The 576716-nt window shown below is 41.1% G+C and overlaps 1 protein-coding gene and 1 non-coding gene across 2 annotated transcripts; one reads left to right on the forward strand and one right to left on the reverse strand.

The window, feature by feature from the left end:
• Window positions 1-22517: 22517 nt before the first annotated feature.
• On the reverse strand, window positions 22518-451477 carry DCC (DCC netrin 1 receptor). Its single transcript, XM_034072648.1, has 30 exons — window positions 451388-451477; window positions 447546-447699; window positions 400932-401252; window positions 342696-342980; window positions 327027-327177; window positions 326320-326456; window positions 254771-254925; window positions 252924-253044; window positions 203276-203432; window positions 192634-192788; window positions 174212-174360; window positions 172838-172976; window positions 164330-164379; window positions 117619-117760; window positions 116373-116483; window positions 111176-111370; window positions 94137-94232; window positions 89860-90098; window positions 84955-85093; window positions 81389-81496; window positions 78968-79162; window positions 73423-73455; window positions 62895-62960; window positions 59746-59908; window positions 53034-53260; window positions 50544-50660; window positions 45872-46027; window positions 36639-36851; window positions 24503-24645; window positions 22518-22607 (listed from the first exon to the last, which is right to left on the reverse strand). Exons 1-30 carry the CDS (start codon window positions 451475-451477, stop codon window positions 22518-22520), a joined length of 4497 nt encoding a protein of 1498 aa, XP_033928539.1.
• Window positions 451478-546731: 95254 nt separating this feature from the next.
• On the forward strand, window positions 546732-546856 carry LOC115945894 (U6atac minor spliceosomal RNA). Its single transcript, XR_004080083.2, has one exon. It is a non-coding gene; the product is annotated as a U6atac minor spliceosomal RNA (small nuclear RNA).
• The last annotated feature ends 29860 nt before the right edge of the window (window positions 546857-576716 follow it).

Raw genomic sequence — 576716 nt, forward strand, 5'->3', positions numbered from 1 at the left:
TCAGATACTAATGACAAACACCATGCAACTGTTAGAAATAGCAAGAAAAATAATAACATATACAATACAGATGGCTGTGGTAACTGCATATTCAGAACAAGAATTGAGCCCTGGGAACTCAGTTATGTCTAAATACATAATAAAATATTTATTTAACATCTATTCCTTTGCCTCCTCAGAGATACTTGCTGCAAGTAACATTTGCTATCATAATTCTCCACTTGCTTCTGTATCCTCTCCTCACCCCAATGTTATTCGTCCTGTCTAGTTAGATTTTCATTTTAAAATGTGCAAAACGTAGTGCAAGACACTACTTTTCCATTATTTTTTTTCCTCTTAGCAGTCAATTGGGCAGTAATATAGAAATGTAATTCTGTAAATGAGAGTGCTCCAAAGAGATTGCTTCATTATTGGGAGTGCTGTGCAACCACAGCTTCTGTTAGCACTAATAAAAGCTAAAGATCCACGTCTACTTAGTTGCTTAAATATCTTCACACTGCAAAGGGATTGGGTGAGAATCATAGATTCTGGAATGGTTGTTTTGAAGGGACATCTTCCACTGGAGCAGCTGCTCCAAGTCCCTGTGTCCAACCTGGCCTTGAGCACTGCCAGGGATGGGGCAGCCACAGCTTCTCTGGTCAGCTTCCAGCACCTCACTTCCTTCACAGGGATAGAGCTTCTGCCTAAGAGCTCATCTCAGTTTCCACTGATGAAGTTTGAACCCATTACCCATTGTTCTATCACTGCAGTCCCTGATGAATTGCAGTGGCAGATCCCCTGACTTGCTTTGGAGCTTACCATGGAGCATAATAAATACACAAAAATCTATATATAAACATTGTATCACTTTTTCCACCCAAACAATACTCTCATAACTATACATAGTGGCCAGTTAAGTGTTAGAGAAGGAATGTCAGAGTTGTCTCTTACAATAAGCATCTACTTGTTCTCTTCCTTGTTGGATCCTTCTGCAGCTGTGCTGTCATTCCATATCTTTCAACCTCATGGTATTTCCAGGATTTCTTTCCCTTCAAATCAAAAATCTTCCACAATTACTACTTGGCCTGCCCAAAAGTTGAGTGTTTTTTGGATACCGTGTGCCTTTGAGCTGCAATGGAGCCACAGGAACACAGACAATGGTGGTTGCATTCCTCCCTGTGCTGTTTCAACCTCTTTCTCCTGGTTAATTTAATAAGTCCCTTTTCAACTGAGGTTGTCACCCACCTCCGTTTTGACCCTAGGAAGCAAATTGTGTGCATATCTACTTTGCATGTTGTAGGAGTGTCTTCACTTCAATGTCAAACACATCAACAAGCTGTTTGTTGGATCAAGGTCTGTGTTTACCTTATCTTATTCTGTTGGGCCATTTCCACAACTGCTGTGGTTCCTCATTTACCTTCAGAAAGCATTCATGAAAGGTTTTTACAGCTGCAGCCTCTCCTAAACAGAGTTAATGGGAAAGCTGATCCGAGCTTTGGCAGAAGCAGGATCAAGACTTCTCATCCAAACCTTGAAACAGGAACGTCTGGTTTGGATCAATTTTATTTCCTCATTGAACTGTTTACTTGAGCCATTAGCCAACTACACTGGGAATTCATCAGATTGCCCTCTCAGGCAAGATGCTTAGCAAACATGAAACTCAGCACCTGACTGGGGAGTTAATCACACAGTCCTTTGAGTCTAAACTCCCTCCTTTCCTTCAATCTACTAAATACCTGCACCCAGATCGTTATTTTTGGGCTTCTCAAGCTATGAGTGCTTGTTTTTCCATTTTCCATATTTCATCACCCACTTCCCATCCGCAGAGCAATCAGTCATGCAGTTCCTCACCTCCAGGAACATTTCAACGTGATAACGTGTGGTTAGGGGCTTGGAGATGGTTGTTAAAGCTTAAAGCAAGGGTATCTGATTTATTTCAGCTGTGGACCTCAGCAATGAGCTGCTGCTGGCTCCTCTCTTTTGCTGTCTTCACCCCTTTCACATCCTAAAAGCAACTCGTGGGGTACCCCTGACCGAGGCCGTTCCAAAGTTTCTCACTGCAAAGCCCCACATTTTGCTGCTTTTTCTGCTGAAAGGGCCTCAAAAGAGGCAGTCAAAGGTTATGTGACCTTGGAGGACACCAACAACATGGAACATGCCCTGAGTGGGGAGCTCTGATGGGACATGGGATAGAGACATGGGTATGTGGCGCTTCCAAACAGAGGGGCTAAGTTTCAGTCAGGTACAAGGGCATGAAGTCCTGTCTTTATGTTGCCCACTGGGAAAAGATATAGGTTGAGTGTCTTGACCCTGGGACACAGACAGGGAAGACAGCCTCAAATCTTAAAGTCTTTGGGTTACAGTATTATTTTGGGTGAAAAAATATCAGTGAGAGACAAGTGCTGTGACGTTAGACAAGGAACAAAAGTGAGAAGCGTGGGGCTTCTTATAAGCCTGGTCTCAAGGGTTGTTTCTGCCCATGTTTCCTTCCATACCTGCCCAAAAATCAACCTAGTTGAGAATGTAGGCTCTATGACTAGGCTGAGAGAGTTGGGGCTGCTCAGCCTGGAGAAGAGAAGCTGCATGGAGACCTCAGAGCAGCCTTCCAGTGTCTGAAGGGGGCCTATAAGGATGATTGGGATGGACTCTTCATTAGGGACTGTAGTGGTAGGACAAGGGGTAATGGGTTGAAACTTAAACAGGGGAAATTTAGATTGGATATAAAGAAGAAATTCTTTGCTGTGAGGGTGCTGAGGCACTGGAATGGGTTGCCCATGGAGGTTGTGAATGCTCCATCCCTGGCAGTGTTCAAGGCCAGGTTGGATGAAGCCTTGGGTGATATGGTTTAGTGTGAGGTGTCCCTGCCCATGGCAGGGGGTTGGAACTGGATGATCTTAACGTCCTTTCCAACCATAACTGTTCTATGATTCTATGACTCTATGACTCCCACCTCTGCCATGTCTCTCAACACAGTAAAACTATCCCCTCCAAAACAAATATTTGCTTGACACGTAACTCTCCACAATGCAATACCTGCCCTCCTGTACCTACAACAGGCACCTCCTGGCCACAGTCCTTCCTCTCTGAGGAGAACACCAATGAGGGAATAGACGGAAAAGCAGGTGATTGTGTCCTCTGCAACCCAAACCATGTGCTTGCCCCATGTTTGCAAGGTGCTTAAGGTAGAAGAAAACCCTAATCATGTTTGAGCAAGCTGGAAGAGAGCTGATGTGTGAGCAACGGGGAGAGCTGCGCTGTGCTGCTGATGAAAGGAGGGGATGGCAGGTTGTGATATACAGAGAAAGAGCAGATCACTGAGGACTTTGCAGCATGGGCTGGTAGACACATCCACTAACCCGCGAGAAAAACCCTTTCATTCCAGTTCTGCCACTGAAAGTATGGAAAAATATCCCTTGTTTCTGCCAACACACACTTTGTTCCTGAAAATCACAGGATCACGGAATGAGTTGGAAGGGACCTTAAAACTCATCCAGCTCCAACCCCTGCCACAGGCAGGGACCCCTTCCACTGGAGCAGCTGCTCCAAGCCCCTGTGTCCAACCTGGCCTTGAGCACTGCCAGGGATGGGGCAGCCACAGCTTCTCTGGGCACCCTGTGCCAGCGCCTCAGCACCCTCACAGGGAAGAGCTTCTGCCTAAGAGCTCAGCTCAGTCTCCCCTGTTCTGGCAGGTTCAAGCCATTCCCCTTGGCCTGTCCCTACATCCCTTGTCCCAAGCCCCTCTCCAGTTTTCCTGCAGCCCCTTTAGGCACTGGAGCTGCTCTCAGGTGTCCCCTTCAGGAGCCTTCTGTTGTCCAGGCTGCCCCAGCCCAGCTCTCTCAGCCTGGCTCCAGAGCAGAGCTGCTCCAGCCCTCGCAGCAGCTCCATGGCCTCCTCTGGGCTCACTCCAACAGCTCCAGGTCCCTCTTGTGCTGCTGCCCCAGAGCTGGATCAGGGCTGCAGAGCACAGCAGAGGGGCAGGATCCCCTCCCTTCACCCTTGTCCTATCACAAAATACATAAAAAAAGGAAATCCATCCTTTCATTTGCATGGAAAAGGTCTGGAAATCGGAAAACAGATGGTTTATATCCGAGGCTGTCCTAAGATTCCAAGAGAAATGAAAGAATTTTCACACCTGCAGGTGCTGGAGGCACATCCCTTGTGCGCCCATGGCAGGGAAGGACTTGTGACAGCCCCTTGGCTTCTGCACTAAGACATCCCTGGAGTCACAGTGGGAATGAATCAGGATACACAGTGGTAATGAGCCAACCCCTCGAGGCATCCACAGGAGGGTGACATGGAAAACCAGGCTCAAAACTATTGCTGGGTCCCCACTGCTACACAGCATTTGACAGGGGAAGATGGTCATGGTGTTGAAAAGGGGAATAGGTCTGCCCTGGAAAACAACTGGTGTCTTACATCTACCAGGGCTGTTGGCAAAGGTCGAAAAGGAAGTAAAATGGTTAAAGCATTTGAAAAGCAAAGAACTGACAAAGGTATTCTTGTGAACGATACCCTTTGTGCTTGTCGTCATTACCTGCTGGGTGTTTAAGAGGAGAAGAAATCCTGTTTGACAGCCTCTTGCATGGCACTACAGTTCCCAAAACAAGCTGGAGCGCTTGTTACTGTGGCTGTTTTCAGCGTCCTCCTCTGCATAACAACCAACATTAATGAAGGTGTAAGAGGGGAAGGGAATAAACAGCAACACTATAAATGTGGTTTTGTATTTCTGGACCTGACTCTGCAAGAACCTTTGCCACTGGAGAGCAAAGCCATGGGCCATGCTTGTCAACCATCCCAAACCTTGCAGCAGCTTTAGGGTCTCTTGTGCCTGGATGTCTTGTTTGGTTTCAGGCTTGAGTAAGCTTTTAAATGGGCCTTTGTTTTACAGAAGTGACCTTGGGTGAACAAACCAGATCCTCTTTGTATGGGATGAGGGTGACAAGAAAGGAAAACCAGACACCAGAGTGACTAAAGAGAGAAAGAAATCAGGAAAGAAACACTCACATTATGTGTTTTGTATTATAGAAGTCATATGGGACTTAGGCAAAGCCAGAGAAAGAAGAAGAAAGTCACATTTTCCCCAGTCTCTGCTTTTGTGTCATTAAAAACCAGGAAAACCCAAATAATGCAGGCTCATTGAGGCTGTCTCAGGATGTGGTTTGGCTTTCATTTCAAGGTGATGCTGACTGCATAAGTTGCTCTGCCCTCCTCTCCTGCCTCTTCATCACATCCCACTCCATGGTCTCCAAGACTTGCTTGAACCACTGGCTGTGGTTCACTGCTTTTGGGTGCCACATCACCTCTACTTAGATGACCTGAATGTAATCACAGAAGGTCTTGATGGTGATCTATTTGCTTGTAATAATCATTGTTTCTGCCTTTAACTCTGTTGCTCCCTTTGTATATGCTCCTCTAGGAGATGCTGAGCAGAGCTTATGTGGCCTTTGCAGCAATGAGTAAGAGAGCAGCATCTCCTCTCTATTGCAGTGCATGGTCCAGCAGCAAACCATTGCTGCACACTGTGATGCTTACAGAAGGAATCAAGCTGTAGGAAGGGACTCAACCCCAGTCTGATGCTTCTGTGAGATTGCCAAATGCGTTGGGAAGATTCCCCTGCCAGATTGCAACTTCCGTTCTTCCCTATAAATTAACTTGCCTTCCAGAGAGCTGTCTGCAAACAAAATTGCCTCTAATGAGTTTATTCCAGAGCATGTTAAGGAAGAGCATCCTTCCCCTCTGGCAGCACCTCCTACTCCTCATAAGCAATGTTTTTACGCAGATCAGTTTGCTGTGGAGGCTCGAGGGGCACAAAAATAAGGACTTTTAGTTGGGCAATCTGTGCTGTATCAGTGCCTTGGGATAAGGTGAATACAGGAGCACTGGAAGCGGAGACAAGGACTTTATCCACCCTGCATCCCCTCTATACCTGAGAGAGGCAGCTTTACACAGGCAAAATGGCTCTTTGTATTTTGTGCAAAGGGAACCAAAATCCAAATCCAACACAAAATTCCTGCAGTGCTGGGCAGGCACATCCTGGGGCAAGAACTAATCCTGTGGGGTAGGTATCGATTGGAATTTGGTGATATTATAACGTGCAGAGGCAGCCTCATTCTGCACTTTCCTCATTATTTCAGTTGTGCCTGAATGGAAATGTTTCCTTTGGGAAACACGTGCACCAAACCCCTGACCTATGTGCTGGGATGGGGAGGCACGGAGCCTGGTCAGTGCTGCTAACCCATGGGATCACAGCTGGTCCATCTCCTTTCCAACTCCCATCACTTCCAATTTCTACTGAATGGGATCTTTTTATTAATAGAAGAGTTTCTGAGCACTTAAATCACATCATTTTCTACCCAGATTCTCAGAAAAAGAATGAAGTGGCTTAAATCCTTTAAGATTCCTACACTCAAGTGCCTTTGAAAATCCTGGTTTTATTTAACAGCATTGTGAGTTTTCTAATCTTCTCAGTCTACTCTGACTCACACGGTAGCACACAGGAATACCTATCAGAAAGGGGGCCTGTCCATTTACTTAACAGTGAAAGCCATCAGCTTTTGCCCAAAGACTAGAAGTTTACAGCGCTTATGAAATCACTATGTGTTTTGTTGCATTTGAATGTTGAAGTTATGAAGGCAAAACCCACAAAGTCACAAACAGCCACATCCTTTGCTTGTGGCTAAAAACGAGCAGTCTCACTGAGTGAATTAGTCTTCAAACACGTTCCTGGGCATCTGGACTACCTGAAGTGCAGGGTGAAGGCTGGATACCTGCTCCCCTGGCGCAAAGCAAAGGCGTCTGATGTGCACCAAATGCTTTGGTTGGAACTGGTTTAAACTGGTTTAAACTTTGTTTTAAACCACCTCTGTTTTCTGCTGCCCATGGCTTGCAGGTTGCCATAGTTGTGATGAGCTTCAAAACCTGTCAGTTCTTCTGGAAGGAGGGAGCAAATGTGCTTTTATCCCTCGCACACCTTTAGTCTTCCTACTTCAAAACACATCGTCACCACCATCCACGTAATGAAACTGACCCATGAACCATTGCAGAAGGGCAATATAGGAAGTCATACTGCATGTATAGAATAATCCCTTTACCACTTGAACCTGTGTGAAATCCCTCCTTGGATAGAGATTCCTCTCTAGAACTGTGACAGATTTTCTGGCTCTTTTGCTTTAAATGGAGATGTCTTCAGAGATGATTCCCTAAGGTTGAAGAGGGGCTGGAAAAAGTCAGTAAAGACGGAGAATCAAAGACCCAGCGTATAATACTGCAAAGACCTGTTATCCATATGGCTCTGAGTTGCAGTCAATTTTCTTCTTTAACAGGATTATTTCTTTGTCAGATATTTATATTCTTCTCCATGGAAAGTTTATAGAACAAGTAGCATTGATACATTAGTGCCAAGCTGATTTATTCGTTTAGCTGCTCAAACACTCATTGTAGCCCTGCTGGGAAGGGAAGATTTTCACAACTTAATAGTCTTGTTCCTTATCAGATATTCATTTAAATGGTTTGCCTATAAATACAGGACATGTTGAGACATGTATGCTATAAATATTGCAGAAGATTTATGCTTGCATTAGGCATTCCTTTGGCTGGACATGGTTTTATTGCAGCTGCTACAGCCAATTTAAAACAAAAACAACAACTCTAGTTACTACTAATAAAAAGTTCACGTGGTTTCAGGGAAGTACAGCCCTTCTCCCTCCTGTCGAAGGAGGGTTATGTGTCATTATAGCTATAATAGCTATAGCCCATTTTGCCCTGTGAGTCTCGAGGATAGAAAAGGCATGGACATGTTCTGAGCTGCTGTGAGATGTGCAGATGTTACCTTCTGTATAGTGCCTGTTGTGGAGCCCTTGCAACTGAAGGACAAGGAGACTTGGGGACCATAAAAGTGCAGGTTGGCATCAAGTTTTACTTCCCAGGCTGCAGGGCCTGGCATGTGGATAAAGGCAAAAGCAAGGCTTCGATATCACACCATACTTTTGTCCTCTGTGTGGTCAGTATCTCTCTGCTTCATCTTCTTGTTGGATGATGTTTTGCCTCCACCTTCCTGTTGAAGGACTCCATGTCACAGTGTGGCCAAGAGACAAAATGTCAGTGTTAAATGGTCAAGCCTCCTCTGGACAGTGGTGGGTTGATTTTGAGGGAATCTTGTGGAATCAGAAAATAGTTTATATTGGAAAAGACCTTTAAGACCATTGGATCCAACTGTTAGCCCAGCACTACCAAGACTATCACTAAACCATGCCCACAAGCACCACATCTACACCATCCAGGTGCCTGCAGCCCTGCCCTGGGCAGCCTGTTTCAATGCCTGAGCACCCTGTGGGGCAGGAATTGTTCCTCAGCTCCATCTAAACCTGCCCTGGTGCAGCTTGAGGCCATTTCCTCCTGTCCCATCCCTTGTTCCTTGGGAGCAGAGCCCAGCCCCTCCTGGCTCCATCCTCCTGCAGGCACTTGGAGGGAGCCATCAGGTCCCCCCTGAGCCTTCTCTTCTCCATCTGAACCCCCCAGCTCCCTCAGCTGTTCCCCATCTCTCTTGTGCTCCAGGTCCTGCATCATCCCCATTGCCCTTCTCTGTCCCCACTCCAACACCTCAATATCTCTCTTGTAGTGAGGGGCTCAGAACTGAGCACAGGATTCAGGTGCAGCCTCAGCATTGCCCAGTGCAGGGACACAATCACTGCCCTGGCCCTGAGGCCACACTGGTGCTGTTACATGCTAGGATGCTGATGGCTTCTTGGCTATGGGGTCACGCTGATGGGCCCTATTCAGCTGCTATCAACCAACAGGTCTCCAGGTACAGCCTCATCTTTGGCTTTGCTGGAACATTTTCAGCTGTAAAACACTTGTCTACTGAATGACTCTGGGCTAATCACCAAGTACTGGCTGCTGAACAAGTCTAATTTCATCCCTCGTGTTGACAGAGCTCTAACAAATGCCTGCAGCTCTCCCCTTCCTCTTTTCCTGCATCTTTCTCCCCAGAAATGGTTTCCTTTACAAATGCATATAGATCTTTTACTGCTGTTATGGGCTTCTCAGCAAATTTGAGGGAAAAAAAAAGTATTGCACTGTATCACCATTATTATTTGCCTGAAGATCCTCAGTGGCAGGTATGGAGTTAGGTTAGGTGTATGGAGTTGGGTGCATTCCCACACATCAACAGAAAGATGCAGGTTTCTTCAGAGGACAGTTAAAATGGGATTCATCCACCCCATGAAGAAGCCTACCTATATTTATTTGAGCCTACACGACCTGCTACACAAGGTGTGACAAACTGAACTCTCAGGTAGCAGAATGAATAAACCAGAAGAAGAAACAGAATAAGATAGAATAATATAACTAGAACAAGACCCCAAAACAATACAGTAGGACAAGACCCTCATGTAATCTCATTATCTGCACCACGGTATTTCAGAGCTCTGAAACCCTCCACACGTTACTCAGCACCCTTTTAATCTGCATGTCTTTTTAGATTGGCCATGATATGTACAGCTGCTTCCAAACACTGCAGAAACCAAACAGGAGGAAACACAACCAAAGCCCAAAGGAAACCATTTCAAGAAGAGCCTAAGGTTAAATCTTTACAGCGGGAAGTTGAGGACAGGTAGGAAATTGAAAAGACAAGGTGACAAGCAGCATGCTTTTAAGTAAAGCAAAATCATTACGGACACCTTGCTCTAATTGTAAAGCAGTAACATGTCTGATCATTTTGAATGTGTGTTTCAAAGCAGCTGTGAGCACTGTTTCCTTTGGTTTAAGTCATGGAGATAAAGGTTAACTGATCCCCTCAGGTGCACAGCAGAAAGGCTTTTCATCCTGACAGCCTGCAGGTTCTGGAGGTATAGGTACTTCTTGCTTTTATTGTGTGTGTTTGTCTTTGTTCTAAACTTCCTTCGTTCACAAATACCAATCACACATCCTACCTGAAGTACCAAGGGTTGGTTTGGTTCCTTGGACATTGCCATACATATGGTGTGGTGCTGAGTATCTAGAAACTCACACAAAACAGATTTCAACTGACACAAAGTCATGACAGATTAAGGTTCAAAGATTGCCATTGATAGTACACAAACTGCAATAACAGGTGTGAAATAATACATACAAAAGCCATCTGGAGTTAATCATTAAGTGTATATAGAGTACAGTTCTCACCCAATAGACATCCCTATAGGGGAAAAGAAACGTTTGGCTCCTTCACTAATCCCAGTAGTTAAAAGATCGTTAAGATTGGAAGGGACCCTTGGAAGTCATCCAGTCCAACCACCCTGCCAAGGCAGGGCCACCTAGAGCAGGTTACACAGGAACATGTCCAACACATCCAATGAAGTCCAATGCAGTCCATTGTAATGTGTCCAACAGTTTCTGTGGACCCTTCTCTAACTTCTTCCTACTTCAGTTCTATATTATTGCTTTACTTTTAGGTGGAGCTTGAGTAACTCTAGTCATACGTACTTTTGTTACTGATGGGTAGGTAATTCTATCACTTTGCTTTTAAAGATCCAATTAGCAAAGCACATGCTAAGTGAGGCATGGTTGTACCTCGGGGATGGAGAGCTTTGAGATAGAGGTGTGCTTTGGTATTACAATTAGGTTATTATGAGCCAAGTTCATCCAAGGAAAACCATCTCACCATAGCTGCTGGTTCAAAAACCATCTTCCCTTATCTTCTTTGATAGCTGTTAGGTGGTTTGTCAGAATGCAGTACCTTCAAGTTCCCACTCATGCAGGATGCACAACAAAGCCTGGTTGTTGTGTCTTCAGCCCACCCTGTTTAGCTCCTCTTAGCCCATGCTAAGGATTCAGGTTGTGTTGCCTGGGGACCTATTGTAGGGTAGATTCCATACATGCCAACAGCATCCCACCCTGGAAGAAGCAGATATATTTTACCTTAACCTTTTCTTTAATGTTATAACTTTGGGAAACTGGGAGAGTTTTCTCTAATTTCCCTCATTTTCCTTCACAGTCTATAGAAACTGAGACATGTTTCCATCATTATGGCTGAACTTAGACACCTTACACTGATGCTGCACTTGGTACTTTAGCTGTGACTAAAAGGAGTTTCTTGGTTTCCAGGGAGCCATTCTGTTACCTTTAATTAGGAATTCAATCACTTAACTTCCCCTAAGGTCTTCCCGATGACAATAGGGGTAACAGCATGAGATTGTACCTGACTTCCACTAAGCCTTCATGATCCTGCACCTGATCCCAGGCTAGGGGAAGCTATTAGTGTGGTTTTACCTGGACAGCTTTACCCTTGCAGCCAGTGATTTAGAGAGGTATTGACAGACACATCCACCCACCCCTCCAGGGACACGTTTCTTAGGGTAAAAACAAACTAAAAAGGCATTCACATCCCACCATAGGCTACACTGTCTCCATCAGGTCTGTTAACGTGTTCTTTGGAGCCAACCAGTATAAACTGGAGGCTGGTTTGCCTTGACTGGTGTTGGGACACTAACCTTCCATAAGGAGTTGGTTTCAGGGGTTGATTACACTTGCTGATAAAGGCATAGGAGTAATTTCTGATTTTAGGGCTTTTTGGCTTCAAGTTCCAGGCATGGTCCTTCCACCCATTCTCTGCTAGGTTTAACAGCCATTAGGATGCAGTACTAAGGTGCCGTAATCAAATAGCCTTGTCAATCTCTTTTTTGAGAAGTTAACAAAACAGAGAATTTTGAGGCCCAGAAAAGAAGCTTCCATCTCCCCTCCCCCCTTTTATCCCCCTCTCCCCATTTATTTCTGTGGTGCTGGTGTTTCTCAGCCTCTTCCATCTTTCAGCAAGGGAAGAAGCTGTGGCTGCCCCATCCCTGGCAGTGCTCAAGATCAGGTTGGACACAGGGCCATGGGATCAAGCTGCTCCAGTGGAAGGTGTCCTTGCCCATGGTAGGGGCTGGAACTAGATGAGCTTTAAGGTTCATTCCAACACAAACAGTTCCATGGTTCTATGATTCTACAAAGAGGCAGCAGGTCTCGAGTCAGAGCTCTTCCTCTTGAAGATGGTTGATACGAGCACTCCCATGTGCCTGTCAAGTTTCACTGTGTCTGCTTTAGATGGCAAGATACAAGAAAAAGCTGTTTCTAGACCCAAGAAATCTATTTTCCCAAGTGTATCTTGTAACTGCCAAGTATAAAGGAAAACAATTTTTATAATAAGAAAATATCTCTCTTTGTAACAAGCTTTATTTTCTTTTCAATGCTAAGGTTGTGTCTGTTGCCCTCTTTTTTAATGAATATGGCAAATATGCAGAGTTTTGAATAATGAATTTGTGAAAAAGGAGATGCAGATGGAACGTGTAATGGTTCAGACAAGACCTTATTATCTTAGTCCAATTTCATTAGCAGCAATATAAATTTGTTTCCACTTACTCAGGCTTTCTGTTTTAATGAAACTTGGTGATCTGGAAAGTTAAATGTTTGTGTTTACAAACACTGATCAGAGGCATCTAATTCTGGAGATCATCTCATGACCTGATCCCACAAGCTGGGGAATTTTTGGGCTTCTGTTCAGCGTGTGCTTAGCTCCCAGCACCAAAGACACAGGAAGGAGAAATGTCTCACCTGGTATTGGGTCCCCTCCTTGGTCTCTGCTCTTGGTGGCTTTGAACAGAGCAGGGGACAACTGATTGAGTATTAGGAAAGTATTCTCCACTATGAGGGTGATGAAGCACTGAAGCAGCTGCTCCAAGCCCCTGTGTCCAACCTGGCCTTGAGCACTGCCAGGGATGGGGCAGCCACAGCTTCTCTGGGCACCCTGTGCCAGCGCCTCAGCACCCTCACAGGGAACAGCTTCTGCCTAAGAGCTCAGCTCAGTCTCCCCTGTTCTGGCAGGTTCAAGCCATTCCCCTTGGCCTGTCCCTACATCCCTTGTCCCAAGCCCCTCTCCAGCTTTCCTGCAGCCCCTTTAGGCACTGGAGCTGCTCTGGGGTCTCCCCTTCAGGAGCCTTCTCTTGTCCAGGCTGCCCCAGCCCAGCTCTCTCAGCCTGGCTCCAGAGCAGAGCTGCTCCAGCCCTTGCAGCAGCTCCATGGCCTCCTCTGGCCTCGCTCCAACAGCTCCACGTCCCTCTGACATTGGAGATCCCCGATGAAAAATGGATAAACGGAAATGGATGAATTCTGTTGGTACAGCAAAAACCTTGTTCCACTTGGCCCAAAGTTGGTTTGCAGCTCGTGAGATAAAATCTCTGCTATAGCTCACTGTGGTCTGATGGATCTGATCAAAGCCAGGTCTGCTGGATGTCCATAGCAGGGAGAATGCAGAAGCTACCCAAGAGTAAAGAAACTCAATCTGCCATTCTCCTTGTAGCTTCACCCCCAGCCAGGGCACAGCATCTTCTGTCCAGGTGATGTTTGGGGATTCAGGATGAAGCCCAAGTATCTGCAGGTGTCTCAAACAGAAGAACATGACACCAAGCCAGGGGTAGCGCGACACACGAGGAAGGATGTTTGGTTTTCATTTGGTTGGTACAGATGAACTGTCTTGCTGCAGTGCCAGCAACAGCAGACGCGGAGGAGCACATAGGTTTAAGACTGCTATCAAACTGAATTGCTATTCAACAGAGCCAAAACCTGGGTTTGTCCTAAATCAGGGTGAAAAATTAATAATTCATAGATTTCTTCGAAATGAAATATGGTGAAGGCGTTTGATTTACTCACGTTATCTTTCAGCAAAGTCAGAAAGTCTTCTTCTGACTTTTACATCTGGACTTCTGCATTATAATATCAGGCGGAACATATGCAGCTTTAAAGTATGATCTACCAAAGAATGTCATAATATTTATAGTGCAGCCAACTACTCTGCCACATTGAAACAAGACTGAAATAAAATATAGGAAATATTTCCTGAGCATATTCCATAAAATACAATATGTTTCAGTGACATATTTGGAAAGCCCCAAATCAACAGTTTCTGACATTTTAAAGGAAAAAAGTAAAAAAAGACCTTTCTTTAAAATAATGCACTTTGTAAGAAGCACCGTGGCTTGGGACTTCAGCAGAAAGCAGTTGGAGCCTGGTGCAACCATGAGGATTTTGCCTTCTAACTGCCTTTAAAATAGGATAACTTCCCTAGAGAGGTGCAGTTAACGCATCAAAGTCCTCCCTGCTCCTAGAGAGGACTTTGGTAAGGCAGTGCCTGTTGATGGGTAATGTCTAAGTTAATTCCTTTTCTTTCTTTGCCAGATGAGGCTCTGCAGATCCCAGATCCCAGACAATCCTGGTGCTTACAAGCTTATGTGTGTGGAGCCCTGCCCTCAAAGCCACCCCCAAGGAACAGAATTATCTTTGTTGAAGAGATTTAGCTGCTCCCATGGAGTTGAGATGGCAAAGCCAGGAGAACTCTATGGAGTTCTATGAAGATCAGACATTCCCGCGTGTGAACCTCAGGTGCCTTGGTTAAAGTTTGCTTATATATTCCTGCAAGGATGTCATCTGCTCTTGCAAATATCTCAGCTCCCAAAGCTTCCACCTGCTTGAAACCAGCTGGAAATGACAGCACAAGAAATGCTCCATGCCCAGGAGCAACTGCAGCAACGATGCTGGGTTGGATCCCAAACCTTCCCTATTTCAATGCAGCCTCTCCTGTGCTACTGCCATAACAAATAATCCCCATGAGATGCTTTTGCACACAGCAGATTTGCTTCCTTGCGCTTCTCAGGTTTGCTTCTTTTATGGACCAAGACAATGGAAGTCTTTACACACGCACAAAATGTGTAAGTGGTCCTGAGCTGCTTCCCATGCTTGTCTGGGCTGTGATTTTTACCTACAGGCTTAGTACCTCCTTTCAAACCCTCATCTCTTACTGTTTGACTTCATTTTGTAGCCACGTGCTCCTGCATCCTCCTGTGGAGTGATCATGAAATCATAGCTGGGGAATCTGTAAGGGAAAAGCCATTGGAACCTTCCCACGGATCAGTCATACTTGGTAAACAGCATCACAGCCACAAGCACTCATTTATCACAATGGGTTAATGCTTCCAGGTTGGTTGAAACCTCTTCTTCTACACACAGGGAAAATCAAGTGATGGACATGTAAATCTTCCCCCCAAAACTGATCCTATGACTGCAGACACTGAAGGCAAAGGTCTTCAGACCAAAACATAGTGATTGGGCAGTCAGTTTGACTTAGTTAAGGTTAAAACAACATTTTCTTCTAAACCATCCACAGATTCATTTCCTGCACTAGCATTATTCTGCTACATGAAAAGCTCATATAGGTTTAATTTACTGGCTCCAAGAGAGGTCAACATCTTCCTGTGCATGAAACAATATATTCCCTCCTGACCAATAAAATCCTGAACCATGATAAATTTATTACAATGCCAACATTTTAAATTCAAACTGAAGCCTCAACGCATGCAATTCATCAGGAGCTGGTTTACCCTACAGTCGTATTTCTCTGTGCTTAAACATGGCTCAATAGAAAGGGTTTCCATTAATCCCCATTGACAATCCCAAATAGGGTTTTCCAAGGACTCCAGCATAAAAACAAAAGCAGTGGTTTAGGGCATGTCCCCTGATTCCTTTTCCTGGATCTTCCTTTGGGACAATGGCCCATCTTTGCTTTCATCAGGATGCACCACTCCTGCCTTCAGCCTGGGAAACCAAACACAGCTAACTCATGCTCTTCTTCTTTGGAGGAGAGTCCCACTGTACTGTCAATGTGTAGTGTCTTTATTAAGGTATTTGAAGAGCTTTTCCTTCCTACAGAGGAGAATCTAACGTTGACAAAGTGGAGGAAGGCAAAAGCCCACAGAGTTTATGTTTGTGGTCTTGGAAGGAAGAGTTTTATGAGCTTTCACTTTGTTTTCGATGTGTATTTTGCAGCATGTTCTACTATGCAGTAATCACTCCTAGAATTACATGGAATCATAGAATGGTTGTGGTTGGAAGGGACCTCAAAGCTCATCCAGTTCCCAGCCTCTGCCATAGGCAGGGACACCTTCCACTGGAGCAGGTGCTGAACACAAGGAGTGGTTCTGCTGGGAAGGATGGGGTGTGATGGGCACCAGGTCCTTGGGTCTCACACAGGTCCAAAGAGTCGCTCTAATTGTGTGTGTTATCCAGAATACGGACTTAGCTCTGTTTCTGATCAGATGAGAAGCCACCTGCTCTCAGCACCCACATGGGAAAGGAGGCACAGGAAGGTTTTAGTCTGGTGCTGGGTAGATTCATAGGATAGCTGTGAAAAGTCCACGTGTTGCGTGCTCAGAACTAAACATTAATATGTTTTGAGGTCGTTCACATCGTTGCTGTGATGTGATAATGCTACTTTGAGTGATTTTTCTACTAACCCGTGGTGCCTGTGGAAGGCAGGGTCAGAATGCTCAGCAGTCACTGAGAAACAACAGCAGTGTTTCAAGGTGCAATGGGATGATGTGGGAGCAGAAACAAATACAAACCCCAGCTCCTCACTACAGAGGGACAGAAAATACTCTGTGAAGCGTAATAGCTGGAGGAGCACCTTGGAAACCTCTTGTGCCCAACGTGGGGACATGGAAAGTGATGGATGGTAAAGCTCTGGGTGTGCAGCACAGGCTTTAGCATGCTGCTGGCCCCAAAGCCAAGGCCAGCATGACTTTATCAACATGGGATGATTCCCAAGCAATTGAAATTGCCCTCCTGCACAAATGCTTGCAGAACAGCATCATGTATTTCTACACCAGAAACCTTATTCTGTTCCAATGCCTTCCCCAACTCAGCACCGCTCCTGCAGCACCCAGGATGTCCCCTGATATTCACCTTGAATTCACACCCAAATTGCAAATCATATTTATATAGGGCTTGGGAGGGAGGAGCAATGCAGTGGGATGGAGACAGGAGATGCTGTGGAGCCAGGTGGGATATGCTGGGAGCTGTGGGGCTGCGTTGGGATCATAGCATCATGGAATAGCTTGGGTTTGAAGGGACCTTCAAAGCTCATCTAGTCCAACCCCCCTGCAATGAGCAGGGACAACTTCAACTAGAGCAATGCCCAGTGACTGTCGTACAACATGTCAGACAAAGAGGATTTGTATCAAAACTTTATTTGTTAAACAAAAAAATGCACCATTGGAATAACATTTCTATAAAAAATGAATATGAGACTGTTCTACAGTGCATTACAAAAAACCCCCTTTTTCATCATGTAGCAGTATACAAGATTGTGTGTAGAAACAGTCATTTATTTTTTAAACTGTAAGCAAGTTTCCTTTCTCATAGAACAAGATTTACACTTAAATATTGCAATCACTATTCTAATTTGGTTAACAATGCTAGAGTCCGACAATTTAAAGAAACTGTTTAAAGGCTCAAAATGCCATCTTTTAGGCCTTCTGTAACAACAAGTTTTTTTTTTCCTTTTCTTTTTTCCACTAAGGCTAGTTAAAGCTGTAGTATAACCCATTTCTATCCGAAAAACGTATCACTAGTATGCTAAGAACCTCTGAATTACCTGGCAAAGCCCTTTAAATGGCATCAACTCACCAGTGCCAGGGTGTTGAATTAGCAGGCTGGAGCCAGCGCTTCACAGCAGCAGTGGGGTGTGTGGGTGACAGTTGTGTGACGGTGACATGGTGGCACTGTCCCACTGCCCGACCCCCCCAAATCCTCACCCCGGGCTGGAGCCCAGCACAGGGGGACATGGGCACACTGCAGCTTTAACAGCCTGCTCTATGTTTCCAGCCAGGTACCCCTTGTATCATAAATTATCCGAAAGAAAACACTCTAAATAATAAATTAAATATTACTTATAAAAAGTACACCCTCCCCCCCAACCGCCCCGTCCCAAACATGGTGGCAATTCACAAAGGTAAGGAATTGCCAAGTCTATTTTACAAGAATAAAAACAGCATCGTTCCTTCTCCTACTGGTGTTGCTTCCTTGCACTTGGAAATGCGTATACAAGCATGCAGAGAAGCACGCCTGTAGGTGCTGTACCATGTTCTCCAGCCAGCCAAGACCAGAATGAGGATGCATTCAATGCCTTTTTGCTGAGTACCTTGAAAAAAACCCTTCTTCCATCCAAATTCCAGGTATCCAGCTCAGAAGTGGAGACAAAGGGTTGCAAATTCACCACCTTCTGCTTCCCACTGGTGTTGACCACAGAGTGCTTCCCTTACCTACCTAAATCTCATTAGGGTTTTAATGAGCAACTTGATAGCACTGCCAGCTCTCATCCTGCAAACGTTTGTGCCTGTTTTTACCACTGCTAATGCTAAAGGTGGTTCATTCCTGATCACAGCAGCATGTGCAAGCATCTGATGGATATGCAGGATTCAGCATTAGGCACTAGCTAGGAGGGCATCCTGGGAAAAGGCCCTTGTGAGCTACAGCAGGAATTATACCATCAGCTCTGACCACATGAAAAATGCCTATTGATGCCCAGGGTAGGGAAGGACACAGGGATAACCTCAATATTAACTCACCCCATCCTTCTGTGTATGAACAAGTGCTGCCGTTGTTTTGCTTGGTGTTTTCTGGGTTGCACTGTGTGTTTTGGCAGATGTCAGAGCAGGGAGCATGCACTGCAAACATGCTCTGGAGAACACGTCAAAAACTCATCAAGTTATCTGTTATTTAGAAATGTCAGGGAAGGAATCGGGCCAGATGTGCAGCACTCCTACCTAAAACAGCTTCTAAATGTGCTGGCTTTGGGAAGCAGTTGGTAAAATGATGCTCCCATGAACAAACAATAGCAAGGCAACTAAAAGAAGAGACTTAAGGAGTGCTGATGCAAAGAACAGCCACTTTGTGGCAGAATCTCATTGCAGCATCCGACATGTGATGTCCCAAACCACACAGGATCCTCGTGGATGAGATTTCCTAGACCATACTGGGATGTGCTGGTTGGGTGTCATGGGGGGAGCAAGGACCAGCCTTTGAAGCATTGCAAACCTGTTGGGAAACTCCAGAATGGGGAGTCCTGCCCAGAGCTACACAATTATATCTGTGCTCCCCCAGTTTCTGGCTGCCTTTTAACTGGGAATGACCAGTTCCCATACACAAAGGTGTACAGCCACACCAGTATAGGGGATATAGAACTTCTCGCTCCCTGACAAACAACATTGCAAACCCTACAGCAAAATTTTGGCTGTGTCGATGTCCGGATCCAAATTTGGACATGATCAAGATGATGTGCAAGAACAAGCAGATTATTTGCCCCTCTTTCATAAAACTAAACAGCTTCAGTGAATGACTGAACGTTTCACCAGAAGTAAGTACCTAAGACAAAAATACAGAGCTAGGGAATGCTCAATCTTTCGAACCATTGATATTTCTCCATTGTAAGGTCTTGGAGAAAAAAAATAAATAAAAAAGGAGTGGAGAATTAAAATAAACTATAATAAATACATCCTTTTTTGGTCGTTGTTTTTATTTTCCCACCTATTTATGGCAGCCCTGTGGTACTGATTAGCTGATGATCTTCCATGGTAACATCGAGCTTCACAAGCCCGTCACGCACTGATGGATTTCTCACTGCATTTTTTCTGGGAGTGTCCATGGCTGACACAGTCATGGGCTATAAATATTCTGGCAGTTGAGGAATTTGTCAAAATACAAAGAAAATCTCAGCCAAGCTCACTGCCAATAAATAGAGCATCGGCAAAATACAACATGGGAGTTTTGTGCTAAAACATTGGAATTTTGCAAGTTATATAATTCAAACATAAGATGAAATTTTACAAGAAATGTCTGGTTAGTAATTAGGTAGGTGTTGTGCTAAAATCACGCTCAAATGAAGGCTGGGAATGTCTCCAATGCTCCTTAGGACTACAACACCAAAAGTCAGTGTTGGGTGGCTCAGAGGAGGTGAAGGGTAAATCCCTTTCCTTGTTGTCAAGTGGAGGTCTGAAGGAAAATAAATAAAAATAATAGAAATCCCCCAAATCAGTGTTTTAATAATTGAATAATTGAGTTTTGCTGACAAATGCTGAACTTAAATTGAAAAGGAATTTCTTACTCATTTATTAAAGGGGAAGGGGAGCTGCTGTGTCTTGCTTGAGCTGAGACAATGGAGTTGTTCCTTCCTGCGGGCAGAGTACATGAGCTCTTGTTTTGGTGTTGACCTTGGCCTTGGTCTGTGATTGGTACAGAATTAAATAGGGTGAGCCTGAAAACAGATGGGTTTCATACAGCACAAGAAAGGCCGTGCTCACACAAGGGCCAGATCAACCTGCAGAATTCAGGGGCTTCGTGTTGAGTCGAAGAATGACACCTCAACAAAGCAATGGGGCTGATCAATGCCAAAGCTCTTGGACACTGCAGCACTCGTGTCCAAACCAAACCAAAACCAACTTGCAAACCTCTTTGTGGCTCATCTTACTGTAGGCAATTTGGGATTGGTTTACACTTGTTCCTGGATTAATATTGAGTGACTTAGAAAGGTGCAGTGATGCTCTCTAAAGTCATTGAGGCAGTTTCTGTTCTCAGCTCTCTTGCTGCCAATCAAGTTATTTCATGAGTGATAACTGAGAAACAGATTTGACCTTATGTTCTTATTTAAAAAACGTCAATCTCTGCAAATACAGAAGAGGAGATATTAAAAAGTGGCATAAAGTCTCCTTTTTTTAAGTCAAGAGAGAGGTAGTGATTTTATAGAGCCTGGTTTTTCGTTAGGAAAGATTTGTGCATTTTACTTCTAGTATAGGCTATTGGTTACAAATCTTTCCAAACTGGAAAGCTCAGCCTTCCATGCAAACAATATTTTCTCACTCCTGAGAAATATTTCATTAAAATTTTAGCAAATTGAATAACTGGGCATTTTTAAAGGAGTGTTTTCACAAACACACTGGAGTTCCTAACTAAGCGTTTGAATTCCCCCTTGACATCTGATTTCCTTTCCAACAAGGGGCCATAGAAAATAATCTGAATTATTACTTCTGTTGCAGTGCCATTTTACTCAAAATATTTTATTCGGAGATTCAGATATAATTACCCACCTAATAAAAGGAGCTATTAGGTTGTAAAGATCCTATCCTTTCCATGCTCTTTTAAAATTATGACCCACTCAAGCTTGAAATCAAAGGCAGAGCTGAATGGAATAATTCATCTGAAACTCTCTTATTGGGTTTTGCAGCCTCCTAACTGATAAATATGCAAATTAGTTCCCTTTTGGTGATTCAGCTGCATAAACAGAGATTAATGCTGAATGCAGCCGAAAATTTAGCAATAAAATGTATGCACACAAAATCTAGCCAATTCAACCAGTTATGGTTGTCAATAAACAACGTAATGTGCAGCTAAAGCCCTAGGACAAGGAGAGGGAATCCCTAAGGATGGTTCCCGGTATCCTGCTGCTCTCTACTCTTGTTGTTCTCATGGAATACTGTTGATCTCAGCCAGGAAATACCACACTTGCAGGAAAAAACTCCTAAATAATGTATCAGGTATTTACTGGCCTCTGTGGTTCTTCCTCCAGGCTCACGTCCTGCCCATGGGAAGCACCACACCAATGGCCTCTTCATCCCCTACTCGTCATCATCCAAGGTGGATAGGTCATCACATCAGAGACATCCTGGGATGCAGGGTGGATGAGAAAGGCAAGGAAGGCAAGGAAGGCAAGGGAGGCAAATTCAGCTCTGTCTTCCATTCTACTCCATCTTATGGTGGCCCCAGCAGTGCTTCCCAATGTCATCATGGTCTGGCACAAAGGCCACTCATCCGCAGACATGTTTTATTACAAGCTTAAGCATGTAATGACTGCGTGTCAGAGAAGATTGCTTATCACATCCTCCTTTCACAAGTGCACACCGGCTGGCTGGCAGCAGGCCGCCAATGCAAACTGAGACTTCTATTTTTCCCCTTTTTTCCTTTTTTTTTTTTTTTTTTTTAATTTTTACATTCCTGGTTCTCTGTTTTTTCCGTACATAAAACATTAACTACGAGAGGAAATGCTGAAGTGGCTGAATTTTACAGCCACTCACTAATCCCCACCTCTCGTGAGAGATAACTGACAGAGACAACAAAAGAAATTAGTAATTTGTCTTTTCATTTTGTGCTGTTGGGAAAGCTTCCAAATTTTTGGTGTTGTGGTGTGATCATCTGCTATGGGTGTTTTTGTAGTCAGTAATTATATATTTAAAAAAACCCAAAACCAAACGAGTGACCTACAACACTGTCTCATTAATGGCACAGTCTATGTTTAAAAACATACTTGCATGAGGTAAGACTAGATCTACACAAAGAGCTACGAACCTCTACGGAGTAAAACATGAGTTAGTCATGACAACTTCAGCTCTACAAATACTAGTAGATCAAAATGAGCAATCTGGTAGCATCAGTAATGACCCCCATGGTGACAACGTCATTTGCCTTCATGCTTTCATCGCTTTAGATGCCAGATCTGAAGTTCTGTAGCATCTCCATTATTATTCTTCACTTCTTCTTTGTTTTTTGTTTTAATCATTCCTTTTAGGAATTTGCAGGCATCTTCCTTGCGCTGAAGGAGTGATACCGGCAACAAGATGATTTGTGATGGGGTTGTGTAAGTGGGCAGTATGAGAGAAATCCTGGTATGTTGCAATGCTCCGGGATAATTATCACCTCATCAAGAGCTGTTAGAAGGCTGAGCCTGTGATAGCATTGAGTTGCTTCATTAGCCCCTCCAAACTGGCCATCTGTTCACTCAGATCATCCTGCTCATAAACCTGCAAGTGAACAAACACACATATCAGCAGCAGCGGGACAGGAACCAAGACCCCTGGACAGAGCCAAGGACACGGCCCCATAGCAGGGACCTCCCAGGACCCCCAACCAGGATGTCCTCCTCAGGGACCTGCAGCATCCAACCATGGCTTGATGCTTACAGGTTGACTAGCAAAGCCCCTTTGGGATCAACACAGGAGCTGAAAACCAGGGGTGGCCATGCTAGAACAATGTGAAATGTTAACTGGCATCCTCTGAGTCCCCATCTCCTCAGCTCCCTCCCTTCCATGTTTGGGGTGGGGGGGACACAACAAAACCTGTTTTAGCACCTGAAAGAGAAGTTAAATATTCATCTAAACATGTTCCTCCTGTCTCAGAGGAGGTTGCAACAGTTGATCCAGCAATTAGCTGCATTTCTCTTCACTTGCTCATGGTTGGGAATTTCTACCATAGCCTTCAGTGAGAGTTGAGGAATGGGAACAGTCTTCAGAAGTACCTAACTGGGCTGCAGGAAAGCAGTCCTTTGGGGTATGATCAACTGGGAATCTGCAGCAAACCCCACAACTAGCAGCAAAACTGCACCTATTCTTGGGAACCACTGACCTCAGACATGACCGAGAGCAAGAGGAGTGATCCCCTGCTTTCAGACATGGAGAGAGCTCCAATATCATTTACTTCATTACTACTTATTCATTTTGCCCAATAGAAGGTCTGGCACTGCTGTATAAGCCCTGCAGCCCCTGAGGTGAGATGGAGCAGGCACCTTAAGAAAGCACCTGCAGAGTCAAGCTTAAAAGAAAACTAATCTCCAAATTTTAGCCTTTCACCCCAAATTCTGACCACCTGATGAGCTTGTTGCCTGCACTCTTGTTGCCTGTAACTGCCTTCACACTTGTGGAGCTTGAGGAGTCTCTTCTGAGAGCTAAATCGTGCTGCTTTGATAAGGTATTGAAAGCCAAAATTGTGCTTCATGCTACTAAATGTCCTGTGTTAAATTACTCCTTATGCCAGAAGTTGTACCATGGAGGGGATTTTCTTTCCCGTTCCTATTCCAGTAAGAGATTCCATGTCTCTTAATCATCCTACATCCCTTTTCCCAGCAAAACACTAGAATCCTACTGTGACTATATGCAGGATATACCTATGCAACAAGCAGGAATCAAACACTGCTGTCCTGCATTAATCAAGCAGCAGACCCAAACCCTGCATGCATATCTGAAGAGAATATTTTGTCTTCAGCCAGGTTGAATCATCAAAGGATTCAGTAACAAAATGTTGGACAAATCGCTGCAATAGTGTCCTGTGCAAGGAGATGGAAAGACGTGGTACACAACACATTTAATACATTTCTTTTTTCCCTTATTCATTTTCTTTTGCACAGTTTCATCTTCGGGGTCATGTAAGTCCCTTCTCTAACAGAGTCTTAATAGGAGTGAAAAGATTATTCTAATTACTCCATCTTTTTGGTTTCACTTACCTCCCCTTTCAGTGTTACTTTTCTCATCATTATCTGGTATTACTCGATACTAAATTTTCCTGCCAAAGTTATTTTCTTCCCTTATTGCACTTATTGCCCCTTTTTCTCTTCTCCTGCTATCTCAACGTGCTGAGAAGAGCCTGTGAGAGCTGTCACATGGATAATATTAACACAGAATTGAAGGACGCACCTCTCCTCCATACCACAAAGTCCATTAAAGCCAACAGCAAAGTTTTACTGGCTACCAAAACTCTTTTACTGGTGTTCTAACAGCTACCAGTGTAATGTATGCAGTGTAATACCCTAGGTAAGGAGGGATGGACTGTTATCTAAAAACTGATGTGTAGGTTGAGGGTTAGAGAATAGAACTCAATGGTGATGAGCCTTGCAAGCAGGTTGGCTCTGACAGATGGTTCTTACATTTGCGGAGTCCTCAGTCTGCTTGTGTCCCTCTTCTGCAACCTCCGGGGCTGTGGGCACTGAGACAGGCAACAGAGGTGACCTGGCTTTTCCTGCCAAGCCAAGGGATGCAGTTTTGACTTGAGCCTTGGGGAGGTTAGGCCCTGGAAAAAGAAACAGGAGTCACACTGAGAACCTGTTGGCATGAAAACTGGTATTGCAGTGAAATTTGGGGTGTTGTAGGCAAAATGCAGGTGGTTTTACTATTGCGTTTACTATTGGTTTTACCATACATCTTTAGTTAGTATATGGTTTTACCATACATCTTTAGACTAAACTAAAGAGAGAGTTTAGTCTCTCTTAGGAGACTAAGGTAGAAGTCTTCTTAAAGGTCTTTTCCAACCTTGATTCTATGATTCCCAGACAGACTTACACTACTTCTTCTAGGCCAGGTTGGATGGGGCTTGGAACCACCTACTCTAGGGAAAGGTGTCCCTGCCCTAAGGGGTTGGAACTGGATGAGCTTTAAGGTCCCTTCCAACACAAATCCAGCCTGGAATTGTATCATTCCAGGAGAAACACCAGAACCATCACAGACACTTTCTAAACCCTCTTCAGTTCTATTTCAAACATTGCAGGTCTACACCCCACCACTGCACCCAACAGAAATGATGCCCAAGGCTGTTGGGTGAGACTGCAACAGGTTTGCAGTTTTCCATTGACATTAATTTTCCATGAAGAATGCTCTTCTGAAGAAACATTTTTTTTTGCATGGAAACTGAAGTTTTCCTGGGAAAACACCCCAAAACCTGTCATTCCAGGAAAATGATGGAATATCTGGCAGGGAAGTGCCAAATTGATGTTGGGTTTGAGGGAGAAAATGAGACTGAAGAGTTCCTCCTGCCCACCCCATTGAGGGGCAGCACTGCTGCTTGGCAAAAGGGGTGTCAGCTGCAGCACTGCTCCAAGCACTGCCCTTTACAGATGCATCAGTTGGGATGCCTCAGCTCTTTTCCAGAGGGAATTAAAAATGTTTTGTCTTTTAAAATCATTTAAAGCATCAAAGAGTAAAACCTGTGTCCTGGACACTGCTTCAGATGAGCGCAAGGTGCCTGGTTCTATGCAAGACACTGCTGGAGACCCAGTGGCTGCCAGATGAAATGGGGGCACACAAGACGTTGGTTTTAAGTACATGGGGATAGCTTTAACATCCAAAGCTGCCACTCAAACCCTGGCTGAGGTCGTGCATCTCATGCATCACAGATCCAAGGCCAAAAATGGGGACAGGAGTTTCCAATTTGCTCACTGCCAGTGTAGTCTTCTTCCTCCGAAGCTATGCCTTGAACATTCCCACTACCTGCACAGGGCCAAGTGCATTCCAGCGAGTGTCTTTGGCACTTGTGTCACCCACTTAGGTCTCCAAAGTTTATTCTTCCTGCTTTCTCTATTAACATTAATCCACTTTGATGCCTACTTGTGCTCTAAGGCAAGTTTCATGTTCATGTCTTTAAAATGCAATCTCCAGGCTAATACTTGCTTGGCTGGATGCATCACGTACCAGGGACAGGCAAATCCCACCGGCTATCCCCACCAGGTAACATCATATCCTTCCTGGCACAGGGCAGATTCCATGTGGGAGATTTTAATCTCTCACAGGAATTGGGCACAATTCATATTCTGCTCATTTAAGACCAATCGAAATCATGGAGATGAATCACAAATTGATTTTTCTTATGTATTTCCTCAACTATAACCTTCAGCAAGTTCTCTGCCCTTTTTCTGTTACAAAAATGAGCAACATAATAAGGAAGGCATCAGCTTTAGTAAGTCAAGTTGGCATCAACTGCATCAGAACGGGATCACAGAGAGAAAAACATGACTTGAGACACTCAAGCCATAAAATGTTGATAGAGGAAGGGGTGTTCCAGGAACAAGACACAGGACAGGATTGTATGAGGCCATCCTTGGCTCTGGAGGTGAGACCAGGGACCAGGAGCATGGTAGATGTCTCCATCCATGTGGGACATGCACAGGCTCACACCAAAACCCGCCTCTGATCAGAAATCCAGCCAGTTGCCATGAAAACTCAGATGGTCTTTTTATGAATCTTAAGGATAATTACTCATTTGATTCCTTCATCACTAGATTTCCATGTGATGACCTCTCTTTTCATACAGAACCTTATCACAGGTTCATAGAATCACAGCATGGTTGTGGTTGGAAGGGACCTCAAAGCTCCTCCAGCTCCAACCCCTGCCATGGCAGGGACACCTTCCACTGGAGCAGCTGCTCCAAGCCCCTGTGTCCAGCCTGGCTTTGAGCACTGCCAGGGATGGGGCAGCCACAGCTTCTCTGGGCACCCTGTGCCAGTGCCTCAGCACCCTCCCAGGGAACAGCTTCTGCCTAAGAGCTCAGCTCAGTCTCCCCTGTTCTGGCAGGTTCAAGCCATTCCCCTTGGCCTGTCCCTACAGGCCCTTGTCCCAAGCCCCTCTCCAGCTTTCCTGCAGCCCCTTTAGGCACTGGAGCTGCTCTCAGGTCTCCCCTTCAGGAGCCTTCTCTTGTCCAGGCTGCCCCAGCCCAGCTCTCTCAGCCTGGCTCCAGAGCAGAGCTGCTCCAGCCCTCGCAGCAGCTCCATGGCCTCCTCTGGCCTCTCTCCAACAGCTCCAGGTCCCTCTTGAGCTGAGACATCCTTCCTATATTATATCATTAAAACATGAAAACAATGCTCCTAAGCCAAGAGCAGCACTGCCTGAGGAATAACTCCAGCATAGGACAGGCAGATGCTGCACATGGAGCTACTGCCACTCTCGCTCCCCAGAATCCCACCAAATCCATGCAGTGGTGACAGGTCTCCGTATTCTTACAGCTCCAGCAGTAGCCAGGAGACAAGAGCTGCAGATTCATTTTCCTGTATTTCAAAGAACTGTCTTTACATTTTTAATTAGTTACACAAAGGAACAGAAGAGAGAATGAAATCCCTCTTGAGATGGAGTTGCCAGCAAAAGCCTTTCAGTGTCTGAAGGGGGCTACAGGGATGCTGTGGAGGGACTGTTCATTAGGGATTGTAGTGATAGGACAAGGGGTAACGGGATCAAACTTAAACAGGGGAGGTTTAGATTGGATATAAGGAAGAAATTCTTTACTGTGAGGGTGCTGAGGTACTGGAATGGGTTGCCCACGGAGGTTGTGAATGCTCCATCCCTGGCAGTGTTCAAGACCAGGTTGGATGAAGCCTTGGGTGATATGGTTTAGTGTGAGGTGTCCCTGCCCATGGCAGGGGGTTGGAACTGGATGATCTTAAGGTCCTTTCCAACCCTAACTATTCTATGATTCTATGCCTTCACTCTTCCAGCTCCTGTTTAACAGCTAAAAGTCTTCTTTAATAACTGGCCCTTCAGACTTCCCTGCACCTCAGAGTGAGAGGATACAGATATCCCCAGAGGTTCGTTCTTCAACATTCAAATCAGTTATTTGAAATAGGAAATGTTTTTTCCTCCACTTCTTAATAAAAAGAGCTTATTTCCAAAGAAGTGTGTATGTGATCGTGCACACACTGACACCCAAAATATGCGCTGAATGTATTTTACTATGTATTTCACACACTGAGAAACACCAGAGCCTGATTTAAAAAACATAAAGAGAAGGAGGTAGTACCAGCACAGCCAAATTAACTCTAAGTGGCCTGGTGCATAGACTGTGGATTCTCAGTGTTTCTTTCCCCAGTGCTTTGGAAACACCTGCAGTGCTCAGCAAACAGCTACAGCTGCAATTCTATAATGTTATAGCACTGATTCTATTCTAGTAGTGCCTGTGTGCCCTGCAAAAGAGGGATTTATCTTATTCCAGTTGCGGGGAATCTGGATTGCATCCTGGGATATCACTGCAATGTGAAGAATAAATAATAAGATACAGCCACTGTAGAAAATTGCATCGATGTTGTTTATGGGTTAGATAATGGACCCAAATAGTTTTTCTTTACACAAGTGACTTCTTACTGTGACTTGCTGAGTTTTCATGGGGTGGTGGAAACGCAAATATTTGATGTGGTGGTGAGGATCTCATGTGAAATGCAGAGTATGTTGCTCTTGTAATCCTCTAAATCCCGTGGTAAAACTCATGTTTCTCATATGTAACTCATTAATTGTAGTAATTGGACTTAAAGACACACTTTTCTGCATAAAGACAGATGTTTCCTCATGGATATTGTTAATGAGAAGGCATAATGATGATTAGTAAGTTCAGTTTGTGCATCTTTTTGCCCTTTAGCTCTCAAAAGCAACAGGTAAACTGTAATACTCATAACTAAAATGGAGCTGAGATTTTCGTTAAGCTGAGTGGTGTTATTTCCAGTTCTTCAGCAAATGCTTTACAGCAGTGACTGTTTCCCATGATATTGCCTATAATACATAATTAGTACAAGAGTTGAGCCCTCTTCCCCCAAAGGATGCTAAAAAGACCAAGCAGGCCTCTCCAAGAGAGTTCTAGACACAGGAGGCTGACATGCAAAGTAACCTACTTTATGCAAATGAGCAGCTAATTAAATTAAAACGGCTTTGGTTTCTAATGTTCTCCAGCTCAGCAGGACCCTCACGAGTTAACAACAGAGGATACCTTGGCAGTGGGGCCGCAAGAGGCAGAAGATGACAATACCTGTCAGGTGGAGCTCTGAGCGGCCCCAGGGTGGATTTACCCTGTTTAAAGGTTTCATTTCCTCAGCAGGGTGATTAAACACTTCACTGGCTCATTAACTAGATAATATATGGCGACCAGGTGCAAATCCCAGCTATTGCTGCTCCCCCAAGGCTCACGCTGAATGCGCTGCTGTGCCACCCTGGGTATTCCCGAAGCACTGCACATCACCGCGATCCTGTGTCAAGCCAAAAAGCAGCAGTTTTTATAAATCTATACACATTTGTGCCTATCAGGACATATGTTATCATGATGGACAGCGAGTAAAACCAGTAGAGCATCCATCCTCTTGATAGCAGTACTTTGGGAGAGCTACTTGGCATTATTTTATTTTGAGATATGTCAAATGGAACGTGAGATGATGTACTCAGCCAAGTGAGAACAGCTCATTTCAGGGAGAGGGCTCAGGGTTTCTTCTGTTCACATTGCAGGTTTTTCAAAGGCCCATCTCTAGAAGCAGGGATGATAGTGAGCTGGAAACTCAGCGCCAAGAAGTGCTGTGTTCCCATTCAGTGCATCTGGGGTCTGTATCCAGCTTGAAGACCAAGAACTCCTGTGTCGCTCATGTGTAATAGGCGCTCTGGGTGACGATGCAAAAATGTGATATGGAAAAATAAATAGACTTAAAGTGAAGAAAATGGAGATGAATGTAAGAAATTGAAGGAGTTAGTTTATGGAGAGAGAGCATGGAATGATGCTCAGTGGATAATACTGAAGTAGAAGGCAGAGCTCCTTGAGACGCGGATCTAGGACTGATTCTCAATGTTTTGATACATAGAATAAGTGTGTGATTATGGAATCTATTACTTGGCAAAGCTTGGAAATACAGCTGGAGCTGGGATAACACTCCAAGAGAACTGCAGGGACCTGTCTGCCTATCTGCTGCTCATGCAGACTTTCACACTTTCACAGCAAAGAGGTTAGACTACATATCACCCCTTCAGCTGAATTTCACTTTGTAACAGCTGTTTAAAAGCTGTTTAGAAGTGAGGGATGAGTCTCTGCTGGCTCCTTCATCTCCCTCAAGCACCTATGGAAGGAAGCACCCTTCAAAGTTTGAAGGGAAGTTGGACAAATTGTGTCTCTGAAGATCCAAATTCTTTACTGTGTCAGCACAGGGAGCGTCTGTGACTGGCACAGAGCAGACACCCAATAATCAGGAGTCTAGAGTTACCTAGGAATGAATCACATCTCTCAAAGAAGGAACATGAAGTTTTGCCATAAATTCTGTTGGGTCTAACAGAAGGAAATGAAGGAAGAGGAAAACCTGCGTGCTTCTAATTCCAAGCCTACAAGTGGGTATGTGCCTCAGAGAAATAAACTATGACTTTCAGATGTACAAAGAAAGCGATTTTTGGCAGAAACAAGGCAAATAGAAATGCCATTTTTCAAACCAATGGGAAGATCCCATCTAGAAATCTCTGTACAAGCCTGAGGACTTGCATGCAGGAAAAGGGAACCCTTCAAAGTGTTGAGAGGGGTTTACTAACTGCCAGTTGCAAAGAGGAAGAGTCTATGTGACCATCTATATATGGAACAGAAAACGTGATTGGGTCAGCTTTGCCTGCAATTCCTGCCCTTCTCATAAGGACTGTGGTGATTTGGTTTTAGTAGATGGGACTACAGAACTCAAAGGCAACAAGAGTCTTTCCCTTAAGCTCAGTGAGATATGGATCAGGCTCAAAATGCCAAAATGCTCTTCACCAACAGCTGAGTTTTTCAATTATTTCACTGAAATAGATCTTGAAATAGATCATTTGTATCATAGAGGAATCAGTGCATTTATCCAGGCAAGCACCTGAACCCACACTTCACTTTACACCTTCCAGTAGTCCTGTCAATTTTAATGAGACATCTCAGGTGTCTCCAGTTATCTGCATGCTAATTAAAATGTACTGGACTGGGACCAGCTTTCTCTAATGGACAGGACTGACCCTTTCCTGGCACTGCTGTGTCAATGCATCTCCCACCTGAATGGAGAAAGTGTGCTTTCATACAAAAGAAATGTGGAATTAAAAATACATTTAAAAATTGAAGGGGAAGGGTCGTAGGTAAAGGATTATGAAATAAAAGAATAATTTTCCTTTGAGTCAGGGAGTTCTAGTGCAAAAAGCCAGGATTTTGGAATAAAAGGTTCAAGAAGTGAATAATTTTCATATTTTCAGTGGATTTATAGACCTTGCTTACTGTAGACTGTGATAGAGAAGTCTGTAATCCCATTTACATTCATCATGTAAATTCAAACCAAAACACCCCAAACTCTTAAGCCACAAAGGTTTTTATACTCTCTTAACAAAAGAGCTCTTAGTTGCCTTTAAATTCAATGACAGAATTCAAATTAGAAGCAACAAATTTAGGTTTTTGTTTGTATTTCTTATTGGCACTGGGATTTCCTTACTGTGAATGGTAAACTTCCAACTCCTCCCTCCCCAAAGGACCCAGAATTTGGTTATATAGCTACTTAATTAGAGCTAATTGATTGTTCAGAATAAATGCACTCACACCGCTCGCAAATTAGCTCCCCACTTTGCAAGAGAGGGCATTAAGCACTTAAAAAAACAGATAGCCATTAAGTGCGCAAGTCTTACACCAGAGGGTTCTAAGTTTATGTCTCCAAAATTTGCCTAATTTGCAGCCAAAAGTTTTATTCTTGGAATTTCTGTCTCTAAACACTCCACCTGAGATCTGATAATGAAGGCACTTGTGTAGCAGTGATTCTACTAGCGCTCCTGTGAGGAGCAGTCTATTGTCAGCATGAGTGAAAATTAGTCTTTATTTCCTCTATATTCACTCTTCTAAAGATCACTGTAATTTCAGCAACTGCTGAGGCTCCAGACCCTTGCTATTTGAGATTATTATGGCTCAGGAGTCACTGCTTAATACCCATATTCCCTTTCTTCCTCTTCATTTCATCCCTTATTTATTTGATTGTTAGCTTGTGGTTTTAACACAGGCTTGGCAGACCTTCAGCCTTATCTTGTTTATCTGGTTCTTTTCTTACAAATGATTTAGAAGTAATAATAATAATAGAAACACCTCAAGGAGTTCATTTTCTTACCAGGCTTTCTTATCCCATTTGGTAATGAAAACAGTGTGTGCGCCAGCCGGGGTAAGGAAGGGTTTGTGCTGATGTTCAGGTAATACTCAGCTACCGCTATTTACACAGGGTTGTTTACTGACAGATTTCTTCATCTCACTCTTCTCTTTTTTGCCCCCAAACACCCAATATTGAAAATACAGGATTTTTTATATTCTTTTCTTTCTTTTTTTCCCCTCAAAGCAGCAAAGAAATAAACTTGAGCCCTTCACCTGCAGTGCAACCCTTCCTCTCCAATCCCTGCCCAGAGCCAGTCTGGGACATACCTTACCACTCAGCAGGGGGAAGGAAAATCAAGTTCAGTTTTGCTGTAAAATAAAGTGGTTTTAGGTCTGTGGTTTCACTGAGTGATTCTAGGAACACCTAAACCTAGACAATTTGTATTTCCAACTACACTGTTTTGGGGAAGAACCAAAACATGCAGCATTCTTACAGCCTCACAAAAGAGCCTGAAAAAGCTGAAGTTCTAGAGCTGTGACATGATATAAACCCTATCACTTCACAGGCAGCATTTTCTATCACCGCACACTTGCTTCTGCAGAAGAAAAATGATCTCCTAATTCAGGTTCATTTAAAGTGCAGCTGATCATTAAGACCTAAAAGGAATTTTCATTTGTGAGAGGGAAAAAAAATGTCTTCCCTGTCCATTTGTGGAATTTATGTCAGATCTATAACGCAGTAAGCTCAACACTCCATCAAACATTTTCTATTTAGCCTGAAAGGGGGCTAAGTCAAATCACTTATATGCCTATGTGTATGATTTGCAAAGGGGAGCAAGTACAGCCACGGTGGGGATTGGATTCTAACGCCTTAAGAATAAGTATTAGGAGACTCAAGTACTCGATCATGAAGCAGTGATGAAAAAGTGAGATCTCCTATAAAATATCAATGGGAAGGGCTTAATGTGAAAAACATAAATTTATTGGGCTCAAGGAAGAAAAAAAAAGGAAAAGAAAAAGAAGAAAAATGGCAGATTTAACTCTGAATTAGGCTGCTGTCATGACCCAAAACCAGGAGGACAGCCTTTTAAATATTTATTCATATTCTCATGGCAGTATCTCCCACAACTGAATAATGATCTCTGTATGTCTTCTTTATGAAGCATATGATAGAGTTTAACAGCTAATTACAATGGCACTGCACAGATATAGTGAATAGATAAAATATTAGAGGAGATACATCCTTTTAGCATCAGGTCAATCAAAGAGGCAAGAAAAAGCCCTGTGCTCATTTATTCACTGGGCAAGATCCAAATACTAGTATTGCAGGAGGGACAGTGTTAGATATTAGCTCCAGGACTATAATCTAAATACATAAGTAGCTCTAGAACTTCAGCATGTGGTTGGCTGTGGGGCAGGCAATGGGGCTGGCTGAGGACCAGAGGATGCTGCCTGGCATCTTCATACAGGCTATTATTTAAAAGGAGATGTAAAATGCATAGGACTGGAGGAAGAAGAGTCTGCAAACCAGCAGTGGAGGGATTTCAGGGGAAATCACTGAATTTCAGGTTCCTGCTTTTTAAAGTCTTTGCTGGAAATCTCTGTATCAATCTCTATGGTTCTCTGCTGCTTCCTGCCCTTCTAAATGCTGCAGTATTGTTTCATTAGTTATGTATTGTCTGAAGGGATAAGACACCTGCATAACATGACTTTTAAAAGTAGGATAGCAAAGTAAAGAGTGGTTTAATTGGTTTAAGTGTTAATGAGTCCATTACTTACTGCCCTACTACTTTATTACATAGGACATGTAATAATGTCTTGAGTTTAAGAAAAATATGATGAAAAATTAATTAATTCTGTCTCACAGGTTAAGGAAAGTAACAGTTATTTCAATGTGGGAATTTGCTAAGAGCTTTTTAAACCTGAGATGTCCCTAAGTAGGGTATAATTAGCAGAGATGGTCCATGAGGGAATTGTCTCATTTGGGCTGCAGATAGCTGGACCACCCTTGCTCTGCCAGAGGGAAATAGGGAGGAGTGACTGTGCAGGGATGTGTCAGTCGTCTTTCTAGGTTTGTTCTAATAGAGAAATACATCAGAAACTTTGTAAAGTCATTGAATGGTTTGGGTTGGAAGGGACCTTAAAGCTCATCCAGTTCCAACCCCCTGTCATTGACAGGGACACCTTCCACTAGAGCAGGTTGCTCCAATCCCTGTCCAACCGAGTCTTGAACACTGCAAGTGATGCGGCATCCAGATGCCTTCAAAATCTCCCTTTAATGGTTACCTAACTATGGTTGAGATTCCATACTCATGGGTCATAATAAATACTCAGTATTGCTGGTGAAATGAAGTGTTCTTTCTTGACATCTTTTTCAATGCCTTTTGTCTCCACTCCCATTTTCAGTGAAAAGAAGAGAGATCTGGATTCCAAAGGAGTGGGATTCAGGAGTGGGTAGTAGAAGAGCAACCTGGTTTTGAGGGATCCTTTGCAGGACAGGGATCAGTTCTGCACACCCCACTCACTGCCCAGAGCAACAAAGATTTATGAAGGAAAACATTCTACAAGGACTTGGGAAAAGGAGACATCAGTCTGGGTAATGACTCTGAGGACAAGTACATTGAGACAAGCAACAGAAACCAGACATAGAGGGAAGTAAATAGCTCCCAACACCACAAAATAGCCAGGAGCAGATCAGAAATGAAGCTATAAGCAATCCTAAAAAGTGAACATTGTGGTTTCAGTGTAATAATAAATACAATAGTTTGAAAGCCATATAAAACCCAACAACATGTTTTTGTCTATGTGACAGAGTCCAGAAAAACAGATTTTTTCATTGCTTTACCATTCACTTTGTTTATTTCCATTGCTTTATGGCAGATCATGCCATAAACTTTCAGTTCTCAATTTTACCTAACAGCAAAGTTCTACACACTGTTGTAGGAAACACTGCATCTGCTTACTTGAGATTACTTGTTCAAAAAAAGGCAGTTTTATTCTTCAGGATGATAGGATTCTTTATGAAGATAAGTAACACGCCGTGACTTCCTCTCTATTTACCACACCTCCCAGTTATAATGGTTAAACCGTAAACTCTGGTTGACTTGGAGAACAAATAGTCATTTTGAAGTAATCAGGTTTACTAGAGTAAGGCAAGTAGAATTGGATCCCCATAAAGTAAAATGTAGTACTACACAGAGATGAATAGGCTCTGTTATATATAAAAAATAATTCAGCAACGCTATTTGGCAAAAGCAGTTCTCCAGTAAATAAGGATTTATCTACTTCTGTCTGCTGTCAGAAACTGGATTACTTGCTGATGGATAGCAGGTGCTTCCAGTAAAAATGCAGAGAAGTTTTGGTAGCTTGCTCGTTGCAGACATCGACCTAACATATGTTGTATGGCAAGAAAGCTGTGCTCAGAAAGCACTATTAGAATAGAAAAGAGTGAAACTGAAATCTCAAAGGTTCTCTGAGATAAACTGGAGATTATCAAAGCTAAAGGAGCAGAGACCAGCATGCAGACCCTTTTATTCCCTTCTTAATAACTGGAGTAGTTAAGGATACTAAAGCAGGTAGTGCTACTCCTATTATACCAGCTCACACGAAGAGCAATTCTGGCACTGCACCTATCTGATGGACAAAGCAGATACCAGATACATTACACAGATGCACTCACTGGATCCGAGAGTGAGTTTTTAAACCAGCTCTCTAGAAATGATGCTGCTCTGGAAACAAACTGATAATTGAGGTGGAAAAGCACCATTCCCTCTTGCTCTGCCATGACCCTACCCGTGAACAAATGTTCCACTACAGCTGTTTAATCTAACCCTACCACCAGCCCACAGCCTCATTCAACAGTGTCACTATTCTAAAGCCTTTTTAAGAAACAGATAGTAATTTTCTTCCTGTTCCTTGCACGCTTGCTATTTAATTTTTGAGTAGTTTGCACACTAGAGTGGGTTGCAGTCAGTTCTTTTCCAGCATACATAAATAGTTCTTTCATTATCCAAAAGGCAAGGCTTGAAACAAGAGTCAAGCATTTGGCACTGTTTCAAGTCACTGCAGCGTAACAGGAGACTGGAAACAAGACCAAGTGATTAATTTGGCATCTCATTTAATTCATTTTTATCACTTACTTGTTAACTCTGATTTTCAGCTATTGCCTTGCCCTGAATTTTTATTCTGGATTGTCAGAATAAAATACCTGCTTATTATCATGTAATTCTATGATGATTCTATGTCACTGTACATAGAATCATAGAATGGTTTGTGTTGGAAGGAACCTTAAAGGTCATCTAGTTTCAACTCTGTCAGCACTTACAGTCATTTCTTCAAGGTATGGGACTGTCTTGTGCTCTATTTTGTCACAGATTGAAAGTCAATGGTTCAGACAAGGGGTACCGGAGCCTTTCCCCCCAATCACTCTTACCTGTTTGAGACAGAAGTGGTGTGTAAGGGACTTTCGGTTCTATTGCACTCATGGGTGGAGGTAGCAAGGGGTTGGCGAAGCTGCGGAGAGGATGTGTAGGGCGGACACAAGCAGTGGGGATGGTTCTACTCGGGGCATCCTCATTGCTGGAGTGCTCAGGCTGTGTCTGCGGCAGCAAAGGCGGCTGCTGTGGTGCTGGTCCTTCGTTAACAGCTGCAAAAGAACAGTCAGAAAACCCCCAAAGGACTGTTATTGATGTATATTTTATGTCCCATTTCCCACTTTTATGGTCATTTCCAACAGAAGGGACAGCATCAGCCTCTGTCCTCATGAAGGTGCAGGAAATGTGTAAACAGTTCCATCAAAAGTTATTGTCAGATAAATTAAAACCAGATGTTCTTCAGAGTGGCCGTGTGCCATCTGAAGCTCAAAACATCTTCTTTAAAAAACCCCAAAACATAAAAACCTGTAGCATATTTTTATCCCCTTCTATCTTTCATCAATATGTGCTTTTAAGTATTAAAAATCAATAAATACATAAATACATGTGGAGATTGAAACAAGCTGTGACAATGGAAATTCATTATGTTCAGCATCATGGTACTGTTCTAGTTATAGTGGAGAAAAGCTCGAGACAAAGAAAGGACTTCATTAATTTCTACATAACCAATCACCAATATTGTTTTTCCTTGAGACAGCTGTAACATTTAGTGTGCCAGAGCAGTAGGTTGCTGTTTTATTAGCCTATATTCACAGTCAGTTTTTCAGAGATTTAAATGTTCCATGTCAACCTTCTAATATAAAAGACAGCTTCCTTATGTTCTTCAGAGTTTCTTAAAACAAACTTTAGGTGTCAGCCTCTGTCACAGACTTTCCATGCCACAAAACAGAAGAAAAACAAAGAAAACAGAAGAAAAACAAAGATAACAAAAGAGAACAAAAGTTGAGACAAAGAGAAAAACACTTTATTTCTGCAGCCCTCAAGATCTTGTGCCCAAACTATACATAACAGGATGTGTATGGTCCACAGTGTTGCCTAACATCACCAGCACCATAAACACAGAGAAAGGTGATTTGTGAACAGTTATCTTGAAATGTATTACATGCAAAATCCTCTAATCTTGCAGTCTAAAATCAGAGTGTATTTTATGGATAGTGTAGTACAGTGGAGATGATGCTTCCAATGGGATATAAGATGACAACAAGACGCAGGATGAGCACTCACACACCCAGATGGCACTGCCCTTATTTATGGTACTGCTGTTCACCCAGTGTTGACTCTTCCTCATGAAGAGAAATTCACTGCTGCTGTTTATACCAGGAAACAATCCTGTACCAAGTTATTCAGACTTTTCCCAATAAAGATGGAAAAAATAATTCCAAAGAAACGGATTATTTTGTTCTTGTAAGAGAACTGCAACTGGAACAAACCAATCATTAAAATCTCTTGCTGACCACTACACCTACCATGAACTAGTTAAGAATTACAGGGAGAACAGATTGCAAGTCTGATGTGCTGCTTTACGGATGGCAGCAAGAAGTTAAAAGAGATCCATCAGCCATTGGAATAATCTCCTCAGGGAAGCTGTGACTCCCCAGCATTGGACACTGTTAGGATTCCTCTGGACAGGGTAATGGGACATCAAGTCTAGGTCATGCTTTGGCTAGAAAGGTTGGACCAGATGATCATTGAGGTCCCTTCCAACTTGGTATTCTATGATTCCATGATTCTGTGATTCCGCATGACACAGAAAAGGACTTGCCATTTCTGTTTTGCTCCTGCTGCAGGAGAAGACAAGGCAAACTGATCTGGAATCACCACCTCTTACCTTCTTTCCCACACGAACCATTCTATGCTTCTGTGATTCTATGATTCTATGATTCTTTTCCACATCCTACATCCCAAGTGCTGTTGAGACTTTCCTGGCCCTCAGGTCAGGGACATTTCCTGGTCCTTTTACCAGCCCCATGGCCTTAAGTAACAGCACTGGAGAAAGTTCACAGCATCATAGAATGGTTTGCTTTGGCAGGAGCTTAAATCACATCCAGCTCCAAACCCCTGCCACAGGCAGGGACACCTTCCACTAGAGCAGCTGCTCCAAGCCCTTTCCAATGTAAATTCTTCTCTTTGTGAGAGTTCCTGGAAGACCTGACATTATTTGCAAGCAGAACAGGGGAAAGAATCAAACTGGTTACTGAAGAGACTGATCACAACAGGAACCTATTTAATTTGAGCATGTCGGTGCTGTCCAATGGCTCTAAAGTATTAGCACCAGGCAGAATGGCTCACAGCACAACCGTTAATCATGCAGCCTGTGGCACGAAACAGAAATCTAGGAAAAGCTCAACCTCGTATTGAAGAAAACAACCTTCATGATACATAGCTATCAGAATTAGTTATTATACTGGGACCCAAAATACTCCAGAGGATCTGGTTTCTTTCAGAGCCTTCTGAAACAACCAGAACTCATTGTGTAAATAACATGCAATTACACAGCCAAGTCAAATCTCAAGGCATTTTATAATAATTAATGTCAAAGTATAGAAGTAATTACAACCTACTAAGAGGCAAAACAATTTTGAAAAATGGAAATGAGGATTTTGCCTCATTTCCACAACCCCATTTCTTGTTCCTGCGGCAATATCACAGAGATGCGTGGCCAAATCAAACACCATGGATAGAAAGCCAATTACAGGATCAGACCAAAGTCAAAATCATCTGCAGTTTGTTAAAGTTTGCTTTTCTGTGTCTCATTTTCCTTGTTTTAACTTTGAGGCTCATTGCATTACCATGCTATTGCTCTGGTTTTCCATTTCCTTCCTTGTCCGGCAGACCTCTCCTTTCTCTGAGGACTAAAATTCTTCTTAAGGAAGCCAGAGGTACTAAGGTTATTTGTAACAGAATAAAGCAGGCATAATAGTTGAGATCATTCTACCCTTATTCGCTGCTCACACCTTCAAGAAGGTGCCACAGTGCTGCTGCTCTAGGTACCATGGGCATTGGTTTCTTCTCTCCCTTCACTCTTATGCAAGATACAAAATAGTATGTGAGTCTCAAAGAAGTAAACATCTGAGGTTACAATGTTTTCTGGAGTAAAACCTTGGCAAGGTCTTTGCTTAAAGTAAAAATAAAGCTTTTGTCTATGCTCTTAGCCTCAAAATGTCTTCTGATATGTTTATCAAAGTCTGAACTTCCTATGGAGCCCAGCATTTTTCATGTTGTCTTTAAGGACAGGTCTTTTGGAAGGCTCTTGACCTGTTTGGAGGAAGAAGTAAACCAGAGACTTACTGCTACTCACCATCAGATACCTTCTTGGTACTATCCACAGTGGTACTCTCAGATAACAAAGCTTTATCAGCTTTACCAGCTAGCATCAGCATAATGGGCCCTGCATTAAAAAGCTATTAAATTACTGTATTACAGTATGGATATGTTTTATCTTAAAGATTTACTTGTAAAAGCTGGAGACCTACATAACCATTATTACACAAAGGATTTCAGGTTATCCTCCAGCTATGACTGAAGAGAAAGGTGTGATGACTCTATTAAAATTAGAAGCTAGTGCTGGGATTTAAAATATTGAAGGTAAGTGGTCTAATGAAGGTGTGCTTCATGCTTGAGAAGACATTTTTCTAAAGCAAGATGTGCATGCTTGCAGACATAATGAGAACCATCAATTTGCAATTCACTCAAGTCCCTGCAGGAAGAGAGGATAGATTGTTTATTTGAAGGATGGATGAAGATGAGCACATTGCTACTGCTGCCTGCATTCCCTACCTCAATTCCCTGCCTCGCAGCCAGATATTTGCCTTCATACACCTCAACAAAACCGCCCAGGAATTCTGATTATTTCCACTGATCCAATTATTGCTTTTTTTTTGTTGTTTGTTTGTTTTTACAGAAAATAGACTCCCAATTGGCCTTTTGGATGGAGCAGATAATAACATGCTGCATTCCAATTGTGATCTTTTGCTCTTGAATTTAGTAAAATATTTTGGCCAAGTAAAGAAAATACTATGCTATACATGAAGATGTGTTCTAAAGCCCAGTAAAACCAATTAGGGTTTCATTCCTTCGAGGAAACTTTGGATAAAGCCCTACTTGCATTCTTTTTTAGGCAACGAACACTGAGAACACGTTTTCTTTGAACCCAGTAGCCATGAACACTGCTCACCAAGCAGAAGAATAAATATCTGATGTAAACACTTTGATCTTCCCTTTGCTTTTGTATAGTTGTTAGTTGGCACAGTGCTCTTAAACTTTAATTTAATGTTTAATGAATTTAAGTTTCTGAACATATTTTTACATTGTGTATCTTTATTAAGTAGCATTGGAAAAATTCACACTCAGATTTCTATCTATTTGCAGTCTGTGGTAATGAAAAAATCAATATGGATTGAAAAAAAGGCAGTAACAATTCAAAGTATATGATGGTAGATGGGTCTTAAAATGACTGAATTTTATGCTGCACCTGCTAATGATTTTCTGTGTGTTTTTGAACTTACAACAGATTGTAAATATTATGTGACCAAGACTATATACCTGTGTAATGATGACAAACCAGGGCCTCATTCCTGTTGGGATTTTTGGATGTTGTAGCACAAGCAGGAATGTGGGTTTTTTTTTAGCATTCCTGTTGTCAAGTTACTATTATTGTGCAATTTCAGATGCATCCCAAAGAATATGTTTGGGGAAAACTAAAAATTGTTAATCTAAAGCTGAATCATGGCAAAATAGCAGAACAACCTTTAAATGACAGGTGTTAAACCCAAAAATAATGTAATGAAAAAACCCAAATTACTATGCTGTTGATTCTGTTTCTAAAGGAAAACAGAGGAAGAGAGGGACTAAACAGGACCTACAGATCCACTACATCTCTTACTACACTTCTGTGAGATGATGCAACCCAAAACAGACTGTTGAATAAAAACCACTATTTCCATTCAATCCCTAATGCAGCTCCTATGGTAGAAGGGATTTAAGCTTTCCAACTGGATAAGCTCAGTGCAGAGCTGACAGGAAGCCAGCTCCAAGAGGAAATGTGCTCAGAAAATATTTGCTTTAGTGCATCTCACTTTAACAGATTAATGATACATAAAGTTATCTCTGTTCCAGAAATCTTTTTATGGCTATCTCAAGCTATTCATGTTATTGTTCTGGGTTACACAATTTTCAGCTTTTCTTTTTAATATTAGCAAATAATTAGTCTTTATTTAAAAAAAAAACCACCATATTTTCTGGACATCTCCAAGTTTTCATCCCATGGATTATTAAGGCAATGCACTGATGAAGAATTTCTTCCCTTAAGGGTGCTCAGGCATTGGAACTGGCTGCCCAGGGCAGTGGTGGAATCACCATCCTGGAAGTGTTCACAAACCATACAGATGAGGTAGTGACATGGTTTAGTGGTGGACTTGGCAGTCCTGGGGTAAAGCTTGGACCTGATGATCTTCAAGGTCTTTTCCAACCTGGTTGATTCGACGGTTCTATGAATGGCTCCCTCTAAAAATGGTGCCGTTAGACCAGTTGTGGTCTTTAGGGTTACCCATAAGACAAGTACTCTGCCTTTTGTAACAGTGTGATCAGGATGGGACCAGAACACAGCCTGCTTATGCTGACCAGTGTGTGTGGATGGAGACAGGGCAGGACAGGCATGGGGCTCCTTCAGTACCTCCCAAGTGGGAGATGGTTTTCTCCAGCTCTCTTCCTACTGGAGACCATCATGACTCAGCACCTCTAGTAGTCATGGTAGAGTTAAGAAAGAGCATCTTCTTCGTTCTCTAAGTCATGGCAAACAAGGCATGTCACCATCTCCTCCTACCTGCCATGCTAACATTGTGAATAGTGGGTGCAACCAGGGTTTGGAGAAGGCTGAAATAGAAGAGTAGCAGTGGGAAGGATTGCTGACTGGACAACAGTCACTTTATTATGGCTCCGAGATATTTTCTCATTTATATTTATATTATTTGTATTTATTTTATATATTTATATTATTTAACAGTTGTACTTTACGGCTGGTTGGGTCAACAGCAGTAGTCAAACAGGAAAGACAGCTTATTGTCCAGTCTATAGCTGTGGCCTGACTCTCCTTGCCTTGCTATTTTAGTTTCCTCTTCAGTGGAACATTTGTCCTAACGATAAGTTTGAGCACTCACATCTTTGGGTCAATAAAAAAAGCCTTCAGAAATAGGTGTTCAAGCATGGTCTGTGAGGCAGGATGCCAAGCATCACCTTCACTAATGGCACGGCATATGATTTATTCAAGGATTGCTACATCTTGATCAATAGGGTGCTCGGTCACGCAGTACCACAGGTAGGGTCTACCTCAGAGGAATTATTGCCAAGTATTCCTTTTTCAGACACAGCTGCTATTGGTCAAGTATCATGTGAATTTTTCACCCAGAAAAAGCATATGAATTGGTTCTATAATCTCTTCAACTCCTGGTCGCTCTCAATAGCATAATCATACTAAGAAAGCAGCCAAAAATCAACAAAGTCAAAGAGTTGAGAGGAATTTTGTGGCTCTACCCTCATTTTCTGCTGCAGCGAGGTGGGAGGTGAGGCAGTGGGAGGCAAGCCATAAACAAAGCAGATGCTTTCGAGTTGGATGCGCTGGACGTTGACTGCTCTTCCAGATGGGCTGGCATTCAGCAGTAACAGCACTGGTGCTCTGAACAGCTTCAGGCACCGTTTTAGAAATACACTTTTATATCCCTTCATCCCTTCTTGGACTGGAAAGTAATGAACACTGACATGATATAAACCTAGGGAACTGCTTGGATGGTTCTGATAGTGTCAAGTGTCACTAGAAAACAAACACTATCTCCATGTCCTTGTCTGTGCCTTCACTTCATTGCCATAGGGCTGAAAATGTAAGGCGCAGTGAGGGAAGAGAATATTCATTTGGAGGTATTTTGTATGGTCCATGAGCTTTGAAACTCAATAGCCTTCACCAGAGAGCGCAAAGGCAATACCTCTAACAGGTTGTCATTGCGCATAGTAACTGGCTTATATAATTCATAAATACCATGCAGCCTTGATTACACAGACCTCAATGATCTGAAATAGCCATTACCCAAACAAGGCTGTCTACTGCTTTTGAATTATTTCATGGGAAACTGACCAAATGATCTGAAATCTTCACTGCTTGAGCTTTTTCAAGGCCCATCAGGTCTTCTGAATAATTAAAGCTGTTTTGTATTCAAGCTTCTTGCAGAAACCTTTTGTGTGTTAGCAACCTTCTGTTAAACTCTCAAGCGTGCAGTGCTTGAAAGATTTGGTTAAAGCCACACTTTCCTATACAGACCTTCTCCCAGGAACTACCACTGGACCCAAAGAGGGTTTCCTCTCCTTGAAAATATCACTTCCAGCCTACTACACGTGTAAATCTATTGGTTGGTTCAGGTCGAAGCTGGATGTGCCAAGGATGTGTGATTTTGGGGGCTGTGCCCAATGCATTTCTCATCAATCACGTCCCAGCCACCATTCCTCATGGTATTTACCAGGAGAGCTGCCTCCATCCCCGAAACCTCAGCAGAACTTTAGAAACCTTCCCCAGTTCAGCAGCTGGATTTTGGATCTGGGTACAAGAGAAGCTCAGGTTCTTCCATGAGCAGGTCAAGATGACAATAGCTGAGCAAATAGTTCAGTTATGTTTTTTCCATCTCCATGATCATCTGATCAGGGTAGTTAACTCTATTTTTATTCCCCAACATGTAATGTTTGTCAAGCAAGGAAGTGAATCTACTTTGTTTGTGCATGTCATTTGTGGTGGCTTTGGTATTAATTTAAGCAGCAGATATAAACCTGATGAGGCCAGTGAGGCACTCCAAAGAAATTGCCATTTAGCTTTGGCAAGACCTCCACAACCACACTGAAAAAAGCAGCAATCACAGATTCATGGAATGGTTTGGGATGAAGGGACCTTTATGCTCATCCAGTTTCAACCCCTGCCATGGGCAGGGGCACCTTCCATTGGAGCAGCTGCTCCAAGCCCCTGTGTCCAACCTGGCCTTGAGCACTGCCAGGGATGGGGCAGCCACAGCTTCTCTGGGCACCCTGTGCCAGCGCCTCAGCACCCTCACAGGGAAGAGATTCTGCCTCAGTCATTGTATTTAGGCATTATGGATGGCATTAGAGTTACACATAGTACACCTAAACCCAGCTTTTACCTACAATCCCACCATTGGATTTCAATCACCCGTCCCCCAGGACCTGTCAGAACTGACGGAAAGCAACAATCAAATGTCAGGAAAAATATCAGTCATTTCAAGAAGAGTTCCCCATGGACCCGCAGCGCAGATTCTATGTGATGTGAACAAAGTATGTGTAACAGATTGACATTAATCTGTCAATAATTCAGGCTCGATACGCACTAGAGTTAAGGGAGGATTGTAAGAAAATACAAGCCTGTATAAGTAATATACTATAAGTAATATGCCAGAGTACACTACTTAGGCTTGAACAAAGAGCAGAGAGCTGTCAGTGTGGAAGGGTATTATCAGTCAACTGGGAAGGTGAGTCTCCAAACATACACCCTCCCTAGATCATGGTAAGGTGGAGAATAGGTATGGGAGCACACAGACCACATATCTATAGCTCCAGAGGAGTAAATATGAATGCTGAGCTCAGTCTAGAGAAGAGATAAGTGAAGCGAGGACAATAGTATTCATATGGATAAAAGGATCTGCTACAGGTAGAAAATAAACTGTTCTCGATGCCTGCTATGGCTGAATCAAGAAACAGCTGGCTTACATGTTAGCAAGCTAGATATGATAAGCCGTGAGGGCAGCTCAGCCTGGTAAGGCAGTGTGTGGAAGGGTCATGAAAGTGCTATCATGGATGGTTTTAATGAGTGATGGTACCAGATTCTGCGTCGGAATGAAGAAGAGCTTTTGAAGCCTGCATTTTTCTGGAACATCCTTATGAATAAAGCAAAGGAAAATGGAACACAGTGAAATGACTGAAATACCTGCAGAAAAGACAAATTTGGACTGGGGAGACAGTGATTTTTAACTTAAAGGTGTTCAGTACAGACTGAATACCAGCTGCTGCCTCTTCTCCACTTGGGATTTATGGACTTACTGTGGCTGCCTCTTGGGACTTATTGTGGCTCTCAAAAAGCACAGCAGCATGATTTGCATTGGCTAGAGCTTATGCATTCTAATGATAGCAAGCAACTTGTTTCAAAGCACTTTAATAGCAAAGAGAAGAAGAAAAGCACGGTACTGACTTCTTCCTGGTCCAAAGGTCCTGTCCATGGAGAGGGTTGGGAATGGCACTGGACGAAGGGTGAATTGCGGGTGTGGGTATCCACAGGTTGGGGATGGCAGGATTCCAGGGTACTGGGCACTTTCTAGTGTTGGCACCGGAATGGCACTGACCACAGCTAAAAGGGAAGAAAGAGAGCGAGGTTAAATGAGTGCTTTCAGAAAATTAAGACAAAAAAATCCTTAGAGGGTCAGTAGGGAACCAGAAACAACCACAAAGTACCCAAAATGTTTGGTATAAAACAAATCTCTGCCCACAGAAGCTACCTTTGTATACAGAAATATTTGGTGTACTTTGGAGAACTGCAAGTGCAGCCTGCAATTAGTTATCTGTAAAATTAAATAGCTTTCTCTCTGTGTTCCAGCTATCCAGCCACATTTGGGGGAGCACTTCAGATCCCTTGACAAGTAAGTGAGAAGGAATGGGCCAGGCAATTCAGGGGCTTGTTTCAGTTGTCTAAGCACAGGTCCCTCGTTCAGTTTTGGATGCCTTAGGAGAGCTTCTTGTCTTCACCTTCTGCTCTGAGGAGCATGGGCTCCTGTGACTCTTCTATTACATCTGACAGCTTCACAACCAGTGTCCCTGATTTAGGACATCCCCAATGGCACAATATCCCCATGTTTACCCACCACTTGAGGCTGCCCAAGCATCATTCCCCACTGTAAGGAAGAGGGATGAAAGGTACAAGGTAGAAGTCTGAAACTGAAGTTGAATGAAACACTTTGATTTGAAAACTGGGATCAAGTTTGATGAATCCAGGCTTTTCTGTGAGTCATCTCCCCCATTTTCAACCATTGCTTGAAGAGTGGGTGATAATAATGTTGTGCAAATCATAAATTTCTTTACCTCTTTTAGGAATTATTGAAACTCCTATTGAAGTTTCTCCCAGCTAAACAATACACAGAGTTTTCTGGCTCATTGGTGATAAGGTTTGTCTTATCTAGCATCTTTCACACATGAATTACAAACAGTGCTGTAGACTTTAAGATAGTCATTACAATTACTTCTAGCTCCTACTATATCCATTGCAGAGGGTGGCAAACTGGGCTACCTGCTCAAGGTCACACAGGAAGCCAACATGGTGCCAAGGGTATTTTTAAGTGCTGGGCTTTTAGCAAGAAAGTGCTGTATTTCGAGGAGTAATGGGCAAGTGATGAAGAAAACTCATGAGGAAATGCTAATATGGGTGATTTGAGTTGTCTGGATTCAGTCTATCCACTTGTAGAAGAGAATTTCTACTATTCAGGCATTTCATTTTGTCTGTATAAGACATTTTTATTGACAATATTTATAGCATTGCTGCTACAGTGACAAATATCACTTTTTATTGGATCGTATTAAAGAGCAGCTTGCTTTTCCAAGTTCATTCCTTCATTTGTTTTTAGTGTGTAGCTACCTAGCACTTCCATTTTTAAAATAAGACAGGATTACTATTCATTGCAGTACTCTATTGCAGAGAAGCCAGAGTAAAGCTAACATCAAACATTTTCAATAAATCATTGCGATTCAAGCAGATATGACAACAAATCTGTTCTGTCATAGCTTGTCAGCAATTGAATTTACACTTAATATTGATATACTAAGACACTGAAAACAGAAATTCCCTGACCAAATCATGGAGCTCCCTAAACACTGGTCTGCATTTAAAATGTACTGTATCATGTAAGAAAGCAGCACCCAAGAACAGCTTACAGGAATGACAAAGTAGGACAGCTTGAATTGTATTCAAGCACCCCAGAGGCTCCCAAAGCAACTGAGTCGACATGTTCATATTTCCTTGAGAAAAAGAATTGTTGTGATTTTCTGTCATTTTAAGGAGGGGGATAAACAGAAAAAAACCTCTCCTCAAAACATAGCTGAAATCTCTTTCTAAACTGATTTACTCTGTAAGAATTTCATTTTCATCTTTCATAAGTAAAGATTAGACATAAAACGATACAACACTTGAATATATTCCCAATTAATTTTCATTAAATCATAGAATAAACTAGGCTGGAAAAGACATTTAAGATCATCAGATCCAACCAGTCTCTATGAATAGTTTATTATGATGCTTTGACTGCCGCAGTATACCAAAAAGCATGTGCTTCTGCACCTGCAGTATTGCATAATCCCACCATCAACATTAGAAATGGACTTTTCCCATTTTCTTTCATTTTCTTGTACCAAATTTTTTTGCCACCCTCTGTGCAAGGACTGATTTGGGATTAGAGATATATAGAGATATATAGATATATATAGAGAGATATATACCTTGAAATGCCAGAGAAGGGAGCTGACCCTCAGAAGAATATGGTGTTGACAGGGATTAACTAAACAGTAGGGAAGGGAAGGACTGGTAGTGGGAAGCTTGAGGGTCTCCTCATCCCTGATGTCTTTTCCTCTCCATACAACAGCCTTGGTATTTGTGATTCCCTGTATTTCAGTTGCATTAGAGCTGTCAAAGATATCACTAAAACCTCATCAAATTTATCTGGTTTATGCTCCTTTCACTTCAGTGAGCAAAAGCACTGTATGGAGTGTATTTGTTCTCAAAGACTGCAAATAATGATTATTGAAACAAGCATGAGTACTTCCAGATTTGGTACTTAACAATTAAAAATATGCATTTTTTACTTTGGAATTACACTGTTGCTTCTTTAATCTATTTAATCACCCACTGCTGACAATTTCAGCATCAGGCAAACAGAGAGAAATTAATTAAAGTATCTAATCTGACAAAGCTTCAGTTTTATCTTCTGGAAAAAAAAAACCCAACCATATTCAGCATAACCCAGCCTGCACAAATGCACAAATAAGACTTTCATAAATCAGAGTTTAATTATTTGCAAACAATTGTAATATGCTGTTGCTGTAGGTTAGATTGATATTGTTGTAAATATAAATAAAAAGATCCTTCCTCAAAATGCGTTATGTGACAGAAAAAACTAAATATGTTTAAGAGCAGTTTTAGCTATAAGCTATGGAACAGCTTTCTGTTGACTGGACATAACGAACACTGCTATTGACACACTGTAATTAAGATTGATTTGTTTCTGATTTTGCTTACACGACTCCAAGTCTATTCATTTTCTTGGACTGCTGCTCTCTTTCAACCAAGGGGGAACCCCACTGGAAAAAGGGCAAATTGTCTGACTGTGAAATTAGTGGGAATATGTCCCAGGACATGGCCAGGTAGCGTAAGAGGTTTCTTTGCCTCATCCTACAGGTCTGCCTTCCACATCATGAAGAGTGTGGAGGTTGAAATGTGGCGATATGTCCAGCTCAAGATGTGAAGAACTGGAATTCATTCTCTCCCTGGGCACCTGGGTACTGAAGCTGAGCAGCATGACCTGAAATGCACCCGTGGCAAACACAAATTAAGGGAACCAAACTAGCTCCTAGTAAGTAATGTCCTGAACAAAGGCATGGTAGGTTGTTCTCTCTCCTTCATTCAGTTCCTTCTATTATTACTATTTTTTTAATATATCATTTGTGATGTGCTCTTCCACAAACCTACAAATAGGTACTTACATTTAACCATCAGGGCTAGAGAGAAATCCTGTGATGAAATGGATTTCTGTCAGTATATGTTCATTTTTCTTAACCCAGACTATTCACACAAATGTACCAATTTCTGTAGATTTTTGATCAGATCTATTTTGTGAGGTCAAAGGTAGAACTTCCAGCTCAAAGCTGAGAGCTATCGAGACATTGATCACAGGGCTGCTCAGAGGAAAGGTGGAGACCCAAAGCCTCATACTCCATCGGGAACTTGATGAGTGCCAAACCAGTGCGTGTAGGGTCTCACTTCTATCATTTTTGTGCTCAGATGTGAAACAAGGTCCTATCAGATATTTAGTAAGTAAGGTCTGCATGGTGGGAGAACCTATCTAACGCTCTCCAGCCTTTTTGGTTTTGTCATGCACTTTGTTGCTTTGAAAAGCATTCACATAATCTATGGAAGTTGTTCAATGAGAAAAGCTCTGTGGCCGCTAAAATTTAACACCTATCAAAACCATTTTTTTCATAATTTATTTGGTTTTGTAAGAGAGCTGCTCCATATTAAAAAGCATATAGTGTGTGGGCAGCTAGTAGAGACAAAAATATAGCAGAAATTGCAACAGTGTCCAATTGATTATAATTCTTGATAATGATAATATTAATGATAGTAATGGAAATAGTAATAGCAATAGGAATAAAAACACTAACATAATAATAGTAATAGTAATAATAATAATATCACAATTCACATCTGTGTATTGCAAAGCCTTCACTTCTGTCAGCTTTAAACTTTTACCCCAGTTTTTAAAGTTTTATAGTAGGGATACAAAGGGATTTACCCATCACTATCTTCCTGGTAAAATAGGAACAATGACTGTTTAGGCTTAGCCAAGGCTGAGTCTAGCAGAAATATGATTAATGAATTCTCTTTATAGTTTTTCCACTGATATGTTGTGAAGCTCTGGCAAGCTTCCAGGCCTTTTATATATTTCTCTACTTCTTCTTTTTTAAGATGATGAAAACATTGCTAATGCTGTTTAACTTTATGAGGCATAACTAGATCATATTTGCAAGATTGTCTGAGGTCTTCAGATGGGTGAGCACAGCTTGCGGGGTGCGGAATGGGGCTGGGGGAAGGTTCTGGAACTCACAAGGGTTGTTTGGTTGTGAATCCATGGGGATCATGAGCTTGGCACGGGTGGCTCTGCGGGCAGCAAGTGAGCGCTCCAACGTGGACATGCTACTTCCAACTTCTTCTGTCTCAGGGCCTACAGGAAAACAACACAATAGCTCAGCTGAAAAGGCTGTAAATTAATGTTTCTCTTCTCCCTGTATCTATCAAAAAGATAAATAGCCTGGTTTTGGGTTTTTTTTTTTAGAATTCAGTTATTTTAACCGATCATTAAGCACCACCTGCAAAGAGCTGCACGGACTATTGTGGCTGCCTTATCTGAATAGAATTTGTGCTTATATTTTTCTGTAAGAGAATTAAGATATCATGTCCCTTTTTTCTTTGTCTCCAAAATTGTCTTGAATACCCCATTCTCTTGCTAAAAATAAGACATTTTCTTATAGCTTCCCAGTTACAAACGTCTTTAAAAATTCAAGTATTAAGACCAGAAAAGGCTGTGTAAATTCGGGTACGTAAAAAGCCTTGGAGTGAAGAACCAGTCTTTCAAATACATCTGAAGCATGGAAATGACCTTGCTTGTGAGTTGCCATGAAGTCCCATGTTCTGACTGTCCAGTAGTTCATGGTGTCTTTTCCAAACCATGCATTTCATTTTTCCACAGAAACCAGGGCATATGAGTGATGTGCCTGGATCTGCCCTTTATATTTGGTCCTGGATCACAGCTAGCACATCTAGATCAGAGAACTGAGCTACGCTGCCTAATGTCCAAATCAACTCTTCTAGTACCTATATAAATTAGATATTCTGTTTAAGTATTGAGATAAGGATGTTCTAACTTAGTCACATCAGTATAGGGTACTTTAAGTATCCAAAAACTATAGAGAATACACTTGTCAGAAAGAAAGAGTGCTTGGGACTGAATGCTAGGTGGAGTAATTCACAAGTGTTTCTGTCTTCCATATGTATGAGCAACATATATGTTCATGTTCACATCATATATGAACCTGATAATTGGATATATGAACCTGATAATTGGTCAGTTTAATAATGTCATACAGTTATACTTAATATTCACACAGTATTCAGCTCTTATGTACCAAAGCAAACACCTATTCCTTAAAAAAACAGCAAAAAACTGATTTGCCTCTTTTTCTGACTATTTTTTTCCCCCAAATCATTCTTCTCTGAATTGCAGGACTAAAATGCCAAGTCTTCTATTGATGGACATTCGAAGAGCTAATTGCTAGTGAAAAGCCAGTATTTCAGATGGGAAGAAACATAAAGGCATTTATTTATGGTCCAAGGCATTTACACATAAAATATCTAGCCCAGCCTTTGTCATTAACTTGCTCATATGCTGTGATGACTTCCTGCTATGCACTCGATTGCAAGTGTATTGCAATCGATGGAGCTCTTGTATTGATCTTTCTGGGCCCTGGATAAGCTTTCCTTGTCATCAACAGTATCTGTTTAGGCAGAGGGAATCTTCTGGTTATGCTTCCTCAATGTCTAACACAATAAGGACTTTTGTATTAAAAAAAATGGAAATCATTGTCACAATTATCTTCATAAATAGCGAACTATCAACCCAAAACACGATGTCAGAAAATGAGATCCATTTAGAAATTTGAAAACTGCTTCTTTTCAACTTTTCTTTCCTTGTGAGAATAAGGGGTATGGAAAAGAGATAAAAACATCAGAGAAAAGTCACCTTCATTACTTACAGCCCCAACCAGTATTCTGGAATTATTTCACTCTGCCTTCCACAGATGATGAACTCAAGACAAATATGTTTCTGTTTTCAACTTCTGTGCTGTGTTTTGCCCCCATCCCTCTCCATATGTATCACCAAGATTTTCTATTATCATCATGAAAAGAATGTTATCAGCTAAAGTGAAATCTGTGATGTGCTGTGTGCACTAAGGTTCAAAAAATGAGGAGGAAACCTCCCTGAAACCACATTTTTCTTACAGAATTTCCTTCTTCATATCTGTAAGTTTTCTCAGTCTCCCTGGACCAAATTCAGCTTCTGACCTTCTTGTGAGTCATGTTCTCCCTCTTCTCCCACTTATTTCTCTATGTCCCCTTTTTCCTCCCTGTTTTTCTTAGCATGGTATGCAAATTTAATAACATTTGACTTTCAGCTCAATTCCTGAGCTTAGTAAGTTCGAGTAAAAATAAAAACCAATGGGATTCCCCCTTGTCTGAGACCACAGCAAAAATCACATAGAAATGTCTCTCCTGGCACCCATAGCTGTTAATTTTTCCAGTCTCCTCCTGGATCTTGCCAGGTTTATCCCTCTGTTAGAAACTCCACATGCTGGGCTAAGGCCACTAACCACCAATATCAGTTTAAACAAAAGTGATATGTTGGTGGTGAAGAATAAACCAAGTCAGAGTACATAGGATGGGGTTGGATTAGGTGACCTTTAAGGTTTCCTTCCAACCCAAACAGTCTATGGGTGATGTCCAACCACTTTCTGCCCTTCCTGCCCCTGGATCCCCTCACCAGGCTGTGTTGTGTTCTTGTTTCCCAGTTGTGTTTCCGACTGGCTGTGGCTAACAGGGGTGATGTCCTGGCAGCTCTGCATTGGTGAGTCCCTTCCTGCAGGGTCTGAGCCCGCTGGCTTCTCGATGTTCTTCATTTCCATCTCCTCGTGGTGTATCCACAGATCTGGGGGTCTCAGGTCCTTCTGGCTGCCCTTCCTCTTACCAGCACTGTGGGTTGCACGTTTCCTGCAGCCAAGAAAGATCAAAATTGTCACATAAGAAAGTTTTTCTCCTTCATAAGACCAAAAGGATGATGTCTCCTCCTTTAATGTCTTTCTAAGGAACCCCTCTGGTTGTGTCCGTCAAAGAACAGCAGTTACCTCAGTATGGTCCTCTGCTTCCTGCAGTTTACTCCAGGAAGTGGGCCTGGAGCTCAGCAGGGTGGGTCATTTTGGGGTAGAAATTAGGGAAAACCACAATTCTTGGATCAGAAGTGGCCAGATTCATCTTGGGATGAACAGCAAGCAGCACTTATGGAATGCCTGCAGCTAAATACAGTGACTGAAAACTGCTGAGCCCACTCCTGCCTTCTACACCTTCTATAAATGCACACAGCATATGTTGTATTCATTTAAATATAAACCACTGTTTTTCATAGACTCACATCAAAGAATGATTTGAGTTGGAAGGGACCTTAAAGCTCATCCAGTTCCAACCTCCTTCCATGGGCAGGGACACTGTCCACTAGAGCAGGTTGCTCCAAGCCCTGTCCAACCTGGCCTTGATTGAACACTTCCAGGAATGAAGCATCCATTTTATTATGTATTTATTACTAGGACATAAGCCCTTTATTTGGCAAATTTCAAAATAATAATAATATTAATAATAATAACAGCAACAACAGCAGCAAAAACAACTCAGAAATCCAGGGTAGTATTTCTCAGAGCAATATTAACTCTGCTTTCTTTATGCCTAAGTATTACTCTTGCACCAGTGGGTCATCTCCTTTGGAGACCACATTGTGCCATGAGGGGATGGCACTGCTGCACTGCTTTCCAACTTCCCCTCAACTATACGGCCTATTTATAACAAAACACGGGTGATTTTCTATTCCAAAGAAAAAATATATGCACTTTAAATATGGAGCACAAAGCCTAATTTACAGCTGTAGAGAAAGCCTTGTCAGAAATCTATCAAATTAAATAACTCTGAAAGAACAGTTTTTCTGGCTTATTGTTATGTATTTTGCTCAATAATCCAAATGTTCTCTTACCAGTGTTTTTTCCCTTTGTATATCTCAAAGTTCTTTGTGAAAGGAAAGTAATGTAACTGTCCCAAATGGAATATTGGAAATACTTGTGAAACACAAAAAAATCCAGTCAAATATTTTCAAGTTCATGTGCACTTTTAGGTAACAAAAAATGACAACCTTGATTTCCAGGAGCACTTTTCTGAGTTACTCATTACCTCTGTTATATGTTTAGCCCAAAACACCACTGTGCACCTCCTGAAAGGAAGATATTTTTCCCCCAAATCCATAGAAAGCAATGCAAAACCTCTTGCTGGCATTCCTAGGACTCACACCTTGGGTATCATCTGTGTAGGTGTACTTGGGTAACTGACCTTCCTGCTATGGCAGGCATTGGGGAAGATGCTATGGGATTATTTTGCCAGAAAAAAAGCTTGAGGAAATTTTAAACTTTAAGAAACTTAAATTATTTTTAATCAATTTCTGTTCTTTGCTAGGTTTTCTCAGCCTGGCCCAGAGAGCAAGACATACATGTTATAACTACATGCATTACCAAACATTTTGCTTTCAAGAGAAGGGACAACCCATCCTGTAATGTAAAACATCACTGAGGATACAGCCCTGTCCCAATCCCAAAAGCTGACGGCAATGACATTTTATATCAGCAGAAATATCCCAGTCCTCAAACTGCCTCCTTTAATGGCATAGATTGGTTTAGGTCCTTTGACTGGTCAGTACCACAACATCTCTTCAAGGGGCAAAAGATTAACTTTAAAATGTGATCTGGAAAGTTAGATCTGGAGACTGGGGTTGTTCAGAGATTTTCATTTATAGCCTGTGGAAAACAAAGAGTGTTGGCTTATGGTCATAATTATTTCCTATGTTTAGTCTGGTACTTGCTAATTTTCAAGACTTGTAACTCAAAATGTGTTTCAAAGAATAGGAATAAAGAACATGGAACAAAGTTCTTTAATACCTTCTTGCACAAACCCTAGTACACCTGGCACAGACCCTAAGTCATGATAAGTTGATGTATAAAGTTGCTCTTGCTGTCATGTTCAAGAAAAGACCATAATTTTGGTCTTACTTTCCTCACTTCTGGATACAGCAGCTTTTTTGTCACTTTCAATTGAAGGGAATTCATTTTTCCAGGCTTTAGCTAGGCAAGAGAAATTTCAGCCCCAAAGTAATTTTATGCAGAACTCAAAATAGGGGGTTATAATGAATGTGCCATTTCAACCATAACTACAAAACTGCTGCAGCAATAATACCATTTAAAAATATATGCAGTGATCTAGCTTGGTTTGCATTGTTTTTTTCTCACAAATTATTGATGTTCTGACAGCCTGTGATTAGCAAATTGAATCAGAGCCAGGAGTGCATAAGAAAATGGCATCAATAACAAATGAAAATAAATCCTCCCCTGGAATATTTTGTTTATGCAGTGCAGAAGTTGAGTTTCAGCTTCTGAAAATGCATCTACCTTCCATTTCAGGTGGAGGCAGGATCCTGGAATAATGGAATAAATGATGCACTAGAGAGCACACTATATCTATATAATAATATATCTTTAGAATGTAGAAAGTCATAAAAGATTCAACATGATTTTTGAACCTCAGCTGCAGAAAAGGAAAAGGATACTTTGGAAATTCATGTTGAGATTTACGGTGGGATTCCATTTTATTGTTGGAGAAGGGATTGGGAAGAAAAGAAGTTCTGAATTGAAAAAATAAAATATCAAATAACAGTGTTTCTGTTGTTGTTCAATGATTTTGCTGCATGAAATGCATCCTTGCATACCATAATTATATATATATGTATTTATTCTTTTTTCCTAAGGATAGAACTAAAAATAGAACTAAACTTCAGTTCTGCCCTTAAAATAATATTATGATCATGCAGTTTTGGTTAATGATGTACTTTTGAAATAAACAAAGCCTCTGGAGAGGAAACTCTCGTCATCTATTTCTGCATTTGCCAGCACAACTGCAGCTGGGCAGTGACTCCAGCCATTACGCAGCATACCCACATAGCTCCTAACAATATACACATGCTAGGATAATTGTTCAAATACTCCAGAGTAGGATTACTCTTCACTGCCTTCATTTTGCCTTTACATTACTCCAGAGGAAACAGTTAAGTTTATAGCAACTCAGCCTAGTTTATTTGTTTAACAACCCCTGAAGACGTCTTTATCTGAAGAGCTCAGAAATAAACTGTTCTCCTGGGCAAAACAAGGTTTTGCTTGTAAAAGACCACCATGGGTAACAGCGTAGTCCTGGTCTGATCAGGTATCTTCAGGAGCAGGGGCACTTTTGAAGGCAGAACACAGAAGCAATAGTCCCATAAGCAATAACCACACTGAGCTCCTCCACTGCTGTTTGAAGAGTGCTTTACAGATACCCAACGGTAAATAAGAACATTACTTAACCTTAATCATCCTTCTAATGCATGAGTGTCTGTTTTAAGTTCTCTTTACTCTTAACCTGGCAAAAATGTGCACTTTGTCTTTTGGGATGTGTTAAGGGAAATTCTACTGGTGTAGAGGTCCTGGACAAAACCCAAAGGATACAAAACAATTCTTTCCCTAGAGAATCTCCCCAGTGTTTACAGATGGAAAAGTTAATTTTGACCTCTTTATTTCCTGCCAACCATCCTATAAAGCTGAAACCAGTACCTGACTCTGCTATCATTTGGCTTCATGGTCGTTTACCCTGAGGTCAGATCCTGCTCATGCCACCGTGCAAGACATGGGGCAGAGGGCACTGCTAATGAGCTACCCTAGGATGGAGCTAATGAGCTCCCCCAGCATGGATTTAACAAGGCATCCCAGCATGGAGGGTACACAGAAACCCAGGAGCACCTCTAGAACACAGAAGTGAAATATGGCAGCTCTTTAGTGGCTGCCAACTCACTCCCAGTTCATTTGAGTTTGATCACACTTTCCTTAACACCTCCTCCAAGCCTTCCTAAATGTATACTGACACATCCCTGGTACTTATACGGGACTTAAACTAGTCTCAGCTTGTTTTTTGCAGCCTCTTTTTACACCACACCCCTGTCCAGCATACTAATTGGTTGGGTGATATATTCAAGACTATGTTTCATTTTTAACAGCTTAAATACACACTATTTACCTACCAGTCTTGAACTAAATGTCTACCCTCAGCTTACCTCCTGTGCAGTCATGACCTCGTGTTACCAGTCCACAGGTTAATTCTTCTGGCACATTACAAATACTTATTATACCCTAAAGCTTTAAAACAATCCCTGTATAAGAAGCAGGTCCTGCACTTTGGGTGTGTGTTCCATGAGTGATATTTTCCCTTGTTTTAAGATTCAACTGGGATTCATCTTCTCTAAGCCCAGACTCTGAAGGATGAAGCTGATGGGTGGCCCCATTGTCCATGCTCCCTGGCACCACATAACCAGGCACTGCCAGTGCAAGGCAGCGAGTGTCTCGTGCTGTGGAAGATGCAGTTACTGTGAAGGTATAAATCTCAATTACTGCAGGACCCATACGTTCTCTTTATGCACAACTTGGTAAGTTATTGCACCTGAATCTTTGCATACATTTTTCTCCCCTGTTTTTTTCGTCACAGGGTTTTTATGGATATTTCAGTCATTTTTATGATATTTCAGTCTTCACCAGATGGTGGAGACAGAAAATCCCTGCTAAGCCACCTAGGTCAGTACCAGGTTGTTCTGTATAATATGCTTTATTTCACTTTGTTCAGTCAAGTTTTTGTTAAGAAACACGACTTTCCTCCACCCAAGGCTTGCAGATTGTTCCATCACCTGCAAGGTTTTGCTCTGGGGAAGGACACATGCATTATCCATTGAGACTTGGCCTTTACCCTCACTGCAGTCCTTTTGTCCAGCAGTTCATTGGTGACTAAACTAAGAACCTGCTGCCAATAAAAACTGGAATCTAAACCCTGTGTGTCACAATATGCATCTCTCATTATTTATGCACTATTTAATATTTATTGCCCTACTATTTTCTCCACTTTCAATCATCTGGGGGAGATTTACCCACCTACAGCATAGACATTTACAACTTACACAGCAAATCCAAATCTACCAGCTTCACACATTTTTAATCAGTGGACATCAATAAGCATCTTAAAATGGCAAGTCTTCTGATGTCTTATGATAAGATGGACGATTCTTTGAATGCTGCTATTCTTCCCCAGGGGCTACAGAGGAGGTCAAGGTTGATTACCTCAAACTTAGACATTTAATTTTCGACACCTAATTCTGTATAGATGAATCTCTTTCTGTTGTAATTGCCTTTTCTCTGTTAGAAACTCGAGAAAGCTTTAACTTGGATTCACCAAACTCCATTCAGCAGAAGAATTTTCATGGCTGTTAGACGACGGCCTGATTTTCAGGTGCTAAGACTCACAATAGAAGCAGATTTTCAAATCAGTCCATCATTCAACTACCCCAGCACTTATAAAAGCACAGACCCTCACTTTCTGCCTAAATGAGAGCTTTCTTATTTAAAAAAATCTACCCCCAACCATCTATCTTTAGAGAAAGCACTTGCCTCAGTGACTGTAGAACACTCCAAGCTGCCATCTGCCCACACTCAACCAGCCTGAAGCTGATTTTGGCAAACAGGGAGCAGTTCAGTTTCCTGACCATCCTGTCCTCCATTGTGCCAAAATCCGTGTAATAATGTCTGGCTCATGCAAGCAATTATCATTCTTGTGGGCATACTAGGATTAAACTTTAGTTTCTCATGTCCAGTCTTTCACAACAGTATAATAATCAGTGAATTGATAGAAAAATAATAGTATAATTTTCAGTGCATTAAATGCATCAAACCAGCTGTTTTAAAACCCACTGACCCACTTCTCATTTGTATGAAACCTGAAAAAAGCTTTGTGCTTTACACTACTGCCCTTTTATAGCCTTTCAGAGCAATCCTAAAAATTTTTTTCCTACAATTTTCTATAGACTGTTTTGAAGGGTCTTTTTTTGATGGTTATCTGGAGAAACAGTTCTGAATGCTTTTACTGGAAGACTGTCAGAGACAGGTTGTCTGGAGAGGACAACATCCTCCCAAAGCAAGTGAGCAGGACTGTCTGTGCTTCTCTGCTGTGCAGGTGCATGGCTTGCAGAGTCAGGAAGTCTGATATCACCAGGCACAGACAAATACTCTTTTTTTTTCCCTTTAAATCAATTGAATTGATTCTTTCCTGTGTCTGAATTATACTTGGCAATAAGAACAATGGAGAGCTGGGCACGGCAGGTATGTTTTGAAGCTCACCACATGAGGGGTACTTGCTCCCCATGGTTTACCCTGGTGACGGGATATTCTTCACTCACCAGCAATGAGTGACACCTCAAAAAATAGAAGGTTGAGCCCCAAAATGCATTCCAGTCCCAGAACCCACATTTCCACAGTAGAAATGCTGTGTTTTGAACACGAGCATCTGCCTTTCCCTTTCCACTATGTGGTTTGAGAACATACTTCCTCTGCTGTGCTGAAGAGCGCCTGGTGCAGATGACAGCCACCACCACCACCACCACCACTGTGATGACGCCGACGGTGACGACAATGATGACAAGGAGGTTGCTGTTCTTCTGGGGTGTGACGCTGCCGTGGGGAGGGTGCATCTGCCCGATGGGGGGCTCTGAAAGAAGATGGATAATGAGGGGATGATCAGTGCTGGGTTTGCTATATTCCCTCTTTAGGGGTCACCATAAAGTAAAACACATAAAGCCTGTCAATGGTATGAATCCCTCTGAGAAAGCTGATAGAGGGAGAAAAAGGGTGTCATAAAGAGCTGAAATTAACGTGTCTCTGCCTTTCAGTGGTACAGCAAACAGGAAAATATTGAAGCAGTAACGACTGTGCATTTTCTGGATGTTAATAACCTGATATTGGGAGTCAATAGCGTTCAGCTCATTTTTGCTGCTATCAGCTGAAAATGGAAATATAGGGACTATGGATTTTTTTCTTTATGGCCTGTATGGTCTTTTTTGGTATTTACAGACAAGAACATAACTTGTGTGTCAGCCAATCTAAATGCCTCATTCATTCAGCAGTACTATGTTCACCCCACAGACAGTCCCATATCACATTACATTGTTGATTGCTATGCTGACCAGCTCCCTGCGCAACACATGAGCAGGTTACAGGCTTGATCTTCAGAAGTGATGAGCTTCTTAGTTTCAATGCAGCAGCAAGACAGTGACTGAAAAGTTAATTTCCTATGTCAAGTCCCAGTCAAACTGGTCCTTTGTTTTCAACAGTATTTCCCCCATTGCATTGGGAATAACACATTTTATACTTTTAAAATCTTACAGTCCCAGACTGGTTTAGATTGGAAGGGACTTTAAAGCTCATCCAGTTCCAAGCCCCTGTCATGGGTAGGGACATCTTCCTCTAGAGCTGGTTGCTCCAAGCCCCTTCCAACCTGGCCTTGAACACTGCTAGGGATGGGGCAGCCACAGCTTCTCTGGGCACCCTGTTCCAATCCCTTTGGACATTTTATTGGATAATGCCTCTAAAATTACACTTCATTGGACCACTGGTTATGGGCATGTGCACAAATCAGGGAGTAATGCTTTTGCTCTGCCTGCTAAGGCAATCTTTCTGGAATCCTGTAAGATGACAAACTCAGAAACCCCAAAGTATCTTTCTACTTAAGCTTGGAGAAAAACTAAATATTTGGTGCAATGGGACAGAAAGGGTTGATCTTGTCAAAGATTTCATAAGAAAAGTAACTCAAGAGCTTTCATATGGCATCAAGCCCACAATCTCTCATGTATAAACGAAATAATACTCGCCGGGGATCTCATTTGGCCTTTATTACAACTGAATAGAAAAGAAAAAAAGGAGAAATCTTTCAAAATAACAGTTTTAGTTAGCAGTAGATGTAATTTAATTGTAATATTCTGCCTTGATTTTCTGCCCTAATAATCCTTTCTTTACTTCACTAATTATTCTATTTAAATAATTTGCCCTTTTCACATAGCCTTTTTTTCAGGCAACAAATTAGAGAAGCAGCTGTGAGTGCAATCCTTCTGGAATTAAAACGGTTGAGTAGAGGAATCCTGAAGATTTTGGGATTTAGTTTCTCTTTTTCATCTTCATGTTGAGTAAGAGGCATTGAAGGAATACACCCCATGAAATACAGTGACTATCAAGAAAAACAACTCTCTCTACCCATTATTGCAGACCCCGGAAGCTCTTTTTACTTCTTAAAAGTCCATTTTTCTATATTTATGATGAATTACTATGAAGAGCCGGAGAGAAGCTTAAAACAGTGATGTGTTGGTTGCAGGAGAGGAGGACAGAAAAAGTAACACAATTTTGCATTCCCTCCTTGTCTTGTCTGAGGAAAATAATCAGAGTTAATCAGCTATGTGCCTTGTAATTAATTTGTACTTTCAACCCTCACTTGATAACGCATTTGAGGGAATCTTGTCTGTTGTTCCACTCAATAATGTCAGATGACAATGTTACATTAGGTAACGAAGATGGGGTCAGGAATAAGAAGTTATTGATACATATCTGCATCCCATCTGACATTGATTATGTTCAGTTAATTTTTGTCAATCAATGGGGTTTCCTGCCACATCTTTGTATTTTAGGACAGGATAAATTAATTAAAAAAGGCATTTTCTGCAGAAATTTTAAATCATAAAATCATGGAACAGTTAGGGTTGGAAAGGACCTTAAGATCATCCAGTTCCAACCTCCCTACCATGGTCAGGGACACCTCACACTAAACCATGCTGCTCAAGGCTCTGTCCAACCTGACCTTGAACACTGCCAGAGATGGAGCATTCACAACTTCTCTGGGTAACCCATTCCAGTGCCTCAGCACCCTCACAGGGAATAACTTCTGCCTTAGGTCTAACCTGAACTTCCCCTGTTCCAGTCTGAACCCATCACCCCTTGTCCTACAGTCCCTGATGAACAGTTCCTCTCCAGCATCCTTGTAGCCCCCTTCAGACACTGGAAGCTGCTATGAGGTCTTCACACAGCTTCTCTTCTCCAGGCTGAACAGCACCTATGTTCTCAGCCTGGCTCCATACGGGAGGTGCTCCAGCCTCTGATTATCCTGATGGCCTCTGGACTTGCTCCAGCATTTCCATGTCCTTCTCATGTTGAGAACACCAGAACTGCACCTAGTGCTGTGGGGTCTCATGAATCCAGAGACTGAAATAAAATGATGTAAAATGCATTTTGCAATTCTTTCCAAGACATTATTTTTTCAAAGGTGTTTCTGTGGCCTGAGATATATCTAGAACTTCTTTTTTGATGGGATTTTCATCCCCAGCGACATAATTTTGGGAGTTCTGCTTCAGCTGAAAATCTGATGGGAAATCTGGGGACCAGCTTTAAGAAAACCAGAACAGAATACATGGTATTCTGACCCTATTTTTCTGTTAGCATTTCTGGTTTGCAGCTTGTGTTTTGCACATGGGTGGAATTTTCAACAGCTGAGATAACTCCCCTTATAAAACAGTGAATGTGCCACCTGTGGGTGTGTTAGGTGGCTTCCAAGCCGTAAGAGAGAGGAACAAGAGAGCAATAAAGAGAAGCAGAAGGTTATCACCAAAACAGCACTTAATTATTAAGCATGCTTGGATGGAGCCTGTATTTACCATTCAGACTGCTCCGATCAATCAGGTTGGTGTCCACTGGCCAATAGGAACCATCCCCATGACGACCTGTTGGCAGAAAAGATGCATCAGACACGGTGTAACAGGTAAGCCAGCAAATCAAAAGTGCTGCTTGAGACAGCACCTGTCTGGCAGTGTTTAAACAATGAAACAGTGCAGGAAAAGTCATCCCATATGTGCTGGGGAAAATCTGTCACCAAAGCAGTCTATGGAAAGCATGCAGAATTCCAGCCCTTTGAGCAGCTGGTCTTGTTCTGTTGGTTCTTCCCCTCGTCCAGATGTTCTTGTTAGAGTGACAAACTGAGGTGCGATGGCAGCATCCATCTGAGCCCCCTCCATGGGTAACGGGAATAACTCAGCTGCTTTTGTGGCTGGAACTGCAGCACAGGGACAGTGCTGAACAGAGGATCAAGGGCACGGTCTCCACCTGCCAGGTGGCTTTCCACTGCTATTGAGCAACCTTTCTTTAATGTATTTTCCAGTGAAATGCACTTAGGGAAATAGAACTCTGTGACTGCTTGGATTTTACAGAAAATTATTGCCTCTTTTCTAACCCCAACGTAAAAAAGCACCCCAAAAGGAAAGTGAAAAAGAAAATATATGATTACTACTCTAAAAAATGCTTTGGCTGTCGAGGCCATACTCGTGCTGCAAATTAATATAAAGAAAAGATATGAGGTGTTCATCTTTTCCCTGCTTTATTTTGTCTTATTTATCAGCTTTGGGCTAAATAGCTGTGATGGGCTAAATAACCCATGTTTCCGCCAAGGCCAGAATCTCTACTATCTCTTTTCTCCTAGGAGAAACGCAAAGGTTGGTAAAGTTCTACCAAACTCCTCTTTGTCTCTGCCTGCATGGGAGAAAGCAAAGTCCACAGCAGAAGTGGTTTGGGGTAAAAGCCGCTCTTCTGGCAAAGACCAAGCTTATGCAACAGCATGCTTTTGGTACAGGCATAGTGGACTATAGCCAAGTGCAATACGCTGCCATCTCATTCCTCCAAAACTAATTGTTTATTAAGTCAATGAGCCTTCCCAGGTGACAGAGTCTCAGCTGATGAAGTAGTGCTCTGTGGGGATATGGCTTCAGGCAAAAGACATCTTCCCTGAGATGGGCAGAGGCTGCTGGAGCACCACATCAATAACAACTCCATAGGACCCTCAGGCACTATCTGTTTTGGCTCTGTCATCCCTTAGACCAAATAGTGTAATTTCAGTAGGGTGAGTTTTGTTGGTGAAGGAATTAAGTAAGAATTATGAAACCTTAGTGTAGGGCAGGGAATTAACAGGGATTATTACAGATAACTTATACATTAAGCAGACACCATCTACATGAGATATCTTGGTAGTCTGAGCTAAACCCCCCTTGTTTTCTCACTTCACTTCCGTTGTTTGTTGATGCTGTGCACTTAAACAACTGCCATACGCCTCTCCAGAGGTACTTGTATTTCTGTGGATTGTGAAGAAATACACGTGCATAACTTTGTCTACCAATTTGAGAAACATTTTGTGATGAATGGCCCTAAATGAATGAAAGATCATTATCATCAGAAGAGACTTCAACGTAATCATCTTTTCAATCAGCGTAACTGCACAGCTACAACAACTTGATCCCAAGAAAACAAGGTTGCAAAATGTTTATCTGTAAAAGCAGACAAAATAGAGCTAAATATAAGGGATGTAGTGAAGATGACACTCCTAAAGCAGTCCTATTCATAGGACTACATTGCAGCATGCAAATACGTTGTGACCTCGGGTTTATATTGTGCTTGGGAAACTGGGTAACTCCATGGGAGTTTGCTAAATGTTACTGGTTTTTGTATTTAGTCTATCTTAGCAGGAGCTTATCACACTGGACAACTCAGTCAGGATTTTGGAGACTTAGAAAACCTAATCCTGAGTGCCTGACACTGAAGTTTAGTACTTTCTGCATTGACATGAAAACACTTTTCAAGGCATTATACATGACATTTTAATCGTAAAAATATTTGTGTGAACAACTGCTCATTTCATTCCTGGCTCTAATGGGGTGACTGGAGCCTGAGGATGTCATCATTTTGGAGTGGCTGTAACTCAGATGTAGCAAGACAGCAACCAGGGGAAAGGTTCAGGCAATGCATCCACCTTGGGGGCATCTTGGGCTAAAAGAGTTTCTGAAATGCTCTGTTTTAAAACCAGTCCAAGACAACAGAATCTTCCAGTTTTATTCACTGAGGGTAACTCTTTCAAAGGCTCAACTTCTAATCAGAGGCAATTTCCCTGATGAGAAACAGGAACTCAAATAATTTCCAAACAAATAAAAGTACTTCAACAATGCTTTTGTCAAGGATAGCCAAGACTGAATTTATAGCAATTCAGCTCTGTTCTCCTCTTAAGACATGTAAACATTATTCAATATTTAGATAAACAAGGAGATCTAAGCACTTACAAAATGGGAGATAAATCCTTGATCCATTGTAAGCTTTCGTGTGTTAAAGAGTAGGTAGGGCTTAAACCGCTGAGTATTATCCATGCTTTGTTCCAACAGACCTCCATGAATCATTTCTACCTCTAGCTATCACTCAGCAACAGTTTTATTTCCCTTTAAAAATCAAATGATGTGCAAGAACATTGCTATTTTGAGGCCATTTCTTCATTCAGTTTTGAGGCCTCAGGTTTTGACTACCTTTAAAATAACCTAATGGAAAAAAGGAAGCTTAACCTGTGTGCTTCCACTTAAACTTCAACATCCTCACTACATTTGTTTGTTAGCACTGCACTGGTCTGTTAGTACTGTGCTTACTATTGCTGTTGCTCTGCAATTTCTTCCTAAATCCATCGGTGTGTTTGTCTTACAGAAAACAAGTACAAAACTCCCAAACCACTGAGTTCAGATGTAAACCTTGACTGTCAGCCAGAAAGTCCATAAAAGTGGAGCATAACTCAACAGACATCTAGAATTCATTTGTGTCTTTTAAAGTCAAACAGTAGACTCTCTCTTCAGCTTCCAACATTTTCCTGTGGATCTTTTTTCCTTTGTATCATTCCATCTTTTGGGACAAAACATAATAAAATTTTGACTCATCAGCTGTTTCTTTTAGAGCTGCTTTTTTCTCATAGAATCCCAGACTGGTTTGGGTTAAAGGGACCTTAAAGCTCATCCAGCTCCAACCCCTTCCACTGGAGCAGCTGTTCCAAGCCCCTGTGTCCAACCTGGCCTTGAGCACTGCCAGGGATGGGGCAGCCACAGCTTCTCTGGGCACCCTGTGCCAGCGCCTCAGCACCCTCACAGGGAACAGCTTCTGCCTAAGAGCTCAGCTCAGTCTCCCCTGTTCTGTCCGGTTCAAGCCATTCCCCTTGGCCTGTCCCTACAGGCCCTTGTCCCAAGCCCCTCTCCAGCTTTCCTGCAGCCCCTTTAGGCACTGGAGCTGCTCTCAGGTGTCCCCTTCAGGAGCCTTCTCTTGTCCAGGCTGCCCCAGCCCAGCTCTCTCAGCCTGGCTCCAGAGCAGAGCTGCTCCAGCCCTCGCAGCAGCTCCCTCATGGCCCTACTCAGGACTCACTTCAACAGGTCTACAACCTTTAACTGAGGTTTAACAGTCCTGAGTCTTGATTCTCCTGCTTGTTTAATGAGTTGTATTAAAGGTGGTAGCATGCTTTCAGAGGCAGCAAAACCTGCAGCCATACGAACATATGTTTCATATCTCACCTCTTCTCTATTTAACTTCTGCTTTGCCCCAACTCTATCTCTGAAATGTTTCAGCAACTTGAGTCTTTTTCTGAAAAAAACATATCCTTTTCCCACAACTCTATCTCAGGTGCCATTATATGAAGTAAACATTTCAACTTGGTCTTGTCAAGGCAAAATAAAATCAAGTTGTTGGTGACAGCAACAGTTCTTCATCCTCTCACGTCTCCAGGACTCGGAAACTGGCCAAGAATTCTGCTGTCATTTTGCTGTAAATCTCTTTCCTTTTTCATGCTTTACTCGAGCAGGTTCCTTGTTCACAGACTTCAGGTATCCCCACACAGCAGGAGCAGATGAGCAGACGTTGAGGGAATGATCTCTCCCTGCAAAATGCTCACTGTAAGGCAACTCCATGATCTGGAGAGATGGATGGGGAATGACGTGTGCTGTTGCATTGTCTGGCTCCTCTGAACCAGGCATGGGCCTGCACTGCTGCTGTGTTTTGCTTGAAACAGTCAAAATTATAGAGAAAATCAAATGAGCAATATTCTCACATGAGACAGCAGAGCCTGCAAGTGATATTTCCTGCCCCACGGGTGGCCCCAGGGAGGTTCAAGCATGCCAACTAAGTCATTGGGAGGTTTAAGAATGCAAACCAAGTAATTTGCTCTCACAAACAGCCAACACAAGCTGTCAGGCATACTGTGCCATCAGAAAACCCGCTCCCCTGTTTCCAGGCAAAAGCTGAGCTCCTGAAGTTAGTTATGGCACTGAGCACTTGGAAACCTGTTCCAGGATAGAGCAGAAGATACCAGAAGATAGTAAGTTGTCTTGGGGGGCAGCTCTAGCTCACTGCTGACCTGCAGCCATACTTGAAAGCTGGTGGCATAACGAAGCTCAGACGGTAAATGCAGAGTAAAGAGGACAGCCGAAAAGGGCAATGAAAGATTCTGCCCAAATCAGACACACAGATCTGAGAAAAAAGGAAACTTTCCCCTAGCAACTTGTTCTAATTTGGTATCATCTTCTGGGAAGGTAGAAATGCAAGTCAGAAGAGAGGAAATACATGCTGAGCAGTTCGGTATCACTCCAGAGGCTTCTCTTCATCCAGTGCAGCCTGGAATGTCTAATGCTGTGCAGGCACATCACATACTTGCACAAACAGTGAGAGGAGGAGCAGTGGGTCACACTGACTTCAGAGAGCACTGAGGTGAGGATCCACCTCCATGCATATGGCCGCTCACAACTTCCCTCTTTGGCCAGTGTTAGGAGAAGGAAACTCAAAACCAGGATTAAACCTGCTTGTCTTGGATGGGAGAAGCTGCTTGTTGAAGAACTGACCTCTGCCAGGTGACTGCACCGTAAGACTTTGAGATACGCAACACTAGCGCTCCGTGCAGAAGTTCTGCACCATTAGCATTTAAACAAGTCAGAGCATGCCGTGTCTTCTTCCCATCCATGGTCAGCACCTGCTAACAAGGGAGACATTGTCCTGGTGACAGTGGAAGAGCCTGGTGAAGGCAGGGGTGTTGGCAGGAATGTTTGCAGATTTGCTTATAAACAATCATAAACCACCAGACTTCTGGGAGAGATGCTGGGGCTTGGGGCAGAAAAGGGAGATCATTCAGACAGATACCACATCACCTGTTGACTTTCTAGTCCTCCTTTTTGAAGTGCATCCGCAGGCAGTCGGCTCAGCTGTGTCTCAACGTAGCAGGAAACAAAATCCATATGCAGAAATAACCATTCTTTAAATTTCAAGCATGTCTTCAGAGATGCTTTCAAGTTTTGGGGCCTTAAGAAAGAGTTCCTACACCTGCTTCGTAAACACAGCCAGACAGCAGAGTTTAAAAGACACTACTATTATTGTTGTTGTTGTTATTATTATTAAATATTATTATTATAATAATTATTATTATTATTTCCCCATAATGGGTTATTCCAATAAATGGCATACTTGTTTCTTTCCTCTAGCAAAGAGCATTACAGACCACTGTGTTATTGTTCGGGAGGCAGATCTTTAAAAAAGATCTGAACTGCTCAGCCTTTCACTGCTGCTATGCTCAGAGTTTGCAAAACAGCTTCAGAACAGAGTGCCTGGAGCCACCTTTAACAGAAATAAAGAGGCAAACTTGCTGCCTTCTGCAGTCACAGTGTGATGTGACTGTCTGGGACTGGTATCAGCCTCTAGCTGTACCAGCAGCTGTTTCAAACATGAAATCATATGCAAAAAAGCAAGGACAAGAAGATTTCAAATGGGAAAAGGACGACATGCCTGCAATAATCCAACATGGAAGAGGTTGAACTGCACAGTCTGAGCATGACCAGACTGTGCTTCAAACCCTCTTGTTGTGAAAGCTGAAGCAAGCAGTGTGCTGTTAACTCGTGAGATGCAGAGTACCAAGGTATGAAATAGCAAATCCCCCAGCATAACTTTGAAACCCTTCCACGTGCCTTCCTATGGATGTAAAACAATGCAGAACACCATCTTCCTCAGGGTTTGTTGTCGATGCCTGTCTCAGGTGATCCTTTGCTGAGCCTGGGTATGGTCACTGGTCCTTCTCCAGGTGTGGGGCTTCTCATTGGCCTCACCATGGCAGTAAACATTGAGGCTAAACTTGGAAATACTGAGTTTGTGTTTTTTCATGGTCATATTTCAGTTTATCTGGACAGTTTATATGACCCATTCCACAGGAGGTGTGTTTTCAGAAAACAACAGAAGAATTAAAATACATTGAAATTTCCTAAGATAAGAAAAAACATTTGCTCAAAACTGTGTTTCTTTTTATCAAAATGTACATGGATATTATAAAACATTTGTAGTCCAAAGGCAGAAATAATCTTTTTTTTTTTTTCTCTTGCAATGATATAATTCTGATGTCAACAGAAAACTGTTGACAAGTCCTATATTGACAAAATACAGACTAAGGAACTTAATATTGTTTTATCAAAGGAAAACTGGACCAAGATAAACCACAATTAATTAATCTCTCCTTTGCCCAGTTTGCCTCTATAAATTTCAGATGAAAGTCATAAATACGAGTTTTTTAGACTCCACCAAGTCTCTATCACAGCTCTTCTGAAAGCCCTGCCCCACATACATAATGTTTGTGACAAAAATTCTCTCTTGAGCATCTGAAACTGTAATTTAATTCTTACTTTTACATTACCAGTTTTACTGTCTTTGCATATGCCCTGCTCTACCGATTGCATACTGGCAAAGTAGAAATCTGAAAGGAAGCTGACACATTTACGGGATAGGGACCCACTTCTGGTTTAAGGGCTCTCTTTGGAAAGTGGTTTGATTCTTTAGATGCTGATGCTTCTTTTCTTTGCCTTCCAGATAACAGTTTTTGCACCCTGGAAGCATTATTTGCATTTCACTGAAGGATTTCTCATTGTCTATCAGACACTGTAGGACCAAAGCCTCATTGGATGGGGTGGGCTCAATGCTATCCCTCACTCATGGACAAGAATGAAGTAACTGAGGTGGGGTATCTCTTGCCTTCTTCCTCTTGAAAGTGGTAGCTCCTTCTTGCAGCATCTGGTCTCAGATCTCCCAGGGACTTGCAGCAATAGGGAGCGTGTTTACCCTGACATGTGAAGTTCTCCCTAAATTCTCCTCTCCTAGGGATGGTAGCAGTTGTACCACCACTTCCAGATGAACACACATCTGGGATTTGCAAAGCTCCATCTCATCGTGCTCTGAAACCTTGGGGTCTCTGCCCATGCCCCCTCCAACAATGCTTTGCTGCCAAGTAGTTAATATTGCTTCCTGACCTCAGGAACCATGAGCCAGCATTAGAGACAGATGACCTACCACAGTTAATTCATGTCACTCAATAAGAATTGCATTTGTGGCAGAAATGGCCCTGAGGGCCTTGTCCAAAGCACAGAGTAATTTAAAAGGCTCCCATTGACTTCAGTAGACATTGGTTCAGGATGATTAAAGAAGTAGCTTTGATGATTTCTAAGGCAAATGAGCCTTTAGAAACTTTAACTTTGTTTGTCTTAACGCTTATGCATAGAGTACAGTGAGACCTGGCACCATCCACTTATTTTTAACAGAGTTGTCTAGAGATCAAGGAAATGCAGGTGATGACCTCAGACTTCATCATTAGAATTCATCATTGAGGTCAAATGGAAACTGAATTCAGATATGAACAAGCCTTTGTAAGATATAACAAAAGGCTGAGAATTTATCCTCCTTAGATACTACATTCCTAGAGAACAAAACCGCAGTGTATTTCAGCTACCCAGGCAAAAGACTATTTATGTACCAGGAGTGACTGTGTTTAACTCCAGCTGTACATACCTCCTGTCTGCTAAAAACACACTACCCTAATTTCATTTTTGTGTACATTATTTAACTTAAATCAAACCAAAAACCCTCACCACACCTAAAGCAATTGCGAATCACAGGCTGTGCCTGTAATCACAGCACAGTTATCACCCTGGGGACATGCTTTAGCAAGACATCATGCTGCAAGTAGTTGCATGAGAATTGTTGAAATCTTTCCTGCTTAAAGTCTATAAGGGGATCACTCATTAAATACATTGCAAACACTGTTTGGGCTGTTCAAGAACAATGAATCATTTGGTGATGGTTTTCCCATAGTGAGGAGCACAGCATTCCCAGAACAACTGCACAAACAAAACAACTCAGAGCTCTTTTTTCTGTGGTAGTTTGAGGAATATGTATTCACATCCCATATACAGAACAACTGCTCTTAATCTGTCATGCTTATTTACATTTTCCCATTAACTAAACACAAGGTGGGATACGCTGGTCCTTCTGCAGAGGATTTGATTCTTTATGTCTGTCTGATGGGCATGAGTTCACCACTCTATGGAGCATAAAACCACTTTTCCACATTTCTTACTCTTTTTTTTTTTCTCCCATAAAACATCACAAAACTGTAGAGCATCCAACAAATTCTGGATTTTCTGCCACTTTACATGAACAAAAGCAAGCAGAAATCCATGAACAAGCCTGACACTGCTTACACAGATACTTGCTTCATGGGCAGAAGATCAGAAGCAAGTATTCATACAATCACAGACTGGTTTGGGTGTGAAGTAAATTTAAAGCTCATCCAGTTCCAACCCCTGCCACGGGCAGGGACACCTTCCACTGGAGCAGCTGCTCCAAGCCCCTGTGTCCAACCTGGCCTTGAGCACTGCCAGGGATGGGGCAGCCACAGCTTCTCTGGGCACCCTGTGCCAGCGCCTCAGCACCCTCACAGGGAACAGCTTCTGCCTAAGAGCTCAGCTCAGTCTCCCCTCTGGCAGTATTCTAAAAGGATGGACCATATCTATAGGAGTGGTTGTCCTACAATGGCTATAGCAGGTCATGCCTGCTGGGATGCTGGTCCTGGCTTTGCCATTGGAAATCACAATCATCACAGAAGGCAGATGTTCCACGTTCTGAGATCGTTCAATGAGATCCATTAAATATCACTACAGTACAGACATGCAGCTATGCAGTTACGTTGAAGCAGAGCAGCACACTGGGTGAAGAACTAAAACACACACTCTGTTTTCCATCCAACCTTCCTTTTTTTCTTTCTTTCTTTTTTTATTGTTTTTTCATTTTTTTTATTGAACTTGACACTTTTCCTGTTCTGCTTAACCAGGTGATTTTGTGCTGAAGCCTCTCCTAGATTTTCCAAACCTGCCTGAAAACATCTTAAATGCAAATTTGAAAAAGACATGCAGACAATTTACTTTTGGGCTTCTTTGTAACCTAACAATTTGAGAATAGTTTTTATCTATTCAAACCTGACATTTTCAATTTGAGTCATACCAAGAAAACCAGCTGGTTTATTTTATAATTTGTATATTTCTATTTCTTTTAGCAAATCACACGGTGAAATCAGAGGGTGAATTTCCAATGTGCTACCTTGCTGTGAGACTATATGTGTTACCTGCTACAAAGTCAAATCCTAGTGATGAAATATGCTGTGGGTATCCTCCAGGGATGCTCCAGGTTGAAGTAAAGCCAATGAAAGAGTCTAGTGTTGACTTTGATCTTCTATATAACTCTATCTTGTCTTTCTCCAGGAATTATTTATTGCAGGTTAGTTCAACTCCCTAAGCTGGAGTAAGATGGCACCTACTGTTAAGCCAGGGATTTGAGGTTTACACCTTGCTTTGCCTTGTAAACTAGTGGAAAATGAGAGTACAAATCCAAATAAACTTTCCAAGCTCAGGCCTGAACTTTCCTGATGTGACTGTTGCTGTTCCCTTGGACAGATGTCACATAAATGTATAGTGCTCTAACTCTAATTGAAAGAACTAAATGGAAAAAAATACCCTAGCAACAGATTTCATAAGTAATGAAAGGTAGGAGAAGAGAAATTGTGAGTAATCAAACATATATTCATATTTGGAAAATGTAATGATAATGCCTTGAAAAGTTGACTAGATTTTGTTACTATTAAATAGGAGCTGCTGGTTTGAAAGGAAAGATGATATATCATTTATCACTGTAAGGCTTTTGAACTCTAATCTATAACCCACGAAAGGGTGCAAGAAGAGCCTGGAAATTATGCTGAGCTTAATTATACTTAATGTGAATTATTCAGAAGTGCAGTAGAGACTAAAAATTTATTTCATACAAAGAAGCCTGACATTTTAATTGGTCCTTCAGAAAAGAGACAAAACAATTTCCTCTCCTGAAAATTTACATCTTCCCCATCAAAGCAGCAGCCTCAGCCAAGCAGAACTTCATTAACAAGATTAATTATCGCTCCAGCGTCTGCCTCATCAGGTGTGCAGTGCAGGTGAGAAGCACAGCCCCCTCCCCAGCGTGGCCCTGAGGAAAGGGGAGAGATTGAGGGCTCCATACCTTGGTCATTAGCCATTTTGTCAGGGTGTTCCACTGCAAGAAAGAGACAATGTCATTAGAGGCTGACAGCTCCTCGCAGGCAAGTGGACACATCACATCAACCATTAGTGTTAGCATGCTGGTGCTGCCTTCCCACACCGGGAACGGATGGTGCGGGAGGACAGGGTGAGTTTTACCCTTCCATTTTTTCCAAGAGATCCTGGAGAACTGAGAGGACAAACACAGGATCATAGAATCACAGTCTCTTGAGTTGGAAGGGACCCAAAAGGATTGTTGATTCGAGCTTCTTGGTCCCCACAGGGCTACCTAAAGCTAAACCATATGGCTAAGGAGAAACATTCAAATGCTCCTGGAATATTGACCCAAGGTTGCACCATGAGTTATAGCAGACATTGAATCATAGAATCAATAGTTAGGGTTGGAAAGGACCTTAAGATCATCCAGTTCCAACCCCCCTGCCATGGGCAGGGATACCTCACACTAAACCATGTCACCCAAGGCTCTGTCCAACCTGGCCTTGAACACTGCCAGGGATGGAACATTCACAGCCTCCCTGGGCAACCCATTCCAGTGCCTCAGCACCCTAACAGTAAAGAATTTCTTCCTTATATCCAATCTAAACTTCCCCTGTTTTAAGTTCGAGCCCATTACCCCTTGTCCTATCACTATAGTCCCTAATGAAGAGTCCCTCCCCAGTATTCTTATAGGTCCAATGTTTATAGAGTAATAGAATGGTTTGGGTTGGAAGAGACTTTAAAGCTCATCCAGTTCCAACTCCCCTGCCATAGGCTGGGACTTCTTCCACTAGACCAGGATGCTCCAAGAACCAGTTCAAACTGACTGTTTTCACCAAGTTCTTCCACATGTGAATCCTTTACTATATATTTTTTTTAATTCTTTCTCTTTTTTTTTGGTATAATCTGGAAAGTTTAATCAAGCAAGAAAGAAAAGGGAGAGAGATACTGCCTCTTTAAATAATTACAGTCAAACCACCTACAACCTAAAAGCTTGCTCTGACTTACATTATTATTCTTTCAGCTTTTTACAAAGCGGTTTAAAACTATTTACATGTTTTTGCATAATAACCATAAAAGATAGCGTGAAGTGCACCAGACAAGACTTCAAAATTCAATAGATATATTAAAAGCTTTTCTGTACAGCTACAACTTCTGACTATTCATGATATGGCTGAGGGAATTAAACTTCCCTCTGATTCATAAGTAGCTACTATCGTAGAGCATTAACCAGTCCTCTGCTTAATAAATTATGCAAGAATCTTAAGTACAGGAAATTGGGGGAAAAGAAGTGATTTGGTACATGAATCTGGAAGTCAAATAACCACTGCCTGCAGGTGCAGGGCATGCTGCTCCCCTCGCTGCTAAAATCACTGCAAAACCTCCCCTAGACCATGGCATCATGCTAGGAACAAATGGAGGTACTGAAGTAGGAGTAATTTACATTTAAAGATACATCTAGGAGCTCTGTGCATGTGGTAGAGAGGGAATAGCTCCTTTGATGACCCCCAAAACCTCAAGTCATTTTTAATTAATTAATTAAATTAATTTAATTTAATTAATCCTGTCTCAGGGGTGCAGAGAAGTGGGTATATGGAGCATATTGACTCCAGCGTTCTAGAAACCTGTGTGCCTGCCCTTCCCCACTGAGCCATATCTGGGTTATCACCTTTCCCTTAGGACAAATACACATGAAAACATGAAACCTTGCTTGTGAGTGTGGTTACCTCTGTCTGAGCATGGATGCCCCTTAGATGCTGCCCTGGCTCCTCTAAGTGATAGAGGAGGTGAAACCCGTGACACCTCTAGTGCCACATGTAGCCCTGATGGCTAAGACTGGCTTCCAGCAGGTCCTAGGGGCTCAAGTTTTGGAGCTGTTATGAACTGGGAAGTGCTGTTGGACTACGATGCTGAGGCAGCATTAGAGGGCACTGCAGTGCTAGAAATGCTGCCCCACACCATCCTTTCCAAAAAGAGGAGTAAAGCAGCGGGATCGGCATCACTTGCCATTTCAGGGCTCTACTAGAAATGCAGCGGCAAGTTAAAGTCTGGTGTCCTGTAGAAAGCCAGGGAATACGGATTTCCTGGTTGATCTTAGCACAATGGGAATATCTGAGACTACTGTGAGCTCTTAACTACTTCGTCTCTCTCCCTTTTCCAACCACATCTAATTCAGTGCTTTGTCCATGCTTGATGTTATGTCTATTAGTGCATTAACAGGCAACTTTTTAAATTTTATATGTATTTATATATAAATATATATATATGTATTTATATATATTTATATGCTTTGTCAGATTCTGATAACCACTCCCTCATTGTCATCTATTAAAGGAGTCAGCACACAAATAAGGTCTGTTTGTAAATGCTGGCCGAAATTCCGAATAGGTACAGCTGAGCCAAATAAGCATAAGCACATTAGGAAGTTTAGCTCTAAAACTTGCTGGTTTCTGTAGCAGATGAAAAAGCAAGTTGCTGACAAGTTATTTAAAAGATTGAGGAAATCCTCATCCCCCTCTGTCTGTCACCAGTTCATTCACTCACTCTTTAGTTGCCGTGTTTCATTGGGCAGTTGCAATAACATTTCAGACTGTTTATTTACTTCTGCACATTAATGACTTTCTGAAAATCATTCATATATATGCCATATAATTAATATAACGTGGAGACTTGGGCTTTAACATCAGGGCAGTCTGGGAAAATACCCTGCGTTGCACAAAATGCACATACTATTTGGGAGCTGTCTGCTTCTCTTCCTTAAATACATATAAATATATATGCATACATAATATTTACTGAAGTCATCTATACTCAGGAAACACTAAGAAAAATCCTAGTAACAATCTCAAATTCTGGTCCAAACTATATAACAATAAAAAGGTGAGATGTTCAATCACATTTCAGCCTTCTATTCCTGGTCCCTAAGAATGTATCATATTCTCTATGCTTTAAGTGATAAATTTAACCAGCCAGAGCATAAAACCAGCAGATTCCCAACTGATGAAAACTGTCAGAGATTGATTGAAGTACACAGTGTAACAATGATTTACATAACCTCAGGATTTGCCCATTTTTGTCTATATTATCATCAGTGAAGCTGAGGTGGAAGAATATAAACTTATTGCTCCATGGGAGTGTTATTTACTAGTAAACACATCTCTTTCTCACAGATCACTACATCTTCATTAGTAAAGGAAAGTCACTACAAATACTCCCATTGCAATTACAACACAAGTAATAGCTTGGTTCCCTTGCAGAGCTTTAAGTGCTGTAATGTATGAAACGAGACAGTGGGTGACTTAGTGGATCTTTGATGCCTGTTTAGCTCCTCATGATTTAAAACTTCCTCTGATCAGGACATAGATTTGCCATCAGAACACACATAACCATATGGCTCATACATATCTTCTGTTAATAATCATTATGGGTAGGAAACCAACATTTCTGCATAATTCAGAATGCACTCAAGACTTCAGAAAGTCTTTTCACCTCAAGTGTAGGGATAAATTTGTCAAAAAAACAGTTGAATAGTATTGAACATGACATATTTAGGGTGGATATCATTAAGTATTCATGGCAGGGTATTAGACATAGTCCTTGTAGGCTATTACAAGATGTAACAAATGTATAAATTCATCTTTTCAGTATCTGTTGATGCTGTCTGATCCAGAATTCATTTCCCAAATGAGTTTCATGGTACTTTGTGTAAACATTACAAAGCAGGTGATATCAAGTGCATTAATCTTTCGGTTTAGTTAGATATCCGGGTCTCTGTATCTTTTCATATCTCATTAGTCTGTGGTTATTATATTTTGATGCCTTGTCTCATTTTAAGCTCAGACTAATAGACTTCTGCTTGGCACAAATTGTGAGCATGAAATTAAGTTGGCACCATCCTCTTGATAGAGACGAAGCACCCGCAAAGTGCTATCTCTTCGCATTTCTTGGCAGTAGGGAATCAATAATCAGGATCTTACCAATAATTCATTCAGAGTGAAAAATGACTTGGACAAGTAAGTCCTGCAAACCTGGGCAGGCGATGATAAGCTCAGAACAAATTGACACAATTTTTCTTTCTCTTTTCTGATTCTCTACTGACTGCACGGAAACTGTTGTATGAGGCTTTTCACTCCTATTCAATGGTCAATAACATGCTTTACAGATACTGATATCACTGATAGTGAAGGAAAAAGGGCAAGCTCTCTGCCCGTGTGGCTGTGGACACTGGCTCATTCATCAAAAGCCTTTCTTAAATGCTGAAAAATGGAGTTTCCCCTCCTTTCCTCACAAGCAGGGCAAAAATCTGCTATTCACATGAAGGTTTGCTGACAGAGAATTCAAATACAAGCTTCCACTAATCAAACAACAAATCCCCTAATGGGAATGATACAGGGATGGTGTGGCACCCCTTTCTCTGCAGTCACTTTGCTTAGCAGAGCTCACGTTAAATGAAGTCATTTATGACTAATTAAAAAGAGGCCTGAGTGTGAGCACTAATTCCAAGCCTCTCCAGCAAGGTTTAAATCTGGATTTCCTTAATTGCCCTCCAGTTATGACTTCTCAGGCCCAGTCTGTGTCCTGTTTCAATTGCCTTCTGCTATGTTGTTATTTTTACAAACAAATCCCAGGATTTTCTCCAGAGAAGGCACAGAAATAACGTGCTTCTTTCCTGGAACAGGTTTGCTGTTTGTGTCATTTGCGTTTTTCATTAATTACACATCTTTTTAAGAAGTAATTTCATACCTTTGTGCAAATGATTGAGTGACAGTTAAAATAGAAGGAGCTGAGCTGCCTCAAGCACCCTGCTTCCCACTAACAGTAATATTGCTTACATCTTCATAACTAATAATTATTGGGTAGATCATGTCAGGGCTTCACACAGACAGACAGTGGGGAAGAGAGCAAAGGAATCTCTCTCTGTGTTGGTTTCATATTGAATCTGATGTAAGTACAGTCCTTTGCTCTCGTGAACATGTGGGCACTGGAATACCAGGAAAATAAAGGGTGCCCCTGTTTTGCCTTCTCATCCTCACTGGTCTCTTACAGAGAAGGGTAAAGCACTAATTAGTCTGTTGCTAATAAAATCTCCTGCAAAATATGTGGAAGAACTTTCCCCATGCAAAGGCAAGGTGCATCTCAGCTTGCTGAGATTTCTAATCAAGATTTTGCGTGCCTGCTCTGTTGATAGGAGTGAGTCATTACAGGTTCCTACAGTCAGCAGAGGATCCAAAATGAAGAGGGACCTCCCTAGAGAAATTCAGTCAAATCCAATTAGTTTTGTTATTGCTGGTGGAAAGTGAGGTGGTGTCAGAGTGCTTTCCCCCAGCTGACTGAATCTAGAAATATAGTTACCACCTCATTATATGGTTTACTTTCGTCAAGTACTGTACCCAGCATTTTGCTTTTATCTCTCACCAACAGTTTCAAGAAGTAGGATCACTTCTGGCTGAAATGGAATTAATTGCAAAGCTCCCACAGAAGCATAAGAACATTCTGTGTGTTATTACTATCCCAATGACACAGATCCAAACCTTTCAGCGTCCGGAAGAAAGTGGGATCAGAGAGGGGCCCCACTCCCTTGGCGTTGCGAGCTTGGATTCTGAAGTAGTACACGGTGTCCAGGTTGAGATCCATGATCTGGTGGGTGAGCCGGTCACCGCTGATGGACTCCATAATCCAGTCATCAATGGGAGCGTTCTTGTCCAAAGTATAGAAGAGGATGTAAGCTGAAGAAACACAACCTCTCAGTTAGCACTTTAACAAATTTTAATGTGCTTCTCTTGCAAAATACAGGTAAAATTCAGATTTCTTAGAAATCCGGCTTTTTTATTTAAAAGCAGGGATTTCAGGCCTCCAGTTTATTTTGCTTTGAGCAAAGTTACAAAAAACACACACTTTGTTTATTTTTGGAACAAAACCACGATTACGGTATTCACTGTAAGAAATACAGATTTAGCAAACATAAAAATAGGTAACACTCATTAAAAGGCTGTTATGAGCTCATTTCTCAAATTCAGGTGAAATTTGAGATATCATTCAGTCTGATAGCTTCCATAAGCCATACAATATAAGTCTTTAGTGTTTCCATCCTGAAATAAAATCATATGGCATTAATGACACACATTAAATGACAGGGTGCTTATGGGAAGCCATGCAATATTTCTTTTCAGATACAGGTGAAAGTATTTTGGGAAAAACATGGAGAATTAAAATTTTTGGTAGCTCAGAATTTTGGTAACTTAAAGTAGCACAATAACTACTTTCCACTGAATAAAACTTAGAAGTTTTAGAACTTAGAGACCACAAGCACCAGCATTAGGATATTGTTATATCCTATATATATATATATAATATTGTTATATCCTATATATAATCCTATATATATATATACTGTTTATAGGAATTACTTTGCCTGCAAATGAACTTCTGGGAATTAAAAAAGGAGTGTAATCAGGGCTGAGAGGTGTAGAACACCCTCTAACTAGTTTGCAACCCTGCTTCATATGCTTAAGAAACATTTGTCCACACACTCAGCAAAAAGTTCCCTTGAGAGACATTCTGCATCCTAGTGCCAGAAGAAATAAGTTCATGCATAGATGCCAGGGATTCCAGTTTGGTCCCAGGTCTAAATGCTGCTGCTGATGGAAAAAGCTCTATAAAAGTTGCTACCATGGAGTGATTTCATGCTTTGGAAATCAGGAAAGCTTTTATTTTGTCTTTTACTCACTGGGGAATCAGGACTATTAGCACTCATTTGGGTGTGCTGCCCATCAGAATGGTCATGTTTTATCTCTAATGGCTAGATTAGGTTAGTGTAAACAGGGGCATTTCATCAAAACATCCTCTTTTTGGACATGGTCACGGATTGTAAAGTCCTGATGATAATGTAGAGTGAAATTATACAGTTATGCAAGTCTGGCCTAGGAATTGTTATTGCTGGGGGATGTCCACATGGAAATATATCCTTTCTTTTACTGATAACATAAAGTGGTTTACTTTCCTGGTGTAACTCACAACAGCCCATCTGATGCTAGTAAGGCCCTGCTGAGTTACAACTGTTAAAAGCTTACCCAGGGCTCTTCACTGCTAATGGCTCACACGGGACATTGTTGTGAAGTGTTCCTCCTCTTACGTTTATATTCCTCAATGCTTCAGCAGTGTGTTACTGGGATTATGAGCAGTAACAGTGACATTTTCATTCTCCCACACAAAAATACGCTGTAGAACAGGTCCAACCCAGCTGTTTGTAGTAACGTGACCATAATGTGCACGTTACTGAAGGTGGGAAATAATTCCCCTAATAACTATACGGCTCTGAGATGTCTGTTAACAGCCCAAAATGATCAGTTACAAGCAAAATCTCAGATAGAACTCTACTGTATTTTTCAAACTAAATTAACATTAAAGGTTTATAATGAATATCTTAATTAGACACTAAGGTTACATGAAGTGTTTTGGAAAACAAAATCTGTCATTGTGAAGCATCCGTTCAGCTCAGTTCTTGTCAGTCAATATTAGGGTTTTTCCTGATCATCATTGCCTTAAACACTTACTGTAAAATTAAATATCTACCAATAAATTCTGTCATGATGTGCTGCACTGAGCAACCTATTATTACATGTATTATGCATTGCACTCTTGCCAAACAAAATACTAATTATTAGTCATTTCTAATTATCACTGAGCAGCATGAACCACAAAACCTTCACTTCAGGTGCTCCATTTTTTAACTTACTGCTCTTAACGTTTAAAAATATAGATTTACATCCCAAGTTCTAGATCTTACAGTATTCCTAACATTGCCTTGAATCCTAAACCAAATTGGCTGATAAAAGTAAAAGAAAATAAATCATCAGATCAAATAACACCCAAGAAAAAAGAGTTAATGAGTGAAAGCATCAAACGCTCAGAATGGTAAATAAATGGAGAAGATAGATAATTTAAATATTTACCAGTGATTTTTCCATTGGCTTCCAACGGTGGCTGCCAGCTGACAATGACAGTCCGTGGTTTCCCTTCCCGTGTAATGACTGTCAAATCCTTGGGAGCAGAGGTTGGAGCTGAAAATAATGGAAATAATAGAAAATAAAAGTTATTTGCCTTCTTCTGAATTCCTTACACACCATAGCAGTCATGAACTATAGGTCATCTACTATAGGCGTCTACTGCTTTCTTAGATCCTTTCAAATGCCTCAGCACCCTCCCAGGGAAGAGCTTCTGCCTAAGAGCTCAGCTCAGTCTCCCCTGTTCTGGCAAGCTCAAGCCATTCCCCTTGGCCTGTCCCTACAGGCCCTTGTCCCAAGCCCCTCTCCAGCTTTCCTGCAGCCCCTTTAGGCACTGGAGCTGCTCTCAGGTCTCCCCTTAAGAAGCCTTCTCCATCTTGCATGGCCCTGCTTTTTCAGGAAACTGCAAGAAATAACCATTTTCATAAATGAATCTCAGTCGATTTTTAAAGCAAAATTTCCCTTGTCTATTTTTTCCAAGACTATCCTGTGATATTATTTACCTTCACAGGAATTCCTATGGAAGTGCATCCATCTCTTTGTAGGCAAGCAGCATTTTTATCTTGAATGCTGTTTTCCTTTCTCTGATATTAACCCTTCTGACATGTTTTAATGAACTAATTAACCCTTTACTTTGCTAGATTTTCTCTTTTTGAGCTTAAATTAGCAAAGCTTGTAAACCCCTCCAGTAACACAACATTTCTGTGCTGGTGAGTAAAACATGAACTCTGCTGAGCAGCTGAAGTTGAGCTCTGCTTTCAGCAGATTGTGAACATAAGATATCATGAGAAAAATCAAAGCTTTAGATGTTTCCCTTAACACTTATTAACATCCTTCATATTCGCAAGACGTGTGTAGGCTGATCTGGGGATGGAACTTGGCTCTGAGAGTTGCTTTTGAATATTGGGCATAACAACTCTCCCTAGCCATGGTGATAATCTTGAGTGAATTCTTTATCGGTGCTGATATGTATGTTCTTTAATATCATTACAGGAAATTCAACATGCAGAATGGGTACAAAATAGGCAATAAAGATCAGCAGTGCAGGATGCCCTTAATAAACAGAGCTGCTCTATCAAGCTCAGATAATTGCATTGCAATCACATGGGAAAATATAAGGACACATATTTTCCCTCTTGTTTTCCCTTTGTTATTTAAGTGGCGTATACTGTGGCTTTCATTAAAAAAAAAGGCCAACAAATCAATATTTATCGGCAGACCTCATTTGGTATCTGCTGGTAGAAACCAGTTTGTAAAGGCAGAGTGTTTTCAAGATACCAGCCCCCCTTAGGAAACGCAGTACGTACTTAACTCGGTGTCCAAATGTACATGCTGCTGTCTACAACAGATGAAGAAGAAAAATACCCTCAGCAAAACCACAGCCATTCTTATCTATGGACAGGGGACTATAGAGAGATATATAGGCAATCATAGAGAATGTGGAAAAATCTAGTGGTTCTGCAGTATATAACCTCATTCAGCTCAGTGATGTGAAAGCTTTACTCAGTGCTTGTCAGGCCACATATGGAACACACTGTTCAGTTTTTCCCTGCTATACAGAAAAGGTGTAGACAGGCTGGACTGGGTCCAGAGAAGGGCCACAAAGATGATCCAAGGACTGGGAAGCTGTGGAAAAGCTGGGAGAGGTGGTTCTGTTCAGCCTGGAGAAAAGAAGGCTTAGGGGGACCTTATGCCATGTGCCAGTACTTAACAGGTGGCTCCAAAGAAGACAAAGACTTCCCTTTTACAAGAAGTCCCATGGAAAAGATGAGGGGTGATGGGCACAAGTTACTCTTGGGGAGATTCTAGCTGAACAAAGAAGGACATTTTTCACATGGAGAACAACCAGCCATTGGAATAGTCTCCCTAGGAGAGTACTGAACTCCTCAACACTGGATGCTGTTAAGTTAGGGCTGGGCAGGGTGCTGGGGCTCTTCACTAGGGCCTGTAGTGACAGAACAAGGGGTAATGGGTTGAAACTTAAACAGCAGAGGTTTAGATTGTATCTAAGGAGGAAGTTCTTTACTGTTAGGGTGGTGAGGTACTGGAACGGGTTGCCCAGGGAAGTTGTGAATGCTCCATCCCTGGCAGTGTTCAAGGCCAGGTTGAACAAAGCCTTGGGTGCCATGGTTTAGTGTGAAGTGTCCCTGGCCATGGCAGGGGGGTTGGAACTGGGTGATCTTAAGGTCCTTTCCTACCCTAACTATTCTATGATTCTATGATCCTATGATCCTATTAAATGTACTCAGGCGTTTCAAAACAGGGGTTCAATAGCTTATTCTCAAAGAAATGAAAATTTAATGGTAGACCCCTACCCTTGTTTAAAGACAGCTTAGGGATCACGATATGTATCTCCATTAACACCTGCATGATAACTAGAAGTAAAGCCCAGGCATACTATTTTGCTAGTGTGGGTAAGGGAAAGCACATGAAAGATAAAGAAGGAATTATGTTTTAGAGAGGATGTTATCTACAGAGATCACTACATCTTCATCCCTTTTCAAATATTTTTATCCTACTGAATTAGGGCTACATATAATATGTACTGGTGTCTTTCATCAAAACTGCATTCATTCCCCTTCAGCATCTGAAGTACCTTTCATACTTCAAGCAGGATGTATCATAGCTTCTTGCTTGGAAAATACCACTCAAACGCTTGAGAAGAGCAGCTAAATTAAGCCTTCGAAGTGTGTTTGCTTATTATGAGAATATTGTTAACATTGAGAATGGCTTCTTGGTGAAAATAAAATACAGATATATAAACACTCTGAGGATAGAAGAGATGCATAACAAACTGCTAGCTGGGAATTTATATAAGAACAATTTGCACAGGCTAGATAATTGTGTCTTTATAGTAAATAATGTGCAAGCTGAAAAAGCTGCTCAATTGAGTAGGTTTTGGGTATTTTTTTCCTGGTTTCTGTCTCTAATTTCAGGCACACAGATTTAGTCACTGTAAGTGACAAAAGGTTTTGCTTGGGCTGAAGCATCAGCGACCAGCACGGCACACAACAAACACTAGAATGGGTCCATGTAGTGTTATGAACAGACCTGTGAGTCAGGACCTTTGATCAAGAAGGATGTGTAGTAGATGGAAGCAGTTACTGAGTCCTTTCTACTAAGTGGGAGTTACAAACTGGAGACAAAATAATGCAGAACTTTGTAAGTAAACATTTTAAAGTAGCAATTATCATTACCTAATGATAACAGAATAATTGTTGTCACCCAATCTTGGGTTTCTTTGAAAACTCTTTTAAATCATTAGTATCAGAAGCCACAGCTACTTGTTATACTATGGGTCAGGGTACTACCATCTCCTAACTTCTTGCAGTGACATCAGAGCTCAGTAGAATGACTGTTCTGCCTCACTACCCATGAAAAGTGATGAAAACCAGTTAAATTTGCACATACAGTGCCAGTTCACATTGAACTTCTTCAAGTTGAACTTGAACAAGCCTTTTGATGGCAAATATGAAGAAAACCAAAGAAATCCATCCCACCAGCTCTTGCCATACCTGCTTCGTAGGTGGTGGCGTGTGCTGTCATGCTCCAGGTGCTGGACCGCCGGCCTTTGGTGACCATGACAGAGAACTCGTACATGGTGTTCGGCTTCAGGCCGATCACAGTGTGACTCAGAGCAGTCGTATCTGCCGACTGCAAAGAGAGAGCGGAGAACATCTTTAAAGACACTCTTTCTGCTAGTAGCTAAGCAAAACATGGTTACAGAGGATTCCCTTTTCAAGCAAAATAGCTCTATTGCTACTGCATAACTAAATGGGAATATTTTTAGTACCATAAGCAGTTCAATAAATTATTGTGATGCTTTCTCCTTGCCTATTCCCACATAGAGCAATTTTCCGTGCCTTGTTTAACGCATGTAAATTGGAAGCTAACCCTGTGTCTTACATCTGTGTCTGTAGGAGGACAAAAAATTGCAATATTAACACCCATTTGCAGCCTCTTCGAGAGGTTCCTGCTAAAAAGTTTTTAATTGCTGATTTTGCTGGTTTTTGCTGATTTTTAGTGGAGGTTCAGAAAACATTCTTGTAACAAGAATGATCCTTACTAAGGCTTCCCTGTTTCTGATGTTAACATGCATTTATGATAAAGATCGAAATATGACCGGAATTGCTGCATAAAGTTTCAGTTTTGTACTCACAAAACACACTTTTTCTTGGTTAAATACAATATGTTTATACATTATATTATATCTGAAACATACTATTGATCTGTCTCTCTGTGATATGTTATGAACAACTAAATGTATCAATGTTGATGTGAATATTAAATTGCTCGTTTATTCTTAGCTGATTTAGCTTTCTACCTCAGTCTGCAGTAAAGAACAATTTGAGCTCAAACTAGTGTCAGAGAAGACAAGTGAGAAGAAAATTATCAGAGAAATTGGTGTCAATTGGGTAAAATCAATTTCCATGCTCTTCCGTTACAGAGCCTGGTGTGCAATCCTCCGGCATCCACAACTTATAGAAGAGTGAGTAAATGTGGAGCACATTTTTACATGTTTATATACCTATAGACTAAAGTCAGCTGAGTAAGGACAAGATACATGTGACTTTCGATCAGAAGAATACCTTGATGTTCACATTGCAAAGCGGTTCACAACAAGGCACTTTCTGGCATGCACCAGTAAGGCCATTTTGATGCTAATCATCAGACAATTCAAAAATCAATCAACCTTTACTGAAACTGGGACACCAACTTTCCAACACACCACAGAAAAAAGCAGCAATATTCAAGCAAGGTGTGTGGAGGGGAGAAATTTACTTTGCAGAGACATTAATTCAGAGGAGCCCAAGGAGAAGGACTTGGGGGTGTTGATCGATGAGAAACTTAACATGAGCTGGCTTCAGTGTGTGCTTGCAGCCCAGGAAGCCAACTGTATTCTGAGCTGCATCAAAAGGAGCGTGACCAGCAGGTCAAAGGAGGTGATCCTGCCCTTCTGCTGTGCTCTCGTGAGACCTCACTTGAAGTATTGTGTGCAGTTCTGGTGTCCTCAACATAAAAAGGACATGGAGCTGTTGGAACAAGTCCAGAGGAGGCCACGAGGATGATCAGGGACTGGAGCAGCTCCTGTATGAAGGCAGGCTGAGAAAGTTGGGGCTGTTCAGCCTGGAGAAGAGAAGGGCGTGTGGAGACCTAAGAGCAGACTTCCAGTGTCTGAAGGGGGCTACAGGGATGCTGCGGAGGGACTGTTCATTAGGGACTGTAGTGATAGGACAAGGCGTAACGGGTTCAAACTTAAAAAACAGGGGTTTAGACTGGATATAAGGAAGAAATTCTTTACTGTGAGGGTGGTGAGGTACTGGAATGGGTTGCCCAGGGAGGTTGTGAATGCTCCATCCCTGGCAGTGTTCAAGGCCAGGTTGGATGAAGCCTTGGGTGATATGGTTTAGTGTGAGGTGTCCCTGCCCATGGCAGGTGGTTGGAACTGCATGATATTAAGGTCCTTTCTAGCCCTATCTGTTCTATGAGTCAGTGATTCTATGAGTAATGGCTATATTTGCCTACATGGTAAGCTGTTTTACCACAAGTGCTCTCACATGTTTTGCACAGTACTTGATAGGAAGACTTAATGCAGCACCAAATTTTATCATCTTTATACTCAATTAAGACTCGTAGTTCTCGGAAATTAGCAAGTTTGCAACTTATCTGTACTAAGCATTTACTCCAGCAGAGAATTTCCCTCTGTTAAAAGTCTTATTGAAGCAAAGACATCATTTAAGAGTGTTCATAGACTATTCAGCTAAACTACTTGGCCACTTGCCAGAGATGGCAAAGTGTACTTGCTGGAGTTTATACAAATTATTATTTGAATAAAGCTAGATTTAAAATAGAGAAAAATAATTTTCTCCCCTAGAAAATATTTTGCAAGAAAGAAAATGATTTACAGCATAAAATACTCCTTAGCATGACTGAGTGTAACTAAAACTGATAACTATCACTGTAGAAGTCCTTAGACACTACAGTCAGGAAAAATTCACATGGAAAGAAACAACATGGTTTGAACCTATTCCTGAACAAAACGGCCTTTAGTGGAACATAAAGACATTGTGTTCTTTTTTGTAAAAAGAATATTATTTGTGTCCAGCTGAGTGTTTTTCTTGGCTCTTTTGCTCGGTACTAAATATTAGCATTTCAACAGTAGAAACATCCTTGAAGTTAGTATCACACTGAGATGAAGGGGATGTAACTGTAGCAAGTACCTTTAGTAATACCACTGGATAGCTGTTTGGGACAGTTTGCACAAAGTAAAGTTGGCAGGGCAAAGTTAAATTCATAAACTTCCCACTTCCATGAGAAAGGCTGAACCCTTCATTGTGTTTAGATACATGGTTCTGAAGTGGCAGGAGACTTTAATGAGAAAATCTCAAAAGACTTGGAAATTCAATGCCAAAGCACAGTCAAGTGCTTTGGGAACGTAATGGGGAGACTCATCCAAACTCCTCTAAAGAAGAGAAGTTTTCTTCACATTTTTCAAAGAACAACATAATAGGTTTCTATCAGTTTCCTTGAAAAAATGCAGTTATTTCAAGAAAACAGACCCTCTTGAAAGATTTTTTACTGTTTCTGCTTTTGAGTGATAGAACTGGAATAAAGGAATCAGACTGGCTCTTTACACATTAAGCACAGAGTGGCCAAACTAGAGAGGGTGGCAAAAAATGGTGACTTCAGTCTTGGTCCTCTTTAGTCTCCTGCATCTGAATGTCTTCCAGAGCCCTGTGTATGGCTTAGTGAGAGATGTCCACCTACTTGATTAGCAGAAGACCATTGAGCTTGACACCTCCAAACAAGACATGCTTCTCCTGAACACTGGATTAAATAGGTTATTTCTGATCATTTTTATTTGTCACCCATCATTTTCCCCTGCATGCAGCTCACTACATGCACTGGGAAACTAGAGAAAATGTTATGACTGACTGTGAGTGGAAAAATACAATGTTGTGTTTTATGGAGCTTTAAGTTCATCACTAGAGCTGCAAACTGGGACTCACTGTGCTTCCTCTATTTGCTGGGCATGGAAATCCATCTCTAAATAAGAGATGAAGCAAAGCAGGGCATTCAAAACATTGCAATGCATCATTTTGGCACCCTTAATTACTTATGAGGTTGTTACAACTGCATGAGCATACAAAATTTGTGTCTAGTATCGCAGGTCACCATGTCAACGTCTGAAGTTGCCCTAAGTATGGCAGTAGATAGAAAAGCAAGGTATGGACTTTTATACCTTGTAAAGGTGTACTATTATTTAAAAGCTTTACAGGGGTCAGCACCTTCAGCAAAAATCCAGCTGGCCTGAGTTGGCTTTTCAGCTGGCGTGAGGGCAAATCATATGTAATGAAATTGAAATGAACTGTTTGTGGCAGCACACGGACTCAGCCGAGCACCAGTGAGCCAGATTCCGATGGAGACGTATCCTGGGAGAGCTGAAAAAAATCACACTCAGAAAAGGGATTGAAGGCAAAAGCTTCTCCATCATCAATCCCACATCTTCCAATCTCTATTGATCTCAAGATCAACCTGTAGGACAGGTGTACCCCAAAACTGCAAAAGGTGGAGAGTCATTCTCTGGGGTTTAGAAAGACCAGCCTATATTCAGACACATCACTCAGCCTGTAATCAGAGCAGCCTTAGTGCTGGATAGAGCATGTCCTGTTCCGTAATCCTTGTAAAGATGACTTGTATGAGGCTGCTTTTTTTTAGGACAGAGAACAGTGAAAGATAAGCCATCCACCTGCAGTATAAAAATACATCCATAGCAAACAACTCACTATGGATCAATATGGTCCTTTAGGCAAGGGAAAACAACTATTATGGTAGGGCAAGGGGGGAACTACACACTTATCATGGGGAAGGTGGGTGCTAAAAAGCCTGAAGTCTCTGCTTGCTCCTTTCCATTCCCTGTCCTACCACATCTCTTTGCTGTGTTTGGTGCTGCTTTCTGTGCTGCTTTCATTAGGACTTGAAAAGAAATTACCATACAGTAGCACGCTCCTGCCAATCCATTCAAATTGTGTTTTCTCATAAACTAACCTTCCTTTTCTGTTACTTGTAATATGCAATATGGGTGGGTGGAATTGTCATACAGTGTGGGTGGTTTGCAGTTGGTATTTCTTGCTGTTCACGCTACACTATTGTGCTCCTAAATCTGTGACTAATTTATGTCTGATTGGTAAAGATTAAAGATCAAAACTTTCAACAATTGGCATGTGGAATTAAACTATGGCGTTCATCCAACTAAACACATGGGTTTCTAGGGAGCAGTACTGACTCAGGCAAGTTTCCTTTTAATTGAAATGGGAAATTTGGTTGAGGAAAGTTCATAAAAGCCAATTCAGAGTCTTTGCAAATAAAACACGAACAGATGAAATAGCTCATAGATTTGTAACGTGTTAAAATTTCACCTTATACTTAGCATTTGTTGAATAGCTTGTTCTCCATCGGACCGTGTAGAAGCGAACCTCCGTTGTCTTTTGATTCTTTGGGACAGAGTTATCTGCCCAGATGACCCTCACTGCATCATGCGTAAGTACAACAGCCTGGACACCTACTGGTGGGAGCATGGGGGTGGAGATATCTGGGACTGAGGTAGGGAAATCATCAAGCAAAGGATAAAAATCAACTTCTAATGGATCAATGGGGTCTGGGTCCATACATCAGCAAATGAGCATTCCAAATTAAATGAATAGGTAAGTTAAACAAAGAAAAAAACCAAATGAAAACAAAAATCAAACAGCCACCAAGGGGCACACATCACAATGGGTTAAATGCATGGCATTAATGAGGAGGAGGAACATGAGGAGAACAGAAAGAAAGGCATTAATGCAAAATGAGAACGCATCAGCAACATTTCAGTCATATCACTACAACAAAACTAAGCAGTGCTAAGTGCTATTTTCCATGACTTTTTTAAATACTTCGAGGTATGCTGTGTTTTCTTTGCACAAGATGAAGTCAATGCACAATGTCTCTCCTACATTTTCTTAAAATAATCAAATCATGTAAACAGCACATTATTGGAAACACTACAAAATGGGGAGTGTGTCAACTTCCAACCTGATCTATAGACATGACATACCCTCACATGTTTAGAAGTTACCCATGCTTTTCTCTATTGGCAGCCTCTTTTGGGCTCTTCTGTTGATTTAACTTTTTGAAAGGAACATATTCTGCATCTGCTTAAACACTTTTAGGCAAAAAAGAACATGAAAATTTCACTGCTAAAAGTGCTTAAGTGAAAACCTTGCAGTTGTTTGTTTAATACTGTCAGTGTGTTTAATGCGCACATAACAGGCATGAAGACATGGATTAACTTCAAGTAGGCTTCCTCCTTAAGGAAGAAGCACATTTCCTCTCCGATGTGCCTGTGACGCAGTGGTCTTTGGGGAGCAAGATGCTGAGCACTAAGCACATGCCTCAGTGGTGCATTATGCAGTGTCAGGAGAAATTTCTGGCTTAATTATGGAGACAGTGCCACATTTAGTTTCACTTCTGAAAGTTCAGGCCTTTTGAGTGGCGTGCTGACACATTCCATTAACTGAGGCTGTCGAGATCACTGTGGCCATACTTCTCTTTTTACTTCATTGCAAAGGAGGTTACTCTGAGTCTGAGTTATGAAGGTGTGAGAAAGGAAACAGATATTGCTTCAGCAGAAGGTTGCTGCTGTTACAGTCAGCAGATAACAACCACCAACCGGTGTAGAAGATTTTTCTTCTGATCAGTGTTCAGTTTGGTCCCAGTGACATTCATGTCTTGGCTTTTCCAGGGATCTGTCTCTGCCCTTTGGAGCTGCATGGTGATGGCACCCATGTGGGAACCAGAGACCGTTTAAATCATAGAATCATATAATAGAATGGTTTGGGTTGGAAGGGACCTTAAAGCTCATCCAGTTGCAGCATCATGCCACAGGAAGAGACACCTTCCACTAGACCAGGTTACTCAAAGCCCCATCCAACCTGGCCTTCAGCACTCCTTTGAAATACCTCTGTCCTTGTGGAAATACTCAGCCATCTTCTGGCTTACCTTTAAACCCATACTTACTCATTATTTACCAGCAGTGGTTTTTCTAAATGCAATTTCAGAATGCTGTGGTAAAGTACAGCAAAAGCACTCCAAAAGGTTGCTTGGTTTGGTTTTGGATTTGTTTATTTTTATTATTTTTTTTCAGTCTAAAATAATGTGCTAATTAATCAAAGCACAAACCAATCTAATGTTTTCTCATCTACAGTTGCTACATTTTTTCTGCTCTGTGTGCAGTTGCAGCCCCTGACACGCTTTGATCACCCCTTTTTATGGTTTTGTGATTTTTATTCAGAACTTTGGGAGGTTACAGCCTTTGAAAGGAAAAACAAGGAGATAAGGATCGCTAAAATTTATAATAAGCCATTTAAACAATCACGTTGCTTCTCTCATTGAAAGCTGCTTTATAGGAAGCTTGAATGCGAGTGTTGATAGAAATGAAGCAACTTTGTTGTTGTAGTGATTCAGAACACAAAGATGCGATCCATGTGGTGTGGAGTGGGCAGCTGAATCTCTTTTTTACCCCAACCTAGAGAATCGAGCTTCTGCAAGTTGAGTTAACAGCTTCTTTTCCTGAAGTCTTCAAGAAGAATTGGTGGTAACTTTGGAAGGTGAGCAACACCTGTTTCTGTTTGGTTTATCTACAAACTCAGAAGCTGATGTGAGTGGAGCTCAGTTGGTATTTTAACAAATATCACACTTCCTTTTTCTTTTTCTTTCCCATACTGACAAATGCAGTCCTGCTGTAGAGAAGATTATGAAGACAGGCTGCGTTTAGCCACATAAAATGGTCAGACCCAATCAATCAAGATAATTCACTTTTTGAAGCACATCACCACTGACTTGAGGAAGAGGGAAATACAATGTCTATAATCCAAGGGTGGCTAAAAATAGGCCCCTAAATACTACCTCAATTTTCCACCAAAGTTTCATTTGTTATTATTTATGCGTAGGCATCTGTCATTTGGTAATTGCAATCTCTTGACAGAAAATAGTTTTTTGCTCTCTTTGGCGTTCTTTTGTGAATATTGCATGTTACGTAACTGTAGTTTGCACATCATATCCACATCAGCAGGGATTAAAGTATGTCTGTGTATTTGTTAAATGGACACAGTGTTTTGTTTTCTTTAGTGCACAGGATGCATCAGCTCATTTGCTTCTTGGGGAACAGAGTTCCTTGTCTTTTCTTGCTTTGCTAAAAGCCTTTTTTGACTCGTTCCCCCGTGACCAACCCTATTTGGTTTCTCCTTTTAGAGGCTTCATCCTTTGGGTGGGAGGTGGTGGGGATCTCCAGGCACAGACATGTCCCAGCAATAAGAAAGAAGCACCGAGGTGGACTGCTCACAGATGATCATTGGGTCCATTCATCAAAACAGAACCAAATCCTGAGTTACCTTTTTCACATCTGAGTATCATTTCATTTGCTAGAGGTTATATACAGACATGAAATGAAATCCTGATTTTTAAATAGATTCAACAACCAAAATCTTAAAAAACAGAAGTTCATACAGATCCTAAGACAAACTCACTGGAAAAAGGTTTACATATTCAGCAAGAATGACCTCTGCATATTCCAGACAAGTTTAATAATTTTCAGCCAGAAATTCCCTGACACTTATTACATCTAATGTGGCTTGTTACGGTTGCCTTTGATTGTGTAATTAATCTGTTTTGGTTTTTTTTTCTCCTTCTGACTTTCCAAGATTTCTTATGGGAATACTTCACAAATATGGATAAAAGCTGTTTTTCCTTGTAGAGACACCGAAGCACCATTTGGTTGATTTATTCCTCGTGGTCCACCCAAGCCAGCGTCAGTGATCGTGTTTGCTCTCAGTGACACAGCTCCCCTTCCAGGCAGCTCTGAACACCATGGGTGAAACACTGGAAAAAACCTTCACCAAATGATGGTGCCAATCAGAGGAAAAACACGTGTTTTGATCCACCCCCCCTCTGTTTTTCTGTTTTTCCCTCTCAGTTCTGCTCTTTTAATCCCTTGTCAGTCCCATCAACCTGCCACTGATGGCAGAAAAATGACATGGCAGACTGGAAGACAGTACTACACAAGAATAAGTCTGATTTTACAGTTTTGTCAGCATCCCAAACATGCATCTGTGAAAAACAGCTGCTTGAAAGCAACCTGCTCTGCTGCTGCTGGGTAATCCCTTCTGTTAGCCTTATCCTGCCAGGGAAGTCCCATCAGTATGTTCCTCTGCCTTCTGCAGCCCCTCTACATGCTTTTCTAGTTGTGCATGATGACAGTGAGCTCTTAACTAGTTAGTTTTAATTTAAACTGCTTTAAAAATGAAGGGTACAAAAATTATTTCGTCTGGGCTTAATTCAGCGAAGCTGTTGACCAGAATTCTGCCCTGAACTTTAAATATTTAAATTGTTTGGGAGTCATGCTCCTCACAAGCCAACTCGCACTAAAAAGCAAGCACATGTGAGCAACCCATTAAATTTACACAGCCAGTTCCTGGAAAGGATAATTAATTCCTTCTATTTATGTAGGTACAATTAAGTGGAAAGCGAAGCTGATTTATTCTAGCAAGACATTGTGGTTGCTGAACTCATTTCTTCCATTCCTTGACCAAAATATTTTGCCCAGTGTGCACCTTTGTAAGGCTGATGTTCACTGATGGGGAGCAGATTATCTGCAACTCACCTGTCATTGACCTGGTGGTCGCACTTTCATACAGAGGCACCCCTTCTCCTGCATTGTTAAAGGCCTTCAAGGAAATCACATAGTGGGAACTTGGCTCTGCAGGAGAAAACAAATAAGGCAAAACAGATCACAAAATGTTGAAGTCAGATTTGGGATGCAGACCAGACAAGTGGTTTCCTGAAAACCAAGAATAAAGGAAATGAAGTTAAGCAAACACGGTGCAAAGTAAAAAATGAGCACAATGGCTGTTCATCATTTTTGTTTTCTTTCCAAAGGCTTTATTTATCTCAATATTCTTGTTTTATCTTCATCAATAGCAAGGTAAAGCTCTCCTTTAAATCACCTGCAGCTTTGCCTGTGCAAGAAAACTGGAACCAACTTTGGGCATCAGCTGTAAGTCCAGAGGAAGCCTCAGATATGTGCAGTTACATGGAGGTGACGGATGCTGTGGGTTGCCAATGCCTTCCTCTGGATGGACCTGGGATATCCAGGGTTGTGCCTGGTGCTGAAATCCAACTGGCAGGGAGGCATCCAGCTTTGTGCAGCCCCTCATGAGGACGTGCTGTTGTCTGGAAGCGACGTGGGAAGAGATGGGTGATCGTCACCAGTGATGCATTGCCTTGGAATGCTGAAATTCTGCAGTGAAGCACAAACATGCGGCTCTCCAGTGCTGCTCGCTGGAACTCGTGCTTCTGAAGCCATCCCAGAATAGTTCATGTGACCCTGCAGTCACTTTCTGGATGTTGAGCAAGAGCCTCCCTCCCTAATTTCATGATGCTGGAATTACAATGGTAATAGCCATTTTACCCCTTTTTACCTCAAGGACAGCTCCTCATGCTATGTTAGAATCACAGAACCACAGAATGGTTTGGGTTGGAAGGGACCCTAAAGCTCATCCAGCTCCAACCCCTGCTATGGGCAGGGACCCCTTCCACTTGGAACAGCTGCTCTGAGCCCCTGTGTCCAACCTGGCCTTGAGCACTGCCAGGGATGGGGCAGCCACAGCTTCTCTGGGCACCCTGTGCCAGCGCCTCAGCACCCTCACAGGGAACAGCTTCTGCCTCAGAGCTCAGCTCAGTCTCCCCTGTTCTGGCAGGTTCAAGCCATTCCCCTTGGCCTGTCCCTACAGGCCCTTGTCCCAAGCCCCTCTCCAGCTTTCCTGCAGCCCCTTTAGGCACTGGAGCTTCTCTCAGGTGTCCCCTTCAGGAGCCTTCTCTTGTCCAGGCTGTCCCAGCCCAGCTCTCCCAGCTGGAGCACCTCTCTGAAGAATGAGGTGGCAGGAAACAACACACAGGAATTAACTTCTGGGATCATGGATATGCTGTGCTGGTTTGTGTGTCCTAGTTTATCATGGGACTACTTTTAATGTATCCCTAAATGAAAACAGTGAAATCTGCACGTCAGTGCCACACTGTTTTTTTTTTCTACTGTTTTCTGAGAAAAAAAGGCAATCCATTTTCTTGTCTTTATTCATGTAATTCACTTCATCCCCCCAGTTTCTTTTTAAGCTGTTAATTCTATTTGTACAGAAGAAAATTGCAGCCGAATACACAGGGCGCTCATACACCTGCCAAAGATGAGAACTGCCTCTTCAAAGTTCTTTACCGAAAAATAACAAATGTTTGTATGCGAGGAGGCATTTATTAATATGACATTCCAAAAGACCTGCCGCAAAATTACATATTTTATCTACATTAACACCAAATCAGCCCAGCATGATTAATACTGTTACAGTGAATCTGAAATGAGTAAATAATCTTTAAGTACTTATTGCGTATTGTTACTAATATCCTTTCTACCCATGCATTTTGTATTTCATTTTATGTTCAGAAGAAACAGTGACATATTTGTTTAATATTCAGATGGCTTCTGTGCTTCTGTTGCAAAAAACAGCTAAACTTTAAAAATTGCCAAATAAAGGACCAGTACATTAATAACTCCCCATGCTAAGTGCAGTATGGTTATTAATTCAGCTGTTACTCACTGTAATATCATTAGTCATAAAGAAATTATTTTGTATTCACAGAGATGTAGTATACATTTTCATCTGATTTCCACTTGGTATTAGCATACTACTTTTAATTTCTAATTTAACTAAGTGTTGTAACTCCCCAGATTCCACATGAAGATTTATTTATTGAGTCACAAAGTCATGATTTAGCTGAGTTTAATAGCAACACATTCAGTAGTTTCTGAAGAAGAAATAGGCTTTCATATGCACAATCTTGACTGACTCCATCTCTTCCTTCTACCCAGCTGTTGTGCCTATTTACGAGTTTTGAAAGGTGTGACAGAGCGATGCAAGGTGTTAATACAGACCACTCACTAAGGTTCCCTGTGAGAAATGCAGAGAATACAGAAAAAAAAGAAAAGAAATTTTAGGGCTTTTAGATGTGCCACCTATTTACTATTACCAGCAGTGAGCTAAGTGACTATACTGAAAAAGACATCTAGGGAGAGAGAGCAGTTCAATGTTAGTGTTTTCTGTAAGTTAGACACATAGTTTAGTTAATAAGGGCTGTCTCTATAGCAGTTGAAGGGACAAGTACTTCTGTAGAACAGTTTATCCCATGCTAAGATAGATATTTAAGAAATAGAAGATGAATCATCCTCTAAGGGTTGGTACATATCTCCATTGATAACGATCAGACCATGAGTGTCTGGACTTCACTTGGCTTAAATCTGAATAATGAGACATTAGCCAGAGAAGAATGTTACCCTGAACACTGACTTCTTAAATGTGAAAGATTACTCAAGAAACCTGATCCTAGAAATTACTGTCAAAATCCCCAAAGCCCCATAGGACTGTCATGTCTAATCAAAATACATTGTGAATTCCCCAGTAATGAATAACCAAAATGAGTGATTTACTATTAATTTGATCATGAAAAAGATACTCACAGAAACTGATAAATTAGGTGGAAAAATGTGATGAGTTCATGGAAAATTTAAAAATGGAGACTATATGGCACACACTTCATTGTAACTGCCCATATAGCACAATATATAGTTCATCTAATTTTATAAATCTAACAGACTGACGTATGATATATGTTTATAACTAGGTTGGGTAAGGTTACATTTGCAAAAATGAGCTAAGATGGGGATGAGGATGTGATCTGTTGCTTTCTGTTAAAATCATAGAAATTTCAGGTGCTCAATTTGGGCTGCTGCTAACTGGAGCAATAAATAATTGCTTGAGTCCCTCTTAGATAGTACTGAAAAAGGCAATTGGCCATGGTACAGTGTTTGAACACGGTATTGGAGTTGCTTATAGTCCAATAGTCCAATACAATGAAAAAGTGAGAAAAACATTAATTTTATAATGTGGCAGTTACTTTTTGAACTGTATTGTATATTAATAGTACTTACAAGGTCAATCTGGACTGGAGTGGGAGTCTGAATCAAGGAAAGCTTTTTATGGTAAACCTATTAATAAATGCAGCAGCTAACGGAACAGGAAGCTCATTAACACTCCTGGCAGAAACAATGCAAAGAAACAAAGAATCAGGGTTTTGAGCTAAAAATATCATAGAATCTCAGACTGGTTTGTGTTGGAAGGGACCTTAAAGCTCATCCAGTTCCAATCCCTGCCATGGACAGGGACCCCTTCCACTGGAGCAGCTGCTCCAAGCCCCTGTGTCCAACCTGGCCTTGAATACTTCCAGGGATGAAGCATCTACAACTTCTTTGTGCAACCTGTTGCTGTCTCTCACCACCCTCATGCAGATGAATCTTTTCCTAATGTGTAACTTAAATCTCCCCTCTGTCAGCCTCAACTCATTCTTCCAGTTAACAACATTTCCATTTGCAAGAATTCAGAGGTAGGTCCTGATTTTTTCTCCACTCATCACAGATTGGAACTCAATTCTATAATAAGGATATTACCATTTGTGTTTGCTATTCTGGGCAGAAATAGATACTTTTTTTTTAATTCTTTTTTTTTTTTTCCTGACAGAAGACATCTCTTCTTGCCTTTGGAAAAGCTGAGCAAAGAATTCACATTAGCCAAGAATTGACATGTCAGTGTTGGTGTGGAAAATGCTCCAGAAATCAAGTTGTATTCCGCAGTTCAACTTAAAAAAACCCAAAGGACAAGAAGTTCAAACTAAGCATGAACAAAATCAATTTTTTCTACTGACAAGTGTTACTGGAAGGAAAATAATCAACAAATACCAACTTATTTAAGATACCACAGTTATTCTTGAACAAGGTAAAATTGTGACATCTCTACAGCCATTACATGGTGTCTTCTGACAAACGTTGAGTTTTCATGCATAATTTAGATTTCTTTTTAAATATAAATATGAAATAAAAGCTTGACAACTAGATGTGAACTCCAGTTCAAGGAAATCTCCTTGCCTTAACATGCAGTTTTGGAAAGAGGGTAGCATACTCAGCTGATTTGGCAGACCAGATCATTTCTCTCTCAGACAAAAAATCATTCTCAGGTCCTCTTCTCACTTCCCAGTATAACAATTATAACCCAGTATAACTCAGTATAACAAGGGACCTGCAGAGTGCTCGACAAATTGGTACCCTGGGAATGCTGAATGTAAGCTGAGCTCTCCTGCACCAGGAAAACATTCAAGCCCATCTCACCACTAAGCACAACTGTCTTAAACTTAAAAACATCTGTATTTCTTCAGATGCAAAGTAGCTAATAAAACAGCAATAAAAATAAGTTCTTTGTCCAATAATCCCCTCCTAATGCCTTTGTCAGGACCTTTCCTGATCATAAGCAAAAGTGAAGTAGCAGTTTGCTGATATCTGATCACTTCTACTCTGCTCGAGCATTAGTGTGAATCTCTGAATACAATATAGGAATGTGCTCATGCTGCCACAGATTCCTGGGGAGTAAAGCTGCCATTGTTACCCTTTTTTTTACCTTTTCCTATTACTAAGATGTTTTTAACCGTAGGCTACGGAAATGTACCCTTGGGATGGCAGAGACAGTAATAAGGTATCCATCATGAGGAGCAATACCATCCCTGTAGACAATGTCAAAACAAGGATACCTTGTCAAAACAGATGGGGTCTGACAAGCAAAAGAAATTCCATTAGCTATTAGTTCAACCAGGCCAAGGGCAAGGTCCTGCCACTGGGTCAGGGCAATCCCCAACACAAACACATGCTGAAGGGGACAAGGGCCTGTAGGGACAGGCCAAAGGGAATGGCTTGAACCTGCCAGAACAGGGGAGACTGAGCTGAGCTCTTAGGCAAAGCTCTTTGCTGTGAGGGTGCTGAGGCGCTGGCACAGGCTGCCCAGAGAAGCTGTGTGACTTGGAACTCAATGATCTTTGAGATCCCTTCCAATCCAAACCATTCTGTGATTCTGAAAGTAAATATGGGGGTGTCAAGCACTGAGGAAGCAGCTCAGCACTGAGGAAGAGGACGTGGAACACTCATCTTAGAGCTCAGCTGCAGATCACAGCTGTGACCCAGAGCCAGCTTCGAAGCTGGCCCTGCTTGAGGAAATAATTGGACCCTACAACTTGAGGGATCCCTTCCAGCCGAAGTCAGACTGTGATAATTCGTACCTGCTCACACAAGCAGGGTGAGGGCAGGGACCTGGCTTTGATGCCAAGCTGAGGAGGAAGCTGGAATCCAGCTGTTGACCCAGGACCTTTCTTTCTTCTGTGCTGGTCTCTCTCTTTGCTGCACGACAAGTATATTGACTCCCCTTTATTGTTATAGCAATAAAAGGATGGAAACAGAAATGCTAGATTTTGTTGTAAACAGTGTAACACCTGCAGGGAATGCCCTGTTCAGAGAGAAAAGGTCTTCAGGATAATTATGTCTACGCCCTGTGTGTCCTGCCATTGCCACTGATGTTAGAAGGCCCTCTAAAAGGCAAAAACCCCATCACTCACAATTATCTCAAAAAGCAACTTGGGAACAGCCTCATTTACTCCTGTCTAGGTTTGTGAAAACATTACACCTTGTAATCAATAGCACCAGTATTGGTTCCTAGATCTAGTAACATTAGTTTACTGCCAGAAAAGATAATCTATCTATAGGGCAAATGGCAAACTGAAGTATAAACTCTGCACACAAGGGTTATTGAATTCTGAGAAATCAACAGAGAAAAGCTCTTCCAACATCACAGTTGGATGTGCTTCTGTACAACCTGAAATGGAGGGGTTGCATCCATGGTGGTGGTTGTCCACACTCCCAGGAAAAGAGAAACCACCCTAAATGCATTAAAGAGCCCAAGCACCGTTTAGAATAACGTTCTCATTGAGCAGTACCACAACAAACAAGCACAAAGCAGATGGATACCCTGCTGTGAGAGACAGCTCTGACAGAACTGGAGGGTTTTCTCTGGAAATTCATAAGGAATCTCTTCACAAGAGAGGGTGCCTGGGCCAGACCTTGGAGGAGACAGTCTGCATTCAGTAGAATACTAACAGATTTGTGCTTTGAGAGTTGCAATGTCAGATATCCAGGCAGGATAAACTGTGCCACATATGACATTAGAGCATCCAGTGGTGTCCTGCCAGGGGGTCAAAAGCCCAGGGCTTGATTTGGCCTCCTCTGTGCAGAAATTACCCTCAAGCAATGGACCAACACCCCAAAATAAAGGCACCCTGACTCTGATTTTACAAATATCCACTGGTCACGTAACTGCCAGCAGATTAAACTCCATTAAAATAAACTACAAACAATGGATTCCGCTTCTTGGACAACATACACTTGCCCTAAAAAGTAAAGATTTTAGCACAGTTGAGGGAAATCATAGCTACACTACAAAAAAAAATTAAAAAAATTAAACATCTTTTAAACATATTAACAAATTTAATCATAAATACTCCACAAGAATAGGCTACCATGATGAAACTCTCCAATGAGTTCCTCCTATGTTATCAGCTACACAAAAGCAGGTTTATTTTATTCCTTCTGGGTACTTTGTGCATCAGCAATGGCTGCAATCCAGAGGTGGATGAGACAATATTATTTCATCATAAGATGTGAAGTTATTTCATCAAATGTATTAGGTAATTTGCAGAGGAGTCACTATCAGAAAGGCTAAAATGTGTAATCAAGAGCTCATGAATTGCTTTAATAAAATAAGAGACCTACCAGTGTATTATCCTTTCTCTAACACAACAGCATTAGCATGTATTTACATCTTCCGGTAAGCCAAACAACCCGTAACAAGCAAAAAGAAGTTTGTTCAATAAAGCTAAACTTACAAAATGCTGTAAAATTCAAGAGTTTTCCAAGGTTACAGGGGATGGGCCTAATATTTTCTTAGTGAATGGAAATGCATATTTTAGAAATCTGGCGTGTTTTCTTCCATGCCAAAAAGTTTAATCTCATTTTTAAACAAAACCAGCTAACCACCGTGTTTTCTTAAGCATCAGCAGTACTTGCATCTCCTGAAAAGCAATTCCTTCTGCTTAGGACCCAAAAGAACAAATGGAGATTGCCTGATTGAGGCATCAAAATCTGAAACTTTTGGCTTGGGTAAATTCCCACCTAAGTGTTAAAGACCTCTTAGGACAATGATGTGCCTCACTACTTTAGGGGTGCCTGTATGTGTTAAGATAACTCAACATGTAACTTCTAAGACACTAGGGAAAGTGTTTAACAGAGCAAAGAGAATTTATAATGAGAATCAGTTAAGTGCATTTATTTTAATGTAGTTCAGGAGATGAACAGCGGATCCCTATTTGCAGTTGTTTTTAAGATGTCATCCCATCATATATTACGCCTGTTTGCTGATTTCTCTTGTGAGCTGTGTCCTATGTGCATCATAACAAAATGTGCAGGACTGTTTTTTTAAGCTAAGACTGTAATTTGAACATGCTTCGAAAGAGGTCTTGTCTCCTGTGGAGATATGAACCTTTACAACTCCCGTGGTGCATCACAAGCTCAGTGCACTCCGCATCAGCGGGGATGTGAAACAACAAGAAAATCCCTATGTGTATCACATACATTTGTTATTGATGTTACAAATGCACCGAATTCAGGAAGCCTGAAGTACTGTAGCAGAAAATGAAGTGTAAGACATATGGACAAATGAATAAAAAATGAATAGCCATGACTCAAGATGATCCCTGGCATCAGAGGGAACACCATTAATGTACCAGGAGGATAAACGTGTGTGGGCAAGGCTTTATCAGGTACTCATACACAAAAAATAACAATGAAAATTGCACCAGCAGGAGAGGTTGTGCTTTCCTTTGCAAAAAGTAAGTCTTTCATCTGAGCAATTGTGCACCTAAAAGACTGGGTCACTTCGCTGCTTTGATGTCCTTGGCATCCCTGACTGAGAGATTGGTGCCACTCCTGAAGGCAAAGTATAGTGTTGTATCTGCCCTTTTCCCTGAAAACTAATGCTTGCAACAGAATTTGCTTCACAACTTCCAAAGTTGCAAAACATGCTTGTTTCTGTTATACTGAATGATCTTAAGGTCCTTTCCAGACTTCTATGATTCTGTGATTCTTGGCTATCTGTATTATTTATATTTAATTTGGGATTCAGAGTTATTCTTAGGTGTTGGACAGAGCCTTGGGTGATGTGGTCTAGGCTGAAGTGTTCCTGCCCATGGCAGGGGGTTGGGACTGGATGATCTTAAGGTCCTTTCCAACCCTAACTATTCTATGATTCTATGATTCTGTTCTTTACCAGCAAAGAAGGGAAATATTCAGCTCTTCCCTTCTATCTGCTGTCCACAGATCACAGAATCATAGAATAGTTGAGGTTGGAAATGTCCTTAAGATCCTAAACATTTCTTAAGGAAGCCTGTTTAGCAATTGTTTACAGCTGAAGAAATGAGCCATAAACAAACTAAAATGCTTTACAGAAAGTCAGCCAGAGTGAAGTGCATGAGCGAATTCATACATGTAAGTATATGGGCAGGCTAAAATCCACTTTAACATGAGAACAAACTTAAAATCCACACAATATCTCGTTTGGGGGAGTTACGCAAGATCTGTTTGTAATGTAAATAATTCATGGATCACAAACTGACCCTTTCTTTGGGAGCTATTTCTCTGCACTCTAGAAGAAAGTAAAGTCAGGGAGAAATGAAAGAAAGTTGTTGCATGAAGTATTCGCAGAAATGACAGCATTCTTTAAATGACAGTCAGTTTTCAAAGGCAAGGAAGAAAATGAACAGTCCCTGGAGTTTCAGAGTGCCTTACTTGTTAGCGTTGTGCTTTAATGTGATCTATGAGGGAAACAGTGAGATGCATAAAATTTAACATATTTTTGTTTGATTTTCGTTGCTCCATTTTGTATTAAAAGTGCAAAGGGAAGGAAACAACTCAAAAGTACATTAAAAAGCTTTTTTGTTTCCTTTAATGTCTTTGCTATAATCCACAACTCTCATCTACAATGATTAAAGAAAATAAAGAACGTCCTTTGCCTCCCTTCACAATAAAACAAAATGTTTTTTTGCCTCATTTATGCAGAAGGGTCAAATTTAATCTGATCTGCAGTTAAGATGAAGGTGAATTTGATGGAACCCTTTATATTCCTACTGTTGTGTTTGTTAAATACAAATTCGGATGTAAAAGCTTTATCTCCATTTATTGTCACTTATAATTGTCAAATTTTCTTTATATTCTTACTGCTTGAATAACACAGGTATCTGTAAAGTTTAACACCTGTTCCATCCAAAACTCTGGGGCATCACCTGAACAGCAACACCTGCATCAAGGTGCACAAAGGCAAGAACACCACAGCTGTCAATCTCCCACCATGTTGTATGGAGCAACTTGCACAGTTCCGTATAGACCAAGGAGACCATCCAGCGCACTCCATCATTATTAAAAAGACCTACTGCTGTGAGTTGTTAATACATTCTTATTATTCATATGGTAGCTGTAATTCTCCAAACTACTAATTAAGCAGAAATAGCTCACATCCATTAAATTTTCTTTTTGCAACTTACGATTTTCAGATGTGGGTAGCTTCAGGCTTTATGGGAGAAGAGAGAGTAAGTTTGCAAAGTCTTTGCTAGGTTTTGCTGCATATTATGCACTTTGCTTTCATTGCTGGGCCAGGAGGATCAAAGGTTCAAGTTAAAAAAGAGACATGAAAATAATATTTCGAGATGTGCACTCCAGCTTCCCAGCCAAACTCTTTTAAGAAGGTGCATACGAATTTCTGCACACTCAGGGAGATGAATGTAGCTTTTTCTTAGGTCACATCAAGGCAACTGTACTTAAAAGCTCTTTCTAAAACTATGCCTTATTCTGTTCTCACATACGTAAGTGGGGAGGAAGAGCCGTGCTCTGAAGAGGAAAGTCCATGTTTCTGTAAGGCTCTGGAATTTGGTGAAGCTCTCCCATCATATTCAGTCTTGTAACAGTTTGAATATCCATAAAATAGTAATTTTTATACACATTTTCTCATAGAAAGACTTCGGGTGCTTCACAGATGGAAGTGTTACTATGGATGCCAGAGGACTTAACTTTTCTGATCACCTTAAAACTGAGACTTGGATTTCCAAATCTGCATCTTTCTGCTTTATCTCATATGATGCAACCACCCTGTCATCCAATGCAGGATTATTCTATTGTTGCTATTCAAATGCTTTTTAAAAGCATTTTTGCTGTTGGGATGTCACTAACATTGAACAGAGGCTGTGCTGTGATACATTGAGGCCAGATTGGATGGGGCCTGGAGCAACCTGCTCTAGTGGGAGATGTTCCTGCCCATGGTAGAGGGTCTGAACTGAATTAGCTTTAATGTCAGAGCTGAATGAGCTTTAATGTCCTTTCCGACCTAACGGTCACCCTCCAGGTCTCATTGAGCCCAGGCTACCACGATTCTCATGCCAGCCTCCTACCCATTTCCCTTCTTCTAGTAAATGATTAAAATATCTCAGAATCAGTTGTCAAAATATCCCAGAATAGTAATGTTGTTAACATATTGTAACACACTATCTTAAAGTTACCACACTTAATTTCTCCAATAATTTAATTAAAAATACAGGTTTATCAGCTACTGAAATTTTAATGTGAATTATTGCAGCCAATGTGGTGTATCAGGTATTTTGGTGTTTATGTTTGCATAATCAGTAAACAGAAATCTCCTTGCCACATTTTCCCCCTTTCTTTTATATTTCTATTTCATGAGTAAATGTTAATAAAAAGCTCATTGGAGATGAGCTCAATCACTTCATTCCCACACTAAATGTCTTTTGAGTTTGATCAGTACAGAATTCATTACTTCTTATGTGTAACCAGAATTAGCATATGTGACTTTTCCACTATTGTTAAAATTACCACTAATCAGGCAATAACCTTGCTGTTTGCAATCAAAAGTAAATAATTAAAATAATATATTAAAAAAAACACCCACAACAAAACAGAAAAAACAATGAGTTGTCTCATTTGAAGTGTTTCCTTGTTAGAACTACTCATTTGAGAGTCAGTCAAACACTAATTTCTCTCTCACAGGAAAGGCTGAATGAGAGCAAGGGATGCTTGCTCCTTAAATTTATGAGACTGACATCAAATATCTTTCATACACTGCAAAAAGAATGTACACCAAATACTTCACTGACAAAGCTGAACTCTCTGGATATTCATATATCATTCTGCACCTGTGCTGAGTGTCTCCAAGGCAATATGACCATTCAATCATGAGAAAATCATAGAATCATAGAATAGTTAGGATTGGAAAGGACCTTAAGATCATCCAGTTCCAACCCCCCTGACATGGGCAGGGACACCTCACACTAAACCATATCACCCAAGGCTTCATCCAACCTGGTCTTGAACAGTGCCAGGGATGGAGCATTCACAACCTCCATGGGCAACCCATTCCAGTGCCTCACCACCCTCACAGTAAAGAATTTCTTCCTTATATCCAATCTAAACCTCTGCTGTTTAAGTTTCAACCCGTTACCCCTTGTCCTATCACTACAGTCCCTAATGAATAGTCCCTCTCCAGCATCCCTGTAGGCCCCCGTCAGATACTGGAAGGCTGCTGTGAGGTCTCCACGCAGCCTTCTCTTCTCCAGGCTGAACAGCCCCAACTTTCTCAGCCTGTCTTCATACAGGAGGTGCTCCAGTCCCCTGATCATCCTCGTGGCCTCCTATGGTCTTGTTCTAACAGCTCCATGTCCTTTTTATGTTGAGGACACCAGAACTGCACACAATGCTCCAGGTGAGGTCTCGCGAGAGCAGAGCAGAGGGGCAGGATCACCTCCTTTGACCTGCTGGTCACGCTTCTTTTGATGCAGCCCAGAATACAGTTGCTTTCTGGGCTCCAAGCGCACACTGAAGCCAGCTCATGTTCAGTTTCTCATCGAAAAATCACTGTATTTAATTCATTCTAGAATAAAAGTGTTACCTCTATATAGTTGCATTCAAGATGATCACACAGAATAAAGTCCTCAATCACCGTTATGAAAGACTGAGTTGTTCTTCTCATGTTTTTGGAAGTGATTTATTCAGCTCCTGAAGTGTACTACTCAGACAAGTGCTTTAACAGCTTGGGTACAGGCTGATGCAGGTATTAAAGAAGCTTTGCTTGAAGAGACAAATCAATTAAGTAGCAGAAATGTGATGCAAAGCTGCCATGTGACTTGTGCATATTGGTGTTAAACTTATATTATCAAGAGGAAAGGAATTAAAAAGCAAGGCCAATCTCTAAGCATGTAGGTCTCCAACCTTCCCGTATGTGTGATCTGCTTAAGGCGATCCTCCGCCACTTCCAAGCCTTGTACTTTCAAGCAGAGTTTTTAAAGTATTTAGGATTATGAAGGTGCAGTGAAGTGTCTAATAGGATTTCTAAAGAGATTTCGAAATCTGACTCCAATCCAAAAACCAGCAGGTCCTGCACAGAAAACCCTTTCAGTCAATCACTAGCAGCAGATTGAAGGTTCAGAAATCTTTGGAATCTCATTATCAGCTCTAGAAGAGTGAATCCTGATGCATAAGAACGCCCACCATGGCTAAGTTACCATTAAGGACAGTGGTCAACAGTGTAGAAAATTATCCACAGTGATCAACAGGTAGAAGAAATCAGCTGTCGAATGGGCTGAACTATCCTTGCTGTCGTCTTTTCCTGCTTGAAGGATTAGAGAAGTAACATGGGCTGATAAGGCTCAAACTCAATGTCTAAAGCTGGGTAAATTAAATAGCCTAGAGACTAGGCCAGAGAGTTTATCATTGCTTCTGTCTTATCACAAAGGGTTTACCACCGAACACTGGCTTACCATGGCCACAAGTGAAACTACAGACTGCCTACAGAGAAGATCAACAGTCCTCAGCTTAAAGCATGGGTTACATTTTGTTTCTGAGTCTGCCTCAGCTTTATTTTATGATAGTAGGAAGGGTTAGACTTTATAATTTGAGAATTTCACATAAAAAGACAAACTGCAATACATGACTCTATCTCAAGACATTTATAACAATGGTACCCAGCCATCCACACTCATAGAATGTGTGTGCAGGTACCCAATAATGACTCACAGCTGCACAAAGAAGTCAGGGAAGGAGGTACAAAACCCAGACAAATATCAGCACAAGGATCTGCAGCCTTACATATCCAACAAGCAGGAATTGCTACAGCAACCTTATCCTATGTCTACAGCAGGAGCAGCCAGACAAAGGGGGATCAAGAAGGCAGGAATTTCCAGGGCAACCCTATTGCAGATGCTGGGAAGGGAATAAAGCAAGTAGGGGCTGTTAGCTTCAACTTTCAATACCTGTATGTGTCCGTCTTCTCAACCCCTCAACCATAAGGTCTTTGGAAAGGAGGTGCTTTTGTACAGGTCTGAACACAGAAAGAAGAAAACTGTTCCCTGGGAGAAGATCGGGCATGTATGTATGCACACACATATAGTTTCAGGGTGTTTTGCATCCCTGTTCAACTGGCACAGCACTAGTTTTAATACAGATTTCTTCATTTCCCTCAGGACTACAGCATGAGCTTATAGAGGTAAAATAATGCTTAACACGATCTGGATTATTGCATTTCAGTATCTATGTGCAAAAACAGTGACTGCAAATGAGAGTCAGGCAGGATTTCTGAAAGGCATCTGATGTCGAGCAAATCTGACTGCTCTTTAATGAAAGTATCTACCATTACAGAATCTAAATGATACACAGTCTTGCAGTGTGCTTCAAGCTAGCATACAAAGGAACAATAAAAAGAACTACAGTGGACCTCAGGAAGCTGCAAAAAGCCAATTTTTCAGCTAGAAACATCACAGATGGGATCGAGGAGCAGTGGGGTGACCTTTCTGCAGTCTCTGTGTAACAAGACAAAGGAGAGCTGGGGAGCCAAGAAGCAGCAGTTGCTAAAAGCCAGGAGGATGAAAAGAGATGAGGTCTTCAGAGGGGAGAGGAAAAACTCACTGAAGTTCATGATTTATTTAGATACCAGACTTCATTGTTGCTTTTGCTTATTACGCTTAAGATAATGTATACCTCTCATGCATGTGTTTCATAGGAATTTTTGCAACAGGTGGAATGAGCTCATGTAACACCTTGGAAATGTTTTTTCCCCTCATTCCTGAGAGCAGCACATTTTGATTTATAGCCTTATTGAAACAGTGGTTTTATTATGAGAAAATTTACCTCGTCATTTTGCGTAGTTTTCTTGTCATTTTGCGTAGTTTTCTTGTAATGGTTTCTAATAAAGTGTGTGAATAATCTAGGAAGTGTGGCTACTGTTCTAATTTTTTAAAAGCTTTCTCTGGGGCTCAGTCACATACCTCTGGGGTTCATTTTCGGTAGATATTTAAATGATGGGATTTAATTACTGCAATTATTCATGGAAATTGATTTTCAAAGTTGTACAGGTGAATGTTCACAAAAGTCAGATTTGAAACATGCACATCGGTATTTATGATCAAAATCCTTAACCAGTTAGAGACCAGATGCACATGCTTACCTGTTCAATGACAGTTAAGTTACACTGCTCACCTTCTGAGTATTTGCAATCAAACAAAAAAGGAACCCCAAACAACACAACGAAAAGATTCTTTCCTTTTGAACAATGAATAACTCTCAATGAAACTTCAGTCTGTTGAAGGATGTTCAACAAAAAAAAACCCCACAACCTTGATTTTCCTGTTTTCAGTGACCAAATTATTTGTAACTAAATGTTTGGTACACTCGAGAAACTTTCCTTACATTTTCTAGATGTCCAAGTGTTATTTCTGTAATTAAAGTGTATTGGTGAAACACCTTCTCTCACTTTCTGCACTTTCTGTGTACTTCTGCCTGCCAGCACAGTCAACAATATAGGAGAACCTTTTTGATCCATTAAAACAGTTCTAATAGGTTAAATATACTACCAGCTTTCCACACACACCAATTTAGTTACCATGAGAGAAGGCTTTTGTATCTACAAGTTATTTCTAGCCCATCTTCCTCTTGATGGAAGGACAAGAGGAAATGGCCTCAGGCTCCACTAGGGGAGGTTTAGATGGAGATTAGGAACAATTCCTTCTCCAAAGGGTGATCAGGCATTGGAACAGGCTGCCCAGGGCACTGCTGGAGTCACCATCCCTGAAAGTGTTCACTAAACATGTAGTGTCATGGGTTAGTGGTGGCTTTGGCAGTGGTGGTGTAAGAGTTGGACTTAAGGATCTTAAAGGTCTTTTCCAATCTTACCAATTCGGTGATTCTGTGATGGTAGTGGCTATTAGAGGTCTCAGGAGCAAATATATTCACTGGTCATTTAATACATAAGGGAAAAGAAACACTGAGGCTTCACAAGCCCCAAAACATTTATCCTGCTGTTAATCAATTCATTTCTAGTGAGAGCTGACCATTTGGAACTCTATAAATCTGAGCTGTGTAGGCATCTCCTTAGCTTTTGCCAAAGCCAAAGAACATTGGCTTTGACAGCTCTGAAGATCCAATTTCCTTTTCTAGTACTTCTGGGACAACAGTGGTTACAGATTGAACTGAAAACTCATTAAGGTTATGAAACAACTTAAAATAGGCTTTGGAGAATTTAAATCCATTTGGAATACATAAAAAAAATATTTTGCATTTAATACTGACTGAGAGTTATTAGACACACAAGTCCATTAGTAATAGCTTTGATCTTTATATTCCACCAAATTTCTTCCGTAGTCAGAGATCGTTCCATTTTGCAAAATAACTTTGCACTTGCATAAAACATTATCAAATCTGTCTTTTTATGAAGACCCACTAAATATTTGGAGTGTTTATGCATGAATGTTTGCAAAAAGCTCCATTATGAAATTCACACCTGAACATAGAGAAGCTGTTTGATGAAGTAACAGTAAAAATGGTTTATTTGTCTCTCCAGGTTTCCCTAAGGAAAAAGCGAAAATGTTGGATGATGTAGTTTCATGGTGCTATAAAACACGAATTCCAAAGAAAACTGTCCCCAGGTATTAGAGAGTTTTGGCCCTATAGAGCTGAGATAACTAGTCTAGCTGTGCACCTAATGCATGTTAAAGCATCTTCCTGTAATATCTGATCGTTCCCAGATTGCTAAGCAGAAAACTTACCATTTTTACCTGGAATTAAATTGTTAAAGAAGAAATGGCACAAAACCATTAAACTTTCTGACTTCCTTTAAACTCTGAATTGCTTTACCAGTGTTAGGAGAATGGTCCATCACCAGTGGAAGGATGCAGGTCCCTGCGTAACATGCTGAGAATTCAGATGAACTATCAGAAAGGCAGTGCCATGAATAATGAATAATCATCTCTCTCTCGGCACCACTTTGACAGACACAAAATAGGAGTTTTGCAATTGCCATTAATTCAGACATGGCGGGGGGCAGCCCAGGGAATAACATCTTTAGGTCCAGCTCTTTGCACAAGTGGGAGTCAGCATTAGGAGCACACGACTTAATAAGATCTCCTGAATAAAATGAGGATTTGATCAAAGAGGTTTGACATGCTTGAGAGTATCCAGAGCTTTGAAGGTGAGACCAAACGTAAAATGGAATGCAGAAGCAGTCTAAGAAAGCAACATACAAAGGAAGCACCATTGACAGCCCGAAAATAAACCTACAAAACCAGCATAATCTCAAAGCAACATCTTTTAATGAAATGAAATGAATGAAAGCAATTACTTACCCAAGTTTTCAATGGAATAATACCGCTGTTTACTGTCCACCCGCACAGTCTCAGCATACGGACTGCCTACACCATAGCCAATGATGTACCCACGGACGACAATGTTCGGGTTCAATGGCGGAGTCCAACTCATGACAATACTGGTTGTCAGGGGCCTGACATGAAGAGAACTTGGCTGGTCAGGAACCTGAGATTCTGGGATTCAGAAAAGAAGAAAAAAGATAAAAGAATAAGTTCATATTCTACTCAAGGTTTGAGTTCAAATTAAAATATTTGCACAAACCCCCAACCAGGTGCCCCAGAGTTACATGCAGAGCTCATGCAATTTAATTTCTGAGCTGCATCTTCCCCTTCCAAGGCCACCAATATACCTCAGCCTGTTTAGCCACAGTACCTCTTACTACCTTTCGCATTTAGCATAAGGCTACAAGCAAGATTTAAAGTGCTGCAGGAAAATGAAAGATGACTTGCAAAAGAGTTTCCAGGAGGATTAACTTTTCCCTGTTCTATTTGCAAGTTCAGCAGGATCCTGACAGCTGATTGCACGAATTGCTCACAAATTATTTAACAAAAAGTTTTACTTTGCTAGTGATGGTATAGTATATTCTGGAAATCGTTTCTTTCCTATGAAAACAAGAAGTGACTTGCACTCTTAGACATGCAACTCTTGCTTTGAAGCGGCTTTAAATAATACACCAACATTTCAATAATGAAATAATAGAAACAGATATTTTATTTACAGGTATTCCCAGGTAAAATTCAGTACCTTAAGTAGTAATTAATCACTTGGATTCTATTAGCCTCTTGCAAGCCTGATTTTACTGGTAAGGGTAAATGATGAGTAAATGCCTTTTGTTTGAGTTTACCCGAGAACTACCATATCACAAGTCTCTTCAGAGGAGCTGCACAGTAGCTTGTCTTTTTGAGAGCAGAAAGAGACAAGTTACTATTTTTCTCCAACAAAAAGGCTTGCAATATAATAGATGAAAGCTTACATGGAAGGCAACAAGGACAGGGTAGGAAAAAAAGCAATACTATAAAATGATGTAAACTCCAACAAAAGACACCTCACAGTTGTGAAGCATTCCCACTATAAACCTTGGAAAAGGTAATATAAAGAAGAATTAACTCTTTTGAGTAAGAAGTGCCATACATGCATTCTTGGTATTTTATATGCTTTCAGGTGAATTCTTATGAACACATTAGAGTACTCAGAAAAACTGCTGCACCTTCAGAGATGTCTGATTAGTACATTACCAGTCTGAAACACTTAAGCAACTTTAGAAGCCTTTTGCGTTCAACTCCTTAAAATTGCAATGCATTGGTCTTGTTTAAAGGATGAAGAAAATTCACTGAAGAGGAGCTACTCACAAAAAGAAACAGATTGCGCCAGCAGTGCCACTGTAAGTCAGGTGAAGTTGCCATTTACCCCCACCCCAGTCCCAAACTTTCTTTTAATGCAAAAGAGCAGCTATTTCTGAGCAATGCTGTTTGAAAAACAAATTGCAGAAGCATTTCTTACGAGCCCCAAAGATAAAATAACAACTTGATGCATTGTAATGAGAAGCTGGGTAACGCAGCGACGCTGCAATTCCTCAAACTTCCTAAAAGTAGCAATTCTCAGGCAGCAAAGGAGATCAGAGCATTCAAAAAACCGATTGCCTTCAAATGATAATCTTTACATCTGACACAACACAGAGGTTTCTATTGCAGTACAGATACCTCTAGGCAGACGTTTAGGTTAAAACTACTTTATTCAAACATTTCATACTCTTTATTTCAAACAATTCAAATATGAGATTCAGGCATTTCGGAGCTAAAACATGACTTCTTTCAAAAGGCAAAATGCAGTGTAACTTTTTGTATCCTTTTGAATTAACCTTCTAAAATGAAGCTAGGGTGAACAATAATTTTGACCTGTTTTTTGAATGTTGATGTTTCATAAATGCAGCTATTATTTAAAGATGCATTTTTTGGTTCAGCTTTCTGTGTAAAGCAACTTAATTACATTTTCATTTGCCGTACTTTAAAAATTGGTGGAAAAAATGTTCTTAGTGTGAAACAGCTCTGAGTTTTAGAGTTTGTGTCATGTAGTTCACTTCCCATTGCACATAGTCAAATGTCAGAATCAACTCTTTTTTCCCCTCAACCAATTTCTTTTCAGTTCTTTTTATGACAAAGTATGTTTCAGAGTATAAGGACTTCTGCCAAACGTATCATGCAGCCAAACATCCAAACCCATCCATTCTTCAGGAAATCGGACCCTCCAGCCTCTGCGTGGGTCTGCTGATTTCCAGTGTCCCAGCACCCAGGTATCCAGGAGTAAAACTCTTATTGAAACATGTATCTCACATTTCCACTTTCTTGTCAGGCCATTGCCTTGCAGTTCTAGATCAATATGTTTCTTATTTCATATGTTTCTTCTGGGCTTGAACATGATGCCAGAACTATTTCTAAGAACCAACCTTGAGATCCCATTCTCCTACAAGAACTACCAAACAAGTTCTTCATCTTAGGTCCTAAATGAGCCACATTTATAGTCCCTCTCTTAACTGCACCAAGAGTTTATCACTTGCTGTCCTGTAGGGAAATCTTTGGGTACTTGTAATCAAAGGCAGTGCTCGGACACACAAGCTGTAGATGTCATCCAGCCCCACAGCCCAACATCCAGCACTCAGGAGGAGAGTTCCTTGGTAGATCTGCCAATGAAGTCAGATTTCTTGGTGCTGCTTTCCTTACTCTCTTCCCTTATGAACAATTAGATTCCAAGGAAATGGAAGCTGAAGTTCAGTGTGCCTGCCTGTGGTGACTTTTCTTCCTGGAATGCCACATCTCCTCACACATGCCTCTGAGTCCTTCACTGGGTTTCAACATGATGGCTTGAGCAGCCACGTTTTCATCCAGGGAATACTGCACTTAGTACTGCTTAAAGACCAGTAATTCCACTCTCTAGCTTGAAAAATGCTTAACATTTGGGTCACTTCAGTAATTTTCTGAGATGTTCACAGATCTGTGTTTTATGTCAGGGTACTTTTTACTCATCCCATTTTGTTAATCTATTTCCTACATTGCTTTTCAGTATAAATGACAATATGATAGTAGTCTGACTTGTTATGCTCTTAAAGCACTGTATCACTATCTAACATATATAGCAGCTTCCACCTGTTCAATGCAGTAATCAGAAACCAAGCATCCTGAACCTCTTTTCCTGGAGGGTACCTGTGTTAAGCTGATCAGCGATTCTCTTGCATCCTTGCTCAAGCTATTTAAAACACACTCTTTGGGGAAAGCACTGCTTTCAATTTCTTATATTTTTCTTTTTAGAGTTCAAAATTTGAGGCTTAAAATAAATATTTTAGACCTCAACTGTCAGTAAAGGCACACGACCTTTCTAGGGAATCTTGAAGAAACAGCCTTATTTTTTGATTTTTCAGCACTTTTTAAAAAGATACTCATTAAAATGAATAGCCATTCAGATTTGAGAGTGTTCTCTGGGACACTGGTCATCTTCATGTTGCTGATGCCAAGCAGGCTTCCAGTGAAAGCAAGAGAAACTGTATCAGCTGTGGCAGCAGGTAAGGAAGGGAAACTGCAGTTACCAGACTCTGCTCCGGGCTTTCCCTGGTTAGCTGATGCTTGCAGGACTCTGCATAACAACAGTAAAGAGTAGATTCTTCCCTAGGGTTTATCACAGCATTTGTAACTGATCTATAACACAGTGCTCTCCCAGCATCAGGCTGTGGCAGCTTCAGGAGGATAATCCATCACTACTGCAAATGCAAATGTATGTAAATACAAAACATGAACAAAATGGCTTTGCTTGAGTTTATTCACATGCACTCACTTCCATGGTGTGCCTCCTGTGAGGACTTGATTAACATCTTTGCATGCACATGTGTACTGAGGCACAAAACTTCAAAGGAGTATATGTAGTGTGTACTAAATGCAAGTGAAAACGGATGTGCTCCAATGTGTTACGTCCTTTTTGCATACTGCAGTGTGTTCAGAATTTATCTTTCACCCTCACCAGTGAAAAGTCAGCTCATTATACCTTAACAGCATAGCTTCTTAAATTGCTGCCTAGCCAAAACATAATTAGAAAGATATCATCATGCACTGTGCATGTCATGATCCGTTGGTATAGCTACAATGCGTCTAGCAGCGTCACCTCTTCTGTACAACCCTGATGAGAAACCACAGCCATTGGGTTGTCCCATTTTGCGTGCCATGCACTGCAGTCATTCCTGGTCTGCTGGAAAATTGCATTTAGACATAGGGAAAGGCAGAGATTCTTCAATTTACAAGGGCTGATTTTGAGAGCATAACGAAATCCAGCCAGTCAAAAGAAAGGCAACAAGTACTATGGTGCATTTAAACTGAGTATTTATTTACTCTTTCATCCAGTTTGCCTTTGATCCTTTTTAGGTGACTTCTTTTGTTTTAAAAATCCTAGCAATTTTCATCACTTTCCTTTTGTTTTCTGTTCATCTCCTTTCTGCTACATACTTCCTTCTTAGGGATTGTCTGTAGTTTTCCGTGACTTCCATCTGTCAAATTCTTTGTTCCATTTGATTTGCACTCTGTTTAATTTTATGTAGACTTTTTCATTACTCTCCTTTTATTCCTTTACTACTTCAAATATTCCAGTCATTTTATCTAACCCTTTCATTTCAGTGTTTTTCTTCCCTTTTGTGTTAGCATCTGCAGTGATTTACACAGCCCACAGTTTCCAGGTATCTGCATCCCGTCATCTTTCACTAATTATTCAGCTTCATTGCCAACCTGCATTTATAACATCTGCAAATGAAGGCTGGGAAACAGGATTTGACCTATTTGAATATTTGCTTCATGAATTGTTAGGATTGTTGGCATCATTCTTATTGTTTCTTTGATTATGTTTAGCATTTATGAAGGTACAGGTTCACTTCACTGTATTATTGCAAATGACCATGATGCTCAGGAGCTAAATTCTAGCACAGGATTATTTTAACAAAGGTTTCTGACTCCTTAGTCCTGTTAACAACAGAGAAACACAACCTAAGATGCATGGGACCTGGGATTATAAGAAAATATCTATTGGTGCATGTTCAGAAGGTCTAAACATCTCACCTTAACTTCAGCCTGGGTGACAACCGCAGTGACACCCCTCAGCTAGCTGGCTTTAGGAAGTAACAGGTTTTAAAAGAGATGCATTTACCATCGAGATCGTTTTCGGGTGTTTCTGCTGTGTACCAGTCTGAGGAGGGACCTGTCCCATTCACTGTCATTGCAGCCACCTGGAAACTGTACTGGCTTCCTTTCTCAAGTCCTGTTTAAAAAAACCCAAAAAAAACCCCCCAAAACCACATAAATATCATAATAAAAGAAGAAGATTAAGAAAATAAATTAAGGACAATACCAAAATCTCTAGTAATAGTCCACTGGATTTGCCATATTTTTGGAAATATGGAGAAACGCATATATATTTTGTAGACTTACAGAATGGTTTGGCTTGGAAGAAACCTTAAACTTAACTTGCTGAAGATGCTGAAGATGCTGTGTAGCCCCCAGCAAGTACTTGTTTGCTGTGCAGCCATTAGTTATACAGCCTTCACAAGAGGTCCCACAGGGACTTTAGTCTAGGGTCTAGGTTAGATTACCAAGTTGATATTTCACTGTTAAAGGTCTTCTTTATAACAGTGCTCTACTTCTGTTTTTATTTAATTTTGAAATAAAATACTGTTTTCCCTCCCAATGAAAATTATTTTGTTTATTCTGAAATACATGATTCAGAATTATTTCTAATTCTCACAAATTACACTTTACATGTGAAAATAAACATAACACAGGTCATTTGAGGTGAAATCATGGTTATGCTAAATTCAGTGGCAAAGGTGCCACTGACCTTGTTAGAGTTTAATTTTCTCCCTTGATGCTTTGCTGCTTTCTTAGTTATGTCTTGGATGTAATACATGAACCCTGGTGAAAATCACTTTCACCTACCAGAATTCACTGTTACCCTTATGATACTCGTTTGGCTACTTTCATTCATCACAAATATAGTTTTGCTATGATCTACTGTTGCACTTTTTATTCTGTGGGGAGATATTTTCCATTGAAAATCTTGGAAAAGAAACTAAGGAAGTCAATATTTTTGCACCCATGATAAAATGGGGATGTTGACTGAGTGATCTAAAAAATACCAACTGAGGCTTAAGATACCAAACACAAGAAATTCAGCTTCAAATTCATTAATGTTAAGGTCCAGCACACAAACATATGATAAAAACATTAAGGAAAAAATTGGTTTTGAAAAAAAGCACTATAAAGATTGTCTTTGTACAACACAATAAATGTTACCTGCCAGCAAAGAAATCAATGCTTCCTTGAAGTGAAAGTATATTTTATTCCCAAAGCATTTAATTCATCAAAACCTTGCAAGGCTGTACCATGTGAAAACTGACCTGTGAACAAGTACCAGAGGTTGTTTGGCTCCAGTGTTTCAATCTCACCCCTGCGGGTAGTCTTTCTATGCCGGATTTTATAGCCCGTAATAAATCCATTTTGAGTACCTGGTGGTGGAGGCAACCAGCTAACTTTGATGCTCTGTAAAAGAAGAGATATTATTGTTGCTTTATTCACTTGAAAGATGTGACAGAAGTAAAACATAAAATGAATGGGGAAAAAAAAGGAAGAGGAAAAAGGGTATGTTTTTGTAATAGCAATATGCATTCAACTAAATTATTACTTTAAGACGAAAACCAAATCAAAAGAGTCACACTGGCGTAAAGAAAACCGTACATTCTATAGCAGTGGATGGCTATATAAACAATCAATTTGAAGAGTAAATTTTATGCCTTTTGAGGAATTTTTCATTTCAACAGACCACTAGGACACATATGGTACTAGAACAATCAGCTTTGGGATTGAGTAGACACTGCAACTCATTTCCGTCTCCAGCCCAAAGTTCCAAAGTCACCTCTTTTTGACCATAGGATACAAATATCCACCTGAGCAGTGCTAGCAATTCTGTGCATTTTAGTTCCACAGACATTCAAGGGATGCTACCCTTGGTATATCAATATAAAAACTCAAACCTCTTGGGCATAAACTCTTTGCCAATCCCAACGTGTAAGAGAAATTTCACTGAGCTGTTCTTCAGACAGCAGCAATGCAATTAACCAAGACCAATCACTTGTTTGTTTTCTAAATGTGCTTGGCTAGACAGGATGGGAGATTTCATCTCAGCCTAATTGCCCAAACAGAAACTATCCCTTCTTTGTGAGTCCTGGCTCACCCCTGCATGGCCAGACACTAGTCTCTGCCACCTCTCCCTTTGGAGAAAGACCTGAAGGAATTTTGTCCCTGTGATACATAAGCCAATCCATGTGCTTGGCATTCCTGCCACTATCTCTTGTACCGTTTCTTCCTTCTTGTGTTAGGTGGAGGGAGCACAGCAGGTCTATGTGCTGCTGCAACGATCTTATCCTTCTCAATCGTGTTCATTTACCAATCAATCCCAACACTCAGTGGTGCTTTTACCACTACAGATCACTGTGCTTCCAGACTTTTAACAGCAAGACCTTCTTCCCAAGCAGCAGCAGCAGCTAATTCAGGGCTTAGCAGTGCGTGCTCGTGTTTTTACTGCATCACTTTCTATTTAAACGCATGGAATTTCCTCTTCTCTTTTATCTGCCATTCACTCAACATTATATGGATTTTTAGCAACCAGCTTTCACTTACGGTACACTAAATTGCTAAACCTTGTTTCCTCCCCCTCCATCCTGTGCGCTAGCCAGTGTGGATCCCAGCACACATCATTGATGACTCCATGCAAGCACTTCTCAGCCAAGCCAACACCTCCCTCCATCCTTTGCTCTTTATCACATTTGTTGTTTATCACAAAGGGATCTTTTTACTTACACTGCAGCAACTACATTTCTGCAGGAGCCTTTTGTGAGTGATTTTATCAAATGGCTTTAGGAAACCCAAGCCAGTGCTATCAACTGGATCTCCTTGCCCATGTGCTGAATGATTCCTTCAAAGGGCTTTAATAGGCATGTGAAGCAGGACTTCCTTCCACAAAAGCTTTATTGATCCCTGCTCATCATATCATGTTCATCCATATGCCTATTCAGTCTAGTCTTTATTACAGTTTCTATCATCTTGTCCAGGAAAAACCACCAGATTTATTGGGCTGGACTGATAAGAGAACTGATACTGTACATCAGCATTTGTGTGCTGAAACAATCTGGGCACCAGCTGTTCCTTGAAAGTCTCTAGTCCTCTGAGTGTTTTTCCTTAGCATGATAAAGTTATTCAGGGCATTAAGAGTTTCTCATGGAGCAAAGCTTACCATTGTGCCTATAGCCTACCATAGCCTACTTGTGCCTATCTTATCTCTTACAGCACTGTATTACAAATTTTTAGACAAAGGGAAAAGTCAACCACATCACAGTGGATAGTGTTTGACCAAATACAATTTATTGCCATCATTGAGTTGCTTAGTCCCTGCATAAATATGTTATAGCACATATCCAATTAATTATTGCAATAGAAAAATCAATTTTGCACATATACTGCCCAGTGATTTATTGTTACAATCAATTATACATTTCAAAATCAATACTTCAGTGTTTCATTGCTGAGTGGAATAATGCTGAGGTTTTTGCATTAGGGCAGAACAAACTCCATTTTTCAAACCAAAGAGTGATTGCTTTAGAAAGAGATTTGGTCACTTTGCATATTGAGATTGCCTACATATAAAATGTTTATGGGAGGCTGCAAGCAGAGAATAGCTTTAAAACATCTTAGTATGGCAGCTCTGAGGACATCTACAGGTAACTCACTGGTTGATACTGGTGCATACCCAATTCTTCTGGTGTCTGCATGACATAGAGCCACACTGTCATCATGGACACCTCAACGTCACTCTGTACTCCAGCCCAGTTATGAAGAGAAGACACACTGACTGCCCCATTACACAGATAGAGAAAGACATTTCCTACAGATAGGAGAAAGCAGGGCATTTGGATAACTTTCTCAGAGGAGGGAAAGAAACAACTCCATCCTTCACCTGCCCCTTCCCATGGCTGATTTTTCTCATTGAGAAAAATTTTCTTCTTGTGTTCAATTGGAATCTCCCCAGGAGTAACTTGTGCCTGCCACCCCTCATCTTTTCTATGTGCCTCCTTGTTAAAAGAGTTTCTATCTATCTTCTTTGTAGCCACCCTTTAAATACTGGAACAATAGTAAAACAATAGACTGGGTGGCTCAACCCCTCCATGGGCCAGCCAGCAACCATTTAACACACCAAAAGATGGCATAACCATTTTGGAACTGGAGCAGGAGTGGCTCCAGCCTCTCTCAAACCATTTCATCATCAGGTTACACAAGCCTGGGCTGCTCAATGCAGGACCCTGACCAGGAAGCATTGGTCCTACCCTTCCAAGCAGAGAAAATCCTGAAGGCTTCCAAAGGAAGGGCACACTAGTGTAAGTATCACAGTGTCCAATCATGTTCTCCACGAGTGTCCAAATATGTGCCCAAACACAGCAGAGTAGAAAGCCTGTTGCACACAGGCATACAATTACATGTGAGATTTATACATGTGTAGCTTTTAGGGATATGATGAACTATCGCAGCCATACTATCTGAAGCCTGAACTTGACACTAATTTGATTTAAAAGAAGGTAATGAGTTCCAGCTGAAGCATCAAAGCACTTGAAGCTGCAACAACTTGAGCAGGTTTTTCAAGACCCCATATATCCCTTCTTCTGCTTTGAAGACAAGAGTGACCGCACCGTCCTGCACAGCAGGCCTCACAGAAGCAATGGGTTTGATCTAACACTCCAGGTAGCATAAATAGGATCTTTCTTATGTTAGAGGAAAAGCCTGGCTCTTTGCAGATCCACCTAAAGCTGTCACTGTAGCGGTAACAGTTCACTTTCACCTTAACCTGGTCTCCATGGACACCACAACGAGCTTTTTATCAATAGTGCTTAATATATGACTCGTTGCTCCATAAAAATCAATAACTAAGGCTCTGACAGGGTTCTTGTTCTTTCTTCTGCTGAAAGAGAGCAGTAATGACTACTGCTCTATTCCTTCACACTTCATCCGAGAGGTAACCAACAGAAAGATAACATTTCCTTTCTGTTATACCAGAATTCTTTAGGAAACCATAAAATGAAAACAGCTTCAAGAGGATTGTAGGAATCTGTTGTTCCTGCTTGGAATGCAATGTAGAAAAGTACTGTAAAAGGCTGCTGGCGACCTCTGTTTGGTGAAATGAGCCTTCTTCAAGAGGAGTATGGTCCTTTCCTTGTGCCATTAGGAAATCACCCTGAGCAGCTCGGCTTCAGCTTGGACATCTAACATTGCCCTCACTCAGAGCTCCCAACGCCCTGGACATTGCAAATGGCCTGTTATAGACTGCAAAATACATGGCATAATCCCTCCTAGTTTAACTGTATTTGATAATTTTTTCCAGGGAGAGCAGATGTTGGCCCAATAGAACTTACTAAACCTGCATTGAAACTTTAACATCTTCCCTGTAGTTTCCAAATCCATAGGTTATTTCCATTCTCTCATTTTCATGATTATTGAGTACAATAAGAAAAAGACGATATATTATCTGTAAATTGATTGGATATGTGGAGCATCAGAAATCCCATGAATCTTATCAAATCAAAGTTTCTGGATGTACAAAGACCATCTGTCAGTTTGTTTTATCAATAGTCTTCTGGGCATAAATATTCATTAGCAGATATTTGCAAACATTCATTCAGTTATCCTAGCAAAGGACTAGTACTTGTTTCATGAAGTCTTTCTGTTGCACTTTGTCTCTGCACATATGCTTTTCTTCTGATTTTTTTCTTTATTAAGTCACTCTGCACATTTCTTTCCTTTCTTTTTTTTCCCCCTCCAATGGAAGTTCAATTATCTACAATCAAAGCAGCTAGACACACAAATCAAGAATCTGATACAATTATAGAATCACAGAATCACAGGCTGGTTCGGGTTGGAAAGGACCTTAAAATTATGCAGTTCCAACCCCCTGCCATGCTGGAGAAAGACTCCAAAACTCAACAAGATTTTAAGTAGAGGTAATCATGTGCCTTAAGGGTGTGGGGTATTCTGCCTGAAAAGTGAAGCTAAACTAAATCAATCTGGGAATAACATCTGTGTAAATACACTGGGACGTATCGTGAGCTGCCAAAGAGCACAGGGATGCAATGGGATGCAAGGCATCTCAGAAAGCAACTAGTAACTTTAAAGGGTTTGACAGGCGTACCCAGGATAAAAGTCCACTGGAGAGTTCACATTTTTGGAAGAAATTTGTGGCTGACATTTCCTATCTAGCATCTGATAGGGTTCTATATACTGGGTGCTTGGCTCAGCACACATTAACTTGGTTTAAAAAGCAAAGCCTGAACACTGCAAAGCATGGGAAGGGAAATAAAACTGGAATAAGAATCTGTTGTTAATTTATGTTGATTAAACACCTAGAAAACACCTCATCTGTAAAAAGTTGGAAAAAGTTCTAAAATTGTATAGCTTATTATTTCATGCAACGACAAAATGGGCTGCTGTTCTCGCTATATGTCAAGAAACAGCACATTTCTCATCCCAAATATGACCCATACATGAACTGGGATTTGAAACTAATTTTCAGAGTAAAATGGTATATTTGGGAGTCAGGTCATTGGGCAACCACCCCACAGAAACACTTGACACTCCTTCTACATGAAAACTAGGAATAATTTGTAGATACTTTCCTAAAGTGTTCTGAATTTTTGCAGAGCTATTTTAAACCTCAGACACTGCTACTGCCTTTGTTTAGCTTTTATGAGTGATAGCAAAGGGCACTGAAGATACCCAAGGACTGTCAAATGTTGCAGTGACACATTAAAGACTAAGAATGACAATAAAAGCAAACAAACAAACAAAACCTCCCACAGTCCCTCTGAAGTATCAATGGTTTCAATACACCCAGAGGGCAAAAGTACAGTTGTGAGCTGAAATAGTAGAAGCTTGAAGAAATGAAAATTTGAATACTAGCATAAATAAGCCAAACCTGTCAGAAGCAAGTCTTATATCCGAAATCACAATAATCCACCCAGGACACTATTGTAAATAATTGTAATCCCTCAGCACATTGAGTAGAAAGTTTCTCAACCAGTTTGACTCATCTTTCATCCTTAAAAGCCCCTTGGGATTTGGGTATGTATGTAAGACCAGCCACCACTGAACACAGTGACACATCCCAAAGAAAGGCTGCTAGAGATCTAATAGGAGCACTCAGAAGCTGTCCTGTGCCTCTGATGAAAAGCCTTTCTGTGCTTGCCAAAATTCATGGGAATGTCTGTGTTTTTTTTAACTGCTACTAATTAATCTTGGCCTCAATAATCTCCTCTGGGTGAACTGCACATTCAGAAGCATTCAAGCACCATTTCTGCTAAACAATTAAATCAAAACTACCTGAACAGCTTGTGGAAAAAGAATGTATTATCTCCCAAATTAGGTACATTTAAAAAACAGGCAAGACTCAAGAAGAAACTCAAAACCCCCCAGTATTTAAAATAAATATGTCTAATCCTCAGATGTACTTTAAAGCAGGCTAGTGCTTGAGAGAACATGAAAATAATTGTGTTATTTTAGCAGTAAGATGCACTAAGACTGGCATAGCTGCAAAATAATAGATTTCACCAAGAAATTCAGCATCCTGAGGCAGCACATGGGGTACTGTACAGGTTTTTTTTGCTTTGTGTGAGTTCTATTTGGAAGAAGAGAGAAATTCCCAGGAAATACTTATTCTATACTATGTATCTGGCACAGAAGTTTATTACCCAAACACTGTAAGGAAAGTCAAAACTATTTAAAAATCAGACATATGGAGCCTAAAGAGATCCTGTGTGGTGTTTTTAATGAAATGATGTTTTCAATAGAATGAATTTTAATGAAAAACCTTACTTTGAAAGACATTATGTCATTATTTCCAGTGCTGTGGCAGAGCAATCAAACCTGCTACAGGCCAAATTTTGTTAATTTTTTGTCACCGGTAAGAAATAAAAAAAAATATTGGGAGATTTGTTCAGGTATGAACTTTGTTCAGGTATGAATCTGAATAAACACCTTTTCAGTCGGTATTAGCTACTCAAGGTATTTCTCTTCTGAAATACATTTCCAAACAGCTCTTACATTAGAATTGCATGATCAAATACTTCAGCCATTTGATCACCACAGTCTTACAAAAAAAAAGGAAGAAAAAAAGAAAGAAAGTGATAATAATGATATGCTGTGGAAAAACTTAAGGCTAAAAACACCTCAGGGTGTCTTCACTAATTTGAAAAGAAGAGAGGATGAAACAAACAAGTACAAGGCTTAGAAGAGTCATGAACCTCAGGCAAATATTTGGTTATGGTGGCAAGGAACAAAACAAACAGAAAATAGTGAGGTTTGAAAGCAAGCAATGAAAAAAACATAATTTTCTCTCTGTGCAAATGTAGGAGATCCTAAGGCACAACTGCTTCCAAAATATTGTTGCATTTTTGTGGTTGGACTAGGCTACCTTTGAAGATCCTTCCCATGGTTCTATGATTCTATTTTATAGTTGCAGTGAGAAAGAGGAATGCCCAAAGAAATTAATCACCAGTGCCTGCCTTTGGAATTGCCCAGTTTCTCCTGACTGCATGGGACAGCTGGCCCAGCCATGGATATCTTTCAGATCTCAGAGTTAGGATACGTGAACCTTACTTTCTATTTCTCATTTTATTAAGCAGAAAAAATTGTTTTGAAGCATTTTAGATACTTTGGGGCACTTCTAGACATTTCATTTTACAATTATAACTAACATACTAATTTTGTAAGTATATTTTAAAACCTTTTGAACTAACAAAGAGGTACCATTAATTTGAAATGCTCTTTATTTTTAAAGATCAGCATATTCATGGACATTTTCAAAGCTTTGACTTCTCATTCAGAGAAATTTTTCATTAAGAAAATAATCCCTCTATTAGAAAAACCATCTACAACATATTTCCATAGCTGTAGTGTTCTATTTCTTTTCATTTTAACTCGTTGTTATGTCAATGACACAATTATTCACAATGAGTGCTTGCTCTCAGCTCCTCCTTGCTCCTCTGATTATGATTTAATTTCAAGTGGCCAGGGGACATGAAATTATGAAGCCCCATTAGGCCAAACAGCAAACAGACATGGGTGCTGCTATTACCCATACTGCAGGCAACGTTGCTTGCGTGGCAATCTAGGATGCCTCACCCCTGGCAGTGTTCAAGGCCAAGTTAGATTGGCTTGGAGCAACCTGGTCTAGCAGAAGGGGGGGATTGGAATTAGAAGGTCTGTAACATGCTTTGCAAGCACAAACCATTCTACAATTCTAGATTCTAGAATCTATTCTATGATTTTATGATTCTATTCAATGTTTTGCCATCTTCAGATGTACAGAGGCAGCAAACCCATCTGCACACAGCTGCCTCTCAACATGCATACAAACTCCTTAAAGTCATTCAACAACCACCAAAACCTCTTCCGATCCACAGTACAGTTTTCATTCATATCAGGCAGGGAAATGTGGAATTTTACCTTCCTGGTTAACAATGCCTGCAAAATATCGTTAACTTGTCAAGGGCTTCAGTCAACTGCAAGAAAATGAACTGGAACTTTCCAGGTCCAGGGATCAAAGCAACTATCAATACCTCAATCAAGTTTTCAATTACAAATGCATTTAATTGTTAGCACTTAGCAGCACCTGTAGTTGGCTATCACTTTAATTACTGATTATGCTGATACTGATTGCTTAAACAATATCTGTCTGAGAGCCTCATGATTAGGAGTTTATAAAGCAAGGGGACAACAATTTCAGAATAATTAGGTTATTAAGATTCAGATCAAAATCAAAATCTTGAGAATATTTGAAAGAAAATATTCCATTTTAGATAATGTTTATGCATGTGCCCTTACTATGCTGTGTTGATACCAGGAGCTGCCCAGATACCCCTCAAAGGGAGCTAACTCCCCTTTTCTCTGGAGGAGGAAGGTGTTAGATGCCCATCAGCACAAATAACCGAACACCATCACTGGCACAGAAAACGAAAAGAGGAAATCAAAAAAGCACAGTCAAATAATTAATCCCTAAACCTCTCTACTAAATATTTATGTGCCTGCAGCAGTGAAGGAAGTTCCCCCTGTTAGAACATATGCCACAGAGTGGTGCACGTTCCGTTTGAAGACTGATGGAGCTCCTGTGTCCATGAACCCGTCTTTGCTTTGACATTAATTCTCTGTATGGTTTATTTATAAAGTCACCCATGTTCTCTTTGCAAACTACACGTCTTCATAACTCTACTACTGAAATAAAAACTGCACCAGAAGCTTGCAAGTCTTAATGTGTATGAAGGTTATTGCAATAAAGAAGGAAGAAACGCAAAGCAGACCTGCTCCTCATGATGTACAGCTCATCTGGAGATCATCTCTTTGGGCCACTTCGGTAAAAAGCTTAAAAGTTGTTCCTCAGAAGAAAGGTACAGAGCTGAAGGCATAATTTGGTAGCAGATAAGGTGTTATTTTGGGTATAGGGGTTTGCTAGTGAGCTTCTGAAGAGAAAGGAACCATCTGGTCCTATTCACTATGCATCATGTGCTGGAACAGCTCCCTGAGTCTGATCGCTGGCATTGAGGGCTGGGAATGGATTTGGGCAGGATCATGAGCAGGAAGCTAAAAAGAGGTAAATTCTACAAATGGTTACAAAGCTTTTATCGAGCTTCTCAAAGATGGAAGATGATACAGAATATTCCTATTAAAATGGCCAGGGAAACAAGGAAGTATTGAAACATCTGCAGAAGGAAGTGAAAAACTGCCAGATGTTGCTGGAGTTGAAAATACTTATATCTAAAGGGGAATATTCTGGATTACACATTTTACAGCCAGGGTCCAAACTAATTTATTCCTAACTAAGCCTGCATTGAGATTTTCCTAGTGGTGTCAATGTAGAGCACACAAACAGGTCATCCATGATACAGCCTCATGAATGCATATGGGAAAGTTAGAGAGCTAGCCAGTTTGGGGCTACTACTGCATGCCTGGATGTCCAAGCAAACCTGTAACAACTGTACAGAGAAAGAGGAGATGTGAGATTTGGGGAGCTTCTCCTTATAAGAAGCAGACCCAGTGGACCAGACAACCCACTACCCACCAAATGCTCCTCATCTTCGTGACAATCACCTCTCTTCTGATAGAATAGTGTTTCCAGAAAACATTAGAGGTTTTCTGACCTGAGTAGGGTCTGCCAAGCCCTGAGGTGCAGTAAATCCTGAGCAACTCCACTGCAGCATCACCTACCTGGCTCTTATCTATTGCCAGCTGACCTTGGCTGGTATTTAAGGGAAAAAATCTGCAGCGGTCTGCATGTCCTAGTCCTCTTGCAAACCAGAAAGAATATACCACTTGGGTGCAAACTCTAGAAAGAGACTGCACCCCTAACAGTGGGAGAACTAGTACTCCTTTCCCCATTACTGGGACCACATAGGTTTTTGGGTGCACTGGCCCCAGGTCTAGGGAGCAAGCAGTGACATTGCCTTCGGGCTTGCTGAGTGCCAAAGGAGACCTCCCTCTCTCCGTCACCCCTCCTGTGTGTGCTCTGACAGTGGGCACCACATGCACCTTCCATAGGGACTTCCAAAAACAAGCAAGGAAAGCTGTAGAGCCATCTGAGAGAAGCAGAACTTGGGGTTTTTCTAATGTTTTGCAATCTAAACCAGTTACAAGTCTTCAGCTTGGTAAATCCTCCTTAGTCCCTCCAACTGATGGCAGTTGCTCATTCTTGCTCCTTTCCATGACCAGCTCCTTGGCTTAATTAAATAAAAGAATTTTACATTTCAGTTTCATGAGAATAAACAATATGAAAGGCAGAAGAAAGACTGATGCATTAGGGGTGATGGAATAGAAAGATCTGTGTCAGATTGTTGTGCCAGTGCTGAAGCACATAGAGCGCTCTACTCATTACAGACGTGCTGCAGAATTAGACACTTCCTCTGACTTTGTAACTTGCTATGTGCCACGCATCAACACTGTCCATGAAGAACATTAATACTTACAACTGATATTGGGAGGATTATAATTGTACTGTGGAGTAACAGGCCAGGGAAGACATTAGTCCAGCAGTGTGTTACTTCTAGATTTTACTCAAAACCAATATTCACGCTTTTTTAAAGCTCAACATGTGAATGTGAGATGATGCTGTCCCACTAATGGTGATGATGCAGGGAATTTTTAACCTTCCAGTGCAGAACTTCAAGTGCATTTATTGTGGCTTCTCTGCTTGGGAGATGGAGGCAAGACCTAGTGCACCCAGTGGTGCTTCCAACACACACAAGACATCACAAGATGTATGGACAATTAACCAGGCTGTGGATATTAAAGATAAACACTTTTGTCTCTGTAAATTTTCAGGTTCATCTAGGACACATCCCAGTCTGCTTCTCAGGACTGCAGAGCATTACAGAACTGTATGAAGGGGAAGGAAATCCTCCTTTCGAGAAATGAACATACTAGGTATGAAAGGTGACATGACTACATGCCTGCTTTTCTTGCTGTAATAAAAAACATACCCTGTGAAATACCTCCTTAAGCTTTGCTGAAGAAACTTTATTTCTTCAATTTCTTTGACAACATCCCTGAATTGCATGCATTTTCTGTGCTCTATTGAAATCTGGCACTTTGAAGTACTTCTAAGCCTTGTTACATCCAGTTGTTCAGAGAAGCGCGTTACTTTCCCTTTTGATTATACAAATACATCTCCCATCGCTAAGTTTCAGGCTGAATGCTAATAAAATGTGGTGTTATAAAACTGTGTTTTAATGATCACGTAGTGGTGATCATTATGGCTATGGCATATACTTATGACAAACCTGAAGTACAAATGCAAACTGATCTTGTCTTCAATCCAGTCCCTGGGAGAAGGTCAAATGAAATGAGAAGGGAAGTTTCTGGCCCTGTTCCTAAGTCAGTTATCAAAGAAGTGGCTGGGTGCGGGTCATTGTAAAGCTTTATTGAAAACAGAAATGGAGCATGAAGGCCCACAGGTAGATTTTCAAATCCAAATAAATATTCATCAGAACTAATTTGTGATGCTCTGCTCTCACCTCTTGCGTGCTGCGACTGCATGCTGGTCTTGGACTGCTAATACATAGTTCTGCAACAGATATAAAACTACTTTATTTCACTGTTTATTTGGCATAATATATTCAGAAATTACACCTTACAGGGTGGTGACTCTTCCAATGTTGCAGGCAGGCACTAGTGGAAGGCTCAGATGCAGCCCCAAAATAAGGGACTTCTCACAGATATGGCTAGGTTACCTAAATGGACACAGAACCACATCTTATGGCTTACATCTCTGATGAAAAACCAAATTTGACAGTTCATGAGAAATGAAGGTGTTCTGGCATTTTCTCAGAATACTTAATCCATCCCCAAGACCAAGGGCAAATCCACTCCAGGGCCCCTATCCTAAGATTATTATCTTAGCATTTTTAAAACCTGCCCACTGCTTAATTCCTTCCCATTCCCAGGTCTTACTCATTAATTCTGATTGAACATTATCTGTGCTTCTGCTTTCAGCTTTCCATGTCTCTAAAACACTGGTTGAAATACAAGGGTAGTTCAGATATCACACATTGCCTTAAGTAAGTCCAGCTTCAGCCAGCTGTGAAAATACACAATCTTCAGTAAATATTTCTGGGTTTATATCCAGAATTTTTCATTTAATTGTGTTTTTCTTTAAAATTTGAAGCACCTGGGGTCTGTCCAATTATCATGGGGTATAGATGACAAATTCATCAGGGAAAGGTAAATGACTGGAAGTCACTAGACAACCAAACACATATTAGTGATTTTCAGGATTAATGACAAGGGTCATTCAGGATATGCCTTTAAATTATGTACCCATTGGCATCTGCTTAATTAAAGGCTTTTCATTCTCTTTGTACTTTCAATAACATTAAGTGGGGCTCCACAAACCATCCACTCAGACATAATAATTTGTTTTCTATTTTCTAGTCCTTCTAAAAAGCACTTTTACTTTAGGGACCTGCAGGTAGACATTTTGAATCACCATCACAGCTGCTGTTGGGAAACTTCTGGTGTAATATGTCTCCACTCCCCTAAATCTACCTGAATTCACGGAATTCAATGAATTTGCCTAATTTTCTGCACACCCAGAAAATATACCAGTCAGTGATAAGCTTCAGGGAGATCATTATAGCTTAGAAGTCTTGTTCTGAAGACCTCGTAGTAGTTGTGTTTTTAATTGACACATTAGGTGATATATAGACCTGCAGAAGGATACCTTCCTATAGTGAAGGACACTGGATCTAGTCCAAGCTCAACTGCTGTTTACTACTAGAAAAGTTCAACTTCATTCTAAATCTGCTGCTGAACTTTCAAGGTTGGGTTCATCTCACTTAATTTATGTAACTTGCTGAAGCAACCCAGTGCTTGGACAGAGAAGGAGGTATTGTCTCTTTGAACCACCCTTGAGGAGCTGACTGCACTGCATCACTGAAAGAACCATTACTGGAGAAACCTTTGATGTAGACTGCATCTGAGCCATGTTGGAAGAGAGTGACCCCCAGGCCAAGGGAGGGGATCCTGCCCCTCTGCTGTGCTCTGGGGAGACCCCCTCTGCAGCCCTGATCCAGCTCTGGGGCAGCAGCACAAGAGGGACCTGGAGCTGTTGGAGTGAGGCCAGAGGAGGCCATGGAGCTGCTGCGAGGGCTGGAGCAGCTCTGCTCTGGAGCCAGGCTGAGAGCTGGGCTGGGGCAGCCTGGACAAGAGAAGGCTCCTGAAGGGGACACCTGAGAGCAGCTCCAGTGCCTAAAGGGGCTGCAGGAAAGCTGGAGAGGGGCTTGGGACAAGGGCCTGTAGGGACAGGCCAAGGGGAATGGCTTGAACCTGCCAGAACAGGGGAGACTGAGCTGAGCTCTTAGGCAGAAGCTGTTCCCTGTGAGGGTGCTGAGGCGCTGGCACAGGGTGCCCAGAGAAGCTGTGGCTGCCCCATCCCTGGCAGTGCTCAAGGCCAGGTTGGACACAGGGGTTTGGAGCAAGGTGCTCTAGTGGAAGGTGTTTCTGCCTATGTCAGGGGGTTGGAACTGGATGAGCTTTAAGCTCCCTCCCAGCTCAAACCATTCCATGATTCTATGATTCTATGAGAATTTATTATCAAAACAGCAATAGAAAGCAACAGAAATATTAAAGTATGGAGTGGTGTAGGTTGGAAGAGACCTCTGAGGGTTATTTATTCCAACCCCCAATCATTTATTTAATGCTTGTTCAGAGACAACCAGTCATAGTCAACATTTCAAAAGGCAACCTGCACCGCTGACATTTCCCCATGTCTTGTGGAGACCCTGTCTGACTTGTCCTACTACAGATGGGTAGGGGGTTGCTTCCCGATATGGGAGACTGCAGCCCACACTGCACATTAGAGAATGCCAGTCCTCATTGGCAGCTTATTTAACTTAAATTAAGACCATGAAATGAATTATTCAGTTTTCTGAGGGCATTGCAGCCCTCCCATCTGGCAGCTCCTGTCCTTAGGCTCAGCGCTGGGCATCCCATTTCTGCAACTGTCTCCTTTGTCCCCTACCAGTGTAGCAGAATCTCTGAGACTCTGGATTAGTTCTTGTTGGAATGAGATAAAAGAGAAATCTGGTTTTGCCTGACCTTGGGAGAAGAGGGGACAGCTCCGTGCAGTTAAACACACGAAATTATCTTCTTTTGGGATATTTTGGAAGTTTTATCCTATTTTCAAGGAAGAGATTGACTTGCACCAAGTCATCAGAGTGAGTGAATGGCCAAACTTTGATTACAGCCTTTGCTGCCCAGTGCCACTGCATTAAAAAAGTTATTTTCCTTTCAGAAGATTTAATGCCATAATGTTACCAATAAAGGAAAGCACAATAGAGTTGTCAAGAAAAATGAGAAATAATCCCAGCTGCAGTCCTGAACAAAGCCCTCTGAAATAAAGCATGCAGTGATCAAAATAGCCTAGCGCCTGGCTGTTATTCTTTGACTAGGTAATAAACACAGCAACCTTTAAAGATGGAGTTTAGAAAATAACCCCTTACATTAGTGATGGGGTGGATTCCTACCTGATGATCACAATTAACCACCCCGGTTGGGGAGATTGCTAAAAAGAAATGTGTTAGAATAGCGTTTCTGACAGTTTTGACCCTCAGGGCTATATCCCTTTCAAAGAAAAAGTTGTAGTGTGAGAATTATAAGACATTCATCCACTTGAGTTCTGCCTGTTCTCATTATCATGGGCACAACATTTAGGCCCTTGAGGGAGAAGAACTGTCAAAATACTAAAAAATTCAAAGTTTTTAGCATTCACCAATTCACTTTCAGGTTCTCTGCACAGCACAGTTGTTCACCAGGTAAATTAAGAGACTGGATTCAAAGCAGGTACTTTTCTTATTACATAAGACTGCCATGACATCCTCCTTTCACAGGAGGAGATCCCTGAGGAGGCTGGTCTGCATCTCTATTCATGGCATTTAAGAGCTTAAATGGCATAGGGTAGTGGAAAGCCATTGCAGCAGTGGGCCTGGAGCCTGCCTTCATTGGTGTTACATTCACTTATGTTTGTCTGAATGGAGGGAAGGATCAAGCACCTTCCAGAAAAATACCTGTTCAGAGAAATGGTGCACAGTGAGTCATATTTGTCTGTTTTCAGCTCTACTCAACAAGGCATCACTCCATAAAAGCTACCATCCTATTGTGTGCAACTCAAAACACAAGTCCGCAACACAGATACAAGACCAGCTCCTGCATATTCTGACCTCTGGTAGTTTTACTAATAGCAGAGCAAAGAAGCAGATATTTCAGTCATGATAAATAAAAACCACATTTGATGTGCCTTCTTTTCAGTGAGCATGAGTGTTCCTTTTTCTTCTTTTCTTTACCATGTCATTTTATTTGCAAGCAGCACATAATTTCCTAGGTACCATCCCATAGATAAAGAGGTAAATGTTCACTTTGCAATACCATATCACATTGCTAATTTATCTTAACTCTGCAGGAAGAAGAAAGCAACCATTAAAAAATTAGAAACCTTTGTTGCACATGCTTGTGGAAGAATAATTTCAGAGATTTTACAGTTTGAGTCAATTACACCAGATGTCAACTCTCAGAAATCCCAGGCTGTCATTGCTACGTCATAATAAGTATTTTGGTCTTGTCTTTCTCTGTCATGAAAACAAGCTATACAGCAATGAAAAACAGTAAAAATTATAAAAAAAAATATATCCTGCCCCAAAATCCTTCAAATTCCACTCAAGAGCACAGCTCAGTCTTGTCATGCAGGTGAAGTCTTTCACACCCAACAGATTAACCAACAGAGATGCAACAAGAGCAGCTGGGATTAAACAGGACTTTACAAACACAGATTTCAACAGTTCATAGCCTCATCAACTGGCAAAAGCATCTGAAGGACATAGAGATCCAAATGGCAAAATCTGTAGCTGTATTTTGTCTCCTTGGTGTTCATAAGTGCTTGGGTCAGGACCAAACCTTAACTTCACGTACGTGAAACCACAGTGTAATCTACGGCATGTTCCAGTTCTGCCAAAGGCTGGTAATTCAGGTTAAATTGCTGGTTTATCTGTTTTATCTCCTGTTCACAGCTTTTGGACACTACTGAGAGTAAATATTGCTAAATCCAACCATATATTACACCAGCCTGCATTTATTTTGTAATGAAGAAAAGGTTATGAAAATAGCATGCATTTAATATAATTAATGCATACATACCTGGAAAAACACTGCTGAAAACTGAGCCAAATAGATACCAACCCCCTAATAACACCTACCAAAGAGTAATCTTTGTGTAGGGTAAACATTTTTGCCGGATGCTGCAAGAGTTTTCCTTCTAAAATACGCATATGATCCATCATCACAAAATTCACACTCCTTATCATTGTGCCTCTGGCATGTCCAAGATGCCAATGTTTACTATGGAAACACTCAAGATTTACATGAGGATGTGCAGCATATGCCCTGCTTCACAGAAATGCTATTTCTCCTGCTGAGTGCTCTATGAACTCCTACTTCAATAAATAAGTTGGACAAAAGAAGCAAGATGAAGAGTACTGCTGCATGTAAATGAAAGCCTTATTGAAGAGAAAATAAAAAGGCAGCAAAGGAAGAACACAGGAGACTAAGCACTCACAGAAAAGATCAGAAGTAAATGTATTAGGGTGTACACAGAAATATAGGAAACAGTTTAATAAATCAATACAAAGGATGTGAGCAGATTTGGAGATATTTATTTAGCCAAACTGTATTTAATACACAGGTCAGAAGGGACCAACTGAATCGAAGTGCTTCAACTGTTGCTGTAGGTGGTGATGAAATCTCCTTCCTCTATGTGAGAAAGGAGATGTCCTGCATCATTTGCCTTCACTATTCAAATAACAATAGGGTATTGATCTCTATATTTAGTAAATTTTCTGATTCCTGAAAACTATTACAGGTTTGAAAAAGTGGTTTTATGTAAGTATCAGATTTTACATACCACATTTTCATCCACACCATCTAAGGAAAACCCACAGTTAATAAACACTACACAGTACTCTGCTTTACATCTCCTGGACCCAAGCTCCCTAAAGCAGAGACATGTTTTTTCTTTTTAGTTTCAATGGATGCCGGATCGGGCCCATAAAGTGTATAATTAGGCACACAATCAGCATCATTTATTCTCCCATCAAATCTATGCTTGTGTACAGATGCAGTCATCAGCACCTCAAAGATCACTCGGAAGGCAGGTGACAAATCTGTTCCTTACAGGTTTTATGAGATAATCTACTCAGTGGAGACTACTCAGAGGAAGGCTTATCAATGCAGATATTGGTACAAAAACTTCAGTCCCAGTGAATGGAAGAAAAAAAAACAAATATAATCTAATTCCCTCCTACTGCCACCTGTTTAAAAAAAACAAAGCAAAACACCAGAAACCAAAAACCAACAAGGAGCAAAACCAACTGTACAAAATCCACCACCAAAATAATCTAAAGGGCACTGGAGAATATTATTATGCCATAAATAGAGATTTTCATCACACAGTTTCCACATTCTCTGTGAAAGATAACATTAAGCTAGTGTAAAGAGTTAATTCTGCACTAAAAGGGCACTCTGGGAGTTAAGGCTACTTTTAATATTCTGAAGCAAAGCTAATTCTGGCATGAATAATTCTATAAATATCAAGTAATTCAAGCCCAGAAATAGGCTAGTTTATAATTGTTTCATTCTCTAGAGACTGCTCTGTTGATTTTAAAGATGGGAACACATATCCTGTTGGCTTTAGCTGAGCTCTGGGAACCTAACTTTGCTTTTAGGGAGCCAATTCTGGTCTTAGGTTTTTATTTCCAGTCAACCCTTACCCCCTATAAAACAATCTCATCTGACAAGACTGTTTTTATAACAGAAGTATTTTATGGTTTCCTTTTTCATTGGTTGTGAAACATAAATAAACAAATAACATCATTCCCAGTGCTATATACACATTAACATCAAGGAATACGAAAAACACCAACAGAAAAGAAACCCCAAGCCCTTAAGCTGTATGTAATTAAGGCAAAAAGTTGTAAAAGTCATTAAACACAAAAAGAAAGCCCCCTCTGGTCCTGATTTTCTTTTAGACTGAGAAATCTTCCAACCATTCTGCTCATGCAAAAAGACCTCAGTGAGGCAAGAGTAAATTTACAACTCTTTTCAAGTAACTTCCTCCTCCCAGAATGGCATAAACGGTGGTTGCATAAATAGAAACCAGGTAATAAATCTACTGAAACAGTTTTATTATACTCTCAAAGTGTTTGGAAGTCTTGTAGGACCCTCCAGCAATACTACAAAGGAGTCCGCATGACACAGGAGGTGCTGAGATGCTTTTGCTCCTCATTCTTTAGGTGCTGGATGTGGACCCCCACGCGCCTTCTATATAGCAGGCACAGGCCATCCCATTTCCCACCCTTGCTCCAAAAGCAAGGGCCTCTCCAGCTCAGGGGTTTTATTTGCTCTTTAAGTTGTTTAGAGCTTTACCAGAAACCCAAGTTGGTCTGGGGGAAGATGCAAGAATGAAACCATGATACTGTATTTGGATTTACAGGCTCACTGAAAAACCCAAACAAAACTTCTTCCATGTCTATCAAGATGGCTAAACCCATATTTAAAAGTCTGCCCTACAGCTCTTGAATGCACTCAAGATCCAAGCCAAAATTCATAATTATGTGTTAAATGTGTGATGCTTTTTCTTCATTTCATTAATTCATGTAATTCCTACCGAACCAAATGAAGTGTGATGAACCCAGCAGGTCCTGCCAGTAAAAGGAGATGCCAGCAGCATCCCCAGGCTGCATGGGGTGAAGTGGGGTTGCAGGAGAAATGGAGCTATGAAAGAATGAGATGATGGATCTCTTCTTGCTTTGGCTTATCATCAAAATGAGCCAAATCCAATGATCAGGCCAAGCCACATGAATGGAAAATGTCTTAACAGTGGTATTGACAGTCACACTAATACCAAATCATAGCATCTCTGAATACATGGTTGGAAAGGACTTCAAGGATCATCTTGTCCTACGTTTCTAGGCAAAGCATGACTTAGACTAGATGCCCCAGCACCTTGTCTAGCTGAATCTTAACAGTGTCCAGCATTGGGAAGTCACCACTTCTGTGGGGATATTATTTTCTTTCTAATAAGTTCTAGCTTCTTTTTAATTTCTATTTTGATTTCTAATATATTCTTTTTGTATTCTCTTTCTAATGCTTTCTCCATCTGGGAGATAATTATGTTATTTTAATGCTGTGACCACTGAGACAAATCCATAAATCTTTTAGGCACCTAAAAGGGAATTTTAGAAAAAACTTAGGGAAAATGTCATACAATGAATCACAGAATCTCATCCTAGCTTGGGTTGGAAGGAACCTTAAGGCTCATCCAGTTCCAACTCCCTTCCATGTGCAGGGCTACTTTCTATTAGACCAGGTTGCTCCAAGCCACCTTGTCCTGTCCCTTGTCCCAAGCCCCTCTCCAGGTTTCCTGCAGCCCCTTTAGGGACTGGAGCTGCTCACAGGTCTCCCCAGAGCACAGCAGAGGGGCAGGAACCGCTCCCTGAGCTGCTGCTCACGCTCACTGGGGGGTTCTGGGCTCAAGCACTCACTGAAGCTGGGTCATGGGGAGCTTCTCCTCACCCAACACACCAAGTCCTTCTCCTCAGGGTTGCTCCATCCCTTCCCCCCAGTCTGTGTTTGTGCTGGAGATTGCCCTGACCCAGTGGCAGGACCTTGCTCTTGGCCTGGTTGAACTCCATAGGGTTCACACTGTTCCACCTGTGCAGCCTATACAGGTCCCTCTGGTTGGCTTTTCATCCAGATTTTCATTTAGACTTAGAAGTCTTCCAACCATTCTGCCTGTGCAAGAAGACCTCAATGAGACAAGAGTAAATTCACAACTCTTTCCAGGTACCTTCATCCTCCCTGAATGGCATAAACAGTGTTTGCTTCTTATGAAGCAGTATCATCTTTCTTTCTTCCACCTTCCCAACCTGGCTGAAGCCTGTCCTGCAGATGACATTCCTGCTGAGACCAACTGTTCATTAACGTAGTCTAGTTCTTTATATTTTGCCTCAATGAAATGCATTTCTAGTGGAAATTACTTGAAGAACAGTCCATAAAGCCTAATTGCTCTTTGTTTTCTGCATGTGACCCACACAGCCTGCTCATCCTCATTCACTGGGGTCTTCAAACCAGGGAAATGGTCTGCTTTATTTTCACAGCTGTACAATGTCCGCTAATGCTGCTGGTAGGATTCCTGAGAATGTAATTTTAAAGCCTCTGTGATAACACAGGAAGAACTGTGCATCCTAAATTGAAGTGACTGCCCCTAGCTCCTCGGCAGTGATGCTCCTTTTTGCTATTCCAGTGACAGAAGCAGTGCCCAGACATGAACATTGCTGCATTTTATAGAAAGCAAGGAGGAAGTTTTGTAAGCGAAAATGGTGAAGGACAGAAGAAGAGGATGAATGTGATAAAGCGTGATAACAAGGGAAAAAAAGCCCATCTGACTCCTGTAACTGGAAGCACGTAGCACATTGTTAGGCCAACAATTATATTTCTTTCTATTTATACAGAATAGACATAAGCTGATTTTTTTATTAAAAAAATCAAATAAATGCTGCTATTGAAACACTAAATCTGCACAGATAAGATCTCACAGAAGAAGGAAAAGCAAAAATTAAGTTCCTGAGAGCAATCACAAACCCTTTCTACTCTGCAGCACAAAGTCTTTTTTTCCCAGCTAATTTATTTATGCCTTAAATGCTTCTTTTAAAGAGTACATTATATGCAGTTTAGCCAAGCTAACATTTTATTGAAGTCTTAAACACACTTGCCTTTCCCCTTCTGTGACTTTGACAGCACATGTTTAACAATGTAATCATGCAGGTTTTGGCACTTAATGGTTTTACTTTTAATAAGAAAGGTTTGTTTTGTTTTGTTTTTTACTTCTTTTTTAAGGACTGGTTTAGTATGTGTGTATAATGACTTAGTGACAAACACAGGGAAAATTGAAAAAACTATTAGTGTTCACCTATACTCTTTTAAAAACTTTATATTCTCTAACATGTGGGAAAACTGATACCTTGTCCTTACGATCTGACTGGCTGCTAGATAAGATGTGATGGGAAGGACAGACAAGACCTCAATATTTATAGCTGGAAAGCAATCCCAGGCACAGCTACAGGTTGGGCAGAGAAGAGATTCAGAGCAGCCCAAGGAGAAGGACTTGGGGGTGTTGGTCCATGAGAAAATGAACATGAGCCAGCTTCAGTGTGCGCTTACAGCCCAGAAAGCAACCGTATTCTGAGCTGCATCAAAAGAAGCGTGACCAGCAGGTCAAAGGAGGTGATCCTGCCCCTCTACTCTGCTCTTGTGAGACCTCACTTGGAGCATTGTGTGCAGTTCTGGTGTCCTCAGCATAAAAAGGACATGGAACTGTTGGAACAAGTCCAGAGGAGGCCACGAGGATGCTCAGGGGCTGCAGCACCTCCTGTATGGAACCAGGCTGAGAAAGTTGGGGCTGTTCAGTCTGGAGAAGAGAAGCTGTGTGGAGACCTCATAGCAGCCTTCCAGTATCTGAAGGGGGCCTACAGGGATGCTGGAGATGAGGAATTCTCTTCTCTTCTCTTCTCTTCTCTTCTCTTCTCTTCTCTTCTCTTCTCTTCTCTTCTCTTCTCTTCTCTTCTCTTCTCTTCTCTTCTCTTCTCTTCTCTTCTCTTCTCTTCTCTTCTCTTCTCTTTCTCTACTTTGGAATCAGGGGGAAGCCCCATTGCCCCCAAGGTGTAGAGAAGTCACACCAAGGTTGCCTCTGCACTCTCTGCATGGGGATCTGTTTGTCCATCCATCCATCCATCCATCCATCTATCCATCCATCCATCCATCCATCCATCCATCCATCCATCCATCCATCGCTCAGTTTGAGTATAAACCTGTTTTTCCTTTTAAAAAGGAACTCTATGAATCTTGCCTCTGTGTTCCAAACTTAAAGTATGAATAAAGTTGCATTTTTAACTTTCCCCCAAAAACCTTCTTGAAGAAGGCTGCAGGCAATTCTAGACATAAATCTTGTTCCTGGGTAAATTTGCCCTAAGAGACCTTTCAGGTACTTATTTTAGTTGCCTGTGTTCAAGGAGAAATCAGGTACAGCAGGAGCACTCAGGCAGGGCAGAACAACAAGGCTGCTATAGCACTTCCTTCCTGTGGCTGAAACAAAAAGGAGTCTTCTGCAAATAAGACAAATCTTCTTAAGGTTCAAGCACCTCTAAGAGAGGTGCTGTTAAGAGTGTTGTCTCTGGAAACATTGCCAAGCAAGGATGGAAAGACCTCAATTTGCATGTCATTGGATCTGACAAGCCAAGACACATTGGGCAACATCAGCTTCCTATGTGTTTCCAGGGGTTCCTTCCCCACAGCTGGAGGATGTGCTCTAAGACAGAAGTCAAGGTGAAATCAGATTTTAGAAAGCAGAAATCCAACTGATGATGCTTATTTTAAGCCGGATGGATACTATCCCGAGATGTGTAACATAGTACAAAGAGCGACTGTCCACACCAATGACCTTTGCAGCCTATCTTCTCATCATGGCACCAATGAGCTGTCCTGCTTTAAGTGAAGAGCAGCAATGCTCTGAGAAAATACTGTATCCAAGGCACATGCTGTGAGCACTGATATGGAGAAAGCTACACTCCTGTCCAGAGATGCTGTGCATCAGCTGTAGGATCATGAATCACAGCTCCTGAACACAGATCTGTGTTTGAGCTGTTGGCTCTCAAGCTACTTCAGCATCAGCAGAAAACAGTGGGGTTTTGTTGTATCTAAAACCTTGGGCAGAATCTGTGATTAGCACTCAAAAAGAGGTTTACCTTCAACAACTTGGATTCAACTCCTGGTGTCTAAGAGGCACAAATGTCTTTTTGATCAATCTCTCTGCCACCAAAATCATAGTGGCTTCATCAGGAAGCTGCATGTGCCCCATCATGTTTCCACTTCCATGCTCTCTTCCAGCATGCCTGTTAAACTCAAGCTGAACTTTGCTACCTGTGCTGCTCTGAAAGTGCTAGACACTCTGTGAGTTTATCAGTAAAATTAACTCCCTGGCCAACTTGTTCATTAACTGGAGACTTTGAGTAAAGTTCAAGCACTGGTGATGCTCTTTATGGAGCTATATAAAAGGAGAAAGTGTATAATACAGTTGGAGGAAGTCCAGAGGAAGGCCACAAAGACCTCTCCTATGGAGCCAGGCTGAGAGAGCTGGGCTGGGTCAGCCTGGACAAGAGAAGGTTCCTGAAGGGGAGACCCCAGAGCAGCTCCAGTGCCTAAAGGGGCTGCAGGAAAGCTGGAGAGGGGCTTGGGACAAGGGCCTGTAGGGACAGGCCAAGGGGAATGGCTTGAACCTGCCAGAACAGGGGAGACTGAGCTGAGCTCTTAGGCAGAAGCTGTTCCCTGTGAGGGTGCTGAGGCGCTGGCACAGGGTGCCCAGAGAAGCTGTGGCTGCCCCATCCCTGGCAGTGCTCAAGGCCAGGTTGGACACAGGGGCTTGGAGCATCCTGCTCTAATGGAAGGGAGTAGAACTGAACCAGCTTTAAGGTCCCTTCCAACCACAACCATGTTGTGATTCTATGATATAGAAAGGCTGGGAGGTAACAATTTGACAGAAGACAGAGAATGGCTATGGCAGTAATTATTATTGAATTAAAATGTATGCTTATTTTGAAATACCTTAAAAGCAGCCATGCAGAAAGGTATTCTGAACTACCAGAAATCCCTTTCACACTAATTTTGGGGGCAAAGGCTGTTATTTTTGTTGTTTTGTCATGTTGTCTAGCACAAAGAGGTCTTGAGCCTGTGTTAGCACATGGCAGAGAGCATATACAGCATATTAATAGTCATAATAATAACAGAAACTGCAGTAATATGTGCAGTAATGTGAGTTTGGGTTTTTTCCCATTTTAATGAAAACCTGGCACACAAGCATTGAGGGGAAGTGAAGAGTATGCAGTATACAAACTACAAATGTCAATGGTAAGGCATCGTTCATGATGGCACCCAGGGCATAACTAGAAGCACCAGAATAACATTAAGAAAGGGAAAATTTAGAGTGTTTCAGGAAAGGCAAACAGTGTTACCTATTGAGATGTGTGGCAGTGGCACTTGAGCAATCCCACAGCAAATGTGGTAGGTAAACACCAGCACTTAAATGCTTTACCAATACATTGGGGAAGTGGGGAAGAGAGGTAGAGGTAAATAGACATGCCAAATCCATCCAGCTGCCTTTTGGGACTAGAGATGCATTAGCAGTGGTACCAGAGGACACGAGCAGCTCCTTCCAAATCTCATTTCAGTCATTTTGTAGGGAAAATTTGACATTGGTGAAAACAACCTTCCCACATGCACTCAGTTAACCTCAGATACAAGTTACCTCTGTTACGGCCAGGTTCAGATGAGCCTATAATTTCACCCTCAAAATGACAACTAAAAATCTCCCTGCTAAGTTTATTCCCATTTTCCTATTTTTGTGTTGCTACAGACTATGATTTTCTTCTTTTAAAGGCCAATATAAATGGAAAAATTATCTCGAACACTAGCAATTAAAATGCTACAGTGAAAATACATGAAGACAATAAACCAATACGGCTGCATTTTCACTGACACTGCCCAATCTTTTGCAATTGTTTTGAGTATGAGAAATGTTCCTGTTTCCTCAACTGTCCTGGGCACATATTACACTGCAGGATGTGGTCATTTAATTTCTGGCCTTCTGGTCCACGCTGAAAAACTAATACAATTATTGAGCTGATAGGCAGAGCCAGCAGACAATTAGTTTTATTACCAAAGGGGCACAGGGATAACGTGCCTCTTCCACCCCAGTCCAACACAGTGGCTATCACCATCTCTCTTAAATTAATAGCAGCAGCTGAGTCAGGTCACCACTGACCCCAGCTATGAGGTGGGAACACGCACCATTCATTACAGTTACATGCGCAGCCAAGGGTGAATGAGAGGATATTTTCACTCGGTGTTTTCTACTGTACCAGCAGAACAAAGCTGTAACTTTTAATCATGGGCACAGAATGTGACAGAGGAACCGGGCTGGAATAGAGACATAAACCATGCAAAATGCAGCTTCTGCAAGTGGATGGAAGATCTGTGCCTCTGCATAGAGCCTCTTCATAATTACAGTTCTTTTCTTTGAATGCAAAATCTATATGGAGTTAATGATGTTGTGATACTGCCCATCCTCCCATTTTGTCCACCCAAGGGGAAGCCAAGGCAGGCGAGACACAAAGTGGGGAACGGAGAGCATTGCATGAGCTGCCCCTCTGGCAGGACACTGCCATGGGTATGGAGGTTTGTCTTGCACTAATCTGTAATTTTTCAACCTTTGCACCAATTTTTCACTCCCTTCTTACTATTTTACTTGAATTTGTTATCAGATATCTGAAAGTCTTTGTACAGATTCTACTAACATTTCTTACCAAAGGTCATAATTTGATCATTTCTGACTGACGGTACAAATATACATAAGAGAATAATAATACTTCAGTCATCAAGGCCAATATTACCAGAAAATGCAATAAGAACATCTCAACTTCAGTCCAAATGGCAACACCAGTAAACAGAACAGCTATGAAAGAGCTCAGCTCACCTTGCAACACTCAGCTGCATTTAGGCATCTATATTCTATGTGATATATTAAAATTCTGCTAAATATTAAACATTCCTAAACTTGATCAGCTTATAAATTAAAGAAAAATAACGTATAAGCCAACAAGGAACAAATCTTTGCCAACACAGATTTGGTTTTCAAGAATTATTCACTTTTAACCATTTAGTCAGATGGTTTTGTGTGGGAAACTGTGCTGTGCCTCAGAGATCAATGGAAAACGTGAGGGGATGGAAAGAATTCAAAGGTATTTGTAAAAAAAAGAGGATAGTTAAACTGGAATATTTGTAATATCCAGAGTTCTGATGTTCATTTGACCACAGCCTGTCAGTATGTATGTTGCTATAGGCCAAGAGTAAGTTATTTAATGCAACCACTTGTTACCACTTCAACATTTGAAACATCTTTAGGAAACGCTCTGCCAGGGATTAAGCAGAGAACCGGAGCTACAGAAGAAGTCAATACAACCAATAAATTGGAATTTCTTATTTATTTTCTTTTTTTATTGCAATTTCAGTTTTATTTTGTAGAAGCCATTTCTAATGCCAAGCACTGAGGAAGCATTGGAGTGTGCAGAAGGCATCCAAGGCCACCTCAAACCTTGGATTAGCAAGCTATCTCTTAGGACTGTACCTTTTTTGTTCCCTTAATTATGTTTCTATTAAAAAAAGTCAGTTTTAACAGTTTTTTTACAAACAGGCTTCCATCAGTCTTTCCTGCAGGAGGAAGGAACATACGAATAAGCAAAACTAGCAAACAAAGCAGGTGACTCCCACTTTTACACAGACACTTGCAGCTCGTTTTTCCCTACCAGCCTGGATGCTGCAGTTTGCTCCTAGGTGCTTAATGAATTGCTGCAATTCCTGCCCTGAATTTCAGGCCTTGCCTACACATAACTTGAATCTGTGAATCCATAGCTTTCTGAGCCCAGCGGTTATTTGTGACTCAAGCAGACACTCTGCAGTCATGCAATCTCGTATGAGATGCCTGCCAAAACTCACAGCTTCCCAGATCATTCTCTTTTCAAAGACATGACAAATATTTCTCAGGAAGGGTATAGAAAACAATTTTCATTGAATGTTATGAAGCACTCAGCCATTCTCTGCTGTAATTTAGCAACGCAGATAAGCAGAGATTTGCTTGGTACATCCACCGTCTTTAGGGAAAACAAGTAGTAACAGAGGGGTTTCAACTGTCTTACCTGTTCAGGGTTGCTGACATTAATGACACACTGCATTCACCTATCCCTCCCCAATAGCTTATCACTAAAATAATGTTGTCTGTTTCCATGAGCATCCAAGACTTTGAGAAATGAAAACTCAGATCAATGAATATGCCTGTCCATCGCTGGGAAGGTGTGCATGACACACATAATGTCCTGCCTAACTGCTCTTTACAGACTGGTACCTTTTGTTCTGTGGTTTGTTGTATATGGTATTTCAAGAACATTCAGTGTTCACAAGAGATGAGGAGTGCCAGCATTCAAGCCATTTCTGAAGTAATTTTCTCTTATGCTACCATGCCATTTGGTGTTCATTGCTGATTATATAGGCAAGAACACAAAATAGTTTGGAATTATATCATGAGCTTGTACCATAAACACTTTAAAACAAACTACATGTAAGGAGCTGGAGACACAACAGAGCATGGAGGGGAAATGGTATGAAAGACTCCAATGTGCCTCTAACAACGATACTCCCATTCTGAAGAACAGGAGAAATTTCATCAGTTTGTTATTTTGTTTGGTTTGGTTTTTTTTCAATTTTTCATCCATTCTCCTTTACAATAATAAAAAATAATGACGGAAAATGTTAAAAATCGTATAAATTTCTACACTGTACTAACTGCAGAAGAGAAATTTTCTCTTGTAAATGGCACCAGGCCAATATATTTGAGGATGATAAAAGAACATATTGCCAGTGTGTATCTCTGCATAAAAGGCAATTAAAATATGATGTTAAAAAATGCTAAAGAAAATGAGGGAAGCACAGGCACTTGCTGTCTCTTTCCTTTATATACTAAATAATACAATAAAAATAGAATCCAATTAAAAAGTCTGCCAATGCTGCAGGAATCTTATGACTCATTACAAGCTATTGGAAATCAAAGGAAGACAGACACTCAAATTATCTCAAATCTTGAACCACAAGTACTCAGACCAACAACTGGCATGAATTCCTTCCACATTAATTCGATCATCAAGAGAATCCTGACTTTGCAAACTTTAATGACAAACCGTTCCAAGATTTCTGGTGGCTGATTTTAATTGTGTTTTGGTGGAAGAAAGGATACTTGTCCTAAGGAGTGAAGAAATAGCTTAATAATAGCATAATAAACACTCAGGTGGCAGGATGCAGCCAGTTATTTGGCTGGGCTTGTACCATATGCAACATGGAGACATACAAAATTTCAGATGGAGCTTCCCCCATATGCAATACAATTTTTGTGTCTATTTCTGTAAGCATTTTGGGTTTTTTTAGTATCTTAAATAGTTCTTTATTGTAAGTCAATCAAACCACCCTCACTTTGACAGTCTGGAGGCAAAAATAATAAAATATTTAACTCAGTCAAAAGAAATTAATTGATATTTTCCACTGAATATCAGCACCTAACCTGCTTTGCACTGGGCAGAGTGCTTGCCAGCGTGATTAAATCACAGATCCTCAGGAGCATTGCGCCTGCCAGTCTTCATTAAATTTGGCTGTATTAATGCAGTTTTACTTCTTCAATGAAATTAGCAACAAATTCAATAAGAAGCTTAGATAACATCTTTCAAAATAAACAGGAAATGAGAAAATGCTGGGAGGAATAATCCAGCACAGTCTTTATAAACTCCACTTGCAGCTCCTTGTATGCTGAGCTGATGATGTAGAGCATCTGTTGGAGCCAAACCCCACAGAGCTGGTGGTGAAGTGCAGGAGGAAATCACAACCATCCAGTAGCCTGCACTAAGCTTTTCATTTGTTTTAAGACAAAAAGGATTAAAAAAAAATAATAAGATGTTTATTATTATAAAAGCCAAGCACATTCTTTCCCAAAAAGTCCTTTATTTTAACTCCTTCAGGCAAATCAGTGCATGAGCTCTGGTTGTCTTGTGTGTCTTGAAATCCAGGCTCCCACTAGTCACTAAAGGCTGCCGGAGACAGCCTTCCACCTCAGCCCTTGGAAACACAAACCTATAGAATAGCCTGCAACTAACCTTTTACTCAGAGGCATAATGTTTTACACCAAATGCTGGCTACCTTTGAGCATGCAAAAGTAAAGGATTTCTATTAAGTACCTGTCACCAAAGTGATATTCCTGGAAGACGCCATTCTAGAAACAATAATCTTTGCTTCAACAAGACTGGCAATCTTCCATAGCAAAAATATCACAATTTCCAAAACTTCCCAAATTTTTAGGTCCACACAAGTATTGTTCTACCTTGGTAGCCAAGAAAGAGCATTTACAATGAAATACTGAAACCAGGAGCAATCCATGGGGATTGCAATCATGCAGTGATCCATGGGGAGCAAGTGGTGATTGCTGAAGCCAGAGAAGCTCTTCCAATGCCCTGGGAGGACTTTGGAGAAGATCTAAAGGAACAAAGTACCATAGAATAACAGAGTCACAGAACGGTTTCAGTTGGAAGGGACCTTAAAGCTCATCCATTTCCAACTCCGGCCATGGGCAGGGACACTTTCCACTAGAGCAGGTTGCTCCAAGCTCTGTCCAACCTGGCCTTGGCTGAACACTTCCAGGAATTAGGCATAATCTGTGGGGCATTATCTAACCTATACATCAGCTTCAGACCAATCTAGGGGTTACAGATCCCCATATTTGACTGAGTTAACTCAATTCTCTTGTGCCTGAAAGAAAACATTCTCCCAGCATCCAAGAGATTTGCTTCCTGAAACTAATCTTGATTCTCAATTAATTCTAAAAACTTACCAAGCTCCGAAGATGAGCAGGGTAAAAGCTGTCTGGTACCACCAGCTGTCTGTGGGGTATTCCTACCCCCTGCCTTAGCACGACGCAGAGGGTCATGGAGTGGAAAACGAAGCATCCTTTTACTGCATCCAGCATGCTCTATTACAGCAAACTCATCTCAAAAAATAAATAGGAACAAAAGATGTGGCATGCCTATTCATTTTCAGGCAGTGTTAATCTTTACCTGGGACGTAGAGATAGCCCTGACCAATAACTCAGAAAATAACATTTTTCTAATACATTTTTTCAGCACAGCAGCTGCTCTGGCAAGCTCTTTTTTTTTTTTCTTTTAATTTGCTGTTTTCTCACTCTGGTTTGGGTTCTGCTCCTCTTTATGGCAAACAACAAACAGGAAATGTTATGTTGGTATTTCAGTGCAATGATGTTTTGACTCTTTTTTTACAACACTGAAAGCATATTTAGGTTCTGCACTCAACTGTGGAGCATAGTAACTCTGACAAGGTTTTTAAACAGCTGGAAACTTCTGAGAACTTCTATAGGGATGCTGAATATAATTAACACGTAAGACAAGCTGCAGAACGTCCGTGCTGAAAATAAGCTTGTGAATATGCATGAGACTTACAGAAGTTTGTTCCAGGATATTAAAGAGGAGCAGTAATGTTGAAATGGAAGGTAAAGAAAGAGATGGCAAGCAGAAAAATGTGACTTTTTAGATTAAAATGGCTCCATTAGACAAGGCAGTGAAAACTCTGCAACAGCAAATTTTGAAGCTGGTGAAACCTGTAGGACTGAATTCCTCTATTACTGGTGAAGATCATTGCCTCGGGCTGAACTGCTCCAGAAAATTTCAGTTAAAAAATTCAACTGCTTCTATGAGCAAAGTACAGAAAATATAACTTTGTCCTAGTTAAAAATATATGTTTATTCTGGTATGAGGGTTTTTTCTCCCCACCTGAAGGTCCTGTGAGTAGCACCTAGAAACGCTGTAGGAGATTGGGTTTGTAGTGGGGATGTGTCTTTATTGTTCCCCCTCAGCTTCGTAGACACTGGATGGAAAGCCATACAGCATTTTTGCCAACGTAGAAGTCTCCAAAAGCAACCCAACCCACTCATAGGTGGCAATTACAACCCTATATATATATGCACATATTTATTTTCCATGATATTTTATCCAGACTGATTGCCTTCATCCCTGACATCTTCTATGGACCATCACAAGAAGGATTTTAGGCACACACCACAGAGAAGGTTGGACAGCGATTGCATCAGAGATGACTTCTGCTCTAATCAACATGGTTGTTATTAGCTTAAAGGGCACAGATCTGCAGAATGGGCTAAAAATTTTCATCCTGCTGTAGAACACAGATTCTGTTGCATGGTATCCACATGGAGTTATTTTCTTCCCCACTTACTTTCTTAACAAACTAAGAAACCTAAAAACTATTCTATGATTCTAAAAACCATATTGAAATGTCATCCTGCAAAGTCAAGATGTAGCAGTTAGGAAATGCTGGGCAGCCTGTCCCGTGCCCAATTCACTGTACAGAATATGATCTAACTATAAGATACTCTTTCATTTACTAACTGCTCACAAGGCTTACTTTTCACTCCTGTTAAGGAGATAGAGTTACTAAGCTCCTCCTGGGATTTCTATAGCATAAGCACTTTGCAAAGACTAATGAATTTAGCTTATTACTTGTTCATAAGTTTATTTTCACATCACTCCTGTGGAAAGGATGACATTATCCCCTTCTTCACTTGGAAAGATTAAACTTCACTACTTTAGGATGTTTTATGATGCTTACTATGCAATTCTTTAGCAATCTTGCTCTGATATTAGTAGCATGAAGTCCTCTGTTTATTCCAACCACCACTTCTACTGCCTTTGCAATTTTCAAAACTTGAAAGTGAGAGCTCCCAGCCCAACCAGAAAATAAAGACAGCAACTACGGTGGTCACGGTTGAATGACTGACCATGAACAAAACCAGCTCTTAACCACAGAGTGAAACTGCATCAGTCGCTGCTATTTAGAAGTAGAGCTCTAAGTGATCATCCACCTACACACAAGCTGACCTCAGCCTTGCGAGCTGTGGATGGAACTTCTAGCTCACTCTTATACTGATATGCCTCCAGAAGCTGTGGCAGCAGGAGTAAAAGTCTAAGCCATTGCATCTGAGATGAAAGATTTGACTTTTTAAGGTGTTACCGCATGATTCCACCTCCACCTATTTATGCACGTTACTGAGCAACAAGAATATTTGATGGTTGCTGGCAAACATGGGTACATGGTTTCCAAATCCTGACAGCATGTTCTGCACCAAGCACAGGTCAGGCATCCATGAGAAAACATGTGAACAGGCATAGCGCTGAACCACTGTGCCCTAAGACCTGCAAAGAGAATCAATTATAGTTTCACCATAAACTGTTAGGGTGGTGAGGTACTGGAATGGGTTGCCCAGGGAGGTTGTGAATGCTCCATCCCTGGCAGTGTTCAAGGCCAGGTTGGATGAAGCCTTGGGTGATATGGTTTAGTGTGGGGTGTCCCTGCCCATGGCAGGGGGGTTGGAACTGGATGATCTTAAGGTCATTTCCAACCCTAACTATTCTATGATTCTATGATTCTACACAGATTGCTATACAGAAGCATATATAGTACATATATGAACAGTGCAGTATATTTATATTGAGGGGGTGCTCAGGATCATAAGGAGCTTTGAGCTATTGAAGCAAACCAACATTTTTTATGCTCTTTCTTAAATCAGCCCCCTGAGATCAGCAGCAGGATGGCAGTCATTGGCCACCACCTTGTTAGACCTCAGCTGGTGCCTGCAGAAGAAGATAGCATCAACTTAACAAAGTTCACTGTTGAGGCAGCACTTTTCCAAGCTAATTGCTTCCCATGCATGATACCATGCTAACATCCCATGAGGGAATTGTGGGGATTAATTAGTTCATATTTGTTAAGCACTTTGAAGATGAAAAACACTTTCTGAAAGTCAGTTGTGCTACTGCTCAGCCATTTTTCCACGCCAGGTGAGTGTGTTTTCCAAGTAGAGCTTTGCCTCATTGCACTGCAACTATCACACTGCTTCATTATACACATGGATACATCTGAGAAGGAACTTGTTTCATACCTGCGGAAAATCTCTCCTTTTGTTCCCATTTTTGCAGATTATCACCTGCAGAAGTCATACTGTAGACTCAAGAAGCTGCTTTGACAGCATCTCTTTCCATACCATCCCAAGCAGGACCATCATAGCATTTTTTCCCGTTTCATATTCCAGTCATCCCAGAAATAGAGTGGCAAACTGTGCCAATTTGTTTCACTGTGTTTGCTATCTGCCTAGGGAAACTATGTGTGTGACTGTGACCATGGCAGAAAGCTGAAATGGTACCTGGAGCGTAGAGGGGCTGGAAAAATGCCTTCGTTCCAGATTTACCACAGTTATCAGCCAAATGTCACGCAGCCCATCATTGCACTGCTTGGACCTATTTGGTTCAATCTGGTCTCCTGGTTGCTGTGTGCTGCCCTTGGAAAGGCAAATGCAGTCCCTACGCTCCGAGAATCATAGAATGGTTTGGGTTGAAATGGAGCCTAAAGTTCATCCAGTTTCAACCCCCTGCCATGGGCAGGGACACCTTCCACTAGAACAGGTTGCTCCAAGCCCTGTCCAAACTGGCCAGGGATGGGGCAGCCACAGTTTCTCTGGGCACCCTGTGCCTAACAACCCTCACAGTAAACGATTTCTTCATTCTATCTTGTCTAAATCTACCCTCTTCTAGTTTAAAACCATCACCCCTCATCCTATCACTGTCCTATCACCACAGGCCCTACTAAAAGTAAATCCCCATCTTTCCTACAAACCCCTTTAAATACTGAAAGATTGCCCCTGAGGTTCTGAACACTGCCAAGCCTGATCCTCTCAGTAATGAACTCCTTTGCCCCAGTCATACAGCATTGACTCACAGGCTTATTGTTACCTATTTATCAATTAGATAAGGTAGAAACCTTAAGTCTAATGCAACAGGAGATTTCCTTGTTTCCCCTCGTTGTTTCTCTTTCTCCACTAAAACCCACCAATGCTGTAGTTCAAACAGCATCCTTTCACCCAAGCTACAGGTGCTCACTACTGCAGGGGGAGAACAGTGTTGATGCAGGGACCAGCTCATTCCTGAGGTGTCCCTTGGTAGAGATGCCCACCTTCTGCACACCTATTTGAAGGGAGATGCTGAGTCTCAGATGGGAAACCTGGCCCTTTTATGTGTGTTCATCAAAGGCTGGCAGCCAGATTGCATAATCAGACTGAAATAATGCAAGATTCCTTCCTATGAATAACAATTTTAGAAGATTATAATAATTTCCCACACAAACCAGCCACATTGAATAAGAGACTGCATTTTTTTTGGTTTTTAATAAGGTCATTCAGGGCCACCAATTTTACTCACTGGACTTTAGCCAAAGAAATCTACATAAATCTATGTAATTATAAAAAAATTACATTAATTTGCAAGTTATGTGTTCCCCTTTCAAAAATTCCCAGAGGGCCAAATATGAAAGTGGCATATGAAGGTAGGGCAAGTTAGCCCTGGCTGGCTGGTAAAAGGAAATATGCAGAAGAGGTGCTTAAGGACATGTGGATGAAAGGGAATTGCACCCTAAGTCAGCTTAAGACAATCTGTATTACATCTGGAATATTATTAATTTCTTCCTATGTTTATTTGTGCACAGTGATTGACTGAACTAACACATGACTGAGCAGAGGGTAATATCCGCGATGCTAGGAATGCATCATGCTCTCAAGCTCTGCTGACATTCAGTGCTAAAAAGCTGCTCTTGTCAGTCTTTAGGGTGGTGGTAGCTGCAGAGTGAGATGCTGAAGACAGGCAGCAGCACCCAGGGACCCTCTAACATGGAAACAATAATAAAAGTGACAATGTACAGAGACGAATGCAGACTTATTGCCTGTCAGCTGGTAGGGGACAGGAAGAGTGTGGAGGTGAGGGGAAGCAATGGTCCTACCTCATGGGTCTGAACGTCATCATGAAATATATGTCATTGCCCATTCTACTGCCTGGGAGATGAAAATCTGTTTATGAAAGGGGAGACCACTTCAGTAACTATCATCTGACTTCCTATGGCTTGACAACAGAAGACTCAATCATGGAATCATAGAATCCCAGGTTCATCTGGTTCAGCCTTTCCAGGATGATTAAGACAAGATATCCAGCCAAATCTTAACGGTGTCTGATGTTGAGGAGTACACCAATACCCTGGGGAGATTATATCATGGCTGGTTGTTCTCCTGGTGAAATTTTTCCTCCTGTATCCAGTTGGAAATCCCCCCCAGAAGTAACTTGTGCTTATCACCCCTCATCCAGAAAGTCAAAGGAATTGTTTTAAAGGAAGTTTACACCTGTAAATTAAAGGGCATCAAACTCTGGTGTGGATACCCTCCTCCAAAAATAAGCTGTCTTTTATTTGCAGTGTTTCAAGAAAGCTCATGCTTGACTGAAAACACAACTTTACATCAGACTGAGAGAATCTGCATGGGGTTTTAATGCTCTTTAACTTATGTTCATTAACCTTACTGCTGTCATTAATGTCTCTTTGCTACCTAAGTGTACAATACCTTTGATTCACTTAAAAAAGGAGCAAATCATGTTGCAGTGGGTGGGACCATCTCCAGGTTAGCAAGAGTCAGCTCTTGGGGCTGTGTCTGTACCAGGGCTCTGGGATTATGCCAACCTTCTCCTGATATCTCAAAGTCTCCAGCAAAGCCGATTGGACCTTTAAATCCATAACCCCGCAGTGCTCTTAATTTGCTGTCAGGAGGTTGCAGTAGCACAGAATGCTAAAAGTGAGCTTGTCACAGTTGTGTTCTGGTATGTTGTTTCCATTTTGCCTTGCCTGTGTTAGGATGCTCAGTCTTATTTGTCTCTTCAGCTGTAATAGTAGCATTCCTCTCTTTTACAACCCTTCTGTTCTTTTATTTTTTTCTTTTTTAATTGCAAGATGTTCTCCAGTCAAAACAATTACAGAAAAGGCATTAGAACACAGAGGACTAAATAACAAAGAAACCAGAGAAAGCAATGTGGAATAAAATCTGGCGGTATTGCAAAACTGAAATAGCACAAACCAGAATTAGAGATGAGTGAATTATTTACAATAAGTAATTTGTCTTCCTGTCTGCTTGCAAATGAGGAAAAGTTTGATATATCCTCCAGCTCATTCAAGAAATCTGAAGAAAATATGTTTCTTCATAATTCCCTCACGTGAAATACAAAGGTGACAGACATTTTATCTATTGGTCATATAGCATCATGTCTGCTTTTTATAGGGCAAGCATGGAAGCATTTTGACAGCAACAATTTGGATGGCTACATTAGAGCCTGAATTCTACCAGATAATGTCTGGGCTCAAATGCTGCAGCCCCGACACAGCACACCATACAGAGGTACTGGAAGAGCCAACCCACTCACCAGATCATGGTAAATAATATAAATAACATTTTGCTCTAAGACAGAATGAACACTTTTAAAGTTCAGTGCAATTCTGGAAAGCACTTAAATCCTTAATTCAAGGCCAAATTGTAACAGGGATTGCAATGCTAAGACAAAAATACTTCGAAGATCCTTACAGAACTTCCAAATGCAAGAGGACTTTATCAAGCTCCAAATTTTGGAAAGAGAAAGTAGGGCACTGCCAGAGAGAGATGAAAGCAACCAACAGAATTAAACCTTTTCTCCTAAGCCAGCTGGGATTAAAACACAGACCTACAAACTCCCAGTTATCAACTAAAAGCATCGCTTCTTTATTATACAAATTTTGTTGGGAAGATAACAGCTCCGCTAAGTTCAGTTGCTTTATCTGATTTTAAAAACAATATCACGTTTATCAGGACTAATGTTTTGCCGGTAATTTTCAAGGAACATATTTATAAATGAATAAACTGTTTACCACAACACATCAAATTAAGAAGAAGTATATTTAGGAACCGATTTGCACTGCTTTGGTTGTTATCATTATAAATTATTTTGTCAGCCTAACTGCCTAATTGGAAATGGATAAGGATCTCTTAAGGGAGCAAAAGTAAATATTAGAACAACTGAATGATGTGCAGCATCCAAGCATGCTTCCTGGCAGAGATGGAGGCATTTGTGCCAACCTGCTTATGGGTTTTGAAGAGCTTCTGACAACAGAAAAACCCTCATAAAGTCAAGGTTTTCTTTGGGAAGATCTGAATCCTCCTGTGTTTGGATGAAGCAGAGCCAGAGCTAACAATGGCATGCTCATGGTAGAGCACAGGACAAACAGATCACCACGGGGCTAAAACAATATTCTGCAGTTTCCCCTAGGTATCCTTTTTCTTTCATGCCCAAGCAGTAATTGCCTGAGTGGAGCTGGAGGCTTTCACAATGACAACAAATGGGAGAGCCCTGCTCAAGGTTGGATTTTTACTGACCATGGATATATTGGCTGTTGAAGAAAACCATAATTCAGTTGCTCAAAGGAAATGCTGCAGGTCAAAACCATTTTTTGTTTTGTGGAGAGAAACACAAAGAGCTTTCCAGCTCAATGGGCATTAGACACCCTCTCTGCTTTCACTTTGCACAGACCCTGTGATGGGCAAGCTCATGGTCGTGGTCCTTCAGTGCTCACTGGACAAAATTACTGTTTGGAGGCATCTTAAACCAAATATAAACTTTTTACCTCATTCATATTAGAAATCTCATAATTGAAATAAGCTACTAAATACAACTCAAGCAAAACTCCAGATCCACTCTGACTGAAAACCTTGCCTGGGGTAAATCATATGGCAAAGGGAATTTTCAACCAGACAAGCTGCATTAACATTAGGTACAATTGCACAGAGCATTGTCAATAGCTGTCTTCAGTCCCTTTCTACACTGTGCCAAAAAAAAAATCCCAAACCAACAAGCCAGCTCTTATTTTTTTCTTTTTTTTTTTCCTTTTTTTTAATGATTTAGGAAGAACATTACATTTGTTTCTGTTTCTGTTAACGTCTTGAAACTTATTTTATACTCAGAATCTATTAGTGAAGTATAATATTTGTCATATATTTCTTTGTTCAGGGCTTCATAGATTAATAACATCACAGACTGGTCTGTGTTGGAGGGGACCTTAAAGCTTATGCAGTTCCAACCTCCTGCCATGGACAGGAACACCTTCCACTAGAGCAGGTTGCTCTAGGTCTCATCCATACTGGCCTTGAACACTGCCAGGGATGGGGCAGCCACAGCTTCTCTGGGCACCCTGTGCCAGCGCCTCAGCACCCTCTTAACTACATTTAATCCATAGACATAAAATAAAAATATAAAACCATAAATGCAATACAAAGGTATTGTGCACTTTTAGAATATATGGAGCGTACCAAAACAGCCTTCTCCGAGAGGAGAGGAACAGGCTCAAAATCTGCACATAAGGAAGTGCAAAGAATTGCCAAAATAACACAGGAATTGTGATGGCTGAATTCCAGATAGAAACACCAGAATCCGTCAAAGTGCTGGTTCAACATCAAACGGATGCCTCTGGCTGAGCCAGGGTACAGCCCACTGCTGCGCCAAGGGACAACCGTCCAGAAGCATGATAGATCACATTTTAATCATTTTTTATGATACCAAGCTTGTAGGCACGGCAGTTATAACTGTTTCCAGGGGTCAGTGAGCTGAACATTTTCGCTATCATTAAAATCCCTTTGAGATCAGTAAAGTTTGACTTGGAATGTCGATGTTGCTCACATTAGAAAGGATATTGGTACTTTAACCTGGCATGTTTGTTTATTTCCAAAGACATGCAGAAATCATCTTGTCTTGAGGATGGAAAATAAAATACCAGCATTTAGCCCAGCATCTCCTTCCTCTCGGCTCTGGGAGAGGGGCAGAGCAGCACCTGCTGTCTTCTACCTATCCCATTCCTCCTGACCTTGCCTTTCTCCTTCCCTAGGCTTTTTATCGTTTCTCTCAGAGATACCCAGGAACATATAGGCTCTACTAATCAGTGTCATAGCTCATTAATTTGCTTTATTGGTCTCTGGGTAAACCTCTCTTGCTACACTGTTCAGAAACTACTGAGTCTTTATCATTAAGAAATAACTGCCCAGAGCTCCTACTCTGTGTGTTGCCTAGGTACATTAAGTGGCTTAATAGTATCTCTAAATTTATCTTAAATAGAAAGGTGGCCAGAACATTCATCACCTTGAACAAGGTTTAATCAAATCCCATAACATAATGAATCTGTCCCATTTTAACACCATAACCTTTGAGTCTTTATATGTACTCAGCAGTGAGGTGCTGGAAGTGGACAATACCCTTAAAGTGCAGCAAAAATTACGGTACTATACAAGGTATATAGCTCATCACTTGTGTGATGCACTTTGAAGTGCACAATTATAATGCTTTCTTGATTACGATACATCTTCCAGCAGCGAATTCAAGGGATATTTTCTAAGATGACCCACAAGCAGTTTTGGTCTCAGAAATGTGTATAATTAAAAGCAAGAATCAGAAGGTATTGATCTACAAGTTTCAGCAAATTTTCTCCTTTTAAAGGTTAAGCTCAGTACTCATTACTATCCCTTCCTATATGTAGCAGATTTAAAGGTTAAAGAGCTCTTTTTGTGAGGTCCTCTCCATACTAATACTTCTAAAGGTTACATACATTGTTTCTAGAGGACACATCTCTAAATAGTGGTGACAGTAATTCTGATTTTACTTTTGTGTTCTTTAAAACTACTTACTTGATGTCGATTCCTTTATGAGGAATCCAATCTTAATTTCCAATTCACAGCTCACCTTTTCATAAAGCCACATTCATGTGCATCTGAAAGCTTCAGTTTCCTCAGTGCTTTATGAATACTAGCTAATTAAATAAATTACTTCGCTTTTCACACTTTGCAAATAATTTGCTAAAATCCAGATAACTACCTATTGTTTCCTCACCCTTGCCGTGTGCACAGGGTTAGCCCAGGCACTTAAATTTATTGCTTGGCTGACTGCTGCTGAGCTTTGTTACTTTTTCCACTTCTTGATTCCCCATCCCTTCTGGAAGGTGTATTTTGGTGAATGGCACTGAAAGTGCAGTTTGTTTGACAGTATAACCAACCAGTTATTTTCTGTTTCTCAGTTTTCCCCCAAATGAACTGTACTGCCAGAATAACCATTCCATTATGTCCAAGTATCTTACCACTTAGCAATTCTGTTAGTATTTCACACTTTGAAAGAGTTTTTCAGGCCTCAGTCCTTCTGCTTGTAAAATGGGATGAGTGCTGGACAACTGCTGTGCTTTGGGTCCAGAATGGGCTCTGCTCCTGGCCAGACTGTATCTGTGAAATTCAGCATTCAATACAACTGGAGATGAAGGATGGATCAGTGTTTCATGATCCTCACACACAGGGGGTGGGGTAAGAATGGAAGGGCTCCCCATCAGTCCCATCAGTTGGATGGGAGACAGCTCTTCTACCCCAGGTCATCTCATTGCACATCCTGCTGCTTTCTTAGGCAGTTTTAAACTTCATTAGCAAGATAAAAGAATATAATAGAATAGATTTGGAAGTGGAATTAGAATTGAAACTAGAAATGGAATTGAAATAGAATTAGAAGTGGAATTAAAATAGAACAGACTAGAAAAGACTAGAACAGAACAGAATAGGATGGAACAGAATAGAACAGAATAGAATGATGATAGTATTTTCAGTAGGAAGGGTCCTAAACCAACCATCTAGCTCAACTGCCTGACCTCCTCAGTGCTGACCAAAAGTTGAATCACGCTGTTATAGGCATTGACCAAATGCCTCTTAAACATTGCTAGGCTTAGGGCGTTATTCACCTCTCCAGGAAGCCTGCATCAGTGTTTGACCACTCTCTTGGAAAAGAAATGCTTCCTCATGTCTAGTCTAAGCATTATAAATAGTGCTTTTTTGGGGGAAAAACACTTTCCACGCCAACCAAGTGTTTCACATGTGATAAAAGACACTAAACAGGATATATCACACCTACTTCAAGCAGTCTGTCCAGACTTAAAAGACACATTCTTTCTTGATATTGCTTTGTCATAAAGGGCCCAATCCATCCTTGTCCTCCGGTGAGCCAGTGGCCCTACACGGGGATGATGTACAGCTCAGCAACAATTCCTCTGAAGGTTTAGGATGCATTTATAGCACATTTTAATGCACATTTAGTAGCAGAGCAATTTTAAGCAGCTGAGCTAAATGCAATTTGACAGAATGGTTGATCTCTTCGGCTGTGTTGGAGTATATTGCTTGCTGTCAGTGCAAAGCAGGCTCCAGACCCAGATGCCAGGCAATGAAAGAAAAGGACTTTTTCAGTGACAACATCTGGCTCCTGTGTGCCTCACGTCTGTCACAGAGCACCCCAAGGCACATCTCCTCTTATCTGCATCCTTCTCAACCACAGAAATCAACATTGGGACCAAATTCGTAAGGGGAGGAGGAGAAAGTTGATCATGTTTTGACAGCTTTAAAATGGTGAAAGCTTTGTTCCATGGACTGTCAAAGATAGTTTGATGATAACTTTAATTTGGAGACCACTAAGCATTTTCCAGCTGAGTGGCAGACCTAAGTGTGTATGATGAAAAACTCCTGATGAGGCTTGTTTCCGTTAGATCACATCCACAGATCTTAGTGGATCTAGTCCACAGACTAGTAAATATGGGTTAAAGTAAAATGTTCCATAGGAAAGTGCCTATGACATCAGGCAGCCAGATGCCTGACTGTAAGTGCTTAAATCTTTTGGACAAAATAATTTAGAAAAGATAGAGAAACAACAAAAAAATATCAATGTGATTTAAAAAAGTATAGCTAGCTCCAAAGTACTTATCTGCCCTATGATACCCTGCAGCATTTATCACTTTAGGCACTGTTCTTCATTACAAAACATTAAGACGGTTGAACATAATTAAAAGCAGAGTTAGATGATGGGTCCCTGACCACAATCTGCCCTTGTCTGGGCTGATCCCAAAGTCATCCTTATGCCAGCCAGCTGTGATTAAAACCCCAGTACACCAGGCTACGGCTTGATTTGCTGCTATCACTGCTCTACCTCCCACCAAGGTCACAGCCTCATGTTAAACTCATTCAACACTCCAAAATTGTGGTCCAATCAGCAGAAACACTTTGCAGCCCTGAGGGGTTAAAGTTACCATGAATATGGAGCATCCTTGGAATATGGATACCTGTGTATATGAGCAGTGTGAAATTAAGTGATTTGTTAGGGGTGGAGGTCCTGATACCTACTAACCTAACCTTTCAGACAGTAAAATATGTTTTCCACAACTGCAGAGATTTTGCTTGGAATAATTGACCACATGAGGTAAAAAGAAGGGGAGAGTTTTACTCAGTGAATGTTAAACAATACAATTATTCATACCAGAAAGAGCTGCAGATAGTACTCAGCTAAATATTATACATGTGGAATTCAAGTCTGTGATCCACAGCTAGCTTAAGCCACCTTTTCCTCTGCTGAATTTAATACAACCACCTACATTTTATTGATCTGAACTAAAGAATAAGGCAACTCTTCTTGCAGTTTATTTTAAAATATATAAATATATATATATTTCATAAACACATATATATATATTTTATAAACAGCACCAATTTTATTTGTGGTATGTTTCTGCAAACATGAATCATGGTGACTGTGAAGTCTCTTTAGGTATAGATACAAACACTAAACACAAAAGAAATGAGAAATAAACATTTCATGTCTTTTGTCTTTCCTCGGGAGATTGTTGCTGGTTATGTTCTCAGGGCCCTAACTACCATATGAAAAATCTTACCCCAGAAGCAATCCCTATTCATTGAACTGGAACTACATCCCAGGATTAAACTGCTACTTAAATACGACCAAACCAATTCTGCTTCTACAGTTAGTTCTAATTATTTCTTCACTTTTCTCCATATTTTAAAATGAGAAGAAGAAATAAAGTTACATACAGTTTTAATTAAATAAATCTATAGCTATTTCTGCACTTTAAATTTGTTAATTAGTAACTAGCATTAAAAAAATTACAGAAAGTGAAAACCAACAATATTTAAAGCAAGGATGTAAAGAAATAAACAAACACATAAACAGCCACACATAGTTGCCTTCACACTGGTTCTTGAAAATGGGTGGGGGAAGCAAGCTCAAAGGAAGAAACAGATCTCAAATCAAAGACAAAAGGAGCAAACTTTCAGCTTTCTAGCTCATGGCCTCCAGCTAAATCAACAGCTGGGCAGAAGTAGCAGAAATGGTATGCCAGCTCAAAGGAGTCCAGACCTGCCAGATCTCCCCCAGAGTAAGAATACCATTTTCTTGCTTTGTTCCCCCATGTACAGCAAAATTCATGTCCTCTTGTTCTTTTTAAAATTTCTAAATTAAAAAAATATATATCTTTCAAAAGATGCAACTTTCAGTAATAGGTTTAGCTTAGAGTCTACTCTTACACATTTTATATTTCCTAAAAGCCTGGTATAATTTTTTCCCCCTTTTTTGATCTCTGCTGGTCAAAATTTGGCAATTGCCACATTCTTTCTGCCAGAAGAAGCTGTTGATCCAGATATTTCTTGGTCAAAACTCTATTCAAAAATTAAATATTATACATGTCTTTTTGCTTTAAACGAAGGAGGGTATTTTCAAACAAAAGAAATAAGGAATAAATCTCTTATTATATCACCTATCTCTAATAAAAATATCTGTGGAAACACCCTACGCACTTCTGATATTGAATTGTCTCCTTACTTGTCTCCACCATGTCTATGTTGCATTTTACAGTGAAATCTCTTTCTAGCATTGAACTGTATTTCTGTCGTAGTCCTCACCATTATCAATTTTGATCTGATCAAGCTCACCAGTCACAGAATACCATCAATATTAAGCAATAATCATGATAATAGGAATTCATATCAAGCATCTTCCATTTGCTTGGCCATCTCCGTTATGTTATTAAATTAATAGATCTGCCACCACTGAAGAAAAATAGCACAAAGAGAGAAATCTTATTAAATTAGAAATAAAATTTTAAACAATTCTGGGAACTGCCGAGGCCAGCCTCTGGGCTCTTCTGTACACCATTCCAGTTAGCAAACTCAAAGGGTTATTTAGTTATTTGTTTAGATTTAATCAGTTTGTGAATTTTAAGTCTTTAATTAAATTAATTCTGACTGCTGCCAAGAGAAGAAAAAAAGAGAACACAGTAAAAAAAAGGACTGCAGAAATACTATATTCATAGTTATTGCAGTCTTTTATAAGAAAGGGGGACTCTTTTCAGCATTAGCTTAGTTATGCCTCAACCACCAATGCCATAGAAATTGTACTGCAAAAGAACAGACAAAGTGATTTTTTGGGAATGGTCTTTCAAGCTAATTCTTCAATTTGAAAAGCCTTTTCATTCCTTAAGATTTAGCAAGTTCAGTTCATTTCTGTGTTTGTTGTTTCAAATTACTTAGATATAAACATTTAAATTCTATTCAAGCTTATCAAGATTTGTTGGAATTCATTGGGTCTTTCTTATGTCTGCATTACCCGTAGGATACAGCCCAAAAGAGTCTCAAATATTTCCATGTATCTTTTACTCTCTGATAAAGATCCCCATTTCATACATACACACCCAAGTATACCTTTCTATGCAGTTACTATGTCACACGCATAGTGCCAGCTTACCAGCTTAGAAATTGATGCCCTGCGATGCCAGCGATGTCATAATCATAGACTGATTTGTGTTGGAAGGGAGCTTAAATCTTCCACTTTCCACTGGAGCAGCTGCTCCAAGCCCCTGTGTCCAACCTGGCCTTGAGCACTGCCAGGGATGGGGCAGCCACAGCTTCTCTGGGCACCCTGTGCCAGCGCCTCAGCACCCTCACAGGGAACAGCTTCTGCCTAAGAGCTCAGCTCAGTCTCCCCTGTTCTGTCCGGTTCAAGCCATTCCCCTTGGCCTGTCCCTACAGGCCCTTGTCCCAAGCCCCTCTCCAGCTTTCCTGCAGCCCCTTTAGGCACTGGAGCTGCTCTGGGGTCTCCCCTTCAGGAGCCTTCTCTTGTCCAGGCTGCCCCAGCCCAGCTCTCTCAGCCTGGCTCCAGAGCAGAGCTGCTCCAGCACTCGCAGCAGCTCCATGGCCTCCTCTACATTCTTTCCATCAGGTCCACATTCTTCTTACTTTGAGGGCCCCAGGGATGCTTTGGAAGGTCTCAGATCTGTGCAGGAGATGTGATTTGCAGAGCAGGTAAAGGCAGACTCCTACTGCCCACAGCAACCCTTGCCTCAATCTACAGGTGATGGAGAAGTCCTCCTGTTACCACTAGTGCAGCTCGCCAGCACTCACATTTGGTCACATAGAGGAGGACTGAGACCTGTTTCTATTGCTTATCCAAAACCAGCAGCCATGTATGATATGCCTATGGCAGGGTGGTTGGAACTAGATGATCTTAAGGTCCTTTCCTACCCTAAATATTCTATGATTCTGTGATTCTATGGTTTAGCGAGACACTCATATTTTCATTTAAAATCCATGTAAAATACAGCTGCAAATTAATAATCCATTAAGGATTACAATATTATATACTCTGCGACTGGAAACATACCAAGACCCCTGATGATGGTGGATAAAGGCACAATTTATGCGCAGTCCATCCTGTCTTACCCCATCTGTATAAACTATCTCCACCTGCGAGTACCAATAATGCAATAAAACATCTTAGGATAGGAGCATTCACATGCCATCCAATGAAGCACTGTACCCTGCAGCTTGTTTTCTATTTTTGTTCTACGTACTTCAAATGTAAATGATCACCACAAAAGGTCACAAAATGTGATCAATTGCTCTCTGACATTTTACCTTGAGAATAAGCAAGAAAAAGTAAACATAAAGGTTTGGAACAAGATGTGCCAAGACATCAATGCCCTTTGGGCACTACATGTAAGAGGAATTTAAAAGGAATGGGAGCTGGGTGCATTATAAAACAAAATATAATCATAATATATGTTTGACGTCCTGAAAATGAGCAGTGTAAGAGAAAGACCAAACTGACAGGTACTCAGTGCTCCCAGCAAATCAAAGATACATAAATGTTCCCTAAACAGCAGCTTAACCTCGTCCGTGAGCCTGGGGCTCCTACTCCTTGGTAGCTGTGCAAATGGAAGCCTCCAATGATCATGTCCAAAGGGACACCTTGACAAGACACAACAGGTTTCGTGCTTTAAAGTGTGAGCTCTTCCATGTTCCAAATGAAACACTGAACTTAGGTGTGGAATAAAAGCTTAAGTAGTTCCAGTAAATGGAAGGAATGAATAAAAAGAAAAGGAATAATCTCAAACACTTTTCAAAATATATTAAGACAGCACTCAACAAGTAGTAAGCATAATTAGCACCTATTATGTACAATACGATATTATGAAATGACATCACCACCATTCATTTGTGATATGGAAATGTTGGACTTTTTAGTGGAGGAAAGTAATGGACTTAAGAGAAAGAGATACACCTTTCAGAAAACAAACATATTTGTTGGAATAAGCAAGATCTCTAATAACAGACCTACCTGCATGTGGTGTTTATAAATATTTCTCTCCCACACCAGCTTTTCCCAAGAATCAGCTCTGCTTCTCATTATTCCCCTAGATTGCTCCATTTAATCAAAGCACAGCTATGTTTATTGCAGGTGTTGCTCTGCAATCAGAGAACAGCTTCTGCTGTTCACCTAAGTTTAATTGACAGTGCTGCTGCTGAATCTCCTCTGGAAAAATCACTGCTCCTCTCTGAAACTGGGTGTTTCAGTTCTTGTTTTAACAACATCTAATAGACAAGTCCGGGGAACCTTCTGCGAGGGTCAGGGTGGCTTTTGTTGTATATGAAAAAGCTACAGAAAGCAGGAATACATCCACAAACACCTGTGATCACAGGCCATGAGGTGCTGAGCACATGGCAAGACTTACCCTGGAGTTCACCACTTCCAAGGAAACGTTCTGAGGCATCGCACTGGGCACTGAAAGTGAAGAAAAGCACAAAGAAATGGGAAGTGTTATCATTAGTATCTAAGTCAGGTTACACAGAATATTTCTCCTGGGGGAAAGAAAAGAGTGCAGCTTTTACACCTAGTTTATAATCCAGTCATAACCGTGCAGCTAATCCACGTGGCACTTCAGTGGTCCCCTAGGGAGAAGAAAAACAAATGCATCTGTTCATTTTTTCCTATTTTTGATAGACCTGTTTGTAAGCCCTTTAAACAGCCAGTCAGAAGGCTCCCTGCAGTGAAGCCAGCTACTTGAACTCAGTTATTTGTAACAAACTTGGTCAGAAATAAATACGAACATGCTGCAATTTCTCTGGCTTCTGTGTATTAAAGTGCATTTCAGAGCATATACAGATGGAGCAGGATATTTTTTTTCTCAATGCACCACTTTTTAAGAGGATGCCTAAGAAAGAAAGGTAAAAGAAACTTTGTCTTTAGGTGTTATTTAAAAAACAGTGGTTTACATTGAGGCTTTGCTTGTCATACACAATATAATCCATACTGGGTGTTATACAACTAATCATAGAATCATAGAATCAGGTAGGTAGGAGAAGATGTTTAGGATCATCAAGTCCAACTAACTTCATTATATTAATTCTTATAGATATACTTTAATTCTTAAATGGGGTGAATAGCTATACAAAATATGGTCTTACAAAGGTGCTTCACGAGGTATTAATGAGAGTTTGGCACCTGTAGCCTTAAATAATACAAGTGTTTCTGACACAAGGATGATTTTTTTCCCCATCTTTTAAGTTCCTTTAATTTCATGCTCTCTTTAACTACATTTATAGGAAAGAATAGAGCAGTGCAGATCTATTTATCCCATCCTGGCAAAGGATAAGGCTCTCACCACCAAGGCGCGGTGAATTCTCTGCATGGTTGGACAAACTGTTATCACCTAAATATTTCCTGACACGTTTCTGCCTGTTTTCCACTCCATATCTATGTATTTGTTTCCGACACGCTTGTGCAACAATGGCTCAAATTCCTCCAGCTGATGGCATACATTAATTCAACCATTGAGGAGCAAAGAGCTTTAAAAATAAATTCATAGCTGGTGATGCATCAACTGCCTGACGTGAACCTCAAGTTTTATTTTCCTTTCAGACAAATAATACCTGCTTGCTAACCTGTGCTGCTGAAGAGCTGAAAAGCAGATATGCAGTTTATTCTCACAGGAAGGTGGTCCTCGATTTGGAAAGAAAAAGCTGAAAAATCATCGTGGTGAGTGAACTACTGAATTTAAGAATAGTTTGCATTGCTATATACTACAGTATATTATTTTTTCAGTGTATAAGTATGAATATATCAAGTCAAAGAGTTGTTTAACATATATGATACTAACAAGAACTCAGGCAAAATCATTCTCGTTGCAGTTCTCCACACATATAGATTGGTTCAACAAAGATCTACAGGAATGATCGGAAACCTGGAACATCTTAGAGATCAAATAATTTTATTTAAATAACTGTAGTGTTAAGAAGTGCTTGGATTATTATCAGCTGTTATCTGAAGGAGGAAGGACTTCTGGCCATGAAAGAATAATTTAGTAGGTGAAGAGTTAGGAGCTGGAATCCATCTCACTACAAATCAGGCATACCTTCCTTTTCACCTCCTTCATCTTCACTGAAAATTGCTGTCTGGGGGTGTGGGACATATATCACCAAGCAAAATGTAGCCATAAGTATTTCTGTAAGTCACTTTGGCCAAAAACTTTCACCAGAATGAACGGGTGACATTTGATGTACTGTATAGAGATGGACATGGGGGGGTTACTGTCTATATTGTCTCTTTATATTGTTTCTGTGTATACTCTAAATTGTCCATGTAATCTGCCAGCTGTGGCAGATGGAGATGATCAGTGCACACTGGTTTAACCTCAGCACTCTGGAAGAGGCAGGCTGCATCCACAGCGAGGAGTCACCCCTAGCCCAAACACCTCTGAATCTCCAAATAGTTTAATGGGCACTAATATGACAATAAACACCCCTGTGCAGTTATTAAAGGAAAGGAAATGGCTGCAGCAAGCCAGATAGATGCTGCTTTGCTCAGTTTATTTCCAGCTCCTCTTCTGAACTCTGCCTGGTCACATCTATGTTCAATAAACAAATCCCTGAAGTACATCCTCAATGTAGCATCCTCAATGCATGCAGCTGTTTAAGATTTAAGTCAGACAGAAATAAGTCATTTGTCAGTGCTAATAAGAAAATTATATTTTAAATAAGGGCTACAAAAGAGCAGAAGTAACAACAGGTAACACCAGGAGGGACTCACTGGCAGCAAATTCCCACATTAACACCCTGTCCTTCATGAAGGCTCCATGGAAAAAGAAACTTCCTCAGCTCAGGGATCCCAAGTCACAGAGAATGGAAAACGTGCAAGGTAACAAAAACCTGTAGCCTGAGTCTGTTAGGAGCTCCTGCAACCCAGAGCTCTGGACCATTTTGCTTATCCTGCCTTACGTGATTTGAAAGTAGGCGTTTAAGGAATATACAAAACCAACTTGACATCGTGCACTTTAACATCCCAGACCTCTCCATCACAGCAGATGGCCCAGGCTGGGGCACGCAAGCATACTTGGCTGCAGGAGCTGAATGCCTGTCTCAGCTCTGCCCTGACCTCCCAGGGCTCTGCACGCAAAGAGTTTCCCTGTTCAGTTGCTTTTGTATCTCTCCAGATTAGCAGCTTTAGAAATGAGTTGATTTCTCCAATGCAGCGGCTCTTGTTTGTTTGTTTCCATACTGCCCATGACAGCGCAAAGTTGATCTGAGGCATTGCTGCTGCAGCAGAAAACAGGACATGGAACACTTCACCTCCCATAACACAGAGGAGATGTCACTGACCACACTCCCTTCATCTGGAAAAATGCCAGATGGAAAACTGTCTCTATGATGTACTTTGCATTGCATTGAATAAGAAAATGGAGATGTTTTCGGACATTTCTGAATTAGCTGGATCTGATGAACGCTGGTAACTCCCAGAAAAGCCTGTTTTCATTGGAGGATATTTGCACTTGTTTGTGAGCAAGGCAGAATTGCTCAGAGCCCCAGATTCTCAAATGTGATTCTTCTCTCCCCTCACTCATGGGCCACAAATGCTCATCACAGCATTTCACCATTGCCACCTTAAATCTTCCCTTCACGTTACTCACTAAAATCTTGTTGCTACTGCACATAATTCCCCTACCAGAAAAACTTCTCTTCAGCTTTCTTTTTTATTTTTCCCCACTGTTTTTCTTTCCATTACTTTGATTATTTCTCTTCTACGAACGCTTGTCACATTTCCCAATTTTGTTGCGTACATGAACATAACTGATGCACTCTTCATCTTCAATCAAAACAAGAAATAAATCCAGACCTGACCCAGCATCGAACTCAATCACAGCAATACTGGATGTCTTTATTCCTTGCTCAGTGCTCAGTCAAGGAGATGTTTTGAATTACCAAATCAGAGACCCAGATTTAATATCTCGGGTTGCATAACAATCAAGAGAGCTCCCCGGCAAACCCAGTGCCTGTAAGATTACAATTACCTCCTCCAGCTTTATATCTTGATCAAATAAAGAAATTGGATGCGCCTGGTAAAATTTGTTTTTTGTTTATTATTCACAGTTTAATTATACTGTTAGGAATTAGATAAGAACTCATTTTACCTAGTGTTAGCTATGCAACAAGAAATGAACAGAGACAGACACATCCAGCCTCTTTGTCTCAGCATGGGGTGACTCAGGGTTAGAAGAAGCCTTGAATATGCTTGAAGGAGCCTTGCTGCCTGCCTTGGGCCAGGTATATAAACATAGGGAAGTAAACCTCACTGCTGGATACTTACTGATGGGAAGGATCGTATGCAAGGCATTCAGACTCGTTGTGTTTGTTTGCTTTGTCTTTTTTCATAAAATCCCACACTGTTTTGTGTTGGAAGGGACCTTAAAGCTCCTTCAGCTCCAACCCCTGCCATGGGCAGAGACACCTTCCACTGGAGCAGCTGCTCCAAGCCCCTGTGTCCAACCTGGCCTTGAACACTGCCAGGGATGGGGCAGCCACAGCTTCTCTGCGCACCCTGTGCCAGCGCCTCAGCACCCTCACAGGGAAGAGCTTCTGCCTAAGAGCTCAGCTCAGTCTCCCCTCTCTTGGGCAGGTTCAAGCCATTCCCCTTGGCCTGTCCCTACAGGCCCTTGTCCCAAGCCCCTCTCCAGCTTTCCTGCAGCCCCTTTAGGCACTGGAGCTGCTCTCAGGTCTCCCCAGAGCACAGCAGAGGGGCAGGATCCCCTCCCTGAGCTGCTGCTCAAGCTCTGGGGGTGCAGCCCAGCACAGGGGGGGTTCTGGGCTCAAGCGCTCACTGAAGCTGGGTCATGGGGAGCTTCTCATTGACCAACACCTCAAGTCCTTCTTCTCGGGGCTGCTCTCAATTTCTATCTGGTGAAATAGTGACTGAAAGAAGTGCTCCAGGTAACAGAGTCTTGCTGGTGCAGGCACAAACTGCAGCCACCAAACAAAGAATGGGTTGCATCAGGAAACTCCTGTGCAATTCTTGCAGGGGAAGAGCAATAGGAGAGAAACAGTCTGGTGCTTCTTCCAAACAGATAAGGTGAGACTGGATAATCTGGAGTGAATTCACTGTCCTAGGAGACCTGTTTAATGGAGTGCTACAGTAAGGGACTCGGTTCCCAAAAAGGGTCACAGCCATGACACCATTCACCTCCAGTATATTTATGCTTGTAGGTCTGAGCACTGGGTTCTGTTCATGCTCCCGTAAGTGTTCTCACAGCCTCCTTCTCCTCACCCTGCTTTCAAATCCCATGCAAACACAGTAACCACCATCTAAAAAACTCCATGGGCCATCTCCTGTGTCAGCATGAACTTCAATCTTCAAATTTCACTCAACCCCCTCCCCAACATTCATATTATAATTATGGACATAAATTATATTTAGATCACATACTCATGAAGCATGAAATAATATCGTCTGCCAATTGCTGGGATTAAATGCATCTTGATAAATTCATAAGCATGATAGCTCAAAGCATTTCTGAAATGGCACACAGCTTGGCCAAATATTATCTGAGCTCTATTTTAAACTGAAAATTAAGCATTAGAGAAACAGTATGTTCCTTGGTCTGTGAATTCTGCCTGGGATCTGTAATCTGCACCTGGAGATGCTAACAAAATTCCTTTGATTCGAGGGCATTTCTCAGACTATAGATTACATCCCAGAGCTTCATGCAATGTTTTTGCCTACAGACCTACAGGAATGAATAGTACAAGCTTTTGTTTGTTTGTTTGTTTTCTTAATACAACTATATACCCTATTGTATGCTGTACAGCAAAGGATTGGTGTGGAAAGAATAACGAGCTTAAATATGCTCTCGCGAGGAAGGCAGACTTAGAAATGGCGCTGTCATTTCCACAATAGGAAAGGAAAGGCAGGCTGATCTTTGGAATCTTCTCCCATTTTTGACATTTACTGCTATTTCAAACCAGCTTCAGAAAAGCAGCATAGGGACATCCCAGCTCCTTGCCCAGGGGCTGCCCTCTGGGTTTGCCTGCCATGCAAAAACAAACTAACAGAGACTACATGGACTGTGATGCGAATGCAGCATGAAGCAGAGACCAAAGGGAGCTGGCTGTGACAGCAAGGTGCTCTATGTTATGGTGTTGTCCCTCCAGCACTGGTGCTTGCTGCCTGATGATGTTGCTAAATCTAAGTTCAGCTGGAGGATGGGTTGCAATCTAAATAGCATAGCAGGGCAGCCTGGGGAGCTGCTCTCCTCCATGGGGAGGATGGTAACAAGGATGCAGGAACAAAACCTGCCCAAATCCACATGTGTGTGCAGGCAACTACAGACTTTTCCTTTTCTCTTATCTTTCCTTTATCTCCCACCTATAAAATAGGACAGATTGAATGTCTTTCCCCCTGCTCTATGTAGGCTGTTAGCTCACCGAGGCAGGAATTATTTCTTGCTGTTTTATTGTGGATCCTTCTAGCAGAAGTTGACCTTAACCCTGGGAAAGGTCTGCACGGTGCCATAAAAGAGGAAACTGCAGAAAGTTTTAGTGCTGCAGACTTGCTTTCTCCATTTCCTCCTTTCTTCCCTGGGCCAACTAGAACCAGAACTACCACCTTCACCCAGGCTTGGCCAATGCCAGGCTCTGACATTTCTGCTGCTATTCTTCATACAAGAGACCAAAGTGCTTTCACTACAGGCCCTTGTAAAAAATCGTTAAAGGATTTTCTCTTTTACCTGCTCCAAAAAAGGGGAATACTGGGAAGTTACAACCAAATGACTTCTTTGCACATCAGGCTTCTGCTTAAACACAGAGTAAAATAAACACCATCTCTTTCCAGATTCCTGAAACAAGGGCACCTACCTACATTACTGTTTTCTGGATTAGTCTCATGCACACCTTCTCGTTAGCACTGATTTTTATTCACAGACAGGTAAAGCGTTTTAAACACTTGGGGGAGATAATTTTTCAGACTCATGAATAAGAATCTTTCCCTTTCTCATTTATGGTGGTGACATTTAAAACCAAAGTGGAGCACAGGGCTGCAGTTTTACACTTCACAGTGTGAATTAAATCTACATACATTATGCAAAATATTCATTTTCACTTGTTTTCCTTTTGTTTTTATAATTATAAGTGTGAAGTAATTTATTCTGCCAAGATCCAGCCTCTATTACAAGGGAAAACTGAATTTGCTGGATAGACATAAGTAGCAGTTGAAAAAAATATTGAAGAGGTGTCAAACGTACAATAACAGTGCCAGCCGAGGTGTGGGTCGTGGAGATGAATCCCATTGAAGTTACAGCCCAGGACAACATAGATTAAAACAAGACTGAGGTTCTCCAGCTCCCTCATGGGATCAGTACGGCTTCTACTAACCCTGCCCAGAAACTGGTATTTTTAGTTGATCAGATGTACCATTCAGAAGTAACTGGGTTACAGACAGAAAATTGCCATTCTTAACCTCGTACAAATCTTCAGCTTTTCAACTTTTTGGGTAGAATAACAAGGGAAAGTTATTAAATTTCTAACAAAATTAGATAAATATTTGCAAATACAAAGGATAAATATGAGTCACCCTGGTTCTCTGTCCAGTTTGTTGGGTTTATTTTCTTCCTCTGTCATGGAATGAAGGATGTCTTTAATGTACAAGGCCAGGTTAGACAGGACTTTGAACAACCTGGTCTAGTGAGAGGTGTTCCTGCCCATGGCAGGGGGTTGGAACTGGATGAGCTTCAAGGTCTCTTCCAACACAAACCAGCCTGGGATTCAACGATTCTGTGATTAACAGTGAATTTTTTATGTGACTGAGGTGCACACCAGGCTCTGTTTCTGGCTGTGCTCATTAGCACAGGTTATCAGCTGCACTTCTGAGGACAGAAAAGCCCAGTAAGCTCAACATGCCCAGCTGTAGCCTGCAGCATCATATTTCTTGCCTACTCCCTGACTTTATACTCTCATTTAAAAGTAAACATTTTTTTTCTCCATGAAAATGGACCTTAAATTAGTGATCCAAATCCAAGGCAGGACCACTGAAAATCCAAACCTTGCTTTATAAGTATGAATGAAAATAGCTTGTTTGATATTTTTATCAGAAGGAAAATCAGCTGTTTATAAACCTCACTTTAAAAGCTTACTGCCCACCTCATGTCACCTTTAAAGAAAGTATTGTTATGGAAAAATCCCCTCTGGCTGTGGAGCTTTGTCAGGAGCTGGCACATCCCTGAAGCCTCTGGAGCCTGTCTCCGATCTAGCTTCTGCTTTGTGACCTCCAACCAACCCTTCTGAAAGAACTTTCCCTCTGTTTGTGTAGTTTTTATACTTATGTAGCTCAAGTGACTCCAATGAAGTTATTCCTGTTTTAGCCAGGTGTGGGGATCAGGCTCAGTGACTTCAAGAGGAGTCAGGCATGATAGTAAATGTTAACTAAGTGCTTCTGACTGCAAGGTACAAGTCAATTTGTCTCCTGGAGCCTGGAAGCCACAGGAGCACAGCATGAGCTCGGGAAGGATGCTGGTGCAGTCAGTGTGACGAGCAGAGATTGAAGCCCTGGCACATTTGCTACCCTTGTGTTTAAAGCACAAGGAAAATGCAGGCAGTTGGCTCTTCAGATGCAGCTGTAGTAAAATAGCATCTGTTGAAATGCTCAGAGGATATACCTGTGCCTAGGTTAAAGAGAAAATAGAGAAGTAGACCGTCCTTATCATTAGACATAGAAATAATGAAATGAGCCAATTATCCTTGGAGATGAACACCAGCTCAGAGGGTACCACTCCAGGAACACACTGAATCTCCTATTTCTGTCCTGCATATTCAATAACCTCCTTGCTTCACTGTTGCTTCTTCCAAGATATGGTGGCAAAAGAAGAAGTCTGATAACTGCAACCAACGGACACAAACCTTCCCCTTCTATCCCCACTCACCATCTGAAAGCGTGGTGACTGTCACATCCTCAGTGGAGACACCGGGACCATAGCGGTTGTAGGCAAGGAAGCGTAGGGTGTACTCAGTGAACTTCTTCAGCCCCTCCAGCCGGTATGAGAGCCCATCCACTTCCACGTGCTAGCACACAGAGACAATAAACCAAGGGGAAACATGTCAGCCAGTGCTGCAGCCATGCCAGGGGATGAGAGGATTAGAGGCAAGCTTTTCACTCTTTGACAAGTGCAGTGAAATCCTTATTTAAGTGGATATAAAAGGCAATTTGTAACAGAGTGGCTCATTACAGCTCGGTTCTCGGCACTCATACACAGTCCTGCCCACAGCTTTGGCACTGAGGGGGTTTTTGCACCTAATTCTTGTGTTTAGTTACATAGGGTGCAGCAGAAAAGTTTGGGTTCTTTTTTTCTAGTTAAGCCCGTTGTTGTTATTCCGCAGGTACATGATAGGGAAAGAGGAAAACAAACACAAAGAGTCAAATGGGAATTTTGGAGCAAAGGAGGAAGTAAAATAAAGCACAGAAAAAGTGGGAATGGTATGAAAGTTCCCGTAGGAATACTGAAGCATGTGCCACAAGACTACTGATGCCTGTGATTATCATGTACTATCAGGCCAGAAAAAAGACATCTCCACTTTCTTCCCTGCTGTACTTTTTGCTAACAACCTTTTAAGGCCATACTCTACCCATCATCTCCACTGTTTCCTCCACAGCAGCTCATCTCCACTGCTGCTATATGGTTATTAAATGGTCAATGGGAACTGTCTGAGCAGTTTCTCAGAAAGCCAGGTTGCTTGTTTGCCCCTCAAAAGCATGTGCTCATAGTAGAGTTAAGAGTGCAATTAAGTGCACAACATCAACAGCAATTTTTACTGTAAGCATCTGCCAGTCTGGAGAGAAAACACATAATTTCTAGCCTGGATTCATATCATTTTACCCTCCTACTAGAAGAAAGTTACAAACAGCAACTAAAAAGCTATATTCTACAAAGATCACATGTGCAAACTGCCATCAATGCGGTGATGGCTTTGCACAATGTACAGGGGAGTCTAAGGGGTCTTTAGATGCTCTTCAGCATTATTCTGAAATTTCAGTGTAAAACTGAGGGTGATTGATATATAACAGGGTGCCTCTTACACTTTCTGAACCCATTTTGTTCTGGTGGACATTTTTATTTTGCTTGATTTGCTCTTTTATCACTGCTCCATGAAAAGCTTACCTATCATGGAGGATTTATCTGTAAAACCCCTTGTTCTGAGCCTTTCTAAAGACCTGCAGATGCCAACCAAACATCTCCTTTTCACAAATATCTCCTCTTCCTTTTCATAGCGGGAGAAGAACCACTCTGGTCATTGCTCACCTGCTCTCTTCCAGTCGCTGTCTCCGTACAGAAGAGTCTGTAGCCTTGGACAGGGCCATTGGCATAGGCAGGAGGATCCCAGGAGACGAGAATCGAGGTTGGTGAAGTAGACACAGCCCGCAGGTTTTCCACCGGGCCGGGAACTTGCACTACACAGAAAGGAAAGGACAGTGTCAAAGAACCATTCCCACATCACCCACCACTGCATCCGGACCCCAGTGCATGGCACAAGCCAGCCCAGGATACACCTCCAAGGGTGCCCACAACAGCAAAGCTTCAGCTCCTCAGACAGAACACAAAAGAGACCCATGGAAAACCCATGGATAAACCCATGGAAAATACACTGCAAAAAGCCTTGTTGCAGATTTAGCAGCATGAATGCATCAAATTGATTCTGTGAAATACTGAAAAAGGCTTGTTCCAGCTATGCTACAACTTTGTGCCTTTGGCTCAGAGGATGAACTTCATCTTTAAATTGAATTTCTGGGAACTAGTTGGCACAAATACTTAAAACACTCAATAGATGAATTTATTTTGTGGTAGTAGGAAACCAGAAACTTGCAAACCTGATCATCCAAGACCAGCTGCAGCAAAGAACTGCCATTAGAAAAACTCACAGGCAAGCATCAACACACTACAATCATCTCATAAACACACCAACTGAGAGCTTAGAGTGCCTTTCCAGTTAGCTATGTGTATTTCTGTCCCAGCTCTGTATGTACCAGCTTGGTGCTCTTAAATTATAAATTGATCTGGTGCACCGCAGCAGGGTTTGGTTTCTTTCAGCAAGCAATTGTCTTCAAGATCCCTCTGTTAGCTTTTACTTGGCATATTTGCTCATGTTGTGCACATGAAGCTGTTTGTGCTATCTGTTTAAACTCCTTTATGCGTTGCTCACTCTATTTTAGCTGCCTGAGTGATCACAGATGATGGCTGAGATGAAGCGTTAAGGGCAGTTTCCTTGGCATGCTCTAATGAGCAAGGGAGCTCACAAAGGCTGGGCTCTAGGCTGGTATCACCACATCTAGCAGGGGCATGAAACTGCTCCTGCAAGGCCTCAGAAACCTGGTAGCATGATGGATTTGGTCAGAAGACATCCCCAGAGCTCTTCACATCAAGCCCTGATGACCGGGTTGATACTGGAGCTGACTTGCTTTGCATAGGGGCTGAGCCAGAGATCTCTTATCATCTGCAACCCGTAACTTGCCCTCAAAAGTTTGGCCTCACTGGCCAGAAGCTTCAACATTAATAAGTAATCCCAGTTCTGCTCTTCAATAATATTCCTGTGTTTGCAAGCTGCCCAGCACTTACAGAAACTACAGGGCTATAACAAGCTCATTTTACAAACTAATAACATCAATAGAAGTGCTAAAATATCCCATCCTTGAAACTATTAACTGGTTTGATTAGTTCTGAAACCAGAGGCTTGCATAGTTTTAGCCTTCAGTAGAGATCATTTGAAATGCAAAATTTAGATCGGCCTTAACACTAGGTCATGCTGCTGGGTGAATAACTCTTAACTCCTCAAATGACAACACAAACCAATCACAGAATAGCAGTATGGGTTGGGTTGGAAGGGACCTTAAAGCTCATCGAGTTCCAAACTGCTGTCATGGGCAAGAACACGGTCCAAGCCCTGTCCAATCTGGCCTTGAACACTGCCAGGGATGGGGCATTTCCATTATTTATTATTATGAAATAAATCCTTTATTTGGTTTATTTGGTAAAACAATCCCTGGTAAGTGCTAAGGGAGTTATTCTAGGTCACCTATTGTTATAACAGTCACAGAATTGCTAGGGTGGGAAGGGACATCTGGAGATCATGTAGTCCAAATCCCCTGCCAACGACTGTGTCTTAAAATGCACCAATTTCAGCCTGGATGCAAATTATCACACATCAGCCACATCACACTTTTGGATGTCAGCTTGAATCACTTACAAAAACAAAAGAGCTAAAAAAGCTTAATAAACTCCTGTAACTACCAGCCTTATTTCCCCACAAAATCACTCCCTGCATGTCTCTGCTGGACCTAAGCCCCATAACACCTGATGTTTGGAGATAAGGGTATCTACAGCTAGTCTGTGCCTCCATCTGAAACTTGAGCAAAACTGGAAGAGAAAAAAATGAGTAACTATGACAAATTTAAAAGTCAATCAGAAAATCTTCATCACCAAATATACCTTTTCACTTCCCATAAGGAGCGTCCTGTGGCATAAAACAAACTCACAAGCTGTTTCATGCATGGCGGATAGCAGAATTACAGCTCCTAGAATGGGCTTTCTGCACAGTTACATCCCCATTACCAGGCTTCACACCAACAGCTCTGTTTTGTAACCTGTGTGTGTGTGGTGAGCAGCAATAGCAGACCCTGTGTTCCTTGGATCCAACTCTCTCCCACAGAGCATGGGTTGCAGGGCTGAGCATTGAAGAAAAGTGCCCAGACATGGTGTCAGCAACACACAGATACCAATTGATCACAAGTAATTTCAGGTATAGATGCAGCGTAGATGCATTTAATATATTTTTCTTTCCTTTGCCCAGTTTCCCTTTTCATTCTATTTCAATATTTCTGACAGGCACTCTAATGTGCTTAAGGTCTCAGTATTTTCAGCACACACAAAGCATTTAATAATCTCTCCTGATCCCTTCTGTCAAATAATAATCTCATGAAAATTGGCATTAGGTTTTAAATCTTTTCCTAAATTTTTCTTTTTCTAAATAGCACGCAGGCCCTAGAACTGCTTTACATTCCATTAAAATAAGACATTAAATCATGTTTCTCCCAAAGTCAGTCTTTTGCAACTAACAGCATCCTTTCTCTAAGAAAAAAAGGGTAAAGGAAAGAGGGCAGGCAGATGACTGATGCTTTTTCTCTTACTAGGGGCTCCACATAATGCTTCAATATATTCGAAGTCACCCTTCCCTCTGAGAATGCCCTTCCACTCCCACAAAGGATCGGTTTGGCACTTCAGACTGTTGCTGAAATAGGAGCTACAACAATTGCTTGCAAAGAGTTCGATGCTGCTCTCACAACTGCCAAGCCTGGGGTTATTTGGTGGAATCTCTTCTATTCAACAGCAGTAAAAGCAATCAGGTCCAAAGCCAGAAATGGTAGAACGCTTTGGGTTTTTTGAATCCAATACTGATTTTAGAAATACGCATGAACTTCTTATCTGCTGTTGCTAATGTTAGCTGTCAGTGTGGCTGATCTTGTGTCACCAGGGTGAATAGCTGTATTCAACTTGTGCTGTCAGAATATGCCTCACACTGCCCCAAAAGCCAACGGTCCTGGGGCTCAGAGATGATACACACCATAGGCATAAGATATATACCTTGATTTTAGGTATATACTATTGCAGAAATGACTACTTGTGTTCCTAACATACTCGTTGCTGAATGGTACTGCTGTTTCCAATATAAGCTGGCACAAGCCAAGAGGGCTTTCTGCTATGGTAACGTTATGTCTTGCTTTTAATCTTCCAGCAGTTCACAAATTCAACAGACCTTGGGCTAGTTTGGAGCTCATCTGCCAGCAGTCTGTATGATACCAAAAAGGTCATGTGCAGCTGGCAATAGGTGAAGCGCCTCCAGACAACACCCACAACTCATTCCCTCTCTCCATCTTACAGAGCAGTGCTGCACATAGAATCATAAATCACAGAATGGTTTTGGTTGGAAGGGAGCTTAAAACACATCCCATTCCAACCCCTGCCATGGGCAGGGACAACTTCCACTGGAGCAGCTGCTCCAAGCCCCTGTGTCCAACCTGGCCTTGAGCACTGCCAGGGATGGGGCAGCCACAGCTTCTCTGGGCACCCTGTGCCAGCGCCTCAGCACCCTCACAGACCTCTAGAAATCCCACAAGTTTGATGTAGTGTAGGAGCAGAAAGGATAGGTATCTCTGTATGCCAGTAAAAGCATCTCCGCATTGAGAGACGCTGGTATTGACCCTGCTCAATTTTAGTTGCTCAAAACCAGATGCCCACAAAATCAACTGCTCTTTAAAACCGTCAGGAACACAATATCTACTCTCATGAGCTTCACTGTTCTCACACCCTCATTTCCTCTTTGGTATTGTTTAGTCAAATTTCTGATAATAATAGCTAATAAGATATAAGCAAGACAGAAGTGCCTGAAATAGGAATGTAGGCAACTACGTCAGAAATTGCTTGGCAACTGCCTAAACATGACAAGCGTATCTCTCAAATCTGACATCTTTATTAGTTTCTGAAGCTCTGCCTTCTGCACCTCAGGCCACCCAGCCTGTGATGGTGGGAATATGGCTCATACCAAAGCTCCAATGGAGACCAGAGAGAGAAGAACCTGAACTCCTTGAACACACACAGCTCTGGCATGTAAAGAGTCAGTTACCCTAAGACTGTCACATCAAGCTTGTATCACAAGATAACGGCCTTTTTTCAGAGCTATTGATGGGCTCCAGTCTTGGGCTCTAAGGTGTATTGATGCCAAATTACACTTGACAGCCTATGGACAAGAAGGCAGAGTCCTAAAGATGACTTTGAAGTTGTCTTGAAGTTGAATGCCTAAAAATGAGGTGAAAAGATCACAGTCCTACTTGTTTTCTCTCTCCTTCTGGTCCCAGGGGCCTTGAGTTTTACTGCCCCTAGTCCAAACCAATCTCCCACCTAATGGCCATGGGTCTCCTGGACTAAGTGTGCCATTCATGCTGTGAACCCTTTCAAGTATAAGAAAACATTAAACTTTCCCGAGAGGATGTACCAGCACCATGCTTTTATAAGGAATATAAAACCACTTATCTCAACCCAATTCATTTAAAGGAATATGCCTGTCAAACTTGAGTTAGGTTTCCTTGGTCTCCAGCTCTGTCAGGCTAGCCATCTCCATCTGCTAAAAAAACCCCTGCTTTTTAAAACATTTTTCCTGGTGATTCATTCTTCTCTATAATGAAATGCAATGATTAAAATGTTCTTGTTATTACATTTCACTTCGATTAAACAGCTGGTTCTGTGCTGATCTGCCCTGAAAACATTTATAACATAAAACATTTATGAAGCCACTTGCAGTTATTGATAATAGAGTGCATGCTTTGATTGTGCCTTTGATTTCTTCCCTCCCTTCTTTCTCTGTAGTTAACAGCTTTAACGATATTTCATTAAAATCTGGTTCAATGCTGCACAGAAAGATGCAATGCTAGAGAACAGTGTAATTATTAACTCAGCAAAACCTGCTTACTCACACTGGACACGCTCTGAAGACATAAGAGTTATTTGGCAGGACTGCCATGGATGACTCCAGTGTTATCCAAAAGAGCTGGTGGTGAAGACAGCTTTTGGAAGTAGGTGTCATATATGTTTTCACAGGGTCTTCTGGTTTTCATTAGGTTGCCCTCTAAGTCTTCACATGATGCTCAGCTGTGCTCCACAAATGGATGCATGAATCTAGTATTCTTTGATTTGTTAAGGAATGTGGGACCAGGGATAGTACCACCAAGTGATGCGATGGGGATGGCTCAGATCTGAACTCTACAGTGAAGGGAAAATGCGTCTTTGGGGCTGCCTCTACCAGAGGAGGTTTGGAAATATGTCCTCCTCCACACTCCTGCTGTGGAGAAGCAGGGGCCTGGGGAGAAAAGGGAGCTCAGGGGACATGTACATCACCAGAGACCATGAATGTATCAGTGATCGGAATCTGGACCAAGAGGCAAGATGGGAATATGGTGTTACGTTCTCACCTCGTAATGCAGTAACAGGGTGACAGTGATCAGAAGGTCGAGGCAGGTTTCTTCTACAAAGAAACCCCCCTGCAGTCCTGATCCAGCTCTGGGGCAGCAGCACAAGAGGGTCATGGAGCTGTTGGAGCGAGGCCAGAGGAGGCCATGGAGATGCTGCGAGGGCTGGAGCAGCTCTGCTCTGGAGCCAGGCTGAGAGAGCTGGGCTGGCCCAGCCTGGACAAGAGAAGGCTCCTGAAGGGGACACCTGAGAGCAGCTCCAGTGCCTAAAGGGGCTGCAGGAAAGCTGGAGAGGGGCTTGGGACAAGGGCCTGTAGGGACAGGCCAAGGGGAATGGCTTGAACCGGACAGAACAGGGGAGACTGAGCTGAGCTCTTAGGCAGAAGCTGTTCCCTGTGAGGGTGCTGAGGCGCTGGCACAGGGTGCCCAGAGAAGCTGTGGCTGCCCCATCCCTGGCAGTGCTCAAGGCCAGGTTGGACACAGGGGTTTGGAGCAGCTGCTCCAGTGGAAGGTGTCCCTGCCTGTGGCAGGGGTTGGAAATGGGTGAGCTTTAAGGTCCCTTTCAACCTAAACAATTCTATGATTCTATAACACATGGGACTGGTTCAAAGCTGCACCAGCAGAGGTTTAGACTGCACATGAGGAAGCAGTTCATTATAGAGAGTATGGTTAGAGCCTGGAACAGGCTTCTTGGTAAAGCATTTGATGCCCCAAGCCTGTCAGTGCTCAAAAGACATTTGAATAATGCCCATAACAACATGCTTGTACTTTTGGTCAGCAATGAAGGGGTCAGGCAGTTGGGCTAGATGATTGTTGTAGGTTTCTTCCAACTGAAAATACACTTGCTAAACAAGTCCTTGGCCAGAAATGTGCAGCAGAAGCCTCTCAACACCTTTACAGGCATCTCATTAATGGATGAACGTTAAAAAGTACCTTTATTACCCACATTTTCACACCCATCCTTGTTTTGCCTGACATTCGCACATTTCAGGTCCTTTCCAACCCTAACTATTCTATGATTCTATCTCAGTGCACACTTGTAGGAGTTGAACCGCTGTAACCAACCTGTCAGCCCTGCTACTGAACTCAGAAAGAGAACACTTTTTGTCCTCCTATTATTTTCATGCTGTGCTGATGGGCTGTGTTTGTGGCAGGATTGCGGATGGAGGAGGAAGTCTATTGTGCTAGTTTGCACTGGGGAGAAGATCTCTCTGAGAATCAAAATTTATTAAGATTTCATTAATGTTGATAAGCTGTTTGAGAGCAAATACAGGGTGCAAACATGAACACTAAAATAATACCGTCAACAAAGACGTATTCTGCAGTCAGTGAGATAAATTCAGTCAGAAAACAGGCTTTTGTTACAAAATCCATCTGCTTCTGGGTGTTGAAACATGCCCTGCATTTGTTTGAGGTCTGAAAAATGGAAGGAAAACCTCTCTGAATAGAAGGGCATTTACAAGAACTAGAGGCCCCGCTATGCACTTAGGTGAAATGATAACATCCACAGAACTAAAAAGCAACTCTTATTGACTTCAGCAGGGACAGAAATTCAACCTTTTATTCTGAGAAACACTGTGCAGAAACACAGGGTACAGCAATCCTGGCTCTGCTCCGACTTCCAGAGGGAGCTTGGATAAATAATTTAATGCTTTTATGCTTCAATTTCCTTCCCATAAAATGGCATAATAATATATCTCCTACCCATTCTTTATCTTACCTATTTATACTTCAAGTTTTCTAGGCTAGGAAGAAAGGTCCAGATGAAACAAAGATGAATTCATTTCAGACAGAACTGAAACAGAATTTCAATTCCTATATCCAAAGCTATTTTAGAAACTCTTGGCAGCAGCTCATTTTATAGAACATCTTCCCTTCGACCTTCTTCTCCTGGTGCTGTATTACTGCAGGGGACCAGAATGGTTGTGGCTGAGCACCTCGTACCCTGCCAACTCCTGATGAGACAGGACTGGTGACTGCAGCACCCATCTTCCTGATGGGAGCTCAGCAGATGGTTAGTCAAACACCTCCATGGGCTTGTATGTACCACAGATACAACAGGTGTGAAAGGGACCAATGGACCTACGTGAATTAAGTGATTTGTCACTCCCCAGGACTAGTAGGCTGGAGTGCTTCCCTTGATAAGCTGCAGAGGTTTAAACAGTCTGCTTCTGTCTCAGCTCTCATCCAGCCCTTATATTTGTAGAAATCATGGCACAAAAGACCTCAAGCCTAAGTGAGGTCTCTAGACACAGCTGTCCTACAAATAAAACCTGTCTCCTTATAGAGGTAGCCTTGTTTCTGATGAAAAGGTTTCAGAAGAGATTTGTACCACTATTCAATCAGATTTAGTGGCATTGGATCAGCTGGAGGCACTGAGCTGGTCACTTCCCTGTGCCCAAAAGAGGCTTGGTGAACTTATTTCGTTTCCAGCTCATTACCGGTGCCACAATTGCCATTGTTCTAAGAAAGCTGAAGGGAGACAAATGCATCCCTGCAGGTCAGCAGAGATTTCAGGATGAATCTCAGCAAAATGACACGCCAGCGCTCCTGTCCAGAGGGAGATCAGATAGTGCCAAAGGTACTTGCCAAATCCGGCTGGTGAAACACTGTCCTACATCTCACCAGCAGCGAGTGGAAAGGACAACCATGCTGCTCAAGGACTGCAGCATCAAAACACTTCCGTGGGGGATGTAAGGATGAAGAAAATGGATGCTAGTGTGAAAGAGCTTCCAACTGTGACATATTTCACACAGGTGTGGTGATATCTTCATCATTGTCAAGTGCCTCTCATAGAATCCCAAACTGGTTTGTGTTGGAACGGACCTTAAAGCCCATCCAGCTCCAACCCCTGCCATGGGCAGGGAGACCTTCCACTGGAGCAGCTGCTCCAAGCCCCTGTGTCCAACCTGGCCTTGAGCACTGCCAGGGATGGGGCAGCCACAGCTTCTCTGGGCACCCTGTGCCAGCGCCTCAGCACCCTCACAGGGAACAGCTTCTGCCTCAGAGCTCAGCTCAGTCTCCCCTGTTCTGGCAGGTTCAAGCCATTCCCCTTGGCCTGTCCCTACAGGCCCTTGTCCCAAGCCCCTCTCCAGGTTTCCTGCAGCCCCTTTAGGCACTGGAGCTGCTCTCAAGGTGTCCCCTTCAGGAGCCTTCTCTTGTCCAGGCTGGGCCAGCCCAGCTCTCTCAGCCTGGCTCCAGAGCAGAGCTGCTCCAGCCCTCGCAGCAGCTCCATGGCCTCCTCTGGCCTCGTTCAAGCAGGTTCATACTTACCCACATCCCCAAACTGACATCTCATCTGCATGCAGGGTAAACCCTGGCACAGCGAAGGGTGCTGAAGGTGGTCTGTCTGCCCTACACTGCTCCTGGATGAGGGGATCCAGTCACAGCGATTGCTCCTCTGCCTCTGCATCACTGTTTACATCAAGGACCTATCAATATGGAGATTTCATGCAAATGGTGAAATTCCTTTATTTGCATACTTGATTAACATATGCTAATCTCTTCTCTTTTTTTTTCTTTTCAGATAAGAGTGGCTATAATTTTCTGTTCCTTCTTGTCAAGTCAGTCAAAGCAAAGTATTTTGTTCACATAATGTTGCTTTTGCATCTCAGCAAACCTGGACCAGAATTAGACATACTTCCAGCCACTGAAGCTTATTATTTATAAAAGCAATAATTAGGTGGCAAGCACTGACTTCTTGTATCTACAGATACTCCAGGAGCCACTAAAAGGCAGGAGTGTGAGGCACAGGAAAACCTCAGAAATGGAAAATCCCTTTTCTCATTTAGAGTATTTGGAGTATTTTCACTGAAAGAGGTTATTTCTGGTGAATATGGTCTTCACAGACAGCAAGACATTTGGAAAAAAGGGTGACAATTTTTTCTTAGCAAGAAAAATGAAGCAAAGTAGTTCCATTACTGAAACACCCATTACTTACATATTCAAACAAAAATATTTATTTTCTAGATTTTTATATTTTTTTACTCGCACCAATTTTGGTATAAGCTTTTCAAAACTTTTGCATACTGGATGACAGAATAAACCACATTGTTTCACTAATTAAAGAAAGAGGAAAACAATTAAGAATTGTTTTTCCTGTTCTTCAAAACACAAGATCCTCCAGCACCACAATTTCTGGTGATCCCCAAAACTCTGGTCCTTTCCCTTAACTTGCTGTCCTCAACCTATATTTAAAAAGTCTGATGAAAAAACACAGAACAATTTTAAAGAAGCACAAAGAAAAAGTTTTTAAATATAGAAAACCCCTCACTATTCTTTCACAAGTGAATTTCAAATCAATGAAAATGGGCAGAAGAGAAAATCTGTTAAAAACAATTGGAAAAAAGTTTGTAATTTAGCAGTATTTAAAACCCCTTGGACATACGTGTAAGAGCCCTCACCAACAATCAGACTGTGAAGGATCAGCAGACTGGGAGGAGAGGAAGTTCTTCCTATTCACTTTAACACTGCAGACTGCTGCTAGGTCGAAAGGTGTGTGAAAATCCCACCTCTGGTGAACCAGTACTTTTATAACATCCTAGTAAGGCCACTTTTTGCTGCTGTTGTGAACAGTGACTCCTTAGGCGGTATAAATGATTACACACGTAACCCTTGAGATGTAAACAGCTGAACAAGTCTGGAACTAAGATTTGGACCTAGCTGCACCAAAACTCCATCAGGAGTTTAGAAAGCAAGAGGGTCGAGTCTTAACCTTGTAACTCAGCAGGAGGGTCTCCCTTACCTTTCTGCATCTTTGGTCTCTGTGTAAACCATTCTAAATCAGTTCTAACTAACTCCTTTGCATGTTTCATGAATTCCTATTAAAACTACCCTTGCTAATGCCTTTGATGGTGATTCTTTAAGTGACTCTCAACCATCATGACAGTGTCTTAGAAGAGAAAGTTTTCCTGGTATGGTGAATGTGTCAGTAATCAGAAGGAAAACAACCCTTGAGACCGTCACTGATTCACATCATATTGAACGCACCAGTAATTCTGTCCTAAATGTGAAGCTGTGGAGGTACCTGCTCATGAGTGCAATAATTATGTTTCAGTGTACATCTAATATAAAATTCGATATATATTAATACACACCTGATATAATACATACTCGTTGTTTACTGCATTTCTTGCTCTGTAGAAATCATAGCACAATCACGGGACACCAAGACTTATGAAAGTCTCATAAAGGGAATGCAAAGGCATTTAAATTCACTTTTAATTACAATTATTTCATATAACAATGCAACTTTCTAATGAGATTTACACTTTTCAAAGGAGGTAGAAGAGCTGGTCAGAAAAAAAATAGACTAAACAAAACCTCCAAAAGAAAAGATTTTTACTTCATTATTTCAGTTAACTAAGATGAATGATGAGCAGCAAGCAATTTGTGGTACTTTAAATTGAATCAGAATTTGAAAAGGAATAATCTTATTTTCTGGGATTGATTCGGTTTTCACTTTAACTCATAGTGTACCAAGATGGTAACAAATACTCCCACTATTAGTAACCTGAATCTGCCTTCACAGAAAAGAAGGGCTTGCATGATATTGTCAAAGGATTAAGATTCCAGTATATCTTCACCATTGTGGCCATTTTAGAATCAAAGGGATGATGATATACAGGAACAGAAAACTTTGCTCAGTGCCACTGCATGAGCCAGCTGGAACTTCAGCTTCAGAGAGCTTCTGCAGCCAGCACTATGGGTCAATTGGAACTAAATGAGTATTTCACCAGCACATGGCTGCAGGGGGGATATAGTAGGGGCAGAAAGGTAACAGGTAACATGACCACTGCAAGATTTGGGATGGAAATACCCTCAGTGTTGGAGACTATTTCAAAAGTTGGAAAAATTTAGCAGAATAAATGTTTTTATGAATTTGATCATCCTAAGATTTACGGAACTGCTGAAGAACTGACCATGTGTTCACCTGCCCCTATTTTTACTGCTCTAAATGCAAGGCCAAAATCAATCTGAGCTCCAAAAAAGATGTGCAGAACATTTTCTTCTCCTCCTTTGCTACATTTTTCTGAAGTTTCTACAAAGCAGGACAGCATAAATAGTATTTTTTCTCTTCTTTAAACCCTCCTTGTTGTAAATGGCCTTTTACAAAACTCTCAATCAGCCTCCCCATGACACACAATGAACCACATCTTCAGCAGGTAAGTGCAGATGGAGTAACTGAATCTAGCTTAAGGTACTGCATTTTGTTCCACAAGTACAACTAGAAATTCAATGGGAATTGAAAAAGAAATAAAAGATGGAGAAAAAGACCGCAGCACTAAAGGTAGCCAGAGTCTGAAGAATAAAACAACATGAGGTGTTTTTTAATCTCAATCATCAATGCTAACAGCCTCTATTAACCAGACCTGACACAAGTTTAAAGGTATCTAAGAAGCAGAAGCTGGCCTGACTGCCCCCAACACATACAGACCCAGGCACAGTGCGGCAGAGGTGTCTGGATAGCATAGGAAGTGTCAGCAGGAGCTAGCAGTTGGTTTTCCATAAGAAACCAGCTCAGATCCCCCCCAAGATGAAATTAATTTCTACTTTATTTGAAATTCAACCTGATGGAAATAAACACAAAAGAAGCAGAAGATAAAATTCATACCGCAGATATGTGCGAGGCATCTGAATTAATATATTCCATTGCAGAAAGCAGCACTAATAACACCAGTGCCAGGGCAGGAGCATTACCTGGACTGTGCTGGGGACATCACTAGGAAGTTAAAGGTAGACATCATCCTGCTCCTGCATCAACCTTCTGCAAAGTGAAGATCCTTTCTGTGAGGGTGCTGAGGCGCTGGCACAGGGTGCCCAGAGAAGCTGTGGCTGCCCCATCCCTGGCAGTGCTCAAGGCCAGGTTGGACACAGGGGCTTGGAGCAGCTGCTCCAGTGGAAGAGGTCCCTGGTCCATGGCAGGGGGTTGGAAATGGAGGAGCTTTAAGGTCCCTTCCAAGCCAAACCAGTTTGGGACTCTATGAAGCAACTTAAAAGAGTTGAGATTAAAGCAACTCTACTCTCTCAAAAAGAGAGATAAGAAGACAAAAAAACCCCACAAAACCCCAACAAAACAGCAGAGGGAAAAAAGTGGATGAGAAGCCAAAAGCAGGATTCTAAGACAGAGAGAACGAGACACCTCCACCTTTTCCTTCATGTCTACCCAACTTTTAGAAAGATATGTTTCATTTAAAGCAATTGAAACCTCCTCCCCCCTACAATGCTCCACATAAATTACTCATAAAATTAAAGAACCATGCAGGAATGGCATAAAGTTACCCCAGGGTGTATTTTACTGAGCCATTATGGAAAAATACATACAAATGAGGAGGATATTAATGACTCCACAGAAAACATTTTTCAGTATTGCTTCACCCTTTCATCAAAATGTAAGAAAAATTCACTCTCAAGGCACTACACTGGAGATGCTTAGGTTTCTGCCCACCTCAGCTCTTTTATATATTCATAAACATATGAAATATATTAAATATATATACAAATATAGAAATAACCCTATAGCTTGCAAAATGGACACTGAGCGAAAGCAAAGCAAACAATTCATTATTCTGGGGACCTTTCTGTACACACAAATTTTGTCAGGGTGAGAATGAAGAATCATGCAGACTTTTTTTAAATTTTAAAATAATATATGCAATATTGTAAGAGGATTGATGGGTGGGTGGATGATTGGATGGATGGATGGATGGATGGAGTGCCATGTCCTCTGTTCGTCACTTTGACAGCTGATGCAGGATGGGCTGCAGCAGGGAACGCTGCTGATGGACTAGCTATAGGTCTGTTAAAAACTATTGATTTTTGTTACAGCAGCACATGATGAACAGGGAAATCCCTGTTGTGAAGATATTTTCCCAGCAGCTTGTATAGATCTTTACCTGGGAATGAGCAAGGAAAGAAAAAAAGTCATGGACCTAATTAATAGCCCAGGTTACAATGGCTCTGGAAAGATCATCAAGCTGAGAGAGCTGGGCTTGTTCAGACTGGAAAAGAGAAGGCTCCTTAAAGAAAGACCTTAGAGCAGCTCCAGTTACTAAAGGGGCTACAAGAAACCTGGAGAGGGGCTTGGGAAAAAGGTTTGTAGGGACAGGACAAGGGAAATGGCTTGAACTTGACAGAGAGGAGACTGAGCTGAGCTCTTAGGCAGAAGCTGTTCCCTGTGAGGGTGCTGAGGCGCTGGCACAGGGTGCCCAGAGAAGCTGTGGCTGCCCCATCCCTGGCAGTGCTCAAGGCCAGGTTGGACACAGGGGCTTGGAGCAAGCTGGGCTAGTGCAAGGTGAGACCATTTAGCACCATTTATAGCATCAATATTATCATTGTGACTGAAACTGGTACCCAAAACAGCTGAGTAGGGTGCAAATGTGACATTAGAGCTCTTTGAAATAGTCAACATCCAACACTGGCAGGGTGCAGCCCTGCTTGAGGACCCTTACCAGCCCTCAGAAGTGAACAATCTGGCACCATCTCTGAACTGTTGTCTAAAAGGGATGGGTACGATAGAAGTCTTTAGAAAATTCAATTACTCCAGCACATGTCTATTCTGTAAACTTAAGTTGCCCAGATTAGCATATATGGAACAGTTTATTGTTTGAAAAAATTGTCATCTATGTGGGTTTTAAAGATATCCCGTTCTTTCCTTGCTTTTTCATGTGAAATTTCATTGCATTAATTTTAATGGCCTTTTAATTTTCTATGCGGGTTTGACGTTTGTATAAGAGATGTATGTCAAAAGAGATTGCTGTAGCAACTTTCTCTATGCCTTTTAAACGTTTGCTGTGCAGCGGCTTCAAATAATAATGTCTCCACTGAAATACCTGTAGGAAAAAAAACCCAACCCACCATGAAACCAAAAACTTGTATAGCTCCTGGTGTGATTCCTCTAATGCAGTAGTGATTCCACTAATGTACTTCTTGCTGCTAGTTGTTTTAGCAAGAAAATTCAGGTGCAGCCAGTGAGTGATAAGGAAAAAAAAAAGGAAAAGAATAAAGTGACTGACTTCTGAGGTTTGAGGTAGCATCCTCTAATGGGAATTGAAAGTGCATCTAGGCAGGCATGGATCTCAGTGGCCAAAGTCACACAAGTCTCCTGTGCAAGTGATATCACCTTCTAGCCACTGCAAAATGCTTCGCTCACTGCATAAATTCATCCTAAATCATAGAATCATAGAATCACAGAATAATTAGGGTTGGAAAGCACCTTAAGATCACCCAGTTCCAACCCACCTGCCATGGGCAGGGACACGTCTCACTAAACCATGTCACACAAGACTCCACCCAACCTGGCCTTAAACACTGCCAGGGATGGAGCATTCACAGCCTCCCTGGGCAACCCATTCCAGTGCCTCACCACCCTCGCAGTAAATAATTCCTTCCTTATATCTAACCTAGACTTATCCTGTTTAAGTCTGAACAATCTATTTCTGTTTCAGAATTCCCATTTTCAGGATATTGGGGTGGGAAGCCCAGTTCCTCCCTGCTGCTCCCTCCCTCAGGGGGTCAGAGATTTGCTCCTCAGTGTAGTACAGGAGGGGGTAGCCATATGGGGACACAGCTGGGCTTCTCTTAAGTAGGTATAATACCAATTCCTTACCTCAGAAAGATACAGTAATTAATTATAAAGCCCTTAAAGATGGTTGGGTAGAAGTTGAGATGTCAGTGCACACTGCACTGATTTCACTGGAATGGCAATGATAAGAGGAGACTTTATGAGACTGAAGCGAGACCATAGTCTTCTTCAGGGCACACAAACATGCCTTCCTATTCATGTTATCTATCTTTCACCAACTAATACACACATCAGGGAGACAGAGATCTATTAGGAAACTGGTTTTAATTCATGAGGGCTGTGAAAGGAGGTGAACTGGTCCCACAGCAGGAAACCGCTTTCAAAGCTGGGGTGGACAATTTCAATCTGCCTTGTGAGTGTAGATGCTTTCTTTATTCTCTACTACCAAGCTGCTTTAACAGCATCTTGAGGAGCCAAAATAATAACTCACAAAGTCTCCACATGTGGTATGAAAAGATTAGACGTAGCTTAAGCAGTCAGGGATTTAAATCTGGACTGATAATACTGTAGTGAAATTATATACCATAAAAGCAGAGAAAAAGGGGTCGTAGTTTACTAAAAAAAAAAAAAGGAAGGAGGGGTTGTTAATCTGGGGACAAAAACCTTCATATAAATCCAGCCCATACATTCCAGATGATTATTTCAAAAAGCTGGAACTTGTTCTGTTGATCTTTTAAACTGATTACTGAGCAAATGTATGCACTTTTAGAAACAGGCACTGACAGACATGAATTTCAGATGTCCTTTTTCATCAGCTTTTTCTTCTTTAACAATGCCAGATTGCATAATACTTCTGATACTTTCAAATAATGTGAAAATTCAATTTATGTGCAGCCATGTAATTTATTGTACAATAGTTACAGCATGTTCTTAAAGACAGCCACATAGAGGCTGACTGCCTCTCAGGACCAGCGAGAGTTGTTTCAAAATGATAACATAATTTGGTCAACAGTAAAAAAGCACAAAGAAAAATGGAATGCAATATTTTCTACATGCTCAAACCTGACACTTCAGAGAAATCTTGAAGTTATTAAATAGGAAAGATATTCCAAATGTCTATGCCACACATAAAACAGAGCTGGTAACTGCGATGCGGCACCTTCAGATGGTATCAGTAGGGGGTAGCGGTGCCTGATTTTCATGTGGGCTTTGCCAGGGGGAAGGTATTTTCCTAACTGAAATGTTATTTTGCTTGTGTAAATATATATACACAATATATATATAGACCGCAAACACATACCGAGATGTGTATATGCACATTTGTGAGTGTGTCTAAGCAGTGATAAATTGCTAACAGATAAATGATGTTAATGGTTACTTAATACCTTATTTTCAATAAGCTCAGATTCATAAACTGCCTTTGAGTGGGTCAGAGTCATAGAATAGTTTGGGTTGACTTTAAAACTCATTTGGTTCCACAGGCCACCGGCAGGGACACCTTCCACTAGAGCAGGTTGTTCCAAGCCCTGTCCAACCTGGCCTTGAACACTGCCAGGGATGGGGAGGCCACAGTTTCCTTTTCAAGAATCATTTCCCCCAAAAGGGCTGCGGTACAACCTTGCTTCTGTTTGCACATGGCAGTAACTGCAAATAAAGGCAGGCATTGTAGACGTATCTAAAATTCAAGGCCATTGAGAGAAATAGAAATCGATGTATCTTGGGTGATTTTTCACTAACATGGCCACTCTTGGGGGTTTGGGAAGTGATAACAGGGAGTAAAATTCATGTTTTGTGATAAGCAAAGCTAAAGACACAAGAATCACAGAATAATGGGAGTTGAAAGGCCCCTTTTCTGCTTGTTCACTGCATACCTTGCCTGGCCAGGCGATATCACAGATGTTCTCACTAGCTGTAATAGACACCTTTCCTGGGGCTCTGATTAGCTGTAAAGGGAACAGAACAGTTCAAAAGCCACCTAAATCTACCCCACAAGGCTTGCCTTATCACCGGGTTTGCTTCCAAGAGCTTCTCCCTCTCCACCCCTGTGGAGAGCTATTCCCACCTCCTCTACCTAGCTCCCAGTGATTCACTTGCAGCAATGAATCAAGAAAACACATTTCAGGGTTTACAGCACAGCTGTTACCTTCACACAACGAGGGGTTTTCAGACAAATATTGCCTTTCTGTAAATTTCTGATCATAGCAGGGTGTGACGATGTAAAACAGCTTCTGTGCTTTTGTGCAGCGTTAGTTTTTCCACCTTACTACAGAGGGTGAGTGCAATCTGGCAGGGACTTTTGTGCTGAGCACAAAAGCAGCTCAGCATCACACCGTTTCCCCTACAGTTCACCAAAGCAGGCTAATGACCATCCGTATCACACACAGCACTCATCCTGATGCTGAGAACTAGATGCCAATCCCATTTTCACTGTCTACTCTTCAGAATAATTAATTTTGCCATGAAAGGGTTCCAAAAATGTTTCAGTCCTCTCTCTACAGCAGCCCTTCTTGGACCTTCCAAGGGAGAAAAACTGCAATAGAACAAACACAACCAGAAGGAATTTCTTTCTTTCTGGAGACTAGACATATGCAAATATGTACAATAAAATCAGACATAGAGAAAAAGTGTTTACTGAAAGATTCCACCTGCTCCAAGGAAATATAAAACACACTTTCTGTTAACATTAACTAATAGAAAAATATTTGCTTTCAAAACCGATAAGCCAAAATGTTTTCTCCAGTAGAAAGTTTCTGTATCTTTCAGCAAGTTTATCTATCATGTTTCTTTGTAAAAAACCAACTCCTTATGTATGTTTTGTGTTATCTTCCATCCAGTTTATCATATTTCCTTGTAGAAAACCAAAGTGTTATGTACCATAGCACTGCTTTTTGTATCACTCATGCTGTCGCATAATAGAAGATGGGATGTGTGATCATCAAAGTCATGACACAAACAAGCAATACGCTGCTGTTAAGTTCTTGTAATAGCTGTAATAGTTGTCTAACTCTGAGAACCATTATGAACTGAAGAAAGGTTTTATTTATCGTGCATAAGGACTGGGTCATGTTTTCTAAGAGCAGCTCTATGAAAACCTTAACCCGTTGCACTATAAGTGCTGCAAGGCTGCATCTCATCCATCCAGCTCTTGCTGCTACCTGTACTGAGACCCCACTGTTATGCACACTCACACTCTGGCTGCGTGGCGACCTTGATGGGCTGCGAGCTCTCTCCAGGTCCCCACTCGTTGTATGCCACCACTCGGAAGGTGTAGGTTTCCTCTGGTTTCAGGTTGCCCACAGTGAGTTGAAGTGTTCCAGGCTGAGACGTGTTGACTGCCCGTTCCCTACAAAAAACAACCCCCAGAAACCACTTTAAACCACATTTGGATCTCAAAGCATTATTTATTTACACAGTTGGTAGCCTGCAAGGCACAATTGCTTATCAAACTTCGTTTTGAGGCTTGTTTGTCTATGGGGTTTAGATATTTATTTTTACTTTAAAAAGCTTAATTGAAGTAATAGGGCCCACTGGGAGCAATGCCAGCACTACAAAGACGACATGTATTTTAACACTTCATAAAGCATAGAGGTCCTTGTTTCTTTGCCTTTCTTAACAGAAGAACAAAGCAAAACAGATGAAGGAAATGGCTATTCAATAAAGGAACACATCTCTGATACAGGAGGTGAGGTGCATATTGGACTCTAAGTGTCCAGCTAATGAAAACTGTGTTTGGATTGTGCTGTAAATTGAGCCCTTGTTGGTGCTCTTGGTATAATTGTACCTGTAAAACCACCATCATTCCCCGCTGTTTCACAGGCAAAGGGACCACATGGGATTTTTAATAAGGTGGGGTCACCACTCACCATTTCAGAGGTCTAAAATGAAAATCCATTAGTGGAGTTGCACTATGCTCCCCACTGGTAAAACAAGCACCCAGGCAGTTCAGGAGCAGTTTTCTCCTGATATCATAGAATTACAGAATAGTTTAGGTTAGAAGGGACCTTAAACCTCATCCAGTTCCAACCCCTGCTACAGGAAGGGACCCCTTCCACTAGTGCAGCTTGCTCCAAGTCCCTGTGTCCAACCTAGTCTTGAGCACTGCCAGGGATGGGGCAGCCACAGCTTCTCTGGGAAGAGCTTCTGCCTAAGAGCTCATCTCAATCTCCCCTCTGTCAGGTTAAAGCCATTACCCCTCTTTCTATCCCATCTTCTTGGCTTCCTCTGGACTCACTGTAATAGCATTATGTCCCTCTTGTGTTGGGGGCAATGCTGAAAGATGTTCAGACACAACTAGTGTAAACTTGACCATCAGCTGCTGGGAAAACTGCATAGGGACAGCAGGTACCCCTTCTCTTGAGCACTGACTGTGAGCCTGCCTAGTGCCCAGCACAAAAGGTGTTTCAAGAAACACTCACTACAGCTCACTATTGCCTGCATCAGCTGGGTTTATATTTCTTCTAGCCCAACTTGGCCAGCAGTTTGCTATCACTGACCCATCACAAGTAACACGATTGAACTTCCTCCATCAACTGCTTCCAGTGATGAGTCCTGGTGTAACTGGCTGGTGGGTGTCTCCAGAGCAAAGGTACAGCCTGGACACTAAGAGATGGCAGCTCCTTAACCAGGGAGTCGTACAAGACATCATCCCCTGATCACGGAAAGAGCCATGTAATTTTTCCTGGCAGCATAATCACTCAGAGCTAAAGGGTTGTCTGCATCCTTGCACTGGTTTCTCTACCCCAGCATAAGCAAAGCTTGTCCTAGTTCATGCTGCTCAGCAGAAAAACAACTGGAGAGAACCACACAGAGTCATTAACATGGGATTATCCGGGAAAAACACAATCTCTAAACAGTGAAGCAGGGCTTAAATTGGATGAAATCACAGTCATTTCATGGACAATCTGCAAACAGAAGTAGGTAAAATTGCTTTTGTAACTGATTTATTATGGGTGGCATTCTTCCCTCCTCTCTGTCACTAGAAGACCTCTGCAAAGATAACAACATGAAGAAAAAAAGACTTTGCTGCAGAAAAAAAAGTCATTTAAGACCGAATCAACTAATTGACAGACTTTGTGTAGTGCTGCTGTGGTCCTCTGGGCTGCAATAGGCATAGCAGCAATTCAGGGAATTAGATTATTGCTCCTTTGGGGAATGTTTCCTCAAAATTAAATTCCTCAAACCAGAGAATGGTCCTGTCCTCCAAGAGCCAGGCTCCACCGTTGCTCCAGCCCACCAAGGAGGGACTGAGCAAAGCATGGGTGAATGTTTGCTGGGGGCGAACAGTCGGATCATCCCTGGGCAGAAACAAAGGGAGTCTCATGCCTCTATTCCAGCACAAAAGTTTTCTGTTGCACTTGATAACTCAGAGCTGTGGATGGCTGCTGCTCCCTGATGAGAGCACTGGCAGACAGAGCTTTGCTCTTTCTAACTGTGCAAGCTGAGCTGTGCTTGACCAACTTGGCTAATTTTATTCTCTTGCCTCTTATCTCTGCTTTCTACTTTCAAGATGTAGAAGCAGGAGTCCAGATGCATTGAAAATGACTCCAGTATATTTGTAACCCACAGAACGACTCTGAAAGCAGCGGTACTGCAGGGGGGTCAAATGGCCCCTAACATCTGAACCGAACAGATATTTTCCTGAACTCTTTAAGATGCAGGAAACTACAGCAGTAAGAAAGAAACACAAATATGCTCAGTGTCTTCCTACCTGCAGGACAATGGTATTGTCAGCGAATGTATCTCATTGTATATATCTTTTTGTTAACAGCAAGGAAGTAAAAAGACCACTTTTCGATCCCAAAAAAGCAGTAAAGCAGCAAGAGAGGAAAAAGGACGATGTGATAAAAGAAAACTCCAGTCAGGTCTCTGTTTTGACACTTCTCTGTGACAGCAGTACTGGTGGTGATACATATGTATGTAAGTCCGGAAAGGTGGAATGGTTTGCAGTGTTCTTTCAGTAAGTCTTTTCCTATTGTCTAGTAAGAAAAAACCCAAACAACCCCATAGACCTACCCAGTGCCCTCAGCACTCACACTGCTGTTGAGTGACTTCCTGAGCAGAATCAAGCCATCATTTAAGACTAACGCAAAATCAAGCCATCATTTAAGACTAACGAGGCTGAACCAGCATGACTCTCTCAGTTTGTGTAGCTTGGGATGTAGGTGTGAAGTGTGATGATGAGGAATGAAATTCTGGCACAGCCCTTTTTGTATCTGATGATGAGTTTCAAGAGCAGTGGAATTATATCCCGGCCCTGTCACAGAGGCACAAAGAGACCCAGGGCTGCTGTTCCTCTTCTCAGACCTGTGTTTGCTGGTTCACATCCCAGCCTTGGATGCAAAAACATCCAAGGAAATGTTTTGACTGGACTCTAATGCACTCATTTCCAAAAGCATCAGCACCTTCAGTATTCATCTTCCATGGGATTTCAATGGTGTTGCTAAAGTCTATGTCCCAGGACACTTCTATGTGCAAACTAGGAGCTATAAAACCACCCAGGCCCATCAGAGCTCTCAAGCTGGTGAACCCAAGAAGCTCATCATCTGCAAAGATGGGCCAGTACATTCCTAGATAAATGCAAGTCCAAGTAAAATGTTGCTGGTCCCAACAGCAGGTCACACAGGATAGCAGTGGCTGGAGGTGTCTGCAGCACATTCCATCTCATAGTATTCACACATCACTTCCAAGGATAATTAGCTTGAGTACAGCCCTGTTCTCTGGCAATTTGATGGTTTCCAGTTTGGGAGCAGCACTGAACCGCAGAAGCTTTGGGCTGCCCCCAGCCCATGATGAAATATCAAAGCAAGAAGTTACGCATTCTTGGCCAGCCAGTGTGTTCCCTTCATGCCCCACAGCAAAGCACTGAGCAAGTTAAACCTCTATATGTTTTACTTCCTATAGTTTGGGTTTTGAAGCTATCTGATCTAAAGCATCAACCAAATGCAACACTGCCTATAGGGCAATGAAGGATATTGTATCCTGGGCTGCATCAAAAGAAGCGTGACCAGCAGGTCAAAGGAGGTGATCCTGCCCCTCTACTCTGCTCTCGTGAGACCTCACTTGGAGCATTGTGTGCAGTTCTGGTGTCCTCAACATAAAAAGGACATGGAGCTGTTAGAACGAGTCCAGAGGAGGCCACAGGGATGATCAGGGACTGGAGCAGCTCCTGTATGAAGACAGGCTGAGAAAGTTGGGGCTGTTCATCCTGGAGAAGAGAAGGCTGCATGGAGACCTCATAGCAGCCTTCAAGTATCTGAAGGGGGCCTACAGGGATGCTAGGGAGGGACTCTTCATTAGGGACTGTAGTGATAGGACAAGGGTAACAGGTTGAAACTTAAACAGCAGAGGTTTAGATTGGATATAAGGAAGAAATTCTTTACTGTTAGGGTGCTGAGGCACTGGAATGGGTTGCCCAGGGAGGTTGTGAATGCTCCATCCCTGGCAGTGTTCAAGGCCAGGTTGGATGAAGCCTTGGGTGACATGGTTTAGTGTGAGGTGTCTCTGCCCATGGCAGGGGGGTTGGAACTGGATGATCTTAAGGTCCTTTCCAACCCTAACTATTCTATGATTCTATGTTTCACATCCACTGCTGACTACCTTTAACTCTAGGGGCAGCACATAAGATGTCATTAAGCAAATATAAATGAGCTCAGACTGAGACTGAAAGTACCGCTTGCAGAGGGTGTGATGCTAAATTATAATCAGACTGGATGATCTTTCCAACCCTAACTATTCTATGATTCTATGATTCTATAATTGTAACCTAATATATAAGAAAAGGCTGTATAAAAATATAGTTACAGATTTTCCTAAGACTGAATAATAACCAAACACACACCCCAGGACTGAGACCAAGAGGAATAAAGCAGAAGAAAGGGCTGAGATGCAAAAGAGCCAGCAGCCCAGTCAGCCCCACCTCATAACCTGGCAGCAGACAAATAACAGAAACTGAAAGAAATAAGTGAACTAGGACAGAAGTACCTTGTTATTCTCCTGGCACAGGACAGAAATACCTGGTTATTCTGCTGGCATGTTTCTCCTTTCACAGGTTTTTGAAATTTTGGCACCCAGGTGATCACAGACACCCAAATGGGTCCATCACTTTCAAACTGTCAAACCTCTAACTCCTCTGTTTCTGTGATATCCCATGGCAATGTATTTACATCGTGAGAAATGATGATTCCTTTTGTTTAAACAAGCTGCCTGCCAATGTCAAAGCTGGTAGTGATTTCTTCTGTGACACCATGGACACTCCAGCTAGCAAGGAGAAAAACTTCTGAATATAACACCTATTTTATGAAGATAAGTGTAAGATTATCTAAAGCACATCATATGGATGTGGCTGCCTTTATCCAAGCAGCCTGTCCCACTGACATGCACTTGGGCTGAAGTTAGGTGATATGAGCACCCAAAAGTCCATCACCTGCTCCTGCTTGCCAGCGAGGGGTTAATGCACTACAGATGTTACAGAAATGTAGGAATCAACTAAAAAGCACCAAACGTCCTCGAACTGGGCACCTTTACATTTGGGGTTTTCTTTTTAAAACCCATCTAGGCCATAAATTACAGTCTAAAAATAAAAGACCTTGACTAAGGTCATCCACTTTCTTGTAAAATGGAGGTTTCGACATGTAATTTCCAGTGAGTGAAGATCATGTTACATTATAATATCAGCATGTAAAAAAAGTTAATTACAGTTCCCATACATCTCCTAGGTGTGTAACAAATGCTTTTATAATGTTTCAAACACCTAATTAGTTACTTCAAGTAAGACAAGTCATGTTCATGCTCCTTGCTGTGAAATGAATGCTATTATAATGGATGAACTTTTACTACCCTGAGTTCTTTTTTTATGTCCCATTATCACTCTTCCCCAAAATAACATAAAGTCCTTGATTATATTAAGTAAACCTCAAAACTAATGTAAATATATCATCTGGGAATGATATTTTAGCACTTCAGCTGAATTCGAAAGATAGGCCTTAATCAAATATGAGGTTTGGTATTCAATTAAACAGTCCCTTGATTCATTTCTTCAGTCTGCAACATGTAGGAATCTGAACTGGGACATCTATTAGCTTGTTGTGACTATTGATGCATTTATTATTTGGTTGCTGAAAACAAGTTCTAGAGAATGTTTATCTGAAAATAAAACTGGTCCCAATCTTGCAAGAGAGTCTTTGATCAAAGCAGTTTATGTTCAGCTGCAATGCTGATTTCCAGGGTAATTTTATTATCTTTTTTCTTTTTTTTTTCCCCTTTTATGTTCTGAGCATTTAATTTCATTTATTGGAAAAAATGGTTGCCAACAGTCAGTTAAAACAGGCTAGCTGCAAACCAGAACCAACTATTTAAGCCAACTTGATATTTCAAAGGTTGCAATCAAAAACTGAACAGTATTTTGTGGCTTTGTGTCTCATCTAAAATGCTAAACAGAAAAATATCACCACATAAATATTTATCATTCTTTAGAAACAAATACAGTGATTTTTTATTGCAAATTAAATTTTAAATTTTATGTACGTTGATGTAAATTCTCACTGGGAAAGCAGAATTCGTTTAAAAATATGCACAGGTAATTAAATGTGTCTTGGTATTACCTTTGAGGAGTTATTTTTTGGTTTAGAAATGGATCAAGAGCAAATCAGGAAAAATAAACAATGTGGTGACTAGTACACTACCAGATAAATATCAAATGCCTGAGTGAATCAATGCTTGCTCAATGAGGAGCCAACCAGCAGAGACAGATGAAAAGGGGGAACAAACATCGAGGCCAAGAGCAAATCTCATCATTGAAAGCAGATCAAAATTTGGACCTCTCTGTGGATTTAAATATTGAATCTGGCCCATTTTGCAAATGCTTAGAGCAAAAGAAAAAAAAGGCTATTCCGAATCAGTTTGTAACTAAAATTAGGAAACACCGGATACAAATGCTGTTGGTTTAGAAGGGCCTTAAGGATGGAGATGGATCAAGTGCTTTCCACCCAAAGACCAGATTTAGCTAAAAAATAATGTAATTTAATTATTTACAATTAAAGTTTCAACAGCATGTGGATGTCAGAGATGCTGGAGATGAAGCATCATCTCCACCTTCCCAACACCAAAGGACACACCATGCTCCAGATATCACCATCTGGGCAGCACCCCAGCACAAAATGGGAAATAAATCAAAAAAGGCAGAGATTTACTCATTACATCAGTAAATTATGTATTTATAAACTTTTGGATGATCTTATTACTTGCATACAAAATAGTGGTATTTTGTTTGTTTTTCCTAGTGAGCTTATAACATCAAACAAAACCTAAACTCTTTTCTCTTCTGGAATGCTTCTCCAGCAAGACAGGATGGATTTTATGTTTTTTTATGTGTGTTTGTACATATCTATACCTTGGAGACTGATATGCACTGAAATGCATGCATTATATTCTGCTATTTTATATTCCTCTATATTTTAACAGAAAATAAGCACAATCAGATGTATACTAAGAGTTACATATCTACTGGCAGATTCTATCCATTAAATCTTCCATTTCTGAAGGATCTCAGTTTTTCATCAACAGTCTGCTATTATCAGCAGAAGTTATAGAATATCTCAATTTTAAATCTGAACTTTCATCTCAGCCAGAAACTTCTTTGAGTGCAGGTGTATTGGTTGGCTGTTTATTTATTTCTTCACAGATTTAAGGTTTGTTTTATCCTTTTCTGAGAAGCTTGCCTTTCACCTTTAAGTGCTGTTTCCAATCATCCTTATCAGAAAGCAAAACTGTTTGATCCCACGCAGGATGCCTAGCTGAGCATGAAGATTAAAGAGCCTCCCATCAGAAGGGCTCTGATGATTATGCTACGACAGTAAGTGCAATCACTTCCAAAAGGGGTTACTTTGAAAGGGCTGTGCTGAAAAACCCTTATGAGAGGAGTTCAAAATGCAGGAGGCTATTTTTCCGGATGCTTCCCTAAATGTCTGAGTGCCCCATGTGTTGTGCTGGCCTCAGTGATGCTGCCAGCTGCCACATGAATCCTCACTGCTCTCAAACTCAGCAAGATCGTCTTGTTGCAGCCTTACACTAATTTCTCTGACAATTCCTTTGCATCCCTGAGGTTAATGTCAAATCCAATATTTATTTTTGCAAAATGGAAAAATCTGCTTTTTTGCAAAAATAATGTGCAAAACAATGAACAACTCCAAAAATCCGTAGAAGCTTTTTCCCTTAAGGAAAACTACATTATCTCAAAGTTTTTCTGAGAGTTTGCAAGACTACAGGTACATATTCAAAAGTTATAAACTAGAAGTAGTATTCTGAAACTCTTGCTGGAGGGAGCATAGTGTAATTTTCATTTCACTTATTTATTTGTTTAGTTATCCTAACACAGAGCCCATCATCTTCTTTAGGAGACTTTGTGAAGGTGTGCATATAGTTGGACTAAGGCATACATCTGGTACACATAGTATGCCTTAGTCCAATCGCCCATTCTATGTCTGGTACACACCGTGAGCAGCATGATGGAAATTCTGGAAGAAGAATTCTTTTGAAGTCTAAGGGAATCCAGGGTGAGCTCTTTTTCTACCTTGTTTGACCTCAGAAACACCACTACTTAGAGGCCTCATAGAAGAGTGTATTTTCTCCTCCACTGATAAACTGAGTTAGAATATGACTCAATCTAGTTGTGTGTGGCAGCTCTGATGTTTTTTAAGACAGTTAAAATAAATGAGATACCACTATAAGAGCACTCTCCAGTATTGCTACTTCATGGGAACTTCATGCTCAGCAACAAATCTCAAAGCGCATTCTCAAGGTAAGGTGATGAAATCCCCATGCACAGCAAGCACGCTGTTCTGTCATTTCTGGTTGTGATGGTTGCAGACAAACATTAGGACATGTATGTGCAAAAATATCTGATTCAGCCATGTGAACCCCAGTTTGGTACCCAAACTGGGAGAGACAAGGGAGCCGCTAAGCTTCCTCACTTCCCACTGAGCTCATTCATTGTTCTCTTTGCATCAGTTGCTTTGCTAGGGCCAATTCCTACCTTCCCTGAGTCCTTTCAACCTCCAGTATACCCCCTTCCCAAAGCCCCACTGAACTGTAATTCTTGTGTCATATAAACTAGTCACACCTGGAGACTCGATTAGATGTATGGTGGAGATCAGAGCTCTGAACCTGTGCCCCATCTGTCTCACTTTGCTCCCATCTACCCCTTTCTGCTCACAGTCTGATTCGGAAGGATTTGTGGAAGCAGAGATACCCGTGTCTGACCTTTGAACCAAACACAACAAAACTGGCTCCTAACCCATGTTTTCACCCCCTGCCTACATGCTGCTTATCTCACAAGTGACACCCTGCTGCAGAAGATGCCTCCAGCACTGGCCCCAGGAATGCAAACTTGAATTGAAGAGCTCTCTTTTATAGAGGCAGGGTGTTTCACACCCTCATTCCAAGTACTTTGACTGTTGTGCCCTTTCAGGCTGCTCAGCCAGGCCAGATGGATAGACATCTCTATTTAGGAGTGTCAGCCTCTTGCAGCAGGTACCACTGCTGTACCTGTCAATGTCTACAACTTCTATATATAAAATTTGATATAAATAATAATATACAGAATTAGGTTGTAAAGGACTTTTAAGGTTATCAGGTCCAACCATTAACCCAGCACTGCCAAGCCCACCACTAAACTATGTCCCTAAGCACCACATCTACATGTCTGTTAAATAGCTACAGGAATGGGGACTCCACCACTTCTGTAGGCAGCCTGTTCCAGTGCTTTACAACCCTTTAGGTGAATAAATGACTATATGGCTATAAAGGAAAGCTGGACCTTGTTGGAGATTAAGATGAGAAGCTTCAGAATGTCCAGACAGGGGCAGGAAATTTTGCCTGTAACACTAAGCTCTTTCAGATGAGCTCGTGTTATGGTCTGCCACATTGATAGCTGTGGGGTCCTGCTTCTTTAGCTCTCATGAATCCAATACACATCCGCTCATTTTTTAAATGAATATAGATTCCTATTGAAGTCCCTTCAGAAGCAAACTGCCATCAGCACACACAAGTACTAGTCACCAGCCGGTAGCTGAAGTGTATCATAAGTGCAGTGAAATACAGAACAGGATACTTCAAGTGAGTTCTTCATAATGATGTACAAAAAGAGAAAACACACAATTTTTCTCAGGCATAAAGCCATTTAGGAAGTTAGGAAAATGAAACAAAACCCAAGTAAATATGCAGTACCTTTCCAAGTGTGAAATGAGCATATATAATGAAGAATCATGCAAACACCAAACAATCTATAGTGCCATTGTCACAAAAGAGCTGTCTTCTGTGAAGCTCTAATTCATGTGGCCAGAACAGCCCCCTGTGTTCCACTATATTTGCAATCATGTAAAATCTTCACAGCCTGCTTCCTGGCTGCTTTGAAGGTCTTACACCATTTGCACTGCTCTAAAAGCAATCTCCTCTCCGACTGATTAGGGCTCAAAAAATTTCCCTCCACCGGCAGTGCAAAGAGCACTTGACCCTGTGTCTTCAGAGGAAGATGAAAGGTAAAATATAAAACTTTATTTTATAGTAGACAGTTGAGTAATAACCGGAGGAGGTAAGATCCACAGACATCACTCAAAGCAAATGGCTCTTCAGACCAAGACAATGCGCACATTTATATAACCCTTGATAGGATGTCTAAAAAGATACACAGCAACAAAAGACACTTCTAGCTACAAACGTACCACGGGGAGAAGAACACAGGGCTGAGAACCGTTTGCAAGATACCTGCAGAGATCTCAGACCCTCCTAGGACTATACCCCCCATCCAGAGGAGACCCATGGTCTGTTGGGGCTTACCTGTTAACGCCATCCCTGGAGAAGAAGACCGTGTATGTCTGGACACTGCCTCTGGCTTCGGCAGGTGGGCGCCAGCTGAGACGGACAAATCGGCTGGAGACCAAAACAGGGACCACATCTCGGGGAGCAGAGGGGAGGACACTGGAACTTGGGACAGCTGGAGGGGAAGGAGACGAGTCAGTCAGAGAGGTTGGTGGCACAGGGGTGTCAGGGCAGGCAGGAGGTGCCGTGGTGGACACAGCTGAGGTGTTACAGAACAAAGGGCCAAGGAGGCATGGAAGAAGCGTGAATAAAATGACAGGGGGTGAAAGAGAGAGAGAAAAAAAGCTAACAGTAAAATCACACCTTAAGACACGTCACCCCGAGCCATCCTCTAATGTGAACAGCAACACACGAAACTTAAGTAGGCTACTTCCTTGTGATAAGTGAAGGTATTTCTTGTACAACTGATCAGTATGATACTGTTTGTTCACTCCTGTTTCACTGGTTTTGTCCCTTGTTCCCCAAGCAGATGGCATAAACAAACAAGAACTGACTATTCAAAGCCTGAAGTGTACAAACCAACTGGTTTGGGAAGAGCAGAAACTAAGTAGGGTGCTTCTGCACGACTTATTAGATAATTGTATCAAAGTGGGATAGAATGACAGTGAAACTTAATATTAACGCTGTTCCTTATGGAAAAGCATTCAGTCTATGTGCAAAATGCAGAAATGCCTAAACTGCAGATTCAAGCAGTAAAATTCATCTTAGAAGAGTACGTATTTATGTAGTTTAAGAGTTCAGTTGTTTCTCACCAAATCCTTGTAAAAGGTGGCCTGCCAACATAAATACATAAAAATATTTATTTTTCAACAATACTTGAAGTGATCAGCTGCTTCCTGCTTCAGCACATGCATCTTATGGAGCATTTCTGTCACTGAGAGAAAAATGATGTATAAGATCCCAATTCACAGGCTATACCAGCCCTGAAAAGCAGGTTTTCACAATTGGTTTAAAACCAAAAAGCAATTAATTTTTTCATTATTGCAGACCTCTTTGGTCAGTTCCCTATGCATATAGTATGAAATATATTAGTAGCATTAATTTACTGTGAGATCATTAACAGCATTGTATTATCTAAACAGCTTATGAGGAATAGCTTTAGGTAAAAAGCGTGAAGCTCATTGAATAATAGCTTAGTGTTTTCTTATATTATCCCTAAATTATTATTAAAAGCCATTAATTTTGCTGTTATTAATAAGAAATATTATTGCCTCTTATTTATTGTGATCAATTCCTAACCAGAGGGAATTAAGGAATTTCCCAGAGGCATTTCCAGAGTAATGATGTGTTGAAAGAAAATATTAAGCCATAGTCTCAGCTCTCTTGGCTGCAAAGTTGTGATCCATTATTTGCACTGAGGTTTTGTTTAGCGTCCTTAGTCATGGGCCACTGATCTAAATAATGTGCAAACACAAGGCCACAGTATAATTCTGTGTACATTTATATTACAACAACGCGACTATATTGCTTCATAGCAAGTAGATTTTGGTTTCTGGTCTATTCTATACATTGACTCATGCATTATAAATGTGTGTTTCTGTCTTCTAGTGAAGGCTGATATAGGTAAACATTTCTAGAGAAGTATCAAAGGCAAGATTGGAAAAAAACACATGGACAGAGTTCTGGAACTTAAAGTCAAACACAGGAATTGGGAAAAAATCCGTCTTATGAGTCTCTTTATAATAACAATAAACAAATCTATTTTAATTATATAGAACACCTGGTCTGTGATTCCTCCACCAAATATCCATCTTCCTGGTGGAACAGAGCAGCCTGGCATTTCTTTTCCCTAAAAACCTATTTAGAATTATAAACCTGTGCTATGATCAGCCCTGTGTCCACACATGTACGTTTAGGTGACTGTGTGTACATGACTACATATATACAGGTATCTAAGCTCCCCCATAGAAAATGAGTACATATACCTAACACAGATAGATGACGGAGCCTAAAGAGCTATTCAAACTACCAAACAGTTGTATCTACCTTCAAATACACTGTAAAAGTATCAAAAAATTGAAGATATATCCATAGCTTTCATGAATTCATGCTCACAGAAGTATATCTATTTTCAATTTATGAAAATAATAGCAAAAAAACTGAGGTGAAAAGCAGCAAGACTGGGGCTGAAACTCCAGGCCACTAAGCATATATTTTGCTCTGGCTTTCAGTAAACACTGTGGAGCTATCACTGACAAAAGCAATTTCACTTTTATTGTTGTTAGCAGTGAATAGCAAGCATATGCATTGCAATAGTACAATATAGAGAGACATAACCTGAAATTATCTCAGCAAGTAACGCCTGAAATCCTTCAATCTTTCATATGACTACACAAGATCAATCCACCACTGGTTAAACCATCTTCATCAGTTTGACAAGCTCTGATTTCAGCCTGATGCAGTTTACATTAACTCCTTACAAAGTGCATCTTCTCTGCTCTTGCGGCAGTACAAATAATCATCTACCTCTGTTGAAAGCAAACATACAACTGGACTGATTCCTTTCCTATGTGTGCAAATGAGTATGCAATCAACAGAGAAGGTCTGAATATAGACCTGATGGAAACTGATCTTTATGTTTCCATTTAAGAAGCCAAATGAAGCACCTCACATTCAGAGCCAAAACCCCCATTATTTAAAGTCTAGAATCAGCTGTGAGTTTTGTGACCTTAGCATCCGCCAGAGATGGAGCATTCACAACTTCCTTGGGCAACCCATTCCAGTACCTCACCACCCTTACAGTAAAGAATTTCTTCCTTATATCCAACCTAAACTTCCCCTGTTTAAGTTTGAACCCGTTAGCCCATGTCCTGTCACTACAGTCCCTAATGAAGCTCACCAGCATCCCTATAGGTTTCCTTCAGATACTGGAAGGCTGTTATAGGTCTCCACGCAGCCTTCTCTTCTCCAGGCTGAACAGCCCCAACTTAAAATTTCTGGGTTTGCTTTTATTTTATTTTATTTTATTTTTTTAACATATATATTTATCTCAGCAGCAAGTGGGGAGGAGATCCTATTAGCAGCACATACCTACTCTTTACATGTTGTTCTTAGAGACCAGCAAAAGACGATGAAAGAATGAAAATAAAAACCCCACCTTGTGCTATATCCCACATGAGATTTGGTATCAAGAAGATATAACATTAAATAATAATGCTAAGCAGAGGTGGCAAAAGATGGTATGGGCTTATTCATGAGCCTTTCCCTGTGAAAGGCATGGTTAAAGTCCTCTAAATCCAAGTCATAAAATATCTCACTTGGTTGATCAGAGGGACTTTATATTTATATAGATATAGATTAGGTATAGATGATACAGAGATATATATACACAGACAGATGTCAGCAAAGGTTTTGTACCTCTGTACAAAAAAAATATTAATTTGCACTTTTGCTGGGCTTTTGGGGTTTTTTTTTGTTTTTTTTTTTACATAATTACTAAGTCAATAGGAAAGGGAAAAAAAGTTTAAATAAAGAAGTTGTAAGTTTAAATTAAAAGTTGAGAAGTTATGGTACATGCAGAAAATATTTCTCTTGTATGTCAATAACACTGGTCTAAAAGGTATCCTGGTAACCTGCATTGAGGTCCAGGCTTTAAACTGATAAATCTGAGTTTGGCTTCTCTTCTTTGAAAGCAGTTAAAATTTGGTAGGTTTGGTTACTCGTGTTTAGTTCACATAGAACACTGACACCTGTTAATACGTTTAGCAAGTTGCCTAAATTTAAAATTAGTCAAATTTTTCAGGGGGATAGGTTAATACAGAAAGAGATTGGGCTATATATAGGAGCTGTCTGTATCTCACAGAAAGTGGTTAATTCCATGACATTATCCATATTTTTTATTTTTTTTAATTATAACCTTACCTAAGCAAAGACTGGTGAAGCAATTGCCCCTATTTTACAATTAGAGTCTGTTAAAATAAGACCATCTACTATAGGCTGTCTATACTTTCAAAATATGGCCAATTAGAGTTCACTGATAAGATCTGAAACTCAATACTTTTTCAACAAAAATGAGAAAACCATCACACTTCCTATCTTCAACCTTCTGCTGCAAATCACACTTTCCCTAAATAGCCTACATACCCTGACGCCAAAATGACATTTCAAGACATCAAATGAAACTTTTCAGCCAAGACACTACCTCGAAGCATTTTTTATGTCTTCTAACAACTATTTCAATTCCTTGGTTTGGTTTTTTTAATATAGAGGTGATTTTTTAAATTCTATTTCAGTTTTAAAATACTTTTGAAAAATTCACTGAATGCATTTAAGCATTCAGAAAAGACACCCAACCCCCCCATGTTTTATTCAAGTTAAAATATAAATCTTTTTGATTAATTCAAGTCTCTTCCCTGCTCTCCCTCACAACATTTTTTTTTTTTGCTTTAGCACTTTAAATCAGTTATTCGTATATCAGGAATTTCAAGTACGACATAGGAGCATGAATCTGTTCCCATCTCCAAGTCCTCAGTGCTAAAAGAAAAAGCAATTTACATGGAATTTTAATTCCAGAAATAGCATCAAAGAAGTGCTTATTGTCTGGTGTTGCTCAGTATAGGAATAACCTGGCAAATACGCTCCTTTTTTTACACTCCTGCATTCAGAGAATTTAGTCTTTTTTAATTTAATTTTTTTTTACTCAGAAGCTTTTTGACCCATCTTACACCTTCCATAGAGCAAACTGTGAAAGTTATAAGTGAGAAAAAGAGCTCGCTGCAGCGATACCTATAACTGAAGAGATGCTGCATATGTAACACCTACCACCTGAAAATGTGAAGTACTCTTGCAGCGAGATATCCTTAAATGAGATCTGTAATAGGTACCAATTTTAGTGGGTTTGTCATTTTTAAGAATGTAGACACTTCTCAAAGAATCATTTTCCCATTTCATCGTACAGAATGCCCTTTTATTTTAATTTTTACTTTAATGGCTACATCATTAAATGGCAGACCTGGGAAGCTGAGGGGTTGACAGTGATTTCTGGGGAAAAGCCTCAGATATGGGTCTAGATGCCATTCCCACATGGCAAGGATGGACTGAAAAAAAAACATACTAACACCACCACCAAAAAAATTTTTTATTAAATTTTAAAGAAGGGATTAAAAAATCTTAATTCATGGTCTTTAAACAAATAAATCAGTATTGATGTACATTAAGAAAAGAAATAGAAGAACTCTAAATCAAACAGAATGTTGAGATATAGAAGATAAGTTGCCTAATTTTATAATGCACTGGTTACCACAAAAATATGAATTTTCAATTATATTAAATTTGTAACACATAAAAAATGGCTTCTAATTTAACAGACTGCACCAAGGATCTGCAGATGAGAGAAGCTGTATTTTCACAGTGTTACTTTAATATAACAAGATTCATTTGCCATCCAGAGGGACCTTGACAGGCTTGTGAATTGAGCTGATGCCAACTTTATGAAGTTTAACCATGCCAAGGCAAGGTCCTACACCTGGGTTGGAGAAATCCCAGGCACAGATACAGGTTGGGCAGAGAAGAGATTCAGAGCAGGTGTTGGTCGATGAGAAACTTAACATGAGCCAGCTTGTGTGTGTGCTCACAGCTCAGAAAGCAACCGTATCCTGGGCTGCATCAAAAGGAGCGTGACCAGCAGGTCAAAGGAGGTGATCCTGCCCCTCTGCTCTGCTCTCGTGAGACCTCACCTGGAGCATTGTGTGCAGTTCTGGTGTCCTCAACATAGAAAGGACATGGATCTGTTGGAACAAGTCCAGAGGAGGCCACGAGGATGATCAGGGGCTGGAGCACCTCCTGTATGAAGACAGGCTGAGAAAGTTGGGGTTGCTAAGCCTGGAGAAGAGAAGGCTGCGTGGAGACCTCATAGCAGCCTTCCAGTGTCTGACTGGGGCCTATAAGGATGCTGGTGAGGGACTGTTCATTAGGGACTGTAGTGATAGGACAAAGAGTAATGGGTTCAAACTTAAACAGGGGAAGTTTAGAGAGGGTATAAGGAAGAAGTTCTTTACTGTTAGGGTGGTGAGGCACTGGAATGGGCTCCTCACTCAGAATATAAAAAACAATACATGGCTTACATGTTCCAGATACACCCACTAACAGGTTGAGACAGTAATCAGAACTGGTTTCCTCCTGATCAAGGAAGGCAGCCAAGTACAAAGTGTTTATGCCACTTAAAGAAGCTGGTTTCAGTACAAGGCAAAACCTCTAATGTATGGATGCTGGCCTCTGAAACCCATGTGTCTGGAAGCATCACTGGTGTTAAGACATGCATGGAATGCAAGATAAAATTCTGTGTTTTGCAAAATTTTGTCTGAGATTTCATGATGAAATACCACTTTTAAAACCCAAAGCTAACCTGTGGCAGGAAGACAGTCCCTGGGAAAGCCCTGGGACATGGATTCAGGAACTCTCATCTTCCCATGTTAAGTAATTAAATAGGTGAAAATTGGTGAAACAGAGAAACAAGGCCCAAATGAATCGTAGTGTTTTGGTCTGATTGCTAAATTGAATTTTGGTCTTGTTTCTAGCAGCTAGGAGAAAAGCAGACATTCTATCAGATGACCTTTACAGAGATATGAAATAGGTGTCATTTACTGTCCAAAATAAGTATCAGATTGGACAAGTTACTGGTAACTCATTACTTATGGTCAAACAAAATGCCTTTTTCCGCACAAGCAACTCCTATTACCTTTCCTGGGGACCATTTACAGAATTTGGCCTTTCCAGTTTTTATCCAGCCAATTAATCATACAACACAGTTTCAAATCGTCGCATACAAAAGCATTTCTTCAGGCACTTGGAGCTGAAATCCACTCCCCAAATGCCAGCAGAGGTCACATTGGAACAGCTCATATGAGAGTGCACACATCCACATTTGATGTGTTCACACACGTCGGGTTTTACCAGTGACACAGAGCACATGCCAGGACGTCAGGGTACATCAGCATATGTTTAGAGATTTTCAGCCCATATGCAGTGATACTAATTCACCAAATAAAAGATCTGTCCTCCCTGCCATACATACTTCCTCCCTTCTGGCGTCTTGCTCCGCAATTCATTATTACTTGGTGCCATAATGATGTTCTTAGAAACAAGTCATGCAGTACTAATTTTTATTATGCCTCTTTTATGACACTATGAACCTTGCTATAAATCACTGAAGTTCATGTGTGTCAACAGCTCCTGATGTTACTGTACGAGGAACACACTCCCAACTCAACACCTCTCAGGATTAAGCTATTTGTGCTTTGGAAACAGCACATAAGTATATGAAATATAAAATCTCAGAGGGACTGGGGAGATTTTGACAGTTCCACCCTATGCAGTAACAACCACATCAGAAGCTAAATACACACTTATGCTTCTCCCTTCTTGCCAGCCTCATTTTCTCAAGTACAGGCAAGAGAGATGTATGGCAGGATAACAGCTTCATTGCTGAGTTGTGATAGAAGGAGGAAGGACTCTAGTCATCTCCTTAATGGCATGACCTGAACGTAGTAAACAGGGATGCATCCAAGAAAAATAAGCCTGTGCTTCCCCTCCTACATGCTCCTCCCAAAGGGGCGGTGGTGCTCACACCCATAGAGAAGCCCGCAGGATCTGCCCCCAGGATGGACAATGGGACTCTGCAGCTGCAGCAACACTTAGTGAGGGAAAAGAAGCCCAGAAGTCCATGCCATGAACCTCAGATCCAACGGACATTTCCCCATTCCCATTAAAGTTCGGACATCTGAATTGTCCCTCCAAGATACACTTTCAATACAACCATGCTACTCTAGGGTTCTATTCTCTGCTCATCACCTCAATTTCTCACCACCTTTCTGGACAAGGGGGAAAACCAAGAGAAATATGTATCAAATGTTGACTTTAAAAAATCTTTATTATGAGGGTACTGAGACGTTGGCACAGGGTGCCCAGAGAGGCTGTGGCTGCCCCATCCCTGGCAGTGCTCAAGGCCAGGTTGGACACAGGGGCTTGGAGCAGCTGCTCCAGTGGAAGGTGCCCCTGCCCATGGCAGGGCCTTGGAACTGGATAAGCTTTAAGGTTCTTTCCAACCTCAATCAGTCTGTGGTTCTCTGATTCAATGAAGACCATCACATCACACATTCACTTCTCCCATAGAAGACTCAGCAGCTTTTACTTTTATTCATATTCCACAGAGGAGAGTGCCTGAAGGGGTGGCAAAACATATGGAATTCAAGAAAGGGATAAATGGCTTGGGAGCTGGATGATCTCTTTATGATCTCAAAATTAAGGTGTGCTGAGGTGAGGAGCAAGAGAAGGTAGGGCGAAAGTCCAGAAAATGATCAGATATTTCATTGTCACAGAGACAAAGGGTAAGCTCTGGCTAAAGAAAGCTACATAACTATCAAATGAATAGCACAGTTTAAAATATAATCTGTCTGGATCACCTGTAAGAGTCAAAAGATGCGTTGCCTGTGTTTACTTTGAAATTCAGTAGTGCAATATAGAACTACAAGACCCCATAATTCAAATTAATAAAGGGCACTTTTGCCCAATGGTTATTCTGAAAGTTATTTTTAAGGAAGATATAACTGAGACACTTATCTGCGGTTACATGTGTAAAACAAGACCTTGTACAGCTGTGGCCCCTTTCTGGAGCTGAGAATAACTATTGAACCTTCAATGGGATGTAGGCAGGAAAGGCAAGGCAAAAAAGGTCAGGGGCTGAAAGGAGAACATCCGCGGGATGATAGTATTTGCACTGTTGCAGTGAAGATGCTTGATCAGAATTAGAAGAAAGTGCTTTTCTTTTTCTCAGATCATCAGCTCTTGTCACCTAAGGGCTACCCTATGCAAAAGAGCCTGTCTGGGTCAAGGCAATGATGATGAAGTCCTGCTGACCGAGCTCAAATGGTGCTGGGTTCAAAGAGTTGCCTGGAACCACTATTGCAGCAAAGTTCCAGGTGTGACTGCATCTCTGCCAGCAAAGGAGACCTTTTAGTGGTTTTCCTTAGTTTTTGAGAGCTGGTGTTCCCCACTGTAGGAGCTGCCATCCTCCATGAACACATGCTACATCCACACATATATCACTGCCATGCCAGTACAGACACGGCACTCTTAGCACAGGCACGGCCACTACTCATTACTTCATTTTAAAAAGCCACCTATAGGTGATACAAAAGTACTTTCTTTAACAGCAGTATATCTGAGGTATTTCTGGTTTTGTACCCAATCTTGTTCTGATAACAGCTTGGCCAAGCAGTTCCCCAACTGCAAACTCAAGCTGGTATGTGTACTGTCTTCTCTCTCTCCTGGAATGTGAAAGGCAGGCACGCCTGCATGCACATCTGTCTACATATTACATCCCATTTCTTTGTTTTTACAGCTGAGAAAATTGCTATTCACATTTGCAAGGGAAAAAAATTAAAAAATCAATGGCAAATATGACCTTAGTGGCTGTTTACATTAAAACAGTGAAGAGGTCTTATTAATTAATTGACACTGCACTGTAAAAAAACACAAAAAACCCCCAAAACCAATGGGCAAACCCACCAGTGATCAGCTCTTGCGTTCAGAGAAGCGCTATCACTCCCCCTCCTTGGAGCTGTGAAGGCAGGACTGGTGTCACCACGCAGGTGACATCTGTCATCATCAATTAGTCACCAAGAAAAATGGGGGTGCGAGGGGCAATGGGCTGTTGATTGCAAGAAATTCAATCACCCGCAAATGCTCCCTGAGGAAATGCTGGTCAGTTAATCAAGTCAGCCATCCCCAACCCACCGAACAATAGCTGCTGCCTACGGAAAAAGCAGAAATTAAGATTTTTAAAGCAGCCAAGGGACTTGGAAGGCGTTTCATGGTCAAATACCAACAGTAGTAAACAGTAGCCATAAATGTTGTCATCATCTATGGTGTTCAGAATGCAGCAGTGAGCACATTCATTGTTTTGCAAGTGAAACTCCAGAGTGCAGCAACTGTTTCTGGGAATGATCAGGTGAGTGGTTGGAAGGTCAACCCACTGTTCTCAATCAGTGTCTTGTCTTCTTCCTCCCAGTGTCCATCAGCTCTTCTGCAACAGCGTACTGTGTGTGGCTTATAGAATCATAGACTGATTTGAGCTGGAAAGGACCTTCAAGCTTATCCAGTTCCAACCCCTGCCACAGGCAGTTACACCTTCAACTAGAGCAAGTTGCTACAAGTCCCATCCAACCTGGCCTTGTTTTCAATGGTTTTGTAGCAGAAGTTTAACATGATTTAAAACTGAGCCCTGAAGAGTGTCAAACTGTTCAGGAATGTAACAAACCTGAATAATAATATTTGCTAAGGGGAAAAAATAACTGTGGGAAAATCCTGAAATCATGACAAACTGAAATGTTCTCATTCTAAGAAATAACCATTTCTTTTAAGAACACTATGGCATGTCTCAACTTGTTTTCGGTGAAACTTTCTGACTCATGATTTTGAAATATCTTCTTATTTTTAGTAGTGGGAATTTATTTGAACCAAAACTGCAACCTTTTGTGTTAGTTCCCTAGAGCACTCCAAAAAAGTGTAAGCTTGGAGCTCCTACTTAGGGGACCACAATTTGGGCACTCTGATGTTGGGTGGGCTTCTCAGGGAGGCAGACTATGTACTTCATATGTTTGCTCACACTTAGAGATGCGACCTATTTGCTGGGAAGTCCCATCTTTCAATTTCTCTTTTACCTCAAGTTATATTCACAGTAGCATGTGGCCTTACAATTCCAACCTTTAGCACCAATGAGACCTTCAAAGGTCTTCAGTCAACTGCTACTTGAATGTAGAAGAACTAAAATCTCTGAATGATACTGAACAGAGGCTCACTGCTACTATCCAGCTCCAGCAAGGTTTTACTCATGGCCACACGTAAATCTCTGTCTTGACACAATTGAGTTGTGTGAAGCTTCAGCTCACCTACACCTTGGCAGATCCTTCAAGAATGGATCCTCCTGACCAAACCTGGCCCAGGATGACAGCAAGATATAAAAATGTGCTGTTGTCTTTAATATTTGGGCCAAACCCTTTGTTTTCAGAAAGAGTGGGACAAAACAGGTACCTCTGTCTGTGTCAATACGGTATTTTACAGCTGATGTATTATTATTATTACTAGTAGTGGTAATATTAATATTCAGACCTAACTATCCCCACTGAATCAAAACAGCAAAATGTCTCAGCACCATTCCTTCCTCAGCAGTATTTCCCATAACATGACTATATGAAGTGGGTATTTGCTCAGTATTTTAGTCCTTAGGCACCTAATTATTCTCAAACTCTATGCAAAAAAAAAAAAAAAAGGACTTTTTCTGTAGCTTTGTCTTCCAACAAACATATTAGTCATGTTAAAAAAAAAATAAAAATTAGTTTTAAAACTTTGAGTGGTACTCAAAGTTTTGACAAAAAGTGGCATGTGTTACTGATTTGCTCAGCTGATCTACCAAACTCAGTGACAGGGCAGCCACACATGGCTAATTGGGATGCTTTTCATAGAATCCCAGAATGGTTTGGGTTGAAGGGACCTTAAAACTCTTCCAGTTCCAACCCCTGCTATGGGCAGGGATCCCTTCCACTGTAGCAGCTGCTCCAAGCCCCTGTGTCCAACCTGGCCTTGAGCACTGCCAGGGATGGGGCAGCGACAGCTTCTCTGGGCACCCTGTGCCAGTGCCTCAGCACCCTCACAGGGAAAATTGTTTATCTAACAACTGATCTCATTCACCTTTTGAGGTGAAGCTTTCTACACCTTTTGTCCTCATCTGAAAAGAGGAGAATTGTCAGTCCAAGTGTGTTCGTGGTAGCACAAAGGTTCATACACTCTGGTAACAAGCACCAAAGAAAAGACAGTGAAAAAAAATTAAGAATGCCACCTTCAAAGCAGTGTTTGAACATCAGGAAGGAAACAAGGAAGATCATGACAAGACTAAATCTGGCAGAGCATATAAAACATGGAATGTTTCCACTACTAAAGCATCCTCTCATATCCGGTGGGAAGCTTCAGGACCTTACAATTGCAAGGGCAGCCATGAAGTGTCAGGCTAAATCCATTCCAAAAGCAGAAATTTATCACAGTTCATTAAAATACCTGTGGATAACCCGTCAAACTGACCTCTCTCCACTGGGAGCAAACCCATACCATGACGAGACAGTAGACTGCAGGCTTGACATTTTTACTTCCAAAAATTAGATCAAGCTTTCTTGCAACGGCTGTTCATAAATATACAAGGCTTTGAAAGCTGGGATGCGATCGGAAGTGTCTTTGAAGATAAAAGTGGAATGATACTGGATCTCCCAGTATTTTAAAACTACTTGTCTTTGGTAGGAAACTCCAGAATAAGCCATGTGCTTCCTCCACAGGATGACCACAATGATGCTCAAACGCCACATGGGCTCAGAGCACTTCCTTTAGATGTCCCTCTCCTCCAGTATATATCTGTTAAGACTTATTGCCTTGATTCGCTGGTTATTCATTGATATTCTTCCCCTTAAAAGAACCCTTTCTCTGTCTGTGTCAGTTTACCACTCAGTTCTGTCTTGAAGGAAGGAGACATATCTCCATGACTTACCTTGGCAGCAACAAGCCTGTTCCCAGACCTGGTTAAGTAACACTGCTCAAGGAGCTGCTCTCCATGATGAATCTGATCTTACCCAATCCCTACAGCACCTGCTTCTATGGCTACACACCAGAATGAACCAATAAATAAATTAATCAAGCCTTTTACAGCAGTTTTCATAAGAAGCTATTTTGACTTCCTCGATAAAATCATGGTCCCCAGTGTTTCTCAGGTCTCTTGATACACTGCAAAAACCTGTTGACTGGTTTTGCTTTACTGAACATATGCTTAGTCTTGGCCACATGAAAACTACGGGAGCAGCTAAGGGGAACTCATGAGCTGCTTTACTGCAACCAGTATTTATCTGTAAAGAACCAGCTTTGACTTACAGCAGAATCATCAATATTTCAACCAGATAGGCCAAAACAGAGATGGAAAAAGAAGAAAGACGGCTGTGTAGTAAAGGCATTTTGACTGTGTTATAGGTGTCCCAATTCAACTGCTAGCTCTGCAAGATTTTCAGCATAACATAGAGGATGTCTCCTACACTGCTCCTATCTTTTCCCATCAGGACAATAAAATAATCATGCTTACTTTTCATTGCTTTTTTATGGCATGTATTACAACACCCAGTGTTCCTCAGGCAGGCAATTAAAAAAGCTCCCAAATCACTTAGCTTGAGACAGGAGTTAACAGGTAAGTAAATTCAGTGATGTGAAATGCTCAAATCTCATAGAAATAAAAGTATCAAAAGAGACTGATGAGGATCTAAGTGGTCTTTTTTCATCTGCATTGCCCAGGTGCCATGACTACTCTTGCTCTTACCACTACCTTTTTCCTGACATGGGAATTAAATCAACACAGTCACTTTGAATTTTCCATCCAGCCCATCATTTTACTGTATGCTCTGTGTAAAACTGCATGAAATATGTGCTACCACCTAGCTTGAAAATAAACAAGGAGAAAAGAAACACCAGAGCCCAAATATCCTGGAAAGTGCAAAGTGAGATTTTAAATAACCCAAACAGCTCTTGAATGCTTTTATTTTTTATAAGGCATGTGCCACCTTCCGCGAGATGCAGGACAGAACAGCAGGGAAGCAAAGTCAGGCATTAAAGCACCCATCAACTTGCAGATGCGCAACCCACAGTGCAGCTCCAAAACGTCCACATCCCCCAGATGTTTCCAATGCTTGGTAGCAAAGCCTTGTTGAGGGGTCCAGAGGGATCCCCAATTCCCTTTCCCACAGCTGCCCATCACCTCAGGACGTGGGGACAGCTCAGCTCTCCCTCCTGCACCTCCAGGACTGACTCTGGTGGCTCTTCTTCTGCCCACCTGGTAGTTTCAAAAGGATTAAAAATCTTTGACTTTTACTCTTTCCATAAGCATTTTAAACTGCACAATGACTAATAAATAACTAAAAAGGGCAAACAAGAGAGGGATACCTAAAGGCTCCAAAAAGAAAGCTGGAGAGGGGCTTTGGCCAAGGACCCGTAAGGACAGGAACAGGGGAATGGCTTGAACCTGCCAGAACAGGGGAGACTGAGATGAGCTCTTAGGCAGAAGCTCTTTGCTGTGAGGGTGCTGAGGTGCTGGCACAGGGTGCCCAGAGAAGCTGTGGCTGCCCCATCCCTGGCAGTGTTCAAGGCCAGGTTGGACACAGGGGCTTGGAGCACCCTGCTCTAATGGAAGGTGTCCCTGGCCCATGGCAGGGGTTGGAGCTGGAGGAGCTTTAAGGTTGTTTACAACCCAAACTACTGCATAGTTCTATGATTCTTTATAAGGAAGAATGATTCTTTTATGGCTCCTTACAAGGAGAGGAAGGAAGGTGAGAGAGAAGGCGAACAGACGTATACCTGGATGCTACACTTGTATAACCCTTATTTCTTCACAGCATACACCAGCCTACACGCGAGCAGTGACAAAGCAGGAATAGATCTGTGTGCCCTTTTTTTCCTCTCTCTGTGTCATAGAAATGCCTGGCTTTATAAAGCCTGTGAATTTTCATCAGAGTGAGCAAAAGCATCCAGGAGCTGGAAAACTTCCAGGTGCCCTGTGTGTGACTTCATGCTGCACACCAAGGTATCTCAAGGATAGCAGTTTTAAGAGAGAAAGATTTGCAGTTACTTTGACCTTCCACACTCTTAAAAATAAACCATATGCCTGTGCCCAGCATATGAATAATATGTGGAGATGTAATTCCTGAACTGTAAAAGGTTCTCACAGTCAGCAGATGACCCAGCTGTTACACCCAGTGTAAGCTGGCAGGCTCAGCATCCCACCATGCATGGTGGGCCTTTAGTAGCTCATGAATGGAATTCCTAGTACTGTTGAGACAGATCTAGTCTCGGTTCGTATACAACAGAGCAGAAGTCCATATAAACTCACTAGACTTGTACTGGTGCACTTGCTAGTTTTAAGAAGACAGGTAAGCTGTGCCTTCCCTATTCCACACTACTCTGAAAGAACTACACATGCACTTCACAACCCCAAAGTCTTGGGGCTACAAGGCACTAACTGCTATTTCTTCTTCCATAGAATTTTCCTACAACTTCCTAAACTAGGAGCAGGGCAGAGGTAAGATGAGAAGGATGTTTTCTGCTGTGCTTTGGGGAAGAAGGAATCATGGAAAATAGAAAATAACTTAATTTCTGTATAATATATAACAAAACTGTGCTCTCACTAAATCAATAGGAAAACATGGCATTACTCCATGGTCCTGGCTAACACTGGAGAGAGGCTGCTCTGAAAGCATCCTATTCATTATGTTTAGAGCACCAGACCCACAACATCCAGCATTTCTTTCCGCAGAAGTGCACAATGATGTGAAGTCCACACCAAGCCTGAGGCAGGCAGAGGGAGGGGACAGAAGGGTCCTGCCATAAGGCTCCGAGCACTGTTGTTACAATATGTGATAGGAAAAAGGTGAATGGTTTTAAACTAAAAGAGAGTTGATTGAGGTTAGGTATAAGGCAGAAGTTCTTCCCTGTGAGGGTGCTCAGGTGCTGGCACAGGGTGCCCAGAGAAGCTGTGGCTGCCCCATCCCTGGCAGTGTTCAAGGCCAGGTTGGACACAGGGGCTTGGAGCAGCTGCTCCAGTGGAAGGGGTCCCTGCCCGTGGCAGGGGTTGGAACTAGATGAGTTTAAAGTCCCTTCCAACACAAACCTTTCGGTGAATCTAAGAATCTATGAATAAGATTGCTGAAGCAGTTCCAACAAGGAGATAGGCTGCCCACCTAGTAGGTCCAGGGCTCAAAAGACTGATGAACACCAGCAGCAAAACACCAAAGGGCTAACCTGCCACCTGGGATCCATTTGCTTTATGAAGTGAAATTACAGCTGTTGATAAACTGGGGAAGACTAAAACAGTGACCCTACCCAGTCCTAAAGAAACATTGAACACAAAATTAAATATTTCATCGACTATCAGTATGGCCAGACACAAAAATGGTAAAAGTACACACCCCTAAAGCCAAAATTTAAGCCCTACATGGAAACTCCTGCATGAAATCATCTTCATGGCAGTTATTGCCATGTTATATTTTCAAATTTGATTTTTAAGGAAAGAAAGTTTAACGATCATCCCATTTGTCTGCCCTTTAAACCCTCTATGGAATCTGTTGCATTTTGCAAATTCTAATAATATTCCTCAAGAGGTGGGGGATCATAGAATCATAGAATAGTTAGGGTTGGAAAGGACCTTAAGATCATCTAGTTCCTACCCCCCTGCCATGGGCAGGGACACCTCACACTAAACCATATCACCCAAGGCTTCATCCAACCTGGTCTTGAACACTGCCAGGGATGGAGCATTCACAACCTCCATGGGCAACCCATTCCAGTACCTCAGCACCCTAACAGTAAAGAATTTCTTCCTTATATCCAGTCTAAACCTCTGCTGTTTAAGTTTCAACCCATTACCCCTTGTCCTATGACTACATAAAGGAAGTAATTTATAGTTTAATGAACATCAGGCTCCCCTATCAGCTGCTTCTTGGTAGAAGGTACTGAGGGGCATCAAAGTGGTGGGGCTGACCATATTTATACTTACTGGGACCCCAGAATGTGCTTCTGAGGTGGGAAAAGGGGTCAAAAAAGTACCCCAGTGAGGATGACTGTGGTGTCAAGACATAGGCTTGTACGATGTAAGTCTATAGCTTACACTGCTCCCAGAACAATTGTTCTACCGCACAGGGAACAAAATTAGTAATTATGAAGATTCTCAACCTGAGAGAATTAGTGCCTCCAATCTATAATAAACCAATTAGAAAGCTCAACTGCTGATCGCTTGCTACAGGGGAAAAAAGAGTCAGCAGAGATTTTAGTGCCTTGTCCTTTCTAAAAATTATCTCCCCACCTACACCAGTTTGAAAAATAGTAATCAGATACGTTGAATACTAATTCTGAGACCAGTATCATGGTGCAAAGCATTGAAATAAATATAGCAATGTCTTACATATTTCTCAAGGTAAGTTTTTTTTCCCAGAATATTGAATTTACTGATAAAAGCAAGAAACCAGCAGAACTAATTTATATATTAATGAAATTCACTGTGCCCCATTAGCAAAGCAGTTACTTTGAGACAACAGAAATTATATTTATAGCAGTGTGTATTGATACTAATAGTTTCATTAATGTTATCTACTTTGCCATAGACTTAAAAAGAATTATACATAATAGTGGTAGTTACAGTAGCATCTTAACAATTGCTGGCTTTCTGCCATTCTAATTCTCTCTTCAATCACCTGTAATTTTCAACCTTTTTCTCACCTATTAGGTTGCAATTTTTTAGTGGAGAACCGCCCATTAGTATTTTGTAAGAAGGAGAGAGGAGAGCTAATGAGAGAAACACTTTATTCAGTGCAGAGAGAAAGAAGTTTAAAACTATCTTACTCTATACAGGAGCTACTGAGTCAAACTTTGATCTGGAAATATTACTACTGAATGACTACATGGGCTTCTGGAAAAAAGGAAAAAAAAAGGTTTTGGTTAAGGCTACACGTTTTTGAAGAAACTGGACAAATGGTCACAGTGAACACTCAAGACATGCCAGTGAGGAAGACGATGTCCCCCAAGTGCACAAGGTTGATCACTTGACGAGTATTGTGGTTTAAGCAGGACAATGAGGACACTGTGTGCTACATAAAACTGTTTACAAAACCTGGCCATGGATGAGTAAGGTGAGCAGTGGAGGTCCCACATGGGATAGCACAGATGGGGTCCATCTTGGAGAAGCAATGGGTGATAGTCAACTACAACAGCATCTACTGTGGAAATCTGCCTGGAATTTACAATTCTCTCCATGCTTCCTGTTAAGGGATGTTAGGACAGAATTTAGTATGCCCGAGTATGTCCATCATGGTGAACTGCAAGTTGGCTAAATGATCAATAAAAGCACATAAGAGGATCAGAGCAAAAGAGTGATAAGGTTTGGGAGCACAGACTCAGGGGATTTCTAAGGGACTGGGAGGTGAGGTTAAGACATGGAATGGAATGGAATAGAGTACAGAACAGGTTAGAATAGAGGAGTAGAGAGCAGAGTAGAGTAGAGGTAGAGTAGAGTAGAGGTAGAGTAGAACAGAGTAGAGTAAAGTAGATTAGAGGTAGGGTAGAGTAGAGGTAGGGTAGAGTAGAGTAGAGGTAGGGTAGAGTAGAGTAGAGGTAGTGTAGAGTAGAGTAGTGTAGAGGGAGTGGAGTGGAGTAGAGCAGAGCAGAGTAGAGTGGAGTGGAGTGGAGTAGAGTAGAGTAGAGCAGAGTAGAGTAGGGTGAAGTAGAGAGTAGAGCAGAGTAGAATAAACAGTAGAGTAGAACAGGACAGGACAGAACAAGACAGGACAGAGCAGGACAGGACAGGACAACAGAACAGTGGACCAGACCAGACCACACTAGACCAGACTAGACTAGACTAGACTAGATTTATTGCATCCCTAGTTCTCCCAAAAGCTGGGGAGAGACACTGCCTCTGAGGCTGCTGGGATACCTGCAACACATGGCCAGGGCTGATGTGATGGAAAGCTGAGCTTCTCTGACACATTGTAGTTCAAGTTTGCTCAGAGGGCTTGCTGCTATAAGCAGTATGAACAGAATTCTTATCAACTTTGACAGTATTAATATATAATTCCAAGCTTTAGTGTGGCTGATTTTTTTTTTAAAAAGCTGACAACACAATCCTCTTCCCCAAGCTCTCCTCCTTGCAGAACATAATCACAGCACTTTGGTTGGAAATGTTGCTTGCTTCCTTTTTCTCCTGGATAAAGCTTTGAAATAAAACAGCATTTCTAAGCAGAAAAATTGGAGGACTGGAGAAAGAGTTCTTCCTTTTGAAATATTAAATGCAATTTTATTTTGAACTCCAATGATAAAAAAGGGAAAGCTGCTGTAGCTGGGGTTATGGTTCCTCATCATATGTGACAGACTTAAAGTGAGTTTATAATTGTCAGGGAGCTTTAAATAATTGAGCAGTAAGGCACAGCATGGGAGGGTGTGTTTTTATTGTGTAATAATATCTCAGGATTCATTATTCATTATAATTATGATTATTAGTCTTGTAAATTTTATACTGTTTCCTTTGAAAATCACAAGGTTGATTGTACAATGAAAGAGTATTTAGGACAACACAATTAATTTGGCTTTAGTTTGTTACTAAACTGCATTAAGTTTGTTACCAGGGGGAATTGTCCTCTAACATGCAAAGGTGAGGAAATAACCTCATTAATAAAAAATAATCTAAGTCATTTGCAGATAATTTTGAAATAGCCTGTTAAGTTATGATTTGGCATCTCTTTGGCCTGAAGTCAAGGGCAAACACCTTGTTGTTTTTAAAGGTATGAAGTAGGCCCCTATAAATCTATAAGGAATTAAAAATTACAGTAAAATGCTTGATATTGGAGGGATGAATTATGATATCCTTATTCATACTGAGCCGTGCTTACACTGCCAACGCTTTGATATCAACAGGGCTCTCCATGCTCTACGTTATTATTCAGAGCCAGACAGAAGTGGTTTTCCTGTCTTGAGAAGAAATTTGAGATAAAAGGGGGAGAGAGACACGTTCCTGCATTCGGATGAGCCCAAGACCTTTAGAAGTTTTTTCAAGGAGAAAGGAAGAGGGAGCTGCTGCCCAGAGCTGTGGGAGCATCCCTCACCAGAACAAGGCTCCAGCTGATTGTCCCCATCAAAATGAGCATCCTATCATCCCATCCCTGCTCATGCACTCGAAAAAGGTCAAATCTCATAAACTCTGCCATTGTTAACCGTGAGTTGCCCCAGACAGAACACAAATGTTGAGGCTGGAACTGGAGAAATATGAGTAGAGAACAGGAAAAACAGACTAATACATCCCTCTTATTAATAGTGTGCATTACAATTGGAAAAGTTGAAACAAAACAACGGAAGAAAACATGATTAAACTCATTCAAGAACAAGAAAGTTTTTCACTTGAGGTATTTCAAGCTGCAGTTAAAATGACAGAAAAATAAATGATTTTTTCCCCACAATACTTATGAAAGATGATTCACCAAAAATTGCAGTCAGATGTAAACAATCACCAACCCTGTCAGTGGAGTTATTTTCCAGCTATTCGCTGATGGGAAAATGGAACTAAATATTTCACTGCCAACACTCTTCAGAAGAGGCTGCAGCTGCTCAAACCTGAAGCAACTAGGTTTGTGCCACTGAAATCTTTAACCTCACAGAAAATAACTCACTTCCCCAGTGCAAGCTGGTGTGTAAAAGAAGTTGTCTGAAATGTCCAGACATTTATGGGGGTTTAATCTTGGCTAGAAATTTTAAAGCCAGTCTAAAACTTTGCTCTGCAACGAGATAAAAGATTCCCAGCAAAACACAGGTGAAACCTGAAGTTTTCTTTTTTCTCGTGTCTTTCTGCAAGCTTCGTGATTTAAAATTGAAATTCTCTGTCTGAATGACTGAGGGAATAATGAAATTTTCGTTATTTCCTGGTTTTGAGAACAGATTTGTTTTTTTTTCTTCTAAAATGATCCTAAACTTTTCATGTTTTATTTACAAAGAGAGACAAATTACTCTGAGTTGAAACTGTGATGGGTATATTTTTGGAAGGAGAAAGCAGTAAACACATTTCTGAAAGGACTCAAGAACTTGAATACCTGAAGAAAATCCTTTTATCTTGATGAAACCTCCCCGAATTCCATGACTCCATTCAAGAAGGGGGGTAGAACATAAGTCAGGAATTTGTATTTTTAAAAATTACAATTTATATTGAATTCTAGAAAATCAGGTGCTACTAAGTTAATGAAAATGCATTGCAAGCCAGAAAAGAAATGGAAATACAGTGGGGGTTTTTTATTATTTATTTAGAAGAAAAAAAGGAATATGTTTTATGCAGAAAAAGAAACATCATTTAAAATAATGGAGATAAAACCCCCAACTGATTGGCTCCTTAAAGACTGTTATAATATAGATCATTATAGTATGGGTGATATGGATTATATATTCTCCACGAAAAAGTGTGGACATGTAAGCATTAAGGAAAAGAAAGACTTGGAAAACTATCTTTACAAACCCTGGAGTTGAAGGAATAAATGAAGAGAAATGAAGAAAAAAAAAAAAAGAGAGATTATTCTTCTTCAGTCTTTGTACAAAAACCCAATAATTGATGGCTATGCCAGGACCTGAGCAGTTAAAAAAGTGCAGGATACATCTTTCAGCTATTCAAGACCCATAAATAAGCTTTTATCATGTGTCATAATGGAAAAATGTCATACCATGTCATGTGCTCAGAAATGTCAGGCTGGCAACTAGTAACCTTAAAGAACAGCTAATTTGTCTCCTTGAACTAGAAGCCTGTGAGTACAAAGGCAAGAAGCCTGGTGATTACTGGCTATATGAGAAGTCACTCCTGAGCAGGAGACACAACTATTGTTTTCTTACCGTAGCCTTAGAAAACTGGAGTTGCAACTGGAAGCATCTTGAGATCTCAACATAGTGAGAAAGATACTAGCCCTGCAGCTTCCTTGGGACTGAGAATGATGAGAATAAAAATATCTCATTGGAGTAAATACCATCCTGGTGGTTATTACAAGCATGGAGAAACATCCTGCTGGAGCCTGAGGAGGCTCCTATAGCTGGGAAAGTTTCCTCTGTTGCCGTGGATAGGAAATGCATAGTGGTGTCGTGAGTGGGAGACCAGTTCTTCCATGGGAGGTGTTAGTCAGAGCCTTCCTCAGGAGTTCCAGCCTGGGGTCTTTTCTAGTAAGAAGAAATAATATTTGACAACAGACACCGAGAAGAATCGTAGTATGGTTTTGATTGACCATCCAGTTCCAACACCCTGCAATGGGCAGGAGCACCTTCCACTGGAGCAGCTGCTCCAAGCCCCTGTGTCCAACCTGGCCTTGAGCACTGCCAGGGATGGGGCAGCCACAGCTTCTCTGGGCACCCTGTGCCAGCGCCTCAGCACCCTCACAGGGAAGAGCTTCTGCCTCAGAGCTCAGCTCAGTCTCCCCTCTGGCAGGTTAAAGACACTCCTCTCTGTCCTGTCCCTACAGGCCCTTGTCCAAAGCCCCTTTCCAGGTTTCCTGCAGCCCCTTTAGGCATTGGAACTGCCCTAAGGTTTCCCCCTTAAGGCACGCTGAACCAGCCCAGCTCTCTCAGCCTGTCTCCATAGCAGAGGAGCTTGGAGATCTCCACCAAGTGTTGGAGGCATTTATGAAAGCCACCTACATGTTGTAATGATGACTGCTGAGAAAATTAAGACATATACTGCATGAGGGACGTGGCTTGGTCAGGATTTAGTCCTGCACTTGGTGAGTGGACATGAGACAAGGTTCACAGAGATGGCTTAGCAACAACAGGGAGTCTACATGTGTCCGGCAGCCCATGTCATTACTCATCTTTTGCTAGCAGCTCACATTGGTCTTGCTGACTAAATGCAACCAACTTTCACAAGGAAGAAACAAGCAAAAATGCAGAAACAATTTACAAATGATTCTGCGTGATGATAAAGAGAAAAATGAGCCCCAGACCAACATCTATAAACAGAAACAAAACAAAAAACAAGGCAAAAAAGAATGACCGAATTTCCACCCATGTGATTGTAAATGGTGAGGCTGCATGTTTGTGTAGCTAAATGGTGCTGGTTTCTAAGCAGGGAATTATCTGGGGCTGATCACAAGAATACTAAATCAAAATCTGAGAACAGAAACCATTTAATGTGCTTACCCTCAAAGTTAGACAGCGAACAACAGGTGCCAAGCACAAGGTAAATGGTAACAGTGGGGTTAAAGAGCAGCACAGCTTCATGTGGTGGCCAGAGCCAGTGTGGAGTCCTGCATTCATCCTAACCACAGTGGGTCTAAACTCTCAAAGTTCAAGGTAGTAATTTCATTTGAACACCCCTTTTCTTTTTTTCCTTTTTTTCCTTTCTTTTTTCCACCAGATACATGAAATTCCTTCAAATGTATTTAATTTGGCCCAAAATGAACTGACTTATTTTTATAAATTTATGAATCCAACCAGCAAAACAATCAAGCAGGAGGCCTGCAGAAATCTGTAGCACCAGCCCAAGCTATTCAGAGTTATTTGAAGGCCTGGGTTATTCTACACAGAAGCAATTCAGCACAGCACATAGGGGCTGATCTGCATGTAAATAATCCACCACTAGGCCTGAAACAATGACAGGCTGCTGCTCTCTTTGCAACCCTGAAGAGCCATTAGTGTCATCTCTATCACTGTGTTGCCACACAGCTCCCATTCTTTTCACCTCCTTTCCAAAGGAGCTTTGGATTCTCACACCTTCTCAGCTGGCAAGGTATAAAACTTCCCTCTACCCACTCCAAGATGTTCTATGTAAGAACCAGAAAGCAAAATCATTTTGATTTGCTTATAATACGGAATTACCTTTCCATGCAAAGATTGCTAACTTATGCAGGAGCTGGTTCTCTGGGGAACACAATATGTTGCTGGCAAACATTTGCTCTTCTCCTGCATGCTAACCATCTTCTACAAAGCAGAAAACAGCCATTTAAATCTCATTCCATTTCTGTTGGCATCACTCATATGCGGCAATAAGAGAAGGGGGAAGTTTTCATTAAAAGTGGGTATAATTTTCAAACAGGGCATTGCCAAGGTTTTAAACAAATCCTACCAACTGGTGCTGTTAATACACATTTGGCTGAAAGTCATCAAATCCACATGAAAATGAATATATTATGTCTTACTATCACAAAGGGACACATGACAACACTAACTATATACTCACATCGTGTTTTCATATTGCAGTGCTGAAATATAGCCTGGTTCACAGAAAGCATAACATCACATTGCAAAAGACCTAATCCCATAATCACTTACGGGTGTTTAACCTTCACAGTGTTGTGTAGAAACCCTCAGTATACTCAAAGCAATACAACCCCATTACTATAGTATTCAATTCTGCTTATTTAACTAGCTGAGAAGGTTGCATTAACCTGGGCAAAGACATGTATCCATGCGGCATTGCTGATATCCATGTTGGCTTTGCCAGCTGGGGTCTTGGGCAGACACCACAACAAAACAACATTCTGTAGCCAGAGGCATCTCAAAGTAACATCAGGGAGGATTTAAAATAGTAGTTAGAGTCTGCTTTGTGCACCAACTACAAATACTGCCTGTGATTCTTGGCATGGTGCACCTTTTTCAAGCCAAAAACTATTAGGCAGTGAAACCAAGCTGGACTCCAATGGCAGAGAAGGATCACATCCCACCCCAGGTTACAAAAGTGGCCATCAGCAGAGAGCTTCCCAACACAGTGTTGAGCCATGTTCCTTTAACAGTTTGTTAGGAAGAAGCTAAAGAGGTAAGGCTTCTCATTATTATATTATGTTGCATTAATATACCTTATTTAACTGCCTACTGTCACGTAATTCTCCATAGGGAATGAAGAAACAAGTACAGGTAAAAGGGAGTGCCAGCCTTTGTTGTTACTTCTGGCAAATTAACATGTAAAAAGTGGAGAAGTGGAAAGTGTCACTGCTCATGGCCAGGAGATTAGAACTAGATGATCTCTAAGGTCCTGTCCAACCCAAACTGTTCCATGATTCTATGAAGTAAAGCGGCATGAGCTGAACAACTGTCTGGACATATGGTCTTACCCCTTGTGTGCTTCCATAGAGCTTTCACAGCCATCTTAGACAACATATGGAAGTGGAAAGAACCATGTATCAAGAAAAAATAAACCCAGGAAGGCAGCAGAAAACATGAGCAAAAGGATACATAAGGGATGTTTGGTAAGTGGCAAGACCGATCCTTGGTTGCAGCCTTGTTATTTAGACAAGCATAAGGGAAAGCAAGGATCACCAAGGCTAGCTTGCCCTGAGAGCAGCTGTATGTGAGTGCCTTCACATGACAGAGAAAACCAAGGAAAACCCTTCCTGAGGGTGTAAAATGTACTAATTTTATTTTGGACACAAGACATTAATCTCAGGCAAGTCATAACAAACTTCACTCAGTTCTCTTAAGGAAATGACATCGCGTAAAATCATAGAATATCAGGTTGGAAGGCACCTCAAGGATCATGTGGTCCAACCTTTCAACCAACTCCTCATCATACAGCCTTGAGGAATGCTTTGGTTTCCTCCTTTTTTCCTTATGAATGGAAATACTGCAGCAAGAGAAAACTCCTCAGTATAGCTACAACTGCCTGGATCTGTGATGTTCCCTAAATGAAAAATGTGTGGTTTGGTGTGATTTCAAATTCATTTACTCAATTATGTTGAAAAAAGAAAAAAAAAAGATAAGACTTGTTTAATGGAAAACACTCCTTTAAACAGAATCCCATTCTCTGCTTTACAGATTGAGCTTTCTTTCTCAGGTCATCAGGGTAATGTAAGAAATGGCAGGCAGACAAACTGCCTCTGGCGAAACTTTGGAGTAGACCAAAGACTACATTCAAACAGTGGTCACACTAGAATAATTCTCCCAAGTCTGGTGTGATGGTAAAAACCCACAGTGTTAGAATAGAAATCGGCAGAAACCAATAGGAAAATATCTACAGCAAAAAGGCACTATGTTTTCCAGCCTCAAGAAATTCACACTAAACTGAAAAGACAAAACAAAAGAACCCACCACTCCAGGGGTGGCAATGGAAGATATAACTTTGTTAATATGTAAGAGAATAATATTTATACTCAACGTGTATTTTTAAGTGTCTTGCAATCTGTTTGCTTTATACTGCATGTTAAAAAATCACCTAATTATGTATAGATAATATATAAGGTTACTGAAAAAAAACCTAAATGCTACCTTTCTAGACTTTGCAAACTCTGTGCACTGTGTGATGAAGCAAACTCTATGCACTCTGTGACGAAGCTAACAAATCACAGTTAAAAACCATGTGTTTCGGTTATGCCCTGCATGGTATAATCAAGGAGACTTGACATGGAAGGGGAATCTCATCCATTACGAAGCACCAGCTGAGTTTTGTGCCAACAAAAAGTATTCAGTTAAAGGAAAATATCTATCTTCAGTCTATCCAACAGAGGTTAGAAAATGGGTAGTATCACGGGACATCTGTCTCAGCCTAGTGCTTGCTGATGTTCAAAAGCTGCCATGTCTAATGCTTTAAAAGCTATTTCCTTCACAACCTCCACTCTTAGGATAATTGCATACGTTCAAGCAGTAGGTCAGGGGGGACACTGTTGTCCTATACATGCCAAGTTGAAGAAAATTAATTTCATTCCCAAAAGAAAAGAGAAGCTGGCAAGACTGACATTAAACAATATTGATTCTGTGGCACAGGGGTCTTGAAAACAGAGCCAAAACAAACAAGCATGCTTTTGGATCCAGCATCTATAATGTATCACCAGCCCAGATGGATCTGAAACGGCTCAGCAGAGGACATGGGTCTTTTCCCTTTCCTTGCTACAGTGAAAAGACACACAAAGCTCCTGGTAAAAAATCAAAACAAGTCGTGTGTAGAGCAGAATACAGCCGGATAGTTCTAACAAAAGGGAAAATGCTGGGAGAATACTCATGCATATCTGATGCTGAAGGAAAGCCAGGGTGAGACTAACATACTGGAAAAGTGTTTCCTCTTCATACAGAGATTGCCTCAGCAAATTCTGTCAAGGTTACAAAGACCTTGCGTTACAGCTTCTGTAAAGGAACAGCTGTCTACAAACAGACTTGCAAATGTACTTGTGCATCTCAATTTTTTTCCCCTTTAATTTAAACCTTTAGTAGGACTTATTTGTTTTTCAATAGTTCCTTTCTGGTGGCATCAACTATAGCTCCTTTCCTTCTGTCTCTTCAGAAATCTCCATAATAAAAGAGTTTTCTATAATGGCATCTTCAGTATCCTGTTTAAAAAAATAATAATCATATAGATGAGAGTATACTACACTTCATTAAATGTGACAATCACATTCCTTCAACAGTAGATCCCAGAGAATGCATCCTGTCTAATCCAACTCTGTTTAATCTATCAACACAAACAATGAATTTGTTGTAACAGAGGAAGTGCAAAATATGCTTTTTAGACATCCTACAAGGGCTCCTGGAAAAAGAAAATACTTTCCCCTCCACCAGTATGACCCTGCCTCTCCCAAAGCCTAGCTGAGTGAATTTTGATGTCTGAAAGAAGTTCCCACGAAAACAGTAATCTCTACAAATGTTAATTTTCTTATTTTGAAGTTTTTCATTTTTTCTCTGGGAAACTTTAATTTTTATCCATTTCATTTTAAGTTATTTTTTTGTCAAATAAATGAAAGCATTTTAGCGTAAATCAACTCAGTAAAACACTTCTTGGTACTCTTCCTTGTCGGACAGAAATCTATTAAACCTGCTGGGCCTCTCTCACCTTCCAAACATAGCTCAAATTTCCCATAGGCATCTCTCAGTGGTGCATCTCTGCAATAGAACACCAGACTCACCATGGGTTCTGTGCCCAGTATTGTGTTTAAATGACTTGTGTTTAGCTGAAAGGTATCCTGGAAGAAGATACCCAGCCTTGGTTTGGAAAGTGACAAAGGAGAGATCACAAGAGCTCCTGCTCACTAATCCTCTGCTTAGATACCCAAATTAATGCATTTAATGCATTATCCCTCTTCTTCATAGCCCTCAAGAGAATTCCTGTTTGAATGCACTTTTTATCCTCCTTTCTTTCCAGGGTGATTGCTTTCCTCTGTGTTTCTCTAGGTATTGCCTTCTTTCTGATTCCTATATATATTATTTTGCAATTGGCTATAGCTGAAAAACGCGTCAGTTGAATAGGCTTAGTTTGCTTAACCATCTAAGTAACTCTGCATGTGTGACTCTAACCCACTTAACTCTATTAATCATAGGATCACAGACTGGTTTGGATTGGAAGGGACCTTAAAGCTCACCTAGTTCCAATCCCTGGCCATGGGCAGAGACACGTTCCACAAAAATCCTGTGAGGAAGAGTAGCTTAAAGCCTTGCACAGTATTAAGTTGCTTTACTTATATCCAGCCAAATACTGATATTTTAGTTTCTTCTCTCATCTTAGTATTTTCATGCCAGTGATACTTGAAATCAACTGGTGGTTGGTGTTTTAGGTTTTCTTATAAGAGCTCCTTTCTGTTTTCTTTTCCTTCCCAGCACATTCTCCTTCCCTTCAGAAGCCAATCATGTCAACATTAGCAGAAGAACCTGCTTCTTTGAACACCTACATACACTTTTTCTCATCCTCCTTTAAATGATCTGACTTCATCTCTTCCTTAATTCTGAGAACCCAGCTATTAGTCTTCAGTATTTCCTTCCTGATTACATATGTGGTATCCATTTAATCATGAGCACCCTCTTGCATTAAATCTACAATCATACTTTCCTTCTTTTTCCGAGCATTGTAACCCCTTGTTCCCTTTAAATTTTTGCAATATTTCCCAGACATGTGTTGATTACTTTTACCACTTTACAATATTTTGTATAAGAAACCACTGGAAATATTGCACTACATGATAAGGTGACTATGACAGGTTTTGCTTCTTTATTTCAGTATTAGAATCTTGAGCAAACATGGCAATGCAAGATAAGCATGGCATGTATTTTTTGAACATTACAAAACCCAGCTCCATTCTCCCCCGTATGAAGCCTCTTCTAGAGTACTTTTAACGTCTTTGGTATTTACAACTCCATCATTCTGTCCTCTCTCTTACATTTAGCGTGCTACAAGTTAACTTTCTGAATCACCTCCTTTTGCATACGTGACCACAGCAAGGGTGGCACAGACCTCAGGAATAATAAAATATATGTGGTATTTCATGTAACTCTACTGCATTGCTTCAGAAACCCACTCCAAAGACATGTGAGGAGCTTCTGCCATCGGCAGGACTGATGTTTGCTCTGCCAGTGACTGCTGCGGGCCGCCCAGAAAGAGATAACCAGGGCCATGCACTCCCTCAACATCCCCAAACCCCTCTCAAGACCCACATAAGGGCACCAAGATACAGCATGTGGACTGTTTATCCACATGTAACAGGAATCACTTATGAGAACTACAGAAATTCATGCAACCTTAATTAAGATTAAATGCACCAACTGATACAATGGGTTGAACTATTAAGCCTCCCAGCTTAATAACTTCTTTGCTTCACCATCCAATATTATGGATTCACCAACCAACTGATACAATGGGTTGAACTATTCACTTTGTGGTGAAATTGTGTGTATGTATACATATGCAATGTACATATATTTATATGCTATATACACATTTTCCAGATTGACACAGAAGTAACTCATGGAGATTCCTGACCTCAGAACGTGCATAACCACATTCAGGAAATACAGAATATGCAATAAACCAAATCTTGTGGGAAAAAAAAACCCAGACCTGCCCAAACCTACCACCTATTACTCAGGACTTTTCAAGATGGGAAAACCAGTGCAACAGTTGAGCTGAGAATCATGGGCTCAACACTGGATGCAGCCAGCCCAATAAGTCAATGAGTTCACACCAACCTCTGTAGGTATATAACATGATATTGATAATGTATGTAGACACATCCTGCACACACAGGCTAATGACTGCACACATTAACACCTGCAGGAACAACTGAGTGTACAGAACAAGAAGAAAAGTGTTTGCCTTGATGTTCAAGGGCTTTTCGCACTGCAGCAAATCAATCCAAAGCAGCTTTTCTTAAAGCCAGCATCTAAAGAAATTTCCAGGTTCAATTCAGAGTTGTTTTGAAGTCTAAACTCTTTTTGCTGACCTGGGAAACCATTAAAAACCAGAAATGGTTAGAGGTTAAGAGTTATGCTAAGTAAAGCATTACAAGGGGAGAAGAGCAGGGAAGGGACATCAGGTGATGGGCACATGCTAGGTTTTCCCTTCTGCTTGCTCACATCACACCAAAGCCCGAAACACAAGTTTTAGGGTTCAAGTGTTCTAGTTGATTACACACCCACATGGAAACTTAAAGCTAAACAATATTGTTCCACAGCAAGAGGGCATTGGCATTTCATCCCATTTATTACCCCTATTCACTACACGGTAACGCAACTACATTACTCATGTCTGATCTCCTTTAAGTCCTCCTGCCAAAAGCCCATCACATGCCGGCTTGCGGCGGGCACCTTTCTTCACAATGTGTTTTTATTCTTACACTAGAGATATTTTCTTATTAGTTATTCTCTCAGGCTGCATCGCTTCGTCCCTGTTTCCAAGGCGACAGACAGGAAGCAGGAGTTAAGCAGAATCTTTCATCTGGGAGGGGATGATGGGAATGGATGAGGGAGTTTGAGCAAGGTCAGGCATTTACCGCTGAATACAAATCTGTCACGCCTAATAGATGAAGCTCTTTAGTTTCTGAGCTACTCAGGCTGCTCCCCAGCATCCAAGGAGAAAATAAAAAGACACTCAAGCATGAATGCCAATCAGCTTGTGCTGGCAACAATGATGTATATACATGTGCCACGGCAGCTGTACCAGGCTTGGCCATGGATGAAAGGAGAAATTAAATAGGTGTCAATAATTATAGAAGGTCAGGATCTAAATCCCTGAATACTAAATATGTTTTAATAATATTGGATGGTGAAGCAGAGAAGTTATTAAACTGGGAGGCTCAAGAGGCCTTGACTCAGAGTACAATAGGATGCTGGGGATGCGATGGTGGAAGAGCCTTGGCATGCAGAAGGATCCTGAGAAGTGATGGGGACACTAAGCACATATTTAGCAAATACAGCTCTTTTAGCTGGTCGGGCCAAACAGCCCTGACTATGTAAACAAGGGGAGCAAAGTGATGACTGGAGTCAGAATATTTGCCGAAGGCAGGAAAGTCTTTGCTTGGGGAAAAACAGGAGGGTGAGAAAACGCATCCCACAGTGTTCACAGCTGGTTTGCTGTTTGATAAAGCCACCAGAGGACTGCAGATATTAGAGCACAGAGGCAACAGGTAAGCCAGATAATACCTTCTCTCCCTGCCCAGAACTGGGAATCCATATTCAAGATTAGTCCCTGTGCATAAAAATGAAAATCACAGCAGCCCACTGCAGCCACATATGCTGTCAGTCACCATAATTGACACTGCAGGTGTCTGTGGTCCCAGGGCCACAGACATGGCATGGCCATCTTCTTCCTCTGAAACCAACAGGTACTGCCCTGGAGGATGTCCTCCTGTATCTTGTTACCACAGATGGTGCTGCCATCGCAGGAGACCCCTTTGCCTGTGAACAGAACCAGGAACAGGGCACTGTGCACATAGTACTCTGCAATTTGCCCTGTCCATGAATGAAGACTACACTTAACCACAGAATCATAGAATCCCATGTTGGAAGGAGCCTCAATGATCATCTGGTCCAACCTTTCTAGGAAAAGCATGACCTAGACTTGATGCCCCAGCACCCTGTCCAGCCCAAACTTAGCAGTGTCCAGTGCTGGGGTGTCACCACTTCCCTGGGGAGATTATTCCAGTGGCTGCTTTTTCTCATTGTGAAAAATTGTCCTCTTCTGGCCAACCAGGATCTCCCCAGGAATAACTTGTGTCCATCACCCATTGTCTTTTCCATGGGACTTGACACTGACAGTAAAAAAGGGATGGTTTCCATGAGGAGCATTTTTCAGGGCACAGTATCCCACCCGACACCACTCAGCAGCTTGCAAACTTTACTGAAAGCAAGAAGGTTGATTTAGAATAAGCCACAAAATAAAACATTACATGCAAAATCCTTCTGGTGGAAAAGAGGCAGTGGGCAGGCATCCCCCCACCAGATGTTTGCTACATGAACTACTTTTAGGCAAAAACTTTGTGCCCAAGGGAGTGAAGAGATCTCTCCCTGATCACAAACAAGGGGACATGTTTTGCTCCAGGGACACCAGAATAAATTGTGCTTATCCACCACTCTCCATAGCCACATGTAAAATTGGGCTTTTCCTGCTGAAACTGTCTCATCCAAACCAATGTGCTTGAGTCAGGGTTGCACAGCTCTGATGCCAGAACAGCAGAACAGCATCGTATGCTCCTCCGCTTTCCTGGAGAAGCCAATGAACAACACAAACTGATTGGTTTCTCTCCATCCTGCCCTAGTTATGAACAAAACCTAGATAAAGAACTAGGTGATCTTTAAAGTGCCTTCCAACCCAAACCATTCTATGATTCTATGAAGTCACTAAACTGCTGGCTAAACTGAACCCTCTTTAAAGCATAACCATTAGATCATATTTTCCTTGTCTACGTGTGGATTTCAACATAAAACTTCCCCTTGCGTGCTGAAGACAAGTCTAATGAGATTTCAGAACCAAAAAGCACAGGAGAATTACAGTACTGCATATATAATATTACAAACGCAACATTAATTTTTAGAATCATAAAATCATAGAATAGTTAGGATTGGAAAGGACCTTAAGATCATCCAGTTCCAACCCCCCAGCCATGGGCAGGGACAACTCACACTAAACCATATCACCCAATGGCTTTATATTTCTGTGAAAAACCTCCGTTTAAAATTGGCATTCTTAAGCATGCCTTCAACATGTTAGAAAAAATCAGTTTTGGGGTATCAGCAGGTTGACTTTTCTTTTTACTAGGGCCAAGAAATTACACAGAAAAATAAACATCACAAAGCTAACTCAAGAATGTAGTCTTGCAAAAGTACCAACAGCAATAAAATACCATAATCTGGAGTCTAATATAATAAGCAGCATTGTAGTTGAAATCTAAAAGAGTTGTTTTAATTCTGAGCAACTTCATATCAGGATAATCACAGCCAGAATAATTCCTCTTTGTAGACTGGGCATGAGTTGTCATTGATTTTTAAGAAACACATATAGACAGGGTTTGTGACCAGATGAAGGACAGACCTAGCTAAGAGAATCTTTTTTGTCCCGTTACTATTCATGGTTTCTTCTCTTGCATCTTTGGTGGATTTTACTTAGGTTCATCCATCTGTCTTCAGGAAGATAATTACACCAATGGACCCCAGGCAGATGTTTGTAAAAAATCTGCTCTTAATGACATCTAGTACTGGATGTGGTGTCCCAAAGCATTGGGAGCATAACACCACTGTTAACACATGGATGTTTCAGCATAGAATCATAGAATCATAGAATAGTTAGGGTTGGAAAGGACCTTAAGATCATCTAGTTCCAACCCCCCTGCCATGGGCAGGGACACCTCACACTAAACCATATCACCCAAGGCTTCATCCAACCTCGCCTTGAACACTGCCAGGGATGGAGCATTCACAACCTCCCAGGGCAACCCATTCCAGTGCCTCAGCACCCTAACAGGAAAGAATTTCTTCCTTATATCCAATCTAAACCTCTGCTGTTTAAGTTTGAACCCGTTACCCCTTGTCCTATCAACTACAGTCCCTAATGAACAGTCCCTCCCCAGCATCCCTGTAGGCCCCCTTCAGATACTGGAAGGCTGCTATGAGGTCTCCAAGCAGCCTTCTCTTCTCTGGGGCTGAACAGCCCCAACTTTCTCAGCCTGTCTCCATACAGGAGGTGCTCCAGCCCCCTGATCATCCTCGTGGCCTCCTCTGGACTTGTTCCAACAGTTCCATGTCCTTTTTATGCTGAGGACGCCAGAACTGCACACAATACTCCAAGTGAGGTCTCATGAGAGCAGAGTAAATGGGCAGGATCACCTCCTTTGAAGGTGATCCCATCAGGAAGGTTGGGATATTGTGATGCTCTGTACCCTGAATCTTGCTTTCTGCAGTGGTGTTTGGAGAGCAAGTGTTGTCCTTGCATCTCCGTTACTGCTTGTAAATTTGCAGATTGGGATCCTGTGTCTTCTCAGATACCTGTTTCAGTACCTAAACCAAAGTCTCCCAGTTCTTTTGATCTTTCTCCTCTTTTATGTTTTCTCCTCTAACAATTCCCATCACTTTCCTCTCTGGTGTTTCTCTGTTCCCTTCAGTGCAGGGCTAAAAATGGAGACCAGACTTCACTCGGCCAGTGCTGACTATAGTAAGCATAATTTCATTCACATTGCCAACCACTCCACTTCTCACACTGCAATCCATCATTTTCAGACAAAGTTGTTTGAAGGAGGATTCATTTTAATATATGATTTTAGATACATACTTTTATCTGGTCACGGATAACAGAATTAACTTAGGTTTATATTGTTTCATAATCTGGCTTGAAAAATGATCAGATTTGATAGTCATACTACAGCAAAGACATTGCTTCATGTTACGCATCTGGGCCCCGGGTCTGCAGGGAGAATCAGGGGATTTCCCAGCACCATTGGTGTGTGGGGAGGTCTCCCATCCACAGCACAGGCAAAGGCAGATCACAGCCACTGAAGGGAGTCAATAGAATTAAACACTTTCCTAATTAAGCCATTAAATTCAGCAGGTTTCATCTGCTTTTACCTCTCTGTGACAGATAATGTTTTGTCCCACAGTGATTATTTCCCATAAAAGAGAAAATGGAATCCCACATCACCAGCACAGGGGATGCAAGGTCAAGCTCCCTGAGCCCTACCCATGCAAACCATATCACTCATTCTCCTATTCTTGTAATAATTACAAAAAAGTCTCACATCCTTACCTGATTCCCAGGCTCTTTACCTAACTCCCATTTCTTTCCAGGGTTTAACAGCTGTGACAGACGCTTCAAAATTCTTCTCTGTTCTTCCACTCCACTGGATTAACAAAATTTTGCTTTATTTGACTGAAAGCACTGCCGTAGATGTTTTAACCAACAACAACTGTGAACAGCTGTTGCTACCTAAAGGACAGATACCAACTTGGCAGGGAAAATCCTGCCAACTGTTTCTGGAGTAAAATTGTTTATATCTCTGAAAAGCTCAGAAATCCAATGTACACTAACTTAGCAAATAACGGGGAAAAAACCCACCAAGAAAGCAAAACCAAAGAGATTGAAACCGGGTGATCTTTAAGGTCCCTTCCAACCCAAACCATTCTATGAGTCTATGATGTCTAGGATCCCTTAGTCCTGGTTTAAGAAACATAAACATAAGGAGTAAGGTTATTAAAACTGAATTCCTCAGAAACAGACAAAAGCATTGCTCTGGTCCTGCAAGGAGATTTCCAGGCAGCCATTGCAAATCAGGAATACAGTCACCTAAGGTCAACATCGGTAAGCCAAAATCTATAGATGTGTTGCATTAATATAATGCCCAGAATAATGGATGTTACAATAGTTTATTCTGCGTTCTGCAGCTATGAAATGCACAGGTCTGGTAGGAAACAGAGGGCTCCTCTGTGTTTCTTAGATGGGAGGGACACCAGAGGGGAGCTCCAGGTTAGAGGAGGACTCCCGGTGGCCCAAACAAGTATGGGTAAGGCACGGGAAATATCAGGGTAGGCCATGGAGCTGCCCATCACCCTTCTGTAACATGTCTTGTATTTGTCCTGTGAGCTGTGTTCCCAAATCTGGTTCTCCCTTTGTTTCCCAGCATGCGTGTAAATAGCTATCATACCTCTGAATGGACACTTGGCTATCAGAGATTCCTTTCTGCCAAAGGCCAGGTTGGATGGGGCTTTGAGTCTAGTGTGAAGACCACTTCACACCGGTCTAGTGTGAAGTGTGCATGCCCATGACAGGAAGTTGGAATTGGATGAGCTGTAAGGTCCCTTCCAACCCAAGTTATTCCATGATTCTATGACAGATAACAACAAAGCTGTACTCCAAATACAATATTTTGAAGATTTTTTAAAGATGCTGCTCACAGAGATGTCACAAGCTTGAGAGAAGCAGAAAGCATATGGAAAACCCAAGAATATCACTTTCTGAACAGATGATGCTACAGGACGGAGAGGACAGAAATACATTTTAATTCAGGACCGAAGGAGGAAGAGAGGGAAATAATTCTTCTCTAGAGTTTCTTCTTACAAAATCTAAACAATTCTATAATTGTTTCCTTTTTCATGTCAACAGACTTGATTTTCCTATACATATGTAATGAATGAGGTATCACTTCCACACATTTTTTTTTAATTCAAGAGATAAATAGAAAATCCTGGATCTTTGGCAATGTCAGTTCAGAGCCTTGCCAAGCGTCGGGCAGATCTGCGTGGCTGGGAGGTGAGGACTCTTTCATCCTCACATTGGATCTGTCCCATGTATAAAGTAGTATAAAATAGCTACCTCTTCACCAAACTAGAGTATATGGAGGAAGGAATAATTCTTTTGCAGAGCTTTAGGAAATTCAACAGAGAAATGTGTGAGTTTCTTGAACCTAGTATTGCTCTAACTAATGTTCTTTTCTGCAGACAGAATCCCAATGAATATGAAAGAAAATGAACTGGAAACACCTTTCACCCCAAAATCTGTGGCATGATTAGGACAATTCTCATGGGATTAGAGGTTCAAATCCCATTAGGCAGAAGAAAGTATTGCCATACGTGGCATGCAGACTTGATTCTGGGAAAAATATAATTACATTAAAGAATTTGTCAAAAGTAGACCCATGAGAAAACAAAACCCTGCAAAGCAAATGAAGATAATGTGATGAATCTGAAAGAAATAAAAATTGCAGAGGCTGAAGAGATAATATCCTAAACACGAACAATAAGTGCTGGTTAATGCCGTACAGACCAGTGCTGTCCTGGTCAGAGATATGCTGTCAGCTTTACAGCCCCAGATTGAAGAGGCCAGAGGGACTTCTTCTACTTAATCAAACCCTCAGACCTTTTCAAAATTAACTTCTACTGTTGCAAGGAATATTACAGTAGATATTGAAATTGATCCTGATCTCCGCTCCAGAGCACCAAGTTGCTGACTTCTGCAAATCTCTATTTGTGGCCCTGCAACTCCAGTTGAAAGCAGACACATTTGAGGAAGACAGGACCATTAAATAATCATTTTTATGAGACCATCATAAGTGAAATCCTCCACCTAGCAGTCTGAGCGGGGCTTGCAGCACAGATAATGCTGTTGCAGATATCCACGTAAGGAAAATTCTGCTTTTTGCTGCTGGAGGGGCCATTTAATTTTGACAGGACCAATTTCAGAGTACATGCTCCAGGACAGCAAATGGTAACTTTCTGATGGCTGCTCACCTTGTCCCTGTAATTCCTCAGAGAATTGGGGTGTTTTCTGAACAAATAATGGCTCTCACTGCTTTCAAGCCACCCCTCCCCAGCCCAATCTTCCACTCCCAGGGAAAGGAATAGCAAGGCGAGAATGCTGCTGAATATAAATAGGAGTAAAGCACATTATAATTACAAATCTGGCTATCCAATGTACAGCTCTAAACCCTGAAATGATAGGCTGACACTGTCATCCCATCCCAGACACCAATTACAATTACATCTAACCGAGGCCACTGAGCCAGACAGGGGAAGGGGTGGATGAAAGATGCACCATCTCAGGGATTCACCTCCTAAACTTCCAAGAAATATAATTCTGCAAATTATTGGCAAATCACTCAAGCTAAATAATTAATGTTTAAACAAGGGGCTTGAATTATTACTAAATGAGGGAGTGGGGGGAATAGGAGAGAAGGAAGAGATTGAGGGGAGGAAGGGGGAGAATATGAGAAGCCTGATTTTTTTTTCCCCTGTCACTCAGATAAGATATTTGCATTCCTAGAAGAAATGTGCCTAATTCCTCCATTAGGAGCGTGTATAAGGCTTTTTTCATGATTTTTTTGTTTGTTTTTTATTTATTTCCTCCCTCCCCCATTACTCCCTTATCCCACAGATATAAATAAACACAGAAAGAGAATAAGTCCTAATATGTCTGGGTCACCATTAGAACCAAAAGAAAGAAAGAAAAAAAGAAAGATAGAAAGAAAGGAGAAAATATCATCATCTTCACCCCCAAGCTCATTTTCAGAGTGTCAGAAGGCAGGAGCACTCTTTGATCTTAACAAGAGACCGTCTGCTCCTAAATTTTAAACCAAGCTTGTGCTGCAAAATCAATTTATGAGCTCATTACATATATCCATATTAAGCTATTTAGTCTATATTTAACACTATAACAAGGATAGTCAGGGTGAATCAGGCGGATTTTATTCCAGGTGGCTGAGAGCCAAAGTTTGCCCTTCCTCTTTTCATTCTCTCCCAGACTCATCTTTTGCAACACTGAAAATTACATTTTGCACATAGGAGAGCACGAGCAAACACGTATACACAAGAATGGCAAAGCTCTCAGTCTTTTATGGCTGGAGCTGTAGGTGCTAATGAAATCAATATATTCTAGTCTTCAGAGTGATATTGGCAGCACATTTTTGTATCTCATTCACGTGCTTCATGTGTCATCCTGTACCATTGGCTCCAAGTATGAATAAAAGGAAACCTAATATGGTATCTAGCATTTTCCTAAATAGGACCCCATGTACGTCTGCATGTTTGGGGGTTCTTTTCCCTAAATCTTTCCACTGGGGATTAAGGATGCAAAGTTAGTATCACTGACAAATATGCCTGAAGATTAATTTGCTGTTTCCCTATAAACCAAATACATTTAGCTATTTCCTACTCTTTCTTATCGTTGATCAAATGGCAGCTCAGTAAATAGGTTTCTGCTGGGAAGGTGACAAGGCAGTGCACTACATTTAAAAACCCATCAGCACTCAGGACTGCAGACAATGCATCTCCTGACCTTATTACTCCTGAACTCTGCAGTGTAACTTCATCTACGTTCCTAAAGAAAACTGTTATGCTTGGGGAAAAATGAGCACCTGCAAAAGGGAAGAGATAGATGACACAGAGAGGAGTTAACTTAAAATTAAGCTCTGTCTGGATTGTGAAGTGGCAAGTGAAGTCAGAAGCCTGGGATGAAACAACCAGCTAAACCTGGCCAAACAAACAGGGGTAGAAGGATATGAGTTGTATAGAGGTGAAGAACTCTCAAACAACTTAAATTCACAGCCAGTGTCCAGTTACAGAATATACCGACACCTCAGGATTTCTAATATAGTTATATTAAGTCCACCTTTGATAAACAGGCAAATACTGTAGAACTCATTTAACCTGTAGGCATCTCAGTGAGGATTTTTGTCGCACTAGAGTCAGACTAGCAGTTTAGGCTCTGTCCTAGCTTTCCTCTCTAAGGAAAAATCTTTTCTCCATATTTTTTCCTTAATTCCTTCCTTATAGATGGTTTAAAGGAAGGAAGTCAAAGCCCACACAGGCTGCAGTCCTGTAAATCCCCCCTTACAATTTACTGTTAAATTGTTGAAACTCAGGCCACAGATACTTCCCTGGAAATAAGGGCAGATGGATCTTGGTCTATGGCCAACCCTCACAGGCTTCACAGGACCATATACATTAGAAGAATGACCATGGCTTCCCTGTACCATCACCTCTTCTGACTGTAAATCCCCTTCCACTGGTTTTGTGGAGTCACAGCAAGCTTCTTGCAAAAGCTGCTGTCTGTAGCCTACCTCACTTCTCATTTGATATTTGTGTTCATTTTTGGTCCCTCCTATGCAAAAAAAGATGCGGATGGCTGAAGAAGGTCCAGAGAAGGGCCACAAAAATGATCCAACGACTGGGAATCCATATGAAGAAACATAGATACAGCTGGGTCTGTTCAACCTGCAGAAAAGGCTGTATGTCAAGGGTGGTTACAAAGAAGATGTAGACTCCGTTTTACAAGCAGTTGCATGGAAACGACAAGAGGTGATGGGCACAAGTTAGTCCTGGCAGAGCTGAGGGGAAGCAGATGCACAAGCACCAGATCCAGGCAGCAGCAGACACCCATGCTGAGATGTATCTAACCTCCTCATGGATCCAGTTCCTCCAGAATTTGACTTGGCACCTTTTATGGATTTTCCTACAGTGTTACTCAACTGTGTAATATGTTGTATCGCTCTTGTGAAAACACGAAATTCTGAGCTTAGGCAAAGCTGAATGAGCAACTCTTCAATGAGCTGTTCATGAAAACCTATTTTCTTTGCACTCGAATTCCTATATGAAAAATTGAGCTTTCTGGTATGCAAGCCTACTCATTCATACAATGCCTGTGAAAAAAACAAAATCTCCTTTCAAGGTTTAACCCCCTCTTCAAACCCCACAAAATCAATAGTCATAGTAAGAGTTCCTATGTGAAATCATTATACTCAGTTATCTGCACCAAACTCATACAGGACTAAAAACCACATTGCTTTCCATAGTCATTTTAGTTCTGCTGTTCTGACATATTAAATCCTAACAGATCTCAGAGTCTTAGAACTAATTGTGCAGTTATTAATTTATCATGTGATTATTCTGACATTACCATGTAAAGCCAATATACACTAAGTGATTCAATTAACACCAATTGAACCCTAATTGTATGTCAGTTTCCCATCATTATTATTTATCAAAATATATCCTTTCTTAAAGACAAAAATCACAGTAAGGCTGTGTTTTAAATGGTTAATAACATTACAGGAGATTATTACCATTCTTTGTCTTTTTTTCAAATTATCCTAAATCTACTTTAATATATAGTTGTGTTCCTGTTAACAATACAGATAAGTCTCTCTTACATGCAATAGGTTTCATAGTATTTTCTGTGAAATTCTATTATGCCTTCACAGAACCTTTGTGCTTGGATTGCTCTTTAACAGTTTGGTTATTTTGCCCTTTTTAGGAAAGCACAAGCATAGAATCATAGAGTCATAGAATAGTCAGGGTTGGAAAGGACCTTAAGATCATCCAGTTCCAACCCACCTGACATGGGCAGGGACACCTCACACTAAACCATATCACCCAAGGCTTCATCCAACCTGGTCTTGAACACTAACAGGGATGGAGCATTTACTACCTCCCTGGACAACCCATTCCAGTGCCTCACTACCCTAACAGCAAAGAATTTCTTCCTTATACCCAATCTAAACCTCCCCTGTTTAAGTTTTAACTCATTACCCCTTGTCCTGTCACTACAGTCCTTAATGAAGAGTCCTTCACCAGCATCCCTGTAGGCCCCCTTCAGATACTGGAAGGCTACTGTGATTGTAGATGATTCAGGAGGCACAAATATTCTCAGAGTCCAACTGACACCTTAGATGACTAATGTAACTTCAAAAATTACTTCTAAATTGTCAATCTTCCAGTCCCATACCACTCTGCTACCGACTGCTGTAGGTGTTAGAGCTGCCCAAATACTTCCATTTCTCCCATGAGTTCCTTGCTCACCTGAACTTCTTTCCCTGGTTGTACAAACCTGTACCCAAATCCTGAGAGCTTCTGCTGGCATCACGTGCTGGTGAATTCGCCCATCTCATCACAGGTACATTAGTGCCAAGAGAGAAACAAAACCCCAAACCCAAGGTGCAAGCAATGGAGTCTCCCATGCTGCACAGCAGCCACCCATCAGCAGCATTCCACAGGGACAGGGAATGTTCAAGTCCAACTGCTTCTTATCTCAGACCTTTAAAAGCTGCAAGCACACACCCCGTACCTATAACAGGACCGTTTATTCTGGGTTCTCTCCTCTTCATACTGCTTATAAAAACTCATGCTGTTCACCTTCACATATAACACAGCTAAGAAACGTCTCACGTCAGAATACCTGATATTTCATACGAATGCATCCATTGATGGAAGGAGATACATCCTACTGCAGGCTAGGAAACATCTCATTTTCTTACCACATTCTCAAATGACCCCTCTCCAGAGCCTCCCTCTTGCTGAACTTCTTCCTGACTATCCAAATGCTCAAAACTCTGCCTTCACTGCAATTTCCCTCAGCACAGAAGCTCTTCTGAGCTTCATAAAGGACTGTGGTGATGTAGAAACCCAGATGCCAGGTATTTAAACCATTGCAGCTCTTACAGAACAAAGTCATTAGGTTTTACATTGGTATTTTAAGATAAGATCAAGCACCTCTAACTGCACTTTACAGGATCTGTTATAGTCCAAAGTTCCCAGTATTGCTCGCTAGATCAACAGGGATATAGTCTCGCGAACCCAAATAATACTTTGCTACACACCCTGTGGCCAGATAAAAAATATGCCCAGCAGATATTTACCTAACTTGTTAATACCTGAAACGATGAAAACTCCAAAAATCTTCCAAGGTAGCCTCTTACAGTGCATGTGCCCCGGGTGCCTTCTAAGAACCTCTGTTTTTTGGGTAGCCTTTATATATCTTTTTATAACTTAAAAAAATATTCCACTGAGTTTGCATTTTTTGCATATTTCTGTTATAAATCCCCAATAAGGTGTCATAATATTATGGCAAAGACCACCATAAAATCATATAAACAAAATTTATTCTTACTATTATCATGATCATTACTGCTTATGCGGTGCAATAAATGTGAGCAGCTTACCAGTTGCGCATACCAAAATAAGGATGTTAAATCTCATTTTATCACAAAAAAATCCTGACACTATGGTTCAGGAGGTTATTATTCTCCCAACTCTTGTGCATGAGGTGTTTTTACCACATTTTCCTGGCAGCAGTTTCCCCTGAAACACCTCTTCACCCATCACCTATGGTGGGGCTCCAGATAGGGTGATGGTACAGAACACTAAATAGGTCCAGGGTGCAGAGCCACAAGGCACAGCCCCACTGCAAGTCACCACTGCCTTGGGCTGTCATATCACCTTTGGGCTGAAATTATCACATCTGGACTACATCACAGTTCATGCTTGGAACGGCATGCTCTGCAAGGTTACACCTCAATATCCTTAAGGTATATTTACAACTTTTAACTATTTATTTAATTTTGAAGAGTGTTAGATACTTAGGGCTGTGCTGCAGCTCAGTAGAATGCCACATTTATACAATAAAACCAGAGATGGGCTGATATGTCAGGGGAAACTGTCCTACAGCTAGAAGCAGAATTTCAGTCTAAGTCTGCTTGGATGATGCTGGAGAACCACCTGTGGTGGAGAGTGACACTGCACAACACAGAATTATAGAATCCCAGGCTAGTTTGGATTGGAAGGGACCTTAAAGCTCATCCAGTTCCAACCCCTGCCACGGGCAGGGACCCCTTCCACTGGAGCAGCTGCTCCAAGCCCCTGTGTCCAACCTGGCCTTGAGCACTGCCAGGGATGGGGCAGCCACAGCTTCTCTGGGCACCCTGTGCCAGCGCCTCAGCACCCTCCCAGGGAACAGCTTCTGCCTAAGAGCTCAGCTCAGTCTCCCCTGTTCTGTCAGGTTCAAGCCATTCCCCTTGTCCTGTCCCTACAGGCTCTTGTCCAAAGGCCATTTTAGGTTTCTTGTAGTCTCTTTAAGCACTGGGAGCTGCTCTGAGATCTCCCTGGAGCCTTCTCAGTTTGTCTCCAGAGCAGAGAAGTTCTGGCCACGACACCCCCAAGTCCTTCTCCTCAGGCTATATTTGTCTTGCTGATTGCCTTGACCAAGGGGCAGGACCTTGCCCTTGGCCTTGTTGAACTCCATGAGGTTCACATGGTCTCACATGGTCTCCAGCCTGTCCAGGACCTTTTCCATCCCATCCCTTCTCTCCAGTGTGTCGACCACACCACACAGCTTAGTGTGTATTGCAGTCATTACTTCGTTCCTCCTCGGGAACAGCACATGAGAACCATGCACAATTTTTCTTGCCTCAAGCTCCCGTGTCAGTGCCCAAACCAAAGACCAAAACCATGAGCAACTCAATGGGGTAAAGAGTCCCTGATCCAGTACAGGAATTTACCCTCAGGCTCTTTTAAATGTGAGAAGTCAATATAGTCAATGTAACCTGCACCTCATGATTAAGTAAGCCTTCAGAAAATAAATACCCTTCCACTCCCAGTAGAACAACTATTCCTCTGTGTCAGAGGAGAAAAAGAAAAAAAGAAATATATATTCTACTCTGAAACTTATGAGTGGGATTTTTAAATAGTCTCTCACTTCTTTCCTCTGCTCTGTCTCTGCCTACACAATGCAAAGTAGCTCTGTGAAATTTGTTATCTCTAATTCAGGGCATAAAGAGCCAACCGAACAGACACATTGTAGCTTCCTCTGTGAAGACAAGATCAGGATTATTAGCACCAAGATGTATCTGCCAAGCTGCTTTTTAAAATTTCTGACGAAGAACATTTCTCATCACTACTTTTTCACTGTTCTACCAATTGTTAAAAAAAAAACCCTGTTTTTCCTGATACTTGAAATCGTGGAGTTTATTTTAGAGTCATTTTAAGGCTAACCATAAGTAAGATTAATGTACATTGTTTAGTCTTCCAACAGACTTGAAAGGACTAAAAATATGAAGTTTTAATGCCAATATAAGCTCAGTTTTTAGTATAGAGATTGATTTTATTTTGTTGCTTTTTTAATAGGAAGTAATTATTAATATTATACACTATACTACAATTATAAATAATCATTAATATAAGTAATCTATTAAGTAATTATAAAGAATACTAAATAATACTTATGATAACAAAGAAAAGGTACATGGTGCCTCACAGAATGTTTTTGTAATACGAGAAAGGAAGGTTTTTGAAAATTATTTGATTCAACCCCTGTTTATCCTTGGCAAAAAGAGTAATTCGTGGGTTTCCCAGACTCAGCCTCATTATACAGAAATGCAAAGTCTTGTGCGTGCAAAAATCTAAAATCTGCTAGCTGTTAAGCTGAAAATCTGACATGAGAAGGAGCTATGCAACTTGTAAGTTGAGGAATTAAAAAGAATGAAATACGTGATGAAAATGACAAAGTGAATGGCAGAGAAAGCTGAGCCCAAGCACCAGGGCTTGGAGTTCAGCACCCACTCAATGAGGACAAGTCACCAAGGACCAGCCTACCCATGACCATCAGCTCTCTGTACCTTTTCCTGTCTCCCTGCAACACCTGTCTTTGGACATTCTTCAGCATCTGGAGATCACCAGTGTATGGATATGCAATCTTTTCTTGAAATAATCTGGGGCTGTGTCCCCTCCTTGCTTGGCAGCACAAAACACCCAGGTACTCATTAGTTATACTGCATAAGAGATACTTTTCTTTTTTGCTCTGTTTGCCAACTTACTGCTGCTTATAATGCCAAGAGTGTAGCTTGATCTACAGCACTTTTACCAGTCTCTGGGTGAGGGTATACTCCTGAGATTCTAAATTTTCAGTTTACCTAGAAAGAGATATTTTGCCAGCCATAGTTAATAATGATACTACCCTATAGACAAGTTGATTATTTCAGCGCTGTTTTTATCTGATCTTCCATCTGCTATAATAAAACTATTGCTTCACATATCTTGTGAATATCTGAAGGATCAATCTGTGAGAAGCCACTGGCATAAAGCAAATTATGGTCTGGGTGTTCCTTATAGGAAGACTTTCCTCTGGGACACTCTCCTCAGCTGAAGTTATGCACATCCATCACTCAGCACAACGCTGTTCTCTATTCATTCTTTAGGTGTGCAAATAACAGGTTTTATACAGCCATAAAACCAAGACAGCTGAGATATCTTTCGTCTGCTTCTTCTTGCTGAGAATTTTTTTCAGTGCATGTAACCATAAACACATACTGTAGGCTTTATACCTGGTACTTGCTCAGTATGATCACACATTCACATAGACTGCACAATGTCCCTTTAGCAGAGTTAAGGAGAAGAAATAGAGAAAGCCAAGCAGCACAGTGGCCTGATAAACTCAGAATGTATGTGCTGGGGATGAAAGAACTGAAATCCTTAAATCTGACTCATTTACTGCTTTGTTTTTTACAGAAATAGGAATCCCTTAAAGTTGCTTCTTGTTTTTCTTCTTATAAAATGGTGAGCAATCTCTTCCTAAGAGGGTAACATTAAGATTGTTAATGGGAAGAAAGGAAAAAGGTGTAGAAACATCCCAAGCACCTTTTTCCCAAGTATGCTGGCATCAACAAATATACTTTGATTTATTGACTAACTTGTGCATACAGACCAGCAACTGTCACTTATACTCTCATTCATAATACATTATTAAGTACAATGCCTCTCTAGTCATGATCTCAACTTAAAAGGACAGAGATTTTATATTTCTCAGGGAGCTCGTTGTTTTTTTATAGTCTAAGCAACAGATATCAAAATAGTTATAAGCATCCTACAGCCACATGTGGAATACTAGAAGTGTAAGCTGTTAACTGGATGAGCTCGCAGCCTTCTGGATTTCACTTCTCATTTCAGTATTGTCTGATTATAATTTAGCATCACAGCCTCTGCAAGGGGTACTTTCAGTCTCAGTCTGAGCTCATTTATATTTGCTTAATGACATCTTATGTGCTGCCCCTAGAGTTAAAGGTAGTCAGCAGTGGATGTGAATCATAGAATCATAGAATAGTTAGGGTTGGAAAGGACCTTAAGATCATCTAGTTCTACCCCCCCTGTCATGGAGAGGGACACCTAACACTAAACCATATCACCCAAGGCTTCATCCAACCTGGCCTTGAACACTATCAGGAATGGAGCATTCACTACCTCCCTGGGCAGCCCATTCCAGTGCCTCACCACCCTAACAGTAAATAATTTCTTCCTTATATCCAATCTAAACCTCTGCTGTTTAAGTTTCAGCCCGTTACCCCTTGTCCTGTCACTACAGTCCCTAATGAAGAATCCCTCAAAAGCATCCCTGTAGGCCCCCTTCAGATACTGGAAGGCTGCTATGAGGTCTCCACGCAGCCTTCTCTTCTCCAGGCTGAACAGCTCCAACTTTCTCAGCCTGTCTCCATACGGGAGGTGCTCCAGTCCCTGATCATCCTCGTGGCCTCCTCTGGACTTGTTCCAACAGTTCCATGTCTTTTTTATGTTGAGGACACCAGAACTGCACACAATGCTCCAGGTGAGGTCTCACAAGAGCAGAGTAGAGGGTCAGGATCACCTCCTTTGACCTGCTGGTCACACTTCTTTTGATGCAGAATCTACATATTGGCATAACAACAAAGGTAATAACAGCAATCTCATTGTATCCTTCTACCTAATTAAAACTTACAAAATCCCACAACAGAACTTACACAACATATTTAACTTACTAGGTGATCCAAATTATTTGCAATAAATAAAAGCAAATACTAACTGTAGTCTTATGAATTACCATCAAACAAAAAAGTAGTGACTGCTTTACCCTGATGTAAGTTTGGCATAGAAATCATTGTTAGAGTAAATCATTATTAGTTTAATGACGGGTTTTGACCCTGACTTTCAGGAAAACAAAGCTCAGATAAGCATTCAGCGTGTCTCCTTTTAAGCCCCTTCTACATTAATGGCTGCAGAAAGAGAAGATAGCTATTAATGAGTATATAGAAACTTCATGAGGCTCTCATAAAAACAAATGCATGCTGAGCGTGATCCAGCAAAATCAAAGCTGAGGGGAGTACGCTCCTCCTGCCATGGCCAGCCCCAGCACTTCATTTGTATTTATAGCTGGCTTCTCCACCATCTGTGCATGCCGGCCCTCCCTTCATCTCAAAGGAATTGGAATAGCATTGTTTGAAGATCTGATTAAATAGTCAGAAAAGAGTAATCCATCACTTAAAAAGGGAAATGGAGACAATTTACAATGGTGTCCTGTAGCTCTTTAGGACTTTTTTTTTATTTTCTTCTATTTTAATTTTAATTCAATGCCAAACATAATAAACACTAACACAGAACGTAAAATTTACTGACAGCATTTCACTTGCAATGACTAGGTGGGAGCAGCAATGAGTTGCCCATTTTCCCTCAGGATGATGCTAGCACCAGATTAAAGTCCCCTATAGTAGGAGATGGACTGCTTCCTTCAGATGTTCATGTGTCTAAATATAATCCAAATATATGAACTGCATGTGAGATTCAGCTTAAAAGCAAGCAGAAGGAAAGAAACAAGCCCCAACCAACCAAACAACAAAATACAAAGGCAAGACAAATTTGCGCATCCCCACAGTGAGATCTGAAGTAGAGCAAGTTGTTTCTGAGTAGGACGATGATGATTCTTTTTTCTGCCACTGAAATATGTTTGTCTGTGCCTTCTCATTTTCACACTTGACTCCAAGGGAAGATAACCTCATCATCATCTCTAGTGACTGCACCTGGCAAGATGCTGCACCACACCAGGCAGAGGGCAAGTAAAGAAGTGGGAACCCAAATAAATGTCTGCCCCTTGATCCTGATACCCAACCACCAAGCTTAGTTAGCCAATGAGTCCTGCAGAGCTGAGCAAGGAGGGACCCCAGCCTGCAGAAGGACAATGATAATGACTCTGTGGACATGACATTCCTTCTCTATTTACCCACACCCACTCCTTCCTGGATGTCTCACCAAGCTGCATGGTTCCAAGGCTGTGAAGTGTCTGGGGCATGAGCATCTAAGGGAGAGGGAGAGAGTGGCTGAGAGGTCTCTGATGGATGCCCAGTAGCTGCTGGAATTGCTTTCAGGTAGGAGAGAGGAAAGAAAGAGAACACGCTGAAAGAGATACTGAAAATAAGGGGAGGAGGAGTGACAGGAATCTTCAATGATGTAAAAAATCCATGTTCAGCCATGCATGTGGGACCAAGAGAGAAAATAGATGGAGAAACCTTAACCCAGCTCATATTTGCATCTGCCTGAAGTATTGCATAAACAGGACTTTGAAAACTGGGGATCTCTGGATTTCAGTGGTGCTTACTCCTCACTTTTATCTACCAGATGATCTCAGCTATGTCTATGCGGTACTGCTGCCTCCCCCTGTACTACCCAGAACCACTGCGGATAACAGCGCTCATAACACAACAGGTTGCAGGACTGGACTTTGACAAATCTCAACGAATGTTCCTACTCAGTGTTCAGACAGGAGTTCCTAAGAGTCAGACCACTGCAGCTAACAAGAACATGGACTGCAGCCATACTTATTTCTCTATTTCCAAACAACCAGATTTTTGGCAAAGCTTTAAAACTTTACACTGATGCTGTGTGGAAGCTTTTCAAAGTATTTCCCAAAGAAATACCATGATATGAGCCATCAGACTGATTAATTGATTTCAGCAAGGTTGTCTTGACAATTTGCGGTCTACCAAGATTCTGCTCTTCTCAATCCAAATCAGAGAAAGAACAATGCTTCAGCACACTCTTCTGTTCCCATTTTACTGCCATAATCCATGAGAGGTAGCAAGTGTAACCTGCAGCCCAGTGCAGGTCATTAATCATTTATAACCCAGAAACTTTGACAGGCTTTTATCTATGCTTTACGTATCATCTAGTTTAAGATGAAGACATCTTTCTGTTGCTTAAAAACCCATAAAGTAGTAAACACTTAATCTGCTGCACAGTGCTGTCCATAAAACCAAACACGTATTAATTTCCCAGTAACAACAACAAAAAGCAACATTCATCCTGTCAGCACGTAGACACAAACATTCTGATCTCAATGGCTGGCTGCACTTGATATCCCACTGCCAAATTTCTTTTTCTTCCCTTTTTTTCTTCTCTTCTCTTTCCCTGACACAAGTGTTCTACAACAGCTTAATGCAGGACTACATAGGATAAAATTCTCTGTTGCTTATGGACTACTTTATTTCATCACCACACCAGTTTGTGATCACCTCGTATTCCAGCAGAACAAAGCTCACTAATACATAGTAGGGCATTGCTGTTGGCTTTTCATGCAGGTTTAGCGAGCCTCCAGAGCAATTTTGAGGACAAGGCCAGCATTTGTAATTGCCTCAATGAACAAAATACCTCAAACTATCTGATAGCCTGGACATGCTTTTAACTACAGCCAGCCAGCTGGATAAGTAAGAGGGAGTAAAGAATAGTAGCTGCTCATTTGGGATTTTTTTGTTAATAGCATTAATTACATCTACAATTCTGTATGTCCTTTGCATCTTACCAGGCTCTGGGATGATTAGCTGTGCACTGGCCTGTGCGTTTCCAGCTTCATTTTCAGCTACACACTGATAAAAACCTTCATCTGACTTTACCAAGCCCAGAATCCTTAAGTTGCTGCCACCCTAGAGAGAAAACAAAAGAGAAAGCAAGGAAGTGGAGAGAATTAATTAGAAAAAACACCATCCAGAGTGAACGTGGATTATAAAACCTTTCCAGAATGGCTATTCTGTGAAACACGGTGCTGTGTATGTAATCCACCTCACATAGTCCTGATCCTTGGAGACACATAACCATAAGCACTTTCATTAGGATTGTCTTGACACCTTGTAATCTTTGCATTTTGTATGATAGTGCCTATGGCCCAAGGGTGAATTCAGTTTCCTGCACAGAGTCCATCCAACGCCTTTCTCAAGCTCCAAATTGCAGCCATCACTTGAATAGTGCTCTGAATTTTGTCCTGGCCCTTCGCTGCAGGGAAGATTTAAAAGAACTTTCCCCTTCTGCATCTTTGAACAAACACTATTCTGAAGGTCAAACCCTGCATATGGCTTGAGGCCTGGAGATCCTCAAGAAAATGTCATTCTGCACTTACTTCATTTGAAACAGATTTAACTTTTAGCTTTTGTTAGCACAAGCTGAAACCAATTAGGTTGGGTAAAAAATCTCAGGTGAGGGGTATTATCTGGCTGAAATGAACCTTCCATTAGTTATTAAGTGAAGTCATTTTTTAACACCTTTACCACACATCCATGACAGCAGAAGAGACCTGTCTTTTCTCTGGACAGCTTCTGTCTGCTTTCTAACAAGCAACAATATTAAAAAAAAAGGTTGGATTTCTATTGCATACGGCAGAATAAGCCTATCCTGCATGAAAAACATATTACAAAAGCTTTTTTTTGTGATAAGTAATTGAAAGACATGATGATAATCAATATTGTTTGTTACAAGGTAAAAAATTAAAAAGTGCTGAAGTAAGCCCTGTCTCTGAACCAGCCACAACTTGTGGCCTACAGGCATCTTCATACAGCTAAAGAGGTGGTCCCCAACATCCCTCCTTACTTACAAGTCAGTTACAAGTGGCACTGCTTTCGGCAGAGGACAGCTAGATCACTCCTTTCATAAAACACAGCATAAAGTCTTAGCCCATGTAATAATGGCATTTAAACTAAAGGAGATTGTAATCCTGGACAGGGATGTTACTTTGGGTAGGGCACAAAACAATTCCCTTTGAAAAACTCTAATTACGTCAAATGGGACTTTTCAAAAGGACCTATAGGGACAGGACAAGGAGTAATGGCTTTAACCCGCCAGAACAGGGGAGACTGAGATGAGCTCTTAGGTGCAAGTGCCCTGTGAGGGTGCTGAGACACTGACACAGGGTGCCCAGGGAAGCTGTGGTTGCCCCATCCCTGGTAGTGTTCAAGGCCAGGTTGGACACAGGGGTTTGAAGCAAGCTGCTCTCGTGGAAGGTATCTCTGCCCGTGGCAGGGTTTGGAGACGGATGAACTTTAAGGTCCCTCCCAACCCATTCTATGACTCTTAACCCCTTGTACCCATCTACTATATCATTTGAGATCTAATATTTTGTTTACCACTGACAATGGTGACGGAAGTAACCAACATGGTAGATAATATTATCAATAGCAACTCATTCAAGTATCACTAGAATTCAGGCAGTGTCAACATATGTGACCAAGCACATCCCAGTGCAATGCGCCTAATATATATTCCCAATATTAATTTGGGAAGACTAATATGCTTGTGAAGGCAACAATTGTATCAAAAATCACAATACATTTCAGAACTTGATTTTAAAAAAAATCTAGTAAGTGAAAGCCAGATAATTACCACTATCTGAAAATAGTCGCTGGGAATGACCACTTCTCCATTCTTGATCCACTCCACCATAGGAACAGGCTTACCAGACACAGTACATTCAAACTCAATATCCATACTCTCGTAGGCATAAATATTTGAAGGGTGAACTAAAAACCACGGTGGAACTGCAAAAAGGATGGGAAAAAAGTGTCAATGGGTAGATATAAATTAAGGCTTAGAAAGTCAATAATTTCAATGAGCTTGAAGAATATTAGACATAAATAGTAAACATTTCTGTAATTCAAATTATTCTCTTTGACCCTAAGCCTATTAAAAATTTAATACCAGGGAAAATATTTGCTCTAGAAAGTACACTTAAACCATCAATGTTTTGAAGTTTTTCTTGGTTTTTTTTTGTGTTTTCCCCAAATGGAATAATTAAAAGCTCAATTTAGAAGACATGTAAGATAATATTGTCACTAAGTGAATATAGGGGTAATGAAATCTAATTTGTTTCAGAGGATCAGATGCCAACTGTTTATAACAAGGTCCTACAAGTCAAAGTATGGACAGCTACATGCAGGTACAAGACAAGTTCACTGACAAAAGATACAGAATTACAAATATTTAGAGACATTTGCATGTAACCAAGAAGAACTTCTGACTCAGTTTAGAGAAGATGAGGAGATAATCAATAACCAGGAAATCTGTCCCTAGTGATTGGAAGAAGAAAAAGGTTGAATAATCTTTGCCAAAAATAAATTCTTATTAAGCTGGCAATTATCTGTTGCCTTGTATTACTATAATGTATTCACAGTTTTTCAGTATGCTATATGATATGCTAATTTAATTTAATTTCATCATTATTGTACTACTAGGATGATGGAAATCAGCAATTTGAGAAAAACTGCTAATAACATTACATTTCTAATAAGCCTCCCCCGCACTGTGCTGAAAAGCACACGCAAAAACTCAGCAGCCTGCGTACATTCTACCAGCTTTCGTAGGCGAATGAAGGTCTTGGTTTTGAATACCCACAGTTGCCACAAACCCAGAATAGATTAATTCCTAAGTACCATCCATGACTTATTATTCCAGACAGAAAATCCAATTGTATTTCTCGAGCCATCATTCCCAATGTCTGATTATAATATTTATAAAGCCATAATATTAAAAACCCCTCTAAATTAAAAGAAGGTGAAGATTATAAAATAAATTGCAGAGAAAAAAAGCTAAGAAATGTTAGAATGGAGGCTGCCCTCACATCCCTAACTCAAACCTCAGGTTTGCAAGGATTACAGCACGCTCTTCAATTACACAATAAAATTTAGCTTCTTTGCAGTCTCCCTCAGGGATATAGGAGGACCCCGCTTGCTGAAAAAATGATTCAGGATTAATTTCAAGCTTCCTATTTAGAACACAGCTTCACACTATATAGTTTTTGGACTTTTCTGCAAACAAAATGATTCATTTCCCTGTGTTTTGTTTTGTTTTTTTTTTTTTCCCTCTGGCTCCTATTTTGACAACACCTGCATGAGCCACATATGTGTTTAAATTCATAGGAGTTAGACACTAAGAGGTGCTACTAGCCAAGCTACCAGTGATAGGGCAGAAGTATCCCCACTTTTCTTGCCTGGTTCGGTGTGATTTAGTACTCAATATACTAATGTGGTGGTTTTGGCACATCAGAGCAAAACGTCTCATTAGGGGTGCAGAAAAAGATGAAAACAGTTGCAGTATCTGAATGCACAGTGTGACAAAACCCATGTCCAGTAGGAATACTATGACAGATGTACCAATAAGTTGTGTTCTTCAGGATTTGTATTTCAGCATCTTAACCACAAATCTTTCTTTTCTTTATATATATATGTATATATTTTATTGACAATAGAGTTTCCAGCTTTGGCAATAAATGAAGACAGAGTCCTAGACATCACCACCTCTTCAATCATACGCTCCCAATTAATCCTAAGTGCTCTCCAAACTTGCAGGTACAAATACTTTCTGGGAAATGAGATTACTTAAAAACTGCGTACAATGCACAAACTCAAAAAGATCTGAGTAAGACTGCAAAGATTTTGTGTCCATCTTTTCCTGATTTGAGCAACTGTTTCTGTTTTTGAGCTAAGTTGCCTACACCTAAATAAGCATATGCCCTGGGCGCCTCCAGCACTGGTTTCATGCCTCATTTTCCCTATTCCTCTTTCAGCTTGGTCTCTTGTTTTTCACATATTTAATAATTTAGGATACCTGGAAGATCCCGATCCAGTTCAGCTCAAACACAATAATGCAAATTAAAACTGATGAGGTGTCCTGATTAACTTAGCTGCCTAATTTCCTACCAAAAAGGCTTAGATGTATGAATTTGGCTTAGAAACACTCCAGGATGGACTCTTCTTGATCTGTGGCCATACAGACATTAAATCAGGGTCTCCACACCACACAGTCACAATACAGGAAATTTAGTAAACAGTTTGTTAACTAAAACATCACTCATAAGGGAAAGCTAGTGACTAGGATGATGATTAAGATGATTTAAAAAAAAATAGTCTCACTTAAATTAGAGATATATGAAAGACAGTTTTGTGGCTGAGTTATGGAGAATCACCATTGATAGTATGGCTCAAGAAAAAATAAACAAAGCCCTTATGTAAGAAAAACTTGAATTAAAAAAAACATAAAGCAGAATCACGTTTGTATATTAATTTTTAACACTTTCTCTTTTTACACTAGAATCCTAGTATAATTTATTTAACAGGCTCACTGAAAAACACCAGTATCTATGTAGTTTATAAACCATGTCATTTTTCAGCACTCTCACAAAATTATAAACTACTCAATCTTCATTAGCGCAGTTTATTGTGATGTCACCAGAAGCCTGCAATTAATTTATAGACTTGTAATTCACGGATTCACACATGTTATTCTTTACGACAGACGCTCCAGGACCCTGACCCCACTTTCCTGCAGCTTTTCATTCTCCAGAAGAACTGGTGCTCCTCTCCCCTCATCTCTCTTCCCCTTATTTTGTTAATTGCTGGTATTTTTCCAGGCTGATAGAAAGCTTGATGCTGGGTTGCTTTTTTTTATTTTTATAATAATTCATTTTCAGTATACGCATATCTGGGTGTTGAGTTTCACACAAAACTGAGTGTATTTAGCAATTATAACTCATTCACCAACACCTTTCCTACAGTGGGAGAGGTGTGCCCTTATTTTCCTTAAGGACACCATTAAAGTGAGTAATTTGCATAATTACGTTGGCAGAAATTATGCAGTATTAAACACAGGTAAGACACCGCAAATAAGGACAACCTAACACCCCCAGGCAGACAGATGTAATACATTAAGACTGGAAATATGTATACATGTATATATAAAATGTCAAGCACTTTAAATATACATTCTATAAATATTTTATATATTCAATAAATGTCAAGCACTCCCATATTTGCTCTCTATGTGTTTTTTCTCAGTACTGAATATTTTAAAGGTATGCATCAGCAGAAGGCTGGTGAGGTGGGTTGCAAAGGAAATAAAAACACATGCTGTTTTCATGTTCCTTCTAATTGCATTGTGGCAATCTAAAAAGGCTTGAACAAACAGCAGATATTTTTTCTTCCCGAACTTAAAATATTTCACAGAAATATGTTGCGGTTTTTTTGGGTTGTTTTTTTTTTTTTTTTTTTTTTCAGAAAATGCCTGTGAAATGTTGGAAAGTGGGAGTTTAGTGAGATTTTTCTGGAACAGCCATGGATCGTAGGATGCTTTTATTGTTGTACTTTGCCCTGGCTCTGGATGAAAGCCTTAAAATTCTATTTTCAGACAAAGATAATTTAAAATAACAACTCAGAAGGTCATGCTTATTCTACATCAGGATGAAAACACATTTCTAAACACTTTATTTTATGTGAACCCAGGCCCATCAAAATGTCCCAGTCACAGACTTAGTGTACTTTATGCTAGATATTGTACCACAAAAGGGAGGAAAAACTCCAAAAGGTTAATGGAGACCTAGAAAAGAAGATGTCCATGAGATTTAAGGGATCATATCAACAACTGGATCAAAGTCATTTGGATAAAGGATTAGGACAGACCCCAGTGTGTAACCCTATTGACACAGGAGGATTTTTTTGTGCGTGTGTGAGTGACATAACTTAAACTAAATAAAAGATAGGACCCATTTTGCAGTGAAGTAGTTTTGTATAAAAGCATACAAAGAGTTTAAATTTCTTGGTACTACAGTACACTTTGTGGGTGCTTAGTCACCAAGGCTGTCCCCCAGCAGGCAGCACATCACTATCACAGGCTCCAAGATTTATAATGCAGTAACATATCATGTGCCAGCAGATCCCACACACCTCTGGGAGAGGATGAGTGCTTTGTTTCACTCAGTGAGAGAAAAAAGCAGATTTTAAAATTAAATTTAATGTGTATACTCCCTTAAAGATCATGCCATAGCCCTGACCTTCACTTAGAAGAAGATCCTTCAGATGAAGAACACGCTCTAAAGTCTGTCTTGTTGGTAGGTCCCTACTGAAGCAGATTGTCATTTGCTGTGGTCTTTTAAATAACTCCTTGAAAGGGTGTGTAGGAATTCCACAATGCCTTGGGATGCATGTGTGGGTCTGGGTCTCAAACACCATCTTCAGACAAATAGGTTTTCCCCTCTAAGGGCCATAGCAGGCTGTATTTATTACCAAAAATGTCAAAGATTGGTTGTAATGAGCCTGTAGCAGAGACTCGGAAACTAATCGAATACTTGCCAGTAGAAATAGCTGGTTTAGGGAGATGTGTGTTGGGATGACCTCCCTGTTTCTAGAAATACCTTTTCTAAGATGACAGCTGATCTTGTGACAAGAGGGAACAATTTAAACTCCAAGAAATGTCAGCATTTCCTAATGAAAAGTGTCTTCTCTTTGCATGTTTGAATAAGGAATGTGTTTCTACTGACCCAAGAAAGGTAACTGCTGTCAGCAAGTGCCCAGCCTTGTCAGCCTTCACATGGGAAGACTTTAGATTGCATGTTCTTAAAAGCTGACTTTGTTGTCTCATAGATTCAAATAGTTCTTAAAATATCCCTTGTACTTTTCACTGCTAACTTGCGCAAACCATGAATTTGGAATAAATTTGCATCAAGTGAACGTGCTAGGTTGTGCCTGCCTTAAGGGGAGTCAGGACAATCTAACTCAAACCCACTAGAGTTCCTCCAGATCTAAAATTGACAATAGAATTGCATTTTTATATAAACCTATTTTTTTTCTACATTTATATATACAACTCACATGTTTACTACTCTTTCCTGTTATATACGGTAATTCAGGAACAGTTTCTGCAAGAAATTAAAGAAATAACTCTTTATGGTGTTACAATGCATGACTCTTCAGAAAGAGGATGAGGCACAAAATCCTAAAATTCCACTAACATGTCTTAAAAAAATAGTAGTTTATGCCTACTATCTTTCTATCTCTTACTACAGCTCTGTATCCTAGTCTTACTCTGAACTCCATGCTTGAAAAGCAGAAAGAGAATATGATCTCAATGTATATTCCCTCAGACCAGCCTTGAAGAAATAAAAGAGAAATTAAGCTGTTATTGTATATAAAAAATCATTCTTCACTTGAAGAAAGGTATTACTTATTTAATGTTTTAGATTGTTTGCATGCTTCTTTAGTTCTTAATATGAAGGTCAGCTTATGCCATATACAGCAGAAGCTCATGGTTCCCAGGAGAAAAAGAACTGAGCCTCAAAAAATTCAAATAGTAAATCATCACAGTCCCATGGGCATGAAAGTGGAAGAGATGAAGGGACGCTCCCACAACCAGAGCTGGGCATTTGTGGTCAAAGCAGTCTCACCTAAGACGTGCATCCCACTTTGTACTGAATGTATTAGAAAGGTATTTTAATCATCCTGAATCTCCAGTTCTGCAGCTAACCAAGATGTGTCCGTGTCCCTCAGCATAACTCAGAGCAGCTTTTAAGCTTCCAAAACTACCCATGGATTCAGAGGTATCCATACAGCAAAATACTGGGAGCTGAACAGGGACTGGGGAGAAAAGACTAAGAAAGGAGAAAATCCACTAGAAGAGAGAGGGTAGAGAAAAACACTTCTTTCCCACTTTGCATTTTCTAAGGTTGTCTTTAGACAGCTGAAAAGCTGCTAAGCCTTCTACTCTAGCACTATATAAATGAAAAATAATCAAAATAGGAGCTTTTATTTTAATTGACTACATTACTAAATGTACTTCTATTAATGAATGCACTGATGACATGCTTAAGGAAGAATACAGTTTCAGTTTTATAAACAAAGGTAAAGATTCTTCATCATTACATCCAGAAAACAGTGAAAATCAAAGCTTAACATTGCTCCCACTTCTGTTACCAAAGGAACAAATCCTTATGAAGTGCCGTGATGACCTGTGTTGTACTTGCAGCGCTAGAAGTCTTAATCTTATCTACATAAAAAGATAATTTTTCTCATTTATTTCAGGGGTACAGCTTCTCACCCTTGTGCAGAGGAAAAGGAGGGACCATTTATGTATGAAAAATTCATTATTGTCTCTGCAATGGTTCAAATAGCAGCTATCATAGCAAAACTCAAAAGAAAAAAGTTTACTTGAAAAGTTTTCAGACAGAGTCAGAGCAGGAGTGAAGGACAGTTTCGCTGAAGGATCATTCCTCCATGATAATCAAGTATAAAGAGAATATTGGAAAAAGGACTCTTAGTAATTTGCATTAAGAAAGATTTTGTTTACACATCAGGAATCAAGTTAGAAGCTCCTGTCACAAAATATTAGTAGTTGTGTCATTTGCCTTTTTCCTAAAAATTAGTTTAAAAAACTTGCCAAGGGCATAATGTGTGTCCCATAATAAAAGAATACAAAGCCTCTGGAGATATTTTGGAGGGAAGTTTGCATGGTCAGGTGGCTAATCACAACTTCCACTTTATTGCCCTCCTGGTAGCCAGGCCCTAATAAATTCGGCAAGGTTGCTAATGACCCTACGAAATAGCTAAGAGCTCCATCTGGCTGCTACTGGGCTACTGCAACATCAGCACCGAGGAGCAGATGCAGCAGTTAGACGTGTTCATCCTCATGGAAAAAGGCTATAAAGTATTGAAACCAGATCACTGGAGGACAAGTTGCAAGGTCTGGAATGCACGCACACATGCTCATCTACAAGTTTCCATACAGTACACTCTATATAGTTTCTAGCTCTTACCCAATATTGTTCATAGCCACTTTGTAGATCACTATATTCTACCAATGTAGAATATTTCAGGATTAATGTAAATCTTCATAGATTTCTGAATTTATGGACAAATCATGAGCATACAACTTCCAAATGGACCATAACACTAAACTGTTGTTTTAATGATATTTTGGAGCACTTAGGAAATAGGACTTTCCTGCCACCACTAGAGGAGTTGGACATGGAGAGAGGACTTTTTCCACATTAAAGCATTGCTTCATGTATGATCACCAAGGTAAAAACAACATAAAGGTGAAATAAATTTCCTTGTTACAGGTAAAAATGTTGATCTGGCTCCTGAATGGGTTTTGCTAGCTGGATACCACAGAAGCAGGATGCTAACAAATGCTCCCTTTAAGTAAGGCACCACTAATGGACAGCCTGGGAAGAGAAAACTAAGGTCACAGATATCCATCAATTTATAACTACCTAAAGATTTTATTTTATTGCTGCCTTTATGACTTACAGTACAGAATACAGTTATTGACCACATACCATTCGCCCCAGGAACAAACGAGCATTTCATAATTGTGTATTGGGTCAGACTTTATCCTCAGACACATTAACGTTATTTCTGTCAACCTGTGTATCACAGGAACACATACATCACAGAACAGGCTTTCTGAAGGCTAATATGGTACCAACAATTAGCTAAATTTTGAGTAAATAACATGAAAGGGAAAATTAGGTTGTGAGGAATTTGCAAATACAGCTGCATTATCTCCATTAACTTCTTTATTTTCTAACAGTATTTTGCCTATGTGTCTAAGGATAGCCTAAATAGGAATTAAGTGAATGAAAAAAAGAAATCTCTGAAACATAATGTAAGGTCACAAATACTTTCTGAGGTCTCAGAAGGCATACTTGGAGGTTTTCTTTCTTTCCTAAAAGCATCTAGATACTCTGAGTTAACTCAAGATAAGTATTTATAGACACTAATCTTCATCTGATCAAGAAAACTGAAGAAAAAAAAGTATGCAAGAATATTCTACAACCTTTCCTTCCTATACATCTGTGCAAGAAGCAGTATTTGTGATTAGACGGAAAAATAACTGTTGACCCTGGATGCTCCATGATCTCTCTCCTGTTCCTCATGGTACGTTAAGGATCAGCGAACGATCTTCTCCGGAGTGCTCTGCTGAGATTCGTGCTGACACCAGCATGCACCATGCTATTAGACTTGATAATTGCAACTATAATGCTTTCCATTTTGGGATCTCAAAGCAATATGTAGACATTAAATAATTCACAAGCATTTTACACATAGATACACACACATAAAATAAATTACTTGCTCAAGGTCATGTAACATATCAGTGACAGATAATTAAAAGCCAGTGTAATTAATAGATGTCCCCGTGAGATTTCTGTATATGTAAGACTCCCTTCCCTCTCTAGCTGGAATGGAGACGCCTCTTTGCAGTGTGGATTTCCCAGGTTTACTCTCTGGAGCAGGGGCTTCATCTCTACACAAACTCCATGTTGGGCACTGGGGATCAGCTCTCATTTGAAGGTGGGTCAGTTTATGAGCCAGCACCACCCTGCTCCATACAGCTCTCCTCCTCCCCCAGCATTCATCATTAAAGTTAAAAGCAACTGCTGTACCTGTGTCAAAAAGGAAAATTGGAGAAGCTGAAAACTGAGAAAAATACAGTAGAAGCTAGAGGAACACAGTATGAGTTTATTACTTCTTCTGTAGCAACCCTGATCTCTAATAAAGACTTTTTTGATGTTTTTATTCATGATTTCATTCCATTTCCACTTTTGCAATGCAATGCTCTTGTGGAGGCACATTTTGTGGCTTTACCTAGGGGGAAGGAGCAGTGTGAGAGCGAATGTGGTGGTGGGAAAAGCACCATCAAAGCTCCCCTGCCATGAACCTCCATCTCTTGCTAGTGTCCCTTCTTTTTTCCATGACATCCCAGGGCTGAAAAACCCATCACAACAAACCATGGAAATAAGACTTCAGTGAGATAAAAGTGCACATCAGTGGGTGAAAAAGCTACTAACCATAATACTAGTATTCATTATATTACTACTTATGATATCATAGAATCAGAGAACCATACAATAGTCAGGGCTGGAAAGGAACTTAAAATCATTTAGTTCCAACCCTCCTGCCTAGGGCAGGGACACCTCACACTAAACCATGTCATCCAAGGCTCTGTACAACCTCACGTTGAACACTGCCAGGGATACAGCACTCACAGCTTCCCTGGGCAACCCATTCCAGTACCTCACTGCCCTTACAGTAAAGAATTTCTTCCTTATATCCAATCTAAACTTCTCCTATTTAAGTCTGAACCCATTACCCCTTGTCCTGTCACTATAGTCCCTAATGAAAAGTCCCTCCTGAGCATCCTTATAAGCCCTCTTCAGATACTGAATATTATTATATTAGTGTTAGTACAACTGAGCTGGGAGTTGCTCACAGCAGGTGTCTTTAGAAACTTATCCTGGCTGATGCTGTGTTTTTAATTCAGTAGCAAAATTTCCAAATGAAACTACCAGGAATTGAAGGTTTGCAGACAGCAGCTCATTGGATTCACTCAGTGACTCTGGCAGGTCCATACACAGACAGAGCATGGATCTGTGCTTGCTCGAGCATCAAAGAGCAAGGAAACTACTCTTTTACGTAGAAAGCCACCTCCGTGCTCGGAAATACAACAAAAAGGATAAAATACATTTTTTTAAAAAAGGCAGATCCTTTGTATTTTCCTTTCTTTTATCTTATTATTCACCAGACTCCTATCTCATAAGGAAAAATGTCATCAATGGATCACATTTCAATAACATATACACAAGCATGCAAGCTGGTTTCTGAAACAACCTGTAAATTACATCAAACTGTTAATCCACTTGAATTGCCACATTTGTAGTTTGCCTGGCAGACGGAAATTCTGCCCTGAGAAATTCTAGTGTGAAACACTGGCAACAGGTTGTCACTCTGCAAGAGGAAAATATTGAGAAAGTGTGCTGAAAAGATACTTATTTTTGAGCTATTTATTCATATGGCCTCAATCTTCATTTTATCACACTGTCTTAAAAGAAAGGAAAATGAAAAACTGAGGAGCAAATAGATAAAACAGAATATATATTACACTAGTATATATAATATTGGATGTATTACTGCAGTCTGTTACGATGCTTACTATACTTTCAGACCCCTTTATGTACCTGGCAAGTTAATGGGTGGAATCTCATGTCATTTATTCAGGCTAGTACATTAACTTTTAAATTATCCCATTCAAACAAAGTCATTAGCATAAACTGAGGACAGATGCTCAGAATGAGCATCCTTGGAAAAGAAAAGACTCAAGCCGTGCACAAAAGGCATTACTAACTAAGCTGCGTAGAAACAGAGAATGAAGAAGTCATTGTCAAAAAGTAATAAATCCTTCTAATTCCATAAAAAAAAACTCCAAAAGCAAAAAAACAACAAACAAAAAACCAAAACAAAATTAGATTTATACTGTCCACATAACTAAGGATGGGTTAGGAACTGCGTGGTAGCCATGGTGGTCACTGTCAGGTTTGCAAGCTCAAACTAAACTATGCTAAGTCAAACAAAAGTATGGCCCCCACTACAGACTAACACTAGCTCTTATTTTAGATGTCAGGCCAGTGAGTGCAATGTAGCTCTCTGCCCATGCTAGCCTTTAAATAAATAAATAAACAAACAGTAATTTAATCTTTCTTGTAGAGATAAGGTAAACAGCTAACAAGAGCTAGCTGTTAATGAAAGCATCCAAGAGCTCCCTTTAGTTAAAACCTAAAAGCATACGCTAGGCAGATTTATTTTGGTTTATTTGTGTAACAGTCCTACCTGCCAACTGAGTACAAAGATGAGAGCAGAGGCAGAATATGAATTATGGAAAAGAGTGAGGATGCTTTCAGTGCAGCTGGCACAAACCTCTCTCTCCTCCGGCTGCCCTGGCACTGGTCGACCTTTGTTCTCAGCACTAAAAGTGAAGTGCACATAGATGAAAGGGGCTCAAAGCAGCTTCATTATACTCCCCTGCTTCTGCTCTGGGTGAAGCAGTTGCAATTTGATCAAAGAGAAAGGAATCAACGAGCTCTAATTCAATTAGCAAACAAAAACGTCAAATGATTTTTAAGTAATCCAAGGTCACCAAGAATAAAAGTGACTGAGGCAGACATACACTGTTGGCCAAAATATAAATCAGACAGCTATTCTCTTGATAGCAGCTAAGCTGCCCGCTCCAGGAACCAAAAGTTTAAGTCTTTGGTTTTCATTAATTCACCTGTAAGGCTGGACTGAAACAACTGATGTCTCTTGTACCACATCCGAGGATGAAATGGGATGAAGAACTGCTTGTCCTGCAGGCATTGCCATACAGACCTTGCTACAGTGTTCTTTTGTCTGCGTGCAACCACCAAATTAGAGGGAAAAAAAATGCAGATAACTTTAGCAAAACAGGAAAAAGGACAGGATGTAGCCAGCTCATGTCCTGCCTCCCAGCCTTAAGGAAATCCCACATCTGAGCTGGCATCAGCCAAGCACCATGCCAGTGGAAGATGCCATCTCCTGAAACACACTTGCACTGCTCAAATTGCAGCCAGAAAAAGGGAATAACTGAAAACTGGGAAGAGCTAGGTTTTAGAAGACACTGTGCTTCATTCAGTTGCTTCCACAGGATAGGACACATTAATTTTTTCAAACTGATATAAATCAAGCAGTCTGTGTCTGCATAATGTCTGTTAGTACTCTGCTTCCTAATCTCAATGTTAACATAATGCAAACTACACAAACACAGCTTGAATGGACTGAGCTGGTTGAATTACTGTCAGCCCACGTCACGAGCAGTTCAGTTCTTGCAACTGCCTTAACCTTTGATGCAAAAGTAATAATAGTTTAATTGCTATGACACATTTTGCCTGTGATACTAATGGGTTTGCAATACCCAAGTGAAGGAGATTGACACCTTACTGTCACTTTACCAATGGGAAAATGAGAGCATGTGGAACAGACTTATCAGAAGGGTATGTTATGATGATCTAGTCCTACCTAATGTATAAATCAGACAGGACTTCCCCGAATTAATCACCTTTTGATTTACAAGGTATATTTTAGGAAACTCATTCATTTTCTCCCAGAGATACAAAATACGCTACAGCCCTAGGTACATTGTTCTACTGATTAATTATTCTCATTTAAGAAAAAAAAAGTATTATCTTACTACAAGTATATCCTTATCCTTTCTCAGCAGTGGATGTTCCCTGTATCTTTGTCAGGTAGGCTGTAAGGCTCCATTATTATATTTCTGTTCTTTGCACAGATAGTGACAGACCATGATCAAACCACTCTGTAACCTTCTCTGACAAATTAAATAAATAAAAGGGGCTCTTTCATCTTAAGTATATTTTGCAATTCTTTAACCAATCTTGTGGTTCACCCTGGATGACTTTATCACTTCTTTAATTTTCTTCTTGAATTAAGGATGCAATTATTCAGCAGGGTTTTTCACAATGAAAGGCACAGTGGTTCTAGTTTTACTTAAGGGTCCTAGTTTCATCAGTCCCCTAAATCACATCCACAGTTTTGTGTGCTGCATTGTGCTGGGTGGGATGTTCGGCTGCTCAGCAGACTTGACCTTCAAGACTTTCCTTGTCTGCATTTCCCAGTGCAGCCTGCAGTCTGTCCAGCTGGCCTCTTTAATTCAGAGGACACATCCACATCCATAACATTTGCTTGTACTGTGCTGCCATAATTACTTTGGATGAATCAGTGACATGTTTGTTCATTAATCCTGCTCTCACAAAATAACGTATCTGTGTTTGTGTTAACTATAAAGTTTGTCAATTCTCTTTCAGGTCACAGGTCAAAATATCAGAAAAAATACTTTAATCTCATGTGGAGCCCACAACCACTGAGGCATCCCCTTGGCCTTTTCAAACCTCTGCACACAAGCAGCTCCCTTCCAGGCTTCCACAATTTCCTACTATTTCAAGAATTACTAAGAAAGGAACATTCATAATTTACACACTTCATCAACCAGTTATTTTAAAGTTCTGGAATAAAATATATTTAGACAAGCTAATTTAAAATTATACATTTGAAGATGTCTATTTTAGGTGGCGCTTTTAGAATTTCGTGTTCTACCAGTTAACTCTTAATGAAGCTCCCCTAATTCAATGCTATACTCTGGGTAAATCACCCACCTTTTTCTCAGACTGCATGGAAAATTACAGATTAGTGACATTCTGTATATGAAAATACAGTCCAACAAAATACAGATCTGAGAAAATACAGGAGCTGTTGGGGGATAAACTACCACTTGAGCTGGTCATGGGTCCAGTTTAGTCCTGCTGCAAGCTTCCACTTGGACAGGAGACTGAGCCAGTAACAGCATGCTGGTCCCATGGTCCTTCCAGACATGGCAGCTCACTATGGGACATCTACATGATGCTCCAGTAACACTTAACCCCAGAATTTAAGGTATTCTTCAACTTGCAGCACAAATCTTGTCTGCTGCAAAACCCTGGGTATTTTGAAAGAATAATGGCATTAATAAAGCCCCTAATTGTCAAGCACATTTTCCTTCTACCTGATTGGCCTCTGAATTTTCTTTAATTTTGTGAATTTGAAACATTTTAAGCATGAATGTGTATTCTGTATCTACAGGCTTTACTGTCCACATAGAGCTTTTAGAGCTAATGTATTTTCAGGTTCAGGAAGGTATTAGCTCTTCCCTGGCCTTGGATAGGTGCAGGACCAAGAACTTCACAATGACCTCTCCTAGGTGCCTAGGAAAATGTAGCAGAAGCTGTGATACCCTCTGAGTGCCTTTTGGAAACTGTCAAAACCACAGTGCAGGACCAGAGAGGGGCTTTCTAAATCCACCCCATGTCCTCTGCAGGGCTGAGTTTGTGCTAGGAGCAATAACGATGAGAATCTCCATTCCATTATCCCAGCTAAAACAAGGACACTGGGAAAAAGCTGGCACAGCCTGGAGAGTGCAAGGTAGAGGATGGACCAGAGTTCCTCCAAGGATGTCCATCTTTGTCTCCATCATTCTTCTTGAGCTCTATATAGGATTACTACTCATGCCCCAACATTGAGATAGAAAGTTAATGATCATTACTTGGCATGAAGTGCCCAAGCACCTGTGTATTTCCTGACCAGTTTTCCTTTCCCAGAAATGAGCTGGTGTCAAAACACATAGGTGGATGAGGTGTTCAAAAAACACACAAAACCCCTCAGGTGAATTCAGGATTATGGCAGGTGTAAAACATTAAAACAACAATAAAATCAAAGTAAACTTCTCTGTTTTTACCATGAGGTCAACAGATTACTACTTGCACAATTCAATTTTGTGTATATATGAGTATGCAAGTGTATTATGTTTTTTTACAGGTAAAACTACTCTTAATATACTCACATGTATATATATATATGCACACATAAGTATGTACTTCCTCAGCTCACATTTATACTCCACGTATTATTTATGTGAAACCAACAGTGACTCAAAAAATACAGCTCCTCATTTCATTATCACTACTGCCCAATATTTTCCTGACAGTTATCTGAGTTATCTGTGTTTTCATGTGTGACCTACCTCAATGCACTGTAGCACAGCTACATCAACAGACTCAATAATACGCTGTGTCACAGAGCTTTCACATCTTGGTTGCAAATCACAGTTGGGCATCTCTAAAATGTTTTCAAATTTTATCTCACTGTTCTTGGCTTTTTGACTCCTAATTTTCTCCTAATATAATCTCTGCAATTTTCAGCCTATGATTGTTATCAGGAAATAGTCAATTACAGCTTATTGCACTTGCAACTTGGCTTTTTATTGTGTCTCTAAAAGATCTCAGTGCACCAAGAAGGCACAGGAAGTCCTTATATTCACCAGATAAGCTCAAATTTGTCTCCATGTGTGAAACCACCTTGCAGTTGAAGAGCCAGAAAGAGGCATTCAATTTGAGCAGAAATGGACATTCTGTAACCTTGAGTAGCCGTTGAGTGGTGGATCTTCATGGAGATCATCCAATGCATCATGGAAATGTATAATAGCATGCAAAGACTTGTGAGCAGCCGCACTCTACATACCCATGGGAAGCCTCTCCACCTCTGCCAGGCAGGTGCTAACCCACTTGTAGAGCTTCATTTCTATTAATGGTGCTGAAGTACCTCATCTGACTGAAGTTAAACAAGAGTTTTGCTGAATTAAGGTCACATTGCTGAATTTCAGTCTCTATCAGCAACTCTTCACTGAATTACTAAATCAATCCTCTACCACCGTAGTGGAAGCAGTGGATTGCTGGGAGTGCAGTCTCTGTTTAATTAAAAATTAAAACTGAAGCCATCACCATTACTGGTGATGATTAAAGTACCTGCAGCACCTTTTTCTACAAGGACAGCATTAACTTTAAAATCCTGAATGAGTATCAGCAGGAGCAATTAAACTTGTCCACGTATATATCTCAATCCTTCAGACACAATATTTACAAGCCTTAGTGCCCATTGCAGTACCACTTTTACAGCTCTTGTGTTCTCAGCAGTTTACAGAAGAAATAAAAGCTACAATCTATAACACTAAGGTGTTACCAGTATGATCGCAAACCTGCAGGCTCTGATTGTATTACTAGGATTAGTGTTTACTACTTCAAGTAATGCTCTTGACCCCTGTTTGATAACAGATATTTCATCTCCTCCATTCAAACAGCCTACTAATTCATGGACTGTGGGTAAAATTCATATAGGATCATTTCCTATATAAGGGAAATAGTGTTATATAAAGGAAATAATGTGATATATATATGAAATAGAGATAAAAAATAATGATTGTTTGTTTTGTTGAGGGTTTGCACAGAATCTAAGGATACATAGGCTCTCTGCTTAGCAACAAAATTAATTTAAAGAAGCTGTTAATTATTTTCACAGGAAAAGGTTACCTGTAAAAATAGAACTGGAAAGAGGTTCTGGGTTTCTCTCCCATCCACCATACAATTGCTCATACCTTAATTTATTCACAAGACCAAATTTTCATCTACTTTAAGTACTCAACTGCTGAGATTCAATACCAATAGTTCTGACAGCTGTCACTCCTCCCATCATCACTTAACAAATTTAGGTGTGGAGGGAAAAGCCAAGCTAGCACACAAATAGAGAGGCTTATTCTGCAACAAAGAGTTTAGAGATTTGGCCCTGTAAAGCCTCAGGAAAGTTGCAGTTTTAAAAGTGTAGATAAGGGGGAAAAAAAAGCTGATGGAAATAATGGTAAAATCCAGGTTGAGTTTTGAGGAATTATATGTATTAATCAAAATTCACTGCACTTCAGGGGATGTAAGGAACATAATTTATCAATTTATGAAAATGAGTTTTGATTCTTACTCATGTGTTTTATTTACTGAGGCAAGAAAACACATTCATACAACTAATTTCACAACGTGTACCCAACACTCTTGCCATAAGAACTGCTTTGCTGAAATCCTATCACTCCCTGAAATACCATCACAATGAAGCACTCTGCATAGAGCAAACAGAACATAAAACCTTTGCCTCTGCTGAGTAGGAGCAAGCTTGCAAGAAACCCTAACGGCAACCAAACTTTCATGTAAAACTCTTGTTTTAAACACACACTTTCTGAAAACAGCATAGAGACAGACAGTGGTCAGTGTGGAGAGGAAAACAAAAAAGATTCATGCAATGAAAACAAATCAGTGTGAAAAGAGAAAGTCTGTTTCTTAGAATTAGCACAAAAAAATGCACAATTCTGGCAACCAGATCAGACTCACCTGGACAAACCCACTAAGTAGCCACTATAGGTTTATTTCTGTTTCTCTTTTTCATATTCCTACTTTTTCCCTTTAATGGTTATATCTATCGGAAGTTATTGTTTTAATGGGAGGTAATGCACATATACTTGGCAGATAGCTAAGGTTTCACTCCTGTGTGTTCAGTTTCTGCCTCTTAAGGAAATGGACCACTACTGTAAAGTCCTTAGGATCACTTCCCGCGAATAGATATTGAAAATCAAGTAAAAGCTTCAAAGTAGAAATAAACTTGTTTTAATACTACACCTGAAAGCATGACTCAGCACATCATGTAAGCTATGGCTCTGTTTCCTCTGGGATATAACATTATTGCACCTGCAATGAGGGAATTTGGAACACAGTTTTATGAAATAGCATATAGATGATTGTTTTGCATTCTGCCATTTAATAGGTCTTCAGTACCCCTCAAAAAACACTATTCACACTCCTAGAGGTAACTGAGCTGCTGGAAAAGATATGTATGTTCTCAGAACAAAACACACATACAGAAAAATATAAATCCTGCATTTTCTCCTGTCTGAAGTTAACAGAACAAGATGTCCAGTACTCACTAACAAATACCTTTCAGGGCTTTGATGCAGAGCTGAAAACCAGGTTTGAAAGAATCTTGTATGTAAGTTTATATAATTTCTGCCACTTTATTAGATGAGCCCTCCTTTAGTTCTTCTCTCTTTTAAGTCTTCATTTTACTTTTTCCTTTTTTCTTTAATTTTTTTCTTTCTTTTCTTTTTTTTTTTAAGGAAAGAGAAGCCTTTTAAAAGAACTTACAGAGTAACATAAAAATACATTGAAGGCAAAAAACTTTGGTGAAAAAACTCCTGAGAAGCTTTTCCATTGAAAATTAAAAGCAGAGGTGAAGTAAAGAATAAAACATCTGACATTTCCCAGAAAGCTTTACAGGTATTTGAAGAAATTTGTCATTTGTCTGTAACATGAACAACTTGGGTTAGGAGAGAAGCAGATATTAGCTCATGTCCAAACCTCAGGCTACACTTCTCTTGAGGCTTTAATAAAGTTTGGAAAGTATTTCATTGTTGATAGGCAGCCATGAAAATTTGCTAAACTCTCTGTTCTGCACCTGAAGTATTTTGTTTTAGCACATGTTTGGTTTTAAAGTCTCTTCTCAATGGCTTACTGCATCAGAATTAGGAACTCTTTAAAAAAAGATAACACAAATCTCCTTCAAGCATCCCCCTGCTCCAGCATGAGGTCCTTTTATGGGCTGCAGAGGTACCCCTGCTCCATCATGGACCTCCATGGCTGCACAGGGATATCTGCTCCACCATAGACCTCTATGCACTGCAGAGGGATGTCCTGCCTCACCATAGTCTGCACTACAGGCTGCAAAGGAACCTCCTGAGCACCTGAAGCATCTCCTACCCTTCCTTACTCAGTGACCTTGGTGTATGCAAGGCTGCTTCTATTACACATTCTCACTCCTCTCTTCTAGATGTAGTTACATAGGTTTTTTTCTCCTTCTTAAATACTTTGTCCCAAAGGCACTACATCTGATACCTCTTATTCTTGGCCAATGGCAGGTCCATCTTGGAGCTGCCTGGCATCAGCTCCATCAGACATGATGGAAGCTTCAGCAGCTTCTCACAGAAGCCACCCACTCCCAAAACCTTGCTATATAAACCCAGTACAATATTGCCTTCTGTTAATAGATCCCAGTAACTTCTTTGTCATTGTACTCTATCAAAAGGCTAAAATGATGGCCTCAAGGATTTTCCTATTATAGTCACATTTACCCTGTATCTTGGTTCATTGCCTCCAGACTTATTTCACATTTGTCTATATTACACTGTATGTTTTCATGTAATTTTCCCAATAACCATGAAGCCTAAAACCTTCTAAATGTGGTTGCATTATTTCTCATTAAACACAAAATTGAAATGGATGACAAAACAGGTTCCAAACTGGAGTGGAGAGCATTAGAAGCCAGAAAAATCTTCTGTATGTACGTAAGACTATAATTTAGTCTCATTAGTCCAAATTTGTTATAATCAGATCTTTAACTACTCTTTCCATCCATTTTATTTAGGATATGCAATTATATATACATATATTAAATGTATACATAAATTCCCAAGTAAATAACTTACTTTCATGATCTTTTCATCTAGAATTACTACTTACAGTTTCTAATACACTAGCATTTTACCCACAATGTCCAATTTTACCATGAGTTAGTGTCACAACTCTGAACCTAACCTCAGAAATTTAGTTCTTTGACTACATGGCGAGCTTAGTAAATGGGTTGGAAAGACTCATAACATTCATTGTCTTGCTCTGGCCTACCAAAAAGGAATATAACAAGAAATCAACAGGCTACTACATGTTACCAGAGTTAACTTCTCCTACTGACTGGTTCTAGTCATGTTTTGTACTGTCATTATGACTTACACTTTTTTGGTTATGTAAATGTTAGCACTACATAGGTAGAAATACAAAACTTTCATTTTTATCTATGAAGATTATTTTTCAGAATCAGAGCTGATGCTATCCAACTAATTCTGTAGCCTAAGCAGTACTTCAACAACCAGCTTCCAACCACTTGGACCCAGGTTAACATCCCTTGAAAATTCAGGTGGCATGCAACCATGCGAAGCAACTGACCTAAGGCTTTTGGGGAGCATGCAGCAACGCATACCCTGGGTGACAGAACCCTGTTTATTCTGCAGGTAGATAAAACTGATCTCCCTTAAATGAATGAGTTGCCCCTGCAACAATATAAGATTTATCTTATATTTCAAGGTTTTTGTCTTACATTTTCAAATACATATCGTCTTCCAGATTTTTTTTTTATTTTTTCTTAGAAATACATTAAAAATGCTACTGGAAGTTCCAAAAGATAACCATCCCTCCTTGCTCACTTGAGCATCTGGCCTCATCATTAGACCAGAACAATAAGGCCCATAGTTTTCAATTTAAATCCTGCATCTGCCCATCACACACAGAAAACAATAAATGGTAGATAAGACTGCCTGTCCTAATCAGACTCCACAGACTACTTCTTTTCAATTAAACAGGAAAAATACTGCAAATAAAAAGGAAAAATACTCTTACTATTACTTCAAGCAAAAAAATAGAAAGTTATGGAGAAAAGCCTTGAAGTCTCCTTTGGCTTCTTTTTACCCTGGGAATTTTATGCAAAATAATAGTACTTATTAGGTTTTAATTGTATTTGCATAAATTCAGGAAATAAGTAGAGAAAAAAGAAACACCAGCCTGATCAAATATTTGTCCAGGAAAATGTGGTTTAGGCAATCATTAAAAGACATCTATCATCTGATCCTCATACACAGGAACACTGAATGTTCTGCACTCACATTGCTTGAAAGAAATTTCTTTTGACACTGGTAGATTGCAATGACTAACAGAAACAATATAAAAGAGAATACTGCATATACTTTTGCATTTATGTAAAATTCCTATTTTAATAATCTCTTGTACTTTTTCCCTAACATATTTCTTAATAAACTTTCTCCTCACCTCGTAAATTCAGTCACTAAAGAATGTGATTTCTCATGGGGTATGTTGAATAACTGCTGGGCATGCAGGCTGCAGCATGTTTGACCACAAGCAGGTTAGCATCCCTTAAGTCAGAGGGAATACGTGACCTTTAAGATGTAATTTGCCTTTCAAGATCTCATCAGAGAAGCACACACATTTTCAGAGTGCAAACATTCAAATGTGTTTATATTTCCAACAGAGAAATGCTGACTCCTAAATAGCCTGTAGCCATTTTCAGGCAAATTCTTGCCTCTTCCAGCTCTCCAGCTAACACATTTGGGTTTTCCTAATCCGGAGTATCCTTAAACAGATGGCAACACTCCACCTTACCCACTCCGTAAGATTTGCTTTCACGAATGACAGCTTTACAAAATCATTTCATTTGCACGCATCACGGCAATTTCTCATATGATACTAAATGTGAAAGCCAAGAAGTAAATCTCCATCTCCAGTTACAACTGTATAAATGAAGGACAATATGCTCATCTCCATAGGGATGGCACTTCAAGCACAGGAAATTGCAGTAGAAAAATAAAGTGTGTGAGTTATAAGATAGGAATCTTGCAGAGGAGAATGGGGACAAAGATCTCTACATTTTTAAGTACTGTGAGAAACAGCTAGCTGTTAAATTGCTGTCACCTTTTTCAGGCCATTTCACGGGTAAAAACCATTAGACTGAATATGGAATACCTGGAACAAACTTCAGGTGAACACAGAGACTCACAATCTTTTCAGTGTTTGTGGTAACTCCAAAATACATCAGTCAGACATTCACATGAATATTTTTTCCTGCTTGACAGCTGTTGGTTATCATGCTCACCGCTAAGTTTCAAAATACACAGGTTATGTTTAAGAATCCACCTTCTATAGTTATGAGTATGTATTTAGGTATTTCAGCATATTTAGCAATCTATGTTCTACTCTTAATGCTTGATGACCATTATAAACACTGTGATAATTTTTTTTTGAAGGAGTGTCCTGCTCAATGCATCTTTACCCCCTCAGATGAATACTACAGATCCACTCAACAGTCTATCCAACATGTAGGTCAAAAAAGCATTGGGTAACCTTGCAAATCTCTATCAGTTGTCTTTGAGATTTTCAAGATAAAAAAGAGTAAGGAACCATTTATACCTTTCTGCTAGCAAGCAAAAGGTTACTGTTTGACCTTTTGGAAGTCATTGTTTTCATCAAACAGAAACTGTATTTACAGTGGCTGCAAGACCACTGAGAACCATGACTCTGACTCACTAATGGTTTGTAGGCTGCAAGGAGACAAAAGCTGCAACCAGCCAGCCTAAAAAGCCCTGACATGACATTTAACTACTGCATGCCTGGGATCTGAGGGAGAAGCAGCATCCCTCGCAGCAGGCACTACTGCTGCCCATGGAAATCCCACGTTTATTTGGAAGCGTGAACACAGCGTGCATTGCAAGAGGAGCCAGCACGGCCTCAGGTTAATTAGTTTCTCCACATTCCTGCTGCCTGTTTCAGGAAAGGTATCATACAGTTTGCTGCTGTTATCAGATCTGTAACCCTGTAAACCAGTGTTTAAGCATTTAAACACTTTACCACTGAAGTTAAAATTGGATGCCTGGACTTCAGCTAGCAGGGCTCCTCTTGAGCTGAGCTGGGGAACCTGGCTGCTCTCCTATGTTCAAGTAGTTAATGCTCAGCTCCGAACATGCCATCCATCACCCAAGACACAATGCCTTTTGCTCTGCCCTCGGGTTTCTCAGCATTCAGCCATAACTGTATAACAATCACACTGCAGAACTCATTGATAAATTTAACTAAAGGATCAGAATCAAATTACAGTTTAAATCTTGCCCATCTCGATACGTGTGTCAACATGCTTGTTGCAATTACTGGGGAAGCCATAGCTTTGCTCTTCTGAAATCCACTTTATTGAGCATTTGTATTTTCAGTTTGTGCATATTGATTATTTTTGTTATAAAGTGATTTCAAAATACATGCTGTGATGGTGCTATAAAATCAAAGCACAATATTATTCTTGTTAATGCCCTCAGTCCAAGAAAATAGGCAGCTCCCTCATGCTTTCTGTTTCAATACCTTGACGTTCTTAAATACAGTACATATCAAAAAGCTATGAGTATTGGAGAAATAACTCTTTCTAGCCCCATCTCAACAGAGTGTATGTAAAAAATACATCTAGTGGGTTCTAGCTCTGGAGAGCAGTGTCTGTAAAACTGACACTTTCTGTTAGGACATCACCATGTGTGGAAAAATAATGTGAAATACCAGAAACAAGGAGGACTATTACTAGAATAAATATAAATACAACTGCCCACACCTTTTGAGTGTCACATTTGAGGTTTTTTTTCCCTGCTGCTGTGTATTGACTACCCTTCCCAACACCTGCTTTTAAAGTCTTAGCACCTCTAAGTCCAGTTCAGGAATACTTTTCCTTTCTTCTTCTAAATTTTGCCCATATATCCCACCTTCATAGCTTGTCTTGTTCAACAGAGCTACTCACATAATATTACGACAATTTTCTGTGTGAGTATAAGGCTCACAATCTGGCTATTAATTTGAAACAAGTTTGCACATTCATTTATTATATTAATACTTTGCTCTTTTATGGCATTTTTTCATTTAAGAATCACAAAGTACTTTTCAAAAAACTAATAAATTAAATCTCACTGTGCTCCTTTGAGATAGCTATTATTAACCACATTACATGCAAGAGGGAAAAAAGCCTTACAGAAATGCTAAATGTAATGCCAAATTAACCAAGGTTGGATAAGAAGTCAGTAAGAGAGATTAAAATGGAAAAGTAAATTTTAGCTCATACTTTTGACAATTTCTCTCAAAAGTAACAAGTAGATCCCAAAGAAACCAAAATACATGAAAGTATATCCTGCAACTTTTAATAAATCAGTTGGGATTTTACCTACATACAAGGGAATGCTAAAGATCAAGATCAGCCAAAGCTTTGCTAAGGTCAGGATTGGTATTTCCTGAAGGAGAGTACACAGCCTGAGAAAGAAAGAAGTGGGGTTTGAGTTTTAGTCACAAGGAGGGATCCATGTTAGCAGAAGCTGCACTGTTAAAATTAACAGTTATGGGGTAATAACCACAGCTAAAATTAGCAGTTCTGGGGTAATAGCACAATGGCAACAATGTGCACCAAACTCTCCTATAGGAGTCAAGAATCTGCTACAATGGAAGTGCTTTTTAATTAAATATGTTGGGATATGTTCCATGGACACATGATGAGCATGAGAAAATCCACCTAACTCTTCTGCAGTAACTTCAGATTTTAATAAATTCAAGATCTTCTGTATATTTTATATATGTGTATAAAATAAACACACAGCGACATCTCCCAAATATAACTACATTAAGTACCATTTGAACAACATACTTTGCTTGAGCTTCTAACAGGTAGATGTCAGGACTAAATGCAGAAAGGCTGTTCCTTAAACCAAGCAAAACAAAGCCAAACAAAAAGCCACCAGCTTTCCACCTTTCTGTGAGTAAACTTTTACTAGAACATTACGTCTTGTCATGCTTCCCACCCATCTTTAAAGATGTGAGAGGGCCAGAGTTTCTAAGTTTCAATGAGTAAATACACTCCTATCCAATGGAAAAACGTAAGTTGTTAACTAAAAACTATGTTGATAGAGGAGGATTGCTGATAAAGTTGGCAAGTAAAACCAAGATATCATTCTCCTCTGATTTAAAAGCCAGCTAAACAATTCAACTAAAATTCAACTAAAATAAGATTATAATTTGAGCTACCATACTTTAAATGTAATGGAAAGATAAATAGAAAAAAGCCCATAGTCCAAATATTTTGATGGCTAGTCTTACTTCAAAAGAAAAATACAACACATGCGCATCATACAAATAGCACCACTATGAGTAAGATGAAGCCTATAATTTGGGAAAACCGAAAAAAATTAAGAGTTGGTTACCTGAAATTTGCAATTCTTCAGTCAGAAAGATTTACCTCATACAGTTTTTCATCAGGACAAATACTATAATCCACTATAGAATCCACAGAAAGCTACTAATAAACCAGGAATTAGTGAAAATGTATCCTGCACACAGTAGAGGTTGGAACTGGATGAGCTTTAAGGTCCCTTCCAACCCAAACCACGATTCTACTATTCTGTGATTCTCACCTGATAAACAGGAAGACAAATTTTCATATTTATTAGTGTTCACATGCAGACATTTCCAAAATACTCCAATAGTATTTATTAATCAAATTCTCCTCTGAGAAGGAAACGAAGCACAGACAATACATCCCAAAGCTTGCAGCAAGACAGATGTTTGCAGATGCAGAGCTCAATTTTATTTCTGCTACTTTCAAACTAAGGGCAAACCAAAGATAGAGAGCAGACTTTGGCCTCTTCAGGAATCTGCTTAGTAAGGTTCCATGGAATATAGTACTAGAGGGCAGGAGGGACCAAGACTGTTGGTTGATGTTCAAGGATCACCTGCTACAAGCTCAGGAGTGTTGCATCCCAACTAGAAGGAAGTGCAGCAGGAGGACCAGGAGACCTCCTTGGATGGATAAGGACCTGCTGAGGAAACTTAGAGGGGGAAAAAAAAAGGCTTATAAAAGGTGTAAGCAAGGACAAGTGGCCTGGGAAGAATACAGGGATGTTGCCCAGGAAGCTAGGACCAGGTTAGGAAAGCTAAGGCCCAGTTAAAATTAAACTTGGCTAGGGATGTGTAAGATAACAGGAAGGAATTCTATAGGTACACTGCGAACAAAAGACAGACTAGGGACAACAGAAGTTCTCCAGAAGCTATCAGGAGAGCTGGCTACCCTGGATTTGGAGAAGGCTGAGGTTCTTAATGACTTCTTTGCCTCAGTCTTCACTGGCAAATGCTCTGACAACATCACCCAAGTCTTGGAAGGCAGATGCAGGGACTGTGAGAATGAAGACCTTAGGCCCACGGTCCTGCCTGATCAATTCAATGGCCCTCTATGATGGGGCTATGGAACTGATGGACAGGGGTAGAACAGTTGGTGTCATCTACCTGGACTTGTGTAAAGCGTTCGACACTGTCCCACATGACATCCTTGTCTCTAAATTGGAGAGACATCAATTTGATAGGTGGACCACTCGGTGGATAAAGAACTGGCTGGATGGCTGCATGCAAAGAGTTGTGGTCAACGGTTCAACATCTGGCTGGAGACCAGTAACGAGTGGTGTCCCTCAGGGATCAGTGTTGGGATGGGTCTTGTTCAGCAGCTTTGTTGGTGACATGGACAGTGGGATTGAGTGTGCCCTCAGCAAGTTTGCTGATGACACCAAGCTGTGTGGTTCGGTTGATACGCTGGAGGGAAGGAATGCCACCCAGAGAGACTTAACATGCTGGTAAGGTGGGCTGATGCCAACCTCATGAAGTTTAACCATGCCATGTGCAAGGTCCTACACCTGGGTCAGAGCAATCCCAGGTACAGCTACAGATCAGGCAGAGAAGAGATTCAGAGCAGCCCAAGGAGAAGGACTTGGGGGTGTGGGTTGATGAGAAAATGAGCATGAGCTGGCTTCAGTGTGCACTTACAGCCCAGAAAGCAACCATATTCTTGGCTGCATCAAAAGGAGTGTGACCAGCAGGTCAAAGAAGGTGATCCTGCCCCTCTACTCTGCTCTCCTGAGACCTCACTTGGAGCATTGTGTGCAGTTCTGGTGTCCTCAATATAAAAAGGACATGGAATTGTTGGAACAAGTCCAGAGGAGGCCACGAGGATGATCAGGGACTGGAGCAGCTCCTGTATGAAGAGAGGCTGAGAAAGTTGGGGCTGTTCAGCCTGGAGAAGAGAAGGCTGCGTGGAGACCTCATAGCTGCCTTCTAATTTCTGAATGGGGCCTATAAGGATGCTGGGGAGGGATTCTTCATTAGGGACTGTATTGATAGGACAAGGGGTGACGGGTTAAAACTTAGCCAGGGGAAGTTTAGATTGGATATAAGGAGGAAGTTCTTTACTGTTAGGTTGGTGAGGCACTGGAATGGGTTGCCCAAGGAAGTTGTGAATGCTCCATCCCTGGCAGTGTTCAAGCTGAGGTTGCACAGAGCCTTGGGTGGTATGGTTTAGTGTGAGGTGTCCCTGCCCAGGGCAGGAGGGATGGAATTAGATGATCTTAAGGTCCTTTCCAACCCTAAGTATTCTATGATTCTATGATACTGTGATTCTAAACCAACGGATGCAGAATTAGCTTCACATCTTCCTGTGCACATTGAGATGCTGCTTATCTGTAATACACTTAAGCACTGTCTATAACTGAGTATGAAAGGATGCAAAAGTTGCAATGAGGAGACTAGAACTATATGCTAGCAAGGCAGCTTGAGACAAGATGACATCTAGAGGAGAAGCAATCATGAATAATCCTCTGGAGGAGGAAGAGGAGGAGAGATGAAATGATTGTTTTGGTCTGATAATCTAGCCCAGTAGCACAGAACAGGTACTGAAGGGATAGAGTGGGCCATCCCTCAGACACATTCATCACCTGTTTCTCAGTTTCATCAGTGCCAGGACATACCTGGTGAACAAGAATCCATACTTTAGTTATCATTAAAATGCAGGAAATGGCTCAAAACATCACACTGCTATAAGTTAAAAGAAACAAACACTTATCAGAAGAGATCAGGTTGTTCACTCCAGGAAACCATGAGCCAACTTCTTACAGGAGGGCTATATAAGCAAGGATATTTCACTTCCTGAAGATCTGTCAAGTGTCTGCACTCCCAGCCCAGGCGTCCCCTCCCTGCCTTGACTCCAATCAGTGGTATACAATGAGTTTTGTTTCTAAAAGATATTTCCTACCTCTGGCAGTTTATTCCAGTTTATTCCACTGTAAGAAGAAAACATCAAGCAATCAGAAGCCACTGCTGATCTTAAAGCAATCATGTTTTCATGAACCAAGAATTACAATTTCAGGTGCAAGATGAGCAGCATGGGCAAATAAACGTGAAAAATGTCAGGATCCATCCAGATTTGTCAAGTCTAAAAATAATAAATAAATAAATAGATAAATAAAACAAATAAAAAGCAAAAGGAAGAAAATGTCGAACATGAAATATGTGTTGCTTCTAAATAGAATGTTTATTGAAGATTTTTCAGAGGAACAAACAGTTCTGTAAGTGGCAAGTTATTGGCTTCCTGCAGATTATGTTATGCAGTCAAATGAAATAGTTGAAACGCCTTCCATCCACCAATCTATTTACATCAAATACACTGTGTTATTTTTCATACTGTGATCCTAGCCTTTGCAAGGAAGTCTTTCCAAAATGTCTTGTAGTGCAGTTTATTCAAGGCAGTAACACTCTTACAGTCATTTAATTTATGGAATCCAGCCTATTAATGTATTTATCGTGTTTCACCAGAGTTACTACATCTTTAAAGGAACACGGAGTGGTTTTAGGTTTTTATTTTTTAGACAGTGAAACAAAAGCACGAGGAAAATATATCAGCACTCATTTAAAAGGTTATTCTGAGACACAGCAGGGTGGTTTGATCCTCTGACCAGAGACTCCCAAAAGCCTTGATATCCCATACGACTACACTGCCTTGCTCCTTCTGCGACCTCAGGTGATGCACTTGCATTCAGAGGTCTCCAAAAGCCACACCATGAGCTCTTAGTACACTGTGGTGGCTAAAAGAACTAAATGTAAGCCTTGGATGTTTAAAAAGAAGAACATCAAGGACAAAAAAGAGTCTGATCTTGCCTGTGTTGCCATTCTGAGATGGCTGCTATTGAAGCATGCCTAGCCCTGGTACACACTTCAAGGGATATTTGAGATACCAGACTGAGGGAGCACAAAGGAAGGCCATAAAAATGATCCAGGAGCTGAAGACTATGAGACTCAACATGTTTAATGTCTTCAGCTGATTGAAAATGCTGAGAGGTGACTACATCACTGTGAAAAGGGACTGTATTTAAAAGATTTATGTCTTGCCCAGAAGACCGATAACACTTCACTTGTCTTAAGCAACTGGCTGACATTTTTTACACCATTTTCAAAATGGTCTGTACTTGTAGGATGCTATTACTGGCTATTTATTTGGATGCTGCACATGACCAGTTTTGTCTCGTGTGCTGTGTGGTCCCGTGCTGAGTAGAGAGCATGGCTGGGCTGACCTTGCACCCACAAACCACCTAAGCTGCTGCATTTTGGTTTCTCTCAGACCAAGCTCAAACCTGAATTAATGGCATTAAACACCAGACTCTGCTGTCTCTTCTTGGAACCATTATTGACTGGAAGAAAGTTATGAAAAACTTTGTAGATTAACAACAGAGAACAGAGCTTGGGCCTCCTCTGTAAGAAAGATATGGAGCTGCTGGAGTGAGCCCAGAGGAGACCACAGAGATGCTGTGAGGGCTGGAGCAGCTCTGCTCTGGAGCCAGGCTGAGAGAGCTGGGCTGGGGCAGCCTGGACAAGAGAAGGCTCCTGAAGGGGACACCTGAGAGCAGCTCCAGTGCCTAAAGGGGCTGCAGGAAAGCTGGAGAGGGGCTTGGGACAAGGGCCTGGAGGGACAGACCAAGGGGAATGGCTTGAACCTGCCAGAATAGGGGAGACTGAGCTGAACTCTTAGGCAGAAGCTGTTCCCTGTGAGGGTGCTGAGGCGCTGGCACAGGGTGCCTAGAGAAGCTGTGGCTGCCCCATCCCTGGCAGTGTTCAAGGCCAGGTTGGACACAGGGACTTGGAGCAAGCTGCTCCAGTGGAAGGTGTCCCTGCTCCTGTCAGGGGTTGGAACTGGATGAGCTTTAAGGTCCCTTCCAATCCAAACCAGTCTGTGGGTCGGTGATGCGAGAGAAGGAGCTTGATGGCAGTGGGTTGGGAAAGATTAAAATGGTGTTCAAGGTTTGATTTTGTGACTGATAAGCAAGAGATTGGTGTCCAACTAACCTGGTGATGGAACAAGACTTGAGAAAGGACAAGTCTAATTGTGTAGTTGTTAGTTATGGACTTGTGCTCATTTTAAACTGCAGGATCACATTCCTGCTGTTAGATGAATGCTAAGCAATCTCCTTTCAGCTAAAACATAGCAAGTGTAAAAGATTTTATTCATGCACCAGTAATAATTAGATGTCAGGGTTGCATTTATTTGACTAGTTTGTTCAAGAGAGACACTCGCTCTTTTTGTCAAAGTTCAAAGTATTATTCATTAAAGCCCGTATCCATTGCCCAAGTGCTTAAAGTAAAGCAGTGGCACATGCTGCGAAGTGTGTTATTGTATATTCCCCAAAACAAGACAAAAGCAGTAACAAAGGACTGTATCTTCCTTATTAGTTATTCTTCAAAACAATAATTAGATTAATTATCCCAAACTCGTGAAGATGTAATTTTATTACTCTAACAAAACTGCATAAACCTGCTGTTACTCTAAATCAAGATAATGTATCTGATTAGACAGAGGGGTTGCTGCATTAGATTTCAACAAAGTGATCATGGCATGAAAACAGCCCAGGGATGAATTAGATTTTTTTCTAAGATTAATTACAACATTAACAAAACAAAACTGAACCAGTATGAGACAATATCACACAACTGGGCCTAATCACTTTCTAAGCAAATTTTAACTGGTAATACTTGATATATTTGATTAAGAGTACATCTGTCATGCATACTTTTAAGAGACATTCCTCTGGCTTCAATGTATCTTCCCAGTAGAGAAAAGAAACTCTGTAGGGAAGCTCAAATAAATCCAACAACAACAACACTGACATTTTAATATACTCATCTGCTCAACAACCAAATTGTGACACACATTGGTTCTCATCAGATTTTTTGGAAGAATGGGAGTGTTTTACTTTCTTTGTTAAAATATGCCCAACACAAACCAACCTAATTTCTCTCAACCTTAGAGTACACGTATCAATCATAGTGGTTTAAAACTAGATTGCTGTCATCTAATTGCAATACTTATGCCACTAAAAGGAGCATGTTCATTATGATTTTGATTTTCTTTCACTTTCATATCTCCTTGTAGCTCTATAGACATGGTATCAAAAGGTGATAACAGAACAAATGAAACTGTTAAGAAATGTCTGTAAATGTCTCTTTTCATCCATACAGGAGAAAAAAGTGTTATCATGACAATGCCATCTCTAGCTTTATTATACTCTGGATAATTTCAGGCATTTTATGCATAAGGTGAAAGAAATCATTTTACCATGTTAGTTGCCAGTTCCATGATATTTTACTAACAGGAAAAGAGCAGCAGTAAATTTATGATTACCCCGTACCTCCATTAATTCTCTTCGTGGCCTTTAAATCAAAGGCTTTCTGCCAGGTGGGAGGTGGAGGGAAGACCACCACAGGGACAACCTCAGGGACGTACTTCCTCACTGGATAATGCTGAGCCAAGGACCAGCATGGTTTAACCCCAGGGAATCAATGAAGCTTCCGGCAATGTGGCATTTTAATTCCCAAATTAAATTCTTCAGGATGATGAATGAGCAAAGAACAAAACAAAAACAAATGGCTCCTTGCCAGTATTGAGAAGAAGAGGGAAATCTCCTTCCAGCCTAACCTCCAGCTTTGAAAATCAGATATACTGGTATAAGAAAGATCACACTGAGCCTAAAACCAGAAGGTCACAGCAGGTTTTCTTTTTACTCAGTGGCTTGTGGCTAAAACTATCCTGGCAGCAAGCATCAGCCTAATCCCAGCCATTTCTATATCCAGTGTCTTTCCAACCTCTAGCACTGCTGCAGAGCTAGGGCAGTAGCTGCAGACAACACATCCCACCTTTCCCCACTCTCATCACTTCCACACTGGTGCCTTTGCGTGAGGAAGGGAATGAGATCATCCTCGTCCTAAGGATCCTTGCTGCCTCCAGAGAGCAATGCTGGGTCTTGTCAGAAATGTTTCCTGGTGTTGTGGTTTAAAACCAAGCTGCACAGAGCTCATTCACTCACTCCCCCCACCCCTTGCTCCCCCAACTCCTGGAGAGTTAGGAAGGAGAATCCAACAAATGTAGCTCCCATGGGTTGAGATAAGAACAGTTTAATAACTAAGGTAACACAAATCACTACTGCTACTACTACTAATAATAATAATGATAAAGGCAATAACAAGTGAAGAGAATACAACACCTCACCAGCTGCCGACCCATAACTCACCCCACCCTGCCCGACCGAGCACCAACTGATAGCTCCTACATCCCCTAGAGTCCCAGCCTTTCCGGGTCTCTCCTGGTTACATCCTGGGTATGACATGCTATGGTATGGAATACCTCTTTGGCTAGCCTGGGTCAGTTGTCCTGTCTCTGCTTCCTCCCGGCCTCCCCTCCTCCCCGGCAGAGCATGAGGCTCAGAAAGTCCTTGGCCAGAGTAAACATTTGAGCAGTAACTCAAAACATACGTGCTATCAGCAACTGTTCCCAGCCTGAAAGTCAAAACACAGCACTGCACCAGCTACCAAGAAGGAGAATAAATGACTGCTATTGCCAAACCCAGAACACCTGGATTTCAACATTTCCATTTGGCAGTGCTGCATGTTATAAACCTCAACTAAGTTTCTTGCAAATCTGATCTCTTCCGCCTTGTGCATCAGCACAGACTGTTTTACAGCAGCTGATTTGTTGTCATTGCTCCCAAGCAGCACTGTACCACAATACTTTTGAAACACTAAAAACTCACAAGTGATATCACGTTTGGCTTTCTCTTTCTTTCAGTAGCTCCCACTTTAAATGCTACCAGCTCATAGTCCCAAATCTATTCTTTGCTTTTAAATCATATTTTGTGACTTCTGCTCCTCACCCTTTTCTAACCAACTCCATTGTGCCTTGATGGATTCTTTCCTTAACTTTCTAGATCTTACTAAGTGATGGAACAAGCTCTCGATAAAACTGACCGCTCACAACAAACAAATTGATGGCCTTCAGTGGAAACACTGTACCAGACTTTTACAAATTCAGCGGATGACATCCACATCTGACCTTACTGGTGATTTGTTCTCATATTTTTAGTGCCGATTTTTCCTATTACCGTGGCAACCTTATGGCCTTAAATTATTAGATCCAGGTCTAAATCTTCTCTGGTACCTGAAAATTAACATGCAGTCCAATCTTGCTGCCTCTTTGTGAACAGTCAGCTGAAGAACAACATACTCTTTTCAGGAATACCATGATCTCTCGAGGCATTCACATGTAGAGAAGACACCTCACCTCTATACATATTAATTTCTGTAGTCCTTCTGTAATAATGCTGTATTTGCACTGAAGTATACCCAGCAGTGAGGCAATGTTGGTATACATCCTGCCTGTTAGTGTAGTGATCTGAGGTTGATCAATAATTTCTCCATCTCTCCAAGGTCATTATCATTTGTTAGGGCACTGCACAAACCTATGGAGACCTTGTCATGCTCCGACTGAACTGATACAGCTGCCGAATATTTATTGACAGAGCCCATGACTGAAACCTTTCAGCCCATGACTGAAACCTTTCTGACCTGAGAGGGTCAGAACAGCTCACTGGTGTTAAACTAGTTGGCCAGATGGGCTGGAATAAGAGATGGCTTCGATAGAGATCTTTAGTTCTCACATATAGTTCTTCTGAAATAATAAACATATTTTACATGTAAATTGTTCCAGTTATAAGTAACTTCTAGTGAGCAAGTTCTGGATACCAAACTCTATGACATCTGCTAAAGGTCAGAACAATCCCAGGCACAGATCCAGGTTGGGCAGAGAAGAGATTCAGAGCAGCCCAAGGAGAAAAACTTGAAGGTGTTGGTTGATGAAAAAATGAACATGAGCCAGCTTCAGTGCGCACTTGCAGCCCAGAAAGCTGACTGTATCCTGGGCTGCATGAAAAAGAGCGTGACCAGCAGGTTGAAGGAGGTGATCCTGCCCCTCTGCTCTGCTCTCCTGAGACCTCACTTGGAGCATTGTGTGCAGATTTGGTGTCCTCCACATAAGAAGGACATGGAACTGTTGGAACAAGTCCAGAGGAGGCCATGAGGATGATCAGGAGCTGGAGCACCTCCTGTATGAAGACAGGTTGAGAAAGTTATGGCTGTTCAGCCTGGAGAAGAGAAGGCTGCGTGGAGACCTCATAGCAGCCTTCCAGTATCTGAAGGGGGCCTACAGGGATGCTGGGGAGGGACTGTTCATTAGGGACTGTAGTGATAGGACAAGGGGCAATCTGTTAAAACTTAAACAGGGGAAGTTTAAGGAAGAAGTTCATTATTGTAAGGGTGGTGAGGCACTGGAATGGGTTGCCCAAGGAAGTTGCGACTGTTCCATCCCTGGTAGTGTTCAAGGCGATGTTGTACAGAGCCAAGGATGATATGGTTTAGTGTGAGGTGTCCCTGCCCAAGGCAAAGGGGTTGGAACTTGGTCTTTAGGTCCTTTCCAACCCTAACTATTTTATGATTCTATGATTGTACGTGTACATGGAACAAACACTTGTTCTTTCATGTCATATCTGTTGCAGTTTAGTCCTCTGTGCACTTCTTTTTCCCTGGGGCTCTAAAATACTTTTGTTTCAAAAAACTCCCTTAACTTAACTTGGGCTTTTCTCATATCAGAGGAGGTTAATCTTACTTTCTCAAGGTGCACATTTCCAGGATGTAAATGATATTGTTAAAGAAACTTTCAAGCTGCCTTTCCTTTGCTCTGATTCGGGAAATTGTAGAGTGTGGAGCATGCCTCAGGTTAACTTGCAAGTCTACATCCATAGAGTAGAACTCTACTTTCCAACTTCAACCAAAACTCACAAACTCTTCTTTCAGACAGTAATGCATCCCAGAAGCTGACTACCAGTTTTAGCACAGCCAATGGATATTCCTTGTATTCTTTGTGTCATCAAGAGGTCTCTGGTGTTAAAAAACGTTGCTGAGGTAAAAGGGCTAAGAAAGGCAGAAATAGTAATCACTCTACCTTAACAGGAGGCAAAGGTAAGCCAAATTAGCCAATTTAGCAATGTGTTAAAGCCCTGGCAACCGCTCTGGAGATAAGCTGCACTCCCATTGACTTTGCCAATATCCCCCACAGTAAAGCCATGTTTGCCTTACTGAATAGTGCCCTCGATGGGAGACACCGTGGGAATGCTATTGATTTTAGTCACTGCAGAATAATTTGGTTTGGGATCTTAAAGCCTGATCCAACAAACAAAGCCTTACCTTATCAGCAAGGAGGGGAACCTACAGGAAATCTGGAGAGGGACTGTTTACATAACATGCAGGGACAGGACAGGGGGGATGGCTTTAACTTGCCAGAGGGAAGATGGAGATGAGCTCTTAGGTAGAAGTTCTTCCTATGCGGGTGCTGAGGCGCTGGCACAGGGTGCCCAGAGAAGCTGTGGCTGCCCCATCCCTGGCAGTGATCAAGGCCAGGTTGGACACAGGGGCTTGGAGCTTGGGGCAAGGTGCTCCAGTGGAAGGGGTCCCTGCCCATGGCACGGGGGTGAAATTGGATGAGCTTTAATGTCCCTTCCAATCCAAACCAATCTATGATTCTATGATCCAAATATATGACCTTTCTAAACAACAGGTGTAAACAGAGACAGGCATATAGTAGCATAAAGGCCTTTTTCTCCTTGCCTGTGGATGTTTATTGAATTCTGACAGCAGTGAGATTATTGTGTGTGAAGCTGTCATCTTTTTACCTTCATCCTAACATCTTGGCCACACTCAAAGCAATCTCTGTTCTGCCTACTACTGCCCATTGGTCATATGTGATGTAGCCACTGGTCTGGGAACAGGCATAACAGGTAAATTGGTTTTTCTACAAGCATTTTTTGAGAGATATTTTGCCTTTGCTTTTTTATGTGTGCATGAGACCACAATCTGCATTTCAGAATTTTCCCACAAACAAGATTATTATTATTCATAAGCATCGTTTCTTTCCCCCAGATTTGTGCAAAAGTTAATTAACCCTAGGAAAAAAACAGTGCAAAATGCATTAGTGTGGTCATGATGACCATAATTATAATTTTGAGTGTTTGAACTTCCCATCAAATTCATTTTCATGTGTTCAGCCTGTCTGCTTGAGATACAGCTGGGAGGGCAGTGGGAAGGGGGGATGGATTTAGACTCTTTCAAAGGCACAGCCTGGAAGAAATGTAAAGCAAAGAATCCTGCCTGCTCTCAGACAAAAGAAATTCCTTCTCAGCCCCTTTGCTGCTGTGTTTTCAGTTCCCTTGTGTTTTGATGACTACAGACCCGTTTCAGAATAAAGCCACCAGTGAAGTACATCTCTGTCTTGCTGTTTGCTGGGGTTGAGCCTGTTTTCTTCCAGCAGTCATCTGACTGTCCCTGTGTCAACAGTGACATCTTGAAAATCCTCTTCCTAAGGATCAAAACAAAAAAGCAAAACAAAACAGAACAAAACAACAAATAAAAAAAAACCTAACAAGAAAAACCCAAACCAAAAAATAATTGTATTGCCATGGGTGGTTTGTGATTTGCATATAACAGACGCACATGTATGAGTGTGTGAACAAAAAACAAAAACAAAAACAAACAACTGAACCAAACCCTACATGAACAAAAAAGCCCTCAGATTAAAAGTTGTGAGAACTTACTGCCCTCCTTCACCAAAGCTGGTTTTGTTCATCTCTTTACATGAAACAGTCTCTCATTCCACAAGCTTTGGCTGGCCACCAGAAAGCTGAGCTGTACCACATACTGCATTACTTTCACAACCTTTATCTTTTGAAGATGACGGCAATGGATTGTGAGCTACTTACTATACTAGATATTTGCAAAAGGCATGTCAAGGTTGAAACAGATATCCTTTGTTAAACTTTAAAAATATTCAATACATTAACGGAAAGAGGCAAAAGCGTTTGACTAGAATGAATGCCAATACAAGTGGGATTCTGTGGCTTTGCATAACTCCAGGCTAACCCATCTTAAAAAACTAAGCCAGTTCTGTCAGTCCTTTTCTTCTTTTATTCCAAAAACCAAAGTAGGACAAGGTTATTTTTTTTTTGTAGACTTGGAAACCATGATCAATGAAGAATAAATTTTCAAGCATTAACAGCTGATGTGGACCATTAAGCATAGGTCTTATTTTTTAAGTGTAGGTTATCAACTTTCATGCCAGGTTACTTATGGAGAGGATGGGATTCTCGTGACATGGTTTATTCAAGCCAGGCTACATTTCTAACAAGTTTTCATTTGACACAGAGTCACTTAAGGGAAATACTATGATATGTGCTATGCAGAGAATCACATGATTAAATGCTTCTTCCCACTTTAAATTTCTATATGTTTAGGAGATGATTTAGAGATAATACAGTCTGTCACTGACAATTCATTCTGCAAGTATTCTCAGCACTCATTGGAAGAGAAAGGCATAAACTTACAAATAAATAACACAGAAAATCATGTTTTCATATCAAGCATCTTCCATTATCTTGAAAAAAATATCTAGTAGACCATTTTACCATACTGTAAACCCAAACTAGTTGTAGTGATTTTGCTTACCACAATTAACTATGTAAAAGTTGGGATTTCAGTGATTTCACTTTCTCTATCATGAGTATGAGTCCCAGACCCAGCTCCTACAAAAACAGAGCCCTCTGCCTCAGCCCCTCTTTAACAGCCCTTCTGATCAGTTATTGATGGCTTTCTGTAAGTAATCAAATCTTAAACTAATGAATATTTGGAGTATTATTAGTAAAAGTAAACGACTGGCTAAGGCTTCTCACAATGCTAAGAAAACCCTTGGGAATGCTGATTTACTATAGAACAGCTTTGGGCTGGAGTTACTGAGAACATCAATTTAATGTATTTTTGGCTAACTATCAAGTCCGGCACCACATCTATTCATCTTGTGCCTTAGTAGTTTCTACATCCAAGTTTCAAATAGAGGCTCCAAATGCTGACATCTCGGCTTTTCACCAGCTCACTGCCTACCAGCAGCGATTTCAGATCTGTAACCATCTTAAATGAACCCTGGATTATGGAATGGTTTCAAGGTTACACTCGTGCACACACACACTCAGACATGTGCATCTGCTATATACAAATCACAAACCACCCGTGGCAATACTATTATTTTTTTCAACAATAAATGTCCTTTTTTTTCCCTTTGCTGAGTCTGAGGAGTCTTTTCTTGGGCTCTCAGCTGGAATGAAGAGATAATAGTAGCTTTGACGCATTAAAATGCGTGCGCCATATGAGACGGGAACAGCGCATAGGTGTACCGTCAGTGTGGCCATGAGTTTAATTTCTACACTTGAGTTCCTCACAGCAATGAACTGTAGTTGTTACGATGTGCAGTAGGTTAAGGCTGGCATGATCTAAATCAGAGTAAGCTGCTCAGGTACATATACACATTGATAGAAGGTCTGCTGCATTCCTCCTACATCAGCGCTATTGCCTGTATGGATCCACACAGCACTCTTAGCTTCACCCCTGATAGGAGCCATACCCCTGTCTTTCAAACTGGAGGTAAAATGCCACGACAAACAAGAAAAATTGCTCTGTTCAGGTGCAGGGTAAATGTATGCAGCCTTCCTGTACGTGAGTATATTAGGAATTAAGTCCATCAATGATGGACATAAATAAAAAGAAAATTACTATCACGACAGAATAAATACGGGTGGAAAAGGAGATAAATGCATATTGGCAGCCTTAGACTGATGGAAGTCATTAACACAAGTCACTCAATCTACAAATTAGTCCTTTTTTTCTTTTTATTTTTTTTTTCTAAGAGCAATTCTATTAATACTAATAATATGCATATTAAAAATATAAAAGTTACTGAGAATTATAAATCCAACAGAGCTATAATTATTATAGTTATAACTATCACAATATATAAAAATACATTTATTTATGAATATAGTATGAATAACTTTATAGCATCTCTCCAGATACTGAACACCAATTAAAGATTTTTAACATATAGATGAATAAAATTAAACAATCCTCCTACTATCCTATAGCATTCTGACTGGTTTATTTTTCTGGGACTAATTTTTCAGTCTTGCTATTAATAGCTGCAGGTCACCAGAGGAAAAAGACTATGTTTAAAGAAGAATTCAGTACACTGAGAAGGAGAAATACTGCCTATGCAAAAGGTTGAGGACATGCTTCTGTTTTCCCTAGGAGAACCATGCACAAGAAGAAAGCTTTTTTCAGAAGGGAATATGAACCTTGACTCTTCCTGTACCTCAGTGAGAACTCCCAGAGACAATTTTGACTGTTACTCATAGTCTCCAACTTTTATTCTTTCTCCGTAGAATTTTAATTTTTTTTTAAAGAAAACTAAACAGATAATTACAAAATGTCCAGAAGAGTTTCAGTGGATATTTTTCCTCCCTGAAAGAAAGGAACTGTTTATCAGTAGCCCACTGGAAAACATACAGTAGTACAAGCTATAGGATGCACACACCATGAGTAAGGCTAAGCTAATTCCAGCCTAAAGATAGCACTTGATTGACACCATCAAAGGCTGAATGTTAGACTTCACTTTATTTTTAGCCTTAAAACATACTCCTTCATAGTCTTTATATACCAAGCATACTCTGATAAAAATGTGCAACAAAATACTGCAAAAATAGAAGCAGCTAAGACGTTTTATATGACCATTTCTTCAATAAATCCCTGATACAGACTCAAAGAAAAAGTCAATAAATAATGTCAAAGAACATAAGACATGAGCTTAGGTTTTCTTGCTGGCAAGCAGGTTTTTGAGTGGTTTCTGTGAGACATTTTTTCACCTTTTGTGTCAGAAGAGGTTTCCTGAATTGGATGGCAGAGATGGGGAGCTGATTGAAGTCCCTGTAATTCAGGAAGAAATGGTTAGAGACCTTCTGCTCTACTTAGACACATAGAAGTTTATGGGGCCAGATAGGTTACACCCAAGAGTGCTGAGGGAGCTGTCAGAGGAGACTGCTAAGTCACTCTCCATCATTTATTAGCAGTCCTGGTCTAATGGGCAGGTCTCAGGGGATTGGAGGTTGGCCAGTGTGATGCCTCTCTACTAAAAGGGCAGGAAGGAAGGCCCTGGGAACTACAGGCATGTCAGCCTGAGCTCAGTGCCATGGAAGGTCATGGAGCAGATGGTGTTAAGTGAGATCATAAAGCATGTGTGGGAAAATGTAGCAATCAGGCACAGTCAGCAAGAGTTCATGGAGGGCAGGTCCTGCTTGACCAGCCTGATCTCCTTCTACAACAAGGTGACTTGCATGACTGATGAGGGAAAGGCTGTTTACATTATCTATTTGCATTTCAGTAAAGAGTTGACACTGCCTCCCACAGTGTTCTCCTGGAGAAATCAGCTGCTCATTGCTGGGACAGAAGGATTCTTCACTGGTTTGGAAACTGGATGGATGGCCAAGCCCAAAGAGTGGTGGTAAATGGCATCACATCTGGTCGGCAACTGGTGTGTCCCGAAGGCTCAGTGTTAGAGCCAGTGTTGTTTATTATCTTCATTGATGGTCTGGATGAGGGGATCGAGGGCACGTTCAGTAAGTTTGCAGACAACACCAAGTCAAGTGGGAGTGTTGGTCAGCTGAAGGTAGGAAGGCTCTGCAGAGGGATCTGGACAGGCTGGATTGATGGGCTCCATCAATGTGCCTAATGGTATGAGATTCAATGCGGCAAAGTGCTGGGTCTTTCACTTGGGTTAAAACAACAACCTGCAATCTCCAGGCTTGGGGAATAGTGGCTGGAAACTGCTCATGGGAAAGGATCTGGGGGTACTGGTTTATGGAGATGAACATGAGTGGCTTGTGCCCAGGCAGCCAAGAAGACCAATAGCATCCTGGTCTGTATCAGAACTAGCATAGCCAGCAAGGTCAGGGCAGTGATTTCCCCCTGGTGAGGCTGCACCTCTAATCCTGTGCTCAGCTCTGGGCCCCTCACTACAAGAGAGACCTTGAGGTGCTGGAGCGGGGCCAGAGAAGGGCGACAGAGCTGGTGCAGGGCCTGGAGCACAAGAGAGATGGGGAAGGGCTGAGGGAGCTGTGGGGTTCAGATGGAGAAGAGAAGGCTCAGGGGGGACCTGATGGCTCCCTACAAGTGCATGCAGGAGGATGGAGCCAGGAGGGGCTGGGTTCTGCTCTCAAGGAACAAGGGATGGGACAAGAGGGAACGGCCTCAAGCTGCACCAGGGCAGGTTTAGATGGAGCAATTCCTGCCCCAGAGGGTGCTCAGACATTGGAACAGGCTGCCCAGGGCAGGGCTGCAGGCACCATCCCTGCAAGTGTTCACACACCATGTAGGCGAAGCACTCAGTGACATGGGTTAGTGGTGTCCTTGGCAGTGCTGGGGAATGGTTGGACTGGATGACCTTGAAGGTCTTTTCCAACCTGGTTGATTCCATGTTTCTATGAGTCTAAGGAAAATACACCTGGCTAGAAAGATCTGGAAAAAATGACTGTATGCAGTCTTCAGGGAGAGAAGAGAAACAGACATCTTGCAGTTAAGAGTCGCTGAGGCCATGTTTTGGGGGGGGGGGGGGGGGGGAAGTTTATATAAGTTATAAGTAGGTTTTTTTGTTGTTTGTTTGTTTATTTGTTTTATTTTGTTTTGGATTGTGCTTTTCAGAACATAGATGAATAGAGAAGTAGTTGCTGACAAATAAGGTGAGAACAGAACCAGTGAGCTCCTTCTTCACAGGGTAACATGAGGAAACTCAGATGTCTTCAAAATTCTTAAGCAATCTCCTGTACCACACAGTGTGTGCCTATGCTGACAGCTCAAGCTTCGTGACAAAACTCATTCCCATACAGGAGTCCCCTACAAATTATTAATGAGATCAAACCCCAAAAGAAGAGAAGTTAAGATTCCATGATTCTATCAAGTTCTCCAAACCAGCTGAAGTGCATGTCAGCACCCGCAGCTGTGAGATTTGTGTCTTTTCCCTTGAGTAAACTGAAGGCACCCTAAGGAGAGCAGAATAGCTGGTGCTTGCTGTCATTTGACATGGAATCCCAGACTGATTCGTATTGGAAGGGACCTTAAAGCTCATCCAGCTCCAATTCCTGCCATGGGCAGAGACACCTTCTACTGGAGCAGGTGCTCCAAGCCACTGTGTCCAACCTGACCTTGAGCACTGCCAGGGATGGGGCAGCCACAGCTTCTCTGGGCACCCTGTGCCAGCGCCTCAGCACCCTCACAGGGAACAGCTCCTGCCTAAGAGCTCAGCTCAGTCTCCCCTGTTCTGTCAGGTTCAAGCCATTCCCCTTGGCCTGTCCCTACAGGCCCTTGTCCCAAGCTCCTCTCCAGCTTTCCTGGAGCCCCTTTAGGCCCTGGAGCTGCTCTCAGGTGTCCCCTTCAGGAGCCTTCTCTTGTCCAGGCTGCCCCAGCCCAGCTCTCTCAGCCTGGCTCCAGAGCAGAGCTGCTCCAGCCCTCGCAGCAGCTCCATGGCCTCCTCTGACCTCTCTCCAGCAGCTCCAGATCCCTCTTGTGCTGCTGCCCCAGAGCTGGATCAGGGCTGCAGGGGGGGTCTCACAGAGCACAGCAGAGGGGCAGGATCCCCTCCCTGAGCTGCTGCTCACGCTCTGGGGGTGCAGCCCCACACACAGAGGGGTTCTGGGCTCAAGCACTCACTGAAGCTGGGTCATAGGGAGCTTCTCATTGACCAGCACCTCAAGTCTTACTCAGACTGCTCCATCCAGTCTCCCTCAGTAGTTATGCTTGGGATTGCCTGGATACATGGGCAGCCCTGCAGCACTTTTAAAACACAGAAGCTGCTGACATGTCTGAATCCCTCAGTGATTTAGTCTGTGTCTCCTAAGAGGATGTCTACAGCTTTAACTAGAAAATGATATATAACAAATAAATTCTGATACATCAGCATAAGTAAAGGATACTAAACTGAACCTGAGCTGTATGGTATCTTACAGAATAATTTCATCATGATATTGCAAGTAAGTATAGTAAAATATATTGCTGGATAAAGTTTAAGGTGAGCTGTATGATACAGATCAAATGTTTTACTGTTCAGTAGTTTCAGGAAACATGAGCTTGCAGAAAAAATAAACTGATGGAAAAAAAAAATATATAAACGCATCCATATTATCTCCTCCTCCAGTAATGTATTGCCACTATTCCCCTAGAAAAAAAAAAAAAAAAAACGGAAAGCAAAACAAAAAGAAAAAGGCCCAAAAAAGTAAGTCTGAAACAGCAGGCTTCTAAATGCTCAAATCCAACATCCAGGATATGCTTTTGAAACAAAACATATGCCTTTGTTTTTCCCTTTCTCTAAAATTTCAACATGTCTACAGAAAACATTAGTCTTCTGGGGGCAGAGAAAAAAATAAAATGCAAGCGACACTGCATGTTGGAGACACATCAATTTGATAGGTGGACCACTCGGTGGATAAAGAACTGGCTGGATGGGTGCATGCAAAGAGTTGTGGTCAATGGCTCAGTGTCCAGCTGGAGACCAGTAACGAGTGGTGTCCCTCAGGGATCAGTGTTGGAACCGGTCTTGTTCAACATCTTTGTTGCTGACTTGGACAATGGGATTGAGTGCACCCTCAGCGAGTTTGCCGATGACACCAAGCTGTGTGGTTCGGTTGATACGCTGGAGGGAAGGAATGCCATCCAGAGGGACCTTGACACACCTGTGAGGTGAGCTGATACCAACCTCATGAAGTTTAACCATGACAAGTGCAAGGTCCTGCACCTGGGTCAGAGCAATCCCAGGTACAGCTACAGGTTGGGCAGAGAAGAGATTCAGAGCAGCCCAAGGAGAAGGACTTGGCAGTGTTGGTCAATGAGAAAATAACATGAGCCGGCTTCTGTGTGTGCTTGCAGCCCAGAAACCAACCGTGTCCTGGACTGCATGAAAAGGAGCATGACCAGCAGGTCAGAGGAGATGATTCTGCCCCTCTACTCTGCTCTCGTGAGACCTCACTTGGAGTATTGTGTGCAGTTCTGGTGTCCTCAACATAAGAAGGACATGGAACTGTTGGAACAAGTCCAGAGGAGGCCACAACGATGATCAGGGGACTGGAGCACCTCCTGTGTGAAGACAGGCTGAGAAAGTTGGGTCTGTTCATCCTGGAGAAGAGAAGGCTGCGTGGAGACCTCGGAGCAGCTTCCAGTGTCTGAAGGGGACTAGAAAGGTGTTGGGGCGGGACTCTTCAATAGGGACTGTAGTGATAAAGCACAGGGTAATGGGTTAGAACTTAAACAGGGGAAGTTTAGATTGGATATAATGAGGAAGTTCATTATTTTAAGGGTGGCGAGGCACTGGAATGGGTTGCCCAAGAAAGTTGTGAATGCTCCATCCCTGTCAGTGTTCAAGCTGAGGTTGTGCAGAGCCTTGGGTGATATGGTTTAGTGTGTGGTGTCCCTGCCCATGGCAGGAGGGTTGGAACTACATGATCTTCAGGTCCTTTCCAACCCTAACTATTCTAGGATTGTATGATTCTGTGACACTGGAGAAAGGTTTCTGTGAGCATTCAGGAATACCTCCAGCTCAGATCAGACCCCAAACACCATCCCACAATACCAAGGAGCTTGTATAAACAAATGTCCTTCTCTTGGTTATATTATCCAACATAAGACCTAAGTAATAAGAATGCTTTTGTCAGTATTAGGTCTCAGCCGGAAAGTATATCACACGTCCTCAGCTGGAACCTCTCAAGTACCTTTCACAACTTCATAAGGCATAACAGTCACCTTGAAAGGAGTAGTTTTCATGCAAGTAAATTCACCCATCAACACTGAAATATTTTTTTCTTAATACTTTTCTCTTTTGTATTGTTTTGAAGAATCTAGGTGCCTGTTTAGAATCAAACAGGCAGCAAAGCTCAAAAATTCCAATTGATTTTCCTGTGAACTCCCAGAATGATGCAGTAATAGATTTTCATCTCATATATTAAAATCTAGATAAACCCTGACAACATATCAGATGCAGAATTTCAATTTTAAGCCATGTCATACACAAGCAATATGTTGATTGCTCTAACCAGCAATTTCTGTGCCATCATTGATCAAGATGCTGAACTAGATCATAATTTGTCACTTGATGCTATGTGAGCTGTGCTGTAAACGCTCATTTTCTTTGCTCTTTCATGAAGAGAGAGGTCAGGCACAACTTCAATGTCCCTATCTACAGGAGTCCAAGGTCTGCCACCTTTTCAGAAATCAGCTCACAGATTTATTTCACATTCCACCCATCAGCAGAAGTTGCTGGATCTACTTCCAGTGGACATCTATATTGTGCCCTAAGGACTAAGGCTGCTCTCCAGTCCCTAACAGAGGACTACTACAATGAGACTAAATAAGACTTTATAGCTTGTATCCACCATGGAAGCAAAGAAGCTCCAGTCTCCATCCACTCTGACAGCACTGTCCGGCAGGTTGACAGTGCATCAGGTTGAAAACTGTCAGTTATTGCCCAAATATCATCATTGTGGTGTTTTCTCATTTTAATCCTAAGACTGAAGCTACTTCTAAAGTTTTCAAAAACTTTTCCAGCATGTTTAAAAAAGGAATTACCAATTTTTCAGGCTCAATATGCAATCTCTCTAAGGATGAGAATCACTTAAGGGATGAAAAACCAACAGTACAGGCATCGTATTTTTATCTGCTCCATCAAGTTTTGTGTTTTCCCTTTGTGTTAACTTATGTTTTCTTGCACATATCACAAAACAATTACATTTGGCTCTAAGAATATTTATTTTTAATCATTCCTTATCGAGCCAGATGAGAAAAGACACCTATCATTGGGGACGTATAGTAATTTAATTCAATGTATTAGGAAATCTTTCTCTTATACTGTGATCATAGGACAAATTTTTCACAGTAAAGGAAAACAACAAATAGAAGATGTAAAGCACCCACAAAGTCAGAGCTGGCTTCTTTTAAAGGGGCATTCACTCCCAGAGAAATCCTGGTATTACTCACAGCAGGACATGCAACATAAACCAGATTATCTGGATGCTTCTTTAGGATTCCAAGTAGATAGTAGATAAAACTAACCATACCACAGAATTGCAAAGAAGCCTAATAGGTGTCTTGTAAGAAATATGTGACTAAAAAAGAACCACCTAAAGTAATTTAAAAAAACCCAAAACACAAACAAATAAAAAACCCAGAACCCACAACCAAAAAAATAACCAAAACCAAACAAAAACCAAATAAACAAAAAACCCTAAAACAAACCAAACAAAACAAATAAACCTAAACAAAAACAAAACAAAAAAATAAGAAAAAAAGAACAAAAAGATCCTCACAACCAAGAAATGACAAAACATTGAAAATCTATGCTCTGAAATCTTGCTTTGTTTTATTCTAAAGGGAAAAGAACATACACTACACATATAACAACTGTGTAATAAATACCAACACAGCTTAAAACAAAGTTTAAGCACAAATTCAGTCTGTATCACCTCTGTTCCCATAATTTCACACCAGACTTGTCCCAGACCAAAGAGCTACTAATCTGTAAATCAGAGAAAGATGTGGTGGGAACAAAAGGCAATGTAAAATAATAGAGGAAGAGACAAAAGATGGAAGTTCTTCAAGGAACTGAACTTGCTGAGACATCCAGAGTTTGCTTTGCCATCTACCCCAAAGGAAGTATGTTTGAAAGCTGAAGTGACAGAGGCTGTAAATGTTTTGAATTGTATGCAGGAAGCCAGAAAGAGAAGAATTACAGAAATTAACTGGGTGCCCTCGCACCCTTACTGCAACAAAAGGACAAATTAGGATATTCTGAGGCTGAACAATACAAATGAAGACATCACCATGCAGAATGCTGGAGGTAATTTAATTTGAAGGACAGTGACAAGCCACTGTAATTAAACAAAGAGGAGAATAACACAGCCTGAGCAATGACCTAGGTAGGTGGTTTGGACAATTGCCTTTGGATTTGGCCGCTACCTTTGGGCTTAACCGGAGGAAAAAGCATGTTCAGATGATGTTAATTAGCACCATACTGCTAGAGATTTGGTCATGTTTCACACTAACCACTTGAAAATCAGCAGGGAGCCAAATTCTGAAACCACATCAAAATTAAATTCCCACTGGATTGGCTGTTTAGATCAAAGACAATGAAGGTCAGAACTCAGGAGCTTAAAAGTAGGAGAATTATATTTTTTTTTAATCACAAAGATATAATCCTTTCTAAACAAATATGTAGGACATGATTTTTTTTTGCTCATAGGGTTCTTTGTTGTTTTTTTTTTTTTTGGAAGAGGGAAGAATAATCTGCATGATGGATTAGAAGGAAAATCTCTAGGATTACCAATATTTTATTATTTTATTTATTTTTATTTTATTTTATTTATTATTTTATTTATTTTTTTATTTTCTAATACAGCACTGCCACTGATTCGAAAGTGTAAGTTCTAGTCATTTCTAGGACAGCCATAAGGAATACACACATGGTGGAATTTATCTGCCAGCTTCTCAAGCCTTCATCTGTTCAATTCCTTCTCAAGAGCAGCCCAGAACACGTACAGGCTGTGCCGTGTATCCATGTGGCATGGGACGGATACTCAACACGCTTGTGGTTTCATCCATAGTGACATGGTCCTGTCTGCACAGCTCACTTCTCCTCTGGGGAAAGAGGAGCTGATCTGTGCCATACACTGCTGACACTTGTTGGTTCCTCCAAGGCATCCAGATAACTCTCTGTTTCAGCCTGACAAGCCTTTCACACTAGAAACGCAGGAATGCGTTCATGGATTCTTTCCATTCTGCTGCATAGCACACATCATATAACAGAACTGGAAGGCTATGTAGTCTCACAAGCTTGTCTTTACTCCCACATTGGTGGATCCTTCAGCTCTTTAAGTAGGACAGAAAATATCCAACCAAAATCAACAAGAGTCAGTTTTGGATCCTCACTTTCCTTAGTAATGCCACAATGAAATTATAACAATAAAAGCTCCTGCAAGCTTTGCCCAGCAAGAATTAAGAATGTTGCAGCCAAACTGCTGGGACTTGAGAAGGATTGTTAGCGCACAGTTAATACTGATTCACCTCATGGCTTCTGATGTCCAAAAAATGAGGTCTGCAGTGCAGTTTCCACTGGGGTAGAAGTCATAAAACCACTGTTGGTGGAAAATTCTTTGTTGTTTGGAAAAGGAGAGAACTTGGTGGGATTTTTTGAAGCTTTTGACTGCCTTTTATCCTTCTCCAGATAGGAAGAAATAAACTCCTGGACATTGCCTATTAGACTAGTACATTACCTGCTTTTCTGCAGATGTTATTATTACGAGTGCCCTAAGGAGTGTGACAAAAGTGGGACACTTTGCATGGATTGTACAAAAACACAGTAGGTCCACTAAGTTGATGCTTTAATGTTAAAATCCAGGAATCTGATGTGACTTACACAGCTGGACAGCTGAAACCAATAAAAAGAATGCCTTAAGATATTTTTTAAAACAAAGCCCAAGCAATAATGCTATTTCAATTCATCTGAATGTTGAAGGGAAACTTTCCTGTTCAAGGGAAAGCTGCTGCAGCAGGGTCAGGAAAGCTGAGTTCTGATAACACAGCCCAAAGCCCATGGGTTTTTTCCTGTCTTCTACCTGCTCAGTCTGACTGACAAGCCATTTCAATTGCATCTAGTTTTCACATATATATCCACATCTGCAGTCCTGTGTCCAGTTCTGGGGGCAATAACACCAGAGGGAAGTGGACCTCCTGGAGTGAGTCCAGAGGAGGCCATGGAGCTGCTGCGAGGGCTGGAGCAGCTCTGCTCTGGAGCCAGGCTGAGAGAGCTGGGCTGGGGCAGCCTGGACAAGAGAAGGCTCCTGAAGGGGACACCTGAGAACAGCTCCAGTGCCTAAAGGGGCTGCAGGAAAGCTGGAGAGGGGCTTGGGACAAGGGCCTGTAGGGACAGGCCAAGGGGAATGGCTTGAACCTGCCAGAACAGGGGAGACTGAGCTGAGCTCTTAGGCAGAAGCTGTTTCCTGGGAGGGTGCTGAGGTGCTGGCACAGGGTGCCCAGAGAAGCTGTGGCTGCCCCATCCCTGGCAGTGCTGAAGGCCAGGTTGGACTCAGGGGCTTGGAGCAGCTGCTCCAAGTGGAAGGTGTCTCTGCCAGTGGCAGGGGATGGAACTGGGTGAGCTTTAAGGTCCCTTCCAACACAAACAGTTCTATGATTCCGCGATTCTAGGATATATAGTAGGCTATTACTCTCCAGTACTGTTTCTAGTCTCTACTATTATGATAACAGTAACAGTACGCATAATGAATCTTCAATGGAGTTTTTAAAAAGTCGTCAGTGGAACAGTATTGTTTCTTTCCTACCTATTATGAAGGATATTCTCAGAATCCAAAGCAAGTCCCACATAAACCCAGCTACACATACCCAGCGACCAGCCCCACTAGCGTCAGAGCTGCTTTTTGTAGAGCGAACATTTTAGAAACCAGACTTCAAAAATTGGTCAATTGCTCAAACCACACAAACAAGAAGCCTTTTTTAGACTCTTGCTTTCAGTGAACCAGTGGACAGATCACATACACATCCCCTTACCTTTTGCTGAGTCCCTGGTGGTGTCTGGTCTTACAACGTGTTTTAAATAAACAACTTGTTCAATAGGAGCAGCTTTAGTTGCTTCAATTTGGGATGGAGCAAACAAAAACAAACTGAGTGTTGGTTGTTGCACTGCTAGAAAATATAGCGCAGGAGGCAATGAAAAACGACCAGTCACTTCTTTTCTCCCAGCTGATACATATCTTATTTATTCTTTCTCGTAGTGTGTGAATGCTGTGCCATGCCCTATTTTGTCTTCTGCTTCAATTAAAATGTAAATTTCTGCAGCCCATCTCTGTAATTCCAAACTGCTCCAGGCAGGGAAATTTAAAGTGCTTTTAATAAACCAGCTACCGATACCGCAATAAGATTCTCTTCTGAACATTTGAAATCTGTATTTTTAAAAGTATTTTGTGTAAAACCCAGTTATACCATTGCTCTGAACTTTTCCCTTAAAGCAGGATCTGGAAAGACTGTGAATGTCCAATAACTAACAGGCAGCATCCCAGCTGGCTCCATGCACACAAATGCACACTTTCCTACACGAACACATACATGACCTTCTACACCAACTATTATTTATATTAATTGCTGTTTATTTTACTTTCAGAAGACACAGTATAATAGTCTTTGGTTCGTGTGCTTGAGCTTGGCATCCTCATAATTCTCAAAGCCTTTTCACCAAGATCTACAACTAATCTTTCGCAAATTAAGTTTTCAGTTAAGAATCCACAAACCTGCTTTGACAAGAAGCTCTGCTGGGTACTTCTTAATTTTCTTTTTCTGAACTTCTGTAATTTCTGTAATGTTTGGAAGTTCAGATGTGTCCTGCTGAGTTGGTGTACTTAAAAGGTAAAAGTCACTCTCAGATTTATGATATCTGAAGTGCTCTTAAGGGTTTATTTCTGACAGTGCAGTGTTAATTATCCACCTACCACCAACAAACCCAACAATCACAACTCAGAATAAACCCCCACCTTTCATACAGCCAGGGAAAAACACTGTACCAGCAAACCCTGCCTAACTCCCTCCATGACATGGAGATGATGTCATGTTTATAAAAGTGGTTTTCAAGAAAACAGAGATCCTAAAGTCCCACACATGAAAAACCTAGAGGGTTTTCTGCCAAGCAGAGAAATAAACATCAAGTCACCCATAGGTATCAATTTGTCCCAGGTCAAAATCCTACAAGAGAAGCACCAAAATACTAAGTCTAACCACCATTCAGACCTGCAGCATATGACAATGTGTTACGCACATTAACAGGGTCACACTTCAAAGCACAGAATAGCCTATGGAAATACAGTACTGTTCATTACTTCCCAGAATATCTGGAAAATTAGTGTTTCATTCTAAATGCCTTTCTAATTCAGATTTACATGGAGAATGAGAGATGGTTCGGATCCTGCTGTGTTGTGCTTGTTTGATATAGAAATTGGTACGTGCAGAACTCATTCTGAGTTTTATTTCACCTCTGAACTTTTTGATGTCAGTTCATTTTTCAACAGATTTTACCCTGGCAAATACTGAAAAGGGTAAAAAGCCCAAAACCAACCCCCAGTAGCTAATGTGAGCTGCTAATGTGGGAACCCGATTTCCACTTGGGATGCTCTAAAATGGCACACAAGAGGACAAAGGGTTTGTAATTGAGGTGGTGCTGTCAATCTCCACCTCTTTCTGTCAGGTATTTGGAGCTCCCCTGGCATCTTCCCCACCCAGCCTGCAAAGCACTTTTAGTTTCAAATCCAGAAGCTATTTTCATCTGTATTTTTTAGTCAATAGAATGACAAACTGATAACTGATGGTTGTGAGGTTTAAAAATTAAGGAAATTTAAGAAAGCAGCACTTAAGAGCCTGAAATCTCTTCTTGATTGGTCTCAGACTGAAATGGGAATCTGACGAGTGAGAATTCACATTCATGTTGATACTTGTTTCTTTATTTGCATAAAATCTTGACAGTCAAGATAGACTTTTGAACCTGAGTGCTGAAAAAACCGAGGCCTTTGTTCAGAGGTGGACTGAAGTGTTTAGATTAACAAACTGCCTCTTACTTAACTTCTTCTAAACTTCTTCCTTAGGTCACTGTTTGAATTCTGTTATAAAGGATGACTGATCTTCTCAATTTTTAAACATTTGATTCGGGATGCAGTAAAGTTTTAGGCATTGCTACATTCAAACATACTTGTCAGGTATAAAAGAGACTTGCTTAACTCAAATTAATAGAAAAATTACTACAGAATATCTAAAACAGATGTGCATCGTGGCAGTCCGGTCTGTTAATGTGCACATCCACATGCATTTTGCTGATATTTCAGATTTTCCATAAACCTGTCCAGATAGGATCAATACATTAGATACCTGAAACCATTAATTCTGCATCTAAATCAGATGTAAAGGAAGGCCAGGTGCAACTCCCTCTGTTTCTCTGAACACTTGTATGTGAAGAAAGCTATCACATTCTTCATCCTTAGAAATGCCTTGTACTTTATGGGATTAAAACCTCAAAAACTCTAGGCAGGTCAAGAGGTGAAAAAAAGGGGAAAAAAAAGAACAACCACAGCCCTTACTTGTCTCCCAGGAACTGAACTTTGGTCTTTTTTGTGTGACCCCAATTCAAGTATCTGAAAGAGAACTTAAAACCTACCATTTCAAAGACACCTTGATTCCAGGAGCTCAGTAATTTATATTCCCCATCACTAGTTCAGCCAACCCATAGAAAACTAGATACCCTTGTTTTACCAGCGTAAATGTAAGAAAACCTTTACCCCCTTCTCAGGGGACTTCAATAGCTTTTTCAGGGGTGCATAGTGCAAATCCCTTCTCTCAGATTCCTGGGACACCACAGTGCTTCACAGGACACCCTAACATAAATGCCACCCCCAAGCATCGTCCTGGCAACTTCCAGGGATGCCTCAGGGAAAAGAGCATTTTTGGTACCTGATCTATGAAATCTGCTACAATATTTAGACCTCTTATCTATATAAAGTGTGAGCAAGACAGAGAGCTGCTTCAGAACTTTAATTAAACAATGACACTTAGGCACTAGCATATGATTTATTGTGTATTTTAAGTTGCCATCTACCTGGATTGTTGACTTGCAGCAGAAGTTTCAGCTATAATCCATTTTGGTCTGGATATGTGGTTTATGTAGTGGCATGTATATAGAGGCAGCATGACACAACTTTATTTAGATTAATATAATAGTACTCAAATTGCTGCCTTGGGCAGGGGGTTGACTCACGCAGGAAGGGAACACATTATGGTGTCAGCAGGCGAATAAGAGTCAATGCAGTGAGCATCATTTTGGGGAAAATCCTGCTGATGAATAACTGGTGGTAACTGTATATTTAAACACAGGCATCAAGCATCATCTGTAATATCAAAAATTATTTGAGATATGGGGCAAATATCACATGGGACCTTTGGGAAACACGTACTGACCTGAAGCCAAAGCTGGCAGGCAGGTATAGAATGTCTCTGCTTAGTGCGATGCAGCACAAAGGACCCTTCCAATTTTGCTAATAAAATAAAAGGACTTATGATCCCATGCACTCATTCCAACAGTTTCACATGCTGCAGACTTCCATATTCAAAAAGGTCACCTGCTATTTGTAATCCATAAAGAAATATATTTAAGATACTGGAAGAAGAACATGGCACATATTAAACATATTTTGGTCAAGTTGCTAATTGAGATTTTGTTTTCAGCAGGTGAAGCAAAAATTGACACATCAGAAAGTTTCCTTATTTCCTTCCTTTCTCTCTAGATGTCTGTGGTCTAGAGTGCGTTTTTCTTGCTTTATTATATTCAACAGCAGCCATAACTATAAAACAAAGCACTGCAAAAGCAGTGATAACACAGAATTAACCAAACCAGCACCATCACACTGGTGTGTCAAGAAGCATGCTGTTACACATGCCATGCATGTTTACTGCTAAAGCAGTAATGATATTTTATTGCAGAAAGTAAACATTCTTTCCTTTCCAAGGTGTGGAACGCTGGAGAAAAAGATCTGCAAAACACTCAGCTCTGTTGGGCTCAAATAGTTCAAAAAAGAAAGAAAACTCTTGAAAAAAATATTTGATTTTTGCATCTTTGTAACTGCAGAAGTATTTTTTCAGGTCTAAGAAAACCACAAACAGTTAATATGACCTTATGGTTTTAGAAAAAAGTCATAATCTCTATTTGTAAAGGTTAAGGACTTCCTAATTAGACTTAATTTTGTTATGAAAGGCTGAGAATCTTGAACCGAAGATGAAGCATTAAAAACAATAAGTGGTTTCTGTATGAACTTTTCAAGTATTTTTTTTGACACCCAGATACTATAAAGTTTTTTATTTATGTGCTCAGATAGCATGGTAATTGCTTGTATGAACAGCAAAAGTGTACAGTGTTGCTCTACAAGGGAAAACCTGCAGTACTTCTGTTTACTATATCCAATATGCCAAGGATAGGAATATTAAAGCTAAATAAGAAGTTAAAATATCCCTTCACTGTGGCAATCCCTGTGCTTGCTTCTCTAGACGTGATCTACAAACAACTCTTGCATCCCCAAACATTACCCAGTTTAGTAAAGGCAGTGCTCAGATGTACACAAGCAAGGTGCAATTACCCTTTTCTTTCCCTGAAGTGAAAGAAAGTATGAAGAGATCTAAATCCTTCACTTCCCTGTCAGCACCCTGGAGACAGGAGACACTTAACTATTCTTAAAACCTGGAAGAACAGGATGGAGGGATGTCCCTTCTCTTCCCACCTCAGCATTGAAGACTTGCTCTGATTTACTAGTCAATCAACACCATTGACTCAAGAAAAGCAGTCCTATGAAATATTATACAGTTGCATGACTGCTGTGCCAGGACAAGCAAAGTGTGAGCCTCAGTGCTCAGCACTGCCCTGCTTGCTAATCCTTCTCTCCTCAGCTGAACCATTCCTCCTCACTTTCATTTTGTTTTGAATGCAGATGAAGCAAAGTTAACAGTCTGCTGCCCCGCATAAAAATAGATACACAGCCAAAGAGACATTCAACATTGGATTCAATGATGCATTTGAAGATAACGTGGCACAACAAAGACACAAAGCAGACTTAACTGCAAATGCTGAATAAATATCATTTCAGCTTTTAAAAAGAACTTACCAGAGCCAAAGGCAAATGCAGAGGATGCTGTGTGAAAGGGGATGGAAAAACAGAAAAGCAGGAAAAGGGAAAAGAGACTTTGTGAGATTGTTGTTTCTTCTGAAAAAAGGACTTTTTTTCCAAGAACCCCTCAAAGATGCTCTTATTACACACATATATAAGCTGCTTACAGTTTTTATCCCCTCTTTTGAAGATAAAGATTCAAAACTTGTAGGTCTGTCAGAAACAAGGCTCCCACTGATCTCAGTGGATATTTAGGTTATGTAAAACTGTAAGGATGAGGAGTGATCCCTCTGGGATGGATGACACCTTTGGAATATTTTCTGGAATAAGCCAAAGAAATGCCTCTGCAAGGTTTCACTTACAATGGCTAGGTGCTCACTGGGAGGCAGAGGAATCTGGACATCCTCTGTACTAACCTGGCAGTGGTTCCAGCAACACTGAGCCCACCTTTAGCAATTCCTTATGGATATCTGGAGAGCAGCAAAACTGTGACACTACGTAGAGCAACCCATCAATTGGGATGTAAAGGATCTTATATAGGGAACTCATAACATGCAACGGTAAATACATAAAGTATCTGAACTGGCTCTGCTAAAAATCTAATACATAAAATCAGTTTTCTCAATATAAGCTATTAAAGAAATAAGGAAAATTAATCTCTGGGATGAAAAATACTCTCAAAAAAAAAAAAAATACCACCAGCAGAAAAGAGAAAAAATAGTGACTTACCACTGTCCACATTTAGAAGTAGCGATATGTTAGTATACCAGTCCATATGGTTTGCATAAACATGCTAACAGGCTGCTTTATTTTACAGAGAGGACTTGCATTTGTATACGGTGTTAAATAAAGCTCTTCATCATGGGCAACAAGGCAACATCACAGGCTTCCATTGCTGTCCCAAGGATGAGGGACAAACGACAGCCACAAAGCAGGGTCAGCCCCGAGTGCTTCAGCAGACCAGAATCCATGTTAGGAAAGGCCACAAAGGCAGGATAGATCCTACCTCCCATCCACTGCAAGCCTACAGTGTTTGGATGCAAGCCTATAGTGATATCCCATCACTACTAACCTGCACCAGACTGTAACTATTATAGCTTAGAGCCAAAGACAAAGGGTTAAGGAGCAGCCTGTTGTAATCTTACTCCCATATATTCTCCACTCTGACCATGTCAAAACCTTACAGCAGCCTTCCAATACCTAAAGAGGCTACCAAGAAACCTGAAGAAGGGCTTTGGACAAGACTTTAACCTGACAGAGAGACTGAGCTGAGCTCTTAGGTAGAAGCTGTTCCCTGTGAGGGTGCTGAGGCGCTGGCACAGGGTGCCCAGAGAAGCTGTGGCTGCCCCATCCCTGGCAGTGCTCAAGGCCAGTTTGGACACAGGGGCTTGGAGCAGCTGCTCCAGTGGAAGGGGTCCCTGCCCATGGCAGGGGTTGGAGCTGGATGAACTTTAAGGTCCCTTCCAATCCAAACCAGTCTGGGATTCTATGATTTATGGATTTTTTTTTCTTTATAAGATGGTTTTTATGGTTACAGTTTTCAGAAATTCACTGAGGAATTGCTAGATTTCTTCATATTTGTCAGTTGATATGAAGAACTATTTCATTGCAGACACCAAGGAAAATCAAGATATACATCTAGGAAAGCATCTGATGTATTCAAAATATCATGCACATGGTATTATATAAAGCACATTTAGTTTTCTAAGTATTTTTCTGTATTCATATTAAATAAAATCTTGCAAAAATCTTGGCTTTACATGTTTCTCAGAAAACTACTTTTTTTTTCCTTTTAAGAAAGGAAAGCTCAAATTGTGGGGTTTTAAAATAAAAGCATCAATATTTAATAGGTGCAATCATCTCAGCTGTCGTGATAACGTTGCATGAAAATATACCACAGGCAAGAATATCTCTGTTCCAGCTCCAGCTGCCAAATCCAATTATAGATATGAATTATAACATCAGCCATAACTGTATCATTAACTGAGGGATCACTGTCATTTTATGTGATTTTGCAAATTGAGGTCCGAAATGGAACAAAAGTATTTACCTGTGAATATTACATCTCCCATACAAGAAAGTGCATGTTTACGATGCTTGTGCTCTCTTCAAGACGATGTGAAGCATCTCTGTCCCTAGCTCAGATGTACCCACCATCCCATGATGTCCACCTTCGACACTGATTTTATGCCACAGATCAATCCTAGATACTCACAAATACTCTTTTTCATTGGCATCTACAGGTCCAAAGGGAAACTCTGAGCTTACCTGGCAAGCAGAATTCAACACGCAATCAATGCACTTCATGCTCACACTAGTAAATGCATTTATTTACCACAGAAATACTAGAGAAGGACATAAGTAAAGACAGGTACTCCCCATTATGCGTTAGCTGGTGGCCTCAAGGACAAGAACTGCTCAAGTATGTGAATTATCCAAGTGTGCTGTCTATTTTTTTAAGACAGCAAGCCCAAACCACTGCAGCGTACTGTAGGCACTGTGGCACAGCATCTGCTGATGGAAATGTTACTCCAGAAGACAAAACTTGGCATGGAACAGTTTAGTTCTAACCTTTTATCTGACAGGGTCATTTTTCTTTTCACTCCTTTTCTACTGACACTATTAATGGGAAATCAGAAGGAAAGAAAAAAAGAAAACTGCTTTGTGATAAACAAGTTCCTTGTACAGCAGAAGAAGAGGAAAGATAGTGGGAAATCATTAAAATCTTTAGTGTTTACTGAAAAGTGACTGTAGAAACTCTTTCTATCCCACAGACCTTGTCAGTGACTGTGGCACTGCTGGCCACACATCTCTGAAAATATCATCCTCTGGTGGTTTCCATGACTCTGCTTTCACCCAGTTACCACTATCTTTACAACTATTTTTTAATGCATCTTTCAGATGCTGGTCCTGACTTTCCCATGACACATGAGGTTGGCCTCAACAATGGTCCAGCAGTATTTGCGTAAGGGTTCACACTAGGGAAGCACTGCAGCCTCCAGCTCCAGCCTGCAGCTCAAAGACCACATCTTACTGAACCTCAGCTACTGTCTATGAAAGAAATGATCCAAGTGATTTTATCACTTTAATCATAGAATCATAGAATAATTAGGATTGGAAAGGACCTCAAGATCATCCAGTTCCAACCCCCCTGCCATGGGCAGGGACACCTCACACTAAACCATATCACCCAAGGCTTCATCCAGCTTTATCAATGGAGAATAGTTACTATGGAATCCATACTCACAAAACAAACAGCAACTTGCACTTCCCAAATGACATCAGTTTTTACATGGGGAAATGGCAGGGAGAAGTGGCTTGTTCAAGATCTCATAGAATCACAGAATACCAGCATGGTAGGGACTTCAAGATGAGGTGACATTGGCAAAATTCATGAAGATAAACTTATCCCATCACCCAGATCACTGATGAAGACACTGAAGAGTGTTTGGCTCTAGAAATTATTTGTATACTGGGTAACTGAAGAATGATTTTAGAAGTGCGTTTTCACTAGTTATAAAGCACAGTGATGGCCTGGATAAATATGACTACATACAACTGTTGGCTTTATAATCCTTTTCATTTGTCCACAATAAATAATGAGCTTTCTTCTGAATGACCTTACCTGTCATCCCTGGAGCTCCGAAAATCCCTTCATACCAGATGACATGTGAGTTGTCTAGGTGGATCCTTCCTAGTCTGGCAGTTACTTCCATACCCTTTCCTAGTCAACAGGACGACCTCTTTCTTTCTAACAACCTGATTTAATGAAAAAAATACTCCAATTTTTCATTACAGGGACTTGGTTTCTGTTATCTTCAAAAAACAAATTTTTAGTTCATAATAGCCATTTTCTAGTCAATCCATACAAATCAGTCTGAAGAGGAACAGCACAATGGAAGTTAAAACACTAAAGATTTTGAAGAGGTCACAGAAGAAAACTTCATGATAGAGAGTCTATTTACAAGAAAACGTCCATGTGTTCGTACATATAGATGGCTAAAGAAACCCTCCATCCTGCAAATTGAAGTGAATCAGGTTTAGACAAATGATTCATGGGTAGGAACATAAATCCAAAAAAAAGGAAAAAACTAAAGAAAAAGAAAGGAAAAAGAAAGGAAAAAAGGTGATAAAGGTGAACTACTGGAGCAAAAAGTTATTGAAACATATTTTAAAAAGAATTAAAGAAGAATAGAGGGCTCAACAGCATTTGACTATTTTCTATAACTGAATTTTAAAACATGCCTTATTCTAAGGATGAAAAGCATCTGCACTATGAATGAATAGAATATTTAAAGATAGTAGAGGGTAAAATAAATACATTAGCCACAAACCCCATGCTTATTCAATCAATTTGCAGCCTCTGAGACTCCTCTGCTTGGAACAAAACATATTAGCTGAAATTAATACAATTTTATTATGCACCTATAAATAAATTACTGATTTCTAGGCTTCAAACAGATCCTGTTTTGTGGAGTCCTACATTTCAAGCAGCTCAACGCAGTAGAAGTCCAGCTCATATTTTTGTACAATAAGCAATATAAAAAAGGCACTTTCAAAAGTTGAACATAAAGAAATGAAAATTAGCTTAAGAAGAAAAAAAGGCCTAGCTCACAGTGCTTGTAAGGTTGTGCTAACTGCATTCTGGTAAACAGGACTGTAGACATACAATTTACTAAGCTAAATTTGGTGGGAAAAGTAATAGAAATGCACTTTATTGGACTGCTTACTTTTGAAGACATTATTTTCAAAGGAAAATCAATTCATGGGAAAAATGGCAGTGTGCTAACCTTCACCATAGCTTCTGGCTCCAGAATGATGCCACTGAGGTGGGAGCCTGAGAAGTACCCTGCATACTGAGATGAGAAATATGCGCATCCCAGACACCACCCAGAAAACTGCTCTTGTGCTCCAAAAGTGCTGTGGGTCTTTCTTCATCTTTGTGGGTTTCCTTCTGTCCATCCTCAAGCCTCCCCCTCCTTCTTTAACGCTCCCTTCAGAAGCCTAATCTTACCACAGAATCATGTCAGAATATTTTTGGTTGGAAGGGACCTTAAAGCTCCTCCAGCTCCAACCCCTGCCACGGGCAGGGACCCCTTCCACTGGAGCAGCTGCTCCAAGCCCTTGTGTCCAACATGGCCTTGAGCACTGCCAGGGATGGGGCAGCCACAGCTTCTCTGGGCACCCTGTGCCAGCGCCTCAGCACCCTCACAGGGAACAGCTTCTGCCTAAGAGCTCAGCTCAGTCTCCCCTGTTCTGTCAGGTTAAAGCCATTCCCCTTGGCCTGTCCCTCCAGGCCCTTGTCCCAAGCCCCTCTCCAGGTCTCTTGTAGCTTCTTTAGGCACTGGAGCTGCTCTCAGGTCTTCCCTTCAGGAGCCTTCTCTTGCCCAGGCTGCCCCAGCCCAGCTCTCTCAGCCTGGCTCCAGAGTGATCCTCTGCAACACACACATTTTCTCTAATTTTATTCTTTCTGCTTTCACAGAGGCAGCTAAAATAAGTATTTGCTTGATGCATGGATGGGGGTATCAATGATGGATAGAGCAATATGGCTTTACCCAGGAAGGGCATGAGTACAGGTCAGAACCAGAAAGAAAAGCTGCATTTTCTGTTTTGTTTTGGTGCACCTTTCTGTGCATGGTTGACTACCAGCATCAGAGGGAAACAGCTTAAAACTTGCAATGAGAGCTGCTCACCCATCTCAAGTCTCTTTTTCTCCAAAATTGCATGGAAATAAAGACAGTGGTTTGAACTAAATATTCCTATTATCTTTCCTCTTCTTTTGTTCTGGCTATTTACAGAAAGTCCTAGAAAAAAAGTTATGTAGATAGACTATCATCACAGCAATGATGTCATCTACCTGGACTTGTGCAAAGCATTCGATACTGTCCCACATGACATCCTTGTCTCTAAATTGGAGACACATCAATTTGATAGGTGGACCACTCAGTGGATAAAGAACTGGCTGGATGGTTGCACTCAAAGAGTTGTGGTCAATGGCTCAGTGTCCAGCTGGAGACCAGTAACGAGTGGTGTCCCTCAGGGATCGGTGGTGGGACCGGTCTTGTTTAATATCTTTGTCGCTGACATGGACAATGGGATTGAGTGCGCCCTCAGCATGTTTGCCGATGACACCAAGCTGTGTGGTTCGGTTGATACACTGGAGGGAAGGAATGCCATTCAGAGGGACCTTGACACACTTGTGTGGTGAGCTGATGCCAACCTCATGAAGTTTAACCATGACAAGTGTAAGGTCCTACACCTGGGTCGGAGCAATCCCAGGCACAGCTACAGGTTGGGCAAAAAAGAAATTCATGGTAGTCCTGTGGAAGAGATTCAGAGCAGCCCAAGGAGAAGGACTTTGGAGTGTTGGTCAATGAGAAAATGAACATGAGCCGGCTGCAGTGTGCACTCACAGTCCAGAAAGCAGCCGTGTCCTGGACTGCATCAAGAGGAGCGTGACCAGCAGGTCGAAGGAGGTGATCCTGCCCCTTTACTCTGCTCTCGTGAGAACTCACTTGGAGTATTGTGTGCAGTTCTGGTGTCCTCAACATAAAAAGGACATTGAACTGTTGGAACAAGTCCAGAGGAGGCCACGAGGACGATCAGGGGACTGGAGCATCTCCCATATGAAGACAGGCTGAGAAAGTTGGGTCTGTTCAGCCTGGAGAAGAGAAGGCTGCGTGGAGACCTCATAGCAGCCTTCCAGTATCTGAAGGGGGCCTACAGGGATGCTGGGGAGGGACTATTCATTAGGGAATGTAGTGATAGGACAAGGGGTAACGGGTTGAAACTTAAACAGGAGAGGTTTAGACTGGATATAAGGAAGAAATTCTTTACTGTGAGGGTGGTGAGGTACTGGAATGGGTTGCCCAGGGAGGCTGTGAATGCTCCATCCCTGTTAGTGTTCAAGACCAGGTTGGATGAAGCCTTGGGTGCGATGGTTTACTGTGAGGTGTCCCTGCCCATGGCAGGGGGGTTGGAACTGGATGATCTTGAGGCCCTTTCCAATCCTAACCTTTGATTCTATGATTCTACTCTATGTCCTAGTCCTTTTACCCTAACGTGAAACCGGTTTGAATCCCAGCACTACACATCGCAGCAGTCTATCCCAATTCCATCACAGTTTTGCAAAACTCAGAGAACCAAACCATGCAAGATTATTCACTCATTCATTTTGTCAAGGTTTTCCTCTCAGTCCAGTTTTATGGACACTAGAAGTGAAGTTTTACTTCCAGCTCATTCTGATCCAGAGCTCAGGTTCAAACTGCTCAAAAGAGGAGCTTCTGCACAGGTTTACTTTCAACTCTTGGGTATCATCTGGGACAAGATATTGAATTCAACCACTTCTAAAACATAAAGAGCTCCAGCATTCTTAAGTATCATTATAAATCCATTTCACAAACCCCAGAGTTAATTTGGGAGATATTATGTTCCAAATAAAAACTATTCTAGCTCATGATTTCTTCTCTTCTGTATAAAAAGGTAGTTAAAAACACTCATGGCTGTGTCTAATTGGCCTACAGCTATGCTTTAATTAGGCAAGTCGTGACGAAATGTTCCTAACAAACCCCATGCTGTGCATATTCAATACACCTCCAAGGTTTAAAAGGGATCAAAAAAACCCCAGATGTCAGCTATACAAGTCCTTCAAAACCAAAGTCAAAGTTACTTAAAGTATGTTAGAAATACAGCATGTTTTAAAATCTGGCTTTGACTGAACTTGCCAGCCCTTCCCACCTGATGGGTAGTGCTGGTTTCAGATACCTGCAGCTGCTGTATAGCTGAGAATAAAGTGTGCTTTGATCAGGGATGTAGCTTCATCAGATCAGATTGATCAGGTTGGTAGCTTCAGCATCACTCAGCTGTTGAGGCTAATATTCAGTGAAGTTGGTATTTCACAGGAATTTTAAATGGTTTTGTATATATAAAAAATGCTATCACCATGCACTGTGTGGCTGCACCCATCCTCTACTGGAGAACATTGCCACATCAGGAGCTTTTCTGGAGTCCAGAACCACGTTACAGCCAGACATGGAAATAAGATATGGAATTACAAGAAGAACAAAAGCAATTTTCTGTTAACTCTGTAACTATATATCTAAATATACTTATGAAAAACAACTTGTACTTCTGTTGAGCATTTCCCTTGGGCAGGAGGAAAAAAAGAAATTCTGTTATTTCAAAAGCTGCAATTATTTAGCAGTCATAGTAGATTCAGTGCCAGCTTGTTTATGCAGTTCCTATGAACAATGATGCAGACAGTGTCTAAATTGAGTTCACTCTTTCCCCCGGCATAGTGAACTGTTTGTCTAAGCTAGTAAATGTACATATTAACCCAGTCACCTCGTAGGAAGCCTGTTCTATACTCTGCTCAATATTTTCTTGTTAAACTAATCGGAACCATTTGCTCAAAAGACTTCTGAGAGCTTTGCCCTCACAACTGGAATATACACATTTCACATGCTGAATTTGAGTAGTCTCAAAATCCCAAGTGGTTTTAACAGATAATCACTACTGTGAGCTGTAAACACTTTCCCAGCAAGCTGCAAGCATACCACTGAAACCAACATAAAGCACTTTTAGGAATCTGAAGAATACTAAAAGCATGGAGAAGCCACTGGAATACTGCTGACATACATATGTTATCAGTCACAGATGTTTTTCAGTCTTGGACACCCTCCTGCCTTCTTTTTTAATAACTAAATTTTGGCAGCTGCATTAATTTGTGTTAATCTTGTAGTTTAATGGGAACCACTTCATAACTGAGGGAAGTTCACCATTCATTTAATTAAGGACCTTTTATAACCAATAATCAAACCAATGGCCAATCATTCTTGTCATCAAATCAGAGCCAGAAGGCAAAGAGAACAACAAAAAGGTCTAATGAAAGCTGCATTTCATCATGTCTTATAAATAGAGCACTGGGATCACAACAGTGCATAAGCACAGTAATGCCAACTTTCCTCTTTCCTGTGACATTCTGCCCCAATTCTCATTTTAAAGATGTGATATTTCAGAATAAAGCAATTTTTTTGCCTCATAACTGCTTGTGCAACCTGTTCCTAGAAACTACTCGCATGTGTGTGTAAACTAATAGAAGTTGTAACACACGGTCAAAACCAGTAATTTATTTATTTTGTAGAGACATGAGTATGCAATGCAATGAGATCTATGTATCTTGACTGTCTTACGGAAGTACCTGGATGACTTGGTCTGCGTACATTGTTGCAGAAAGTACTATGGAGAGCTCCATAACAGACAGCAAACCACTCCAAGTGCAAATAAAACCACTTCTCTTGTTCCAATATATATTCATGCAGTTCTCAATTTACTGTATAAGAGATAGAAGACTACTCTCAGAAGTAAGCCAGCTGTAGGCTCCTCTCTCCATGGAGACAGTTACAAACTAGAAAATCAGAGCTGAACAGCCAAGGGTCAGGTTAAGTACTGGGAGCCGCTCCTGTTTCAGGAAGCTTTCTGCCTAAAACATTTAAGTAAAAATAACCAAACAAACAAAAAAAACCCCAACCAAACAAAATTAATAACTTCTGTGGGTCTCTGTTTTTTTTCGATTTTGGATTTTTTTTTAATTTTTTTAAAACAAGCTGTTTAAAATGTATTCAGACATCTGTTGTTTTTATTTCTCAAACCTGGCCAGCAATATGGGGAAACTTTCATTTAATTTGCATCGTCTTTAGTTGTCTCTTTCAATTTTTTGGGGAAAGTATGTAACATTCTCTTCTAATTGGAAATAACATGGCGCTAAAGCATGCTAACATAGTAATTATGATACCGTAGTATAAAAGATTCTTAGCAGTATTATTAGATGTTCATAGAAGCAGCTGACTGCTATAAGCAGATGCCATTGCTGAGGAACTGCACGGTGAAAGAAAATATACCTCTGTTTTCCATTGTGCTTTGCCTTACCCTGTTTGATGGTTGGGAAAAACCTATTTCACACTTTAATGTAAATACCAAAGTGGTAAAGAAGTGGTGTCATGGGGAGCTTCTCCTCACCCAACACCCCCAAGTCCTTCTCCTCAGGGCCGCTCCATCCAGTGTCCCCTAGCCTGTGTTTGTGCTGGGGATTGTCCTGACGCAGGGGCAGGAACTTGACCTTAAGCAGTTCTTTACATCTCATTTAGCATTTATGCCCATAAGCATGGCCCTAGATCCTGGAACCAAACAGAATTATTTGAGTTGGAGATGGCTGAAGCACCTATCTGGGGCAGCAAACTGTGCCACCACCTGGGACGGAGAACATCTCAGTTGGTCCCATGCTGTATTCCAGAGTCACATTGTCAAGATTGCTTATGGTGTAACTTCTGCCATTGCCCTCAGTGGAAATCAGGCCATAGTCACTGGGCACCCGAACACACCACCATGCTCAGTGCTGCCAGCAGCAGATAAATTACCTTCTGGTAGAAAATAGCTTCTTTAATGAGCTCTTTGAGAGAATATCTCTGCCACTAGTGCAGGCTAATCCACAAAATAAAAAGTTTAAAAATTAAACCATGAATAGACTTTTACAGTTGTACTTCCAACATTCATTCTGCTGTGGATTCAAAGGGATTTCTGCATTAATATTTTTCCATTAAACATAAACCTGTAGATCATACCCAGACACAGCAATTTTCCTATGATCAGCCAAGTGAGCATCTGTATCACAGAGCTTGTTAGGTATATTTATTTTTAATAGGATTGAATTTAAACACCATTATCAGAAAATGGCAACACTGGAGTTTCACTCAAGTGCTTTTTATAAGTGTCAGGTGCAGAATAAGTATTTGATACTCATGATGCATTGACAAGCATTACATTTCCAGATTAGTTTGAATTAGGTACTCAACTCCCATTCCATCCATGGCAATAAAAATTAGCTGACTGTCCTTCAATTGCACACAATTACCAGGATGAGCTTCCCTGTACCTGCAAGTAGGCATTCACCTCATTATTCATAGAATCCATTAAAGGAAAATCACTCAGAACAAATTCTTCAAACTGCATTGAAAGCAAAATAAGATATCAGACAGTACTAGAAAAGAAAAAATACTTAAATACTCAAAGAACAGAATGGTGTTCACTGAAGTACAACTTCACTGCAAGTACTAGCCAGTATCAACAGCAGAGTAAGCTGGTAGAAGCTTTATATAATTAGGTACAGAATACATGCATACATGCATAAAATACTATATGCATATAACATGTAACATAATACGATATAATATGATATGATAATCCTTTATGGGAAGAAGCATACTTCTATATAATCATATAATTAAGTCAGCCCCGGAGCTCACACACAAAGATAAACATACACATACATAAATGTATCTTCTGTTTATATAAGAACACAGACATACAGAAGAGACTTGAAATCCTATTTTCTCTGGTGTTCTATGTACCTACATACAATAAAACAATGTAAAATCTCGAATCAATCTACAAATAATTTGGCCCCAATGCTACACTCTGATGAGAAGCTCCATGGATTAATATAACACTGTTTAAATGGGAAAAATAAATAATTTTATCAGCTGTAAATTTGCAGTAGTGTTGTTAACACTCGTGCCTACTCAAATATTTTGTCTGTCTGAAGGGCATTCACTCATGACACAAATTTCTTGGCTCATTGAAGGCGCTGGATAAGCCAGTCATTCTGCTTGGACTGCTTGGCCTGCTTGGTTGAACTGCTTCATGTAGTTTAAGACACATCAAAAAAAACCAACAACAACAAAAAGCATCAGAACATCAAGCATGTTCACACGTAAAATGAAAACTGCAAACATTTCTGCAAAACTGCTGATTCCAGTACTTGCACTGACTCAGCAGGACTGCAGGCATGCCAGGCTTTTAGCCATGCATGTGCTATCTCGTTCCCTATCTATATCCTATTAGTAAAACACTCTTCATAGAGCCATCTCAGCAAGGGCAGCCCCTTTGCCTCCTCCACAGAATCATAGAGTGGTTTGGGTTGGAAAGGACCTTAAGATAATCTAGTTCTAACTCTCTGTCACAGGACCAGGCTGCTCAAGGCCCTGTTCAACAGATCATCCGTCAAAAACTGTTGCTGTCCTTATGTTTGTTCTCTCTTTAGCTGCACCCCTCCAGAAAGCAAAACCAAACCCTTGAAAGTCAGTAAATAACCTTTTGAGATCAGTTAACAGGGCACCCCCATAACATTATTTTACTGTCACTATTTGTGTTTAGCACTGTACAACCATAGTACCCACTGTTAGCAGTGTCAGTAACTGATTTCGAAAGGGAAATGTTTCAGCTTCAGTGGCATAAAATTCATTTTAAACACCCTCTAAATGTATTTTTCCTGGATGGAAAATATACCTGGCTTCTGATAAGCCATTGAACACTATTGATTAAGTAATATATTTTTAAAATTCTCTAAATAAAGGAGAGTGAAAACAAAAGACTTATTGATCCATCTATTCCAGCACCTTTATCTTAAAAAGCCTGGTTCCATTGCAGCAGTATCTCCAACAGAGCTTGGGTTGCCTGTTCCACATCAATACCCTGAAAAAGTCGTCTCTTCCCAAAGGCTAAATTAAATACTTGACTTTCATATTTTCAGGTGATGATACTATTGGTTTTCTCTCATCTCAGTAAGAACTAGACCTCTCAGTTGCATCAGCCTTCTGGGAAAGGGTAAAAGAATGTCACATTGGATGCTTCTGTCTGATTGACTTGACAGAGGAGCTGTAGGGGTGGAAAACCTACATTGCCATGTCACAAACTCAAAACTATACTAGCAAGAAATATAGGGAATTGTATCAAAGTTTCTATTTCCACAGATTTTTTCAGTATTGAAATTTATCAAGTATATGAATGGGAGACAAGCAGTCTTTGCTTTGGGGAGAGACTGGGGTTTGTGTTCCTTTGTCTCATTTTTGCCTAAAGTAAATCATCGTGATATTGAGCATATATTACCATGCTGCTTTATCCTGCCAGTTCACACATACATATGTTCTGTTCCATAAGGAATCATAGACTACCAGGTTGGAAAGGACCTCAAGGATCATCTATCCACCCTTTCTAGGCAAAGCATGACCTAGACTATATGTCCCAGCACCCTGTCCAGCCAAACCTTAAGTGTCCAATGCCAGGAGTCCACCACTCTCATGGGGAGATTATTCCAATGGCTTGTTGCTCTCATTGCGAAAGATTTCCCCTTGTGTCCAGTCTATAAACTCAGATCAGAGGACAATGAAATCGTCTATTTTGTTCTTGGTTTCTTCAACAAGATAACAAGACATGAACAAAATTAACTCACTCCACAGTGTAGGGTAGCACAGAAACAGATCCTCAGGTTGCTCAAGTTTTCTTGGGTTCACCAACTGCTGCACTGTTCATCCACTGAAGATTTGCCTGACCCTCTAAGGTTTATAGCAGTGGATAATCTTTTGTATTTTCGAAACTGGTTTTCCAAATATACCAATCAGGTACATCATGAGGTTTAACATAAGCAATAGACTGTAACTGTTTTTGTAAATATTTCAGGACCAGCACAGTTTTGAGACCAACTTAAGCAGCATTCATGAAGAAAATGTTAACAGGATTCTCATTTTTCATGCTTTCCTTGCTGTGTCAAGCCACGTTATGCTGATGTGGGTTTCCTTCTTAATATTACTTTCTACTTAAGTGATTCACACACAACAACATGATCCACGCCTGCTTTATGCAGCACTTTCCATGACCTTGATCTCAGAATAACCATTTTGCTACAGGAATTTATGCAGCAGAGCCAGAAGTAAAACTGATTTAACCAAGATGCACAGTGCTTACAATCATTCATCCTTGTCGAAAACCCAGGTGATATTATAAGCCACTTGTCTCGTGTGGCCTTAACTTTGATGTAGCTTTTCTTCCACAACAGCAAACAAAACCAGTGCTAAAAACACTTCATATTAAGAATTCCTTAGTGAAAGTCATGTGCATAGAAAAAATGCTTCCGGATTGCAGTCAAGTTGTTTGTAGCTTATACATATGGATGTTCAGAAGAATCAAGTTTTTCTCAGCAAACACTGTCTTTCAAATCCAGGGTTTTTTTGGCTTTTGCTGCTACTTTCTTTTACTCTAGGCAGTGACTTAAGAGTATCTAAAACTAGCATTCCTGACCCAACACTACTAGAAAATTGTTACCTTCTATATTCCTTCTTAAGGGACACTTTACAAAAATAAAATAAGGAATATATCACCTCAATCTTGATCAATTTAAAAATTGCTGCCTGATTCAGAGGCATTGATAGTGTTATTCTCAATATGTGCATTATTTTGAAAAAACTAGTCGACATAACTTTCAGATGATGCAATGCTCTTCTCCTTGCTGTATCCATAGAATATCCTTTACACAATTAAGGGACAATCCAAATAGTAAGCAGGAAGAAAAAGAAATTAGGTATGACAGCATATCAGCAAATCTATCAATTCAGTTATACCACCTACAGAAAACTGGGGGTTTATAGAATTAGATCTCTCCTAGATCTCTACCAGGACCTGAAATCCCAAGCCTTTTTCCCACCACAAAACGGAGCTGCAATCAGAGTGAGATTCTACATGTATGTACAGGATATGGAAATTATTTTATTCTGGATTTTGTTACTTTCAGAACAATTAGGGAGTTGGGCAGGGCTAAAAGAGATAAGCAGGCTTTCAGACTTGCTTAACACAACATGAAACGGAGCTGTATTAAAAAAACCCACAAACAAACAACCCTCAGAGGGCAATAGGGAACAATCCCAAAATACAATTCTGAAAGCTAGAAAATATTTAGAAAATAACTGTAGTTGACACTGGTTAACACATTTAATCACCTTCAAACATTTATTTAAACACTAAGCTCTCTAAAGCTATTGAGCACGCAGATGATTTTTATAGTAACTGGGTTATCTGCACTGGACCCTTTAATTTTCATTGTTTAGAGAGGTGTGGCAAAATATTGGTAAAAGTCCATGGCACAAAATTGAAATTCAGCAAAATGTATTATCTTTTCTTGCAAATTCATTCACCTCTTCCCATTTTAGACCTGTGTCCAAGACAGAAGAGGTTATTTTTAGCTCTTTAAAAACACTGACAGGAACTCCATTGTGAAATGCTTTGTGATTCTTGTAAATAGACTCATTATTTAAAAGATCAAAAGCATCTTGCTACCATGTGATGTAGTTAACTTTGATCTGTTATCATCTATTCAGACTTCAGAGAAGATAATTAACATATTATAATGTTAATTTTTCTTGCATTCTGACTGCAAATGTCTCATTTTTTCCCCTTCACACTACAGATACCCTAAAAATTAAAAGACTATGTCAATAGTAAAATATATGGGTCTTGCAACAAAATACTGATTGGCAATTTACAGTTTTTTAAATAAAGCATATTAACTCTAAGGAAACACAGAAATATTTGCATTTTTATCTAGCCAGGTAAGACAAGAAAACTATCAATCAATTGTTCTCTTTATGAGATACAATGATCACATGAGAAACTTCAGTGCTTTTGAGAGTTTCCTACTAATAAGGATAGATTCAGAAAATAAACAGATTCTGAACAAGTTCAGAGTTCTAGCACATTACTCTGCAAAGAAAGTTTTCCGGGGATCTCTGTCATCATCTCTCTAGTTTAGTCATGTAATTTCCTTTGAATTCTCTGAATATTTTCTGTTACTAATACAAGCATATATGAACATGGTGTTCATATTTCAGTTACATCTGTCACAAATAAGTGATTTAATCGTGAGAATAAGAAATGTACATCAATATTGGGCCTAAGATACAGCTCCTCTTTTTTTGTTTTTGTTTATTCTGTATTTGTGAACTCCCTATGTGAACAGAAACTTTACCAAATAAACCTTTGCTCTACCAACAGGGTGAATGCAATTGTGTTGGGCCATAGTAATGCCATTTTGGTTTTCCCTTGAGACTGCATAGAATGGGCAATTGTCAATTATTTCATCTTTGTGTCAGTTCAGTTCAATTCTTAGCACTACCTTGGTATGCTGCCTTCTTCTGGAGATTTTCATCACCTTAAACTCATCCTCACAGTTACGTCATTTTGCTATTGCATTCCTCTCAATGCACATGAAAATTTATGTACCATTAATTTTTACATGAAGCACTTACAACAGAAGGAATAATGAAGCAATGTTAGATTACAGACTGACTGCAGACAGGAATAAATTTTTCAATAGGTACATAAATGTATAAGATGTAAATCTCCTATTAATTTTCACAGGAACTGCATGTTCAGACATGATCTATGTCATGATCCTCCAGCCACAGTTGTTCTCACCAACAGACATTGCAATCTCTTGTTGGGGAAAAACATTGGTGTGATTTATTTTTACTTTTCAAGTAACAGTTAATCCCTGCTGCACACTACATTTGGATTCAACACATTCCAGTAATGCAAATAAAGTATACTGCCCAACAACTTACCTGCCTTTTCCATATTTGATTCCTTATAATGAAAACGATTCCATAATTAATAAGCTTCCACAATTATAAAGCCACATTTTTATTTTTATCCAGTAAAAGAATGTATCACATTAATGTACCTAAAGAAATAGAACTGAACCCTCCATCACCACTAATTATTATATTTTATTATGGCTTTATAAAAGGATATTGTTATACAAGCACTGAATATCCTATAATCCAAATTAAGGCTCTATTCACTGATGAAAGTATTTTTCACGCATAAGCTTTAAGGCTGGAATGCAAAATGAACAGCACATTGAAACACGTTATTGTTTGACTAAGTACTAACTATGCCGTTCTTTAGATCTTACTGAGTAACACTAATGTGCTCTGCTATTGTTCAGTGGTTTAAATAAAGCAAAAAGGAAAAAAGCAGCTATTAGATTTAAACAGATTTTGGATTTCATTAATATTTGCCACGAGGAAGGATTGTGGAGGAAAGCAGGTTCTGTCAGAGGGTGCTTTCATAAGATTTAGCAGTGGGAATCCTCAGAACATCACTGCAGAGTGAGGACTTCCATGCATATCTCTGAAGTTTTGTAAATTTGATGAGAAGATGCTAAATACATTGGTTTTTCTTATCTTACCATGTTGGCTGTTCGTGACAAATAGGTAAAAACCCAAAAAGCTTTAAACCTCATTTCCAACCCGCTGTGCTTGATGTCATGCACAACAGGTACAATCATTTTAATGCCAAAAATGTGGCTTCAGGAGGGAGAAATAAAGAGAAAGGACCATGTGCGTTAGGCAGTAGCAATTAGCATCTGAAAAGGTAAGATGTTCAGCAGCAGGAAGACTACTGGGCATGGTGGAAGGTATTCAGAGATTTACAGGATGGCTTTCATAGGTGTGAATACCTGAGCAGACCGGGGAAGGGACTTGTACAGTTTGCAGTTATTTGGAGTTCTGAAAATAAAGTCATTCTGGAAAAGAGAATAATTAAAAGTGTTCCTGGAAAACCACAGTTCATGTACTCACCCATCACTGACAGCTCTGCAGAGCCGCTGCTGTTCTCATTTTTGTAGGTGACTACGCATGTGTATGTTCCAGAATCATCATCAGTCACATTTGATATAAGGAGGTTACTCCCAGCCAGCAAGGAATACTTTTTGGACCTGAAACATTGGCAACACGTCCACAGTGTGTTAAGGTGTTATTACAATGAAGAAAAATACACACAGTAAATTACTCACTAAGTAATTCTCAGCTACTATCTTTGCTGTTAATGGCTTTACCCTTCCATTTTAAACAGCAGCCAGGTCATATTTATGACCAAATTCCACCCTTGGATTTGGTGTAGAGGTCATAGTATCAGCCATAATATTGCACAGGATCAGATCTGGCTCTCGAAGTTAACACAGAATCACAGAACAGTATAGGTTGGAAAGGGCCTTAAAGATTGTCCAGTTCTAAACCCCTGCTAAGGGCAGGGACACATTCCACTAGACCAGGTTGCTCCAAGCCCCATGCATCCTGGCCTTGAACACTGCCAGTGATGGGGCAGCCACAAGATGAGTTATAGGAGCAGGTTAAGAGACACATCCAGTTTCTTTATTATTTAGGAGGAAAAATCTCGTGGCCTCCAAATCCATCCTACTGAATTTAAAACATCACTCAGGGGTTTGCCTTTAGTTTGCCCAAGGAATGTAGCATTAAGATATGTGATGCACAAAGGACTGAGCTACCTGATGGGGAGCACTTCATCTCCTCGCAGCCATGTAAAGGCGGGAGGCGGGTACCCAGAAACACAGCACTCCAAAACAGCATCCTTCCCTTCCATGGCCACCACATTTGACGGTCGCTGCAGGAAAAACTGCTGCCTGTGCAAACCTGGATCTACAAGAGGAAAGAGGCAGTTGTCATCCACTTAAAAAAGCACCTAAAAAACGAACAAAACAAAACAATATTCTTTTTGTAGGGAATGAGGAATATAAAACATCTGATCAATAACAGGCCCGAGAGACCACAGCTTTCACAGATTCTTACTGATGGGAAAAGTAAAAAATCACTGTACAAGAATATAAAAAGATTTGTATCAAATGGCAATCTTTGAGCTGCTTACAGGTTGAACCCAAGGGAGCAATTTGAAAGCAGACAAATACCAGCTTATGGGAAAGTGAGAAAGGACTGTTTATTAAACAGTCAAAAGGACTGGTATTAAAGTCAGGTCTTGGAAAGCCACAGGAAAAGGTACAGTCATGGCAAGAAAAGACAGGGATATACATAAGGTTAAGAGTGGTACTCCATTAACAGCACTGGTTTGGAGTTGCAAGAGGGAAGTTCGTAAGTAGGGCAAGTGAGAGGAGACAAGAAAAGCTTTAAGTTAGGGAAACACAAAAAATTAAGAATAACTTGAAAGGTCTGAATTGAGAAGGAATAAGTAGAAAGATCTATGCCCCAAATTCTCATTTGCCCTGCTTATAAGAGGCCCTCTCAGACAACCCTGGAAGCACACAAACTAAATCTCTGGCTCTTCCTGCTTTGGGTGGATCACCACTGAGCAGGGCACAGCCTTGACCCAAATCCCACCCTTTTTGGTGGAATAAAAGCAAACAGAACCATACGCCAAGGAAACCAGTTGCTGCTTAATGAGTCTGTTCCTTCTCTTGAAAATGACTTAATTTCTTACCACAGATGTTGAAAAATAAGTGCTGGACCACAGCCATTAAACATTATTCCTTGTTTCTTGACACAAACATAAAAATTACGCAATATAAATGAATATTCCCACAAAATTAACAACTACAAAATCTTCCAGGATCATCTCCAAGTAATTAACTGGTTCTTCCATACAAGTAGAAAGAAACTGTAACTAGCTACATGTATTTGTTACAGATTTACAACAACAGCATATTTCAACGTCTTACTGTAACCAGATGGACATGCAATTCCCAGACATCAGTAATTGCAACTGATGCAGAAGTTATCACACACAACTCAACAGCTTCCATCTGTGAAGACGTTTAGCTAATCACAGTGACGCCTTTGTCCTGTGAATCATGTGGCATCTCTTGTAGTAACCACAAATACACAAATTACATTAATGTATACAATTAAAATACATGGTAGCTAATTAGCAGAAAACCAAAGGGGTTTTGGTCGGTTTATTTTCATTTTTTAAAAAAGTTGGGTGTGCAAAACCAGAAAGCAAACTAAAAACTGTAAATCTCATCCAGATCTTAATATGGAAGTGTCTCCTTTCCATCAAAAGCACTCAGTTCTGAAAGCACAAAGAGGTCATCTGATTGTAATAATGATCCTAGTTAGGATAGAAGATATGAGCAGCAGTAACAAGCACAGCGATAAAAGTATAGGGAAATTACACCAATGAAGATTACATTTTAAGTTATAAAAAGGAGATGATTAATAATTGAAACCACAGGCTTTAGCAGAATATAGCTGGCTGAGAGGTTTCTTCAAATACATCTGGAATAAATGGAATTCCAAAGCTGGTATAGGCTGGGTGTTAGATAAAGCTTCAAAATCGTAAACCACACAAAAGTACTTCAACACATATTACTGTGCTGTACTTGAAAAAAAACAAAAAACAAAAAACAAAAAAAAAGCAGGATAGTATGTTCAAATTTTACGGGGACATATAGTTCATTTGTGTTGCACTGGAGACTAAAAACAACATTAATGAGGCATTACTACTGTTTTAACTCCTCCAACGAAAATAATGTTTTCATTGTAATTCTGAAGATCAGTTCATAACTATAATTGATTAAAGGAATACCATACTTCAACCAAAATGAAACACCACAGACTAGGAAGTTTTCCTCTCTCCTGTAATTTCTCTGGCAAAATTTTCAGTGTTACTGGGGAACATAATTGAATGAATATCCAAGTGAAAGGGAAAGAGTTAGCATTCAGCTATGCAGGCACACAGCTAGACCAAGTCCAAAGTTAAAAGTAAGAGGGTGACGACATGAGAAAATGCTAAACATTGAAAGGGCAAAATCACCATCCAACACCAAACAGGGGTTCAAATTGTTAAATAACAATGATAAATGACAGAGGAAGGACTCAAAGGTAGGTAAGTATTTCTTGTTATTATTTTGAACTTTTAATTAATCTAAAATTGTCAAAAATACTTTATTCTAAAATGTATTCGAAACTAGTTTTGTATTTAATGGGTAGCTACATATAATTCCAGCATGAGAAATTATCACTGCTACACATCCCTGTAATATACCTCTATGTTCATCCCCATTAAAGCTTAACATTTAATAATCATCTCCACATCTCCTGCTGACCTCTCTTTTCCAACAGTTCTGATTTAGGATGGTTCCTTTTGCCTCCAGGAGCCAACTGTGCCTGTAATACGGCATTGCCTTGGGCTGGCTGCTGCTCATCTATGCTGCATTGCCTGGAGAGAGTCCTGTCTCCACCGTAGCACTGCTGTTGCCTGCTCTTCATCATCCCCATCTCTTGCTCCATTTAAGCCTCATAAACAGAAGCCTAAGCTTGCACTTGAGCTTTTCTGAACTCCCTAATGATACAGCTGCTAGCTGAAATGGTGGCATCTTCTCTACAGTCCTCTATCTCCTGGAAACACAGCTATAAAGTGGATGGAAACAAGACTTGTCAGTTGTGAAGCAACATTTTGCTGCTTGATCTCCATTTGACCAGAGAGTGCAGAGTACAGTCAAAGTTAGCTGGCTAAAACCACATAGCATTAAAGAAAATACCAGTTACAGGAAGGAAAAGAAGGAGAAAATACCATATTATTTTCAGAAAATAAGAGAGGGGAGAGAGCTGGGATTTCAAACCCAGGGAGATCAGAACTTGCATGTTATTCTTCCAGTATCTGAAGGGGGCCTATAAAGATGCTGGGGAAGGACTCTTCATTAGGGACTGTAGTGACAGGACAAGGGGTAACAGGTTAAAACTTAACCAGCAGAGGTTTAGATTGGATATAAGGAAGAAGTTCTTTACTGTTAGGGTAGTGAGGTACTGGAATAGGTTGCCCAGGGAGGTTGTGAATGCTCCATCCCTGGCAGTGTTCAAGGCCATGTTGGACGAAGCCTTGGGTGATATGGTTTAGTGTGAGGTGTCCCTGCCCATGGCAGGGGGGTTGGAATTAAATGATTAACCCTAACTGTTCTATGATTCTATGATTCTGGTAAGTCTCCTCCAGGAGGTGGAAACTATGCAAACCAACTGTACCACAGGATTCACAGCTGAAGTCAGTCCTGGTGTCCATGCAGTAAAGAATCTGTTTTACTACCAGAGAGCTCTAGATAGAATAACTAACACATTTTGTTTAAGCATTAAGAAGCAAACCCACAGCCTTAATGACACAAAACACTATTTAGTGAGGAAGATTGACACACTATCACAAACTATTCAAGTTGATATATCACAACCCTGGGCTTTGTGCCACCTTCCAAAAAACAGAGGTGACCTAAAACCAGAGCTCAGTACTAGAACACAAAAGACATTGTTCTCAGGAGCTAAAACTACTCAACCATAGCCCTACAAGGAGCCAAGGAGTCTTGCAAAGCACCTTTTCTTCAGGAAGGGCATCCACAATTTCCTCTCAGAGCTGTGATCTGCCTTGAGCAACCACATAGTGTTAGATGTTAAAAGAATTCACTGATCAGAAAGCCTGTAGGATCATGGAGTGCAAACCTCTGCAGAAGAGTGTTATACTAAAGGTGGTATGGTCTCCAATCACATATGCTTGGCAGTGGAAAAAATACACAAATTAAAAATTGATCAATAATAATAACAACAAAAAAATCACTAAATGTGTTCTGAGCAAACCCTACAAAAATATGTACCAGTGACACAACAGACCTGGTGAGATGCTCAGGCCTTTTTGTGAGCTGAAGGAAGTGGAACACCTCTAGTGCCCAGGCAGCAATTTCAGTATCTGATTCAGACTTGTCTGATTAAAAACTAGCTCCTCACCGTTACATGACTGCAACCAGTTATTTCGAGCTGAGAAACAGAAAAAGATCAGCCCAGCAAATTAAGTTTTTACATTCGAGAGAAAGGAAAAGTAAGTGAGCAAACTTTTAAGACTAAAGGGTCATTAAATCTTGGGTTTTGTATAGACAGGCCATAGAATCACACCCATCCTGAGCTCAAGGAGGGTGTCCAGTTCTGATTATAAGGATATCCAAGGTCTCATTAAACCCTTCTCCACTTGATTGAAGAGCACTCAGTGTATTCTCCCTGACAAGGTACTTGTAAGCTATAATCAAGCCCACATAATCAACTAACTGTGGACCAGCTTGAGCAGATGAGAAATTCTTCACATGAAGCCCTGGCCTATTAGAGGCATTGGGTTTGTTTCAGCCATGGTTTAAGCTCTTGAGCACCAATGTGTCTTTTGTGCTCTGATCTCATGGAGATGGCCCCATCCGTGGGGACATGACCAAACAACTCTTGGTCTTCCTGAACATTAGCTTTCCAAGGAAAATAGTTTGATTGTAACCACATGGAGCAAGCTGCTCCCACTTATGGGCCATAGACCCCCATTATTGCCCATGCTCACAGCATGTGCTTGGAGCCTGGTGCCAATGGAAGTCAGGGCTACAGTGGCTTCCCAACCTGCAAAACACCTATCATGTCAACATGAGTTAACAATTTTCTATATATTAATATTTAAGAATAAGAAATACTAAAAAAATACTAAAAAATTCTAAAAAATCCTAAAACCAATTAAGAAGTAGTGAGCTGTAAGAACTTATTTTCCCTGAACAAAAAAACCTCTCGTTTCATACTTAGCCTTTTTTCTTGAGCACACAATGTGCAGTAATGAGGCACAGCTATACATATATTTTCCATGCTCATTAAATTAGTGACACATAGTTGAGATTCAAAGCCACAAACAGTGAATGTGTGTGTGATTCCAATAGTCCCCATTGCACTGATACCTGAGAATACTATGCCATCTGCAAAAAAATAATGTACACCTTCACAAAGCCTTATTAGGGAAAGTTTATTATTCTCCTTCTTATAGATGATTGATGGAAAAATTGAGATATTTTGTCATGTAGCTGAGGACATATATGTATTCAGCAGCAGAGACTAGTTTTGAATTAGGGTTTTTTCATATTCTTATGTTGAAGGCATCGCTACAATTTACCAGCATATTTTATAGTCAATCACTAATGGCTATCTCAACAAACCCTCAGATTTGTGTCACTACGCATAGATACAAGTTGAGGAAATACTTAACTCTCATGCCAAGTTGGTCTTAAGCAAGTGGAACTAAAGGCAATGTTATTTTTTTCTGTCTTCCAAGGAAAATTAAGTTGCAAGCAGTTCACTTGGCTCAGCAGCAGAAATGCAGTTCTTCAGCACTTGAAGAGAAAAATGCTACTGCAGTAGTTTAGCTACATTATGTATTGAAAAAAGGAAACGCTTCCATAAGAATATGTTGCCTCTTGTTGTATGGGATCTCACTGTGCTAAGCTACTTTGTGCTACAGCGCTTTTGTGTTCTTCAATTGATGAAAGACTCCCATCACATCATAGCCATGAATTTTTTCTGAATGTATTTGAGTAACATCACACTTTACCAGTTCAATTTTGTTTTTTTATTGCAGTATTTTTTTTGTACTGCAAACTGAGATGCATTTAATGTGACACTGATGTGACAGACTATCTCTAAGTGTCCATAGTCACATTTCTAAATTTAATTAAAAGACACAAAGATTTATACCAAATAAAACCCAATTTTGCTTTCTGTTTTCAGTGAAGAAAGGCTAGCAAAATCCCCCAACCTGATCTCACCATCATGCCTGGAGGCTGAACACTTAATCCCAAGGAGAAAGCAAGGGTTATGTGTGAACAGCATTAGAGGAATCTGTCATTAAAATGATACCGATCTCTCAATCTACAGAACACATTAAAATGTATAGCCAGAATGCAGTGCTACTTTGGAATTTTGTGGTTTTTTCCCTCCACCTCATTTTTTCTGCTTCATCCCTTCTGCCCTGCCCAAAACCACAAGTCTGGCTCAGCAAAGCTCTGGAATGTGTCATTACCAGGGGCATCTAAGTGGTAAGGACACACAAAGACTGTAACATTAGCACCAAAACGCATCGGGGTGTGAAGACATCCTTCTTACCACAGTGACTTCAAAATACATTAACTAAAGTGCAAGGGAAACTGTGCCAGGTCACGGATGGAATCTGAGACTGTACATCAGGAGTCCTATTTCCAACTTTAATGATGAGTTCTTTTGAGACACTAGGTTTCCTCATCCATAATGAAGACAAAAATATTTACAGGCCTTTGACTTACTCCTTTGGATCCTTTGGTAAAGGTATTATATAAAATTTATTAATGCAGGGGTAGAGAAGGGTCACTGCTGGTTTGTATTTCCAAGACAAAAGGAGGAAGCTTTTTCTCTAGCCATTAAAATTTTAGAGGCAAAATTGAAACAGAATGAGGAACTGCTCCACAAATGCATTATCTTCTACTCTGAAAATGGAGAATACAGCTGAGTCGGGACTGTGGTAACACATTTACACTCTTACTTTCAGCTGATAATCAGAGTTTTGGCAGGCATTACTTGGACCTACATCGTCCTTGAGATGCAAAGACACAAGCAATTAATGAACAGTGGCTTGATCCAGGTAGTTACTGAATATAGAGAAGAACCTAGCACAAGATTTTCGATGCAGTGATAAATTAATGTAACTGAAGAGGAAAAAGGTTTTACTACCAGTCTGTCTGTTTTGAGAAGAAAAGAAAAAAGTAAAATAATTAGGAAAAAAAGACTGGGTTACTCAATTTTTTGGAACAAGTAGCAACCCCAAACTGATTCATAGTTTTTAAAGGGTAAATGGGAAAACCTTTTAAAATGTTTATTTTTATTTTTTTATTTTTAAAATTTTTATGGCCATTTCCTAAACCTCCTCCAAACCTCCTGTAGCATTTCTGAAAACAAGTGGTGTCCCTCAGGGATCAGTGTTGGGACTGGTCTTGTTTAACATCTTTGTTGGTGACATGGACAGTGGTATTGAGTACACCCTCGGCAAGTTTGCCGATGACACCAAGCTGTGTGGTTCGGTTGATACGCTGGAGGGAAGGAATGCCATCCAGAGGGACCTTGACACGCTTGTGAGGTGGGTTTATGCCAACCTCATGAAGTTTAACCATGCCAAGTGCAAGGTCCTACACCTGGGTTGGAGCAATCCCAGGCACAGTTCCAGGTTGGGCAAAAAGGAAATTCAGTGCAGCCCAAGGAGAGGACTTTGAGGCGTTGGTAGATGAGAAAATGAACATGAGCCAGCTTCAGTGTGTGCTTGCAGCCCAGAAAGCCAACTGTATTCTGGGCTGCATCAAAAGAAGCGTGATCAGCAGGTCAAAGGAATGATCCTGCCCCTGTGCTCTGCTCTTGTGAGACCTCACCTGGAGCATTGTGTGCAGTTCTGGTGTCCTCAACATAAAAAGGACATGGAACTGTTGGAACAAGTCCAGACAAGGGCCACGGGGATGATCAGGGGACTGAAGCACTTCCCATGTTGAGACAGACTAAGAAATGAGAAAATTGGGGCTGTTCATCCTGGAGAAGAGAAGGCTGCGTGGAGACCTCATAGCAGCCTTCCAGTATCTGAAGGGGGCCTACAGGGATGCTGGGGAGGGACTATTCATTAGGGACTGTAGTGATAGGACAAGGGGTAACGGGTTGAAACTTAAACAGCAGAGGTTTAGATTGGATATAAGGAAGAAATTCTTTACTGTTAGGGTAGTGAGGTAATGGAATGGGTTGCCCAGGGAATTTGTGAATGCTCCATCCCTGTCAGTGTTCAAGATGAGGTTGTACAGAGCCTTGGGTGATACGGTTTAGTGTGAGGTGTCGCTGCCCATGGCAGGGGGGTCAGAACATGATGATCTTAAGGTCCTTTCCAACCCAAACTATTGATTCTATGATTCTATTTTTTTTTAATATAAAAACAATCAATGTCAACTTTACAAGCCCCTTTAGATAAAGAAATTAAATCAGTATTTAGGGGTTTTTTTAAATTTTGTAAATACTTGAACAAGTTCTGCCATTTTCAGCCATGTATATCATTACTGTTTCAACTACATCTGAAAAATATATGTACTCTGAATTTTAGTAATTCTTGATATCTTTAATATCATTGATTCCTCTGAATCTTGACAAACTGCGGGGAGGGGGAGTTTAATTGATAATTCCTATTATCAGATTACTTGGTCTAATTTTTGTATTTTTCATATTTCTTTGTAACCAGATTTCAGGGGGTTTCAATTAAGTCTACCTTTCCTTTCAGTGTGTTACAGTAACATTCTATTTTGTATATCAAAATATACTTTTAACTTCCCAACAGCCAATTGCTTCTTTCCACTTAAATTCCCTCTGGCTGCTAATCTGACTCATGCATAGGGGAATTCTCTTCTGATTTAAGAGATAATTTTCCAGAAGGCAGTGGTGATGAGATAGATATGTATGTGTTTCTAGCAAATTGAGTTGGTGGCCAGAGAAGAAAGCAATGTGTTTCATGTAGTTAAAAATAACAAATTAAAAAAAAAAAGAAAAGTTTGGTAAAAACCAAGCTTAGCTACAACTTTTAGTTTCATCCATCCTCTCTGATGTTTAGGATATGTAATAGTCATAGTCATTAATACCTTATTAGTATGTTATTATGAGTAGTATGAAATAATATTCCATATTGCAGCTCTAGTTACAATACTTAGCATGAAACAAATCTCAAAGCGGGAATGCAAAGGCTGTTCCAACACTGCAGAATTCCCTTTTGTTTGGTATTCTTTGTGAACTGCATTTTAAGAGCAGGACTGGTAATACATTTAAAGTGACCTTTCTTGTTCTCCCTCTATGCCCAAATTTGCAATCCAGCCTATGCTCTTGCTATCTGCAAGTGTCAGCCTCCTCAAGCAACCTCAGTTCCATAAGGACCACCATATACAAGGAACCTTCCAATAACAACTTACTCTTTCAAATACGTTCAGAAAGAAATTACATCATATTCTTAATGCCCTTGTTCTGAACTCAATCTGTGCTTCAAATACAAGTGCTAAACCCAATCCCTATTTAAAGCAATCACTGAAACCCCTATGCATAAATAAATAAATGCAATTTTCATAAATAAAAACACTGATCTGGCAACCAGCCAGAGATTTGCTGAGCAAATGGCTCTTCAGTGGATATGAGTTATTCTCCTTGTGGTTGTATTGATCCTGACATCAGCTCCATGCTAAGAGGACACACGGAGCTGTACCTACATCTCTGCCCGCCTGCTCTTTTATTCCAACTAGGCAAGATACTGTAACATGGGAAATGGATATTTACATGTATTATGTAAGAGATTACTTAAACGCTAATCAGATTTATCTAAGGGAAAGAGGCAAAATAGCTCATTCCCCAGGATTATTAAAGAGAATTTTAAATTTAACCTTTGGGGTTCTTTTTTGTGAAAGGTCAGAATATAGCTAGCTTATAAAGTGACATAACAGCACTATTCGTTTGGACAGCTGGCAGCAAGGATAACCCAGATACTAGAAATTATTATGTGGATATTTTGTAACTAGGATTTTACCTTGTAGGAGCACACATGGAAAGATAATAGCATGTGTAAATGTGTGAATACTCTCACACTGCTGCCTTTTTGAACTTGACTTTAACAGACGACATCAGAGGAGGATATATTTACTAAATAAGAAAACATTTTTACCCCCAGCTGATCCTAATATGACCAATACTAGAAGAAAAATCGGAGCAATTACACTATTGCTAAGTAACACAGCTTGCTCTGTGACAAAGCATTCCCCATCCAAATAGTTCTCCTCTAATGAGGTAAAAATGAAGCCTTTAATAAGAATTACACCAGTTCAGAGACACAAGTGATGCCTGTGCTTGGTGCACTGCTCAGGACAAGGCCGTTGATCCATCTGTTGCTTGGTTTGAAAGGCAGGAGAAGCAGCAGCAACTAAAAATCCACCCTTGATTTAAATGCTATGGATGGAAAATCCAGCGCAGGAAATAAACAGTTCCAATGGCTATGGCTGGGTTTAAGTGTTTAATTTATTTTTTCTGTTTGCAAGAATGTAGCTTCAGGTTTCTAGTCATTAGTTTTTCATGCAGTTTATAAAAAAAAATCAGGTTAAAGAGCCTTCCCCCACCAAGTAAGTGCTTAGAGAACACACCAGCAGCAAGTCTGTAAAGCTCTCCTTGATAGAGTACAAAATTACCCAAGTGTTTACCAAAAGGCAGGTTATGTACAGGAAAAACTGTAATTCTTTTCTAACTATTATTAATTTATCAACGTTCACTCCCTTAGCTCATATTTGGTTGGTATTCATGCAAGAGAAAAGCCTTGCAGAGCATCCTCAGCTCTGAACAGAGGCTTTGCACACTTGCGTGCATGACCTTGCTGGTAAAAGAGAATCAAAATACATGTGATACAAATGAGTTCAGCTTAGGCCACAATCTGGAGCCATCTGTGGAGGGAAACATCTCTGGCATTGTGCATCACACCTGCAACTTGTGCACCTAGAAATAACACTGGTTTTGCTGATGATCTTTTTTGGTAATTTTGTTGTTATTTAATTGGGTTTCTGTATGTACTGATTGGAATTGGAGCAAGGCACCACTGCAGAAAATAGACACTGGAGAATATAAATGTGAAACTGGTTAGATTTAAAAAGAAAAACAGGAAAATCACAAGTTCAGTATTTATTTTAAATTAGCCACATCTGCTAAAAATCTGTTTTCATCCAAGAATTAAACACCCATAAGCCCTATCTGTTAAGGTTAAGAATAAGTTAAAAATCCAATTTAGGTAACTATTGGCTGAAAGAGAATGTACATCCATGCTGGGATCCTCCCAGGGTATAAGAGATGAGAAGAATTCTTGTGAGTTATCCCTGCACCTGATACAAGTGTGTGGTGTGAAAAACTGATGGCAGAGCTTTGAAGAGATTTGTGTTTCCACTTAGCCAGATCGTCCTCAGGACTAACTGTAAAACTCGTATTAAACAACAGAGTCAGACCAAACAGTATCGTTCAGGATATTCCAGCTGTTTCATTTCCCATACAGACATATAACATATCGGATGTCCTCAGATGAGATGCTTCCTATACTAACATGACTAATCAGAATCATATATCACAGACTGGTTTGTGTTGGAAGGGACATTAAAACTCACCCAGCTCCACCCCCCTCCCATGGGCAGGGACACCTTCCATGATAGCAGGTTGCTTCAAGCCCTGTCCAGCCTGGGCTTGAATACTGCCAGGGATGGGGCAGTCACAGCTTCTCTAGCAGGCTAAGACAGTGATAACTGCCAAACTCTGTCAGCACCACGATGGTATATTTAAATAAATCCAACATCACAACTGCTTTTATTAAAAAAGTGGAGTTGCTTAAGCATCAAAGCAAGCCTGAGCTCATGGGGCAACTTCTGTTGCATGTAGTTCCTTAAACACGACCATCAATCTCTCACTCCTAGTTTCTTCTCATGAGATCCATTTCAATTTCGTCCTTTCTGCTGCTGTTACCCTTCTCTCTTCAGAAGTGCAATCGTGAGGAAGGAGCTGAATTACCCAGCAGCAACAGAGCTCTACTTGCATTAAATATGAAGGAATTACATGATATTGTTACTGTTATCTTGCACTTCATCTCAGCAAAGTCGGAGACTAGAAAGAACCTCCATAATAGACAAGAGTACAGTGCCAGATTACCTGAACAGCTAATGATAAATGTAAGATTATTTATAAATAGAGAATTAATAGCTTTCAGGCATCAAACTACTCAATTTTTGCTTTTAAAATCCCTCTGTATTTCTGAAGTGTACAGAACTCCCAAAGAAACTTACTCATTAATTTACAGAACCAATTAATTCTATATATATAGAATTATAAATTCTATATATTAATTCATAATTCTATATATATAGAATTATAAATTCTATACGTTAATTCCTTAGTACTTGTTTGTGTAAGATCTTTTGTCCCCTCTTATCTTTTTTTTTATTTTTAATTTTTTTGGTACAGTAGCATTATTTCCTCTGAACTAATTAGGTGAATACATGTAGTTATCTGGATATCTATTTTCTCATGTTTTCAGTATTTGCTGTATTTTTTTTTACACTTTTTTGCCCAGGATTAAGTTTCTGGACCCCAGAGAAAACAACAGCACTTCAATTAGAAAGCTGAAAAATATGCATTTGGAACGAGCTTTCTGCAAAAAGCTGCAATAGCCACTCTTATAATTAAAAGTAATAGATGAAACCTGACACATTGAAAACTCCTCAAGATTTCTGCTCAGGTTCACTGGGGCTTTTTTAATAAATGCTCTTCAAAACTCCTCTCATACGGCCTGTGTACTCCCACATATATATGGTTTCTGATGGAGCATTTATTGAGTCTGGAGCTGTTTGTAAAACGCATTTATTCATCAGCCCTATTAGAGCCTCCCCAGGCAGAATCAAACTACGCAAAGGAAACACGATTGCAGATGGTCACTTTTACAGTCTCTTTTAGTTATCGAAGATAAAACTTTATGCCTAGTGCCTTGCCCCAGCTTTCCAACACATTTGTGCCTACAAACAACTCCTCTTTGGTATAGGGGTTGAAGGTTCAACTATTCCTTCATTAACATGTCGAGTAACTACGAATTTGGGTCTGCTAGGGTGAATTTCACTTTTTTTTTTATCCAGGAAAGTGGTAATTCCTTTATCCAAATATTTTGGTTTTCAACCTGTATTCATATTGGATGATAAATTTTTCTATCAAGAGGAGATACACTGAACTCCAGACCCACCATGATGTCAGATCAAATATTTCAGCCACAGGCTCTTTGACTAAATAAACTAAATGACGAAAGATGTTTATTCCTCATTGTTTTTTCTTGTATTATCTTTGGAAGCTGTAGAGAACATCAGAAATTATTTGCCAGGATAGTGGTCAGTTTTACCGCAGATCCTGACTGATATGTTTTGTGTTGAAACAAATCACAACCACTGTCTGTGGAAGAAGCAGCATTTAAAAAGTACAGAATTATGACTTACTACTTATATTTTTTGTTTTGTTTTGTTGCCTATTCCTCTGAGTAGGATTTAAGGCTTTTTCTTTTTTTTCTCCTTACTAACCAGGGGAAAAAGGCCAACAAGATTATTCTGCCTCCACTAATTATGGTATAGGAGAATTGCAACGAAAGACACATTTCTACCAACAAGCAAAAATAGGAAAGGCAAAATTATCAGCAAAGTATTGGATAGTTCTGAACCATCAAAGCGTGCACATGAGAACAAGTTTCCCAAGAGGCTCAATAAGATCTGAATTTTTGTTTCAGGAGCAGCACTCATTTGTTTTAAGAGCTGCTGTCTGCTCACATTATCCTGAAATGAGACCTTGTGCTGCTTGCCCTAAGCCAAAGTCTGACAGACTCCACTAGTTCCTTGTTTTATATTTTCCTCATTATTTGCTCCAGTGTTTCCCTGGTATAAAATTTTAACATGCCAGGAAGAGATAAATTAATTCCTCTCTCTCCTATAGACAGCCTGAGAGAGGCCATTTAACCAGGTTGTTAATGACCGAAACTGGGATAAGGAAGAAACATCAGTCCATTCGCAAATGATCAGAAATGTATATGCATGGCAAATTAACAATACCCTGAGGAGCTGAGGAGGCTGAAAGAAAGCTTCTAGGTCTGCCTAAAATATAAAGTTTTGTGCTTTTCTTAATTTTAATCAAGAGACAGGAAAGAATATTTTTTTCCCTCATACATCTCATTGCTATTAATAACCATAGAGACAGGAATGTCTCAGTGCTGCCCAATGCATACTAAATGGCACAAGGCTCTAAGGCTCCTGGTGAGCCTGGAAGCCCCAGAAGCAACCACCCTGGGGCAGCCTGTTAGACAAGCAAATGAATAGGGAACAAGTCCACACTACAGAGATCAGGTGCAAGCTCTGGTCCCAAAAAACATTGGAAAAAACCCACAGAGAAATCCAGGTGATGTGTTTTCCCCTTGTTACTAGCTGTTATGGCTTGCATTTTGCTTTGTAGCTCCTAGAAGATCAATATTTGCTACTGTAGCAGTAAGTGAAGACATGGTTGTAGGTTTAGAGGCTGAGGGGTAGGTCCTGGTTTTGGCGTCAAATCCCAAAAAAAGCCTGTATTTCCCCAAATTCCACTGCAACAAATCCCAGAGCTATAAACCCTAGAAATGAGGATCACTTGTGTTAGTACATTGATACTTCCAAGGCTGATCCTGGCCTTCCCTATTCCTACAGCACTGGTAGACCATCTCAGAAATCTGAGAATCCTGCTTAGTTACCTCTCAGTGAGAAGTCCTGCAAACTAAATACATTCATCTGGAAAACGCATATATAAAAAATTCTAAAAACACAATCTCTGTCCGATTAAATCAGTGGTTACAAGTTAGGATGTAGAACTAGAAAGGAAGGAGACTTTGCAGCAACACCTTCTTCAAACCACTATTCCTGTGCTCAGTTCTTGATCCTGTGTTGTGATGACTGGTAACCATCTATTTAGCTGATGAGTTTATCAAGAGGGAGAACAAGATACAAGCTGGCTGTGAATTTAGATGCATTATCTGCCACAGCTAAACTGTGTCAGATCTCAAGTTGCACTCTGGGCAGCTCAGATGATCACAGCGGGCACTGAAGTGTGCAAGCAACCTAACTTTGATTAGGTAAATTCAGCAGCTAGCCAGCTTGTCCCAGCAGATTGTCTTCTTATCAATGAAGTGAGAGAAACTCTTCCAGAGAGTTCTCTGGGACAATAATTATTGTATTCTGAGATGGGAAGTATTTATCTCTCTCAATTAACCATTTATAGAGAGCAGCTTCATATATATCTACTTGAAGCTGGGCAGCACTATTACTTTCTACAGCCCACTCCTCACTTTTACATCCAACTGCTTGTGAAGATCTCCAAGCTCTTCCATGTGAAAAGGAAACGTAGAACCATATAACAGTTAGGATTAGAAAGGACCTTAGATTAGAAAGGACCTTAAGATCATCTAGTTCCAACCACCCGCCAAGGGCAGGGATGCCTCACTCTGGACCATGTCACCCAAGTCCCTCTCTAGCATCTTTGTAGCCCACTTTAGATAGTGGACACTGCTCTGAGGTCTCCACGCAGCTTCTCTTCTCTAGGGTGAACAGCCCCAATATTTTCAGCCTATCTTTGTATAGGAGGTTCTCTAGTACCCTTATTATCCTTGTAGGCCTCCTCTGGACCTGCTTCAATAGAATTTGGAAGCTTGTAGAAGCAACTGGAAGGAAAGTGAGATACACCAGCCTAGCTTCCCCAGGAGGAGTGACCACACTTTCAGGGAACCAAAGGACACAACCAGGCAAGAGAAACAGGTAGTTTCTTACCTGCCAAAACCCTGACTTCTGCATCGTTTCCAGTTCTTGAGCTGGCTGGGTTTTTCGCCAGGCACCTGTAGATCCCACTGTCCCCATGCTGGACCCTGCTGATCTGTAAAGCTCCAGAGGGCAGGACAGCCACCCGGCTGTCGGCTGAGTTCAGGAACAAGTCCTCCTGGTTTCGCTGCCAGTGCACCACGGGCATGGGCTCCCCGATGACTTCACACTTCAGCAGAATCGTGTCTCCTACAAATGCCGTGATAGATTCCGTCTGGGAAAGAAACCTCAGCGGTCCTGCAAACACATGCAAAGGGGGGAAAAAAGCAATTATATAGCTGCTGAAAACTGCAGTTGCCTGCTGTTTCCATGCTGATTTGGATTTTGTTAACAATCTGGAGCAAAAGTACTAAAAAATTTACATAACATTCAGAAAACCACTAGGAGATTTCTATAATGGCAGGGTGACTAACACTTTCCTTTGTGACCCTCATTAACAGTAAAGAAAAGATGTACTATCAACATAAAGAGTAACAAATTGAACCTGTTACTTACAAACCCACTTAGGAACAACTTTAACAAAGTACAGATACACAATCCAGACTGCTCAGAACCTGCTGGCATTCAAACAAAGCTACATGAGGTAAGGAAAATGCTAGTTGCATCTTGCTGTATTTCTCTTTCCTTCTAAATGAAAAGAATAATACTCCAAAACCCTCTGATAAATAAGTTACTCAGGTGACATAATCTGTCATGGTTTAAACACTTAAATCAGGGAATAGCCACAGTCTGGTTTTCCATGAAGCATTTTTGACTCAGGAGAGCAGGAGAAGAGAGCTGGGGCTTTCTTCAATTGCACAACTCCCAGGTGCCCCTTTCTCACTCAGTGCAAAAATTATGAGGACCACGTCCTTCACATGGTACATAAGAAAATCTCAACAAGTCTGCCATATTCAAAATGCAAGTGAAAGATAATGTCTAGGTCATGAAAATTTATCTGGAAGCATCACTGCTTTATAAGTAACCAGATAAACTTGTAAAGAGGACAACAGGAATGGCTTTAACCTGTCAGAGGGGAGACTGAGCTGAGCTCTTAGGCAGAAGCTGTTCCCTGTGAGGGTGCTGAGGCGCTGGCACAGGGTGCCCAGAGCAGCTGTGGCTGCCCCATCCCTGGCAGTGCTCAAGGCCAGGTTGGACACAGGGGCTTGGAGCAGCTGCTCTAGTGGAAGGGGTCCCTGTTCGTGGAAGCGGTTGGACCTGGATGAGCTTTAAGGTCCCTTCCAACCACAATCAGTCTGGGATTCTGTGATGAAGAAGAGGGAAAAAACACACCAGCTCTCTTTCCAGCCAAATAGAAGAAGGACACGAAGCAACCAGATCAGTGATGTGCTACAGATGGCATGGACATATCCTATGGACCTGCTCTGTTCCTGCCAACCTCTAGAAATGAGCCTCCCAGACCACCTGGGCACACTCACCTGCCTGCAGGGACTATCTGAAGCCATAGCAGTAAATACAGTCACTCAAAAGCATGTGCAAACGCACACTAAATGTCCGACAGAGTGAAAACCTTGAAAAATGACACTAAAAGCCACCAAAAAGTACATAGGAAAGAACTATCCTTTTGATTACGTCAGCCAGCATTCAGTGAAGGCTTTCACAGAATAGTTTCTGTTGGAAAGGACCTTAAAGCTCATCCAGTTCCTTCCTCTTGCTACCTAGATCATGTTGCCCCAAGCTCCGTCTGATAGAATAGGCTTCATTTTGCTAGCTGAGACAGACCAAGTTAAATTTTAGCTAAACAAAACCATATATATGTCAACAAGGAACAAGACAAAAGGTAAAGAACATTCTTTACCTATGCAGCTCACTGAACTAGGAACCATTCTTCACAAAGGGCCTCTCCAGCTCAGTGAACTGGGAACCATTCCTCACAAAGTCAGAAGAGAGGCCAACCTAAGACCATAAAAGGAATATAACAAGAGAAGTTCAACTGCAGGTCAACAAAGATACGAGCACCAGGGGCCAAAGGTCCATGAGACCCTCACTCAAAACAAACTGTGCATAGTGGGTGATAACCTATGTTCTAGGAAGAATTTAGAATATGCATAAGATTTCTGGGAATGATAATGTATATGTATGAGATAAATGCTTATAAGCAAGAAACTTGTAAGAATTGGCACGCACATTAAGCGGAGCTATCCCCCATGCATCCACTGCTGTAATAAATAATGCCTGCTTCTTAAGGCTACATTGGAATTAAGGAATTTTATTCTGAAGACTTTCAGCGACACATCCAACTTGGCCATGAACACTTTCATGGTGGGCATTTAAAAAAGGAGCTGGTACTAGAGGTTATTAAGAAGCTGAAGAAGAAAATAATGACCTCAACTTCCTAGGCACTAAAATGTCACACAAATATGCAGCAAATCAGTGTCCTAGGGAATGATCAAGTGCTGGAAAAAGCATTACAGTGGGAGCCCCTTGTTCATTGATCACTTCAAACACTTCTGCTGTGATTTTAGCCCCCTTCTCTTACATTCATTCTTCACAAACATTTTGCTCCTGTCTCACAGAGCTTCTGCACGGATAGTCTCAAAACCTGGATTGCCATGAGCTGAGGCAGGGAGTTTCTTTAACTATACTAGAAGTGGCTCAGTGAAGGTTTCCTAATGGCGTTTCCATATGTGAAAAGGAGCTTAATTAATTTAGCGTTGTACAGACAATATTTCCCAGTTACCATGCTCACAAGTTGTCCCAGTGAACAAAGGGAGAGAAAAATAGGCAGTTGTCCCCAGTGCCATCCACACAAACCCTGTCACACTGCACCCTTGTATGCCTCCCTGTTACAGCAGAGATACTACTTTCCTGCTAAACCATTGCTACAGGTGTACTATTAACAGCTTTTCACCCCCAGCAAAGGTGGTACAAGATGGAAAAAACAAGCATTCAACACCTTAATTAAAAAATAAAAAATAAAAAAAATTGAAGGCAAACACAGTATGAACAATGATGGAAAGCTGTTGATAACTGCAGATTTTTCCAGGAGGAAAGATGGCTAAATCTAACAAGTCACTGTAAAACACTAGGACTAAAACAACTGCCAGAGAGGGATGTCTTTTTCCATGCCACCACCATACCTGCACACACAGCCAGCTCATGCTTTGCCCTGTACCTGCAAAAAAGGCAGTTCTGCAGAGATCCAAACCCTTTTTAAGTTTAAAAAACCATAACCAAATCTATGCATAATAGATCAAGGTGCTGCAAAAAAAAAACAAACAACGTTTTTTTGTTTACAGTGTCCAAATTAAAATATACTAACCTCCTTTTTTCCCTGTTTATGTTCAAAACTCATTCATCTCCCTGCAGGACCATAAAATATGAAATCTTAAAACTACCACTGGATCTCTAAAGCTCTCCTGGTTTACACTGATTTATTTTAAAGGCATGTTTTGATGCTACACAGATGTTTGGGTTCTCGGGAGCTGGCTCAAGGGAGCAGACCAGCAAATACATTCTGAGAAAGTCACTTTCCATGACAGACCCTGGAATTAAACATTGCAGATCCCTGGTGATGCTTCACTCTGTAACCAAAGAGTTGCAGATGCACCTCCCTGTGATATATCCAAACCTACTCAGAAAACTTAATTGAAAGCAGTACCCAACTCAGACTTAACACACAGTCTGGTTGGCAGATTCTATCAGCATTCCCATCTCTCCTTACAGAAGACCCAATTATTAAGCAATTAAAGTTCACTTAATAAAAAGGCTTATCATTTGGGGGACAGACCTCAGGGTCTAGAACATGTTTAGGTATTAAATATTCAGCAATTTAGTAGCACTCAGTACAATCCCCCAGAGAAGAACTGCTTTAAATGCTTTGTTTGTTTCAAATTAAAGTCTGCAAGGTTACTTAACATCAAGACAAGACCTTTTTTTTCACTTTCAATTCACGTAATAGCTGAAGGGCAAGAAACCAAGGTAATGAAAAAGAGTGATTTCCTTCTGCTTGCTTTCAAACATAGGAAAGAGAGAGCACGAGTGAGTGAATCTGGAAATGTAAATATTTTAGAAACTGCTAATTCTCTCTTCTACAGGCTGTTTTCCAAAAAGGTGGTATATTTTAATTACTTTTTTCTTTTTTTTTCATTTTCTAGCTCCAGTTTATAATTCTGAAAATGTTTGCACTGAGTAGCGCACATCAGAATTGACAGAACAAGACCTACAGACTTCAACCAATAATCCAAGTACAGGTTCTTTCATAGGAACAGGAGCTAAATAAACTCTTCCCCTTCTTGTTGCAAACCCCACCTTATGGGACTGGATGCCATTTGTTTTAGAGCAGATAAAACTGGTTAAAAGCTGAGCAGCCAAATTTCTGATTTAAAAGGCACTAATCACGGAGGGAAATCAAGTTACCAATATGCATTCAGCAATACGGCCAGCCAGGGAATACCTGCAGCATGGCACCTGGCAGTTACTCCTAGTACTGTCTGCTAGCCTAATGAAAAGGATTCAAAGAGAAGGATTTTAATATTACAATAAAATTAATATTAATAAGATATTTTATGCCTTTGCATTTTTTATATATTAAATTTGAACAGTTAAGTTTTATATAGATGGGAGTTAAACCAATTTACCACAAAGGGCACCTCAGTGTGAAGTGAAGGAGAAGGTGCCAGGCAGAGAGATCTGGGCCGGGTCAGCCTGGGGAAGAGAAGGCTCCTGAAGGGGACACCTGAGAGCAGCTCCAGTGCCTAAAGGGGCTACAAGAAACCTGGAGAGGGGCTTGGGACAAGGGACTGTAGGGACAGGCCAAGGGGAATGGCTTGAACCTGCCAGAACAGGGGAGACTGAGCTGAGCTCTTAGGCAGAAGCTGTTCCCTGTGAGGGTGCTGAGGCGCTGGCACAGGGTGCCCAGAGAAGCTGTGGCTGCCCCATCCCTGGCATTGCTCAAGGCCAGGTTGGACACAGGGGCTTGGAGCAGCTGCTCCAGTGGAAGGTGTCCCTGTCCGTGGCAGGGGGTTGGAAATGGATGAGCTTGAAGCTCTTTCCAACTTGAAGCAGTCTGTGCTTCTATGATTGCCTGATGATGGAAACCTGCACACAGGTTCAAGAGCAGATGAGGCAAGAAGACAACACTTTAAGTAATCACAGGCTTATTTATTATTACCTATTTTCAACAGGAGAAAACTTCAACTACTCCTCAAAGTTGTATCTGATATTGGAAATACTTCATCCTGCTAGAAGGTGAATATTTCAAATAATACTTATAGGCCAGCAGCCGGGACTGTACTCACAATATGCCAGAGGAAACACAAAATCTTAGCAAAGAAATACTTATTTGCTCTACAGGCCCAATTTCCAGCTGCTCTCTTCACTTCAGCCACTGGCACAAGGGACCATGGATGACCTCTTCTTATGAGTGCTCAATTTTCAACAAATGCACATCTAAGCTAAAAAATAACATATATAAAAGCATCACTAATGTGTGAGCTTTTGTCCTTTATCCCTAAATTAAAATGCATATCTCCTATGTAATTGGTGCAGAGTTGTGTTTTCCTCTAGACAGTTGCTCTTCCCTTCACGTGGCGGGGGAATCAGTGAACCCATGTGGGTTACCTAAATCAGGTGATCACCTGTTAATTGTATTAATACCCAGATGGGTTTAATCAATTAAGAGCTTGTAAGAACTACAAATAAGGCAGGATCTCTTTTTCCTGTTCTAAATACAAGCCATGCTGGTTATTCTGACTACACAGAGCATACTTAAATCCTGTGAAATTCCTCCCCTGCACACAAAGTACTGTAGTTAGGAGAGCAACACACAGACAGGGTCCCCACTGACAGATCACATTGCAGACAAACACACTGTGAAACAAGCAACACACGTATCTCTGGTGATTGTGATTTATGATGTGAATGTATGATAGCCTTAATTTCTACTGACTGTGGAGGTGCACATAAGGAAACCTAGATGGAAATTAACATGGCTGTTTGAAAGAACATAAATTATGGGTAATGGCGATATAATCAACGTAACGTATCGACTGTATTCTAAACTGTTCCATCAAAAAATAAGATACTGAAAACTAACTGAGAATTTCAGAGTTAGCAACACAGCATCCTTAGAAATAAATGTACACAGCTCTAATCTGCTTTCTTTTTGTTTTCACTGGGTCTCAGGTGTTGTTTCTGCAGCAATCCAGTTGTAACCTATCATCACAGCCCTGAGGAGATACCAAAATGCAGCAGTATGTACCGTTGAGCATCCAGTGGTTGCAACCAAAGGGAGAACAGACACAGCTTCAGGTCTGGAAGTTTGATTTAAGAAGCTTCAACAAGAACAACTCTGGCGTATGGCCCTGTCTGCAGGAGATCAGGATTGATGTGGGCTTGGCATGGAAACTGTGTATTGAGATGCGAGCAATTACTCATGAAGCACAGTGGCAAATAGCTCTAAATTAACCAAAGTACAGCTAGCTACATATATATTATATACATACATACATATAATAATTAATTGAAATCATTTCATAACAGAGTGCATCACAGTATTTAATTTTTATTAATAAAGAAGAGATCATATTTCAAATCCATAGATAAGGATTGAGTCTCTGAGATACAGGTTCAAATATCTAGAGGCAGCAAAGCCACAGAAATTGGCATCCCACCAGCTCATAAAATGTGGCAGCTTCTGAGTTCCTCAGGCCTAAAAATAGGCACTTCTGAAAATGCTACAGTGACTGACTTGCATGCTCAAGGAGAAATGCAAGGTAAGGAAGGGTGCGAGCCAGGCTTTCCCCAGCTCTTCTATAAATATATCAGTGTTTCCTTCCGCTCTATAATACTGAGTGGGGGTTTCCTTTGGGGCACCCACAGGCTGAAACTAATAGAAATACAGTTCAGGGAGTAGCTGAAGGGGGAAAGGAAAGTCAGACTCATGCCAAGTTCTCAGTTTTTCAAAAGAAAGGAAGAAAATAAATAAGCTTAAAGTACAATTCAAGCCTGTGGGCTCTGTTGAAGAGGGCATGAAAATCAATTTCCTCAAAGAAAATTTAAGGACCAACATCACCAGATACCTTAAAAAGAAAGTAACAAAGGAAGAGTTTAAACAGATGCTACTATGTTTAATATTCATTGAACAAGTGTCAAAAGAGTGAATCTACTTCACACGCTTTCCTGCTGGTCTCTTAGCATGTGTCTTGTTGCTTTTGGATTAAGGAGTGACTCATCCTGCTTTGTGTCAAGGGAGGGAAAGCAGATGAGATGTTTTCAGCCAGATTCATCCCAAAGTCCAAGCCAAACAAAGCACTTGGCCTCATTTCAGAAGAGCCAAACTGTGGGAGGTTTCTCAGCTTACATATTTAAGAGCGAGACAATTATTTCTGCAAATTGTATTTAGCATGCAGTCATCACATGAAAAATGCATCTTGCTATTCTTTCTGTGAAGTCCTGTAGTTTTAGATAGCCCTCAGATCTCCACTGTGAAGACTGAAAGTGGAAGTCCCTTGTTCTTTGTTCTCTGTGGCCCTTTGGAGAGGAAGATAATTTAGTTGACCTCAAAAAGCAGCACAGCTGTGGAGTGAATCTCTATACTGATAACAAAGTCAAAAATACAAGGGACAGGCTTTGTAGTTGACTGTAAAAGCAATAGTGTATATCTGTATATGTTTATATAGATATGTGAGAAGATTTAGGGAAATCTCAAACCCTTAGGCTGTGTTGCAACCCTGATGCTACTTAGCCTTGGAAGTGCTCCAGTTCTCCAGGCATCCTCACCTTTTGAGGAGGTTTTAATCCTGATATTTTACTGTCAGATCAGATTCCTCATATAATGCCAGGAAAGCCACTATGTTTCCTCTTAAATCTCATGGAGAGAAAGGTCAGAAGCCATCTATTCCTCCATCAGCCCTATCCTCTCCTGGACATGTTCACGCAAGTGCTGTTGAACTCATTGTAGGTGAGATGGAAACCACAGCTCATGAACAGACAATTCAGAATATCCCATATAGGAAGAAAATATCCCTTTTCTAGCACAGGGCAACGTCAAGGTCTCCTCCAGCACAGCAATTTTCTCTCACAGCATGTTGAGTCCATTACAAATATTATAGCACCAGTTCTTGGCAGCAATCTAATTCCACCAAGAAAGGCTTGCTGAAGGAAGATGAAGCCAGGATATGCCCTCTGATGCCACTTACCTATCACAGGAAATAAATGAACTTATTTTTCTGAAAAAGACTTTTCTCTAACCTGTGCTACTGTTGTCAGCTCAGATTATCAAACCCGCAAGAATTTTAAAAATCTAATTTACTTGTCACCTTTTATGCAGCTCGCTTGCTGGCTTCACTCAGCATAACTCATGGAAACAATCTATTTTTTCCATCCACATATTTATGCTGCAGGGGGATTTTCATCAAGGATTAAATGCCTTCATGGTCAGTTCTACTTAGTCTTTGCAGATCTTCCTCTCTGATTCAAAACACTAGCATTGAGAGTTGTGCCTGAACATCCCACACACAGAGGATACATTCAGAACAGCAGAATTTTCAATTTTAACTGAATCACTCAAGTTCAATCCTCAAGATTGCTTTTCTCTTCAATACAGGTTCTTCAGGTTTTCAGAATTCATGGGAACCAATTTCATGGAACTATGGAATGCTTTGGGTTTGGAGGGACCTTCAAGCTCATCTGGTTTCACAGGCACACCACTAGACCAAGCCCCATCCAAACTGGCCTTAAACACTGCCAGGGATGGGGCAGCCACAGCTTCTCTGGGCACCCTGTGCCAGCGCCTCAGCACCCTCACAGGGAACAGCTTCTGCCTCAGAGCTCAGCTCAATCTCTCCTCTCTTGGGCAGGTTCAAGCCATTCCCCTTGGCCTGTCCCTACAGGCCCTTGTCCCAAGCCCCTCTCCAGCTTTCCTGCAGCCCCTTTAGGCACTGGAGCTGCTCTCAGGTGTCCCCTTCAGGAGCCTTCTCTCCTCCAGGCTGCCCCAGCCCAGCTCTCTCAGCCTGGCTCCAGAGCAGAGCTGCTCCAGCCCTCGCAGCAGCTCCATGGCCTCCTCTGGACTCACTCCAGGTGGTCCATGTCCTGTTTGTCATTCTTTAAGATCACAGTTACACTTATAGTCACACTTATAGCTCTCCATAGATCCACACTTGTAGTTCTCCATGGTTTTTCAGGCAGTGGCTGTATCTAGTTTCCCACTCTCACAATTTCCACAAGATACTGCCACAGCTTTTAGCTTATGACTTTTTGCTTATTTCTCAAGGAGGAGGGGGGAAAGCATAGTAGATATTCAGAGCAACAAAACCTCTAATATTTATTAACAAGTCTACATGGTATACTGAATCTCTTTGAGTATAGCTACCTGTCGCGCAGAGCAGCATACTACACCTGTGTGGAGAAAAGAAATACTACCCCAAATTTCTATCATCCATTGACAGGCCCACCTACTGCTTTGCCCCTGTTAATACACAAATCAGAGTGTGTAAATCTCTTCATCTTCCTGACGGCTGCTCTTGCCAGCACTTGTGGCTCACAGCCAGCAAGCAGAACAGGCTTCCCGCCAGTCACCAATGAAATCATCAAATCTGCTCCTCAAACATGAAATAAGGAAGAAGAAAACTGGCCTTCTATTTTATTGCTGAAGAATCTAAAACCGGCCATATTTTAAAATCTCTAATTAAAACAATAAAACAAGCGGGCTCTCTCATTTGTGCGCCATGCACTGGGAGTTCGCTGGTTCTAGCATCATTTAACCAGTCATATTTAAAGCCTCATTTAAAGCAGTGATTTTGTTCTCATAAAACACTGTAGATGTAGTGTAAAGATGCCCTGATTGGACCAGCAACCTCTTGATGTAGTGGTCTACAAACGCAACATGATATTTTTGTGACTTGCCTCATTTAAAGTACTTCAGGACAACCTTGAAAAAAACCTTCAGAGTAATTAGGTGTAACTCAAGCCACACCTTCCAATACATGAACAGAATCTTCAAACAAGCCAGAGGCATCCCTGGCTCCAGAGAAAGAAAGAACAAGTGATGTAGCTTCTGACGAGCAGCGATTGCTCCTGGGTTACCACCAACAGCACTGAGATGAGCCGTACCTGGGGACAGTAGCAGCCAGAGCTGAAACCCTCACTACAGACAAGCCACAAGCCAAGTGAAGATGCATGGCACAACAGTCCCCGTCGCCCCAGCAGATACAGTAAGGGTTAGTGTGGTCTGTAAGACTACCACAAACCTCTCTGTCCTGCAGACCCTATCCACTGCAGCTTCTGAATCCAGCTGCCTGCTTTGAGACTCATGTTTTAGAAATCTAAAATGCTTAACGTGATGTGAACTGTGGTTTATTCTCCAATGATACCAGTGGACGTTTCTGATGTGACAGACTAGTTTTGACATATCAAAGGTCAATCTGTTCACAGAAAACAGAGCTAGGATTCTGCTACTGTGAATAACAGATTCTACTTAGATACCAGAGAAAATGTTTATGCATATTCTCTTCTCCTTCCCTAATCCAGCACTTCTGCAGTGCTCTGAAGGGCCAGTATGTATATAAATTACTACTAATGTAACTCAGAGCAAAAGCCTTCTTCTTTACTCCCTCCTTCACTGACTATCCACATGTCAAATAAAGTTCTAGTCCTCAGTCTTCTAGTTTAAGACACTTAATGGTACAGGGTCATGATATCTATTTAAAGGAAAGATCAATGAAAACCTTTATCTTTAGCTTCATTCCACCACTCATCTTCAGCAAACATCTGTCTCACTTGTGCTGAAGATCAGACTTACTCAAAGACTGGGACAGACTGTGAAGCAAACTCTTGCAAGAAGAAAGATCAGAGATTTCATAAACTTCAGTTGCAAGCACAAGAGCAAATTTATTCTAATTCATCGAGTGCTGGCATAGGGTGCAATATACTTGTGCAAAGTGTATGCTGATCTTTCTTAAGTGTCAGAATGCAGAGAAAGAGGCCATACAGCCCAATCACTGGACTTGCCTGGGAAAACATGCAGAAGACTGTGCAAGGCAGTTGCAAAAAAATGAAGATGGGTAACACTGAGATAGAAGATGCAAGTGCAGCACCTGAGAAGTCCTGCCTGCTGTCCATTTTACTTACTTTCAGCTATTTTATGCTTTCAGGGTTTGTTTCAGAAGACATCCATTTCACAACTCTTGCCTGGTGGAAATCTTTGAAAGCCACTTATTCTGCTAAAGCTAACTTTAGCTTCTCAGGGGCAGGACATGTCACTACTGATTAAAGGGATGCTACAGGTTAGGGAACTTTGTTTGGACAAACTTCCAAGTGTATGAACATCAAGCTTTTTACTCCACAAGCATGGACTAGGAAAACCTTACATCATTAATAAAGATGAGACCAACAGGATGTTTAGACTTTGTATTCAAAGCCACAGGATGTGAAGCAGCTCAAGCCTTGATAGGTTTAACTGTACCAAAGGAGGCATTCATCCTCTCAAGTGCTGCAACACAGCTGAACAGACAAGGAGAAAAAAACAACAACTGGAAGTTTATCTTTTCTCTAGTCTGTTATCTGACACACTGCATGAAAATGTGCTTTAGTTCTGTCTCATCTTATTCCAGATACTAAGAAAGTTCAAAGCATATCCACCAACTTATTTATCATACTCACTTCCCACTGGATTTGTCACAGTGGGATCTGAACACCACAAACAGGACTGTAGCATTCCTGGAAAGTGGAATTCCCATTCTTTTGGGTACTGGTGTTGCATCTGAAGACAATGCACTTCAGCTATACACCTCTTCGCCTCAAACAGCCAACCTCTCCCTCCTTACATCCTCTTCACATAGAAATATAAGCCACATGACATTTTACCTGACAGAAAAAAAAAGCTAGAGAAAAAGTACAGAGAGAACAAATTAACTGTAAAAGCAATACTGACAGATTACACGTGATATTATAGAGCCCATCCAAAAACTCAAAGTCATGAAGCAAACCACATGTCAGAAATAATATGAGACTAAATGAGACATTAAATGGGATGTTAAATGGTTTTTCTCAGTTGGCTAACACTTTTGAACTTCATTTCATATTTTCAAGATTTTTTATTCTTGGCTGTATGCTTTCCTTTATAGTAGAAACTCTGTGTTTTCTGCTAATGATAAGAATTATTTTTAATTCATCTTCAAGGACTAATTGCAACAACGTATCATCCATACTAGGTAAGACATCCCAAATTACAGAGATGAACACATAAGAATCAGGTTGCAAATGTTTTACCATTATAGGTAGCAATATTTTCCTGAAATAATCAATTCCTCATAAGCCCGTAGTACCCCTTTGTTTATGGGAGAACTATTTAAATATGGTTTTCCACACTTAGGATTCATCCTCCCCTCTCCTTTCCTAAGCATTAAAACTAGGAATGTTCCCATTGCTCCTAATCCCAAGAAATCAGTGGCTTCCACTAACAACTAAGACAAGATAGTCTTAGATTTACTAATGTATCTGTAGGCCAGTAAAGCATTTGTATCATGTGACATATCTTTTTGAGACAAATTTGGTAAAAGCATGTTGAAGTCCCTGAAATACAGTGCAATAAATGAATTAACTGAGCACAGTGTACTCTCTATGGCCATTAAACTGAAAGAAATGCAGGCAGAGGCAAATACCAACTGGAGAAATCCAAAGCCAATTGGCATTTTATTGAGCATTAGCATGCAGCCCTAAATCATCAGCTATTGTTGTGTATAAGTAACCATTTAGCAGCAGCGGTATTTGTGTTACAGCAATTCCCAGGGGCCTCAGTGGGTGTTATGGCTCTGTTGTTCCCATTATTACACATAAACACACACAGAGGACCAGTTCAATGCACTGTAGGCACAAGGTGCTGTATGTTTAAGTGGAAGGAATAAGCCAAGTGCAAAGAAAAGGAAGTGTGAAATGCCAGCTAACTTAGTGCCACACCAGCAAAATACTCCTTATCAAATGTCAGAGCAAACATCTAGAACGTGTTTGGATATTAACATTATTTGCTGGTATTTCCCCCTTTTTATTGTACAATCTATTCAAAAAGCATATGCTGCCTGTTCAGGCCATATCTGAGCCCAGCTCTGTGAACTAATTTGCTGAACATCGGCCTCTAGGTCTGGAAGATGGTAGCTTCTAGCCCAAACCACCCCTCTGGGAAGCCAGGGCAGATGAGAGCTCATCCTCTGCAGTAACTTGCTGCTCTCCATTGGCTGTAGGGTGGTACAAAGCAGCCTCTTCAGCATTCTCCCATCCTTCCCAGGCTTTAAGAGCTCTCCTTGCCCCTGTATGTGGAAAGACAAACCCATCTACTTAAAGCACAGTGATTTAAGTTGGCTTGTTTGATTGCACATTGGCAGAAAGGCAAATGATTCACTCAAGCATGTATAGCTGCAAGTAAATGGTCCTTATGGTTTCACTGCTCTCATCTGCCATTACTTGCTGAAGCAGGTTTGTCTAGAATGGACAAAACAGAAGCAGTAAGGTCAAAGCCCTGCAGAGTCACTGCAAGGTAAAAGCACCAGACATTTTAGCAATAGTCTAAAACAAAAACTGGAAACAGAGTATGAGGAAAAAAAGTATTAAAATTACACCAGAAGAAACCATCTAACACTAGTTCATAACTTCAGAATAACCTGGTCCCTGATGCTTTACCTGACTTTCACATATGTCTTATCTTCCATTGGCATGTGTCCTCAAACACAGCATCCTCTCCCTCTTTCTTCCATGGGGACTGTGTAAAGCCAGCAAGGTCACCTCAGGCTTTACTACATATCCTATTTTAGTTTACAAAAACCACTTAGCAAACGATAGTGACCAATAGACCCTTTTCCAGCTGTGCTGCCACTCACCAGGCAAGGCAGAGGAAGAAAGGTGGAATCTAGCTGGAAAACAGTACGTACTGCACACCACCCTGCCCTTGGGCTAGCAGTCTCTGCCTCAGGAGATCATCCTCGCACCCAGAGAAAGCCACTGGCTACTCTTGAAACCTTTCTATGCAAGGAGCCAAATCCTACTTTACTTATGTACATATTCTCAATGACTGAAGTGCTGCTGACTTTAGTGGGAGACTCCTTTCTACCACAGGCCATTTTCTAGCCCATAGAACCAAAAACCCTCTTCTGATAAAATGGTCTGTTCTGACAGGGCCTAGCTATTCTCTGAAAGCAAAAGATAACAATGAGAACAGTAAGAATATCACTGGAAACCAAAGTCCATTAAAATGCAGCAACCTGCTAGCTCTGCTCTGATGAATACTACAGCATTGTCATGCTTTACGACAAATCTAAGATAAATCAGCGGTAGCCCCCAGCACAAATAAGAAACTTGAATATTTTACAGTGTAGAATCTCTGACCTCAAGTCTGCTTTTTATCAGTAGCACAGCACAGGTTGCATCAAACCAAACCGCTCCAGCGAATGCCGCAGTATTACATTTTCTGCACTGCTATCCTCAGTTACCCTCCTTCTTTATGGCCACATAGAGAATACTATACATTCCATGTTTGCACTTCCCTGCTCCAATATGTCAGGGTTAGATGAGGATATATTGCAGTGGTAACTAGAGGTACTTAATGCAAAATAAAGTAAGTTGCCCCCAAGTGCAACTCCAGTGGCCTTGTCAACTCAGAGGAGAAAACCCATATAATATATGAAAAGCAGTCTTTTTCCTTCCTTCCTTCCTTCCTCAAGTGGAAATTTCAGCATTTCAGAAGGAGCTGTTCAACATCTGCCTTCTAGCATCAAAAAAGGATGTTAGGTGCAAATAAATCAAATCAGAGCGAGAAAATAGGATAAGAGTCGTTAAAAGGCACAGTGGCATCTTTTTAGCTATTGCAGATAGCATGTGGTGCATTTACACAGGCTATTTATCCACTGATCTCAAAATAATTTATAAAGTGTTAATTGACTCAAGAAGCTTCGCTATTTCCCCTGGGAGAAAAAGTAAAAATATTATGTAAGTTGCCTGTGAATTCTTGAGCATGATGGCTTCTCATTGTGATTTTTTACCTGGACAGTGGTCATTCTGCAAAGTGCAGACCTGAACAGCACTGAGGTCCCATTGGCTCTCCTGCTCAACAGCTTGCAGGCAGCGCTGGAGCTGTGAGACTGCTGGTATGTGAGTCCTGCTATGCAATTTATTGCAAGACAGAAATCCTGTGTGTCCCCAGGACCCCTACATCACAACATCACAAGTGTGCAAGCATCGACTCCAGCATCATTTTCACAGCCAAGAGGGAGGTGGACTCTCCAGCACACACCAGGCTGCTCTGTGTGATACTTTAGCTTCTCTTATTAGTCTGGGAGATGACTTTAGGGAAGTAATTTCTCTGTGCCCAGAGAAGCTGTGGCTGCCCCATCCTGGGCAGCTTTCAAGGCCAGGTTGAATGCGGAGGCATGGAGCAACCTGCTCTAGTGGAAGGTGTCCCTGCCTGTGGCAGGGGGTTGGAATTGGATGAGCTTTAAGGTCCTTTCCAACCAGAACCAGTCTGGGATTCTGTGATTCTCTCCCCCTGTACAAGTGGAAGCAAGGACAGCATAAACTGCTGAGCCCTCTCTCAAGGAAAAGCATTACTTAAGATTCAGGCCATCTTTTCTCTATCCTGAAACCAAAGGAGTGAAGAATAATAAATTTTTGCATTTAAGACACTTAACTCATGGCCCAATTTACTTGCAATTAAAAGCCAGAAACATGCAGAGAAATTCATGCTGCTTATTGGCACCTGATGGAATGCAGAAATCCCAACATTCCAGAAAAAAACATAGTGATGGGCACAAGGAAAAGGGTAGTTTTCTTCCAATTGGCTCTTTGCATAAATCCCACCCCAGCCATCAGTGAGAGAACACTCACCCAACCAGTGAGCAGTGTGTGCTTGCCAAAGACCCCACATCCAGCTCATGCACCAGTGTGGGCTCTCAAAGACACCGCATGTGGTTTTATCAAAAGAAGAGACTCAGAATATTGCTCTCTAATCAGCCACTTTACTGTTCTACTAACCCCACCTCTAGTAATTAGACTCAGATCTACATGTGTGCTTTCCATGTTTTCTCTTCTTGATTGAAGTGACTGAAGTTGAAAGAAGCACTTTGTAAACTGGTCTTAAAAGCCTCCGTTGCTCCTGAATATAGCTACCCATAAAAGTGAGCACAGATTCTTGTCTCCTGTCTGAAACATGATTTTTTTCCATTTTCCAAATGCATCTAGAGTTGCCAGAAAACAAAGAAGCTTATGAGATTCAAGTGCTGGCCCACTCTTGAGGTGTGACCTTTGCCCTCTTTAAGCAACTTGGAAACTCACTGTTTCTTGTTTCTTATTTCTTACTGACAAAAAGTACAATTTGCCAGGATTCTTCAGCATGCACAATCACATTATCAGGAGACAAAGAAATGTATTCTTCAGTAGTACCAAGGAAATGAAAAGCAAGAATACATGCCTGTACACCTCCATTTGATCTTATCTTTATCATTAGCAGAAAATTGATTTTGCTTGACATTTTTAATCACATTTTGCAGTAGACTGCTTGGATCTTCCTTTTAAAAACCCAGACAGGAAGTGCAAAAGCAGGTTTATGTGACTCTGGACCATGTGATGGATAATTGTACACCCCAATTTCCAAAAATACCTTTGTAAAATTGGAAATGCTCTTTCATTATGAATATGCAACATAGCCACAGGTTTGAGGTAAGAAAGAAGAGAATTATATGGTTATGTTCGGATGCCAGTTCAAATATTCATGTTATTCCTAGGTCTGGCAGATAAAGGTTCCTAGTTCAGAAAATATACAGTTATGACTACAGAAAAAAAATGAGTTGAAGATCTTGCTCCATAACTTCAGCTATCCATAACACTGTTTAAAGATCTGTTACTCATTCACCTTCCCTTGCTGGCTTTCTCACCTTCCCAACTCCTTTCTGGTCACTAAAATTAATCTCGTGCATATACCTTCTTTCCATTACCTCAGCAGAGGTCCTTTCAGCTGCCTTATCTGTCAGAGCATCCTCCTGACTACTTCTGGCATTCTCTCATTTGTGCTTTTGAAGACATTTTTCCACATGGAAATCATTCTGAGGGGTGGGGGAAGAATAAAAATCAGAGTTTTCCTAAACATGCTGAGTGAGCTCAGATTGTTCAGCTTGGAGAAGAGAACCCTGCTCAAGGGGAGACCTTAGAGCAGCTCCAGCTCCTAAAGGAGCTACAAGAAACCTGGAGAGGGGCTTTGGACAAGAGCCTGTAGGGACAAAACAAGGGGGAATGGCTTTAACCTGACAGAGGGGAGATTGAGATGAGCTCTTAGGCAGAAGCTCTTCCCTGTGAGGGTGCTGAGCCGCTGGCACAGGATGGGCAGAGGAAGTGTGGTTACCCCATCCCTGGCGCTGTTCAAGGCCAGGCTGGTTGGGCTTGGAGCAAGCTGCTCTAGTGGAAGTTATCCCTGCCCACGGCTGGGGGTTGGAACTGGATGAGCTTGAAGGTCCCTTCCAACACACACCAGTCTGGGATTCTGTGGTTCTATGATACTCTCTCTAATTTGCGTCATTCTCATCAGTGTTAATTTACTTAGGTCTACCCAAAAAACAATACTCATGCTTTCTGATGATTCTGAAAACATCTTAAAGGCATCTACTTTCTCTTGTTTGTTTTTTTTTTCCTTTCCAGTTTTTCACTGGAAACTCAGTTTATACTAAAACACCATCCTACAAACCATCTCCATTACCAAGCACCTTTATGGAACTTCAAAAGAATGCTAGTATTTTCTCAAAACAACCTTTCTCCCACATTTATAAAATTGATACTTTGAGGCCTGTATTCTAAAATATATGTGAGCTCTTGATTCTGAGAGCATGCTGCTTGTCTCTGCTAGAAGATACTTTTGGAGCTCCTGAGTGCTGCAGAAACAAGTGAAGAATTGACGAGAAACCTTTTCGTAAGCTGTGGGAGAAGAGAAATGGGAAGACTTATTTGGAAAGATATGACTCTAAGGTAGACATTGTATTGGACCTTGGAAAGAAAGACGGCATTGGATGACAAAGTAACATTGAATACATATCTGGCTAAGGGCTCAGATTTTGCCTCATAGTTTTAATGTGATGTATCAACTCCTAATTTTATGAAGATGTGAACTTGTACTGAACTTCAGTTATCAAATTTCAGAAGCTTAGTGTACAGAGTCACTACTGAGTAACTCAAAGTTTTAATAGAAAACCAGCTAAGTACAATAAATAAATAAAAATACAATCAATAAATACAATAAATAAGTAAAATACAGGTGTGACAAGATCATCCAAACCAGACCCAATATTGGCTTAGGGGCTACAGTACCAATGGAGGTGTATGTCCCACACCAGTAAGAAAACACCATGTGAAATACTGTAATTAAATTATTGTGCTTTAGAAAAAGGAAAGAGAAAAAAGAATGAACAAAAAGTAACATAAAGGGGCAGAGAGGGCTTTCCTAATCAAGGTATAACAGCACCATTTATGAGCCAACACACAAAAAGCAATATACTATATAGCCTGTAATGCTTTGGGTGATTTAAATGTCAGTCACAGTATTCAACTCATTTATGTTTAAGTGTATTATTTTGTTCAATCATTAGGAAAATGTTTGCACGAGCTGCTTTATGCTTGTGGTTACTAGATTTAATAACTGTATCTCAGACAGCATCAGCGAATGGCTGCACAATTTCTCTCAGGGGTAAGGAGAAGAAAGGCAGGACCAGACCATTTACTAAAGCACACATAAGAAACAAGACAGGCAAAACCTGTAGTTACATCTTTAGTTTTAAACAGAAGATGCATGCACGCATTTAGACCCGAGTATTGTAACATGGGTACAAAAGACCATATTGCACAGCAAGGTTGCATGCTGGAGGACAAACTGTTTATCAGGTGATACACAACAGAACTGCTGAAAGTATTAAGTTCCACAGAATAAAGTTTAAGAATGAGGCACTGAACACAATACTGACCATCTCATTTTGATTTGGAAGGTGATGTGAGATACTCTAGCCCCCCATGCTACTGCATCAATATTTTTCCCTTGCCTAAAATATTTAGAAAAGCAGCTTACAGCCCAGACCACAAATGCTGTCAAGATTATGCAGTTCTTTGATTAGTTAAGACGATAAATCTAACAACTAGAATCTGCAATTATTTATTCATTTATTTTTTCCACAATTAAATTTTTGGAATTCAGGATAAGCCAGGACAGTTCAGTGTTTTCCATATTCTCTTTGCATTTTCATTTTTTGATAGAGTTTGAATCAAATACCTTAACATAGAATCATAGAATAGTTAGGGTTGGAAAGGACCTTAAGATCATCTAGTTCCAACCCTGGAACTACCATGGGCAGGGACACCTCACACTAAACCATATCACCCAAAGCTTTGTCCAACCTGTCTTGAACACTGCCAGGGATGGAGCATTCACTACCTCCCTGGGCAACCCATTCCAGTGCCTCACCACCCTAACAGTAAAGAATTTCTTCGTTATATCCCGTCTAAACCTCCCCTGTTTAAGTTTCAACAGTTCTTCTCACCATATTTTCTGGCCTCAGTAAACTTGAGTCACCATTATTAGCAATAAGAGGAAGCTGTATCTAAGGATATTTTAAATTTGCTTTTCAAAATTGTTATTTTAAAATATAACATTTGCATAACATAAATAGATATAAGTGCAAATAAATGCCCACACACATAGAATCATAGAATCATAGAATAGTTAGGGTTGCAAAGGACCCTAAAATCATCTAGTTCCAAACTCCCTGCCATGGGCAGGAACACTTTGCACTAAACCCTAAATGTACACAGGTTTTTTAGAGATCAGTAAACCAGCAATGTGCTGGACACATAGCCAGCATTTCTGTGGGCACAGCTGCTGTCACATCTCATGGAAGAATCCCATCTAAACATCTAAAACTGGTATTTTTAAAGCATTCAGCAGCTCTTGATGTGGGCCAGGAAGTGACGTTGGTCATTTTTTTACTGCCATTGGCCTTCACAGACATCAGCACAAACCTGTAGGCTTGTATACGGGAATGCTGTTTTCTGTACTTTCTGAATTAGAAAAGAGCTCGTTAAAAATCAGTCTGTGTGCTCCAAGTACTCATTCTACTGCTGATCAGGTCCCAAGATGACCCGACCTCTGTTTTGGGAGCCTGAAACCAGAGCAGTAGCATAAGCCTTGTAAATTAAAAGACCAATCCAAGGTGCAGGTTAAAAATTCTAATATTTATATTGATTAAGACACAAACAACTTTACTGGGAGTAATGCTGTGCTGGAAACCACACAAGCAGAAACGAAGAGACTGACTCTGCTGCTATGCTAGGTGTGTCTGGGAATCATATTAGTCAAATAAAAACCTCAAAAATTAATGCAGAATCAAGCTCCAAAGTAACAAGCAGCATCCAAAAGTGGATGGGTATAAAAAGTGTTTGTATGAGCCTATACATTTCCTTCAGTTTAATGAGCATGATATATATGGTGTCAGCTATCTAGGGCTGCTCCCCATCATAGCTTCATAAATAAACTGATTTCTTATAGCTTCAATGAATCACAAAGGGAGAATCTGAAGGGTGAGACAGTACGGGTTCATAAAACTATTCTTTTAATAAAGTGTTGTGTAAAAATGTAGTGGAGATATTAAAAGTTTCTGAAAGCTGAAAATTACACAAACTAGTGAAGAAACAGAGAAGATAGGTAGGGAACTTTAAAGACAAAGGAAAGATTTTCTCTACTAAGTTACAGAGTGGAGAAAAAGCTGCTGAATCTGGGGGCCCAACACAAAAGGTGGCCATAGAGGTTAAGGCAGGAGAGATGGGGAAATTAGATTCTAAGGAATTTAAGGGCTAAATGTGGTGAAAAAATTCTGGAGCAAAAAGCAGCAGAATTTGGATATGTGAAGCAGAAGCTGCGTGAAACGTTACAGAACTTATAGAATTATTTAGGTTAGAAAAGATGCTTGATCATCAACTCCAACTGTCCCAAGTGGACTACCATGTGCACCACTGCATCTGAGCTCTAAGTGCCACATTTACACATCTTTTAAATACCTCAAGGGATGGTGACTCCAATGTTGCCCTGGGCAGCCTGTTTCAGTGCTTGAGATCCCTTTTGGTGAAAACATTTTTCCCAATATCCGATCTAAACTCTGCTGACCCTTAAGACCGTTTCCTCTTGACCTGTCCCTTGTTCACTGGGAGCAGAGACCAGTTCCCTCTTGGTTCCATCCTGTCAGCCAGTTGTAGACAGTGATAAGGTCCCCCTGAGCCTTCTCTTCTCCAGCCTAAACCCCCACCAGGTCTCTCAGCCGTTCCCCATCACACCTGTATTCCAGGGAGCCCCTTCACCAGCTCCATTGCCCTTCTCTGGATCCACTCTAGCACCTCAATGTCTCTCTTGATCCTTTGGTGCCATTTACAGCAACAGAGCAGATGGCTGTAGCTGGTAGGTCAGTTAATGGGTCAGTACATTGAACAACAGGACTTCGGTCTATTCAGAATAATTCAACATATATCCAGCAGGTAAACCAGATCTTTCTTACTCATCGTGGGTATCTTGTAGACTTACATCTATACAAGACATCACCACATTCAAAACTACTTGTTTGAAGAGGTGCATCGCTCTGCACCAGACTGCTGGCGTTACTGGTGATGGAACATAGACGTGGAGGTCAGACACAGCAAATGCTTCAGTTCCTACAGTTTCAATTTATGAATGAGCTACAAATTAAAAGTAATTCATACTAGAAAGACTTCCTCCTACGTTGCGTAAGAAAAAAAAAGAAATCTCAGCCTAATAAGCCATATTTTTAAAGTTTTAATTGGGTGGCTGTATTTTTTTTCACCAGATGGTATGTATTCAACACTTAAGGCTTTTTTTTTAAAGTCTGCATTTGTGTGACAGCTCAATTTATCATTTATTTTAAACACAGAAGTATGCTTTCCCTCTGGTATCCAAGCATTCTGGTCAAACTTTTCTTGAAGTGATACTTAAAACAGTTGTGTTCAAAAACATGAAATATCTCTAACATCTTCCAGTCACCTACTCAAATATGAAGAACATGTAGCACATCATTGTAAAATTCATCAGTGAGGTATTACAGATGGCTATAAGCATCTGGTTAATCTGCAAGACTCCAATAGCTTAAGAGCTGATTAACTATTCATTAAAGAGATGTTAACCCTTCATTAACCCTTTATGAAGTATGTACACACAGAAACTTCATATTATGAGTCACAAGCTTCACAGAGGGGTTTTTTTCTAGCATGAAACAGTCACCAGTTCTCTGCACTTGCTGCCTTTCAGCGGTGTCATTGAGCTATAGTACCAAGCTCCACCGCCCATCTGCTCCAACTCAGTACATTCGAAGCATCCTTGTTTTGTCTGATTTCATGTATGTTGACACCTACTTCACCCTTGCTGTCAGCTGACAATATTTGGGATTTTCCAGCTGTTAAACAAGGCTAGTGTTTACCACAGAGCTAGTTCCCAGCTAACAAGGATATTGAAGCCTTGTGTGTGTCCTGGAAACCACATAATAAAGAAATGCCCAAAGAGAAATGCAGAGAGAATGAATAAGAGATTAAAACGTCCCAATGGACAATTAGCAGTTTAGTGGATTCTCACCAGGAATTTATGTTTCAGTAAACATTACCATTAAGATCCAACCTGTTGACTCCATATATTTACCCCAAGTGTTTAAAGCTGGTCTAACCAGCATTTGTGCTGTGCTGCAACAGGTCTCTCCAACTCTGGCAGCATTACAGATGTTACAAGGGTGAACGGTTTCTTCCAACCTACTAAACACCAAAAAGAGGCTTCTTTCCAACACCCCCTGCTTGCTTTTGTGTCAATGTCTTTCTTCAAAACCATGTTTATTGCCAGCAATACTAGGCAAATTTGACTAGTGCTTAAGATCCACCATGGTCCACTTTTTCTACCCCATGCTGGGGAGGACATGACAAATAAATTTGAGCTTGTGTGCATCAGCACTTCATTGCTTTCATAGAATCATATAATTGAATGGTTTGGTGTGGAAGGGACCTTCAATCTCGTCCAGTTCCAGCCCCTGCCACATGCAGGGACCCCTTCCACACTGGAGCACCTTGCTCCAAGCCCCTGTGTCCAACCTGGCCTTGAACACTGCCAGCAATGGGGCAGCCACAGCTTCTCTGGGCACCCTGTGCCAGCGCCTCAGCACCCTCACAGCAAAGAGCTTCTGCCTAAGAGCTCATCTCAATCTCCCCTCTGTCAGGTTAAAGCCATTCCCCCTTGTTTTGTCCCTACAGGCTCTTGTCCAAAGCCCCTCTCCAGGTTTTCTGGAGCCCCTTTAGGCACTGGAGCTGCTCTCAGGTCTCCCCCCTTCAGGAGCCTTCTCTTGTCCAGGTTGACCTGGCCCAGCTCTCTCAGCCTGTTTCCAAAGCAGAGCTGCTCCAGCCCTTTGAAATCCCTATCCAGACAGAGGGCATTGGATTAATCTCACCGCAGAGAAAGGACTACATTCAGCTCCCAACATAATCTCTGTTAATGCCAGGTTTTAGGTTTGTTCTGGGGCTGACACACAGACAATATTAAATGTGCTTACATAACAGCAAGTAACCAAAAATCAGTATCAACAAATCCCAGATTTGCAAATACCGAAAATCAGCTAGCAAATTGTTCAGCCTATATGAAAATAGCAAAAAAGTCTGCACTTCATACAGTGATGTTTAACCTCCAGTAATACTGAAATTAGCAATAGCACCAAACATTCCTGTTGATAGATTTAGCTGTACAGCCAGAGATCTGCAACCCCAAGGGCCAGAAGGATACTCAACAGTGTTTTGATGCAACAGACTGTTTTATTGGAGAAGAAATATATTGGAAAGACACTTCTATTTTTGCAAAGATTGTGTTGGAAGAGACTCCCCTCACATCACCTGGTAGGGGCACTAAGCTGGGAAGTCAGGCAGACAGGCTACAGTCCAAGAGATGTTAATCTGGTACAAATACTGTTTTTACAAAACTATATTTAAATTAATATTTGGTTGAACTTGAATACAAAGAGATTCTAGAGTTCTTCAAGCTGTGGCAAAACAGAGCAGGCACCACAGTCTTCCTGCTGTTAGAGAGGCTGTGTCAGAGACTGTCTAGGAACATCTCTAGTAGCCAGTGATCAGAGCATCCACCTCCTGTGACATTCCTAGACATGAAAGATTTAAATAAGGGGAAAGAAAAATAATGTTAGTTCCTCCCACTAGCAAAGATTGGTAAAGGGGAAACAGAAAAGCATTCAGGGAAAATGGGACTGATGGCTGATAAACTACATCATTTTTAAGAAAGCAAAGATATCACTGATTTTCCCCAAAATAAATCATTCAGTGTCGTTTGTGACAGTGAACAGACACTTGTGCTTTTACAAATAGGCTTTAAAATCCCTGCTGAGCTCTTCTGCAGGTGAATGGAAGGTCTGTTGTCAAATAGGGCTGATATTCCACAAAACATGTAGCTTAAATCACATGTGGCTTCATAAAATCTCCTCCTGGATACCAAAGAGCTGAAAGCCAAAAGGAGCTATAAAGGGAGACTTAGAGATTGGCTCAGTTTGCTCTTTTATCTTTTTAAATAAGATTTCCCTGTCTGTTAGACATGTTAAAACCCAGACAGAATCCTTGATAGCACATGCAGCCTCATGGGCATTAACCAGGGTCACTTGCTTAACATCTGGTTTCTGCTGAATCCAACGTCTCCCTCTCACTCAAGAAAGTAGGAGTGCTCAACACGAGTTCACCATGTCTGGCTGACCCTACAATAATTATGTGGCATGTGCAAGACTTTGAAAAACACAATTTCATGAAGGAATTTCCAGGGTTTGTTTCCAAAGAAATGAATATTAACCAAAGAAAAAGGGGAAAACGGATTTAAAAGGTGTTTTCTTACTATCAGTTGTTCCAAATTCTATTGCACTCTATTGCTCCATGGAATTAATCCTCAAACAATTGGTCCAAACATAGAACCATAGAGTGGCTTGGGTTGGAAATGACCTTAAAGGTCATCTGACTGGACCTTGATGAAATGACTCTGCCTAAACTGCTCCAAACACACATTTGATAAGGCATGCCGATATCTGAGGGAGCAGCCCAAATCCTCCAGCAGACATTAATTATCTAATCACTGTGCTGCACAACCACCGCTGCTAACTAGGGTTCTGCAGTTGTCACTGGTGACGGCTTTACACATCGTCACCTATCACTGCTGCTGAGAAAAGCCTCCGCAACCCAGAGTTCATACTGCCCCACTGTCAAGAAGCTTTTATGCATGTTTTTGCTGATGGGAGGTTGTTTCCTTTGCTGTTTATTGCTGGTAAAGCCTAGCATACGCACACACACACATGAAGGCACCCTTAATTAAGAGAATTACTTCTGTGTCAGTAAAGAGTTTCCAAAATCTGCTTCGTCTTCCAAACGTGCAGAGACAGCACATATGTGTTTTCATAAGCTGAGCACTGCACTTGATAATACACTCTAAAAAGATTTTTTGTATCTCATGTCTGTTCTTCAATATTTTAGTCTGGAAAATATCAAAATGAAACAAGGAAAAAAGCACAACTGTTCTCTTACGAACTAAAACCCAGTCTGGTTAGGAATCATAAAATACAGGTTAATCTCCTGTTGCGATACAACTGGTAGGAAAATAGCAGATGTTCTCAGGTAAACACAACATGGGTTTTTGATATTGATTGATTCATAAGATAAACAAGGTATTGCTTTCACTAAGAGAACATCAGCTAGAAATATATCCTAGCACATGTAACAGCCACAAATACTGAACATCCCACTTTTAACTGACAGCTGATTGATTCCCTATGAGTTTCAAGGAGAAAACCAGCTTCCTAGACCAAAATAAGTTGTGCATGAGCTGGAAATTGTGGAGTCTGAGTTAACACAGTGTGCAAACATTTGGGCCAGTTCCCATCCACGTACCTGGGAGCACACACAGGTGATGACCAGCAGGGAAGTGACCTTCTGGTGCCTTGGTGGGGAGGGAGAGGGGACATATACTCTGGAAAGGAGGCCTTCCTGCTGCTCTTCCCACTGCATCCAAAGTGCATGGTAAGAAGTATGGTCAAAAATCAGGAAAAAAAAGGACTATAGGCTACAAAGGAGTGGGACAATCTGAGAGCCCTGAACATGGTGTCTGGACACAGCCAAGGAAGCAGGAAATGACTACTCTGGTATTGGTAATGGCCAAAATAAAAAAGCAACTAGCACTATCTTCTACAACAGCTAATGGTGTTGAACAAGATGGAACAATCAGGCACACTGAATTACTTCCATATGCTATGAGTAGATACTAGTACTGTACATCGGGGAATACTAATTTCTAGCTTCTCATTGAGAGCGGGATGAAAAAGCAGCCTAGGACAGTCAGAAGTACTGTGGGTATGAGTCACCAATGGAATGCCTTTAGTTAGCAGCTCAATTGCAGATCGTAACATAGATATCCAGTATCTAAACCCACTTGAAGCACCACATGTGTATACATATGTACATGTACATAAACATACATATATATCACAGAATAAAAGACAAGGTTGGGTTAGAAGGGACTTTAAATCTCATCTAGTTCCAACTTCCTGGTCATGGGCATCTTCCACTAGATCTGGTTGCTGAAAGCCTCATCCAGCCTGGTCACCATCAAGAGGTAAAATTCAGAATCCATTTCAAGAGCGTGGGTTTGAGCTAGACTGCTGCAGTCACCCAGCCTATGTCAGTCTCATCAGAACTGGAGCAGATATTCTGACAGTGAAAGAGAAGACAAGGCTCCATGAGCAAAACTAGAAGCCTCAGAAGCATCAGCCACTGGAAAAGACAGAGAGGAATAGGATCTTTGTAACCAAACAACAGGCTGCAAAATAATCACTTGTGCTACTCGACTGTGATGTGGCAAGTCAGGCAAGATTGCATTTGTAAAGGTCACTGAAAAGAGAAAGGAGCAATGATCAGGATTTAGATGATACTGCATGGAAAAAAAGAGACTTTTAAGAACAACATAGTAAAGAGAAGAAAATGGTTCAGACCCTCATACTAAAGGTAAAGGGATACGGTCATTCATTTTGCTTAGATGGTGACAACCTTAAAATAGGAAAATACTTTCACAGAAGTCCAAACAGTCATAAATCCTGGAGAAGAAGCTCACAGGGTATGGACCATGAGGTCAGACATTGATAATTCAACTATGAGTAAATGTCAAGAAGAGTCAGGGACAGAGAGGAATAAGAATTACATCTATGAAGACAAGATAGCAAAGGCCAAGGAAGAGTGAAGAGATGAGCTGTCAGCTTTCAGTATTCAAATATTCCCAGTGATACCATTCCCACACAAAAAAAAACCTAAGAAAATATGTATTATAGAATCAAGTCCTTAAAGCAGGAGTTACTGCTTTGCCTACAGCAAAACACTTCAAAGTGGAGGCATGAACATTCACCAACAGGCTATACCATTATTAGGTTGCACTATATTACTTTGTATGTTATATGATACCCACATTAAAGCTTCAACAGCATCCTCATATTCCATCATATTGTCATCATCTGCAGTTTAATGATAACACGTCAAGTAATACATCAGTATTCCTTTTGTAGTGGAATTCCTAGGGCCTCCAGCCTGTGACACTAATATGAGGGAATAGAATGTCACCAGAACTTTTGTCTTGGATGTATACATCAAGGCCATCACTGCTTACAATATCTTCTTTTTGGTACTGAACATATAAATATGAGGAGGAGCTTCCCCACACATGGATATATACAGATAAGTCAAGTAGGTTCATGCAGCTAGAGTATAAGGACATTATTTTCCAGGTATTTTTTTCCCCCAACACCAGCATTGCTTTTCCAGTCAGGGTGTACATTAGTCACAGTTCTATGGTAAAACATGATTTTTTTAAATAATAGTAATCATTGTGTATTTTAATTAACATCCACATAATCACTGACAAACATGGATAAAGGAAAACACACTGTATTTTTTGTTTGTTTTTAACCTTAGAAACTAATAAACATGAAGCTCTACTGAAATACGAAATTGTGTGAATAACGGCAATTATTTTGAGGTCATTAGAAAAATTGTACAAACTCCCAATTTCTACAGTGTGTTTCATCAGAAGCGTAATGAGCTTTTTAATTCAGTTGTTGCAACTATATACTCAAAGGAAATAAAAACTTAGAAGTCATTATTCAATATCTAACAAGAATTTATTTAGGTGGAAGTTGTCATCACATCCAGGGATCATGGACTCCATCGTACAGCACAGATATGAGTTCGGGATATCATTATTATGCAGTGCACTTAAGCTTCACAAACTCCTCGCTTGCTGTTCCAGCACTACAGAGAACAAGTGTTCCCTCACACAATCCCTGAGTGGTTTGGGTTAGAATGGACAATAAAGTGCATCCAATTCCAAACCACTGCCATTGGCAGGGACACCTTCCACTAGACCGGGTTGCTCCAAGCTCAGCCCAACCTGATCTTTTCATCTTATCAAATTTATAGCAACTCTGTTGAACATCATTTCATTATATGAAGCTTCTCTGAAGCTCTGGATTGTTTTGGAGACTCACTAGATGTGCTGGAGTATTTACTAATAACCAGAGAAAGAGGAGAGGAGCTTGGCTATACAAATAACAAAAAACCCACAGAACTGAAATTTGCATTGCTTCATACTATCCTCTAATACAGGCAGTTACCTACCTAGACAGATTATTTTCCTTAAATCATAAATTAATTTTCAACTCCATCTTTAGAAGAAAGATCTGGCTGTTTGACTTATCCTGCAATGTTAGTGTTTTAAGTAGCACAAGAGTTCCTCTCTTCCAAGCATAATTAGAATAGTTGGAAGTTTTGGGGTTTTTTTTAAACATTTGGAGATTTATGTAAAAATTGATCAAGATTACAGGAAAATTATTAAGCTGAGCATCCATATGACTAAAATACACGTTTTAGGTGTTAAGAGTCTTCTTTAAATTTAAGAATTATCTTATTCAAGAATAGAAAGTAACTTCATCAAAAGACAGAATCACAGAATCCCAATGAACTTCACACTTGAAACATCATACAGAACTGCATCTAAAAAAATAATTTCTTAAAGAAATGACAACTGTAAAAATTTGACCATTGCATTCTATTAATATTTCCTGCAAAGCCATGATTATACCGATTAACAGAAAAGAAAAACGGCAGAACTGAAACAGACTATCAATAGATAAAACAGATGATTTCATATCTAGTTACTTGATGAAAACCATGTGACACGGTACATGCAAAAATTTGGTTAGTTGAGTTTTAACCTTCAAAATTAATCTTTTCTGTCAAAGGTAGAACGTGTGCTATCAGTTGCTCTAGAATTACGTGTTTGCATCTGTTACACTCCAGCTCAGGCAATATTAAACTATGACACTTACTAATAAAACGACTATATAAAGAAAAGAACTCTCTCAGGTATTTAACTATTCTATATTTGTGCTATGCTTTTTGGGTTATGTTTATTTACTTTTGTAATGTTTGGGTAATGTTTATTTACTCTTGTTTGTTTTTAATAGCACTTAAATACTACTCTTATCCCAATTTGCAACACAAAAAACCCTACAACCTCAAACAGTGACACATTTAACCTGCTCAGAGATTAGATGGAGACATTTCTTTACCATGGCTTTTTGACATTAAATTAAAAGGCAATGCAGCTTTTAGGCTTTAATTTAGTCTTTTATTCAGGCAAATCAGTCTGAGTATTATTGGATGTATTATTTCTTCACATGGTGAATTTGCAGCTGACTGCAACATTTTTTCCTTTCTTGAATGATGCACTGGGAAGAAAATCAAGATTCTCACAAGGCAAGGAGGAGACTTAATTTTCAGAGATCAAAATATATTATTGAAAAAAAATTAGGGACTCGATTTTAAGGCAGAGCAATTAAAGCAATGAACCTGCATGGAACTTTCAATAAAATTAATGTTTGCTGGCAGCTATAGTACTTTCTCTTTTACATCATCATGGGCATTGTCAAACTCTGATGCTTCAGACAGCTTCATAGAAACAACTGAGAAAAACAAGGTCAGACAAAGATCTCCCCATCAAAACATCTTCTCTTTTAAAAAGTGAATATTTTATTAAATATATTGCTTCTGTGAATAAGCAAGTATTTCTGAAGTTATATCAAAATAAGGTGGGACATGACAAGAAGCAAAGGCTCAACATGATTCTTCACTAATGCATCTCCTGGCTTTCAGGTTCTTTTGCTTCTTTGCTTGATTCCAATTAAAAATCAATCACACCCTTTTCAATTAGCCACTAAATAGTCTAACAGCTTGCTACTTGATGTAATTAGTACCGAATTGTACATTTTCTCACCAAATCAGTACTGTGCTTGTGCTATCCACAGTATTAATTTTGAAAATCAGCTATTTTAGTTCCATTATAAAGGTTATATTTTTTAAACCTAGAATACTAGGAGGTTCGGTTTGTTTTGGGGTTTTTTATCTCTCTTGTATACACAGCATATTTAAGTTTATCTTTAATCAGCTGTTCATTAGAGAGTTGACAATAAGACAGTATTTCATATCTTGCATCTGTTCCTGGAAGACATGTTCAAGAATTCCTAAGAGCATCAATTCTCCAAATACTTTGATCCAAATGGGCTGAAAGAACATTGATTAATGCTTAGTAAGCACCATGCCAATACTCACCCTGCTCAACACACGCACACTTGGCGAGCACCCAGGGGTAACCCATGCTTGGATTCATTAGACAAAGACCAAGAAAGACATTTCCAGCAGCTCAGCCCCTCTTCAAGTGCCAAACTTGAGCTCTATCTTCATCCTCATGCTGAAGCACTTCTGTTTGCAAAGCACAACATATGCAGCCCCTCACTGCACACACAACATGTTGACCTTTTTTTGTGATGGTTCCTTCCTCCTGAAGAGCACAAGTTACAGCAAAAAGTCTGATGCATAACAGCATGGTGCTGTCTGCCTCTTTTCTCATCTTCTCCGAATTGTCTACTCAACCTATCCACTTTTCTGAGTTTCATGAAAGAAGTAGCAGTGGGACTGGTGAGATATGAGGACATATGGGGATGGTGAGACTAAGTCTGTTTCCATGGATCCATAAAACTCCTCATTATAAAATCATACAAACCCAGACTGGTTTGGAGTGGAAAGGACCTTAAAGCTCATCCAGCTCCAACCCCTTGCCACGGACAGGGACAACTTCCACTGGAGCAGCTGCTCCAAGCCCCTGTGTCCAACCTGGCCTTGAGCATTGCCAGGGATGGGGCAGCCACAGCTTCTCTGGGCACCCTGTGCCAGCGCCTCAGCACCCTCACAGGGAACAGCTTCTGCCTGAGAGCTCATCTCAGTCTCCCCTCTGGCAGGTTAAAGCCATTCCCCTTGGCCTGTCCCTACAGGCCCTTGTCCAAAGCCCCTCTCCAGCTTTCCTGCAGCCCCTTTAGGCACTGGAGCTGCTCTAAGGTCTCCCCTTCAGGAGTCTTCTGGCAATAAAACCCCCCACCCCTTATTCCAAGCCGTTTCAACATTCCATGCTCCTGGAAATTTCCTTTTATAACATATCTTTTCTTACCCAAAGCAAAAACTTTGTCATCTGGGATTTCCCAAAAACAAGATTCTTTTAAATCAGTTTTGTTGTTTTCTAACTGGAATAACATACATGCAATGTTTACATATATATAACTATATATAGATTGATAAATATATGTACAACATGTATATATATACTCTCCTGAACTTTTTGGTCTGACACACCACCTTGCTGCTCTTTGCCATTAGAAGGGCTGTGGTTGCTCCCCTCTAGGGTCCATGGCACCATGTCTCCTGATCCCTTTCTATGGACTTAACCACTCACCAAGTAACAAAAGGGCCACAAGTCACTTTCCAGCCACAAAGTGCCAGGGAGACTTTTAGCAATACAAAGCATTAGTGGCCATGGCAACCATAACTCAGTGACCTTTTACCTATTTTATTACAGCATCAGATCAATATTTCCGCCTTGGGATAAAAACTGGGGCAGTCCCACACTGGCCTAGAAGATGCATATAAGAAGGGAATATTATTACTTTTTATTCATACTAAGTAAGATTAGAAATAGTTGTTACATAACAGGATGAGCCCTTAGCCACTAATGGAAAAAAAATGAGGGAAAAAAAAAATCACATTAAACTCTTAAACTTGCACCTATGTTAAAACCCAGAACCCAGCAGAGGTTGGGATAAGCACTTGTTTGTGTTGGAGTTTGTAAAATTACACAGTGCTCCGGGATTATTACAAATCTTGTCAAAACTACTCCAGAGGCAGAGGGGGCGATTATGGTGAGGAATTGACTTTTTCTGACTGATTTTAATGAAAAGTCAGATTTCTGAGACAACATTACAATAATGCTTCCACTTCTCCCTGCAGCCCGCAGCATCTCTGCCTTTCTCCCCCTTCACTCGCCTGTTCTGAAGCTGATATCAGCACTTTGATGTGCCTTTTACTGCCAGAGCTGGCCCTATCCTTCCCCAGCCCTTGCTGCAATACACACAATTGCCAGGCCATAAATATGACTGCACTGTGTTGGGCTGATCAAAGTGTCAGACTGTCACATCTGTCTGAAAAAAAGCAGCAGTCTGCACTTGATCCATAACATATGTAGGGTATAGAAATGCTCAACTATAAAATTACTCATCTTGAACACTGTAATAATCGGGCATGGCTGCTACAGATAGCCTGCTATTATACATGTGTTTAAAATTCAGATAAGGAATGTCTCGTTATTACTTTTACAAACCCACCGCATCATCATTTCCCCAAGCAACATTAACCAACCTATGACTGAAACAACACTGTTTTACAATGGGGCTCCAATCCTTCTCCTACAGGAATATTTATACTGGGGCTGTACTGTCATTTAGCACAGAAGAGAAATGTGAATAAGTGTAGTGTACTTCCACTTCCCCACTCCCTTTTATCCTTTAATTGTTATTTTTTTTTCTGTCATATATATGTTTACATATAGATTTACAACTATCCCAAAAGCTTTCTGATGAGATGTTGTGTTTTTATTGTGCTTTTGTTGATTGGGGTTGGTCTTGATTGTTTTCAATGGTTTTGGGTTTTTCCTCTCTTGAGATCATAGCAAAGCATCACACTGTCAGTCCCACAATTACATAGTGCATTTTGGGAAGCCAAGGCAGGTTGCTAATGAAGATTAGTGGCTTCCTTGCAGGGTGAATCAGGAGACAACCTGATAACATTGGCAGAAGAGCTTCTATTCAAATTTGCATCACCTATGCCATTACAGCACACAAAGAAAAGGGAACCTCTCTTTGAGAACATTTTTTGTTTTGGTTTTTTTTCTATTAAACAAGTGCATTGTCAGATTTGTTTTGGGTCACGGACTGCAGGTACACAGTAGGCTTTATTTTGTTGTTGACATGATCTGCAAGCGCACCAGGCTGCCCTGCAGGCTTTGCCACAATTAAAGTCTCCTCTCCCCTCTGTGTTGCTTCTCATCCTCTCTCCCAACAAATTCGCTTCACCTTCTTGTTACCAGGTAAATAATGAGGCATTTCTTTCCACAAGAAACCTCAGAGCATGCTGCAAGGGGCCAGTACCTTCTTGCAATGAGGAGTCCCAGCTCTGCTTTGCCTCACCTCCCCATTGCGCTCATGAACTGTGAACATGCACAGACCCTACACCATGCCTTGAAGACAACAAGCTTATATTCAACAAGTAAGGAAGAAAATAAGTTTAAACTTCTGGTAGGTTCTCCAAGCACAGTGAAACATAAAGTCAATTTTAAAGAAAATATTACAGTTATCACAGGATGAAAAATAAAAGCTTCAATCTTTTCTTTCTTGGGGTCTTCGAGGAAAGAGAAATCTGGTGTTGTTCTGCCCGGTGCCACCGTGGGATAGGAAAAACTGGGTCAGGTCACCCCCAAAGTCATGAGAGTTTACAAGGCTCTCCTCTACCCCCAAGGAGCTTTTCAGCATTTTGACCAGACCTGGGAACAACCATCCAGTGCTTAAAGGGGCTACAAAAAACCTGGAGGGAGGGCTCTGGACAAGAGCCTGTAGGGACAGGACAAAGGGAATGGCTTTAACCTGCCAGAACAGAGGAGACTGAGATGAGCTCTTAGGCAGAAGCTTTTCCCTTTGAGGGCGTTGGGGTGCTGGCTCAGCGTGCCAGAGAAACGGTGGCTGACCCATCCCAGACAGTTTTGAAGGCCAGGTTGGACACAGGGGCTTGTAGCAAGCTGCTCCAGTGGAAGGTGTCCCTGCTTGTGGCAGGGGGTCGGAACTGGATCAGCTTGAAGGTCCCTTCCAGCACAAACCATTCCATGATACTATGATTTGTATTACATACTGACTCAAATCTTTAACCATGAAGCAGAAATATTTGCTCTAGGTGCTGCATATCTAGAGGGATAAAAAATGTTTATGCCAATGACAAGCTGTGCTGGTGACATGCAGCAAAACAGTGCTTCTCTGGGGCACAAAGCGACCTAAGAGGAGACTATTTATTTATTTTAGCTTTGCTACCTGAAAGAATTATTAGCTTTCACAACATGGCTACAGGCTTCTTTCAAACCAGCTGTCATGGTAATTCATGAGCTTTTGCATCTCCTGGGTCAGTCAGGAGCTATGAGAAGTCAACTTGTATTTTCTCCTCCTTCTGCATCACCTGTTCCACTGGCAATAAGCAGTGCTTCCAATGGCAAAGGTTGTACAAAGATGTTTTACCAGCCACAACATCAGAACAACATTACATGATCAAGTCTTTGCAGGTCCCAACCCACCCAGAAAACTCCAGGTCTCATCCCTTCATGACAACATCAAGTAACAAATTACATCCTGCTTTCAGGACTTAAATAATTCCACTTTTTCCACCTGATTTCTACTGAGTGACACATACCACCACATCACTACTGTTACTAGACTGTATGCACATAACAAAGGAATCCCTCTTGGCTTTGCGCTTTCAAAGTACATAGGAAGGACTGAACATTCATTTTTGTCACTGATGATATAACTCCCAGCTTTCATAAAGAAGATGGTTGTTTAGTCAGAAAGTATCATTTTTCACACAACCACTTAATCACAAAGAAAGATGCACTTTACAAATATTGCTCTCAAGAAGCATTAATATAAAGGCTTCCTTTGTTGACAAAGCACTTTTTCATTTGCATCACAGAAAATAAAGTCAGTAAACAAATTTCTACCTATGGCATTACTGATCTCATTTTGTATTTTCTTTTTAGACACTGAAGACATCCATCTCCTCCCAACTTCTTGTGCATCCCCAGCTGACTCACTGGCAGAGCAGTGTGAGGAGCAGAAAACACCTTGACTCTATTTAAGCACTCCTCAGCAAAAATGAAAATATCCCTGAACTACCAACACTTTCCAGCACAAATCTCAAACATAGCCCCATAGTAGCTACTATGAAGAAAATTAGTTCTACCCAGACAAGACCAGCACATGCTGTCATCACATATTCGTGCAAAAGGACACCATATTATAGTGTTCCAAGTTCACAGGATTCCCATATACAAAGACTGGACACCAAACACAATGTAAACAATCAAATGTCCTAGTCTCTTTTTGCAAAGCAGGTTACATACATACCAACCCCTGGTTGAATGGGATACAGCCCAGAAGGAGAAGGAGATAGAACATGTGTGCCCAGTCAGAGGGGTGGTAGGCAGTGTGTCATCAGTGCGTCCCCCAAATCAAGATGCACATCTGACCTACTCACCTGTCCATCCCTCCACAGGTCCTTATATCCCCCCTTGGGTTGGAATGGAAAATTACCAGTTCTAATATCAGTGAACACACGGTCAGCATGTGAACAGAGGTTTACTGGTTGTCTTGGGTTCAGCAGCAGCAGTCATTTTTTCTCCTTCTTAGTAGCTGGTGCAGGGCTGTGATTTGACTTTCAGCCTGGGAATAGCGCTGATAACACTGATGTTTTTAGCTACTGCTCAAATGTTTAGTTTGACCAAGGCCTTTGTGAGTCTCATGCTCTGCCAGAGAGGAGGGGAAGCCAGGAGGAAGCAGAAACAGGACATCTGACCCAAACTAGCCAAAAAGTTATTCCATACTACAGCACATCATGCCCAGGATGTAAACTGAGAGTTACCTGGAATCACTGCTCAGTCAGGCTGGGTATCAGTCAGCAGGTGGTATTGTATTCTCTTCCCTTGTTAATTCCACTTATCATTAAGTGGTTTGTGTTATACCTTAGTTACCAGACTGCTCTTATCTCAGCCCGTGGGAGTTACATTCTTTTGATTCTCCTCCCCATCCCTCCAGGAGCAGGGGGAGGAAAGGGGGCAGGGGTGAGCGAGGACTGTATGGCTGATTTATGACTGAGCTTAAACCACAACACTGGTATAAGACTCCCTTCTGCTAACAGCGTTGTTAACTCCCCTATTTTCAAGGTCATGTTCCCACAACCCGTGCCAAACAGTACTTTCCTCTTTTTGTGTGTTTCACCATCAACTATTATCTGTTGTCACTGACACATATCACCCCGTAGTCCATCGCTGGAACACACAAATATTTTACCATTCTTATTACAGTTTTATATAATATACTTTCTATGAGGGAATGGATTAGTGCTAGAAGACAAGGAACACAACATAAAATGCATAAAAAACCAATACCTAGTACCACTAATAATGTAACAGTTTTTCACAGCCAGTCCCACCCCATGTCCATCCCTGAAAGGGGTTCCACCTCGTGTTTTCTGCTAACTGGCTAGTGACAGTGTTTAACTTCTGTATTTATGCATGTATTGAACCCGAGTGGTTACTTAAATTCATGCACCATAACCTGTCAAAGTCTTCACACCCATGTTTATGTACTAAAAGCAAAAAAAAATCAATAGCTGCCCTATTTTTGTTTTGCATTATCAAGGCAGCGAGCACTTTGGCTTAGGTTCTTTGCAAATTGGTAACAAGTCCCTAGATGACATGGAGGAAAACCAAAGCAAAGTGGTAATGTCCAGGCTCCAAAAACAAGTTTTCACCAATGCATTAGCCAGATATACTGGGAGTCTTGGGAACCTGGAGATACAAGCTGTTACTTCCAAAGATACAGTCCTAGGCTTTCTTTATCCCCTTCTCTGCTTAAGGAATCTTAAATTACACAAGAGCAGCTTCTTGACATTAGCCTTGGAGAATAAAAGATTCAAATACAATAGTTATTATAATAGTTATTTATGCTAATGATGAAACCTGCTTTAGATGGTCCTGCTTTAGCAGGGGATTTGCACTAGATCATCTCTCGCGCCAACCACAGACTGCTTGGCCTGCTGTTCCCTCCTCTGTGACGCTCTTACAACAGAGGAGGCCATCCCTGACATCAAGGTCTGGTATGGAATGTGTCCCCACTGCTCAACGGATGCTGGGTCTCAGCCAACAATGGAGCTAAAGGTTCTTCTTGGTGTCAAATGAAGAGGCCAACCCAGTCTTGCTCTTGACTATGGTAGGAAGCATTTGGCCAACCTCGGTTCTTGCACCTCATTGTCCATGCAGAGTTTCATCTGCCTCATCCGGTAACAGGTCGCTACTATGGCAAAGCACACACAGATTTACATTAGGAGTATAACTACTACAGGGTGCAACAGCACATTGAAGATGCTGGTGGCAGTGGGGCATCAGCCAAAGAAAATTTCCCATGAGTGGGGTTCTCCCACCCTCTTAATTTGTTCCATTGTCTGCTTTATAGCACTGTTATAGTATTAGAATCTTTCTAGCTTCTGCCTTACTGTTTTCTAGCAGTTGCTGTAGATTTGCATGCTCTAACATCTCTTCTACAAGTGACAAATCCATGTGATACAAGATGTAGTTTCTTATTGGCAACTGGCTAGTAAATACAGGTGGTTTATGCACAAAATCACAGCCTCTAATAATAGCTATGTTGCAAGCACACATATTCAAGTCACTACTTTTCAGCTGCCCCCAAGTGATGTTTTGCAAATCATTCCTCTTCCTCTGTCTCATTCTGCTTGGGTCTTCAAGGTCAGCTTCTGCAGCTGAGGTATCAGGTTCTTTAACTTGTCTGTCCAGCTCGTGGTATGGCTTGACAAACTTTGTAGGTGACCACCATGGGCCTGTAGGTAGAAGGACACAAACATACCCCCTCCCCCAGGTTATCAGTTCCATTGGCCCTTCCTATTTCTGCTGGCCCAAAGGCCAACATCACATTCACCTTTAAACCACAAGGATTTACACCCATGGCAAAAGAGGACTGAGCTGTTGACTGACAGTCAGGGCAAGACCTGACAACATCTGCTTTGCTTGAGAAGAAAACAGGTTAAACTGTCTCCTTAAAGCAGAGGCATTCTGATCAAAAAAGGAGTGTGAAGCAGCTGCAGAAATAAGCTGCACAGTCCTAACAGCCAACTAGTCAGCTATGTCATTACCCACAGGTAAAGGGCCAGACAGGTTGGAAGGCAACCTAATACGACCAATAAAAACAGAATAATTTGTGCAGCAGCCAATACAGAAGCCCTACGAGCCTCTGCTCTAACATCCTGACATGCCCCAACCAAGTTGTCAATATCTGTAAATTTTCCTCTGATTGGGGCTAATGCAGCCCCACTGCCCACCTGCACCCTCATATGCTAGCTGAAATAAAAGGGCATGAGCAGCCCCGTGACCATCAATCTGCCTTTGTATAGCATTGTCCAACTGGTCTGTAAACAGCACATAGGGTTCCTAAGACCCCCTGGAGAACACCCATGAAAGGATCTCCCAGCGCTTATCCAGGCACTCACCTCCAGACCTGAGCAACCACAAGGGCAGCCAGCTGGAGCACCAGAGGGTTTAGATCTGGGCTATGAAGCCAAACAGAAATCACATCAATCACAGTGACTGTCTTCAGTCACTATAAATTCCATTCTATAAACAGTCACTCCTCAAGCTCTTTACCAGCCCGACCTTGCACCCATGCACACAAACACTCCCTACCCTGCTCAAGACCCTGATGCACTATCAGCAATTCTTCTTTAATTATCCACATAGCAGGAGCAGGATGACTTGCAGTTTTTTATAACTCCTTCTTTCCTATTCTCCCCTTATCATGAGCCGCTTTGTCCAAGCCCAGTCCTAGTAAATCCCCTAACTGGCTTAGCTTTTCCATCACTTGTTCAGTGGGGTTTCCTTGTTCTGATAGTAGTATGGGGTTTTTCACATCCACCCCATCTAGCAGTACAGTATCTGCTCCTTCCTCCATGAGACAAACTGTCCAGTTCTGGGTTTTCTGCCCTGACCTCTGCTTCAATTTATCCAGTAAGTTCTTAAGCTCCTCAAGACTATAGTCTATCAATTTGTCTGTTCTTACTTGTGTGTTTGCCCTGGTAATCACCTTACATTTAAACACAAGAGCTGTGCGGGCTCCTTTCTTTTTCATGTCTGCCTCATCTCTGCTATTTGATTCTGATTCCTGCGTACCCCAAATATCTCCATTCCATGCCTCCGGGTCCTAATCAGGATCAGACACAATGGCACGGACCCATGGCCTCACTGCCCTTGTGTATTTTATACTGCTCCTTTTTTTGGCAATGCAGACAATGTATTTTTCTGAGAGGGTGGCACCTTTTTTTTCCCTAAGTCTCTCACCCTGCTCTGCAGTGGCTACAAACGCCTACCTCTGCAACAGCACTTCTGCTTTAACCCTTTCTAGCTCAGAATGTAAATCTCCTACTTGTTGCTCCAGCTCTGTGCTCTTACCTACCATGCTTTTGTAGGCAAACAGCAAGCAGCTTGTCATGAATCCTGCATGACTCAGTCACCCCTTCGAGTAAGGGGGCTGGGTTCTACAAACTCACCCCAATACTTTAACACTCCCATGGAGGCCTTAGCTTCCCATGGTTCGGGTCATGCATTAGTGTAAGTCTCTATTTTAACCCACAGTTCCTGCGTCCAACCCATCTGCTCCACAGGAGTAGCCATGGCCCGAGGCACTTTCCTATGAAATATAGTGATAGTATATTACATAACAACCTTAAAGCAACCCTGACAGCATACTCACAGACCAAGCCCTACTTTCACACACACAGAATAGCATCTCTTGATGCAGATAAGGGCCCCACTGCCCAAGCCCTTTTCTCAGGCTACAGTGTTTGTACTATGAAAATCCAGGGATTCCTGGTTGAGAGAAATGAAACACAATAAAGAATTGCAACGTGGTGTGATCCAGTAGCTGTGCGCTCTACTACATAGCCCCACTCTACTCGTGTTGTCACGAAAGGTTTCTCACAGTCTCTCAGACCCAGAATCCCACCCTGATCTCCAAATATGTTCCAGGTTCACAAGATTCCCATGTACAAAGACTGGACACCAAACACAATGTAAACCATCAAATGTTCTAGTCTATTTACTAGTGCAGAGCAAATACATATATATTAATGTGAAGCAGGTTACATACATACCAACCCCTGGTTGAATGGGATACAGCCCAGAAAGAGAAGGAGATGGAACATATTGCTCGGTCAGAGAGGTGGTAGACAGTGCGTTATCAGGGCATCCCCCAAATCAAGATGCACATCTGACCTACTCACCCGTCCATCCCTGCACAGGTCCTTCTATCTTCCCTTGGGTTGGAATTACCAGTTGCAACATCAGTGCACGTATGGCCAGCATGTGAACAGAGGTTTACTGGTCTAAGACTCCCTTTTGCTAACAGCAGTGGTAACTCCCCTATTTACAAGGTTCAGTTTCCACAACCCATGCCAAACATTACTTTTCTATTTCTGTGTTTTTTACCACGGACCATTATCTATTGTCACTGACACATGTAGGATGTCATGAGATAGATAGCTCCTGCTTATCTTAAAGAGTAGGAATTTTTAAAATCCTGTATTTAAGAGGTTAACATTTTTAATCAAGACTTTTTTTTTCCTGAGTACCCTAAAATGAAGGAAACATCCCTTACTAACAATTCTTTAAAGTCTTCTTTATCTTACTCCACAAATATTTTCCAAACAATGAACCAGAAGCATCTTTCTGGGACAAAGCAGGTTTTTCTTGTGTTAATAAGCACAAGCTGTTGAAGCATTTCCTATTTAACTGGTACATACAGAAATTTACCTCCAGGAAAAGGAAATACAGGAAAAGGTGCCTTTGCTCCATAATTTGAGGAAAGCTTGGAAGAGCAATGCACAGATTCCAGTATCATCTCACCCTTTTCAGATACCAACCCAGAGAAAAAGGAGATTCTCAACCAACATGAATATCTGGATAATCCCATGGCAGTCTGGATACTATCCTTCTTCAAATCATGTTTCTTCAGCACCAATATGGATAGGCTTTTGCCTGCCTTTGCTGGTGAGGCACCCCACCTCTTGAATTACCTGTGATTTTTACCTCACACACTGTTGGCTCAGCCTGGAGGGCCATCTGCATATCCACAGTCCAGAACACAAATTTTAGGCTCTAGGACCATCAAACTGCAACATCAATTGCTGTGTCATTTCTGCCATAAAGTTAACCAGTCCACAGAGACAGCTTTTAACTGAGTCTTCTCAGAATAAATTGTTTGTTGTCATGTACTCTCTCTGGCCTCTTGTTATTCTCCTCCTGACATTCATGGTTTACTGGTTGGTTTTAATCATAGTAAAATGAAACCCTGCTGAAAGCATAGTGGTGAACATGGAATTGCTAGGCTCTGAAGTGCTCAGTCCTGCCTGACAGCATTTTATTTGCCTAAAAGTTTTTTGCTGTAATATCTCCCTCCATAAGTTCACTTCCAATAGCATAGAAACATTTCCTCTGAATCTCAGAAACTAGCAAGATTAAAGACAGATTGCAACAGAAATAAATTCATTTCAGTCACCCATGGGTGCTGCCACTATCATTTTTCATAAAATAATATGTTTGACTAAAATGTAATATGACAATGAAAAAAACAAAATCTACATTCACCAAGAAAACAGCTACTGATTAGCTCTGTTCCAAATTTAAAGAAATAGCTCCTGGAAACAGGAACTTGAAGGAGATCGTGATCTTCTTTTCTGCTGTCTCTCAAAATTGTTTAAAAACCAAGTGAATTAACAATGCCAAAACAAGACAACAGATAAAACACATTCAATCACAGTTTTATCTTAAAGCCAATTTCATAGCTTTTTGCTGTCCAGCCAGTGATTGCTTAATGTCTCATGAAAGCACCAGAAGAGGAAGTATGTGCCACTTGCAACCAGGTAAACCTACATTTTGTGTTCAGATTCCAGAGAGGTGCAAATTTTCTGTTCTGATTTTATGTTCCTGAAAACATACTCTGTAATCTAAACATTTCAAATGTTGACCTTCTAAACATCTACATACGTGATAGGGCACACACTTACCATCCATTACTTTAAAGACTCTGCATGTTCACACTATGGAGATAAAGCTAGGTAAAAGAAAGAGTTAAGCAAGGAACTTATACCCCTATTCTGCCTCTCCCCCCCCCCCCCCCCCCGCCCCATAGTTAAAACGTTCTGTTTTACAGAATTCCATTGAGAAATCCACATCAAATTTGTTAGTTAGATCTTGCTAGAGAGCAGACTGGAAGTTGTGTTTATTCTTCTTTACTAGCAAGTCCATGCCCTTAATACCTTTAAGTACACAATAGTCTGTAACCTCCAGGGACTTGCCTTCACTTAGCCAGCCCCCCACCCCAAGCCACTGAACATTTTGGGGCAGAATCTTCTTAGATCTTGACCACATATATTTTTTCCCCCTTCTTGAGCAGAACATCACAGTCTATACCTCAATGACTCACAGTCTAACCTCAATGCTGGAGTCATTCCCTTCATGTACTTTGATAGATAGATCTGCATTGCAAAGTGCAACGTAACATAAAGGTGTCCAAGTGGGTTTTAAATGAGCAAAAGAGGAAATAAAGTGAGAAAAACAAAACACTTCAGGACACTGAAATATCTGTGCTGAACTTTTGATTTCATTATTTACTATATAACCTAAGGCATGATTCTCTCCTTTGAATTTTCTTCTGTAAGACCTGACTAGTAACCACAGTCACTAACAACAAGAAAGTAACTCAAAAATGATGCCTTTGAAGTTTCATGCAAGATCTCAAGTGTAGCACTGAGGAAGTGAGGCAATGTCCATTTAAAAACCACTGGTTAATTTAGATCTAGGCCAACACATTATTTTCTAAATGTGTGAAATATTAATTTCTGACTTAAGATCTTGAACACCAGATACCAGCCCAGGTGAGCTTTTAGGAGTGAGTTATAAACACATGAAAACAGAGTTTATAATGGAAATGCTGACAGACTCTCAGCTACAGCTACCCTTGTGGGAACCACTGCAATAAAATGAATGCAATCACTCACCTTGTTTTACCAGATTTTATAGCTGTAGAGAAAATTAGGAAACTTAGCATCTTGCTCTCCACTAAATTGCTTTTTCTTCCTCAGACTTTTTCATTTGCCCTTTGTGATACTACTTGTAAACATCCTCATTTTTGTCTGTGTACTAAAACACATGCATTTAGCAGCTTAAATTGAGATTCTTCACTCTACAGTGTTTAACTTTCTATCTGGCCACTTTATTCTGAATCTTATTCAAATTAAAGCACGGCTATTATGCAAGGCACAAAAGTTCAATTTGAGTAAAATCTGGGCAGGATTTTCTTTTTTGCATGAAAACAACAGCATAATAAATGCTAATCATTATAATCTTTTCTAAGTGAAAGCTTTTCAAGAGTATTTTTGCATTTACGAATATAAAACATGCTTCCAATTTACATTCTAAAGGTTTTCACAGAATCCGAGATTAGAGATGGAAGAGACCTATATGTCATCCCTTCAATCCCCTGTCAATGCTAGATTGTATCATCTACTAGTAAATACGGAATAAGAAGGTTTGAGAATTATACATTTTAGCTTGTAAACCTGTAATCACCCTGCATCAATCAGGGAATGCAGAGAAATGTGGAAACCAACATTTCTGTACTGCTGTGTCAATCAAGTCCCAAATCAGTGCATATATCAACTGTTTCTCTTGGTCAGATAGAGGCACCAACTAGGGTAGAGAAACTTGACCCCTTTTAATTAAATTGCTTGGATGACATGTTTTATGGAACTTGAAGATTGTCCCAGCTAATTTAAATCTCTCCCCTGTTAGTGACACAGTGGCATCACAATTGACCTCTCTTCTCATTTGCCCAACAGAGGCCATCAAGGACAAATGAGAGGGTTGTAAACAGCTTCTCTCATCTTATTAAACATCACTTCAGAAACGTGTATAGATTTCAAGTAAGCAAGGTCAGGAAACCATTAGAAAGGTTAAACTGGAAACAAGAGAGCATGCAAGGTGGTCACAAGATTGCTCCAAGTCAGAAAATTAAATTAACCGGAGGAAATACCTGATGGTGACTATATCTTCATTACCTTTGTTATGGACAAAAGTAAAAATCAAGAAATCAGGGAAGACCTAATGAAAAAATAAAAGATCAGAAGTACCAGCTACCTAGAAGGCCTTGCCATTTTTTAATTATATGCCATCTCCACCCAATCATGGTTGCTCAGTGTTACATTTCCACTTTCCATGAACAGCTGCTGCAGTTTTACCAGTACGAATGTTAGCATAAAGCAAAGAAATCACACGGAGACACGTTTTGAAGTCTGCTGCATTTGTATTTATCCTGAAATGCACTGCACACGCATCCAAAACCAAGATCAGAAGTATACCACAGGCAAAATAGCACTTAGATATCTAAAGAATATGCTTACTCAGAACTTGGTCAGCTAACTAAACAGAAAGCGAACAAAAAACTCTCCACAGGACACACTTAATGCAAATTAAGCAGAATAGATGTCTGAGTTGTCACTAGAAAATGTACTTTAGTGCTCAAAATGATACTGCTGAGTATATCCCAAAGCTCTTCTGCTCTGGCTAACCCGGCTCTCTGCACACTTAAGAGTTTATGCTCCTTGAGATGCCCAAAATTCACAAAACCACCCTGTTTTCCAGGCACGCAAGTAAACATTTGAGAGACTCTAACATGCTCAACAGCCACTTTCAATAAAAGCATGTAAAAATGGTTTCAATCCTCAGCTCTTGCAAAGAAGTATTTTTGGCTGGGCTGTGTTGCAGCTTCACAGGAAGGTGAATAGAAATATTATCCTGGAGAATGGGTGCAATGGGTTCCTATCCATCTACCAAAATCAATCTGAAACTCTAATCTCCAGTTTCATTAACAAGAATTTCAACAAAATAGACATGGCTGCCTCTTGTTATCGCATCATCAGAGGAAGAATAATCATTCCACCTATGCCCAAGTGTGCGCTATTTTAAGTACAGAGGGTAGTTTCCCACTCTGGAGCCTAGTAAAGGGAAAAGATGAGACTACAGACACATTCCTCCTCTGCAGATGTTGGCATTCAGCACACCAGCTCCTACAAATCTCACTCTTTGGCATTTAATTCTCCTTATTCACTATAAATGATACTTCAGATCCAATTGATCACTGTAAATGCTATTCTGAGAGCCAGGTCCCTAATGTTCAAGATATGCAGGGTGAGCAATTTAAGTGTAGGGTTCATTGTGAACTCATGATATTATATCCAACTACCCCAAACTACATGACACCAAGTTCAAACTGTAAGTATAAAATTACACAGAACTGCTCATGCTTAAGAAAATAACACATTTCAGCAAACGTAGCCAAGGCTTTTCCAAAGAAATAAGATTATAGAAGAACAGAGCTCTAAGATAAATGCAGCTATAAAATTATCCATTTTTACTCACTTTACAGTGTACGCTTTTCCCAGAAAAAAACTTGTGATTGTTTATTCTATATTAGAAACACATGAAAGATACCTACATTATAATTGTGTAAGAAATAATTGTGCTATGCAGTGCCTGGAAGAATAGTTTCAAGAACCCCTTATAACATATATTGTTAGAGTATACCATGAATCCTAGATTGGAAACGACCTCAAGGATCACCTGGTCCAACCTTTCTAGGAAAAGCATAACCCAGACTAGATGTCCCTTCATCTTGCTTAGCTGAATCTTAGCAGCATCTCATGCTGGGGAGTTCACCACTCCCCCGGTGAGACATACTAATATCCTTCACTCTTTTCCTGCTGCCTTGTGCCATGAGATGCTAATGATGCTGCTGTTGGATAAGGGTGTGTAATCTGGTTATCCAACTAAGCAGCAAAAGCAGTAAGATATTTAGGAAGATGACGCATGTGCCACTTAAATCAGGTTTCATAGAATCACAGAATGGTTTGGGTTGGAAAGGATCTTCAAGATCACCCAGTTCCATCCCACCTGTCCTGGGCATGAAGACACCTTTATTTAGTCCAGAAAAAGTAAGAGTAAGGATGAGGGGACTGTTCAAAAGGTTTTAATGCATTAAACTACAATTAAATAATGATCGTTCTGTTGTTCTTGATCACAAAATGGATTAGAACATATTCCTTAATATTACAGAAGATGTAGATTAGGCATCAGAAAATCTGTGTCCTGCAACAAAACTGGGCTGGATAAAGCTGTTGATCGCTCCGTTGTCGTTTCCAGTACTGCAATACCTGGAGCATGATACAGAAGGGCAGGGGCAACTCCTCCAGTTTTTGATGCCTATCAGTTCACCTCTAGAGAGCCTGATCCTGCCTGCACAGACACGGTTTAATTGCCTTCATGGTCAGACAGAAGTCCAGAATGAGCTTCAGGCGGCTAATTTCAGTCAGCATCTAAAGAGAAGCAAGTGGCTTTTTATTTCTTTTTCTTTTTTCAACTTTTATTTTCTCCTGTTGTAACACTGGAGTAACATATTTCTCACAGCATTATTTGTATTTCTGTGAAGTATTCTGTAGCAGTAGGCTGACAAATACACCTGAAGCACTTGTATATCACACCAAGAAAGGCTCATAGAAAACTTAGGAAGATTTTGACCTCTGCAAACTCAGGTGTGAGCATTGCTACTTCCAGGTAACAATAAAAAGAGATTATAAAGAAGAGAAATTTTAAACCATAAGTTTCTAATGTAAAAAAAGTAAAAAAACCTTTTTGCCTAAAAAAAGTATAAATTCCAGAGAAAATATAGAGTATATAACTGAGGGCATGGAAGACCAGAAGCACGAGCAGTGCAGGAGGTTTAAGCACCAGTGTCCTGACAGCCCAGAGCAGGGGATTGGCCTTAGGCAGAGGGGTTGTACCCAGCAGTAAAAAGAGACAAAAAATGCTCCCAAAAGCAAGGGAGCTCAGTCCTCCTTAAAGCGCTGAATGTGAAGCTGACAGCACTAGGAGCTACATGCAGGTAGGTTCTTCTTCATTCATATAACTGCCACTGGAAGATGTATGAAAGGAGACACCAAAAAAGGCAGCAAAGAGTAAAAAGGTTTTCATCAGGTCTCAGACAAAATACGAGGTCTAGGAAGGAGAGAACCGTGAAAGCTTTTTTCCTCCATAAAAGTACTGCATTAGTCATCGCCTATTCTGTAACAGTAGATCAGGAACACGAACAATTTGAAAGGTTCTTTTATAATCAGGAAGAAAATCAAAAAAAGTTTATATACCAAAAGATCTTGCAAGTCAAGCACTTGTTTTCAGGCTTAGAACATTAGACCACAGCAGCACCTTTGTCCTGTGCAACAGGGACAAAATGATGACACCACGAAAACTGAAGTTTAATCTCCAGAAAAAAAACCACTCCAACAGATCCTGTAGGACACAGCTCCAAGGTATTCTTATCACTCAGAGCTTGTAAAGCCAGAGCAGACAGATCATTAGCAAACACAGTGTGGGAACAGTCCTCTCTTGGAAGGTAAACTGACCAGATATCTACAGGCTAGTGGACATCTCCAGCACCTGTGATCTATTACACCCCATTATTTTAATTCACTGAGACTTCACGCCCTCGGCAACCAAGGCTGCTCCTTTTTCAATCCAATCTCCTCAAGTTCAGCCTAAGTAAATCTCTGCCAGGCACTGAAAATGAAAGCAAAACCTTTTTCCTAAATTAAATTTGCTAATTGAAGTCATGTTTCTATGCAGCACAAGGGTCGGAAGAGGTGGAATTGCGGTGGCATACGCTCCCTCTGAGCATTTCTCAATGCCCCTATAGTAGAAGCCTACAGAATGGTGCACAAAAAATAATGTTTCTATTGTCACCTTGCCCCCAAAGTAAAGGTATGTTGTAGAGTGATGCAGTTCTCAAACACCTTTTTTTAAGTCTGAAATATTGCTCTCTTACAGGTTGATAAACTTATGAAATTGAAAGCTATGAAACAATCAGTGTGCTGACACAAATTTCATAATTTCTGATTTTCAGACTTTAATTTTAATGAGATAAATAATTTCCATTAAAAAAATAGCCAAGATAAAAAGGACTTTTGTATTTAGGTGTCATAAGTACCACCAATCCTGCCACTAATTATGAAAACATAGGATGGCAGAGAAGCAGGCAATCCCCTCAAACAACAAACAGGAGTATTGAACAATGGCCTCAGACTTGGAAGAAGCCACTTAGAAGATAGAATTAAAAAAACCAAAACAAAACAACTTGTTTCTGTCCAAAGGTATCTCCTGCTTCAATTGTAGAATTTGAGAAACAGATGGATGGCAGGCAAGAGAACAAGGCAAAGCAATGAGACAATACAATGCAACAGAAGGAATACCACTTCAGAGCTGTGGCTTCAGCATTGTCTCAGAACTCATACATCAGCAAAGCAGGGTGTGAAAGGAGGACCTCAGCATATGGGTTCACTAACTATGTGCAGTTACAATTTAAACTGGCAGAAGCAACAGCACTGTAATTGTCCAGCCATCTCGTTTGGGACACCTTCCCAGCAGAGCTCTAATCCAACAGCACAGCTCACATCAAGAGGAACTGCCCAAGCCAAGGAGATAACACTAAGTGACTGGAGAGACAAAACAAGATGAAATGTGATGCCCTGGTACAATAAAAGGCATTTCGGACATGAAATCAAAAGCCCTGGTGCACGCATACCCTTTGCTCTGCTAAACATGGAAAATAAGCATGTGAAAGAGTAAATTTCTACTCGGCCCTCAGAGGGGAGGAGAGGGAAACATGGAGTGGAGCCTTCATAGTTCTGAATCCAGATGCGGTTTTGTTGGAGTGACAGAATTGGAGCCATGCCTCTGCCCATTGCTTGGAGGATCCTAGAGGACTTACAGCATTAATGCAGATGAACAGATAGCTTTTTATTTTTGTATTAAACATAGAGTTAATTATTCTTCCTCCTGGCAGAAAGCGTACCCACAAGCAATGTGGATAGACACATATCAAGAAATGTGCAACTGGAGCAGTTCTCAGGAGTCTGCTCCTCCCAAGTCACTCCCTACATTAACTTTAAAGTCAACTACAGATGTAAAATTAAAAGTTGATGAGTGTGTCTTATTAGTGTCTTGGTTTTCAGGCACTTGAATGTGAGGTGGAATACTAGCAAAGATTATCTTCAGACATGACCTACTACTTTGCTATTTTAAAACCAATGGAACATTATGGTACAGAGTTGGAGCAGGAAAATGAGTGTAAGCCAGAACTATGAATCAACTGGACACCACAGGGGCTGTCACAGACATGCTTCCTTTTGCTCTCATGTCCATGGGACCCTCAAGTCTCTGGATTCTTAGGCACAACTGATCAGTTGTACTGTATCTAGATTATACTATACCTAAATCATAACCAATATAGTGCTCGCCTTTTCTACTTCTTGCCCTTTTGGACCACTTTCTACCTGATTCTTTACCCAAAAGGCTTTGATGACTGGTTCCAAAGACCCAAAACTCCTTTATCCCTTTTACCTGTTCAGAGTGAAGAATTTGGTATTTTCAGTGATGGGGCAGAAGCTGGCTGCTGTGCTTGTCTGGGCACTAGAAGTCACTAGATAGGTATGATAAAAAGCTAATAATTCTCTTCAAAACCACTCAGTGCTTAGCAGAAACTGTGATTACATGGACCTGTTAGAACGAGTCTGTGAAGATGCTGCGAGGGCTGGAGCAGCTCTGCTCTGGAGCCAGGCTGAGAGAGCTGGGCTGGGGCAGCCTGGACAAGAGAAGGCTCCTGAAGGGGACACCTGAGAGCAGCTCCAGTGCCTAAAGGGGCTGCAGGAAAGCTGGAGAGGGGCTTGGGACAAGGGCCTGCAGGGACAGGACAAGGGGAATGGCTTGAACCTGCCAGAACAGGGGAGATTGAGCTGAGCTCTTAGGCAGAAGCTCTTTGCTGTGAGGGTGCTGAGGCGCTGGCACAGGGTGCCCAGAGAAGCTGTGGCTGCCCCATCTCAGGCAGTGTTTCAAGGCCAAAGCATTTTAGGTTTCTATGGCTACAAAGAATAGCCAGTCACTAAAAGCAGCTGGTTACTTGCAAATTTTCACTGGACTGTATATTCAAGATATAGGTGTTCTGCTCTTCAGTAAGTATTGAAGTATCCTGCCTTATTCCAGATGCTAAGGTTACTCCCAAGTAAATAAAGCCATCATGTTGTGTCAGGCAATGAGAAATCCTATCACAGTTTAGCATGGGAAAGTAGAGAGACCTACAAATATAGAAGAAGGAAACAGAGGAGCCACTTCAGTTTCATCAGACTAAATCTGGGACAAATGCATAGAAGAATTAAGGCTATAACTCACATCTTACTAAACAGAAACCTTTCCCATAGCTTTTCACCTTGTGCAAATAATAACCATGATCAATGTTGAAAATGGCCATTTAAAGAAAAAAATAGAAAACAGTGATTGCATCGAAAGGACAACTAGCTTACTAGATAAGCTGGCATTTTGTTTGGAGCTTTTTGATTACTTGTCCCCCTGCACCTTCATTTATATCAAAGAAAGCAGTGCATCTTATAGTAAACCATGACAAGACAGTGGAAAAATACAGGGACCAAAATAGAGAGTGGCATGTAAAGAGTCAAATATTTACCTGATTTCCTGGTATTTCCTTTCACATTTCAGATCTGCTTTTAAATACAAGCATGCTAATGAGCTTTAATGGCATGACAGAGTACACATTTGTGAACTCATTTGCAGGTGGATCTTGCAAATACAACAAAGGAACATTAAGCAGCAATAGCATGGAGTGAGCACTCAGGAATCTTCCATTCCATTAACTAAAAAAAATTATAAAGCACTACAGGTCATCAAGTGATGTAAAAAGTGGTCCCATGGGCATATATTTTTACAGCAAGGAGCAAAAAAGAAAAAAAAAAGAACATATAAATCAACTCACTAGTCATTAAACAGCGGACTTACCCAAGTCCCCATTGATTCCCAAGCAAATCTCTATGCACCAGTACACACTGTGTACTGGAGTACATACTAATGTACATGAATATTGTATGTATTCATGTAAAATATGAGTAAAAAAAAGAGAAAAACCTCTTGGCAGAAAGTTCATAAACATCCATCTACCTTTCTGAATTCACTGCCAAGAGGTGATACTTGTAATCTAAGCTTTCTAGCTACACAGCTGTAATGTCTGTTCTACAGCTATTGACTTGTGCTTTTTTATTATTATTTTATTTTTCCATTTATCAAGAAAATCAATTTTTGGAGCTCCAAAATGAGTTTGTGAGGGAAGTAAAGTTTGTTTTAGTTTTGTTCACTACTTTTATTATGGTTTATGAATCCACATTAAATAGCTTAAAGTCTCCTGCGGTTAGGAATAAAAAAGGTAGGAATAGCAAAAAAAAATTATTAAGTCAGTATTGTCTAATTTTAGTTGGTTTAGATGAAGTTATACCTCTCAAATTATTAATTTATGAAACCAATTTTCTTCCTTTATTAAAAAAGTGGCTATGACACATCCAGGGAATGAGAAATTTGCAACACTTTAGACCACCATTGAGGTTTAAGCCCAGTTGGTAACTGAACCACACAGCCACTCACCCACTCGGTTCCCCACTCTGCATGGGATGGGGTGAAGAATGGTAAGAATGTAAACCCGTGAGATGAGAAAAGAACAGTCCAGTAACTAAAGTATAATACAAAACTACTATTACCACTAATAGTGATAAGGGAAGTGACAAGGAGAGAACATAAAAATAAAAGGGGAGAGGAAAAAAGACAACACATAAACATAAGTGATGCACAATACAGTTGCTTGGCACCCATCAAATGATACCCAGCCTGACCTGAGCAGTGATCTGGGCCTTACGGGGGACTTCACCCAGTTTCTATACTGGGCATGATGTGCTGTGGGATGGAATACCTCTTTGGCTACTTTGGGTCAGGTGTCCCATCTCTGCTTCCTCCCTGCTTCTCATACCCCTCCTCCCTGGCAGAACATAAGAGACTGAAAAATCCTTGATCAGGGTAAGCACTACTGAACAACAACTAAAGCATCAATGTGTTACCAGCATTGTTCTGAGACTAAAGCCAAAACAAAGCACTGAACCACCTACTAAGAAGGAGAAAAAAAACCCAAAGAACAACTTACAGCTGAAGCCAGGACAATCACATTTTGTTTACTCTATCCAATACAGTATTTTGTAAATTTTGTTATAGCAGATTTTCCATGTTTATCCCATAGTTTCTCAAAAGCAATACCTTCCGGTGTCATTCTCAATGATTGATTTTCAATCTTAGTTCATTAAAATCCAAAAATACTGGTAGGCAATATGTATTTCATAATGTATTCACTTTTCTTTGTGCACATATATAGATCTTTCAGAATGACCAGTGGATTTATAATACCCTGAAAATAATTCAGTGTTACAACTTCATCGTTTTCCTAAGTGAGGAGTTGAATTTCTTCACACCTGAAGGATCTTAACCTTATGTTCAACAGCTGCTCCAGGAACTAGACTTGTGTTACTCGAATTTTGGGTCCAGTATTGTTTAACTTGTTAATCGATTACTTGGATGAAAGGATAGAGAGTCTCATCCACATGAAGATATGGAGCTGGGAAGAGTGGCTCACACTTCAGGGTTCTGTGCTGTCCTTCAGAGGGATTCAGACACTCTGGAGAGATGGGCAGAGAGGACGCTTTTGAAATGGAAGTTTTGAAAGCCCTGTGAGGACAGGGTCCTGTGTCTGGGGAGGAATAGCCCCATACACTGGTACAGGATGGGATCTGACCTGCTGTGAAGCAGCTCTACAGAGAGGAGCCTGGGAGTCCTTGGTAGACAACAAGTTACCCAAGAGCCAGCAATGGGACTTCGCAGCCAAGATCAATGGTGTCCAGGGATGCCATTAGGAAGAGCTTTGCATACAGATTGAGGGAGGAGATCATCCCTTTCTGCTCAGCCCTGATGAGGTCTCACATACAATACTGTATCCAGTTCTGGGCTCTCCAGTATGAGACAGACAAGTCCAGTGTAGGGGTATGAGAATGATGAGGGGTCTAGAGCATCTCTCATGCAAGAAAAGGCTGAAGGAGCTGGGCTTTCTCAGCCTGGAGAATAGAAGATTCCAGGAGGTTCTGATAAATGTATACAAGTGTCTGAAGGGAGGGTGTCAGGATGATGGAACCAGACTCTTCTCCATGATGCCAAGAAATAGGATGAGAAGCAACAGGCATAAACTAAACCACAGGAAGTTCCACCTGAACATGAGTAAGAACTTCTTTACTCCGAGTGTGACTGAGCATTGGAACAGGTTGCCCAGAGAGGTCATAGTCTCCATCCTTGAGATATTCAAGACCTGTCTGGCCACAGTCCTCAGCAATGTGCTCTAGGTGACCCTGCTTGAGCAAAGAGGTTCAACTAGATGACCTCCAGTGTCCTTTCCAGCCTCAACCATTCTGTGAAGTGTGGCAGTGCTGTTACAAAAACCGCAGCACAACACAAAGTGCAGTTGCAATAAGTACAAGGCTGTAATCTTTAAGTCCAGTTACCTTGTGTCTTTGGAATCTCCTGGTGTTCTATCTAGGCAAGTACAAAACAAAATCTGATTCTAATAATTGGACAGTTATAAACCAGTTCACGGTTCATTTTACTTGGGATTTTTTAAATTATTCCTCTAATACTAATGAAGCAACCCGATAAAAAAACATGGCACAAATGGCACTCACATTCAAAGCTGAGGAATACACTGATGGTGTCAAACACTATCTAAAACCATTTTAAAATCCTTGAAAGCTCTTGAAGAAATAAGTTATTGCTTGACTAGCGGGTTTTTGGGAGCATTTGGACCAACTTTTAGCTGAAGGGAAATATGACAATTGGGTTTTGTTTATTCTCTGATACTTGCTCAACTCATGCAATAGGCAAGGCTGCAACAACAATTTGAGAAATCCCCTCTTTCTTGCCTGGATATTAACCTTCAGAACAACAGGAAAGCTCTTTCCACAATAAAGAGAAGGCTAGTGAGACTGTATGTAAGCTACCATCTAGTGACACATGCCATAACACTGCATTAAAACTTTTTCATAAGATTAAGTCTTTCAGGAACTCAAAGGGCTCCTCAAAGCTGGCCAGCTGCACTTTTCCACTGACCTCATCAGATAGAAGATATTTTCAACTACTCTGACAAAGCATGTCCTAACTATTCTTCTAGGTAGTTGGTTGTTGTGTTTTGTTTTTATTTCCTTCTCTATCCTCCAAAATAACCTCTGACTTCAGCCAGGACTGCAGAGAATGAATGCTGTTAAGTACAAGGTAAGGAAGACAAATTGAAAAGAAAAGCTAATTAAAAGGCATCTAAATGTCCAAATGCTTCATTCACAACAAGATTTTATTGACACAACAAGATATTACTGACACATAGCCCACGTTGGTGACTGGTAGAGAATTCGGGTAAACTGCAAGTGTTCAAAGACAGGTTGAATAGGGCTTGGAGCAACCTGGTGTAGAAGAGGGTGTCCCTGCCTGTGGCAGGGATTGGAAATGGATGAGTTTTAAGGTCCCTTCCAACCCAAACTATTCTATGATTCTGTGATACTCACTGTTCTACAGTCTCTAGGCATCTGCTACTGGTGATTACCAAAGCCGGAACACTGGTCTGAATGGATATATAGCTGTGATGTAGATTATCTGTTGTTTGGTTTGTTTTTTACAGGGCCATTATAAACGATTTCCAGTATAATTTTCTAATTAAAAATCATTACAACCACGCACAAAAGAATTCCTATCTCATCACACTGGTCTCCAAGGGACTGGATGATGAAGTTCAGGACTTTCCCTATAAAGGAACCTTTGATTCCACTTTTTATCTTCTTTTGAATGACTAACATTTCAGAACAACAGTAAAGCTAGAAACTTTTTAAAAGACTGATGCTACAGAAGTCTATAAATAGAGACATAGAACAGGGCAGTATGGTTTCTATCTGAAATCCCACCAATTACTAGAAATACCGATAATCAGTAGTCTGTTAAATTGGGAGTTTTAATAAGATGCTGGAAAAGGAAGCAGCTCCTGGTTTCTCTCCAGTGCTTTCATTTCCATTTCAGCCTGGAATACTTTTACAGCTGGAGCATGTCAGGGCTGTAAGGACCGTCAAGACACTCTTAGAAACACTGTATTTTTCCCATACATGGCAGGCTTCACGCATAAAATTCTTGGCTGATTAAAACCAGTTTTCATTTGCTAAATTTTATTTATTGAAGACACTTTAAGACATGAAAGTATAAGGGGAAGGGTTTTTAAAGCACAATATACTTTCAGTAACCCTGAGTAGCCTGTTCCATGCCGAGCTGTTACCTTTTAGCAGTGACTGCTTTATTGACTGTTAATGCTTTAAATAGCATGGGGAAACACATTGAGTCTTTGCTGCAAGAAAGAAAGTTGTATGTCCCTTATACATACCACTGGTTTGGTAATTTCAGCCTGCAAAGACATAAATGGTGATGAATTGTATGTTGCCAAACATCACAGTAAGTACTTAAAATGCTATGAACAGGCCTACAGTTTCAAAGTGACACTAACAAAGGTTAAATTGTAATTAGGTGACAGAATGTTTTCCTACAACCTGCCTGAAATATTAAAGATCGCAATCCTTCCTTTAAAATCTTGAAAGACTGAAATCTTGCACAATGGGAGACTAAGGGAAAAGAGGATCTGTACTGTTGACATGAACACAATCTTCCACTCCTGAGGACAGTGCTATCACACATGCCATCATCAACTTCTTTGGATGAGAACATCGGGCTGTCCAGAAAGTCTGTTCAGCAGCAGTATCTTGTACATCATACAATAGATCAGTATCTTGTATATCATACAATAGATCAGCAAGATTCAGTTTTCAAAGGTTAGAATATTGAACACAGCTCTCCTACCCCAACAATCATCTGTGTAGTAAGAGGACATTTATGTGCTCTGCCAAGCAATGATTTAACACAACATACAGGAGCACGAGACCTTCATTTCTCCTCTCGCCCTCTCTTCCTTACTCTGTCATGTTTCCATCTGCCAGTGCCCCGAGTCAATGACATTCTGCCAACACTGCACACTGACTCCTTCAAAAAATACTCCTCAACCCAACACAGAAATTCTGCACACTCAGGAATACATGCCCTTCAGAGAGCAAAATACAATTTCTGCTTGAAGAAGTTGTTGCAGATTTTAAATGCTATACACCCTATGTTTCACCTTACAATATGTACCATTTTCACACGATCAGAAAAGAAATAAAAACCAGAATCATCAAGGCCCCTACAGAGATAATCCAAGCCCAGTGCCCTGCAGAAAGCAGGGGCAGCTTCCAGCAGCTTATGGGTCATGTGTATCTCCAAGGTAGAGCCTCCATAGTCTGCACGGTCAACTGTTGTACTAAAAATACTTCTGCTTAAACAAATATCCAGTATTTAATTTTGGGCACACTGCATCTTGCCCTGTTCACTGTCTTTCCAACAATGAAAACTTGATCAGTTGTCCCAGTGTCAGCTACCGCAAACCCAAACTTCCCACCACCACTGCAGTGATAGGAGATCAGGACCTGACACAAAAAGCACAGTTTCTCCTATGAAAATCTCAACATTACAGAGCTGGATGCGGCACAGGGAACACTTACATATATGCATTCACTTAAAAAAAAAGAGTAATTCGAGTGATTTTATTAGTTAGCCATTGCCAGTAACCAAGATCAAGGCCAAATAACAACAAGAACTGGCAAAAAGGTCTACATCACAAAACAAGGCTCTGCAGGCTGTCTCCGAAAGAGACTTGGTAACCAAATGACCAATTTCTTTGCATCTGTGGGGTTCTCCATCACTTTGGGTAGGAGTCATAGCACAGGGGCACATAAACTGCTGATGATGTTAGGTTAAGGGACCAGAGATTCATACAGAAAAGTGGTGAGGCGGAGATAGATTAGGGAAGAACTGACTCTCATATCACCTGTTTTAATCTGGTACCATAAGACTGAAAAAGGCATCAAGTTCATGAGGGACTGGCCAGACCAGCTGAGAAAAGCTGCCTGGACTCCCTCCCAGTGCAACTGGTAAGAGTTCAGGAGCACACAGGATGACTAAATGCACCTGACTGAACTAGACTGAACCTCAGTTTTATCTCACATCCTTGTGTTTTTCAAAGTGTTACATGGCAGCAAGACTAAGTAGTGCTTAGACTGGATGTCTGGAGAAAAGTACTTCTCTTTTGATTTGACAGATTTTCGAAATTTTTTCCCCAATAATTAGATAATTGAAGACTCACTGCATCCTTCTACAGACTGATGAAGAGGCAAAAGACTCCTTCAAAACTTCAGACAAATATCCTTCACGAAGATATCTGTAAAGTCAATGAGAAGATGCAAGTATTCTCAAATGCCTGGTAAGGAACTTTTGCTCCTTTTGCAATATACCTACACAAGCACTTCGGGAGAAATACAAAGAGGCTGCCAGTTCCAATAAGCTGTGCCATGAGTTCTTGTCTACAAAAAAGTTCTTAAACAATAAAAATTTGTACATTTAGTGCCCTACAGATGTTTAGGAGGGGGAAAGAGGGAAGGAGGGTTGTAATCTTCAATTCATCAGAAAAGCAGTTAATTCCAAACTTCAGAGGTTTTACCTGTTTTGAAGACAATAAATATGCAGTAGATAAAGCAACAAAGAGGTGATTAGACATATTTAAACAAGAATAATACCTTGTCAGAAATAAATTACTGTCACAGAATTGTCATATCTAACTTTACTTCTTTTGAAGAAGGGGAAAAAAGAAAACCCAAAGCACTTGAAATGCTTTTATGTGCAGTTTTTGCTCCTATTTTTTAAGAAAGCATGGTCTTACAAAGAGTATTTCCAGCCATCCAAAAGGTAGGAATGTTTCTCCCTACCTGCTACCATGACCTTAGCTGTCCGACTGATGATAGCTCCAATGCCTTCTAGAGATGCTTCACACTGGTAGAGACCTTCGTCTGGCTTGTGGTGTCTGGAGTGGACTATGTTTTGTATCAGAAGTGATCCATTTGCCAGCTGCTGTCTCCTTTCATCTACTGCCAGGTTTAAGAAGACAGAATCTTTCTTCCATTTAATAACTGGGGCTCCTTGATCTGATTCTGCAACACAGTTCAGAAGCACGTTGCTTCCACGCATGGTGACAACATCTGAAGGCTCAGTCAAGAATTTCAGTGCTGTAAAAGCCTTAAACTGTGAACCTGAAACAGCAAAGCCATAAGAGACAACGAGTAAATATTGGTTTTACATTTCTATGGAGGAAGGAACATATTGTGTTAGATACAGAAACTCAGTATGAGGAGCTACAATAAAACCCCCATAGGCATCACAGACACAGCTGGCAAACATGAAAAATCAGGCTGTGTTTCTTTGCAAATTATTAACAATGCAAAAAAATCCCAAACACAAATCATATATTTGCTCCATCAAAACATATTTGTAGATAAATTGGTGTTTTATATATAAAAGAGAGACAAAGCAAAGCTAAAAATCTATACAACTATATGAGATGGAGATTGGCATAAAATCACCATACATCTTGAAGTTTACTTGGAGAATTGAATTCCTTACAAAGGACCTTCTCTGGCCTAATGCCCTAGGTTGCATTTCAGCATGACAAGCACAAAAATAGTGTTGGGCCTCACATGCTTTCCTCCCATTTATTTGCTAATAGTAAACACAGCAAGACTGTAGTCTCAACATCTATCCGACACAGTGCCCAAACCCTGGGCCTCATGGATTGTCTTTCACCTCACCAGAACAATATTCTCCTCACTAGAACATTCCCCTCACTATAACTAGTCCGACCACTGATTTCCAGTGAGACAAGACAGACTATGCAAGCATGTCGTTTGTACAGAGGAAAGGCAGGGGAGCTGCTGAGAGTGCCAATACTCAAGCGGCAACCATCCCTATCACAGCACTGAAACCTGAGGTTTTTACCTTCTGCAAGGATGCAGGAGCTTTGGACAAGGGCCTGTAGGGACAGGCCAAGGGGAATGGCTTGAACCTGACAGAACAGGGGAGACTGAGCTGAGCTCTTAGGCAGAAGCTGTTCCCTGTGAGGGTGCTGAGGCGCTGGCACAGGGTGCCCAGAGAAGCTGTGGCTGCCCCATCCCTGTCAGTGTTCAGGGCCAGGTTGGACACAGGGGCTTGGAGCAGCTGCTCCAGTGGAAGGGGTCCCTGCATGTGGCAGGGGTTGGAGCTGGATGAGCTTTAAGGTCCCTTCCAACACAAACCAGTCTGGGATTCTACAGTAAATCATAGAATCATAGAATAGTTAGGGTTGGAAAGGACCTTAAGATCTTCTAGTTTCAACCCCCCTGCCATGGGCAGGGACAACTCACACTAAACAATGTCACTCAAGGTTCTGTCCAACTTGGCCTTGAACACCAACAGGGATAGGACAAGGGGTAACGGGTTGAAACTTAAACAGGGGAGGTTTAGACTGGATATAAGGAAGAAATTCTTTACTGTTAGGGTGCTGAGGCACTGGAATGGGTTGCCCAGGGAGGTAGTGAATGCTCCATCCCTGGCAGTGTTCAAGGCCAGTTTGGATGAAGCCTTGGGTGATATGGTTTAGTGTGAGGTGTCCCTGCCCATAGCTGGGGGGTTGGAACCGGATGGTCTTAAGGTGCTTTTCAACCCTAACTATTCTATGATTCTATGATTCACAGCCTCCCTGGGCAACCCATGCTAGTGCCTTACCACCCTAATGGTAAAAAATTTCTTCCTTATATCCAATCTAAAGTTCCCCTGTTTAAGTTTTAAATCAGCCTGTAAAGGCAGAGGGAGATGGTCTCAGACCACAGCTACAATATAAAGTCTGCTACGGAAATAAAAAAGAATTGTTAAACTACTAGAGAACATGTGGATGCAGCTACACAAAAAAAGCAAAAAGAAACACGAAGTGGTCCTTTATCTCTACAGCATCAAGCATTTTTTAATAATTGACCAACAGGCAAAGCACATACAACACTTATTTTTAGATCACACAGTTTTCTCAAGTCGGAGTGGCTATGCTTGAGTGAGAAAGTTTCCACTGTAACATAGTAAAATCAATGGTTTTGACATCCTGCTTGCTTATCCCACCCAGTCCAGGGGCAGCACATCTAAGGGTTTCCTGGTTTAGGTGTCAAGCTCTGGTTCCCAGACAGACAGGCTGCTCCCCAGCTTCCACCAAACACACAAAGTGGTGCCAGCAGTAACACCACTGTTTTGTGCTTCCATGCACGGGGAATGGAGTTATCAGAAAGCTGCATGTGAATGCAAAAAAGGCTTTTATTGCCTTTCCTAGGATTTTAATGAATCCTTTTACCTCATTAGAGCAAATGAAAACAAAAACTTGCACAATAAAAGGATGCAAAAAACCTTTTAGTCCTAAGAAAACAATTAATTAATTCAATTTTATACCTCAAACCAAAGATTTCTATGAATATATGTAACAGCGCATAAACAGCAACTTGGCATTTTCTTTACAGAAATTCATTTTATTGTCAAGTGCTTAGTTCCACCTATACACTAATTGGTGTATCTGGGTACCAGATTTTCCTTCAAAGCAAATACAGAAAAAAGTGTGGCTTCAAAAAATTAATAACAGTTAGCAAATGAGAAACAAGAGTTGGAAGACTCAATTTGAAGAGTACTTCAGACACCACCATTAGAACTTAGAATAAAAGGTATTGTCTAATAACCTCGAGAAGAGTAGTCAAATTCTGGTTTATTTTTCATATGCCTTGTAATGCTCTGGTTTCAGTTACTTGAAGCATAATGTCAGCATCAGGCCTGAGAGCTCCACATTGGCACTTTTGCCCTAGAACATAGGTAATATTAAGGAGGTATATTTACAATGTGTGAAAGAGTAGTCAGTCTAAAAAGCATGTGTTCCTTTCCCTTCTCCCAAAGGCAGCTGTGTTCTATTTGTAAATCGCAGCTTCTTGTTGGACATTTTATTTATGTCACCACCATTTATAACACATTTTAACACAGCTGTTTATGACAGCATGTTAATGATTTTATGTGGCTATTATCACAAGTAAATAATCCACTTCTACAGGAGAAATGGCTGTATGACAGCTTCCAGTGCAGCAAATGCAGAAGTTACAGAAGATAAACAAAGATTAACTTTCTTTTCATGCAATTACCCTTGCAGTTCAGTTGCAATTTCAGCTATTCACATCTTTTGCAAAAGGCATATTTAACCTAAATTGCTTTACTACAAGGAAGCTAACAGCTTGAATAACCTGGAAAGCATTCTGAATGTGAAGAAAATTCAAATCTTCTTGGAAATACTATTCCTGGAGATAGAAGTAATGGTGACATCTGAAAAATGGAAGAAAAATTACCATGTATTTTCTAAAGAGATTACTTGGTAAGATAAGAATCTAGTGGCTACATTTTTGTAGAATGTAAGTCCTAAAGGAGAAAGGTAGAAGAGTATTTGAAAATTCTATTAGTACCTGTATTATGCATACATATATAAATATGCATTATGTTAAAATATTTGCATATTTGAACTATTAGCTAAGTTTATAAAGCCCAGCTGCAATGTTACACCTAAGAACTTTCCCAGAAACTTGTCATCTTGTTGGACCCTTGATTTCCATAGAATTTTCATCCTAATTTCTACCTCAAGAACCAGATCCTAAACCTGATTCCTCTAGACCAGGTTATAAGGAGCAATAGGATACATCTAATATATAAATCTATTTCAGCACCCAAAAGGAATACAATTTCAAAACATAAACTCAGCCTCTGTTAAGGGAGAGACAAATCCCTGACATGATCAGACCAGTCCACAACACACCTCCATGTCTTCCTCCTAAATGCATATATGCATAAAACTAAGGACTGTCACCTGAAGAAAAAAGATTCACATATCAAATTAAATAAAGCTTTAAATTTTAATTGCAATGAGAAAGCAAACTCTGCTAGCGCAGTTTCCGAAATGCATATTGAGCATGCTCTAACAAGGCTGAAGCAATTTTCAGCTCCTGTAAAGGACAAGTAGCTATAAGACACAGCCCAATTACCAGAAGACCACAATACAATTTTCCTCAGAAAAAAAAAAGGTTATTTACCATTCCCTATTAATTGGTGGTTCTTCCCAGGGGGAACATGATTTCTCTGTGAAGATTTCTATATTCATCGTATATTCACTAAGGACATTGCATACTTACGTGTGTGTATATATATACACACACCCTGAAAAAAAAATGCCTGTGAAATAATTCCTAAGACACTGCAGAAAAGACAAACGAGTTCAGTTTCTCCAGCGACTTTTTTTAATGGTACATATACTTTGAGGCTTAAGACAAGCTTAAAAAAGCATTTTCCTGTATCCCCTTTCTCCTCTATAGTATCTCTCCTGTTTGAAGACATCAGGATTTCAGTTCATGCTCAGTCCTAAGCCAGCCACCAGCTGCTTCCCCAGAGTAATGCAGCTGAAGAAATGGGCAGACCAGCCCCTACAAATGCAGATCCTATAGATCCAATGGATTCCTACTGCCTAAAATCCCCTTGCTCTAAGAAAAAGACTAGCTTATGTAGATCTTTCCTCCTGAGGCACTCACTGCAGGGTGCTTTCTTTTTCCATATTGTCCAAAAGCAGGAAACAGAACACTTCATGCCTTCACCTCTCTCTGGGGGAAGTCATGGAGGAAATTGAGGGGAAGACCTCAAGCTGAAAACCAAGGAACCAGGAGCAGACTTTCAGTCTCCAGTCTAAGTATCAGGCTTGCAAAGCAGATCCCAGCCAGCCATCTCTCGAGCTACCTACTGCACAGCTTTTTAATATCGAAAACCTGAAAATGATGAAAAAGTATTTTAAAATCTCTCCTGGTCCTTGGGCAGCTCCTTTGTCTTCTACATTACAGTAAACATATCCAAAATAGCTGCCATTGTAAGCTACTTCGCCATTATCATAAACAGAGTAGGGTACTCATTTTAAAACAGAGATGCTAAGCCTACAATTTAATCCTTATTGCAGCAGCTCAACTGAAACAGAAAGCAAGGATGGAATAAAACAGGAAGGCAGACAGGGAGGAGAATTAAGAGATGAAGAGCTCTTCTAAAACTTGCTATAGAACATGATCGTGTTTTCTGTTTCCAAGTTTTGCTCTCTGTGGCAGTGGGTCTCTCCCTTTATACTCCATTTTTGGTCATGCCCTTTTCCATATCCACTTACTTCAAATCTCCGAGACATTGAACAGCTGAGAAAAGGCTACGGTCATTAACAATCACCAAGATGTGGTACTTGTACACATTTACACTGAACCCTGGATTGATGTTCCCCAGCGTGGTCTGCAAAAACCAACCTATGCTCATAATGGTTAACACTTTTTTTCTATCCCCTACATCACCACAAGGCATCCTTGCCTTCTGTGGGACTTGTTTGTGGGCTCCTTACCTCTCAGAGGCTTTAAAAGTCAGAACAAGAGAGGGAAGTACAGTTAGAGCTGCCTTGTCTGTTTCAGTGAATTCACCTTTTATATGCATGCTCAGAGCTGTCACTGAAGGTCCAGCGTGCTCATATTTGAACAAAACAGACTTAAGGACATTAAGGGTCCTGCAAATGTGAGGCTGCTGAAACTGATGGGTCCAGGGCAGCTTAGTGCTTTCTCTTTACTCTCACTACAGAGAGCACAGAACAGCTACAAATACAGATTTATGAGATCTATGGCTTCACTACAAACTTGAATAGAAGCATCACAAAGATTAAATACCTCCTACACAAAGCTACAGTGTCAGCTATTCTGAGCACATCTGTGTCAAACAAGCCTGTAGCACTGCTTGGAGATCTGAAGCTCCAAGGTCAAGGAGAGTGCCCTTAGCAATAGCCCACACATCCTTTAACCAAATAAAGGAGAAGAAAACTTGAAGCTGAAAGACCCCATCCTTGGTCCCTTGCTGCTTTAGCAGCCAAGACATTACCCTATGTGATGACCCACTTTGTGATACAGGAGTAAAACTAATGGGCTTCTCACCCTGACAGCTAACATCAGAGGAACTTCAAGGTTATCGTTCTCTAGGCCACAGAAGAAATTAACATTTAAAAGATCATCTCTGACGTGCTTCTTAATCAGTCTCTTGCTTTGAATCCTCCACTTTCAGCTTTGTGAAATGCAATCTTCCAGGGTGGGTTTTCTTTTTTCTTCCCCTTAATGTTCTGCATCAGTTGCTTCCATTATAGAGAGGGAAGAGATGTCACAGTCGCAAAAGCATTTCACTGGGCCACCCCTGGAGCTTTCTTCTTTTTAAAATAAACATTAAGAAATAAGACTTTTGCACACAGACGATTTGAAATCTGTGAAGGCAGAAATACCCCTCAGTCCAACCAGCATTTGATAGTGGAGCTCTCTAGCTGATCTAAGTCTATTACAATGAAGTGTATTTATGGACACTCAGTATATTTTTTCTCAGAGGGTTTTCTTCCCCTTCATCTACACAGCCTGTATAAATTAGCTTAATAGCGAGGCTAATAAGCATTTATTTACATTCTTAGGTAATGCAGAATATACAGCAAAACTTGATAGTTTAATCTGTTTGCACAAAATACAGTAATATGAAGCTTAAGATATATTAAAAGGAGAACTCTTGTTTTAATGTTTCTATTATAACTTATGATGTGCCTTCTGGGGTGTTAAATATTTCATTTCAGTTCTATAAAACTTTGAAAATCTAGCCTTTTGACTGCATTTGATGTTCAGATGTGGAAATTAAAATATCTTCTCCAAGAAATGTACAAAACAACACACAAGTGTGTGGTATGTGGAAATATTGCTCAATCTTTATGTAAAAATGAGCATATACTTTTGATCAGGACTTTATCATGATATTCCAAATTGCTGATCTTTTAAATGGTGCTATCACAGGATTTTGGACAGTATTGAGATGAAAGCACTTGAAAAAACAACTCCATTATAACCCTTCCATATTCATTGAATCATTAAGAACATGTAGAGTCTTGCTGTCTGATTTTCACCCAAAAGCTTTAGTGATTTATCAAAAGCTTTTAGGTGATTTATTAGTAAAGGTGGTGTCTCCACACTACAGAAGCCCACTTGTTATATCCAGAGTGCTCAAAACATCCATTACAAAGAAATTTTGTTCTCATAACTGATGAGCATCACCTAGAAAAAAGACTTTATCAGTGCCATTTCTGAGACCACTGAGCAGATCCATCATTGCCTGTGCCTCACATTCAAGCTGCCCCTCTAGTGTCAAATCACAGTCACATTAAGAAAAACCTCTACAGTAAATAAACCCCTTGTCAAACCAAACAAACTGAGTTTCATGGGTAGTTCTCACCAAAGAAAGAATGAATGACTCTCATGCAACACATGGGTTTGTCCCATCACTTTACACACACGGTGCTCAGATTTAGGCTGGCTGTAGATGTTAAACCAGCACTGATGTGATAAGAAAGATGAGAACACAAAGGCAGAAGATTCTTTCCACTACCTTTCTTACCACTGAGGTCTCCGAAAGCACTATTAATTGATTGGACCTTCTTAACTTCTTTCCCAACAAAGATATTTGGGATAACCCTCTAATTCAGAAAACAGTCCAATGGCTGACGCAAGCTGATATCTGAGGACATTGCCATGAAATGGGTACTCCATCCCTTCCTCCAGCACCAGCTGTACACACTAAGACTTCTGTCACTTTGGTTCTAACAAACAGGAAAACACAAAGACCCAGCTTGACCTGCCAGCCCTGAAAAGAAAACCACTTTTCTCAGATCAGATTACTTGTAACTGAACCATAAAACACAAGGCAGAGGGCAAGAGCACAACCGTTTGGAGTACCTCTGCTCTGGAGCCAGGCTGAGCGAGCTGTGCTGATTCAGCCTGGTGAAGAGAAGGCTCCCTATGGGACACCTTAGAACAGCTCCCAATACCTAAAGGGCTACAGGAAACCTGGAGAAGGGCTTTGGACAAGGGCCTGTAGGACAAGGGGAATGGCTTTAGCCTGCCAGAGGGGAGATTGAGATAAGCTCTGAGGCACAAGTTCTTCTCTGTGAGGGTGCTGAGGCGCTGGCACAGGGTGCCCAGAGGGGCTGTGGGTGCCCCACTGCTGGCAGTGCTCAAGGCCAGGTTGGACGCAGGGGCTTGGAGCAAGCTGCTCCAGTGGAAAGGGTCCCTGCCCATGGCAGGGGTTTGGACCTGGATGAGCTTTAAGGTCCCTTTCAACTCAAACTATTCCATGATTCTGTGAGTCAGCCAAGTGTGGCCCAATAGAACAGGGTGGAAAAGTCAAATCCATCCTGACAGTTACCATGTATGTAAAGCTGTCTGCCAACACCATTTGTCTCATCTCAGAGATCCTACAGCACAGCCTTCTCATTTAGTAAGTTATGAATGAAATATTCCTACGCTGAATCTTCAAGGCTCCAGCCTTCTAACAATGTTTCACTCTGCTGCATCCCATAGATGCATTTCACACTTCAGATCAGCAGAGGAAAATGCAGAATAGACAACCCAGAGATGCCTAGCTACGATACGGGACTAAAAAAAGCAGAACTAAGAGAAGTGATTTGGGGGTATATAACTGTAGAGGCAAAAACAAAAAAAAAAATAAAATAATCTAAATTATTAAATTGCATTAGTATTAGATTGAATCACCTAGGGGAATAAAAAACCACACAGGAAGGGTATGAGGGGATAAAGAGCAGAGCAGTAAGCAACACCAAGCATGAGAAGGAAGAGAAAATTCTTCAGGGCTGTGGTGAAAGAACAACCAAGAAGCAGGGAAAAAGAAAGAAAAGAAAAAAAGAAATGAATCCAGCAGTGAATCCAAGCCAAGCAGAAAAGGGCTAGGAGGGGAGAGTTGAGAGGATTGTAAGCAGGAAAGTTCCCAGAGATCTGGCCAGATACAGGTTTCTACCAGCTAATATGAAAAAAGTCAGGTTGCAAGAAGGAGACATAAGGCAACAGAATAGACATACATGGCTTAGATGAAAGGGCAAAGGAAGGCTGGAAAGGGCAAGGACATGGGAATGTATGCAGAGGAGAAATAAGTCAGGTGAGAGAATAGAGAGGAGGATGAAAAGATAATGAAGAACAAGAGATACTGAGTTAAAACATCAAAAGCACACATCAGATGCTGAAAAAGGAAATCCCTTGGAAGAGCTCTAAGTGAGAGACGGACAGAGAAGAAAAGACAAAGCCAGAATTTCCAGTTTGATTTTTTTCTTTTTCTTTTTCTTTTTTTTTTTGAGATAGTGATGCATTTAGGGGAGAAAAGAGCAGAGAAAGGAGCAAGAGTGAAGAGGACTGGGGAAAACAAAGCAAAACACTAAACCCAGCCTCCATGAATGAGAACTCTGCCCTGAATTTAAGCACATTATAGCCCAGAAAAGTCGATAGCCCAAATAAAGCTGCTCAAACACACATGGCAGTGCTCAGAATAAAACCACTTCTTGGGAAGACAAAACATTTAGACAGGAGGTTTTTTGTTTTCCTATTTGTTCATTTCTTAAGTGCATCCCTCCTTCCTTGGAGGCCATTTAGTAATGAAATAAATTAATTTGTACTTCAGAGTGAACTCTTTAATCCTTTTGTTCTCTCCCCTCCCCATCAAATGCATACTGCTGAATTTGCATGCATTAGCATAATGAAACACTAATTACATAGTATTTTGGATAGGACAAGCATAGAGCTTCAATCAATCTCAATAACTTGCATCAGGAAGGTGAAAACCACTGCCCAAGCTATCAGGACAGCATAATAGACACAAACACATCAACAACGCCTGTTGCTGGTGTGATTTAAACCCAGCATCTGAAACCAAAACACACTCAGAAAAATTACAAAGAAAGTAATAAATATCAATTATGTTAATGATACACAGACAAATTGTTTTCTCCTGGTTTTGTTAGAAACTAGAGTTGTGTTTGCACTGAAGGATGAGTGGGACTGATCTGGCACATCCGACCCCAGGGGTAGTTTATCTCCTTCAACATATTGGGAGATACAGCTGCCAAAAATAACGCATGCATACCCTCCAGCAGCAAGCCCCAGTGGCCTCACGAAGACTTCACAGTGTGCCTGCATCTCCTTATACACACCAAAGACTGACACATGCATAAAGCAAAGCAGCACCCAAGGAAGGGGAATAGGAGGTCCATTGGACCCTCCTCTCATTACTGTGATACCATATCCTTAGTACGATGTTCTGTCTAGTCCCATTTCCAAAACAGACAATTCCTGATTTAATCCTTGAAATTAAAATTCTCCCAATTTTATTTAGCAAAAGGCTTCTGGGAACACCAGAATGGTGTTCATTAAGGAAACAAACTGCAGTGCTACAATAATGTATGGGAACATTAAAGAAACAAATGGGGACTTCACTGCAGATGTAGAGCCCTTCCCTCTTTGCACAATGAAAGCACAGAGCAAAGCTGATGGACTGTGTGCCCTGAATGCATCATTTCAGCTTTTGAAAAACACAGAAGAATTAAGATAAAAAGAAAAAAAGGGAAAAAAGTCTAATCTGAGCATAATCTGAGTCATAAAACATCCAACAGCAATTGAGACCGCTGTTGTGAGGGATAACCAATGAATATCAAACTGCTCCCATCACACTCCCTTAATGCAGCAGCTTTTTCAGCAGGAAAGAGAAAAAAAATGCCACTCCATTTACTTTCATAATAAATCACAGCTTCCTTGTTTTACCTTCTTTTAACCCCATGTCTGTCTCAACCACAGTAACAGGAAAATGGAGGGACTAGAACAGATGACCTCCCGAGGTCCCTTCCAACCTATTTCACTAGTCCAACAAAACCAACCAAAAAGGAAAAGAAAGCCCAGCACATTCCCACAAACCTAGAAATAATCCAGACCTTGGGGAAAAAAATAATAAACATCATTATCTAGAAAATTAAGATCTCCTTTGAGAGTGTCACAAGCTCGAGGACAAGGAATTTGTCTCAAATGAGCGCCTTACAGTTTAAGCATATGCCTACATCTCTTCTTAATTTCACATCAGCACTGAAAGCACAATTTTTGTTTCACAGGATAAGCATGATAACTAAAACTTAAATTCCTCATGGTTCAGAGATCAAGCCTGACCAGTCAGACTTTGACCTCTACAGTGCTGTTAAGTGAATTTACACCCACAAAGTATCTGAGCCATGAAGTCTGCCTCATGACGTGGTGTAAAGCTCTTTCTGAAAACCACAGAGTAAGAGAAGCAGCTTTTGTGGTAGATCAATATTCAGAAGTGTTTCATAAAAATGTGAAAAACTACTAAATATGACTAGATTTCAAAGACACGACAGAGCCTAGAAGGGACATTCAGTAATGTCCAAAGCTGGCACTATGAGATTACTTGCAGGATGTATAGTTTTCAGGTGGAAACTGGGTTTCTGCAGCCCACAAAGTAAGAAGTATTTCTCCTCACACTTTTCCTTCAGCTAGAAATGTCTTCAGAGCCCCATGTTCTCTGCCAGCTACTACATACCAATTAATTGAGCACATCTTAAGGTGAAAAAATGGGGGGAAAAATATGTAATAAACTCATCAGATTTTTTCTCATCTACCTCAGCTTGGGTGGCTGTGCAATACAGGCTCCAGCAAAGAATCAGAAGTCATTCTCACCTGCAACTGGGAAGGGGATAAGGAATCACAGATGATTATTCTGTGATCGAGCAACTACTTCCTTCATTAGTAGAGAGGTTTCAAGAAAAACAGACTTCTATGGGGAAAAATAAAACATTTCTGCCCACAAATTGAAACACCTCAAATGAACCCTCCAGCATTCTAATTCAAAGATGTACTAAAACAATGGATTTGTTTGTGCTGAGCTAGATACAACATTTATTTCAATGTACTTCCCAAGTTCTTTATCAAACCGTAAGAAAGGATATCACTTTTATTGTTTTGTTCCTGTTCATCCTTCGTACATATAGAATCATAGAATAGTTAGAGTTGGAAAAAACCTTGAGATCATTAAGTTCCAACCCCCACTGCCATAAGTAAGGACACCTCACACTAAGCCAGGTCACCCAAGGCTCTGTTCAAATTGGCCTTGAACAACATCAGGGATAGAGCATTCACAGCTTCCTTGGGCAACCCATCCCAGTGCCTCACCACCCCAATAGTAAAGAGCTTCCTCAGATCTAATCTAAACTTCCCCTGGTTAAGTTTCAACACGTTCCCCCTTGTCCTACCGCTACAGTCCCTAATGAAGAGTCCCTCCCCAGCATCCTTATAGGCTGCCTTCAGGTACTAGAAGGCTGCTATGAGGTCTCCACACAGCCTTCTCCAGGCTGAACAGCCCCAGCTTTCTCAGCCTGTCTTCATAGGGGAGGTGCTCCAGTCCCCTGATCATCCCTGTGCCCCCCTCTGGACTTGTTCCAACAGTTTTGTGTCCTTCTTATGTTGAGGACATCAAAACTACACACAATACTCCAAGTGAGGTCTCACAAGAGCAGAGTAGAAGGGCAGGATCACCTCCTTTGACCTGCTGGTCACGATCCTTTTGATACAGCCCAGGATACAGTTGGCTTTCTGGGCTGCAAGCGCACACTGAAGCTGGCTCATGTTCATTTTCTCATCTACCAACACCCCCAAGTCCTTCTCCTTGGGCTGCTCTGAATCTCTTCTCTGCCCTACCTGTAGCTGTGCCTGGGATTGCCCTGACCCAGGTGTAGGACCTTGCACTTGTCATGGTTAAACTTCATGAGGTTGGCATCAGCTCACCTCACAAGCGTGTCAAGGTCCCTCTGGATGGCATTCCTTCCCTCCAGTGTATCAACTGAACCACACAGCTTGGTGTAATCAGCAAACTTGCTGAGGGCACACTCAATCCCACTGTCCATGTCACTGACAAAGATGTTGAAAAAGACCGGTCCCAACACAGATCTCTGAGGGACACCACTCATTACTGATCCCCAGCTGGACATTGAGCCACTGACCACAACACTTTGCATGCAGCCATCAATCCAGCTCTTTATCCACCGAGTGGCCCACCTATCAAATTGATATCTCTCCAACATACAATGTTGCTAGCATTTTCTTTGTTTATTTTTTTCTCTGCCTCCAAAGGACTAATGCTTTCTGCAAACATGTTCAAACTTTAGAGAAAGTGAAAAACAAAGGCATATGTTTTGTTTCAAAAGCACATCCTGGATGTTGGATTTGAGCATTTAGAAGCCTGTTGTTTCAGAGCTGATGTTATCAGGCTTATTCTGTTTTGCTTTATGTTTCATCTAGGGAAATAGCTGTAGTACAGTTCTGGAGAAGATAATATGGATGCATTTCTATATGACCACAACTCTTTACACGCAGCCATCCAGTCCGTTCTTTATCCACTGAGTGGTCTATCTATCAAATTGGTATCTCTCCAATTTAGAGAAAAGAATGTCACGTGGGACAGTGTCAAGCACTTTGCACAAGTCCAGGTAGATGACATCAGCTGCTCCACCCCTGTCCATCAGTTCTGTAGCCCCATCAGAGAAGGCCACCAAATTGGTCAGCCAGGATTTCCCCTTAGTAAAGCCATGCTGGCTGTCACCAAGCACCTTGCTGTTTTTCATGTGCCATAGCATGCCTTGCAGGAGAATCTGCTCCAAGATTTTGCCAGGCACGAAAGCGAGACTGACTGGTCTGTAATTTCCTGGGTCATCCATTTACCCCTTAAATATGCTGTATTGCAGTGGCAACAAAGAGCAGGAAGGAAACACTCAGGTAAGGTTTATTGCTCCCTCTCTTCCTTGGGGTTTGTGTTTCCTGATGAACAGTCATAATTTGACACAAAGAATGTTTTCTTCTCCTTATTCTGCTCTGACAAAGAGTCTCAGGTTCTCTTCAAGGAACAGTTTAGCCATTATGCTTTACTCATCTCTTTTCCTCTTCCCAGCTCTCTTTGTAAAGGTGAAGATGCTCTCTCCAAGCTTTTGCAACATCTGAAGAATGCTCTCCTCAACCCCTCAAGAGTCAGATCATTTTTCTGTTCCTTATCTGATCATGGCCGACAAAGCAATAAAGGTGTGCTCCCTCGGGTCTCCCCCTCGAGTCCCCCTTCCACCAAAGCACTGAGTGAGCACTGCATAAGCCCAGATATAGATAAAAAGCAAGATCAAAGCACTACGAAGTATTCACCCCAGCATCTGCCACAATATTTGGTAGAGAAAAAGTACAAAACAAGCCCTTCTGCCCCTCTCCTGCCCTCCCAGCTGGGATTAGTAATCACTTGGCCATGCGAGAACCAAGACTTCTTGCCTCCATCTTCCTTGTCTTCCGGCAGAAAGAAACTTGATTTTTCACTACTGCATTGATTGGTACCCAGTTCCCACTGCAGGTCTGTTGAAGAGGGCATCTCACTGTCACATCACCGAAGAGTCACTCTGACCAAGACAGAGACTCCTGATGTCTTCAGACAAGCTGGTCCAAGGACTGGTGTGCACTGAGGTTCAAAATGCTTGAAGGCATACTCTGAGTTTGCTGTGCAATTCTGATTTAATCACAGATACTGTTTTCTTGTCTCACTAACCCATTTCTGGAATGATTATATAAATCTGTATCACTCAGACCCTTGGATATAAAGTTATTCAGGGTATTGACAATTTCACTTCTAACTCCAACGAATGTGAATGTGTGCTTTAGGAAAAGTCAGATTAAGAGAAGCAGCACTGCTGTAGGAAGTGAGGTCCTTCATGCATATAATCACAACAGAACTGCTATGCAAAAGCCTGTTGTTAAGTATGTCTTTTGAGCCTAGGAAAAGCTTTGGGGTCAGAGCCCCAGATTCAGTCACTCTTATTAAAACATTGTGCAGTAGTAACTTCTGCTCAATTTTAAGTATAGAGCAAATAAATCCTAAAACACTCTGATGTCCTATCCCCAGTCTGAAAAGTTTCCTCATAATAAAGTTAGTCTTAGAAGTTTGCCAGCTCTTAGGGAAAACAGAAGGAGCCGTCCGACATTATATTATTCACTTGAATGAGTTTCCAAATTGAAATCACTAAGATTGCAAATACAGAGTTGTAACTACATGGGAATCCATTTGAAATAATTTCAGATCTGAATATTGCCATACGGTCCTGTTGATTTCAATGAAGAAAGCTTACTCATGTGGATAATGTTATGCAGATGGGGCAGTGGCGGTGGGGCCTCTTGCCAAGACTGTGCCTGCTCTTGGCCACCCCTGCAACTAAATGCCTTTTGATTGGAAGTATTTCTGGAAAGACAAAAAAAGCTATATACAAAACTTTCTACATCCCTTAGTTAGGGACTTGGACTTATGTTGTAGCCATATGTCTGGCATGCTCTATTTGAGGTTCTGGGAAAAATCAAAAATCAAGATGGTTGTTGTGAGGTTTAGGATTTTTGTTTAGTTGTTCATTTTTAAATTAAAAGCAGGATCAAAGTAAATTAAAGAAACAACAACATAACAAACAAACAAACACAACCATACCCCCCCCAAAAAAAAACAACCAAATCAAGGCTTGTAAACAAAAATCACTGAAACCCAACCAACACATGCATGCACAAGGACATACAGACATAAAACCTTACAGACCTTCCTCTCACAAATGCATTTTGTCCAAGACACCAGACTGAATGTACAGATCGTGGAGGTGAAGCCCCCATCCAGAGAGACAGTGCATGTCCTCCAGGTAAAACACTGAACTATTAAACTAGTCCAAACGAAGCATTGCAGGCCAAAAGAATGTCAAACTGTTTAGAAATATTTTCTCCCAGATCTCCATTCCTGCCTCTGATCACTCTTTCCCTTACATGAGGAAGCTGATTTGTACAAAAAGTGTCATTTTGGCTGTACACAAGAGGATTTCCTCCAATTCTCCTACAGATTAAAAAGGTTCTTTACTTACTTTAATGACATTATAAACTATATCACAGCTTAATCAGCTGTAAGAGGTATTTAAGCACCTTAAAATCAAAAGTCCAAATAGTTTTACAGACAACAGCCCATCTGCCTCCACTCAACCAATCCATCCCTGACCTGTTCTCTTACTTTATGCTACAATTTTGACACATCTCCTTTGACATTAAGGCTGTGTAATTGGTTTTTTCACCCTGTTTACTTGTTCAGACAAATCCTGGCCAAGCAACAGAAAGCCACATTGGCACATCCTACAGTGAACTCCCACCACCAGCCGGGACAAGACAGGTTTTATTGAACATTTCTCTTTGGTGCCTTCCAGCTCTCCACTTGATTTGAGCTGGGCAAAGGTTCAATTCACACAATTTCAAGGAAAAAAAAAAAAGAAGGAAAAGATCAAATCCCTGAGCCACAAGTGAGGCAAGTAACAGAAGAAGGAAATATTTGTCACTGTTTTCAGTGAAGTTGTGAAAAAGGCAATTACAAACTTAGAAAGACAGTTACTGAGGAGCCCCAGAGGTTGTTTCATAACCTTTGGCATTGGTAAGAGCTTCTTTTAAATGCAAATTCTGAAATCAGGGCATGCTGGGGCTGCAGTGGTACCTCGAGATTGCTGCAGCCATCACACAGTGTCCCATTGTAGCGGGCGTTGTGCAGTAGCACAATACTGACCTTATTCCCTGAACCTCCTGCAGAAAGGGGGCTGCCACATTCTGCAGCTGAGCGAAAGCCACAAGCCTTACCCTGGCTGCCCTGAATACCAATAACCCTCAGGGTACAGGGCACCCTACAGCTTTCTCTGGCTGCAAAGTTACGGAAGTTTTCTGAAAAAAAAAACTCAGTTTTAAAAGCGTTTTTACTCACCACAGATGTCTGCAACTCCACCTGAGAACCCACCACAAATCACTGCCCTCATACCACGGGCAACGATATCTTTCTAAGCTAAAAAAATCTCCAAAATGACATCACTGAATGGGGAAGCAGCTGCCAAGGGCACAGTGCAAGCGGCAACTTCATCAATTGTTTACTTCAGTTCACACGAACCATGGTAATTAATGAAATTAAAGCCTGCTAGTCTGTTTGCTATGGCTGCACGCTTGAAACAGCATCCCATAAGCACACTGTTTTGGCATGTCTAATGGTACAACTTGGTCATTAAAAAACTCCCACTGAAAGCAGGACACATCATACTCCCACTAGGCAGTCATCTTTCCCCAGCAGAAAAAGCAAAATCTATATGATACATCATCACAAGGAGGTTGCCCTAGATGACATTTGAAGGTGCCTTCCAACCCAAACTGTTCTATTGATTCTAAGAATATTGGGGTAACAGCACACTGCAAGTTTATCAAAACACCTAAGTGCTGATTAAGCTTATTAGCAAATAACAACTAAAAATCAAATAACCTTTTTTCATCTTTAAGTGGAGAAATATTTCACACTTATCAGAACAAAAAAAAGAAATCAGATTAAAAAAGGAGCTAGGTGAAATCAAGGATATTTATCTCCCTGTGATTTGTAGATCAGGCAGGATGTCTTTTATTGCATGGGTAACATGGTTTAGTGTGTGGTACGCCAGCCCATGGCAGGGGTGTTGGAGCTAGATGATGTTAAGGTCTTTTCCAACCCTAACTGTTCTATGATTCTACGTTGCTTCACCAGAGCAGCTGAAGTAATTATATAAAGTTGGTTTGAACCCAATTCAGATTAAAAGGAAGAGAACAAAAGGGGTTTAGACTTGTGCCTTTTTGAAACCACAGCACTAACAAGATTTCATACACTATCTTGATTTATTTCACTAAATTACTAGGCCATCACTATTCCTTTTTCTTTCTGACATAGAAACATGTGTCAAAAGAACCAGCACCGAGCAGTGGGAGGAGAAGAAATTAGAGTCCACACAGTCGTTGCTCAGTTGGGTTCCTCTTCTTTGGTTTGGATATTTTCCCCCCAGGATTAAAGAAGAAGAAAGAGCAAATATCAAACACTCCATAAGCCTGTTCAAGAACACCATCACTTTAAAAGCTCTATCTTTAATTAACAAATTTAAATGTTATAATTCTTTTCCTTTGATATTTAAGTTCCACAACAGCTTTCTAAAGCCCATTACACTGCAGGCAAAGCCCTTGGAGATTCAGTTGCCCACATTCCTTCACTGCTACTTGTAAATAAAAGCACATAAATGGTGATGGCAAATTACTCCTATGTCAAAGGGAAGTGGGAGACATTAAATACAAAAATGTGAGGATACTGTAACAGAAAATACAGGAATAAAATTACTTGCTGGGGAAGGAATAAAGGTTAGGACCAAACATTTTCATTTAAATTACTGGCACTTGTGTAGATAAACATTATTTGGTAATTTCACTTAGGTACTAAAGGGGTTTTCACTCCCAAATGGCCCATTTCTACCAATTACGCCAATTAATTAGGAAGAAAAAGATGGAATAGAGGTGCTTCAGTTTCTCTAGGAACAAAGATAGGAAGAAGGGAAATCCATTTACATTAATAAGTATCCATCAAAACACTCCGACTGACAGCCAGCGCAATGGAGCAGTTCCAGCACATATGCTTCCTAACTGGCTCTTTGTCACGTCCTTCCTGTGCACTCCACAGAAACCTGACTGGGTCGGGCTCCTCTGTGGTGCAAAATAACTGCCGACTCTTGTTAAATATGGATGCAGCACATCAAGAAAAAAGAAAAAGTACAAAGATTAATTCTTTTTCTCCAGTTTGACTGTCTATGGTGATTTCTAATTATTATTTTGCTCTCAAAGTCACTTCAAAGCCAGTAACTATCGTGCCTTGTATTTTAACTTATGACTGGATCAAGAAGAAACACCTATTAAGAACAGATGTTTCTCTACAAGTGGAAGTATCTAAAAATCCCAGTTCTATAAGAAAATTTCAGTAAGATTTCTTTAGGAATAAAAAACACTATCACTGTAATAAGACACAAAGTTTTATCTCACATGCACTGTATCTTTCCCCTAAAACACTGTATTTTAAATTACACCAAATCATTAGCAGCAAACTGCAACAAGTGTCACTGAGCAAGTGTCTCCTGGGTAGATTTTGGATCTGGCCAAACTTTCATCATGGCATGCAACAACCGTAGCCTGGTGTCAGGCTTCCAACTAGGACAGGACCATGCCTTCATGGCACATTTGTTCTGCAGCCAGACAATAGTTTAGTCTATTTCTTAATCTCTGTCATGCAGTGTAGGTCATCACACCTACCCTGAAGATCTCCTGAGAAAGACAGACTCAAAATACTTGCCAAAAGTAGTATGAGGTGTTGTAAGCCAACAGACGTTGCCTTAACACACACATCTTAGTTCAACATAACAGGCAGGTACAAGGTAACCCAGAGCTTCCCAGTCTCCGGGACAAACCATCCAGAACAGACCACTATGGGATGCCACCTCAAGGTGCCTTGTGGTGTGAAGGAAAGCCCCACATAGTTTGTCTGACATGGGCAACTAAAAGAAGACTTACCTAGCCTAGTTTCCCTCAAAGAGCAGATGATATGGATGCTAAATGCTGTGCCATATTTCAATTACACGTACTCCTGAAGCCTCCATACCACCTGTACAGCACACACAACTCTTTTGAGAAGGCATCTTCAATCAAGAGCTGGCTCTGGCTCCCTAAAGCAGACCTCCAGGCAAGAGCAAAGAAGTTGTTCCTCATTCAAGAAAAATGGCCTGAAACTTGAGGAGAATGTTTATAAATAAATAAAAAAATAAAACATTATATATTTTATCTATCTTTAAGAATTACAGCAATTTCTGTGCAAAGCTCCATTGAGTGCAATAAAGCACATCTCCCTGATCTAATTGTTTTCTTTTAGAAAAAAGAAAAAAAAAACAGACTTCAATTTTTATATAAGAATATTGTTTCCCATGTCCATTTTCAAATACCTACGTGAAACAGAAAAATATTATGTCTCTACAGAGACAAAAAGAGGGCACATACATCTTGCTAGGGAGTCTGAGGTACCATCCTGCAATAACTACTCATATTTAGTTTTTCATTTTTACATTTCAGTACATACATTTTGGGGTTTTTTTAGAATATTTTATGGCAGAGATACTGCAATCATAATGTAGTGGTTTTTGCCTCAATTTGACTTTCTAATCATAGAATCATAGAGTAGTTAGGGTTGGAAAGGACCTTAAGATCATCTGTGTCCAGACCCTATGCCATGGGCAGGGACACCTCACACTAAACCATGCCACCCAAGGCCTCGCCCAATCACTGAATCCAGTGTGATGTGCACCCCGTGAATCAGATGAGAATTTAACCAGTTTAGCTTTTGCATTCCTTCCTCCACGTAAGGGGTTTAGTTTATTTGTTCAAAATCTGACCTATGTTTTAGGCAAAATCTTGATTAAGAGTTTTGTGAAGTCAGTTCATTAAAAAGATATCCATACTTTATTCAATTTGGATATATCTTCTGCTTTCTCTTCCTACTCTAAGCTTTTTTTTTTCATCTGTATTGTATTGCACTGATTTCAGCTGTCATATTTTCACTAGCTAGTGCTTTGTTATAGTATTTTGTATTTAAGTATTGATTTACCCTGCAGGTTTGTAAACTCTTTTAGTTTTAATCAAGCACAAGCAACTGGCAGAAGTAGGACAGGCAGCTACCAGTAGGATACAGAAGGAGAACAAAATGCTCTATTTTGACATGACCACTTGTGTATTGATAGCCCTGTCAAAATCCAGCAGCCTCCAGACCTCCAGGAGCTACTAAATAAACCTCAGCAGCTGGGTTTTCAGGACAGGTGATTATAGCAAGCCAACAAAGTGAGAGACCATTTGGACATCAACCTTGGAGGAGCTGGATCAAGGAGCATTTGATCCCTGCTCCAGAGGATGGAGCATCCATCTGTTCCTGCTCCAGCCTGACTCTAGGGAACCCTCGGATGACACAGCACAAGTGCATTTCACACTACCTCACCCATCTTTCATGCCTACCATCTGCTGAGCAGGACAGCATTCATAGCACACTGGTGATGAAGTGCCTGCTTGAAATGACTGCAGAACTACTCTGGCTTTTAGCACACTTTGCAGTGAAACAAGGAACATTTTCTTCCATTTTAAGAGCATATCAGAAGAAGAAAATGTGTTTAGATTCTATTTTTTCTTTCCTTCTTCACCTACTATAAATGATGAATCTGTATTTTCTAAGCAAAATGCAGTGTCGCTGTTGCCATTGCAATGCAATTGCATTCACTGCACAGAAGTACATTTTAAGTAGTAAAATATACCTAGTGACAACGAAATCTGCAGTTATACAATATTTGCATGCAAGAATAAAAGCAGTTTGAAACTAAACTTCAAAGCAACATCATTGGATCTGTCATATCAGAAAATTCAGTTAGAAATGCCTGTAGTTACCAAGAAAAAAAACTCAGAAAACTCAAGGAAAATAATTCAGAAGAGTAGATGTTGATCATATCACATAACATTTACACCAGAGAAATGTTTATCATTGTGTTTGTTTTATGATTTAGCTTCAACTGGATATAAATATGCAGATGCATATGTTCAATACAGTTCAGTCAGAAGCATGTTCTTACCACTTGAACAGTTGCAGTTTAAAGCTTTACCCAGTGCCATTTCTGTAATCAACCTGGATCCCAGAGGATGAAGAGATGCAGTCCCATATGATTAAAGGATGGGGACAATCCATGTTTTACAAACATCATGGTCAAAAGGAGTTCCCCATTACTCGGCTTCAGTGTGTACTGAAGAGAGGGAGAGCACACAAGGGCACCCCCCCTGCAGCCCTGATCCAGCTCTGGGGCAGCAGCACAAGAGGGACCTGGAGCTGTTGGAGCGAGGCCAGAGGAGGCCATGGAGCTGCTGCGAGGCCTGGAGCAGCTCTGCTCTGGAGCCAGGCTGAGAGAGCTGGGCTGGGGCAGTCTGGACAAGAGAAGGCTCCTGAAGGGGACACCTGAGAGCAGCTCCAGTGCCTAAAGGGGCTGCAGGAAAGCTGGAGAGGGGCTTGGGACAAGGGCCTGCAGGGACAGGACAAGGGGAATGGCTTGAACCTGCCAGAACAGGGGAGGCTGAGCTGAGCTCTTAGGCAGAAGCTGTTCCCTGTGAGGGTGCTGAGGCGCTGGCACAGGGTGCCCAGAGAAGCTGTGGCTGCCCCATTGCTGGCAGTGCTCAAGGCCAGGTTGGACACAGGGGCTTGGAGCAGCTGCTCCAGTGGAAGGTGTCCCTTCCTGATTGGGTGATCTCCAAGTTCACTTTTAACCCTAACCAATTCATGAGTCTATGAAAGGACTCAGCTTTATTCCTATCCCTCTCTAATAACAGCTCATACACATAGCACCCTTTTACTTGCCCTTTTTTTTTCATTTATTTATGGGTATACTGAGATTTTACAGCCCCAGTCCCAGGGAGTTAAAGGGACTTCAATCTGCCACTTGCTGTGGCCAACAGTGCAGCCCATGGAGATGCCGAATGAGCTTGAGCTCAGCCATAGCTTTCTGGTATGACTGCTGCTCTTCCTTACCCCTGCCAGTAGCCTGGCAGTCACAGCATGGGAGTTTGAGCATCCTAAAGCATTATTTTCATGGCTCTGCAAATGCCTGCTTTGGCAGATGTCTCAAATCTTAAGCCCCAGGACATTTCTTTCTAAAACTTCTGATCTATTTCTTATTTTCTGCACTGCTATTGTTAATTCTTCCCTCCACCCCCCAGCATTTAAGGTATCTTAGAGAGTATAAGTCACCAATATCATTCATTCACAGCTCTGCTAGAACCCATCTATTCAATATTTGGATGTACAAGCACTGAAGAAAGATGTTAAGTAATAGAGCAGTCTTGTCACTGCCAGAAGCTTATATGGTTAGGTTTTTTCAGAAGTGATATAGACCAGAAGGAATGGCCAGGGTCTGGGATTAAATCTTTCACTGCTGTGTCCTTTGAATTAAAAGGACACACTGAATTAAAAGCAAGAGCCAGAGAGTTGTAAGACATTATCTGTCCGAAAACACCATCTTCTTTTGTACTAATTCCAATTTCAACAACATTTAGAGCTGAAAACTTAAAATATATCACAATTACTTAGCAGCTATTAGTAATGCATGTTCTACAGTTTTATGAAGTGTTAATAAACTCAATAATAAAAATATATTAATATGCAGTAAAATTTTAATTATGAAATGTAATTGTAGGTCATTTGTTTGCTTTTAATCATACTGATTAATTGGCTCCCTTGCTTCCCACTGATTCATTTATCATTCTTTAGAGAAGTAGCTTTAACGTAATATATGGCTAGTACTGTTTTATATATACTCTATACTTATGTGGACAACTGCAAAAGATATAGGACAGTAGTGATCTGGGCTCTCTGGGGATGAAGCCACACCATCTGGCAATGCTTGACACTCGCTGTACACAGGTAGAATTGAGTAAACAGGACAGGACTGGAGAACCCAGCTCACAACATCTGCTATGATTTACTGATGCAACCTATAGGACAGTGGAAATGGAGAATTTATGGCAAAATTTGAGAACGTTCCATCAAAAAGCACAGATACTGATGGTCTGCAGCTCTTTAAGAAGACAGGCTACAATTTATAGATCACTCAGGCATTATGCCCTGGAATGCTTCAATATTACACACAAATCACTGCACTCATCAAATATGGAGATTGAATTTCACTAGTTGCTACAGAAACATTGCAGGTTTCTGCTTGCACAGTGAGGTGAGAAGCAAAGCCTTGCCACGGCTGCGAAAGCTGTGTGGCATGAAGAGTACCGTGTGTGAAACTACTGCTACGACATGTCTGGAGCCTATGGATAACAAAGCATCCTGCCAAACACATTGACCATTGAACCTCTGGATCTCTATCACGTTGCTTAAAGAAGAGAGATGTGAGAAATCTGAACCCACAGGCCCTAGAACAGACAGAAAATGACAGATGAGAGAAATCTCCAGAGTAGGACCAGCAAATGAAGCACCAGAAGTGGTCACTTAACAAATGAGTTGTCAAGTGAAACAATTCTTCAGATCTTTTAAGCAAGATGCTTTTAAATTACAGCTTGAACATGTCAGAAGTCCACTGAACATCTGCCCTGTTTGAGCTCCTGACAAGGAAGCTGACTGTGGTTAGCTACACGAGGGGGTTTAGACAGGACTAATTAAGAGGTCGACTTAAGTAGATAAATGAAGAAGCATGAAGTCAATCCTCACTTGGCTTCTGTGAAAGCCACCCAAGTACAGAATGAGATGGCAGCTGTCCCTGAACATGAGTATTGACCTCTCGTGTACTTGTAGGTACCAGTCACAGATTTTCTGAGCTCACAGGCATCACAAACTGACTTCCTAAGAGGTACCAGACAGCGCTCTTAACCCAGATTGAAAGGACACCATCACCTGCCAGCTGAATTGCTTTCTTCTTTAAATAATTAACATCATAATTAATGAGAAGAACATCTCCAAGATACTCTGAAGAACAGGGCTTGCTGATTAAATGAAAAAGGAAATAGTATATGCTTGTATTTCAAAATGCTTTTATTGACCAGGATTTTCAGCTTTTCACTTCAAAAAGAGAAATTGGTAAATTTAAAAAAAAAAAGTAATTACAATATGAACAAAGTAGATTTGAATTAAAACTCGAGGCAGGACCTAACTTTTCTCCAGCCTATAAATACTGCATAGCAAATGTTTGAGGTCTGCAGCTCTTAAGTCACAGTACCAGAAGTGTCACTCCAAGGCCCATATTTGGGGAAAATACAAAATTACTGGGCACTGTGATCTTTTATAGATCTATAATACATGGCAATTATTCCCTTCTTTGGGAATGGGTACATTCAGTATTTCTGTAAAATACAGATGTAGTACCTTTAAAGGTTAAAAAAAAATTAAAAAATAAAAAATGGAGGTTGCTTTGAAAATCATGGTTTTAAAGTAGCTTTTAGTTTTAAAATAGGAACAGTTCTCTATTCTGTGGCTACAGGCTAACAGTAATTCCCTGTTGCCAGCACCTGAGGGGTTTGGGGTTTGTAGTTTTGGGGTATTTTTTGCTATATTACTTAGAAATATGTATTTATTTAATCAGTCTTCAAATGACCATAAGTTGTCTTAATCAAGTACATTGAAAACATATGGTTTGCTAAGGCAGCAAGTGTCAAAATAAGCCCAAATAAGACTGTGTTCAAGATATGTAGACTAGACTAAATATTACATATCCTAGAGGACAAGTACTACAGAAAGCTGATGTTGCTAGGAAGAAATTCTCACTTCATAATTAGAGATGCTGAAAACTCCTGCAGCCTGCTGAGTGACAAGCCCATTTCTTACTAACCAGGTTATTATTCAACAGTCAAATCCAGTAGTAAAATGCCAGTCAGAGATTCATCTGTCCTCAGAATAATTTGTCTCTGTACTGTAGCTTTCCCCAGAACATCAAACTCTACATGCATCACACAACAAGTGAATACACGAGTACTTTGGCAGGTGCTAGGTTTGAGCTAAGAATGAAGTGAAAGAGATGGTTGCAGTGGTGGCAGGGATATTTGCAGGGAATACTGCTTAGGAATATAAAGCTACCCATCAAACCAACAAAAGAGGTAACACAGGATGAATAAGCCATTATCATCTTACTCTTTATATGGAAAATCTCCCTGGAAGAGCAGGGCTTGGACCAACACTGTCTTTCTTACAAGGAGATAGCTACAATACCCAAAATGCCAAGCTAGGGGACTTCTGCTTTGTCCTCTGCAGACCTTTTCCTGTGCAGGGTTAGGCCTGTGGCTTTTGCTCAGACTTTGCATCTCTAAAGGCAGGCCCCCATCCCCACAGGCATCTCTGCAGCCTGGGGATATGCTCCACTTCCACAGGCTCTTCAGTCCAAATCCTTCTTTGTTCCTGGCTGTCATCTACACACCTGATTACTGTAACCCCCCTCCATAGCCTCAGGGAGAGAAGCCATCCTTCCTCACATGATTGCCAACAGCAAAACTATTGAAAAATGCATAGGAAAGATAAAGAACGGGAAACAAGTAACTAGCAAGTAGTACAACTGCAGTACATACCACCAACCAATGCTTAAGGAGGAACAGGGGAGAAGGATGTAGGGGCATCACTAATAGAAAAATCAAACAGAAGAAACTTACACACTCCTCAAAAAAATCCAAAAGCTAAAAAAATGCACAATACAAATGCAGCAGGAACAGAAATTGCATAAGCATTTATGTAAGGTCATGGTAATGGATTCAGAAACAGTTATGAAAATCCAGTGTCTAGATAAATATCTCTAGGTTTTATTGTGTTGTTAAATGAAGTCACATAGCCCATTCAAAAGAATGAAAATATGGTTCTTAAAAAAAGTTACAGCTTCAGAACTGGTTTTACTGGCCTTAATATTTTCTGTTCAATGCTTAAAATAACTTATATGGAACTCACATTTTTAACATAATACTGTATTTTATTTCAAGCTCTTAAAACAAATCTTTATCAGCTGGTAGAAAGCAAGTGCACTTCCAGGAACATCCCTTCTTAGCCAAATATCCATGACAAACACTCCAAACCAAAGCACTTATTTCACAAACTGATCACGGGATTGTTTCCTGTTGTATTCCTTTCAAAGAGAAAGGAAGCTGTCCTCTCTTCTGGAACGCCTGAAGAGGCAGCACAGGCAAAGGTGTCTGTACCTCAACTTAGCAGCTGATTAACACAGTTCAAAGGTACCTGCCAAACAACTCAAAACTGGGGATTCATCACACAAGAATGTGATGGACTTCTGTAAAACTCCTAAAAGCTGGAACCTGCATATCAAAATTTCACTTAAATGCACAGGTTGTCATAGCCCCTCACAGACTGTTCTGCCTGTGAAGCACCAAATTCAGTAATTGTGTGAATTTGCCAGCAATAAGCAGAATATTGGTCATTGTGGTCAAGTGGAATTAACCTACAGAATTTCACAGGAGCTAAACTAACATGATTTCATTTAAGTTGTTCTAAAAGTACATAGAATTTAATAGAAAACGAGCATCTTTCTACAGGCTGTGGAAGGCTGCTGTTCCTTATGTTGGAAGAAGGCCATAGAATCCCAGACTGGTTTGGGCTGGAAGGGAGCTTCAAGCTCAGATAGTTCCAACTCCTGCCAAAGCCACAGACACCTTCCACTGGAGCAGCTTGCTTCAAGCCCCTGTGTCCAGGCAGGCCTTGAGCACTGACAGGGATGGAGCAACCACAGGTTATCTGGGCACCCTGTACCAGCGCCTCAGCACCCTCACAGGGAACAGCTTCTGCCTAAGAGCTCATCTCAGTCTCCCCTCTGGCAGGTTAAAGCCATTACCCTTGTCCCACCACTACTTGCTCTTGTAAGAAGGTCTTAAATCCTGTAAGAATGGTCCTGTATACCCATAGAAAGGCTCTTATTCCCAGGGAACCACTGCGGAGCTTTAACCATCAGGAAAAACAGCCATAAAAAAATCAAGACCTGACTATCAGCAGGTAACCTAGCACCTCATTAGGCACAAAAACCTCTTTGCAGCTAAGAGCTAATTCCCTTAGCATGCCTTAATTGCTCTGCAGATGGCACATTTGGGGTGTACCAGGTCTCCCAACATACTCACATGCATCCCCAATCCATCAGTGCGTTATTGTAGCTGGCAGGATGCAGCAGCATTGAACAGTGGCCTACAGAATACCAAAAAAAGAAGATAGCAAAGTATTTTTTACAAAATCATTTAGAAAACAGGCTTAGGCACTTCTGAGGGCCTGAAGCCAGAGGTAACCAGCCTGGGGGCTGAGGTGGGTGGCAGAACATCCAGCTGCTGCATATGTGCAGCATACAGGGGACTTCACTGAAGTATATAACAGCTTCCTATCAAAGGTAGCTTTAAAAGGGACAAATCTTACAGAGGAATACGCTGAAATGGAATGATCAAAGACATCAGACAACGTGCGAAAAGAAAAGGAGACGGATTTTACAGTTTCCTCCATTCCCATAGCACATGGATCATTATCGCCTTATCTGCCACCCAGGACTCCCCAGAGCTCCTGAGCTCACACACCGCTACCCCTGCTGCTTCACAGAGTTCTGCAAATGCCAGGAGATTCCTGCCTCACATTCCTTCAGGATCTCAAGACAGCCCTGCATTTATTGATTCACATTTAGCAACACCTTGATCTCATTGTCAGTCTCCCAGCATCACCTGTGAACTGTCAGGATCTGCGGGACCAGATGATACAGGGGTAACCAATGTACAGGGGGGTAATACAGAGAAATTGTACAAGGGGGTTAAAGGAATTCCTTTGCTTAAACAAAAGTATTGTCTGTCCTAAGTACCTGCCATTGCCATCTTGCCAAGGCATTGATTACTGCTGGAGGGGGAGAAGCAGATGCTAGTTCTAGTGACAAGGGACAAAAGCAGATGATTGGTTCTATTGATAAGCCGGGGAGAGGCAGACTGGGCACCGACCAAATCTTAAGGCCATGACAAAAGCACAGGTGTTTGGTCCTGCTGAGAAGCGGGGGAGAGGCAGACTGGGCACCGACCAAACCCTAAGGCCATGTCTGAAGGTTAAAAGGTGTAAAGTTTAAGAAGAGGAAGACTCATTTACTTCATCTTGAAGACCCCTACCCACAAGAGGAAGACTCATTTACTTCATCCTGAGACCCTTGCCCATGACCAGAATGGGCACTGCACAGGCACAAAGGACCTTCCTGCTCATTATAATATGAAACGGGGATAGATAATAAATACGTATAGGTGGATTGAGCAACCTCATGTCTATGTATACCTTAAGAGAATAAATGTAAAGGGAGAACAACCCTGAGGTGTGCATGCTTTGGAGGAGCTATCCCCATGCACCTCAGCGCTGAATAAAAGCATACCTACTTTACAACTTTAACTAGTTGTGGAGTCTATCCGCACATCACAGAGACATCCTCTGCAGTGGCTGAGGTTTTGATCTCCCTTACATCCACACATCTGCAGTATGGATGTTTAGGTGCCTGCTCTCATTGAAGAAGGTCAAGATTCAGAGGATCAACAGCATGCCTTCTGATTAGTAACATTAATAGAGATCCATATCAAATAAAATAAGTGATTTGCATATTTGGAATAACAAAAGCAAAGTTTGGCCCGAACGAACATAACAAGCAGCCAGTCCTGCAGTCCTCATTCACACGGCAAGGCCAGCAGACATGGACTGCATGTACAAAACAAAACAAAACAAAAATCTGATTTATCTAATCAATATTCAATTTCTATGTTCAAAATCTTAGCTCGAGGGAACAAATATGATTTTTTTTTTCATTAGCACTTGAAAGAGTTGTAATGCATCTCTAGGAGATTTCTTTCTGGAGGAGCTTGTATTTATCTCAGATTAATGCTTTAGACGGTACATTATATGGGAACTATGTTTTAGCTAGCTCATCCCTTTCTCTGGAGCGTCAAACGGACACACAAAATGGACAAGTTTGCAGAACCACTGCCAAAGCCCCTTGCTTTACCAGTCTTGACTAATGTCAGACAAAATGTCAGAGCCTCCAGAACTGCTCTTGGCAATGCACAAGATGGAAGCCATCCAAAATCCAAGCAGCTGAAAAGGCTGCGCAGTCGCTGCACAAAGGACCTGATGTATTGCATATTGAATTGTGTCAATGATTACATCTAATTGTATCATTACCTAGAGTGAAATTAATGGAAGTTAGCATTCAGGAAAATAAGAAAGAAATTAGCTTTGAAGTAGTTTAATGAAAGATTTAAGTTAAGGAAGAAATCAGTCACATTTTTTAAATCACTGATTATAGTGCCACCAGACACACACTGTCCAAACCCTGGTTGTCACTGAGACATGAAGACATTTTTTCTCCTTCAAACCAGTGTTATTCTACAAGAGTCAAGCATGAATAACCGCCTTCACCCCGATTCTCAAACATATAGGCACATACAAATGAATTTGCAGGTGAATGAAAAACTGCTGTCAGATCCATGAGAAAAGACAGCCTTTAGAGGATCTCTTAAAAGGAATCCTATTCAAATGCTAGTCAGGCATCACACAGCAAAGGGAACTGCATCATTGAGTATACAGCCCCACAAGCCTTCCACAGATCAAAGCCATTCAGTAATTGGTCAACAGTTATTTGCAACACATATTAAAAGAAAAACCTGTTACTGTTAAGGAAATATAAGATTTACAATTTACAACTTGACATCATTATCACAGCACAGGTCGCAGGCATCCTTGCTAGAACGATGCAACTTATTTATGGTTCTTTGAAACACGTTTGAACAACTCACAGCAAACAATTTTATTCCAGCTAAATCTGTACCATTGCACTATTTTTAATAGATAAATTCAGGTTCAAGACATTCCAATTCAAAAACCTGCTTAAATACAAACAGCTCTGCTAATTGCACATCAGTAGAATTTATAAAGATTAATTAATCTCTCTGAAAGACAGTTACAACTTCCAAAGCCCTCAACGCCAAGACAGTTGAAAACACTGGTAATAAACTCCAACCTAAGTAGACAAAAAAAGAAAATGAAAACTTAAGAAATTAACTACATGAATTTTAACTTTTCCTCATTTTCATGGGTTTCATGATAAAAACCATCAGCGACAGCTGCTGAGGTTAGCCAAGTGCAGCTCTCCATCCTGTTCATGACTCTGAGTGGCACCTCCCCACACAATGGTTAATCACATTACAGCCCAAGCTGGCACTGAGGGCTCTGACTCTCCTCCAACTCCTCCAGGTAGGGTTGCTTGCCTTTGGCCTCCCACAGCAGAGAAGCTGAATCGGCAGTACTACCGGAACTCCTGTTCTTGGCATTTAACTATAATGAAACAATGGGAACTCATCTGAAGGCCTTCCAAGGCACTTCACACCAAGCCAGCTGGAGCTTGCCTCAAGAGCTTCACACAGACTTCAGAACAGGCCTGATTGGTTTCTAGAAATAATAAGGCAGGGCAAGCTAGATGCACCACTGCTTTATTCAAGGACAACCTCCTAGATGAACAGGAGAGCTTAAGCATCTTATATACTGCCAACAGTACTCAATTTCATAAACCATTACTGCAAAGAGCCAAAAAAATATCATCCTCAATTTTGATGCAAAACTTACAAAGCACTTCCTGAGCTTTTGACATCTTTCTGACATTGCTTTTATTTTGTCTGAATTGTCATACTTTGCAATTTTTGTCTGCATTAAAAAAGCCAACCTGCATATCCATCATCACATAATTTTAATATGAATATCTAAGTCAGATTATGTCTAAAACTTTTACTAAGCCTGAAGAAGGATCAGACAAAGTAACCTGAGTTTACAACATAATTGAGTCTGTGATATGCCTGGTGACTGTTAGCAGCACTAGGTAGATTCTTGTATTTGATAGCAGTGCAAATATGTGCGGTCATGCCATTTTATGCTTCTACAGTAAAAAAAAAAGAACAATTTTTTATGGTAGCTTCTAAAAACTGAGCTGAAATGAGGTATATTCAGCTTGAAAACAATGTTGTTTTTCCTGTGTTAGTCATGATTTTAAAAAACAGTTTTAATAACCAAAACCCTAACAGACATCTTGTATCAAAACGTTGTTCATCTGTTGCAGGAAGTTAAGAGGTACAGAAGTCGGATGAAATCTCACAGCACTGGGATTTCTCTCAGAACTATGGGACAGATGGAAAACACCAGTATTAGCATTTTGATTTGGATCTCAAAAGCACTTAACAGAGTCCCTGATATCTCCGACCTATTGTGCGCGATCCACATGGTGGAGCAGTCTTCAAGCATGTAAGCTGGATCCCTTCCAGCTCTAGCTAAACCTGTGTTGGAAGCATCCCATAGGCACTGGGCCCTTAGATGAGGCTACAGTTACTTCCAGGAAAACCTCCCAGATATGGACAACAGACCCTCTTCACCAGCTGCCTTGCTTTGGTGACACTCAACCCTCTAATGCGAACATAGGTTTTTCCATCCTCTTTGATTATCATACAGTTTTCCAGTCTTTCCAGTATCATCTAGGAGGAGAACAGGGTTAATACAGAACACGATCAGAATATTGTTTTGATCTCAGTAAGTGCTTAATTTGGATCCATCTTGATTTCTGAAGAAATATTTGGCTAAATACTGACAGCACAGCTCATCATGCAGTTCACATAAATGGGTACAGAAGAAAACACACGAGTGGACTCAGTACGTTGTTAGCTGTCTCTGAGTCTAAAATAGAATTAAATGTGGGAGTGAATCAGAATGCTACAAATAATCCTGATTATCTTTCAAATGTAGGACCCCAATTGCTAGACCATACCTTCTCTCTTCTTTTACTCCCATAAATAGTATTCTTTCAAGGGAAATCGTGAAGCCCTGAGGTAAAACTAATATTTTAAAGTTTTATTCCTGGTAGGTTACAAAACTTCTCTGCTGGCCCTATACTCTTGGGTCTATATTGATTTTTTCAATTAAAAATTTATCAGGACTAGAGGAAGTAATAAAGAAACCAAAATCACTATGGGAGACCCGGAGATGAAAAAATAAGGTGGTTTCAGAGACCGAGACAGGCCAGAGCTAGCAAAAGCAGTTGATGCACGCAATATCTAAATACAGGTGACAAAACTGGTCTACCACAAAGAGAATAAGAAACAAAGGAAAAGAAGAAGGAAGGAGAAGACAATCAACAGTGGTACATTCATAGTGAAAAGGTTAATTAAATCTTTTGCTGACTTCTGCTTTAGAAGTCACTTTTCCTACTGTAAATATATAAAGTGCCCTTTTCTAAGGCTCTGGTCTCAAAAATACTTGATGCATACAGAAGCATCCCACCGTTAAATCACCACTTCACTTTCTGAAAGATAAAGTGGAACAGCTGACCTACAAAGAAATCTTAGGAGCTAGACACGTCTCATTTTGTCTGACACTGTAACTACTTTAAACAACAGAAATCACATAACATGGGATTATGGCTATCAGAAAGGATCTGTGCAGACCTGTGCACATAAATCTGCCCAAAATAGAGTAGCCAAATTACTTCTCCAGAGCTTAAAGAATACAATTTTATATACTGAAGAAACAGTGAACTTGCACAGTATCATCTTCAAAGGTCAAGAGCAACATCACAGGAGCAGTATTTTCTCTAGTCCCCCGTTCAGCCGAGCCTCACTACCCTTAACATGCTTGTAAATGATGGAAAACAAAGATTTCAGCTGTCCCAAAATGGTGTTCAAGGAAAACACAATGGCAGAGCAATTTAGGGATGGAAATCCATAGAAATTACATCAGAATCCACAGATGCACAGAAGTAGGTGGGTTACCCCATTTCAGTGAAAACAGGACAGTTTGAGAACAACAACAACAAAAAAACCCAACATGAATCCAGCCTCCAATATGTTCTGACAGTATCTTCAGTAACAGAACAATTTTTAGTGTTATTCTTCATTTATATATTTTGAAAATTACAGTCCTCTAGCTACTAAAATAACTGTACATGGAAGAGCTGGAAGAGGTCCAGGGCAGGAGGAGGGAAAGGAAAAGGGGAAAATTACTGTACTTCTTTCCCTGCACTGCATACCAGCATTCATAGATTCTCACATGCTTGATTAGGAGCCTCTCATGTGTAAAATCAAAACTGAGGGATGCAGCTTCTTTGCAGAGCTGATCATTCCTTCTCCTCTTGCCAGACATATGCAAATACATGAGACTATCCAAACACAGGATCACCAGCTACTTTGTTTGGCCTCAAAATGGATCATAATATCTTCCTCTTCTGACAAGGCAGCTATCACACCTTTCCACCTATGGAGAAGGTATTTAAGCATCAAATGTTTAATCGCAAATGTGGTAGACTGTCACAATGCTACCTTGCTGATAATCTATACTTCTCTACATTTTAAACCCTGCAGCCACTCCGGGTGCCAAGGAAAGCCACTTCTACCAAGATGCTCTGAGGATGATGAAATGGTGGGCAAAAGGTGTAAAAATAAAGCCCAGACACTACAAGCCCTAGTGCCACCAGCTCCCCAACAAAGTGCAGGCAGAAAGCAGGCTCAAGCATCATCTCCTCCAGCTCACCAGTCAGGCACACACAGATATGAGAGGTGCATGCTCCCCACAGGGACAACTGAGTGACAGCCGTGAAATACGCTATTACACAATATCAGTGTCCAGCATCAGTCGCCTTCACATTATTTCCCCCCACCCCGGCATGGGCTAAGAACAACAAAAGCTTCCCAAGAGGCTCCAGATACAAAAATACTGCTTTAACAAATGTGCAGCATTTTTAGCTGGCCTGTCTCCTCTTGATATATGTGGCTCAAATTCCCAAGGTGTAAAGAGCTACAGTGTGAGGTGAGGTGAAGGAAAAACAGTATTTTGAGTCAGCTTTGAAGCAGGTTATAAATCTACAGATAACAAGGTAACCCTATCCGACCTCGGGTCTTAAAAAGCACTCAAAAAGTTGAGTTCCTGTCACACTGGTTATTGATTAATTATTACCTGCACACAGAGGGAAGAAGTGCCAAAGCACTGCCCAAAAACTTCTGTGCCTCCACACCAGGGTCATGGGGCAACTCAGGCACAGTCTGTTAGTGACGACTTCAACTGACTGTGCTATCTGATTTACACCTATGTTTGCATGGGAAAAGGTTGTAGAACCAAAGCAAGAAGACAGCTCAGTCTTTAAAACTATTTTTCACATCCTTCTTTGGATAGGTCTATATCCTCCTAGTGGAGGAGGGAAATAGGAGGTTTTCCTGTAACATTGTAAGAAAGACACTTAATATTACCTATAGAAATTGTTAAATTATGTAGTTGGATTAATAGGGTAGAAAAGAAAATAAACTTACAGAAAAATATTTTGGCACATCTACATAAATAATGCTGCTGTAAGGACAAGGAGCATTCAGAAGAAATGCCAACATATAGACCTTATAATGTTTTGGATTTCTTAAAAAGAAACAATACACTAGAAGATCATAAATCATCCTTAGCATATTCCATGGTTCAAGAGAAACCAGAAATATTCTATTTTACCATAAATGTCCTACTGTAACTGGTCACAGATGCCAGTTCATGTGACTTTAAAAAGTCATTTCCCTAAAGATTGTTATTCAATGGCTCAGGCTCAGAAGGATACAGTGAAAAGAGTGGATTTATTGTCTCATTAACCTTGTTTTTAAAAAAAAAAATCATCATACAGACCAAAATGTGCTATTTTTCATAAAAAGGAACAAAAATACCTATTTATCTAAGTCCCCCCCCCCAGCATGAGTCACTTGAATTAATAACAAATATGAAATAACATTAAAATATGGACATTTATTCTTCAAAAACTTCTCATTGCCTTTCAATCTTATATCTGCATAGATGCTCTATAAAACGTCAACTTTTTTGTGCAAAAGTCGTTAAGAAAATTCCAAGTCAAATCTGAGTGATTCAGCTTTATGAGCAAATCGAGCTCATAAACACATCATTAACACAGATCAACTACAAATTCCAAATCAGCAGGTGCCCATCAGATACAGCACATAAAATTCAATTTAACCTTGTCTCTTCTTGTCCCTATTTCTTTTTATCTTTTTTTTTTTTTTTGATTGGGGTTTTCTTTTTCTTTTTTTTCCAGGAACACAAAAAGCAGAGGAGTCTCAGCTGGTGTAAATTAGACTTATACCCAAGACTTCAGAATTATGCAAATATTTACCATCTGTAGATCTGGACCTAATCTGTCAGAAAAAAAAAAGAGCAAAACTGTCTCATTGTGTCTGTAGTCTAAATATAAAGCTTAATGTTTACAAAGATCAGAGAAAATTTTCAGGGAATTAGTGTATTTTTTAACAGACTCTTTAAGTTTTAATATGATCTCTTAAACTGGTACTCTCATCTATGCCTCTTTTTGCATCCATACAGTGTGCCCTCCTTTCATAAACCTCACTTTGTCAGACAGAATTTGAATAATTTATTTGCTGATCTTTCAAAAACAAGACACACACACGAGAAACAAAAGAACTACGAAAGTTTCTGCTTGGTAGACTTTATTTGAGCTTTAAATTAAAGACAGAAATAAGGTGTTTCTCTGTGTAAGTGGTCGAGAGCAAATGTTTCTAGTCTCTTTTCTACCGAAAAAAAACATGTTTCTCTAAGTTGCATTGTTGGACCTGAAGTGGTTCCCATTGTTTCCTCCCTAGCTCTGTGGATGGCTCCTGACAGATGACCCACGCGGGGCTCCCTTCTTTGTCTTCCAACCTCCTTATCACCCTTAATTTCTACTGAAAAGGGGCAATCTGCCTGGCCTCCAGCCTCTTCCAGGCAGTAGCAGTTGGTGAGCCAGGGGTCTCCTCATACCCCTTGGCTTTTATGCAGAGCATGTCTGCATCCCAATTATCCCAGGAGAAGTTCTGCATAAATTAGTTGATATTGTTACTAAAGCTGTCAGGAATAAATTGTTCTTATTTGCCACAACTGTCAAACGGAGGGAGGGGGCTCTGAGATGAGCTTTGACACGCCAGCACTGCTCAAAGGAGAGATGCAAATGCTACCTCCTGCCAGGGTGTTGTCCTGACGACTCCTAGCCATGCTTGGTAGATAATGATAACACACACACATACTCACAGCTGCCTTACAGACTGCAGATATCTAACAGAATCATCCCCTTCAACAGGAATTGAAAAATTATAATAACTCTGGCATCAGGAGAGAGCTGTAACTAACCATTTCCATCCTCCATCATGTATCTATGCAGATATTCAAGCCATATGCTCATGGCTTTCACACAGGTTTTGCTTTTTCCATGGGCGGGTGTAGGGTTCAGACTTGATGCTAGTTTTGAAAAGTACAGACTTTAAAATAGAAACCAACCCCAGCTGACTAATTAACACATTTACTTAAAGATGTTGTACTTAATTTGCTAAGATGTTACACTTGATTAACAAACCCTAGCAAAAGTAGGTGTAAAGTAGATGCAAAATGGTAGCCAAAATACATCATTCAGTTTTGTGGGAGGCACTTCGCAGGGAAATTGAAAGAATTCAGATGATCACTTCTAACACTCATAGCTCAGATGAACTTGCTTACTCCCTGTGTAAAGCGGAATAAAATTCTGCTTAACCAAAAGTATTAGATATAAGAATGGAAGTGTGGGGGGGAAAAAAACCATCTTCCTTATACTATAATCTAAAGAAAGCTTTCAAAGTATAAAAATGTTGCACTTCTGGTTATTTGAATACAGTCACTTCCAACTGACACATGCAAACATAAAGAAAGTCTGACTCAAGAGTGTTGTATCTCGCTACCACTTAGGGGCTACATAGCCTGGCTGAAAATAGAGCTACTAGAGGCAGAAAATTACTGGCAACCCACAGCCACAGAGTTTAATATGCAGAAGGAACAAAAATTAAAATGTTAGAGAAAAGCAATTTGATTCTCCCAAGAAATCTGGAGCCAGAGCAAAATTTAGTGTCCTTGAAATGCTTTTCTGATTTGGAAATAAAAGTCTTGCTTATTTGCCAAAAGTAAACCTTGTCTCCTTGGCCCCACATTTCCATTTCCTTTCATACTAGAAAAGACAAGATTTCAGAAGATAGATCAAGAAGTCCTTCCAAAATGAAATTTCAAGCTACTCACAAAAAAGTGACTTAAACATGATTAAAATAATAATATCTTGAGGTTACTTTTCAACTTCTCACTCAGTTGTACGGACCACGGAAGGGACCCTCAAGCACATGCAGTTCCAACCCCCTGTCATGGTCAGGGACATCTTCCACTAGACCAGCTTGCTCCAAGCCCCTGTGTCCAACCTGGCCTTGAACACTGACTGTGATGGAGCAGCCACAGCTTCTCAGTGCACCCTGTGCCAGCACCTTCACAGGGAAGATCTCATCTCAATCTGCTCCTTTTTCCCACTGAGTCAGCCCCAGCAGCCAACCTCCTGCCCTCTAACCAGCACCATGGCTGCCTACTAAAGTCTCACCGTGTTTTGGTCATGTTTTGCCTCCAGCCAAACCAAGGGGACACTGCTGCCACCTCCCACTACCTCCAAAACGATCAGTTCCACTGTTTCCTCAGGCACAGCCCTTGTTTGGATCCCTACTTTGCTCAGCTATTGATCTTCATTAATTCTGTAGGATCTTAATATTTCACAAACACCTGCTCCTCTGTCAAGATTGGCTGAATTAAAGAACATATTGAAAATTAATTGGCAAGGAGAAGGGCATGCAGGTAGGCGGAAGAGTAAAATTAGGAAGAGGCAAAAATAGTAAGAGTTAAGGCAAAGCAGTTTTATATAAGACATTTAGATTATTTTAAAATATCAGCCAAAGGTTTATAGCATTTCTGTTTGTGGGAGTTTTGATATGTTAGCTTGTTAATATTTTAAAATTCACACAGATTTTGAAATCTAAATACTTCATGAAAATAACAGTGCAGTAAGTAGTTGAAATGCTTCTGAAAAATCCATAAATTGAAAGTAGTATCTTCCAACACATTTTGAAGGGAAAGAAGGTGGTTGAAATTGGACTTCTTACCTATATAGTTAATGCAATCTGTTCCTGTACACTCACTAATGCTTTTGGAATTTTTGGACTGGTTTTGTGTAGAGATCCCAGAACAAATTATTTAGTAATTTTCCACTGTTTTCTGTGAACAGAAAGAATGATTCTGTATTGGAAGATCTGGGCCCAGAGCATCCACTTATAAACATAAGGGAATAATGTCAATAGACATCTATTTTCTTTAGGGCTATAATGTGGATCAAAAAAAATACATTGTCCAGGTGATAATACATTGTTGACTTATTAATTATATAATATTGACATAAGGCCTACAAATCTAATGTTATAAGGGCATTTAACACTAAAATTCATGAGGAAATTAATTTGCCTTATTAAATGGAAGATAAGCTTTGATATCAATGAAATCATTCAAGATGTACAATGGAGCCTCTGTTATCCTGTCCTTCTCACACTTTGTGAGAACATTAATTATGACTCACATCCACTGTGTATCTTGGACAAAAAAATACATCAATTAACTACTTGAACCCACCTTCACCAAAGGACATATTACAAAGATGTAAGGTTTTTATTTTAAACTAATTCCAATTAGTATTTCCACTAATTGTTGTTCATTACAAACTTTCTTGTCATTAATGCATGTCATAGAATCCCAGATTGGTTTGGTTTAGAAGGGATCTTAAAGCTCATCCAGTTCCAACCCTTGCCACAGACAGGGACACCTTCCACTAGAGCAGGTTGCTCCAAGCCCCTGTGTCCAACCTGGCCTTGAGCACTGCCAGGGATGGGGCAGCCACAGCTTCTCTGGGCACCCTGTGCCAGCGCCTCAGCACCCTCACAGGGAACAGCTTCTGCCTAAGAGCTCAGCTCAGTCTCCCCTGTTCTGGCAGGTTAAAGCCATTCCCTCTAAATGTCCTTGTACAAATGTCCATGTACAAATATCATAACCAATACACCTACTTTTCTAGAATGGCCTTGACAACAGTGAGCCTTTATCAGCCCCTCTGCACTAAGAAGTCCCTTACCCAGAACAGTTTTATATGTTTCCTTGTCCTATATATGCAAAGCTACCATAACAATACTTCATTCATGTTTCTCTTTTTGCACACTGAGTATTTCTGAAGTAGGTCCTTACCTTCATGCATACTCAAGGAAGACAGATTCTCTTTGCTTAACTGCCAGCTCTGGATAACATGTGCCATGGGCACAAGGCTGCCCTCAGCAGCTCATCTGCAGGTCTGGCCTCACCTCCCTGGCATGGGGACCAGCCAAATTTTTCGGAGTCAGTGCTCCTATTCACCTTCCAGGACTGAGAATAGTAAACGTATTTTGCACTCAGAATAATGCTGCTCAGAAAAGGTGATATAAGGGGAGAGTTAACCCCAAATGAGATCTTGCTCAGGACAGTAAAAAGCTAATTATAAGCCTGTCTCAAGGACCAAATCTCAGCCTTATGGACCTGCTAGAATTGCTCTACAAGCCACCTTGACTGGAGAGTCTGCTATCAGCAGGGAACATCAAAATCACCTTGATGCCAAAACAAGACAAGTTACAGATGTAAGGGCTGTTCAAGTTTTATGTCTCCATACCCACCTTTAAATATGTAACACAACTTCCTTGGCTTCATAACCCAATAGAACAAAGCAAAACACTTGAAGATGGCACAGCATTGAAAACATTTTCCATGGGGCTGTTGAATCACCAGGAAGCCACTGCCCAGGATCAATGCAAAAGGGTCCCACCACACCAAGGTCAGGGACTTTGGGGAGACCAGGTAGGAACGATTTCCCCAAAGCTCCTCAGTATTTCAAGGGAAAATGTGGAACAATAAACGTACCAGGCAGGGATAGGAGCATCCCACTGGAAAGTGTTAAACAGAACCTCTTTGGCAAGGGAGGTGGGTAAAATAAGAATCCATACTTTGCAGTGTAACGCCTGCAGAGCAGGAAAAAAAGGGTTTTAGCAACTATATTTTTACTAGGCAAGGACACAAACCCTTCACAGTTACCTCACCCCAGGGTCAACACTGGATTTATATTATGAGACCAACACTAAGAAGGCTTTTTTTCCCCCTCTGTTTAAAAGGAAGAACAAATCCATTTTTTTCATGCTCCTCACAGCATCCTGGAGACTTAGGGATAAAAAAAGTAGGATGACAGCAAGAGTACATTAAATACTGAAGAGAAGAAGAGAGGGCAATGAATATTGTGGTCAGCTGTGGCTGCTTTCCAAGCAGCTTGAAGTCTTTCCACAGTCAGCAGCAAGGGCGTGTGTGCAAGGAAGAGTGGAGGCTTCTCAGGCTGTATGGGGAGAAAATGTCAGTCTCAGCTGATCCCATTCTTCTCTCAGATGGAGAGGTGCAGGACTTAACTGAATTGTACCAGCAACTGAGTAACAGGGCTTGAAATACAACCAAAACTCACTCCTTCGTTACATAACCAGTGCTAAAAAAGGGACCATATGTCCCTGCACAGAATACAACCTGGAAACATGCATGGTGGAAAATGGGAGTGCTCTCTTCACTACTCCTTCACGAATCACTCACAGTTATTATAGTGAAATATTTTGACATTTGGCTTCATTTGACAACCCAAATTTACTGACTGTGTGACTGGGGCCCCCCAGACAAGAGGGACGTGGAGCTGTTGGAGCGAGGCCAGAGGAGGCCATGGGGCTGCTGCGAGGGCTGGAGCAGCTCTGCTCTGGAGCCAGGCTGAGAGAGCTGGGCTGGGGCAGCCTGGACAAGAGAAGGCTCCTGAAGGGGACACCTGAGAGCAGCTCCAGTGCCTAAAGGGGCTGCAGGAAAGCTGGAGAGGGGCTTGGGACAAGGGCCTGTAGGGCCAGGCCAAGGGGAATGGCTTGAACCTGCCAGAACAGGGGAGACTGAGCTGAGCTCTTAGGCAGAAGCTGTTCCCTGTGAGGGTGCTGAGGCGCTGGCACAGGGTGCCCAGAGAAGCTGTGGCTGCCACATCCCTGGCAGTGTTGAAGGCCAGGTTGGACACAGGGATTGGAGCAGCTGCTCCATTTGGAACTGGATGAGCCTTAAGGTTCCCTTCAACAAAAGTCATTCTATGATACCATGATTCTATGAAGTGTAACTCTGGACTATGCCAATACCTGAAGGCCTGGAGGGAAGCCAAGAGAAGTGTGATGGTAGGAAAGCAGATGCCCAGTGGCCCAGTCTAAATGCCAGGCTCACTTTAGATTTGCCCATCAGGTCTGTAGAAACGACTCCAAGCGGTCTCTACTGTGGTCATCTTGGGAAGGCTTTCGTCATGATTGCCAAAGTGGACGACAAGGAGATGAGCTCCATATTTAGTGAGTAGTGGTTAATCTGCTTGTAGTTCTAACCCCAGCAAATGTGAGGTGGAGCAATGTAGTTGAGCCTAAAACATAACAGGCTTTGGCAACGTATAAAACCTTGTGTTTGTTATTAACCAGGACATACACAGGCAGCTTACTCTATGTCTGCTGACATACAGAAACTAGTTACATTTAGGGATTTGATCAAGTTAGCCTAAGTAGAACAAAACTTAAACTTGAAATATGGAAGATGTCTGCAAAATGAAAACTACCTTTTCTACAACTCCATAGATCAGGAAATGTAGAAGTAGGTTAATGGTGCAGGAGAATCAGTCATGGTAAGGAACTGACGGCTACTGAATCCAAGCTACCCATTAAAGAAAGGAGGTCGGATCATAATCTACAACACTTCTGCAGTCATATGAAAGCTGGTAAGAGCTTTTTATTAGATAACTACCTCATAAATCAGTCCAATAGAACAAAGGCCTCAAAACTGAAGTCTTCCTGACACCTCTTCATTGCTGTTCTTGGTAATATATGACATGGGCCATTAGTTTAAGTGCAGGAAGTGTTCTGCGATGGTGCCGGTGAAGTTGCACTGCATGCATCTTCATCATGCAAATGCGGGTTTGAAAAACACAACGCACTCAGGATGCAGAGGTGCAGCTATAAATAAAGGAGGAACCAGCCACCAAGCAGCTGCTCTCTCAGCACTGCTTGCTAATTAAAATCCTGACCTGCGGAGGTTGGCAGGTACAAGGCAGCCGTGGCTCTGGCTGTGCTGAGTGATGGCATTACCTGGGAGCTCTGCCCATCTCCCGGCAAGCAGGGAGAGCAGAGGAGGCAATGTTCTTGTTTGTGAGTGCTGAGCAGCCTGCCCGGAAAGCCATTAATATCTGTACTGACGTGCACATTGGCGAGGGAAGAGCGTCTATAGAGGGAGAAGCTGATGAATTGGGATGTTTCTTTGCTATTCTCTAAGCACGGTTATTTAACAAATACTGCTAAGTATGTATGGTGATACCATTCACCAAGATGGTTTTTGATCTGGGGGGAAAAAAGTAATTTGTTGACATTATAGCAATTATAAAATACTTGCCTCTGAGAACACAAATGTAATGATATTAAGTTTAATTACATATAATTAATTCTACAAAATATTTAAATTGTTGTGCTGAATTGTGCAGCATTGGTTGCTGTACATTTTGTTAATGTGTGGAGCAGATGTGCATGAAAGAGTCTGGAAGTCATCCAGAAGTTGGCAATTATTAACTGGGTAATCTGATACTGATTTATTCTAACACCAGTTAACAGGCCTACATAAATGTCGACATATGTATGGACAGTGGATAAGTATAGACTGTACAGGTAGAGGGGATAGAATTCCACATAATGATTTTAATTGTTAGATCATAATTAGCATCAGCTTGAGCCCACATTCCCACGAGCCAACCCCCCTTTCCTGTTTGCCAATGCTTGGCATTATTTTTGGATCCCTATCTAATGAGATGTTTTATATCACAGTCTTATATGATTGTATCTGCAAAATGATACCCAGTGACAGAGCATTAACCATATTTGAAGGTGCTGAGAATTTAGGTGACTTCTGTGTTATTTAATTGGACACTTGTATTGAGTCAGAAGGAGCTGAACCTCATCTCCTTCTCTGAACTTAGCCAAAGGTCCATATAAATTAAATGTGTCTTCATCACAGAATCCCAGACTGGTTTATGTCGGAAGGGACCTTCAAGCCCATCCAGTTCCAACCCCTCGCATGGATAGGGACACCTTCCATTAGAGCAGCTTGCTCCAAGCCCCTGTGTCCAACCTGGCCTTGAGCACTGCCAGGGATGGGGCAGCCACAGCTTCTCTGGGCACCCTGTGCCAGCGCCTCAGCACCCTCACAGGGAACAGCTTCTGCCTAAGAGCTCAGCTCAGTCTCCCCTGTTCTGGCAGGTTCAAGCCATTCCCCTTGGCCTATCCCTACAGGCCTTTGTCCAAAGCCTTTCTCCAGGTTTCCTGTAGCCCCTTTAGGCACTGGAGCTGTTCTAAGCTCTCCCCAGAGCCTTCTCTTCTCCTGGCTGAACCAGCCCAGCTTGATCAACTTGTCTCACTCTGCCAAACGGGGCTGAAGAGCCTTCTCCGTTCTTCATAGCAATGATTTCACTGTTGCAACACATCTAAAAAACGGAGTGAATCTAATTTTAGTTATGGGGAAAAAAAAAAAGCTCCACCTTTATAACAAAAAACATGCAGCTGTTTTTGTTTGCTTTTTAAATAAGCATGGTATTCCATGCCTCAAAACATTCTGCACTAGTTTGGAAGTGGCCAGAATAGAACTCTTCTGAGTGCCTCTACGAGCAAGTTACTAGTTCCACAGGTTTAGCAAATGTCATTATATTTTTCCTTAAGTGATCTCTGCAAAAACAACTCCTTTCTGTACTCTCCACTTACCATTTTGGGGATTGCATAGTGTTGAATTACCTTAGAAATAGCTGCATCTTGGCATAGGAATGCAATTGTCTCACTGAAACATGGTTTTAAGCCCAGTAAAGTACTCTGATTTCAATAGCAAAGCTGCAGCATGAAACTGGATGTGGAACCTGGTCCATCTGCTGAGACTCCAAGATGTTTTGCAGTTTATCTGCTATTGCCATGATCCAGTAGACCTCTCAAACCTCTTGATGTTAACAAGACTGTTTGGACAAGAGCCACACAGTGTTAGCATTTCTAACTTAATTACAATGAGAATCTAAAACCAAAGTGGGAGCAAATAAAATATCGGATTAATAGTTACCTCAATCCAAAAAGCAACCTTCCTTATATAAGGGTCATGGTTAATCAGTATAACAGATATCTAATCTAAGAATCTAATCCCAACTATAGTGATATATCAAAAAAAGTTAATAGCTTTATTCCAGATGTAAGTTTATGATTTGCATCTATTTCACCTTACTTTAAGGTAACCAAACTACCATATTGATTACTAACCCTTCCAAGCAAACAGTCTTTAGTAGAGCTTCATGCAATATGAAAAATACCCAGAAATTCACATCCACAGTGAGGCCTTCAGTCTACATACTACTTTGAAATAAATAGATATATGCACTGTTCATGGCTGTGGCAGCAGCAACAAAACCCAAGAGGTCTTTCAGAATTCTAACATTGCATGTTACAAATATAATTTGATTATAGTCTCATGCATGTATTTCCTAAGAACTACTCTTGGGTTTACACCACCTTAAATCATTCCTGAGTCAGAAAAAGACCTGAAGCAGGCCTTTCAAAAGATCCCTACACAAGTTCATGACAGAGATCATGTGAAAATTAAGTTTAAATTTCATATGAAAATTAAGTCTAAAAAAAATAAATCAGAACAAAGCAGAGAAGCATAATTCACACAGTGAAGGGTTTAACAAACTGTAACACAAAATTCTGCTCCCCACAATGGAAAGCTTTGAATAACCTTAATTACAGACAGTGCACCTACACTAGTAACACATCAGTCCTAGCTGATACAATCAGAATATGTTTCTATAATCAGCAGAAAATAGTCTTAGTTAGTAAGAACTGTAACCTTCAAATTCCTGAAATATTTATGAAGCAAGAAACTAAGCAAAAATAATGGCTTAATACTAATACAATTAGTTTCTCCTGACAAAAGCCTGAGCAAATAACATCCTTTCCTGAGAAATCAAACTTAAATCAAACCTTTCTCTGTACAAGTTCCAGAAACTGAAAGAAGAATTAAGGTTATTTAAAGAATCTTGGATAGAACCCTTCCAAAACAGCAAGAGTCACTGAAGAGGAAGCTATATTGCCAGGAGACTGTAATGATAAAGAATGAAAATGAAAGCTGTTGTTTATTTTCACTTTAAAAAATTCAGATACGTACAAAGAATGTACTTATCTAACCAGGACTGAAGTTACTAGCATCATATCAGATTTAAATTTGCAGCAGAGGCAGAAGTCTGGAGCTATAATAGTAAGAAACTGAATATTCATGCACTAAATGTCTCATCCTACATCCATTCAACATCCATTCAACAAAATAGAGGTAAATTAGAACAGCCAAATGAGGGGTTTAATATTCAAGCTCAATCAGCTGATGCCCAGTTCTTAAGTCCCTGAGGTCTAAGGTTCAACCAGAAGCAACACCCACTTGAGCAGCTGCTTCCACTCTGTTCTCCTTTTGCAGTAAACCAGCTTCTCAGATTATGGTACTGCACATTCATACAGTCCCAGACTGGTTTGTGTTGGAAGGGACCTTAAAGCTCATCCAGCTCCAACCCCTGTTACGGGCAGGGACACCTTCCACTGGAGCAGCTGCTCCAAGACCCTGTGTCCAACCTGGCCTTGAGCACTGCCAGGGATGGGGCAGCCACAGCTTCTCTGGGCACCCTGTGCCAGCGCCTCAGCACCCTCACAGGGAACAGCTTCTGTCTCAGAGCTTATCTCAGTCTTCTCTCTTCAAGTCTGTTTCTTTTATGACTAATTGACACTTCTAGCAGTGACACTTTTTCGCCATATACTCTCATACCATACTCAAACTATTTAAATGACAGAGGGGCTGTGGGGTAGAAGAGAGCTATGGTTTTTCTGCTTCACACCATAACAATTCTGAATAAGTCACTCCTACATTTTATTAGTAGTAAAGGAGTGTAAAGCCTTCTGTTTTACAGAATAAAAATAAGAGGTCTTACTGCTTCATCACCTACAACTCTGTTGAATGAGCCTTAATTTATAGTGCTGAACGCATCAGCCTTAAAAACTCGAGGTAATTGTTTGAAAGGGAAAGGAGGTACAGGGGTTAATGGAAAAAGGCCCAGGTTCAACTGCTCAGCATGGTGCATTCACCCTTTATGAGTGCTTCAATTCCACTACACAGCACAGAAAATTTATTCCTACAGGCATGCATGGAGGATTTAAGGCTTGCAGATTTGTATTTATGGCATGTTGCAAAATAAACAACATAAGCAATTTCATTGCGCAGGTGGTAAGGGTGCTTTGCCTGAGAAAATATTTCAAGAGACCTGAAATCTCCATCTGATTTCTTTTAATCAGAATGGAAAATAAAAGTTGAAACTTCATATGAAGTGAGACATCCAAAAGTTTCAAATGTGGTCACTAAAGCATTTCAAGTTCAATTTTCTATAAATAATAATTTCAGATTCCTGTTTACAATTTATGGATTTCACACTGAATGTCAAGTGACTAAAATATATTAACCTAGTTTTAGAAATAAATTTTTGTCCTTTGGATTTTTTCTTTTGTTTTGAAACATACAGAATTATTTGAGACAAGATTGCCTTTGTATATAATGGAGAGCCAGTTCTGTGGAGTAATGTACAAGCAGCTAAGCCAGGCATGAAAATCCACCTAATGGCTGAGCTCAGCTGAGAATATGTGACGTTACAACCACTCACACATTGCAGCAGGAATACAGCACACTTTTCGGCTTGAGAAATTGCATGAAATTCAAGTCCAAGTTTACAACATGAGTTTTGAAATTGAAATCTTTAAATTGTTTCACTCCTATATCTCATTGTCAGACTCAGGCAAGCTCTTAGGCAGAAGCTGTTCCCTGTGAGGGTGCTGAGGCACTGGCACAGGGTGCCCAGAGAAGCTGTGGCTGCCCCATCCCTGGCAGTGTTCAAGGCCAGGTTGGACACAGGGGCTTGGAGCAAGCTGCTCTAGTGGAAGGTGTCCCTGCCCATGGCAGGGGGTTGGAACTGGATTGGCTTTAATGTCCCTTCCAACACAAACCAGTCTGGGATTCTATGATTCTTGTTTTACCTATTATATTCCCAGCATATCTGTAAATCTCAGGAAAACCCCCACAGCTCTATATATTGAAGTACACACTATTGACCATTAAGAAGTGGGCATAAAGTTATACTACTCAGACCCTAGGTTTTCATCTCCTCATCTGTTTGAATGAAAAAGTTGATAAAGATCATTCATTAATGATTTATTAACTCCAAGAACTCATCTTGAACTAAAGATTCTACAAGGAAGGCAGGCATTATAAGAGCATGGTGACTGTTCCCAAGGCTGGCCAACCTCAACATCCATCTTGCTTATCATTTGAATTTCTATCATTTTAACTTCCAGCTTTTGGTTCCCAACATTCTTTCCCTCAGATTAGGTTTAGGAACTCACTACTTTCTGGCACTTTCTCCTTTTTGTCATCATTTTGTCTCTTAAGTCACCAAGAGCTGGAAAAAGTCCATTGTAGACCTTTTTGCCAATGCACAAGTCAGGCTTGCATCTCTCTATTATGGTGACCATGATAAAAACAATAGACTAACGATAACCCATTATTAAGTACACAATGCTAATAAAGACATCATTGTTAACATTGGATAGAAGGAGGTGGGTTTTTTTACAGGATGCTAAATCTGAATATGCCTGAGATAGGCATTTCAAAAAGGCTTCCCAAATTGATCCAACCTCCTTTGTCCAGAAATGCAGGCGGGTTTGGCAACAGGCTCTTGTATCTCCCAAAGCAATTCTCCTGCCATTCACTCCCCTTTCAATACTGGCAGCCATTTCACTTTGTCTCTAGCTTGGACAAAACACAATGGTCTAATGTTGAATGAATGAATCTCAGTTGACCCAGTGCTACATCACCTGCAGCATCAGGGCAGCATCTGATTGATTATTAGAAGATGACTGCTTTCTGAAACTCAGAAGTGATACCCTGTTCTGCTTAAAGAGGTATGTCTAGTGGAAGGTGTCCCTGCCCATGGTAGGGGGGTTGAAACTGGATGATCTTAAGGTCCTTTCCAACCCAAACCATTCCATGATTCTCTCTACATCTTTCTCTCCTTCTCTCAAAGTTTCCAGTGGGAAAAGGAACAGTTTACCTTCGGAACTAGTAACAGAGACTTTCCAATAAGCACCACAGATAATAATGCTCAAATAATTTAAGATACTCATCAGACATCCCTTCTCAACATCCCCAGGCAGTGTTCAGATTGGAGTACTCAAATGTTATATTCTTCAGTACTCCCATCTTCCTGTTTTGCATCAAGCCACGTTACAGGTGCTGTGGATTACTTTCAAGAGGCTGCCATAGCTGGAAAATTTCTTTGAGCCTTTGTGACAAATCTTACCTTCCCATCAAGACTGAACAGCCAGGAGCAAAGTCACATGGAGAACAATGACTGAAAATCCTATTAAGCCTCAGGTTATGCCTAATATTATAAAGGGGAGAGGAGGGCACAAAGTAAAGGCTTCCTGAGGTTTTTGTTTTGTGCAAGACAAACTTAACCTGCCTCCTTGGAAGAGAAATATTTTAGCCATTACCTTTAGTAAAATCACCCACTATAATTCTTCCCCCAGTTACAGGAAAGCTGACTGCATTTACAGGCAGAGGAAATGCAAAGCTTGAGCCAGTCAGTAATGGGCAACTGGGTTCAGGAAGGGAGACAGTTTAACATATCCCTGAGTACGTGTTCATTGTTTTTGTGTAGCATGAGCTAAAAGGAAGCACACATACTTCCCATGAAAATGATGAGAGGCTTAGGTTTTGGTGGTTTTTTGTTTGTTTTTTTTTTCAGTGAAAGATTTGTCAGTTGCAAAGGCAGAATTAAATACCCAGAACTGCATATGCAGAACTTGATATCACAGCTTGATTGGTTTCACTGCAGGTCCCACAGGAATCACCTGACATACAGACTGAAGAATGTGCTCAACAAATGTGCCTCAAATTGTTCATGGGGTTTTCTTTATCAGTTGTTTTTAATTTCATCCCTGTTCCTTCCCTCACATCATTATTTTCTTCCATTCTGTAGCAATTGCCCCAAAACACAGAAGGTAACAAGATGGTGCGAACTCGGAAAAAACAGTAGGATAAAACTCTATACATAATTTATGTTTTGTGATGTTCCAGAAAACCTTATGAACACAATTGCCTTTTGATATTAAATGGATCTGATTAGTTCAGTATTTTATCAAACTCTAGTCAGCAATAATCAACTCATAAAAGTTTAATGACGTATGGCTCCAAAATTGCAACAATGTGATTTTATTCATAGTTACATTAATAAAGATAACACATAAAGGATTCTTTCCAACATACCCTTAGGAAGAATTAACTACAGTGCTAACCCAAAAGTAGCACAGTGCATAACCTCTGTAAAAAGTTAATAGCAAATAGCAAAAAACAAGATACAAAAGCAACATAATATTTATACTGCAGATTTTCACTTTAAGCTAATTTATTGATTTAAAAGATGAAGAAAAAATAAGGAGTTTAAAGCTAAATTAACTCTGGAAATTCCCCCTTTGTAAGATTTCACTGAGGTCCTTGGTGGGTTTGCTTGCTGATTTTGTCTAGGGTTTGCAAGGGGTGGTGATGTTTTGTTTTTTCAGATGAGGCTCATTTCATATTTCACCAAAGTTCTCAAAGTCTGGTACTATGTCTAGAGGTAATATTAAAAAAGCTTGCCTAGAAAGATCTCTAAAGAGAAAACTTTTATTTAAAATCATTTAAGCACAAAAATAAACATATGGAAATCCCCTGCTCTGTATCCCAGAAGGGGTTTAAAAGTATCTCCCTTGGCTAATATTAAAATTCTATGGTTATCAATAGACATGGTCATTTAACCACTCGAGTGCCTTTGGATGTATAACAGAAACCCTGGGAATTGACATTTATTCAGCCTAAGAACATGCAATTTGGATTTTCCTACTCTGACTGCTTCAGAGATCACAGCAGGGAGTCCTTTAAGGCAGTTTGCCACTGGCATTTGCCAAACTGTACTTACTGAAGGATTTGGCATTTTGATAGACAGTTTAGTTGCCTGGTTATTTGCATAATACCACATACATCCTAGTTTCCATGTCACAACTTAAGAGGTTGCAAACCCGTCTGAAATCTCAAGAAGCACCACAAGAACTGAACAAAGCATGGAAGTGCCACTGAAATAAAATAACCTTCTGCACAGAAGCAGAGCAGTATTCTGTAGGCATCCTTTGAACTATCTCCAGCTTCAGCTTCACGATTAAGACCAAAGCAGTCTAAATTTGTCAAGACACCAATACTGACTGGATACATTGATTTTTCTCCTTGTTTGAGTGATTTTTTCCATGGCTTTGAACAAAAGAAAACATAAAAACCCCTTGCTGCTCAGAGGCTGGCAGATATTTATGCATGTTTCTCGACTAGCAGAAAACACTGATTTGAGAGATTTGAAGAGATCTCGTGTCTATTGCTCTCAACTGCATATGCTAAAGGACATACTTACTTCTCTGCTTTGTGAAGAGCTTTAGACAAACTTACAAGCCTGGGCTGGGACTGAAATACTGCTACTGTTTTATAATGCTTTAAGCTTCAAAGAACACAATATCTAGATTATTAAAATGTTATGTAGGTCCAAGAAAAAATATCCATCCACCTACTACATAATTATGCAAGTACATGATTAATAAAAATCTACTGAACCTTTTATAAGTGTGTTTTCTGGTAACTATTATATAGAACAGTAGAAGTTTATTTTGCTCTAAGTTTTAACCTACAGCAAGAACATAGCAAATTTTAAATTACATATTTCACTAGAGTATAATCTATCCATGCATGAAAACCTGTATGTCATGCGAGTATAATATGTGACTTCAATTTCCTACAGATACCATGGGAAACTGCCATTATTCAAGGTCTAAAAAACTAACTTCACTGGGAGAGATCTTAATGTAAATAAGTGTGGTTTATAAAAAAAAAAAGCAGAACTTTACTTGATGTGGAGGCTAAAGTATATCCAGAGTTTTGGCAAATTGTTGGCAAATGATGAACCAAACACTTTATCAGCTTGGTTTAATAAAGTCCATTGGAGTCTACCTTTCTTAAGCAAGGCTAAGACCATGTTACATGTGGAAATTGACTGTTACCAGCAGTAGGAAGGAAGGTAAACAATATCCCCAAATCTAAATCGTGTTCCAGGCATTAAGAAAAGAAATTTGGGTTCTGGAGATAATCAAAGCTTCAATTTTACAAATTTGCAATTTATAACCCCCAACAGAGGGATCTCGCAGCTCAATTTATTTCCATATTGCCACAAATTGCACAAAAACACAAGTGGGAATTCCAGGGATTGCCTCGTCACTCTCAAGCCTGGCACGAAAGAAGACCATGGATTTTAAGATACAGTCGTTACTATTTGTACTCTAATCCAGTGAAGCTGGGGAGGGTGAAAGGCATATTTAAAACCTGTATCATCCAATTAACACTTAAATGGTTGTCCCAATCAAATAACCCAGCTATAACACAAAGAAATTTTAAAACTTTCTAGTAGTCCCTCAAGAAGTGCAAAGGCAGAATTAAGAAGTATGTAGTCTGTCCTATTCTAGGATGTCAAACTGAAACTGTTCTTAACAGAATGCCCTGAATTCTTCAGTATATATCTAAACGATGTTTTATTTATTGTTTAATTTCCCATTGGTTAAAACAATTACCACTCACATTTGCAACAAAAAAAAAAAACAGAAGAGATGAGAAAAGGTTCATAATCTGTCATTGTGAAGAAGTTGTTTCTGGATTCCCCTACATTGCTGAAGAGCTTCAGTGTATTCAAGACACAGAAATAGGACAAGACAACTAGAAAGAAGCTACCCAAAGAAAATATTCAAGGTAGTAGGAAATTATCATCGTTGCCAGGAGAGCCTCTGTACAATAGCATCTGGAATCTGAGAAATAGAATCATAGAATCATAGAATAATTAGGGCTGGAAAGAGCCTAAGATCATTAAGTTCCAACCCACATGGGATTGAGGTAAGAACAGCTCACACTAAAGCATCTCACCCAAGGCTCTGTCCAACCTGGCCTTGAAGACTGCCAAGGATTCACAACCTCCCTGGGCAACCCATTCCAGTGCCTCACCACCCTCACAGTAAAGAATTTCTTCCTTAGATCCAATCTAAAATTACCCTGTTTAAGTTTTAATCCATTACCCCTTGTCCTACCACTACAGTCCCTAATGAACAGTCCATCCCCAGCATCCCTATAGCCCCCTTCAGATGCTGGAAGACTGCTATGAACAGCTGAACAGACACAGCTTTCTCAGCCTGTCTTCATATGGGAGGTGCTCCAGTCCCCTGATCATCCTCGGGCCCTCCTCTGGACCTGTTCCAACAGTTCCATGTCCTTTCTATGCTGAGGACACCAGAACTGCACACAATACTCCAGGTGAGGTCTCACGAGAGCAGAGTAGAAGGGCGGGATCACCTCCTTCAATCTGCTGGTCACGTTCTTTCTGATGCAGCCCAGGGCACGGTTGGTTTCTGGGCTGTAAGTGCACACTGAAGCCGGCTCATGTTCATTTTCTCATCTACCAACACCCCCAAGTCCTTCTCCTTGGGCTGCCCTGAACCTCTTCTCTGCCCAACCTGTAGCTGTGCCTAGGATTGCTCCGACCCAGGTGTAGGACCTTGCACTTGTCATGGTTAAAACTTCATGAGGCTGGCATCAGCCCACCTCACAAGCGTGTCAAGGTCCCTCTGGATGACATTCCTTCCTTCCAATGTATCAATTGAACCACACCACTTGGTGTCATCGGCAAACTTGCTGAGGGTGCACTCAATCCCACTGTCCATGTCACCAACATGGTCAATAGAGCTCAGCAGAACTTGTAAGAAAAATCATGAAGACATAGGCAAATACTCACAGTTGAGCTCAACACAATGCTGCATCTGAGTTATAAGAAAGACAGATAATACGGCAGGATGAAAAAAACACCTGAATTGAAAACACTAGAAGAGTCTCCTGAGTCTGTGTGATGCAGTGAGCTGATCACTACACTGTAATAACCTTGCAACTTTGCCACTGACCAACTTTAATTTTCCTCACATACATGCTAGTTTACAAACTTTATTTGTTCAACCTTGCAACACATCCATGAAGCAGGTAAGTATTAGTGGCCCGAGGGAGAATAATGGGGAAGTTGAGGCTTAGAGAAATGTCTTTGTTCAGAAAAATATAATAAAATAAATCACACAAAAAATCAATACTGTAACAAGGCTTTTTTGACTCCAGGCACCATCCTTCACTCAACTAAATAGCAGTACCTCATGCATCTAGAATTCATTGCATTGGATCATTTAACCTTTCTGTGTCCTATTTTCTCCCCTCTTAGGAGAAGCATATTAGCGGTCAATTTCCTACACAGAAATGCTGATGTTGGGCTCTTCACAGCCACCTCTGTCAAGACACCATGAAAGTGTTTCCTATCACAGACATTCTGGCCCCACAGAATACAGGAGTTCTAGATATTCATGGTCCTCCTTCATCAGCTTCTGCTAAGGAAGAACTACCACAATGATTCCTCCAGCTTAAGAGAAGTCTGGAAATTTCTTCCAGTCTTTCCAGACAGCAGTGAGTAACACTAGAGAATAGACCAATGAGTGTCATTCTGTATGGGCTTTGACAGAGACTTCATTGTGATGGTTCTGCTTCACACTGACAAGAGGCAACAGAATTGTCTTCTCATCACACAGCCATCCTTGAAAAAATCCACTCTTTAAAGAAGTGATTTAACAACTTGATTTTTGTCCTTGCTGAATGAGGAGCAAAGCATTTCGGAACAAAACATTTCAAACTTCTGTAACAAGGTAGGAGCTGATGCCACTGCATGTCTCTGAACAGGGAAGCGTGTGCAAGTTTCTACTCTTCCCCTTGGAGATGGCTCACAAGGTCTGGAAAACTGGTACAGCACAAGCCACAGAGCCAAGGAAGGCTCTCTGGCTGGGGCTTTACTTGTTATGTGGCCTTTGAGATTAGACAGGAGGACTTCAAACCATGTATCTTCTAACAGCTTAAGAATGTTTCATTAACAGCAGAGTTAATCAAGCAAAGCCATCTATATCGAGAATCATGGACTAGCAGTCACAGCATGTGGCTAAGAAGTGCTTTCATAGGAGCCCCTCATGAATAAACACACATGCATCTCAAAGACTATGGTCTTCCACATTGCTTTTCAGGTTACATGTCATTTTACACATAAATTATGGGTTAGGATCATGCAATTTACACAAGGAGTGATGGCTAAAGTCAGTGCAGAAAAACTTTCACTGGGGGAGAAGAATCACAGCACCAGCTCTTGAGTACGAGGCTATGTTGCAGATTATGAAGTTATGGAAAATTATAGTGGTGTAACTGGAAGAAGGTCAGTGCCTATCTAGATATGAAATTTGAACCTAACGCTCCAAGCACTTGCAGATAGAATGCAGCAAGAGAAAGTAGAGGTGTCCTCAGTTTCAGAGCTCTGCCATTGAGCTGGATATATCTACTAATGAGCCTTTGACATTTGAACCCTTATACAGTCTATCATTTTCTTCACCACATATATGAAACATCTAACATTCATGCTCGTGTTTCTCTCTCCATATATACACTGATAGTTTCCTTACTAGATTTATTAATATATTTGACAATGCATTTGCAAAGTTCCAGACAGGCATTTCATGGGCCAATACCCTAAAACCACTGTGGAAATGATATACATTATTTATGAGGCTTGTGACAGTATCCTGCCAAGAAGGAACAGCTGACAAACAGTAATAAATTTGAAAAACAGCCATCAAATTAAATTTATAGCCAGCGATTGCACTCCCTGAGAACACTGTGCAATCTAGATACTCATACACTGGCATTCACACCAGTTACTACATCATTCAGGTGCCTTTGAATGGTCTGGAAAAAAGCCTTTAACAATTTATGAAGACATTCTGAAGTTACTTGCCCTTCAAATGTTTTCATGGGAAAAGATAGTCATCCAGAAAGAACCCAAAAGGTAAGGGTTTTTTTTTTACCTAACAGAAGTGTCTGCCAACAAGAGAAATTTCAATAGGGAAAATGAGCAATGGATTAACTGAAATAGTATAGCATCCCAAAGCAGCAGATTCATATGGAGTAGGTAGTTATTCATCCTAATTGATGGTTTGGTCATTCTATTCCAGTCATGCTAAGCACTGGATGCACCTGTAATTAAATTAAAAAAAAAAAAAAGAAAAACCAAACAAAAAGGGCATATGCCTTGAATAGGTTTGTCTGAAAACAAGAACAATGCATAAATAAAACAGTCCTAGCTTCAAAGGCAGACAGCTTGCTAAAATAATCTGTCACAAAGTCAAACTCAAATAGACCGATGTCAGCATTTAATTCCTTAGCAGTTCCAAGAAACCCTCCTTTCTAAATCAGCGAAGAGGAACCTAAAGAAAAGCATTATGATAGAACATTTCCAAAACAAAGTTTCTGCAGAATCAGCATTTTATTCAAGATACGGTAATTACTGTAGAATCACAGACTGGTTTGGGTTGGAAGAGACCTTAAAGCTCATCCAGTTAAATCCCCTTCCATGGGCAGGCTCACCTTCCATGAAACCATGTCCAATCTGGGCTTACTATACCAGAAAAAAAAATAAGATCTAATTATACCAGAGAAAAAAATGGACAACCATGCAGATGAAACAACTTTTTAGCACTCTCAGTGGTAAGTGCTTCCCTGATGGCTGCACACACAGAGTTCAACTGTCTTACAGAACACGACTATGGCAATTTAGAGCTGCGCAATGGACTAAGGTCACATCAGGTTTGAATCTTATGGATGTTTCTAAGCCTGAGCTCAGACCTAAACCACAACTCCTCAAACATTTGTTGTGCTACATTAATAAGGAGAGAAGAGATTAAGAAAGGATGGAAAATTCTGTATTTAAGATTACATTTGGCATGAGTTCAATTGAAATTCATTGTAGGTATGCTTAGGAAATGAAAAGGCCAACAAAACCCAGAATGGTTAAGCAGGGATATAGAGATTAGCATAATCAATTATAAAGCTTTACAGGAAACATGAACAACTTTTGCAAAGGGTATGGAGACCCTACGGAATAAGATGAACTGTGTTTTAGGGACCTTTAGCAGAAAAAAGAAATGCTGATTGTAGTCACCATTTCCGGACATTTATTTCACCAGCTGTACTAAAAAACCCTTTGGGTATCAGAAAAACTAAGGAGGGTACACTAAGAACTTACCACTTCATTCAGTAGCCCTTTAACTAATATTTCTCCGTGACTTTGAAGCTGTCTGTAGAAAACATTATCCCTTGCTCAAGAATATATGCCTGCCAACAGCTCCAGTAGCAGTAAAAGAAGCTTAAAGAAAACCAAATACAAATGTTTTTGAAGAATGTACATTTTATTATCAACTAATTTGATTTGATCACTTTGATTTTTTTTTTTAATACTCTGATTTTCCAGGTATTTTTACATTGTCCATATCACAAAATAATGGAGATTAGGGATGGTGCCTCCTGGAACAACACAAGTACAATACAAAGCAAAAATTAATAGCATGTTTGAGACATGAACCTGTGTGCCCAAATCACTGAATGAGCAGTCCTACTGTAATCTACACAAATAAGCCAAAAATATATGTATGCTTTAGTGATAAAAAAGAACAGAAATAACAGAAATAAGTATTTGAAGATAAAAGTAGTAACTTTAATACTTTTCACTTTGGGGATGAAAATGTTAACAATAAAATGAAAGATATTAAGATTTATTTTATAATGTTCAAAGATATCTATCAACATTTGAGATTCACTCCAAAGAATAAGTAGCAAAGGCTTTCTAAAAATGCTTACAAAAATTTAATCCAAAGCATTGTGAAATACTATGGTTTCAGCAGCGATTTTCTCCGATTTATTTCATTAGAATCTTTCAGACATAGAAGTAAAGAGCTTAGATGCCAGTTCTCTCAAAATAAACTTCTGGAGCTCCATGAATGTGATAAAATTGATATTCTAAAGCTGAAACATCTTCTAGAACTCTTTAATCCAAAACCACAAAGGACGCATTTCCAGTTTACTTTCTTGTATTTCCTTTTAGAGCAAGAAGTATACAGAGAGATTGTGAATCTACAGATACAGATATTACTGTTATGGGCTATTCAATTCAGTTTAATATTACTTTCATTGCAATTCAGAACACATTCTTCAGTGAAATACATAAATCAGGGACTATGTCTGGGAAAATACAGATTTTAAATACAAAACACTAAATCGAACAGGTTTTTAATGTGTTTCAAAATTATTGTCAATAAAACTACTTAATTTCATCTATCACGGTAGATGACCTGCAGCCAAATAAAAGCCAAATACTGGGATGACATAATTACTGTAGTCCAATTCAGTTTCTCTCAATGAACGTCCAGAATAACTTGGCCATTTTTCAGTTTCCTGAGATCTTTACAGTGTTCAGGAAGGACAAAGCTTTAAAGAGTTCAGAGGTTTATTTCATTGTTTCCACTGTTATATGTGGAAAACAAGAGTTGTGCATGTTTTCCCCAAAGCAGCAAACCTATTTTAAGAGGGGTTTAGGAGAATAAATAAGGTTAAAATACCTAACTGTTTTCCGGAAGACTTAGTTCCGGTTGAAAAAGCTGAATGACACCTTGAACTTCCTCTGATTCTTCAGAAGCTTTAGCAGAGAGCAAGATGCACAGCTCTATAGAGAAGGTTTCAGTAATGACTGATGCAGTTTTAATCAGCCTCTAAAACAGAGTTATCAGGGCAGGTTATGTGGTAAACAGTTATATCTGGTAGGATAACAAATTCAAGCTTTTGCAAATTGAAGGGGGGGGGGGGGTGAGGGTGGCGTCTCCAGCTGCAATTAGGCTTTTGACAGATCCACTGTCAAGGCAAAAGACTGAAAGCTGGAATAATTTCAAAGAGGGAAAGGTGAATTTGGAATCAGCAGCAGCTTGGCTCATCCATCTTGCTGCATGCAGAGAGAAATTGCTTCAGGAGTCAACTGTCAGCATTAAAACCCACCAGTAGAAACTGTCTCTCTTGGAGGCAGCCTTGGACGAGGAGTGAAGGACGCTGAGTACACAGTCACCACAATATTCTCTGACCCTGCCTGTGGCATCTGGGTCAGGAATGAAACCTGTCATTATGAAATGTCATTAGCCCATCAACATGCGAATAGCTGATAAGAAAAGAGATTATTTCAGATTGCCATGGTTATTAATCCAGTCACAATATGAAGGGGTCAAGCTTGTTTCACACCAACGGCATTTCCGGAGCTTTGGAACAAAGATGCTCCAGCGCTTCCAGGGGCTGCTTAGCTAGGAGCACAAAAAAGCAATTTCTGCCCCCCAAGCCTTTTGCAGCAAGTCATATTCCTTTAAGATCTCAGTCTAAAGAGCATTAATATCCCTGGGCTTTCCAACAGTGTCACACTGATACCGTATTTTTGTTTCTTTTAAAGACAAGAGACTCCACTCTCCATAGAGATCTTCACTTTCACACTTGTTTTGTTACAAAAATATTTTCATCTGAAGTCATTGCTATTAGGATTGTAATAAAGACCTTTTGTCCTCACCTTAAGAAACATTTGGTAATGAAGGTAACTATTTCCTACTATCCCATTCCCTTACACACACAGAGAGGCATCTTTGATCTCCAAAAAATATAGGCACATAAAAAAAGGGAAATAGAAGTGTCACTTTATATTTAGGTCTGGAGGAACCTTCACAGTTTTAATTACAGGATACAAGTCTCCACCGAGTCATTTAATTCTTGCTGGGATTTATGAGGACACACTCATTTAACAGAGTTTGCACCGGGGCACTTAAAAGTGCTTTACTGGGAGATTTTCACATTCATAATTTACTACATGGAGTTAGGTTTCTCAGGGTGGTGTACCCTCCCTTCTTCTAATAGCAGAGTGAAACTGTTGCCCTCAAAATTAAATTCTTATTTGAGTACAAGGGAAGGATGCAGCACCTTTGCTGCCAAGTCTGAGCAAAACCAGCAAATTCAAGTGCAGCACCATGAAAAGCCAGCATTACCTGAGCAGCCACTGTTTTGATTATTGTGGTGGGGAGCAGGATATAGTCATAGAGTACCTAATGCCTACTTCTGATTAATTCCACTGTCTTCCCCGACTTTATGATAAGCGTTGAAGAAGTCAGGCAAAGAAGAGATGATACATTGCACTGCAAAACTACTGATTTTTTTTAACAAGAAAAAAGTGAGAAAAAACAGCAGACAGAAACCTGAAAATATGAAAATGAAAGGTTGAGTGTAAGGAAAACAGAAGTGTTGCTAAGAAAAAAGAAAATCTATGCAAATATAGTATCCTTGAATAACCTTGTTAGAAAATTGCATAAAATAAGCCAATGTATGTAATCCCGTTACAAACCGTTAGCTTACAGGCTTTATGCAGAGGGACTGTGTAATGAGATTAGACCAGATAAACAAGCATGCCTGGCTGTAGCTTGCTGACTTGGACAGTTATAAAGAAATCTAAAACAAAAAAGTCCTACATGAACAAATACCAAGCTATTTTATTTTAAGTCAAGAGCAATTAAATCAGGGAACTACAGAGCAGTCAGTATCACCTCTGTGCCTGGCAAAATCTGGGAGCAGATTCTCCTGGAAGGCATGCTAAAGCACATGAAAAACAACAAGGTGCTTGGTGACAGCCAGCATGGCTTCACTAGGTGGAAATCCTGCCTGACCAATTTGGTGGCCTTCTATGATGAGGGTACGGAATTGATGGGCAAGGGTAGAGCAGTTGATGACAGCTACCTGAACTTGTGCAAAGTGTTTGACACTGTCTCACATGACATCCTTGTCTCTAAATCGGAGAGACATCAATTTGATAGGTGGACCACTCAGTGGACAAAGAACTGGCTGGATGGTTGCACGCAAAGAGTTGTGGTAAATGGCTCAATGTCTGGCTGGAGACCAGTTGTGTCCCTCAGGGATCGGTGTTGGGATGGGTCTTGTTCAACAGCTTTGTTGGTGACATGGACAGTGGGATTGAGTGCACCCTTGGCAAGTTTGCCGATGACACCAAGCTGTGTGGTTCGGTTGATACACTGGAGGGAAGGAATGCCATCCAGAGGGACCTTGACATGCTTGTGGGGTGGGCTGATACTGACCTCAAGTTCGACCATGCCATGTGCAAGGTCCTACACTTGGGTCAGAGCAATCCCAGGCACAGCTACAGGTTGGGCAGAGAAGAGATTCAGAGCAGCCCAAGGAGAAGGACTTGGGGGTGTTGGTCAATAAGAAAATGAACATGAGCCAGCTTCAGTGTGCGCTCACAGCCCAGAAAGCAACTGTGTTCTGGGCTGCATCAAAAGGAGCGTGACCAGCAGGTCAGAGGAGGTGATCCTGCCCCTCTACTCTGCTCTCGTGAGATCTCACCTGGAGCATTGTGTGCAGTTCTGGTGTCCTCAACATAGAAAGGACATGGAACTGTTGGAACAAGTCCAGAGGAGGCCACAAGGATGATCAGGGGACTGGAGCACCTCCTGTATGGAGACAGGCTGAGAAAGTTGGGGCTGTTCAGCCTGGAGAAGAGAAGGCTGCGTGGAGACCTCGTAGCAGCCTTCCAGTATCTGAAGGGGGCCTACAACAGGAATGCAGGGGAGGGACTCTTCATTAGGGGCTGTAGTGGTAGGACAAGTGGTAATGGATTAAAACTTAAACAGGGGAAGTTTAGATTGGATTTAAGGAAGAAGTTCTTTACTGTGAGGGTGGTGAGGTACTGGAATGGGTTGCCCAGGGAGGTTTTGAATCCTCCATACCTGGCAGTGCTGAAAGGCCAAGTTGGACAGAGCCCTGGGTGAGATGTTTTAGTGTGAAGTGTCCCTGCCCATGTCAGGTGGGTTGGAACTGGATGATCTTCGGGTCCTTTTCAACCCGAACTATTCTGTGATTCTAAGATACTAAGTATGAAGATTGTGCAGAAACACAGATGCATCCTCACTTTTTTGCATGCTAATGCATAGTTCTCCTAACCTTGCTTATTTCTAAATAACTTAATGTGCAAGTTATTTAGTTCTCAAAGGTACACACAGTAGCTAATTGCTCTTAATGAATATTCTCAGAAAATCACTTTTCTCCCTTAAATAGCAGTACATTCCCAGCTCATAATTAAGGCATATTTCTCTTTTCCTAGGTGACATTTCCAAAACATCCCACAGACATCAAGTCCCCTGCTTCCATCAGCATTCACTGACATACTTTTTTCTCTGACCATTACACATCAGTCTTTGCCAAAAGCTTATGGCTCAGTAGTAAAACTTGCTCACCGCAGAAGATTGTCAGTCCTGGATCTCTCTCTTTCATCAAGATACCTGCCCACCAAGGTAGATGGTGACCTTGCATTCATCTCTTTACATGTCTTTATCTGACAATATACATTCCTCACACATTTTAAAATGCCAAAAGTGTAAATTAAAATAAATATGAAACTGAACAGTTAGCTTCTGTCCCTAAAATAAGGCAACTTATGGTATTTCCGTACTTTTTCAGACATTCTATTTTTCCTACCTCTCACTATTTGTCTTCATCACACAGTGTCCTCCATTTCAAGCTCACTACATTAAAGTGTGCTGAGAAGGTGAAAAGTTTGAATTCAATATCCAAACAAGTAAAACATCAATGAGATACCTGGTCTAGTGGGAATAAAGACTAATCACAGCAGCTGTAGACTAACAAAGACTCTAGTAGCTTAAATCTTACCTGGGGCAAGCAAAGCTGGGGTGTAGTATGAGCATTTACATGCAAACCAGATGCCAAAGTTCCAACTACAGTCAACCAAAAAGCTCAACAAGACCTAGATGCCACTTTAATTGACCAGCTCCAGAAGCACAGTTTGGCTGCCCATATGTGGGCTTTATGCCTACTTGAGATGCCTTATGATACTCTAAATCTCATGACTATGAGAAAGTCTTCTGAATTCATGACTTTGGATGATGATCACAACCATCTGAAAGTGGTCCAAAGGTCACAGTCCTGTAATGTTTTCTGCACTTACATGGCCAGCAGCTGTTCCAACTTGGACCTTCAGTCTATAGCCTTGGTTCTTCCTTTTTTACAAGACAGACCTTACAATTTACACATCCACAAATTTATAAAGAAGTATGTTCCACAAATGTGTAAGTTACTGGAAATCTCAGATCTCATCTAATACTCACTGAAGTCATCCAAAACCTAATGAACATCTTGTCTAACTAGAACAAAGTTCTTAAACTGTGTTATCTTTTCTAAAGCTATAATGACATCATACTCATTGTTGCATTCTCAGGTAGATCCCTACCCTGTCCTCCTGTCACACTAGTGAATAAAACAAAAAAAAAACCCAAACCCTGAAAGCTGAAAGTGAGTAGATTTCTAAGAGATCTTCGGCAGAAGTTCTTCCCTGTGAGGGTGGTGAAACACTTGCACAGGGTGCCCAGAGAAGATGTCGCTGCCCCGTCCCTGGCAGTGTTCAAGGCCAGGTTGGATGGGGCTTGGAGCAACATGGTCTAGTGGAAAGTATCCCTGCTGTTGGCAGCATGGTGGGAACTGGATGCTCTTTAAGGGATGGTCTCTCTTCCAACCCAAACTATTTTATGACTTTATGAAACCCTAAAAAGTGGTCACATGCCAATTGCCTACAACAGAACAGAGTCATGATGACCGGCGCAGAGAAACATGCTTTCAACAGGAACTGATCCTGAGATAAACCAGTCCCATTTACCTCAATTTCTATCATGTGTCCATAGTGGAAGAAAGACCTTCCAAAGACCTGAATGATTCCAGAAGATGAGAAGTGTCTTTCCCCACCAAACTTTCACAGCAATACACATCTACTATTCCTACTGCCTTGATATTTTTAAACTGAGAATTGGCATTTCAGCTTTGTTTGGGCTACATTATATTTTCATGAAAACTGTTGCCAGGCAGGTAGAAATCTGACATTTAAGTAACATTTTCTACTGAAGAAGACAAAGCTCATCTCTTTATTTAGCTGTTTCAAATTAAGCTTGTGTTTGAGAAGTATTTCATTAGCATCCTCCTTGTGGATGCTGGCACCAATGTTGTGCTCTATCACTACATAGACCCTGAGGTGGCACAACTCTTAGAAGAGTCTGTACTAGTAAAGTTCTAACTACATCTGCATTTTCTTATCAAAGGAGAAATTGAGATTCAGTTTCAGATTATCTGTTGTCATTTTAGTCACCACACTGGTTTTAAGAGGACTATGCATTTCTTCTTTTTTTCTCTTTTTTTTTTTCAAAAGGTACAACTTTATGAAAAATCTCCTCAAGCTTCATGTATAAACTGCTTATATTTCTAAAGTGTTTCAAGAAATTATAAGCTTTTTTACATCACTCACTGTTGTGATGCTAGAACAGATACATCTTTGTAACCCAAACTTAAGGAAAAAAGGAAGAGTGCAAGAGTATAGGAGGAAAGGAACAAGAGAGAACTGAAGACTAAGTACAAGCAGTGATTATTCACTCACACAATGAACTTTAAAAGCTGGGGATGGTTTATAGGAGCTTGAAGAAGAGACGACATGCCATCAGCAACTTTCTGCTTCTTTAATTAAGCGACAAGCAACACACTTCTGCCATACACTTCTGAAATACTGTTTATTTTAACAGTAACTGAAACATTTAGTAGAAACCAAAGGCCAATCTATGCACCTGTATTTTCCTTTGCTGTTTACTATACGGTGAAAATAACGAAAGCAGACCTGTGGTTTTGATATCTCCCCAGTTGAGCACTACCTGTGAACATCAATCCTTCACAAAAACTCTTTGACCCTTCTCAACAAAAAGTTTTCAATTCTGACAGGGACCAAAGACGGAAAAAATAAAAACCTTAGCAAACCTTATAAACACAGTACTTTAATTTACTAGTACTTCAGTGCTTACCAAAGAACAGTTTATTTTAAGCTGTTCTTTCTCCTGCTACTTGTTTCTTCCTGACACCCAGCTCAAATTAAATCAATATCTTTATATAGTAACTACTCCTCACAGCCCAGTGGAAATATAGTTTTCATAGATCATCACAGTGCTGCTCCAATCTAATCTGTATTTCAGTCTATGTATTTGGTAGGAATGTAAAAGCAATTAACTAGGAATGTCCACAGCCTCTCATCAACCTTAATTCACACTAGGCAGGTCCATTAGAGATCTCTGGTAGAAGTTTCCCAGCAGCTGCTTCATCTTCAGTTAGCACGATTGGTCTGCACTTCTGCTGAACATATTCAAGGGCAGAATTTATTCTCTGATTCATGGAGTACCATCAATATTGCTGGGCAATAATACTGTAATACTAAAATGCATGCTTGCTGTCTGGTAAAACAGCTCTGAGGCAGTGTTACACTGATCTGAACTACATCACACCAAGATTAGATACCTCCTAGTGACCCGAATTCGTAAACGGATGTAAAAGAGTAAGTCGTAAGTAAACACATTGGTTTTCATCTATGTAAACCAGCTTGAGTGTCATCAGATTTTGCTGTTTCATGGATAAATTAATTTTCATGCTTCAACCACTATAGCCAGGCTGCGAGTAGGCAAATAAATATGACAGCCTTTGGGAAAACGTTAAATAGAATTTACAGATATAAAAAAAGAACAACCACTACCTCTTCCTTAGTAGGCTGCAGAAAGTCTGCCGTACTCAAAATAAATATGCAATGAAAAATGGTTCAAAAGCCATGCTAAGACTACAGCTGTGAATGTAGAATTGGCTGTAAAAACACAGTTGTGACAGAAAAACCTTCTTCTAACATGTAATTGAGGCAGTGGAAATGCCTGTGGCAACACGCAACAAGCATTGTGAGCACTTAGGAGTTTCTGCAAACTTCAAAAGGTCAGACTCCCCATGCTTTCTTTGCTAGCCCAGTACTTGTGGGCACATTGTCATTCTGTCAACCATAACCATGAAGGCACATTGCTGTGCTGCACCAGGCTGTAATTCTGCACACCAGGAAGAGCTGCTCCACACTGACCACTGCCCTTCAAGTGTGCTTACTGCTTCTTTAGAAGCCACATGCAAAGAGGCTGGAAATCTAGCACTTGTTACTTAAGTACCCTTGGCTTTCCCTAAGAAAAAAGAAGTCAAAATATATATTCTCAGTAAGTGCCCTCCAATATATTATTCCTATGAGGGTATGCTGGCATGTGTCATGAGGCAGTCTGCAAAGTTTTTGCAAGCAAATCTAAGGTTTGCATAAAAATCACAGAATAGTTTCGGTTGAAAGAGACCTTAAAGCTCCTCCAGCGCCAACCCCCTGCCATGGGCAGGGACACCTTCCACTGGAGCAGCTGCTCCAAGCCCCTGTGTCCAACCTGACCTTGAACACTGGCAGGGATGGGGCAGCCACAGCTTCTCTGGGCACCCTGTGCCAGCGCCTCAGCACCCTCCCAGGGAAGAGCTTCTGCCTAAGAGCTCAGCTCAGTCTCCCCTGTTCTGGCAGGTTCAAGCCATTCCCCTTGGCCTGTCCCTACATCCCTTGTCCCAAGCCCCTCTCCAGCTTTCCTGCAGCCCCTTTAGGCACTGGAGCTGCTCTCAGGTGTCCCCTTCAGGAGCCTTCTCTTGTCCAGGCTGCCCCAGCCCAGCTCTCTCAGCCTGGCTCCAGAGCAGAGCTGCTCCAGCCCTCGCAGCAGCTCCATGGCCTCCTCTGGCCTCACTCCAACAGCTCCAGGTCCCTCTTGTGCTGCTGCCCCAGAGCTGGATCAGGGCTGCAAGGGGGGTCTCCCCAGAGCACAGCAGAGGGGCAGGATCCCCTCCCTCAGCTGCTGCTCACGCTCTGGGGGTGCAGCCCAGCACACAGGGGGGGCTCTTGGCTCAAGCACTCACTGAAGCTGGGTCATGGGGAGCTTCTCCTCACCCTGCACCATAAGTCCTTCTCCTCAGGCTGCTCCATCTGCTCTCCTCCAGTCTGCATTTGGGCTGGAGATTGCCCTGACCCAGGGGCAGGACCTTGGCCTTGGTCTGGTCAAAATCCATGAGGTTCACAAGGTGCCACCTCTCCAGGCTGTCCAGGTCCCTCTGGATCCTGTCCCTTTCCTCCAGTGTGTTGACTGTACTACTCAGTTTGGGGCATTCACATGAGCAAGCTACATGAGTATTTCTGTTTCCTAAAGGTCTCCTATTTTTTTTTTGTCTTACCACTGGCTTCCTTTGGCTGCTGCCATGAGAAGTCAAATATAACCTCATGAAACTTTAAAACCCTAAGTGTATAATTCTGATATGTGCATTTGAGACTACTATTTCATATCTGACCTTTAGCTACATGTTAGCAGATCTCTATATCAATGGTATTAATCCTGATACGAACTCCCACGCAAGTCAGGCCTACAAGAAATCCTACCAAATTAAACTGTCTAGTTGCTCTGATCTGAATTTGGCCCATAAACACAACAGGTGAAAAACCACAGCAATTCCACCATGGAGATGGTGCACAAGCAGCTCTAATCCTTACTTGAAGCACAGAAGCATTCTGCAGATCAACTTGTCTGCACTGCAGCCAAGATAATCCTTCATTTGAGCTGCTTATCTGAGATCCACCCTGCTGTTTGGATACAAGGATTTAGCTCTTAAGGGACTATTCTTCAGGATACTGAGCCACTCCTGACAGATACTCAGCTTCCTCATCTCATAATGGAACTAGCAGCAGAGGCAAGCAGGACCCTGCAGAATGAGGTACTTCATGTTAGTTTCAAAGAGCCATTTAACTAACCAACAGCTCTGCTAAAGAATAATTGTTTTTATTTTTAAACATAGCTTTATTATTTCATTCTAATGAAGAAATAAAAGCAGAAGCATTCTCCCATCATTAAATAAAATCATTGTTTTGCTTTGCAGGGGAAAAGAACGACACTGCTTAGAGCTCTATCAAAATAAAGGAAACCAGAGTCTGCATCTATACCTTTCCATATGACAGGAGGTGAAAGCTCCGCATTATCAGTTAATTCTCCTCTGCCCTTTTCATCTTTTATGTCTTCTGATGAGTTGTAATTAATATTCTTCAAAAACAGTGAAATGGAAGGAATTTCTTTCTCACATTTGCCACACAGTATTTTCCGTTCTGATTTTTTTTATTAACACCTAAGAGAATTAAATAATCTGTTCCAAGTTTCCTTATGCCCATGGGTATATAATAACTGACATATAATGTTGATTGTAAGCAATAAAAAGGTGTTACCTTTATATATATTTTATGTAACTGCCCATATTAGTGAAAATGTTCAGCAAGGTACTGCCATGAATTTTACACAGATAATTCATTCACTGTTACTATGTGTTGAAGTCAATGTACATTATGATGGTCTTTGTCAATTTAGAAAACACCCTAAAAGTTAAATTCTCAGGACTGCTCTCATAAGACCTCACTTGGAGGACTGTGTGCAGTCCTGGTGTCCTCAATATAAAAAGGACATGGAACTGTTGGAACAAGTCCAGAGGAGGCCACGAGGATGATCAGGGACTGGAGCACCTCCCATATGAAGACAGGCTGAGAAAGTTATGGCTGTTCAGCCTGGAGAAGAGAAGGCTGCATGGAGACCTCAGAGCAGCCTTCCAGTATCTGAAGGGGGCCTACATCGATGTTGGGGAGGGACTATTCATTAGGGACTGTAGTGATAGGACAAGGGGTAATGGGTTAAAACATAAAGAGGGGAGTTTTAGATTTGATATAAGGAAGAAATTCTTTACTGTTAGGGTGGTGAGGCACTGGAATGGGTTGCCCAGGGAGGTTGTGAATGCTCCATCCCTAGCAGTGTTCAAGGCCAGGTTGGACAGAGCCCTGGGTGATATGGTTTAGTGTGAGGTGTCCCTGCCCATGGCAGGGGGGTTGGAACTTAAGGATCTTAAGGTCCTTTCCAACCCTAACTATTCTATGATTCTATGACTGGGTACTCAGACCTTGTTTCAAGACAAACTCAGCCAAGTAATTTGCAGTACCAGCTCCCAGTGGAGCAGAGGTTAATGAGTAACTCCTGGAATACAAGATGGATCCCAGAGCTCTGTATGACCCCAATAGAAAGTTATGGATGCTAAGCAAGTCTCTAATCCAGACACATGCTCTGTTACTGCAATTCAGTGTAAATATTTATGATAACACTTCACCACAGGCTACAGAAGCCTCATCACCACAGGCACCATTAAAATATCTCCGTGTTTCAGCACTGTATTCATCTTGTAGATACATGCCCCTCATAGCAGCAATTTTCAGAAGAGAAGTCATAGTCAGAAAGCACTATGGGTTATCTAGCAAAACTGGGCAGCCTGAGACTTTGAAGGCTGTGGAGGTCCAACAGTATCATAGAATGGTTTGGGTAAGAAGGGACCTCAAAGATGATTTAGTTCCAACCTTCCAGCCACAGGTGAAGTCAAGTTAATCCCTGAATTTTAAGCAACAGGCGGACTATATCATAGAACCATAGAATCAACCAGGTGGAAAAGGTCTTTAAGATCATCAATTCCAACCATTACCCCAACACTGCCAAGGCCACCACTAATCCATGGCACAGAGGGCCTCGTCTACACGGTGTGTGAACACTTCCAGGGATGGTGACTCCAGCACTGCCCTGGGCAGCCTGTTCCAGTGTCTGATCACCCTTTGGGGAAGGAATTGTTCCTCATCTCCATTGAAACCTCCCTTGGTGCAGCTTGAGGCCGTTTCCTCTTGTCTCATACCTTGTATCTTGAGAGAAGAGATCAGGACCTCCTGCCTCCATCCTTCTCTCAGGTAGTTGTAGAGTAATAAGGTCCCCTGAGCCTTCTCTTCTCTAGGCTAAAGAACCCTATGACCTTCCTGTCCCTCCCAGTCTGAGCTAGCCTATGGTGAAACAGTCACTGATGGACAACAGTTGCATTCTTCAGCTATTTCCCTATCACATGTTGCAGTAACAGACACATACAAGCCCTTAGAAGCAACCTGACTATTGATGGCAATTACTGATGTCTCAGAACCTCCAAAGACATATCTCATTACTGCCTCTGTACTGGACTGCTAAGCGATCATGAATATACAATTTCAAATCTCTGTAAGAGTTTGTTTCTTCATCTTTAAAATTTGGATAAATGATATTGGAACCCTGGGCAAAGTAATTGAGGATTTACATTAAAACTCTAATAATAAAAGTATCTTGCTGTTACAAGCACCTGGTTGGCACTTAGTAAAGTGTAACCAGCTCTAACAACCAGGCTACAGAGACACGCTGTATTGGGCGTATATTGGGCATTACTGGGCATGCATTGGTCATTTGTTGTGCAGTATTTCCTCCACAATGTTCTACCTTTTCAAGTGAGACTATTCAAAATAGGCAGATTTGCAGTTCATTCAATATTTCAGTACAACAATAAAGGCAAAATTATTGATTTTCTTGCAATATATTGCCCTAGTTCCACATTTCAAGAAGAAATAGGACAGACTTGAAATAAGGGCTACTGAAAAGCAACAGTAAAGTGAACTTATGACTTTCAATCCGATCTGTGAGATGGGGAGTGGCAAAGATTCACAAATCCTCTTGGTGTGGATGAAGGTGAGATAACACTCAAGGTCTGCACATAAACATCAACTTTAAGAAACAAATATCCTGTAAGCATTAACTGTCTCACAATTGTATTCCACCACAGTTACGCAGCTTCATGAGAAGTCATGGTAGGCCTTGTTTTATTTAACAACTTTGAGAGCAAAGAGGGAGAGAGACACAGCAGTAATTGACTTAGGAACCTGTCAAGAGACTGTCATATATTCTGTATTATTTTGGCAAGGAGTGAACAAAGTGTGGTTGACATGACAGCAGAAAAACAGGTTTAGGTTTTAACAAAGATAAACTATTGACACTAACTCTCTGCCTCTGCTCTCAGACACACATTTTTGTTCTGGATTTCTGATCATCAGGCAGCTATGCAGACACATTTGGTAGATTTAGACCACTTGGGATTTTAAACACTCTGCCTGAGGACCATAGACTGCTGATAAAAACTGCACAGGAGCCCCCTCCTAATCAATATTAAGTGTAGCTTAAAGGATATTTAATTAGCATACCTGAAATGTAATTACAGTTCTATTTTACCATGTAAGTCGCATTTGCACATACACATTTGTATATTTTGTATAAAACACAATCACAATTACTATGAACTACTACAAGACTCCCAGGCAACTTTTCTGTAATTGCTAGAAGACAGGAGCCCTGACCTCAGATGGCAACCTATATCATTACTGCAGAGAAGACCTAAGCAACTGTATTGATTGGGTTTCTGAAGGATACTGCAGCAGGATGGAGTGCTAGATTAAAATTTAACTACTCCCATTATCCCTAATCAATTATGTCTTTAATCATGTAACATTCACTGTATGACATCCAAAATCAAGTCAAGACACAGCAATGAAAAATTTGGAGTAGGGAAGCAAACTAGAATCTGACAGAACAGAGCCAGACGGCAGTCAGTTAAAAGAGAGATTTATGAACAAAGTGTGCTATTATGGAAATGCCAATACACATCACTTCAGGCTGGTGGCTCTCGACAGTTTAGAATGTGCTTTATGGCACTGCATCCATTTGCTATTGTGTTGCGCTTATGCTCACTTGTATCCTACAGTTTTTTAAGGCATTTTCACTGCCCTAAGATACTTGTCATTTCAGTAACACCCAAACAAGCAAAAAGCAGTAAAAAGTTTAACTTTTTCATATCACAACTTACAATTCCCGTTTCTTTTTAGTCAAAAAGCAGCTATGCTTACACGCTGTCATGAGTTATTAGAGGAAAGTTATGTTGTACAATCTAATGACAAGTTAATTTAAAGCAACCTCTGCCAATGACAATTTGAGATATTGCACTACAAAGCTTGCATTGTAAAAAGCAGGGTTTTACTAAACAAACTCATTATTTTGAATGGCACAGTGTTTTCCTTAGTCTAACGAGCTACATTTGATCATATAAACAGAAAAACATCAACGTTGCTGTCTGCCTCTTGAACAGTGACAGCTTAAGCTTCTGTTTAGATTAGTTGCAAATAGGGACAGAATTAAAAAACCTAAGGAAAACAAGCTTCTCTTTCCTAAGAAGATATTCATAACCTGATGGGTAAATAAAAAATGAGACAACCAGGTTAGTAAAACTTGCAAATAAGAAATTGTACTGTTTTTTTGCACACCCTCTGAAGAAACTAACTTTGTGTGAAATTCATTCTACCATTTCAAGGGTCATATTCATTCACTTCTGCCAGTTTCCTTTTTTATTTCAAAATGAAGGATTTTCTTTTCAAAGCAATCTCTTTCAGTAGCTCCTCAGTTTTGTTCTTGGTTGTTTCTGCTGCTGGGGGTTTTTTGAGTGTTTTTTTTTGAAGCAGGTCATTAGGCATATGCTATGAATTTCTTGCAAAGACAGAAAACAGCTTCCCTATTCATAGGACCTACACATACATTTAATTCAAGCAATTACATTTCACCAAAATTACATGCAGAGGAAATAAAAACAATCTACAAATCACATGCTTTGGCCAAGGCAGCACATACATACTTTGCACAGTGGCCAACATGACACAGGCTGCAGTAAGAGAACAAATGGATAGGAAAAAGTCACTTTCTAGGAATTATCTTCCTTTTCTTCCTCTCCTCAAACATCCCTTTAAGATGACAGAATTATATCTGGTTCAAGAATTTAAAAGAGCTTCATCTTATGTAAAAGACCTAAATCCTACCATATAGAGGTCAAGAAAAAGGACAGATCTAAGACCTCTAACAAAGGTCTTCCCCTGTGTCACAGTTGAGAAAGATTACATCAGCATCTATAGTGTTTTACAGCAAAATCACACAACTGGAAACGTCAGCCCTACCACCACATTTGGTATGACCTAAGCATATGCAACAGACTGGTGCCCTCAAAACCAAATTGGAAACACAAAGCTGAGCTCTGGCAGGAGATCAGCATCTCAATTCCCAGCTGTGGTAAGAGAGTTGAACTCTGAGGTTTGCACTGGAGGCACCATGCTTACTTTCTGAGAATAATAAGTTGTGTTGTTTCTAAAATACACCTGAGAGATTTTTACCCTATTCCCCAACTCATGCATGAGCTCATGCCATGACAGCCATCTACGTCCTCCACACTGAACTGTACGTAAAAACAGTGCTATTTTGGATCTCTCTGCAAATATCTGAAACATACAGTGTAATACTCAGTGATTTTGTTCTTAAGTTTAGTGAGTCTACCCTACCAACATTCCTGGGAATAGGAGGAAGACAGAAAATTAAATCTGAATCATAACAGCAACACAGGTTTGCTGGTTATCCACAGCACACACCTCACTGCCTCTTACACACCTCATTCCCAGCAGTGGGAGGGAAAACACATGCATATTTTATACATTTACACACTTGATTCATTATGTCCTCAAGTGGAGGAGCATGAGATCAAGTTCAAATTCACCAAGACTACAAACAAACTAAAATATACTTCTGGGATCCAAAACTCAAAATCCTCATAACCCTTCACGGAAACAGTTTCAGCTTCATCATCTAAATTGCTCTGCATTCTGCCATGAGGACATGCTGTCTGTGTTGCCTCCACACTGATTATATGAATCAGCACATTTAATTAAATAAGGTATGAGATATTGAAGTGGGAAGGGGGAACAGGATTCTCCCTTGTTGTGGTCAACAAATTAAATTCTATTCCCAGTCACACAATTGTAATTTGTTTTAATTTTCAGTCAATGAGGCAAAAATCTACTCTTACCCCATGAAAAGAGATAATGTTGAGCATAAGTGAGTGCAAAATGTAACCCAGAGGATTTATTACAGACCTCCAAAGCTGCGAGAACAGAATTTGATCACCATCTTGTTTCCTGCTCTATAGAAGCTGGCAATGCTGCAGCCATGCCAGTTATTTCAGAAACTCCAGCCAGTAGGTTTTTTAACATGCTTTCCCCGTTTTAAAATCCTGAGCCCAGTTTGCCAGCAAGAGGGAGTACAGAGAAAAAAGTGAGTAAACATCCTAATTGGTGCGATAGCATATTTTCTACATCGTGAGAAGTGACAGCAGTAATATTGACCGATCACTGCCAGCTGACAGTGAAATGTCAAGACAGGGTTGGAACAATATACTTCATAATGAACCAACTCTGAATGCAAAGTCGAGCAGGGAAAGCAGAAATCAAGTGAGAATGAAAAAGTATAAACAGTTCTGATTAACAGCCAATAGCACCAGCTGGAACAGGCAATATAACAGTCCTGTGGAGCAGAGGGGTCAGCTCCACCGGTGACAGGCTTGGCAACATAAACCCTGTTAGCAGTGAGAGAAAACCTCATTTGCTCACAAATTTCAGAGGATGTTTCTCAGGCATCCATAGCAAATTGATGTTAGTATATGAAATCACATTTAGTCCTGATTTGCTGGCACCCATCCCCAAAACATCTAAACAAGCCACAGTCACATTAATCAAGATAACAACCAGGTGGCAAAGCACTACTTGAAGGCAGTCAGTGATAACACAACCCAAGTTCTGGAGGTAGGACTGTACTACGGCTTCCCTAAGAAACTCTCCTGAGTGGGTTCATTATGTCTGGGCTTACATCAAACACCATCCACCACCAAGAAAAAATATTCTTCAGCAGGAAAAAGAAATAACTGAATGTTGCCAGATTTTACAGCTCCATGCAAAAGCAGTGTTGTCAGTCAGCTGAAAATGCTGCATCCAAAAAGTATTGTATAAGTAGGTCTTAATTACAGACAGCGAAAAAATTAGCCTCAAAAAAATAGAACAGAATAGAATAGAATAGAATTTATGAATTATATCCTTCTACAGGAAAGTGCCTTGTCAAGATCCCATTTTAAAAATAAATGCTAATTTCTTGTCTCCAGAGGGCTCTTTTCAGCATCTCAGTTCTAACTCTTCTATGCATTTGTAATTTCAGAGCTAAAAATTCACGCAGGATTTAAACAAGTACACTAGAATTAAATGATGTTTTCCAGTAAAATGACTGTGAACTAACAGCCTCCTAGTTTTTCATATTTCTGTAATTCCAAATGAGGCAAAATTGGACTCTGCAGTCTCTGCGGAGACTTCCATCAACTTCAATTTCGAACATAAACCACAGTCAATGGGCAGATTCTCAACCAAGATAAACAGAGGGAGCTCTAAAGCACATCAATAATTAAAAGCACTTTGAGATCTACAAATAAAATAACAGTCAGAGACTACAGTTATGACTCCAAATCATGCTGAATGCTACAGGACCGGAGGAGAACCTGCCTGCTCCAGACCAGAGCCTGGTGGCAGCCAGTGGGATGAGAAGCTCCAACTCCAGCAGGGGCTTTACCTGCACAATAGTTTTGATTTTTAATCCCACATGTTGCGGAAAAATGTCTCATCCTTAAGAGGCTGAACAGAGACTGTACGCACACTTTTAAGCCACACGATGCCAGGAACCCCACTGCTGCAACATAAACGGATGGAATCATGGAATGATTTGTGTTGGAAAGACCTTAAAGCTTATCCAATTCCAAGCCCCTGCCACGGGCAGGGACACCTTTCACTAGAGCAGCTTGCTACAAGCCCCTGTGTCCAACCTGGCCTTGAACACTGCCAGCAATGGGACAGCCACAGCTTCTCTGGGCACCCTGTGCCAGCGCCTCAGCACCCTCACAGCAAAGAGCTCCTGCCTAAGAGCTCAGCTCAGCCTCCCCTCTGGCAGGCTAAAGCCATTCCCCTTTGCCTGGCCCTACAGGCTCTTATCCAAAGCCCCTCTCCAGGTCTCTTATAGACTCTTTAGGTATTGATAATTTCCCCTTTCTTTTCTAAGATCAGATCTCTACCATTATGTAATACTACATTTCTTGTCTAATGCATATTCTTTTCATTAAAACAATGAGTGAATAATTGCTGAACTGTCTGGGAATGACTGCTTACAATGAAGAATAATTTATGTTTCATATTGCTTTTGTTTCATTTACTGAAAAGTCCAGTAGTGACTTTTTAAAGACTCAGATCATTATATTGTTAAGAAAATAATCAAGTAGCCCCAACGATATTCAATATAACCAACATGGACATTGGTTATTATAAAATATTATTTTATGTTTGCTTATTCACAGATTCATAGACTTTCCCAAGCTGGAAAGGACCCATTGAATCCAACTCCTGACTTTACACAGGCCAACCTGAAAGTTGAACCATCTGTCCAATATCATTGGATAGATGGTTTGGATGTTCAAACATTCTTGAGTACCAAGAGGCAGGAGGCCATGAGTCTGTCCCTGGAGAACTTGTCCTCCAGGGAAAGATTTATCTCAGGGTTTATTTCTACTTACATAGAACTCCAAGGAAAGAGTGATTCATGCAGCTGCACACAATCCTTTAATAATAAGGTCTGTAGCTCTGTAAGGACAGACATCCTCTTGGACACAATACCTTACATTTCTAAGCTAGTATTCGCATCCTCTTAACTGAAAAGACTACAGCTGGATGCATGTTTGCTCTTAGGAGCCTGGCAGAGCATCTAAGTTTAGCAACTTCTTCATCTTCTTCTGTGAACAGTTTAATAATTTAGATCAGAAATCTTCTTTGTAAACATTTTTAATATTAGAAAAGTACTTTCTTCATTCAGAAGAACTTTGCTGTGCAAATTCTGGTTTGCAACAGAGCTGTGGAAGTCAAGAAAATTGCACTGAAGGTAAAGATAGAAATTTCCAGAATTTAGTCTTCTAAATCAAAGCACACCAGGTGAAAACACTGACTGCTAGAACTGTTACAAGTTACCTATCAAGATGATGGGAAAGGGAAAATCCACACACAGCAGACAAACTTCACAGTGAGTGCCGCCAAGCAAGGATTCAGATACCACCTGCCTGGCTGAAAGCACAGGGGACATTCAAAGTACTCTGGGATAAATGAACTGAACTGTGTTTTAATAAGGATACTGGGATTAATTAATTGGAGCAAGATTAATTAAAAATGAATGTGTAATTTATTAGAGAAATGAAGGCTTGGTGGCTTAGTCTCTAGACAGGGAATTAAATATCTTTCCACTTAACTCCAGTGAGGTTTTTAAGTAACTCTGAATTAGTCAATACATACCCATTTAAAAAACAAAAAAGGGTGCTGTACAAGAAAATCCTGCCTCTGGCTAAAAGGATTTAAGTTCACACAGAAGCTCTTCCACAGTGACACTGTGCGACTCACTCATCTCCTATTCTTCACTCACCATAATTAAAGTAAGGAAAATAATCAGTTTCTGTCTTCTTTTCCTTACACCAGTTTAGATATCCAGCTCTTTAAGGCAGGGACTTGTTCCTACATATCACATGTAAAGAATAACATTCTGTAGGACTACAGACACTTGGCTTCAGTTTGGAATCTAGATGCTAGCACAAACTACATTGGCCATAGTAGTGATCATGTTATTTCCCTGCCCAAGTTACTTGTGAGGATTTAGCTTTTAAATGTTTACAAAGCTAATTTTCAAGGAGTTATGAAAACTGTTTATAGGTTCTTGACCATCTTAAAGTTTTATTGTTTCTTAATTTTCATTTCACCCTTTGCCAGTCTACCTGACTTCAAAGAACACTCAGAAGAAAACCACTGGATTTTGTCTTACACTCTAAAAGGCTATGAAGTTCATGTGATTTTGAAGAAAAAAAAAGCACAATAAATCAACTCAGGCTGGTCTGAAGAACAACCTATGATGGTCTGAAAGGTCGGGGAGCTTTAGGGAGTCTCTGAAGTAAAAGACAGAGGTTAGGCATAAACCAAAAGCTAAACATAAAAAGATGGCATAAATCAAATCTCTCTGAACTTTTGTGGTTGATGCTTGTGCCCACACCCAAACAAGCCACACAGCATAAGGAGGTCATTTTTTTGCAACTGGCTTGCCCTCCCTCTTTGTTAAAGGAGCATACTGCATGCCCTGTATCACCACACCCCTTCACCACAGGCTGATTAAATTCAGGGTTGAGTTTTGATTCCATCTGTAAATTAAACAAGCAGGTAGCAGAATATATTATCAGCTGATGTATATCCTCACACAGATCCACAGGCATTCCTTGATGCCAAAAGCTAATTTGTCTATAATGTTTAAAAGGATTAAGAAGCATGAAGGGCTCCCACTCTGGTAACAGATTTATTCTTTCTGGTCACCAGCATTCCATTTTCGTTGCTAAAAGCTTCCACAAATTTCTATTTGCTCTTCCATTTGTGGCACTATGCAAATATTATGAAATGGTTTAGTGCCACATGTGAGCTCCTAATGCTTTTTCTGTCTTCTCCGAGATAGTCTTTAATTAGTCAATAATTGCTTGAAGGCACCAATTGATTGGCATTATAAATACAGGAAAATGAAAACAGTCCTTTTATTTCAGAGCTGTATTTAAGGTTTTAGTAGGATGTTAGCAGCATATCATTAAATAGAACAGAGCAAAGTAGTCTACAAAGCACATTTAAGAAGCATGACTAAACACCACACTATCCTGCTTTACTTTTCAGATTAGGATAGTGACAAGTAGTAAATGAGGATTATGCATGTGCAGTTCTAGGAAACATCAAAATACTGTATCCTGCATTGTCTTGCTCATAAATACTCCCACAATTCAGCAGAACCTGACATGCAGCTGCAAACACTCAGCAGGTTTTTGGTATCATTTCTGGAAAGATTTATGTTCTTTTTAGCTCTAGAATGCTCTATGTTCATTTTGTAAAAGCAGAAATTGATTTCATCTCGGGTTCTGTTCCTGTGAATTCATTTATCTCTTGTCAGGGCCTAATGAAAAACATTTTAAGCTGGTATTTCTGGAGGTACCAGAACACATTTGTTTTTCAGACCTACATTTTCTATTCTTCCTTTTCTTTGTTTTTGCCTCCTGTGGAAAACAGAGCAGCTGAAGACCTTGCAGTAGTCACCGATAACAGACATACCACCTGACACTTTGGAACACCAAGACCTTGCTGGTCAATCGTATACATAAAATTTTTATGAGGCAGCTGACCAACTCTAAACTGAAGGAATGATTAACACAATTATTTTGCCTGCCTGTAAATAAAACACTTCATTCAAGTTTAGACATGTACCTATGGAGACCGAAATACATCTTTATGTGTGTGTGACTTCCTTCCAAGTCAACTGAAATTGGTCCAGGCTTCAAGACCATGAGTAGGAAGACACAATTTCTATACAAAGCCTACACACCACACTTGCAAGTTTTCTGCCAGTGTAAACCTGGAGCAGAAAACCTGCACAAGGAGGAGTAAAACAATGTTTTACTCTCTCTCCTGAATTAATTAAATCATCAACAGGAAACTCTTGCCCAGTGGTATGGGGAAAAAAGCCAACAAAAAACATGTTTCAGAGTACTGTCAATACAAATGTTTTTATACAAGTTTTACCTGTAAGCTATTCAGCTCCAAAGAAAGTCAGCACCAATAAGAGGATATTGTTTAAATCCACATGGGATCAGAAACCAACATGAAATTTCACTGTTATTTCACAGCTCTGAGCATGGTCCTGGCAGGAGCAGCACCAAGATGGCAGTGTTAAAGGCCAGGCTGGATGTAGCTTGGAGCAACGTGGTCTAGTGGAAGGTGTCCCTGCCCATGGCAGGGTGATGGAACTGGATGAGCTTTATAACCCCTCCAACTAAAACCAGTTTGTGATTCCATGTCTAAGCCAAAGCACAGTAACTGCTTTCATATATCAGGCTGGCCAGATTTTACCTATTTTGAAGCATTTTGGAATGTGTCATCAGAGCACCCACCTCTGTGTTTAAACATGCTTTTCCTAAGTGCCATTTATAAAGCCTGCACTCCAGGAAAACCCAGGAAGCTCTGACCTGCAGTGCTGCCCTGAGCACAGCAGGCACACAATAATTGTATAGAAAAAAAAAAGCCATCTTTCCTATTTATTCCCCATTTTTAGTAATTTTTTAATATATACTCTACTTATATATAGAAAAGTCCCTACAGTAGAGTACTCATGCATTAGCATCTGCTGTACTGATAGATGGAGGCCACCACTAAAAATAACAGCCAGCTTTCATTCCTCATCTCCCCAGCTGACACCAATGCTTGGTGAAATATGATGCACTTACACATGCAAAGCCACATGGCAGAGGAGAGGATATTAAAAAAGGTCATGCCATACCCCTGAAGGGCAACTCCTGCCGGGCACTGAGGTGACACAATGCACAAGCCACCATCCCTCATTGGTGCTTTTTGGTTTTAAAAAGAGATGAATCAGTGGGCTGTAAAATTCAGATGGGTACCTGATGGTGTACAGGCTTCTAAAGTGACAGGAGAGATTGTGTCCAGAGAGTGATGGCAAAGGCTGCTGAACACAACCAGCTGCCAGTCACCACTGTGTCCCTGCAGAGCTACAGGCTGGCCTGCTGCTGAAAATTAAGTCTGTATTACTAGCAAGCCCTGGAGAGCCATTTTCCAGGATATTTCTCTTCATTAGAACCTCTTTATTTTAATTATTTTTTCTAATTTTATGAAAACACATTGTTAAGTGAATAACATTAAAAATATTATTTAATGTTCAGAGAAGCTGTGGCTACCCCATCCCTGGCAGTGTTCAAGGCCAGGCTGGACAGCGCTTGGAGCAAGCTGCTTTAGTGGAAGGTACCCCTGCCCATGGCTGGATGAGCTTTAAGCTCCCTTCAAAATCAAACCAGTCTGGGATTCTATCCATCCATCCATCCATCCATCCTTGGAAGGTTTTCTTCATCAAACTACAGCAAAGCATTAGGGAAATTCTGCAGCAGCATGTCAATTTAATTTAAGATTTTCAGATTTGGGAAAGAAACATGAGTTTATTTTGTGATAAATTAATAAAACAAGTTCAAGTTTTTAAATGGTTATCTTGCTACTTGTCAAATGATTTTAAATGGGGTTCCCCTGATTTGGCTCTAAGGGAACTATGCTGTTCTAATCCTCCAAGGTAGCTTAGATGTTCTAAATATATTTTCATCATCCCTCCCAATGTTCTCTATCCCATTTTCACCAGTTGACAGACAGTGTAGATAAAATCTTAGAGCCTGTATTCTCTGCAATGAAGCCATCTCCTAGACAGCTGTAATGAAAATCAGAAACGGAAAAATGTAAAGCAATCTAATAAACAGAGAAGGATGAAAGCGTTTTATTTTCAGCTATCACCAAAACAGTCCTCATGATCATATACTAATGCATTTCATAATGAAATATTCCTCCTGGTTACAGCACCAAGGTTTGGCCTTGGAAGGGCAGGCTCCTTTTTCAGCTTTCCTAACTTACTCTGGGTCACCCTGAATGACCTTCTCAAGCTTCAATTTTTCCCATCTCTCAAATCACAATAATACTCAATATTCATCTCGCAGCAGGATTCTGCTGTATAATCAGAGCCACCATGCAGAATTTTAATACGTTATGAATTCCCCCGTGGTCTGTCACTCAGTAGGACTCAAGGCTGTTTGTCGTGGGTGCCACTGACTACATATGTTTTTAAACTGAAAGTGATTGTTAGGTTCTGCCTCTGCCCCACCATTTTTGAGGACCAAAGCATCCTGACCAAAAGGGTACAGCATAATCAAGGATTATTTCAGTATCTTCAAGTACTCCAGCTCTGCCTGGATGTTGAAAGGATGTTCAAAGGACCTCTCCTATCTTGGGGAAAACAGCTTTTATCTACAAGTCATTTAAATTTCTGTCTTTAAATTCTGCATCTCAAAAGTGTTTGTCAGTTCTCAGAACCACTCAACATACATTGTTAAGGAAAAGTTATCTTCTTTTCAATTTCAATTTATGCTCTTATTTATTCTTGACATGTCAGAATAACCCCATGATAAGTGAAATATTATTACACTTATTTTGGAGAAAGGAACAGCAGCACAAACCTAAATTGCAGACACTCAAAGGAATCATTAACAATTGCATCTAAGTCGATTTTAAAAGTTGAAGTTGCACAAAATATCAGGTAACAAAACTTAGGATTGGAAATTCTCTCAAGATAGCAACTCTTAAATATCTTTCACCAGTAAGAGTATTTGCAGTAATCTCTGTGTTCAGTCAAATATAGTTCAGTCTTGTTTCTCATTTCCATGAATTGTCAAACTCCTTCTGTTCCCATAAACACCTGCTTAACTCTTCCTTTTCAAAGGCTGACACTCCGTCACTCATGAGCAAGGATTAAAAAGGAGTCTTGAGATCTTCATTATCATGTATGATCATCATCAGAGCTCCTGTTCTGATGGTATCCAGAGAACACAAGAAACCATGTTTTTCTGGACTCTGACCTCTGATGTAGAAGAAGGCAACAAATATAAAAACTATGAAAGAACAGTGTCACCTTCAGTTTAAGTTGGAGCCACAATGAGGACAATTAGAGCTTAGAGCACAAGACAATTTTTTAGTTATAAAAGTCTGAAGAGCATAATCACTGCTTCAGAGCATGGGATATATATAAACTCTATGTTAAGGGCAAAAAAGGACTGTCCAAATAGTTGTGCAATTCGTCTAATATGTGCACTCCCTTTAGCAGATAACCACATCCATATGGCAAGCTTCCCATATACTTCTGGACAGTAGTAATTGCTCTTTCACAGTACCCATATCCTTGTGGAAAAGCATAGACTATCAACCATCTGGTCAAAGTCAAAGTTAGAGGAAGCCAATCCCACCATAACTGATTTATCCAAAGACTCTCAAAATGCATCTGGCAGAAATGAAAATGAAATACCTCAATTAGCAATCACTCATGTTTATTATGCTACAGTTTTTCTTTAAACTGGTTCTGGGGTTTCATGTATCTCACGCTATCCTACTGATTCGCCAGAACTGGAAGAATGTCAAGAATTAACGCAGTTAACCTGATTACCCACCTATATATATAGAGGGCTTTTGCGCAATGTTAAGTTTTATTTATTTACAAAAGTGGGAGGGTTTATTTCAAACCCTCTCCTGGCTTAAAATGGTAGAAGCCTGGCTTTATTGTGCGATACGCACTTTGGGAGATTTGATTCTATGGTGAGGGACTCTTCATTAGGGACTGTAGTGACAGGACAAGGGGTAATGGGTTCAAACTTAAACAGCAGAGGTTTAGATTGGATACAAGGAAGAAATTCTTTACTGTTAGGGTGGTGAGGTACTGGAATGGGTTACTCTGGGAGGTTGTGAATGCTCCATCCCTGGCAGTGTTCGAGGCCAGGCTGGACAGAGCCTTGGGTAATATGGTTTAGTGTGAGGTGTCCCTGCCCATGGCAGGGGGTTGGAACTGGATGATCTTAAGGTCCTCTCTAACAGAAGCGTGACCAGCACGTCAAAGGAGGTGATCCTGCCCCTCTACTCTGCTCTTGTGAGACCTCACTTGGAGTATTGTGTGCAGTTCTGGTGTCCTTGACATAAAAAGGACATGGAACTGTTAGAACAAGTCCAGAGGAGGCCACGAGGATGATCAGGGACTGGAGCACCTCCTGTATGAAGACAGGCTGAGAAAGTTGTGGCTGTTCGGCCTGGAGAAGAGAAGGCTGCGTGGAGACCTCATAGCAGCCTTCCAGTATCTGAAGGGGGCCTATAACAGGAATGCTGGTGAGGGACTATTCATTAGGGACTGTAATGATCGGACAAGGGGTAACGGGTTGAAACTTAAACAAGGGAGGTTTAGATTGCATATAAGGAGGAAATTCTTTACTGTTAGGGTGGTGAGGTACTGGAATGGGTTGCCCAGGGACGTTGTGAATGCTCCACCCCTGTTAGTGTTCAAGACCAGGTTGGATGAAGCCTTGGGTGATATGGTTTAATGTGAGGTGTCCCTGCCCATGGCAGGGGGGTTGGAACTAGGTGATCTTAAGGTCCTTTCCAACCCTAACTATTCTATGATTCTATGATTCTATTCTACGATTCTAAATTTATACCTAGGAGCACAGTGAAATTGAGAGTTCACAGGAGCTGCAGGGACACAACACAAACTTAACCAGGCATTTACATTGTTTTTCAACCATTTTCATGATTATTATAAGGTTGACTAATTACCTTATCAGCAGTTACATCTCTGAAGAGTTTCACGCTCAGTCCCCGTGATAGAAGTTTTTAAAGTAACACTCACGGTTCATTTTTGCACACACAGAACCACTCACGAGAGGAGAGTGACAAAAAACATCCTGGTAATTCCTCCTCCCCTCAGAAAAAAAACACTCCCTTCTTAGGCAAACCAAGGCTTTCGTCCCTTGCTCAGCAGTCTTGCTTCATTGTGCTACCCAGAAATTAATTCTGAAATAAAATTACTGTCTTATTTGTGTGTATCAATAATTACTTGAGTAAATTGTAATTGATTGTCTGCACCAACATTGGAGAGCACAGAGGCTGTGCTCCAGAAGATGAGTAACCGATGCTTTTCTACTTTCCCTCAACTGCAGACTCTGTAATGACAATGCATATTACATGGCAAATCAGCTATTCTTGAAAAATGCAAAGCTGTAAAACCCAATTTTTCATGTTCCCTTGTCAAAGAACTATCCATGCTGCTTCACTGTCATTTTTCTATTCTTCTGTTTTCTTCAGTTTTAAAAATAACAAGTATTGTGTAATAATAGAGTGAAAGGGATTATCTTTTAACTCAGGGTTGGCTTTGAGAATCAGACAACTTACTTTCTATTCTAGATTCCACCCAGTGGTGGACAAACCATTTATATTTGTCACGGCTCACCTTCAACAACACTGAAAGACAGTTCATGATTCTTTTACATCTTTTTAGGTGATGCTCACAGCTTCATTCATTCATGTAACAACTTCTTCCCTCCATAATGGAGGAAAAGGGTTGATACTGGCTTTGACTTGGGAGCTCCTGCAGAGGTATAACTAATGGAAAGTAGCACAGGTGTACATTGGTAGGTACACACCAGCTCTGGTTTTGTAGCTTAAAAGGGGACGTATTTCAGGGGTTGCTTGTTTTCACAGCGATCTTATTCTGCTAGAGCAAAATAACTAACCTGGACTTATTTGGCAGAGACAGATTTCACTTTCTGAAAACAGAGAGCAAACCGGTCTTTCTAAACCACATTTCTTAGTACAGGTGTCTCCAAACAATCCCCCTATGGAAAACGTAAATCTTTGATTCCAAACTCTTTACAGAATGATAACTATCCTGAGACATGCACTCTCTTTTTTTTTATTTTTTATTTTTATTTCATAATAAGTCACATATAATGCTTCTGAAACAATGGATCACTAAGACAAAACTGACAGGAAATCCTCCAACAGTAACCATCACTTTTCCTGCACAAGATGACACCTGCACAAAGGACCTTATCCTTAGTTTAACAAAGCCAACAGAGCAGTGAGGTCAAGACAAATCACTTGGAAATGCTTATCTGAATTCAAAACAGGTATTATTAAATAGAGCCCAAGATTATTAAAAGGGAGACCAAGATGTTTTTAATGGCTAATGTTGCTCCAAAGGAAACACTGAGGCAAAAGCAACCTGGCCGTTTCATAAAATTAAAGCAAGATGACAGGGACAATATGAGAATTAGTGTAGTTTTCATACATAGAAGGGACAAAATGGGCTTGGGCTCCTTGATGGACAGACAGTGGTGTGGAAAGACCTACCAGAGACTTAAAAAGTATTAGTGTTTCAGGAAAGTTAAATAGGGATGCAGATTGTATCCTTGGCCACATCAAGATAAGTGTGACCAACTGAGGATTCTCCCCTTCTACTCTGGGGCACCCCAACACAAGGGGGATGTGGAGCTGTTGGAGTTAGTTCAGAAAAGGCCATGGGGATGCTGTGAGGGCTGGAGCAGCTCTGCTATGGAGACAGGCTGAGAGAGCTGGGCTGGGGCAGCCTGGACAAGAGAAGGCTCCTGAAGGGGACACCTGAGAGCAGCTCCAGTGCCTAAAGGGGCTGCAGGAAAGCTGGAGAGGGGCTTGGGACAAGGGCCTGTAGGGACAGGACAAGGGGAATGGCTTGAACCTGCCAGAACAGGGGAGACTGAGATGAGCTCTTAGGCAGAAGCTGTTCCTTGTGAGGGTGCTGAGGCGCTGGCACAGGGTGCCCAGAGAAGCTGTGGCTGCCCCATTCCTGGCAGTGTTCAAGGCCAGGTTGGACACAGGGGCTTGGAGCAAGCTGCTCTAGTGGAAGGGGTCCCTGCCCATGGCAGGGGGTTGGAAATGGATGAGTTTGAAGCTCCCTTCCAAATTAAACCAGTCTGGGATACTATGATCTGATGATGCTATTGAATATGTCATATTGAAAGCAGCATTTGGCTCTGTTAGTTCCTGCACATCAACTGTCAAAGGAGGGAAGACACGCCAAGGCAAGACCACTCTAAACTTGTCTCTTGTCACTTCTCTAATTGTCCATTACTCCTTATTTCAGGAGACAGGCTCATGACTTGAAGAGGTAATCATATCTCTGCATGTCTTACAGCTATCTTGAACTTACATCTGACTACACAACAAAACCAGTAACTATTTGCTTTCCTTTCTGCTTTTATTATGAGCACTCACAAGGCAGAGGCAAGTATCTAGGTCATTGGACGTAAGCTTTTTGAAATCACAGTAACCAGAAAGGACCGTGTTGATTATACAGGTTCTCAACCCTCACATTCAGTACTGCGTAACTGCATTTCAGTACAAGGTGAGCAGCTGCAGCAATACCTTCCTCACAGGTTTCTATGACATTTACAACAGTTTCACCTCTTCCCACATCATTCACTAATAAGAATAACTTCCCCATGTCTTCCCAAATGCTCCTGGCAACTTCCAAAGTAGCTAAAGCTCCCAGTTATAGAAGTTTTGCAGGTATTGTAGAACTGATACTTGGTAGGATTATTACTTGCTTGTTTGCTTGCTCCTTTCAAAGAAGTGCCCATCATTTGTGGCATGGCATGCTAGTTAGAAATGGTATTCATGTTTCAGAAAAACTGGAATTCATTTTCTCAGCTTGCAGTAATGGCAGCCCATTATCTCCCACTTCCGAAGACATCAGAGCAGAGACTAATTGGTGCAGAGTGTTCTGCTTTGAGATACTTTCATGTGAAATTGGACAACTACATGGCAACCAAAGCAATGCCTTTCTAAGAAGAGGCAAAGGAAGCAAGAAGGAGCTTTAGTCTGTGTACAGCTCTATACTCTGTATACAGAAGAGAAAGAAATATCAAGCTTTACCTCCAGTATCAGCTATGGATTTTATTCTAGTTGCTTATTGCCTAAATGAGAACAAGTATCTATGACTAAGGAAGAGGATGTCCAGTTGTAGGAACGTGAATTTTCTGAGCCTACAGACCCAACTCTCACCACTGGAACAAACCAAATACAGCACCTTCAGTCTGTATTACTTCAGAAAGAACCATATGGAGAACTGCAATTTCCTAACTTTTAATAGCAGTGTCTTTCTTCTCCCCTAAAAACCATGTGTTAGTACTGATTAAAGACATCTCGAACAAATAGGAAGGAGAAACAATACAGAAAACCACCTCATTATACAGAATCAATGCAGATATCACCAGCTTAAAAAGTGATCACATTGATAACAGGTTTCTGAAGGTGGCCAGCAGGAATAATACAAGAGAGAGAGGCAATGACAGTGTAGTCCATGAGCACGACTATCTGCTATTATTACTAAAAGAAGCCCATTACTAGTGTGGAGGGATTCACCCTGATTTACTCATTGAAAAGGTGGCATATTTGCCAGTAAAACTGTTCAAACAGGGGAGGGCACACTGTCAGTAAACTGTGGCTCTTCAGTGATGTATTGTCTACCGTATTACAACCTGCCTCATACAAGCAAAAACTTTAGCCTGCCTCTTGACAGCAAAGGACAAGATGACTATCAGTTTGTAACTTTAAACACAGTGAACCATGACAGAAAAAAAGCAACAGAGTTGTTGCTGTGAATTCATCCCCTATTCCCTGGGCTCTGGAGTTCTGAAAGTTTTATAGTGTTGAAATATTCTAAATCCAGGAAAGCACTGACTTGGTAGACTGGATTTATTTCCATGAGATTTCTTGTTAAACCTAAATCTGTCCAGTTTTATAATTCACTCCCTGAGATTCGTGAGCTCTTCCACATTTTGGATTTTAGAAACTATTGCTGTGCCTAACAATTTATGAAGAAGGTTGGGTATGAGTTGAAACGGTGCTAAGGGAAAAAAAAAGAAGACATTGGAAAGAATTACTGCTAAAAAACTAAATTGACTTGGAAACCATACAGATGTTGTGAATTCTGCTGCAGCCAATATGATTTTACCTGAGGAACTTGATTTTCAGATAGCCCTCCATGCAGCTCCTGTTGGCTTTGAAAGCATTTTTTTCTTTCTCTGTAAAATATCAGTGCCTTTCTGTGCCTGCAATTAATTTCAGATACAGGCTGTAATAGTTCCTTTGCAGGTGCAAGCTGATATGACTATTATTGATACTCCCCAGAAGCCTTGGGGAAAATGGGTAAGAAAGGATTTTATTATCTCAGAAACAGGTTTCCATTTAAAAAAAATAATCCACTTTGCTTCAGGAAAAGAAAAAAAAAGGATAATAATCAAAATAAAACATAATCTTTCAAATATATGCTCTAAATCAAAGAAAGCCTCTATAGAACCTCCAAGCGATCATTGCAGTTAAGGCGCTTAGCTAGGACTGGGGAAACTCAAGTCCAAAAACTTTGCTTGAATTAAGAAAAAGGGGGTGGTACCTAAAATACTTCACACTCCAGACCAAGCCAATGACAGATCCAGTGATATGCTCCCTCTCTGCTTCTGAGCAGAAAGCCAACACAGGAAATAAGGAACATTTATCAACAAAAGGTTCAACAAGAAGTCAACATCAGTCCTAGAACTCTGCTAATAAAAGCTAAAAAAGCAGAAAAATGACCATGAGGGCACACAAAGAGCATGACCATGAAGAAAATTAACAACATTAAACACTTGATATAGCTCGATGCTTCTAAATTTCCGTAAACACTGGTTTATCGCAAATATTACACCTATGTGTTCTCACTGGATTTTGGCAGCACTGATACATTAAGAGCAGAAAAGCTTAAGTTCCAAATATTTTAATTGGAAACATGTTTACTAGGTATGGAAGAAGAAGAAAATGCATGAATTAAAACCATACAGTTGTTAAGTCAATCAGTGACATGCATTATTTATTAATACTCTAGGGCAAAGGGATTAATACTAGATTACAGTATGCAGGGTTCTCCCCATGTGAGCTTGACCCTTCACATGTGTCCCTAGAAAAGATCACACTTCTTCAATTGATCTTTCCTAACTATTCACTAATTGATAACTCACACTGTATATAATTAGCCTTCATGTCATAACCTATTAAGCAGTAATGCAATCATCCCTGAAAAATCCCAAACTGTGAATGCCAAGTTAACCCATGTTTAGACCGTGTGTATAAATGATCAGCTGTACAAGAGCTAGTCGTTTCTGCAGGAAACCAGTGCAGCCATATACTGTGCAGCATTTTTTAAGATTTTGTTTTAAATCAGAGCTGTTAGGAAAATATTAGTACTGTGTTACATTTGAGAAGCTGAAGTGCCAACAGTTTAAATCAACAGCACAACAAAGAGGAAAGCCATTTCCATGACTTTCATCCTAACATTCACCTCAATTTTAACCAGTCACTCATAATAATCACTAATTCCGCTATATAGGAATCAGATTAACTATGGGTTTGGACTCCTGCTTTTATGTGTAACAAACACACCTTAGATCAGATCTACATTTGGAAATACAGAGAAGTTTTCAGGTGCCTAAAATGCCAATTGAAGTCAAGTGATGCTGTGAGCAACCTTACCTTTCCTTTAGCCTCCAATTACTGCTGATTTTTCTTAAAAGAGCTGTTTGGTTTCCAGAAGAAAGCAGAAAAATGCCTGCAGAAAAACTTCTGCTAAGTTGGAGAAGGTGTTTTACAATGTGAAATGCAACGTGAAGGGAAAATGAAAAAGAGAGCTATGTTTCACCCACGCTGTTAGACTCCTGAATTCAAAACAGCCATGCAACCTGTGTATGTGGAATAAAAGGCATTTTATTTCTTTGGCAGACATTTTCTAAGTGTTTAATGATGTACTTAAAACCAACTTCACCCTTAAAAAGGCTTTTAAAAAATTAAAAACTTTTTAAAAAGTAAGATTATGTATGAATTCTTAGTAAGTTTCCTTAATGAGATGTAATTATAAATTGCACTACTGAGGAATTAATAGATAATTTTATTAATATTTTTATACAACATTCTACAACAAAGAATCTATAAACTCAGGAGAAATTTCCCTCAGAAACATCAAAGGACAGAATTGTTTACAGCTTGTTTACCACTAAAATTTCATGGAGAAGCAACAAACTACCATACCATTTCAAATCAATTTGATGCTTCATATCTCACTTCATTCCAGGTACAGGCACCCTCCTATTGTGTATGTAACCGCAGATCCATGCCACCAGGAAGAACAACTGGGGATTTATATGTAAGTGTCATTTAACATGTCATCAGGACAGCCTATCTGAAAAGCACAACTAACAATCTAACGGAGCGGATGTGCAATTACTGGTCTCTTGAATTAGTCGATATACAACTGGCGGTTCTTCATTAGCCTGTAATATTCTGTGAATTGAACCGGTTAAATAAATGTATTTGATAGTGATTAAATTAGCAGAATCAAAGCTGGTGTGCCAGGCTAAGCTTACCTAAAAACACTTAAAAAAATGGCTTAACTGGTAAAGCTCAGTGACAAATGCGTAACATTCAGTACAGTGCTGAGCCATAGTTTTCCTGCTTGTTCTTTTTACAGCTCACAGGCTGCCCAGGGAAGTGGTGGAGTCACTGTCCCTAGAGGTCTTTAAATGACATGTAGATGGGGAACTTAGTGACATGGTTTAGTGGTGGACTTGGCAGTGCTGGATCAGCAGTTGTACTCAATGATCTTAAAGGTCTTTTCCAACATAAGCACTTCAGTGATTCTACTCTATGATCTCTCTAAGACAAAAGAATGTAACCTGCTAAACATAAACGCTCAGTAAGGAGACACAGCGCAAGAAGTCAAAAAAAAAATTCTCAGATGCACAACTAGAGAGAGGAACTGAATCCAGAACTACTTTTTCTAATTTCAAATTTGTACTTAAGCATCAAACCACATTATTTCAGAATTCAAAATGTTATAATCAGATCCAACCCCTTGGCACCCAACTTCAGCTAATATAATTTTGTGAGAAAAGATATAGAATACTGCCTTACTAACCAGCTTATACTGAACTCCAAAATTATCTGCTTAATGCACAGAACTAACACGTTATTGCAGAAAGAACTGTCCTGGTAGCCTGTCAGCAAGGACTTTCATGAGACCTTATTTGTCTGCCCATGTCTGGTCTGACAAGATGATTGCGCGACAAGAGCTTTCAACCACCAGCTTCACACCATTTTGCATATTAGAATTGTAAAAGGAGCAGCTTCTACCTTTAAGAGTTTCTAAAATAGACAAAGAAAAGGATTTCAGTGACAGAGAAAGGACAGGCTTCAGCCCCAGTGGTCCCAAAGTGTTTGTAAGGAACCAACACCATCTGCCTATAAGTCTACGTTGGCCTCTTGAAGATGCAGACTGCTTCAGGCAACGACAAACAGCTACAGAATGGAAAAATCAACTTAAAAGAAAGTAAAATCATAGAATAACAGAGTAATTTGGGTTGGAAGAGAACTTAAAGGTCATCCAGTTCTAACCACCTTCCATGGACAGGGGTACCTGCCACTAGACTAGGCTTCTCCAAACCCCATCCTACCTGGATTAAGATCCCATCTCAGTCTCCCCGGTTCTGTCAGGTTTAAGCCATTCCCCTTGGCCTGTCCCAAGCCCCTCTCCAGCTTTCCTGCAGCCCCTTTAGGCACTGGAGCTGCTCTCAGGTCTCCCCTTCAGGAGCCTTCTCTTGTCCAGGCTGCCCCAGCCCAGCTCTCTCAGCCTGGCTCCAGAGCAGAGCTGCTCCAGCCCTTGCACCATCTCCGTGTCCTCCTCTGGCCTCGCTCCAACAGCTCCACGTCCCTCTTGTGCTGTTGTCCCCAGAGCTGGACACAGTAGAAGTCAGATGCATTCATAACTTTTCATAAGCCTGGAATAACATAAGCATATTGCTTGAATCTGTTGGACAGTGAGCCTTTTTAACTGTACCTAACTGTATGTTATAGTGCAAGGCTCCAAGTAACTTAATGGAAGAGACATAAGATGCAATCTTGATATGCTTAGTTTTTTTTTCTTTTTAGTGATCAAAATGTGGCATGTTTTTCTTCTTCAGTAAGACAAGACCAGTAGAATATGTTCAAAGCTTGTTATAACAATTCTGCAAATTCCAGAATACTGTGCTTTAAAAACTAAATGAGACTTGAGCAGACAATGCTAAAGCTTCATTTCTATTTTTATCTAATTTGTATAGATTAAAGTTGCCAAAAATCTTTCAATTTCAAGCAGTGGGACACTTGGCTGCCTTCTGATTTCAGTATTCAAATGGGGAGAAAAGCCTAACCATCACAGCTACAGCAGCCACAAATATGTAGCGTTCGTAAGAAATTGGAAATTAGACACAGCAAAAAAGAAATTACATGGCACACCTATCTATCAGATCTTCTTGTGCCCCTCTACTGCTGTCAGCCCGACTGCTTCAGGCTGGCTGTGTCAGGAGAGAACAGTTCATTCAATACAGAAATTTCAATTAATTACATTTATTCTAGTTCTTTCGCCTTTACAAGAATGCTTCTTATACTGTTTTTGCGGATCCATTTTAATGTTATCTTTGGATTCCTAGGCATTGTCAGTCATGATTCTGGCTCTTTATGGGAAACAAACTCCAATTTCAGCTAATCATCTTACATAATATGATAGGTTAAACACAGAGAACAAATATTTCCTGAAGGGGAAAAATAATTCTCAGGTAAGGAATAATCATGCTCACAAAATTTAATTGAGGATCTTCCCTACAGATCATCCATTGGAATCCCAAGTATTTACTTTCCTCCAGCATCCCCCACAACTAAAACGACCAGGAATGTTTTGTTTAATTTCAGTCTCAAGTAAGGTTGGATTAATCAGTTTAAAACCCACTAGACTTTCCCAGCATTACCTACTTCAATCCTGAATTAAAAATGGAGCCATGCACACTGCTTCTTTTCATAACTCTGTGAAGCAAGACATACAAATAGCAAAATAATGCAAGTGAGAGTTTTCATGGCTTTAACTTGCCAGGAGGAAGACTGAGATGAGCTCTGAGGCAGAAGCTCTTCCCTGCAAGGGTGCTGAGGCACTGGCAGAGGGTACCCAGAGAAGCTGTGGCTGCCCCATCCCTGGCAGTGCTCAAGGATGGACACAGTGGCTTGGTGCGAGCTGCTCTAGTGGAAGATGTCATTGCCCATGTCAGGGGGTTGGAACCGGATGAGCTTTAACATCCCTTTCAACCCAAAGCGGTCTGGGATTCTATGATTCTTTGATTCATACCTGCATCTCACTGGAAGTAGTGTGGGGAGTAGCCACACACAGCAAGATGGGTGCATTTTAACTTGCTGCCAACTACAAAATTTTTCATTCCCTGGTTTTCCTCACTGATCCCTAGCAAAATGAAGCCATAATCTTTAAACACAGGGTAAGACAGAATTTGAGCTGTGCACAGGCAATCTGAGATGAGAAGCATTTAGGATGCTCAGAATTGAGGAGATACACATCTCGAGACGTATCATCGTGGATACCTCAGACTTAAAGCCCCTGGTGTTATCTGGTGTTACAATAAAAGAAGACAGCAGTACAATACTATGTGGCCATGAGCAGTTTCCATGATCTGCATAACATCTTCAGAAATGCTTGCCTTCCGCTAACACACTCCAGGGTGTAGATTTCTGATGAACCCCAAAGCAGAGGATGAGTTCTGTAGAGCTGGAAATTCTGTATCAATACAGTAAATGTGTGACAATTACCACTAGGGGAAAACAAATATAGAATATTGTAGCTATCACAAAACTTCTTATTTACTCAAAGAAAGGCTAAAAGCCAGTTAAGAGATATGCTGGATCACTTATTCCTTTAACATAAATATTTCTGCAATAACAATAGAAAATTTGTTATAAATAAAGTAAATAGATGAAAATTCAAAAACAAAATTAAAGTATACAAATAAATAATAAAATAAAATAAATAATTAAATTAAATAGAATAAAATAAAATAATAGGGCTTTTTCCTCCCACCACTTAAATTAAGGTGGGAAAGCAGATGAGGAAGCAGTGTCAAGGCTCACCATATTGCCTGGCCTGGAGATGTACATTAACCGTATGACAACCTGAGCTTATCACAGTGGGGTACTTCAGCAGGAGATGAGCATCTTGAAATGAAGGGGTGAAGAGAAAAAAGGAAGGAAATGCCAAAGAAAATGATCTGAAAATGGGAGAAAACTACCTATTGTCGTTTCTTTTTTTATATCACATCATTGAGTAGGACTCAGACTAGCTGTCAAAAAGCTTTCTTTGCTAAAAGAAACTAACAGGGGGTCCTGAGAGTCTCATGGGACAGTAAGTGACAGAAGAAAGAGAAGGATACTATAAAATGCGACGGAGAAAGAGGCAGAAAAAGGAAAGGTCTGAAACGGTTAAGGGTGTCAGGCATTAAGTAGACACAGACATCTCCAGGGAAAAATGGGAAAAAAGAAAACCCAACCCAATCACAAAGCACGAAGAAAAGACTGTGAAAAAACACTGCATACCTGGAAACAGCAACGTCTGGCCATATAGAAAACGTTTTTCCCATCCTATATCCCTTTTAGACTCCTGTGAATGTGGACCAAAGGTCTGGGTTCTCTTCCCTGAGTGTCCCCAGCCTTGCTGTAGGTCCCAAGGAGGTATGCCTGTGCTGCAGAAAGGGATGGATTCCTCTTCCTCCAGGTTCTGGCATTTGAATTATTGACAGCCCACATCTGCTTTGCTGTATGAACTGCATCCATTGTGTTTCTAGCTTACCCAGCAAAAATACTGGTATGTTGGTATTTACAGTACGAAAGGACTTCTCTTTGCAGTAGATCCATCTGTCTAGTACAAAGCTCTTTGCAACCTAAGGCAGTCTGCCTCTTCTCCTGTATGGAAGAGCTGTTATCCTTCTACAGATGGGGAAACATGGTATCAGGGAGTCAGCCTTTGTGACTATAGACACACAGAAAAGGTCAGGTCACTTGTTCTGGTCATTACCAAAAAGACATTGCTACCCTGTGTTTCCTAAATCTGTTACTTAAGATTTGTTACAAGCAGTTAATGCTGTGTGGCTCTGAAGAACAGACAATGCGCTTGAACCTCCAGAACAAGATTACCTCATTTTGATGAGAGTTCTGAATGATTCCTTTGGAAAACCTCTATCTGTACCCCAGCAGGAATTGACGCCATCAGCAGTTCCATTCCTGTCCCACTCCTGTGCCCTCTCAGTGCATGCTGATGCAAAAGCACGGCATTCATGATGAAGAAATTGAAGATTGGATAGGATGGATCCCTTCCAACCCAAACAAGTCAGTGATTCTATGATTCTATGAAATGGAGAAATGCTGAATCACCAAAGCCTCTTGCTGATCCTGCCCCTCTTCCTCCTTGTCTGTAAACCCTCTTACCCGCATCATCCTCAGGAACCATCTCTCTACACTCAGCTGGAAGCATCCATCTCCACGTACTCTCACATGCTGCTCAGCAGGGGGTGCAGGAGCAGAATTGTCGTGCACTACTGCCATTCCTGAAAATATTCTCACATCTGCAGAGCGGAGCTTTCCTTCCCAGTGTCCCATCTGCTGCTTTGTCATTAGAGACTTTGTTCACCCCATGTTACGCTCATTATCCAAAGCACCGCAGAACTCATCACTGGGGGCCTTAATTTTCCCTGTCAGGCTATACAAGCATCAGAGTTTAAACACAAGAACTGCTTTGAATAACATCCAATACTGTGAAAAAATTTTTAGGTGTTATAAACTGGTTGAAAAAGACCATCTTATAAGGAAAAAGAACATAATCTAGTGAGACTATTCAGTAGGATCCCCAGGCATCTCTTCTTACTGTGGCCATAAGACAGTGTCCTGTATCTCCACATTTCAGATTCCTGGCTTTTGCAATAAAACCAAGACTATTTTTATTTTTTGAAAGGTCTTTGTGACAAAGATCTCTTTCTGTTGCAACAGGAGAGCAAGGAGCCAGAAAATGCAGTCCTAAAACACAATGGCAGAGAGACAGCTGATTGGAAAGCTGTCTAGAACCTGTCAGAGAGGCAATGCTGATGCTAGTGTGAAATAAATCCACTCTCGGGATCTCAGGGATGTGCCAGGATGCCCGTATCCCACCAGCAGCACACTGGAGCCTGCTACTGTCTTCTGAAGCTAAGAACCAAAGCTCTTCCCTTTAAAAACTGTTTTGTTTTTCTAAGAACTAACTGGAGAAGATCCCATTTTATATGGAAGCTCAGAAAACATCTCATGCTTAGAAGCAACCAAAACCAGACTGCACCATCCTGGGGTTCCTCACAAGGATCAGACACCTCCTCCTTCCCTCCCAGCATCATGATTCTTCAGCTTTACTGGAAATAACCCTGAATTAGTGAGTGGACAGAGAGAAGAAAAGGACTTGAGGTTAAGGCACTTGGGTTGGAACTGGATGATCTTAAGATCCTTTCCAACCCCAACTATTCTATGATTCCATGATTAAAAACACTGTATACAAGTTACTGCATAAAACACAAGAGAACAGGGGGATCAAAAATAGGTTTTCACACCCTCCAAAGCAGTATGAAGAGTATTCCTCTCACCTCAACCCTGCATCTCACACAAACCACGAGTATTTTACTGGAGAGAGGATCAGTGCTGGGGAGAGTCACCAAGCTCCATGCAAAGCACTACAAAACCAGCTTCTGCCTGCTCTTGAGACATGCAGCAAGGTGACTGAATTGGGGGAGTTTCATTTTTGAGACAACAGCAAAGAAACTGAACCTTTGTCCATCACCTGTAAGGGTTGCTCTTTGTTGGAGCTTTTCTTTACAAAGGGAAGTAAAGTTCTAGTTTTGGTGCTCAGGTCTGTTTCAGTTCCTGCTTAAATACACCAGAGCACAGATTTAAACTACCATATATTCAATCTGGTATAATATCTTACAGGTATTTTCAGTGCCTTCTGGAATCAGGAAGTCTGTATCTGGATCTGAATATAGACATGTATTTCTGGCTAGTCAAAACAGAGGCTTCTCTGTATCCCAAAAACTCCACAAGAGACTAGTCTTCCCCTGTACTTATCCTCCCTCCAGGATTTCTTTCTTCAAGGCTTTAAAAGTACTTGGAATTTGCTGGCTGGAAACTCCTAAATAAATGTAAAATATTTTCTTGTAAAAAAAAAACCCAAAACCAAAACATCCCTACATTTTTTTTAGGTGGTGTGTTAAAAATCCCACCCTTATTGCCAAACGCAAAATGGAAGATCAGTGGTTTCTATAAAAACAATCACCAGTGGAAGGCTCTTTTCCAATAGAGTCATAGAATCATTGGATAGTTAGGGTTGGAAAGGACCTGAAGATCGTCTAAGTTCCAAACCCCCTGCCATGGGCAGGGACACCTCACACTAAACCATATCACCAAAGGCTTCATCCAACCTGGCCTTGAACACTGCCAGGGATGGAGCATTCACTACCTCCCTGCGCTACCCATTCCAGTGCCTCAGCACCCTAACAGTAAAGAATTTCTTCCTTGTATCCAATCTAAACCTCTGCTGTTTAAGTTTGAACCCGTTACCCCTTGTCCTATCACTACAGTCCCTAATGAATAGTCCCTCACCAGTAACCCTGGAGGCCCCCTTCAGATACTGGAAGGCTGCTATGAGGTCTCCACGCAGCCTTCTCTTCTCCAGTCTGAACAGCCACAACTTTCTCAGCCTGTCTTCATACGGGAGGTGCTCCAGTCCAGTCCAGCAAAAAATTCTATGGAGTTTCATGATTGATTTCAGAATTGTGTACTGATTTGATTTCCTTTAAATAGTGATATTATGGCTTTAACCAAGATTGAATAAAAGAACAAATAATAAATCACTGAGCAGAGTTCACACCTGAGTAAATAAGTTACTTTGGGGTGGGTGGAAAAAAAGTTTAAGTTACTAAGAAGATTTCAAACACTCTCATGATTTTCCTCCAACCTTCTAACACTAGTGATGAACGGAGCCTGACACAGTATTGGCTGTCTGCTTGATGAGTCCATGCATCCAAAGCGTACTTCAGAATGGCTCAGATCTGCTGTGAGCAGCCCCAGAGCAGTGGGGCTTCCTAAGATATCTTCTCAATCTACCCTCTGGCACGTTAAAGCCATCCCCCTTGTCCTGTCCCAACATGCCCTTGTAGAAAATCCTCTAGGGGAATTTTTACTGGGATTCCTTTCCTAATAATCTTTCCCAATGCAAAGGAGAAGGCAATGGCAGGCAATTGCAAGTAGCATTTAATTATAGCAGTACCTTTTACTCAAGGTTCTCAACAACTAGTTAATCAAAATCACACCCTGCCTGTGTGGCACACATTTTGGTAACCTGAATCCTAAATAAGATACGAAAAGAATAATGACAAAGGAACACTTTTACTTTTAAAAATACAAGTTAGTAGGAAATTGCTTCCTTAAATTTTCAGTTGAGCACTGAGGGCTGCAAAACAAGGGGCACCAGAAACTTGGGCAGACTTTTCTTTTTCTTTCTTTCACATATATCTTAAAATGATTAACCAATCCTTTTGTTTCCCTTGCTTTCCATGTTCCTGGTCCTCACACAACTGACTTGCAGCACTTCATTAGTGTAACTAGGTATATAATTTCCAATGAGAAAATTCTTCCAAAACCTCAGATGATCAGATCTGCCCACATGGCTACTGGCTGCCAAAGCAAACAACAATTGAAATCTGACTGCAGCCCGAGCCCTGGAGATGAGTCTGAGAGCCTCGGCTGTGACCCTTCAGTCATCATTTATATCAGTCACCAGGAGGAACAGTCCTCATTTTCAGTCAGTGGCCAGAATCAGGGCATCTGTAGGCCCGACATTGGCTGTACGGCATCTCACTCGCAAAAGGCACTTGTAAAAACTTTAAAATACAGAAACAAAAAGACAGATGAGGGTGGAAGCGTTTCAAGGGTTTAAAATCGATTATTTTGTACACCTGTGCAACTGTTTTACTCAGTGCAGTTTTTAAGACAAAGGTGACCATGCAAAGCTGCTACTTCTCCATGACCTCCACCTCCCGTCTTTTCTCACTGCTGCTTCCCAAGCCAAGTAGTATGGAAAGAAGAGTCTCTAAACCGTCCAAAGCTAAACATCGTGAGGGTTTTAGGTCATCTTAACTTTGAACAGACCATTGAGAAGCCTTGGAGGTGCACGTCTCAGCAGGAATACTGTTGGGAGAAGATTTCCACCAGCTGCATCTTTGCCCACAGGCAATACAGACACTACAAAGAGACCAGTTCACTTTGTAATATTATAAAAGAAACTTTATTTTGTAGAATCATGGCATGGTTTGTGTTGGAAGGGACCTTAAAGTTCATCCAGTTCCAACCCAACAGACCAGGTTGTTTCAAGCCCTGTCCCACCTGACCTTTTTTATTGCAATACACACACATCTGCTTGAGCATTAAGGACAGGAAAACTGGTTATTTTACTGTTTTGTCCTAATGTACATAAGAGGATAAATGGAGATATATATTACAATGTGTAAGAGGAAGACTTGCAAGAGTAAAAACAGCTTCTTCAAATCAACAAGCTCTGGTTACTACATAATCTCTCTAGGCAATGAAGAGAAAGATAGTTTCACAGTATAAAGAGAAAACCCTGGAAAGATGGACTGGGTAGTAATACCTGAGTTTCTGTTAGCCTGGCTAGACAAAAGCAGAACAAAAAAAAGGAAATCTCCATGTGTTTGTAAATAGCTCCTGAAGAACTGAGTTGGCAAAGCAGAACAGACTTTATTCACCTCTTTTTTTATGAGCTCACATGCCCTAAGTACCCACAAAACCTAGGGATGAGAGTTTTCAAGTTTGCAGAATTCTCAGTAATTCCTATTAATTTCTTGAGAATCTCTGACAAGACCTTAATTCATTTTTCCATCCTTCTGATGGAAAAAGGGTGAACTGAACACATTTCACAGACAGGAATCCACGACACTGAGCTACCTTATGACCTTTTTTGAATAAATTCATCCTTCCAGGCTTTTTTCATGTCTCCATTTTGCAAATGGCAGCGCATGCATATCTCTAAGCACCCTGAATCTCCAAGGGGAAGGTTTTCATTTGCATGTAATGTGTGGTGGTGTATGAATAAATAAAAAATAGGAGTAATTAATAATAAATGCCAAGTTTGTATTTTCAGCTGCATGCACTTTCATCTGCAAAATTTTAGACAGGATGTGAGCTTAGGATGCTTTCAATTTTTTTCCAAAGGATAAAAGTGTTTTCTCCACCTTTTTAAGGTGACCATGTCAGAGGTCTTAGAAGGCTGGATGGATCTGCCTTGAAATTTTCCAGCATACTCAAGTCTGAATAAACATCAAACATTGGCATTTCAAATCCAGGGAGGACTGACTCTGGAAGCAGTGTGCATGTGAACCCAAGAGGCTCCATCAGAACAGCACTTTTTAACACAAAGTCTTGTCTTTAATGTAAGGCCTTGTTTTTTTCCAGCAATGGTCCACAGTACAAATAGCAATGGTAAAGGTACCATCAAATGCCAGGCATGAAAAGGAAATATCTGCCCCTTATATATATAGGTCTCAAGAAATAAGCATTATAATTGTACAAGTGATGTTGCACTGTGCTTCCTGCAGTGGGACCAAGGTCAGGCACCTCCAGCACAGCACCAAGGGGTAGCTACATGACCCTCCATCCAAAACGTATGTGCGACCCAGCACAGTCCCATCCTGTGCTCAGAGTCTAGAACACTTCACACACTTGAGAGAGACGGGACTGTGAAAACTGCAGGCAAATATTGCTGCCACTGTAAAATGTATGATGAAAAATACTAATATTCAGCCTACTTTTTAGTTTTGAGAGGAAGACACAAATATATTTAGCATCCAGTCTCATTACTAGCAGACCAAGGGAGAGATACAAAACCCCAGCACTGTTTTTTTCCTACAACCAAGGAACAACACAGAAAGACAAGATGCAGCATTTTGTGGGCTGAATGTGATGCATGGCTTTTTCTTTCACAAACTCAAAAAGCAGAAGCCAGCACCAAGAAGACTTCAGAGATTTTCTGCCCAGATGGATGTGTGGGATCATTTTAATCACACAAAATCCCTGGGCTAAGGCTGTGAGTAAGGGCATGCAGTTATTTGTAGGAAGGCAGCAAGGGGTGGCCATGGTGCTAACATTGCCTTTCACGCAGAGGATTTCCATCCTCAAAGTTAGACCAAGCCCAGCCCTGATGAACTGCATTTCTTTGTTGCTACTCCCTTAATCACTGCTCCAAAATGCTGGCAACATTACCTAAAAGTTTAGGACCGCTGGTCTTTTTCCAGAGCACAGAGAATATTGCAGAGAAGTAAATCTGCTTAAAGAGAAGCATTTATAATTTTAAACAGCAGCACAGAGTAACCATGTTAAAAAGTGATGTACGATTACTGTCACAAGTGGTTTGATTGATTATTGATTGCAATCAGCTCCTTGCTTCCAAGATGAAATTGGCTATAAGTCCTTCATGCAGCCCCTGAAGGGCTGCATGACTTCAGAAATCTCCTACCATAAAAACATTAAAGGGTGGGTGTTGGGGCATTAAGGGGAAAGTATCAGATCTGTTTGCCTTGTTCTGTTTCCTAATACCTGCTAAAATGTCTTGTGTTAGATGCTCAAATAAGGATTTGGGTTGCTTTGCTGGCTTGCAGCATGAAGAAGTTTTCCATGCAAATTATTAACACAGTAGAGAAGAAAAAGAACACCACTCAACAACCGTTTGACAATTCAGGGAGAAAGGGCTTTATCTTTCTCCTTGTTATGCCATATTAATTAGTGGTTATTTCCATGAATTATCATGGCATGACAAAATACTGACTCTGTATCACTTGATGTTTCAGCAAGTGAGCAGCTGACTTGGCAGGAAGGCAGCTGTCCCAGTCATGAAATCATAAGGACTGGAGTTTCTCAACTTTCATCCCTGAAAAGGTGTAAAATCCCAATGCCTGCCAGTGCTCCCTTGCAGCTTAAACTTTTGTGTTCCCAAAGCAGGGTGGCACCAGCCCCAGAAGGACGATGGGTGCCAACATTCCCTGGCTTTTCTGCAGAGCTAAACCCCTATATATGGTACTGCTGGGCAGGCTGGGCAACTCATGATTGGCCTTAACATGATCTCCTGTGGGATTTCAACCTGGAAGGTGGAGGGAGGGCTCAGCACTGCCCTTATTTAGGCTCCAGGAGGGGATTTTTCCTCTCATTTGCCCACCTGAGCCTGAGTATCCATGTGTGCCCAGCAAAGCCCCATGGGTGCCTTGTAGCAGGGGATATCTGTCTGCAGAGTCATTTATCTGGCGCAGCAGGCACCCAACTCACCACACATTTTCCAGTGCTTAACAGTGTTTTCTTGTTCGCTGGAAACCATTTTCCCTTCTATTATGTGGCAAACAAATTGTTTTCCTCCATTCTGACTGCAGGCTGAATTAACATAGTCCCTTGACTTAATTCCAACTTTTCAAAAGTAACCCGGTTATAAACAAACATCTTTATTTGTCTGTCACCCTTATCAGATGATGACAAGTACAGTTCTAAGGATCAGCATTAGCTGACAGCTGCTGAAAAGCCTACAAAGCAAGCACAAAGCACTGCATTCTACCAGGAACTTCAAGCTATGCAGATAACACCAGGAGCATTATAAATAACGCTGAATTTGAGCTCATACTGGTCTCAGTTTAAACCTTTACACTAACAAAACAAAGTAAAACATCGTATTGCTCCTTGCTGGATATTCATCATGTGTCACCTAAGTTTGGAGGTAAATTTAGGCTCTGTTGAATGTATCACAAGGAGGAATGTAGGCTTCATCAAAGCATTTGGTGCTCAGAGACATGAAAACAACTGCGATGCACTCCGTTTATTTAAGATATGGCCTTCAGACCACCAAGCAGATGGCACTGTCATGCTTGGTTAAACAGCATGCATTCAACAGAGCTATATAATCTCATATTTTGGTCAAGAAATGTAGCATCAGTAGGGGCCAGTCACTTTTTTATATGAGTATATATACATACATATATATACTTATAGCCATAGAAATCCACATATATATAGCACATACACGTCAATTATAGCATATATAGCATACAGTTTAACTTTTTCTCAAAATCAAAATGCCTTCTCTTAAATCTTTTCCCTGTTTCTGCCCAAACATGGTATGGGAAGCACCCTTTCAGCCCTGTGTTCAGTGCACAGTAGCACATTTAATCAGTTACACATGTAAGAATTAATACACCCATTTAACAACTACTGAACTCCAGGTTTTCCTACCACATTTATTTTCATTCACATTGCTAACAAATGCTGCTATAAACAATGGAATAATACCCCATCGATTAAGTATAATTAAGCTTAATAATTGCTTAAACTTGTCATCCATAAATCATGACCAGTAAACCATTATGGACCAATTAATCATTAGTGGCACCATTAAGTATGTTTATTTATAGAGTATTTGAAGAAAACCTAATCATGTGGTAGAAAAGATTAATAAGTACAAGCTGCAAAGGGAGGGATGGGGGAGAGGTGTTGAACAAGAGCAGGGATGCCTTGAATGAGATCACGTCAGACAAATAACCATAACACCTCTACTGCAACCATTAGATATTTAATCTATGAGATAGAAACAGGTTTGAGAATCCAATCAAGGCACTGAGAAAAAATTGCAGCTACTAAAGACTTTGCACCAAACCAATAAAACCCTTTAAATTTAAATTTGAGACTGGGATGTATTCATTTGTACTGTGCCAAGTGACTATAAACCCAAGTGAAATGGTCCGATAATTCACTGTGCTGAAAACTGCAACAGCACTAAAAAAAAGGATGGTGCTTTTCCCCAAAAGCACAAGGTCACAGTTTTAAGTCAATAATTGACATTTCCAAAGATACTAGGGAAATAAGGGTCTAAAATATCCCTTGAAGAGGGAACAGGAAGCAGTGCTTAAGCTGATCTTTGGCTTCTTGGAAAAACCTAGTATGGATTTTTCCATCTTAAATGCCTGTTTTACCCTTTTTATTTTTGTGATGTCAAGATCCTTCCTCTAGCCCCTAAACTCGTTTCTGCCTGTGGGTGTTTATTTGAATGTCCTAAGGGGTTTAGAGCATGAGAGTCTAACTGGAGACAGATTAGGGAGCCAAGGAAATGTATGAATGTTAATGTAATTGACCTTCTTTAATAGACTTTTGAGTTTAAAAAATTAAACTCCTGCTTGGGAACTGGGCTCTATGAACAAAACAATCTATCCATTGATCCACTGGTTCACAAGGCTACTCATCATCAAATTAAAACAGCTAAGGAATGGATTGCAATAATGCATACCTTATAGTGGCATATATTTGATCTGCACTTCTGGTCTTTTATCTGAGTATTTCTTATATATTTATGATATACTATTTTATATCTAAAGAACTTTCACCACAGCAGTAGCCCCTTATTGATTAACTAGAAATTTCTCCATCATATATATTCTACACAGTTTAAAAATCACTATGGTCAGTCTTTAGTTCTCACATGTCTCAGGCCACAGAAATGTCATCATGGGAAAAAACTGGAAAAGCAGACTTTAGACATAAAAAACCCCCAAGCAACAAAACACCACTATTTTCGTAGCTTTCTAGCTTATCTCCCATTAGGTCAGAAAAGCTTGCATTTAATTTCCATTTTCTATCTTTCTGTTATTTCCAAATGCATCTTTCTGTTTTGTATAAGAGTAAATAAGACCATATTTTTCAAAAAGGCTAACATTTCCAGTCCTCCTGACCCATCAGCTGAGCCTGTGTTCAGCCATTAGTTTACAGCTTACTGACTTTGTCAGCTTGAAAACAAGAAATTCTACATATTCTTCCTAAAATTGCAGAAAACTGCAATTAGCCCTGTGGCAAAAGGCAGAAAACTCCAGTAGAGATCAAGGCAGAAGCGCTGCTGCATCCTGGGGTGCACCAAAACTCTCCATATATTGATGGGCACATTACTTTCCTCAGCTAAAAAAACCTACCAACATTATGAAGTTAAATAGGTCAAACTGTCAACTGAGACCTGTTTCATAAATCTGACATCTGTTAAAGCCATGGGTCACACCGTGAACTCACACACATATCCAGGACTCAGTTACTCATTACTTCGGCATAAAAACCCAACAGTGATAAAAAAGAAGATGCCTTATCTCTTACTGAATGGTAGTCCCCCATTTCCTTCATATTATCAATAAATAAACTTTAGAAATATAAATGTTAGTCACTGATCCAATGCCAAAAAGCTGTCAGCATTGTATAAATTAGCATGAACATATGTTAATGCATAATTCACCATTTGCAACAGGGCTTTGTTGAAAAATTGATGAAAATTCATGAAAGAACCTTTCCAGATTAAGTTGCACAATAAACATGTAGCCAGCGGCATTCATAATGTAAAGGTAATAGTTTAGATTTACCCTCTGAACATATTGTATACTCGGAAGCTGTACATTAAAATTTTAACCATCGAACCAAAGCACCGAATTACAGTACAGCAGTATGTGTGTATAAGTAAGTGCGTGTTCACGAGCACCACTTTGCAAAATACTGCTGCTTTTTCCAGATGTTTTCTTTGCCATACAATGATGGTCTTCAAAAATATACAGGTTTTGTAGAAGAACAGAACATTTACAATATTTCATTAAGTATACATAAGTAGAAATAGTAGAAGATGCTATATCCAGTGCTATTTACTGAATATTGGTAACTGTATTCCATTTTTTAGAGGACAAAAGTAGCTTGCTGTCCCATCACATCCATAGTGAGTTCATATTCTGAGTTCATACTCCATACTGAGTTCAAATGATACCACAAGCAATAGTATCTGACATCCAAGCAAATCCTGAATACAGTATCAGACTCTTTATTCCCTTTGAAATAAAAGTGCTTGTACTGAAAGTTTGGCGTGGTTTTCAAATGATCTAATTAATGCAAGTACAAAAGTGTAAAGAAAGTATAAAAGTTATATGGAAGGTGTTCCTGACCATGGATGGAGGTTGGAACTAGATGAGCTTTAAGGCCCCTTCCATCCCAAACCATTCTATGAATACTTCTCTGAACACCTTGTTGATATTGAAGAGCTTCTATTTCCATTGGCAAAGTTACATCCATCTGGAAAAATTAATTTCTCTTCAAATCCAATGACAGGACACATATTTCACCACATTCTCTCCACTCCTTGCAAACCAGGTGTCCAAAACAAATTTCTATATTTAGTAACATGTGATTTTTAAGTCCTTTACAATTTCTTTGCAGGAAGTTGTAAACAGAACTCATATTTTTAAAGAAACGTATTTCTGCCAATGCATAAAGTTAAGAAAGAAAGATTGTACATATTAATGGCATAGTCATGCTCCAGAGGCCAAATGCCTACAGAGACATTATGTTTACCTGGAACAGCTTCAAATCTAAGAGAACAGTACAGGATAGGAAGGAAAGACAGTCATTCAAACCACAGTCATCATTCCTTAGCGTATAGTGAATTTATAAAATCAGTTGTCTTTTTCTTTTTCCTTTTTTTTTTTTATCTTAAATCATGTTAGAATGGGGAGAAAAACAAATTCTTAGAGTAATAAAAAAATAAGGCAGGGCTTTCTTGAATTTTCCCACTACTAATTGCAGTGTTCAACACGAAAATGTGCAGAAAACAGGTGATGTGCCTTGACTTTATGCTGCAATTCAGCTGCAGCAATTGCCAGGCAGTATATTACAGCTGTTAAACAGGGTCCACACCTTCCCATCCTTGAAGCTGTTATCTTTGATAGGTTGAAGCTGCATGATACCAGAGGTGATGGCATTACCACTGAGACCCATTTAGAGAGAAAAAAACATGTATTTTCTTTCTCTGTCTGCCTCTCTCTGATGGCTTTTGTCCATCACGGTTCACTAGAAGTTCTTCAGCCCCACATCATGTCTCCCTCAGCTGCCAGGCAGCCCCTAGCATGCATGGCAATTAGCCAGATGTCAGCAGCCCTATTATCTCCATTCCTCACTTCTACATTATTTAGGCACTGCACAATAAGAGAGAATTACAGTAGAGGATCCCACCAGGGCTCCACTTTAGAAACCTGCATGGAGCCTGAAGAGGGCCAGAAGAGAGATCAGTATTTTGCAGAAGTAGCTAAACACTGTCTCCTTTCCTATTGCACCAGAGTGCTTCTTCTTCAACTTCTCCTTGGGAACGAGAGTGTGTTGGGAGATTATAAAAGCATAGCAAAGAGTTCTTTTTCCTTGTCACACTTTCCTACAGCTCTGCATACAGCTTTCCACGTTTCTTTCCTGAGATACTAGCATAGGAGATTAACATCTGCAGACTGTCACCCCCCCATAATCACAGACGCATCAAATAGAAAATGCACTAATGACTTGAGGGTTTTGGTTTTTTGCATAAAACAAAATATCATACAGACATTTGGGGTTTAAAACACAGATTTTGTTTTTCCACTTTTGAGGGTCTGTTTAATAAAAATTCTGTTTTGCTCATCCAGGAAGGGAGCAAAATCCATACTAGAGACAAAGGAAAACCTCCATGTTTTGCCTATAAAATATGCCTAGTGAGGACTTTCTTTTGGATGTAAGGAAACATTTAAGCAAAGGGGCATGCTAGTTAGTATTTCTGGGACATCATTTGGGTCATCAATTGATCAAGACTTCAGATGTACAGACAAGCAATTAATCAGCAGCATGAGCAAAAGATAGACTGTGGATGGAAAGTAAATAAGAGAAGAACACTCTGTAAATGCTTAGACTATGATTAATACATAAAAGTGTCTGTCAAGGTGCTGCTTTTCTCATTTTCTTTCTCATACAGAGATTTGTACAGAGACAAAGAGTCTTATTTCTAGGCGGTGTTATCTTCCAAGCCACCAATGGCTGAAAAGAAAGATGCCTTATTCCCTTCCTTGCATCATTCCATCTCATATATCCCACTGGAGGACCCCAAGTGCTTTGTCAGCATTTATAAACTGAACCTCAGGACAGCCCTGTGAGAAAAGCAGCTTTTATTGTTATTAAACCTCTTGGGCAGATAGGGAAACTATGGAAGAGAGAAATTCAGTGGCTCATTCCACCACAGCCAGTGTTTTTTGTCCCAGTCCTGAGGGGAAGACAGGGACACAGAAGGGAGCTACTTCATGCAGATGTATTTATTTATTATTATAATAAATTATATTTATTATTATAATTAAACATTTCCACATCTTAATTTTAAGCTGAGTCTGGGGCAGCGCAAGCACCTCAGAGATGTATGAGAACTATATTTTGCTAGTGAAATGACCTAAAGCTCTGTGTGCAAAGTTGGAGGCTCATATCAGGTGTCCTGAGCTCTGGCATGATGGCTGCTGTAAGACTTTCATGAGACACTGGCATTTCACAGAGATTTGAATCTGGAGCCTGATTAGCCTTATAGAGCTTCCAAACCCAGGCTGGACAGAGTGACATCTTCACTGAGCCCCAGCATAGGTAACCTCAGATCCTGGTACAGCACAGGCATTACTGCAAAATATCCCAGCAACAAGAAGTCTTTTATGGTGGGCTGTGATGAAGACTCAGAGAAGAGGAATATAGCCATTGGGTAAGAGATGGAGTATAAATTGTAGGATCATAGAATGGTTTGAGTTGGAAAGCTTATCCAGTTCCAACTGCTGCCATGGACAGGGACACCTTCCACTGGAGCAGCTGCTCCAAGCCCCTGTGTCCAACCTGGCCTTGAACACTGCCAGGGATGGGGCAGCCACAGCTTCTCTGGGCACCCTGTGCCAGCGCCTCAGCACCCTCACAGGGAACAGCTTCTGCCTAAGAGCTCAGCTCAGTCTCCCCTGTTCTGGCAGGTTCAAGCCATTCCCCTTGGCCTGTCCCTACAGGCCCTTGTCCCAAGCCCCTCTCCAGGTTTCCTGCAGCCCCTTTAGGCCCTGGAGCTGCTCGCAGGTGTCCCCTTCAGGAGCCTTCTCTTGTCCAGGCTGCCCCAGCCCAGCTCTCTCAGCCTGGCTCCACAGCAGAGCTGCTCCAGCCTTCACAGCACCTCCATGGAATCCTCTGGACTCTCCCCAACAGCTGCATAACTCTCTTGTTTCATTGCTCCAGTGAAGAACAAGACAAAGAAAATAGGTTCTTGCTGCATCTGGAGGGGGAAATTAATCCTAGAGCAATGGGAAGTGTCCAAGGGAGAGTGCATTGCTCTTGACCAAGCTCACATCATAGCTAGGACATGGGCTGAGGTCAACATCTATGAACAACTCAGTGAATAAATACCCATCACAAACCTCTGTTTTGCAAGAGTTGCCCCAGACCTCACTCAGCCTTTGTCTCTCCCTCTGGGGAGCCCCAATGGCAAGGAAGTCTTTTTCCAACATGGCATCGCACTTCTGCACTCCTCCTGAGCCCAGCATATCCCTCTTCACCATCAGCATCACAGAAGGGAGCCATGAAGACCTATGTGAGGACATTCTTTTCTTCATGCCCATGATGGTTGGATTTGATGATCCTAAAGGTCCTTTCCAAGCTAGTTGATTCTATGTTTCTATGATTCTATATTTCTGTGTTAACAGTACTCAATTTTTGGCCTCTTTGTAGCTCCTCATCCCAAAATAACATTTATTTGCAACATATGAATGCTCCGGGATAATAAACTCAGCATCTCCTGCGCTGGCTTACTCTACAATATCCCCAACTTCATCTACCTCTTACTGTGTTAATCGTTCCAGCAGAGCACAGACCAGGCACACATTCTGCATCCCAGCCTGCTGCCCGCTCTCCTGCTGGTGCCGTATTTGCAAACACTCTACTAACAGGCTTCACTGTGTTTTGAACATTAAAAAAAAAGTGATGAGGAAATAACATCCAATTTCTCGTCTTCTTGCTTACTAGATTTTGACACATTTGATGTGAGTAATTAGTTAGACCTGATTGGTTCTCATTAAAGAGGAAGACAGCTGATCTGCAATCAAAGACATTATTAAACAAGTCGGTCGTTTCTCAATGTACATGAGCTATGGACACCTTTAGTTTTTATTTGCTATGACAAGCAGGCAGCACAGTGCTGGGGTTGAAAAGGGACAGGGACAGGGATGCTGAGAGAGTCCTGAGCATGCCATTGTCTCAATCACAGGCAAATGCTCAAGTCACAGAATCACAGAATCTCGAGGGTTGGAAGGGACCTCGAAAGATCATGTAGTCCAATCCCCCTGCAAGAGCAGGGTAACCTAGAGTACATCACACAGGAACTTGTCCAGGCGGGCCTTGAATATCTCCAGCGTAGGAGACTTCACAACCCCCCTGGGCAAGTTCTACATCTTTTGATTGTATCAACTTGTGTTATGTTGCTGGAGAAGCCTGACATTGTGGAGTTACAGACCACTGAAGGGAAGCAAACCAACCCTCTAATGCAGGGCACTTAACCGTTAGATTTATCATTTTCAGTTGAAGAAAAACATTTTGGATGCATACTGCTTAGGTGAATCCACTCATGACATCACGGAAAAACTCAAGTGGCACTCACAGCACGTGACAACCCAAACCCATCCTGTGGACCATGGTTACCCACCAGCAAATTCATTGCCGATGCTGCAGCAGCATAGAGAACTGAAAATAATGGGACATTTTACAACATGCCCTGAGGATCCATGAATTTCTTTTGCTCAGCAGGTCAGGACTTGCTCAGATCTTGGAGGAGCCATGTCTGAGCCTGCTCATCCAGCCCCAGGGACCATGAATTTAATGCTCCCAGATGGAAAAGCTTTCCTGTTATCTGAAATCCAGCTGCCAGTGCAGCTCCACAGTACATCTGGCTACCTACCCTCAATCAATAGGAACCATTATGAGAGACTGGACTTTAAATGCAATTATCTAAAATATCAATGATTCACATACAACAACTGTCACTTCAGATTACCCACACATTTTATCGTGGGTGATTGTTCCTGAATATTTCATTGAAATGCAGGGGGTGCGGTAGGGACAAGAAGTTACAGCAATAGTGAGAGAGAGAGGAGGAAGAGATGACAAATTAGCACAGCCATTAATTGTGGCAGCATCAACAAGCTGCACCAAGATTTCTTCCCAGTGACACATTTTTAAAGCACAAAGATCACTGTGGTCTAATTTCCTGACTCCCTCATGAAAATACTTGCTGAAAAGCATCTATCACAGAGACAAACACAATTAATCCCAGCCTATGCAGGCACTCAAGTGGCTGACAAAATTGTTGGTAAATAGAGATTGCCCTGAGCACTGGTGTGGGGAGAAACACGGACATGGGGGGCAGAAAGCATCTCATCAGGGTACTGTGGAAGAGCAGCAGTATCATCCCGATCAATGCATGGCACTCCTGTCCTTAAGAACCTCCAAAGAAAACTTTTCCAGAATTCTTTTTATATTTGAAAAGCTTCTTTTCTTGTTTAAACTTTTTATGGTTATTCAGCTGGCCTTTTGCAAAAATGTCCCAGTATATATGGAAAAGAGCTGGTAACATGCTCCCTAAAATGTTTTCTTTATTGTAAGATCTTCTCATGCTTCAACATTCTCTTGCCAGTTCAACCAGACCAGAGCTGAAACCCTCCCTTAAGGGTTCTCCAAAGACTGCCCAGGCTGCTGCAGGCTGTCATCAGAGTCTGAAAGTGAAGTGCGTTATCCTAAGCCTTCTTCTCCAGCTGTGGTCGCATCAGTGTCAGGCAGAGAGGAATAACTCCCTCCATGTGTGTTACACGTGCCACTTCAGTCAATGCAGCAATATTTGTCAAGACAGTTTCATGCTTTTGGTTACAGGATCCACCATCTATGGAGCCAGGCTGAGAGAGCTGAGCTGGTTCAGTCTGGAGAAGAAAAGGCTCCTTAAGGGGAGACATTAGAGTCTTTCAGCTGTAAGGTCCCTTCCAACCCAAACCAGTCTATGATTCTATAATCAATCCCAGATCTTCTTTTGGTAACAAGTGCTGTTGAGCCTAAACCCCTCTTAAGCCTGCCTTTATTGTCTTTCCTTATTTCACTTTATCTTTTGAATTTGGTATAATTTCTCCAAGCTACCTTTCCTGAATCAAGTCTGACTCCTTCCTTCCCAGGTTCTCCCATCCCCTCTCCTCCCTCCCCCTTCCCCCAGATGGGTAATCTGCAGATTGGCTAACCATATAGTATATTTTACTCTCCTAGTAATTTAGAAAATGAGGGTTGGGTTTTACTCCCAGCTTTGTCACTGGCAAAGACTGGACAAATTGCTTATGGCATTTCCCTGCTCAGTGAAGGGAAAAAAAAAAGCTTGGGAATGTGCCAACATCAAAAGCCTGCATTACAAAGCCACCCTGAGAGTTCCTGACCAGGCAGGAACTCCGTGGAGATCCCGTATTCCTCTCCTTGCAGCAACTCATGCCTGCCCCCCATTTCTATGGGCTTTATAGTCTACTGATGGGGCTGCAGCAGCTCATTTATTCTGATACAAATGACAAGCCCTGGTATATTTTAATATCTTCATGTAGATCTTTAAACCATTAGACAGCATAGTAAGACTGGCTATGCATACTTATTCTACACAGTATTTCTGTCAAGGCTTCATTAGGGCAATTCTTCTATTAATATTACTATTATTCCACCAGAAAGTTCTTATTTGTCATAAGAATGAGGTTTCCTAAGATCAGCTGAAAACCTAATGAGTACACGCTGTGACATTAATTGGGATGCTATCACCTGTTTTGCTATAAACACTGTTAATATAATAATACATCTCCAAATCTTTCACTTACAGAGAACATTATTCACATTAATCATTTAATAATTATTGCACAGACGTTATGATCATCTCACAGGATCTAATCTTGAAGCTTCTATTCAAGCTGTAGTTATTCAGTGGAGATTTTTCAGCGCAATAGGTGAAAACGCCTTTAGTTAACTGAAACCACATCTTCAGAAAGAAACAGGAAACTGAGAAACATTAAGCTGAAGCACTGTAAACTGGACACTGCTCTTTCAAAACCAGTGTTATTTATCTAATCTTAATTCCATGAAACAAAAGCAGACAGGTTATTAATATGGTGAGATTATGACTACTCGCTTATTATGCATGCTTGGGAGTTTTGGACTGCAAGACCAGACAGAAAATCAGATAAGGTGTTATTATATCTATATGAATAGATACAATTTTTGCAGAAACTCCAAGGTGCAGATGTGCACATGGTCACTGGGGGCAGGGAGGTTACCTATGCCTCAGCCCAACCTACCTGCCAGCAAAACATGCAGGTTTTTGTTAAATGGCCTCTAACAGGCTGGCATATGCATTAGAAAGTCATCTAAACTATCACAGATGTTTCACAGCTTCTTTCTTTTTGTTGATTGGGGGTTTTTCACTCCTTCAAAATGAGGAACAGTTGGACATAATTTCTGGCGCCCAGGCCAATTTGCAGAACACAATGCAACTCTTCAGATCCTTAAAACAACAGCTCCCGGGTCCATCCCCCACTCTTCCCTCAGATCTCACTACTGTAAAAAGATCCCTTTCACAGCACAGGAAAGTCTGATATCCTGGGAGCAGGAAACCTACTGAAGTGAGGGACTGAACACAAGCTCCATAATTCATGAGACAGTGCCTAAAGCATTGGGGAGCTAAGGAGCAGCATCTTTGGGAGGATCAGACTATCCCAAAGAGGAATTTAACTGCCATCAGGATATGCAACACCCCGAGGAAAAGCACATCTTAAATCTTCTTGCAAATGTCAACTTTTCAGTGACATTTGTCCCAATTCCCAGTGGTAGAAATAGGTGGTTGAAATTGGTGCCTCAGTGACACCAAGGGTCAGGGACAGCTTGGGTCAACAGCCACCACAGGGTAAACCCAGCAATTATCATGCTGACAAAGAAGGAACAAGTTAAAACTCCAACAGCAGCACAGCCCGTAATTGCCAACAATTGCCTACATGTGCACATATGGTCTGTTCAAGCTTGATGCAGCTTGCTCGAAAACAGCCCTGGTGCTCATCCAAGTTAGAGAATCTCTTTCCTTCAGGTCAGTGAGAAAACCAGAAATGACTAATTAGGCAAAGGCCTAATGGCAGATCTTGAGTGCTTCACTGATGGAATAGGGCTCAGGAGGAACAGCTCCGTGCTTTTGGTAATGTGTATTTGTTCAGGAATACCTGATTACTAATTTTTGACATCTTTGAGTTTGAGAGGTGCAGTGGAGCTCCCATACTGAATGGAATGGGGTGAATCAAGGAACCATGCCAGTTTCTCTGGCAATTCACCCCAAGCCCCATACATCCCTTCTGTGGAGAAGTATCTTAGATCAGCCAACTGAATTAATCCCTTACTCAATGCCCCTGCCTCTGCATCAAACAAATTCCTTCTACACCATTTCTGACAAAATAACAGTTTTCCTGGGATAGTGTTTCCCAGTCATTGCCACTGAGTACATCCTACACCACCCAGCTCTCTTTTCTCTCTCTATGGTTGAATGAAGAAGAAATGGCTGACAGATCTACTGTTGGCATATTGAGAAATTTGCTAGTCTATCTGTAACAGCAGGCATTAGAGGAGACCAGGGAAATGCTGGTGAAGTGTCAGAGAGGGATATCATGAGTATGTGCAAGTAGAAACAGCATTCAAATCCAGATAGATTGATGCAGTCACTGTTGCATAGAGAACAGGCTGGGAACTTGCAACTCTAATTTAATTTAGTATCCTTCAAAACCTAGAAGTTGCCAGCTTGTCAGCCTAGCAAGCATTTGATAGCAGTACCTAGCTATAAAGCAATACATAGTCTCCTGGACCTACATGAATCAGCCCTGGAGAAATTCAGCTGCAAAGAGTAGATAAAGGTGGAAGAATTCCCGCCTGTCTCAGGCTCTTTCATACCTGGATCGTCTCTATCTGCTGGATACTGATTCCAGGAGCTGGGAATCCTCTCTCCCAGCTTAGAAATGGTAATGTGGGAAAGGATTTACATAAATGACAGATTCTCAGTAATAAAGAGCTGCACTCCCACAGAAAGGCACTGAACGACAGTCACGTTACCTGTCAGCATCAGAAGGAAATTTGAATTAAGCATGAATGTCACCAAAGCCAGATAACCAACAAAGAGCAGACCACAAAAATGAGTTTTCTTCTACCCATTCCAAGGGAAATGACAATAGCATAACTATTCACTTGATTATCCAATACCTACTGACAAAATGAATCCTTGGTATGAAACTGTGAAGGACAAAGGTTGTACTGCAGGGATGAACTTGGCTGCTGGAGATGCCTCAGAAGTCAGCCATTAAAGTGGGGAGGATGAAACAGAAAGGTGGTGTGTATCCGTGAGGAAGCTACTCAGAAATCTCCCCAAGGGCTGGTTAATAGGAAAACAGAGATCAGAATATGTAGGAATACATAGGCCTCCAGGGCCACACTGTACCTGCCCATAAGATGTATTGAGCTGTGCCATGCATATAAAACCCCAGGCAACATCACACTGAGAAGCAGCAAGTGTGCTGCAAAATTATGACACCATTACATGTAACAGGCAGTATTTTCTGTCTTCCTCTCTCCATAATGAGCTTGGATTAAATAATCTGCTCTATCTGTGAACAAATTTTCATTGAGTTGACATTTCCAAACAGTTTACTTTTGCTACAAACTTTTGAACTAGATAAACTTGGGGATGACTCCGGACCCAGCACCAATGTCCAGGATATTGGGTGCTTCAAGGTTAATTCTCCAGGGCAATGGAGTGTTCATACCAGCATCACTTCTTGCAAGGATGGGGATATCTTGAGTCTTTCCTGTGGTCAGTATTACGTTAACGTAAAATCCACTCTATTTTGTGAGAGAAAAGAACCATGACATCTAATAAGGAGGCAGAAGGGCAGTTGGCACCAGCTCCTACTCCAATGAGAGCTCAAGGGGTTTAGAAAAGAAGGACCCACCATATGCACACACCCAGTGTGCAACTCTGCAATGGCAGGGTATTGGAACTAGATGACCTTTAAGGTCCTTTCCGAACAAAACCATTCTGTGATTCTATGAATTAAGTCACTCCTTGAAATGTGCCTTAATACGATGACCTATATACCTTGTATTTCTATTTTGTGTGGTTTCTATTTATCATCCACCACCGGACAGAGATCTTATGCTAGCTAAACTGCGTGCAAATATAGCTGTGAAATATTTGAGCTGTGGGTGCTTTTCCTTTGGTTTTCAAGGGCAATAATGCACTCCCACAAGAGCACTGAACATTTAATGATCTGAAGTGCTGACAACACTTCTGAGAAGAGGATCTGGCAAGCAGAGGTTAAATCACTTGCCTACAGCCATGCTGTTAAGTTAGCTTCAGAGAAAGCAAAGTGGGATGAGTCCCTATTCCAGCACTACCAGCCTTCTCTAGTGTCTTCTCACTGCACGATGGAGAAACCCTGGAACAAGTGCATTAAAAGTGCCTGCTAATTCTCTGGAGGAGTCTTGAACTTCACTTCAACTGTCGTTAGCAATTTAATGGCGTCAAACACAAATTAGATGTTTTCTTTCCCTTCCTCCATTCCACTCAAAGTTCAGGTCAAAACCACAGACTTTTAATCCAGAGGAAACTGAGTAACTTCTCCTTTTAGGATGACCAAAGAAAAGCTGGAAAGAATTTCTGGTAATCCAGAAACAACCATCTCCAGGTCTGACAGCAGACAGACACAGACTGCACACTGCAGTACTGAGTAGTTGAAGCAGGAGGCAGGAAGGCACCTCTCCAAAATGGAGAGATGAGCTGAAACCTCCACTGCAAACGCAGAACATCCTAAACCCTGCTCTGGGAGATGTAATGACTGCAAATGGAAGGATCTGGATTCAGATGCAAACAGAAAGCTGGTCCAGCTAGAATGAGGGAAGATATCCTCTCCCGGACTGGGAGAGACCCTACACCTGACTCTTTCTGCTGTTTGTCACCAAAGCTAGTGGCACCTTGCACTGCTTACAGCATCCAGATATACCAGTAGTTAGAGAGACAGACATGGGAAATGGAGACATAAAGGAGTACTACAAGAACCCCAAGGGGCTGACAAGAAAGCTGGAGAGGGGCTTTGTACAAGAGCAGACAGTGACAGGACTGGCAGGGGAGTGGAATTGGATGAGCTTTAAGGTCCCTTCCAACCCAAACCATTCTGATTCTGTGATTCTCTGTGACCCCATGTCGCCCATTGTCTTGCACAGAAAATAGAGTCCCAACTATTCAAACTACCTTCTTTCAAGTGCTGCTCAACAGGATTCGTAAAAATTCAATTCCAATGGTGCTATGGTTGTTTCTTCTGACTGTCCTTCATATTTTAGATTTCTCTAGCATGACAGTCAAAAAAAGACCTCAGAAAATGCTGCTCTGAGCATCACTGTTGCTCAGTTGTCGCTTGCTGAGGCATAAAACTGTAGCAGTTCCATCTGGGAGTGCAATTGCATTCTGTCCCTGAGCTTATACACAACTTCAAGAGTCTGAAGGTGCTTTAGTTACGTAGTATAAAAAATATTCAAATTATTTTTTCCTTGGCAAAAATCCATTATTGTATCATGCATGACATCTGTAAAACCATTTTATTTTATTTTACTTTACATTAGGTCTTAAGGGCCAGTGCCTCCTTCACAAAATGATAAATCCTATAAATTAAATAGGAAGAAGCAAATTTCTATGTAACAAATCACATCCTAATTTGCTAATCCATTACTACCTAGTCAGAGATCCTCTGTTCCGAGACTTCATTTGTAATTCATGAATGTTTCACATGCACCCATGCATTACCAGAGGAGCGCTGCGCAGCATTGTTTGCAGACGCTTTACAGGCATCGACTTTTCATGTAGGATGGAGAAAATAAAAGGTGTGTTGTCATTTTGCTGTGTAGGGGAAAGAAAAGCAGAACGTTTGCTCTCTGCCACCTACAATGATGCTCCTCAGCATGGAGAGACAGGAAAACTAATGACAATTATGTTAATATTATACTGTCACTGAATACAGGGGACACATTACAGGTGGAAAATACCCTCTGCAGAGTAGCAATAATCACTAGTAAAGTGGCTGCTTGTAGGGATGTCCCATTAGTAGAACCATTCCATTGTCAAAGAACTAGTGTTTCCTCTAATACACTCCCCAGTTCTTTGCTTAGCTCACTTTTCAGTATCACAAGCCATGAAGCCACAAAGAACTCTTCAAAGCAAGACGACATGAAAACTTTGGGAGGAAATCTAGCTACAGCATACAGTGTTATTTCAATGCTTGTCATTACTGGTGCAAAATAAGTTTATTATCAACTGTGCAGATCTGGCAAAACCCATCCCACAGTCTACTCCAACTGCTGATGGTGCTTGACAGTTCAGAAGAAACAAAGGAAAAGAAGCCCTGTAGCAAGTAAATGACAGTGTAACCTTCTGATGAGAGTCCCAGGGAGACTGGCAGGGCACTCACGTACATCACTACCCCCACAAGGCAAAATGCCTCTTCACCACAAGGATCCCTAATGCTAGAGTGCAAGTTACATCCACAGCGACCAGCTCTGAGCTTGGCTGTTTCTTGCCTGGAGATCCCAGCTCCTCTGGGAAGCTCCAAGCACCTTTTGGCTTGCTGCATCCTCCACGATTGTCTCACTGCTCTTTTTGCTGTGGGAAACCAATGTGAGCAGCCCTATACTTGGAAATGACTCTGCAATATCGAGCCAGATTGCTCTGGGGCAACTGAGAAAACACCACACAGACACTGAACAGATTCTGTATTCCCAGGCAGTCACCGACAAACATGAGTTAGGACAGGGATGCAAGTGCTAGCTCTGAAAATACTTCAGGAACAACTCGTCTCAGAGTCCAGCCTGCTCTTTTTTGCAAGAGTGGCTTATTCTGGCTGCAGCTATACCCCAAACACATTCTGCCTCCCCAGAATCTTCCTATGCTTACCTCTGTGCATTCTCACCAGCTCTTTCGTCTCCTGACACAAAGCATGAATCTTGGCACCTTGAATAACATCCTCCTAAAGGGTACTGTTTTTATTTATTTCTAAAGAAAAGTTGTTTAAAATGGTTGGCTTTGATGAGGATTTCAACAAATGCACCAAGCACCTGATGACATTTATTATCATGCTGAGGCCAGTCTTTATTCCTGTTGATGTTTGTGAGCCCTTGATTATTGTCTTCTGAGGCATCAGAGACCATAACTATGTCCATGCCATCTCTCAGCATCCACTTCTGTCCTCCAGCTCATCTCTGCCACTCCATATTTGATTTATCTAAATGTCAAAACAATTGCAGACCAGGTTTGAAGAAGAAATGTTTTCATCCTGAGATTGACATGCACTACCCTAAGGAAGGCCTTTGCAGTGAACCAATTGTAAGTAAATATCAGAATTTAAATTGATGAGAAACAGAATGGGTGTTGCCTGTCAGACCCCAAAGGCCACATAATAAATGGCTAGGTAACAACAGCTCTGGCTTATTGAAATGCAGATGTTACTCCCTGAAATTCCATATGCACGGCTGACTCTCCACTTCCTCCTTAACAGATGTTAATGAATCAGATATATATGTTCAGTGAAATGAAGTGCAAATACCACTGCAAATAATCAGGGGAAGTGAAAGGAGGCTCAGGCTTGTGAACCCCTCCACACTGCCTGCTCCAATGTATCCATGGTCCTGCCCCAGCCCTGCACCCCCATTCCATGCTGCCTGAGCAGGAGATGCTCGTATACACAGTCCACGCATGCATACCAAGAAGCTTATCTGGGTTTTAAGTTTTCATAGAAACTTAACATCAGGAGATAGCCTGAAACTGGTCTGCCACGTGGCTGAAAAAGGAGAACATATTATACCTACACATCCCTGAAGCTCAAGGCCCCCAGGATTATATCTGCTATGAAATCTGAAAAAAAATCAGGATACACTTCTTCAGCAAGGGATGCTGGAAGTTGAATTATTCAATGTTGTGACTAGAAATCAGTGGAGGGCTGCAGGCAAGTCTGTGTGCAATCAGCGAGGAGATGCTCAGCACTGTCTGAACCAGGTATAAACCAACAAATTTCTTTCCTGCCTTGTCCCTCCATTCACTTAATTTTTTCACAGCTTGCTGGTCTGTATCCCAGGCATATATCCACTATATGCCAGACTTCTGGTCCAACACAACCTCCTCCCATTGAAGGCAACGGATGTGTACTAATTCACAACAGGAAAAAGCCTGGTGATCTGTTTAGTCTTCATTATGAACCCTTCCTGCGTTCTGAAAGGTCTCTTCTAAACATGCCATGAAATCTATTATCTTTATACAGCTCTTAAAAGGAATAACCTCAACTTACGTACCACCTACAAAATCATAGCATCACAGACTGGTTTGGTTTATGAGGTACCTTAAGCTCATCCAGTTCCAATCTCCTGTCATGGTCAGGGACACTGCACACTAGACCATGTTGCCCAACACTTTGTCCAACCTGGCCTTGAGCACTGGCAGGGATGGAGCATTCACCATTTATGTGGGCAACTTAAACATTGCTCTAAAATTGTTTAACTTAATAGAACAAGTAACACCTCATTTTGCCATAATTGAAAGCAAATAGAGGGGAAAACACCTCCTTCAGTGTTTGATTTTCTGCATTCAAACAGATTTCCTGCGTATTCTGTTTCACGGTTCTTCCAAGCGTCACTCAGTGACTTTCTCTTCTGTACTGCTCACTGCATCAAGGGAGTTCAAGTCCCCTAAAACAGCAAAACATAACTGTAGTAACATATGAAAGCTGAATGTTACTAAAGGCTTCCTCAATTGTAAACATGAATGGAGCCTAATTTCCAGTGGGAACTGGACTATAAAGCACGATGAGTCCTTCCAGCATACTCATATTGCAGCAGAGCAGGACGAAAAGATGCCCATGGGGCAGGTTTCTGCTTGAAATACTTGCTGTGTGACAGAGGCCAAGTCTCACCTAACTACAAGTGGCTCTGCCAGCAACCACAGATCAGAGGCAAGTAGCTCTAGTTCCTGCTAAAACTGTTTAACAGTGACAGGGCACAACCTCTGTGCCTGAGAACACGGCTCCAAAACCACCTTCATCAGACAACCCCATCCTGGTGAAGCCCTGGGCTCCTGCTGACTAAAACACAGCATGGCCGAAAAAACTGAGAGCAGCCCTAAGGAAAAGGACTTGGAGATGCTGGTTAATGAGAAGCTCCCCATGACCGGGCTTCAGTGAGTGCTTGAACCGAGAACCCTGCTGTATGCTAAGCGTGAGCAGCAGTCAAGGGAGGGGATTCTCCCTCTCTGCTGCACTCTGGGCAGACTCCCCCTCCAGCCCTGATCCAGCTCTGGGGCAGCAGCACAAGAGGGACCTGGAGCTGTTGGAGAGAGGCCAGAGGAGGCCATGGAGCTGCTGCGAGGGCTGGAGCAGCTCTGCTCTGGAGCCAGGCTGAGAGAGCTGGGCTGGGGCAGCCTGGACAAGAGAAGGCTCCTGAAGGGGACACCTGAGAGCAGCTCCAGTGCCTAAAGGGGCTGCAGGAAAGCTGGAGAGGGGCTTGGGACAAGGGCCTGTAGGGACATGCCAAGGGGAATGGCTTGAACCTGCCAGAACAGGGGAGACTGAGCTGAGCTCTTAGGCACAACTTCTTCCCTTTAAGGTCCCTTCCAACCCAAACCATTCTGTGGTTCTATTACAACCAATCATGAAAGTCTCTGCCATGGCTTCAGAATTTCTTTTTTTCTGATGCAGTTTAATTTATCCCAGAAAGCAACAGAAAATCCACCAGTTTCTTAATAAACTAAATTCTTGTTGAGTCTGCAACCATTGCTTTTAAACTACAGAGCATTTCTTAATGAACTTTTACAGGACTGATGTCCTAAGCCAGAGATTCACCATTCACTCCAGTCATTTCACTACCAGCGCTTTTAAGTTATAAAATTGCTCTTATATGTACACAGATTAAGAGCACCATCCAGGGAGGCATCTATGAAAGTATACAGCTCTCTGTGGTCGCTCTTACAACCCCAAATTTACTGCTACCTCGCACAATGCTGGTGTTTTACCACCTTTTTGTCGTAAAATATTTTCATGGTGATTAAGGAATCTGACAGTGCGCCATAAACCCCATCATTTGGGCTAGAGAAACCTATAAAAAAAAGAATCTGAGTGATTAAGGTGTATTGTTTGGAGGGAGGAGGTCACCTAAAGTGGGTAGGTAAATCCCTCATGCCAGAGCATCTCCAGGTCCCAGGCTGCTGCTCGGGTCAGGGTATGGATGAAGAATGAGTGACCCTCTACAACTGTGTTTTGCACAGCTTTGTATAGAGAAATGTCAAGACTCTGTGGTCCAGAGGGGAGGAGCTGGAGCATAACTGTAGTTTTCTTTTAGAGAAGCAAAGAAAAGGAAATCCCAAGGCTGCTCCAGGAATTGTTAATAGACTTTTATAAAATACCAGCTTAAGGTACACTGTAAAAGCAATTTGTACTTGCAATGACAATAACAATCTGTCCAGCCTCAAGAAATCTGAAGAGATTTGGGAAACAGAAGCTCGCAGTACCATGAGACTTCATACCTATTTTGGACACTGGCTCCTAATCCCTGCTTGAGACATGCAGATCCTAGTCTGAAGCACCCCACAAACCTCAGCCCAGGTCCTGTGGTACTTCAGGTCCCTCTGGACAGCACGTTTCCACACCAATGTTCCCCAGAGCATAGTGGGCACTTCATGTCCCCAGTATTTTGTCTGCCAGCGCACAGCCTGGAGACATGACTATGTCCCAGCTGTGCTGCTCTGGATGGAGCTTGGAGCAACCTGCTCTAGTGGAAGGTGTCCCTGTCCGTGGCAGGGGTTTGGAACTGGATGAACTTGAAGGTCCCTCCCAACACAAACCTTCCAGCCTCAATCATTCGGTGATTCTATGACTGCTGGGCACAGAGCTCAATCGTTTGAGGGCCTATTAGCCTCTGGCAATAATTGCAATATTTGCTGTTCTCCTGGGTTTTCTTGCTTATTTTGAGACAAAAAAACATGCTTATTGCAGGGCCAGGAGATATGATCAAACCCTGCTGTCAAGTACAGGGGGTGAATTTGGGAGCAGACCCTTTCAAGTCTTCCAACCTCAAGGGAGCAGGCACCAGCTCCTAATTCTCTTTCTCTGCTCCTGCTCCAGCACATCTTGGTGCTGATCAAAACTTTCCTCATAGGGACACAAATTATCTTAAATCCTCAGGGAGGTCACAAGGCTTACATGTTTTAATGTTATAAGGAGACATCCAGAATAATTTTGACATAGTTCAGGAAGTCCTAGTTCAAAGACTTCCACATTTTTATTTAAGAATATATGAGACTTACAAAGCACATGGATATATTAAGAAAAATCCACATGTTCAGTTTTAATGGTTCCCGGCTGATCCCACAAATATTGAAACTCAGATAACCACCCACTTGTGGTGAACTGGACCTACTCTTCTTTGTCTTTTTTGCTTTTGATACAGTATGAGCCACTATTTTTCAACCTTGTTAAAAGCTGCTGTTAGATAAATTGCTAGATCTATTAGTATATGTTAATTATGGCATCTTGAGCTGCTCTTAGTCTCTTCTGGGGCAAAATTGTCATGATTTATGCTATACTAACAATGATATTTTTACATTAGTAAGCAATTTAAGGACTAAACAACACCCATGGGAATTCTAGAGAATCTTGGAAGGACCACCAGTACTCTAAGTTACATCTAGTCTAGTTGCATTTACAGAAACCTTATGAAAGAATAATACCTTGTCAAAATATTTGCAGTATTCAGAATAAATGTATGTATAAAAAGCAACATAAATAGCTTGAATTTGTGATAAAGTTAAATCATAAATTAAAAAAAAAAAGGTCCCTGATAAGGTCACAGAGAGAAGATGGTAATGAGACTTCAGATTTGTCAGCCTGGATTGTTGGAAAATGTGGGTTATTTTCAGGCAAGTCTTTGCTAGCGATGCAGAGATGACAGATGTCATCATTACAGCTTATATTTTTAATGTTATTACAGCAATGATGGCCGTACTGTATTAGTTGCAGCTATGTTCTGACTTTCACGTACATTCATCGAGACAGGTTGGAATCAAAACTGGCAATATTTCCCCAGAAAGTCATTGCACAGATGTTTCTTTTTCCTGTATGGACTTCCACACCTCCCAGAAATGAGATGTAAAAGGTTCAGGGAAGGTATCAGAATGGTTTTTAGATGTTTCATGGGGTATCAATGAAAAAAAGGAGCCATAGCCAGACTTGAGCACAGAAATTAAGGAATCCTTGACTGTTTACAGAAAGAAAAGGATTTATACTACCAGTGAAATCCCTGAGATGGGAAGGGTAACTATTAGGATTGTCAGGCTGTGGGGTTTTGTGTTTAATAAACAATCCAAAGACATACCAAAAGAACACTGGAGATTTGGGTCTGCACTTCAATAATCCAACTCCCAACAAATGTAATAGAAATGAACTGCAATCTGCTGCTCCAAGAACATGTGATACCCAAAGCACCTGGAAATATCAAGGATTATTGCCAAAAAGCTAATTTTTGTACTTTATGAGACAAGGGATAGTGATAAAATCATAGAATCATAGAATAGTTAGGGCTGGAAAGGACCCTAAGATCATCTAGTTCCAACCACCTTGACATGAGCAGGGACACATCACACTAAACCATGTTACCCAAGGCTCTGTCCAACCTGGCCTTGAATAGTACCAGGGATGGAGCATTCACGACTTCCTTTTTATGGGTTTAACAATAAACTGGAAGTTCAGGTTAGATAGAAGGAAGAAGCTCATTACCGTGAGGGTGATGAGGCACTGGCAGAATTTTCCCAAAGAAGTGGTAAATGGTCCATCCCTGGCAATGTTCAAAGCCAGGTTGGACAGAGACGTGGGAGACACGGTCTTGTGTGAGGCATCCCTGCCCAGGTTGGAACTATATGATCTTAAGGTCCTTTCCAATCCAAACCGTTCTGTGATTCTAACCACCCCATTGCTTTGGGATCCTCTGTGGGGCTGGTGTCCTCTCGCCACGGGGAAATCTTTCTTGGGTTTTTACTGGTGCAGAAATTCATCCAAAAGCAATAGATAAACCAAGATGTGGATCTAGAACTGCTTCTTTCCTTCTGCCCGTCCCTTGCTCTTACTCCAGTGCTCCCACTGAGCCCAGAAATGCCAACACAGACTCTGAAGCCAGGCTATAGAGGGCTCCAGAAAGCATCATGCTGGGTATAGAGAGATAAAAGAAGAAGGTGCATGCAGGTGGACTCATTCCCTTGGTAGGACATCTCTATTAGCCATAAAACCTGGATGCCTTCCTGTACCAACCACGTAGAAGTAGAAATAATTTTTAACCTCATTATCATGGAATCATAGAATGGTTTGGGTTGGAAGGGACTTTCATGGTCATCTTGTTCCAAACCCCTGCTATGGACAGGATTGTCTATAGATACACGTATTTGTTGTCACTTCATGGACACCAAAACCTCAGAAATTTGCTCCAGACAGACCAAATTCACTGAGTTCTTAGAACAAAACACCAGTGGCTCAATAGGGTACACAAGGTGGTGTGCTGCCTTGGCTTCACACATCTTCCCATCACGTCCTCTGACCATCCATCACCTGCATGGAAAAGAGACCATCTGTTTTTTTTTTTCCCTGGAATTTCTGCAGCCTTCCCCAGCATTGAGGATAACATTTTGTTATTATTCTGAAACAAAAAAGTGCTACCACATGAGAGGTTAACATGGTTTTAAAAACACTCTGCTCACCTTCTTCTGGTATGAATGTAAAACAAGTCATTTTGACTGATGGTGAAAATGTCACCTCTTGCATGAATTATGAGGCTCACACCTTCAAAGCAAGAACAAAAATGTTAGTCCATTGCATACCTTTTCAGAAGAACTAAATTTGTCTAATCTTCTCTAATGCTATACATCCTTGAGTAGAAAAACTAGAGGAAGAGTAACAATGTGGATCAGTGTTTAGTCTTTCCAATTTAATGTCACAATCTTCATTTTATCACTCCAATGGCAGTTCAAGGAAAACCTGGAATGCCAGTTAGACTTACTAAGTACGTACAATCTAAATAAGCTGCTGGTTCACTGCTCCTCGTTACCAATACAGTTAAATATTCACAGCCTTGTGTTCCTCAAAATGATTAGTTTATTCAGGTTAGCTCATATATAAATGTCAGTGTAGTTGGAATAGCTGTCCTTTCCTTTTTCGCTTTCACTTTATCCTTTCATCCCTATCTCTGGCAGCACAGAGCAGGGTGAGAGGGTTTCGTGCACTTGCATTGCTGTAACTCTGCTAATCAGTGGTCTAATGGTGTGCAAGAGTTCAGTGAATCAGAATTCTTCTTAATTAGTTTTTTTGCTCCCTCCATGACGGAGGTGCAACCTCAATGAAAAATAGGTTTTAATTATTGAAAGTTTCCTATTGAATTTAATTAGAGTCATGCAGTTGGAACCCTACACCTCACTCTAAAAAATTAGAGCGATTGGTTTCCTAAATGAATTGCAGTAAATATTGTTGTTAAAAGGAAATGCTTTCATGGAAGAAGCAATGACCATCATAATTCAGTATGCAAATCACAGCAAAGAAAAAAGCAATACTCACTTTCTTCATCAATCTTACATATCCCTAAGAGGCATAAAAATATTATCTCTAACTACCAATATGTATCAAAAAAATAATGGCCTGAAACAGGTGATGTTATTGCAACAGTATCAAGAGTCACATTAATAAAAGGAAGAAAAGAATGAAAGTTGTAAAACTTAATTCCTCTGCTGTAAGAAAAGGGCAAAAGGGTATCAATAAATAATCTGGCCAGGCTATCACTGATTATTTGGGTTGAAAGGGACTTCTGGTAGATGAGTAAATCTCCACCCAGGTTCAATGCATGACAGCCCAAAGTATTGACAGGAAATGGATGTTTGAGCCTTCCATACTCGTGATGATACTTTCTCTTCCATGTTTTGGTAGCTTAATTCCCAACTTGTCTAATTTCCCGTCAGATACAAAAACTTCAAATGATACTATTGAAATAGCTTTTCACAAAACAATGAACTTGTTTCGAAAAAGCTTCCCTTTCATTTTTTCTGGATGCATATTTAGTAGACAATTAAGTGACCAAACTGCACGAACGAATAATGTCTTTGCATAAATGACTGAGGTTTCAAAGCAGAAAACCATGAATCTGAAAACTTGTGCATGCACAAATATGAACAGGGAATGCAATTATTATTTTTATAGTTCATATATCTAGTCAATTTGAGATTCCTTTGAAATATTTGAAATCGTAGGAAATGATGAGTACATTCAAGCAATTTTGATATGTTACTGAAAGTGATGCTATACATAAATATATATTTACATGCACAGGGCATCTGTGCGTAAGATTTCCCAGCTAAATGGGACACCTAACTGTTGGTTGCTTCTAAATATATACACAAGTAGCATATGCAACCACAAGAAATGTATGTACAGAATAAGTAGGTATCTAGCAGATATTTTACAATACAGCCTTGCAAAATTGATTCTCCTTCCAAAAATCAGCCACAGATCCCCAAAAACTTCAGAAATGAGTGTCTTTACTGCACCTCTATCTTCTGGTGGCCAAAATATAGAGAGTGAAAAGCTGACTGCATGACTTCGGTCAGTCCCTCAAGGGACGGTGCATGGCCCATGACTGGAAATGAAAAACAGATCCTGCTTCTCATGAGCAGAGCAAATGTTACGTGGCACCATTGAGAGTCGGTGAATATAGATGGATTCCTCCAGTGGCTTGATTTGTTTGAACAGATTGAATATCCAGAGCGGAAACAAATTTCCTACAAAGTCTGTCTTCCTTTGGTCCTGGTAATAAAAATAATACCAATAGTACAAATACGATAATGTTTGGAATCCTGACAATTCTCACCAGGCACACTGATAAATCATTTGAATTTACAGTGGGTCAACAGATCCCATCTAATCTCCAGTCCTGCTGCAGTTCCAGGATAGCCTTATTTCATTCTGGCTACAAAAGCTGATCATGCTACTACTGCAGCCACTAGTCACAAGACAAGTGTCATGAACAGTGCCAGATTTTCTCTTTTCCATTAGAAAATGCTTTTTATATGATAGTGTGAATGTGTCATTACCAGAAATGCTCACTAAGAAGTATGAATTTTTAATAAAATCATGTTATAGAAGATCTTCAAGTTCAAGTATGCATGTCCAACATGGGAAATAAAGAAGAAAAAAATGATTTTATTCCTAAATCTGGTAATTTAGATTCTCATCTGGGCTACAAGAAAATGTCCAGTTACGTGATATCATTCTTTACGATTTTGGATGTACAGCTATATGCATCTGGTATTGGATGGAGGTACTCCATAGATTTTAGGTTCTGCAAGAAAAAATGCTATTTGTCTGAACCCTCTCCCTTTGGGAATAATTATGGACTCATTAATAACAATATTTATTTGGGTAATTACTAAGATGAAGTAGTTATACTTAACTTCTCACTGAAAGATCTTTACTACCAAAGAAACACTGTCCTCAACAAGAATATGTCTCTCTCATATGTCTCTCCCTCCAATGCTCTGACAGAATCACAGAATTATTGAATCATGAAATGGTATGGGTTGGAAGAGACCTTAAAGATGACCCAGTTCCAACCCCCTGCCATGGACAGGTAGCAGTGAACGGAAGTGTTATCATTATTGAGTGGAATTATTACCCCTGCCAGACTATGAAGCCCTCATATTTTCACTTAACAGCACATATACATCACCCACAGATGGTTCTATCCACAAAAACTCTGCTCTGCTTTATTCTGCTCTCAGGAGACAGCCCCCCCCCCCCCCCCCCCCCCCCCCCCTGCAGCCCTGATCCAGCTCTGGGGCAGCAGCACAAGAGGGACCTGGAGCTGTTGGAGAGAGGCCAGAGGAGGCCATGGAGCTGCTGCGAGGGCTGGAGCAGCTCTGCTCTGGAGCCAGGCTGAGAGAGCTGGGCTGGGGCAGCCTGGACAAGAGAAGGCTCCTGAAGGGGACACCTGAGAGCAGCTCCAGTGCCTAAAGGGGCTGCAGGAAAGCTGGAGAGGGTCTTGGGACAAGGGCCTGTAGGGACAGGCCAAGGGGAATGGCTTGAACCTGCCAGAACAGGGGAGACTGAGCTGAGCTCTTAGGCAGAAGCTGTTCCCTGGGAGGGTGCTGAGGCACTGGCACAGGGTACCCAGAGAAGCTGTGGCTGCCCCATCCCTGGCAGTGTTCAAGGCCAGGTTGGACAGAGCTTGAAGTAACCTGCTCCAGCTAAAAGTGTCCCTGTCCATGGTAGGTAGTTGGAACTGGGTGAGTTTAAGTTCCCTTCAACCAAAAGCTTTCTATTACTTTTCTTAAGACAGACCCTAGGGACTTATCTCCTGAGACGATACTTCATGATTGCATACAGCCTCCTGGAAATTAATTTCCACTCTGAAAAATTAATGGCAACCGCAGATTCTGGATCTCCTCCAGGTTTTGGGAAGCTCTACCTACAGTGTTTGTTGGAGTAGGAATGAAGAAACTCCGTGATATTTGACTGACTGGCTACATTCCGTAACACTATAAATAATTCTCATGCGTATGTATCTAGTGATATAAATCTAAAGAGAGGCCTGTGAGAAATGGAAAGCGCTGAAAGGCAGGATGCAATGACAGAAGCAAGATGATGGTACATCATTCCCTTCCTCCCTGTGTCCCCCCACAAAGCTATCTGTGCCTTTAGCCACTGCCAGCCTCTCCTTTTTATGTCTAGAATTCTGTGCAGTTTCACCACTAAAAAAAACCCACAAACTAGCAATTCAAAGATAGATTATACATAGCTGCTGAAAAGGTCAAGAGAGCCGTATAACCTGGAGACAAAAGGTGATGGAGTGAGATGGAGGAAAATATCCCAGTGAGGGGAAAACAAGAAATACATTCCACCAACAGGGAAAGAGAGTCAGATTTTCTCTTCTAACTGCTCTTGCTCTCTTGGTAGAGATACCTTGCCTAGAAACCTTCCTAACATCCCTTCTCCTCCAAAATCTTCTCTTTCCAGTGAAGGAGATTAATGGGCAGTCCCTTAATTGTAATAAAGTGCTCTTTGGTCTTGAGTCAGCGTCCTCACTGACTAACCCCCCCACCAGTAGACTGAATATGATCCTGAATAGATACCTGATGTGTACCTGCACCACCTTGATGGCACAGGAATAATGGGGAGGGAGCCCCAGTGACAGTAATGGACATCTCAAAGCACTGAGATGCTGAATCAGAGTAAAGTCTACAGATAAAACTATCTCTGCAGGAAGCTGCTGAAGCAAGTGACAGGATTAATGCCAGTGTCTGCAGAAAATGACTAAGTTTGTACAGAAATTTGACTTTTTGAAAAACAATGAGAATTTAATTAATAGACACAATTAGGTTATAAAGTGCAGGGTTCTGTGCAGGGAAATAATTGAACAGTGAATGCTACAAAATGAAGAATTTATTTTGCATTGTGTTGTAAAGGATTTTCACACAGAAGTCTGCACAGTAGCAAAGGGGAAGTTCATGCATTGAGCTGTTGAACCAGTCCCACTCTGTAATTAATTACTAGCACAGAATGAAAAGACCATCATTCTTTTGTTTCTTCCTTTCAAAATATGTACTCAAGAGCATGAACGCTGACTAACACCAATTATAATACAATACTCTGGAAACATGACACAGAGTTTATGGATAGTTCGAATAACAAAAGACTGAAAACACAACCTCTCCCCACCTCACCGGGAGGTCTCTCTTGCTTCTCTCTATTTCCTCTATTGATTTTCCACTGCAGGCACGTTAGGACAGCAAAGATCAAATTCAAGCTAACAGAGCATGTTGTCGGTACTTATCCTTCAACTCTGTCTTAATGGATTAGTTATGGGAGGGCAAGAAAATCCTTGCAAACATAGTTTGGGAATTAGCAGAAGAATATGAAGTCCAGGTCAGGGGGTAGCCAGGTCGAAGGCACCAGGGCTAAGCATGGTCTGCAATGGTATGCACAGCCCTAGAGATATACAGGAAACAGATTCTTCAGGTTTTGCGAGGAAAAAAATACAAAATTAAAGTAAAAAAGTTGATCTGGTAAAACTTGAATGGAAAGCTTGGAAGCATCTTGCCAACTGAGTTCCTCCCACTGCGGTCCCTCAAACATTTATTTTGCATTGAGGTGGAATGCTCTGTTTCACCCCAAATTGCATATTTCATTACACATTCAATTTATTTAACCTTTATGTTTGTCCTTTTTTCCCATTAAACATAAAGTGCTTCTTAAAATGAAATACACAAAAGTTCCATTGGAAGATGTGAAAATTAAACTTTTAAAGCTTTTATAATAATGCATAGGTTTGAGTATTGTCTACATCCTATGCTACATACCTAACTGAACTTCTTAGCCAAACTATAAGCCCTAGTTGACCTGGATTCTTGAAAAGTTGTTGCTCTGGAAGGCAGGAGGTGCAAAACAAACTATGCTGTCTTTGGGATGATATTACTTTGCCCCATAGTTTGTTTTATAGATTTTTGTGGAAGATGGAAAACCAAGCTGTGTTGTGAGCCTTGCACCTTCCTACAGTGGAAAAGCATTTCTGAAAATAAAGATATTTTTCAGCATTTCCTGAAGACAAAATTTGGTCCAAACTTGCACTTCAGGAAAAGAATTTTGAAGTCCAACCTCAGTGATTATGGATGCCTAGTTCCCTGCACTGACACACTGCAGCCAGTGGTCTTAGCCTGCAAGGCTCCATCCTGCTACACAGGTAACAACTAGGCATGTCCCAGTCTTGTGCCACAAGCCCAAAGGAGTGTTGATGACTTCAATGGTCTCTGAGTAAATGCTTATTGTGGGTGTCCCTTCCAGACATTAGATTTATTATAGTAAGATTTCCCCAAAGTGAGGAGTGTCCGCCCAGAAAACAAACAGAACAATCTGAAAAAGCAGAACAATCATATAATCACAGAATGGAACGATCTGGGTTGGAAGGGACATTCAAGCTCATCTAGTTCCAAGCCCCGGCCACAAGCAGGTACACCTTCCACTAGGGCAGGTTGCTTCAAGCCCCTGTGTCCAACCTGGCCTTGAACACTGTCAGGGATGGGGCAGCCACAGCTTCTCTGGGCACCCTGTGCCAGCGCCTCAGCACCCTCACAGCAAAGAGCTTCTGCCCAAGAGGTCACCGTAATCCACCAGTAAAGAAAATATGAGCACAAAAATTAATGAAGTTTGTAGTGTATCATCTTTGCCACCAGTGATGGTGTTTAGGTGAAAAGATTCTGCTCTGAGCTCTCAGGACAGACAGGAGAAGTGAATCTGAGCTTGTAAAAAGCCAGTGTGATACAGGAGCTGTTTCAATCATCAAAAATGGCCTTCCAAAATACCACTTTGAAGTTGCTTTTCAGAGTTAAGGCAACCTAAAACTAAGAAAGCAAGTAAAAATTGGAACCAATTTACACATTTTATGTGCCGGAGTTACTGCAGGATCCTTTTATCTCTAACACGAATGGCATGTGAAAACTGACCTTGAATCTCTGGAACTGAGTAAGTCCCATTTTGGTACTGCCATTTCTTCTTCTTTCTGTCAGGGTTTATAAAGTAGCGTCAAGACTGTTCAAAGGATGCTCATGCCTGATAATTTTACTGAATTACCAGCAAATGCAAGTCTGAATTTTACAAGGAAAAAATCTAAAATTAATAAAATTTAGATGTCTGTCAAAGTAGTCAAGAGAAAAAGAGGATGAGACCAAACTAAAGTAGTAACGTAGCTCCCATTAGCCAGCAATTTCTGCAGCAATTTCTGCTCTGCATAAACACAGCCACAGTCAGTTATAAACACCATTCCCCACAATTCTGCCAGGTGTTTTCTAGAGTGAGAGGGCAAATCATGTTGCACATTGACCATGCATTACTTCCATATGTTCTGCACTCAATGCAAATGCCAGATGACGATGCTCACCTAACAGTGGTCCCTTAACACTTAACACACTGGGGACTGTGCCCAGCACTTTTCTTGTCTCATGCAGTCAGAAGTGCTTCAACCAGTTCATGACAAAGCATGAGCATGGGGAGGGGATTCTGCCCCTCTGCTGTGCTCTGGGTAGATCCCCCCCCCACGAAGTCCTGATCCAGCTCCGGGGCAGCAGCACAAGAGAGATGTTGGAGTAAGGTCAGAGGAGGACACGGAGATGCTGTGAGGGCTGGAGCAGCTCTGCTCTGGAGCCAGGCTGAGAGAACTGGGCTGGGGCAGCCTGGACAAGAGAAGGCTCCTGAAGGGGACACCTGAGAGCAGCTCCAGTGCCTAAAGGGGCTGCAGGAAAGCTGGAGAGGGGCTTGGGACAAGGGCCTGTAGGGACAGGCCAAGGGGAATGGCTTGAACCTGACAGAACAGGGGAGATGAGCTCTTAGGCAGAAGCTGTTCCCTGTGAGGGTGCTGAGGCGCTGGCACAGGGTGCCCAGAGAGGCTGTGGCTGCCCTATTGCTGGCAGTGTTCAAGGCCAGGTTGGACACAGGGGCTTGGAGCAGCTGCTCCAGTGGAAGGAGTCCCTGCATGTGGCAGGGGGTTGGAACTGGGTGAGCTTGAAGGTCCCTTTCAACCCAAACCAGACCATTATTCTATGATTATATGAAAATACTCTTACCCTGACCACATCAGACTGCACAATGACCAAATAGCTGTGCAAACCAGTTTGTGTTTGCCATGTCTGAAAGCCACCTTCATGTGTCTTCACCATGCTTAACAAGACTGGCCACAGCAGAACCACAACATTATGGCACCTCTGGAACACAAATAAGATCTCCAGCATATAGTAAGCACAGGTTGGTAGAGGTAACATCTATTTGTTAAATCTGGGACAAGCAATCAAGGAGCCTTAGCTCTTGTAACCTGTGAATCAAATCTGTGAATTTAAAACTTCTCTGTGTTCACAGAGCCTTCTAACAGCAGTTCAGTAATAAAACAGGGCAGAGTGCATCTTCTGTGATGCTAGTAACTTATTGCTAAGTATTCAAGGGAAGATTTTATGTAAGTAGTAATACAAGTCTCTCAGTTTGAGAGACAAAATCTCTTTGGAACCCCAAGTGCTATTGCTTCAGGAGATGTATATGAAGCTCATTAATTACTGTCTCTCAACTTGGCTATGGACCCAGCAGTTTTTCATCTTCTGTGGAGTAGCTGGTTTCTATTTGAAGCACTGTGGAATTGAGGATAATGACCGACAGTTATAACAGGTGGAAGCAGCCACATTGCTTTATTATAACACAGCATGCTAAATGGTTATGAACTAGAAAGGAAAGAATTAGTCCCCCTCTGAAAAAAAACTGCGAATGTTAATTGCTTGCTGACTGCAAATATCTTTTTCTCACAATTTTCTTTTGAAATTCAGATCATGCTTCAGCTTTTTGCAGCAGCACTGGAACTGAAGAGCCAAGCAAGGAAAAGAAGCAGGTATTTTGGAAGGTTTTTCTGAATTTTAGTATCCTACTGCCCTGCAGGAGGCTGTACTCAAGCAATGTTAAATATACATAGTCCTTTCTTCCAAAGCAACTGAGACAGATTTAGTAGTTAAGTGGATCTTCCTTCATTATGGTGTGAAAGAAGAGAAGGAATGAATGATTTTTTAAATAAGTGCCATAGAAAAAGAACCTGCAACATTACTGTGGCTGAGGTTAATGGCAAAAAAGCCATTATCTTCAAAGGACAAATATTTCATTTTATGCTCCTCTATTACCAGAAAAGCAGCATTTCATAACTACCTAACTCTGCTATTACTTATGCAGAGTGGTCTCAACAAAAGAAGGCAAACTTACAGACAGCCTGTACCCTGCTCGCCCAAAGCTTGTATCAGTTATTTCCCACTCCAGCTCAGCATGGCAAAAATTATGCCATTGTACCTGCAGAAGATGATGCTTTCTCTAGAGTTTGCATTTTTCTGCAGAATTTGCAGTGTGTCTGAAAGAACACCGTGGGTATTAGAATATACTTTAAAAGTTAAGGTTGCACGAATGATTCTTACTGGGAAAATTGGAAGCATTTATTAACAGATACAGTAATAACAATTTTTGATCAATTAAGACCACTATTTCCTGTTGTCTGCTCTAATTAAAACCTCCAGTAGTTTTCTGTCAGAGCACCTAACCTTGCTGCTGATAATTTGCTCTTGCTTTGCTGGCAACCACCATAAGGCAAAAATGCCATTCCATTGTATATATTTATTTTAAATAACAAACAAAACAGAATGAAAACACATCATCTCTTGACAACAAATACAACCTTGACCATGAACTCAGATTTACCTACTCTGTGCAGGGCCATCTTGCAGATTAATTAAGGGGAGTATCATTATTATTTTGCATAGCAATTTTTGTCACAAAGACAAATTAAAGGAGCTGGGCTGGGTTACAGCAAGGGAAGCTGAAGCCAGTCAAGAAAAGCCATGAGAGACACACTCTTGAAGAGCACTTGCAACCTCCCTCCCTCACCACAGACAAGTCGGATTTTCCACTCATCATCATTGTTTGAAATTTAATTTGGCCTCCCCCATGCCAGCACGGGGCAGGGGTGGCCCCATCGGGTGAAGGAGGCTTGGCTGATACCCTGTGTCAAGAGGCCACGAGGACTGCCATGAAAATTCATTGCTGTCACGAGATTGAAGGCCCAAACTGATGCTTCTGACAAGCCTGAAATCGGCAAATGAGGACAGTGAGGAGAAAAAGACGTGAAACGCTGGCTAATTTTAAAGGCTCTGTCTCTGCTTCTCTGTCCCTGCTTGTTTCTTTTTTGTTTAAACAACTGTAACATTAAATGAATTGCTTTTATTTTCTCCTACTAAGCCTATTAGGATTTAACTAGAGAAAGTTGAAGCAATTTTTTCTTGCTTCAGTTCCCTCCCCTGCTCAAGGCTGGGCTCCAGCTGTCAGCCCTCCCAAAGATTCAATAAGATTAGTCCTAAATGTTCTTAGCATCATTTCAAAGGTTGTAACCGCATTACTTCTTCAGACAAAATTGTTTTATCGCTTCCCTAAGTCAAGTAAGAGGTCAGAGATGAATAAAAGCGGTTTTGAGATGACAGAGGTTTTCAAGATTATGAAGCTCTCAGTGGCTCCCAAAGCAGACTGAGATACAGGGTGCTGCCAAAACTGTTTTCACATCATCTGCACCAGCCTCCTCTAGCTTCATCAGAGTACATGGTGACAAGCACCCGATGGTTACTCCTGGTTTACAATGTCTTAAGGGAGACAAGATTCAGATCCACAGGGCTTAAGTGAAAACAAGGGCGCACCTTACCAAAACCAAGAAGAAATCAAGAGAATTTGGAATAAGGGCAAACACAGTGGGTTGAAGGGACAACCAGAATTCAAGACCACTGTTCCATACCCACCAAGTGTGTTGTCAGTGTTTATCTGTTGCAGCAGGGACCTGCTTTGATGAGCTGTAAGAAGTTATTCAGACTAAACACGATAGAAAACTATGCTGTTGGAGAATCCTTTTCTTGTGCTAAGGAATCATAGAATCACAGAATATCAGGTTTGAAGGGACCTCAAGAACCATCTAGTCCAACCTTTCTTGGAAAAACATGACCTAGACTAGATGTCCCACCACCTTGTGCAGCCAAATATTAACAGTGTCCAACACTGGGGTATCCACCACTTTCCTGGGAAGATTCCAATGGTCATTTGGTTTTTCTCATGGTGAAAGACCTTGCTCTCATGTCCAGTCCAAATCTCCCAGGAGTATCTTGTCCCATCATCCTTCGACTTTTCACTGGGACTCCTTGTAAAAAGGGAGTCTCCATTTACAGACATCTTTTAAATACTGGAACACAGTGACAAGGTCTCCCCTGAGCTTTTTTTTTCTCAGGCTGAGCAAACCCAGGAAAGGCAAAGTATTATCCCAAGACACATGGAGCTCCATGACAACCTTCTGGATAAGAGCATTATGTAAAGAGTTGACAAATATGCCCCAGCTCATGAAATCCTTGAGAACTTCACAGATTTCAGAGAACTGGTCTATCAAATGCAATGCAATAGAGAAAGCTGTCTGCTGCTACAGCTGTAAGGGGCACTCATGGATGTGGCAGGCAGCCTTGCCACATCACATCTGAGGCTCATTTCTGAGGTCTAAAAATATGCTCTACAGTGTTCAAGCCAAGATTTCTCCAGTATTGGTAATAACTGTACTGCCTCCTATAAATAAAACCATGAAGTGATGAAGCTGTTCCCATGCACCAGTTAACTCCCAAATCTTCCAAACTTGAGCAGAACAGCACTGTGGGTTCAAGAATGCCCACCATGCACATGCCAAAATCAAGCAGGTTTTGGCAACGTTACTGTATCAGAACCATGATAGAATCATAGAATCATAGAACAATTACGGCTGGAAAGGACCTCAAGATCACCTAGTTCCAACCCCCTGACACTTTACAGTAAACCATGTCACCCAAGGTTTTGTCCAACCTGGCTTTCAGCACCGCCAGGGATGGAGCATTCACAGCTTCCTTGAGCAACCCATTCCAGTGCCTCATCACCCACACAGTAAAGACTTCCTCCTTAGATCCAATCTAAACTTCCCCTATTTAAGTTTGAACCCATCACCCCTTGTTCTATCACTACAGTCCCTAATGAAGAGTCCCTCCCCAGCATCCCTATTGTAAGCCCCTTCAGATACTGGAAGGCTGCTCTGAGGTCTCCACGCAGCCTTCTCTTCTCCAGGCTGAACAGCCCCAACTTTCTCAGCCTGCCTTCATATGGGAGGTGCTCCAGTCCCCTGATCATCCTCGTGGCCTCCTCTGGACTTGTTCCAACAGTTCCATGTCCTTTCTATGTTGAGGACACCAGAACTGCACACAATACTCCAAGTGAGGTCTCATGACAGCAGAGTAGAGGGGCAGGATCACCTCCTTCGACCTGCTGGTCACGCTACTTTTGACGCAGCCCAGGATACAGTTGCTTTCTGGGCTGTGCACACACTGAAGCCGGCTCATGTTCATTTTCTCATCAACCAACACCCCAAAGTCCTTCTCCTTGGGCTGTTCTGAATCTCTTCTCTGCCCAACCTGTAGCTGTGCCTGGGATTGCTCCCACCCAGGTGTAGGACCTTGCACTTGGCATGGTTAAACTTCATGAGGTTGGCATCAGCTCACCTCACAAGCATGTCAAGGTCCCTCTTGAAACAAGGAGGCACAAAATGTAATCAGTTCTAAAGTAATGATAAGTTCGGCTTTGTAATGAAAAGTAACCGTTTTGCCTGAAGGCAGTTTCAGGTCCTCAGAACCTCAGTACAAAAGGTGTGACAAAAACAGAATGGAAAACGACCAGGGGGTGGGTAGCACCTGGGACTAGCTGATGGCCAGGATGGGAGCAGTTAAACCTATTGATAAGTAAAAGAACAGGATTATTGCTATGTCTGTAATGTTAATTAAGCTGGGAACGACCATCACATTTTGTATAAATGCGGGAAACTTTCTGGAAATGATGTAATATTCCCAGTGACTATGTAAGGATGGCCTGTAGAGCAATACGGGGACACACGTTAGGAGGAGCTATCCCCCGTGTCTGCCGGCGCCGTAATAAAGAATACCTGTTTGTCAACTTGAAACTCTGTTGGCGAGTTTGTTCATGGAGTTTTCTCCGAATCACCCTGGATGGCATTCCTTCCCTCCAGCGTATCAACCGAACCACACAGCTTGGTGTCATCGGCAAACTCGCTGAGGGCACATTCAATCCCACTGTCCATGTCAGCGACAAAGATGCTGAACAAGACCGGTCCCAACACCGATCCCAGAGGGACACCACTCACTACTGTGATGATAAAAACATTTTTGGAAGTTCACAGAGACAACATATTTTTGCTTTCACTCTGAATATCCTTTTGAAGTTTAGGCAATGAATTTTTTATTGTCTTCATTAGGACTCGCTTCTGATCTCCAGGACACCTCTGAAAAGCCCAGCCCTGAGACTGCTAATTTGGGCGGTGAGATTAGCCCTGCTTAGTTCAGCTCTTTCTTGTTTGTTGGAATAAGGCTGTTGGTGATAGAGGAAACCTCAATTTGCATGTTAATGAGAGCATGAGCAAATTGAGGCCATTCATGGCAGTGTCCATCTCCAATTAGCTGAAGAATTTCTATTCACAGTTTAAAGAGTTAAATAGTACCATCAAGGAAATGGCACTTCACTTTACAAGGAGTCAAAAGGACAGGCAGGGTGTTGGGGAAGTGTATGCATGACTTCCTAATCCCTCCTCATTTAATAATAACTACTAAACCATTTGGTCAGTACTTAGGGCAAACAAAAGAAAAACCTTACAGAGCCCCAGAGCTTGGTTTCAGGGGGGATTATGTACCAACTGACTTTAAAAGTCCCCAAATAGCAAAGAAAAGAAAAACCAATCCAAAACCAAGTTGCCATTGCAAACAGACAAACTTCAACACAAAGTGTGTGCTAAGCTCCTTGTTTTGCTAGATCAGCAATAAATATGTCAGCTATACTCTCAGCATGCTTTAAAGCACTGAGAAATTCTTGTTGTTAGGCAACCCCTTTGCTCATAGGGATTTTTTTTAATTATTATTAAGCTTGGAACAAAAATGCAAATTAAATATTTAAAACAGCATCCTGCAGCTTCCACTAGAGAAGAATATTCTTATCTCCCAGCAAAATGAAAGGGACTTCTTATACATTCTATTTAACCACAGCAGTGTGGGAAACACAATAAAGCAACACAGCTTTCTCACAAAGAGGTCTGAGCATGTGTAATATTTCACAGGAGTTATAGAACAGAAATGAAGCAGTTTAGGAATATGCTAATGTCCTCGTTTCAGCTGCAACAGTTATTTTGCTTCCCCGTATCTAAAATCACAACAGCTAATCATGGTGAGAAGCCAGCATACATGGGAAAAATGCAGTGTACCAAAGGAAAGACACTAGAAAAAGACACTCAGAAAGTCCTGAGTTTGGTCCTCAAATTGGCCTATTACATGAACCAGGAGAATGTCTTGAAGTCTTTGCACTTCTCTTCCACTATTTTCTTTAGTTACTGAGATGGTGCTGGTCACAGGAAATGCTGTTCTGGGGAAGGCAAATCCATATGGCTGCGCATCAGTCACCAACACAACCCATTGGTTTACACTGTTGTGTGTAATAAGAGAAGTCTTTAGAACTGTTGCTCAGCACAAACTGTGGAGCTCTACTGACAAATGCAAATGGAATTAATGTTCATTTACTGTCAATGCACTGCAAGGTGCGCCCTTTCTTAGACCTTTGAAGGGCTTTCAAGCCTTGGAGCCCAAGACAATTCAAAGAGGTGAGAAGTTAGGGCAGGCTGATGTAGGAGAATCTCCCTGTCCTGCCCACCCATCCCAGGGTCTACATCTCTCATCCTCCCACCACTTGGCACAGTGGAGATGCTCCATCTCGCTCAACTGACCACCCTGGGAATGACAAGGGGAGCTTTAAGGAGAGGAGCTATTCAGAGTATGGTGGTTCTAGTGTGTTTCCTTGCTCATTCTAAACCTCCTTGTGAACCAGTAGTGCTTTGCCATAGCAGCTCAGCATCAGTTATCTCCCCTTGCGCAAACGGGCATATGTCCTAAGTATGATGCTTATTTAGTACTGGCAAAGAAATACTTCAGGTTGAAGGTGGGAAGAGAAATAAGGTGTACCTGAATGCAGCAGGTAGAATATTCAAAGAAACCCAGGTCCCTGCTTAGTAACATGGCCTGGATTTCTGTTCTTCCTTTGATGCGGTAGGAGCAGTGCAGGGCTGTGCCTCCCCTCAACTGCAACCTCACTACAGTGAGCACTGGAGAGCAACCAGAGCTCAGATAGTCAGTGTGCCTTTGCTATGTACCTGACAAATATATGAAAAAGAAGCTCTCCTGCTCATTGTTACTGCAATCCCTAATGCGTTGGAGCCAATCCTGACCTGGTCTCCAACATTCCCAGCAAATAACTAGTCAGCAGCATGAGCAGAGAAGAGTTACTAGGAGTTAACAGCCCTTATTTATGCTGGTGCAGTCAAAGACAGAGCCAGCTACACAGTGCAGAGACAGCCAAGGAAGAGAGGAAATTGATCTTGATACTCCTGCAGCACTCCTCCTGTCAGCTCAGTATTAGACAGCTGTTGGACACAACAGCAGGCAGTTAAGGAGCAGAAGGCTTTTGGAAACAAGCTCAGAAAAAAACACATGCACAAAAAGAAAAAATAAAAAATCAACTTTTCTTGCTTTTCACTTTCAGAAAGTATTACATTCCCGCTAAACAACACAAAGGGCAACTAAAAAGGACAAACTCAACTCCAGCCAGTTGAATAGAGCTGCTCCAAGGACTAGACCTTAAACAGATGCTTCTTTTTCTCATACAAAGCCCCTGTGGTGTCTTTAGGTAGCCATTGTCTGTCCAGCTCCCCGGGGACTGCTTAAAAACCCACCTCCTCCCACCAACAAGATGTGTCTATTGTGTGTGCCCCACAGCACAGGTGGCCCAGCTGCTGGGAGCCCTGGGGCCCAAGACACAGCCCAGTGCTGGCAGATGTGGGGTCCCACACTGGGACAGCCCCAAAACCCATCCCAGCTGTGGACACCAATGTCCTCCCCATTTATGTCACCCTTGGCTGTGTCTCATGGGCTCTTCTGCCTACAGAGTATGTGCTACAAAAGAGCAGCAGGAGGTCTGGTGGGATTTGCATCCTGGTTTTTCTGAATGTGAGGAAAACAGGACTGTTATATACATGTGTGTGTGTGTGTGTGTATATATATATATGTATGTATATATATATGTGTGTATGTGTATATATATATATAGTGCCAGGGGAGGTTTAGACCGGATATTGGTAACAATTTGTTCCCCAAAAGGGTGATCAGGCATTGGAACAGGGTGCCCAGGGCAGTGGTGGACTCACCGTCTACAGAAAAATATATGTAGATGAGGCCCTTACTGATGTAGTTTAATGGTGGCCTTGGCAATGCTGGGAATATTTGGACTTGATGACCTTAAAGGCCTTTTTCAACTTGGTGGATTCTATGATTCAGATATATGCATCACTTGAATTAACAAAGACCTAAATCCATTCCTTTTAAAATACAATAAAAGCTCACCACTCCACTTATAAAATTTAATTATGTAAATATGAAAATATTGGTAGTTATGAGTCAGCTAACAAAAGACAACAGCGCAAGTAATTCCATATGTACATAGTACTGGGAAGCTAATATCTCACTGCTTACATTTAAAAACACCCACTAATGTTTTAGAGATTTAAAGTAAATGCTAACATACGAGTTAACAATTTGCATCAGCATTTTTTCTCTTTCTCTGTTATGTTTTAAGAGAGAAATCAGGATAGGGTATTTGTGCACCTTTTGTATGCAGTGACCCATCTATCTTCTCCAGCATTTCACTCAGGCAACAAAGGAGCCAGAGAAAACTGTTGTTTTCTTCTGTGATTTGGAGTGGATTTTTAGTTAACCACAAGGGAGTAATTTTCTTTACTGGGATCAAAGCATATTTGTGTTAAGAAAGCAATGGGAAAAAAAACCAGCAGCTCTTGCACAGCAACACAGTGCTACCCCGATCCTGTTGCAGTCAATGGCATCATGTGTGCCTCAGTGGGCTTGTGGTCTCCTCCTGGACCTGTGCTGGCTTTAAGTGGTGCCTTGAAGAACAGCTTCTTTGGAGTGCCACTTCTGGGTCACCTCTGCTCTCTGCATAAATAAACACCAACATTCGACTCCATTCTATGAACTGTACAATCACCAGGTCCAGGTGTTTTACATGTTAATGTGCTGTAGCATGGCCTGGACACTATTTATAAACATGTGCTGATGGTGATCATAGTTACTGCATGGATTAGGATCCTGAACCTGAGTCAAGATGACCTTCATTAATAATAAGTAATTAATGAGTAAAAACCATGGCATTGTTTCAAAGATCAAAGTAGAAACCCAGGATTGATTGTATCAAGGGTAAGTTATTTGACAGCTTGGCAAACTGACTATCAGATTAACTAACTTGGCAACAAAACTAACTTTAAAGGTGTCCTGAAGTGACCTGCCTTCATTATGTATTAAAAATCACACCCACAGGTCACAAAGACTCTGGCCGAGGTGAAGACCTCTCCTCTGAGCATGTGAATTTATATGAATGAATAAGTAACTCTATGTTAATTAATCAGTATATAGCAGATGTGTACTAATCCATGACTTTTTTGTATGAAAGAGCACTGAAACTTACTGTTGGTGTGCATGGTTTGTGAAAGAATCCACAGAGCAGCCAGGTCTGAATAAACACAGTATCTCCCCAGGGCATGTGGAATTGACTTATTGCATACCGGGTATGAACCTGCTTTTCGGACAACAAAGGGAAATCCTATTTTGAACCATCCTTTTAACTGACAACAAGAGAGAGGGACTCTGAAGCTGATGGCATTGCCCAGCATGAAGAAGAGCTGCCCATGGTGCTATGGGACCAGATCTGGCCTCCTGTGTCCCCAGGGCTGGCCATGCTCCCCTGCTCCCCCTCTGGCATAGACAAGTGACTGGGAGGTAACACAGGGGCTGAGCAATTACAGAATCAACCAGGGGCCGCAGTCCCTAAGCAGCAGTAGGGGCCATTCGCCTGCCTGCCAGATGCCCAAAATACATGGGGTGTCCCATTAATCAAAGGACATCTGCCCTCCTGCTTTCTTGGTAGCTTCGCAACCCCTCGCTCCCCTGGGGACAGCATGTCCGGCTGTAATTGACTCTGCTCCCGAGTCCACCTTTTTACTATTATGTAGGAGAGGAGTATTTAGCCCAGGGACAAGGCTAATGCTGCAAATTCATTTCCACATCTGAACGGGTTGTTTTAATGAGACTATGTATGTGTTTAAATGCTCTGCTGGAGTTTTCCCAAGATCTCAGACCTTTACAAATCAAATCCCATACTTCAGTCTCCAGACAGCACTAAGGTCAGACAGTATACACTGAGCAAGACACAACCATCCTGACAAAAACTAACCTTGGTTTTGCTCCACGCACACATTTTGCCTTTCAGTCTGTAATTTAATAAAGCAATTATCACATTCCCTACCTTGCTATAGACTGCTAAATTAAATATGCATATAGAGAACTGAAATATATATACTTGCATGACTGCAGAGTCGAATTCAGGACCTAGCTGCAAAATAAACACAAGAGGCTCAACACTCTCATGGAGTAAAAAGGTGAGATACATCTCACTTATCACCTACCACTGTGACATAAATCCTTATAGAAAACCTATTATTATTTTTAACAGTCAATAGTCCCCACAGCCCATTCTTACCATCAGTATTCATCAACTGTGTTCTTAATAGAAAATTCCTGTAGCTTTTTTGAAGGTCCAGGAACTCTGCTGAATCAAGGATTTTACACACAGTGCATCCATTCAATTGTCTTAAATGTTACAAATTACACAAACAGGGATCCTGACAACTATACAATGCTGCCAAAAGATAAACTGTTTGTAATTGTATCTAAGTAGTAGTGCTTTACAAAACCAGTCTGCATTATCTAGGATACATTGCTAGTATTATTCACTCAAGCACAAGCTTTTCTCCCATGCTAAGGAAGAGGCTGCATCTTTCTATGCTATTTCTCCTGCCCTCATCTATTCTGTTATGCTCAGAAGTTGGGAACTAACTTCTTTTTAGCAAAATGGTATCCTATTTTCTGAATGCAATAATAAACCACCACCATAAAACCTAGCGACACTTGGTTTTGTACGATACTTCTTTCCTCTAAAAGTAATGCTGATATTTGCATTTTTCTAATTAAAGTGAGGGATTCAAGAAAAAATATTGTGCATTACAGATTGAACAAAGACACTGCAGTCAGAGGGGAAAAATGAAGAAAACAAAAGGTTTCTCTTTTTAGAGCCTTTCTGGTTTAGCTTTGCTCTTTGTTTGCTTTGCCAACCAGACGTACTAAAAATAGATATTATTTGTAAGTATTTGCAAGTATTACTCAATTCAAACTTCCTGCTTAATGGACCAGAATTGAATTTAACATCACTGAAGAAGCCCAAAATTCAACAGGTTGATTCATCCCCTGTCTTGTAGTACTTTCTGCCTTTCATGGCCTTCCCTGACACTCCACGGACTGCTGTCCAAGAGCCCAGCTCCTGTTTGGTCATCCACAAGTGATGCTTCAAGGCTCCAGAGGCATCAGCCACAGCATCCTGATGTAAAACCATTCACCCTGCTTGCTAGCGCAGGGATTACAGTGGTGATTTATCAGCTGCCAAGCGAAGCAGGCAATGCAGCTTATCCCCTTAATGTCTGCTCCACACACTGCACCACAGGAGGCCAATTCTTCCACTCTCTCTGCTCTGATTGTGTCTTTTTCCTTTTTTTAATTAAAGATTTCATTGACGTTTATTATCAATAGGCATTCGTGACTCCAAACAGCTCCTCTGGGCTGAAACTCTGTGGAAAGGCAATTGAGGCGAAGAGCAAGCTTTCCTTCCCACCACTGCACAGGTGGGAAACCTTCCCCTTGCTGGCAGCAAGGAGGTATTTCCAAGGACTAGGATGCAGCACAGCTTAACACACCACTTACTGCTATGCAACAAACTGCTAAAAAGCATTGAAAAAGTAATGCAGCCATGAGCCATGCAAAATGAATCTTCACGTTTTACTCAGCCTGTAAACCAGAAATTTCTTATCCTGCCCTATGATATATCTGATTGCCTGAATGCACTGGGGGAAAAAATGAACTGTGCTCAGTTCCACACACCTCAAGCATTAAAAGAGGGAAATCCTGGGAAATGTGGAAATATCCAAGTGAAAGTTTGCTTGGCAGAATGGATACTCACCATTTCTTGCTTAGTCTCCAGTGGTGGGTCTCACCTCACCCACAGCTCTTTTCCTATGGAGCAGGGTGGCCATCCTCCATGTGCTGATGCATACAGTCCCAGAATATTGAATAAGGTGTGAATATTACTTGTATGAATCACAGAATCAAAGAGCCATAGAATCTAAGGTTGGAAGGGACCTCAAGGATCATCTGGTCCAACCTTTCTAGGCAAAGCATGACCTAGACTACATGTCCCAGCATCCTGTTCACTTTAATCTTGTGTTGTATGAAAGGAGAGAAGGTTAGCACTCCCCTTGATAAGGATGGAAGAGGCCCTCGTGGCCTATAAAACATGCATACGGTTAAGGCACTGCCACCTACTTTGTGGCATCTAACCATGTTACAAAGCCAGGTTGGATGAAGCCTTGGGTGATATGGTTTAGTGTGAGATGTCCTTGCCCATGGCAGAGGGGTTGGAACTAGATGATCTTAAGGTCCTTTCCAACCCTAACTATTCTATGATTCTATGGTTCTATGAAATGTGCCCAATGCTGGGAAGTCCACGACTTCCTTAGGAGATTATTCTCATGGCTGGTTGTTGAAATCTTATAGAAGCGGATGAAATTATATGTGGAATTATATGAACTAGTAAAGTTCTCCATAGTTTCAGTTCAGGATGACAAGGAAGCATTACGCTGTCTGGTCACAGTCACAAGCTGTTAAGTTTCACTGACTTGCGCATACGTTAAGTCCAAAGATTTCAGCCACATTAAAGCATAACAAACCACACTTGACTGAGCTCAGTACCAGAAGCAAAGAAGAGGAAAATCCAACATTGACTGAGGCTCCACAATCATTTCCACAGCCATCATGAATGCCCAGGGCCTGATGAGGACCTAATCTCCCCCATCATTTTGAGCAAGGGCATGCCACATTATTCTAAATATCAAAAGGAAAGCTTCCTTCATCAGACTGTTGTGGCTGCTCCATTCCTGGCAGTGTTCAAGGCCAGGTTGGACACAGGGGCTTGGAGCAAACTGCTCCAGTGAAAGGTGTCCCTGCCCATGGCAGGGGTTGGAACTGGATGAGCTTTAAGGTCCCTTCCAACACAAACCAGTCTGGGATTCTAAGAAACAGAAGAGAATCATCCTGAATGTCCTAGTCCCTCTTGGAACTCAAGAAGGTTACACAAATCCCTGTCCAACCTGTCCTTGGTTTGGGTCAGTTTGGCTCCCACTACCAATGAAAACATAAGCCAAATACGCTTCTGCCAGTTTTTAGCACTGCCTTTTAGTTTTGCTGGTAATAAATTAAATTATTCTACTCATTTAATTTCCAAACACACTGGTGTAATGCAGTGCTGTGCTAGTTGTTGAACAGGGAGAATTTAAAACAAAGCTAATTGAGTTAACTTACAAAGACAATGCAATGCTGATGCTGCTTCCCTTTGTCTGTTCACTTACTGCAAACAGTCACTTTTGATTTCTACCTATTATGAAAATCAAGCCCTGAAGGTACAATTGTACGTAGCATCTAAAGTTTTATTCTCAAATTAAACATCTGCAGACCTTTAAACCTTTTCAGATTAAAATTGGGGTAAAAATCTAGTGGTTTGCAGTAGATCTGAAGTCAGTAATGGATTGCATTGCAGGCTCGGAAAGAGATTTATTGAGCCCTTCATGCCTCCACCTCATGGAAACCAAAATCCTCATGTTAACATGTGTGCATGACTCCACTACATCCAAGCAAGTAAGGCAATGGAGCTATGCTATAAGCTCTCCTTTAGCTGACAATATTTCTGAAATCTGACATGGATAAGACAAGTAGAATTACCATTAACATTGCATAAAAATCAGGAAACATGTTGTGTCTCTTATTTAACCTTCCTCCTCTCTCATTTCTTTTTATTCAACTCGTACCTTGATGCACTTACAGTTCATTCATTTTTCATGGATTTAGTTTCCATACTCTCATACAGATTTAACTGCTCTCAGTCTGTCATTTTAAAAATCTCCTTTCTTTTATCTTTGTTGGAAAATCTTCACACTTCTAAGCCTTGTTTTTCAGTCAGTATTTTTATCTTATAGTCTCTCTATCACAGCGCTGAGCCTCCCTACCCAGCCCAACTGCACATACAATCCTCTTGGCCACTCCAGGCTAGCAGAGGTTGATAGGAACTGTACCTTACCAGGCAAAGGAGAATATATATACATTAAACACACTGATTCACAGCCCTGAAAAACATAAATGGAAATCTCTTGGTGTCTGAGATGAGATAGAAATTTTAGAGCTGCATGACCACAAAGAGACAGTGGTTTTGCTGGAGAAGAGGGAAGAGGACAGAGTGAAGTAACTCAAAAGGGTCAGTGAATTTAACTGATTTCTTCAAAGTTTATCTGTGTCTCTGGCCTGGAGTGGGTTTTATCTCTCTGAAGGCATGGAATTACCTTTGTCTCTGCAGCTATACCCAGACCGTTTTTCGCAAAATTAGGTCTAACTCCTAAGGACAAGATTGTGCTGTAGAACTAAAGCAACAAATCAGCTCATAAGCAATGGACTCAGATGGTTTAAAATGTAAATAAACGCCTTTCTTGTGATATCTTATTCATTTACTCTCATAAAATGTATGGTTTACATACTCATTTGTAATCTCACTTGTAGTTGCCACTCAATAACTTTCCAAGTACTGGGATGGTACGTTCAGAGCCATTTGCACAATGGCCACCAAGGACAAAATGTCAGGCAATAAACTGAGGATTTTCAAAGATAAAAGTAGTAATCTGTCACAAACTGAGGTGAAGATTTAAGTCTTTCTCAGCTTGAGCTGGTACACCCTTATATCCTCTCTGGTGTGAGGACCAGTGTGTCATGTATGTTGGTGAGAGTGGATTGAGACTCTTGGTGAGATCTCTGGGCTCTGGTGCAGTTTTAGTCACATATGTAAATGATAGCACTAACTTCAGCTCACAGAGGGGTAAAGAAGTACAATTTATAGTAAGTACACGTACGAGACCTGCCCAGACTCATCTGAGACTCCATCAACTGTACATACTGCAGCCGTGAGCTGAAAAGTGCACACTTAGCAGTTTGCAGAGGCTAAGGCTTCTGCATACATTCAGATATAAATTTGGCTTGCAAAGAGCATCTGGTTTCACGCAACACTTGTTTTATGTATTGATCACAACTGCAGAATTTCAGATATCTCCTCGGAAGTCATTCACAAGCTTGGCTCAGACAAGTCAAACTGTTTCCCCTACTGCAAAATGTATTTCTAATATATGGACTTTAAGTTAAAGAGATCATCAGTAAATATTGGAGAAGCATAACTGGTCTGTGAAAATTGTAATGAAAACACCAAGTGATAAAATGCAAAAGAAAACATGGTCACTCCACTACCATGATGATTTTCACTCGCAGGGATGATGGGCTCACTTGAAACGGCAAAGTCTTAACTTCACTAATGGTTTCATGTAAATCCTTCCCATTGCAACATAAGATTATTATGGACTTGCTTATTAATTAGACATTTTTGCAGCCCTGAATAGATTTCATAGAAAGCAAAAAAGCTTTTTATGCCATTCTGTTAATCCTGCACAAAAACAGTCCCACCTGTCCCTATCCCCCATGCATGCCCCAGCCATTAGACTAAAATCACAACTAATTACAACGAAAATCAAATGCTAATTATGCCAAAAGATAACATTTCACCTAAAGAAGTCTGCGGCTTCCTTGGCAGAAAAGAAAATAGCTCTTTTGCTCCCATCAGTGGCATCTTGCAGAGAAAGCTGTCGAATTCCTACTCCCAAGATCAACAATGAATTTTAATCTGCATGCTAACAGGGCAGGTGGTGGTGAGCAGCAATAGCTATGGAAATAAGATTAAGTGCTGCACCTTAGGAGGAAGCTATGGCTAAAAGTGAGAGCACACCATATCATCGGCTGCCTTCTAATTTAGCAGTGCTCTAATGATCGTGTAGATGCCAACTCTTTCTCCAACCTCTCTTGCCATTGTCAGCCAGAGAGGGGCTGCATGGAGATGTCTGCTTAATGGGTCCATTTCCATTGATTAGGAGCAGTGTCATTGGAAAATGGAGCAGATGTCATTAACTTCATTACAGAGTGCAGCTCATCTTAGGGCTGGCAATGATGAGGTTGTCAGCGCTGTATTTATTCATTAATAATGGGTAAGCTTTCCAGGGCTGATGCTGCTTGAGAGAAGGGGTGAAAATGGATTTTTTTCTCAGAAAACAAAGCACTAAAAAATCAGAGGACCAGTGTTATGCTTCCCCTTCCTTCAGGAACAGGAGAAGGTTGGATATGCTACCGGTTGGCTTCCTCAGTCTCAAGGAGAAAATTTCTGCAGCTGTCTCGGCGGGGAACAGCACGAGCACCCTTGCTACAAGACCATGGGTTGCACCCATTCCACTAGGGCAGGTTACTCCCAGCCCTGTCCAACCTGGCATTGAACACTGCCAGGGATGGGGCAGCCACAGCTTCTCTGGGCACCCTGTGCTAGCTCCTCAGCACCTTCACAGGGAACAGCTTCTGCCTCAGAGCTCAGCTCAGTCTCCCCTCTGGCAGGTTGAACCATTCCCCTTGACCTGGCCCTACAGGCCCTTGTCCCAAGCCCCTCTCCAGCTTTCCTGCAGCCCCTTTAGGCACTGGAGCCGCTCTCAGGTCTCCCCTTTAGGAGCCTTCTCTTGTCCAGGCTGCCCCAGCCCAGCTCTCTCAGCCTGGCTCCAGAGCAGAGTTGCTCCAGCCCTTGAAGCATCCCCATGGCCTCCTCTGGACTCACTCCAGCAGCTCCACATCCCTCTTATTTTGTTGCTCAGATCTGGATGAAGGACTGCAGAGGGAGATGTGTGTGATAACCAAAACTGAGCACACTGTCAGAGGCTCCCACGACTGGTGAAGATCACAGCTCCATACAGCCCTCACCCTGCCTCTAATCATCAGAAGCATCAGGCAGTACTGAGCAATCCTGCAGGAATGCCTCCCCTGAATATTCTCCCACCAAAATGCAATTTGCTAAAGTCCTCATAGACAACATAGAAAGAAAATCTGAAACATATTTTAACTACCTATTCCTTCCACTTTTTTCTATTGGGTCTCTGCCAGGATTTTTTTTCTTTTTATTTTTTAATTTAACTGAAAAAAGGGGAGTGTTTTCTTAGATTAAAACACGTTGCAGAGGTGGTTTGTGTAGTTTCATTGATTTCAGTGTGAATACAATTTTCTTGGCACTTTACAATGTCGGGCCTCAGGGGAACAATAGAAAGAATGAATTCATATTTATTGTGGGGTTTAAGGCCTGTTGGGATTTATTTCTGTCAGCCACAACAGTTTCTTTTAACTAAGATGAATTATAAAGATCTGAAAATACTGATTGCAGCAAACAGGTAGGTGCATCGCCAACAGCTTCATCTCAAGAGTAGACACGTGGCACATGGGTTATTTCATCAAAAATGCAACCAGAAGCATGAGAAAGATATTTATGGCTGGGCTGCAAAAAGCTGTACGCTTAAGCCATGCCATAATAGGAAGAGAAAGCTAGAAAGCATATCATAATAATCAAGCCTGGCTACACTTTTCTTGCTTTGCGTCTTTGTCAATATTTCATTATTATGTTTTTTATTCTTTAAAAGGGCAATAACAAGAACTTCACGTCAGTTGAAATAGGTTTTGTAACCAATGGAGGGAGTCTTATCCCTCCATAAGTTAAAAAAATCAAATCTCATCATCACAGCCTTTATGCAGTTTATCACCATCTTCCAAATCTTCAAAAAAAAAATTTAGACAACAAGGAGAACATAAAACAATCCCAGGATTTCATGAGTCTTGCAGTATCCACAGTCGCTTCTGAAGATTTGCTCCTTCAAAATTCTTGTTGACTTTAACTTAAGTTTGTTAACACCAATGAATAAGGAATCACAGAATCATAGAATAGTTAGGGTTTGAAAGGACCTTAAGATCATCTAGTTCCAACCCCCCTGCCATGGGCAGGGACACCTCACACTAAACCATGGCACCCAAGGCTTCATCCAACCTGGCCTTGAACACTGCCAGGGATGGAGCATTCACAACTTCCCTGGGCAACCCATTCCAATACCTCACCACCCTCACAGTAAAGAACTTCTTCCTTATATCCAATCTAAACTTCCCCTTGTCCTACCACTACAATCCCTAATGAATAGTCCCTCCCCAGCATCCCTATAGGCCCCCTTCTGATACTGGAAGGCTCTTCTGAGATCTCCATGCAGCCTTCTCTTCTCCCGGTTGAACAGCCCCAACTTTCTCAGCCTCTCTTCATACAGGATGTGCTCCAGTCCCCTGATCATCCTCGTGGCCTCCTCTGGACTTGTTCCAACAATTCCATGTCCTTTCTATGTTGAGGACACCAGAACTGCACACAATACTCCAAGAGAGGTCTCACGAGAGCAGAGTAGAGGGGCAGAATAATCTCCTTTGACCTGCTGGTCATGCTCCTTTTCATGCAGTCCAGAATACGGTTGGCTTTCTGGCCTGTAAGCACACACTGAAGCCAGCTCATGCTCATTTTCACATTGACCAACACCTCCAAGTCCCACTCCTTGGGCTGCTCTGAATCTCTTCTCTGCCCAAACTGGAGCTGTGCCTGGGATTGCTCTGACCCAGGTGTAGGACCTTGCACTTGGCATGGTTAAACTTCATGAGGTTGGCATCAGCCCACCTCACAAGCGTGTCAAGGTCCTTCTGGATGGCATTCCTTCCCTCCAGCGTATCAACTGAACCACACAGCTTGGTGTCATCGGCAAACTTGCTGAAGGCGCACTCAATCCCACTGTCTGTGCGAGCAAAAAAGATGTTGAACAAGACCAGTCCCAACACTGATCCTTGAGGGATACCACTCGTTACTGGTCTCCAGCCGGACAGTGAGCCATTGACCACTTTGCGTGCAGCCACCCAGTGGTCCATGTATCAGATTGATATGTCTCCAATTTAGAGACAAGGATGTTGTGTGGGACAGTGTCGAACACTTTGCACAAGTCCAGGTAGATGACATCAACTGCTCCACTCCTGTCCATCAGTTCTGTACCCCCATCATAGAAGGTCACCAAATTGGTCAGGCAGTATTTCCCCTTAGTGAAGCCCTGCTGGCTGTCACCAAGCACCTTGTTGTTTTTCATGTGCCTTAGCATGCCTTGCAGGAGAATCTGCTCCAAGATTTTGCCAGGCACAGAGGTGAGACTGACTGGTCTGTAATTCCCCGGGTCATCCATCTTCCCCTTCTTGAAAATGGGGGTTATATTTCCCTTTTCCAGTCATCAGAAACTTCACCTGACTGCCACAAGTTTTCAAATATTATGGCCAGTGGCTTAGTAACTTCATTTGCCAGCTCCTTCAGGACCCGCGGATAAATTTCATCAGGGCCCACGGACTTGTGCACTTTCAGGTTCTTAAGATGGACTCGAATGAGATCCTCTCCTACAGTGGGACTAAGGTCTTCATTCTCACAGTCCCAGCATCTGCCTTCCAAGACTTGGGTGGTGTGGTCAGAGCATTTGCCAGTGAAGACAGAAGCAAAGAAGTCATTAAGGACCTCAGCCTTCTCCAAATCCAGGGTAGCCAGTTCTCCTGATAGCTTCTGGAGAGAGCCTATGTTGTCCCTAGTCTGACTTTTATTTGCAATGTACCTAAAGAATCCCTTCCTGTTATCTTTCATGTCCCTGCCCAGGATGCTTTTCTGTATCTCCTCTGTATGATCCTAAAAACTGAACATGCAAAATTATCACTGGGGAAAACTCATTCTCTAAAATGGTTCAATATTACAGTGATTTGAGCAACAACTATCTCAGTTGCTGCAGCTGAGGGTTAGAGTCAGGATTCTCTTGAAGGTGGTTTAAAGGAGTTCCTCTGAGATTTTGGCGATAATTTAGGTCACTTGTTTCTGTGTATTGGCACCTGTTCTTACTGCATTCGGCTTCACTTAACAATATAGCAGAGACTACAGATTTGTTCAGCTCCCCAGGATTCAGTCAGAAAATCATGATTTAGCCAAAATGTTTGCATTTGGCTTGAACTAATCATTATTCTACTGCTGCCCAGATTATATTATTTTGCTAGGGCTAAATGACTACATTTAGAAGTTCAGGCACTACTTAACGTGGTGAAGAAGGAATATGCAATTGAGTATTTTACTCGAATTATATATTCCAGATGCTTTTGAGAAGTTACTCAGCTTTCACTACATTAATGGTCTTCAGTGCCAATCTTGAGCACTGCCAGCACATATTCTAACCTATTATTTCACCTTGCCAATGTGTGTTAGCTGCAGCAGTGGCGGTTTCACTGTTCTTTCCCAAAGGGGAAAAGTACTTCATAAAGTCAAGAAGTTTTAGCCTAATGTTGTCTTAGGAAGCAGACTTTAAATTGATGCTAAATAGTCTGTAAAGGTCCTTCGTGTTGTCACTTGGTGCAGCAGCTGGCCAAGCTTGGAGGCAAGGGAGTCCCAGAGCTCTGCTCATGCCAGGCAGGGGATGAAGGATTTCCCACGGCATGAAACCAAAAATCAATCAGTTAAATTCAAATGCTTCTTTGGCCTCACATGCCATATAACCCTTTGGTCCCCCAGGAGATGTGATTACTCCAGGCTCATTCTTGATTGAACTATGAAGGAGACAAACAACCTCGGATTTGTGCCTGTAGCAGCACCATCAGTACTGGACGGGTCAAAGGCACTTGTTTATGAGTCAGCCTGTTGAGGAGTGGCAAGGAAAATCAGGGCAATACTCCTTTGTGTTTATTTTCCTGGCCTGATTTGATCACATTCCTTGCACTGGGGGCTCTGATATTCTCATACCTTCCCCTTTCACCCTTCCCTACAAAGGGCCCATGGCAGGGTGATGGGAACTACACGATCTTAAGGTGCTTTCCAACCTTAATTCTATGGCTGTATGGTTCTATGATTGTAGGGAAAAAATTCTTCCCTGTGAGGGTGCTGAGGTGCTGGCACAGGGTGCCCAGAGAAGCTGTGGCTGCTCCATCCCTGGCACTGTTCAGGGCCAGGGTGGATGAGTTTTGGAGCAACCTGCTCTAGTGGAAGGTGTTCCTCCCTTGGGACTGGATGAGCTTTAAGGTCCTTTCTAACACAAACCACCCTATTGCATGATTCTATTCTAAGCTGCATCACTCTCTACTCTCACTATCCCCTTCCCCACCACGGACCCCACCATGCTTTGGGTCAGCTAAAGCCCTGTGCTCCTACCAGTCCTCAGCCCTATGGCCTGACCCAAAGGACATTCATTTCCCCTGTAGCCTTGAACCTTGGCAGTCCCAGCTATCTTACTTGATATTTGATGGCTTCACTGAAATTTCTGCATTTAGGATTTCCCTTTTACTTTGTGGCAGGATGCCCTCTTCCTATTTCAGCAGGTTTTGGTTCTTTGCAGAGTACAGACAAGCTTTGCAGGTGATACCTGGGCAGAAGACAGCTCTGGGTCTGTTAGACAAATGGGCACAGTGCTGGAAACAAACTTTTCCAGTGCTAAAACATGCTTTATTTTCACTGGACTCAGCAGAAGTTAATGTAAATAATGTAAATAATTGCCTGTGTTAGTACAATGAAAGGACTTGCACTCTCGCAATGTGCTGACTTCAGTGCGCAGTTACATGGGGGTTTACGGGGCTCCTGAAGGCGCAGCCTGTTTTAATTGTTTTATCCAATATCTGAGGGATGTTGCATAGAAACCCACTGTCCTGAGCAATTTAAATTGAGATTTAGATTTTTTCTTTTTTGGAGAGGTGTGCTAGAACAAAATGAATATTGCTTTTAGCTGATTGCAATTTCTCTTTCAGTTTGTCCTGCGTCTCCAAGAGAGCCATCAAATACTTTTAGTACCATCATAAAGACTGGTCAGGTGTTTAAGTTCAAGAGCATGAAGAATTCTTTGATGGATATACAAGATGCTACAGAAATATATGGTCCCGGATTCAGGGACAAATAAATGAGAAGCAAAAATAATTTAATGTTATTTATTATTTTAGAAGAAAAAATGTTTTTTTTTTTTAAGTTTACTCTCAGTGGGTTAACAAACATAATTCAACATAACGTGAAACATAAAAATATGATGCATAAAACATAAGATTAAGAAGGCTTTGAGAAAAGCTGGATCTTTTGTTTAGTTCTTTCATCTCATCACTCAGTAATTTGAAGTGAAGGAATACTGTTGGCGCTGTTTAGCAACAATTCATCAATCTTTTCTCCATGAAAGTCAAGTGCTCCTTACTCCAGCACCAGATTTTGGAGACCCTCTTTTCTTGCTTTGACTTTTCACTCAAGCTCCTCACAGCATTTTTTGTTTGCTGAGCAGCATGGGAAGTTAACCAGTCCCCACCAAGGGAAACTGCTATTGCCAATCTTCAGCAAGAGAATGAATAAATGTCCTTGTTAAAGCAACTTGAGGAGCTGGATAATGTTTCATGTATTTCTGAAAGACCCATGTTACACTGGAAACCAACAGTAATTTCATGGCCCCTTAATGCAGGCAAACCATTTACCTAAGTGAATAGATAAGGCTCAGAAAGGAGGGGAAAACTGGAATAATGCCATTGCATTGCATCAAGGAAACGGGATTGTCTGTTCCAACAGAGCAGTTTAATCTGTCAAATGGGGGACCAAGTCCATTTAATTCCCACTTGCAGAGATCCTTGGGTGTAAAAAAATGTCTCACTGGGGTGGTTCACACCATGCCACATTGCTGTGTGGCTGGGTTTAAACCACAACAACAACGGAAGCACACACTATGCCCAGAGGGCTTTTCTAAACACCAGCTTCTGTATCATTAACAGCAAACAGACTGTGAACTTTGACTTTAATATAACACTACTTGGTTGTAGTTTTTGCTGTTTAATGACTGCTGAAATCAATAATAGGCTAAAATCTGGGTGAGGAGATTTTTATAGCAAAGGCTCTTATCACAGAATCCTAGAATGGTTTTGATTGGAAAAGAGCTTAAAGCTCATCCAGTTTCAATCCCTACCATGGACAGGGACACCTTCCACTGGAGCAGCTCGCTACAAGCCCCTGTCTCCATCATGGCCTTGAGCACTGCCAGGGATGGGGCAGCCACAGCTTCTCTGGGCACTCTGTGCCAGCGCCTCAGCACCCTCACAGCAAAGACTTTCTGTCTTAGAGCTCATGTCAGTCTCTCCTCGAGCAGGTTCAAGCCATTCCCCTTGACCTGCCCCTACAGGCACTTTTCCAAAGCCCCTCTCCACATTTCTTGTAGCCCCTTTATGCACTGGGAGCTGCTCTAAGATCTCCCTGGAGACTTCTCTTCTCCAGGCTGAACCAGCCCCAGTGCCCATCTCACCTGCAGGCAGAATTTGGAAGCCCTTCTTCACCAGCAGCATCCTGATGGAAGCTTCTGTATCATTACTACATCCTGAACCCATTGGAGATGGGAAAGATAGAGTGGGCCTGGATTTCTGAGCCACTCCCTAAGCTTTCATGCCAGAGAATAAATTCAGTTTCTCTCTGCGGGCCTGACACACCTTGAACTTTTGTTCCTTATTAAAGGAATTAAACAGGCAGGTTTCCTTTTATGCTTTTAAGGTCAGGGAAGGAGAACAAAACGAAGGCAAAAATACCCTCTGAACTTCACTGATTATGTTAGTGTAGAGCAAATGCATGAAAGATACTGCTGGCAGAAGACATCAGAGTGCCTGTTGAAGAACATAAGATGGAAGCGGGGCTAACGGGTTTAGGAGGTCTCTGACTATTAGTGAGGTAAAAGCAGTTTTAAAAGTCATTATTTAACTGCTTTTAACAACAACAATAAAAGAGTAAGAAACAGCACTTTACTCAGAGTTCGTTCAGGCAAGCAGGAAGGGTGCAACTTGGTGAACCCATGCAGCAATAGGTTCTGTACAGGTGGATCCATAGTCACACTCCTCATACTGAAAATGGGCCCATGGGATTTCCACAGGGCTTCCAGCCAAGCTGCAGCACTTCGGTAAGAACCTCTGATCTTTCAAATAAATGTTTCTGAGCAAACCATCCTACTGTGGTCACAACCCTCTCTTCAGAACTGTGAGGACAAGGCACTGTCACTTTCCACTGGGAACCCCCAAGAAAGAAATCAGCAGAGTCAGGATGTTTCCTAAGCCAACAATCAAAGTAAAGCTAAGCATAGCTAGTGGACTCCTGAACTGTCATTTGCAGGTAAGCAGCAGATTAGGAAGTAATATCTTGCTATAAATGATTCTGTGAAGTACCTCTTGGTAGTTTCTAGGTACAAACACCTATTTCAAAACACTTTGAAGATGCTCTCTGGCTTCACAGGTAGACTGAACGAAGGGCCCTCTCCTTTCAGAATAACTCACATGAACTCCTTTTGGAGCTGTAAGAAAAAGATTACTTTATAAATCAAAATTAGCTGCACCCAGAGTATCCTGCACCATATCTGGAGGATGCTGAGCCACCGAGGGCATCTATGTGTCCCCCCTAGCTGTCACAGTGCTCACAGATCAGATCAGCAGTCCTTCAAACACACAAAAATATCAGACCCAAATGTCATACGCCCTGTAATACTCTTGGTGAGTTAGGCTTTGGGATTTTCAATGCAAGTCCCCTAATAAATCTTGAAATGCTTCCGTGGTCTTCTTATGACAGTATCACACAAGGATCTGCTTCATGTATTACCAGTGTTTCGTGCAACCAAAATATACTCTTAGAGCAGCAGTGCTACTATAAACACAGGTATCAGCAAATTCATTCTGTGTTATGACTGCCATAAATCTATCAAAACTTGTCAGTTGCAGAAGGGCCTGAATTATCCATAAAGAAACCATGCTTAAAGCTCAGAAACTTCAGTAACTATATATAAACAAAATCAAAAGCACACTGCTAAATGCTGCAGGTTAGAAACAGCCCCATTTTCAAGTAGGAAAAAAAAGAAAAAGAAAACAGCAAACCAAAACCAACATAACAATTCCCTTTCTCTGCAGACGGAGGCAGCTGACAGATGGACTACACCATTAAATTTCAGCACTATAACTCAAACCCTTTGCACAAGCAAACAGCCTCACTCACAGGGGCTCCACAGCCCATTAAATGACCATGAATCTCACCATCAATTCAGACTCACCCACCTCAAAGAGCTTCTCAGCACATCCCATGGGTTCACAATACCTGACTGTAGTAACTAATTCATCACTAGTTCATCACATCTCGTATTTTTGGCTTCTACTTCTTCAGGATTTAAGGAGATGAGGCAGAAAAGCAAAAAAAATATATAGGCTGAGAGTGGGATGCCAAAAGCTTTATCCTTAAATCAGTTAGGAACACAAGCCCTGTTAGTGACCAGCTCCTACATCTCCTAGACACTGCCAGGAAGTGTAACCTTTGGTCTCAGATGGTTCACACAAGGCCACACATCATATTAAACATTGTTCTAAAATATCTCCTAGTCTTCACTTTGTGCAAAACTGTTTGAGCAACAGTTATGATTTCTGAAATGGTCTTATTTCTATGTTTTACACTAAAAATGTCTATTTCAAGGGGTTTATGTATTACATTCCTCACTTGATTTCAGTGCATTGCAGAATATTGCAGACTGGTCTCATGCAAAGAGATATGGTGAGTAAAGCAGGGGTGCAGTAAGGCACAAAATTAATAAAGTTTTGTTGTTAAAAGTTATGCTGTTACAGCCCTCTGTGCAACCCAAACCAACATCTGCTTCAGCAGTTCTCTTGGATTCTGCTGATTGAAGCCAGGAGCTGAAACGGAGAATGGGTGTTTCGGGATGGCTGCATTCATTTTGCATGAAGCAAAGGTGTGATTGCATCTCATTTGACTGCACCACCAGCACAATGGAATAGGAGGCAAAGGAAAAAAGCAGCAAGTGTAATGAGCAGAAGAGCCCTGGATTAGTTTCCTTTAACAAGGTAATCCTGATGGAAAAAGCAGCACACTGTAATCATCTACTCCATGCACTACATCTTCTACCTAAAAGAAGTGATTTCTTGTCAGACATGAGTGGTCATGTTTCACTGAAGTCTCACTGAACTATGTAAGGAGACGAGAAGGAAGAACATTATTGCCTGGGACAGCTGAAGCTGAATTGGATATCAGACCACAAAGACACCTGAAAAATGCACAATGGGGAGAAAAATCTGTGCTGACAGGTAGGGAGGAGTAGATTAGATGACCAGAATACTCTCTCTATCTCTACTCTTTGTTATTCTATGAACTTGTTTGATTCTCAGGAACAGCTCAAATTCCTACCCCAACAAAGGATGGGTTTAGCTTGGCCAACAAAAAAGGCAAGTCTATGATTTTTTATTATCCCTGTGTCTCCTTTTGACAGAGCTCCTCAGGTGGTGCTGTGAACAGCATACTGAAAGCTGCCTCAGAAAAGGTGGGCTGGGGCCAGGATGGTAATCAGAGGTGGGGAAACGGAGTAGCTCTTCTATCTGGCAGAGACAGTAACACCCATTTTAGATAATGTGTCTACAGTAACCCAAATAATGTGGATCATAGGGAATGGCAAGTATCAATCTCAGCAGCAGCTAGAAAGCAAGCATTGCCCAAGAGGAGGCAGCCAGCAAACTGGATTGCTATCATTACAGTGACGAATGGGAAATTCTCCACAATGCTACAGGTGTAGGATGGGAAACAACTCACTCATCTGCAGAATCACAGCTAAGAGCTTTGTAGGCATTCAGCTGCCCCAGCTTCCTCTGTAAGCCTTCCCATCAGGGCTACAGAAGCAGGGGAAAGGGAGAGAACACTGATACCCTATCTTAGTGCTTTTATCTTCTTTGCCACCTGTTCAAAAAGAACCAACAGGAAAACAGAACAAATCATTCTACTGCTGGGAGTGCAATGGATGCTCTTTGCAAAGTACAGCCTCATGAAGCAGAGGTGGTTTTTTAGACACAGGAGGGCAAGGATTCAGACAGTTTGGAGAGGGAGCTTGTAAAGTATCCAGCACAGAAAAGCAATTGGTCAGCTGGCAGGTAGACTTTTTGGAGCAGCAATTTTGTAGGAGTGAAGGGTAAGCAGGTTAGCAGATCACAGAAAAGACATAAAAAGCATCAACATTGCTACTTGACTCTAAGATGACAACAGCACTGAGTGGAAAAAGTCAGAGTTCAGCTAGGAGAGGAGTGGGAAGGATGAGCAGTATCTGTCTACCAAACAGCAGGATAAGTAATGACAATTGCAGAGACAAAGTTGGTGCAGAGAAAAAGTGAAGGGGAAATACAACATCTTTCCAAAGCCTGGAAAGGTCTGGAGGGAAAAGTTCAATGCTGGACAGTCACTATTAATAATAAGTAGTGGTTGTTGTAGATTCACAGCTAGGCAGATACATAGAATCCATGGGTCTGCTTTCACCACCTCTCAGAGTGCTTATATTAAACACAGACTCATGGAATGGTTCAAAGGGATCTTAAAGCTCATCCAGTTCCAATTGCTGCCATGGGCAGGGACCCCTTCCACTGGAGCAGCTGCTCCAAGCCCATGTGTCCAACCTGGCCTTGAGCACTGCCAGGGATGGGGCAGCCACAGCTTCTCTGGGCACCCTGTGCCAGCGCCTCAGCACCCTCCCAGGGAACAGCTTCTGCCTAAGAGCTCAGCTCAGTCTCCCCTGTTCTGTCAGGTTAAAGCCATTCCTCTAGTCCTGTCCATACAGGCTCCTGTCAAACATCCTTTATCCTATCAAAACTGGTAAGACATTCAATAAAACTAAGAGGTGGGAAGAACTGAAAGATGTGAAGCCTTTTTTTTGCTAGACTTTCAGTTTCTAAAGAAAACATGTGCATTACACAAAGTACAGGAGGCACCTGGAGTCTGTAGTTGAATAGAAAATGCACTCAAAGAAATTAGAGTTTATAGGATACAGTGACTCTTGCTTAGCTTCCCATGGGCATCTCCAAGCTGCATCAAGCAAGAGAATGCATTCCTACAGAAACACGAAGAGGAAGCATGCAAGACATCAAAGATAAGCAGTGGTCAGTGGAAATCTCAAGGGAGGTACAAGGATCAGCTAATGGGAGATGGATGTTTCCAAAGCCTGGACAGCAGGGGAGAAAGCATCCTGTCAGGGAGAGAAAGAAGAGGTAAACAGGGTAACAGAAGTGAACCACAAGTAAAACAGGGAAAAGGGCACACAGATAAAGGCAGGTCTGACATTCCTGTTACTCTGCTGAAATGCTCTTAGCTTTTGGGGCTGACTGTATTTTCTGCTCTGATGGTTTAAAGGACCACACCTTGAATGTTTGGAAACTGAAGCCTCTGTGCCCTCCACATGTTTTGACGAGTAAAAGCTATCATCAAGTGATTTGGGATATTCAGATAAATGCTCCTCTACAGCAAAACGCATCAGGTGGAGAGCAAACCTGCCTGGTTAGGAAAGCCCAAGGGTTTTCTTTCTACTTTGTATGTTCACATCTCAGATGAAAATTCTTTCCACGCATTTAAATCAGGTATTGATCTCATAGGCACTCCAAAAAATCTTCTCAGTGTCTGGAAGTAAAAGGATCATAAATACTACCCCAAAAGAATGCTAGACAAGGATAACATGAAGTGCTACAACAGCTACTAAATGTCACAACAATTAAATCAGATGTGCCATGCCATGAGGACCCGCTTTGTTCTGGAGCTCTCCTGCATCACCCAGCCCTTCCCTGGTCACACTATTAATATGAGGTGTTATAGGGGCAGGACTTCACCCTGACTCATCTTGCCCAGACAAGTGGATTCCCACTGGCTTTAATTGTACTGCTTCAGCTGGACAGAAAGAGCAGGAGCAGCCACAGCTTGCGGATTCCTGCCTTTCCAAACAAGGCCTCTCCCAGACAACTCAGGGCAGAAGCTACAGTAGTAGATTGGCCCAAATCAGCTGGTGGAGAGGTCCCCACATCCCTGGAAGCAGGAACACAGCACTGAGGTAAGCTCAGCTGGCTGCTTTCTGGGATTCAACAATAGCAGGACTTATTGTTTCCAAGCTACCCTGGCTCTTGCACCGTGAGGTGGCCCCATACACTGACCTCTTCAAGACAAACCACTGCAGCAGAGTGCAACACTTCTGGTGTGTAACACACGCTCTTTTCCCTCCCCTGTGCCAGTTCTGCATCGAACAGGAGGAGTCACCACCACACTGCTACTGTCCTCGCTGTAAGTGACCAAAAATGAATGACAGATTCTAGCAAGCAAGACTTAAAAGGAAGCAAATGCACATACCCCGCTATAACCCTCAAGCAATACTAGCTGTGAATACAGTCTTTTCAGCTACCCCAACCAGCCCAAGCTATTACTTGCTATGCTTTGAACATTTTTGAGCCTTTCTGAGCCTAAAATCCACTGTGCAACCATCTAACCACTTTCACTGCAGTAATCAATTGAGACTATAATGACTGCAGCTAGCTGGCACAGCAGGTTATGTTTGGAGACCACTGATTCAGACCTGAAAGGCTGAGAAAAAGAGACAAAAAATCCTCCACAACATTCCAGAAACTGAATGGTCTTGAGAAATATCAGAAAGGCCGTGGAGCAGAAGAGGGTCTGAGACTCATCAACAATAAATACTTGGGGGAAGTAGTTTTGGCATAGGAAGTGAATAGAGATCTGTAATCCAAAGTCAGAAAGAATCAGTCTCTGTGCACTATCCCCATTCTAATTCTTACAAAAAATTAATCAAAACAATCACAGAGGCTGTGAACTGCTCAATGGACTTAGAACTATAAGATACAACAAAGTTGCATCTGAGAAGTATCTGTATGACCCTCTGTGCAGCCAAGTGAGTCAGGACCAGCTCACTGCAAAGACCGGCATTCACAGCACTTTGTAGATGAATCTTGCAGTGATTGCTATCATCATCAAAGATGCAATGGAGCTGATTAAAGTGGAGATATCTCGTAGAAAGAGTTTGCATAGAAGAAGAACAATTAGCAATTTTCCTCAAATCGTCAAAGTGGCACTTGCAGGATAAATTAGTGCTAGCAGCTTCACACAGCAACTCAAGCAACACCAAAGACAGAGGAGAGGCAGAAGCTCCCTGGTCATAGATTTATCAGGAAGTAAAATACATCATAGAGGAAGTGAATTATTGAGAGATGCCTTTTCTCTCTTCAAGAAACAAGCAATTAAAAAAAGAAAAGATTTCTGAACATAAAGTAGATTTATTCAGCAGCTTTTGAAAGTTTGGCCTCTGGGTTTGCACCATGCTGAGGTCTGATCAGGGCCATCATATTGGTGGGGAAGTCGGGGGAATGAGAGAAGCATGAGAAACTTCTTAATGGGGGCAGGGAGATAGAGGAGCAAAGAGGGGTTAGTAGGAGTCATTACCTCCACATTCCTGTTTTTAATGTTTTTCCAGAGGTTGCAAGAACTTCCTTCAGCTCCCCCAGGGGTCCTGCTGGGGAGTTCTGCATTCCAGACCTTGAAATACATCCTGAAAGGATGCCTGAAATGGTACTAGGGCTATAACCCTCGTGTAGAATTGGGACTTAATGGACTCTCCATTGCCTGTGCAACAGCAACAGCAGATGAGCTATTATTTAAATATATATATATATATATATATATATATATATATATATATAGTGTTAAAAATATCTTTTGCTTTTCTGAATATACTCAGTGACTCAGGAGGAGCTAACCCCGACTCTTTCTTGATGCATAAAGATGTCATTGAGCTTATTTTACTTTTCCTGTGTTTTCTAAACAGTATCTGTTTCAGTGCTTCCATCACAGATTGAACGGGCCTACAGGGATGTTGATGACGATTCATTAAGGACTGTAGTGACAGGACAAGGGGTAATGGGTTGAAACTTGAACAGCAGTGGTTTAGATTGGATATAAGGAAGAAATTCTTTACTGTGAGGGTGGTGAGGTACTGGAATGGGTTGCCCAGGTAGGTTGTGAATGCTCCATCCCTGGCAATGTTCAAGGCCAGGTTGGATGAAGCCTTGGGTGCCATGGTTTAGTGTGAGGTGTTCCTGCCCATGGCAGGGGGGCTGGAACTGGATGATCTTAAGGTCCTTTCCAACCCTAACTATTCTATGATTCTATGAATCTGACTGCTCTGCATGGGACAGCCGCCCTCGGCAATACTGGGAGGCTATGCCACTGCTGTGCTTTAAAGTGGCACAAGTGGAGATGTGGTGAGGAAAATAAACAGCTTTCAGCAAAGTAAGCGGGACTTACCCACTTGGCAGTACCTGTTTATATTAAACAGTACCACATTGCTGTACCTGTTGTGGACATATCAAAAGAACAAATACTGTAATGAGAAAGAAACTCCCTGCCTGAATCAGCTCAACATCCCTAATAATACTGCTTTGCCTGGCAAGATGCACAAGCTGTGATCTGACAGACAAGAAACATCACTGTTACAGAATGCAGACAGGAACACACTGATATAGTTTATCATTTTGTAAGGATGGTTTCAGCCTTTGGGTTTCCCCCCCCATTTCTGGCACTAATCAGGTGTTAGGTCATCGGCTTTTAAAAGCTACCAAGATCACTAACAGCAAAAGCCTTTCCATATATCTACTTTAATTTTGCACTTTCCATAACACAGATAAAAGCTTCCCTTTCCTCACAGAGATTATAGCCTCTTCTAGCAGGGAGACTTGATAGTTGGATGCATTGTCAGCAAGATTCATTTGTATGCAAGTCAAAAAATGGAAGGTAACATACACAGAGATTCTCTTGTCCTCCTTAATCTTGAGTGAGAGGGAGAAAAACAACCAGCTTCTCCTAACCCTGGAGAATAAAAGCCTAAAAGCAAACTTGAAGATCTTGCTGAAGGTCTGGACCTCAGCCAGTCCAGCTAGGTGCTCTCTTCCCCAGCACAGAGGGGAGAAAAGGCATTATCTAACCCTTATCCCCTTCCTACCCAAAGGATAGGGCAGTGTGAACCAGCTCAAGAGTACAGAGAACTTGCTGGGAGAAGAAAATGAATAAATAAGGAAGAATATGGCAACGGGCTGCAGTGCAGTTATTCCTGGCATGAATGATGCATCTTAACAGGAGCCACATACAAGCCCAGCAACACAACTTAGACTAAAGTTAGGGTCTATTTCCACCAGTGCTCAGACCCTCGTTTGGCCAGGACAACTTCAGTCATTGGCACAACCTGTTCATTGCAGTCCTGGGGCCTTCCCTGCTTTACAGATACCAATCAGAAACCGGTTAATTACCCAGCCTGGCAACACTGGGCCCAAGGAAGGCTACCTCTCAATCCTGGACAGCCTCTGCCAAGCTGTATGTCATTGTAGATACCTTTGTTCACTGGGCAGAAACCAGCCTGGGAGCATCTCCATTACTCTGCAGTGACTGAAGGTCCCACGGAGCTCCCAGAAGAGGAGAGGACCAGTGGAAAGCACTGGAGATGGAAAAAAACCCCAAAATATACTTGACAATTATTGTTCTTTCTGATGACCCTTATGAGATATAAAGATGCCTCAGCAAAGAAAAACAAATGAAATCAAAAAGCCAAGCAAAGTCCAAACCTGCGGTGATCCAACATCTTTTTTGTTTTGTGACACAAATGCACAAGTCTTATCAGGAAAGTAAGAGAAAAGAAAAAAGGAAAAAAAGACACTTTTCAGCATCTTAGACAACACAGACTCCCATGACCCCAGCAAATCCATCTTCCCTGGTAGCCTGCAACACCACTTTTTAACTTCATCCTCTCTGGTTGCAGCTGCACTGGAAATACCTTCAGAACAAAGATCTTTCTTTCAGATAGAACACTGAAGAAAACATGATAAAGACAGACTTTCTTCAGTCTGTCAATTCTAAATGCCCTTAAAGATCTTGTGAACTTCAGTGTAGGCAGGGCTTGAATTAAAATGCCAAGTGTAAATGCTGTCTGGAATGTACATCCCCAGCAAACAAAGGAGAAAATACTTTTGGCAATGTTGTCCACAGCTGTCTAGTTAAATAAGCACCTCAGGAAAAGAATTAATAAGATGGAATAATTTTGAGATGGACCAGCAAAGAAAGAATCCTTTCAGAGGTCACAAAGTGGAGGTCTAATACTGGAACTGCTAAAATCTGAGCAAGTGAGATCTGTAAGAGGAAACCAGAAGTATTTTTAGACATATAGATAACCTGCCAGGTTAGACACTTCCTTTTATTGCTATTTAACAGTTTTTATAGCTGGAACATCATCAAAGAAGGTGGTGAGATCTACTCCTTAGGTTAGCAATTAGAACATACTCTCAGCAGGAGACAGATGTGTCTTCACACACTCTCCAGCAGGAGGAAGAATTTGAACCTTGATCTGAAGCATCCAAATCAAGCAGTCTCATGAGATATTGCATAAAGAGGCAGTGATCTTCTTCCAGCAGTTTTGCTTCCCTGGAATTGCTTTGTTGGGTTTTTTAATGGAATATTTTGCTTTGGAGCCCAATGGAACATTGAACATGGAGTGAAACCAAGCACTGAACATCTCCTATTATAACTATTCAGTCCTTCAGCCTTCTGCATCCATAAGTGGGTTGAATTTTAGAACCATAGACTGGTTTGACTTGAAAGGGACCTTAAAGCCCATCCACCTCCAACCTCCTGCCATGGGCAGGGACACATTCCACTAGACGAGGTTGCTCCAACTCCGTCCAACCTGGCATTGAACACTGTCAGGGATGGGCAGACTCAGCTTCTCTGAAAAAATACATGAATAAGAATGGAACATATGTGAATAAGAAAGGAATAAGAAAGGAACATATTTCCACATCTAATCTACCCAACCTCCTCCAGCCGCTCTCTCTATCCCTTGAGGTCTTCCACCGTGGATGTGCAAGGTAAGAGGGATAAGGGAGTGCATGTGGTGCTGGGTGAGTCCTTTATCTGTTGTGCTACAGGGAGCAGGATGCAGCCATTGAGACCTCTTCATGTACAGCACCAGGGATGTGATTCTGCACACTCCAGCAATCTGGGAAATCTATTTGACTGCAGTACCACCTACTGTCATAGAGTCAGTGTGCTGATGAGAAGAAAAAAGGTGAACTTACTAATACCTGCATGAAGTTGGTTTGCACCTCCACCTCCTTATCTGTGCTTACAGAATCCCAGTCTAAAACAGGCTTTTCAATGAGTAGTTCAATGAACTATGATTTCCAATTGGCATTTCTATTTGCTTTAGTATCTGGGGTATTTTTGAAGCTCTTGTACTCTCTTACAAATTAGTAAAATACACCAAAGTAAGGTATTAGTGCTTATCTTTAGACTAGTTGAGATTTATTTTCCTCTTGAATTTTACTAAGTACAAAATGAAAATGAAGCCAAAACAACAAACAGCATACAGCTACTTAATTAAAGTCGTTCCTGCCTAGATGAGACTTACACAATGACTTTGCTAAATAAGGTTCTGGGTGTTACCAAGCAGAAAAATTAGATGGCTAATAACTATGCAAGGAGACACACTCAGCTGTAGTAAGGCTCGTGAAAGGATGATGATTTGTGGATAGAGGACAAAAGATAAGTGAATGTGGATAAAAAAAATAGATAAGGAGGGTAGCATTCAAAATGCAAGGCCAAGGAAGAAGTGAAGATGTGTGCCAAGACAGGAGGAGAGACAATCGAGCTGTGGAGACGTGACAGGAATGAGCAGAGGGGAGATTTGTAGAGGGTTTTTCTGCTGGTTCCAGATCAGCAGTGTGAAAGATTACTCTGTTTGTCTTGTAACATGTTAAGGAAATCCTTCAGCCAACTTCTCTTGAAAAGAATATTCACGGCGAGAGAAATGAGAAGTGGGAGCCTGGATGCTGAATGCAGGCCAGGGATTAAACCAGAGCAAGGCTGTGCCAGCCTGAGGAACGGGAGTATGGGAGAAGAGGGGAGGGGGGATCCTCCAGCCAGGGACCTGCTTGCTCATTTCTCTGCAAATAGGAAGAATTATTCTTTTTCAAGAGAAATTAAGATGTCCTGGCCTTAATGTCCTGTCTAGCCCTGACTATAAGGGGATCCCATTTCAGCCCACCCTGAAGGCATCAACCCCTACCCCAGCAGTGTCCAGATACAAGAAAAGCAATCCGGCACATAAAGCTGGGGGGTAAAGAGAGAGGGCAGCAGACATACAAATTCCCAGAAACAGTGATGATGGTGCTGGCATCTACCTTCAAGTGCCAACTGACAACTGAAACAGAGCACTTGTGGAGTGAGAGCCGACATTGCTCACAGCATGTGAGGCTGCAAGTCTATCCCTTGCTAAGACAATCAGTATTTTTGGGGAAAAAAAATATTAAAAAAGTTAACCTAGAAATTCAGCTCTGTGTCAGCTTGTGCACACTGGCATTGACCATGCATACAAAATAAAAACCCTGAGGCCGAATTCCTTCCCGCTGTGAAAAGCAGATGAAGGGGGTGAAAGAGCCTGGAGAGAAATGACAGAGCTGGGCTGTCTCCTTGAACAGCTGGGGTCCTCACAGATTTTCCTCTCTCTAAGCCATATAAGCCAGACAAATAAAAATAGTGATCAACAGGGAGACACGAGTAATAGAAACAAGTAATAAAATGTTCATAATAACTAGGCACAACCACCCACTTCTAAATGTTACATTAAACCAGTTGCAAGAGTTGACGCATAAAGCAAGTTTTCATAGAACTACAGAATCACAGGATGGTTTTGGTTGGAAGGGACATGAAAGCTCATCCAGTTCCAACCCCTGCCATGGGCAGGGACATCTCTCATTAGAGCCTTGCTCCAAGCCCCTGTGTCCAACCTGGCCTTGAACACTGCCAGGGATGGGGCAGCCACAGCTTCTCTGGGCACCCTGTGCCAGCGCCTCAGCACCCTCACAGGGAACAGCTTCTGCCTAAGAGCTCAGCTCAGTCTCCCCTGTTCTGTCCGGTTCAAGCCATTCCCCTTGGCCTGTCCCTACAGGCCCTTGTCCCAAGCCCCTCTCCAGCTTTCCTGCAGCCCCTTTAGGCACTGGAGCTGCTCTCAGGTCTCCCCTTCAGGAGCCTTCTCTTGTCCAGGCTGCCCCAGCCCAGCTCTCTCAGCCTGGCTCCAGAGCAGAGCTGCTCCAGCCCTCGCAGCAGCTCCATGGCCTCCTCTGGCCTCGCTTCAACAGCTCCAGGTCCCTCTTGTGCTGCTGCCCCAGAGCTGGATCAGGGCACCACTTTGGTGGTTTCTTTTACTCTCCCTGGGTACCTGCAGCAGGGCTAAAGGCATCAGCAACAGTTACCCATGTGGCTCCTACAGTGACTCTCAATGCCACCAGCACGATCCAGGCATGTTGTGCTAACACTAGTTCCAGTCTCCCATAACTGTCCCTGCCATGGGAAAGGGAAATGTCCAGAGGAATTACTCCACCAGATCAGACATAGACCAGGTCTGAAGCAGACAACAGGAGCAGATGCATTGAAGAAGATCAAAGATGCCTCATGCTATTCCCACTTCATCTTCAGGTACAATTCACGGAAAACAAAGAGCCTTCACAACCCTTCTAACTTTTTGTGTTGTCATTTCTGTTAGTGTTACCTACACTGGTTCAGGACACTCCAGCAATATACACGCAGCCCAGTGCTGCAAACAATAAACACTATGCTGTGCTTTATACTGGTCTGGGTTTTTAAATATGACACTACTGCAACTATAGGAATTAGTGGAAAAGCAGTCAGCAGTAATAGTGACCCGTATGAAAGTGTAAGGTAAGTGAACATGTGGTTAATTTGCTGGCATAGATGCAGTTTAAGGTTTGCTCTTGCTCCCTCTGCCTGCCAAGGAGCTGAGGAGAGCATCTTCAGCATCAATACCTGCCTTGGACATCTCTACACAGAGTGCAACGAATCCTGTCTGCATCAGCCAAAGAAAGTGAGGAGCAAGGCATATGTTTCAAATACATTCCCACATTCCCACCAGAAAAGCAAACTTCTTCTGGATGTTGTGGAGCAACACCCCATGAGCAATTCAGGCTGCAAGTACCGTACCTGAGGTTTTTCCCAATAACAAAGGCTGTTCTGATTAAAACAAGACCAAATTTTGCTGGTGACATGGATTAGCCACTATTCTCTTTTACTCATGTTACAGTTTTAACCTAGAGAAAATGTCCAAAGTGCACTTCAAGCAAGCTGTCATGCTCCACTACCAATTTCAAGCTGAAACCAGAAAGAACTGAGCTCAAAATGAAATTAATTCCTAAATTTTTAATGTAAGAAAATCAATGTGCTTTGACCAAAATAAATACAAGCCTTGAAAAGTATTCAATAAGGAACATTAATTTTGATGAAGGCACCAATAAACAATATCAGAAAGTGCAGAACGAAGTGAACCAAAATGAAAGTCTACAATTTCAAAACTAAAGTGCTGTGAACTTTGCATACAGAACTTATCATAAAGTTATTATAAAATAAAACAGATCTTCACCCCACTGCTTGGTTTCCTTCCTACTGAAGAGACACTGCGACAATGCTGAAGGCTCCAGCAGCTATCATTAACCCAAAACACATTAAAGGTTTTGGTGGAGCCTAAAGGGTGTGGAGCCTAAAGGGTATGGTGCACACAAGTGCTCAGCCAAGCCAGTTGGCCAATACCACGTTACCCTCCTCTGCTCTGAAGGAAATGACTTCCTAAAAATGCCTGTGTGGCCCACAGGGAGCAGACTCTTGATGCTGAAGATTGGAGCTCTTCTAAATCATTCAGAGAAGCAGAGAATGAAGAAAACCGCCACTCCATAAACTGCTCAGAGGGCATTTATAATACTCAGGGTCCTTCATGTACTCTTTCTGTTTTATTGATCATAAAAAAAAATCAATCCATAAACTACATATGTATACAAATATAATACACTGACATTCCTTAAGGGAGTTACAGCACAAACTTAATCCAAAATGCACTAAAATGGATTCTAAAACATATCTGTAGGTCTGCAGGCACTGTCCTGGCTGCAGAGACCTAAAAAGCCAAAACTAGGTTAATGCATTGAGGGAACCAACTCTCTTACAAGATGCATGGAAAAGTTCATTGCCAGGGCAATAAGGGGAAGCTTGCAGCATAGCTCCCTGCAATACGACGGGCACTACAGATAAAAACACTGCAGAGTGCAATGCTGCCAGCTCCTTCAATTTTTTTGCATAAACAGTCAATCACAGCATCTCAAAAACCCCCACCCAAATCCCCCCATTCAGACAGGTTTAATTGATTGCTGTTCTTCAGAGAGAGCTCAGAAAAATTAAAGATGTTCTTATCTAAATCCCTTCTTTTAATAGCCCTAATTTTGCACACTACCAGTAGTCCCTACTTACATACCAAGCCTCAAGCCCAGAAGATTTTTCCTTGACTCTTGCAAAGCTATAGCATTTGACCATGAACTAAGGATAGAAAATGACCTTGCAACCAAAACTGTAACCATTTAAAGTTAAATGAAAAGAAGTGAACAAGAGTAGTAAGGAAAATCACAAGTAAGGAAAATCACACAGGAATGCTGTGGCCTAGCAGGGTGCTAGAAGAGGAGAATAGCCACAGCCTCTCCTGTCTTGGCAGCTTCATCCAAGCCCATGTCAGACATGCTGCAAGCTCATTGTGTTACAAAAATTAAACCACCCAGGGGAAAACACAAATTTCATAGTCATAGAATATTTGCGTTGGAAGGGACCTTAAAGCTCATCTAGTTCCACCCTTAAACTAGACCAGGTTGCTCCAAGCCCCGTCCTGGCCTTGGAGCATCTCCGTGGCCTCCTCTGGCCTCACTCCAACAGCTCCAGGTCCCTCTTGTGCTGCTGCCCCAGAGCTGGATCAGGGCTGCAGGGGGGGTCTCACAGAGCACAGCAGAGGGGCAGGATCCCCTCCCTGAGCTGCTGCTCACGTTCTGGGGGTGTAGCCCAGGGTTTATCAAGATTGGAGCCCTCGCAGCACTTTCTGCAGGTGGTGTAACAGTCACAGCCTCCACTCTGTTTCCATTAGCTGTCCCACATAATCCAAGCTGGAACCCACTGCCCAGCTGCCCAGACAAGCCACAGCCAGGCATGTTCCTTACCCCTATGAGTTGTGCTGTACTGTGCAGTTGGTGTTCTCTACAACATTCCTCATAATATAAGTATCAGTCTTTTCTGTTTTGTCGTTATCTCTTGGTTTTGATCTTACTCCTCTGGCCCGCTGTGCCAGCACACTGCTCAGATTGAAATGCTACGGTAACCCAGGGGAGCAGGAAATTTATGACACGGAAAACAGTGCCATTTCAATAACCATTCCATTTTTTCCCCCCATTTCACACCACAGTGCTAATATTACTTATTTATTTACTTACACAGACATACTCTTTCTATGTATAAATATATTCTCCTGGTCTCAATAGTAACCATAGAGCAACAATTTCTTTCTCCTGTGCAGTCTAAGATGAAAATATGATCTGACTAAAAATGTTGCATTTAGTACACTTCAGCTGAAAATATTCAGAAAATGCAAAGGGAATAAATTTATGTTATGGTAGGATCAACAGCTAATTTGTTGGATTAATCCCAGATTCTGGTGTTTATCTGAATACAATCTTCTGCTCAATAACAACCTTCACATCCATGTTTTTGTGATGATTTTAATCTGTGGTGGATTTAGCATAAAACGTGGATTTAGCAGCAACTTTGTTGTTTCTTATTTTTCTTTAGCTGTCTCTCTAGTCTTAATCTCTATACCTTAAAAACAAATAAAAGATCATCAATTCTGCTGACTGAGGCTTTTCAGTCTGGAGAAGAGAAACAGTGTGGAGAGCTTAGAGCAGCTTCCAGTGTCTGAAGGGCCCCTAAAAGAAAGCTGGTGAGAGACTCTTCTTGATAGGACAAGGGGTGATGGGTTCAGACTGAAACAGGGGAAGTTTAGATTAGACATAAGGAGGAAGTTCTGTACTGTGAGGATGGTGAGGTGCTGGCACAGGTTGCCCAGAGAAGTGGTAAATGCTCCATCCCTGGCAGTGTTCAAGGCCAGGATGAGAAGAGCCTTGTGAGACATGGTCTAGTGTGAGGCATCTCTGCCCATGGCAGGGGGTTGGAGCTGGGTGATCTTAAGGTCCTCTCCAACCCAAACCATTCTATGATTCTATAATAACTATTTCTGGGTGTCTCACTGCATCTTCACAGCCATCAAGATATACCATGTGTTTTGTCCTCTGTACTCACTGAGCTGGAGGGTTGAATATCTCCTCAAAATAACTGTGCTGAAAAATACTTCCGTGTTACAGACAAACACCTAAGTGATTACCTGTTCTGATAACACCCAGATCTATTCTATATTTAATTTTAAACTTTTTTTTTCCCCAAATAGGTCGAATTGTGTTATTCTGCATAGAATCACAGACTGGTTTGGACTGAAAAGAGACATTAATGGATAGAGTCCAAAGTGCCTGACTGCCACAGGATGGGGGAACGGCTGCCACTTTGAGCTCAGAGATTATCCAGCCACCAGACATTATAATTGGTAATATTGAGATCCCGTGTGCCCTTTTTTTTATTTTTTTACAGCAGACAAATTGACATTTGGAAAAAAAAAAACAAAGACAGCTCTGAGTCCAGATGGCTTGAAAACTACAACAAGGATGAAAAAATATGACAGATCTGTAGGGAAGGAAAGGATGAAAGTTAAAAAAGAACAACAGTGCAGACCTGGCTGGGCAGGTAGAGCACAGTGCAAAGGAAGCCTGCTGTATTTAGCAAACAAAGCACCATAAGCCAAAGAACACCCTCTTGAAACCCATACATTTACATCCATATTTTTAACCTGATGAGAGAAGGAGCAAAAATACTAATTTCATGGTGTAATCATAGCCTCCGATCTCTAAAACAAACCAACTGGTATTCTCATCTCTATTGTGAGTATAAGATTGCATTAGAGGGAAACACAAACCAGTGAAATGTCAAGAGCAATTAACTGCTGCATTTTTCATGCAGCATGGAATGGGAAAATGTTATATGGCTCCTATAATTAAAGTTAATAAAATGAATACACGATTCGCAGAAGTACCACAGGTGATAGAAGTTTCTCTAGTCTCATCATAGCCGTGCCCTCCCAGGTTAGCTGGTGCTCCATTTAAGCACTGGAAAATGTGGCTGCCCCATCTCTGGCAGTGCTTAAGGCCAGGCTGGACACAGGGGCTTGGAGCAACCTGCTCTAGTGGTAGGTATCCCTGCCCATGGCAGGGGGTTGGAACTAGATGATCCTTAAGGTCCTTTCCAACCTAAACTATTCATCATATGATTCTATAATTTCTCTCAGCTCTGTAGCTGAGTCTTTGTATCACCCAGGAAACTCTCAGCAGATTTCTCTCTGTGAAATCCACTTTAAAGCATCACTGACCAACCTTTTATGACTCTGCAATTGTGGCAGAAGGCTGAGCAGGCAGAGGAGTGATGCAAAGCAGGGACAGACAAAACACTGAGCTGTGTGATAAGGTGCAAGATGATGTTTTGGTCAGAACTCCTGGGGGTGGGCTGTTTTAAGGCAGGCAATGCTTTGTTTATCACTGAGAACTGACAGAAGCCCTCTGCTCCCGCCTGACCCAAAACTTTGACATAATGACTTTACACGTCCATAGAAAGCTAAAGAAGAGGAACTGTTGGCAAGTAGTGAATTTACCAAAAAAGAAGCCAATGTGGGCAGTTGGGAAACAATTTGTGTTTTCTATTGCATTTGAAGGAGAAAATACAAAGAAATAAAGACAGCAAAAAGAACGAAGATGGCGTCAAGGCTTCTTGGGCCTGTTATGGTGCTGATTTTCTTCCTCTGCCTAAAGGAGCTGTCGTGGTTTAAACCAAGTCCCCCAACTCCAGGAGAGTTAGGGAGGAAAATCCAAAGAATGTAGCCCCCATGGATTGAGATAAGAACGGTTTAATAGCTAAGGCATAACACAGAATCATTACTGCCATTACCACTACAAATAATAATGATAAAGCCAATAACAAGTGAAAGAATACAACACCCCACCAGCCACCGACCCATAACTCACTCCACCCTGCCCGGCCGAGCACCGCATGCTCCCTCCTCCATTTTCCTACGGAGCTCCACCCCTCCAGCTCTCTCTCTCCCAGTATGCATCCTGGGCATCACATGCTATGGTATGGAATACCTCATTGGCTAGCCTGGGTCAGGTGTCCTGTCTCTCCTTCCTCCCGGCCTCCCCTCCTCCACCTGGCTGGAGCATGTGCTCAGAAAAAACCTTGAACAAAAACACCCTCAAAACATACTTGCTATCAGCAACTGTTCCCAGCCCAGAATTCAAAACTCAGCACTGCACCAGCTACAAGAAGGAGAAAAATTACTGCCACGGCTGAACCCAGGACAG

This window comes from Melopsittacus undulatus, chromosome Z (assembly GCF_012275295.1).
Source record: "Melopsittacus undulatus isolate bMelUnd1 chromosome Z, bMelUnd1.mat.Z, whole genome shotgun sequence".
NCBI classification, from domain to species: domain Eukaryota; kingdom Metazoa; phylum Chordata; class Aves; order Psittaciformes; family Psittaculidae; genus Melopsittacus; species Melopsittacus undulatus.

Bases quoted from the DNA above. Each gene is read 5' to 3' on its own strand.
- DCC (XM_034072648.1), bottom strand. From the start codon at position 451,477: ATGCCAAATCCTTCAGTAAGTACAGTTTGGCAAATGCCAGTGGCAAAC. The intron at 172,977-174,211 runs GTGAGCAATGAC...TCTGTGTGCTAG, and splicing joins CAGCGACTGGAAGAGAGCAG to CACGTGGAAGTGGATGGGCT. The intron at 164,380-172,837 runs GTGAGTGGGGAT...CTTCACTTTCAG, and splicing joins AGTCACCACGCTTTCAGATG to TGCCCAGTGCGATGCCTCAG.